The sequence below is a fragment of the Sylvia atricapilla genome, chromosome 12 (assembly GCF_009819655.1).
Source record: "Sylvia atricapilla isolate bSylAtr1 chromosome 12, bSylAtr1.pri, whole genome shotgun sequence".
In the NCBI taxonomy this organism is placed as follows: domain Eukaryota; kingdom Metazoa; phylum Chordata; class Aves; order Passeriformes; family Sylviidae; genus Sylvia; species Sylvia atricapilla.
This window is the reverse complement of record NC_089151.1, coordinates 925,007-1,424,126: the sequence shown is the minus strand read 5'-3', so window position 1 is coordinate 1,424,126 and position 499,120 is coordinate 925,007. Positions and strand designations below refer to the sequence as shown.

General features: G+C 55.5%; 37 protein-coding genes and 1 long non-coding RNA gene across 55 annotated transcripts in view; 24 read left to right on the top strand and 14 right to left on the bottom strand.

Annotated features, from left to right (window-relative positions):
- The first annotated feature begins 10,398 nt into the window (after window positions 1-10,398).
- Window positions 10,399-58,963, top strand: ACSF3 (acyl-CoA synthetase family member 3). Its single transcript, XM_066327434.1, has 9 exons — window positions 10,399-11,129; window positions 12,530-12,685; window positions 22,404-22,558; window positions 22,960-23,105; window positions 28,740-28,852; window positions 40,326-40,452; window positions 56,627-56,761; window positions 57,253-57,364; window positions 58,745-58,963. The coding sequence occupies exons 1-9, from the start codon at window positions 10,434-10,436 to the stop codon at window positions 58,860-58,862; spliced, it is 1,758 nt and encodes a 585-aa protein (XP_066183531.1). The 5' UTR covers window positions 10,399-10,433; the 3' UTR covers window positions 58,863-58,963.
- A 4,462-nt stretch (window positions 58,964-63,425) lies between these two features.
- Window positions 63,426-68,725, top strand: CDH15 (cadherin 15). The gene is made up of 14 exons (XM_066327436.1): window positions 63,426-63,506; window positions 65,084-65,227; window positions 65,350-65,505; window positions 65,585-65,729; window positions 65,811-65,971; window positions 66,156-66,284; window positions 66,394-66,579; window positions 66,647-66,900; window positions 66,981-67,123; window positions 67,191-67,427; window positions 67,493-67,732; window positions 68,061-68,197; window positions 68,278-68,433; window positions 68,509-68,725. The coding sequence occupies exons 1-14, from the start codon at window positions 63,456-63,458 to the stop codon at window positions 68,704-68,706; spliced, it is 2,337 nt and encodes a 778-aa protein (XP_066183533.1). The 5' UTR covers window positions 63,426-63,455; the 3' UTR covers window positions 68,707-68,725.
- Window positions 68,726-69,387: 662 nt separating this feature from the next.
- On the bottom strand, window positions 69,388-71,582 carry SLC22A31 (solute carrier family 22 member 31). Its single transcript, XM_066327280.1, has 8 exons — window positions 71,507-71,582; window positions 71,276-71,430; window positions 70,950-71,118; window positions 70,559-70,680; window positions 70,346-70,454; window positions 70,058-70,272; window positions 69,839-69,950; window positions 69,388-69,763 (listed from the first exon to the last, which is right to left on the bottom strand). The coding sequence occupies exons 2-8, from the start codon at window positions 71,343-71,345 to the stop codon at window positions 69,415-69,417; spliced, it is 1,146 nt and encodes a 381-aa protein (XP_066183377.1). The 5' UTR covers window positions 71,346-71,430; window positions 71,507-71,582; the 3' UTR covers window positions 69,388-69,414.
- A 3,241-nt stretch (window positions 71,583-74,823) lies between these two features.
- On the bottom strand, window positions 74,824-205,759 carry ANKRD11 (ankyrin repeat domain containing 11). 4 transcript variants are annotated; one of them, XM_066327430.1, is made up of 13 exons: window positions 205,573-205,759; window positions 182,621-182,700; window positions 107,719-107,863; window positions 100,606-100,744; window positions 90,402-90,572; window positions 89,103-89,306; window positions 86,971-87,113; window positions 86,135-86,282; window positions 78,678-85,411; window positions 77,806-77,904; window positions 77,571-77,714; window positions 76,477-76,569; window positions 74,824-76,134 (listed from the first exon to the last, which is right to left on the bottom strand). In XM_066327430.1, exons 3-13 carry the CDS (start codon window positions 107,803-107,805, stop codon window positions 75,949-75,951), a joined length of 8,148 nt encoding a protein of 2,715 aa, XP_066183527.1. In that variant the 5' UTR covers window positions 107,806-107,863; window positions 182,621-182,700; window positions 205,573-205,759; the 3' UTR covers window positions 74,824-75,948. The 4 variants fall into 4 exon arrangements, with proteins under 4 accessions (XP_066183527.1, XP_066183528.1, XP_066183529.1 ...); XM_066327431.1 differs by lacking the exon at window positions 205,573-205,759 and adding an exon at window positions 198,176-198,195; XM_066327432.1 differs by lacking the exons at window positions 182,621-182,700; window positions 205,573-205,759 and adding an exon at window positions 151,634-151,796.
- On the top strand, window positions 145,313-151,173 carry LOC136366410 (uncharacterized). Its single transcript, XR_010744522.1, has 2 exons — window positions 145,313-145,508; window positions 151,047-151,173. It is a non-coding gene; the product is annotated as an uncharacterized lncRNA (long non-coding RNA).
- A 6,449-nt stretch (window positions 205,760-212,208) lies between the features above and the next one.
- On the top strand, window positions 212,209-239,398 carry SPG7 (SPG7 matrix AAA peptidase subunit, paraplegin). The gene is made up of 17 exons (XM_066327428.1): window positions 212,209-212,462; window positions 213,873-213,975; window positions 214,503-214,592; window positions 218,141-218,391; window positions 218,992-219,131; window positions 220,937-221,039; window positions 222,524-222,649; window positions 222,931-223,093; window positions 223,813-223,986; window positions 227,900-228,024; window positions 229,234-229,336; window positions 230,277-230,387; window positions 234,048-234,163; window positions 235,456-235,612; window positions 236,178-236,341; window positions 237,039-237,116; window positions 238,722-239,398. The coding sequence occupies exons 1-17, from the start codon at window positions 212,346-212,348 to the stop codon at window positions 238,929-238,931; spliced, it is 2,331 nt and encodes a 776-aa protein (XP_066183525.1). The 5' UTR covers window positions 212,209-212,345; the 3' UTR covers window positions 238,932-239,398.
- Window positions 239,399-240,981: 1,583 nt separating this feature from the next.
- Window positions 240,982-246,002, top strand: RPL13 (ribosomal protein L13). The gene is made up of 5 exons (XM_066327429.1): window positions 240,982-241,131; window positions 242,025-242,166; window positions 243,645-243,818; window positions 245,010-245,066; window positions 245,805-246,002. The coding sequence occupies exons 1-5, from the start codon at window positions 241,028-241,030 to the stop codon at window positions 245,961-245,963; spliced, it is 636 nt and encodes a 211-aa protein (XP_066183526.1). The 5' UTR covers window positions 240,982-241,027; the 3' UTR covers window positions 245,964-246,002.
- Window positions 246,003-248,500: 2,498 nt separating this feature from the next.
- On the top strand, window positions 248,501-253,920 carry CPNE7 (copine 7). Its single transcript, XM_066327427.1, has 15 exons — window positions 248,501-248,760; window positions 250,364-250,546; window positions 250,615-250,689; window positions 251,067-251,141; window positions 251,219-251,302; window positions 251,388-251,477; window positions 251,604-251,702; window positions 252,052-252,138; window positions 252,225-252,284; window positions 252,369-252,502; window positions 252,626-252,680; window positions 252,833-252,884; window positions 252,952-253,085; window positions 253,211-253,447; window positions 253,780-253,920. Exons 1-15 carry the CDS (start codon window positions 248,554-248,556, stop codon window positions 253,915-253,917), a joined length of 1,710 nt encoding a protein of 569 aa, XP_066183524.1. The 5' UTR covers window positions 248,501-248,553; the 3' UTR covers window positions 253,918-253,920.
- A 2,896-nt stretch (window positions 253,921-256,816) lies between these two features.
- Window positions 256,817-259,097, bottom strand: LOC136366404 (sulfotransferase 2B1-like). The gene is made up of 6 exons (XM_066327426.1): window positions 258,897-259,097; window positions 258,114-258,322; window positions 257,833-257,959; window positions 257,664-257,758; window positions 257,410-257,590; window positions 256,817-257,242 (listed from the first exon to the last, which is right to left on the bottom strand). Exons 1-6 carry the CDS (start codon window positions 259,033-259,035, stop codon window positions 257,127-257,129), a joined length of 867 nt encoding a protein of 288 aa, XP_066183523.1. The 5' UTR covers window positions 259,036-259,097; the 3' UTR covers window positions 256,817-257,126.
- A 1,025-nt stretch (window positions 259,098-260,122) lies between these two features.
- On the top strand, window positions 260,123-264,622 carry DPEP1 (dipeptidase 1). The gene is made up of 10 exons (XM_066327279.1): window positions 260,123-260,326; window positions 261,151-261,283; window positions 262,413-262,545; window positions 262,621-262,771; window positions 262,868-262,937; window positions 263,215-263,391; window positions 263,477-263,561; window positions 263,633-263,708; window positions 263,863-263,998; window positions 264,326-264,622. Exons 1-10 carry the CDS (start codon window positions 260,214-260,216, stop codon window positions 264,512-264,514), a joined length of 1,263 nt encoding a protein of 420 aa, XP_066183376.1. The 5' UTR covers window positions 260,123-260,213; the 3' UTR covers window positions 264,515-264,622.
- A 1,034-nt stretch (window positions 264,623-265,656) lies between these two features.
- Window positions 265,657-269,672, bottom strand: CHMP1A (charged multivesicular body protein 1A). Its single transcript, XM_066327422.1, is given in 9 exon segments — window positions 265,657-267,130; window positions 267,271-267,305; window positions 267,307-267,371; window positions 267,374-267,458; window positions 267,553-267,681; window positions 268,364-268,510; window positions 268,780-268,857; window positions 269,381-269,400; window positions 269,590-269,672. Coding segments are annotated over 9 exon segments (588 nt in total). The 5' UTR covers window positions 269,597-269,672; the 3' UTR covers window positions 265,657-267,108.
- Window positions 269,673-269,823: 151 nt separating this feature from the next.
- On the top strand, window positions 269,824-273,176 carry CDK10 (cyclin dependent kinase 10). The gene is given in 15 exon segments (XM_066327319.1): window positions 269,824-269,862; window positions 269,984-270,100; window positions 270,208-270,233; window positions 270,235-270,276; window positions 270,698-270,767; window positions 270,833-270,963; window positions 271,062-271,138; window positions 271,497-271,569; window positions 271,766-271,796; window positions 271,798-271,819; window positions 271,914-271,983; window positions 272,062-272,121; window positions 272,207-272,575; window positions 272,655-272,710; window positions 272,785-273,176. Coding segments are annotated over 15 exon segments (1,281 nt in total). The 3' UTR covers window positions 272,883-273,176.
- Window positions 273,177-273,503: 327 nt separating this feature from the next.
- Window positions 273,504-275,272, bottom strand: SPATA2L (spermatogenesis associated 2 like). The gene is given in 6 exon segments (XM_066327425.1): window positions 273,504-273,950; window positions 273,953-274,282; window positions 274,285-274,362; window positions 274,427-274,478; window positions 274,480-274,789; window positions 275,194-275,272. Coding segments are annotated over 5 exon segments (1,173 nt in total). The 5' UTR covers window position 274,789; window positions 275,194-275,272; the 3' UTR covers window positions 273,504-273,546.
- On the bottom strand, window positions 275,225-277,645 carry LOC136366399 (VPS9 domain-containing protein 1-like). 2 transcript variants are annotated; one of them, XM_066327421.1, is made up of 8 exons: window positions 277,578-277,645; window positions 277,360-277,412; window positions 276,436-277,280; window positions 276,186-276,314; window positions 275,913-276,105; window positions 275,759-275,840; window positions 275,517-275,621; window positions 275,225-275,305 (listed from the first exon to the last, which is right to left on the bottom strand). In XM_066327421.1, the coding sequence occupies exons 1-7, from the start codon at window positions 277,617-277,619 to the stop codon at window positions 275,520-275,522; spliced, it is 1,446 nt and encodes a 481-aa protein (XP_066183518.1). In that variant the 5' UTR covers window positions 277,620-277,645; the 3' UTR covers window positions 275,225-275,305; window positions 275,517-275,519. The 2 variants fall into 2 exon arrangements, with proteins under 2 accessions (XP_066183518.1, XP_066183517.1); XM_066327420.1 differs by having other exon boundaries at window positions 275,230-275,305; window positions 275,517-275,840.
- A 759-nt stretch (window positions 277,646-278,404) lies between these two features.
- On the bottom strand, window positions 278,405-279,166 carry LOC136366401 (VPS9 domain-containing protein 1-like). Its single transcript, XM_066327424.1, is given in 4 exon segments — window positions 278,405-278,502; window positions 278,589-278,661; window positions 279,048-279,140; window positions 279,143-279,166. Coding segments are annotated over 4 exon segments (288 nt in total).
- Window positions 279,167-279,305: 139 nt separating this feature from the next.
- On the top strand, window positions 279,306-287,076 carry ZNF276 (zinc finger protein 276). Its single transcript, XM_066327419.1, is given in 12 exon segments — window positions 279,306-279,359; window positions 279,361-279,454; window positions 280,797-281,106; window positions 281,206-281,258; window positions 281,841-282,341; window positions 283,162-283,240; window positions 284,352-284,432; window positions 284,703-284,813; window positions 284,886-284,961; window positions 285,309-285,426; window positions 285,671-285,770; window positions 286,402-287,076. Coding segments are annotated over 12 exon segments (1,863 nt in total). The 3' UTR covers window positions 286,688-287,076.
- Window positions 287,077-287,123: 47 nt separating this feature from the next.
- FANCA (FA complementation group A) lies at window positions 287,124-319,263 on the bottom strand. The gene is made up of 43 exons (XM_066327318.1): window positions 319,117-319,263; window positions 318,716-318,832; window positions 317,788-317,860; window positions 317,491-317,633; window positions 317,098-317,193; window positions 315,381-315,454; window positions 314,293-314,408; window positions 313,812-313,894; window positions 313,355-313,388; window positions 311,009-311,075; window positions 310,221-310,333; window positions 309,548-309,624; window positions 308,946-309,087; window positions 308,326-308,459; window positions 306,826-306,936; window positions 306,326-306,421; window positions 306,184-306,243; window positions 305,357-305,445; window positions 304,867-304,927; window positions 304,725-304,774; window positions 303,643-303,719; window positions 301,847-301,951; window positions 301,184-301,326; window positions 300,620-300,690; window positions 299,406-299,505; window positions 298,386-298,585; window positions 298,153-298,249; window positions 297,660-297,830; window positions 296,563-296,636; window positions 295,925-296,053; window positions 295,410-295,476; window positions 295,026-295,192; window positions 294,635-294,740; window positions 293,718-293,777; window positions 293,270-293,374; window positions 292,542-292,654; window positions 291,710-291,851; window positions 290,597-290,659; window positions 289,309-289,414; window positions 288,861-288,936; window positions 288,361-288,502; window positions 287,734-287,823; window positions 287,124-287,381 (listed from the first exon to the last, which is right to left on the bottom strand). The coding sequence occupies exons 1-43, from the start codon at window positions 319,261-319,263 to the stop codon at window positions 287,274-287,276; spliced, it is 4,395 nt and encodes a 1,464-aa protein (XP_066183415.1). The 3' UTR covers window positions 287,124-287,273.
- A 4,413-nt stretch (window positions 319,264-323,676) lies between these two features.
- On the top strand, window positions 323,677-330,601 carry SPIRE2 (spire type actin nucleation factor 2). The gene is given in 15 exon segments (XM_066327418.1): window positions 323,677-323,919; window positions 326,652-326,689; window positions 326,861-327,220; window positions 327,486-327,566; window positions 327,643-327,807; window positions 327,888-327,902; window positions 327,904-327,975; window positions 328,050-328,158; window positions 328,235-328,636; window positions 328,750-328,883; window positions 329,133-329,267; window positions 329,353-329,420; window positions 329,530-329,557; window positions 329,782-329,897; window positions 329,977-330,601. Coding segments are annotated over 15 exon segments (2,154 nt in total). The 5' UTR covers window positions 323,677-323,705; the 3' UTR covers window positions 330,194-330,601.
- A 406-nt stretch (window positions 330,602-331,007) lies between these two features.
- TCF25 (transcription factor 25) lies at window positions 331,008-346,448 on the top strand. The gene is made up of 18 exons (XM_066327417.1): window positions 331,008-331,202; window positions 332,117-332,308; window positions 333,610-333,684; window positions 335,366-335,487; window positions 336,129-336,194; window positions 337,312-337,394; window positions 337,829-337,959; window positions 340,064-340,163; window positions 340,501-340,594; window positions 341,407-341,499; window positions 341,854-341,959; window positions 342,267-342,426; window positions 343,582-343,669; window positions 344,235-344,393; window positions 344,960-345,050; window positions 345,256-345,335; window positions 345,995-346,067; window positions 346,206-346,448. The coding sequence occupies exons 1-18, from the start codon at window positions 331,035-331,037 to the stop codon at window positions 346,365-346,367; spliced, it is 2,043 nt and encodes a 680-aa protein (XP_066183514.1). The 5' UTR covers window positions 331,008-331,034; the 3' UTR covers window positions 346,368-346,448.
- Window positions 346,449-348,317: 1,869 nt separating this feature from the next.
- Window positions 348,318-353,417, top strand: TUBB3 (tubulin beta 3 class III). Its single transcript, XM_066327317.1, has 5 exons — window positions 348,318-349,258; window positions 349,792-350,215; window positions 350,813-350,921; window positions 351,690-351,800; window positions 352,115-353,417. The coding sequence occupies exons 1-5, from the start codon at window positions 348,318-348,320 to the stop codon at window positions 353,188-353,190; spliced, it is 2,661 nt and encodes an 886-aa protein (XP_066183414.1). The 3' UTR covers window positions 353,191-353,417.
- A 924-nt stretch (window positions 353,418-354,341) lies between these two features.
- On the top strand, window positions 354,342-359,359 carry DEF8 (differentially expressed in FDCP 8 homolog). 4 transcript variants are annotated; one of them, XM_066327409.1, is made up of 12 exons: window positions 354,342-354,365; window positions 355,318-355,436; window positions 355,562-355,644; window positions 355,728-355,877; window positions 356,105-356,246; window positions 356,319-356,483; window positions 357,002-357,129; window positions 357,500-357,613; window positions 358,126-358,206; window positions 358,303-358,443; window positions 358,529-358,638; window positions 358,715-359,359. In XM_066327409.1, exons 2-12 carry the CDS (start codon window positions 355,331-355,333, stop codon window positions 358,815-358,817), a joined length of 1,323 nt encoding a protein of 440 aa, XP_066183506.1. In that variant the 5' UTR covers window positions 354,342-354,365; window positions 355,318-355,330; the 3' UTR covers window positions 358,818-359,359. The 4 variants fall into 4 exon arrangements, with proteins under 4 accessions (XP_066183506.1, XP_066183507.1, XP_066183504.1 ...); XM_066327407.1 differs by lacking the exon at window positions 354,342-354,365 and adding an exon at window positions 354,380-354,513; XM_066327408.1 differs by lacking the exon at window positions 354,342-354,365 and adding an exon at window positions 354,381-354,513 and having other exon boundaries at window positions 355,321-355,436.
- A 345-nt stretch (window positions 359,360-359,704) lies between these two features.
- DBNDD1 (dysbindin domain containing 1) lies at window positions 359,705-363,648 on the bottom strand. 3 transcript variants are annotated; one of them, XM_066327415.1, is made up of 5 exons: window positions 362,980-363,646; window positions 361,869-361,996; window positions 360,787-360,933; window positions 360,292-360,432; window positions 359,705-360,204 (listed from the first exon to the last, which is right to left on the bottom strand). In XM_066327415.1, exons 2-5 carry the CDS (start codon window positions 361,915-361,917, stop codon window positions 360,035-360,037), a joined length of 507 nt encoding a protein of 168 aa, XP_066183512.1. In that variant the 5' UTR covers window positions 361,918-361,996; window positions 362,980-363,646; the 3' UTR covers window positions 359,705-360,034. The 3 variants fall into 3 exon arrangements, with proteins under 3 accessions (XP_066183512.1, XP_066183510.1, XP_066183511.1); XM_066327413.1 differs by having other exon boundaries at window positions 359,705-360,432; window positions 362,980-363,648; XM_066327414.1 differs by lacking the exon at window positions 361,869-361,996 and having other exon boundaries at window positions 359,705-360,432; window positions 362,980-363,648.
- Window positions 363,492-370,269, top strand: GAS8 (growth arrest specific 8). 3 transcript variants are annotated; one of them, XM_066327404.1, is made up of 11 exons: window positions 363,492-363,633; window positions 364,054-364,146; window positions 365,094-365,291; window positions 365,411-365,617; window positions 365,930-365,984; window positions 366,395-366,600; window positions 366,806-366,973; window positions 367,257-367,343; window positions 368,330-368,539; window positions 369,573-369,638; window positions 369,883-370,269. In XM_066327404.1, exons 1-11 carry the CDS (start codon window positions 363,631-363,633, stop codon window positions 370,030-370,032), a joined length of 1,443 nt encoding a protein of 480 aa, XP_066183501.1. In that variant the 5' UTR covers window positions 363,492-363,630; the 3' UTR covers window positions 370,033-370,269. The 3 variants fall into 3 exon arrangements, with proteins under 3 accessions (XP_066183501.1, XP_066183502.1, XP_066183503.1); XM_066327405.1 differs by lacking the exon at window positions 363,492-363,633 and adding an exon at window positions 363,799-363,856; XM_066327406.1 differs by lacking the exons at window positions 363,492-363,633; window positions 364,054-364,146; window positions 365,094-365,291; window positions 365,930-365,984 and having other exon boundaries at window positions 365,488-365,617.
- On the bottom strand, window positions 370,251-373,293 carry LOC136366392 (cadherin-1-like). Its single transcript, XM_066327412.1, has 9 exons — window positions 373,192-373,293; window positions 372,965-373,084; window positions 372,717-372,872; window positions 372,498-372,642; window positions 372,250-372,422; window positions 372,092-372,181; window positions 370,875-371,017; window positions 370,542-370,677; window positions 370,251-370,408 (listed from the first exon to the last, which is right to left on the bottom strand). The coding sequence occupies exons 1-9, from the start codon at window positions 373,228-373,230 to the stop codon at window positions 370,319-370,321; spliced, it is 1,092 nt and encodes a 363-aa protein (XP_066183509.1). The 5' UTR covers window positions 373,231-373,293; the 3' UTR covers window positions 370,251-370,318.
- Window positions 373,294-374,326: 1,033 nt separating this feature from the next.
- Window positions 374,327-380,212, top strand: LOC136366394 (B-cadherin-like). The gene is made up of 15 exons (XM_066327416.1): window positions 374,327-374,493; window positions 376,197-376,393; window positions 376,468-376,578; window positions 376,700-376,855; window positions 376,932-377,076; window positions 377,177-377,352; window positions 377,438-377,566; window positions 377,646-377,831; window positions 377,920-378,164; window positions 378,248-378,390; window positions 378,721-378,945; window positions 379,051-379,269; window positions 379,359-379,489; window positions 379,569-379,712; window positions 379,786-380,212. Exons 1-15 carry the CDS (start codon window positions 374,355-374,357, stop codon window positions 379,996-379,998), a joined length of 2,559 nt encoding a protein of 852 aa, XP_066183513.1. The 5' UTR covers window positions 374,327-374,354; the 3' UTR covers window positions 379,999-380,212.
- A 1,031-nt stretch (window positions 380,213-381,243) lies between these two features.
- Window positions 381,244-389,772, top strand: CDH1 (cadherin 1). Of its 2 annotated transcripts, XM_066327403.1 has the most exons (16): window positions 381,244-381,351; window positions 381,466-381,568; window positions 384,657-384,889; window positions 384,990-385,121; window positions 385,214-385,369; window positions 385,444-385,588; window positions 385,704-385,876; window positions 386,268-386,396; window positions 386,501-386,686; window positions 386,766-387,010; window positions 387,118-387,260; window positions 387,358-387,585; window positions 388,089-388,310; window positions 388,397-388,527; window positions 388,616-388,759; window positions 388,833-389,772. In XM_066327403.1, the coding sequence occupies exons 1-16, from the start codon at window positions 381,301-381,303 to the stop codon at window positions 389,043-389,045; spliced, it is 2,634 nt and encodes an 877-aa protein (XP_066183500.1). In that variant the 5' UTR covers window positions 381,244-381,300; the 3' UTR covers window positions 389,046-389,772. The 2 variants fall into 2 exon arrangements, with proteins under 2 accessions (XP_066183500.1, XP_066183499.1); XM_066327402.1 differs by having other exon boundaries at window positions 381,244-381,568.
- A 510-nt stretch (window positions 389,773-390,282) lies between these two features.
- TANGO6 (transport and golgi organization 6 homolog) lies at window positions 390,283-410,417 on the top strand. The gene is made up of 17 exons (XM_066327401.1): window positions 390,283-390,982; window positions 391,211-391,327; window positions 392,075-392,201; window positions 392,861-392,985; window positions 393,439-393,601; window positions 394,114-394,196; window positions 395,729-395,841; window positions 397,130-397,306; window positions 398,759-398,885; window positions 399,432-399,611; window positions 402,125-402,259; window positions 403,832-404,536; window positions 404,714-404,771; window positions 406,238-406,390; window positions 408,254-408,405; window positions 409,330-409,443; window positions 410,079-410,417. Exons 1-17 carry the CDS (start codon window positions 390,290-390,292, stop codon window positions 410,253-410,255), a joined length of 3,399 nt encoding a protein of 1,132 aa, XP_066183498.1. The 5' UTR covers window positions 390,283-390,289; the 3' UTR covers window positions 410,256-410,417.
- A 2,965-nt stretch (window positions 410,418-413,382) lies between these two features.
- HAS3 (hyaluronan synthase 3) lies at window positions 413,383-416,715 on the top strand. Its single transcript, XM_066327397.1, has 3 exons — window positions 413,383-414,003; window positions 414,516-414,617; window positions 414,718-416,715. Exons 1-3 carry the CDS (start codon window positions 413,383-413,385, stop codon window positions 415,639-415,641), a joined length of 1,647 nt encoding a protein of 548 aa, XP_066183494.1. The 3' UTR covers window positions 415,642-416,715.
- On the bottom strand, window positions 416,597-418,295 carry CHTF8 (chromosome transmission fidelity factor 8). The gene is made up of 4 exons (XM_066327400.1): window positions 418,259-418,295; window positions 417,653-417,693; window positions 417,460-417,577; window positions 416,597-417,393 (listed from the first exon to the last, which is right to left on the bottom strand). Exons 2-4 carry the CDS (start codon window positions 417,673-417,675, stop codon window positions 417,178-417,180), a joined length of 357 nt encoding a protein of 118 aa, XP_066183497.1. The 5' UTR covers window positions 417,676-417,693; window positions 418,259-418,295; the 3' UTR covers window positions 416,597-417,177.
- Window positions 418,296-418,346: 51 nt separating this feature from the next.
- Window positions 418,347-423,102, top strand: UTP4 (UTP4 small subunit processome component). The gene is given in 17 exon segments (XM_066327396.1): window positions 418,347-418,587; window positions 418,850-419,041; window positions 419,126-419,210; window positions 419,311-419,400; window positions 419,496-419,704; window positions 419,812-419,952; window positions 419,954-419,984; window positions 420,065-420,156; window positions 420,514-420,610; window positions 420,799-420,863; window positions 420,963-421,085; window positions 421,199-421,358; window positions 421,583-421,689; window positions 421,910-422,005; window positions 422,164-422,349; window positions 422,426-422,536; window positions 422,872-423,102. Coding segments are annotated over 17 exon segments (2,061 nt in total). The 5' UTR covers window positions 418,347-418,428; the 3' UTR covers window positions 422,989-423,102.
- A 544-nt stretch (window positions 423,103-423,646) lies between these two features.
- Window positions 423,647-431,101, top strand: SNTB2 (syntrophin beta 2). Its single transcript, XM_066327399.1, has 7 exons — window positions 423,647-424,155; window positions 427,870-428,080; window positions 428,480-428,690; window positions 429,143-429,285; window positions 429,411-429,607; window positions 429,685-429,866; window positions 430,025-431,101. The coding sequence occupies exons 1-7, from the start codon at window positions 423,726-423,728 to the stop codon at window positions 430,115-430,117; spliced, it is 1,467 nt and encodes a 488-aa protein (XP_066183496.1). The 5' UTR covers window positions 423,647-423,725; the 3' UTR covers window positions 430,118-431,101.
- Window positions 431,102-431,745: 644 nt separating this feature from the next.
- Window positions 431,746-435,570, top strand: VPS4A (vacuolar protein sorting 4 homolog A). 2 transcript variants are annotated; one of them, XM_066327392.1, is made up of 11 exons: window positions 431,746-431,899; window positions 432,219-432,330; window positions 432,403-432,550; window positions 432,655-432,716; window positions 432,972-433,091; window positions 433,204-433,360; window positions 433,998-434,146; window positions 434,250-434,331; window positions 434,403-434,622; window positions 434,723-434,863; window positions 435,157-435,570. In XM_066327392.1, the coding sequence occupies exons 1-11, from the start codon at window positions 431,879-431,881 to the stop codon at window positions 435,256-435,258; spliced, it is 1,314 nt and encodes a 437-aa protein (XP_066183489.1). In that variant the 5' UTR covers window positions 431,746-431,878; the 3' UTR covers window positions 435,259-435,570. The 2 variants fall into 2 exon arrangements, with proteins under 2 accessions (XP_066183489.1, XP_066183490.1); XM_066327393.1 differs by lacking the exons at window positions 432,403-432,550; window positions 432,655-432,716.
- A 489-nt stretch (window positions 435,571-436,059) lies between these two features.
- On the bottom strand, window positions 436,060-440,152 carry COG8 (component of oligomeric golgi complex 8). Of its 2 annotated transcripts, none has more exons than XM_066327391.1 (5): window positions 439,794-440,151; window positions 439,362-439,569; window positions 438,404-439,222; window positions 437,577-437,745; window positions 436,060-436,323 (listed from the first exon to the last, which is right to left on the bottom strand). In XM_066327391.1, the coding sequence occupies exons 1-5, from the start codon at window positions 440,105-440,107 to the stop codon at window positions 436,166-436,168; spliced, it is 1,668 nt and encodes a 555-aa protein (XP_066183488.1). In that variant the 5' UTR covers window positions 440,108-440,151; the 3' UTR covers window positions 436,060-436,165. The 2 variants fall into 2 exon arrangements, with proteins under 2 accessions (XP_066183488.1, XP_066183487.1); XM_066327390.1 differs by lacking the exon at window positions 436,060-436,323 and adding an exon at window positions 437,092-437,431 and having other exon boundaries at window positions 439,794-440,152.
- Window positions 440,148-441,530, top strand: NIP7 (nucleolar pre-rRNA processing protein NIP7). Its single transcript, XM_066327395.1, has 5 exons — window positions 440,148-440,280; window positions 440,582-440,668; window positions 440,753-440,891; window positions 440,968-441,108; window positions 441,198-441,530. Exons 1-5 carry the CDS (start codon window positions 440,225-440,227, stop codon window positions 441,315-441,317), a joined length of 543 nt encoding a protein of 180 aa, XP_066183492.1. The 5' UTR covers window positions 440,148-440,224; the 3' UTR covers window positions 441,318-441,530.
- Window positions 441,531-441,714: 184 nt separating this feature from the next.
- On the bottom strand, window positions 441,715-443,851 carry TMED6 (transmembrane p24 trafficking protein 6). The gene is made up of 4 exons (XM_066327394.1): window positions 443,572-443,851; window positions 442,763-442,889; window positions 442,455-442,606; window positions 441,715-442,212 (listed from the first exon to the last, which is right to left on the bottom strand). Exons 1-4 carry the CDS (start codon window positions 443,764-443,766, stop codon window positions 441,988-441,990), a joined length of 699 nt encoding a protein of 232 aa, XP_066183491.1. The 5' UTR covers window positions 443,767-443,851; the 3' UTR covers window positions 441,715-441,987.
- Window positions 443,852-444,412: 561 nt separating this feature from the next.
- On the bottom strand, window positions 444,413-450,277 carry TERF2 (telomeric repeat binding factor 2). Of its 4 annotated transcripts, none has more exons than XM_066327387.1 (10): window positions 449,938-450,277; window positions 449,758-449,853; window positions 449,023-449,201; window positions 448,748-448,834; window positions 448,085-448,228; window positions 447,438-447,889; window positions 446,617-447,003; window positions 446,075-446,160; window positions 445,774-445,820; window positions 444,413-445,294 (listed from the first exon to the last, which is right to left on the bottom strand). In XM_066327387.1, exons 1-10 carry the CDS (start codon window positions 450,134-450,136, stop codon window positions 445,136-445,138), a joined length of 1,836 nt encoding a protein of 611 aa, XP_066183484.1. In that variant the 5' UTR covers window positions 450,137-450,277; the 3' UTR covers window positions 444,413-445,135. The 4 variants fall into 4 exon arrangements, with proteins under 4 accessions (XP_066183484.1, XP_066183482.1, XP_066183486.1 ...); XM_066327385.1 differs by having other exon boundaries at window positions 448,085-448,231; window positions 449,938-450,276; XM_066327389.1 differs by having other exon boundaries at window positions 446,617-446,847; window positions 448,085-448,231; window positions 449,938-450,275.
- A 3,709-nt stretch (window positions 450,278-453,986) lies between these two features.
- Window positions 453,987-463,479, top strand: CYB5B (cytochrome b5 type B). The gene is made up of 5 exons (XM_066327384.1): window positions 453,987-454,199; window positions 460,051-460,179; window positions 460,608-460,634; window positions 461,899-461,930; window positions 462,809-463,479. Exons 1-5 carry the CDS (start codon window positions 454,038-454,040, stop codon window positions 462,897-462,899), a joined length of 441 nt encoding a protein of 146 aa, XP_066183481.1. The 5' UTR covers window positions 453,987-454,037; the 3' UTR covers window positions 462,900-463,479.
- Window positions 463,480-470,484: 7,005 nt separating this feature from the next.
- Window positions 470,485-499,120, top strand: part of LOC136366334 (nuclear factor of activated T-cells 5-like) — a 49,531-nt gene continuing 20,895 nt past the window's right edge. Inside the window, 2 exon segments of the mRNA XM_066327315.1 lie at window positions 470,485-470,675; window positions 488,737-488,862. Of these exon segments, the coding sequence (XP_066183412.1) occupies window positions 470,603-470,675; window positions 488,737-488,862 (199 nt within the window). The 5' untranslated portion in view covers window positions 470,485-470,602.

Sequence of the window (499,120 nt, the reverse complement as noted above, 5' to 3'; positions counted from 1 at the left end):
CCGCCGCTGGGGTTTGGCCCCCGCTGCCTGCTGGCGTTTTGGCAGCCTCGCCGCTCCAGCGATGGCATGTGTCCATTATTTTTTTTTTTTTCCCCTCTCTCCCTTTCACAATCCGTCCTCCCCAGCCTTCTCTGCCGATGTCTCCGGAGCCGCCTGCGGTGCCAGCTCGCAGGGAAATTGGCAGTGAGCGCGGCACAGGGATCCTCCCGCAGCTGACGGAGCCCTGCCAGGCGCAGGCAGCCCTTCTGCCAGCCACCAGCCTTGGCACGGGGGCCGGGGGGCGGCGGGGGGCTGCCGAGCCTTGGCAGCCCTTTCCCCGGCACTGCGCGCCCCAGCCGCCGCCACGGCTCCGCTGCCGAGCGCCAAACGGGGGGAGGAAAAGGGGAGAAGGCAGAGAAAGGGGTTGGCTTCGCCGTGCCCGGTGGCGGGGACCCACCGGGGACCCCTTCCCTTGGCCAAGGCCAGCTGGGCGACGTCCTGGTCCCCCGGCGGAGGCTCGGGAGCCTGCCCACGGTGCCGGTGGCGCACGGAGAGGCTCAGCCCCGTCTGTCCCGAGTTGTGCCCCCAGCCCAGTGGGGAAAGCCCAATTCAGGGATGGCAAGCGCCGCCGCAGACCGGCGATGCTGCGAGGCGAGGACGGCTCCCACAGACACACCTCTTACCCAGCATCCGTCTGCTGCACAGGGGGGCCCGGGAAATTGGGAAGGGGAGAGCGGAGGAGGGACTTGCGGCGATGGGTGGGGGTTTTGGGGTGCCCTCTGGCCGCGTGTCGCCCGGCACGGCCATCTCAGCCTCGTGCGACAGAGCATCCCCAACTCGTGCCAAAATTCTGGTCCCGGCGCTTCAGTGGTGCCATGGCTGCATCCTGGCCAGCCATCAGCGTAGCAGCCAACCCTGTTTTTCTGGTTTTTCTTCCCAAAACTCCTGGGTTGGGTGTCGTTTTGAAGGCAGAAGTGTGTGTGTGGCTTGTGCCTCGACCATAGCGTGGATGCTCCTGATACCGACACCTTTCGAGGGCCCCTAAGGCCAAGGGATGCGGATGGGAATTGCCAGGCAGGGAACAGCCCAGCTCCTGCTCACTTTCTCCCAGAATAAGTCATTTCCTGGGAGCCACGCTCGCTGGGAGGCACAGGGGCGCTGGGGCAGGCCCCAGGAGCACACAGAGAGCAGCAGCCATCCCTGGTTAACAGCTTTACCTCCTGATCAGGGATGTCTTTAATGGAGTTGCCAGGAGGAGCCCGGAGCCCTCCGCGGGGCAGGATGGGCTGTGAGTGGGTCATACTGGTCATACTGGTCCTCCTGCCACGCTTCACACAGTGCCCCTGGCTGGTGGCACATCCCACCCAGCTCAGGGATGTGGCAGCTCCTGGGACGGCAGTGACTCTTTGTGCCATTCCCGGAGCCATCCCGACGTGCCCCGTGCCCCCGTGGCCCGGTGGCTGTCCCCGGCCTGCCCGTGTCACACGTGCGCTGTGCCATTTCCTCAACTAAGCAGCTAATCTCCATCAATCATAATTCCGGGCAATTATCATAATAGGGCCATTTTGCACTTATCCTCGCCACGTGACGCGGGAGCCACTTACGGCTCCACTTCACGCCGAGCAGCTCCGAGCTGCTGCTGTCCCCGGGGAGTCCCCATGGCAATCGTGTCCCCTGCAGGCCCCTGGGGACAGACCAGCCCCAGCCGGCTGCGGGCAGCGGCTGCGGATGCTCCTTCTGGGAGGGATGCAGGCGAGGGGGAAACACAAAAGAAAACACGGCGAGACCTTGTCCCTGCCTCGTGCCATTCCACCACGGGAGCAGCAGCACAGGGTTAAACCTGAAACGGGGGCATTCAGTCTGATTTCTGCCACCGTACAGCCCTGGCAGTGTCACAGTGGGGCGGATGACACGTGGGTGTGGCAGGGGACAGGGCCAGCTGCCCCTGCTGACCTTCCGCTGCCCGGCAGGGAGCAGCTTCGGGAGGCTGGGAACTGGTGAAACACAAAGGCCTCGGGTGGGGGATTAGGGGCCAGCAGATGGGTGGAGATGAAACATTTCACTGGCCCTCGTTTACAACACCCTTTTGGGCAGCCACCAGAGCCCCCGGCACTGCTCTGGCTGTGTCCCGCCTTGGGCTGAGGCAGCACGGGGATAGTGACACACTTGCCATGGTTTTGGGGTGTCCCAGTGGGGATGGACAGGCTCCCACCTCGCTGGGCTGCATCCTCGCTCCAAGCAGCGCCGCAGTGGAAGCTGCCAGTGCCCCCATCCCATTCCCACCTCATCCCACCTCATCCCACCCCATCCCACCCCACCCCACCGGGATGAACTCCCCGTCGCTCTGAGCATTCCCACAGCCCGAGGGTGTTTGTGGTGTTTACACCAACCCAGTAATTACTTTCCTTTTTTTTTTTTTTTTTTTTTTTTTTTTTTTTTTTTTTTCCCCTTTAATAAATACGGATGTGCCACAAGTAAACTCCAGCGCAATAAAAGCTTTCTGCTGGATCCATAATTAATCACCGAGCTGAGCGAGGCGGGGAGGGCAGCCTGAAAACCCGGGGCTCACAGCCAGCTGGGAGGGAGCTCAGAACCCCGTGGTGGCAGCTTGGGGACAGCCCAGAGCCCTGGGGACGGTGACAGCAGCCGAGGCCGGGGGTCTGCGGGCGGGCAGGGCTGTGCTGCACCCGGGGCTCGGTTCTCCCAGCTGTGGGGGCACATCTGGGCTGACCCCTCCCCGATGCAGGTGAGGAGCAGCTCCTTCCTCCCCTCCCCGCAGTCCCGGGGTGGATGGCAGTGCCCACGGCTGAGCATCGTCCCCGAGGATGTGGCCGGCTCCAGATGGCCGGTGGGCACCAGGTGCCGGGGGCCGGAGCGACAGAGGGTGGCTCGGGGTGACATCTGCTGTGCACGCGGCCAGCTGGCCCCGCCGCCTGCCTGCCACCATCGGGGGGAGCACGGCCCTGTCCCCGCCACGGGCTGGAGGGGCCGCTCCTGGCACGTCCTTGGATGTCCCAGCTCTGTCCCCACCACGGCCACGCCGCCCTGCCGGTCCCTGCACCACCACGGGGGTGTTGGCACCATGCTGGCACCAGAGTCCCCTCCACGGGCACACACCCTGGGGAGGGGGTTCATCCCTCCAGGGGACAGGAAGAGGCTGGTGACAGATGGGGAGTGTGAGGAGTGACACTGGTGGTGGCAGGGCCGGGCTGGGTGCTGGGGACACCTGCAGGGAGGTGGCACCCGCCGGCACTGGGGCTGCTGGGAATGTTGGGAGCCTCCTGCAGGAGCTCTGCAGGGACAGGTGGGCGGTGGGGAGTGGGAATGGGGTGTAAAATGGGAAAGGTGAGAGAGCTGCACAATGGGGACGCAGCTGTGGGATGGGGAGGAATGGGGAAAGGGGCTGTGGGATCGGGAGGAATGGGGGAAGGGGCTGTGGGATCGGGAGGAATGGGGGAAGGGGCTGTGGGATCGGGAGGAATGGGGGAAGGGGCTGTGGGATGGGGAGGAACCGGGGAAGGGGCTGTGGGATGGGGAGGAATGGGGAAAGGGGCTGTGGGATCGGGAGGAATGGGGAAGGGGCTGTGGGATGGGGAGGAATGGGGAAAGGGGCTGTGGGATGGGGAGGAATGGGGAAGGGGCTGTGGGATGGGGAGGAATGGGGAAGGGGCTGTGGGATGGGGAGGAATGGGGAAAGGGGCTGTGGGATGGGGAGGAACTGGGGAAGGGGCTGTGGGATGGGGAGGAATGGGGGAAGGGGCTGTGGGATCGGGAGGAATGGGGAAAGGGGCTGTGGGATGGGGAGGAATGGGGGAAGGGGCTGTGGGATGGGGAAGTGAGCAGTGGGGAGGAAATGGGGACAGGGCTGTGCCACAGCTGAGAGACACCGAGGGATGTGTGCCATGGGGACGTGAGAGATGGGGATGGGGTGGGAAGGGAGCTGTGCCGTGAGCAGGGAGGTGTGTGAGAAGGAGCTGTGCACCGGTGAGGAAGAGAGGAGGGAGGGGTGTGATGGCAGTGGTGCAGCGGGGAGCAGGGGAAAGGGCAGAGAGGAAATGGAGAGGGAGGTTGTGAATGGGGAACCACGAAAAGAGGAGGGAGCCAAGTGATGGAGAGAGAATCCTGACAAACAGGGAGGGAGCTGTGCAATGCATCCGCTGGGGAGCCGTGTGACGGGAACTGTGCAAGAGATGTGCCAAGGGGAACTGTGCAACGGAGCTGTGCCATGGAGAGCTGTGACATTGAGCTGTGCCATGGGAACCTGTGCCATGGAGAGCTGTGCTACTGAGACCTGTGCCATGAGAGCTGTGCCCTGAGAGCTGTGTCATGAGGAAGGAGCTGTGCCCTGAGGAGGGAGCCGTGCCATGAGAGCTGTGCCATGAGGAAGGAAGGAACTGTGCCATGGAGGGCTGTGCCATGCAAAGCCGTGCCATGCAGAGCTGTGCCATGGAGGGCTGTGCCACGGAGACCTGTGCCATGAGGAAGGCGCTGTGCCATGAGGAAGGAGCTGTGCCATGAGGAAGGAGCTGTGCCATGAGAGCTGTGCCATGCAGAGCCGTGCCATGAGAGCTGTGCCATGAGAGCTGTGCCATGCAGAGCTGTGCCATGCAGAGCTGTGCCATGAGAGCTGTGCCATGAGGAAGGAGCTGTGCCATGCAGAGCTGTGCCATGCAGAGCTGTGCCATGGAGGGCTGTGCCATGAGAGCTGTGCCATGCAGAGCTGTGCCATGCAGAGCTGTGCCATGCAGAGCCGTGCCATGAGGAAGGAGCTGTGCCATGCAGAGCCGTGCCATGCAGAGCCGTGCCATGCAGAGCTGTGCCATGCAGAGCCGTGCCATGCAGAGCCGTGCCATGCAGAGCTGTGCCATGCAGAGCCGTGCCATGAGGAAGGAGCTGTGCCATGCAGAGCCGTGCCATGAGAGCTATGCCATGAGAGCTGTGCCATGGAGGGCTGTGCCACGGTGACCTGTGCCATGAGGAAGGAAGGAGCTGTGCCATGAGAGCTGTGCCATGAGGAAGGAGCTGTGCCATGAGGAAGGAGCTGTGCCATGCAGAGCTGTGCCATGCAGAGCTGTGCCATGAGGAAGGAGCTGTGCCATGAGGAAGGAGCTGTGCCATGCAGAGCTGTGCCATGCAGAGCTGTGCCATGCAGAGCTGTGCCATGAGGAAGGAAGGCGCTGTGCCATGAGGAAGGAGCCGTGCCATGAGGAAGGAGCTGTGCCATGAGAGCTGTGCCATGAGAGCTGTGCCATGAGGAAGGAGCTGTGCCATGCAGAGCCGTGCCATGCAGAGCTGTGCCATGAGAGCCGTGCCATGAGAGCCGTGCCATGCAGAGCCGTGCCATGAGGAAGGAGCTGTGCCATGAGAGCTGTGCCATGCAGAGCCGTGCCATGCAGAGCCGTGCCATGCAGAGCCGTGCCATGAGGAAGGAGCTGTGCCATGAGAGCTGTGCCATGCAGAGCTGTGCCATGAGAAAGGAGCTGTGCCATGCAGAGCCGTGCCATGCAGAGCCGTGCCATGGCGCTCCGGCAGCGGGGCTGTGCAGGAGCGTTGGCTGCTCTCCCCAGCAGCACTGGGATCCCAGCCCGGTTTCCGCTCCCAGCCGCTGCACCTCACTGGCCCCGGTGGAAACACAGCTGGGGAGGTGGGTGGGGGTCACCCCGCTTCACGGCCCGCCACCCACGGCCACAAAAACACGGCTCCGCTGCGGGAGCACGGCCTGGGCATGGTGTGCCATGTGCCACCACGGGCACCTCTGTGCAGCACCCTGCCATGGCTGTGTGTCCCCAGGGTGTCTGTGTGTCCCCAGGGTGTCTGTGTGTCCCCAGCGTGTCTGTGTGTCCCCAGGGTGTCTGTGTGTCCCCAGGGTGTCTGTGTGTCCTCAGCGTGCCTGTGTGTCCCCAGGGTGTCTGTGTGTCCCCAGGGTCCCTGTGTGTCCCCAGGGTGCCTGTGTGTCCCCAGGGTCCCTGTGTGTCCCCAGGGTCCCTGTGTGTCCTCATGGTGTCTGTGTGTCCCCAGGGTCTCTGTGTGTCCCCAGGGTGTCTGTGTGTCCCCAGGGTGCCTGTGTGTCCCCAGGGTGTCTGTGTGTCCCCAGGGTGTCTGTGTGTGTGTGTGTCCTCATGGTGTCTGTGTGTCCTCAGGGTGTCTGTGTGTCCCCAAGGTGCCTGTGTGTCCCCAGGGTGTCTGTGTGTCCCCAGGGTGTCTGTGTGTGTGTGTGTCCTCATGGTGTCTGTGTGTCCTCAGAGGTGTCTGTGTGTCCCCAGGGTGTCTGTGTGTCCCCAAGGTCCCTTTGTGTCCCCAGCGTGTCTGTGTGCCCCCAGGGTCCCTGTGTGTCCCCAGGGTCCCTGTGTGTCCCCAGGGTCCCTGTGTGTCCTCATGGTGTCTGTGTGTCCCCAGGGTGTCTGTGTGTCCCCAGGGTGCCTGTGTGTCCCCAGGGTGTCTGTGTGTCCCCAGCGTGTCTGTGTGTCCCCAGGGTGCCTGTGTGTCCCCAGGGTGTCTGTGTGTCCTCAGCGTGTCTGTGTGTCCCCAGCGTGTCTGTGTGTCCCCAGGGTGCCTGTGTGTCCCCAGGGTGTCTGTGTGTCCCCAGGGTGTCTGTGTGTGTGTGTGTCCTCATGGTGTCTGTGTGTCCTCAGAGGTGTCTGTGTGTCCCCAGGGTGTCTGTGTGTCCCCAGGGGTGTCTGTGTGTCCCCAAGGTCCCTTTGTGTCCCCAGCGTGTCTGTGTGTCCCCAGGGTACCTGTGTGTCCCCAAGGTGTCTGTGTGTCCCCAGGGTGTCTGTGTGTCCTCATGGTGTCTGTGTGTCCTCAGGGGTGTCTGTGTGTCCCCAGGGTCTCTGTGTGTCCCCAGGGTCTCTGTGTGTCCCCAGGGTGTCTGTGTGTCTCTGACACCTCTGTGCATCCCCGAGATGCCCACGTGTGAAGGTTCCACGAGTCCGGGCCATCCCTGAACCCTGCCCAAATCCCCAAACCCTGCAGACGAGGCCCATGGCGCCAAGACCCGCGGGGGGCAGAGATGGAGCTCCACGATATCACACCCCCTGCCACGACACCGGAGGACGCTGGTGACACTCCAGGAGGCTGCAGGGACAGTCAGTCCCGCAGTGCCCATGACCCCGTCCCCCGCGGATGTTTTGGGGCCCAAATCCGCTTCAAATGAGGCGCGGGGTGGCGGAACTTTTGTGCGCGGAACGTTGGGCTCGCGGCGCCGCGTCCCCGCCGGAAGTGTCCGCGCACGGAGCGGTTCCCCGGCGGCAGGTGAGGCCCCGCGGGGGCGGGCGGACGGGCCCGGGGTGTCCCAAGGGCCCGGGGTGTCCCATGGCCGCGGGGTGTCCCAAGGGCCCGGGGTGTCCCACGGGCTCGGGGTGTCCCACGGCCCCGGGATGTCCCATGGCCCCGGGGTGTCCCACGGGATCGGGGTGTCCCACGGCCCCGGGGTGTCCCACGGGATCGGGGTGTCCCACGGCCCCGGGGTGTCCCATGAGCCCGGGGTGTCCCATGAGCCCGGGGTGTCCCACGGCCCCGGGGTGTCCCATGAGCCCGGGGTGTCCCACGGCCCCGGCGTGTCCCATGGGCCCGGGGTGTCCCACGGCCCCGGGGTGTCCCATGAGCCCGGGGTGTCCCACGGCCCCGGCGTGTCCCATGGGCCCGGGGTGTCCCACGGCCCCGGGGTGTCCCACGAGCCCGGGGTGTCCCACGGGCTCGGGGTGTCCCACGGCCCCGCGGGGTGTCCCATGGCCCCGGGGTGTCCCATGGCCCCGGGCTGTCCCACGGCCCCGGGGTGTCCCACGAGCCCGGGGTGTCCCACGGCCCCGGGGTGTCCCATGGCCGCGGGGTGTCCCACGGGCCCGGGGTGTCCCACGGGCTCAAGGTGTCCCATGGCCCCGGGGTGTCCCACGAGCCCGGGGTGTCCCATGGCCTCGGGGTGTCCCACGGCCCCGGGGTGTCCCACGAGCCCGGGGTGTCCCAAGGGCTCAGGGTGTCCCATGGGCCCGGGGTGTCCCATGGGCCCGCTGCCCTCGCCCTGCTTCGCTCGGACCCGCTTCTTCTCCTTCCCTGCGGGAGCCGCCGGCTGCGGGCCCTGCGGCGGCGAGGGCGAGGGTTTTTTTTCCTTTTCCTGCTCTGGGATGTGCCCTGAGTGGGCTGCAGGCAGAGAGCTGGAGGGTGGGATTCTGCCCCGGAATGAGAGAAGAATAAAGGGTGGGGAGACCCTGGTACAGGGTGCTCAGAGAAGCTGTGGCTGCTCCTGGATCCCTGGAAGTGTCCAAGGCCAGGCTGGACAGGGCTTGGAGCAGCCTGGGGTAGGCTTTAACTGGATGGGCTTTAAGATGCTGTCCAATCCAAACTTTTCCCTGATTTTTGTTTCGTGAGAAGGGCAGAACAGTCAGCATCTTGAGCGTTATTTGATGCCTTTTCCAAGTCTCTTTCTCTTAGTTACTCTTTTATTTTCTAAGAATAAAGTAATTTTTATGATCTTCTTATTATAAAGTTGTTTTTTTTTTTTTTAATCTCTGCTGTAGAAACAGCCGGGAATTCCTTTATATTCCCACACCTGTAAATGAGGACAGGGTGGAGTCCTGCAGGCCAGACTCCCACTGGCACTTACACGGGCACAGCTGGAGTGATGATGATTTCTGTCATAACTCACTTTGGAACAGCTCAGAGTAACTCCAAGGATCATTTTACTCCAGGGAATGCATTTTATGCCCTTTCTGCTCACAAGATGCACAGAGCTGTGCAGTGGGTCAGCTCCCAGTTTGCACTGGTTTTGTTGTGCTGGGAGCTGGGGGAGAAATCTTTGAAATCTTCAGCCTCAGGAGGAGGAGGAGGACTTGGATTTTCCTTTCCAGGGGGATTTGAACCTTCCCTTCCAAGGCAGCAGAGCCATATCTGCACTGCCTCCACCTTCCCATGTGCTCTAGGGATGAACTTTGTTTCCAGGTGTGCTGTGCCAGACTTTGTGGCACCACTGATCCCTGAGCAATGGGAGGGGATGGAAAACAGCCTTTGGATTTAGTTCCCTGTGCCCCGAGTGTCTGCACACACCCTCACCCCCAGCTCTCTGAACCCCAGCATTCCCTGGCCTGGCTGAAGGTCCTGCTCTTAATTGCTCCATTAATCACAGATTGGTGGGAATGGGGGGATTTGATTTTCAGAAGGAGCTGGAGGAACAGTGAGAGCACTGAGAGCATCAGCCACGCTGAGCCACAAAACCAGCTTCCAGTTCGTGCCCCTCTTAATGCATTAACACCTTGCCATGGCCACGGGTTCAGTTTAGGGGGTGAATTAGGTCGGGTTTTTACGTTTTAGTCTCTCCAGAGCAATGCAAAGACGAGCTCTGCCTTGAGCTGCTTTGTTTTTTTTCCGTGCTGGTGGCAAATGTCAGGGGTTCCCACGGTCAGCCCAGAGCCTCTCTGCTCCCCCAGATGTTTCCACCCTAAATCACAAGCTCGTTTTGCAGAAGCAGAAATTGAGGTTGATTTGCAAAAGAAAAATCTGAGCAGGGCCAGTGTCTGGGTGGGGAAGTGCTCTGAAGGTGGAGGGGGGAGACCACAGGGCTCACGGAAAATTAATCCTTGGTGCAGCCTGAGCTGGGGGCAGCCCTGGCCAGCTTTCTGGGGAGCTGCTGGGCTGGATCCCCTTTGTTCCAGCTCCTCCCCACAGTGGGAAGCTGGGCTGGGAGCCTCTTGGAGCTGAGCTGCTCCACTAATAGGCATTTATTAAAAAAAAAAAAAGGTAAAAATCAGGTTGTTATTGCCGGCGTCAGGGAAGTGTCACGGACGCTCTCGCAGAGCGAGAGCTTGTCATCCTTTGGCTGCTTTCTCTTGTCAGGGAATCTCTCTGGGGATGTTTTGGGGCTGATTGGATTCTGTGCAGCCAGCTCCTCTCTCTCCTGCCACAGCCCTGTCCTCTCCTCTCTGCTCCCTGTTGCTGTATGGAGAGGGTGCTCCAGGCTGTGCAGAGGGGTGCAGGATTCTTCACAGGATCGTGGAATGGTTTGGCTGGAAACCCAAACCCATCTCTTCGAGCCTTAAAGCCCATCTCATTTCAGCCTTAAAGCCCATCTCATTTCAGCCCCTGCCTGCCAGCAGCCTGGGACACTGGAAGGTGTCCCTGCCCATGGCAGGGGGTGTGGAACTGGATAAGTTTGGAGGTCTCTTCTAACCCAGACCATTCTGGGATTCTGTGAAAGCTGGTTAATCGTGTAAATTAGCTGGATTTTTGGGATTGGAGGCTGTGCAGGGAAAGGTCTCTGCCTCCTGTTCCATCGTGGCAGGACCCAGGGATGCTCAGGCTGCCCAGGATGTGGCACTCCGAGGCAGGGACATAAATAATACAGTAGATATTATTCAAATGAAGGCTGCCACTTTCCCTGGGTGGGAATAACCTCCTGAGGAATCCCTGCCTGTGCTGATCTGCTCCCATCGTTGCTTTCTGCAGAATCACTTCAGCCTGGCAGGATGCTGCTCCCTCTGCTCTTCCCCCAGGTGTGCCGACCCCTCCGCTGCCTCCTCCGGGACCTGTCCCGCTGCAGATGGGATGGCAAGAGAGCTGGCTGTCCCCACAGGGCTCTGCACACAGCCTGGGCCACCTGCAGCAGTGACATCACCCCTGTGTTCACCAGGGCTCTGGCTTTTGGGGACAAAGCGGCCATCGTTGACCAGAACGGGGAGCACACGTACAGGGAGCTGCTCAGCCGGAGCCTCCGCCTATCCCAGGAGATCTGCAGGCTCCTGGAGTGCCCCAGCAGGGACCTGAAGGAGGAGAGGATCTCGTTTCTGTGCCCCAATGATGCCTCCTACGTGGTGGCCCAGTGGGCTTCGTGGATGAGCGGGGCCATAGCAGTGCCCCTGTACAAGAAACACCCTGTGCCCGAGCTGGAATACGTGATCCAGGATTCCCAGAGCGCCCTGGTCATCGCAACCCAGGAGTTCGTGGGGAAAATCACCCCCAGTGCCGAGAAACTGGGAGTGCCAGTGCTGCCTCTTCCTCCCAGGGCTGGTGGTGATGGATCCACGAGCCCTGCAGCCACGGAGGAGGGGCCCTTGCCAAGCTGTTCCTCGTGGAAGGACAGAGGGGCCATGATCATCTACACCAGCGGGACAACGGGGAGGCCCAAGGGTGTCCTCAGCACCCACGAGAACGTGCAGGCTGTGGTGAGTGCTGCTGCCCCCCTGCCAGCCTCGTGCCAAGGGACAATCTTGGAATCTGGAGGGGATTTGGGGTTGCAAACACCTTTACCCCACCAAATTCCTGCAGAGAGCTGTGGGGCTGCAGCTCTGGAATGCCCCAGGCTTGGAAGGTGAGCACACAGCAGCGTGTGAGGCTCTAAACCTTGGCCTGTTCGTGCTGCAGCTGCATCCTGAGGCAGGTGGGTTCTCCTCCCTGCTCTCCTGGAAAGCAGAAGGCACCAAACCTGTTGTAAAAAACCCGATTTCTTTGCAGTTTGCTTTTCTACCCTCTGACTAGGGGAGAATCTTTGCTCCTAATTGGAAAATATCTTAGCCCAGCCCAGTGCTGTGTGAAGCCTGTGCATTATTCAGCTCTTTATCCCCAAGGCAAAAAAATCCATTAGCTCTCAGAGCCAAAAGGAATTAAAAGTTTGAATAAGCCTGCTGACTACCTCACCACTTGGTTATCAGTGCCTGCAACTGCCAGGCTGCTGCCATTAGGGAAGCAGGGCAGGGAATTCAGGGATGCCTCCGAGAGCTGCTGCTGCTCTGGGTGCTCAGATCCTGCAGTATCCCAGCAGGAATGAAAGCCTTGATGGATGGAGCCAGGGCTTGGCTATATTGGGCAAAGAATCTGTTTCCTTACAAATATGCTGATTATTTGGGGGGTGGCCTGAGCAGTCCTCATCCTTTGTGCTGTCCTGCAGGAAGCCTGAGAGCTGCTCCCTGTGGAAGAGGATTGTGAGAGACATGACCAAATTCCACTGTTGAGATGCTTCTCTTATTTTTAGGTGGCTGGAAATAAGCTTTGCAGTTGCCAGCACTGGGCTCTGAAGGGCATTGTTGACCCAGAAACCTGATAATTATCCCTTCAGATAATTATCCCTCCAGAGCAGAGTGTTTTGGAGGCTTGATACTCCCGCAATTTTTACTAACATGAAACCTACTTTCTGTTTATCAGCGATTTCCTGCTCCTACTGATTATCCCTTACAGGTGCTAAAAGCCTGATGTCATCAGTGTCCTAACTATGGCAACAGAATTCTGGGAAAATTAGCTTTTTGATGACTGTTGCTGCCAAATCTGCATGTGCAGCAGCAGGTTAATATTTTTGTATGTCCTGCTTTAAAATCACTGTTGATATTTCTCAGTAACGAGGAAAGGGCTTTGCTGATTTAAAGACACGTCCTGACAGGATGCTGAGTGTTCCTCTTTTGTGCTGCTGTTTTGGTGGGAATTTTTTCTCTTGCTCATCCTAAAGACAGGATTTTGTACTGAGGCAGGCTTGGCATTCCTGCCAGGGAATTTGGGGCCTGGATACCTCGGGAATACCTCGGGAGAATCTTTCCTCCTGCCCTAAGGACACGGTGTTTGTTTTCTCCTGCAGACCACGGGGCTGGTTGAGAAGTGGGAGTGGAAGAAGGAGGATGTGATCCTGCATGTGCTGCCTCTGCACCACGTCCACGGGGTGATCAATAAGCTGCTGTGCCCGCTGTGGGTGGGAGCCACGTGCGTCATGTTCCCGGAATTCAACGCCCAGATGGTGAGCCCTGGGGGGAATCCAGCAGCAGGACCCTGGCCATTGCACTCAGAGCAGCTCTGGGAATGAATTCCTAAAGGATTTCAGCTCCTTTAGCCACTGGTGTGTGTTCAGTTGGTTGGGTGCTCAGCCCGGGGTAAATGTGCTCTTGCAGAGGGTGCAGCTCTGTAAGTGTGATGTTGGAATGGGAATGCTGCACTGCCCCTCCCAGCCCTGGGCTGGGGTCTGCCTGGGGGTGGATGAACCCTTCTGTGTGCCCACTGAGAGCATTTCCATCCAGAATCAGGGTTGTGGATTTCTTTTTGTGCCAGGAAAGGTGGACATACTGCAATTTCTCATGTGTGTTAGTGCTGTGCTGCCTGCTGAATTTTTTTGTGACTTGCATTTCCCAGAATCCCCAAAACACTGAGGCTGGAAAAGACCTTTATAGTCACCAAGTCAATCCTGTGACCAGTCCCCATTTTGTCGCCCAGCCAGAGCACTGAGTGCCATGTCCAGTCATTCCTTGGATATCTCCAGGGATAAAGGCTCCACTACTTCCCTGGGCAGCCCCTTCCAGATTTTCCCCTCCCAGTCCTACATCCTTAGTGTTTTGTATTGCATTACGTGACAGAACACAGCCTTTTGAATTTTTTGCAGCCCAGGTAAGGGGAATCCTGGTTTTTCCTCACTTACATGGAAAGATGGCTCCTCCTCTGTGGAGAAACAAGAGTTAACAGCTGTTGGGCTGGACTCAGTGGTGAGAGAGAGAGACTCTGCAGATCCAGACCTTCTTGCAGCTTTTAGGAAAAGTGGCAGGAGAGAAACCCTACTGAAATGATGCTCTTATAATGTTGTTTTCCATCTGAGGCAGGAAACACCAGTGCTCCGCTTCTCCTTTGTTCCCTGTGGCAGTGGCACACCATGGAAAGAGAGGAAGGAAAGGGACAGGCAGCAGTGAAGGTGGAACAGGTTCCACATTTCCCGGCCTCTGGCATGCAGCACCATCCATGCACATCCCCCAGTGTCCTGGGTGGTGTCTGCAGTGTCACTGCTAAGGGACAGATGGGTTTTCAGGTGCAGACAGGAATCAGAAGTGTGTTGTCTGTGTAGAATTCCCTGGGAAAGCCGAAGGAGCTTGTGCTGAGTGACTGCCCGGGCTGCTCTCCCTGTCTGTGTTTCTCCACGTGCTGGGAGGTTTGTCCCACGGCAGGGACGAAGTGCACAGCTGTGGGACACACCTGGAGGCCTCTGGCTGTGCTGCTGCCAGGTGAGGGCGGGCCCAGCTCCCAGCAGAGCCACTGCAGGGCAGGCCGATTCTTCACGGCTCATTTCTGCTTCTCCGAGCAGCAGCCACAGAAAAGACACACTTCCTATTTCAGTCAGGACTCCTGTGACACCTGAGCACTGATCCTTTGGGGTGGGGGACAGCCCCGGAATCCCAGCGGGACAGCTCTGCGCTCCCAGAGTAAAATTGGTGGGATGCTGTGGTAGAAGGCAGGAAGGTCCCTGATTGCCACAACCCCAAATTGTCCTCCCCGGCTTTGGGGTGACCCCGAGGGCTCGGGGCTGGGCTGGAGCAGCGCTGGAGGTGGCGGTGAGAGGCGGGAGCAGCATCAAGAGGCTGGAGCGAAGCCTCTGGAGGGCGCGGTGCTCCACGTCCTGCGCCGCCGCTGATGGATGCTCCCTCCTGCCCCGGCGTTTTCCCTCTGCTCCCTCCCGACCTCTGCTAATCGATGAGCCGACATTGAGGGATGGGGTCGGGATCGGGGGAGTGGGATACCCCCCCAACACCTCCTGCCTGCTCCGATCCAGCCTGTCCCCAGATGTGACACCGGGGACGCGTGGGGACAGCCGCTTGCCCCTGGAGCTGGACTTGTGCCGGGAGAGCGGCCGGTGGGGCTCTCAGGTGCACGGGGGGCTCCCAAGGACGGCCTTGGCTGCTCTGGTTCCCTTTATTCCCGTTATTTTTCCGAGGGCCTCCCCTGGGAGCTGCAGGCGGTTTGATGGACACTCCAAAGGCAGCACGGGAGGGTAAATACGGCTTTCTCCTGGAGTTTATTGCAAGCTGCCTTTCAGTTCCACTCTATTTTCACCAGCTGTTTACAAAGTGCCCTTTGCTACTGCAATCAGCTTGCAGCAAAGCAGCAGTGGAGGATTTTGCCAAAGGAGCCCGAGTTTTGTCGTGTGCTTTTTTTTTCCTTGGCTGCACCTTGAGAAAGCAGCCAATTACAGTGTGATATAAAGAAACTCGACTGGCAGCTAAAACACTTGACAGGCTGATCAAAACAAGGCGAGGAACTTACTCTCAACCTGCTGCAGACATATTTAGCCTTGAGTGATACTGGCAAAGGTTCAAGAGAAACCGCAGCAGCACGCCCGATGTGTGTTTGGTTTCTAATCACTAACACTTCATTATACAAAATAAATACTTTATTATTACAGTGTTTATTAAATTACATAATTTGCGGCGTGCCTTATAGTCGTGGATACAGATGGCAGTCTGGTTTTGGTGGTGGGAATAATGCTCTTTTTTATTTTTTTTTTTTTTATTATTTTTTTGTTGTTTCCCTGAGAAGACATTCCCAGCCCCAGACCACGGCTCGCTTGTCGCTCCCCGCCGTGCAGGGGTAGGAGGTGGCAGCTCTCAGACCTTGACGTCTGTTTTTGGGAGCTGTCCAAGGAAAGGTTAGAAATCAGGACTGTGGGGTGGCCCCTGGTGTCCTGACCAACATCCTTCCTCTCACTAAAACAGCATCTGATGTCTGTGGCTACTGCTGAGGCCACGAGGACTCATTAAAGTGTGCTGAGGTGCCCCAAGCGTGAAAGTTGCTGCATAAAATCAGATTCTTTTTATTAAATGAGGACATCCATTACTCTGCACTAGCTACTGTACATGTTATAATTCACTTTATAGCACCATCTGTTAAGACTGTCTTGCTTAAGCTTTTCGTAGCATTTTTTTTATTGCAAGTTATTAAAAAATATGGCTGCATCTATTAATCATTTATTAATAAAGGGTTTATAAATGGACCCTTAGTTTCCAGAATTAGTTGACTCATACGTGAGGTACCAAGTCCTCTGGTGCTTGTGCTCCTCAGGGTGCAGTGTCTCCACAGGGAGCCCATGGGAGCAGCATCCAGTGCTCCTGTCTGTGCTCTGGGATTGGGAATGGCAGGGATGGCTGTGGAATTGCAGGAACTGGAATGACCTGGATGGCTGTGGAATTGCAGGAACTGGAATGACCTGGATGGCTGTGGAATTGCGGGAACTGGAATGGCAGGGATGGCTGTGGAATTGCAGGAACTGGAATAGCAGGGATGGCTGTGGAATTGCAGGAACTGGAATAGCAGGGATGGCTGTGGAATTGCAGGAACTGGAATGGCAGGGATGGCTGTGGAATTGCAGGAACTGGAATGGCAGGGATGGCTGTGGAATTGCAGGAACTGGAATGGCAGGGATGAGTGTGGAATTGCAGGAACTGGAATGGCAGGGATGGCTGTGGAATTGCAGGAACTGGAATGGCAGGGATGGCTGTGGAATTGCAGGACCTGGAATGGCAGGGATGGCTGTGGAATTGCAGGAACTGGAATGGCAGGGATGGCTGTGGAATTGCAGGAACTGGAATGGCAGGGATGAGTGTGGAATTGCAGGAACTGGAATGACCTGGATGGCTGTGGAATTGCAGGAACTGGAATGGCAGGGATGGCTGTGAGGGGTAGACTTCTCAGCCCAGGTGGGTATGGAGCAGGCAGGAGAAGAGCAGTGAGCCTGAGGAGTGTTCTGCCAGCTGCTGTGTGGGCCATGGCTGCCTGTGATGTTCCTGGTTTATTGTTTTATTGGTTTTCAAGGGTGAGAAGTGGGAGGGCAGCAACCTCCTCTGGAGCCAGAGCAAGCTGCAGCCTCAGCATCCCTGTACAATCCTCCCTCCATAACCTGCTCCCAGGCTGAGTTTAGTTTTCCAGCTGCTCTGTTCCTGTTTGCATTTCTCAGCTGCTGCTGACCTGTTTCAGGTGCTGGAGTAGGAATTTCTAGTTCAGGAGGAGGGGTTTTAAAGGTGCTGTGTTTGTAGAAATTTTGTGCACTGTGGTGACCAGAGGAGAAGAGGTGAATGTCCCTGTTAAGGAGTGCAGGGTGAGCCTTCTCCTCCTGGCCAGGGAAGGCTCTGAGCATCAGGGCTTGCACCAGGCACCCTCTGGAGCATCCATTCCCAGTGACTCCCTCCCTGCACAGCCTGTGGTGTGGCTGTTGCTCCGTGGAAATGGCAGTGAGCCTGGAGGGACAGACCCAGGGCAGCCGAGTGTCCCCTGTGCTTGCTGTGACAGTCACACTCTGATGTCCCCATTCCAGACCAGGCACTGCTTAGACCAGGACCATTTTGGAGCAAATTGTGAGGTCAGTGTCTGGTTTACAGGATCCTCTGCTGTGGTTTTTGGACAAAGATGATCCATTTTGGGCTCGAACAACAGGAAGAGCTTGTCTTTGCCTTGGACACCCCTGATCTTGCCTTGAGGAGGAGATGTTCTAATGCCAAAAGGCTCCCTGTCAGCTCTCTGCATTGATAAACACGAGAGCAGATCCTGGGAGGTCTTCCAGCCTCTTGTGCAGAGTGGGAAACAAGAGCACTGAAAAACCTGAAGGAAGAAACTTGCTGTGCTGAGTGATGGGGGAAGCTGATGGAAATCTCCACTCCGGGTGACCCAGTTGTGGCGTGCTGCCCGCTCGGCTCTGCTGGGCAGGTTTGAGCTGTGATGTGCTGCCTGTGCAGTGACAGCCCTGCCTGTGCCCTGCAACCCCTTTCCATGATAAATATGCCAAGATGCAGATTTCCTGCCCTGCAGTTCCAGGAGCTGCTGTTTCGGTGCCAGCCTTGCTGCATGTCTGACTTGAGGTGCTCCGAGGATCAAGCCCTCTAAAAAACCGTGCCCTGTTTTACAATGTCACACTCAAAGCCATCAAAATCATCTTGTCTGGACTCTTCTTTTTTAGGGAAATAGGAATGCTGTGTGCCCAAGGGTGGTGTGTGATTCGGGACAAGCTTTCCCTGATGTTCTGTCCCCCGTGGCACCTTTTCCCCGTGGTGGGAGGGAGCTGCAGACCTGGCACAGGATGAGTGGGAGGTGTTGCTCTGGGGTGCTGCTGCCTCGTGTGCTCACAGCCCTGAATTCCTGAAGGCCAGCAAAGCCAGTGCTGTATCTGGGAGCAAACTTTGTCCTTGTCACTGGTGTTCTCTGTGTGAGCCAGGCTGGGCTGGGTGCTGGGGCTGTCTACCTTGGCTGGGCTGCACAGGGAGATCCAGGGCTCAGCATTCGCTGTTGCCTCCGGGAAGGAACTGCACTGAGCCTCTCCCCTGGATCTGTCACTTCTGCAAACATCACTCTGGGCAGCTCTTTTGGTTTATTTTTGAAAGAAAAGCAAATCCAAGCAGAGGAGCCTGAGCTCCAATATCCAGGCACGCTGGGGATCACGGCCCCCATCCAGTTTCAGCTGGAGAGAGGCTGAAAGTCTTTTCATCTGTTAATGGGAGGCTTCAGAGGAGTAATTTTATTTCAGACTCAAAGAGGAGTCGGCGGAGGGAGGAGCAGGTCACTAGTGAATGGATTATGTTTGATCACTTCTCACAGACCTGGCTTTAAAAAGTTAGAGGTTTTCTTCCCCATCTCCCCTGATCTGCCGTCTGTCCTCAGCATCTGTTCCCAAGTAATGGCTTTTGATGTGTGTGGGGAAATATAAAAAAATGGAACCAGAGCCTGTCATATTTACTTATATTTCCAGGTCCCAGGGAAAGCACTTGCTCCTTTCAGTATGCCTCCAGCATAGGAAGGGTTTAAAAGCTTCAGCCTGGAATGCAGAGGGGCCATCAAACTGTGCTGATGAATAAATGATTAAAACCAGAGTCACACAGAGCGCAAACAGTTTGGGGTTATAACAAACATGAGACAAAGCCACCGAGGGCCTGATTTCTCTTTGAAGAGAAGAATGTTTCTCTCTCTTTGCATATTGGCTGTGAAGTGTTGGAGGCTCTGTACCTGGGGGAGAGCAGAGCTCCCCTTGGTGCTCTCCTATCTCGTGCGCCCATCTGCTTTTTTTGGGATTATTTGGTGTTGGATGTGTGTGCGTGGTGCTGCAGTCCCTTCACTGCTGCTGTTGAGTTACGGGAGCTTCCCACCCTTGTGCTTGGCCCAGGATCTCACCAAACAAGCAGCTGCTTTGGCCACAGCCCTGTTGCTCCCACAGACATTCCAAAAATCGGCGGCATCCCTTTTCCTCGACGGTGCTTCCCACGTGGCAGCAGTCAGTGCTAAACACAGACCCGTCTCCCCAAGCAAGAGGGAAGTAAAGGGCTGAGTTAACCTTGCATTAGAGGCATTGTTATTTTTGAAAAGGTTTGAAAAGATTCAATTACAGCTGAAAATGGCACAATAATTTTATAGAAGAGAGGAGCTGTTGTGTCTGTCAATAGAGGCTGCACCACGGGCTGGCTGTGATCCCTTTGTGGGCTGATGGAAAAATCCATGCTGATATTTGCTTCCTTTACAGCTTGTCGTTCTTCTGGCTGCTTTTGGGAATCTTCTATCAGCCAATATCTTACATGGTTTAGCACACAACTGGGTTTGCCACCATTTCTTCTTGTGCATGAGAAGATGTCCAGGTATTGGGTTTGGGTTCTGGCTGGTTCATGGCATTGCACCTCTCTAAAAGGGAGAGGTTAATCCCTTTTCTCCTCTGTGCTCTCATCTCTTCCTTCAGATGATCTTAGCAGGTCTGGAGGCTGGTTGGGAAGGTTGCTCTATGGACTGACCACCCCTTGGAGCAGCTTGTTGTGTTCCTCCATCCTCAGTCACCATCTGCGTGCTGGGAAAAAATACGTGGGAAAAATCTCCCAGCTGTGCCTGGCTGTGCTTGTTTTGTACCCACTGGTGTCATTTTCTCCTTTTTTTATTTTTTTTTTCCTTTAATGATGGCAAAATCCCTCTGGCCAGCTCATGATGTGCTTTGGAGCAGTGGGAGGGGAGGAAAATCAGGAATGTCATGCTGACAGGAAGGCTCTTGGGAACATTAGGTCTCCCACTTCTCTGCTGGCACAGGCAGCCCTGACCCGAAGCATTTGCTGCCATTATTGCTGTTCCCACTCTTGCTTTCTCGCAGTGAGAAACTTTTTTGTTTCTAGCCCTTGGTTATCTTAAAAGGAATCTTGATCCATCTCCTGAGAGTATTCCATGGGAAGGCTGCTGCTTCCCTTCATTGCAGAGCCTGGCAGCTCTGGCACGTGGTGCCATGTTTTCTGCCCAAATCCATGGCTTTTTAAAAGCACTTACAGGTATCAGGTGAGCAAAACAAAACGGAGCATTGGGCTGCCAGTCCCCTGTGCCCAGGGAATTACCGTGGTGACAGTGACAGTGACAGTGGGATAAGCCAGGGGGAGATGGATTGTGCTGCTCCAAGCCTGGCGCTGTTGGATGATGCCAGGTGCTGCAAGGACAAAGCTTTGCACGGGTTTGATTGATTAGTCCCAGGTAAGGAGGCTTTCCCACATCCTTCTCTCAAAACGTGGAGTTGGAGTTAGAAGCCAGGAATAGCTGCTCCAGCTGCCTGGGCAGTGCCAAGCCCTCTGGCCAGTCTGGGCTCTGTGAGAGCTGGGAGCTGCCAGCTTTGTACCACGGCTTAAACACATGGGAAGGATCCAGATTTGGCTGAGCAGGAGCAGAGCAGGTGGAGAGGTTTGGCTGTCAGCAGATCACCCCAGCAGCTGGTGGCACAAATCCAAAGGCAGCTGCTTATCCTCAGGAAGGGGCTGTTGCTGGGTGAGCTGGACCGACACGGAAAAAAACCTGCTCCCATGGCTGCAGTGCAGGAGGGAGGGTTTTATCTGAGGCAGGAGCTGAGCTGGCACGTGGGGACAGGGGACTCTGGGGTGCAAGACAGACTTGCTCTGTTTCGGTGGGATTGGGGTTTTTCAGCTCCAAAGTCATGTGACAAAACTCTGCTGCGTGGCCAGGCTGGAAGTCTGCCTGTGCTCCCACAGCTGCTGGGGACTTGGGAAGGCAAAACAAAATCACACAGCAAGGATTGAACAGCCCCTGAGCATCTGTTCCCCTTCAATCCCTCGGCACAGTCCTGATCCCGGCTTGCCATCACACATCCTTCCCTGCCCACAGCAATGGCTCTTAGGAGCACCAGGCTGAGGAGACGAGATCCATTCAGCCCCGGATTTGGAGAGAGTCTTCTCCACCCTGCTGCCTAGAGTGGGGAAGATATTGGGGGGAAAAAAGGGCTGGGAGGAGCACGGGGGAGGTCAGACCCCTCTAAATGCAATGTTCCCTAACCTGGCTGGTAGGGAACTTGCTGATGGCTGGGTTTCTGCAGGGAGTGAAATATTCCCCCTCTGGACCTATCACCCATCAGTGCAAGGAGTCACATTCCAGTTCTGCTTTCCTTCCTCAGGGGATCTTGCTCAATCCCTGTTTTCCAGCGTGTCCGGTGGATTTGCACCTTGTGCATTCATCTCTCCCCACCCAGGGCCATCCCCGGGCTGGGAGGCAGCATGAACCCCCTCCTGTTGGGTGGGACGGTGCCTCAATGGACGTGTCCTGCCCTGTTAACAACAACCCCCCGGTGCTGAGAAGGAGTTTTTTTTAGGAGTTTGATTGTTCTGGAGCAGCGGAGTGCGAGATGCTCGGAGCGGCGGCGCAGCCAAGGGGAAAGGGATGAAACGGAGGCCGAGCGAGCAGAACGCAGGGAAGGGGCAGAGTGACAGCATGAAGGAGAATCCCTGGCTCACCTTCAATCAATCCCTGCCTGGCCTGGCTCGTGTGCAGCTGAGCGTGTGCGGGGAGCGCCGAGGCAGCGCTCGGTGTCAGGAGCTCTTAGGGAATACATTTGTCACCGCCGGGGCAGGGGCTGGAGCAGGGACAGAGGAGCCGGCAGCCAGGCTCTGATTTATTCATGGCTCTGGATAGTTCCTGCCCTGGGAAGAGCTCACCTGGCAGGGAGAGTGGGGAGGTGTGGGAGGAATGGCCCGGGGTGTGACATTTCTGGCTCTGAGCCGTGCGACCCAGAAGTGTCGTTGTCCACATCTTCAGCAGAGCTGGCTGCTGGAATTTGTCCCCATTCGTAGTTCCCAAGTGTCTTCTTGCAGCTGAAGGACATTATTCCCACAGGGAACATTCCTCTCGGGAAGAGAGGGGTTGGGGTAGTGGCCCTCCTGAGAAGCCACCGTCTCCTGCTGCCACTGCTTTTACCTGTGGGTTGTGATGGCTCCTCTGGGCTCACCAGGGACTCGGCTCTCTGCACCTCACCATGGTCATGAAGTCTCACTCCCAGTGCCTGATCTCCCTCTTCCCAGCATTTCCTCAGAGATTGAAATCCAAGCTGTGTGTTTCCAAAGAAGAGCTCCCATGCTTTGGAAAACTGGTGGCTCTGTGCAGCCTTTGAAGAGCTGTGCGTGATAGGGGAATGAACTAATTCTGCCCCAAACTTCCATCTTCGTGAGCAAATTCTTGGCTGCAACATGACAGGACTGAAAAATGCCATTCCCATCATCTCCTGAGTGATGGTGGGTGGGGGATCCACTGGTGGGATGAGACATGAACATTGTGCCTTGAGAAATAAAGGCATGATGAGAGTTGGGAACTCGTTTTGGACAGGGGTGAGGGGCACACAACACCTTGCAGCTGTACGTCCAAGAAATCTTAGCTAGCAAAGGTGTGTTTTCATCCCTGTGTGTTCCCTTCCTTCCTAGGTGTGGAAGAAGCTCCTGAGCTCTGAAGCCCCCCGTGTCAATGTGTTCATGGCAGTGCCCACCATCTATGCCAAGCTGATGGAATATTACGACAAGCATTTCACCCAGCCCCAAGTGCAGGATTTCGTGCGTGCCTTTTGCCAGCAGAACATCAGGTGGGTGAGCTGTGGGCAGGGGCTGCTGCTGGCTCAATGGATGCTCCAGGTTTTCCTTTCAGGGCTGGCTGTTGTGCTTTGGTGTCTGTTTGACAGGAACAAGGGGGACATTATTTAATTATGAGCCACTCTTGCATGGGAGAGCCAGAAGGGGCTCGTTGTGTGTCACCCTGTGTAACACATGGCTGAGGGCTTTGTCCTGCAGCCCAGGCTTGTACTCCAGGATCTCCTTTAAGAGGTTAACTTAATATCATGCTGAGAATGTGATGGACATCTTTGGTACTGATTAAAAGGATTTTGGGCCTGCAGGTTTTACACAGAGCTTTTTGTGCCCCTGGACACAAATCCCGGGGAGGAAAGGTGCTCTTGGATTCTCTGTGACCTGTGCTGTCCCTGTGCAGGTTAATGGTGTCAGGCTCAGCAGCTCTGCCTGTGCCTGTCCTGGAGAAGTGGAAGAGCATCACGGGGCACACGTTGCTGGAGAGGTACGGGATGACTGAGATTGGCATGGCGCTTTCTAACCCTTTGCATGGAGTCCGTGTCCCAGGTAGGAGTCTCCAGAGGGTGCCCCAGTTTGGAGGCATTTGCTGGGAGCTGTTCTGGGGTGTTCTCTGCACAAGAGTGAGGAGAGGCCATGGTAGGAACGAGGATGCTGGGAATGAGCACTGGGAAGCCAGGACATGGATGTGTGGGATGTGGCTGCTGGGTTTCCCAGGGATCAAAGTGTGTGTGTGTGCAGAGCTGGCAGTGGTGCCCACTGGCCTGACCAGACTGATGCTTTCTTACTTCCAAAATCTTCGTGAATTGAAGGAGTGTTTCTTCAGCTCCTGCTGCCTGGAGTTGTATTTCTGGGTGGTGTCACACAGGATTCTCCACACAGCAGTGCTTGTCCAACCCATCAGTGCTGAACACTTAAAATAGGACGTCTGCTCACTCTTATTTTAGTGCCTGTTCCTTGCCTCTTCAGGAATTCAAAATTGTCACACCTCGCTGTTTGCTCTGGGCCTGTTCTCTCCTTGTCTTCCCCTCCTTCTCTGAGCTACACTTTTGTGATTCCTCTCCATGGCTGTACTTTCTGGAACCTAGAAATAAATCGATCTGAGACATTGCAAATATAAAATGCCCCCACTCTCCCCGTGGTTAGAGCGTGGCCATCTGCGTGCCCACCCTGTGCCACCTGCCTCCCCACAGGCTGTCTGTGCAGGCATGGCACCATATGCAGCCTCCTGGGGAACTGGTGTTACCCCAGGGGGGGTCCTGGGTGTCACAGCTTCCCACGGCACCCCGATCCCATGGGATGCAGGAGCTGGGGCCCGCAGGGGTTGCAACAGAGGAGTGGAGAAGCCAAAACTCCCCCTCGCTGACTCCTCAGCCTGAGAACAGCTTGAAATACAAACTCTGTTTTACTTTGGCAGGGTAACTGTCGTTCCCTCACCCCACTTCAGCCAGTTTTATCTTCCTCCAGCAGCCCCATCCCTGCAGGCAGGAGAGGGAAGCAGGCAGGAAAAACAAGGCTCCCGTCTGCAGGAGCTCGAGCTGTGTGTGAGCCCCAGAGCCCAGGGTGACAGGGCAGGGATCATTTCACTCTCCCTGTGGCCTGCTTATATTTGCTTTCTATTGATTTTCATGAGGGAAGATGAGTGCAGACTCCAGAAATTTCTCAGGGGACTAAAAGAGAAAAGGAATAAGGCTGAAAGTAGCATGGCAGCTCCTGCCCCAGAGCTGGTGGCTGTGCTCCTGAGGCATCATCCTTATGGATCCTGGGGTCTGCAGGGGACCTGGGGACAAATCCTCTTGTGCAGCCAAAGCAGAAGGGCTGGGGACTGTCACTGCAGCCCCATGCAGGGGCTCCTGCAGCCCTGAGAGGGGAGAGAAGTGTCTCATGAAGGTGGGGATCAGCAAGAAACCATACAGAAATGAGGCTATAATTGAATAGGCTTGATTAATTTATTTCAGGAAGTGTCAGCTGGGAAGCAGATGGGTGAAGCTGAGGCATAATTTACTGGAGCTGTGAAAAAGCTTTTGATCCAGTGCCCTGTTAGAGGCTCTGGGTGGGAGGTCACCAGGTACCACAGAGATCTCAGAGTCAGCTGATGGTGAGATGGGAACAGGGGACATCAGCAGAGGATTTCTCCTGGAGTGGGAGCAGCACAGGTCCTTCTCTGCTGCTTTGACCTGTTGGAGTGAGCCCAGAGGAGACACCAGGATGATCAGAGGGATGGAGCACCTCTGCTGAGAGAATTGGGGTTGTTCAGCCCGGAGAGGAGAAGCTTTGGGGTGACCTAATTGTGGCCTTCCAGTTCCTGAAAGGGTCCACAAGGAGGATGGGGTGGGACTTTGGACGAGGACTCTGGACAAGGGACTTTGGGGTGACAGGAGAAGGGGGAAAGGCTTCATAATTAACCTTAGGTCTAGATGAGATATTAGTAAGAAATACTTGGCTGTCAGGGTGGGCAGTCCCTGGCAGAGGTGCCCAGAGAAGCTGTGGCAGCCCCTGGATCCCTGGAAATGTCCCAGGCCAGGCTGGACAGGGCTTGGGTCAGCCTGGGACAGTGAAAGGTGTCCCTGCCATGGCAGGGGTGGAATGAAGTGAGCTTTAAGGTCCCTTCCAAACCATTCTGTGATTCTTGAGCCTCTCAGGGGAGATCCTGGCTCTTCCCTTGCCCTCATCCAGGCTCTTGGTGTGGCAGGAGAAAGGTCGAGTCCCTGGCCCCTGCCCGTGTCACCAGCAGTGTGTCCCCACTCTCCACCCACAGCACAGGTCTGGAGGGGCAGGGATGGAGGTGTGGGAACCTTCATTTCCAGAAGCAGCAAAGATGAAAGATTTGAAAGATAAATGTTTGCTTGTATATGGTTAAAACCCTGCTTAAAATGCCTCTGTTTTCACCAGCTCTCATTCTAATCCCCCCTGGTGCTGTTACTGTGAAGGGAGATGAATAATTCATGGCCGGAGAATGCCTCACTGGGCCTAATCACCACTTTAATTGGAGGTTTAGATCAGAGGCAGCTAATAGCTGCTACAGCGGGGACTCCGTGTATTGTTGACAGTGAGATCCTTGAGTGCCTTATCGTTGGCCTGTTCCAATCCTCCCGGGACACAGAACAGCACCGAGCTACCCAGATACCGAAGGACACAGAGCACGGGGCCAATTAAATTTATCTGGGAAGAAGCTGACAACTTTTTTAAAGGGAGGAGAAGCGGGTGAAGAAGCAGAATGGTGTCACCCCCCTCCCGGTGACACCGCGGGCGAGGTGCCAGCATTGCTTAACATCCAGGAGGCTGCAAATTGGAGGGATGCACAGGGGAAGGAGCAGAGATTTCTCCCCAGTTCCCCCTCAGGGTTAAGGCTGGGGACAAAAGGAAGCCGGTGCAGAGTGTTGACCCCTTCTGCTCACCCCGGTTTTGGTTTGATGAAAGCAGGAGCTCCGGGGCTGTTCCTTTGGGAGTGGGCTCCAATTTCTGCTGACCTGTTGGAGTTGGCACAGGGTGTATTTTGACACGGTGGATGAGCCTGGGAAGCTCTAGTCATTGTTTTTGCACAAATTCTATTAATCCCGTCAGGTTTATGGAGCTCGAACCAATGGTAGGAGCTTTTTCAGCCTTTACAGATGTTGACGTCGAAGTTTGTCACTTTTCCTAAATACCAGAAAAGCTTCTCCAGACAGAAACATAAGGAAGCAGCTCTCCACCAGGGACTTGTTTTACAGGCTGGTTTTATTTTAGCCAAGTAGGAGAGGAATTGGTGGGGCTGTGTTAGTGATCTGAAACACTGTGCGGGGAACACGTCACCTCCTGTGTGCCTTCAGATGTGCCAGCACTCTGCTGCTCTTTGCTGTCTCATTCCCAAGGGCTGGCACCAGCAGTGGGCACTGATCCTGGAGTCCTGCTGCCCGTGAATCACTGCCCAGCTCCATGTTGAGGTCAGCAGCTTGCATCCAGGGATGAAGCATCTTCCAGGAAGGCGTCTGGCTGATCTTGAGTTGAAAAATTCCAAGTGTGTGAGAGCCCCTGGCAGTTCCTTGCGCTGGTGTCTGCTCCCTCAGTGAGCTCTCCAGGACTGACTTTGTGGTGCCTGCCCACAGACAGTGTTTTGTGGGCAGATTGGAGTCTGTTCACACACAGTGTTTTTCACCCTGCAGAAACCGTTCCCACAGAAGTCTAGAAGGTGGCTCCAGCAACCTTCCATGCAACACTGAGGCTGTTTTCTGTGACTTGTTACTTGCTTGGAGGCCTCTTGGCGCCTCCCATGGCAGGTGCAAGATTGTTTGTAACACATATGGTGTGATTTTTAGGGTTGTCCTGTGCAGCAGAGCCAGGAGCTGGACTTGATGATCCTTGTGGGAACCAACTTCTGTGATTCTCTGATTCCATAAATACCTCGACACGATACCTCAGGGCACTTCTGGCTTGTGGCTCCCTCTTTCCCCTGCTGCAGCTCTGTGTCTCTGAGCCCTGGCAGTGTGTGGCCTGGAGGTTGGGGCAGCCCAGGGGTGCTGGTGGTGAGGGCAGGACGTGGCTGTGCTGGCTGACCAGAATGCCAGAGGCAATTGTGAGCGGAGCAGACACGGATCACGGAGCTGCCACGTCTCTTTGTGTTTATTTCCAGCCAGATTTGCTAATTGTTCGGGTAGTTTCACTGCAATAAAATCTCACTCCCTCGTAGCCCATCTGCTCCTGGCTGATCCTGCAGGGATGCCATAAATCTGGGCTACGACGACATATCCATTTCCATGGCAACTGACCAATGTAGCAGACAAAATCGTGATGTCACGGATAGCAGATCTCCAGGGCTTCAACGGGAGAGTGAGACCAGGACAGGGAAAATGCCACTTGAACCTGAATGCCTGAAATATGAACGAGAGGGAGACAGGGCTGAGCTCCAGGTCCTGCACTCCCTGCTCTAGGGAATTCCCAGTGTTGAGGTGATGCTGGCAGACCTGGAAAGCATCAACTGGAGGAGCTTCAGGGGGGAAAATTGATCATCCTTTAAAATGAGGAGCACGGTTACCAATTTATAGAATTACAGAATGGTTTGATTTGGAAGGGATCCTTGAGCTCATCTTGTTCCATCCCCCCTGCCATGGGCAGGGCCATCTTCCACTAGCCCAGGGTGCTCCAAAGCCCATCCAGCCTGGCCTTAGACACATCCAGGGATCCAGGGGCAGCCACAGTTTCTCTGGGCACCCTGTGCCAGGCCTGCCCACCCTCATGAGAAGGATTTCTCCCTGATATCCCATCTAACCCTGCCCTCTGGCAGTGGGAAGCCATTCCCCCTTGTCCTGGTACTCCAGGCCCTTATGGAAAATCCTTCTCCAGTTGAAACTCAGCCCTGTCCAGTCCTGCTGAGCCACGGGGTGCTGTGAGCTGCTGTCCCTCTCCCTGCTCATGAAGGTCACAGGCCCCATTCTGCCACAGGAGCCATCTCGTGCCATTGAGAGGCTGAGTGAGACCTGCCCATCCCACAGGTCACAGGAACAGAGCTGCCCTCTGTGATGGGCTTTCAGGTGCTCCTCAGGAAGAACAGGCACAGAATCAGGGGCTGGGAAAGCTGCAGGCTGGGGAGCTCTGGGTCACAGACACAGCATGGGGCTCAATAGTGGTCCTTGTGACACTGTGTCAGCTCCTTGGCTTTGAAATTGAAACCTGTGGAAGAACGGGGTGGTTTTGATCCCTGCTTTTCTCCTGTGATGTTTTCTACCCATTGTATTGATGTCTCCTAAAACTGAGATAATCCCTGGCAATTCTCAGCTGTTAAGCCTTTGCCTCCCCTGTCAGGTGCAGGCTGTAGAGGAGCAGAGTAATCGCTGCGCTCTCTCTTTTCACAGCTTCGTGTAGGTTTTGTGGTGCCTCGCTTTATTTTTTTTTTTTTTCTTTAAAAAAAGAGCTTCGTTCCTGAGCTTTGAAGCTGTGCAGATGTCCCCAAAGAGTGGCCAGGAGAGACAGTTCAGGGCTGGAATTTGTGTTCAGAGGCATTCCCAGCACTGGCTGCTCAGCAAACAGCAGCGCCATCCTGACACTTCACACACACACACACACGGTGGGATCAGCACCTTCCTGAAAGGACACCCTCCTCTAGGAAATTCTTCAGTGCCAGCACAGCCTGCAGCCACCATTAATAGACCAGCAGGTGCTGTTTTGCATCCCCAGTTGTGTGATTTCCCATGCTGTTCTCCCTGGCAGGGTCTGTGGGCACACCACTGCCCGGCGTGGAGGTGCGCATCGCCAGCGAGACCTTGAGGGATGGAGCTCGCTCCTACACCGTCCACGCCCAGGGGGATGAAAACTGCACACAGGTAATGTTCTCCATTCCTTCACTTAGGAAAGGGCTTCACTCAGGGAAAGTGCTTTCCTTCCCAGCCCTCTGAAATCCCAAGGGCTGAAGCTTGCAGTTCTCTTATTCCCGGGAATTTAGTGTTAGTTTCTTGTGCTTTTTTTTTTGGTGGGTTTCTGTAGCTGTGGTACTTTATGGACTGCACAAGTGCTGTCCATACAATCATGGAATGGCTTGGGTTGGAAGGGATCTTAAAGCCCATCGAGTTCCATGCCCCTGCCACGGGCAGGGACACCTTCCACTGTCCCAGGCTGCTCCAAGCCCTGTCCAACCTGGTCTTGGACACTTCCAAGGATCCAGGGACAGCCACAGCTCCTCTGGGCACCTGTGCCAGGGCTGCCCACCCTCACAGCCAAGAATTCCTTTCCAATATCCAATCTAAAACTACTCAATTTCACTCTGAAGACCAGGTCTAGTGGAAGGTCCCTGCCTATGGCACCAGATGAGCTTTAAGATCCCTCCCAACCCAAACCATTCTGTGATTGGAGAGGCAGGACTGATGGCCTTGGGGCTTGCACTCACTTTGAAACAGCACTGGGGGAAACTCGTCATGTTTCCATGGAAGTCAAGCTCCGTGCTCAGCTCCACATGATACCTGCACACAGTTGGAATGTGCCAGAAGTCAGGCATGTGGGATGGGGAAGTAAAATCTGTGCTGGGTGTTCCCTGCTGCAGCACAGCCCCAGCCCAAGGTCCAGGCTGGCTCTTCCCACAGAAATGGCATTCCTGCCCCCTCCACACCCTCTGTGGTTGCTGGCAGATCCATCCCTGGTGATGTCTGGCCTTGGCTGAGCAGATAAATGCAGCGTGTGACAGAAGTGACCCCGGCAGTGACGCCGCGTGGGTGGGACACAGGCAGGCGTGTGATTCAACCTGAAATAGGTCCCTTCACTCATTCCCCTGGGAAATGGCTTCTCACCCAGCCACCTACACGCTGAGGGTTTGAAAGGAGCTTCCTGGGCCGTGGCAGAGACACTGCTGGTGCAAGCACTGCTGAGAGGCTCAAGAGAATCTTTTTTTTTGTCTAAATGATGTGGTGGCAGGTGGAGGAGGCAGCAGGACCACAGGCAGCCCCGTGGGTGGGCTGTGCTCAGGTTGTGGTTTGTGTTCTGATGCTGTAAGAGCTGGATCCACCCCAGACCTGTAAAACAGCCCAGGGGACAGCTGAGAGAGACCACGGATTGGGGCTTTTATTAAAATAAAACCTCTTTGCTGCTCTTTGTGTCATTGCTGTGGCATTGCCGAGCGGTGGGCAAAGCAGGAGACTCCCCGTGTCCTGTTTTTGTCACTTCCTGGATGCATGTTCTGTTTCACAGGTTTGTCTTCTGATCCCAGAGTTTGCTCTTGGCCTTTTTTTTCCACTTGTGTGGAACTGAGACATGAAATATAACGTGTCCCTTTTAATAATGATCCTATAATGCTTTTTTCCCCTCAGGGATCCCTGGGCGCTTTACAAATTAGGTCTCAGACACGAGAATCCCCAAAGTGCAGCTCCTTCCAGGATGAAATGTGGATGTTGTTCTACTGAATTATGAGAGGAAAAAAAATATGGAATGTTATTTTTTCTGCTCAGTACTCCTTCCCTTTCCTTTTCGTTGCACTGAGTGACCAGAGAAAGGGAGCCCTGATGATCTGTGTCTGGTGCTGGAAGCCCACCACCTCCTCAGGGCTGCACAGAGCTGGGATTCACAAAACTCTTCTCTTTCCTCTGACTTCAGGCTGCTTGGGTTTATTTTAGGGGCAGAGGAATTGCCCTTGACCCTGGTGATTTCTCACCTGCACCCTCCAGCCCCCAGTGTGGGTGGCTGAGGTCCATACCCACGGTTCACAATTCTTCCAGGAGCTCCCACCAGTGCTGGCCTTGGCTCCCTGCCCCTTGCTGATGGTTCACTTTCCATCAGGCTCCCCCTTGGGGATCTTTTTGGATCTTCTGGTGAATTCTCAAGTCATCAGCCAGGGAGGGTGTGGGGAGGTGGTAATTTGCCTCTGGGCATTGGCTCTGGGTTGGTCCCTCTCTGAGAAGCTGTCCCCATCTCACCCACCATTCCTCTGGTCCCAGTTTAACTTCAGGCTGAAGGGAGAGCCATGGTCCCATCTGTTCAGGCCACCCTAGGAGAGAGTGGCTGCCTGGGTACCTCCAGGACATCCACAACATTTCCAGGAGCAGAGCAGAGCCAGCTGCCTCTGTCCCTGTCACTGTCACAAGGTGGGAAGAACAGTCCCTGCTCCCAGCATGTGTTGGCACAGATGGATGCGTGGAGATGCCAGGAGTTTGGGTTTTATATGCCCTGGGCACAGAGTGTGACTTTCCCTGGCGTGACCAGGTGGCAGCATGGTGACAACACCTCTGCTCCCAGGGATGCTGGAATTCCAGTGCCTCACACCTGCGGTCCCAGGCAGAGCCTCACCTGCTCAGTGCCTGCCCCAGACACCGCTGCTGGCGCTGTGTGCATCATGCTTGCTTAATAATTCATGTCAGGAGAGACAACGTCAGTGGGATTTCTTTAAAACGAGGCCGATCTGACAGTCCGAGTGCTCCTCACGCTCCAGCAGTCTGAGAAAGGCCCAGCTTTGTTTAAATCAGCTCCTCCACACACAGGGGCTGGCCCAGGGATGGGAAGAGCTGGTTGGTGTCACCCTCCCTGTGCCACCAGATAACCCTGTGGCCTTCTCCTTGCCTCCTGTGAGAAGGAGGAACAAATCCTTCCTCGCCTCCCTCGCAGGAGGACTCTGAGCCTTGTAGTGGTTGAGGGCTGGAGGGGACTGAGAGGAGACTGAGGGGATCTTCAACATCCTTGTGAGGGGCAGCAAAGGGACAGGTACCCATCTCTTCCCTCTGGAGACCGGGGACAGCACCCAGGGAATGGCTGGAGCTGTGTCAGGGAGGTTTAGGTGGGATATCAGGGAAAGATTCTTCCCCCAGAGGGTGCTGGGCGCTGCCCAGGCTCCCCAGGGAATGGGCACAGCCCCAGAGCTCCAGGAGAGTTTGGAAAACGCTCCCAGGGATGGGATTGTTGGGGGCTCTGTGCAGGGCCAGGGGATGGATCGATGACCCCTGTGGGTCCCTTCCAGCTCAGGATATTCCATGATTCAAGCACCATGGGGCTGATCCAGGGGGATGCTGAGCACCGGGCAGGAGCTGGGCTCTGAGCCATCTCTCCTCCCCGGGCTCCTGCGGGCAGGTGACCTCTGTGCCGGGGCTGAGGCATTGTCAGGGCAATCTGTGAGGCTTTCACACCTCGGCTGTGCCTGCAGAGCCCTCCCGACAGGAGTCCCGACAGGAGGAGGAGGAGGAGGAGGAGGAGGAGGCAGCCTGTGGGTGGCAGGAGCAGGGAGCTGGGGAGTGTTCCTGCTCTGCCATCCCGTAACTGCCTGATCTTGCAGCAGGGGACCGCTGTAATTCACAAAGCTGGTTCCTGGCACGCCCTGAAGATCAATAATCTACTTAGCTGAAAGTTTGCTGGATCTCTCTTCTTCGCTGCGTTTTCTCCCGTGCCTTGATTGGAGTGCTGGATTCCTTTCCTTCAGTCCTTCAGTGTCATCTCAGGAGCCCTGCTCTCCCTGGCTCAGGTTTTCAGCCTGTCCTGTGCTGTTTCCTCTGTGTGTTCTGCACCTTGTGCTGCTTTCCAGGGCTGACACGGATCCACAGGCTGCAGTGGCACTGCCAACACCTAAACGGGCTGCTCCAGCCTGACAGAGCCACTCACTGCTCCGTCTGCTCCAGCCGAGGATGCTCAGCAGCCTGGGGACAGCTGTGACAGGCCAGCGAGGGCAGGAGGTGACAGTCCCATCAGAGTCACAATACCTGCCCTGAGTGTGTCCCCAGCTCAGTTTGGGGACACAGAGCTGTCCCCTGCAGAGATGCTGCTCTGGGAGTCCTGGCAGGAGAGCTTCTCCTGCAGCATCACTGCTGAGCAGAGGTGTGGCAGTGAGTGTCAGGGACAGCAGAGCTTTGCCTGCTTTGGGTCATCCCACATCCTGCTCCTGGAGGCATCCAAAGCAATTCCTCAGCTTTCCACCTTCCCAAGGCAGCCACGCTGAGTCCATCCAGGCTCGGTGCTCCTCACCCACAGCCCGGAGTGCTCCTTCCCCTGGGGTCTTCTCCCCTCAGTTTTTGGCACCTCTCCCCGTGGCTCCGGTGCCCAGGAAAGGGTTACAGCTCTCCAGCTCTGTTTCGGTTTGCTTTGTTCAGTGCAATGCATATTTCATACGCTCAGCTTCCCAGCTGGCAGAGGCCTGGAAACCCTGCAAGCTGTCGGGTATTGTCTCTCTCCTTCTTTACTTGTTTGTTTGTTAGGGTGGTTTTTTTTTTTTTTTTTTTTTTTGTTTTTCTGGGTTGTCATTTTGTTGGGTTTCTATTTTTTTTTTCTTCTTCTTCTTTTTCATCTTTCCCAAATTGCTCTCTCTCCCCAAAGCCCAGCCCTGGTGCTGACAATGGGGGGCTATCAATAGCTAAATGGCTTCACAGCTGTAGCCAAGGCAGGGCTGGAGCCAGGGCTTTTTACGGCGAGCAATTTCCTCCTGCTGATGCTGCCGAGGGAGCGAGGGGACGGGTGGGCTGCAGGAGCTGGCAGCAGGAGGACGCTGTGCCACCACCACGGGCTTTTCCCCCCCCTTTGCAAAGGTTGTAATTATCTCGTTGTTTATCCATATGCAAGCTGTCGTCCTGGATGGGAACCGCCTCGGCTGTGGCCGTCCCTCCCCAAAGCCACCAGCATCTCTGTCCCCTCCTCTCCGTGCCCCCCGGCTCTGGGCCATCTGCTGACGCCTTGCTGCTGGTTGCCAGCACCTCGGTGGGGCTGGGGGCAGCTGGCACTGTCACCCGGGGTTGTCACTGCAGCTCCTGGCCGTCCGTGTCCCTGTGGAGGGGACCAGGAGCGGCTCCACCTCTCGTGCTCATCCCGGATCTCTGGAGAAGCCAGGGTGGTGCCAGGGTTGTCTTGGAGGACTGGGCAGCCTGGTGTGGGTCTCTGGGGTTCTCCTCACCCATCCAGGTGTCCCATAATAGTTGGTGAGACTGTAGCTGGCTCTTCTCCAGAGATGGGCATGAGCCCCTCAGGCCTGACATTGCTGAGAATGGGCAGGTACAGGCAGGATGTGGTCACCTGGGCCAGGGAGTCCCAGAGGAACACTTGGATTGTTCCTTTCCTGTCCCGTTCAGACCTCAGCTCGTTCTTTGTCCTCAGTGTTTCTGCACTTTCAGTTCTCCTCCAGTTTCTGACTGGTTTTCTGTCCCTGCTCCCATCCTCACGTGTTGGTACCCTGATGGTGAACTTTTCCTTCAGCATCCCCATTCCATCTCCCATGAGGAGCTTTTCCTCAGCTCCATGATCTCTTCCATTCCAGTGTGGGGAGTGAGTTCTTGAAGGCAGTCTGGATTAGATCTGCAGCTTTTCTTCTATCTGCAACCCCAACCCTCAGGATTTCTGGCACAATCCACTTTTGATAAAAACACTCTGCATTTATTCCCATTTTCCATTTGCTTCAGCTTCTTCCAAAACCTCCTTCCAAAGCCCTTGCAGTGCTGGACACTGCACTTGGGTATGTTCCAGTTATCACTTTTTTTTTTTCACCATATTTCTCTTGTCTCCTCAGGATCCTGTTTTGTGTCCTGCCCAAGTAATTCAAGAGTCTCCACTTTGTTGCCCAGGCTGCTTTTGTTCCTGTATAAACATTTTAGCTGCTTCTCATTGATCACATGCAGTTCCTTACTCATCTTGGGCATTGATTCCGTTCTCAGATGTATTTATATCTCCTTCCTTCATTCTGTCTGCCCTCTGATTATTTTTTTTTTTAACTTGTGGCCATAGCTCTGTTTTATTTCTTCCTGGGAGTGAAAGTGGAGGCAGAGGTTGCAGTAGCATCGTGTCCCCTTGTTTCTCAGCTGAAAACTCTTCTCCTCACAGGGACAGCCTCGATTCCAGGAGATTATTTCCTCGCACATGGAAGCTGAATCCATCTGTCAAGAAGAACCCTCTTTCCACAGATGTTCCCTTTGAGCTCACCCTTGTCACAGCACCCTCAGGATCTCTGTGAATCTCTTCATTGTTGGTTTATTCTTCTGCAGCATCCCAGACTGGTTTGGGTTGGAAGGATGAAGCTTATCTCTCCTTCATGGACACCTTCCACTAGAATATTCCTCTTGGTGGCTGAGGGAAGATTTGGGGTGTTGGTGGAAGAGCCCTGGAGGTGGTGGGGAGGTGCTGAGGCAGGAGGAAGAGGAGCTGTGTCTGTCCCAGGGTTCCTGCAGCCAGGGGAGCAGAGGGTGGCTCAGCACAGGGAGCAATTCGGGTTGTGGGGCAGCGTGTGTGCAGTCACAGCTCATCACAGCCTCCCAAAGTGCCCTTCTCGGGGAGGCTGATGGAAACCAAACCAAAGGTTGGTCACAAATTGAGTTCTTTGCCTGGTGCTCTGCCTGCCCCAAGCCCAGCATCAGTGTGAGGGCACATCAGCAGCCTTCCCCTAAGGAGGGGAGCTGAGGGGTGGGAAGATGTGCTGACATCTCACCTCGTTTATTATCCCAGGAAGCCTGCAAATGAGAGAGGGATGAGAGCAGCAGCGTGGAGAGCTGTTGGCATCTCTGCAATAGTGTTACACATTTAATTTATGGTGTTAATATAGATCAAGAAGTTTTGTGTCCCTGGAACGACTGTGGGGAGGACTGACCTTTCCCAAACTTGGCTTGTTTTCTGTGATGCTTTTGGGATCATCTGGAGCTGATCAGGCTGCTAACTTTAAAAAAAAAAAAAAAAATCAGTATTGCCTAAAAATACAGACAATCACTTTTGTTTTCAGTGGAGCAACATTTGCTGTAAGTAGAGGGTTGGGTTGTTTGAAAAGAAGTTTCAGTGTTCCAGCTCCGCTGTGCACCAGCCTTGCTTTTAAATTTATAACTCTCCAAAATGAAAAGTAAATGGATTGTGTTATTCCCAGCCCTTTTATAAAAGTTAACACTGCAAAAACAGATGTGAAATGTGGCCTTGCAGATTACAGCCTGAGCTTGGAGTTTTTTAGGTCGGGGTTTTATTTTTTTTTTTCCTTACTCTCTCTGTGCTGTGTCCCTGAGGAGCAGAAATCTGCCTTTTTCCAGCAGGAGGAAAATTGTTCTGTGTCTGAATTGCCTCCTGCCAGGCTTGTGTGGATGCTGCAGGACACAGGAGCTCCGAGGGACGATAATGCCTTTACAAAAACAGGCAACTTAGCAGGGAATTTTTAATTAGGAATGTGCAGGGAAAGTTCAGATTGCCTGGGAATAATGCTCTAACAAACCTCCCAGTCCTAGGACATCCATTCCAGTGTGGTCCTGGGAGTTGGTGGTTAAAGGCACTGGAAAGCAGGTTGTTATCTCCAGCTTCCTTCAGGAGGCAGGTGAGCATGTCCTCACCTCCCACACCACGCCTGGGTGTGGTGGGATCTGGAAAAGCAGAGTCTGGGCCAAGCCTGGAGCTGCCCCTGCTCTCTCCAGGTCATCCAGCTGTTGGATGCTGTGTTCAGCCTGGAGAAAAGGAGTTCAGGGGGGACCTGGTGGCTCTGCACAATCCCTGACAGGAGGGGACAGCCAGAGGGCTCTGCTCCCAGGGAACAGGGACAGGAGCAGAGGGAACGGCCTCAGGCTGGGCCAGGGGAGGCTCAGGCTGGACAGCAGCAGGAATTTTGTCATGGAAGTGGTTTTTCATTGGAAGGGGCTGCCCAGGGAGGTTTGGACTCCTCAACCCTGGAGGTGTCCAAGGAACACTTGGAGGTGGCACTCAGTGCTCCAGGCTGGGTGACAAGGTGGGGATTGAGCACAGCTTGGATTCAATGATCCTGAAGCTCTTTTCCAGCCTCAGTGATCCTGGGATTCTGGGCCACCAAAGCCTTGAAGGGGTGATGGAGGGGACAGGAAGGTGTCTAGAGGTGCTGGTGGCAGGTCCAGCAGAGGAGTGGGGAGCCTGGCAGGGTGTCTGTGCTCCACAGCCTGACCTGGGGTGCAGGACACAGCTGAATCACTCCTTCAGGCTTCGTTGTATCATTTCCTGCGCTCTGGTGTGTTAAAGAAAGCCCAGCAAACACCAGGAAAAAGTTATTTCTCTGGCAGAAGAAGTAAAAGGGCTCCATCACTTCCATAAACCTCACATACATAAATTATTGTCTTCTATTAGTCACTTAAGGGCTCAGTTGCTTAATTATTTTGATCACAGTAATCATTTATTTACAAGGTGGGGAAAAACGCCAAGCACTTCCAAGCCGAGCAGCACAGCAGGGAGGAGGCAGGGCTGCAGAAGCATTTCTTTCCTCCCCAGAAGTCAAAATGCTTTTGCTTCGTGGAGTTACAAGGTCCCTTTTGAGGTCCCTGCTGAGACATGATGCTCTCTGATCCACAGCCTTTGGTGCTCATCCAGGAAGTTCAGCAAAACCAGCTGCAGGTCCCTGTGCAGGAGAAGGCTCCAGGGAGAACTCAGAGCCTCTCTCAGTGCCTAAAGGGGCTCCGAGAGAGCAGGACAGGGTCTGGGGACAAGGCATGGAGTGACAGGACACAGGGAAGGGCTTTAAAGTGAAAGGAGGTAGGCTTAGATGGGATATCAGGGAGAAATCCTTCCCTGTGAGGGTGGGCAGGCCTGGCACAGGTGCCCAGAGAAGCTGTGGCTGCCCCTGGATCCCTGGAGGTGCCCAAGGCCAGGCTGGATGGGGCTTGGAGCAGCCTGGGACAGTGGAAGGTGTCCCTGCCCATGACAGGGATAAACTTTGAAGTCCTTTCAACCCAGACACTTCCATGACTCTGTGAGCATTTGGGGGGTGAAGGAGGCATCTAATAGAGTTTAAGTGGATCTCTCTAAAACCTATTTGCAACCTTAAGGTGGTTGGGTTTTCTCCTACAAGTCAATCCCCAACCCAAGAACCTGCTCTCCCCTCCTCACACCTCACCTTCCAGCCTCCCCTCTGTGTCTCCCACATGTTTCTGCTTAGGAATCCACCGTGCCTTCCCTATTCCCAGGGAAGGACACGCTGCTCTGAGCCTTCCCTAATTCCATCTGAGTCCATTAGCAGCTCGTTGCTCCCGGAGGAACCGGGGCAGAGACCGCAGGAAAACAAACTGGCCACTCTGAACAAATCCTGGGGCTGAATGCCAGGAAGGGATTCCCAGCTCTTTACAAACCACCCTCCTACTAAAGAGGTGCAATGGGAACGGGGAAAGGGGAAATATGCATTTTCTAATCACCCAGATTTAGGCCTTCAAAGGATTTATTACGACCTTTTATTTCCATGCGTGGCGAATGGAATGTTATCTCGGGAGCCGGCTGCTCCAGCTCGACTGGCTTTAGAGCAGGGAGCTCTCCAACAACCTTCAGGGCCACGCTGTGCCGGGTGTTCAACTTGCTGGAATGCATTAAAACGTGGCTCTGGGAGAGGGGGAGATCGGTGCACGGAGCAATGTGATGCCTCCAGCAGCTGCTGGTGCTGCCGGGCCATGGGGGACCAACAGGAGCCACCAGGATTGGAGGGAGAAAGGAAACAACCAGTGTGCTGCCATCCCTGCTCCCAGAGCCAGCCTGCATGGTGTGCCTGGGGCTGCAGAGGGCTCACCCACGAGGCTTTGGAGGAGATAAACGCCGTGAACCTTGAATTTTAATTGCTGCTGTTGGTTTGTGCCCCCTGTGCCGCGCTGGGGAGCAGCGCCGGTGACATTCCGAGTGCAGCAAGCAAAATCCTATTAAGATAACGTCACGGCCTCTCTGTTTTAGTGTTTGCAAGCCAGCCCTAACATCATTAAATTACACAACAGGGAGGTGCCTGCTGCCAAGGGGCTCTGCTCGAGATAAGATGTGGGTTGAGCCGCTGCCAAAATTTGAGTTGATATGACAAGAAATTTGGAGCGGGTTCAAGGCTTGATTCACACCAGACGTGGCACTGTGCAGGTGGATGCTGGGCAGGATTGATCCCTGGGGCTGTGCAGGTACCTGGCACCGTGGGATCCTGGGCAGGATGGGGCTGGAGGGGTTTGTAGCAGACGGATTTACAGCTCTTCTTGTGTTCAGTGCTGATGAGAAGACGCCAGAGCCTGGCAGGGTGTGTAGGGGAAGCTCAGGGAACTGTTTGCAGGTTCTTACCTCTGCCACCCCCTTCCCAGCCTTTTTGGGGAGTGGGAAGGAGCCTGAACACCAGGACACTGCTCAGGGAAGCTGTTTTGTGATGCCACAGCTGGACCTGCAGGAAAAGGAGTGAGAAGAAAGAGCTCCATCATAAAACTCCACACAGCCTCTAAGAGCCCTGAAATCAACCTTGCTGGTCCCTCTGTGTCACCCACCATGTCCCTGTCATGGTTGTCCATAGAGGCTTTTGCTTCTTGTGTCCTTTGTGCCCTTTTTTTGTGCCTCTTTGTGCCTTTTTTTGGATTCTTTATGCCCTTTGCTGCTGCAGGTGTGGAGTTCTGCTCCAGGCCCTCCAGACCTCAGGTTTCTCTCATGGATAGCCTGAACTTCAGCTCCATCTTTCAGATCCGTGGGAAGAACTCACACAGCACCATCCCCACCTTACCATCACTCAGCAAAATTCCTCATTGGCATTAATGACTTCTCTTTCCTGCAGCATCTTCCCAGGCAGGGAATTCATCCCCAGCCAGGGCTCTGGGAGAAACCTGCGCTGTGTGTGCAGAAATCTTGTCACCCCATCCTCTAGGACAGGACATCAGGAAGAAAATACTTTAAAATGATGCCTTAGAAGCAGTTTTCTAAGTGTTTTCCATTAAGGAAGGTTTGTTTCCATCAGAGGCTGCAGAGAGCCTGCCCTGCCCTGGCACTGCCTGGTGCTCCAGCACTGCTATTACAGCTTTCCCTCGTGGCCCTGTTTCTGGCACTGCTCATTTTTTGGGGTCCCAGATGGATCCTGGCCATTGCAGCAGCTCGAGTACAAAGTGGCTGGGAAGTGGCTTGGAATTCCTGTTACTGAGCTGCTCTCCATGGAGGGATGGAGCAGTGTGTCCCAGCAGTGGCTTTGCACACCTGGGTTGTGGATTTAAACCGACAGAGAATGGGTTTAGGTGGGATATTGGGAAGGAATTCCTGGCTGTGAGAGCGGGCAGGCCCTGGCACAGGTTGCTCAGAGAAGCTGTGGCTGCCCCTGGATCCCTGGAAGAGGTCAGAAAGGACCATCCCTTTCCCAAGAGTATTTCCTGCACCGTTTGCACGTGTGACCTCTCTCCCAGCAGCTGGAAGGGATCCTCACCCTGCCCTGCGGTTCCAGGATGACAATCCTTGTTTTCACATAACACAGGTGCTTATTTCCAACACTTTGGAATACCAAAAGCACCTGCATGAGCCTTTCCCCCTGAGGACAGAGGTCCTGTGGGTGGGCAGGAACCCGCGGCGTGGGTCCTGCCTGTCACCCTCCACGCTGCCTCCCATGGTGCTGAGGTGACAGGGTGACAAGGAGCCTCACTCACTGTGTCCCTGCCCTAGGTGACCCCGGGCCTGGAGGGACAGGAAGGGGAGCTGCTGGTCAAGGGCCCCTCCGTGTTCCGTGAGTACTGGAACAGACCCAAGGAAACGGCGGAAGCCTTCACTCCCGATGGATGGTTCAGAACAGGTATGGGAAAGGCTCCTCCAGCAGCTGGCCCAGAGCAGCTCCAGGCTGCTCCACAGGCCTGGAGAGGGGCTGGAAGTGGGGCTGGGATGCAGGTTGGATGTGCTTCCAAAGGCTGGTTCAGGAAGGGGCTTTGCCTGTGTTGGCCGTAGACAGTCACCAACTAATGGGGGGTGTTTGGAGTCCTTTGCTCCTAAGGATGAAATATCACTGCTTAATGTTTTCCTGGGAATTCAGCGTTGCTGACAGGTGGGATTTGTCTCAATTTACGCAGGGACTGTGTCACAGAATCATTAACTTCCAACTACAAGCCCCTGAGAGGAGGGTGAGGCAAAGGGGGTTGGGCTCTTCTTCCAAGGTACCAGTGATTTGAGGACATGGCCTCAAGCTGTGCCGGGGGAGGCTGGGCTGGACACCAGGAGGAATTTCTTCATGGAAAGGGCTGTTCATTGGCAGGGTGCTAGAGTCCCCATCCCTGGGGGTGTCCAAGGAAGCACTCAGTGCTCTGGGATGGGTGACAAGGTGGGGATCAGTCACAGTTGGACCCTGGAGGTCTTCTCCAACCTCAGCGATTCTGGGATTCTCTTCCATGATATCCACAGCTCTGATTTCCCCATTCCCCTCTTTACTGCATGTTAGCAGCGCTGTGGTGGCAGGAGTCAGGCTGGATTTCTGGTGCCTTCTGTGTAACCTGATTTATTGAGGGCTCCTGAAGAAGCTGTGATTTATTCTAATTGTTCTCCCGAAGCAGAGCTCACTCTGCCAGCAGTGTCACCACGAGTCCCCAGGCCAGGCGGGGACCGGAGCATCACCAGCCCTCACGTGGGGTGCAGGGCAATCAGCTTTAAAAATTTTTTTAGTCAACACTCCTGATGAATATTTCAGCTGCAAAGGAATAGCGTGCATTAATTATTGCAAAGAGATGTCTTTAGGAGAAAATGATTTTGAAATTCAGTTTAATTTCATTGTAATGCGCCGCAAACAGGAAGGGAGTATGTGTGTTTAATTGGCTCTCGGGGGTAAGGCCGGGAAGATGGCATGCCTTTGTCACAGGCCATTAGTGATACAGACTGCATAATGAGGGACTACAATCAGCTCACAGCTGCCGGCTCCTACGGGGAGAGAATGATATTAAATAGAAATCAGTATAAATTAAACTTAACCCCTTCGCCAACCGAGCAGAGCTCAGAGCTGGAAACAAGGGAGGGGAGCAGTGACAGGAGAGGGGGGTTCAGGGTGGGTCAAGGGGTGTTTGGACAGCCCCCTGAGCAGCCAGGTGACATCTCTGATGTCCCCCTTCCCTCGGGCAGGAGGCTTGAGCTCCCTTCCCCATCCCTGCCCCCATCCCTGCCTTCCTTACCTTCCTTTCCCCTCCTGCTCCATCTCCCGTGGATATCAGGTCCATGGGACTGGGTTTTTCCCAAGCCTCATTTATCCAGCAGTGCCAGGAGCCATCCCATGGCCCTATCCTCAGCCTGCCTGCCCCAGGCTCATCAGCATCATCTCCTCTCTCACCTCTGGAGATCGCTCAGGGGTGGCAAATGTCCTGTAAAAAGCAGTAAAAAGCCCTTGAGGGAATGAAAAGGGTTGTGTTCTGTCACAGGGGTTGGATCTGGAGGGTGAATTATCCCCATTAAGCACAAACTGGAGCCAAAACCACACCGGCAGGATCCAACAGAGGTGTATCCTGGCCACTGCCAGACTGTAATTCCCTGTATCTGCCACTTCCAGGCCATCCAGGTGAGTGTTGTGCAGGGGAGGCTGAATGCCAGCACATGGTATTCCCAAAACCCCAGTGATGGCATTCCCGACTCCGTGCCAGTGTTCTCCTCACTGCCAACCCTTGGGGGTGTCCCCACCAGTCCCCTACAGGCTGCAGGTGGTGGCCAAATCCCTCAGGGCTGGGGTTTCACAGAATTACAGGATGGTTTGGATTGGAAGAGACCTTAAAGCTCATCCATTCCCACCCCCTACCAGGGGCAGGGACACCTTCCACTGTTGCTCCAAGCTCCATCCAAAAAAGGGGGAGAAAACCAGTGACTTTGATAAATTCAGGATTGTGGCTCTTCTGAGAAGCCTCTGAGCTCGTGGTGGTGCAGAGGGGACGTGCTGTTGCTCCCATTCTCTTTATTCCCTGGGATTTGTGCTGCTGTCTGCCGATCCCTCCATCTCTCATTTCCATCCCAGCGAATTTGATTATTTTTATTGTATTAACGCTGTTGACAGAGCTGCTTAGATCAAAGTCCCCTCTAGCCATTTCCAGGGAGACTGCTGGGTTTCCACCTGCTGTCATACATCCAAGTGGCACGGAGCCCTCGGAGCCCAAAGGAAAAACGCCTGTGGGCATCTGGCTCCTGTCCCTGCTGAGCCTTCCCAGCTGGGCCAGGCCCTGCCAGGTGAGAGGCAGCCTCCAATGCTGCTGAGAGGGCAGGAGAGGGGAAAAGAGGGGAGGGAGACATTTTTTAGGATGAGGCTTTAGCAGAAGGTGCCCAGAGAAGCTGTGGCTGCCCCATCCCTGGAAGTGTCCAAGGCAAGGTTGGATGGGTTTTGGAGCAACCTGGGATAGTGGAATGTGTCCCTGCCCGTGGCAGGGGTGGCACTGGATGGGCTTTAAAGTCCCTTCCAACCCAAACCATTCCATGATCCTATGAGCAAAATCAAACCTTGGGAAGTAGAGGGCAGCAGCAGAGAAATAGCAGCTTCTGTGGTCATCCTGATGTTTATCCATCCCTCCATCCCTCCATTCCTCCATCCATCCCTTCATCCCTCCATCCATCCCTCCATCCATCCATCCCTCCCTCCATCCATCCATCCCTCCATCCCTCCCTCCATCCCTCCATCCATCCCTTCATCCATCCATCCCTCCATCCATCCATCCCTCCATCCATCCATCCCTCCCTCCATCCATCCCTCCATCCATCCATCCCTCCATCCATCCATCCCTCCATCCATCCATCCCTCCATCCATCCATCCATCCCTCCATCCATCCATCCCTCCATCCATCCCTCCATCCATCCCTCCATCCATCCATCCCTCCATCCATCCCTCCATCCATCCCTCCATCCCTCCCTCCATCCCTCCATCCCTCCATCCATCCATCCCTCCATCCCTCCATCCATCCCTCCCTCCATCCCTCCATCCATCCCTCCATCCCTCCATCCCTCCCTCCATCCCTCCATCCATCCCTCCCTCCCTCCATCCCTCCATCCCTCCCAGCCTTGCCATGTCCCCGTGGCCAGGCTCTGGCCCTGTCAGATGGTGTTATCCCTGCCCAGGAGGGTTTGGGAGCGTGGTGGATGCCCACCATGGTGCCCAGGCACTTTCCCCACATTTCCCTGCCTGCACAGGGGGTTTCTCCAGAGGGATCTGCCAATCCATCTGTGCTCCCTGGGCAGGGACACGACCCAAGAGCAGCCTGCTCCCTGAGGGAAGGGCAGCTTCCATTCACATTTGCCCACACATCCAGAAAATTAGAATCTGGTGTATTCAGGGAGATTTATTTTCAATTACAGGTTAAGGCTGAGACATGAAATAGCACCGGGTTTGAAAGTAGTGCATAAATCCTGCAACAAATCCATGTATCTCTGCTCCATATAATAAGATTTTATTGATTGCTGTATTGTATCTGTCAGAATAAAACTCTCTTAATGCATGCATCAGGATGGAGGAGATAGAGAGCTTGTTGGGAGGGGAATCTGATTCAAGAATCAATGCACTTTGATTAATATGTCATTAAGAAAGTAAGAGTTATTTAACTTGTTTGATGCACATTTCGGAATGATGACTCATATCTTTTAAATTTCTTTCTTTGAGCTGCCTTTTAAAAACCCCCACAACCTTGGAGCTGTTTTTCACATTGTTAAATCTTGGTTTATCAGTAAAATTTCCTGGACCCTTTTGCACAGGTCACAAATGCCCCTGAACCCCATTAATAATGAATCTTTTGGCCCAAAACACTTGTTGTTAAGGCTTTAGAGGGAGAACAGAGCAGAGCTGGTGTCTCTTTATTCCTTCTGGATGTTCTGCAGTGAAAGAGGAAACTCCAGGGAAAACAAAACAAAATAAAACCCAAAAACAACAAGAAGAAGAAGTTGTTTTTCCACTGTGATTACAAATCTGAGCACCAAGGACCAGCCCTGGCTTAGCACTGAATTCCCAGCTTTTTCCAAAAGGGGAACATACTCTTGCTGCAGCCATGAATCCCAGTGCAGGAAATGATCCCAGTGACTGGTTTCAGCGACCTCCTGATGTGTCTCTGTCTCCAGACTGAGCTCTCCAGTCCACAGCTGACACCAGATCCTTGCTCTTGGAGATTCCGCAGGATCATGGAATGGTTTGGGTGGGGAAGGACCTTTCAAGGCCATCAAGTCCAGCCCTCATCACGACTGGAGCCCCAAAAGGGACTGAGGGAGCTGGAAAGGGGCTCAGCCTGGAGAAAAGGAGGCTCAGGGGGGACCTTGTGGCTCTGCACAACTCTTTGACAGCAGGGGACAGCCAGAGAGAGAAACAAGGGATAGGACAAAGTGAAGTGGCCTTAGAGAAGGTTCAGGTTGGATATGGGGGGAAATTTCTTCATGGAAAGGGCAGTGGTGGAGTCCCCATCCCTGAAAGTGTCCAAGAACCATGGATGTGACACTTGGGGGCCACGGTCAGTGGTGACCATGGTGGTGGTGCAGGGCTGAGGGTTGGACTTGATGATCTTAAAGATCTTTTCCAGCTACTAATTCTATGATTCTGTCATTTCCAGCCCTTCTGATGGCAAAGGCAAAGCTTCCTGCAGTTTCCCAGCACAGAGAAATGTGGTGTTTGTAGGAAAGGTCCTGGGCAGGTCATCCTTGGCCAGGCACAACTCTTCCTTCTCTGGGGCTGTCCCCTAAGGAGAGGGAGCAGGATGCACTCCCATCCCTGTGGCACAGGTTTTTCCCTGTGCTTGGCTGTCCCCAGGGAGCAGCAGGTGTTTCCCTGCCGGGGGAATTGCTCACATCCGTGGGTGGAGCACAGACACCTGAAAGAGAAAATACTTGAGGCTGATCAAGGCAGATTATAAATAGAAATGCATCTAATTAGCATCTTAATCTGCAGGTTTTCTGTTTGTTTGCTGTGGCTTTCCTACTCACAAATCCAGCTAATGCAAATTCTATTTTTAAAGAAATGATTCCTTAATTGTAATGTGCTGAAATTATGTGAGCTACCGGTGTGATGCCACCGGATGGAGCGGGGGCTCCTGCCTGGAGGAGCTGCTTTTGGAGCCTGGAGGAGCTGCTTTTGGAGCCTGGCAGGGATCAGGGTGGGGCAGGATGGCAGCAGCTTAGAGCTGGGACCCACCTTCTCACAAATATCCTGGAAGGACACCTCCAAAAATGCCAGGTGGACCCCAAATGTGCTGCTGTGGGAAGGGGCAGGAGCAGAAGCCAGAACCAAGCATGTGCTCCCCTTTCCACCCAGCCCTAATTTGAGAAGTGCTTCTAAAATTTAAAACATAAAGATGGAATGTTTTCTGATGTATCAGCCTTTATCACCCCCAGAGGTTCCTTACACACTTCAAACACTTTGGAGAGAGAATTCCCTTTTTTTTTTGCTTTCTGCTGGAGTATTTATCCTTTCTCCTTCAGGATTCAATATTTCCAGGTTTGCCTGACAAACTGGAAGCCTTGGGGTCACCAGGACATGGGAGGAGCGGAATGAGATGAGCTTTAAGTTCCCTGCCAACCCAAAATATTCCATGATTCCCTGATTCTATGATTCTGTTTCCCTGAGTGCTGGTGAAACTGATGTTTTCAGCACTTCGGAGTGACTTGGGATTTTTGTAGCTGTAAATGAGAGCAGCTTTTGGCACAGAACTTGTTTACTCTCTAAAGCTCTGCTCTCGTCGTATCAAACATCTTGGATGCCAACCTTCCCTTCTTTGAGAACCTCTGCTGCACTGAGGCTCCTTTCCAGAGGCGTGGAGCAATTGCTCCCCAGCTGAGAGTCGCTGGGAACAGCAGGCACCTGCAGCTCCAAAATCCAGGCTCTTCTCTCTTATTGTGTGGCTGCTTTCACCCCTCGAGCTCTGCCACGGCAGTGCTGCTCTCACAGCCTGCAGGGAGAGTCTGGGATGAAGCCCCTGACTGCTGGGAATCATTCTTCCCATCCCATCTTACTCAATTCCAGCCCATTTCTGGGATTTAGGAAGAAATCATTCCCTGGGAGGGTGGGGAGGATGCCCAGAGAAGCTGTGGCTGCCCCTGGATCCCTGGAAGTGTCCAAGACCAGGTCCAGGTCACTGCATGGAAAAGTAGAGATGATTCTGCCTTTTGCTAAGGCTTGATCATCCCTCAGTGGCTGCAGGGAGCAGAGGGATCTGCTCTAATATTTTTATTATTATCCTTATTATTTTTTATTACCAGACTCTTCAAAGCTCCACCAGCCATATTTCAACTGTGCAGCCACACCTTGGAGCATTGACTTATTTATTACTCTTGGAGTTTTCTTGCTCATCTCACTGTCTGCAGGGATTTCCATAAATATTTAAATGCTAATGTGAAAAAAAAAAAAAAAAAAAAAAAAGAGAGAAGCGTTTTTCATTTTTACTTACCCGTTTTCTTTTCTGGCTGGTCCTCTGGGCAAACCCATCTGCAGTAATTCAGGCTGGAGGAGCAGGAGGGGTCCCTGCTCAGCCTGCTTGTGTCCTATCAGTCACCCATGAGTTCCTGCCAGTGAGGACTGAACCTCCAAACTCTTGGCTGCCTGGTTGGCAGAAACCTTCCAGGTTTGCCTGCTTTGTCCATTGGAGCAGTGTGGCCCCCTTGGAGCAGGATGTGCAGCCTGGGGAGTGTTCATCTGCTCTTGTCCTTCCCTTCTGAGGGCTTGGAGAGGCTCCTGGTCATGCTGAGCTGAAGAAATGAGATAAAAATGAGGAGCAGCACCTCTGCCAAGGGCAGGCAGGATCTGAGGCACTGCCAGGCTTTGCCAAGGCTGAGTTTCCATTTGGTGCTGTCCTCTCCTGGCTGGATGCCCAGGACTTGGCTGGCACAGGCTGTGTGAGGGTGCCCAGTGCCAGCCCAGGCCAAGGGTGGAGCAGGGACCATCTGCAGCAGCCCCTGAGGCCCCAGGAGAGCAGGACAGACATCCTCTTTGGTAGCCAAAGCTGCTGCCCAGTGGGATGTGTTGGGAAGTCTGGCTCGCAGGGCTTGGGGTTGGAGAAGGGATGCGGTGGATGGTGTTTTGGAATATCAAAATGAGTTCAGACACGGTGCCGTGGGACAGTGACACCAGGGGCTAGTGCCTAAACACTGCCCTGCCTTCTTCCCTGTGCTCAGAGGAGAAAACTCCACCTGGGAGCAGGGGAAGGTGTGTGTGGTGGAATGAGCCCACTCACAGGAGGCAGGACGGGGATGTGGAGGGAGAATTTGGATGGTGAAGGAAATAAGATGTGCAGACCAGCCAAGAGGGTCAGTGGGCATCACCCTGACTTCTCACCCTGCCTGAGAGGGGCAGTCAATTTGAGGAGCCTTTGGAAAAGACGTGTGTGGGAGGAAGGAATCTTCGGTAGGTTAGCTGAGACAAGGGGTAGCTGCACTCCTGGGCTGCCCAGAGGCAGGTCCCCAAGTCCCTCTGTCCCCTGGCTGGAAGCAGCATGGGCAGAGCTCAGCTCAGCCTTTCAGGGTTCAATCAGGCTTGTCTTACCTGCTCCTGTCCCCTCCCAGGTAGCTGAGTGCTGCCAGCACTGCTGGCACCTCTCCATGTCCTGCACAGCCACACAGCGTGGGGAGGAGAGCCTTATTAGCACGGCTCTTTGTGAGATGCCCTTGAGTGATTTATTTTTTTTTCCAGGTGTAAATGCCAGGGGAGGCTGTTCCAGTGCTTCCCATTCTTTCATCTCGGCAGGGTTTTGCCCTTTCTCGCAGCGTGGCTCTGACAGCAGGCTCAGCACTGCTGCCTCTGGAATACAAAGTTCCCTGTTAGAGAGCATGACAGGAATTCATTCCAGCCTGGGCTTTTCTTTCTTTTTTTTTTTTTTTTAATTTCTGATTTTCTTTTATCCTCGTGCTGGCTGCTCCAGGAGTCTCTGGTGAAGTTTTGAGAGTGGGGAGTCCATTGTTTAACCCCTTCTGGGAGCAGGCAGCTTGCAGATGACCCAGTGCCTTTCCCAGATCAGTCATGGAATATGCTCAGCTGGAAGGGACGTATTAAGACCATCAAAGTACAAATCCTGGCCCTGCCCAGACATCCCAACAACCCCAGCCTGTGCCTGAGAGCGTTGTCCAAACTCTGCTGGGGCTCTGGCAGCCTCAGGGCTGTGCCCATTCCCTGGGGAGCCCCACCACCCTTTGGGGGAAGAGCCTTTCCTGATATCCAGCCTGAACCTCCCCTGGCACAGCGTCACGTGGATAGATGGGAAGGGCTGTAAAGCAGCTTTGAGCTGTGATACAATTCCCATGCCCTGCCCAAATCCAGAGAAAGGAACCAGCACCTTGAGGCATCTCTGCACCCCTTGGCAGCAGCCACCAGGGCCCTTGGCAGGTCTGTGCCCCCCTCACTGCCTTTCAGCTGGTGGGAGCCAAGCACAGGGAAGAGGGGAGGATGGCCCTGAGCTACAAACCTACTCGGCGATTTTATTATGCAAATAAATGGTGCCGCACATCCACCTGCTGCTGCCGGCAGTGTTCGTGGCAAAGTGCAGGAACAAACAGCGATTCCCTTCCAGTGGATTGATTCCCTTTCTCAGGAGCCATTAAATTACCTCCAGATTTCACGTGGGTGGCCAAATCCTGCTCTGCCTCAGTGGCCAGGGGCCCACAAAGCTTGACAGGCACTGGTTGCTCCTGGATATTGGTGTGGGAGAGGCGTGGGAGCAGGCAGTGGCATCCTCGGGGTATCAGTGTCTTTGGAATGTGCCTCCTGTGCCCAGCAGGATCCTCCAGAGCAGGAAGGGCTCTTCATTTCTAGGGGGTGAAGCAGAACCTGCTCTGGGCTAGAGTTTCACAGAATCCCAGAATGGGTTGGGTTGGGAGAACCTTAAAGCTCATCCAGTCTCAATCCCCTGCCATGGCAGGGACACCTTCCACTGTCCAGGTTGCTCTAAACCCTGTCCAGCTCGGCCTGGGACACTGCCAGGGATCCAGGGGCAGCCACAGCTTCTCTGGGCACATGTGCCAGGGCCTCCCACCCTCCCAGGGAAGGATTTCCCCCTGATATCCCATCTAAACCTACCTCCTTTCAGTTTAAAGCCATTCCCCCTTGTTCTGTCCTCCAGCCCTTGTCCCAAGTCCCTCTCCAGCCCTTCCAGGGCTCTGAACTCTCCCTGGAGCCTTCTCTTCTCCAGGTGAACCTTCCCAGCTCTCTCAGGCTGCAGAGAGAGGGGCTCCAGCCCTGGGAGCAGCTCCGTGGCCTCCTCTGGACTCTCTCCAGCATCTCCACGTCCTTACACTGTGGAGTCCAGGTGGAACCTGCCTGCAGAGCTCACTGCTCACCTGCCTGTCCCCACCACAGGGACACAGCTCAGGCTGCAGCTGCTGAGCCGCTCTCCTCCCAAGCCCCGGGCCCTGCTGGAGGATTTTGGCAGCAGATTTGGGTTGTGCTGCCAGCCAGGGCTGCCCGTGCCAGGACAGCAGCTGGATCTGGGAGAGCAGTGCTGGCCCTTCTCCTGGTGCCAGTGGCTCTGCTGGGCAGGGCAGGGACACTGGGAAAGGCTTTGTCCTGCACCCAGGGAGCAAGTGGGAGCCCTGGGAGCTGCTGGGGAGAGGGTTTCCTCATGAATGATTGCTGTGGCGTTAATATACATGTGGGGTTTTTTTGAGGAAGTTTCAGACTCTCCCCCTCAGGAGCCTTTGATGCTTTATTCATGGTCGTGGTGCTCTCCAAACTCTCCGTGCTCTGCAGAGGGAGCCTCAGGGCAGCCCCAGAGGTTTTGGACGGTGCCTCCTGTGAGCCCAAGGAAGGCATTTGCTGGTCCCAGGTGACCTGGTGAGAGTAGATGGACTCCAGCATCCCCTAAAGAATCACTCCAGGGTTGTGACACTCCCCAAAGGGAGCAGCAGGTTGGACTCTGACAGGTCTCACCCTCGTGGTCTGAGCAGGGTGGAAAAGGTGGGGAAAAGCTGCAGCTGATGATTCCAACTGGATTGGGGTTAACAGGAACTGCTGAACCCTGGGCTGCTGGGAATGCAGCCTGCTTCCAGGGAATGTGAGTGCTGAAGGGCTGGGGTGGGTGGGGATGACTGGGGAGAGGAGACCCAATCTTTCCCAAGTCTAATTAATGTTAATTAGCTACAATTAGTGCTCGTGACCTCTGTTGGCAGCCAAGATGGCTGACAGCAGGAACACGCATTCCTCACTTCCACGCAATAAATCAAGCTAAAGTTGCTCAGTTATTTAGCCTATCATTTAGCATTTCATTAAAGAGATCTGTGCACATACATCACCCTGCCGAGGCGGCATCAATCCCTTCAGGAGCAGGGATGCCTCCAATCAATCCCAGAGAGGCTCTGGATCACTGAGAGCTGCACCTCCCCAAACATCTCTCGGGTGCTGGTACCTCACCCAAGGCCCAGGATTCAGCCAGAGGGTGACTCACTGTTGGTCCTGCAGGGAGATGTGGCTTGGAGAGAGGTCTCACTTGGGAGGAGGAGGTGGAATTCCTGAGCTGGGAACAGTCAGGAAAGTCCCTGTTGGAAGCAGGATTTTCCTCCAGCTGGAACCTGCTTTGCCACTGTGTCTTTTACCATCTCTTCTCCTAGGGAGCAAGCAGCAGGACAAGAGTGAGCAGCCTTCCCTGGTCTCTAACAGCCTTGGATATTAGGGGAGTTTTCCTCATGGGAAGGGCTGTCCAGCCCTGACACAGCTGCCCAGGGCACCAGTGGAGTGTCCATCTCTGCAGGGATTTAAAAACCATGAGGATGTGGCACCTGGGGGCATGGCTTAGTGCTGGGGAACGGGCGGAATAACCACCATAAGGCCCTTTTCCAACCTAAATAATTCCATGATTCTTCTAATGCCGGCAGCGTTCCCGCGACACTCTTGGAGGAGGACTCTGCCTCTTGCTGCTCCAGGAGCAGCCCCACTTGGCCGTGCCCTCCCTCTCCCAGTGCTCCATAAATAAATCCCCCCCAGTCCAGCCTGGCACAGTGTATCAATCTTGTTTAATAGACTGGAAAGCTTATTGCACGGCGGCAGGTCGCGGGGAACGTCGGGGTGATGGATTGCGCCTTCCCGGAGTCGAGCGCCGTTGATATATAATGAAATATTTATGATTTATTCCAGCTAATAAACTGGAGTGAAGTGTGTGATGTATGTGAGCAGATGGGGGATCTGTGGATGCAGTTTTCACGGCACAGGGAGGGGGGAAGGAAAGGTGGATGTCCGTGACGGAGAGGCAGCGCTCGGCCGCCCGTCCCACAGCCCCGCCACCGAGGGGATGGATTATCTAATTCCTGTGAAAAGCCTCTAGCACTTGCCTTATCATCATTTATCCACCCCACGTGGCTTTTCTCCAGCACAGGAGCCTGTGGGAATGGGAACAAGCCATTTCTTTTAGCGTTGGGCTTGGGAGCTGCACGAGGAGCTGGTGCCCAGAGGGACGGGAGGAGAGGCAGAGTGACCACAGGAATGTCACTGCTGTGCCACACTCAGCAGCTCCCCAGCCCCGCTGTGTCTGTGCTACCTGCAAAAAAGTCATTCCCATGGGTTTAGGAGAGTGGTGAGACACTGAGCTGCCCTGGAAAGAGCAGGGAAACTTGAAAGCACATGAGAAATGTGACAGGCACATGGAGCTTGTGGCTGCAGGAGGATTCCAAAGCCTGTGAGGGAGCATTTCCGTGGTCTGCTGCTGGAGCTGATCTGCAGCAGAGGATGGAGGAGGACCTTCCTGCCAGCTGGGACCCCACAGCTGCCTCTGAGAGGTCAGGGGGACCATCACAAGCCCTGGCTGTCCCCATCCAGATGTGGGTGCTGGGGTTGGAGACTTGCTCCCACAAAATCTTCACCTGGCAAGAAGGGTTTGAGCTCCCAGATTTTGGCTCTGCTCTCCCAAGTGGTGAGGATCAGGATCTTCATCACCTGCCCAGGCTGTCAGACCAATCCTACCTGGAAAATAAATCATAATCCTAATCAGCAAGGTGTGTCTGCCGGAGGGTGAGCTCTGCCTCAGCCTGATGGACCAGCAGCAGCAACAATGATTTCAGGGAAGTGGGAGGCAGGTAGGAGTTAATGCCAGGGTAGAGGAGAGATCCAGAACCTCCTGCCCACTGCTCTGTGGTGTGTGAGGCCACTCCTCGTCCCACCGAGGCCGTTTGTCCTGCCAGCTGTTCCCTTTCTGCCTGGTTAGCCTCTGGATCCGTGTGCTTGGAGATCCTCTGCTGAAAGAGGAGGGCAAAGACTGATTATTCCAATTGCCTTCCTGCAAGCTTCCCGGGGGTTTTCCAGCTGGGAGCTTGCTGGTCCTCCCCACACGGCTCATTTGGTGAGAGCAGCACTTCCAGAGGAATGCAGGAGGGTGAGTGCACTGCTCCGGCTCTTCCCTCTGGAAAGGAGGGATCATCATGGCAGGAGAACAGCTGACAGCAGGGAATTCCTCCTGGAGTTTGGAAAAAAAACCCAAAGGCTCCCAAAAGAGCAAGGTGCAGTGTGGTCTGAAGGAGCTCTGCCAGTGGGTGACACGTGGTGACTGTCCCCAGAGGAGCTCTTCTGTGTCCCTGCAGGTCAGTGTCACCTGGAAGAGTGGCTGTGAGGCATTCCTGCTCTCTATCCCCACTCTGAGGAGCACTGGGCTGAGCTCTGCGTGGAGCGTTTGAAAGCCAAGAGTTTGCAAAAATCAGGAGTGATTCATTAACAGCAAAAAGGTCTAATTAATATTTGAAAGTGCTCCAACCACATCCTGCTGCTGGCAGGGGAAGAGCCCCCAGCATCCCCAGCACTGCTCCGGCCCCTGGAGCTCCTGACTAGAGCATTAACTGCCTCCAGAGCAGGAGGCTGAAATAATCAGCAAAATCATTTGCCTTTCAAAGGGGAGATTTGCTGTTTCTTGGTGTTTTCTGCTGTGCAGCGTTTGGTCTGCTGGAGCTGTGACAGGGACTTCACAGCTGCAAGGACCCAAATCCCCTGGCAGTGATGCTCCTGGAGCAGGCTCTGCTGGTGGCTGGGGGGCTTTGGTTTCAAACCTGGGAATGCCCATCCTCGGGTGTCCTTCCTGCCATCCCTGGGGTGGCACTGAGAGCCGCTCAGGAACCCCCAGCCAGGTCCCCTCTGGAGCTCTGAACACAGAGAGGTGCATAAATACCTCGGGCAGGGGAGGGAGGCAGTGTGACAGTTTGCAGATCCTCACAGCACCGGGCTGGCTCCGGGTGCCAGATCTCGGCTCGCATGTCGTCACTGCCACCAAGCTGGTGACACCTGTTACCAAACAGTCTCCCAGGCTTGCCAGGGACATCTGTCCCCCCAGAGCAGGGATGGTGTGCCATCCTGAGCCAGGGAGGGTGGGCTCCTCCCGGGTGCTGGCCTCTCCTCATCCCCTGTGAGCAGGGTGGAAATCTCGGACTTGCAGAGTCCCAGTGTGAGGCCAACACTATCCCTGTCTTTCCAGCAGATCCTAGAACATTCCTGACCCTCTATCTAGACCAGGCTGAAGTCACCTGATTTACCTAAAAAAATCTTCTTTTATGCATACTTCAGCTATCTCAGAGCTCCCTGAAGCCACTCAGCGTTTCGTTTCTCAAGCCACAGTTTCCCTAGGTCAATAGTTGGTTGTACCTTTGATGTGGGAATTGTGCTGTGTTTGCCAGGAACAAACTGCCCCATGGGTGAGGGTGTTGACACAGGTGAGGGTTTGATCCTGCAGCTCAGCTCAAGGAGCAAAGGGGCTCTTGTTCTCCACATCCTGGGAAGCAGCTCCTGTTGGTCCCCACGAGGCCTCAGCACTCGGTGAAGGAGGTGCTCAAACTACAGCAGAGTCCCAAGGGCCCTTTTGTGTTTGCAATGAGGATTTTGCAACTTGAAGAACCTCACAGCAGAAATCTCTGCAGTTTGACTTGGGAAATGTTGGTCTCCATTGCACATCTCCTTCTGCATCTCGCTGAGAGGGTGGTGAGGGCTGGGAACAGGATGTCCAGAGAAACTGTGTCTGGATCCCTGGAAGTGTCCAAGGCCAGGCTGGACAGGGCTTGGAGCAGCCTGGGACAGCGGAAGGTGTCCCTGCCCATGGCAGGGAGTGGAACAAGATGAATTTTAAGGTCCTTCCAAGCCAGACCTTTCCCTAATTCTGTGCTTTTAACCGGATAAATCTATCTCTAACCGCCTGTAACTGCAGCAAAGGGCAGCCGGCGCGGAGCCTGCTCAATATGCAGCTCAGCAGAGCCTTTAACATTTCACAGAACAGATGCCCACTGAGCATCTTGAAACCAATCCAAAGGTAGCGGTGACGGCGGCTGTCAGGGAAGCAATAATCCCACGGCCTCGGCAGCAGCCACGTGCCACCAGGTTCTGCTGCCACGGCTCTGTGTGGTGACAGGAGCTGCATGGAGTGGCCCAGGCAGGCAGAGGAGGAGAGGGGTGTAGCAGAGACATCAGCCAAAATTCCCTTTCTGGGTGCAGCTGGCCGAGGGCAGGGAGGGCTGGTTGTGGTTCTGAGCTGTTGGATGGAGCAGCTGGGATGGATGGGACACAACAGCCGCTGCCCCCAGGGCTGGTGGGGCAAGGGACTCACCTGTGAGCCCAGGAGAACAGGCACAGTCCTCGCTGTGGCTCTTGGGGCAGCACCACTTTTGGAAGTGACACTCAGCACTGCTGGGGACAGTCGTTGAGCAAATTCAGCAGCCTTTTAACTGGGAATTCCCCACTGGCTTGGGAAGCAGGGAATGCTGGATGTGCCGCTGCACAGGCTGCCTGATGTGCTGGGCTGGAAGCAGATGGTGCAGGGCAGAGGGTAACGGGGCTGTCCTCGGTGGATGGCATCCCCCAGAGCACTCCAGGCTGTCAGCGTGGGAAGTGACAGCCAGGGCCCGATGCTGGAGAGGAGATGAAAAGGAAGAGACGGGGGGAATTACAGAGCTGGTCCCAGGAGCTCACAGTAGTCACAATAATAATGTGACATGTCCCCTCACTGTGCAGTGCTGCCACTGGAATGGAGGGATCCGTGTGGGAAGCAGCAAAGGCATTTGTGGGGAGCACAGGGAGGGAAGGGGAGCAGAGAGCAGAACTGTCCTGGGATCATTCACCCCATCAGGGCAGAGGAAAAACAAACGTGGCTGTTCTCCTGTACTGACATCCCAAAAATCAGCATGGGAACTGTGTGCCACTGAACCAGGGCTGAATCCTCTCTCCTCTCCCCATCTTCTCTGTGTGAATAAGCAGCTCCTGGCTCTCCCAGTGCCACCGTTTAATTAATGTCCCCTGTCCCATTGTGTGTCAGTCACACACCACAGGATCTGGGTGCAGAAGGCAGTTCATTCCATCAGCCACAACTTCCTTCCCACTCCAAACAGCCAAACACCCAGAGAGCCCCAGTTTCAAACTTTCCCCCAACTTCAGAACATTCCAGACAGCCTTCAACATCCACTGAGTGCCAAGGGGCAGGCAAATACAGGAACAATTAATCATTCCCTGGCTGAGCTGAGCTGCTCAGGATTTTGGCAGGTGCCAGCTGAGCAGGGACACAGCTCTTCTGGGGAGCAGCCTGGATTTTCAGGACTGATTCTGATGTTTCCTTGCCCTGACAGCGTAAATCTCTGGGCCTTTGCTGCACCACAGGCAAACTCCACAGTGCCAGAGGTGAGCTGGAAATGGGGTGTGAAAACTGCATCACTGCTGGCACATCCTGTGGTGTACCTGGGCTGATGGTGGGATCACACCTGTGGGAAGGGCAGCTTGGACCAAACAGCTTGCTCGGGACAGGTTCATTTTCCCCAATGTCATTCCCCGCCTTTTTTTTTTTTTTTTTTTTGTGGAATCACAGAATGGTTTCATTTGGAAGGACCTTAAAGCTCATCTCATGGCTCCAAGCCAACCTGGCCTTGGACACTTCCAGGGATGGGGCAGCCACAGCTTCTCTGGGCAGCCTGTGCCTCCCCACCCTGAAGGGCAGGATTCCTTCCCAAAATCCCATCCTAACGTGCCTTGCCCCTTGCAGTGCCACATCCACACGCCAGGAGAGGCAGAGGGGGGCCAGGGGAGCAGCCTCTGATGGAGCTGTTTGTTTTCCAGGAGACACGGCAGCATACAAGGACGGAGTGTACTGGATCAAGGGCCGCACCTCCGTGGACATCATCAAAAACGGAGGCTTTAAAATCAGCGCGCTGGAGGTGGAGCGTCACCTCCTCACACACCCCCACATCACAGGTCTGTGCTCTCCTGCTGCCTGCCCAGAGGGGACACAGCCTGGGGACACAGCCTGGGGACAGCCCTGGCTCAGCAGGTGCACGAGGCTCCCAAGGGCTGGTGCCTGGAGCTCCCTGCCACAAGGGGATGTTGAAATCGCACAGTTCCTGCTCTCCCGGGGCGGAGCTGAGCCTGCAGCAGCTCCTGTCTGATTTTAGAAATGAGGCTGTAATCAAATCTGCCCTGCCCCGAGGGGTCAGAAGTGGTGCCCCCCAGCTCCACACCCCTCCACACATCATCTTCCTCCCCCTTGACTCCAAATTCTCAAACCACGGAGCTTCCTGCCTTTTCCATGCCGAGAAGCTCTGCTCTTGTGTCAGCACAGGAGCGCACGCTGTTTTCCCAAGCTGACATCCCGTGGCATTTTCCCCCTCACACCCAAAGCCCTGCTGTGCCCCTCTGGGCCCCAGGAGCTGCTGAGGTCGCTGACCCAGTCCCTGCTGTCCCTGCAGACGTGGCTGTCATCGGGCCCCCGGACCCGGTGTGGGGGCAGCGGGTCAGCGCCGTGGTGAAGCTGCGCAAGGGCCACATGCTCTCCGTGAAGGACCTGAAGGAATGGGCCAGGTAAAGCCCCACGGGAGGGACACAGGGAGGCTCAAAGGCAGCAGTGTCCTCCTCATCAGGGACACGTCGTAGGATCACAGAGTCGTGGAATTGGTTTGGTGGGAAGGCATCTTAAGGCTTATCCAGTGTCAGCCCTTGCCATGGGCAGGGACACCTTCCACTGTCCCAGGCTGCTCCAAGCCCCAGTGTCCAGCCTGGCCTGGGACACTGCCAGGGATGCAGGGCCTGCCCACCCTCACAGGGAAGAATTTCTTCCTGATATCCCATCCCCCTGTGCCCTCTGGCAGTTTGAAGCCATCCCTCCTCGTCCAAGCACTCCAGGCCCTATCAAAAAGTCTCCTCTTTTCCCACCTGAACAAGCCCAAGTCTCCCAGCTTTTCCTCGTTGGAGAGATGCTCACTCTGCTTTAAGTGGCTGCTCATCCCTAAATGTCGTGCCGGGGACATTGGTGACCCGGCCAGGAGATCCCTTCACCCCTAAGTGGCGTTGGGGATCCCCCAGGCTGTTCTGGGGGTCCCTGGTACCAGGCAGGGGGCTTTGCTCAGCCCCCCCGTACTGCCCGGCCTGTCCCCCTCCCGGAGTGTTCCCTGCACATCGCTGTCCCCAGCTCGGTGACAGGGACATTGCTCTTTGTGCCCTTGAACGCAAATCCCCCGGCGGCTCCGGCTGTGCTCCCTGCCCGGCGCCCGCCTCTCCCTCTCGCCCTGTCTCTCCCCTTTATTTTTTATGTCACTTAGGTTCACTCAGCCCCTGTTCTCGCACTCCCTGGCAGGAGACACATGTCCCTCTTCAGAGTGATTCATTTTGCGGCTTTCGCCCTCGCTGGTGCATCCCGGCGACAGGCGCCGTCCCGAGTTCGCGGCTCCATATGGCCGGGCGCTGGTGGCGGCTCCAGGGGCTGGGCACACTTGGCATGTCGCATTAGAGTCAGTGCCAGGGCGCTGCCGGAGCCGGGCACGGCCCCGGGTCGGTGACACACGGGCAGCAGAAGGCAGGAGAAGGCAGGAGAATCTCCCCTGCGCGCTCCGCAAAGGGCACGGGATGATGCTCGGGGCTGCTGCGGTCGCTGCCGAGTCACCGACACACTCCGGGGAGGCGACTCACCTGCGGTCCCACGTGGGGACATGTGTCCTCACCCCGCTGGGGCTGTCCCTGCCCTCGGGGAGGGTCACTGGTCCCAGCTGAGGCGTCCCCAGGGATGAGCTGCTCCCTGCAGAGCTGAGAACCAACACCCCAGCACATATCTTCAGAGGGGCTGAGCTGAAATGTGCTCCTGGGGTGTGGGTGGGGTCCCAGGTGGGGCTGGTCGGGGCTGGGAGTGCTCCCGAGGAGGCTCAGCCGGTCCTGCCCTGCTGTAACAGCCCCGATTCGGTGTTCCAGGGACACCATGGCTCCCTACACCATCCCGACGGAGCTGATCGTGGTGGAGGAGATCCCGCGCAACCAGATGGGCAAAGTGAACAAGAAGGATCTGCTGAAACGCTTTTACCCAGCCTAGTGCCCTCCTGGGGGGGCTTGGCCCTGATCCACGGCTCGCTGCAGCCTGGGCCTTGAATAATGTCCAATAAAAGGGAGATTTTTCCTGCCTGGCTGAGCTGAGCCAGAGCTGCAGTTAGGGTTTCCTTGTGTGGGAGCCCTTTGCAGGAATCACAGAATCCCAGAACGGTTTGGGTTGGAAGGGACCTTAAAGCCCGTCCAGTCCCACCCCTGGCACGGGCAGGGACACCTCCCATTGTCCCGGGCTGCTCCAAGCCCCGATGTCCAGCCTGGCCTGGGACACTTCCAGGGATCCAGGAGCAGCCACAGCTTCTCTGGGCACCCTGTGCCAGGACCTCAGCACCCTCATAGGGAATGATTTTCCAACAGAAATAAAGAATAAATTCAAATTCACACATAAATACTGACTGTATTATCCATTGCATCTGCCACCAGCAAGTGATCCCGGTGCTCCACTGATAAATCCCACCTTCACACGTGGGAGTTTATCCCTGTTTGACTCCACACAGGTCTTGTGAGCCCCCAGCCAGTGGGTGCATCTGGTCTGGTCCTGTCCAGTGCTGAGGGGGTGACAGGGAGCTCCAGCTTTTCCCAGCAGCTGCTGGGGCTCTGGAAGCACCAGGAAAGGCAGGAGGAACAAGGAGCACAGGTAATTAATGACAAGCGTTCCTTTGTTAGGGTCACTAGAGCCCCAGAAATCTGCGAGGACACGTGGAGAACATGGAAAGGACGTGGAGGGGATCACGGAGGGGACCACGACAAGCACATGGTGCTGGGCAGAGCAGGCAGAGAGGGGATGGGAAAATGGGGAAAGGGGCTTGGATGGGGGCCAGGCTTTCTCCACCCCACTGCAGCACAGGGGTCTGTCCATCCCAACGCCCTGCCCACAGCGGCAGCTCCCGGATTGCGGTTCTTCAGGCTCAAAAGGAATTGTGATGGGGACACGAGGGGACGCCCAGAGCTCAGCAGCCACCTCTCACTGTCCCACATCCCAGGGACACACGTGTGCAGCCCAGCGCCAGCGGGAGGGCCTGAGCGGATCCTTTGTTAAAACATCAACGATGCAGTAAATTTTTAACTTACCAAATAGATCAATATCAAATTATCATGTCTCGCATTCATAACTCTTAAGCAAGCAACAATGGAGAGAGACAAGGTCACTGGAGAATAAATAGCAGCGAAAGCTCTTAATGATCTATCATTCTCGACAACCCCGGGCACCCCGCACCAGCCCGGTGACAAGATCATTAATAAAACTCTGCAGGAACACTATCGATTGCTTTGATGGATGATCACAGGTAGCAAATACTGTAAAACACCTGGTTGTCACGCACAAAATGAGTAGTTTGACTCACACCTCGGCGCAGGGACCCGCCTGTGCCTGTGCCAGGTTTGCTCCTCGGGGATTCCCGCAGGGAGGGTGGTCGGGGGTGACCCCCAGGGTGGGGCTGCCATCCCTGCTGGACCCTCCTGCTCCCACATCCACTCCCACACCGCTCTTCATCCCTCTAGGTGCGACCTGGTAATTAAAAGCCTCGTTAAAGCCGCCTGGTTGGGAGCTGAGCTGGATGGAGATGGGGTGACCAAGTGCCACTGGATGAACCTGGAGACTCCAGGAGCACCAACACGGCCGGGAGCCTGGGGATGGATTGGGTCCTGAGGCCGTGGGCTCTGCTCCCCCGCACTGCATCCCTCGGGGTGCAGGGGGTGCTCTGTGTGTCCCCCCAGCTCCAGGCGCTTCGTTTGCCAGCCACATCAGCACTGACGGCCGGATCATATGTACACAACCATTCGATTACCCCGTAATGGCTGCAGGCGATTAAGCCATCAATCTCCTTCATTAGGGCCTGCCGGGCCCGGCCCAGCATCACCCAATAAAACCATTAAAACAACAACAACAACAACCCGAAGCAGCAGCTTTAATGCATTGACCGTAACCTCAGCCCGTGACAGCGCTGGCGGTGTCCCCAACCCTGGGGCACCTGGGGTCCCCGAGGAGGTTGTGCCCTGCTGGGGTGTCCCCGGGGAGCTGGGGGCTGCCCGCCCCTCTGTGCCCCCCCGGCTCGGCACGCCAGGACCTGCTCTAGCACTTTATAGCTGACATTAGCTTTTATTGCCATATAAAATCGCAGCTCCGGTGGTTTATGGGGCTGCGGCGGCGTGCGGCACCTCTGCACTCCCCGCTGCTCCCTCTGCCCTCCCGGGCACTGCCCTGACAACCCACCGGCCTCAAGCTGCTCCCACTGCGCCACACGGGAGGGACACGGCTGGTGCCACACCGGGGCCGTGACAGGTCCTGCTGCGCCCCACATCGGAGATGTGACTGCTCCTAACACACACCGTGGGGTACAACTGCTCCCAGCCTCTGGGCGGGTCAGAGGGTGTCAGCTGGGAGGGGAACCCTCCGAAACAGGGTGACCCAGCACTCAGAGCAGCAGGGAAGTTGTAATCCTGGCCCGGTCCTGCTCGGACCCAGCATTTTTGGGACCCCCCAAATCCCCGCACCGCAGTAGGAACCCCGGGTTGCAGGGGCAGGGGGTGGCAGCGCAGGGACAGCAGAGGGGCCGCGGGTCCCTGTCGTGCCACAACCGTGGCCGTGCCACCGGCGGCCCCGTCCCCACGAGCGGGGCTGGCGCCTTGTCAGAGCCTGTCACGTCTGCCACCCCCGCGCCGCGGTGCCGGTGGCAGGGAACATCTGCTCGGCCACCCCGCTGCCGCGGCGCGTCAGGGGCAGGGGCGGCCGCCAGGAGCCCCGGGCTCATCCGCCGGGGCGGCTCCTCGCCGCGACACTGATGCGGGGTGACGGGGCAGCGCGGAGGACGGATGGGATCGGACAGACAGACGGGCAAGTGAGCGCCGCTGCCCACGCCACACGGCCCGGCCACGCCGCGGGTCACCGGTGCCCGACGTTCACCCGCTCATGACGCGTCCTTGGGGACACCGGCGGCCCTGCCACCACCGCTCAGCTCCTGAGTATGGACGGGACGCATCCTGCAGCCCTCCTCCTGTATCCCTTTTCCCACGCCTTGTTCCCCATCCCCGTGCTGGTGACGCGCACCGGGAGCGCACCGAGGGCCTTTATTCCCAAGAAGGGACAATGCTGAGCGGGAGTCCCCGCAGCTCAGGAGCAGGGACCAGGTGATGCCACCAGTGCCACCGACACATTGTACACTTCCTTGTCAGGCCCAGGACTCGGTTTCCCGGGAGGGCAAGACCCCCTCGACCCCTTAGCCCGGGGGTTCTCGGCTCTCCATCCCTGCTGCACCGCCACCCCCGGACCCCGCGCTGGGGACCCTCCCCGCTGCGACACCCCGGGCTGCGAGGAGCGCCGGGGCCGGTGGCCGGGACGATGCTGCCACCTGGTGCCACGGCACGGCGGCGGCGCCGGGACAGGGAGCAGGGGGCGGGGGAAACACCGGGACCGGCCGCGGGGGTCGGAGGCAACACTGACACCGGCAGCGGGGGTCGAGGGCAGCGCTGGGACCGGCCGCGGGGGCCGGAGGAAACCCCGGGACCTGGGGGTCGGGGGACAGCTCCGGGACAGACAGCGGGGACCGAGAGCCCTGTCGGGACTCTCCGAGTAGCCCCCGCCCCTCCGCCCGGTGGGAACTGGCCGGGACCAGGAGACCGAGGGCTGCTGCCGGTCCCTGTCCCGACTCCGCGCTGGGACCGGCCCCGACGCCAACACAGATGGCACCGGCACCAGGAACGGCCGGGAATGGACGGACCGGCTCTCCCCGAAGGGAGGCTCCGCCGAGCGGGACGGGAAGAACCGGTCCCGGTCCAGGTCCAGGTCCAGGTCCAGGTCCAGGTCCAGGTCCAGGCCCCTGTCCCACTATCGGCGTTGGAGCCTGTCCCTATCTCGGTGCCGGTGCCTATCCTTGTGCCTGCCCCTCTCCATGTCCCTGACCCATCGCCGGTCCCGTGGCCATGTCCCTGTCCCGGTGTGCCGGTGCCGATACCAGTCCTTGTCCCGCTGTCGGTGTGGGTCCCTGTCCCAGTCCCGGTCCCTGTCCCATTCCCATTCCCAGTCCCAGTCCCAGTCCCAGTCCCAGACCCAGTTCCAGCCCCAGTCCCAGCCCCAGTCCCTGTCCCAGTCCCAGTTCCAGCCCCAGTCCCAGTCCCAGTCCCAGTCCCAGTCCCAGTCCCAGTCCCAGTCCCAGTCCCAGTCCCAGTCCCAGTCCCAGCCCCAGTCCCTGTGCAGATGCCGGTCCTTGTCCCGGCTCTGGAGCCGTCGGGGGACAGTGGGCCCGGCTGTCCCGGTCCCGCCCGCCCCGTCGCGGCATTCCCGGAGCGCGCCCGGCGGCAGCTGCCGCGTTCCTCCGGCCCCGCCCGGGGCTGCGCATCCCCGGCCCCGCTCCCGGTGCCCTGCCCGGCCGGCGGGGACCCCCCCGCGCCCCCCGCATCCCTGCGCTCCCCCGGCGGGCCCCCGAGGGCCGGGCAGGGCCGGGCAGGGGCGGCGGGCCGCGGGCCGGGGGCGGGGGGCCAGCTGCCCGCGGGGGGGTCGGGTGGCCGCAGCACATGTGCTGTCACTCAGCCGGTCCCGCCGCTATTTTAGCTCGGGGCCGGCGGCCGGGCTGCGCCCCGCTCCGCCATGGGCCCCCCGCTCCTCCTCGCCTGCCTGCTCGCCCCGCTCTGCGCTCGGGTAAGGGCTGCGGGACCCCGGGACACTGGGGGCGGAGGGGCACAGGGTGGGATGGGGACCCCCAGCTCCGTGCCCCCCAAAGGGCTGGCTGCCATGGGGAACCTGCACGTTTGGGGGCTCCGCAGGACCCCAAACCTGGTGGAGGCTGTTCCCTGGGGGCGGCGGGGATGGGGCTGGGGGTGATGGGGGCTCGGAGCCCGTCTTGAGGCATTTCCCACCCCACAGATGGCCGTGGCAGGGGGGGGCCTGCGGCTCCGGCACATTGCCTGCGCCTGTGAGCGGGCTGGCTGAGATGGGATCTGGGGGAGGGTTAGGCGCTTAAAGACACCCTGCTCCTCTTTTTTTCCACCCTAGCTGTGGTCCCAGACCCCCTTGCAGCCCCCTGCCCACTCAGCCCCCGCAGAGCCCCTCAGCCTGGTCTCAGGCCTGAGCCACAGGGTCGTTGGGATTCTGGCCTGGACCCTGCGCTCGGCTGCTTCAGGCAGGGGAAGGAAAGCGGATCTGCAGGGCAGCCCCCAGAGGAGCAGGGTCCCCAGTGTCCCTCGCTCACACTCCAATCCCCCACCGAGCTCCAGCAGCCCCCAGGGACGGCCAGGGGGTTCCTCCTGCTGGAGGAGGGCGCAGAGAAGGACCTGGAGACCGCAGTGCAGCCCCCGACCCCACGGAACCAGCCCCTTGTCCTGCCCATCCCGTGGGGCTGATCCACAGCCCCCCGTCCCCACAGCGCCATCCCCAGGGACCCCGGCACAGGCAGCCCCACTGCCCCCTTCCCCTGTCCCCATCAGGGCTCACACGCAGCCCCTGGGGCTCCAGGGCTCCCCAGCAGCCAGCGGTGCGGGCACAGCTGGACACAGATGTGGAGGCAAGGCTGGCACTGCTCAGATGTGCCCCCCCCTTGGAGGGGACAGCACCTGTCCCCGGGGCCAGGACCAGGGTGGAGCATGCACAGCTCCCCGCCCCCTCCCCACCCCCTCTGGTTCCAGACCCCCCACAATCACCCCAAATCCCTGACCTCGGTCCTGCACAGCCCCTAAGCCCATTCTTGCCCCCACAGCTGCCGGACCCCGCTGCAGCCCACCAAAACTCCTGTTCCTCTTGTTCCCATCCTGAATCTCCCCCTCACAGCCCCCAGCTCCATCCCAGGCCCTCAACTCCCTCTGCCTCGCCCCAGCACCCCAGCCCTGTCCCCCATGGTCACGCTGAGCCCGAACTGATCCCTGAGCCCCCACCCTCGCTGCCACATCTGTGTGGTGACAGGGGCATGGGGGCGAGGCCACGATACCCTGCCCGAGGTATCCCCCCGGGGGTTAGCGGGGCATAGCCCAGGGCACCACCAGGACCATTGGTGGGGCTCCCCTTTCTGGCGAGCCCAGCAGGACACCCGTCACCATCACAGCAGGCTGGCAGGGGACATGACACAAAGCTCCTGGACAAGCTGGGTGGCCTCTGCATTCCCCCGACCCAACCCCATCAGAACACCCCAGCAGCGGGTACCCCACTGTGCACACCCAGCCCGGGGGCAGCTGTCCTGCCATTCCGCCCCACTCTGGAGTTTTGGGGTCACCGTGTCCCCCCAGGGTGCCAGCCCAGCCCAGCCGGGCGCTGCAGCCCCCCAGGCCTGGCGGCAGCACGAGGCTCCTCGGCGGGTGAAGAGGGCCTGGGTGATCCCCCCCATCAGCGTCTCAGAGAACCACAAGCGCATCCCTCACCTCCTGGTGCAGGTAGGTGAGAGCCCCCCACCCTCTCTTGCGGCTCGCAGAGTGGGCACATCTTGGGCAGCGGGACCCCCAGAGGGGGACAGAGCCGCAGCCTGGGACCCTCAGCCCTGGTTTTCTTGGGCCAGATCAAGTCAGACAAGCAGCAGCCCGGAGGGGTCATCTACAGCATCAAAGGGCCGGGGGTGGATGAGGAGCCCCTGGGCATCTTCTCCATCGACAAGTTCAGCGGGAAGGTTTTCCTCAACGCCATGCTGGACCGGGAGGAGAACGACCGCTACCGGGTAAGGGTGTTCCTGGGTGCCCACAGCCCCTCCCTGGGGTCCCCAGCCAGACCCCGACCCGCCCACTCTGCACCCACAGCTGAGAGCCTTCGCGCTGGACCTGGGCGGTGCCACCCTGGAGGAACCCACGGACCTGGAGATCATCGTGGTGGACCAGAACGACAACCGGCCGCTCTTCAGGCAGGACGTCTTCACCGGGCGGGTGGTGGAGGGCGCTGAGCCAGGTGGGTCCAGCAGCAGGGGCTGGGCTGGGGGGGCCGGGGCGGCCCCGTGCCGCCACCCACCGGGCGCTCCTGCGGTCACAGGGACCTGTGTGATGACCGTGGATGCCACCGACGCCGACGACCCCGACACGGATAACGCGGCGCTGCGCTACTCCATCCTGGAGCAGGGTGCTGCAGGAATGTTCAGCATCAACGCCACCACCGGGGAGATCTGCACGGCACGGCCCGGCCTCGACCGTGAGGTAACGGGATGGGGTCACCTCGGTGGGACTGGGGGACACCAGGATCGGGGCAGTCACACAGCCCACAGGGTGGAACCACAGTTCCGTCCATGAGCGGAGCCAGGGGTGAGGACAGGGTGGGTGGGCGGCACCTGGGGGGTCTCGGTGCTCCCTGGGCTCAGCTCTGCCCCCTCACTCCCCACAGACCATGGGGGTGTACAACCTGACGGTGCAGGCGGCCGACATGTCCGGGGACGGGCTGACCACCACGGCCACGGCCGTCATCTACCTGGAGGACATCAACGACAACCCTCCCGAGTTCACCAAGGAGGAGGTAGCGGCCGGGTGGCATTTGGGGACGGGGTCAGCGGGGCGGGGGCTGCCCCCGGGGGACTGCAGCATCCCAAAGGGGCAGAGTCCAGCCCCACACCGCTCTCCCCCAGTTCTCCATGGAGGTGGAGGAGCAGGCGGCCGGCGTGGACGTGGGCAAGGTTTTTGTGCACGACAAGGACCTGGCGGGCTCGCCCAGCTGGTTGGCCAAATTCACCATCCTGGAGGGCGACCCCGAGGGCGCCTTCGCCATCCGGACCGACCCTCACACCAACGACGGCGTGCTCTCCGTGGTCAAGGTGGGCACGGGGCAGCCGGGGGACACCGGGGTCTCCTCGCCCTGCTGAGCCCAGGTCCTTCCCGCAGCCGCTGGACCACGAGGTGCGGGACCGCTTCGAGCTGACGGTGTCGGTGCAGAACGAGCGGCCGCTGGAGCCCTCGGTCCCCGCCAGCCCCCGGGCGCTGGCCACGGTGCGGGTGCGGGTGCGGGACGTCAACGAGGCGCCCGTGTTCCGCGAGAACCCGCGGCGCATCAGCGTCCTGGAGGGGACACCCCCGGGCACCGCCATCGCCACCTACACCGCCAGCGACCCCGACACGCACCAGATCCAGACCCTCACGTGAGTCCCGCTCCCCTCCCGTGGCCCCCGGCTCCCGAGGGGGTGTTGGGGCCACGTCTCGCTCACCGCCTCGCCCACAGCTACGGGCTGCTCTACGACCCCGCGGACTGGCTGCAGCTGGACCCTCGCTCCGGCACCGTCCGCACCAAGCGGGAGCTGCTGCACCCGGCCGCCTTCCTGCAGGGCGGCTGGTACATCGCCCTGCTCCTCGCCCGCGACGATGGTGAGCAGCAGCCCCCCGGCGGCCCCTCGCTGCCGCTGTCCCCGCTGACCCCCGTGTCTGTCCCCAGCCGAGCCCCCGCTCTCGGCCACCGGCACCCTCTCCATCGAGATCCTGGAGGTGAACGACCACGCTCCGCAGCTGCAGCCGCCGGCCGGGACGCTCTGCGGGCGGCCGGGACGCGGCGGGACCCTCCTCCTGGGGGCCACCGACGATGATCGGCCTCCCCACGGAGCCCCCTTCCACTTCCAGCTCAGCCCCCAGCACCCCCAGCTCGCCCGCAACTGGAGCATAGCCCGCTTTAATGGTGAGGGTCAGGCGGGAGGGGGGACGCCGCGCAGAGGGTCCCGCTCACCCGCCGCCACCCCGCAGTGACCCACGCCGTGCTGGCCGTGCTGGCGGAGCTCCCGAAGGGGCCCTACTCGCTCCCGCTGCTGCTCCGGGACTCGGGGACGCCCCCGCGGGAGCAGCAGCAGCTGCTGAACGTGTCGGTGTGTCACTGCGGCCGGGACGGCACCTGCCTGGACGGGGCCCTGGCCGCGGCCACCGCCGGGGCCGGCGTCACCCTCGGGGCGCTGATGATCATCCTGGGCAGCGCCATCCTCCTCCTCGGTGAGTGAGAGCCCCACCATCCTTCCGCCGCTCCTCCATCCACAGCCCAGCCCGGTGCTGGTCCTGCCCACCCCTCCCGAACCTCTCCAGCGCATTTTGTCACCTTGACCCGCGCCCATCACCCCATCGTGGTCCTGGCCTCCCACCCAACCCCACCCATGACCCTCACCACCTCCTCCCTACCCAGCGACCCCTTCTGACCTCAATCAAAACCCCGTGACCATTTCCCTCATTGCCCATCCCGCCCCTATCCCTCCTCCCAGCCCAGCTGCACCCCACCCCAGCCATCCCCCCCGTGTCCCACCCGCGTGTCCCCGTGTCCCCGCAGTGCTGGCGGGGCTGGGCGCTGCTCGGGTGCGGGGGCGCCGCCGGGCGCTGCGCAAGGGGCTCCTGCAGCGCTCTCGGGACGACATGCGCGACAACATCCTCAACTACGACGAGCAGGGCGGGGGCGAGGAGGACCAGGTGAGCAGGAGCCATGGCACGGGGGGTCCCGGGGGTCCGCAGCTCAGCGCTGCACCACTAAACCCCTGCCGGCCCCGCAGGACGCCTACGACATCAACCAGCTCCGGCACCCCGAGCTCTTCACCCCCCGGGCCAAGCCCCCCCTGCGCAGGGACGCCCCGCTCAGCTCCGGGACCCCCGTGGCCCCCCGCAAGCTGCCCAGCAGCCCCTCCGACATCGAGGACTTCATCAATGAGGTGGGTCAGGGCCCGGCAGCCCTGCCCTCGGTGCCCCGCGGCCGCCGGGCTGCCGGTGACACCCTGTCCCCTCAGGGGCTGGAGGCGGCTGACAGCGACCCCAGCGTGCCCCCCTACGACACCGCCCTCATCTACGACTACGAGGGCTCGGGCTCGGTGGCCAGCCCGCTCAGCTCCATCGTGTCCAGCCTGACGGACGAGGACCAGGACTACGACTACCTGAGCGAGTGGGGGCCCCGCTTCCGCCGCCTGGCCGACCTCTACGGGCACTAGGGGGGACGGGGACAGGAGGGGACAGGAGGGGACAGGGGACAGCCACCGCCCGGGGAGGGGCTGGGGCGGGGACGGGGAGCGGGCAGCTCACACACACACAGACACATACACACACAGACAGACACATACATACATACACACACACACACACACAGAGACATACACACACACAGACACATACACACACAGACAGACACATACATACATACACACACACACACACGCAGAGGAGATGCCCAGAGGCAGCAGTTTCACGTAAGGACTCGCACGGGATGCTCGGCTGGAGCGGCTTTGCACACGCGTGTGCAACAAGAGGCCTCCGTGCAGGCGGTGCACACTCGAACACCCCGCAGAACCCAGCTCAGCAAACCTGGGGGGGACGCCCGGCTGAGCCCCACACGGCTGGCGAGGGGGCGAGCAGACCCCTGGTCACCCCCACAATAAAGAGCGGGGCTTGGTGGCGGGGGGGTGTGACCCCCACCACACCAGCGACCCGTAGAAACAAGGCACTTTTATTGGGAGCCGGCAGCACCCCCGGGGGGCTTCACCCCCGCCCCAGGGCTCCCAACACCGCTGCTCCTGGGGCAGGATCCGGCTCCCCCAGCGCAGCCGCCGCACGCGTCCTGCTGCTCCCAGAACATCCCTGCCCGGGGGTCCCGGCACCCTGCTCAACCGCGGAGACCCCCAGAGAGCATCGGGGGGGCACGGCTACATCTCACGGGGGGAGTCCTGGGAGCGCAGCATCCTCTTGGTGGAGGCGGCCAGGCGGGAATAGTCGCGGGGGATGGCGTGGGGGGCCAGCAGGGGCAGGTGGTCCTCACGGGGCGGGCGGCGGAACAGCGGCGGGCGGCGCTGGCTCTCGCCGTCCTGCAGCGACTGCGGCAGGCCGCGGCCCTGGCTCTCGGGCAGTAACATGATGCTGAGCACGGCCAGGATGGCGAAGGAGGCGAACACGACGTGGTGCAGGAAGAAGCCGCGGCTGTTGGGGATGGCGGTGATGGGCGCCGCGGCTTTGCCCACGAAATTGGCTCCCACGACCAGCCCCAGGCCGGCGCCCCTGCGGGAGGAACGGGCTCAGAGGGGGTGCCCCCCATCCGGGGTAGCACAAGACGGGGGGCAGCTCCCCCTTTACCTGATCACGGTGGGGAGAACCTCGCTGGCAAAGAAGATGCTGAGCATGGTGACGGCGTGCGAGGCGGCCGTGCCCACCACGGACAGGGTCAGGACGATGAGCTCCAGCAGGTCTGGGAGGGGGTGAAGCACATCAGGGGGGAAATCCTGCACCCACTTTTACAGACACTCTCTGGCCCCTGGCTGGGGGCCGCCTCCCGGGGGTCCCGGGGGGTCTTACACTGGGTGAGGGCCAGCAGCAGGAGGGAGGAGATGCCGGTGAGGACGGTGCAGAGCAGGAGGATGGCGCGGCGCCCGAAGCGCTCGGCCGTCAGGCACACGAAGAGGCAGGCGGCCGCCTCGGTGCCCACCAGCGCCAGGTGGGAGGAGAAGAAGCGGGGCAGGTGCGGGGTCAGGTTGCGGGTGAAGCAGTGGCGGATGCCGGAGCCGATGAACCTAAGGGACAGCGGGGTCAGGGGGCCGTGACCGGGAGCCCCGTGACCGCCCTGCCCACACCCCCCGCGCTCACGCCGCGAAGCCGAGGATGACGCCGTTCTTCCAGATGACCCTGGTGCTGCAGATCTCGCAGACGGAGTGGTACCGGGGCTGCGGGGGCCCCTCGGACAGGGCCTCCAGCTCTGCCGGGAGAAGGGAATCCAGGATAGAGCCGGCTCTGTCACAGCACCCCCACAGCCACGGCTTTGGGGATGGGGCTGATCGCCCTCGGGGTCCCCGCACGCACCCGCCAGGAGGCTGTCCTGAGGGCAGTTGTCCTCGGCCAGCGCCTGCAGGGTCTTCCTGGCCCTCTCCAGTTGTAGTGTGGCCAGCAGCCAGCGCGGTGACTCCAGCAGCAGGGCCGGGCACCTGGGGCACGAGTGTCAGGTCAGGGCCTGGCCACCCTCCAGCACTGACCTTCCCACCTGGCTTCAAAGCACACTGCCCAGAACCGCTCAGCTTCAACCCTGAGCAAACATTTACCCAGGGTGGGGGGGTTCCCACTCCTCTGGAGAGCCCCGGGTGGCTTTTGATCCCCACCGCGGCCCTGGGCAGGGTGTGCCGGGCTGGGAAAAGCTTGGCACCAGCCCCAGGGTACAGCCCAGCCCCACGCAGCCCCCTGCCCGCGGAGTCCTTACCACCAGCAGGCAGCCAGCAGGGCCAGGATCATGGTGACAGCGCCCTGCAGCACTCGCCAGTCCCGGCACAGCAGGGCCAGCCCCGGCAGCAGCAGCTCCCCGGCGATCCAGAAGAATCCGGCCACCATCGTCACCCCCAGCCGGTGTGGGGGGTCACACAGCTCCAGCCCTGGCAGGGGGTGAGGGGACCACAGTGGGTGCCAAGGACACGGGGCATCCTGCCCCACGGAGCGTGCCGTGCTCCAGACCGTCCCGCGCCCCGGTACATCCACAGCCTGGAGCATCCCGAGTCCTCACGCCCCTCTGGGTGTCCCCACCGCACTCACGTGCCACGTAGAGGGCGAGGAAGGCTCCTGCCAGCGCGGCCCCGAAGAGCAGCCGTGCCACCAGGACCATGAGGAAGTTCACGGCCAGTGCCACGCCGAGCCCCACGGGCACGGCCAGAGCCAGGCACAGCAGGAAGGTGGGACGGCGGCCGAACCTGCCAGGGACGGGCTGTGAGAGGGGCTGGCCACGGTGCCCCCTGCCCGTGGGGGCTACCCGAGGACCCCCATTACCTGTCACAGGCCAGGCCGGCGGTGACACTGCCCAGGGTCCAGCCCAGCAGGTGCGTGGTCTGCTCCAGGGGCACCTTCCAGCGTGAGGCACACACCAGGTCCCACTGCGGGGGACACAGCGGGGAGGTGGCAGCGTGAGGGGCTTGGCAGACGCCCTGACACTGCCCACGGGGTTGGAATGGATGGGGCTGGAGGGCTTCTGGACAGCCCCCGCCCCACAAACAGGACTGTGGGGACAGATGTGAGGGGACGGTACCGGGGGTTACAAGAGCCCTGGACACCCCCAGCCCCTCAGCAGCCTCCCCCAGGGCTCCCCCAGCCAGCCCCAAACCCCTGCCATGGGGTCGTTCCGCTTCCTCCCCTGCACCTCCAGGCCTTTCCCAGGCGATCCTCACTGGAGTCCCCAGCTTCCCCCGGTGACTGGGACCCGCAGTTTGTTCCCCCCGAGCCCTCGCAGGTATCCACCCCACAGCTTTCCAAAGCCCCCCCTTAACCCCTCCTTTCCCCGCGGGACCCCTCAGCCCCCTGCAGCACCGCCGAGTGCCCGGCCCGGGGGTCCCGCACTGTCCCCGGCTCCCACCTGTGTGACGATGTTGGCGCGGAGGCCGGCGGCGGGCAGCGCGTAGTGCCAGCCGCGGGTGCAGGGCCCGGTGCCGTTGGGCCGGGGGTCTCCGTGGGGGTACCGGGGGTCTCCGTGGGGGTACCGGGGGTCTCCGTGGGGGTACCGGGGGTCTCCGTGGGGGTACCGGGGGTCTCCCTGGGGGTACCGGTACAGCTGGCAGGGGCTCCAGCCGCCGCGGAGCCGCGGGACGGCGGCGCGGAGCAGCGCGGGGCCCCCGAGGCGGCGGAGCGGCGGCGGCAGCAGCGCGGTGTCGGGCCGACAGCGGTGCGGGGGCTCCGCTCCCAGCGCCCAGCCCAGAGCCCAGCCCAGCGCCAGCGCCGCGCACGGCACCCACCCTCCCGCAGCCCGCCGGCCCCGCGGCCGCGACCCCCCCGAGAGCCATCGCCGCGGCCACCGCCGCCGACACCGACACCGACACCGCCACCGACACCGCCACCGCCACAGCGCTGGGACACGGCGAGGACAGGTGGGACGGCACCGGCCGGACCCGCCCCGCGGCACCGCCCCGACGGCTCCCTCCGGGTCTGAGCCCCAGCCCCGGTTCGGGCTCCTCAGCTCCGCTTCAGCCCCGCCAAGGGCCGGGTCACTCTCCGCAACACGAGGTTCGGTCCCGGTCTGATCGCCCCTGAAGCCTGGTTTGTCTCCCCAGCCCCGGTTCACAAACCCCAGCCCCGGTTCACAAACCCCAGCTCGGTTCCCATCCCCAGCCCCCGTTCCCATCCCCAATCCGGTTCAAAACCCCCAGCCCGGTTCCCATCCCCAGCCCCGGTTCACAAACCCCAGCCCCGGTTCCCATCCCCAGCCCCGGTTCCCATCCCCAGCCCGGTTTGTCTCCCCAACCCGGTTCACAAACCTCAGCTCCGGTTCACTCCACCCCAGCACAGCTCCCACAGCCCGCTGCTGCACCCCCAGCCTGCTTTGCCCCCCCTAAGCCCCCCCAGTTTGGTTCTCGCAGCCCCATTCACCCCAGTGTGCCCTGCCTGTCCCCCAGCCCCGGTTCACTGCCCCACCCCGGCTCAGTCCCCCTCTCCAGGGTGGTCCAGACCCCTCTCAGCACTGGGGACCCCCAGCCCAGCCGGTGTTGGGGATCCTGGGGTGCACCCGGGGGTCCCAGGAGCCATCTGTGAAGACCCACAAATGCACCCAGGTTCCCCCAAACCTCAAAGGGGGTCAGTGGAATCTGTGACACTCCCTGTAGGAAGGGAACGTGTCGGCACCCAGCACCACGTGAGCCTGTGGGAAGAGCCAACAGAGCAGCCAAAACTGCAAATAGGCTTTATTTCCCTCTTCCTTTTAAAGTTTACTCACAAACCTGATTTTCTGGGGCCAGCAGCAGCATCACCCAGGTGCTCAGCTTCAGACCTGCAATGGTGGAAAAACTCCATCTGCAAAATCACATCGAAAATCACACTGAAAAGTCACACCTGAGTACTCACATGGAGAAATCACAATTAAAAAAAAAAAAAATCCATCTGTATTTTTTTTTGCCTCCCTCTGAGGGATCCATCCACACCCCCGCACATGTCTGGGAGTTGCAGCACCGGGAGGAAAACTGACCCTGGAGGCTCCCAAGGTCACAAGCACCGTGGTCAGATGAGCCTATGGGACTTTCCAGCTTTACACACTCACAAAGGGCCTCTCTGTGACTACAAATTTATGGCTGTTGAACCAAATAAAGAGCAGGGATGGAAATGAATCAAAGAACAAGTGTTACCTGTGGCTGCTTTCTTGAAGCCCCTGACGCAGGAGCAGCTCCCAGTCCCAGCATTTGCTCCGGTGCCCCACCACACTCATCCCACAGCCCAGGACAAGGATGGAGGGAAAAATCCCTCTGGCTGCAGCTGGGACACGGCACTGCCCGTCCTGCTGTGGCCGTGTGAGCCCCAGTCCTGGTGCCAAGGCAGGGGCTGAGGGTTGCCCAGGGGACAGTGGGACTCCCTGGCTCTTCCTAAGCTGCTGGGAGGTGTTGGGAGTGAAAAGCTCCAGGATCCCCCTGCCCCGACTCCGGAAAATTCCTCAAGTGGCTGCAAAGCTGCAGCACTGAGGGGGGAGCTGGGGGCTGAATCCAGGGGTTCCCTCTGGTCCTCCCCAGCCAGGATATGCCAGCAGAGGAACAAATGGCATTTGGAACATCTTTGCTTTCCAAAGCAGCAGCAGAGATACGCGGCCAGCAGGAGCACAGGAAAACCCAACAGAGGAAGGTGAAGAACCCAGAGGTGGCACAGGGGGGCTGTGGAGGCCAACTCTCACTCCTGCCCGGGCTTGGAGCCAGCAGAGGCTGGGCAGCAGGAGCAGGGAAGGAAGGAAGGCACAGAGGGTCTTGGAAAGGCACTGGGATCTGCCTCCAGCTGCATCCCTGAGCTGGTGAATGACGACTGAGTTTGACTGGATCCATCCATCCCTGTCCAGACTCTGCAACCCCTGAACAGCATCTCCTGCCCAGTCACTCTGGGGGCAGTGAATTCACCAGCACAGGGGGTCCCCTCTCCTCATGACCCGCCCCTGGAGGGTCCCAATCCCACTGCACACACAGAGGCATGGAAAATAGAGAATGATGTTTAAAATCCTAGAACAGTTTGGGTTGGAAGGGACCTTAAAGCTCATCTTGTTCCATCCCCTGCCATGGGCAGCTGATCTGGGCAACTTTTTCCTTGACAGGGAAACTGCTGCCCAGGGTGAACTATAAATACAAAGATAATTTTAATTAATTTATTTATTTCTTTACACATAACTGAAAGTGATGTTACAGTACATAAGTTATTTACAACTGTGCAGTAATGTGTTGCAAAATAAATTATCTAGAAGGCAGCAAAAGTACATTGTTAATGTATATAAAAACTGTACAGCATTTATGGGATACAATTTTTCTTTATATGAGTATTGGCTCTGTAGTGTTTTCAAGTTATGTTCTCAGAAAGAGAAACGAAATGCCCAAGATTAAAGGAAAAAAATATATAAACCACGTGGATTTTACTCCATTAAAAACACAGTTGGCAAAGTCCTTTCTCTGCGTCGCCGTCTCCCCGGCCGTGCCGCCCCGGCGGCTCCTCTGCCTGTCCCTAGCGGTGGCAGCGGCTGCTGCAGGGCCACCAGCACATCCCGGAGCTGTCCCCGCTCCGGAGCCGCCGCTGCGCAACTCGGACACTGTCCTTTTTTTGTTTCTAATTGTTTTCTTTTTTCTTCTTATCTTTTTTTTTTTTTTTAATGTGATTTTTTTTGTAGTATTTTTTTTGTTTGTTTGTTTGTCTGTTCGTTTGTTTTAGACATACCCATGATGGAACGAGAAACTCAAACACCCCCCTTTCCCCTCCCCCCCACAATGGTTTCCTAACTGCAGCTTCTCCCAGAGGAGATCCGCGCCCCGGTGGAAAACAAGAGAGCTGGAAATCACGGTGTTCACAAGTACATGGTTCACGTGGTTGCTGGCCCCGCTCAGCAGCTTCTGCAACACACACACACGGTGTCCTTGGCCTCGTCCTCCTCCTCCCTCCGTGCCTCGGCCAGTCCCGGGGCGCTCAGGCTGCCTGGAGCATCCCCGCCGCGGGCGCCGGCGGGAAGGAGCTGTGCCCATTCCGCAGTCCGGAAGCGAGGGACACACGTTCGTGAAGAAAGTGCAATTATTATTTTTTTGTTTTGTTTTGTTTTTTCATTTTGTTTTTGTTTTTCTTATCGTTTTGTTTTTCTGCCGATAGCTGCTTCCTCCTCCTCTGACCAGGGATTCATCAGCAAGCGGTTAAGGGTGAATGTGAGCTCGACCGCCCGAACCTCGGAGCGCTCCCGTCCTTGCCAGTGTTCAGTGATGTCTCCTGGGGTGGAACTGTCATGCCGGCAAGAGCACAAAGTCATCGTTCACGTCGACCATTGGCACATAGAACGAGGGCACCTCGTTCACGCAGAGGGATTTGTGCCCCGCGGGGTCCAGCTCCTGCACCTTCAGCTGCCACTCCATCCTCTGCACCGCGTTCAGGGCAGCTGCTTCGTGTTGCTGTCGCATGAGCAGGCATGTCTGCGTTGGGAAACAACACAGGGACATGAGGGCCGAGTGGCAGGCAAAGGCAGGGGACATGCAGCCACTGTGGGCACGGTGTTAGGGGTGTCACACACAGGACACTTGGATTTGGAATGTCTGCTGAGCCCAGCTCCAGCAGGAGCCGAGGCAAACCCAAAAGTTTGGGGTTGAAAGGCTTGTCAGCACGCCAGAGCATCTGCTCCCATGCAACACTGCCCTGACAATCTCTGGACACCCACTCTGTGCTGGAAACCACTAAGGCAGCTCCCGGGCTGCAGCCACAGGCAGAACCCTCCTGGAATGCCCCTGCCTGGAGCACGGGGCTCCCACAGCTCTCACCTTCATCCGGTCGTACTTGTCATCCACGTCCTGCAGCCAGGAAATGAACTGTCGCGCGTTGAAACGGTCTCTGACCGATTTGTTTTCGTCTCCCTAAGGACAGGACGGCAAAGGGAGAGACACAGGATTAGTTTTGTACTTTAAGCACATCTCACAGGCCATATTCAAGCCTCTCCTATATGCACACTCCTCAGAACTGCAGTGCCTGCAGGGAGGGAGGATGGACATCACTGCTGCCAGCTGCTCCTGCAGCCCTTTCCAGGGATTCAGCCTCAGATGGGGATGCACCCATGTGAACATATTCCCTGGTTCTCCTTGCTTTGCAGGGAATTCATGTCAGCCCATCACAGCACCTGCACCTCTCTGACTCCTTCAACTCACACCAGGACAGCAGCAGCAGACACTGGGCTGGGAAATGCTGACAGATAAATCAGAGTTTCTGCATCAATACGCAGCTCACTAATAAATCCCCGGATCCCGTCCCTGCCCAGGATCTCTCCTGCAATGCAGCAGTGTAACGTTTCTCTTCCCTTCCTTCCACAGGAAGAGACAGCCCAGAGTGTAGTGAAGGAAACCTTCCCAGCGTGCAGATGATGCTGACCAAGAACCATGGAGTCTCACTGTCGCCCACATTCCTGGGTCTATTTCCTTCCTCAGCACACATGTGGGAACTGAGGCAGGTTAGGCCAATGATGTTCCAAGTCAGAGAATAGTTTGGATTGGGAGAGACCTTAAAGACCATCTCATTTCACCCCTTGCCATGGGACATCTTCCACTATCCCAGGTTGCTCCAGAATGCTTCCAACCCGGCCTTGGACACTTCAGGGATGGAACAGTCACAGGTTCTCTATGCACCCTGTGCCAGGGCCTCCCCACCCTCACAGGGAACAATTCCTTCCCAGTATCCCATCTAACCCTGCCCTCTGGGGGAGGTGACATCCTGCACCTGTGTGCCACGGTGGGTGACCTGAGCAAGGAAACCATTAGTAACTCCTGCCTCCATTCTTCCCTCCATCCCTCCACAAAAAGCCCATCTCCCTCAGGGTCTTGCAGAGCCCCTGAGACACTTCCTCAGCACTGAGCCAAGCACCGACCTGATTTTCCAGAGGCATGTTGTACACCTCAGAGTCCAGCAGCATGGTGCAGGCACTGAAGGGCACGGCCTGGTTGGCAATGGTCCTCGCCGCCCGGCAGTGCACCCTCAGGATCTCCTGCTCGCAGGAGACGATCAGCTTCTCCTGAGGAAGAGCAGAGCAGTGAGTGTGGCAGCCTGAGCCTCGCCAGCAGGGGAAATTCGGGCCCTGCAGCCCAGCTGGAGTGTCCCCTTACCCTCTCGATGCTGTGCTGCAGCCGCAGCTTTCCCCGCACAGCCTCCTGCTGCTTGAAGAGCTCCTTGAGCGGCTCCGCGAGCGACGGCGGCGGCGCGATCTGCGGGCACAGGTGGGGTGAGAGCAGGCCCTCTGTGGGGCACAGCCCGGGGGCTGCCTGCCCCCCGAAATGTGTGCTGGCCACAGAGGGAGCAGGGACATCCCACGGGGTGCCTATGGAGACCCTGGAGAAGCTCTGCCAAGGACAAGGTCGTGCCCAGTGCTCAGACTCAGTGAGGGTGAGGACTTGGCAAGAAGAACCAGAGCCTGACCCTTGTGCTGCAGGGCAGGGTGTGCAGCAAGGAATGGAGCCTGGTCACACTTCTCCTCCAGCCTGAATCCTGGATTTACCACCTGCAGCATCAAGTTTATCGATGCATTTATATTAGCAAGGCTGCTCCTGCAGCACAGCCGTGAAATGATGATCCCAGTAGCAAATCAAGGAGCAGTGCTTGGGAAAATGATGGCAGGAGTTAAGAGCCATCTTTTTCCCGTGTTCCAGGTTTATCATTCTCTTACTACACTGCTGGCAAGAGCAGTTTTACCTTCCAGCCGCAAATCCAGTGGATTCTTACAAACTCTGCTCTAAAGCCTGACTAAACCTCACGTCCCTCATCACAGCCCAAGGTCTTCTCTGCAAAAATGCTGCAACTCTGGGGCTGCATTTACCACACAACCAGGCACTCACTCATCCAGGCTCAGGGTTGGTGTCATATTCTAAAGGCAGGCTGGGGCACACTGGCATTGCAAGGTGGTCACAGGGCATAGGGGATGTCTGTAACAGTGAAGGGGGGACAGTTCCTAAGGACGGGCTACAGAGAGAAGGTGACTCACCACTGGAATATGGAGCTTGCTTAGGGGTTTGCCATCCAACAGGTAGGAGCCTGTGTAGGTGACATACTCAGCGTAGCACTGCGGAGCTTGGGGAGTAATGTAGCACAGGATTTTCCGCTTCTCCTCAATCTTCTTCCTGATCTGGAGGTACTCGAAGTAGGGGTTGGACCTGTCGCTGTGGTAAGGTTCGATGTCGTCCAGTTTGATGGCATCGACGATAGCTGCCAGAGTCTGCTGGATCATCTCCCTCGTCTGCTGGGTGGACGTGTTGATCTGCTGCTGCAGCTGCTGGTTGGAGCGCTGGAAGCGGCGCTTCCGCGGGTGCTGAGCCTGGGAATCGTCCTCCTCCGTGACGCGGCCTTTGGCACGTGTGACGGGCGCAGAGACGGGAGGAAATTCCTTCTCGGATGCGGCGGCGTTCTGCTTGTTTTGGTTGGCGAGCATCTGAGCCCGGTTCCTGGTAATCCGCTGAGGAATCTCTTCTATTTTGGGTGGTTTGGGAGCTTCTGCTACTGGTTTTTGTACTGGTTCAACGATTTCTGCCTGAGCATTGCCAGGAGGCGCGTCCGCCTGGGATGGCGGGGCCTGGCTCCCACCACGGGCTGCAGCAGTGTCCTGTGGAACGCCGGCCTCGGAGCTGGCCACGGGCACAGGGCAGGGCTGGGAGCTGCCCTCTGCCACCCCACCAGCCGACGGCAGCTCCTCGTGCACGGCCTCCACCTCTTTGCTCTCTGCCTGTGCAGGCTCGGACGGGGTCTGCTGGAAAACCTGCGCTTCCGAGTCCTCGGCCGCCTTCTCCTCAGCTGCATTCAGTGCTTCCGAGGAGGCTTCTTGTGCGGCCACTTCTGGTTTCTGCTCCTCTGCTGGTGGCTCTGTGTCCGTGGGCAGGGTGGCTGCTGCCTGGCTGGCCGGCGGCTCCTCCGGCTCACCGGGCGCTATCACGGACGCACCAGCTTTGATGATCCCAGTGCTCGGTTCTGAAGCTGCTGCTGGGCTTTCCTCCACCGCTTCCGCCTCGGTCATCTCCGTCTCTGCGACGTCCTTAGGCTGGAGTGGCAGCTCTGGGAGCGAGAAGGGGCCGAGGTCCAATTCATCCTCGGTGTTGGTGAAGGGGTTGGGCCACGTCACCGCCTCCTCCGCATTCGCAGGTGCTGCGTTGTTGTTGTTTTCCAAATAGCTGTTTTCTGGTGCGGTGACAACTTCGGCCTGAGGTTCTGCTGGCACGCACGGGGGCTCTGGAGGGATCTCTGGTGCTTCTTCTGGAAGAGGCTTGCAGTTGTTGAAGAAGGTGTCTAACCTAGTAGGAGACATGTATGGAGCTTGCTCTTCAGCATTTGCAATTTCTCCTGGAACTGCTTCCTCAGCATCCTCTTTGACTTCCTCCAGCCTCGGTTCAGACACTGACAGAGGGTACGAGATGGGAGAAACAGGGTAGGAAGTCTCTGTGGGAATGAAGGCTACTGGTGCGGGATGTATTGGCTCTAGGGAACAGAGCGGAGGTTTGGGGGACTCGGAAAACCTCTGAGGAGATTTCATCAGAAGCTCCGAGCCCATGGACCAGGTGACAGAGTGCTCTGCAGGGTTGCCCATCAGGCTGGGAGGAATGGCGGTGTCTGGGTTTCGGGAGGGAGGGTTATCCCAGTCTATATTGTTTTGTTCGGGCATTCCCGAACTAAAATGGTTTTCTTCGATGGGTGGTAGGTAGGTGGATTCTGGTGGCATGATGGAGGCAGTGGCTTGCTGCTCCTCTGTGGTATCCAAGGGCATGCCGATGTCAGGGGGAAGAGCGCTTTCCACTGAAGGAGCCAGCAGCTCATCCCTGTGCGAAGGAGAGGATTTTGCTTGTAAACCAGAGAAGACACTTTCAGGTGACTGGGCGACCCCGCTGACGGCTCCCGGCGTGCAGTGCAAAGCTTCCACTTTGGGCGAGGAAACTCCATAATCCGGGGAGTAATACCCAGGAGACAAACACTGGAACTTCTCAGCGGGAACAGAGGGAAGGGGAACTTTCTCCTCCATTAAATGCTGCACTGGAGAGTCATAATTTGATGTTGCTGGGACACTTTGCTGTCTGAAAAACTTATCTCCAACGCTGAATTCCTCTTCGGGCGCCCTCCTGATATCCACTGACATGGAACGGTAGAGGTTCGAGGAGGGTATGGTGCGAGTTGGGGTCTGGCTGGGGTTCTCGGGGAGCCCGCTGGAAACGTTGGTGTATCTGTCAAAGAAGGAAGGAGAGCAGGCGTTCATGGACATGGTGGAGATGGGCAGCGAGTGCTGGGAGTCCGCACACTCGAACATCAGGTCAGTGTAGTCCTCATTGCTGCACGACGGAGTCCTGGGCGTCTGCATCACCTCCTCGTAGCTCGGGCAGGACACGACGGATGCCGGGGTCGGGACGCCCGTGGGCCGGTTCTGATCTGGCCTGGGAGATGCTGGGAGGATCTCCTTCAGCTGAGGACCTGTGATCCAGTCCTTGGAATCTGTCCCCACGGCAGGCTGTGCCTTGTTTTCCGGTGACAGGATAGGAGTCAGGGGACCCAACTCTTTGAGTTTCTTGTCCTTGAGCTGCGTGTCCAGCGTCAGCGGCTTCTTGGTTGGCAGATCCAGGCTCCTCTTGCGCACATCCTCCGAGCTTTTCAGTTTGTCCTTTAACTTGGGGTCTCCGGACCTGTGCCGCATTTTCTCCATTTGCTTCATTCTCTCCTTGTGCCTTTTGTGGCGCTCCTCGATCTCCAGGTCCTTCTGGCTCAGCATCCTCTCAAAGCTGGTCATCATCAAATCACCATCTCCCAGAAGTTTCTCCCTCGGCCTGGCGTCCTTCTTGCCACTGTCTTTGGAAAGGGTTATTTTTTCATTCCCATTGCTTATTTTTATGGACTCTGACTTGTCTTTGTCTTGATTCTCCTTAAGCTTCTCCTTCAGCTTGGTTTCACCGAATTTGAGGCTGTCCTCCTTGGATTTATCTTTAAAGGTGGTAACTTGAGGCCCATCCTTATCCTTGAGTGTTGACTTCGGCTCATCTTTGTGATGTTTAAAGAAACCATCTGTGTGTTTGTCCCTATGCTTTTCCTTTTCCTCCTTCCATTTTTCCTTGTGTTTATCCCGCTTCTTTTTCTCTTTAGCTGTGCTGATGGAGCTGGAACCATAAGCCTTTTCTTTCTCCGCCTTCTTTGACAGCTCTCTTTCAGAATCATTTTTATCCTTCTTTTCAGAAAATAAGTAATCAATGCTCTTCTCCGGTTCCTCATCAGCGTCTGCCTTCATGTTGTAGGAAGAGCCAAAAGCCTCACCATCCACAGAGAAATCCTTTTCATAATGAGTGGAATCCTTTCTGCTGCTGGAGTCCTTGAATTCTTCTGATTTTTCCTTTTTCTCTGTCTTCTCTTTCTTTGCTTTTTCCTTCTCATGACTTTTCTTTGAGGAAGATGAGGAATGTCGGTGCCTCTCTTTCTCCTTGAGTTTGTCCTGAAGGCATGGTAAAGGGAGAGAGTCCTTGAACTTCTCTTCAGCGGCGTCGGTCAGAGAGAGGTTAGAAGACTCAAAGAGGCTGGTGAGTCCTGGCTCTTGCCCTCTGTCCGTGAAGCTGTCAGAGGAGATCTCACTGATTTTGTCATTGGAGTCATCCCTGTAGTCATTCAGAGCCTCCTCCTCCAGTTTCTCCAGCAGGCTCTTCTCTGACTCCCCTCCTTTTGAAGACTTCTTCTCTTTGGAATGCTCCTTGTCCGGCTTCTCCTTATGTTTGCTTTTCACCTTGTCATCACTGGTGTGTTTCTTCTCAACCTTATCTGGGAGCTTTTGCTTGTTCTTTTTCTCCTGAGTGGAATCTATGGACATTCTTTCCTTCCTGTCCTTGTACTTCTCACTGGAGTCTTTATCTTTCTTCTCTTTGTGCTTCTCAAAGGAACTCTTCTCCTTCTTCTCCTTTCCCCCTTCCGATGTTCCTTTGTCCTTTTTCTTCTCCTTGGACTCCTTATCCTTCTGCTTCTCCGAGTGCTGCCGGTCGGACGAGTATTTGCGGTGTTTGTCGGGGTACAGCTCCTTCTCAGCAGCTGTGCCATCGTCCTTGTCCTGCAGGCTGTCCAGGCGATGCACCTCGCTGCCGGCCGAGTCGCCCACCTTGAACCCACTCAGGCTGTAATCGTCCCTCTCGTCCTCGCTCTCGTCCGTGAAGATGTCAGCGATGCTGTACCAGCTCTTCTCCTTGCCTTTCTTCTCGTCCTTCTTCTCGGAGAAATCGTCTCTGTCCGCGGAAAAGTTTTTCTCTTTCTTCTCCTTCGCCTGGTCGAAAGAACTCTTCCGCTCCTTGTCTTTGCTGTGAAGATCCTTGTACTTCTCCTTCGTTTCTTTCTTCTCTTTGAAACTCTTCTCTATTTCTTTGTCCTTCAGGATTTTCTCTGGAGCAGCTTTTTCATTTTTCTCCTTGTCGACTTCTTTGGATTTTTCCTTGTATTTTTCTGGCTTCACCTTTTCTTTTTTTTCTTTATCAGGAGCATCTTTCTTATCCTTTTCCTTCCCAGAATGGTGCCTCTCCCAGCTCTCCAGGGTTTTCCCACTGAACTCAGGGTCAGACTTATCCTTGAAGAATGTTTCACAGCCGTACTCCTTGAAGTCATCTCGATAGGGCTCCTCCTGCTTCGTCTTGGGATCTTTTCGCTCTTTAGAGCCGTCAGAGGAATCTTTTCTGTCTTTGTTGGTTTCACCTGTGTCTTTTTCTTTCCTCTCCTTGCCAGTCTCCACAGAATCCTTCCTTTTCTTATCCTTTTCAGGCAAATAACTGGGAGTAACTTTGTGTCTGTCTGTTTGGTCCTTTTTCCTCTCGGAGCTTTTCTCCACATAATCCCTCTCCTTCTTCTTTAAGAAAGTGTCCTTTTCATTCCGCTTCTCGTTGTATTCCTTCTTCTCTTTCGTTTTATTTTCCTTTTTCTTGTCTTTAATTTCCTCTTTCACGGGTTCTATGATTAGTTTTGCCACGGTGTCATTTTTAATCTCCCTGAAATCCGTTATTGGAGAATCCCAGCTGTCCTCACCCTTGAAATCGAAGGATGAATCAGAGGACAAGTCTGAAAACCACCTCTCCTGCTGATCGTCCGAAAGGCTGAACTTGGTGTCCTCGCTTTCAGCAAATTGAGTTTTGTTATTAAACTCATCAAACCCAGACTCGTCCCTGTAAAGTTTTTCTTTTTTGCATTTTTCCTTCTCTTCCTTGAAGGATTTTTCTTTCTCTAGTTTAGAAACCTTCTCCTCCTTCAGCTCATTCTTCTTCTCAGATTTAGACTGTTTGTCCTTTGACTTTTTCTTTCTCTCCTCTTTGTGTATTCTCGGCTTCTCCTCCTTGGGAGATTTCTCCTTGACAGGTTTTTCTTTTTCTGATTTACTCAATCCTTCTCTGAAGGATTTGCTCAGGTCTTTACTACCATCTTTTATTTTTCTTAACGATTTCTCCTCTTTTGAGGATTTTCCACTCTCATCTTTAAACAACCACTCCTTCTCCTCTGCTTTACCTTTGGGGAGCTTTTCCTCTTTCTTACCATGCTCCCGATCATGCTTTAACACTTTCAACTTGTTTTCGACTGGATTTTCTGTCTCTACTATCAAGCCTTTCTCAGGCTTTTGTTTAGAGTCCTCAAACTCAAAAGAAAATGTTTTGATTATTTTAATGTCTTGGCTGATGGGACACTGTCCCTTCTCCTTGTTTTTATGTTTGTGTTTTGTTTTATGCTTTTTAACAACCTTCCCCTCCTTGTCCAGCTTTGGAATTGCTCCATCCACATTGCTATGGAATGAATTCTTTTTCTCAGAAACAGTGTTGTGGGGGGTGTTTTTCTTTTTGTGCTCTGGTTTCTTCCTGACTGGCTTTAGTGACTCTAAGCTCGAGTCCTCGGACGAGTAGTCTGACTCACTCGTCAGCCTCGTCCTGGTGGAGTCCGATAGGGAACTGACGTCTGACCAAGCTGGAGAAGATATGGTTTTCCAATTGTCCGTCCTCCAGTGCTTGGAGTGCTGTTCTGTAAGATTGGGATTATGTTTCTGGGAGGCTAAACTCCCATGTGAAGAGGTCGATGAGGCAGACAGAGAGTTAAACAAGGAGGATTCCTTTAGCACTAGCCTTGAGTCCTTTACACAGCTAGAGCTCTGTAGAGAGTCTCTATCATCCTCCTCACTCTCCACGTTTTCACTCTCTGATTCAGAGGAACAAAACTTGTCATTTTTTTTGCCAAACCGAACCTCTTTGCTTTTCGTCTCCTTCTTCCGCTTCTTTTTTACTTTGCTTTTCTCCTTGGGCGCCTTGGTGCTGGCGGGCTCCCGGATTTTGCTGCTGGGCAATATGGAGTGGGTGGAGAGGCGCAGCTTCTCCCCCGTGCCCACGGCCACGCTGGTCTCCTCCTCGTCCGAGCTGTCCGACAGGATGCGGTGGGCAGCTTTCTTTGGTGTAATTGTGTTATTTTTAGTATAAGTTTTCACTTCCATTTTGGGTATGGAAATGAAACTGTTTGCTTTAGTCTCTTTCCTGTAATCCTTTTTCAGCAAATGTTTGTCATCGACCGGCGGGACCCGGTCCTGCTCATCGTCCTCATCGAATTCATACTCATCCTTCACTGGGGTGATGGTTTTGGGGGGCTCCTGGGCCTTGGGCTTGTGCTTCAAACCCTTCTCAAACTCTGAGTCTGTGTTATTGCCATCAACGGAGCTGGAGGGAGCGAAGGAAGGAGCGTCCTCCTCTTCTGAGGTCTCTGCAGAGAGAGAAGAACAGCGTGTTAAGGACTGCCAAGGGTTCTGGGTAGGGAACATCACTGCTCCCCTGCACACACCAACCCCTGCAAACAGCCCTGAATGCCCTTTGGCCTCAAACAGCCTTTGCAAGTTGGCAGCCAACAGCTCAAAATGCCAGGTTGGGGGATCTTTTTGGAACAAAGCTCTTCCAGCTCCAATGTGCATGGGGTGTTCCTCAAAATAACATGCTGGGTGTATCATGAGCACTTGTGAGCAGTCTTGGCTCTCCCAAAGACTGAAAACTCTATTTTGCACTAATTAAAACCTGCAGAGTGTCCCACAATGGTGGCACTGGTGGAAGAGGCTCTAGCAGGGACAGCCTGGCAGCAGAACCTGAAACTCCAGTGCTGGGACAGCTGAAGGACAGGAACACAGAGCAGGCACAGAAACCTCCTCCTCTCCACTGGAATTACCCATCTTCCACAGGTAAGACATCCATTTACCTGCAACTGGCTTGCAATCCTACATCCCAACTGCACCAGAGAAGCAATCTCAATGCTGGCTTCCAGGGCAAACAGCCCTGCAAGTTAAAGCTGGTGGTTTTGTCTGAATTTCAGTTAGAGCTATGGGTGGGCTCCTGACCACAGCAGCATCTGACAAGAGTCTAACTGTCCTCTTAAGTCCTCTGTGTTAGCTGCAGGCCACAACTGTCACTGCCACGGCCACAGAAAGGCCAATCTCACCTGTGGAGCTCTCTTCACTGGAGGGGTACGTGGTCTTCCCCAGGAGCAGGTTCACCATGGTGGGAGAATTCGCTACTTTCAAAGGCGTCTCGCCCTTCCTGTTGCTTTGATGAGGATTCCCTCCATAATGCAACAACAATTTCACCACCTGAAAAGAGAAACTGAGGCTTGAAGATGCTCGTGGTGTTTTGATTCCAGGTGGTTTTTTGTGTGATTTTCATACATAACTAAGAGTGTTGTCTTCAGGACATGCCCTGCAGTACTAACATAAGAGAGAAGCCCCAGCAATGTTCCCAGGGAAGTGGTGGAATCACTATCCCTGAAAGTGCTCAAAAAACATTTAGGGACAAAGTTTACTGGTGCACTGGCAACATCAGGTTAATGGCTGGGCTTGATGATTGTGGAGGCCTTTTCCAACCTTAATGATCCTGTGATTCTAGGAACCAACCTGGGCAGGAAAGAAGGGGGAAGAATAAGGCACAAAATCACGCTCCTATCCCAATTCCAGAAGAATGAACTATCCCCTGTGCAGGGGAGTACCAAATAAAACACTCAACAGCTGTAAGACAGGGAAATTCACACAATCAGGGAATAATTTAGGCTGGAAGGGACCTTCAATCCCATCCCATGCCACCCCCTGCCATGAGCAAAGATGCCTTCCACTAACCCAGGCTGCTCCAAGCCCCGTCCAACCTGGCCTTGAACACGAATTCCTGCCCACTCCATGGGAAACGAGACAAAACCACCCAGAACCTCTGTTTCCACAGCTGGCTGCTCGAAGCACAAGCTCCCAAAAGAATCATTTAAAGCACAGCAGTGAATCCCAGCAGCCTGACCTTGAAGTGGCCGTTGTTGGCCGCGTCGTGCAGGGGGGTGTCATCGTCCAGCCCCTTGGTGTTGACCTCGGCGCCCGCCGCCAGCAGCTGCTTGGCCACGTCGTAGTAGCCCCTGTTGCAGGCCTCGTGCAGCGCCGTCCAGCCTGCAAAAGGACAGGGACACTCAGGACACCACCTTCACAGTGAGACACAGGGGAAACCTGCAGGGTCAGTGTTGTCGGGGTTGTGTTGCTCTGATGGCCGAGTTGGCTGTGTTTGCTCGGATCCCCATGGCACAGCAGGAAGGAACGTGCAGCTCTGCCCCGCTGCTCCTGCCAGGCAGTCATAGAATTGATCCCACTTCTCCCTCTACAGTCAGAGCATCTGCCAGACCTGACACAGCTCCTGGAAATGGGAAGTTTTAGATGGGAAATAAGGAGAATGGCTGATGTCATGTGAAAGGCAGGTCTTAAATCTGTTCCCCTTTATACCATCATGAAATAGTTTGGGTTGGAAGGGATCTTAAAGTTCATCCAGTCTCACCCCCAGCCATGAGCAGGGACTCCTTCCACTATCCCAGGTTGTTGCAAGTCCCCTCCAGTCTGGCCTTCAATGCTTCCAGCAACAGGACAGCCATAGCTTCTCTGAGCAACCTGTGCCAGGGCCTTACAGGGAAGAATTTCTTCCTAATATCCCATCTAACCCTGCCCTGTGTCAGCTTACGGCCATTCCCTCTTGTTCTGTCACTCCATGGTCCTGTGAAACGTCCCTCTCCAGCCTCCTCTTAAGCTCCTTCAGGTTTGGCTTTAGGTTCCAACCCCTGTGTAAGGGAAACCCTGGTGCACAGACCAGGCCTGAGCTCAGAACTGCAGATAGGGCACAAACAGCCCCCACACAGATTTTCTGTGTGCTCTCCAAACACAGGAACACCGGCCTGGGCTCGGGGGGGAAACCAAACAGCAGCGTCTCCACAGTAACGGCAGCTCTAGCTCTCAAACAAATCTCTGAAGAGCGCGGAACAAAATATTTTATCGTGTTCAAACAGACTATTTTTAAGCAGAGCCTGTTTTGAAGTTCCCCAACGCGGCTGCTCCGGTGTTTTGCTGATAGCGCCGTGGGAGCGCGTTCCGTTACCTTCACTTGGAGCCTTTGGAGGGGGCACCTGTGCCCGGAATTAATCACAACTGATACTTCAGTCTGGCACTGGGATTAATCATACGGGTGGAAGAACAGCCATAGCTATTTATAGCCCCAAAATCACGCGAAGAGAACAGCAAAAGAGCAAAGTCAGGCTCTAGGACGTGCTGAAGAAAGGCTGATCCAGCCCAATCGAACCTTCATCACCCCTTCTCCAGCAACCCATGGCTGCCTTCTCCCTGCAGGACTCGGGGCTGTTCCCATCTCATCCCACCAATCTAAGCAGGAGCTTGGCAGCACTGCTGAGGAGGAGGAGGAGGAGGACAAGGACGAGGAGGAGGAGGAGGTACTACTCCTGAGCTGAGGGTCAGGATGGTCAACAACTCCTCCAGTTTGGGTGCCTGGTGAGAGCCTAATCTTGCCCTTCACATTCCCTCCCCATCAGCAGCACCCCCACATTCAGTCCTTAAAAACAACTCCCAAAAATTCACAGGCATCAGGCCCCCAACCCCAGAGCGATGACTTCACAAACCCACTCTCAGCAGTATCTCTGCGCACATAATTCCTTCTATTTTAAGTAAAACTGAAGCTAAACCAGCCCACCTCCCTTTGCAAATCCCCCTCCAGACTTCCAACGTGGCCCTCCTGTGCAAGGGCAGAAGGAAATGATCCAGAATGGCCTGGTCAGTTTTTTGCTGTGTGGAGCCACAACAGCTCCAGGGATTCTCTGGATCCTGTCCAGCCCAGTTTCACCACCTCAAGCAGACTGCACAACCTGGGAACTGATGCTTTGGGGGATATTTTGATGTGGCTTTTTGTTGTTGTTATTTTTTTTTTCTAAAGGGCAAAAAGACTTTTTCCTTTCCAAAGAGCAAACCCACAATTTTTGGGAAATCCCTTCTTTACCCAGGAGCAATCCCATGTCAGAAACAAACTACTTTTTCTAGTGGGATTCAATCTTGGAGGTGGAACGTACAACCAGGTGGGAACAAAGTTGGGATTCCTGTGCTGTGTACCTGCAAAGTCCTTCACATTGACATCTGCACCCTCGATGATGAGCTCCTTGATGCGCCGGGCGTCGCCGCGGATGGCAGCGCGATGCAGCCGAGTCTCTCCTCGCTCGTTTCTCTTATTTACTTTATCTTTGGTTTTGGAGGCAGAGTTGGGAGTTCCCTTCTGACAAACTGTAGACTGAGAGGGATGCTTTGGTGTTGTGTCAACTGCAGGGAGGAGAGAAACAGCGTCAGGGACTGCCGTTCCATAGAGTTCCTAAAGCCCTTAGAGGGAGCTCGTGCATCACGTTTCGTCTCGGCTCTTCCCGAAATATTCACCACAAGGCAGCAAGAGGCAACCCAGGCTCTGGAGTGGATGTGAACAGAGCAGCCTGTGTGTGTCCCACGGAGATGGGAATCTCGGGCTGCCAGACCCACTGGAGAGCTGCAGTCCTGGCAAACACTGTGGGCAATCCCGTGATCTGCGAGCAGACAATGCAGCTCCTTACCCTCAAACCTCAATTCCCGAGGGAAGTGGCCTTTTACCAAGCACATGTGAGGTCTGACGGCCTGGGGAGGAGACTGCATTTCCTGGGAGAACACTGGAATGCTCGGCAGCTTTTTCCCTTTTCGTTTTCCCAAAAAACTGCAGCATAAGCAGCGAGATTGGTGTTTTTTTGGCTAAAAGCTGCAGTGTTGTGTGTGGGATGTGGATGTGAGCACAGAGATAGCACAGAGCCCCCAAAAACCAGGGGGAGGCACGTTTGCAACAGATAAAAATGACTAGAACACAAAATCCACGGTAAACACATTCCAGCTGCTCCACACCTCAAATCAGAGCTGTGGTGGTTACACATCTTATCCCCTTCCAAGAGAAGAAACATTAAAAACCTGCAGAGGATGATATTTTGTCTTTATTCACAATCCTCCTTTACTGATACAGCCTGAAAGGCCAGTGGGAAACACAGAGCAGAGGTGGAGGAGGCTCCCATGGAAGCAAAGCTCCAGCTGAGCAGCCAGGGCAGGCTGGGTGGTGGCCTGGATTGGACCCAAGGGACACTGGAAAAAGGAAGGGCAGCCAGAGCCATGTGTGGACCCCAGTGGTGTCACACCTGCAGGGCTCTGTGGGAGCAGTGGGACCCCACAGGGCAGCAAACCAGCCCCTCCTGCACCATGCCAGGGCTGCCAGCTCAGCCCTGCTGCTGCACCTGAACCCCTGGTGACCCCGGGAGATGGGAATTCCGGATGTTTGGGAGGCTCTCACTGCAGCTCCCTCCCACCTTCCTGCCCACCCCTCAGAACAAACTCCCTCCCCAGTCTCACCTGGGCTGTTTGCAGACTCTTCTGCTGTCATCTGCATGAGGAGAGCGACTTGCTGGCGCTCGGAGAGCGGGTACCCTGCCCGGATCCCCGAGAGGCCCATGCCGAAGAGCAGGCCAGGCTTCCTGGTGGCGGGCTCCTTTTTAATCCTCTTCCGCTCGGGACCCTGCTTCTCTGTGGGACAAGGACACAGGGACACAAGGCATGAATGGCACTGGAGCTGAAAGCCATGTTCCTGCCTGAGCATGGGACTGACAGTTCCGAAACGCTTGTGCTGAGTGATGGAGCCCAGAGCTGAGTGATGGATCCCTGAGCTGAGTGATGGAGCCCAGAGCTGAGTGATGGAGCCCAGAGCTGAGTGACGGATCCCTGAGCTGAGTGATGGAGCCCTGAGCTGAGTGATGGAGCCCTGAGCTGAGTGATGGAGCCCTGAGCTGAGTGACGGAGCCCAGAGCTGAGTGATGGAGCCCTGAGCTGAGTGATGGAGCCCTGAGCTGAGTGATGGAGCCCTGAGCTGAGTGACGGAGCCCAGAGCTGAGTGATGGAGCCCAGAGCTGAGTGATGGAGCCCAGAGCTGAGTGATGGAGCCCTGTGGTGACAAATGGACCCCTCCAGTGGCACCTGGAGCAGCCACCCAGGCTCACAGCACTGAGGGTGCAGCCAGGACACACCCCACTCCTGCTCCTCCAGCAGCCTCCCATTCTCCTCCACCACCAAAGAGCAGCACAGGAAAGATGGAACAGATCCTTTGAGGGACCACAGCCAGTGCTGCACCTCCCATCCTGCTTTAGGAACATCCATGCCATGCCAGGGTGTCTGAAGGAGCCTACTCAGACTGACCCCATCACAGCATGGACCCAGCTGGAGGCACTGAACAGCATCAACAATGAGAGCTGAAAGATACAGGCTGACAGCTCAGAAATGTGGCCATCACACCCATCATCATCATCATCACTACTGAAGTGAGGAGGCTGCAGCCAAACAGGTGTGGGGAGCACCAGGCTGGTCCTCTCCTCACAAAGTGGCTGGCCCCCCAGCTGGCCATGAGCACCCACCTGCCCTCAGGTCTTCTGCAGTCCTCTCAAATAGTCCTGAGCAAACACCAGGGAGGAAGAAACCCCAGATGTGCCTGGCTTGTCATCCCAAATCCCAGCCTAAAACTTGGCCCCCCAAATCATCCAGCTGCAAAGGCAGCTCCTGCTGAGAGACCAGGAGCAACCACTCCCAAACCACAGCCACGCAATCATGGAATGGTTTGGGGGGGAAGGAACCCTGAAGCTCATCCAGTCCACCCCCACAGGCAGGGACACCTTCCACCAGCTCAGGTGGCTCCAAGCCCCGTCCAACCCAGCCCTGGACACTTACAGGGATGAGGCAGCCACAGTTTCTCTGGGCAACCTGAAGGTGCCTGAGAACCTTCACCATAATAAAAAGAAGCAATCCTGCAGCCTCTCCCCAGCTCTGCTCAGCCCCGTGTCACACCCCAGCGGGACGGAGCCTGCGGTGTCCCCGCACAAAGTCCAGCAGGTCAGGTGGAACCACCAACAGACAGGGTCACACTCGGCCACCAGACTGTGCACAGGTTCCTTCTTCACCCACCAAACTGCAGCTGAGGAAAGGTCTCTGGCAGACGAGGGCAGCAGCATGTGGGGATGTTCTGTTCCTGTCACTCGCAGCTCCGCGGCTGAGGCACAGCCAGCTCCAGAAACCTTTTCTGGGCACAGTGCACAGAGCTGCCAACCTCTGCTGCTCAGGGCCCACCTGGAGCAGGGGATTTCCATCCAACCCTGCTCCTGGGATCCTGTATATCTAAGAAATAATTCCAGGGAACCTCTCAACCAGAGAGCATGGGCACCCCTCTTCAAAGCCCTCTGCTCACTGCCCAGAGAAGCTGGGGCTGCCCTTGGATCCCTGGAAGTGTCCAAAGCCAGGCTTGGAGTAACCTGGTCTAGTGAAGGTGTCCCTGCCCATGGCAGAGGTGGGATGAGAGGAGCCTTAAGATCCTTCCCAACCCAAAGCATTTAATTCTATGAAATGCACGTCCTGGAAACATGTCTGCTTTGAAGGCAAATCCCAGTCAACTCTGAAACCACACTTTGGTCATCCTGGCAGCTGTAACAGAGCTGGAAGATGAAATCAGATCCTAGGATAGTTTTTTAATGGCTTAAAATAAAATTAAATCCAGCGTGCTTACGGGAAGACAACTTTGCCGGGGTGGCTCCAGGAGCCACACTGCTGAGTTGTGTGTCCTGCCAGGGGACACAGGGACACCTGATCTACGTGTGCACCACCTCCCTGCTCCTCCTGAGACTTTCCAAGCTGCTTAAACCCTGCTCAGCTAGACCTGGCTTCCCTCACATCCAGCCATGCCTCAAAGCCTGGCATGGAGACACTTGAGGGGTCACATCTTGGCTGGTGCCACCAAGCAGAGTCCCTGAAGTACACGATGCCCAGGGCTGCTCCGCACGTACGGAGCCACAATTAGAATGGGAACATTTTCATTAATATCCCTTGGCTGCTGCAGGTTGTCAGCACGAGCCTGGGATTTGCAAAAAAATTGATTATCAAGTTCAACCGAAACCCCCTAAACTCCTATTCATTCTGCAGGAGCAGAAATTTCCTCCTCCACAGAACATTTAACATTACAAAGCATGTGATCAACAAGATAAAAATAAATTGGAAAGCGGCTGCCGCGTTCTCGCTCGCTGTGGGGAGGCAGCCGAGGACTCGGGCTCCTGCTTCCCACTGGGATGGGTGCAAGGCCACCTGGATGGGATTGGAGACACCTGGTGTGACAACCTACCCTAAAGGTCCAGTGGAAGGTGCACATGGTGATGGCAGGGGTGGAGATGAGCTTTAAGCTCCCTCCCAACCCAAATCATTCCATGATTCTGTAGTTCTATGGCTGGCACCCCTGTGTGGGCAGCGTGGCAGCCCCCAGCTCCCTGCATGGCACAGTGCTCAGGCCATGTGGAGGGAGCACATAAACAAAAATCCTTAATTTGCTCTGAAACATAAGCAGAGGATGGAGACAGAGCTGCTCCCATCATTCACTTCCCACCCTGAGCCTCAGCAGGGTGAGAGCCCTGCCTGGAACTGGGCTGGCTCTCCCAGCCCTGCCTGGTCCCAGGCTCACAGAGCTGCACGTGTGTTATTCCAACCCAGAGGATTTTACTCAGCATCAGATTTGCAGCAGATTTAAAGGTGTCCCTGCACAGAGATCTCAGCTGGCTGGCTCCTGCAGGCTGCTCCTGTGCCTCCGATTAACCACGCCTCTGGAACACCTTGCAGCAACATGGAGCGACTGGAGAGAAACTCTCCCAAGTGCTACCCACCTCTGCTGACAGAAAAAAGCTTATTTGGCACTAAAATCCCTTCAGCAAGCACAAACCCCAGAGATATGGGGGGGTGTGGAGGCAGGGAGCCCTCAGTACCGGCAGCTGGACCACGCACACAGATCCCAGTGGGAAGAAGACCATGGCAGCCCACGGATGCTCCACGAGCCCGGCATGAGCCACACCTCCATGCAGCTATTTTTAAAGCAGCTTGTTTGCTGATTGCTTCAGCCCTTCTGCAAACCAGCCGAGCATCAGCCCTGGTTTAATTCGGGGATCCTGCTCGGCTCTTCCCTCACGCTGACGCCAGCAGGAACCGCGTGCGCAGGCTTAAAGGGGAAAGCAGGAGCTGAGCTGGGAACCGCTCCTGCCTTTCATCACACGGAGCCCGAGAGGCTGCAAAGGCTGAGCAGGAGCAGATTCCCAGGACAAAGGGGTTTGAGTCCCCTTTGAGGGTGGTTCTTGTGCCCGCACGAGATTCCGGGCAGTGCCGCGATGGGGAGCACAAATCCGGGGCTGCTGGAAGCACCTCGGCAGCTCCACAGGGATCCCGGGGTTCAGTGCAGCTGAGCTGGCTCTGGGTGCAGACACAGGCTGAACCCAGCCCCAGCTGACACGGAGAGGGGCAGGAGGAGAGCAGGGCAGCGATGGAAAACCTCTCAGAGGTTTCTCCAGCGCACGGTGAGACGCTGGCAGGTCGTGGGGACGCCGGAGCTGCACCGCGGCTCCTCACTCCCCACGCACGCAGCACACCCTGTAATGCAGAAATCATCCGCTCCCACTGCTCGGCATGACAACACACGCACCAAAGGTGGAACCCTGAGGGAAAAAAAATACCATTTCCAAAGCAGCAGCTCGTGCCCAACGCCTCGGCACCGCACGGCCACACCGAGCGCCGGCTCACCGGCGAGAGGGGCTTTGCTGAGCTGCTGTGCCCAGCCAGCACGGCCAGGAGATCAATAGGAATAAATTAGAGCGGCACAGACAGCAACAGAGACTGCACTGCACCCCCGGGAGAGCAGGCAGGCTCTGTGCTCCCCCCAGCCCGGCCCAGCCTGCATAAGGGTGACTCATTCCTGCTGCAGAACTTGGAGGGCATAAAACGTTGTGGAGCATGTCGGCTCAGGGCAGGGGAGAGCAGGTCCAGCCAGGCACCGTGGCCTGAGGATGCACTCACAGGGCACCTGCAATGTGGGTCTGTGACTCAGGAGGTGAAAGGCTGGATCAGCAGCATGGTCCCACCACATGCCAAGGCTCTGGGGCACTCCAGAACTGAAGGACAAGCAGGCTGAGGGGAAGGCTGGAGGTGGCAGGACCAGCATGGGATGGGAAGCAGCAGCATGGCAAAGGTGGATAAATAAGAGAGAGCAGCACGACAGGCCAAAACACTGGGTGGCAAAGAGCTCAGAGGAGGGTGAGCAGGAGAACCCTGGACTGCAGAGGAACATGGCTTGGGCTGGGGGGACACTCTGGCACCAGGAGGTCAATGGGCACACTGCAGAGAAAATGGACCAGGGGCACAGCCAGGACGTGATCTGGTTTATCAACCAAATGCCAAAAAGGAAAACGAGGAAAATAAGGTCTGCCTTGACAGAAGGTGCCCTGAGCTGCTCCCATAGAGTGGGGAGCTCATTCCCACCTGAAGGATGGAGGACCAGAGCCAGAGCCTCATCCCACACTGCTGGAAAGGATGGTGGAGACCTTGGATATGAGTCAGGAGTGGAGAAAAGGTGCCACAGGGAGGAACAAGCCCCTTTATAACTATGTCAGGTCACTGTATGCAGCTGAGCCCCCCATCTCCAGTGCCCAACTGAGCTCCTGGGGATGAGGATCTGCAGGGCCTGACCCCACTGGCTGCAGTATTTTTAAATATAATTTGACTGGAGAGGTTTAACGCCGTGTGACAGCCAAATCCAAACCCAGGTGTTCTCCCTACACTGTAGGCCAGACCCCACAGCTGTGCCCTGATGTGTAATAGCAGCTCCTTCCCAGAGTGGCCACTGGCTCCCAACATGCTGTGAAAGGAACCCAGAGGCTTCATCACAAACAACAATCTCCATGTTAAAAGTGAATTATTCAGAGCAAGACCAATTTTCAAGTCCAGACCGTTCATTTCCCACGAAATAGAAAGAGCTGGAGGAGGGAGGACGGGGGAGGAAGGCTCTGGCCAGCCCTCCCCTCCCGGAGCCGGGGCCAGGACACTCTGCAGACAGCGCTGATAAAAGCTCTTGTATTAAGCAAAAAGCCATCATTGATAGATTTTTGGTTCACAGAGACACAGCACACTGCAACCTCTCCCTCTGCATGTTAAGGAGGTGATGAGGGGGGAGGAGGGAGATTTATGGCAGCTCCCGTCATAAAACGACCTGGTTTTCTGCACAGCCCTTCCCAGATGGCTGCTGCACACGGGGAGTTTCTCAGGGTGATCTGAAGGCTGGTGTGTGCCAGGCTCTCCACACTGTACCGGCATTATGGAGCCCAGCAAGGGAAAGGAGAAGCTCTGACATTCACTCTCTCCCTGGTTGCTAGGTGAGAACAGTTTCTTACTATTTCAGTAAAAGGATTGAAATGACACGAGCAAAGAAAGCCCCGCTGCAGCGCAGCCCCTCCGAGCCCCAGCTGCACACACCGGAGCACAGCCAGGACAGGGAACGGCACAAACACCACCGTGGGATGCAGATGCCTTTTTTAATAAGCCAGCAATTTGCTTCTCACAGATTCCAACTCGGGACTAACGAGCCCGTTCCCATGCCGTGTGGCTCCCAACGCTCCAGCATTAGGCAAGCAGCAGCCGGCTCCGGGAGAGGATGGTTTGGGTCAGCTGATTCATCAAGCCTTTTCTAACCTACTAATTAGCGTCACGTAACGACCTCGGGGGATTACAGAGAAGGAGTTTGAAGCTCCAAGGCCAGCTCCTGCCAAGCATATTCACACTGGCCCTGGTCCACCACAGCACCTCCCTGGCCGGCCACAAGCCCCCGGAATCAGCCCTGGGCACCAGGACAGCCCTCGGAGCCCAGGAAGGTTGATATGCACAGATCAGCTTGGAGAGCTGCTGGGGATTTCTCTCCCCCTTATTCCTTCCTCCAAGAGCACTCAGGGAAGGAGATGGACACGCAGGAGGGAGCTGGGCACCCAGAGAGGCAGTGGGACCCCAAGGACAGAAGTGACCTCAGAATTGCTGGGGACCACCAGCTTTGACCCAGCCTCGTTCAGGCCCTCCCAGCTCCCAGTGAGAGCTGCCAGAGGCCAAAATTATCTCAGCGTGCTCTGAGATTTGTATCGAGCCCCAACTCTCCCTGCTGATGACTAAAGTCCTGGAAACCACAGCTGCACCTCCAGCCAAGGGACTCGAGTGACAGCGTGACATCCAGCTAAGGAAACCATCCGCAGGAGGAGCGTGCACACGGAATTCTGCGCTCCCTGTGCCTCCCAGCTGCTCTCCAGCAGCGTTACCTGTCCCACGCTGCAGAGAGGGAGCTGCTGGTGCGGATCCATCCCGTCAGAGCCCCAGGCAGGTGGGGAGTGCCCGGCCCCATGCCGGCAGTCTGGTGCCGTTGAGTCAGCCGTGACTCAGCCGTGGCTCAGCGCCGCAGCCACGGCACCGCTGCGCCAGCCGCCCGTGTGCCCACCTCTCCTGCCAGGTGCCTTCCCAGCAGGACTGGTCCCTTCTCTCCCTGCTGCTCCCTCTCTGCGGGGCGGTTAATACCACCATTATCCAATATTCCTGGGTTTGAAGCCCCCTCCCGATGCGGCACGTGGCCGAGGAGCTGCACGGAGCCTCGCACGCCGCTGGAATCGCTGGGAGAAAAGCTGGCTGTGCTGGTTTGGAGGCTGCCAGGCAGCACGTAGGCTCTGGGCAGCGCCTGTGGATGTGGGGAGATGCCACATGAGGGAAGGAGAAGGAAGGAGGAGAAGTCTGAGGCACAGAGATGCTGCTCCCACAGTGCTGGAGCTGTAACATGCACATTCTGGAGGCTCACGGCTCAATGCCATTTTTTTTTTTTTTTCCTAAAGACAGTTTATTTAGTTAACTCTGAGGAACCCGAGAGCCAGAACTGTTGCTCTAGAAACCATTTTGAGAAAGATTATTTTAGAAGATTTAGCTCTGAACCAACCTTACCTAAACCATGTGCTCAGCACAGTGCTGGCCAGTCACGCCTCTGGGAGCCCACACCACAGAATCCTGGAATGGCTTAGGAGTGAAGGGACCTTAAAGTTCATCTTGTCCCATCCCTTGCTATGTGAGGGACACCTTCCACTATCCCAGGGTGCTCCAAACCTCATCCAACCTAGCCTTGGACACTTCCAAGGATGGGGCAGCCACAGCTTCTCCAGGTAACCCGTGCCAGGGCCTCAGCACCTTCACAGGAAGGAATTGTGGGTGCTCAGCATAGGAAGGAATTCCTTCCCATTATCCCATCTGCCCCACAACCATCCTGCAGCACCAGCTGCTGCCCCACACCTGGCCAGGGTGGCTTTGTGCTGTCCTTCCACAGGAGACAAACCCACGTCTGATGTTTCTCACCCCACATATGGAGCACCTACGTCAAGGCTGAGCCAGAGCCATCTGGGGAAAAAAGCAACACACACCGTGCTAAGGAAAATGAGTCACTGCAACACATCAGGATGAGGATCCACGCTATTGTTTAAACACTTGAAGAGGAGAAAAATACCCCACTAAGGCAAAGAGAGAGCTCTGCTAGCTCCCAGCTCCCACATCCTTACAGCTGAATTCCACATGGCTGTGGAACATCCTGGCACACCCCCTCATGCACACACAGCAGCCCATGGACACAGCCTGGGAAGCAGGACCACGTTACATAAACCACCCGGGGTCAGCCAGCAGCGATGGTGCAATCCCACTTCTCTGAGGAGCAGAACAAGCAGCAGCCTTCCCCCTCCTGCAGGGTGGGTGCACGGCAGCCTTTGCTCCAGACAAAAGCCTGTCCTGCATGTCACACCTGTGTCCTCAGCCAGATGCCACCGATGGATGGCACCAGCACAGACTTGGGGGGACCCCTCCACCCCCAGAACGTGCAGCTTCTGAGCACCCACAAACACGTCTGTGCCTGCCTCTACCTCGAGCCAGCCCAAAGACCTCACAGGACTGAAACAGTCACAGTGGGGTGGTGCAAGAGCAGAGCAAGGTGCCAGGAAGTCTTTTCCTATCTCCACTAAGTCTTTTCCCCATCTCCAGCATCTGATTCCTGGAGTAAACGATGTCAGGGAAGAGAAACAAGCTCCTGCTAAGCAGCAGTCTGACTGTGCACATTGATCTGCAGCTCCCTGCTGGGATCTCCAGCCCAGAGTCACCTCCTGCCCAGTCCCCACCAAACAGGTCGTTGAGACTCTCCCACAACTCCCATACACCTTTTCCCAGAGTTTGTGAGAGCCCAGTTTTGTCTTTAAATGGGTCTGGGAGTGCCATGACCTCCTCTGGGTCTCCTCTGGGAGCTGAGGCTGCTGCTACCCTTCAGCTCAGCCACTTCCCCAGGAAGGATGAGCTCTGGAGAGGAAGGGGAAGAGCTCTGCAGAGGAAGGAGAAGACGTCCGGAGATAAGAGTCACGCGGCTGCGGTAAGCACGAGTTAAGAGGGGAGCCCCTGAGCAGAGGGTGTCTCGTGGGCTGTTGCTCCCACCCAGCAGCCACAGCCTCTCCCAGCAGCTCTCTCTCTGCTCTCCTCTCACTGCTGCCAGTGCAAACACTTCCAACATCTCTGCAGCCAGAGAGAGAAGCGAGCCCTGGGAAAAGCAGATCCCTGTCCTGAAGATCCCTGCAGTGAGCTTGGGCTTCAACTCTCAACCCACTACTGAACGTGGCATAAACAGCCTTGGCAAAGAGCAGCTCCAGCTCTGGTTCATCAGCTTGGCCTGGCCCCAGCCACCCCCACAAAGGTGACACCACAGCAACCCAAAACCTTAAAAATGGCCAACACGTTTAAGAGAGTAACAAATGTTTGGGAATTTTCTCCCCTCACAGGGAGCTCAGGAACACAAACCCATGGAAACACTGGGCCAGCCTCAGGACATGTCACTGTCCTGTGTCCTCATGTCCTGTCCATGGAACAGCCCTCACTGCTGCAGAAGCACTCCTGGCCCTTCCAAATCTGCCCTCCGGACTCCTGAACCAGAGGAGACACATCCCACATCAGGCCACCTCCCAGGTTCACCACAGAGCATCACCAAATAGAGCCCTTGTACCAATTTTAAGCACATTCCCAATTTTTAGCCTGCTTTATCTCTTTACACTGAGCTTTACCTGATAAGAACTATTTTCAAATGCAGATTTCCTAGGAACATACAGCAAGGACCCACAAAAACCCTTGTCCAAAAATCCACAGCTCAGCCCCTTACAATCAAACAAGAGCATTTTCTCCATGCCAAAACTTTGTGACAGCTCTTCCCAACTGCTAACAAATCCAACAGCCCATCCAGGAGCCTCATGCATCAGCCACTCTTCTGCTACAAGACTGACCTGCTTGACCAGATTCTACTTGCTGATTTTCTTTGAAACACTACTCAGCTTTATTCCCCTGTTTTTCACAAGCAGCCCCTGTTCCATGGCTTGTCCCAGCCACAGTTCCTGAAACGTGATAGTTAGAAACAAGGAGAATGGGAAAAATCTGAAGGAAAGAGGTCTCCTCACACAGTCCTAGCTTTGTCCACCTAAAAAACATCACTAAGAAGAGATTTGCACACGTGGAGCAGAGCAGTTATCCAGCCCCTTGTCCGTGTGCCTCTTCCTTCAATTAAAGAATACAGGGACTTTGATAGAACACTTTCATATGGATTGGCTGCACACTGCATCCTGAGTGCCCCCCACCAGCCCCAACACCCAGGCTCTGAGGGTGGAATGTGGCATTTCTGTACCTGTATCCGAGTCTTTTTGATCTCCATTTGTTCCGACAGTGAAAGGCAACTTGCGTTTGGTCGCTCGCTCTTTCACCTCTTTGCCGCCATCGCTCCGGTCCAACTTTGGAGTCTTGGTTAGAGAAACTTTATCTTTATCCTGGAAAGAGAAGAGACCAAAGTCAACAAGAGCCTTCTCCAGACTGTGCTCACCCGATTCCCCAAATCCTGCACTGGCCTCATGTAACATCCCTCCCATTTGTGCTGTGGATTTTCAGCATCAGGGTTTGCCAACGCAGCCTCCAAGATATAAAGCTCTACCACCACCAGGGAAGAGCCAGGACAATCAAGGCTGTTGTGTGGTGCCAAATTCCAACCAATTCCTGTGAAAAATGAAGCCAACACTTTGCATGAGGCTGAGGATGCACCCAGCTGCAGGCACAGAGGGAAGGTAGGCTGGGATGGGGGAACCTGAGGATTTCCAAACACAACCACACTACAAAAAAGATCCATTCCTGCTTTGTATCAGTCCTGCTTGTTTGGGTTGGTTTGGATTTTTTAATGTGAAGCAGAAATGCTGCAAACTGCTCAAAAGCAGGTAGAGATCACCAAGCAAAAGTTACTGAGACAGGTGAGATTTTTCACATGGCCAGGGAGAGCTGGTATCCAGCTCAGACTCCAGGAGTCCAGTGTGCCAGGAATACACAGCCTGAGGTCATGCCCTGTGTTTTTTGTATGTGAGGAACAGGATTATTTTAAGTGAGCAGTTCTGGACTGACCACTGTGCCCCTGCCTGAACAACAAGGGCAGCACAAGCGGCTTTGTCACAGATCTGATTTCAGCAACCCAGCAAAACCCAGACTCTGCGCTTTAGAGGCACAGTGAGATTAAATACAAGAACCTCAGTACACTAAATCGTGCCAGAGCACGGCTGGAAGCTCAGACAGGCCAACCTAAGAGCACTCCCTTGTTTAGAGAGAGGCACAGCCCCGCTGTCTTGCCCTGGCAGGTGACCCCAGCGCCAGCAGTCACAGGACTGAGGTGTCACTGTCACCGTGTGTGTCACTCCTTCCTCTTCCCGTGTGTGTCTGGAGCCCACACCTCACCCAGAGCAGAAGGAGAAGCCCCTGGCTCACCCCAGGGGGATTTGTTTTCAGCGTGACAGCCCCGGGGCCGCCCTCGGCACGCACCAGCGAGGATGAAGGAAATGGGTTGGGGAATCCCTTTTTTGGTAAAGCAAGAGAAACAAACCTGCCTGACAGGGCTCGGTGGTGGGAGGCAGCCAAGGCACACTCAGAGCCCCAGCAAGGGCAGCCCTGCTCGAGAGCAGCTGCTGAGCACCGGCCCTGGAGCAATGGGACAGAGCCCCCAGAGCCAAAATAAACACTCCAGCATTTCCTTTGAACCCTCCAGATTGAAAAGCTTTTGACTTCTGCTGAGGTGAACAAAAATAGTTTGGAATAATAAATGATGCCAGTTCTACTGCTCTGAGGTGGCAGCGAGGCCAGGGAGCTTCCATCACCTGCCTGCAATGTCATGTTGTGAGCAGGCACTCTGGTCTGTCCTAGTTCTATGATTCTGTGAAATATTTTATCAAAGGAATAAAATAAAATGTGTATATTTCTGGGGAAAAAAGCCACCAAATAAATAATGCACCTTCTTCCACAGCGGTCATTCACATCCTGAACTTTTCCTTGTATCTACCTGAATAAAAGGCATCTCTGAACACTTCAGTCAGGAGTCTGTGAGGTTCCTGCAGGGTGAAGGAGTCAGGGCACCAAGCTGTCAGAGTTCAAGAAGCATCTGGATGATGCTCCTAGACACACCAGGTATGTTTTCTGCTGGATTAATGCTGCCTGGGATCTCTGTGCACTCAGGACAGGTTAAAAGGCAGCTCATTCTAGAAGTCTGAATCACGGAATTGTTTGGGTTGGAAGGGACTTCAAAACTCCTCTTGTTCCAAACCCTGACATGGGCAGGGACGCCTTTCACTAGCCCAGGTTGCTCCAAGCCTCATCCAACTTGGCCTTGGACACTTGCAGGGACCCAGGGGCAGCCACAGCTTCTCTGGGCCACACCATCCTCACAGGGAATGATTTCTCCCCAATATCCCACCTAAACCTCTCCCCTGTCAGTCTGCAGCCACAGTTATTTATCGCCACGTTGCTAAAATCTCCCTGTTGGAGGAAGAGACAGTGCAGAGGGATGATGAAGAAACCCTTCAGAGAGCAGAGGATGAGCCCAGCGTGGCAGTGTCCGTGTGAATCCCGGTCTGGGCACGCTGGGGCAGAGCTCCCTTTGCATCCACCCCAGCGCCGGGAGCTGCTGATGCAGTCAGCTCAGCACAATTAAATAAAAGCCCAGGCAGCCAAGGAAGGGCGGCAGCTTTGAAGATTAATTCGTACAGTAGCACAACGATAACCTTTCCTACTAATTGGAGCAAGGAAGATCCAGACTTTGCTTTCCCCTGGAAAGCAGCGACCTGCTGGGGATGCCTGCAGCAGCGGGTGGAGCATCAAGGCAGCTGGAGAGTCCAATTCCTGAAAGTTTTCTTATTTTAAGCTTGACTTCCCTAATTATTTCCAATTCTGTACTGAAGAATGTTCGTCCTTTACTCCAGTAAAACCTGGTTTCATTTTTACATCTTCTCATGTTTAAAGGAAGCTCAGGCTCATCGGAATCGGGTTTCACAAATGGAACAAATCCAAATCAGAATCACAAAATCCCGGAATGGTTTGGGTTGGAAGAGAACCTCAAAGCTCATCTCATCCCAACTCTTTTCTTGCCATGGGCAGGGACACCTTCCACTAGATCAGGCTGCTCAGAGCCCCATCCAGCCTGGCCTTGACATTGCAGAGAAACTTGTATGAACAGCCCTGTGAAAGAGCTGGGGCTCTCCAAGGCCAGGACAGGAGTTTAGGGATGGGGAAGAGTCAAGAGCTCAGCAGCAGCAGCAGCAAGTTCCCCTTTGCAGGTGTTAACAAAAGCTGCTGTGGCAAAGGGGAGTCAGCAGCTGTGAGTGCAGAAAAATCCCCTCCTGCCACATCACACTTGCAGTGGAGTTGCTGTATGAGTAACAACCCACCTTGAGCTACTCTTGCAAAAGTGAAAAGATGCATCACAAGCTGCTCTCAGCTGCTGTGGTTGGAGCACAAACCCACCAGGAACTGGCCCCAGCAGCCACCCAGAGTGAGATGCTGCAAGGTGGAGATGGAAGGGCTTCTCCCATCAGCACCACAGACCCTGATAACAATCTCCTCAGGGCGCTTGTGACACACAAACTGGCCAAAGGCCAGTCCTCAGAGCATAAACAATCCTGTGGGGGTTTTTTGATGCAGACTTCTGCAAGACAGAGCATTTAGATGGGGTTCTGAGCAACCTGACCTAGGGGAAGAGATGAGACGAGCTTTAAGGTCCTTTCCAACCCAAACCAGTTCACAACTCTACAATTTACAAAGCCATGCAAAGAAATCCCTATTTCCAGCCCCTTCACCTCACTCCAACAGAGCCTGACTCGCAGCCCAGTGCTTATGCAGAGACTTGCACTGCCAGCCATGGAAATCCCCAAAGCCCTTTGTTCTCCAAAATGAGCTCCAAGCGTTTCAGGTTGTGATGTCAGTAAAAATTAGGCAGCAATGAACAAAACCAGCACGGGCAGCCTGGGAGGAGAAGCCCAGGAGGGCTCCAGGGCTGGTGCCCCAGGCAATGCCCCACGTCAGATTCCTGCTGTGGGCAAACAACCCACGCTGCAAAAAGCAAATGCAGCCACACAGGGACTTCCCCTGCACCCAGTGGGAAGGGAGAGGGGGAAGAAGGATCCCACCCTGTATTACAAAAAGGAATGGATGCAGTTGTACCCAGAAAGCAACTGGGTAAACGTGGTGAAAATGAAACAATTCCCCTAAATCTCGTAGCCTTCCCAAAGCCAGAGCAAAACAAAAACACAAACACAAAACTCTGCAAAGTTTGAATTTGTGTTGTTATCAATGCTGCAATAAAACATGTGGAGCACGGAGCTGAAGCCTCATTCCTGTGAGCCTCAGGCACCAAAGTTTGTAAGAAATATGACCCAGTGACGAGCAGGGGCTGATTAACTTCACTGAAATGTCATCTCTTCAGTCACCCAGAGACCCTGGTGGGTGACTCTGCGCTGGACACAGAGCCCAGCACTCACTCATCCAGTCTGAAAAGCCCTGGCAGCACAACAGATTTCATGAAGAACCGAAAAAGAAGGCCCATGTTCCCTTTTCTGAAGAGGGGAGAAGAGGAAGAAGAAAAAACCTAAGTTTTTTTTAACCTCTGCCAGCTCCTACAAGCAGAAACCGGGCTAAGTGCTGCTCTGTTTGGTGTTCACTGCAGCAAAAATGCACTTTTGACTATGCAAGAGGGAGCATTTCCCCATAAAGAGGCAAAGGCTGTGCTGAGCACACGGTGTAACCACGCAGCCAGGCCAGGCCCATCAGGAAATGCTTCTGACAAGTGATATAACCCTTGCTGTGGTGCTCTGCTCAGCCTAAGCCATGAGTAATCTCCTCCTGCTACGGGGATCTGTGGATCTAGACCAGAAAGGAGAATTACTCATATATGGCATGCAGATTTTTACAAAAGCCTTCGGGCTGAAGGGAGCAGGAGGAGCCTGGGGGCTGCCAGCGCCCGCCCTGGGCAGCCTTGTGCAGCCTTATAAGGGCTCCACTAACCCCGGGAGAAACAGCTCCTCATCCAACACCACGGAGCATCCAACGCCCTCAGACACGCTCTTTAATCCATTTCACTCTCAGGGCTGCATCCCACAAGTTCCTACGTGGAGGGGCAGGGAGCGGAGAGCCAGGAGTTTCCCCTGTAATGAGCTCTGCTACTTCCAGGCAGCAGTTCACAGCCTCCTCCTCCTCCAAGCACCAGGAACAGGGCAGCTCCCCTGAGAGCCTGCTATGGGATTGAGCACAGAATTCAGTGCAAAAGTTGGTGATCATGGAATCCTGGAATGGTCTGGGTGGGAAGAGACCTCAAAATTCATCTGGTTCTACCCCCTACTACACCTTCCACCAGCCCAGGGTGCTCCAAGCCCCATCCAGCCTGGCCTTGGACACTTCCAGGGATCCAGGGGCAGCCACAGCTTCTCTGGGCACCTGTGTCAGGGTCTCCCCACCCTCAAAGGGAAGAATTTCCTCCCAATACCCCATCTAAACCTCTCCTCCTTCAGCTCAAGGCCAGCTCCCTTGTCCCCCGTGGTACTCAGCCCACTGCAGCACCAGGACCCCCCTTTATCTGCCAGAGCTGCAGAGCCCAGGCATGTAAAACCTGCTGAATGCCAAATCAACTGTTGGTATTAAGGTCACACGAAGAGGAGAAACACTTCGTTGGCATCACTTTGCCACACTCTCCCTGTGCCCACGGTGAGTCCCAGGCTCTGCCTTCCCTCTCCAGCCTCTCGGGGAAGCTGTGCCAAGTCCCAGCTCAGGCCTTTGAACGTGTTGACAAAGGCAAGATAAATGCGAGGCAGCGGTTGCTGACAGGCAGGTACAACAGCGTCTGCAGCGAGGAGGTCGAAGTGCTTTTCCCCTGAGTCACTGCTCCAGCTCAGCTTCAGAATTAACCAGAAACAGGGCAAAAGCCACTCAAGGCTGGAGCTCAGCTCAGCCCCTGGAAGACAAGAGCCTGTGAGCCTGTCCTCCGTTGAAAAAGCCAGAATTAAAGGAGCAGAAACTCTGCCCTGACCCCTCTCAGCGGCACTCTGGGCAGGCCTCTGAATGGGAGGCAGGAATTGTGTCCTAGTTATTTCGGCAGCAGGAGATAACTCCGCTTCCCGGCGTGCCCCGCGCCGCTCGACAAACCTGCTCTGTAAATAACACGCAGCCTTTAAGCTGCCGGGAGTGGATGGAATAAAATGGGAGCTGATTCATATTCCAACTGATCCTCTCCCTCCCCAAGCACCTGCGCCAGCATTAAGCTTCTTACCCAGCCTGTATTTACATATCCTGCACCGCCGGGCACAGCCTCCTCTGCCAGGGTAAAGGCTGGCATCTTCCCCGTGCCACCAGGCAGCTGTTCCCCTTCCAACATCCCAAATCCCAGATTTTTGTCCCCTCCTAGAAGCCCCCACGCTGTGCTCACAGCATTTCTGCACTGACCCGTGCTTGTAGCGACACAGAAAGGGGAATGTGGCACCAACCAAGGTGCTCCATAAGCAAATCCTGCCTGGGATTTTCCTGTTGGTTTTCCTGTGTTTTCCTCGTTTTGTCAATAGCACGAGCTCAGTCATGCAAGGAGTTACTGCCATCAGTGGGGTGGGATTGCAGGGGAAGTGACGGAGCTGGGGCTCACCGTGCTCAGCTTCAGCTCCTCGGGCTTGGCACAAACTCCCAGGGGAATGCTGAGAAACTGGAGCATGGAGATGAAAGGGAAGTGGATGAGATTTGCTCCTTAGCAGAATTCAGTAGATGTAGGTTTTCATGTTTATTTAAAGGTAACATTTGCACAGTTTTCTGCACAGCTATTGACTGGAAATGACTGATACTGAGAAGGGAGGAAAAAGCTGAATGAGAGCAGACTGGGCTCATGCCTGGGGCAAAACGGGATGAAGAGGAGAAGTGTGAAGGTATTTATCCTTAAACTCAGATTTCATCTCAGTAGTTTCACCTAAGCCACGCCAAAAAACAGACAACACCTCAAATCAACTCTCAGAAGCAGCAATTTCAGCAGAGCAACTCCCAGGCTGAGCCTGGTCCAGCTGTGCTGCTGGGGAAAGCCAGAGCAGCCCTGCTGACAAGGGCCTGGATTTCCATCCAGAGGAGGAGAAACTCCTCCCTCACCCAGCACACACTTGCACCATCACCACACCACTGAGGTCCTCCACAGCTTAGTGCAGAAACTCCTAAAAACACACAGAACTTGCAAAAGACAATCTTCCAAAGGATCCCCTGCTGCTCAGCTGACTCGGGCCCAGGTGAGCCCAGCACTTTCTGGGAAGGATTGCAGCCACAGGGAAACAAACCCAACCCCATCAGCTGGCAGAGCACCAACACACCAATGTAAATCCCTGGGTTAAGTGCCAGGGCATCCTCCTCCATGGCTTCAAAGACTCCAGGCTCAAAGAGTAGCATCCCCAAAGGAAGGCAGGTGGCCCCAACACGTTACCTTTTTCCCCGTTTGTTTCTCCACCATGTCGTTGCTGAGAGAGAAATCTTCTGACTGTGGTGTTTTAGAACACCCACCCTTGGGCATCGTTCTGCCTTCCTTACTTGATCTTCATTTATGCTGCCATCGCCTCATCATCAACCGTCTGTGGGGAGAGAGGAAAAGGGAGGTCACACATCTCAAAAGGATCTGTCCATTGTGGGGGGGAAAGACAAGGCCCTTCCCGTGGGGATAAACCCCCTCCCAGCCCCTGGATGGGGACACCAGGAAGGCAGAGCGAATGTGGGAAAAGCTGCAGGAGGCTCCTGCCACCTTCCTTGGAAAAGACCTCCCAGAACATTGAGTCCAACCTGTGCCCAGCCCCAACCTTGTCACCACCCAGAGCACTGAGTGCCATGTCCAGGCCTTCCTTGGACACCTCCAGAGATGAGAACTCTGCCATCTCTCTGGGCAGACCCTTTCAATGCCTGACAATACTTCCCATAAAGAAATTCCTCCCGATTTCCAGCCTGAACCTCCCCTGGCACAGCCTGAGGCTGTTTCCTCTCATCTATTACTTGTTTCTTGGGAGAAGAGGCCGACTCCAAACTGGATCCTGCAGCTGCAGACACAGCTTGTTTCATATGCAACAGCCTAAAAAGGATCAAGTCCCACAAAAGAGCGACACACCTCCTGCTCTTCATCCACAGCATCACCCCAAGCTCACATAAAGCTTCCTGCAGCTGTGGCTCTGTCCTGAGCACAGGGACACGGGGACAGACCCCAGGCTGGGACAGCCCTGCACCCCAGTTGGCCACACTGAATTCCCAGACACACTTGCAGAACCAAACAAATTATGAAACCTCCTTCAAGACTGCACTTTTGGAACACGCTGCCACCGTGACAGAGGAGCAGGAAGGGCAGAGGGCTCAGTGTTCCTGGAGTGGTTTGTCACAGCTCCTCACCCTGCTCTGCACCTTGGCCTGGGAAAGCCAGCCTGGAGAGGACAAAGCACTCCTGCTCCTCGTGTGCTGCCTGGCTGCAGGGCTGGGAAGACAACTGCCACGTGAAATACAGCGAGGCACAAACTGCAGCAGGGCTCAGGAACATCAGCCCTTTCAGGTGAAAAAGAGTGTATCTCCTCTCCCCACACCAGAGGGGTATCTGTGAGAAGTGACTCCCAGCAACCCCAACAGCAAAGGCCTCCTCCACCCGAGGCTGGAATGGCACAAACAGGAACTTTTCCCCATGTAATTGTCACCTGCCAGCTCTAAATTGCACCCATTTACATCTTACAGCAGCAGTTCTGCAGAGCTACAACTGCAGGAAATTGTCCAGGGGAGATGGGAATTCTCAGAGAGGAGAGAGAGGAGTCATGTATTTAGAAGTTCCCTGGAAATCCCTTCAAAATTTCTGTTCTATTTACGCCTCAGAGGCCTTGGGACACTTTGGGTTGTTTTTATTGTTTTGTTTTTAAAGGTGGTTCAGAGGCCCCAGCCCAGCCCTGAAGAAACACAAATTCCCAGACCAAAGCACCAGGCACAGACAGTGCTGGTGTTTCCAGCTTCCCAAGGCAGCTCATTCTCCAGCCCAGCTCCTCTGCCTGGGCTGTGGGAAGGTCATTATCCACATTTAGGAACAAAAACCTCGTGTCCCCCTGCTCCACATGGGGACAGCCCACCAGTGTCCCCTCCATGCTGCACATCCATTGAGTTCCTGCAGGAGCAGCTCCAGCCATTCCCAGCCCCAGGAATCTCTCTCTGCCAGGCATCATTAGCCAGCTGGGGAAATGTAAGAATTATTTCCCCTCGGTTTCTCTTACAGGGGCTCATTAAGGTGCAGGTACAGGAGAAAGGAGCGCGTGCCTGGGAGGAGGCAGGAGCACAGGACAATATTCCCTTCAACATTCACTGCAAATCTAAGAGGTGGAAATTCAGATGAACTGCTGGGCAAGGGAAATTTATTTACACCTCTCAAGGGATATTAAACCCAAGCAGCCTCACCTCTGCTGACAGTGGGACCGGGCCACGCTCTGCTCCCAGCAGCAGCCAAAACCCAACCCCACCTCAGTGCCTTGCTCAAAGCACCCCATGACCCACACCGCTGCCAAGTCCCCAAAAAATTCATGCCAACTCCCAAGTCTTTGTGGCTGCTTGTACCAGGGTAGGCACCTATTCACGTGGAGCCTCCAAAACCTGTTTAACTGAGAAAAGGCCAGACGGATGCCAGATTAATTCTGCGCCCCTTCTGTTCGCGGAGCTGACTCATTACACTTGGAAAGCCGGCTGCCTCTCCGGGTAAACACAGCCCTGGCCTGTTCCACAGCTTGCAGGGAGTATCACATTTGCACAACAATTACCGACAACGACGCAGCCTTCGTTTCATTTTGAAGCACGTTTAATAAGTTCGTTTCATTTTTAAGCACGTTTAATCGGAGTCAGAGGGGAGGCACAGATTCCCGGCTGGAAGAGCCTTCCCCAGCTCACAACAGAGCATTTGCAGAGAGGCAAACCTAGGGCTGCAGAACGACAAATTGGCTTCAATCCCTCCTAATTTAGGAGCTGGACCAGCCATCCCTTTTCCACGATGCCCCTCTGAAGCTCACCTCCCTACAGGAGACAGCAGCACCCTTCCCGTTTGACAAACAATTAACTCAGCTCCTCGGAGGAGCTGATTACATGTGGCTGCACAACACCAAGTGGAAGACCAAGTGAGCTCAACAGAATATAATCCCTCGGACTTCTCCAGGAAAACAAAGGAGCTGTTTACCCCTGGCCAGGGGCCAGCCCTGGCTGTGCACAGCCAGCCCGGGGCACAGCAGACCCCGAGGCTGGAGAGGCTGGATCCCACACAATCCCCTGGGAAAGGGGTGAACAGAGAAGGGGAGCCTGCCCTGGGATGGACTAGGCCGGGTACGGCAGCTCCTGCTGTTTCAGGATGGTTGGATCCAGCAGGGAAGGAATGCTGTGGTGGTCCCAGCCCATGGAGTACTGCCAGCTGGGGAAAAAGCTGGAAGGGCAGGGATGACATCCAGCCCAGTCACCCTGCTCTGGACTGGGGGCTCTCCTGGCCCACCCTGCCCTGGGTGAGGGTCAGAGCCCCCACAGCATCCCCAAGCACGCAGAGGATGGAGGAACAGGACTCTGGAACACAACCAGGAGCAGGGCTGGAGCCGTGCGGAATGAGTCTGGCTGGGAATAGCAGAGCCAGCCCTGAGCACAACCACCCACAATCGTCCCCTGTCCCCTCAATGGGCCAAGGAAACAGTTGAAAATGGTTTTTATTTTGCCCAGGGCATACCAAGTCCAAGCCACACACTGAGACCAAACATGTCTGTGAAGGACCTCAGAAAGCCACAGTCCCGAAAGGGATGGAAGGGAAGGAGGTGTCATCTGGCTCTTGCAGGGAGGAGGAAGATGAGGAGGATGAAAGGACTGCTGGCTTCAACCCCAAGACGTGTGGGCAGCTGGAGGCAGCGTGGGAGCAGTGGCACCCATTAGCCAGGAGAGGCTCCCAGGGAAGGCGACAGACAAACTGGGACAGGCACAGAGAACAAGGACAAAGCCCACAGACAGACTACAGCCCCTGCCAGACAACACCAACGCTGGGCCAGACAGGAGAGCAGCTCCTCATTAACCAACCCCATGTGCATTTAAACTTCCCAGCCCTACCATTCCTGCTTCATGGAACCATGAGCAACACCCCAACATCCATATCTGTGCCATGGGCAGGGACACCTTGCACTGCACCAGGTTGCTCCAAGCCCCATCCAACATGGCCTTGGACACCTCCAGGGATGGGGCAGCTTCTCTGGGCAACCCTCACAGGAAAGAATGAAGAACATTTCCAGATGTATCTCCAAGGGGAATGGCAGCTGCTCCTGGTCCCAGCCCTCCTTCCCTGCCCTCCCGCAGAGCAGCCAAACTCCTGCCATTCAATCTGAAGCCACAACAAATGAGCTCATGCCCACGATCTGTGCACTGGAGCCTGCCTGTACCCCGCCAGCTTGGAGTAAAAAAGATTGTGGAGCCTTCTTGAAATGCCAGAATAGGAGGGAGTTGGCTGGAGGCTCCTGCCCGTGCAAACCCCCCGATGTAATTAGAGCCCCAGACATTATTTGCACAGATCCAACACGTTTGTTTGGTCTGAAAAGGTTGGAATAGGAACAAGCCTGTGAAAAACGAAAATTTTAATACTTCAGTCTCCTTTTAAGGTCGTTGTCTTAAATCTTTGAAAATTGCCTTAGATTAATAACTCACACCCACAATTTGACACTTGTCCCCCAGCTCTGGAAAGCAAAGGGAAAATACCAAGAGCTGATGTCTTTCTACACACAGAACCACTGAATCCCAGAATGGTTTGGGTTGGAAATGACCTCAAAGCTCATCCCGTTCCACCCCCTGCCTGGCAGGGACACGTTCCACTAGATCAGGTTGCTCCAAGGTTGCCCTACCCAACACTCCCAGGGATGAGGCAGACACGGCTTCTCCAAAACTGCCCCAGCCTCAACCCAGCCCTGCTGTGTGTTCAGGCTGCTCCACCAATGTGCCCCCTGCACCAGGTTATCCTCCACCTGTCTGGACAACATGAGCCACAATTAGTCCCTAAAAGTGTCTGTGAGCACCAGAAGGACGTGCAGTTTGGGGAACAAGGGACAATTGTTCTTTGTGCTCCAGCTCGGCTCCGGAAGAGCAAAGTCCACGGTTTTCCACAGTGAGTACACACGGCCGGGAGCAGCAGGAGCCCTGCAAACCAAACACAGGTGGTTTCCTCAGCCCCTGACAATGGGTAATCACAAAGATTAGCTATTACTGAGATAGAGCAGTGCAAGGTGCTAATTCTTACAGCCAGAACTCAAACCAAGGAGAACGGAGAGCCTGAGTTTCCTGGAGTGCAGTCGGTGGGGAAGCACCATCACCAATGTGGGTTCACCCTGGTCTCACAGCTCCATCGTGTCCTCACCTTCAACTCCACGTCCTTCCTTACCCTGGGGACCTGATACCTGTTTGTTCCTGGCTTTTGAAAGGGGATGTTGCTCCTTATCAGGAGTTTTTAGAGATGACACATCTTTCTTCACCTCTTTGCTTGGCTTCTCCTTTGCTGTTCTCAGTCATTGCCTGGACCCAAGTTACTTTCCTTTCTTCCACCTTCACAAAATATTTATTCTGCCTTACCCCATATATCCTGACCTCCTGATATCCTGGCTTGGGCAAGGCTTCCTGCTCTCTCAAACACACACCAGCCAAGTAAACTTACTAAACTGGAATCACAGAATGCCAGACTAGGACAGCAGGACCTTAAAGCCCATCTCATTCTACCCCTGCCACAGGTAGAGACACCTTCATGTTGTTCAAACCCTTCCCAACCTGGTTTTGAACACTTTCAGAGATGGGACAGCCACAGCCTGGGCTCTGGGCTACCTGTGCCTCCCCACCCTCATCATAACAAAATATAATGATCCTGCAGCCTAAGTTACTTAAATTAAACTGAATTAAGTAATATTACTGAATTACAGCAGCTGTTAGTATTTCAATCTTTTGTGTGACAGAAGCCTCTTCCTGGAGTTCCTCAGAACACAGAAAAGAACACAGTGGAGCAGCTGAGGCTGCACATGGATGTGGCACCCAGGTCTCCAAGGATCACCATGAAGATGATGCTCATGGCCTTGCTGGGCACCAGGAACATCCAGCTCCTCCATGGCTCTCCAGCACGGCTCCACCACATGGAACCCATCCCGGCTAAGGGGTTCAACTCAAACCACAACCCCACACCTGTGACCCGCCAGTGCCTCCTCCTGCCCCAGCAAGAGGTCAGCGGTCTCCAATTCTGACAACTCAACATATTTCTATAGCACCAAGTGTTGCTATTTAACAGGATTATATTTGGAAATTTCTGCTCAACCACACTGTGATTCAGAATCTTCCAGCTGGAACCATTCTCAGGAGACAGAAAATCCAAAGTAGAAGAGCCCTGACAGTGCCCTGCACCCACAAGCAGCCACTCCGCCTGTGTGGTTTCTCCGGGAGCAATTTTTCCCACAAACCCTTCCCTCAATTATCCGTACACAGCTGCCTCTGGTATTGCTCCATTTCGGGATGCTGCCGATGATCTGGTTCCTGGCCAAGTTACAAAACTGTACTTTGAGTCAGTGCTCCGGGCTGCGGTCTGGGAGCGGGATTAGCTGTGATGTGGAAACCTCTGGAGCAGCCCGAGCGTTAGAGGAAGTCTGCAGCAGCACACAACCCTGCTGCACCACTGCTAGCCAGGGTGGGAAAGCTCAGTGTGACACTGTTGTCCCCTCCAGGATGGCTCTGGATCACCAGCCCAGATCAAAACCTGCCGGAGAGGGAGGACTCCGCGCTTCTCCCAGCTTCTGCTCGACATCCATCAGGCTTCAGCAAGGGAAGAGCTGTGACCACATCTGCCAACACAGTCACTACCAGAATTTCTCCACATCAACCTCTTCAAAACAGTGATCAACTCCACATGACTATTCCCAGTGCTGCTGCACACGGGTGGAAAAATGCAGCCCAAACAACTCAGCATAAAGAGAACACGGGAGAAACATGATGCTGGTGAGCTGAGAAGTCCAAGGAGGACAAAGCCTTCACCTGCAGCTCACCAGGATGTGAGTGGGAGCCACCAGCTGGGAAAGACAGCGATCCCCCAGGGCTGCTTTATCCTGGCAAAAATTGAGCACCACAGATCTGCATTCCCAGGATAGTTTGGGGAGCTGGGCTCTGCCCCCAGGTCATGGCACGGAGCCGTGGCTGCGGCTTCCACGCGCAGCTCGAGGGGTTCAGGAGCATCAGCCAAGCCCCAGAAACGAGCCAGACCCGATTTTTAAGACGGAGAAACAAGTGAGCACAGACAATTCCTGACCATCACGGACCAGAGGGTGACAGATGAAGCAGCAGTGGCTGTGGGGCCCTGGCAGTGACCTGCGTCACTGACCCCGTGGTGGCACCGGGGACACGGGGCTGGCAGGGGCTGCTGGCTCGCTCTGCTCCCTCCTCAGCCAGACTGAGGACCCTCTGAGCTCCCACCTGTGCATGGTCCATCTTCCCACTGCTGGCACCAGGGCCCTGTCCCAGGGGGAGGCTGCAGGACCAGCACTGTTCCTATGGAAAGCTCGTGGTGGCTCTGTCGAGTCCCATCTGCTGCTCAGCTGCAGAACAGGAAGGCTCGGGAAAGGAGCAGGATCGAGGATGCATTTGGGTTCCTTTTTGGCTGTTTAAAGGAGCACAGGCATCACTGTTCTGTGGCCTCATCACCAACACAACTCTGTGCCTTGTTCACCCCAGGGCACTCAGAATTGGCTCTGACATAACACAGCTGAACACAGGCCTGGCCCTGGGAGTCTGGGCTGCCTGAATTCCATAAATACTCCCTGTTCCCAGTGTCTATTCTGTACATACACCTGCACACGGACACACATGCAGGTACACACACATTTAATGGACACACAGCCCCCAGTAAAGCCCAACTGAGACTCACTCCAGTCCTGCCCAATTTTGGTATCACTGTGTCCACATCCAGGACAAGAAACAGCCTTAAACTACAAATAAACCACCTGACTTAAGCGCTCAAACCTGAGAGGAGACACCAACCAAGCACATTCATTACATAAGAAAGAAACCAAAAATATTTTGCCATGACCATTGCAACAGGGTCCTTTAAGTTGAGGAGACCCTCGACTGAGGGCTCTGCAACACCAGTTACCCCCTCAGTAAAATCCCTGCTCGAGTCCCAGGGGATTTGCACAAAAGCTTTGGGATGTCTGTGTTTATATCTGGTTTCAGTCCACGATGTCGCAACAGCAAAGTAACATCTTCTCCCAGCTGTGAGCAGGAAAATCCATGGTAATGGCAGCAAAACATTCCTCGTTCTCCCATTCTTGCACAATTCCTCCCAGGACCCCTCTTTCCATCTCAGCATCCTCGTGCTTTCTCCCAGTGTGGGAACCTCAGAAATATTTTGGTGGATTCAGGAGTAAGGTCCAGACAGAACAAATATCACACAGAGCCCCTGAAGGCATCAGGCTTTTTGGGGAACACCCAGCACAGAACTTTGATGATTTCCTCTTATTTAGGGTGTGCAAATCCAGGAGTTTTGTTTTTCCTCTTTCTTCTTTCTCACTGAAGCCAGTGGCTTCCAGATTCCAGACTCCTATTTGATTCATGTACAAAACACTGGGATTTGTTTGCCATGTTACTGTCAGCTTTTAAATGACAGGGTGACAACAGAATAGACATGGACAGAAGGCCAGATTGAAATGGGCTTGGAGCAGCCTGGTCTAGTGGAAGGTATTCCTGACCATGACAGGGATGCAGCAAGAGGAGCTTTAAGGTCCCTTCCTACCCAAACCATTCCGTGATTCTGTTGAAAGAGTCACATTAAACCGGAATTCTGTAAGCATGGAAAGCACCTGGGGAGATGAGGAAAAGTCTGGGCCATGAGAAATTCCAGCCTTGTGCCAGGGCAGCACTCAGCAGGGAAGCCCTTCTCCCAAGCACACCACGCACCACGGAGCAGCTCGGCACAGCGCCAGGGCCGGGAATGCACCAGGCTCCAGCCAGATTCCCAGCTCCAGGCAGGCAGGAGGGAAGGGCAGGGAAGCAGAGTGGGGGCATGGAAGGGCTTCTGTGCACATTTCTGGGCTCACTCAGAGCTGGCTCCCCTTGTCCTCAGCTGCTGGTGCTCCGTCCCAGCAGCAGAACTGTCACCACAATTTCCGTACCGCTCCAAAAGCCACAGTGGCTCCCCGAGCCCTGACACACTGATACCAACAGTGGATTTCCTGATTGTTTCAGCTCGAGCTGGAAGCTGGAGCCAAGCTGCTGACGACAGCCCATCACTGCTGCACGAGCTGCGTGACAGGAAAAGCTCTTGCTGTGCTTCCGTGGGGCTCTGCGTGCCACAGCCAACACAAATCCTGAGCTCCTCCAAGCAAACCACACACCCTCTGCTGCCAGGTGTATGGGGAGAAGCACCTTGCCCGTTACCTTCCTCGCTTCTGCTCATCTTGTTCCAGAAGCCAAAGCTCCCGCCTGGTTTTCCCATTCCTGGCCCAGCACGTGGTGACTCTGCTGTGGCAGTGCCAGGAGTGCCAGGAGGCCAGGCCTGGCTCAGCCCTGTGCCAGGACCCTGGCTGGACACACGTCACAGCTGAGGGGAAGGGGCCATCCTGGGCCAGGGGCTGGCAGGGAGGCTTTGGGCATGGAAAAACCTGCTGCTGGTTTGCAAGGAGTCAAAGCAGGGTGAATTCTCCACAAACCTGCAGCTTTCCATCTCTCAAATCACACAGCTCTTGAAGGAGTTCTGTTGTATATAAAGACACAGGAATGCATTTACTAAAAAGGGTATGTTCTTGTATAGGGGAAACTCCATTTTCTCTACAGAGGAAATTTCACCTACAGCTCTTGCTGAAGGTGCCATGGGGAGCTATAAAAACAGACCTGCTTTAACAGATTTTTCTCTAAGGACATGAGTCCCCAAAAACACTAACCTGAGAGCCCCTCCTGATCCTGAGCCCAATCAAACGACATGAGGCCTTTGGTAAAACCATTTGTTATAAAGCTGCTGCTTCAACACTGGCCAAAAATTGAGGATACCCAGAGAGGTTCTGGATCTTCCACCCCTGGAAGTGTTCAAGGCCAGGTTGGACAGGGCTTGGATCAACCTCATCTAGAGCAAGGTGTCCCTGCCTGTGGCACAGGGTGGGACAAGATGAGCTTTAAAGTCCCTTCCAAACCAAACTATTCCATGACTCCTGTAATTCTAGGAATACCTGGAGCAGCTGACCAGACACTTGCCGTGGTGGGACATGTGTGGCCCTGCAGATGTCCCCAGCACAGCTCACCCAGGAGCCCCAGCATCTTCCAAAAGGCAAAGCTCAGACAACACATACGTGTGGCAAATTGGGGGGGAAAAACCCAACAGATTCTCTGCCGCCTCCTTGTCTTCCTTAAAAAGCAAGGTCTGTCTCCCAGCTGCCTGCTGGATCTGCCTGCCTCCCCCGGGCTGAGGAGCCCGGGGTGAACACGTGGCACTTGGTAGCAGAATTTGGAGAAGGGAGGGCTCAAAGCCAGCCTTTGTGACCTTGGCTGGGGGGAAAATAAGCTAGGAGTGACAGGCAACCTCTACCCCAAGAGCAGCCCAAAGCCAGGCTGCAGCCACACCAAAATAACACATCAAGGGACACACGGAGCCGAGCCTTGGAGCAGGGTCATGAGGATCCAGGTAGGAATGCAACAACAGGAGCGGTACAAGTCATTCCTGGTCCCCAGGTCTGTGCCAGGCTGACGTGGCACACCTGGCACACGTGCTCCCAGCACGATCACAGCAAGCAAAGAGGAGCCACAGCCTCGAGAGCTGAGCACAGCCAGCCTCTCCCTGTGATCTGAGGACTGAACCTGCTCACAAACCAGAGTGGAACTCTGACAGAACCCAGGTCAAGAATGTACACTGAGTTCCTCCTGTGCCAGGGGGTGGATGCTGCTGGGTGCCCATGGAGGGATCACCCTGGGCCTTGGGAGCAGGACAGCCTTTGGCAGAGTTTTGTGCTCTTGGCTCGGTCCTTTACCTGTGTGGTGAATTAGGACACAGAAAACAACCCAGCCACGTCTTGTCCCAAACTGATTTTGCCCCCTGGCCAAGCACGTGGTGAGGGAGATGGGAATGTCAGAGCTGCGGTTCTCAATCACTGCACAGTGAAGCACATCCACCTCTCCAGACAATCCCACAGACTGGGCAGCTTCACCAGACATGTCCTGACTGAAACCTGCCCAGCAGAGCCTGACCAGCTCCAAAGAGCACTGCTCTGTGCTCCTGGAAAACATCGAGGTTCACACACCACACACGTGGGCTGGGGGATACGGGACTCAGGACTTAAAGACAAGCGATAACAAAACACTTGAAAATTCACCAGTGGGCTCCAGGTGATGCCACCACGAGCTCCACAACCTGCAGGAGCAACACTGGAATTTCCTCCTTGGGCTGCTGACCTACTAAACCGGTTGGAATCAGCAGCACCAAACAAACACTCCGTGTCGGAAAGGGGTTTAACAGGCTGGAAAGGGGTTTTACAGCCTGGAAGGGCTTTTACTGCCCGCACGCTCCGTGCTGGCTCTGCAGGGAGCTTTTCTCCTGGCTGGGCATGCCCCAGCTCCCTTGGAGCTCTGTTTGCCCACGCCAGCAGCCGCCTGCCCCGGCTGTGCAAACAGCAGCCCCGGGAGCCGCCGGCACCGCCGCAGTATCGTGGCAACGTGGCTGAAGCCGGCTTTGCAAACTCACCAAGTGTGCAAATTAATTTCATTATCCGCTCTTGCACATCATGAGGAGGGAAAACAAATAACCTGCCCGAAAGTACATTCTAGTAATTATTAACACGGCGTCAGCGGAGCCCGGGGGAGAGGGAGGAGGACGGGCCAGGAGGAGAGCCTGGCACTGCCTGGACACCGGAGCACTCGGAACCTTGGGACTTCAGAAACAGAAAATCCAGCCTCGTGTGCTGCCTCTGTTCCCTGTTTAGCCCAAGGATTCTCCATGCGCTTGGCTGCACCTACATGTTCTCCCAGCAGTAAAACTGACCATCCCAACATCTCACCAGCAAAGCTCTTGGCTTCCATTTGCTTCTGCTTTCATGGAATCATGTAGATTAGAAAAGGCCTCCAAGTCCAACCCCTGACTGATCCCCACCCTGTCACCACAGCAGAGCACTGAGTGCCACATCCAGGCATTCCCTGAACACCTCCAGGGATCGGGACTCCCTGGGCAACCCCTGCCAATGACTGACAACCTTTTCCATGAAGAAATTCTTCCCAATGTCCAACCTGAGCCTCCCTTATACAATGTCCCTCTTCCCCCTACAAATACTCTGGAGCACTCTGAGCTGTCAGGGCTGTACACAAACCTTCCCTGGCGATGACTAAACCTCAGGTGTGCACTGAATGTTCTGATTCATATTTTATTTTACAATAAAAGCCTCCTTCAGCTTGGCAGCGATGCTGCTCTGGCCCAGAAATTCCCCTCCCCTCCAAAATTGAGAGCAAACCTTGAGATTTAAAACCCTGTAGCACATGATAATTTAATCCAGTGTTGCATGCCTGGATTACATGACCCCTTCCCCAACCTGACAGGCACAAACCTCATGCTATGGCAAATATGTTTACGGAGCTGGAATTTTTGCTTTAGGATTCACGCAACAACCTTAACTCAGAAATCCAAGGCACTCCCATGTCCCCCATGATGATGGGCTGTAGATGACAACGAACCCCATGGGCCTGACCCCACCACAAAACACTCCTGAATGTTACACCATTACCAGGAATTGAGGAGATCTCTCCCTGCCTGCTCTGGCTGCCTCCTGGAGGGCACTTGGAAAACACCTTCTGAGGCTCCCAATTTGGGGGGATTTAATTTAATCACAGAAAACTGAGAGGTTCTCAGTTTGGAGGAGAGCAGAGCATTCTGAACCTACCAAAGCCAGGCTGGGCAAGGTTTGGAGGAGGGTGTCCCTGCCCATGGCAGGGGGTGGAACAGGATGAGCTGCAAGATCCCTTCCCACCCAAACCATCTCATGATTCTGTGATTCTACAGCAGGGCTGTGGCAGAGCTCCAGCAAATCTTCAGGCATTATTAGTAAGCCATTAAGAGACACTGTCAAGACAGATAGGCTTTGAGATTGCTTTCCAAGGCAGTTGTCAGGGATTTCAGGATGCACCAGGTGCTGCAGCAGCAGCAGCTCCCTTTTCCCTGTAAGCAGCCTGTCACGTGAGCACTGCTTTAAAAGGGACCTCACAGCAAGAACCCAAGATTTTTCCAAGGTGCAGCCACATCCTAAACCCGGCCTGGGATTGCACCAGGCGATGGGACTTAGTCAGAGCCTGGTTTGGATGAGATTCCTGTACAAACCTGCTCCCACGGGAGCACTCAGCTCCCTGCAGGCACAGCCTGGGGATGGAGCACCCTGACCCAGGGGTGCTGATTCACCAGACTCCTCCGCCCACAGTGCCAGTGCCAGAGGGGCACCAGAGCCCCTGGACCTGTCTGTGCCCTCCTCCCTTCCCTGTGCCTTGGTTTTGGCAGGGAAGATCCAGCTGCAAATCCACGACGCTTAAAAGGAACTCCCCAGTGGTTCCTGGAGCTTTTTATCCCCCGTGTTCTCGAGAGTATCTCTATAAACAGATCTGCACAGAAATTCTTTCATCTTCTTCTACCCACCAAGGGCTCCTTGTGCTGCTCTGCAAGGCTGGAGAGCATGGTGACCTTTGAGAACTTCTCCAGCCCTCCTCCTCCTCCTTCTTCTCCTCCCACTCCGCCAACAGATCACAAACCAAGCCGTGGCTCCTCGTGAAACCTACGTGCACCATGCACATGGAATCCCAGAGTCTCTGTGTCTGGAAAAGACCTCCAAGAGCCCCACCTCACTACAACCTCCATGGGATCTTCGTGCCCCATTCCCACCCACTCCCCTCCCTCACTGCCTGTCTGTGAAGGTACAGATCCCCGCTGGCCAAATCCAAAAGTATTTTCACATTCTCCTCTATTTCCAAGCAGTTTCTGTATGACTCACGCACTGTCACAACCTGTTTTCCCTGAGTTAAGTGGAAGTGCAGGGATTTGAAGTCAAGTCATCCATTCATGTTGTGTTTTCTCCTCTTTCTCTCTCTCCTCGAGACCTCCCCAAGTAGATTTTCCAAAACTGCTCTGTATATCCCTATTCTGCTGGACCTGGCCACATGGTTTTACAGGAACAGCATTAACCAACATGTTTAATCCTTTTGGTTTTATGGGTTTTTCTCCTTTTTAAAATCAGCAGTACAGTTTTCCCTAGTCTAAGTGGAATCAAAGACCATCCACAACACCATCTCCATTTCAAGGCACACTCAACATTTCTCAGAGAGCAGAGGCAAGACCTTCACACCATGAGAGGGGCGATTTTCTGCCTTTCTAATGTTAAAAAGCACCTGTTTCTAGTTCTGGGCCATTAACACAGTGCCCATAAGGGTGTGTGTGAGCAGGGAACACTGCAGGTCCAGAGCTGGAAGCAGCTCTCCAATCCCTCATTACTCTGGTTGGATGGAAATTGCTGGATCAGGACACTTCTACCCACTGGTTTTCTCTCCCATCCTTATTTTTTTTTTTTACATCTTTACATCCTTTTGCATCTTTAACACGTGACCAGCCTTAAGAAGCTGAGTTCTGTCCTCATTTTAGTGCGAGCTCACCACGCTGCTGCTGCCATCAGCCCAAGGGTGTGAGTCACAACCCAGCCTGCACATGAAGAGATTTATTTAAAATTCCAGGGAAAATGTTAACGCCTCGGTGCCATACAGGGAAAGTCTATCCCACCCCATGGCACCCAGCCCAGCCCACCCCAGCCCACCCACTGTGCTGCACCAGCCCCATCACCTGGGGTGGGTGTGCTGAGCCATCAGAGCGAGGCCAGAGCTGGAAACATCTCCAGCAGATGCCCCAGCACACGGGGAATTCACTGTTCCCATTCAATCCCACCTCCTATGGAAAAGGGAACAACTGATGTCCAAGGAAAACTGCACATACAATTATCCCCAATGTGCTCTGAGCACAAATTCCTCCCCAGGCAGTCATGGCAGGCTCAGGTTTAAAGGACACCTGAATGTAGCCCCTGTGTAGGAAATACACCTGCCAATGATCTATAAATAATTGTGTTCTTTGTTCATTTTAGCAAATCCTAAAATGGCCTCTCAATACTTAAAGGCCCATCAGAAATATGGGGACAAACCTTCCAGGAACAACAAGACAAAGGGTCATGGTTCTAAACTAAAAGAGGAGAAATTCAAATCAGATATAAGGAAGAAACTCTTTCCTGTGAGGGAGGTGAGGCCCTGGCACAGGTGCCCAGGGAAGCTGTGGCTGTCCCTGGATCCCTGGAGGTGTCCAAGGCCAGACTGGACAGAGCTTGGAGCAACTTGAGATAGTGGAAGGTGTCCCTGCCCATGGCAGAGGGTGGAACAAGATGGACTTCAAGGTCTTTCCAACCCAAACCATTCCATGATTCTGGGATGATCCCATACTGATGCTCCCAAGAGTGGCAGCTCAGTGTGGTGGGATTTGAGGGCCAGGTCTCCAATTCCCACTTCCAGGCTAATCCATCACTTGTCAGAGGTCAAACAGCCCTTTCCACAAAACAGCAGAAGTGACAAACTCCTTAAGGCCACACATCAGCCATGACTGGTTCAAATGCCCCTGGCCAGCAGACCCATCCAGTGACACTGTCCCACCAGGAGCCATCAGAGATGGTTCCATGGAGCCTGCTGCTCCTGCCACGGGACCTGCTGCATTCCAGACCATTCCCAAGGCCAACCCAGGCAGCAGAGCAGCCTCCTGCAGTTCCTGGCACATCAGATCACACGGTTTGGCTATTCCAGGTCTGCATCCCTGGCAGCCGGCCCCCGGTGCCGATGGGGATGGTCACGATTCATGTTGGTCTCTCTAAGCCCTTTCACCTCAGAGCCTCGTGACTGGGATTGAGCCAGGAGATTAAAAACAGCTTGTGAAACACAAAGTGTGATTGTTTCCTTCAGCAGGCTACGGGCAGACTGGGATATGGACAAAGCATGTGGCTCCCAATCCAGGGGTTTCCTGTAAAATGCAGGATGTTACAGGTGCCACACTGTGCCAGGACACATTGGAGCTGTGCAGGACAGGCAGTGCTGCCCTGCCACACCGAGCCCGTGCACACAGCACAGCCCACAACACTGGGAAACACTGGAAATTTTGGCTTTGGAGTTACAGCAAAACATGCGTTGTTTAGTCCTCTGCTAAGGATGTACAAGAGTAAATTAAACCCCAGAATTCTGGAACGCTCTGGGTTGAAGGGACATTAATCTCATTCCACCCCCTGCCATGGGCAGAGACACCTTCCACTATCTCAGATTGCTCCAAGCCCTGTCCAGTCTGGCCTTGGACACTTCCAGGGACCCAGGAGCAGCCACAGCTTCTCTGGACAACTTGTGGCAGCCCCTCACCACCCTCACAACACCCTCATCCCATGGGAGCACCTTTTGCTGGTCCCACTGCAGCCAACCTCTTCACCCCACAGATGAAGGATGTGAGGACCAAGCACTATTTATTGCAGGTTTTACTTCCAAAAAGGCTGGTTCAAACCAGCTGTGGCCACTCTCTACCACCACGATTCTTGCAGATGCTCTGCTCTTGCTGAGATGTGACCTGGGGAATTTTTTTTTTCCTTCCTTTCTAAAAGGTGCCTGAGGAACATGTTTAGTTCAGTGCAGGAACGTGCAGCCCAGAAGGACCAGCTCAGCACTTTGGACACCCAGCAAAGGCATCGATTAGGAGAGGCTTTGCACACTAATTGCCATCAGAAGTGCCTCTCCCCTCCCCTGGAGTCGGGCCCTGAATGGGGGCATTGTCTCAGGGCAGAGCAGATCTCCAGCCCCAGCCCCGCACAGGAGACCCTGATGCTTCACAGAAACAACAAAATCCCAGCAGAAGTCCATTAGCATCCAAAGGGAGGAGCCTGAATGGATCACAGGGATTCTTTGGAAAGTAAGAGTGAAACGAATGCAGTAAAATGCCACTTCTAAGTGATGCTCATTGTCCAAATTAAACCATCAGCAGCAAAGACCTTGACTCTCCCAGCGCAGGACACGCTGCCGAGCCCGGGAAAGAGGCTATTAGGAATTTTAAGCCCTGGACTTGTCCCAAGTATGGATTACTCCATTTCTTTGCGAGCACTCGATCACACGGAGCTATATTTGGATTCCCAGAAGGAAAGCTCAGATCTCCAGGAGGCTGCCACATGCAGGTCCCCATGTCACCTACCCATGGGACAGGCTCTGTGGGAGCTGTCAAATGTCCCAACAACCCAGGAGCAGGTTCGAGGGGATGGCAGGAGACAGCCCAGCACTCTCCCTCTGGCAGTGGGAAGTCCTTGTCCTGTCCCTCCAGCCTTGCCCAAAGTCCCTCACCCTCCTCCTCTTTTACAATCCCCCTTAGAGGCTCCCATCCCACTGATCAGGTTCAGTGTCTGCCTGCTCCTGCAGAGATCCCTGATGCCAAAGCACCTTCCCAGCCCTGCTCCTTGCAAAAACCCTGTGCTGCTGCTCACCCCCAGCTGTTGGCTGTGTGTGGCTATTTTTGCACAGCCTACAGAACAAAAATATAGGGAGCTATGTTAGGTGAAGGCTTGCACTGTTCACGGTGTGATGACAGCCAAACTAGGTCAAGCCTTAGCCAGATTCCTTTAAAAAAGGAAAGGAAAAAATAATCAGTGGGAGAGCAGCAAACTCCCAGGGAAAAAAAAAATGCTTGTGAATATCTACAATACATACAGTGTACTAGATGACTGGGGCAAAAATACATCCATGTCTACATCTTTCTGTAGTCTAAATGGTAGATTTTTAAGTTTTGAATTTTTTTAAGGACATTAACATGCCTTGAACTGCAAAGAAGATACTCCACATGCACTTAATACACTGACTTAAACCAAAACAGAGTTTTCACCCACGAAATGCAACCTGGTAGCCCATTTCTGGTAGGCTGTGGGCAACTTGATTGTATTTCATGGCTTCTCCACCATGAATAAAGGTATTCTTCTGCTGCTGTGGGAGCAGGAGGTAAGAGGATCCCAGTCCTGGTGAGAAAGGCAACTTGATATCATTGCCTACAAGGGGAGAGGAAGGTAATGACTTTAATTTCTATTCCAGAGGACAGACTGCCACTAGAGATTGGGTCCTGCTGGGTCTGAGAGAGCTGAAGGTGTCCAGCCTGGAGAAAAGAAGAATCTGGAGTGACCTTAGAGCCCCTTCCAGTGCCTAAAGGAGTTCCAAGAGAGCTGGAGAGGGACTCTGGACAATGGCCTGGAGGAACAGGACACAGAGAAGCTTCCACTGCCAGAGGGCAGGAAGAGATGGAATATTGGGAAGAAATTCTGCCCTGTGAGAGTGGTGACAGTTGGATGGGGCTTGGAACAACCTGGGATAGTGGACGGTGTCCCTGCCCATGGCACAGATAGCAGACATCTGGCCTGGGCCTGGATTGTCACCTCCTGGCAGAGGAAACCCTGAACTCACAACCCTGCACAGGCTCATGGAAATGAGGAACTGAGTGATTTTAAAACACCTTCCCAATGAAAAATGTTCCTAGGCTTAGTTAAACGTGCCAGATAAAGCCTCTCTGTTCCTGTAGAACCTGATGCACGATTATCAGTCAAGGCCAACGTATTTACCCTAAAATTGGGTAATATTGTTTTATGGTTCTTAATAGTTGAAGCCGACAAAGCTCTGAACAGACGCTGCAGAGCAGTTTCTCAGCCTTTCATCAGCGCTGCGTAGGCGTTGAATTCTGGAGCTAATCACCTTAGCAACGGCTCTAAACATATGTGCAGTGACATCAGCTGATTTCTGAAAGCTGTAAATAGAGGATAATAGCACGAAAAAATTCTGGATCCAAGCCAAGACCTAAAAAACATACTATTAAAACACCGCCTGTAATTCAATGTATGCAAACTTGTTTGCATCCCCGCTCCCCAAAACCTGGGTAATTACACACCTACCAGCACAACTGGTGATTGTCCCACTGCAGGCTGCTCTCAGTTTCAGGAATTTCCCAGAAAACGAGGATTTGATAGAAATCCTTCTTTAAATTTAATTTTACAGAGCCTGGAGAAGAAGCTGCAACATGAGGCTGAAGGGACCGGCTCCAGCCTCCAGCCCTGCGTTTTTTAAAGTCAATGAGTAACAGCTTCAACTTAGAGACTTATTTGTAAATAAGAAAATCAACAATGTGCTCATGGGCTTCACCAGTGAGTCACGCAGGAACGGGAGCCATGGCAAACTCTGCTCCAAGGACGTGCTGCCAGACCTGTGCCCTTGGAAAAGAGGAGCTGGAGCAGAAGCTGGAGCGAGGAACCCGCTCCTGGCCGGCCGTGGGCACATTCTGAATTACCTCATGTTTGGTACCTCATTAAGACCCTAAACTGTCCGTTCAGGGAGTCCCTCAATCAGCCATCAGCGTAAGACACGAGGACAATATAGTTTTTGTTCCCCTCGTCTCGTTGTGACCCATATTCCCGAGGCCCGTTGTGCAGGACGTGACCCGGCCGCCTAAAGAAACCTTTGCAGAGCCTCCGTGGTGAGCTGGCAGCGGGGAGGGAGCGAGGGGAGACGGAGAAACAGCCTTAATAGGATTTTCAAATGTCAAAAAATATCTTTAGCAGGCCCATTTAGGCAGAGCCTCAGCGCTCGCTGGAGTTGAAAGCGGAATTTGCTGCGCAGAGAACGCCGCTCGCATGCTAAGCAAAGCCCAAAGCCCCCGGCTCCTTCCCCTCTCCTCTGGAAAACCAAGGCAAGGAGGAGGACACAGTGCCTTCTGCTCAGGGCAGGGAGGTGCTGGGGTTGGGTGTGAGCACCCACCACACACAGGCACGAGGAACCTGCACGCTGGCAGAGCTTTGGGACAGCTCCTGGATCCTGGTGCTGGTCACTGGCAAAGGCACCAGCAAATCCAGCTGCTCTGATTTTGCTGGACAATGTCCAGAGAAGGGAACGGAGCTGGGAAAGGGGCTGGAGCACCAGGAAAGGCTGAGCGAACCAGAGGGGTTCAGCCTGGAGAAAAAGGAGGCTCAGGGGGAATCTCCTGGTTCTCCGTAATCCCCTGACAGGAGGGGACAGCCAGAGGGGCTGGGCTCTGCTCACAGGGAACAGGAGAAATGGCCTCAAGCTGTGCCAGGGAGGGTTCAGTCCAGCTATCGGGAGGAATTTTGTCATGGAAAGGGTGGTCAGGCATTGGCAGGGGCTGCCCACGGAGGTGTTGGAGTCCCCATCCCTGGAGGAATGACCGGACATGGCACTCAGTGCTCTGGGCTGGTGACAAGGCGGGGATCAGTCATACTCAAACATCCAGGGGGCATTCTGCAACCTCAATGATTTTGTGATTCTGTGGAGTGCCTTGCATTAAAAATAAAAATAATGAGGCAGAGAAAGGAGAAACGCAAACTTAACAACTGCATCAGGAGGAGGATCCTGCACAGAGCGAGAAGCAAGAATCTCCCCTCCTTTTCTCAGGAAGGGTCGGGGCTTTTTCTCTGTCAATTAGAGCCGCAAGGAAATCCAGTGCATTGAGACCAGCAGTGTTAATCGTTATTGCATCTGAATTTAATTAGCATTATTTTTTAACTGCAGGTAATTTACAGTGCCTCACCTAAACATGGAAATCAAGTAGTGCCTTCTGCTCACTAGAAAACCACCACCAAGGATAATCCTGCTATTTGCTTTACGCCTTTTAATGTCTGTAATCCACAGTTCCCCATTCTGGGAGACTGCCATGGTTACTCCTGCTCTCTCCATCAAAGGCTCTTGCCTGCATCTTCTGCTGAGCTGCTAAGAATAGCACAGGCCCTTTCCCAAGCTCAGGAAGGTGAGCTGCAGGGAAGGATGGAGCTCCTGGCAGGCACAGGGGAGAAGGGATGGGGCTGGCAGGACTGGATAGTGTGGGAAGCAGCTGATGGAGGTGCAGCAGCATCTCCTGCTCTCTGCCCTGCTGCTGGCAGGAGCAGGGGCTGAGGGCTACCAGCGTGTCCTCAGCTCCCTGGATCAGAGGGCAGGGTTAGATGGGGCACTGGGAAGTAACTCCTCCCTGTCAGGGTGGGGAGAAGCTATGGCTGCCCCATCCCTGGAAGTGTCCAAGGCCTTGGACAGGGCTTGGAGCAACCTGGGATAGTGGAAGATGTCCCTGGCCATGTTAGGGGTGGAACTGGATGTCCTTTATAAGGTCCCTTCTCACCCAAACCAGTCTGGGATTCCATGACCAATCTTTGGCATCTTTATCACCTAACTCTGGAAGCCTCTCCCCATAACGCGTATCACAGTTTGTGCACCACCAAGCCTTCAGAGTCAAATCCGAGACCCTAAAATTCCAGATGGGTATCTCAGTCTGAGGAACACCATTCCCCAGGGACAGCCAGCACAAGTCACCTGCCACCATCACCTGGGAAAGCACCAATTACAACAGTCACACTGTTTACAGCACCGTGCACAGGCTGTGCTGGTCACCTGGAAAAGAAACACTTCTCCCATCAACCAGTTCTCCGAAGCTGGCCAGAACCTTGCAGTGCTTTGAATGTGTTTGCTAAGCTGTACACCTGGGAGAGATGGAGGAGACGCTGCTGATGCTGGGAGGACATGGCAGAGTTCCTGGGAAGGGAAAAGCAAGTTCTGCACTGCTGGTGCTGGGATTTGTGTCCTCCCAGCACCGGAGGCTGGCAGGGACTGGCTGGAGGCACAGGCAGGTGGATAACTCAGAGCTCAACCATCAGCAAGGAACAGTTTCAGTATTTCACAGATTATGCCCAATAAAAGCTTTCCTGTGTCCAGAGTATTTACAGACAGACGTCAGCAACACCCCAGAGCTGTGCAGGCTGTTCTGGCTGTGCAGCTGGAGTGAACAAGCACCACCACAGCAGCTGAAGACCACAGGATCCTCTCAGGAGCCTGGGCAGGGCCGAGATGCTGCTGCAGCTCAGCACCCCTGGGAAACACCTTCCCCTCCTACAGCCTGTCCTGCCTCCCGTGAGGTCCCACCACAGGGCAGCTCATGGATGGCACCAGCAGGAACAAGGGACAGGCTCTAGAAGAGCACACAGAAGGTGGTGCCACCACCCTCACGGGCCATGGCCTTGGATCAGGAGCTCAGGACCTCTTGGAAAACACAAACCAGCCCTGCAGTGTGACCCCAATTCAGCGACACGCATCTGGGCTCCTCTGGAAAGAGCTTCACTGCAGGGCAAACCTGATGGGCAAGGGTAGCAAAGAAACTCCAGAAAACTGTACGGAAAGCACATCCTCTTTCCCAGACCTACTCCTTTAAAGGCAGATGCTCCCCACCTATGGAAACTGGAGCACATGTGTCTGGAGATAAACAACATCACGGGACAGGTAAGCTGGTTACTCATGATTTATCACACCATCTCCCTCTCTAATTGCAGAGCTAAGCAGGCACTCATCTAATCCACCGTAAGCAGCTTACGCTTCCTTAGGCAGCTCTGTGCCATCGCTCACTTCCTGGTTTGGAAATCATCATTCCCTAAGTCCCTTTCTCTGGAAGGTAAGAAACCGCCCTTTTCAGTCACCCTGCACAGATTTTGAGACTTGCAAGATGCACTCATAGGACAGATAATTCCTGGAAGTCCTGAATATCTTTCCAGGGCAGTGGTGGAGTCATCATCCCTGGAGGGACTTAAGAGCTGTGTGGATGTGGCACTTTAGGGACATGGGTTCATGGTGGCCTTGGCAGTGCTGGGGCATAGGTGCTCTCAATGATCTAAAGGTCTTTCTCAACCTAATGGAGTCTGTGACTCGACGTCATACTCAGTGCTGAGCAAAGCATCTTTCACCTTTGTGTCCTGCTGCTCTGGTCACGCACTGCAGGTCCTTGCTCTCAGTTTTCCCAGAATTTCACTCATTTTTTCCACACTAACAGCTGACCCTGCTCTGGATTGATTCTCTATTTATGCTCCGCTAATTTATCAGGAAGAGGGTACCACAACCTGCCCAATTCCTACTGCTTGTGGATTCTAGTCTAGTACTCACAGGGTTTATTTCTTTTAATTATTTTTTCAAAATCCTTGGTGCTCCACAAAAACGAGCTCTGAAAGTTGCAAAGGTCCCCCAAAAAAGTGTCCTCCTGTGGTCAGAGTCACTGTTCCCAGAGTCTGGAAAGGCCAGGCTGGACAGGGCTTGGAGCAACCTGGGCTAGTGGAACATATCCCTGCCCGTGGCAGGGGGTGAGACAGGATGAAGGTTAAGGTCCTTTCCAACCCAAACCATTCTCTGATTCTACAAGTAGCCAAAGCACAGTTTAGCTTTTCTCCACATTATCTGTGGGTAAGCAGGAGGTTACAGACAGACTCCAGGGAAAGATCTCAGGGTTTGGGTTACATCAGGCTGTTTTCACTGCTGGGAAGCTCCAGCCGTTGGAAGCGGAAGCCGAGCCGGCGCACGCCACTCACACGCCTTCGCTCACGGACACGGCCAAGGGGGATTTTCTGACTTGCAACACCGGAGAACTTTACCCCCGAAACTACCCGTGAACTTTAGCCAGTAACCCCAAGTCAAGCTTCAAAGTCATTCCAGATAACGAGCCAGATCCAACACCACCACGAGCTGCCTTTGAACCCCATAACCCACCACCGATCAGGGACGAATCCTCGGGGCCGAACTCCTGCCGCGAGGAATTCTCTTCAGCTTGATACAAAATTTATTTTACCATCTGTAAAATTCATTTGTGTAGCTGCACACCCTGGTAGGCTTGAATGGGGTGAAGGAGTGTTTCAAGTCCCAGCGCAATTTATTATTTAAAAGCAGAGAAATGACATTGCCGGTCGGAGAGCCCGGGTGATGTAATGGGGAGCGCAGTTCCGCTCGCCGCCGGAGCCGCGCGGTACATTAGCGTGCTGGCCAGGGTGGCTGCTCCTATCAATTATTTATAGTCTCCTGGCGTGCAGCCTGGAGAGGGTCACAGCACTGAAAGCCAACTTTATCTGCATTGTTCCCAGCTCCTGCCCAGCTGTCACTCTGCTCCCTAATTTAATACACCCAGCGCAGCGTAAAAGGATGCAGAGCTGCTGCCTGGAATAGGAATAGGAATGGGGAGGTGGGGTCTACAGCGAGCTGGTGGGGCCTCAGTCATCTTTGTTAAGGTGCTGACTTGGCTGTTTTAAACCTGCCTTTGAGATTCTCCTCGCCACTGGACTGAGATACAGAGTGATCCAGGGCAGGCGTGTTTGGGAGAGGTGGGATGGCAGCGGAGTCGTGGGATCTCCATCTCCATTTCCGTGCCACACCAAGGGCAGGCTGCACTGCACGGCTTCCTACACATTCCAGCAAGAGCTACCCAGTAACAGATGCAAATAAGAGGAGGGGAGGAGAAAGGGCACTTCAGCTCTCCAGAAAAAAAAAAGAATATATAGATACATGTTGAAAAACGTATGTTGTTGTTACACATGTTGTTACAGCTGCAATTAAAAGTGCACTGACAAGGTATGGAACGAGGTGAGCTTTAAGGTCCTGTCCAACCCAAATCATTCTGTGTTCCACCTGTATTTCACCACAGAGGAAGGGGCAGTGTCCCATTGTACTGGGGCACCATGCAGGAAAACAAGTCTCCAAGGCTTTTTCCCGACAACTTAACAACGCACCTCCTCCACCGTTTGCCCAGAATTAAACCTACCACAACAACTCTTTAGACTCTGGAAATACATCCCTCATTTGGCCTGATATCAACCTCAAAGTAATTAAATTTCAACTGTAGCTGCTTAAGCCAGGTTTGACAGGGCCTAGAGTACCCCGGGATAATGGAAGGTGTCCCTGCCCATGGCGGGGGTTGGAACAGATGAGCTTTAACCAGTCTGGAATTTTGTCACTCATAGTCTCCATCAGCGCAGGAGATGCTTCTCCTGGATATTACTCCAATAGAAATCTGGTACAAGAAGATGAGCTGCTACTTTGGAGCTCCTCTGCTTGGTCCTGCCACACAGATAACAAGATCCACAGAACTCAAATAAGCTGTCCCGTGCCATAAACTAAAGTCAATTCCAGCTTAAATAATAAGGCATCTTCTCAAGCCTTGTGAAGCCAGGAAAATAATCTGAATTTTCCTGCAATTAGGATTGGCTGCCTTATTGCAAGCCAGAAGTGCCCAGGTTTGGTTTAAGCCACACAAAACACGTTCTGGTGATGGTGCCTGGAAACCACACACATAGATTTCACTAAAAACACAACATCTGCACAACAAGGAAGCTGTGGAGAAAGAAAACTCAGACCTAGAGGAAGCAGGTTGGTTCTTCTGTAGCACAAGCAGGGGCCCGGGGGAGGCTCCTGCTGAGGCTCCATACAGAACAGCTCCCAGTGCTCCAGGCATGGAGCAAGGGGAATCTCTCCAAATTTGCCACAGACCCCCAGCAGCCAGAGAGGCCCAGATGAGCCAAAAGCAACAGCCAAACCTTTTCACATTAGTGTGATTCAGGCAAAGACAAGACAGAAAAACAATTAGCCTTGAAAACCAGCAGCGAGTCATTTCTTCAGCTTTTCTGTGCCATGAAAATCAGGAAGATTCTGCCCAAAACGCCAAAAGGGGGAACTGGGACAGCCATGGGAGGAAGAAGCTGGTTCCCATCCCAGAGCCAGTCACAACACCGGGCTGTGTCACTGAGCCAAGCCCGGAACGTGCGGACCACACGCGGCTGCCACCGCGCCGTGTCTTCGGGGCCTTCACATCCTCCCTGAATCCAGGATTATTTCCATGGCAACTATCTGGAGAACTTATTAAGAGTAGGAAAAAAAAAAAAAAAAAAAAAAAAAAAAAAAGGCACCCAGAAAAACCCAAGAACAGTTTGAACACACAGACTCTACGTTCGTAACGTACCGACTGACTAAATTAGCAGCGCTAAGATTTTTAGTAATCAAAATAGATCATGTTCCAGCAACTCAGTCTTCTCTGTGCCACAGCTAAAGAGAAAAATCTGATAGCAATAACCGTGGTGGGGGGAGGAGGAATTACAGGTTTTCCAAGACCACAGCCCTATATCAAGCCAAGTGTTACCCCATTCAAGACATTCTTTCAGTACCTGGCAGTTCAAATGCTGTTAAATAAGGCTGAGTTTCCATCAGATGATAAACTTGGTTGCAAGGCTCCTACCAGAGAATGAGAAAGATGACTATCATGAGACAAGGTACTACAAAAATTCATTGAATAGCCTCAAATCTGTACCAAAAAAGCACTATTTGTAACTCTTTCTTACACTTAGCTTGGAAGGTTCACAAGTTTGGAGTATTTGCTCTGAGAAAAGACAAATCCCCTATTAAAGCTGACTGGAAATAAAATAAAAATCAGCAAGAACCATCAGTGCAACACTGAGAAGGAGATGTCTTTCTCCAGATCAGCACCACTCCCAAACTTGCAGGGATTTTGTGGCTCCCTTGGAGCCAGTGCAGGCTCAGCCCTCCAGTGACTCCAGTTCCCAGGCATGGGGCTGAGGGAATTACCAAGGTTTTGGCAGCACCCAGAACCAAACACTGCCTGAGACTTTCATCACAGCAATTCAGAGTGAGAAATCAGAATCAACAGGAATGATTTTGAAAGTGCTTTAAAAAAAATAAAATGTGGTTAAATGAACTGTTGGCTCGGTCACTCAGTCCAGCCAGGGAGATTACAGGCATTATTGATTTACCTTAGAACAACCTGGGAACTCATTTCCAATGGTTTTTAATGGAACCTGGATTTTCTGTCTTAAGCTGCCTCGTGAGGTTGAGCAGCCTGGAAGGAAATACAACTCCAGAGCATTAAAGTGGCAGCTGTCAGAGGTACAACAGCCCTGTTTGTCTACAGAGAGCGTGCGACAGGAGGAGGGTTTTTCAGGCAACTCCAAAATCACAGGATCATTCAGAGTGGAAAAGAAAACACCTCCAAGATCGAGTTCAACCTGTGACCAATCCCCACCCTGTCACCCAGCTCAGAGCACTGAGTGCCACATTCAAGTCAGTCCCTGAACACCACCAGGGATGGGGACTGCACCACCTCCCTGGGCAGCCCCTTCCAATGCCTGACAACCCTTTCCATGACAAAATGGATGGAAGGTGGGAATCCTCACCCCCAAGACCCAGGGGCGAGGATTTTGAGCAGGACAACACACCATCAACCATCAACCCTAAAGCTCTGCTTCAGCAGCAACAGCTTCTCCACTTGGGAGAATGTTTTCCCTCACCAGAACACACCACAGCAGGCTTGGCCCCTTGAAACCTTGGGCTGGTTTTAGCAGGTGAACAGGATATTACTTTTTTACGTACGTAAAGCAAAAAGGAAAATATTTTTCTCAACTCTTCCAGAAAAAGACTCCTGTAATACAAAACCAAGTAGGGAATACTGTAGCCTGAAAGGCTTCCAGAAAGGTGTGAGCAGAGAAAACAGCAGCTCATAGCAGGAAGGAAATTGTAACATTAACCATGGCCTTTGAAGGCAGAGGCAGCGTCGCCTCACCGAGCACGGACAGCGAGCAAAACCAAAGAACAAAACACATCTGATCGCCGGCTACTTCCAAAATCCATCTGCAAACGCATCCTGCCCCGAGACAAACACAGACCAAGGCGTGATGGAGAGATGGCAATTAACTGCCCCCGTTGTTGTTGTTGTTGTTATCTGCAAACAAGCTGCCCTTAGCCCCGAGCCAGCCCTTGGCCACTTGCAAAAATCACTGAGCATTAGATCCTGCCCCTTCTCCTGCTTAATGTCTCACCCTGGAGCTTCAGGAGCTCCCAGCTCTGTTCTCTCCCCCTCCTCCTCCAGCTCCCTCCCTTCCAGCCAGCATTCCCTCTCCCTCCCCTGCTGGCTGCGGTGCCAGATGTCAGCCTGACCCCGGAGCCGCAGTTTCGGGTCAGCGATGGGGGTCATGGTGCAAGGGGAGCAGCAGCTCCCCCCTCGCCAGGCACAGCCAGGTCACCCCACCGTGCCAGCGAGGGGCTCTGGGCACTGCTGGCAGATTCAGTTCCAGGGTTTCTTCCCCGCTAACAAACCGCTGGCAGGAAGTTTGGGAGCCTTGTTCACTGCAACAGCAGCCTCGGGCCCCGAGCGCTGGGTAAGGTGACCCCAGACTATGTTCAGCATCAGTCATGGGTAGAAGCGTCACTTACTGCACGAGGAGAACGGATGACCTGAATGACTCCTGCAAGAATAATTGCACGCTGAAGGCAAGGGCTGAAGTTTCTGGAGGAGGGATGCTGGGAATGCTGTGGCACTCCAAGGAGGACCATTCACAAGACACTGGGCTAACAAAGAGAGCCGTGGGGGAATTCAAGATGTATTTCAAATGAACCCGGGCCCGTATTCTTGACCACACTCCTTGAAGGATGTGCCCCTGATGAAGGAGCGGCTCCAAGGCAACGGAATGCAGTTTGCTGGAAGGGAAGGGGAGAGCTCCCAGCCTGACATAAGCCAGGGCTCGGATTCCTCTATCGCAGATAAAGCTGCGTCAACTTTTCCACTGGAGCTCTCTCCCCTCTAAAGTTCACAGGCAGAGCAAAATGTTTTGGCCAGGTGGAAAGTGAACAGAGGCTCCCAAAGCTGGGAGTTGCCGTGTGTATAAAACATCACCGTGTCACCTGCCCAGGCTTGGTCTCCCTCCACTGGGAACGGGAAAACTCATCTTCCTCCTCATGAATTCTCCACATTCCTGCACAGGCGATAAGCCCAGCCTCTCCAAGGGGCTGCTTACAGCCACACAAAGTGCCCTGGAACACCAAACAACCCCGGGGAATGAAACCCAGACAGGTTAAACGTTAACCTAGGAGCCGAGCGGAGGGGACACAGCCGTGGTGCTGTGATCCTGCTCCAGCTCCACAGCTCAGATCCAGCCTCACACCACCAAGCCATGCTGAGACTTCCCACAAGCAGCAGGCACCAACAGGAAGGGAGGTTTTGGACAATCAAAGAATTCCAGGGTTTGCACAGGACCTTAAAGCTCATCTTGTTCCACCCGCTGCCATGGGCAGGGACACCTTCCACCAGGCCAGGCTGCTCCAAGCCCCATCCAGCCTGGCCTGGGACACTTCCAGGGATGGGGCATCCATAAGGGCATTTCTCTGCTGGGGAGTCCCTTTGCCTGTGAGAAGAGCAGCAAGGAAAGGGGGTGAAATCTGGCACCTGGCTCCCATCACCACGGCAAAAGCAGGGTGAGTGCAGGCAGGACTCTGCTCTTCCCAGACTCATCCTCCTGTACAGCAGGGCAGGAGCAGCACACCAGGCTCACAGGCTGCCCACTCACGCTGTGTGGCATCTTGGTTTAGCGTGTAGCAGGCTGGGAAGATGCTCCATTTCCAAGGAAAGCACCAGAGGAGCCCGGCTCCCCCACGGGCCCCCCAGGCCAGCCCCGTCCCCACGTGCTGGGGGAGTTTTGGGGGCTGGTGCTGTGCAGGGGATGAGGAGGTTTCCTAGAGAGGTATTCCAGTCCCAGCGCAGCCCTCCCCCACAGGCCTCACTGCAGTTATCCCTGAAGACAGAAAAATTTGTGCTTGTTTTGCTGCTGCTGCTGAGCAGCTACGAAATGTCTCCCACCACGGAGAGCCTGAATAAATTCTGGCTCCTGAAGCAGCATCTGATTCAGCTTCTCTCCAACCCCCGTCACAATTTCAAACCTTTCATTTACTAAGGTAAAAGCAATGTCTGCGTCTGAGATTGCCAGAGGTCAGAGCATTCATGGTTTATCCCTTTGACCCAATATATACCCAATATTACAATTTATTTCATTTATGTCAATAGTCTGGGGAGATTCTTGGACTGGCCATGACTTGTCACAAATTACTAGTCAGAAACTTTTCCTCTCTGTCCTCATGGGAGCCCAGGAACTATCCCTGGATGGCCAGGAGAGACAACTGTACACGCCATGTGTGCTTCCAGCAGCCGTTCAGGACCACCTGGACTTCTCAGGTTCCAGGTCCAAAAGAAAAATAATACTAAAAAAGGTAGAAAGGAGGGAAACAGCCTGGTTTTGTCCTTCCTCTGTTAAATCCAGAGGGTTGGACCAAAACATGATAGTTTTCATCCAGGGAAGCACCCTTGAAAGCTCCATTGATGGGTTTTGAGGCCACGTGGAACCTGGGAAGCTCCCCCCAGTACCTCCAGTGAATTCAAGATTCGCTGCTGCGTGTCAGGGAAGCAACTCTACTCTTTCTGGAGGGAACGGACAGATTGCAGGAGAAAACTATATCCCAGTCGCTGCCAATTTCCACAGATTTAGTTATTAGTAGGCAATTAGGAATATTATTAACACTTCCTACTACGTTAAGCTCCATTTGCAGGGCATCTCTGCGCCAGCCCGGACGTTTCTGACGGAGCCCCAGCTCCGAGGCCGCACGTGGCATCACGTACCCAAAACTGTGTCTTCCTGCTCGCTGCCTCCCGGCCCCTTCCCCACAGCCAGATTTAATGTGGTTGTCTCACAAAATAAAATTGCAAGGAAAAAAAAAATTCAAAAAAACCTAAAAAAATCCAGAGATTAAAAATGAGGGAGGGGAGGGGGAAGGTAAATAAAAGCGCGGCGGCACAAAGGAAAAACAATTTTGCTCTTGTTTTTTAACTCACAATCAACATCTGAGCTATTCAGGAAGCTGGTGCACTGCCCTCCAACCAACTTCAATTAGGGAATTCAAAAGCAGTCAGACAAAAGAATGCCTGGGAGTTACTGCACCGCACCGAGATATTTTTAGCAAGAGCTGGGAGGCTGTTTGTGGGACACTGCTTTGCTTCTCTCGCGCTTCAGCTTTTGTATTTACATTCACAGGACAGCGAGATTTACTGGGTCAGAGAGAAAGAGAGGAGAAGCGGCACAACTGACGCGAATCCTTTCGCCTCTGATACTCCTGGAAGGTTTCTCAGCAAAGGCTGACGGAGGCCAGAGAGAAGCAGAACAAGATTTACCTCCATCTGCTTCCAAAATCGCCTTTCAGCTGCAGCGTGCAGTGAGTGGCTGCTCGGGAAGGGTGATGTAAAGCCGCCGGTGGAGCCCCTGGACAGGGACACACACACACAGAGGGCTGCTTCACCCACACAGAGCTGCGGTAAATCCACCCTCTGACCTCCCCTCAGCCCACATGGAGCACAAACAGGCTGGGGACGAGCCACCCGCAGTGCCATACACAAACCTCCCATCCCAAACCCCCTCCTCAGCGGCCTTCGGAGACGCTCGGCCGAGCCTTTAACTGGTTTTTCAGAAGCCATTTCCTATATCACGGCCACGCCGCAGCCGCTTTTCCCCTGGTGAGGGCTCGGGAGTGGCTGTGGAGGGGCAGGAGGAGCAGGAACCCTCGGCAGGAGCTGAGGACTGGGCTGTGGAGGAGCTGAAGGAGCAGGGGCTGAGGGCCGGGCTGTGGACGAGCTGAGGGCCAGGCTGTGAGGGGCAGGAGGAGCTGAAGGCCGGGCTGTGAGGGGCAGGAGGAGCAGGAGCCCTCGGCAGAGCTGAGGACCGGGCTGTAGAGGAGCTGAGGGCCGGGCTGTGAGGGGCAGGAGCCCTCGGCAGGAGCTGAAGGCCGGGCTGTGGAGGAGCTGAAGGAGCAGGGGCTGAGGGCCGGGCTGTGAGGGGCAGGAGCCCTCGGCAGGGCTGAGGGCCGGGCTGTGAGGGGCAGGAGGAGCTGAAGGCCGGGCTGTGAGGGGCAGGAGGAGCTGAAGGCCGGGCTGTGAGGGGCAGGAGAAGCAGGAGGAGCAGGGGCTGAGGGCCGGGCTGTGAGGGGCAGGAGGCGCTGAGGACCGGGCTGTGGAGGAGCTGAAGGCCGGGCTGTGAGGGGCAGGAGCCCTCGGCAGGGCTGAAGGCCGGGCTGTGGAGGAGCTGAAGGAGCAGGGGCTGAGGGCCGGGCTGTGAGGGGCAGGAGCCCTCGGCAGGGCTGAAGGCCGGGCTGTGAGGAGCAGGAGCCCTCGGCAGGGCTGAAGGCCGGGCTGTGAGGGGCAGGAGCCCTCGGCAGGGCTGAAGGCCGGGCTGTGAGGGGCAGGAGCCCTCGGCAGGGCTGAGGGCCGGGCTGTGAGGGGCAGGAGCCCTCGGCAGGGCTGAGGGCCGGGCTGTGAGGGGCAGGAGCCCTCGGCAGGGCTGAAGGCTGGGCTGTGAGGAGCAGGAGCCCTCGGCAGGGCTGAAGGCCGGGCTGTGAGGAGCAGGAGCCCTCGGCAGGGCTGAGGGCCGGGCTGTGAGGGGCAGGAGGAGCAGGAGCCCTCGGCAGGGCTGAGGGCCGGGCTGGGGGCGGTGGCCCCCCATCGCCTGCGCTATCGCAGCGCTGCTCCAGAGCATCCCCCTTCTTCCGCTCCCTCCCACCACTGCGGCAGCGCAGATGGCAGCAGTGTGACCTCGCTGTTCCTGCCTCCTTGTTTTGATCCTGCAGTCTTGATTGTTCAGGCTAATCCCACACTCCCAGCCTTGGCTGCCTGCCAGGACTGTTATTAATGGCACAAAAGCTTCTCATTCCAGCTACTTCTACATCCGCTAATGCTGTTGTTCCCTTCTCTCGCTCCCCCTCTCGCCACATTACAAACTGGAGCTGGAATATATTTTACAAGGGGGGGAAAAAAAACCCTTCTCTGATCATCCTCACGCGCTGAAGGCTCCACCAGAACCGTACGGAAAAGGCTCCTCAGCTCCAGCAATAAACACCGATGGAAAAGCAGCGAGACCACCCTGCTCAGCCTGTGATAAACAGCACATGGATGTGGGGACTTTCCAGCAATCCCTTAGGGAAAGCCAGGATCCCAGGCAGAGCAAAGGGAGAGGGCTCTGCTGCCCAGGACAGGACTGACACCACTGCTCAGTGACCAGGACAGGCAGCACCTCTGGTATGGCACCCTCACCTGCTCCCCAGGGCCCCCCTGCCCTCCTGGCCCTGCTCTACACACCAAACACCCAATTCCCATTACTGCAGCTCATTAAATCACACAGAGAGGCAGCTTCACCTAAAGCCCCTCACATATCATTCTCATGGCAGGGCCCAAAATGCCCATGGCAAGGCCCAAAGGCGTTTTTGGATACATCCCCTGTGCCCAGGGAAGGCTGTGCCCCACCCTCCTCTGCTCTAAACCCCCTGCCCAGGGAGGGGCTGTGGGGTGAAGCCCTGGGCACAGAGGTTGGATGTAGCAACACAACACTGGGGTGCAGGTCCCATGTCAGCTCCACCCGCTGGGACACGGGGCTGGTGTGGGAGGGAAGGGATGAGGATATTCACTGTGCCCTCCTCACCTACCAGAGAGCAGCCTTGGCATTACTGCAACACACCCAGAAAGTCTGGTGATGCCAGCTGAGCAGGCACCAGCACCACACTGAGAATTCAGTGAGGTGTGGAGATGTTTAAACTGCAAACACAGCCAGAGCACGTGTCCCTGGGACCCTCCCATGGGAACAAGCCCACCTTCCCATGGAGGTTGTGCCACACTGGGAGCATCACGTCAGCTCGGAGTGTGAAGAAACCTGCCCAGCTTGCAGCCCAAGCTGTCACTCCAGTGAGATGATTCACCATCCTGCCCTCGCTGCTTGTGGAAACGCAGCGAAGAGAAAAGCAGCTACGGGCACATTTCTCCTGATTAGGACGGTCAGTACATTTTTAATAAAGGGCTCTTTAAAGATAATCTCATTTCAGTATTTACACATGTTAAACAGGTTACAGAGATCAAGACATAATGAAGTCAAGGAGAGGACAATAAAAGCATGGCGGGATATTGCAGGGAAGGATATCTCCAGCCTGTTGGTTTGGAGCACAGGGGGGCTGAAACACAGAATCCTAGAAAGATTTCTGTTGGAAGACACATTAAAAGCTCATCCAGTTCCACCTCATGGGCAAGGACACCTTTCCACTAGAACGGACTGCTCCAAACCTGGCCTTGGACACTTCCAGGGAAAAGCAGCAAAAGAGAGGGGCACAAACCCACAGATCCCAGCAGAGGAAGGGGCTCAGACACTGGGAATAACTGGCTATTGCTCATTCACAGCACATCAATAGCAGATCTCTGATGCAACCTCCAGCTCCTCTTCCCTGAACACAGCACCTGCCTGCTCCTTCCCACTGTGAACAGCACACAGGCCTCAATTCCCTCCCAAATCCATCCCCAGTCCCTCCCTACAGCAGTCCCAGCCCATCTCCTGCTGCAGCAGCTCTGCCCCACAGTTCTGCACCTGCTGAGCTGACACCTGACAGCAGCAAAACCTGAAATATCCTCTACTGGCTCTGGTATCAGCAGTGGAGCTTCGTAAAACTCTGCTCCCAGGCTCTTCACGTGCTGTGGATTAACCCTGAGGATTTCAAAAACTCTCCTGAAATGCACAATATTCCATTTGCTCCAACACTGTGCAATGGCTTGGGGATGGGGGATGCACAAGGTCACCAGGGAGGGAATATTCAGTCGTTTGGGATTATTTCTCTGCTGTGCAAGAGAAAATGTTGGTGCCTGTTCAGAGCTCCCATCTTTCTCTGCTGAGGGTGCGGGAGACAAAAAAGAGCTTTATTTAAACTACATGATAGTCACGAGACCAAGCAGAACAAAAGGGAAAATGTATTTGGAGGGAAATGTTAGTTCTAGAGCTCAAACAGCCCTTCAAGTTCCCATTAAATAACTCTGAGCTGAGACAGGAAGCAGGGAAGGCAGCACCAAGTGCTGGATCGTGGGGGGTAAAGCAAAAGCACCTGGAGCTGCAGGTACACAGTCCAGCTACACAGGAACAGGTGAGCTGGAGTGTGAAACAACTGGGTTTTAAGGAGGAAATAGTGAATGAGGCAAGAAAGCCACAGATATAAGGGAGGAACAACAAAAAAGGAGATTAGTTTGAATTATTGAACTTTTTCAAAGGCAGAAGGATTTACTGCAGGATCTCAGCAAACAGGTGACAGAAGTTCCCCAAGCAAATTCTTGCTTTTCTACAGATTCAGACCAACCACAGCAGGTATTTTCAAACCAAGAGATAACTAAAGGAGAGCCTAATTACATATTTACAGATACAAGGGCTGCTACAGCCACGACCTGAGCGCCTCTCCCACTAGCAACCCTCCTAAGGAATCTGGTACTTCATTTTTGATTTTAATTTCTTTAGCTGTCACTTCCAGCAGGGAGAGATGTCACCATTTGTAACCCTCCCAGAAAAAGGGGAGCAGGGTGGGTATCAGCTGAGGTCATCCCAAACCTGAGAGCAGCAGATGTTTTGGAGGCAAACACCCACCCAGAGCTGCCCTGGCACTGGCAGTCAGCAGGGCAGGGCTTCCAACCCACCAGATGCTCCCAACTTTCTCCTTGCTAAGCTCAATAGCCTGTGTTTCCCACTCCCAACGCATGAAACGAGGTTTCTGAGCCCCATTGAAGCCCCCAGCCTCTTCTTTTCTTCTCCCAGTGAATACTCCTTTAATCCCATTAGCTCTGCGAGCTCAAAGCCACGCGGGGAGCCCATCCCACCCACTCCCCACAGCATCCATAACTCTGAGTGCTCCGATCCCAGGGGACTGGGAACAACAAATATTGCTGGGTTTAGGATAAACCCACCCTGATGGTGCCAAGAGGTAACACCAGCAGCGTTCCAGGACCCAGAGCATCCCTTCTGTCGTGTCCCAATGCCACCAAGTGCTGTTCCCAGTGGGACCTGGCACTGCCTGTTCCCAGCCCTTGGCACTGGTGGCTCGTTCTCCCTTGCTCCAGCACACCCAGAGCTCAGGAATTTTCCTGCACCACACCTACACCTGCCTGCCAACACAAGGCACTGGCTCGGGCACCTCCAGCCCCACACGAGCCTCCCCCGCACACCACTGGTACCACCAGAACCAGCTGATGGCTGCTCTTTGCCAAACTCTCCTCTCCTGTAGGTTCTGCAGGATTACAGGGCTTAAACAACAAAATCCTGAGGGTCTCAAGTGTGCTCTGACATCATTTGGAAACCACTGCCTCGATGCTTGTAACCTCACAAGGATTTAGGGCATCTCTTGGTGAGCTCCCAAACCAGAAATCCCAATGGAGACCTGTCCTACATTCGGCTACAGCTCCTGTCCTGTGACCCCAAACAAGTTCACATGGGAAAACACCGTGTGTAACATGCAAAGGGTCACATGACAGCAACACACCTACACAAAATGCTCCGGCCTGCACCTGGGGAAAGAATTTAATCATCAGTTTCTGCCTCCCCACCAGAGCCAAGGCACCACTTGTGTCCAAAGCACCAGGTCACCTCTTCCCTGGCTTGTCACACGTGGCACATGAAGCTCTGGAGATGGAGAGGCTGTGGCAGCTGCCCTGGTGGACAGTAGCAGTGCTGACCATCCTAGACCTGGTTTTAAAAATCCCCCTTGTCCAGATCACTGACATTAATTCTCATGAACTGATTTGGTGTTTAGAGCTGACAATAGGGACTGGGTGAGGACAGCTGAGATTCCTGCTCCTAACCAAAGGACACAGACACAGCAAAGGAGAAAGAAGCAGCCACTGCCCTCCCTGAGGCAGCAGCACAGACCAGATGGGTCTTTAAGTGGCATTAAGAGGGAGACAGCTCTACTACATCCAGCCCTTTCCTCCAGGGCTAGAAACTCATCGTCCTTACAGCCAAGTCTCCACCACAGAGAAGCAGCCTTTGGCTTTTTCCCTCTTTGTTCCTCCCTGCCACCTCCTCCCTCATGTTTACCTTCTGGACCTTCCATCTCCATCCAGCCCACAACTCCTTCTTCCTTGGAAAGTCTTTGAGATGCACAGTATACAAGATACAGAAAAATAAATTGGTTTTAATCCTCCAGATTCCAGCACTCCCAAACAAGGATCTTAAGGAGCTTTACAAACAATGGATTAAGCCTTAAGACTCCTGATGAGGTAAGGAAATGCCTCTGGCTGAGGCAGAGAGAGGTGAGTGAGGCTGAAGGCTGCACAGAGCCCATTCAGAGTGCAGAGCTCACCTGGTTCCACGAACACAAATATGAGAGAGTCTATCCTTGATTCATCATCAGCCTGGATGCACCTTTGCCATTTCACTCCAGACTGAAACAGCTCCAAAACCTTCATCTTTCCAATGCCAAATGCTCTTTTCTACCTTTGGGCATCAATGCTACACAAAACACTCATCCCAAGGACAATGACCCCATGGATGGCAGCCCTCCTGGTCCTGACATTCACCTGGAGCACTGTGAACATTTCCTGATAGCCAGCATTTGTTAGCAGAGGTGCAGGACGCTTCCAGTGGGCATTCCAAGCAGCCCACTGGATCCAACCCACAGAGACAGGCACCTCTTCTTGCTTTGCACAACGTGACCGTGACTTGACAGGCACCAACCTCAGCTCTGCTGAACAGTGACAGGACCCAAGGGAACAGCTGGAGCTGTGTCAGGGGAGCTTTAGGCTGGAGAGCAAGGCAAGGCTCTTCCCCCAGAGGTGGTGGGGCATTGCCCAGGCTCCCCAGCGAATGGACACAGCCCCAAGGCTGCCAGAGCTCCAGGAGCCTTTGGACAATGCTCTCAGGCACAGGCTGGGATTGTTGGGCTGTCCGTGCAGGGCCAGGAGCTGGATCCCTGTGGGTCCCTTCCAGCTCAGGACGCTCCACAGCTCTCTGACTTCGGGTCACAAGCTCTGCAGACTTAACCTACATTAACACGACATCACTCGTTGCTAGTGCACCCTAGTCTGCAAAGCCCTCAGACTTCTCCCCAACTCGATTTTGCATACATGTTGTAAACAAGCTTTACATCCTTTTGATCAGCACTAGCCGGGGAGGGGGAGGAGACTTCCTGTCCCACTCTGCCACCGCTCACTGCGCTCGGCTCCCGCCGCCCCGTGAGCGATGATGACATTTTCTATTTTGGTGGCTTTTTCTTCATATATTTGTAGCGAGCGGCTGCAGCTTGGGCCCAGCAGTGCTGTGGAGCTCAGTGTGGGTTTTTTAACCCAGCTTAAAGCGGCAGAGCCATTTGTTGCAGCGCCTCTTTCCCATGCCCAGCCGGACGCTCCCTGTTCCCCAGCCAAACGTTGGCACGCTCCCGGCTCCTCACTTTCCCTGCCAGTCATCCCAGGCAGACATTTTTGCGAAAGAACTTGTTTACAGACAAACCAGGCTGCCGTGTTTTCCTGCCGGTGCTTATCTGCTGGAGATAACTCGGGTTTCTGCTTGCCCACGGGCAACCAGCCAAGCGCTCACCACCGACACCTCCCTGCGCCTCGTGGCCGCTTCACGTGGCCAAACCCTCGCCCTGCTCCGGGAAGCGCAGCCCAGCCCCGCCAACACGGGCACGGGAATGTTCCATCCTGGCTCCGGAGACACGGTGAAGAGGCGCAAGGTCGGGATCTCCCTCCTTTTGGAAAGAGCAAATGCCCACGGGGCTGCAGCGGGCACTGTGGGAATGGCTGGAGCCAAGGGCTCGTGCTCTCCTGTGACTCCAGCTCAACGCTTCCACGTCCTCCCTGTGCCAGCTCAGAGGAGCTGATGAAATCCGCAGGCTGTGGGCAGCCTCGCTGCAGCGCAGGAATGTTCTGGAGTCGGTTACTAACACTGTGCTTTGCATATTGTGTTTCAAACACTACATGCTTCTACATGCTGCGTGTCAACAAGGGGAAAGGATTGTCAGCCCAAAATGAGGTCCTAATCGGAGCTGTTAGCAAGCCGGCGGCTCCCAGGTGCACTGCGAGGACCCCGCGGGGATATTCCTGCATTATTCCTGCGTTCAGCTCAGCCCTTCCCTCCTGAGAACCATCCTGGCTCCTTCTCTAATCATCTTTTCCTGGCTGAGCCCCGTGTGCTCCTCAGCTCTGCCCAGCGTGGCTTCCACAGGATCCACAGCCAGGACAGGTATCCTTGGGATGTTCATCCATGAGCCAGGTTATTAGGAGCTGGCAGATGGGGAGGACTGAACAGGGAGGAAAAACCAAACCCAGCATAGACTCCTCTGGGTGAAACCACTTTCAAATTTATAGAACTCTGGAACAGTTAAGGTTGGAAGGGACATTAAAGCTTATTCCATTCTACTCCCTGCCACAGGCAGGGACACCTTCCACTATCCCAGGTTGCTCCAAGCTCCATCCAACCCGGCCTTGGATACTTCCAGGGACCCAGGGGCAACCACAGCTTCTCTGGGCAACCTGTGCCAGAACCTCAACTCCCTCACAGAGAAGAATTTCTTCGCAATATCCCACCGAACCCTGCCCTCTGTCAGCTTGAAGCCATTAAATCCAAGGGAAATCATTTTTTTCCCCCCACAAAGAACACACTGCATGAAGCTGGGGGTGTGCTGCTCTTACAGATGCTCTATGTGAACCAAAATTTGCTGAAATTATTACAGAAACATTCCACCACCTCCCAAAATAAGCAGCTTTGTGTATCTTTGCCTGGCTAAAGGATGAAAAAAGCCCTGCAGAGTGGAGCACAGTTTCCATTTCCTCGCACACTCCTACCAGGGCTGTGCTCACAACAAACGCTCCGACCTTTCCTCAAAGAAATCTCTGTTTGCTGCTCCTTATAAATTTGCAGAATTTTGGCTCATTTCCATTTCACCCACTTTTGAATACGACACTCCCCACCCCCACACAACTGTTCCTTTCTCAGGGATGACAGGCTATCCAAAAAAAAAATCCCAGGAGCACTTGAGCTCCTCGTTCCCTCCCCGGCCGGCATCGCTCCGCCGGCAGACAAAGGAGCACTGGGAATTTCAGACCAACCTGTTGCAGGAAGCACTTCACCTCACAGTTCAGTGTTCCAGTTTCTCCTGATCCCTGATAATGACGTTTTTCCATCACTCCCCTCACCCACGATTTTCTATGCAATCATTTGTGACACATTTAAAATATTTAATTATTTTTCCTATCAAAACCCGCGCCTCAAAATCCCTTCGGAAAGACGCGGTGGCTACCAGCAGGATCACCCCACAACCTTGCTCTGTTTTTCCATGGCTGCTGATGTGGTGACAAAGAAGGAGATTTTTCAATTTGTTTTGTCCACGAGCCAAAAATTCCTTTTAATGACCTGAATATGGTGTCTGTGCTGGTCTCTCCTCACTCCAGCTCAACCCTCGCTTACAACAGCCCCTGCCTACAACACGGAGTTGGCCTCCTTTCGCAGGAAAATAAGGCCAAACCAGCTTGAAAGCATGTTTGGAATCTGGAGATTAATTCCATGTAAACTAATGCATTCAAACCTCTTTGTAGGGCTGCAGCAAGAGCTGGCTGAGCCTGGCGAGAAGTAGGGCAGCGTGTAGGGACTGGTGGGGAGGGAGGCAGCCCTTCCTCCAGTGTGTAACCCTTTAGGAAAGCTCACAAGCCGTAGTAAAGCCGTGTCCTGCTCTGGCAAACCGGCCGCACCACGGACCGTCACGCCCAGGCTCACCCGGGGTGACAAAGAGGTGCTGGAGGTGGCAGGAGGGCAGGTCAGGGGTCAGGAGGGCTCCCACGGGAGCCTCTACCCGGGATCCAGAGCTTTTGTTCAGCAGAAAATGCCGGGAGCAACAAAGCCCAGCAATGCACGGAGCTGCTCCGGGGTGAGCCCCCATCCCTGCTCAGCCCTCCCCTCCCCGCTTCCCTCCACTGTGTCTCTCGCTGGGAGATAAATTATTCAGGATGAAACCATTTTAAACTCCATTGGGATGCTGAGCAAAGCTAAGATGGGTGGTGCTGCAGAGGAAACAGCGAGGCCATGACCAGAATCCCAGGCTTCCTCATGCAGAGGTTCCAAGTGCAGCTGCAGCTCATCCTGGAACCCCATGGCAGGAAACACCCCAAAATCTCTGAGTATGCAGATCCCAGTGTACCCACCATATCCAGAGTCCTCATCCACAAGTCTGTGAGCCCCAGGGACCTCCCACACCTAATCCATCCATGGGAGACTCTCCAGAGCCACCCCATCAGCCATGCCTGAGCACTAAATGCTCTCCTTCCCAGATTTTCCTCCTGCTGCAGAGTATGAAGCAGCAGGAATGAGGACAGCTGGGCCAGGTGTGGCTTGCATGGTGACCCTCATGACCAGGGCAGCCTCACAGACATCACATGTCCTTCACAGACACTCCCAACCATCACAGGTCCCTCACTCAGACACAGAGATGGAAGACAAAAGCTGGCCCACTCCTGGGTGCCACATTCCTGCTGGGTGACCCAGCACACCCAGACTCCCCATGCTGCTGCCACAGCTCCCATGAGAACAATGTGGCACTGAGGCCATGGAGGTGTCCTCACCACCCTCCACACCACCAGGAGCAATGGGCCACCATGCCAAAGGAACCAGGCAGGAGGACATCAGCCATCCCGCTGCCCTCCTGCCGTGGGATGGGTTCCCAGAGAGGGCCCCCAGCCACCTGCTGGGCTCCATGAGACCACCACGAGATTGTTTCTACAAGGACTGGAGAGTGTTAGAGAGACTTTACAAGAGCATGGAGAGACAGGGTAAGGGGAAATGGTTTCCCACTGCCAGAGGGAAGGGTTAGACGGGATATTGAGAAGGACTCCTTCCCTCTGATGGTGGGGAGACCCTGGCACAGCGTGCCCAGAGAAGCTGTGGCTGCCCCTGGATCTCTGGAAGCGTCCAAGAATGGAGCTTAATGCAACCTGGGCTAGTGGAAAGTGTCCCTGCCCATGGCAGGGGGTGGCACTGGATGAGCTTTAATTCCCTTCCAAACCAAGCTGTGCCATGATTCCCTGACTCCATGACTACACAAGCAGCAGCACACACAGTCCTTGCACACAAACACCAGTGCAGTGCTTGACTCAGGGCCCCACAGTTCAGATGAATTCAGGTCAAAGAGGAAAACATCAACGAGAAGGTAGTTCAGAGAAGAGAGGTTTTGTGTTGTTTTGTTATTAAATGAGGAGACCAAATAATTAAATGGCCTGGAAAGGATTGTACATTAAAAGTCACTCCAGCACTAAAAAACCCAGCTCTGACAGCTCTGGGTGAAGCCCTTTAGGAGTTACCATGGCAGTTGATGCAGCGATTCGCCCACTCGCTCCTCAATAATGCTGGATTATTTTTTTTAATGCGCTTCCACCACAAACAAGCAAATGTTGCTGAAGGAAAAAAGTCCTTTCTCCCACCATAAACCTCCATCCTTTATCCCTGCCACGAGCGCTCTGCTCAGGAGGAGACAGCAGGTAAGAGGGAGCCAAGCCAAACACGCCGCGCTGAACTTCGCTCCCTCCCTCTCCAGGGAGCGAGGAAATTTAAGAAGCAGATTCAGGATTTCAGCATCCATTTCACTCCCCCTCCCCCTCCTGAACTCCTGGGCCCCAACCAGCCATTCAGATGCTCTGTCAGCTGAACGCTGAGCTCGCTTCCTCTCCCCTGCTCCAGCTCAGCAACACGCTCCACGCAGACGAGGAAGCCGAGGGTTTTTGGAATACATCTTCCCTCCTTTTAATTAAGCGCCCAGGTAGAGCGTTGGCCCCGCAAAGCCGCAGCCAGAGCAGCTGACGGAGACAAGTCAGAGCAAGAAGGGACCCAAACAAAGGAAAGCAAACACGGGCTGCAAGGGAGGAGCAGGATACAGCAGCATTGACCTGCCCAGCCATTCTTTTCGCAATCAAACGAGCTCTAGAAAACTCCTCTGGCCAAGGAGAAGGCTCCCAACGCCCACAGCCACCTCCCTGGCACGGCCCTCATCCCAGGATCAGGCCAGGAATGAAAAGCTCCCAAAGCCCAGCTCCAAGGATGAGGAATGCCCTCCCCATCTGCTGGATAAACCCCACTCCTTCCCTGGAGATCTCTGGGGGCACCCCAGGACCAGGGGCTGCCATAGGTCAGCCCCCACAGCTCCAAGAGGAGCGAGGCAGATGGGGAGAGGGAATAAGCAGCTTCCAGCACTAAGCTGGGGAAGGCAGGACTGAGCCTGTGTGCCCACATGCCGGGGACACGGAATTCCCAGGACACAGGGTGCCAGAGTGCAGCCGGAATGGGACCACACCAAGGGCCAGGCTTCTCGCCTCAGCGACACGTACTGCCGGCTCCACAGAAATAATATTCCTCATTCTTCAGCCAGCAGAAATTATTTGTTACAATAAATACTTGCCCCGAAAGCCTGGAGGCTTTACTAACAAAGCTGGGTTTGCTCACAGGCTGCCAGGTTTGGGAACTGGTTTAATCAGCTGGGGAAGCTCAGGGAGCACGTTCCAGCTGCGTGAGACGTTCCCAGTGCAAAGAGCCGCTGTCGGCTGGTTCCCACAGTGCCCCCGACTCCAAATCTCAGCAACCAAAATTCTTCACTAGTAAGGGTGGTGAGGCTCTGGCACAGGTTGACAGAGAGCAGCCTCTCAGTTGTGAACTCCCAATCCCTGGAAGTGTCCAAGACCACGGGGCTTGGAGCAGCGTGGGATAGGGGAAGGAATGAATCCCTGCCCAGGGCAGGTCCCGCCCAACCCAAACCGTTCTGGGATTCAATGATTCTATAACCCAAAAGAACTCAAACTGAGGCAGGCTTTGCCACAGTATGAACTGGGAACAAACACTCATCACTGTGGCCCTGCAAAGGGCCCATCCACGGAGAGATCCGTGCATCCAGCGGGGGACAGTCACCACGCCAGAGCGCATCCCCGGCGAGCAGCAAGCCAACTTTCAGGATGAATTAAGGGCACAGCATCCGTGGAGTTCCACTGGTGGGAGGCAGCTTTGTTAAACTGAAATGAAAGCTAAACCCGGGTTCTGCTCAGCCCATTGTTCCCGGCCTCCTCTAATAGCTGTTGTCTCTCCTCCATCCCTCCCAGGCTCCCACACGCTCAGCTGTGACTCTTTGTGCCTCCCTTTCCCTGCCTTCTGCTTCTGTTTGTCCTTTTGATCTCCAGTTCTCAGCTTGTGTTTTCTGCTGAGCCCCCATCCCCCCTCTCCTGATTTCCACTTTTATTAGGGTGTGAGGCAGCGCGGCTCCGAGGAGGAACAATGCACCCGGGCTGAAAAGGCTTTGAAGCTGAATTGGGTTGTTTACCCAGAGATTCCCCAATCTCCTCCTGAAATAAAATAGCATTTTACCTCCACCATAGCGCTCGCTGTTTGGTTTCACTTGGAAGCAATTACAAGCAGCTGATGGCGTGGTAAATGTGGTGCAGGAGCATATGAATGTGATCACTTAAAAAAGAAATAAAAATGAAAATCAGATAACTGCACCTCCCAAAGCCTACGGTTTGTAGGAGAAATTATTCTCAAGTCCAGTTTTAAGGATTCTGCTGTTGCAAGGGCAGGTTAAAGCCTCAACCAGCTCCCAAAAACCCTCATGAGCCAGTACAGCAGTCTGGGTTTGATACAACTGCGCCTTCCTTCAACACTGAGCAGGAACACCAACCAGCTCCTTTCTGATCCGAGTTCCCTAAAGTCCAAAGCATCACTTCAAAATAACACATGCTCCTTTGAGTTTAAATACTCAAATTCATCACAGAATCACTGAGGCTGGGAAAAAACCTCCAAGGTGATTGAGTCCAATGTGTCACCAATCCCCACCTTGTCACCCACACCAGAGCACTGAGTGCCACATCCAGTCTTTCCTTGAACACCTCCAGGGATGGGGATTCCATCACCTCCTTTAAAGCCACTTGGAGCAAACACCAAGGTCCCACCAGGCAGCTCCTGTCACATCCTGGGCTGGGCAGAGCAGGGGAGGACCCTGAGCCCCAAAGCCAACCCCAGGGCTGGGTAACACCATCCGTAAATGAAGAGGGGAGATAAAAACCAAAACACCATGAGCTGTGGAGATAAGATTCCTTCGTTGGTTGGTTACCACCCAGACTCACACCCTGCCACGGCAGGAGGAGTGTGGTGAGGGGCCCTGAGGTGCCCAGTGCCATGAGCAGGGCTGAGAGTCTGCCTCTGCCTGGGGTGAAGAGCCAACGAGAAGCAAAACATCCCAAAAAACGCTGTGGGTTTCTGAGCTGGGTTAGTCACCAGCAGCCAACTCCATCCCCAGAGTGGCCAAAGCTACCAGGGCAGGAAATGTGTCAAGGGGAAGGGGAGAGGCTGGGGCAGCCTGGAAGGTTTCAGATCAAAGCAGCCACAACCATCAGACGTGAGCAGAAATAAGCAGAGTATTCCTGGGAGAAGGAATATCCTGCAAGGATCCCAGGAAGCCAAATGAGGATGAACAGGCAACAGGAGCTATCCCCACTCCCAGCACAGACTGCCACGGGCCCAATTCTACACTAAAACAAACTAAACTTCATGAAAAGGGTACAGTTGTGTTTTTTATTACAGGTAAATTTTCAAGCTGACTGACCAGAGAAAGAAAGCAAAAAACAGCTGAGGCTGAGTTATGCTGGTCCAACAACAAGCTCTGAACTCTGTTGTTGAGAATTCAGGATTTGCAAGCTATGGAGCAGGTTTTGGAACTGCTAATCAATGACTGAAATGAAAGATGAAGCTTTCCATGATGCACACAGGGAACAGAGATTAACTCTCTGCACATCAAGTTTATTTCCTTACCATCACTACATTCTAAAAAATTTAAGGCAATACTAAACAGAATGTAATTTTACACAAAGAGCTTTTGTGTTATGGAGTAAGATCTCATTAAAAGAGTCTACCTGCAAACTCCACAGCTGGACACAGCCTCCACTAAAGAACATGGGAAATGAGGTGCCTAGAAATTCCCAGGCAGCCCAGCCCAGGCTTGGCTACTCTGGCCTCGTTTAGTTAAAGGACAGAGAAAAATTCAAGCAAAATTCACACTATTCAAGTGCTTAAAAAAAAAAATCTCACAGCCTACCATTAAATAGCTGTGGAGATTACATATTTGCCAAATTTCCTAAAAAAAAAAATGCAGTCCTAAAACCATAAAAACCCTGCCAACACAGGGGTGGTTCTCACCCCAACACACCCCCAGGAGTTCAGGGCTAAAGGCCCAGGGGTGACCCAATATCACACTAATGACCTGTTTGGACTTTGCTGATGCAACCGCAGTATCTGACCTAAATTCTTTTTTAAAAGGTGGAAAAGTGGCCCTGTGCCTTCTCCAACACACACTGGTCTGGTGACAGGGAGGTGTGGAACCCTCCCCGTAACAAACAGGTCTCAGACCCCTGGCTCCTCACACAGGACACAGAGCACTCAGGTTTGTGCCTTGAAAAGGACAAAAAGATGAAATTCAGAACCTGTGGGTGTCCAGGGCACATTCCTTACTCCTCCCTCTTCCTCCTTCGGCCTGGCTGTGCCTCTGACTACTCCCGAGTTACACATTCCCATTTCTCCTCTGCTTTAAACAGGTTTTTATGATAAAAAAAATGATGATGGCCCTAGAACAGGCCGAATGGAGAAAGAACAAGCGAGCATTCCCAAATTCAAGCACACACCGTGCATCTATGTGAAAAACAGGAAATTTGTCAATAGAGAAGTAAGTCCACGAGGTATGTCACCAATTGCTTTGAATTCTCCAAGAAGAAAACTAGGAGCTTCTCATGGGTTGTTTGAAAACAAAACTGTTGATGTTATTGTCGAGTTACTACAACAAAAATACTTCTGGTTTAAGCAGCAGCGAGGGAAGCTCCCAGTGAGGTTGACTGCCAGGATTCCAGGTCTGCTTGTGGCCTGGTGCTCTGGAGGTCCGGGGACAGCACAAGGAAGAGCTCAGCAGATCCTGAAGCTCCATTCGAGACGTTTCTCATGAGAAAGATTAGGAATTATGGGCTGCAAACAGAAGGAACATCTGCTGGGTAGCAGCAGCTCACCCGTGTCGCGGGAAGGGAAATCCTCTGCAGACCTTCCACAGTGAGCAGAGCAAGCTCCACTAACGAGGTACTGCTGGTCACAGACTGACATCAAAGCAGAAAACACCCACAGCAGGGTTTTTTTGGTACATTATTCTTCCTGGCACGTGTGTGATGGCAACTGAAACCCTGATCAGCAGGCAAGGGGGTGAGTCGGGGTTTGGGAACAGGGCTCAGCCCATGTAGCCACACTGAGCCTGAGCATGGAGGAGTTTTGCAACACCCTTTGGAGCTCAAATAATTTAATTCTTTAAACAACGATGTTAAACATTCACTGTTCACTGTCAGTCATGCAGGTGAGCAGCTGCAAGCACACCACTGAATTTTCAAGGCAATCTGCAAGGCTGCTTTGGTCTCTTTCCTTATCTACAAAGAGAGCATTCCTGCCTGCACTTGGTATCTCCCTGTTTTCCAGAGCTTAAACGCTGAAAAAAGCAAGCCTAAAAAAAGAAATCACGACACTGAACCAGCCGACTTCGTAAAACTGTTTCTAAACACCTACTCAGCCAAACCTGCGCAAGAGGGGAGCAAAACAGGATCCGCACACTCAGCCGGCTGTTCACCTTTTCCCCCGAACGCCCAGAAGGCTCCCAACCACCCCTCGGGCTGCAGGAGATGATTTTTGGTTTTCCTCACGGATCCATTAAGGTGGGGCAACCCGCTACTCCAGGCTCAGGGCCGGGTTTGCAGGGAGCCTCCAGCACAAAGGCGCTTCCCTTCCCCAAAGGGCGGCCAGGGCAGGGCGAGCGGCCGGCGCAGGCGTCACAGCCATGTGTCCTCCAGCAGACCCTGTCTGGAGGGCGGGAGGGGGCTGGAGCAGCTCAATCCCCGCTCGGGGAAGCCAGATGCCAGGCCTGGCACTGACGCCAGCAGCAGAGCTATTTTTACCAACCAATGGATGCAGCGTCGGAGCAGGAGCTGGAGTTGGAGCTGCTGCTCCTCTCCCAGCTCGCAGCGCTCAGCCGGGCTGGAGGGATCCAGGCAGCTCTCGGGGCCCAGCACAGAATCTGGGCGCCGTTCACACAGCACGAGGTTTTCTGCCCACGCCATCTCCAGGAGCGAGTTTCCCCGTCAGGATCCGCAGAAAAATCCGCTAAACCACTTAGCGCAGAAAAGCCTGAATCTTCCAGTTGGAATGGATCAATCCTTCCTGACATGGTGATGACACCCACCTACACCCCAAGCCCTTCCCAAGGTCAGCTCCCTCCTTCTTGGACAAGTCAACAGCACACACCGAATCCCACGTGGAAAAAACAGCAAGATAATAAAGGTTGAACTCTGGTATATTCAAAATATTCCATGCCTGTCACTGGTTTTGACAAGACTTTCAAAGGCTTCCCTCACTTCTGGAAGCTGAATGCCAGGAATACCTGCTGGAATTATCAGAGCAACACCAGCCTTCCTACTGCTCTCTCCATTTTCTCAGGCTTCCTTCCTGGCTTCCTTCCAGTATTCCCATCTCTTACAGAAGATCCTGTTTTCCTTCATCGTCTGGGTTGTCTCCTCCTCTTCCTTCTCATTGCCACCCACTCGTTTTTTCATCTTTCCCAATATTGTATTTGCTACATCCTCTCTCCCTGTGCCGCCCTGAAAACCACCCTCCAGAGCTGGGTAGGAGATGTGCTGCACATCCTCGTGTCCGGGATAACACCTGGGTCAGGAGCTGTTTTTCCTCACCCACACCCTGACAGAGCACGTGGCTTCTCCCTGGAGCGTCTCCACGTCTGAGAAACTCCCCAGCCCAGCCCCACGGATCCACCACTGCCCAGACTTGGGAAATGGAGTTTGCTGAGAGAAGCAACACAAGCTTTAACCTTTCCTCCTTCCCCTCCTCTGGCCTGGATTGAGAAAACTACACACAACAGAGGGGTCCTGACAGATTCCTCTACACCGTTCCCACTGCAAGGACTCCAAGATCATCAAGTCCAACCTTTGACCAAATCCCACTATGGCCACTAAACCATATCCAAGTGTACCACACCAACTCCTGTTTTTAGAATTCTTCCAGGGATGAGAGTGTGTTGAAGGTACAAGAGCAAACACAGAGAACAAAAAGCAACCATCTGATAACTCTCTGAGCCCTCAGTGGTCTGGGCTTCCAAGGCCAGATTCACCAGTGGGATGCAGCAGGACTGCAGTGTTGGTTCACCACAGAACCATGGAATGGTTGGGGTTGGATGGCCCCAAGCCCTGCCATAGGCAAGGACACCTTCCATCAGACCAGGCTGCTCCAAGATTCATCCAACCTGGCCTTGAACAATTCCATCTGGAAATTCCCTGTGAAAACTCCTTCCCTACACTCTTGCAGCCAACCCCTTGTCTCTCCACAAACCCTCCCTTTTGCTGCCCATTCCCCTGGCAGCTCTCCCTCCATCCTTCTGGGCTTAGAAGCCAGCTGGGAACATGGTGTGCCCTCACTCACCTCCTGCCACCAGCACAGCTGGGCTGCAGGACGGGAATGGAGCATCCCATAGGATGGGGATGGAGCATCCCATAGGATGGGGATGGAGCATCCTGGCATCAGGCTCCTTGTGCCATGTTCCAGGGGTTGCCAGCAGGGAACACGGGTGGCTGCTATGCTGATGCTGCATTTGTCACTAATGAAATACTGTAATCCAACCCTTAAAAGTGACACCGTGGTGAGCACAGTAGGATCCATTCCCATGGCTGGGAATGAATTCCTAGGGCCAGCAAAGAGCATGGAAATTCTCCTCTCTCCCCTCTTTCCTAACTCCTGCCTTTACATGGCACAAGTCAGAAAAGTCAAGATCTCCCAAGTCATGAAAAGTGTTAAGTGTTATGAGAATCCTCGTGCTTTCCAAAGGTGCAGATAATTCAGATTCAGAGCCCGGACTTGACCTTTTCTGTCACCTCCACTGAAATTTATTCACACATTTATTTAAAGTTCTGGGCATTTCTATTTATTTATCAGAATAAGAAAATTAGGGTCATACTGTTGTGTCTTCTTAAAGATACAGGTACTCGGTACAGAAAAACCACTGGATTCTCCTACAGTAAAGCCTAAAGATCAACATAAAGACCAGCCACACGCAAGGTTTTCTGACATCCTCAGGCAGAGGAGAAGAACTCTACAGAGAAAGTTTCACCATAAAAGAAACATGGAAAAAGAACAAAGTTATTCCTGCAAAAGTGACCAGGAATTTCCTCAGCTCCACCAGGATCTTGGTGCTCCATCTGTATGGGATCAGCTCCAGGCCATCCAAACCCATGGCCGATCCCAGGGCGGCAGCTCACCAACAGAGCCTTTGGAGCCCTCGAAAAGCTCTTTTCTCCCCCCGTGTTCCCTTCACCCCCATTTGCCCCCTTTCCTATTTAACCCAGATAAGGGAAATGTGAGTGACAAGCGGGCGCTGCCGCCGCTGGAGCGGGATCGCTCCCGCCTGTGTGAAACGCCGCTCTGGAAGCAATTTGTCTTCCCGTCTCATTTCACATGGGAAGCCCATCCGCCAGCGGGGCCATGCCCCCGCCCGGCCCCTCCCTCCGGGAGCCCAGCACACAAGGGGACATTGTCCCCCCTGAATGACAAACAGTTTTGTGACGCCGAGGCTGGAAAGCGCATCAGACAGGTGCAGGGAAGCTTGGAAAATCGGTGCGTACGCGGCGCCGCGATTTGGGGACAAGTTAATTCCTAGGGAGAATACACAGGGAATGCCAACAATAGGCTGGGAGGAAGCAAGTGGGCTGGGGGCTGTGCTCTGCCCCTCTTTCCCAGTTCTCCCACCACACACACGGGCTCCAGCTCCGTCAGGACAGGTTGCTTCTCCCAGCAAACCTGGGTTTATGGAGCTGTGACCATGGCTCAGCTGAGGAACAAGGACACACAGGCAGAGCTGCCAAACTCTAAGCTCATCTCAAAGAAGAAACTTCACCGCCCAACCAGGATAAAGTACAGAAAGCATTCATAAGGAAGGTGGGAGGAAAAAAAGCCCTTTACCCTGAAGGCAGAGCAGCCTTGCACTGCTGGTGCGTTCAGAACACAACACTGGCTCTCCTTGGTGAGCCCCAGTGACAGGACAAGAAGCAACGGCCACAAACCAAATCAGAAGAAGTTTTAACTCAACACAAGGAAGAGCTTTTTCCCATGGAGGGTGGCAGAGCCCTGGCACAGCTCCCCAGGGAGGATGTGGGGGTCTCTGGAGACATTCCAAACCCACCTGGACGTGTCCCTCTGTCACCTGCTCCAGGTGCCCCTGTCTTGGGCTGGATGATCTCCAGAAGCCCCTTCCAATCCTAAATATTTGGTGGTTCCTATCATGGCATCTCCCAGAGCTCCAACCCCATCTGATCAATTTTCCCTGTATAAGGGATTTTTAAGCACAGAAGACAAAGCCCAGGTAACTGCCAGGACGTGTCCCTGCAGGAACCATTCCCAGCCAGCTACAGACAAGTGACCTCACCAAGACACACCAAAAACCAGGAAGGCCAGGTGAGCTCCACTGCCACCACACCACCAACTTAGTCGATTACCTTAATGTTTTTCGTTGTACTTTTAAATAAGCACCAAGTAGTTCATACAACAGAAAACACAGAGCCAAGTCCTTGAAAACCACAGCTGATGTATAATAACTGCACCACCTCTAAAGACCACTTTTAAGTCCTCATCACACCCAAGGTTTCATCCAAAAGCACCACCTCATCCAGTGATTCTGTCCTCTTCAGCGTGACCTGCCACACTTGCACATCAGAGCAGGGAATTAATTCAGCTGGAAACAAATACAGCCAGACACAAAAAAAAAAAAAAAAAAAAAAAAAAAAAAAAAAAAAAAAAAAAAAAAAACCCTTGCCTTTTTTAAAAATAAAAACAAAATTTTCTGTCTCTAAAATCCAGTTCCGACAGGCCCGCAAGCGGCTGGGAAGCATTTAAACCTGGACTGCAGCAGAAGGAGCTGACATGAAATATCCTTTTTAACGGGTTTACAGAAAACCAAGACTAGTAACAGAAATTACAACACGCAGGAAAGGTCTTAATTCCCTCCACTCCAATAAATATATTTCTGTATTCAACATTTAAGCAGGAAGCAGATCAAAAACCAGACTCAAATGAGGTGTTTTTCATGAAAGCCATATGGGAACGCCGCTGTTGGATCCCTGCAGCCACCCCCACCAGCCTTGCTGCTGCCCAGGACCACAACTTGTTGGAGCAGCTGCACTGACTCAGGCAGCAGAGGCACGCTGGGCTCCGGCCACGCTGCCAGGAGGAGGGAGATCCACCTGACTGGGAAGGACCATGATCCACCCAGGCTGTTAGTCAGCCCTCGGCACCACATGCAATGCTCCAGTGGCTACAACTGACATTCAGCTCACTGTAAAGCTGCTCTGCCTTGACAAAAAAATAACTTAAAAATGCATCACTGCTGCCAGATGTGAAAAAATTCCTCCGGTCTGGTTTCCTGGAGGGAGCAGGAAGGGAGGCTGTGACCACCTCGCCCCACGTGTGTCTGGGTTGCTCCTCTGCAGGGAATGCACCTCTCTTGTCTCTCCCAGACAAGGTGTCCCAAACCCCTGCAGTGAAATCTGCAAGAGGAAGAGCCCCTGGCAGGACCCCGGGATGGGGATGGGTTTGTGCCGTCCCGGTAGAGCCGACGTGCGCCGGCACCGCGCTGAGCTGGCAGCCAGCCCCACTCATGTGCCTTTCCTGGAGCCTCTTCCAGCTCCTCCTCAGGGGAGCCTGCTGGGACAGAGCCTTCCAGCCAGGAGAGCTCCAACAGCCACCTCCTCACCAGGGCTTCCCACAGCGCAGCCCCGAGTTGGGGATTTCAGTGATCACGCCGTGATCACTGAAGGGTTCTGCTGGGACAGAGACCACCAGAGCTCCCACTTCACCTGGAACTGAGGACTTCACCTAAATCCCATCCACACAACGCTGTCTGAAGGATCCCAGCACGTCAGACACACCTGCCCCACTGTGCCTGGGCTCCCCGAAACTAGAGGTGCCCCGCTACGCTCCCCAAGGAATTTTTCCACAAGACAGGAAGATATTCCCCAAGCAGCTTTTCTAAAATCCATATTTGTATTCCCCAAGCAGTTTTTTTGATGACACCTCTGCAACGTCTGGTGACCAGTTTGGATTTCTACACGATTTTCACAGCTATAATGATCTGTCGTTTACAGATAACTCCACAGAAAGTTGTCTTGACATGTTGTTTACTTTGGAGTAGTTGGTTCCTTGTCCCTCCCAGCACTCACAGTCTGAGGAACCAACTGGTTTGGGGAAGTTTCTTTAATAGAAGCCTGGAATAGTTTGGGTGAGAAGGGACCTTAAAGCTCATCCTGTCCACTCCCTGCCATGGGCAGGGACACCTTCCACTGTCCCAGGCTGCTCCAAGCCCTGTCCAGCCTGGCCTGGGACACTTCCAGGGATCCAGGGGCAGCCACAGCTGCTCTGGGCACCCTGAGCCAGGGCCTCCCACCCTCACAGCGAGGAATTCCTGCCCAATATTCAGCTCCTGTTTGACCCTGTTACTAAGTGAAGATGATGCTCATCAAGCTGAGCTGCTGTGACCAGTGACCAGCAGTCAGGGTTGGAAGATGCTCCACAACAAGGTGAGGAAATGAGCACGTAAAAAAACAATAAAGACAGAAGTCAAAGCTCATTTTCACCAATTTTCCCCATCCCTCCTCTCAGCAGCTGGAATTACCCCCCACAGATGCCTGGGAGCTTCATCAACTCACCACCTGGAACCCACCACCCAGATTTTTGGTTTCATAGTCCTTCACCATCCCCCGAGAAGACACAGAAGCTGCCTCCCAGAATAAAAGCACTTTCTATTAAACCACAAGCACATAACACTCTTCATCCATAAGAAAACATACAGCAACTTTTTCCTAGCGTTACTCCCAAAAACCAGACGGGTCAGGAAGAGCCATCAGCAGAATTCACTCCTTAAAGAAACAGTGAGTTGTGAGCTCTGCCCAGCTCTGGGCTGAAACTCTGCCTTCATGTGTAAAATCTAACCACGTTTACACCTTAAATACCATCCTTAGGAGCATCCAGACCAACCAGGTCCTCAGCACTCCCTCCAGGGAGGTGGGACACCGGAACTGGTCGGGCTGGTTGCTATATAAAGTCTCAAGCAGGCTGGGTTCTAGTTTTCATTAAAGATTAAGTCAGGTTCTGCCGAGGCTTAGGAAAAATACTGGAAGTCACCAGTTCTAATGATTCCTCAAGGCTGTCAACAGGAACTAAGTATTTTTCCTAGCATGGGACTAATGGAGACAGAAATTCCCAGTCTGATAACTCCTATGGGACACAATAACAGCAGCATCTGGCATAGGGAACACACCTCCAGCTGACTGCCCAAAGATGCTGCAACAGCAAAGATTGCAGGAGCTTTGCAAAGTGCCAATGACACTTCCAAAGGCAGCTCCCCATCCTGCCTGCAATTTCTGGGGAATTCGACAAGGAGGACAGATGCAGGGTCAGCCTGGATCAAGCATCAATAAATGCCAGATTTGGAAGGAGCAGGGAAAGAATGGAGCTCTTGGAAATCATGGAATAACGGTTTGGGTGGCAAGGGATGTTAAAGCTCATCCAGTCCCTTCTTGGATGGACACCTTCCACTAGCCCAGGTTGCTCCAAGCCCTGATTGATGTGGTTTTTGAGTTCTGGGGTCTGGAGCTCAGCTCAAGGCTCTCCAGCCTCGGCACAGAGGGGACAACTCCCAAAATCCACCTTCCAAAGCTCCTTTCCACCCCTCAGCTACATCCTCTGCTCTGAGATGGAATAACTTCCTTGTTTTTTTCAGCTCCCAGGAGGTTTCCCGGTGACATGCAGCTCCTGGTGAGACTGAGACTGAAGATTATTTTGTGCCAAACCAGCTGACATTTGGAAAAGTTTAAATATCAAAATTTCCTCCTCTGTAAAAACTGAAAATAATACATACAGAACACATGACATATCACTGGCATTTCACAGCTTGACTCAATCTCCAGTTTGCAGGCACACTCTTCAAAACCTCTTTAATTTAAAAAGATGCATCTAGACTCAAAAAAATATGGGAAGTGCCCACTGCTTCCTCATTGGAGTTGTATTAATACCTTCTGTGCCGAGATCTAAAGTCTGTCCTCTCTGGCAAATAATGCTGAGCTTAAGTATGCTTTTTAAATCATTCTACATCAATTAAAATATATTAAATATATAATTTTTAGACATCACTAATACTACTTTTCCCTCCTGTACAAAAATACAACAGTATTTAATTAATAAACTCATCTCAGCATCAAATATTGAGGTTCTCTGACCAGATTACGAGTTGAAGACCCTAAAACACCATGGCCTCTGCACTGTCCAGTTATTCACAGTTTTTGAATCTCACAATAATTTATTTTTTCAATTCCAATTTAGTATATGCTGTATAGTAACTACTGAAAAAAAAAAAAAACACCAAAAAATGAAATTGTAACATTTGCCTTTGAAAGGAACATCCCTAATTACAATCACCGGTTTATACAGTCCAAATTTCACTACATTTCATTTATTATTTGTTGCTGTATCACTTTCTTAATATGCATCTGCTAAGGAAGAAACATTCTGCTTCTAATTACCAATTTTTTTTTAAGATTATTTTTAAGTTAATTATTTAATTTATTTGAAAAGAAATGTTTCTAGAGGTGCCTCAAGTAAAAAATTGTTTAACATGTGTTTTACAGCCTTTCCAAACTCTTTTTATGGTCCTGGAGCCTGGCCACATTTGTGGAAAAATGCAGTATTTCGGCTTCAATTTGTCTGTAATTTCAGTGGGATGTTGCAAAACGCTTTAGGAGTGAACACAGCCAGAGTTTCAGCCAGTTTTTCAATTAATATTTGAAAAAAAAAAATCACTTTTTTAACAGCCACGGAACTCAGCTTCCTTCATGCAAATCTCCTGCCTGAGATCACTTTCCACTGACAAGGTTTCTTTCTGCCCCTTCCCCTGGTCCCAGTCTGGGGTTCAGGTGATGGAACTGCAGATCCACAGCACAGGAGAACCTCTTTCCTCAGCAGGAACATCCCAAAGGGATGAGGAACAGGGAGCAGCAGATGGTGGTTCCCAAGGTCGTGCCCCAATTATAGACCCTGACTTTTTGCCTGCATAAACCACTCCTGGTTTGTTGTTTTTTTTTAACACAGCCCACCTGCAGCCACATCAACTCCAAGCAGATCCCACCAGCATCCATGAGGAAAACTGCATCATTTCCATTAAAACAACAGCTCTTTCTGGCCTCTGTGTCCAACTGCAGCTTCCTGTTCTCCACGGGAGCTCCTGCTGGGCTGGATGCCCTCCCACCACCAAAAAGGACACCAATATTCGGAGTGAGGATTTGGAGAGGGCTGTTTTAAGAACCAGGGATGGAAAGGGCACGTGGAGAGCAGCAGGAAGGTCAGGACTGGAAGGGTTCCACGGGAGCCTGGCGGATGTGAGGAGCTTGAGGACAGGCTGAGCAGAGGCTGCTCAGGACCCACGACGTGCAGCACTTCCCCGAGCACTGCTCTGGTATTTTTAGCCTGGTTTCCTGAGGAAATGGGGCCCTGGGCTGCACAGAGCCCCCTGCTCCCCAGCACAGCCTGCAGGAAGAGGGGCTCAGCAGCCCAGGGGACACTCCTGTCCCTGTCCCCACGGGAAGGTGAGTGCCTGGTCACTGCCCAGCCTGGGGCTGAGCGTGTCCTGCCACAGCCAGGAGGGGTTTGGGAACAGGGAAGGAGAAGCACTGCAAGGGAGACTCCATTTTACACCACGAGCTCTCTGTGCCTGTGCTGGAACCAAGGTACCCAAATTCCTGTGGGATGAAGTGATGGAAGGCTGGATAGGGCTTGGAGCAACCTGGGCTAGTGGAAAGTGTCCCTGCCCACAGCAGGGCTTGGGACTGGAGTATCCTTAAAGCCTCTTCCCACCAAAACCACTTCATGCTTCTGTAAAGTGCTCAACCAGACACATTCCTGGTGTTGAGACCATTTCTTCAGCTTCTCACTCTCCTCCACTCAGAATGGGGGAGAATTAATATTCAAATATTAATTGGAATATTAATTCCACACCCTGGGGACACCAATACAGGCTGTGGGTGACAGGACACCTGCCCAGAGGCCGCGTTTGCTCAGGTGTGGTGTCACCAGACCTGCAGCAGTGGGTGGCCGTGGGCTCTTCTGCCCCCCACCACCATCATCCCCGGGGCCACCGCAGCTGCAGATGGTCACAAGTGATTTACTGTCACTTTAAAGCTCACTGCAATCCCAAGTCAGCAGGCCAGGCCTAAAATGTGCTATGTCAGTGGTTTGTGTAGAATAACGGCACATCACTTCCTTGGGGAACCGTAAAAACTGACTCGCTCTCTACACGGAACCCTAAAAGCAAGAAATCACCACACACAGCAAGATCTCAGATAACTTGTCACTGTGGAAGAGTAAATGGGAGAAAGTCAGAAAAAATCCAAGGGAAAAAACAGACAAAGAAATGGATCAGGAGATTCTCTGAGCCAGAGAGCCAAAGGGTCACCTTTGCCAGAGCTCAGATGTGGTATTTGAGACAAAACCTTTTGTAATGTGGTTATGCTCTGAAGCACTGAAATGCTATTTAAAAACAATAAAACACTGACTAGGAAGAAAATGTAAGGTGAGACTGAAGGTTTTGGAAATGGAGAGCATTTTCTGCAGTCCCTGGCGAGTGAGCAGGCAGGGAGGGACAGGAGAACTCACCACCCACAGCCCAGCCAGCTCCTCTCCAACCACTGCTATAATCAGCTGAACAGAACAGCAGTGAAAATTCTCATGCCATATCTAAAAACATAAATCCTTCTGAAAAGGTTTTCCTACCTCCAGACCCACCCTGCAATATCTGCATGAACTAAATACACAGATGTGCACTCCGCTCCTGCCAGGAAGGAACTGGGATACCCCAGGTGCATGTCAGCCCCTTTTGGGGTAACCTCATCTACTGGCTGAAAGGAAAACCCTCACAGTCTTGGAAGACACCCAAGAAAGTCTTGGAAGATCACCCTGAAAACTGGTTACAAACAGCTATTTTAATTACTAGAGAAATGGTCTCACATTTGCAGGGCTGGCTGGTTGGTCCTGTCAGATAAACTCCACCTCAAACTGACTGTCAGTGATACTTTCCATCTTCCCCCTTGGCCTCCCTCTCCCACCATCCCCCTGAATGCCCAACCAACCCTTTCCCAGCTCTTCAAGCCCTACCATGGCTTGTTTATAAACCCAGCTTCTTGCCCAAATTGAGATACAGATGAGGCTTCCACTGCACCCTGCAGTTCTGCAGCTTACACACAACCTCAATTTAAACAGCCCGTTTTTAAACACCAAATCAGATGCAAAATTAAGTGGACAAAGCCATGAAGAGCAAACCAACCACCTAACACAGAAAACCCTAGAAAACAGTAACAACACTGTGCTACTTGAAAAAAACTTCCAGAGCTTTCTGTGGGAAGGAGGAATCACCATTATCAGCCCAAGGAAGAAATGAGAAACTCGTTGTCCCCAGTTTGGGAGGGGAAGAGGGACAGTATCTGGACGTGACCTCAGCGTGCTCCTGGCTGGGAGCTGATAGAGAACTGTCCTTGGCAAAGGGAAATTCCATTACCCAGCACAAGGGAAGGGCTGAGGAGCCTGGCTGGGTATCTGCACTCAAATAAAACCGCTCGTTACCCCAACAGAAAATCACTCAGTGAAAGGACACCACCATCACTATCACCACACCAGCACCAAACTGTCGGCCCCAACACCCCGAAACAGGGCTGGGCTCTCAGCACCCCCCAAAAATACTTGGAAAGCAAATCCAGAATATAAGGCAGGGCACACATCCTGTTTTTCTGGAGCTATACAGTTTCTCAAGTGTTATAAAAATGATTTGCCACTAAACGAGCCAAATGTATTGGAAAGATAGAAGCAGCGCCTGGGGTGGAAAGAAGGAGTTTTTAGCACGCTCGGGCCAATTAAGATCTCGAAGGTTTCCAAGCACTCCCCTCCTCTTAACCCAACAGAAGGAAACTGAGTTTAGCAACTTATTTAGGGTTTCATTTGCTAATTTGCAAAAACAAGGAGAAATCTTCCCCTGCTCCTCCAGCATCTTGTTGGGGAAGCTCCTGCCAACACGAGAGCGTCGCTGCCAACAGCTCAACCCGGCGTGACCCAAAGTTCTCCCGGCGGCTGCGGGAACGTGGGGAGGGAACGGGGCTGCAGAGACAGCCCAGGGGGGTTATCAGAACCCCTGACATCACAGCTGCTGCAGAACCAAGCCAGGCAAGGAAAAAACACCACGCTACAAGCCGAGTTTAAAGCGGTAAGCCGAGTTTAAACCAGCCCAGGCGCAGGTAACGGAACAGTGACCTCGTGGTTGGTGCTCGAAAGAAGAGAGCTGCTCATGTGCTGCAGAGCTACAGCCAATGAAGCCTTTGGGAAAGCAAAGTCTTCCTCTTTCCCCCTCCACACAACTCAAAATGCTACTTTGAGATGACTGTTCTGGGTTTTTACACTGATGAGAGAGCTAGGTCAGAGCCAGCCTTGGAAAGTTTTACTCAGCGGCAGCTTTAGAAACCATAAATTATCTTTAGACTAAGTTTACACGCTCCCACCACAGTGTGACTGCCAGCTCCAGTTCTCAAGGCTCCTCTTCAGACACCACAAAAACTCTCCAAAGACCAGCACAACCTTCACCCAGGCACGGCAGGGCTGAGGGATAATTCCAAAATCACCCTTGCGAAGACAAGCACCAGATTAAGCTTGAATTCAAGACTAAACTTTACCACTTTCAACCACAGGCAGGGCCAAAGCTAAAAACATGGAGGGGAGCACAAACACCTTGAGTTGCATCACCAAGACATTCACGTCCAGTGGGATGCAGAAAGAAATCAAGCACAAATCAAGTGAAGCTGGATTAAAACTGAGATAACTTATTCAAAAAATTTCATTTTTAACTGTTTTTGAAGGAACCTAAAGCCAAAAAAGGTAATCAAAAGTGTTTTATCAGCTAACAGGTTTCTTCCTTCTCCTCAGGTCTATCACAGGGACTCGGCAGAAACTTCAGCTCCCGAGAATTTTCGGTACAAAACTGAGGAAGGAAAGCACCAGACCCGCTCCCCTGGAATGACTGTGTCCACATTGGAATGTCTGGGAAACACAGAGCCCTAATCCAGGCCTGCAGCTTCACATCCTCACAGAACAGACCAGGATGCTGGTCAAAAAGGAAAGCAACAGAGGAAACACAACTATTTAAACAGTTAAAGTCTGAGGATAAAGGAGGAACTCCGATATTTTCACAGAGTGGGACACTGCTTTGGACAATCTCCAGCAGTCATTGACAGGAATTCTGTGTGCCATTTGGGGGCGAATCTCCCAAACCCCAAAGGTTCCAGGACAGGCAGCCCTGGCACACTGATGGATTTGGTTCTAACACAGAGGTGTCCACACGGGTGGTGTCAAGGATGAGGCTGTCTTCACAGGGAGCAAGGATGGCCCTTCCCAATGCCATTCCTGTGCTCCAGGGTGGAGCAGGAGCCACTGCTGCCTCTGCTTCCAAGAGCATGGAACACCAGAGGGAACACAGGCACGGCTGGCTCCAGCGAGTTCTAGGCAGCCTCTCAAGGATGGCAGCGTTCAGGGACAATTCCAGCAGCAAGGCAGATGTTGACTCAGGAGCTGTCACTCAGGGGCTAAAGTGAGAACATCTGCCACTCTCCTCCCCAAGCGAGAAAACTCTGCACAGAACCCAAAATCCTCAAATAATCTCTCCAGGGCCATGGGGGAATAACCCTGGTGCAGCCAAGGGGGTGGAGGTTTTGGGGATGGGTGGAGAGGTGGGTGGCACTCGTGAACAACACAGGTATTTCCTTCCACTGCCCCCATGTTCAACCCTGAGTCGACAGGATGGCCTGGGGTGTATTTATTTAAGCTGAACACAAACCCTCCAACGACGTCGGGATCAGAAATTAATGTAAGGTAAGGGAAAATCTTCCAGACAGGGATTAGCTGAGAAACCCCTGCTAGGAACCGGAGTGAGTGCCAAATTGTGACAGGAAAGATTAATACTGCCAGAGGCATTACCACTACAGAACATCTGAGGGAAGAATGTTTTCTAGAATGTTTCCTCCTTCAGAGCGAGGGTCGTTACCTGCCACTGCCTGGAAAAACTCCTGCCCAGGTATTTGTAATGCACATTCCAGCACAGGGCAATGGATTTCTCCTCTGCCATACATCACTGCCGGGCAAAAATTAAGATATCCCAGAGATAAAGTCCAGAATGTTCCAGAAGTTTCTCCAGCTGGTCTCTGCACACTGATGACACCTTCATTGCTCAACTTCCAAACTCCAACAAACCCCCTTCAGGCAGGAGTTTCAGCAAACACCAAGCAGGATTTGTAAACTTTATTATCTAAGGAAAATGTCTGAAAAAAAAAGCCCTCAGAACATTCTTTCTGCCCATTGTCAGAAAATTCAAGCCCTCGGCCACATCCCGTGTTCTCATTTTCTTGCGCACTCTTTCATATCTGGTTTTGGCACTGCCCCTACAAGGGCTTTGACTGTGGATCTGTCCACACATTCCAGCAATAAATGACACTGACTGGAGTCATTCTTTAAAATATCTGTCAAATATAATTCTTTCAGTGTTTCGATTCTCGCTGACTTGCCCCCACAGAGCTGGGATGAAGTCATAAATTATATGTTCTGCCACTCAATTTTCCCTGATTGTTTGGTAGAACCTCTCCACTAATATCCAGCGATCACCAGCCACCTCGTGGCTTAAGTGGTTTCCAATCATGAAAGATTTATCCAGTGTGACTTCCAGTCAATCACGGAGACACCGAAATGGCTATCAGGCTCTCTCCTCGAGACCACAGTGGAGCAGACAGACTCCAGAGAGGAGGGAAGGCGGATCAAAGTGCTGACTCCAGACACCCAAAATTCACAGAGAAGCTCCAACAGCTGCATATGAAAAACATCTCTGTGAGGAAGGCAAAAGTCCTGGCCCAGAGCCCGGCTCTGAAGAGCCCTGGGTCACAGCACGTGCAGGGAGCCCTCCCAAAGCCCCAGTACATTCAGGGAAGAGCTGTTTCCTGGGAGGATACAGAATTCACAGAATCACTGAGGCTGGAAAACACCTCCAAGCCCATCGAGTCCCATCTGTGACCGATCCCCACCTTGACACCAGCTCAGAGCACTGAGTGCCACGTCCAGTCATTCCCTGGACACTTCCAGGGATCCAGGGGCAGCCACAGCTTCCCAGGGCACCCTCACAGGGAAGGATTTCTCCCCAATATCCCACCTAAATCAATCCTCCTCCTGCATAAAACCATTCCCCCCTCCTCCTGTCAGTGTTTGCACGCTCTGGCCCTTGCTCAGATGTCTTACCCAGATCAGAATTCCCTAAAACTCAGCAGCCACCACTGCAGGAGACGACTGGGACAGAAGTGACAGCAGACAGCACCTGCAATGGGAGGTGACACAGCAGGTGACACCAGTGCCAACTGGGCAGGCCAGGACAGTGCCCACACACCCATCCCTGCTGCCCAGAGCTGTTTAACTGCAGTGTAACACAGCAGCTTCCCAGAGCGAGTGCAGATCACAGGAGAGCCACGGGGAATTAATTGCTCCAGAACGAAAACTAGAAGAGTAAGCACAATTTATTTTGCCACATTCTTAAAATGAAATAAGAAAACATTGAAACGCTACAGCTTATTTAGATAATACACACTGGAAGACATCTTTTTACCGCTGGCAGCTTGAAAGAAAAGAACATAATTACAATTCCAAGCATGAAATGAGCTCTCTTCCACACATGCCTGAACCAAGCCTGACTGTTTCAGCAGCTGTAGTGAATCAAAGCCGACAGAATTCAAGAGAAAGGCCTGAGAAGCAGCAGCTCTATGCCTTGAACCTGTAATTGAATGGCACCTGGATCCGGCAGGGCTGCTGAGGCTTTAGCAGTTGCAGATGTGCAGCTGATGTGGCGCAGGAGCATTTGATCTCCCTGGAATGTGGGACCCCGAACAATGCATCTGTGTGCTGGCCCACCACACGGCCGGGTGTGGGCCCGGGGGACACATAAAAGCCAACATTATACTGCAAGGGAAAAGAAAAAAAAGCCCCAGCGTGAGCTTGACTGTTGTTTAACTAAGAGAAAAACAATAGCAGCTTTAGTGGAAGTGTGTGCCAGAATGACCAGTGGCCACTTCCAGAGACATTCTTTGTTCAAGTGCTTGCACACCCCCTCGTTCATTGGCACCCAAAATCACAAAGGTACCCAAGGGGAGGCCAAGCCAAACCCTTGGTGACATCTGCACCTCCTGCTCCTCACATAAACTCATCAAACAGCTCCAAACTGCACTTCTGCCCATGATGTGAATCAAGCCTGGAGCCTGCCCAGTTGGGAAGCACCAGTGTGACACAGTGGCCTCAAATCATCACAAACCCCACTGATGCCTTAAGTTTTAGCTTTCTTATTTTTCAGATTCTGTGCTGCCCAGGGGTGTAGCTTTGAGCTTCACATGAAGTGTCAGTAAGGTCTCTTCACAGAGCAAGGAGACAAAACAATCCTTTTCCTGCTGGAGACCAAGGACAACTTTCAGGCCCAAAAGGTATAAACAACAGAGAACTGAAGACAGCAACAAGGAGGATGGAACTTTATCATCTGAAGCTATAATTGGACAATTAATCCCAAGATACAAATGGAGCAAAACCTATAAAAGTGTGAGACCAGACATCCATTTTGTGCCCATTTTGTGCCCACCTTGGGTCCAGCCCTGGCCAGGCTCTTGTCCTGCCCAAGGTGTGTCCTTAGAGGCGTTTTAATAAAAGCCTCCTTTATTCTCCTAACTCTGTCCAGGCTCTGTTCAGCCTCAAGGCATCACATCTGCTTCCCTCACAGGCTGCAAACCCTCACCCTGCACCAGGACAAACAATCCCAGCCAGGAGCAAACCCCAGCTGAACTTCACTGAGAGCCCTGGCAAAGCCCCCAAGGCTGGGGTGCTGTGTCTGTCCCCCCAGAGGGGCTCCAGGAGCAGTCACAATCTCTGGCTTGGCCACAGTGACACAGGCATCCCTCCAGCCAGGGCAGTGACATCAAACAGAGCAGAACAAGGGCAGAAAAACAAACCACATGGGAGTTAATGTTGTTAGACTGAGAGGACTCCAAGCTTGAGCCTGACTTTGAACAGAGCTTGCCACAAGAACTGGATTCTTCTGAGAGGAGGAGCTGGGAGAGCTGCTGCCAGGGGTTCTGCTGGGGAATGAGGAGAAGCCCATCCTGGGAGGTTTATGGAGTTATCCATGAGGTTATCCTGACCTCCAGAATCACTCCTTGCAGGTACAAAACTGTGAGAGCACTGCTCTCCGAGGAGTATTGCTAAAATGTCCAAGGAAAAGACAGACCATCACCCTCCAGCTGAAAGAAGTGTCACAGGGATAGTTATAGCCTTCTGCTGGCTGTTTCTAAGGTAAAAGAGAAGCAATTCAAATAAAAATAGATAGGTTTAGGTCACTTTTTATCACTTCAGCTGAATTAAAATGCAATACTGAAATTGCAGTCATTTCCATGTGCAACTTTAGCTACTTTATTAAGCTTCTTATACAAAGTTTAAAAATAGGAATGGTTACAATAAACTAAAAATCAGCAAATCTGACATAAACTACCAAAATTACAAATATCTATATAAAAATCACACAAACGTTAGCACATGTTATATATATTTATATATATATATATGTATGTGCAAAATTACTTATTCTGCCTGAAATCATCCCTGCTGCAGCGATCTTCCCTTCCCCGTTTTTCAACCCCAAAAGGATTACCATTTCTTTCCAGACAAGAACTTCTGCCAACATTCTGGAGGGCTGAAGTCCAAACCACACATAGTTCAACAACAGCAGAGTTGAACAAAAAGGAAAACTGGAGCTTTTTTTATTTTAATTATACCTTGTGAAAGTATGGCTGAGCAGGGGGAAAAAAGTAGTCCAAGTCATTGATTAATTCCAGAGTAATGAAGAAGGTTCATGGCACGCTGCAATATATATTTTACTAAGTTCATTGGATTTATCACCAGCTTTTAATGGTTAAACTGGAGGTGGCTCTCCAGGAAAACTCCCACTGCTTGAATTCTCACACTGGAATGGCTGAGAGTCCTCAAATTAATAATTTTACAGGCGAGGGTTTCATAACTGGGTCAAAGCAGGGGTATGATGGTATAAATTCTTCCTCACCCAGCAGAAAAAAAGCCAGGACCAAGCTCCTTTCCCGGGGATCCCCAAGGTTTTAACAGGGACAAAAAATTCCAACTTTGCAAAATTGCAAAATCCAGCCTCTTTCAACACCTTTTAATTGAAGCCGTGCCAGGAGCGTGTCTGGAATTCTGAACCCACTTTCTCCTGGGCTGGAGCACAGCTCTGTGCTGGCAGCATCAGGAACAGGAGGTTTTCAGGAATAAAAACATCTAAATCTGCAGCAAGGGGTAAAGCCATGAAGAATCCCAGGAGAAGAAAAAAAAAAGACTGAAAAAGTGCAGTTGGGAACTAGGGTTACTCCAAGGTACCTGATGGATCCTTAATGCTGAACATTCCGATGTTAAAGCCATGAACACTTATGGTTTTAACACAAACTGTCTCACTCCTCTGCCCAGGACACTCTGTCCTCCTTGTTTGTATCCCACAGTTGTTCCAAAGAAATGTATTAAGGACTAGAAAAAAAAAAAAATAGAGTCCTGGACTTTCTTCATTCCTCAGAGCTACTGTAAATTAAATATTAATACAGAAACTATTTCTGTGAGCAAAAGAGGCTCAGCACAGGGACTTTTTTTTTTTTAACCTCACAAAAATATTCACTTTAAAGTGACACCTGACCTTAAAGCCACTACGTCCTCCAGGGTAGAGGCATCAGTGGCAGCACAAGACTCCTAAATAACCTGCGTCTCTGTTCAAAACCATACAATTTGTATGGTGACAGCACAGAAAAACTCTATTAGAGGGTAATTTTAATACCTTATAATAACTATTTCATTCCACATTACAGAGGGGTCAGTCTCAGCCCAGGGCAGCGTCCTGGGGGTATCCAAATAACAAACAGAAGCACCAGAAAACACCACCAAGAGGTGATCAAACCCACAGTTCATCACTTCACTGGCAGCTTTTAGTGTGCAAACCACCAAAGCTGAGCTTTTTTTGTCCACATCCTTTTGCTCCAGAGCCCAGGGGCACTTGGGAGTGAGACACTGAGGAATAACTCTGGTTGGGCCAAGAACACATCCCTGGAATTCCATGCTGATGTTATGCCCAGCTCACTGCTGTAGTTATCCATCCTGAAGATCCAATTAATCCTCTGTTTCACAGTGGCCTGGGCTCACACAGAACCAGCTCCAAGCCCAGTGCCATCTCACAAGGGTGGAAAAAAAGAGATGAAGTAGCTCTGGGGCAGAGGAATCGTGCAGATTCCTCTCATGGAGTCATGGGACAGTTGGGTTTGGAGGGACCTTAAAGCTCATCCCATCCCACCCCTGCCATGGCAGGGACACCTGCCACTGTCCCAGGGTCACCTCCCACTGTCCCAGGGACACCTCCCACTGTCCCAGGGACACCTCCCACTGTCCCAGGTGCTCCAGCCCCAATGTCCAACCTGGCCTTGGGCACTGCCAGGGATCCAGGGGCAGCCCCAGCTGCTCTGGGCTCCTGTGCCAGCCCTGCCCACCCTGCCAGGGGAGGATTCCTGCCCAATGTCCCACCCAGCCCTGCCCTGGGCACTGGGAAGCCATTCCCTGTGTCCTGTCCCTCCATCCCTTGTCCCCAGTCCCTCTCCAGCTCTCCTGGAGCCCCTTTAGACCCTGGAAAGGGCTCTGAGCTCTCCCTGGAGCCTTCTCTTCTCCAGGTGAACATTCCCAGCTCTCCCAGCCTGGCTCCAGCCCCCTCTGGACAGGTCCAAAGCAGGTCTAAAGCATGAGAACCTCCCCTGGGGTCCCACACTCCCTGCAGACCACGGGAATCAGCCCCAAGGACAGCTTCTGGCTACAGGAAATCCAGACTGCACTTCAACTGGAATTGTGGATGACCTTCAAGCAGGGGACATTTAAAAATACATCTGCATGTGCACATAGAGCTGTGGGTGTTTTAAATGCTTTCCTACCTCAGCAAGCTTGAGGTCAAGGAAATGAGGGAAGTTTCTCTACTTTATATACTCGAGGGTTTGGCTAAAATCATATATTCAAGATCCCCTTATAGCACTAAATAACCCAACACTGCAAGGAGAAAGAGAGGAGAGAATTTAGCAAAGGAAGGAGAATTCAGCTGTGTGACACCTTGCCAAAGGCAAAGCCCAGAGGAGCTGCTACCAGTTGGTTTAGACAGAGATTTCCTTCAGACTGTTGTAAAAGCAGCATTAAAAATGAGAGGAAGAAAGGATTCAGGACTGGGCAGCTGCTACATCCAGCTGCAGCCTCGACTGGTGACAGGAAAAGAATACATGATTATTTTTCTTCATTATTTGTTTTCCTGTTTTTATTTTGCCCAATTATTTACTACCTGTTGCTATTTGATTTTGACTCCGTGTAACTTCCATGTAGCATTATAACTGTGTAATTATGTTAATGAACATAATTTACCAGACAATAACAAGTAGACTCTCTACCAGTCTCTAAGGTTACTCAAAATAATCAGAGAATCAGAGAATCGTGGAATAACTGAGTGGGAACAGAGCCACAAGGATCATCCAGTCCAGTTCCTGGCTCTACCCAGGACACCAGACCAGGACATCCCTGGTCACCAGAGATCTGAATTCCACAGGAATTCAGACAGGACTCAGGAGCAGAGCTGCTTTATCCCTCTATTATTCCTACCCTAAACCTCTCCTTAAATCTCTCCAGAGTTACAGTTTCCAAAGCAAAGCTCTCCAATGAATGTCTTTCCACTAACTTAAAGTAAATTTCCCTGAATATTTATTTCCTACATTATCTTCGACCCAAATGTGCATTTCTCTTACAAAAGTTAATTCCAATTAAGAGAACACTGAAAGGCTTCCTGCAAAAAAACAACTACAGGATATTGGCAAGACTACAAGAATGAGGTAAAAACTACCGAAGACAACAAAATAATTTTCTTCTGACTGTGCAACATAAAAAAGAAAGTGTATTTCTCACATGACACCAGCAATAAGTTTAGGACCAGCAGAGAATAACCAGAGCTATTCAACGCTGTGACCTTTGAATCCTTGTACTGTTCCACAGCTGAAAAATTATATAAAAAGATAAAAAAGATCAAAATCAGAGAACTCCTCCCATCATAGCCACTCACATCCATCAGTTGACCAGCTCCTCTCATTTTTTCCCAATTCCTTCAAGTAATTGTAGGCTGGAGGTGCCCCACACACGTGAACACATCCAGTTCTCCAGCTGCCCTCTGGTCTTCCATCAAACTAAGAAACAACCTGGGTGTCAAGACCTCCAGGAAATTCCAAATGAAGGTTAAATGTGAGGCAAGGAAACCAGGGGCACTCACAGGGAATGTGCTCTGAAAAGCAGCTGGCTCTGCCCCGGGGAGTCCAGGTCTCCCTGCAAGGCACATGCCGACTTCTGAACTGCTCCTCAAATCCTCTGAAGCCTGAAAGCATTAACATTTTCTAAGGGTACACACGGAACTGAGGGCTGTGTTTTCACATTACTGTCTGCTAGGATGAGTCCAGACACACAAGCTCCATCAAAATCCAGCTGCTGTCCTTTCAGAGCAGACAAAACCCCAACTTGTGCCATTGGTGCAGTGGCTGGGAGAAGCGGACATCAGCCCTCAGCCATTCCCTCTGGACTTTAGATACCCACCAAAAGAAACCCCTGCAAACCTCAGCTCTGGTGGCACAGTAAGGAGGAGTGTAAAATCTCCAGCAAACACCAGGATCCAGGCAGGAAAGCCATGGAATTATGGAGTGCTTTGGATTGGGAGGGACCTTAAAGCTCATCTCCAGCCACAGGCAGGGACACCAAGACCAGGTTTCTTTTTCATTTCACCTTCAATGAAACCATCACCAGACCCTGGGGCCTCCTGCCCCAAACACTAACACGTGATATCAATTCATCTTGATTTTGCAGCTTAATCCTCGGAGTGAAATCTCAGCCTGGGATAACTCAGGCTGTCTGCAGTGGTCTGTGCCCGTCCTACAATCAATTTTTGGTTTTTTGGTGTTGCCATGACATGAGAACCACAAGCACACCCTCACCACAACCACCACCAGCCCACTGAGACTGTTCATCCACTGGGGCAAAAATAAATGAAAACCAGGACTCCACGACCGATTTTACTTGCAAAAAGCCAACACAGCATCCATTGAGAGTGGTGATTTCCCAAAATAACCCGACACACGGCAGCCGTGCCCTCTCCTCTGAGGTTCATGCACAAAGGTGACGTTCCACAAGCACGTTCCTGCCTGATAAAGGGAGCCCCATGCACCCAGCTCCCCAGAAATAGCTGTTTGTGCTCCAAAGTAACCTCTAATATCGATAACGGCAGGGGATTGAAATTTCCAATAAATTCAGATGAACGATTAAACCCAGAACACGTCAGTTCCAGCACCGTGGAGATGCTCGTCTTCCATAATGAAGGAGCCCATAAAAATAACAAGGGAGAAGATTTACACAAAAAAAAAAAAAAAAAAAAAAAAAAAAAAAAAAAAAAAAAAAAAAAGGAATGAATTACTGATTTTTACAGCTACTTAGTGGTAGGAACAGATGGTTCCAGGCAATAGTATTGACAACCTCCCAAGCTCCCACCCCCAAAGGTGAGCTGCTAAAGTCTGTTCCAAATTCAAGAGTTAAAAACGTCGCAGCCGAGACGCTGCTCTCGGGGGAAGCGCAGAGAATCAGCCAGTCCCAGAACTGGGACCCAATTCTGCAGCTCCAGAACTCCACTTTGCTCACTGCTGCTCTGCCTCGGCCCTCACCCAAGGGTCGTGCCTTCCCAAAAATCCCGAGGCAGCTCCTGCAGCCATCTGGGATGAGGCAGGGTGGTGTGAAGGGGAAGGAAGGCAGCCAAGGGATGGAGCAGCTCGGAGGGAAAGCACAGCTCTCAGTGTTTGTCCACCAACCCAAAGCCACTTCTGAGGCCAAAGCCAGGCGTTGTCGGCTTCCCAAAACACCCAGGCACAGTTCTGGGAATTCCATCCCGCAGGATTTGTGCCGTGGTGGGCACAGCCCACGGTCCCCCACTCCCTTCGTGTCCACAAGTTCCTGCAAAACACCCCAAAAAACCTCCCCTCCTCTCCCAGCACGTCTCCAGCAACTGGAAACAATCAGCCTTGTCCAGTCACAACCCAAGATCAAAACACTCCTTAAAGCAGTAACTTGCTCAACACGATTCAGCTTTGGATTTCTGGAGGCGGCCAGCAAACGACCATAAAACAGGGATAACACCCAGCAGCAAAAAAAGCTGCTGGAACACCTGAGTGAGTCCTCAAGCATCTTGTTAAGCCAGGAAGGAATCAGGCTGAGGCAGCAAAGCTCAGCCCTTGTTCTCCCGTTGTTCCAAAGCTCTGCCAAGAATTTAGCCAAGGAAAGAGAAACATTGCTAATGCCTGCTTCCCATCTCCACACTCGGCGTGGAACTGAGTGGTTTGGGTTGGGAGGGACCTGAGAGCTCATCCCATCCCACCCCTGCCACGGGCAGGGACACCTTCCATGAGACCAGGCTGCTCCAGGCTCCCTTCAGTCTCACTCTGAACTCCTCCTGGGATAGAGCAGGCCAACATTTCAGACTTACTTTTCAGAATTGTTTCCTGGTTTTGTCAGAAGTCCCCTTCCAAGGACTATCAGTGAAGCACATCCATCACTTTCGCCTTTGCTTGCAATAACCATTTCCCACTTTTCCACGCACTTTTCCACGCATGTATGGCTGAACCAGGACCAGACTGCACCTCCCTGATTGTGTCAGACACTTGGTGGCTCAGCCAAATCATTTTCCATACAAGGTTTCCATGAATTCACACACTGGGTGTGCAGCTACTGAACACCTCTGAGCCACAATTCCCACCTCATTCCCACCTCAGGGGTGTCCAGCAGCTGACCTGCTCCTTGGACAATGACCATCCCACTAAAGATACCCAAGCCACTGATTCATCTCCCTCAGCATTCCCACAGCAGGCACCAATTCCCTAAACACAAAACCACTCCCCTCCCTTGAAGAATTCAGGATTCGACTGTCCAAACCTCCGGATCACCATCACCTACACAAAAGGGGAGGAGGAACAAGAACATCCCAAGCTTCATTCCAGAAGTACAAGAGAGCCTGGTCCTCGCCTTTGGTGGGAACATCTTGCACACCTCCTGCTGCCAAGAGCATCATCTGCACTTAATCACACCACCATGGACACCTTTGGAAAACAAGGGATTGCAGCCACATCATGTGTCACTTCACTCCCCAGCCAGTGTCACTTCCTCAGGGTGGAGGCCACAACTTTGGAGAGCACGTTTCATGCTCCGTGGAACACCCATAAATAAATAAAACCCTCGCTCACCACCCCACAACCTGCCCCCCAGCACTTTTACTTTCCCAAGAGGTCACACCCAGGAACATCGTTGCACAATAGAAGCAGGAACCGGTCAAGAAACCTAAAGATCCCTTCCCCACCAAAAAAAAACCCAACCTCCCTGTGTCACCAGGGCTGGGTGGTTCAGGAGCCTTCCTCTATGAAATAACAGGCTGGCAATTACTGGAAATGATAATCCTGTGCACTGTCTGCTTGTTTTAATGAACTCGTTCCAAAATGCAACCGTGATTTTAAGCGTACATTACACTGATATCAATCTACAAAATCATAACCCAAAAGAGTGCATTTTTTCAGTGTGCATTGCATTAGCTGATATAAATCTACAAAATCCTAACTCAGAAGGATATTCCTTCTAAAAATGAGGATTTTTCAGGTCACAATATAGCCCCTCGGAGAATAAAATTATTCAAAACCAAGTAGATTCAAAGCAAAAGCCCAACCAACCATTTTGCTTCTTTTCAAGCAGTTATTGACATGGTTTTCTCTAGTTCTGAACACCAGAGGAAGGAGAAAAAGGACTATATTTGGTTGCGGGCTGCTCTCACCAAGAACACCCGTCTGCACCATGGTGAATAAATGGACCAAAATTACACCCAACGAACAAGTCAAGCGAGACATTTTTTCAAAGCAAGCCCTGCTCAGCTCAGGTCTGTTCATTAAGGTGCTGCATTGTGCTCCAGCTTGGCTTATTAGCAGTGGAAAGGTCAGGGAAAGTGAATTAATGGAAGTGCTGCGCCCTCCAACATCTGACATGCAAGAGAGGAGCCTCCCTACCTCCACTGCACTCCTGAAAGGTACCTTCAAATTGAGGGCATGTAGGTGGCACCTGCCAAAAGTGCCATGTGAATAATGTTGGCAATTTAACAAATTCTAGGAAAATACAGAGAACTGTAAAAGCAGCAATTCAACCACTCAAAGCAAATGCTTGTGCTGAGATTACGGTTGAAAAAGCAGCTTTTTTCACAGGGGACGGGGGGGGAAGGATTTAAAGCTCTTTTCCCGTAGGTCTCAGCAGGGTTTTGTGTCCAAAAACTCAAGGCTTGTTTGACCCACAAAGAACTCCAGGCTCACAGTTAAGCCACTTCTGCTTAACCCCCGCTGGCGGCGAAGATACGGGTTTAAAAGTTAAATTTAGACTGCGTCACTTCAGCGCTGTCCAAGAGAACCAGAACATGGCCACACAAACATTTACTGCTCCTAAGGGCCCTGCAGACCCCCTGTGCACACGGGGAGGAGAGACAAGGAGCTCCACCAGCCCCATCTCCCCTTCCCAGGCAGAACAAACCCCAAACTGGCTCTGGTGAAACATTCCGGTCAAACCCGCACCCGGAGAGTCACCCAGCTGCTTTAGGGAGCTTCCCAAACCTCTGTTCTTCCAAGAGAAATGGCTCAAGCAGCACTCAGCAAACCCACAACGCCACTCAACTCTGCTTCTTGAACGCTGCATTGAATCATGGAATGGTTTGGGTTGGAAGGGACCTCGCAGCTCATCTCATTCCACCAGCCCAGGTTGCTCCAAGTCCCATCCAACCTGGCCTTGGACACTTCCAGGGATTCAGAGACAGCCACAGCTTCTCTGGGCATCCTCACAGGGAACAATTCCTACCCACTATCCCATCTAACCCTGTCCCCTCTGCCAGTGGGAAGCCACTGCCCCTTGCCCCTTGCCCAAAGCTCCTCTCCAGCTCCTTGGGAGCCCCTCGAGGCATTGGAAGAAGCTCCAAAGGTCTCTCTGGTGCCTTCCCTCCCTCAGGCTGAACAATCCCAGCTCTCTCAGACCATTAATCCCCCTCCCCAGGCCCTGCTCCATAACGCACCAACCCAAAAGCCAACAGTGCCATACCCCAGGAGCCCATGGAAAGGTCTCCTCTGCTCCATAATGACCAACACCCTAAAGAATCAATGCACACTGCACTGCCACAGGGTTATCTTGCAGCCCCTCTAATCTGCAAGGGGTAAGAATTGACACACATGGGGAAAAAAGGCAGCAAGCTCAGAAAAAACACTTCCCACAGAGAAATATCTTCCTGGTGGAATACTGAGCTCGATTTCCCCCAGAGCAGCAAGACCTGAGAACTGTATGTGAACACGTTTAGGAGCATTAATAGAAAAACACCGAGCAGTTAAGTGAAGTCACGTTCCACCTAAACAACGCTCCCATTATTGCAGCATCTGACTTTCCGAGGACAATTCAATCCTGGCAGCGTGTATTGTAATTGCTTTTCCACTCCAGGCCTCAGCTTTACAACCGTGCCCTTCTCGGGAGGTCAGAACTCGCCCGGCTGCAGCTCGGGAAGCAATTCTGCTCCTCATTCATCCCTTTAATCCCACACCTGCATATTCATCAGGAACTCCCCGGAACAGCACTGCCAAAGCCACCAGCAAAGCTGCTGCCTGGAGAAAGCCCTGACCCCTCAGTTTCCCTGGGAAGGTGTTGGGGACAGGCAGATGGCACCAGCCAGCCGTGGGCTGCAGTGGAGTCACCCAAGGCCAGGACAAGCCCAGCGTGGTGCAGCCACCAAAGGCAAAAAGAGCAGCAAATATCACAGCTCAGAGAAGCTGTGGCTGCCCCACCCCTGAAAGTGTCCAAATCCAGGCTTGGAGCAACCTGGGGTAGTAGAAGGTATCCCCATGGAACATGATGGGTTAAGGTCCTTCCCAACCCAAACCATCCCATGACTCTGTGATGACCTGGCTTGCTTCAAGCAAACCCTTTCCAAACAGGGCTGTGCAAACACACCTGAATTTTGGGTGAGCTTCCCTTATCCTGGTTTGATAAAGGACAGTTTGCATTCAAAAAGCCAAACACCACTTACTCCAAAACCGGGATGGGAAAACCTTCGTCCGCAGCTATGAACTAAAACAAGCAGCAAACAGCAACCAGCCTAATTTATAATTGATGTCAGAGCTGAGCTGGGTTTTTCAGAGCCATGCAGAGCTCCCAGGAAGGAGGCCAGAGCTCCTGCACACGCCAGGAAAAGGGCTCACACCTGATACACTTTAATTACCTAAGGGCACCAGGAGAGTCACCGATGCCTGCTCTGCTTTGTCTCACTGTGAAAGGCTTCTCCTGCTATTAATATTCACCAGGGGAAGCTGAAATAACATCTTGTCTCCACCTGAATACTTTGAAATTATCGTGGCCACAATAAACACAATGATTTTTATTTTATTTTTTTTTCCCTCCTCTCAAAATCCAGGATGAAAGACACCCATCAGCCTGCACAGGAGCAGAGCACCCAGAGCAACTCTCCAGCAACAGCCTTCATCATGCTGACAGCCTCATCACAAATAATCCCACTGCAGCCTGAACCCAGAGGTCAGCCAAGGACCCAGGGCCCCAAGGCAGGAGCCACACACTCTATTATCCAGTGGGAGCCTTCTCCATAGGATTTTTGGCCATGCTGGGGATGACCCAGAGCCCTGCACGGCTCCCCAACAGGCACTGAGCCCACCCAGCTCCTGCTCAGCTCCCATCACACCAAACCACCAGCACAGCAATAAAAAAATCCAGTCAGAATAACCCCCTTTCTCCAGCTCCAGCCACACCATCGGGATTTCCAGGACAGCACCAGCCTCTCCCACCCTCTTGCACAAAACAGAGGCAAAAAAAAAAAAAATAAAATCTCATTTTTTCCCCCTAAATTCCACTCTACGACAGCCTGTTATTTTTGCATCTGTTCATGCTCCCAAAAAGTTGAATCTTAACATTGCATCCAACTGTAGTCTCAGCAGATTGGGAGGTTTCTCTGCCCAAAATGAAACGTAGGTGCCATCTGTTTCAATTAGGCTAATCACAAGGAGACATAACACTGGGAAACTTAAGAGACTTTGGGTTTTTTCAAGACATTTTGAAAGCAAAGAGAAAGAAAGAGGCATTATTTAATACTCAGCAGTCAGGAGCACCAACAAGTTGCACAGTCTGCTGGGCAAACCTGTGCTGGAACTGCCCACGCAGGAAAGTTCACTTTTATTTCACTGAGGTCAGAGAAAAACTTGCTATATTCAAAATTATCTAAAATTAAAAAGACTTCTCTGAGCTACAGACAACTCCCAAGATATTCTTGGTTAGTACCTACTGAACTCGCGATTTTTTGCTTTCAATTTTCAGAAAATAAAGACAAACATTTTAAAAAGGCAAAACCAAACAGTCCAACAGAGACACAAGCACTTGTGAGGGAATAAACCAGAAATTTTGGACAGAAGCAAAGTCAATATTTACCGATTCCATAGTTGAAAGCTGTTCTTCACAGGACATATATTAAAATCCAACAGAGGTGTGTCCCAAAAACGCTGTGTAATCTGAAAAACACAAGAAATTGGTTCATTAGAAAATTAAACCAAGCGAATTTTATTCACAACACGCACACTGGATCTGAGTACATGAAGGTTACCAAGTACAAACCCTTGCCTAATCCACAAATAAACTTCCTGATAACAACCCTGCACAAACACAGGACTAAAGGAAGCTGGGCCAAGCATCTACTTTCTTCCATAACTCTCTGATAACAGCTTTCTTCAAAACCACCTGCTTCAAAGTTCCTGTAACCATCTGGGTGGGCTCAGAGGTATTTTATTTACAGATGAGGGCATGTCACTCCCCCAAACCCCGAGCAGCTCACGTATCCAGAGACAGCCAGGGCCAGAACAAGCTCCTGTGCCAGGAATTCACTTTCCCAAACAAGCCCTGTGGAATTATCCATGGCACAGGCATTCTCATTTCAAGCACACCTTTGCTCTGAAGAGCAGTGGGTCTATTACAAACCTCTACCTTGATTTTTTTTTTTTTTTGACCAGCGCTTGCTGTACTTTTAAGGATGTTTCTCCAGCTTTGAATTCCCAAAGTGAAATTCGTGACGCAGGGCAGGAGCCAGCAGGAGCTCTCAGCACCCAAGGCAAAGGGGAATTACATTCATTAACTGGCAGACATGAAAGGGCTGGCAGATTCCAAGCCCAAAAACCTGCACTGCTCACAGTTCCCAAGCTGGAGGAGCTCAGTGGGATGGGGAGGGACCCAGAGGTATGGAAATTAGCACTGGGAGCACTGGGTCATCCCCTGCCCCAGTGATGTTATCCTGCTCTGCCTCAACAGGGTGAACTGCCAGCTCCACATCCTGCTGGTGCCAAACTCCCCCAAACCCCACGTTCCATCCAGTCTCTAACCACTGCAAACCACACCAAGGGACAAAGTGACAAACCCTGCTCCAGTCACGGTGAAAAATAATCTGATTTTTTTTTTGCCTCGCAAGAGCTCGTGACGATTTTACGCTCGTCACCTTACAAACAACTTCTCTGATGTAGCTGGATTTGGACAGCTGCTTTCCAATGGGATGGTTCCTTCCAAGAACCATCCAGGAGAGACTCTGAGGCCAGCTGGGATTGATGCACAGTGGAGGAGATCAGGAACCCTGGGAGAGCCTTGTTTGTTTTGGGAAACTTTCACTCCCCAATGAAAAGCCAAAGGGAGGATGTCCAGATGAGCAAAGCAGCTGCATCCAGGGTAGAGCTGCTTCCAGCTGGGCTGAGGCAAGTCTTGGGAACCTCAGTGGAAAGGAACAGGCCAAAATAAACCCCAAAGCCCAGAGGAAGATGTGAAGGTCCAGGGTCCTGACTCAAAGAAAGGAATCCTGCAGCAGGTAGATTTCTCTAGAGGAGCAAAATGGAAGGTTTTGGGTATTTTTCTTGGAGAAGAGTAAAGGAGATACAGATACATGGCTACATATTTCTGCAAGGTCAAGGGGCACTGAAGGATCCCTGATGGGAACTGCAGCCCCATGGAGGACGATGGTGATACCTGCACAGCACCTTTTCCAGCAGGATTCCCCTACTCCTTTTATCCTCTTCTCCATGGCAACAGTCACATCACTAATTAGCATTTCAACAGGAGATAAACTGGGAGGGGGAACAGCTGAACTTGCAGCTAGATTGTCTGGAAATGCAGCAGTGCTGCTTGCTGACAGAAGTGACTGTCACAGAATGATGGGATGGTTTGAGTTGGAAGGACCCCAAAGTTCATCCCATTCCATCCCCTCTCATGGGCAGGGACATCTTCCACCAGCCCAAGGCTGCTCCAACTTGGACACTTCCATGGATGGGGCAGCCACAGCTTCCCTGGGCAACAACTGTGCTCAACTGTGAGCAAAATTACCAAAAAGTCCACAGGAATCAGTCCCAGGACACGGATACACCATTTTCAAGGTCTATTTCCAGCTGCTTGCTGGCCCACATACAGCAAATTTATTCATTCCTTGGCTCACACATAAACATACAGAAAGGATGGTAACGCTGAAACAGCGACCACACGTGAGCCAAGTCATTTTCACAACGAACACGGCACCAGTTTTTTAATGAAATTGTTATCAAATCACTTAAGAATGCAGCAAATCCTCCAGGGGGAGATGCCCAGCACAGCCCCACGGGCTGGACGTGCTCGGGTCACTCACGCAACGTTCCTCCTGCGCGGAATCCAACATTTCAATTTAAACCCGACTTCACTTCCAAAAGCCACATTATCATTAACAAACACGTCTATCCAGCCCTTTTTCTTAGCTTTAGCTGATGAAAGTGTAGCACTTCACAAAGTATCATCACTGCCCTTGTTCCCCCTAGGACTGACCATGGACAAGGCTCCAGAGCACACGGTCACTGCACAGGAGCCATCTGCAGTGCCCCACAGCACACACTGATCCTCCTGTGCCTCGAAATGGTCATGAAGACACCAAATAAGTCCTCAAGGTAGCCAGATTCTGGTTTAAAACAAGTTCAGTCTTTCAAGAGTTGGGATAACTTTATTTTCTGTTAGCACGAAGCAACTTGGAAACTCGGGGCAAGCCGACAGCTCCACCAAAATAAATGTATAAATGTTTAAACTTCTCCGTTTTCCCACCAACTCCTGATCTTAACACTGACCACGGGGTCTCTCAGCACCTCCCCGAATTAGTGATTCTTGCTGCACCCACACACAGATCAGGACTTCACATTCAGAGCACAGCATGCAACTTCTGCCAGCATTCCATCGAAAAAACGGGGAATTACATAATTCAAACCTCCTTAATAAAAGGGTATCTTGTAACTTCACAGAAATTAGCACTTGAAGATGGAAAAAGCTTTAAAATCCCAAGCTGTGACCTGAAAAATACTGACATTAGCTACAGACTCTTCACATCAGAGCAACTGGGATGTGGCAGCAACACCAACTGGTCCCAGCAGCGAGGTGGGAATTGGATTCCTTGGAGGAATAAACCAGTTCTGAGAGGATGCAGAGCCCCTTACAAAGGTCCCCTTGAAAAATGTGAGCTTCAATGACTTCATACCCCTCGATGTTTCTAAATTTGATCAATAAATGCAGAAAGGTTCTGCTTAAATCTCCATTTCACAGGGAGCAGGAAAGAAACCACTGCTGCTGTCCCATCCCAGGAAATCCAGAGGCAAATGTCTCTGTGCCTCACCATTAGTGTTCCTTGAGGGAAGAAACTGTATTTGGACCCCAAACCCCAAATCTGCATCAATTCAGATTTTATGGTGATTCAGAACTAAGCAGCATAACAGGATGTCAGAGATTTAGATTCTGGTTTAGACCAACTTTTGAACGGAAAAAATCTCTAGGGAATAAGAGAACCTTTTTCCACAGCACTCATCTGCCTCCCTCAAAATAATTCCAGGAAGAGACAGAATTTCAATAAGGCATCTCTCTGAGGGCTCCAGTGAAAATATACCCAGGGGAGCACCCAAGACCCATGGAGCTCCTGCTCTTGGATAAGCTCCATTACCTCCGATACAAAATCAAGGGGAACAAGTACAGCAAATTTGGTGAGAGGGGAAATTCAGAAGTGTTTTCCAAAGCATTCCATTGGCAGAGTTCTGTGCCTGCCTGCACAGCCTGATAGAGCACACAGTCAGAGCTTTCACCTGCTGAAATGAGGTGCTTAAAATCCCACTGTAATTCCAGAACTTGAGAAAATGGAGACTGGGGGAAGAACCCTTAAGCAGCAGCATTACAAACCCCACAGATGTCTTCCATAAATATCCACGGGTTCCTGCTGCTGGAGTTTGGGGAAGAAAATGTGCCACCTATAAAAAAACCAGTGCAGAAATCCCTGTCTCTGGAGCTTTGCCTATCCCATCGCAGTGAAAGCCAGAAAAGCCATGCCCAGCTCAGTACAAAAACTTTCCTGGCCCCTCAAGGGATGGACAGTGACTACAGATCATCAGATTTGTGCCAATTTCCCTCAGAAGTCTGGAAAAGCATCCTCAAACCACTCCATGCAGCTCAGGACTCTCTAGAAAGAGGAGGAAAGGAAGAGGTGTTGCTGTGTAGATCTGAAGGGAGATTAAGAGTTGTTTCCAAGAAATCCCCATAAATTGGAGATAAATTCCCCCTGCAGCCTATCAGGGGCTCCCAGCACAGCCATCTCCAGGCACACACACAGAGCAGACCATCACATTCCCACCCTTTCCAGAGAGATTCCCAGCACTGGGGTGAGCTCCAGGACCTGCCTTTCACTGCAGCTTACGAATATTCCTGCAGGAATCACAAACCAACTGTGCTCAAACAGCAGCAGCTACCCAAGTGAAAAGCCAAACCACACAGAGAATTCCACTAGCCTTAAAAAAAAAAACCAACAAACCCACCTTTCAGCGTGTTTGATGGTGACAAAATTGTAGCATCAAGTAAAATTTAATTAGATGGCTTTAGGAATGAAAGTAGGTGATATATTCTTGGTCTTAAAGTTCCTTTATTTTGCCCTGCAGATAAGATGTATGCTGAGATCTACAGTTTTTAAAGCTTGTGTTGTCTGTGCTACTTGATAAAAAATGTAAAATAAGCTTATGCTGTCCTCAAAAACACAGACACTTGTGTGGGCTGAAGAGCCCAAGGTTTAATTTGTCCCACTGCAATAAGCACAAAGGGCAGGAAAGATGTGACTCCTGGGAAAAGAAATTGTCTCTCCAGCGTTTTAATTGAAAGTCTGACATGGACAACACAGTCCCTGGGAGCTGGGGGTTGACAGAAGCCTAAATTCAGGAACAACCAAGCTCTTTGGAGCTCTCCAGTGAACTAAGGGAGGTCAGAATCTGGGATGACACATCACAGAGTCACAGAATGGTTTGGGTGGGAAAGGACCTGAAATTTCATCTTGTTTCTGCCCCTCAGGCACAGACACCTCCCACTATCCCAGGTTGCTCCAAGCCCCATCCAACCTGGCCTTGGACACTTCCAGGAATGGGGATTAAGCTCCAAGATGTTGAACTTCACTGACCCAGTGAAGGCAAGTGGGGTGGATGTTGCCTGGAATTAAAGCCCTAATTTAAAGTGAGCTCACAGCTGCTGTCGTAGTTCAGCCTTCTCCTTTCCATTGCTCCTAAAAACCAGTGAGGTGGGACAAACACATCCCTGCCCTCCCCAGACTGAATCCCTCCCTGTGACTCCGCCACAAAGTCCCACTCAATTCCCTCAGTACCTCCTCCCAGGGGAAGGTGAATGATGCCACTGGGCCACAATGAGCTCCACTTGATTAAAAAAATGAATCTGCATTCCTTACTCCATGCTCAGTTTTAACACATGGAGAAAATGCCATTTTTCTAAAGGAAAGAGTGACAGGCAGACACATTTGTCACCTTTCCAGTCCCAGACATTTGTATCTGCAATTCTACGGCAAATTGGATACAGGTTACTATTAATACCTGAACTATTTCCTTTCCTTTCTGAACGCTGATTGGTGAAAAGGATGCAAGCATCCCATTTTAAAGCACACTAATTAGCCAAGGAGGAGTCAAGGAAGTCAGTGTTCAGCCTTCAAGAACAGTCTCACTCACAGAGGGGAAAAAAACCAACAAACATCCATGGAGTGGCTTCTGGTTGGATTCTGAGCAGGCTGAATGTCACCTCCCCAGCCAAGAAAACCCTCTGTGGTGACACGAATGTTACAACCAGACACTCCAAAAAATCAAATACAGGTTATTTTTAGGAATATGCAGGTGGCAGCCCCACACCCAGATATGTAGGATCATGCTGGCTGGACAATCCAGGAGGTCCCCAGCAAGCAACATGAAAAATGTCATTGTAGAATGTGCTGGAGTCAACAATTCCTGGGTTACAAGTGCCTTACAACCACCTCAAATTACACAGCAAAGAAAGAGCTGAAAGGAAGCACCTCCTTGATTTCCACACAGCATCCCTCCCCTATTGTCTGGGGCCTGGCAAGTTAAGGTCAGAATAAAAAGACTCCTTAAAAATCCCACATACATTGAAAGCACCTACAGCTTCCACTGATCTTTTTTTCCCTTTCTATTCTAAGCCCTGAACAGGTTTAAGTAGCAGTTGTCATCATTAAAGAAGCTGCTCCCCTCCCACTTTCCATTCTCCTGAGGAAGGAGCATCCTGGCAGCACCAGGCACAGGTAAAGGAAGGAGCAGCTGCTGCCTCACTCAGGGTACAGAAATCCAGCCTGGAAAAGGGGGTGAGGAGGGCACAGGCCACTGCCTGAATAACCAGATCAGGAAATACAGGAATAAGTAATAATGCTAAAATAAGGAAGTCAAATATCTTCTTGTGCCTGTTGAGGTGCCCCAACCACTCAGAGAGGCTTCAGGGATGCAGGTTCTGCCCCTGCCCAGCTGCTGGCACCCAGCTTCTCTCTCTCCAGAGCTTGTCCATAAAATACCTGAAGCTGCCAGTCCAGCAGAAAACTCCTGATGCTCTCTGTTGGGAAGGGGTTTGTGCACCCCAGGAATGGCCAGAGCCCCCCAGGAAAGGGCACAGCCCTCCCTTCCAACAAGGGCTGGCCAAACAAACAGCACAGAGGGTGGCAAGGAAAACGCTCAGAGGACAAAAGGACACAGGAGTCAGGATTAAACCCAGTCCCTTGATCCCTGGCCAAATGGCCGACCCATAAGCCCACGTAACTTTCCAGAGCCAATTTAAAATCCTGAGTGTGGTATACTTTAGGTTATAAAATCATATTTAGGCACACATTTTGAAGTGTTCTTTGCTCTGCTGGTGGCTAAAAACAATTCCTTTGTCATCAAATCTTGCTTCAGCAAGCTGACGTGACGTTTTTAACTCAGGAAATAAGATAATTATGGTTCAAGGTAAACAACTACAACTGTGCATCATAAACAGTTTCTAATTTTAAGCCTGAGTCCCTTTAATGCCATCCATATTTTAAAGACAGTTTCCTTACAAATGGTTGAGGCTGTCTGAGCAGCTTGTGACTGAGCCTGTGCTAATGAGCAGCAGCAGAAGCAGCACATCCAGGGAAAACAGAGGCTGGTGGAGCAGGTGAGCTCCTGTGTCAACATCACGGGATGGTTTGGGCTGGAAGGGACCTCAAAGCCCATCCAGTCTCACCTCCTGCCACAGGCAGGGACATTTTTCCCTGCCCAGCCTTGGATCCAGAGGCAGCCACAGCTTCCCTGGGCACCCTGTGCCAGGGTGTCACCACCCTCACAGCCAAAAATTTTCTCCTAATATCTAATTTAAATCTTTCCTCCTTTCATTTTGAAGCCAGTCCTCCCTGTTCTGCCACTCCAGGCCCTTGTCCAAACTCCCTCTGCAGCTCTCTGGGAGCCCCTTTATCTCTGGAAGAGGCTCTAAGGTCTGCCCAGAACCTTCTCTTCTCCAGGATGAACAAGCCCAGCTCTCCCAGCCTGTCAAGGTAAGCCAAACATCAAAGGAGGAAAATACACTCTGAATCTTAAACAGCTGGAGAGGCAAAAGCTCTGGGAAGAGGGGGAAAACAAAGCGCTGAGAGCGGAGCTACACACGCTTACGCAACCCTCGCTGCGAGTCATCCTGGAGCCCAGACCTCAAACGCCCCACTGGCACAAACAGCAGCAATTCAAGTTGTAACTCGTGCAGAGAATCAGCTACTGAGCTGCTCAACACCAGGCAGAAAATGCAGCTCCAAGCCCCTCGGCGCCGTGTCTAAAGCGGCGCTCGCGCTGCCCTAAAACATTCCCAAAGTTACCTGGGGACAGAGGCTGGCAGGGAAGAGCAGCATCCCAGCTGAGGCTGGAGCACACGGTGTGAGCATGGCTGGAGAACCAGGGAGCTATGGAGGGCACGAGCTGTGTCTGCCTTGGGGATGAATCACTGCGCTCAGAGGTAGCAATAACTCCAGGAGCGCTCTGAGGTGTGAGCCTGGCAGGCTCTCATTCCTCCTCATCCCGGGAAAACGGCCTAAATCACAACCAAATGAGCCCAGCTGAATGGGGGGAGGTGGCAGAGCAACCCCGCTCTGATGGAGACACAGCATTCTTACAGAGCTGTGCTGGAAGAGGCAGGAGTGGTCAGAAGAATCCCAAAAAACCAGTGGTGGGAATGTTCCTGCAGGAGCCCGTGAGCCCAGCTCAATGGGAGGAGGTGGCAGAGCAACCCAGCTCTGATAGAGACAGAACATTCTTACAGAGCTGTGCTGGAAAAGGCAGGAGTGGTCAGAAGAATCCCAAAAAACCATTGTTGGGAACGCTCCTGCAGGAGCCTGAACGGCGCAGAGAAATCACGCGGTGGAGCCAGCGCAGCCTGGGAGAGCTTGCTCCTCCAAAACTTTTCCTCACTAAACAATTCCAAAGCACCCCACCCCAGTGCTGCTATTGTTGTCAGAGAGGGAATTCCAACCAGAACAATGACTGCCACGGCATTTTTCCGTTGGAAGAAGAAAACTGGTTAACGCTGCACGGCAAAAAAAAAAAAAATAATATTTCCACAGTAGTTCGTCCAGTACCACAAGTCTCCTTCCTAAAGGGAACAGATTAACGTGCCTGGAGTCTGCTGTGCAGCACGGATGTATTTTTAGCTCCAAGGATCCGAAGGCAGCGATGTGGTGGAAGCCTCCCAGGCTGGAGTTAGCCACGGGAGGTTCATCTCTCTGCACCCTGGAGAGGGCAGCTCATTAAGAGGCTGCTCAGAGCAGAAGGAAACAATTCACCCATTCCCTGAAGAAATCCCTCTTCCCACGACTGCACACAAGGCAGCTCCTCTGAACTCCCCACTCCCCCACAGCCCATCCTGATTTGCAGCATTTTTGGGGAACAGCAATGCATTAAAAGTGCTCTTTCCTCCCAGATCTTTGGCACAACTAACAGAGAGAAATTCAAAGCCGTGCTCAACATGGGATGAGCAGCTCAAAGTCCACCCGAGTGTCCACGAGACTGAAAGGAGCAGAACAACAGTTTGGCTTTATAATGTTTTACCTGCAACTAACACTTTTCTGTGAGCGCTGGTGAAGCAGCATTAGCTGCTGTGCGAAACCAAGTGAGTGAACCTGAAAAATATCACAGGATGAGTTGGGTTGGAAGGACCTTAAAGCTCATTCCAGTCCCACCTCTGCCACGGGCAGGGACACCTTCCACTGTCCCACGTTGCTCCAAGTCCCATCCAACCTGGCCTTGGACACCTCCAGGGATCCAGGGCTGCCCACGCTGCCAGGGAAGGATTTCTCCCTGATATCCCATCTAACTCTTCCCTCCTGGAGCACGAAGCCATTCCCCTTGTCCTGGCACTCCAATTCCTGATGAAGTGTATCCTCAAATGAAGTGTATCCATCAAATGAAAAAGTCATTTTTCAGACTTTCAGCCAAACACCTCAATGGCCACCAAAGCCTCTCTGCTCTCCTGGCTACCAGGAGCTGATGTTTAACCCAATTATCAGGTGCAGGAGTCCATTCCCAGGCCACAAAAGGTGACTTAGTCACGTTACCTTCTACCTACAACAGTGCCATTCATCACCAGCCCTTGAGGGACACACCTTTGGGAAAAACACCTGGCAGGTGAGCAAGGATCACAGCCTCAGATCCGGGAGCGCAAAAAAATGGAATAAAATGCAAGCAAAACTATGAATTAGAGAGTAATGAATAATTAGAGAACATATTATTTCATAAATTGTCAGGCATTCTGAGTGGCCCATCCAAGAGCTCAGAAATGGCACTGCCTGGTCACAGATGGCCTCACCTCCCCACCTGCAGAGGTGTATTCAGGAATCCCAAATGTGCCACTGGGGAACACAAATGCTCAGTTCTGAGTATTCATGGCACAACAGGCAGAAAAGGGGAGGAAAAATAAAGGAAAAACGCAAAAAGTCTATCTAAGACCCGAAAGTCCTGAGTAGAGCCAAGTCATTTTTCAGACTTTAATTGAAATTAGATTGGTCTTAGACTGTGAATCAGGCAGAAAGATACAGAAATACAGAGGGGACCAGAGGTAACCTCTACAACCAAGGCTCCTCCACACCCACAGCACCCACTGAATTGTGCTTACACACCTCAAAATCCAACTCGTTTGTAACACTCACAGCATCTACCAAAGGCAGAGCTACTAAAATCTGGTGTGTAGGTCTAGGAAAATAAAGCTTTGCTTCAGCCCTGCCTCCCCTCCTGAGCCCTTCCTCCTCCAAACGCCCGAAATAGGATGTTACACTACTTGTTTATACCCCATTACAGAAAAACACGCTGGGTTTCTTCATCCTGCGTTACAGAACAAAATGTTACCCAATTCCTCCTGTAAAGGACCAAGAAATAACTGTGAGACCATATGCATGGGGAAGCATCCACGTGCTGGAGTAATCCAGCCTTACGTAACCGGCCACGGGCGTCTGACCACAACCAGCAGCTAAGGGAGGGCCAAACCAACTTCCCTTTCAAACCCACCCAAAAATTCACTTCGAGGGGTCTCACTCAGGAGACAAATTCAATTCATGTCTCTGAGTTACAATTTTGAGGTTTCTGCCATCAAAGTAGCCAGGGGAAAGAATCCTGGGTGGTTGGTTTTCTCTCCTTGAGCTCATCTCCATTAACCAAAAACTGAATCATTTGTTAATTGGGGAGTTCAGTTTGAAGCCATGCCACCACGATTCTTATCTCAGTGGTTAGAAGGCAGCTCCTTCCAAGGATCCAACAAGCCATGGACAAAGGCAGAGATCTGCATCCTAAAACATCTGAGCACTGATAACCCTGGAGATCACAGAGTAGTTTAGTTTGGAAAAACCTCTGAGATCATCAAGCCCAGCACTACCAACGCCACCACTAAACAAGAATGTCACACCTACACATTTTTTAACACCTCCAGAGCAAGAATGTCTCCCCTGAGCCTCCTTTTCTCCAGGCTCCAGACCCTGCCCCTTCTCTGGACAATCTGTGTGGACTCAGCTCAGAGCAGCAGCCGTGGCATGAGACAGACATGGACAAGGCAGCCAAAAACAAGAGGTGCAAAATCGACCCCAAATCCACAGGTAATCATTTTAATAAAATCCATCTCGGTCCCCTTTCTACCTGCTGGCAGCCAAAAGGAAACACAAAAGCACAGACGCATTATTATGAAAAGCAAGTCAACTTCTTGTGCAGGGATAAGAATAACAAATGTTTCACTGCTCTGTTTCAAACGTTTCAGATCTTAAACTGAACCCAGGAAAGAACATTACCAGTTAAGCTATTACAGCAAATGAAATGAAAATTGAAAATCAAGTCTAACCGACATTAAATTTAAATAAATACATCTCAATTCCAGGATCATAATACATAGTTCTTATGACAAAAAAAAACCAAAAACTTCTGGAGAAGGGAAAAAACCACCCTTGGTAACTCTGAATATTAAGCTATGGTACCACAGGCATCTCACAGTTTATCTAAATAAAGTGTCTCCTGCAAAGAGCCCTGGTTTCTCCAGTGCAGGCTGCAGTGTGATCAACAGAGGTCCATTAGAGAGGCAATCCATAACCTGGCTCCTGTGAGGAGTCCCTGCCACATCCGTCTGCGTTTCCATGGCAACCAGGCAGGAAAATATAAAGCAAATTACAGTTAAATGAAAATTATTCTCCATGACAATATATGTTAATGCGGGAACATTTGCAAGGCCATTCCAGATAAAATGTTTACATTCACACATGTGTCTACAAAAATAAATAAAAGGCAGCTGGAGCAGCTAATGGATCACCCAAAGAGAAGGATCAGAGTCTTTTTTTTGCCCCCCCAAGTTTTAGTCTGTTAATCAGAATAAAATTCTTCAAGCTAAAGAATACACAAAGTATTTGCCCATTTCCAAGCAGAAACGTTCCTTGAGGAACAGGTTCTCAGAAGATCTAAAAAACACATTTCTGAATGTTGTGACCCTTTAATTTTCCTGGCTGCAAACAAAGACCACATTTATGCCTCCCCATTCTGGCAGAAAACGGTTTAAACGAGAGGTTAAGTTTATATTTAGAGAGATCTGACTGAAACTGGAAATAGTGACTTATTTTAATCGGCCGTAACTTACTAAGAACTGGAAGGTGTTTCATACCTCAGAATTTGGGGTGGTGACTCCACAGCTGGGAGAATCTTACACCCCCACCAGGGTTCAAAGGCAGCACAGGCCACTGAGAGACTTTTAGAAAAGCCCACAATTAAAGCTGTAAAAGCTGATCATACTCTCCCCCACCGTCACCACTTAGCCTGAATAGTCCTTTTTTAGGGAATGGATCTCAGTTTAGGGAATGTATCTTCTGGAGCATGAGGGAAGTTAATTGGAATGAGGCTCGTCAAGATGCAGCCACTTGGTTATTTTTTTTTTTTTTTAACTCCCTTGGCTCGTACCCCAAAGAAAAGCCCAGAGAAAGGAAGGAGGTTATAAACTGACTCACAGTCTCTGCCACTGAAAACGCCACGTTTTCAGCAGGGTCTAAAATACTGCCCTGGAAAACAGCCCCCGCTCGGCCGCCCTGCCAAGTTCCTTTCCCATGGAAATGCTCTGCCTGTTCCGCAAGTACCACAGGTGCAGGTTTCTTAGGAAGGCCCAGAAAAAGAGCACAAGGCACTTTTTGAAGGCGTTTGGGAGAGCTGGGAACACAGAGCAGGGCATTCACTGCGCTGGCACATCCGCGCTCGCTCCGTGCGCGCCGCCGCTGACCTCCGCATCTGCCTCCTGCCTCCGCCTACGGAACAATGCCTGGATCAGGAGGATCGTAACTTTTTATGACAGTGGGAAAACTGCAATCTTCTCCACGAGTTCACTCCACCCTGCACATAAAACTGCTCATAGGTTCGACCATAAAGCAAACTCCCTTCCTTTGAAGTTGCACCCGGAGCCCGGCGCACGTTGTAAAGCCGAGCGGGAAGGACGCGGCGCGTTCGGGTTTTTACATAACCACCCTCGTGGAAAAGCATCGCTCCTCCAACCAGCCAGAGCCACTGGTGACAAAAAGCAAGCCCAGGTCAGAGAGTATCTGGGTAACAAAAGTCCTCCGAGGTGAGCTCAGGTTACCCACAAACACCAAAGTCACACGGCGCCCAATGGATTCCAGCCGTGCTCCGCTTTCTCCCCAAGGATCAGCTTCCTGCAGAGCCCAGGGCGGTGCTCCCATCATCATTTCAGCTCAGTGCTGCTCCACAGCCCCCTCCACGGGATATGGAGGCAGAGGAGGGTTGGAAGGGAGCTCTGGAGATCATCCAGTCCCATCCCCTGCCAAGGCACTGTCACCTGGAGCAGGTGGCACAGGAAGGGATCCAGGTGGGTTTGGAACGTGTCCAGAGGGAGGAGAGACCCCACACTCTCCCTGGCCACCTGTCCCAGTGCTCTGCCACTCTCCAAGGAAAGTTCCTCCTCATCTTCAGGTGGAACTTCTTGTGCTTTAGTTCATGTATCTCCACACAAGGCACAGAATGCAACTATAAACAGTCTAAAAAAACAAACCCCTGCCAATGGAACCCCAGCAGCAGTTGCTAGGATCCTCTGCAAACCTCACTAATTGCTGGGATTGGGTTTCCAGGGAAGCTCCTCACTGCAGCAGTGGAGGGGCTGAATGCTGTTTTCACAAAAGAACTTGTAAAACCCCAGGCTGCATGTCTGCAACAGCCAGGATTTATATTCCAGGCACAAATCAGATTATGCTGCACACACCGTGCTCCCAGGGCTCCAAGCAGGTGGATCCCACCAGGATGAGGAGCCTTCCTGGATGCCCAGGCTCCAGGGCCAGGTTCCCTGCTCTCCCTGATGGGCTCCACATCACTTTGAGGAGACCTGATTGACTGTGTCAGATGTCTCCCTGCTGGAAAAGTCATTTTCTCTGTAAACGTAAGCAAAGGCATGCTACCATGGAGTGAGATTCCAGGGAAAAGCAGGCAGCCTGCAGCTTTCCTGCAGGGAAAAGGGCAGGAGATTCAGGGACTCCAGGCTGCTGGGTGCACTACCACTACTGGAAACCTCATGGTGGAGAGCCCCACTGCACAAACACAGGATAAATCCACAGAAGAGACATTCCAAGAGCAGATCCAAGCAAGGACAGTAAGGCAGGGAAGCAGCTGCTCCCTGTGAGCACACAGCACAGTGCCCCAAACATCCCTGCCAGCATGTCCCACACCCCAGGAGCCTGCACCTCAACACACCCACGGCTTCATTCCCCTCCCACCAGGCAAATACAAGGTCCAGCTCTCCAGAGGGAGAGGAAGACACAGGAACAACTCAGAGAGAAGAAGAAAGGCAGGAACAGACGGGAGGAGACCTCAAAAGGCAGACAGGCTAAAATTAGAGACAAGAATCTTGGATGAGGAGGACCAAGGCAAGAGCAGAACCTCCATCAGATGAGGGAAAGGGGAGGGACGGACGGGAGGGAGAAGAAACATCCTGGTGGGTGAAGCAGGGGAAGCCTGCAGACAGAACACACTGCAGGAGGAAATTAAATTCAGCATTTGAGACTACAGCCTCCAGCTCTCTAACCAAGGAGCTCTACTCAGCACATCAGCAAAGAGCCACGAAGTTGACTTCTCGTCTGATCCCTTCCCCCCTGGACTAACTCAGAGGAATTCGTCTCCCACCACAGAACCAGTTTAACACCCCAGTGCCAGTGCTCATCACAGGGGAAGGGAACTGAATTCACCGTGGAGTAGCTGAGTAACACGGGGCACCTCTGATCTCCTGAGAAACCTTCCAGGCTGCTGGGAAAACGAGGAACAGAGAGCCCAGAGCCAGGAGAGGCACCAAGCAGGACCCTAGCACGTGCCAGGACAGGCCACGGTGAGGAGGGAAACCAGAGCAGCCACCAGCCAGCCTAATTCCCAAACCCAGCACATTCCCCTATACGTGGGGCCAAGAAACCACACCAATAAAAAAAGCTCAGCATTCAAGGAGAACAGGTTCTCATCTTCAAACCCATGCACTCGACCCTGGGGGCTGCTGAGAAAGGTGAAGTTTCACAGACTAAACCCCTGAACTCGCTCGTCACAGTCCAGTTTGGATAAATGGATCTGCCTGTGCCGAGCTGCAAGATGAAACCACGGAGGACAGCTCGGGGTGGGCAGCAGCCAAGCGCCGTAACCGGAGCGCCCGGTGGCATTTAAACCCCCAGAGCACAGCCAGGAGCAGGATGTTTGTGTCCCCCCACACACACACACCCCTTCTTCCCTGCATTACCTACATCTCTTCCCAGCATCGCCACGGCTAATCTCAGCCATCCAAAGATCCATGGATGTATTTATAGACAGGCTTACATCTCCCATCCAGCACATCCGAGGCCTGACGCAACCGCAGAGCGCCGGTCGGTGTTGTTACCACAACGCTGACATTTCACAATCTGCCACAGCCGTCCCTTCCTTGCAGAACGTGGAAAACACCAGCCCCGGAGTGTAAAGTCTATCCCAAAGTGTTTTCCATGGGATACAGTCACTGCCACAGTCAGCAGGATCTCAGCCCTGCCACCTCCTCCTCCTCCCTGTAGCAGCTATCAGGAGACCATTCCCAAGGGGGAATTTCTTGGAACTTTATCTTGGCTCCTCCTGGACCTAACCAACCTGCAGAAACCCAGCCACTTACCAGTCATTTGGAGCTCCTGGTACAACTTGTTTACACAGCACAGGTCACAGGATCGGCTGGAAGGTGTAAGCAGGATATAGTTTTTATGGCTCTGAACTCCTGCCCAGATAAGCCGATAAGGCTGGGGGCGGGGAGCACTTTCATGTGTGCCTGATTTGAAAGGAAGAGGCACCACGAACTGCACCTAAGCAGTTGGTGCTTAATAATGAAGCTTCCATTCACCTCTAAAGCTATTTAATTCCTTTTTTTTTTTTTTTTTTTTTTTGGAGTTCCTAATTACACATCCTTTCGTTTCAGAGCCCGATATTGAGGGCAGCACCGTGTTTCCAAGCCCAGCCTCTGGCTGCTGAGCCTTCAGGGACACGCTGCCTTCGGATCGTGGTGAATTTTTTAGAGGGTAACATCTCCCTTCTTGACTCTCTGATTCTTCCCCATGCCTGTGACACAGTTTTAGCAGCTTTACGCTGCTCTAAAGGTAAATTATTCGAGACTGCTTCTATCCTGCATAGCTGTCAGTCTGGCAAAAATAATTACAGAGCCAGCTCCCTCCAGCCTGGAACCACCCCACCGTGACACCCTGCAAACACCCACATCCTCAGTCAGGACCTGGAGACCATCATCCAAACAAGGACCACCTTAACATTCCTCTCACAGCAAATCCAACACAGCACAAGACGAAAGCAAATGCCTTCTCCCTGGAAAAACATCCATCCTGTCACACACAACTGAGACAAAGCTGCTGTTACACACATTCTACAAAGTTTTCTACCCTTTCCATTCTCCAAGTCCGGAAATTTCATTACATGGCATTTCAGCCACATACAAACCCAGCACCACACACACACACCTAACAGCAAAATAAATATTTCAGTGTTTCCACAAGATATCCAGTGTTGTAACCTTTGGTTTCCGAATCCAAATGCAACATACAATCAATACCCTGCTCCTGCCACTGCAGTAATTCACAGCACAAGGTTTATTTTAAAAACACTCGTCGGATAAGTTTGGTTTTCTCCGAGACAGGGGAAGAAAGGCTGCCTCCAGATTTGGAGAGGATAAATAATTCAATGCCTGAATGCCAAGGGCAGCGTGCACACATCCATATGGCAGGGACAATGCAGACAGTAATATATGCTGCACATCACCACCCTGACAGTGCCTTCAACCCTGACCTAGAAAAAAAACATCACTTTCTTCTGACTCCAGCAGCCAATTCCCTCCCCAGAGCTGCCACCAGCTCTCCGTGGGGTTACCGTGGGGAAGTGCCTCCCAATCCCTCAGCATTCCCAGGCTGCAATTCCAGCCTCTGCTCACCACAGCTCCACAGCACCAGCCTTACCCACACCGTGAACTCCAGAGAATGGGAACAAACCCGAGAGAACCGAGGCTTCAGACGTCCTCTTGGGGAGCTCAGGCTTTCCCAGCCAACACTGAGAGGGGCAGGAAAAGCCAGGAGGGTTTCTCAGACGTGAGGTTGGGCCCCAAGGGAGGAGGAGCAGAGAGGCTGCACCCACCCGAGCCCTGCACGGGGCTGCTGAGCCATGGAGCTCCTGTGCCATCCCCGAGGGACAGGGGACCACATGGACCATGCTGGACAGACACACGAGACCACATGGACCATGCAGGACAGACACACGAGACCACATGGATCATGCTGGACAGACACACGAGACCACATGGACCATGCTGGACAGACACACGAGACCACATGGACCATGCTGGACAGACACACGAGACCACATGGACCATGCTGGACAGACACACGAGACCACATGGATCATGCTGGACAGACACACGAGACCACATGGATCATGTTGGACAGACACACGAGACCACATGGATCATGTTGGACAGACACACGAGACCACATGGACCATGTTGGACAGACACACGAGACCACATGGACCATGCTGGACAGACACACGAGACCACATGGATCATGTTGGACAGACACACGAGACCACATGGATCATGTTGGACAGACACACGAGACCATATGGATCATGCAGGACAGACACACGAGACCACATGGACCATGTTGGACAGACACACGAGACCACATGGATCATGTTGGACAGACACACGAGACTACATGGATCATGTTGGACAGACACACGAGACCACATGGACCATGCAGGACAGACACACGAGACCACATGGATCATGTTGGATGTACACACAACCACCACGACCATGTTGGATGGACACAGGACCAAACAGACCACGTTGGATAGAAAGGGGACCACCAAGACCCCACTGGACAGACAGAGAACCAAATGGATCATGCTGGATGGACATAGGACAACAAAGGTCTCACTGGATGGACACAGGACCACTGAGGATGGACACAAAATCATTTAAATCATGTTGGAAGGACACAGGACCACAGAGACCCCGTTGGATGGACACAGAATATCACCTCATCCCCCATAGAAGAGGGAAGAGGTTGCTCACCAGAGAAACCATCCCTCCTATCATCCACAGCCCTCATGGACATCAAGCCTGCAGCCACACTCATTTCACACTCCCAAAATTCACCATCACACATCACCCTGCCCCACTGTCCTAGTTTGATGATTTCATAATTTCACGACATCCTACAACTTGAAGAAAACATCAGAACCTAGACAAAGAATTCTTGAGCCCAAAATACCTGATATAATTAACTGCACCTTCTAACATGATTATTTCCTTTCCTGACCCCAATTATGCCTTCAGTTTATTAAAGAGAACTCAAATACAGAGCAACGTTAACACCCCAAAGAGTCACATAAACAGAAAAAAAAAAAAAGTCGAGGGCACCATTACAAACAGACTTAATGGAACTCCAAGATTGGAAATGGATCTTGAAAGCTGTCAGATCAAAGCAAGATCTTTCTCGTGTAAGGACTGCATTACCCTTGGAGCCACAGAGCTAATACCATCTATAAAAATATTTTGCTCAAATAAGTGAAGAACAGCAGCGTTTCATCTGTCAAAAGGTGCGAGGCTTTTATGGGATTAGCCATTCCACAAGCAGCATAAAAATTAGAGCAGATTTTTAAAAGCCCCCAGCTCAGCTGACAGAGACTCCACAGCCCGACGTGCACCCGCTTTCTCCACATGTGCTCCACGCCGAGCAGATTTTTCACTGTTATTAGCATTTAAGCTTCTTTTTACCTTTTTTCCCCCCCTCCCATAGTCTCCTAAAAGATTACAAACTGGCATCACCCCTAAGCACCCTCAGCTGAAACATCACCGCCCAGACTCAGAGAAATTAAGATTTTTTTTTTTTTAAATACCCAACAGTTGCCTGAGAAAATACACCAGAAAACGCCAGTTCTCGCACAGGAAAGCTTAAAAAGTGGAGTAGAATGTGCTCAAAAGCAGCCTCCAGACCACGGGCGCTGACAGCTTCCCACCCCCCTTCCCAGCAGGATTCCAAAGGCAGCGTTTTGCCCAGATTTTTAAGGCTGCACAAACCTGCTCAGGACGCTTGTGATTTCAAATAATTGCCTACACAAGCTTTCCCTTAACACTGATGGGAGTATTTTTTTATGGCCGTGCATCGGTGGCACACAAATTACGTAACACTTGGCTGAGAACCCTCCGAAAAAGCAGCTCTGTGCCGCTAATCCCTCACGCAGGAAGGAGGAAAATATTTAAAAGCTGCATACAAATCATTCCTGTGAGTGTCGTGCAGACTGGTTTAAATTAGACGGGGTAAAAATATATGTGAGCTGATCACGAAACACTGGAAATCTTTGCTATGGAGACACCGGTTCCTCTCCAGAGCCTTTTACAACCGAAATACAGGGAATTCTCCCCGGCGATGGAGGGAGCACACAAGCACCTTTACTAGAGCTCATCAAGGAAATACGAGGAGAATAACAACCCCCATGTAAATATTTTCCAGCGTTATTTGCTTGGCTGTACTGAAAAGCAGCAGTACCTGCCACTACTTGCTCTGGGTCTACCACCATTAAATCTTAATACCCAGGAGGAATTTCAATCTGTAAGGCAAGTGCTGAGCCTGAAATTCAGGTACAGGGCAGGAAGAGGGGCAGAGCTCCTCAGAAAGCCGTCACTCCATAATTTTACAAAATGTAATTAACCAGCTCCGGCCCTGTGCCTTTCCTTCCCTCGGAGAAGGATTTCTTCATCGAGTAATTAGCCTGTCCCAGTTAAGACTCAAGTCACCACACAACATATTTTCCCCAAAACAAAGCCACATGCACTATTTAAAAAAAAAAAAAATAAAAATATTGCCATTTCCTCACAGCCACTTAAATCTCTTCCCAGCTTTTTGGCTTAGTCACTGCCTGGACCTAAAAGTCACTGAAACCAACCCACCACTGTGGGAGCCGCTAAAACCCTGGGTTTATTCCCACACTGGAGACACTCCATCATTCCAGAGCACTGCCTCTTTTTAATGTATAGAAAAGCTGGAGGTAAGGAAAAAAAAAAAAAAAAAAAAAAAAAAAAAAAACCTCTTAGTACTTCAAACACATGTCCAAAAGCCACAACATAAAGACAAAGAGGACAGATTAAACGCTGTAAAGACACACTCGTCGGGAACCTTCCTTTGAAGTATCTGCAGGAAACACTGTCATCACACAGCCATGTTACAATTACACAGTTAAAATAATCAGCACCAGTTGTAAGCAGCCCATCTGGTTCCCTGGAAAGGGAACACTGCTGGTACAGTATTGATTAACACGACCGAGTCTCAGTGACCCCAGAGAAATGCATTTGTCTGCTCTGCTGAGCAGCGGAAGAACGCGGCACGACGGCGCTTTGTTCACCAGCATTTGGGGGGACACAGTCCATGAAAACACGAGTGGAAAATAAAATAACCTTATCAGGTCGCCCATCACACGCAAAGGAAGAAATTAAGCCAAAGGGGTTTTTGCTCTGAGGCTTTTTCTCTTAAGATTTCCTCGCCCCCGTCCAAACCCAACCCTCAAACTGGACAATCTGCAGGTTTAAGTCTGAGAAAACGCTGTTGCAACATCTTAAAAATCAAAAAAAAAGCTACCCACGGAGGGGGAAAAAAAAAATCAGCTCTCTCTGAACCGTGCTTTTTTATGAAATGGAGACACAGACAAGAGCTCACTTCTAAAAGCAGAACTGAAGAGCAAAAGCGAGCGCGGAACACGAAAGGCCACATGTGCAGCTTGCAGGCAGCGGTGACATGGCCGGGGCTCCTCGCTCACCGGTGACACCGGGAAGGAGGCAAACAAGCCTTCGGGAACCGAGGGCTCGCCGAGCGCAGCGCGTTGTTCTTTTCGCCGCGAGTTTGGCAAAGCCGAGCCCTCGCACTGACTCAGACACCCCGGGGTGACACAAGCCTCAGCCCGCCCGGACGGGCTCACACCAAAGCCTTTCTCCGGGCTGGATGTGCCCCGGCAGGTCGGCCACCTTCCCGCAGGACCGGCGAGTTCTCCCCGGGAGAAGCGGAGCGCTGCTGGCGTGCAAAGCGCTGAGCTCCGCAAAGCCCGAGGCAGCGCAGAGCGGCTCTCACACACACACACACGGAGCCCCAAAACTCGCCCTCGGAGCCAGATCCTGCCCTGCCAGAGCTTCCCACGGAGAGAAAACAGGGCACGGAGCTCCGTAAGCAAACGCCGCGCTCAGAGTTTTCCCCGCCGAGGCGCAGGGCTCGCTCCGCATCACGTTCTAAACCCCCTTCAAACACCCATCTCTCACTATTCCAACCTGGAATCCGCCAGAAAATCCAGCCGCTGAAAACGCCAAGTTTTCCCGTTCCTAAGCTAAGCAAGTTAAATATTGAGCTGCTGGTAAGGGCACGCACACAAAGAATGTATCGGTGCCGCTGGGAAACATGTGAGAGTTAATCTGCTTTTCCCTCTCCATGACTCTGTGGAGTGGTTTTCCCCCACAGAAAAAAGGGAATAATTGGAGTCATTATATAAAAATGTTCCATTTTATGAACAAAACAAAGAAAGGAGAAATACACCGAACTCCAAGTTCCTAAAATCTATATAAATTTCAGGGAAGCACAGAGCCACTACAAGGCAGCACAGATGTTCCCACCTAAAGCTCTCCGCCTACAGAAAGGGTAAAAATGGTGTGTATACCCCATTTCAGAAGCCATCTCAGGAGGGAATTGTGCTTCAAGAGCTGCCTGGAATTCGCTCTCTGCCTATAGAGCCGTGTCCCCAGCGGTGAGAGAGCACTTTGTGTACAAAACCAGGAGGGGGGAGGAACCCTTTCCTGCAACTGGATATCAAAACAGATCCCCAAGCCCGGAGGAGAAGCCAAGCCGTAAACACACGGCCCCTGTGCCTCAATGAAGGGCCCGTTCTGAGCCGCACACCCCGGACAGCTGCTCCCCCTGGGAAAGGGCAGAGGGCACCGAGGCTTCGGCTCAGCCCGGCTCCCTCCGAGGTCATTTGCCTTTCTAAACATGAATCCATCGCCGGCCTGGGGGAGGCTCGTCCTGGGCTGCAGCTGTTTGGGCTTGGGAGGTTTTTTATTTTTTTTTTTTTTCCCCTCCTCTCTTCCTTTCTGCTAAGGGGCAAAGGTGTCGAGCAGCCCCTCCCCGGCACACAAAGGCTCCTCGGAGGACAGAACCACGGAGAGATCTAAAGATTCAGCTGGGAAATAAATAAAAGCGGCGGGGCTGGGGCCGGCTGGGCTCGGTGCGGCCCCGGCCCTGCGCACACACACGCAGGGCTAACGCCTACCCGGGGATGATGAAATGGGAAACGGAAATTACCATTTCAGACAACTTTTGGTATTGTTCCTCCTAGCGAAAAGCTCACCCCAAAACGCACTTTCCCCCCCCCCAGACACACACACACCCTGCCCCGCACCCCTGCGAAAAAATACATCCCCACCCCAAAAAACGGGCTCTGGAGGGCGGAGGGGGCGCCGGGCTGCGGGAACACGGAGCTCCGAGGTCCTCCCACGGCTCCCCAGGAGCCTGCGCACCCCAAAACACCGGGCAGCCCCCGGGCTCTCTGTGTGCGGCCCCTCCGGACCGCCAGCCCCGAGCCATCCTCCCGGTGTCGGCAGCCCCTTCCCACCCCCTGCGGCCCCCGGGCGGCCCCCGGCAGCCCCCAAACAGCCCCCCAGCTCCTTCGCCGCCCCCCAAAAAACCCCAACACCCTCTTTCCCACCCCCGCTGCGGCGCTTTCTCCCCCCGAGCCGCCCCCAGCCCGCACCGGGTCCCACCTCCTGCCGCTGCCGGTGCCCCCCCTCGATCCTCCGCCCCGTTACCGTACCCCCCCCTTCGACCTCCGACCCCCGCTCCGGGCGCCTCTCCCGGTGCCCCCCGAGGCCTCGCAGCCCCTCTCCGGGACCCTCCGGGCCCCTCCGCCCTCCGCCCCATATCTCCAGCGCCCCGGTATCCACCCCCCCGCGCCACCCGCCCGCCGCCCGCCGACGCTTACCGGTGCTGGGCGCTCAGCAGGCCAAGGGCAGCCCCGCGGCGGAGCGAGGCCTGCGGCTCGGCCGGCCCCGCCGCATAGAGCGGGGGCTGCGGGGGCCTTTGGGGGCGGTTTTGGGGGCTCCGGGGGTCCCGGGGTCCGGCCCTAGCGCGGGGGGCGCGCGCCGTGGCGGCTCCGGGCCGCGCGCTCCATCCCCCGCGCGCCGCTGAGACAGCGCCGCTCATTGGCCCGATGAGACGGCGCCGCTCATTGGCGGCCCGCGGTGGGAGGTGGAGCCACAGCAGCCCCCCCCCACGCACACACACACCCGCAGCCCCGGCGGCGCGCGGGGGGTGACGGGAGCGCGGCGGCGCGCGACGTGTCCCGGCCGTGCCGCTCCCCATTGGCCGCGCGGCGCTTCCGGGGCGGGGCCAGAGGGGGAGGGAGGGGCCGGGGACCCCCGCGAGCGGATCGGAACCGGGAACCACACCGGGACCGGAACCGGCCCCGCAGGGATGTGTGTGCCAAACCGTGCCGAGCTCAGGGACCAGGACTAGGATCGGGACCGGGATAGACTCCCCCTGAGGAACTGTGGGCTGAGCTAAGCCCCGGGACCGGGCCCGTCGTGCTGCCCCGCCATTGTGGGATCACCGGAACGGACATTCCCCGGTTGGCAGTAGTCATGGGGCGGTGGTCGGTGTTGGGACAAGACGCCGGTTTGGGAAACGCGTCAGGGGACCGCTGCTCCTGGGGGTGCCCCTGGTGTCCCTGCGCCACACGGGCACAGCGCTCGGGGCCCAGTTCCTCAGTCACATCCTCTAAAGCTCCCGATGCCATGTGTGCCCCGGCGCTCCGAAGGGCCGGCGTTGGAAGTCGCTGCCCAGCAGGACAGTGAGGCGTGACACAAGTGTCCTGGTCGGGGCAGTGGCTGCTCCACCAGTCCGGGCGATTCCCCTGGAGAACACGGGGACAAGCTGGGACAGCTCCTTAATCCTGAGCAGGCCAGGTTTTGAGCCTGTTTCCTCTGATCCTTTCAAGTGCCGATCACACAACACCAAAATGCTTTTGTGCAGTTTTTATGTGCAAAGTGCCTCCTAAAAAAACATGTTAAACATCTCCTAAGCAGGTCATTCTTGCTGGATAATGTCAGTCATTTCTTCATTCTCCTGGAATGCTCATGGAACGACTGGACTGGATATGGCACTGCTCTGGTCTGGTTGACAAGGTGGTGATTGATCACAGGCTGGGATCCATTGGTCACAGATGGAGACTGGGCAGGAATTGTTTTTCTGAGGGAGGTGAGGCCCTGGCACAGGCTACCCAAAGAAGCTGTGGCTGCCCCTGGATCCCTGGAAGTGTCCAAGGCCAGGCTGGACTTGGAGCAACCTGGGCAAGTGGAAGGTGTCCCTGCCCATGGGAGGGAGTGAGAACAGATGAACTTTGAGGTTCATCCACCCCATTCCGCTGTTCTGTTCTGAGTCTGTACTTTGTACCACACATCTAGTGCCCCAGCCCCTCTGTGTCACCAAGGCAGCCGAATTCCAGGGAGGAATCCCTCCCAGGGAGCAGGTCCCAGCCCCGGGGCCCTGGTGTGGATGGCAGAGCTGCATCACCACGTGTTGTTTTGGTTGCCGGGGATGGGGAAGCCTGGAGGCAGCAACTCTGCCCATGATCTCATCTGGAATATTCCTGGGTTTTAACTCCCCTCTGCCAGGATCGGGGCTGTAACTGGGATTTCTCTTTTGGTATGTGCAGGGCCACTCAGGGTCACACACTTGGCAGCCTGAGGGATGGTTCTCATGTGCTGGGGGTGCCACAGGCCCCCGGGAAGAGAAATCCCTGTGCTGGGCTCAGCAGGAAGGAGGGGCTCAGGAGCACGTGTCCAGTGTTAAATAACAGCAGGAGAGAGGTTTATTCTGAGCCTGTTAAGCTGGTCCTGTGTTCCACTTAGGCTTAGTCTTTTTTATCTTTACCCATCCTCTTCCTCTGTAAGACCTACTAAACCAGTGAAAAGAAAGGGGTTGGGTTGTGGGGTTTGTTGTTTTTTTTTTTTGCTTCCTTTCCATTAAGCTTCTTGTCACAGCTCCCTGCAAACACTGCAGGTGAGTGTTGGCCTCTGAGCAGAAGAGAGGGGAAATACATGTTTTCATTTCCTAAATATAGTTTTCTGTAACTGCTTCCCCTTGACAACTTTGAATGTCATCCAGGTCAGAGATCCAGTGCTGGGGAGGAAGTTAAACCCTTTCTGTGTCACCCTGACCTTTTTCTATTTGAACACAACAGCCTGGTTCAGGGAGGAACTTTCAAGTACTTAGAGAAGGGAAGCTGACAGCAGGAATGGGAGGATTATTTCCTTGGGGGCTGTTCTGCTGGTTTTCTGGGTGAGACTTGTGTGATGGGGACGTTTAACCTGCCTGGCTTTGTTACCCTGGGCTGGCTTTTGCTCCTTAATTGCAATACTTAATACAAAAAAAAAAAATTACAGTCAAATATTGAGCACCTTTATCCTTCAGTAAAGGTTGTAAGCTCTTAAATCCTAAAATAAAACAAATACCCTGGTGCTGAGGAGGAAAGAGAACATTGTGTGAGGGCAGGGAAATTAGGCCGCTTGGGGAATGTGCTTTCAGGCCTATTTCTGTCTGTCCCAGCGAGCTCAAAGGACACTGACTTTGGGGACAGAGCTCCTGACCCTCCACTCCTTGCTCTGGCACTGCCTCCTGGCTCACTCTGGAGATGGCAACCTGTGGGTGACCAAACTCACCTCAGTCCTTCAGCAGCTGTGTTGTGAGGGAAAGAAGCATCATGCCAATACCCTAAAGTCAAAAATTCCTGGGCTGTGCTACTGTGGGTGCAGTTTCCTGCTGATTCAGCTTCTCTCAGGAAGGAGGGATGGGAATCTATTTTTAATAGATGAAACAAGGTGTGATTTATGGCTGGTACAGGGTAAGCCCTGAGTGACCAGTCAGGTGCCAACATCACGGAGGCCAAGAAAATAAAACTTTAGAACAGTGATTAAGAAAACCTTTACTTTAAGCTTGGCTCATGTTTTAATTAATGTCATCTATTAACATTTTGAAGAGAAATGGGTTTGGCAAACCAAGCAGCCATTTGGGAGGCAGCGAGGAGTACAGCTGCTGTACTGCAGCAGGAACCTCCCTGGCTTTGTACAGATTCAGTTTTACTAAATAAAGCTACTTTCAAGCCATCCTTGTATTTCTTTGCTGTTGTTGTCCTTAAGGACACTCCAACTTAAGCTGTTCCACCTGTGATACCATAAAGAAATAAAAGTCTGGATTGTCACCTGCTTTACAGTGTGGTGGCTGCTTAGAGCTCTACGAGATGTAATGAAGGCTAAATTCATGGAACAGCTCTCTCATATTCAAATGTGCATTCTTTTGAAGGTCTAACTCCTTGGCACAGCTTGTTTACCCCCTAATCTGTGTGTTTTGAAGGTTTAACTCCTTGGTGCACCCAGCTGGGTCCAGTGAAGCACCAGGATTGGGATCAGGACAGGCAGAGCCCACAGCCCAGGAGCTGATGTAGCTTCTGTGCTTCCAACAGCAGCAGCATTTTTTGGTCTCTCAAAGGTGGGAGCTGCTGTTGTGGTGGATAAAGTCTGTTTGCAAGGCTCCCTGCAGGAGTTGCTTACACCTATAGGAAGAGTTGTCCGTGGAGCTTTGTGCCTGGTGCATCCACAGAGGATGGATTCTGGGGGAAGTGCTCTCCTGCTGCTGGGTAAACGCCTTGTATTGATGTTCCAGGTGTGAACTCGTGACAGCCCGGCTCTAATTACTGTTTTTATCATTCCTAATGACAGGCTTCAGGTTTCCAGGCTGCTTATGGATTTCAGGGGTGTGGAGTGACAGTTGCTCACTCGGAGCTTAGTGACCTCCTGCGATCTGCGGGGTTTGGAGATGACTTCAGCCACCTCCCGCACACAGATGGATCCCCGGGCCTCTCGGAGCCCTGCTCACTCCAGCAGCTCTCTGGGGAGTGCACTCCCGCAGACTCATCTGCTCTGAGGCACAAACAGCCATTTCCCTCCCTCTGCTCTGCCCCTTACCCCTGTCACTCTCCGAGTGTTGCTCCCTCTTCCCCGTGTGAGCTTTTCCGGAGGTTCCTAAGCCCCTGCTGGCAGACGGAGCAGTGGCTGCCGTGGGGTGGCTGAGTCCCCGTGATCCCCTGCCTCCAGCCATCTGTCACCTGCCTGTTTTACACTCCCAGGGCTTTAGAGGTGACCCTAAGATAGATTTGTACCCCAGTGCTGTGTCCCAGGCTCGCCCTGGGGCTGGGGAGGCTCTGTGCCCCAGGGAGGAGCAGTGTTGGTGCCACAGTGTCTCTGCCATGGAACTGGAACATGCTGTGACCCCAAGCTGCTCCTGCAGAGTGAATAGGTGTGATGGGTTTGGACTGGCTCATGGAAAAAGGCTGAGCAGCTCTTCCCTGGTGAGGAGTTTTACTGTGCTCGAGGGAAAACCATGTGGTCTTTTAAGCACATCCTTTGTTGCTGACCCTAAGGTTTTCCTGGCTTCTTGGCCTTGCTGTGCTGAAGGGGAGCATCTATCTCTTGACCTTGATATGTCATCTGCAAAGAAGTAATCGAAAAAAATCCCATCTGGTGCATGACAGAGATGCACAGTGCTGGGGGATGTGGGAAACTCCGGGCCCTCAGAGCTGGGTGGTTTTTCCTGCCAGAGCAAAGTCCTGGCTTAGCTGCTGGGAGGGGGTTTCATCCTGTAAAAAGTCTGAATTTACCTTCCAGCAGCTTCAGCTCTGCTTGTAATCCTTTGATTCACCGATGAGAAGTCTGTGGATGGTGCAGTGGCCACCCGATTCCAGGTATCCATTTACCCCCCTGGCAAAGTGCTGTGTGGAAATGAGTCAGGGATAAGCTGGGGGGGCTGAGGAACCTCCGGAGCCTCAGAGGGCAGGAGTGGCTTACAGGGAGCATGGAAACAGTAGAGGTGAATTCTCAGACAGAGCAGAGCTGTGTTTCCCATGGAAACTGACTTCTCTTGGCCTGAAAAGAACAAGATGTGGCTGCTAATGCTGCTTCCTGCTCCTAACCTGCTCAGGAGATAAACCAGGGATTTCAGCCTCCAATCCAGCACCTTTCCCCGGTAGTAAACAGACGTGGCATTACTGAGTGATGTCATGGCTGGAGCACATCCCAGCAAGGCCAAGCCTGGATCAGGTTATATCTGTCCTCTCAGAGTATTGGCTTACTCCCAAAGGAGCATATTGCCAGTCCAAGGGCAGTGACTGAAGCCACCTTTCCCAAGGTCACCTCTGGCACATACAGAGGGGACAGCCTGAGCTGCCCATGCAGGACAGAACCTCCTGACTTTCCTTTCTGGCATCACTTGGTATTGGCACCAGTGAGTGCAGCCCTCCTTCACAAAGTCATGGAATGGTTTGGGTGGAAAGGGACCTTAAAGCCCATCCAGTCCCACCCCTGCTATGGGCAGGGACACCTTCCAGTACCCAAGGTGTTCCAAGCCCCATCCAGCCTGGCCTTGGACACTTCCAGGGATCCAGGGGCAGCCACAGCTGCTCTGTCCAGCCTTCCTGGTGCTCTGTCATCTGGTTACCTTTGAAACCCAGTGTGAAGAGAGGGATAGAAATGGTGTGATGTGTCTGTAAATCACCAGTACTCCCAGTTCAGCACGGCTTGGTCACATCCAGGCCTGGGTCTCCCAGCTGGGAGTCAGTGCTGCCTCCTGGGACGTTCCACGTGGCATCTGTGTGTGGAGGTGCCCTCAGCTGCCACATCCCCTCCGAGCTCTGAACAGCCCTCATGTATTAACCAGTACCACTCTGTGTGTCTGTAAACTGAACTGTTTGATCCAGTCGGTGACACAGATTTCCAGGAGTGAGGGGACATTAAGGTGCCAGGGATGGGGCAGCCACAGCTTCTCTGGGCAGCCTGTGCCAGGGCCTCACCATCCTCCAAGTAAACATGAATTTCTATGTATTTGTTCACTCCCTTTCCCTCAGAACACAGTTCAGTCCCTCACTCCCATCACAGACACAAACGCTGCTTTCTAGCAGAGTTCACTCCTACCTCAGGCTGTCAGAAGGGGAACCTTCCTCAGCAACAGCTGCACAGGGAGGGAGCTGGTCTCTTTCCTCTCTGCTGAATCTGACTCTGCAGAGGTTGTTCCTCCTTTTCCCAGGCATAACAATTCCACGGGATTAGGAGGGATAAAATCCAGAGCCGGGCTGGTTGTGTGCTCACACCACCGGGCTCCAGTATCAGGCCCCCCCGGCGGTGGCTGCAGCCACTCTGCTATCCTTGCAGGGATCCTCTCGCCCCTCCCAGGCGTTTGTTCTCCTGCCTAAACAATTTAGGACGCGGCCAAGGCCGGGCCGGGCGCTGGCCACACTGGAGAGCCCAGAGAAGGCCGGGCTGGTGGGGAACCGTCAGCTCCAGGAGACGTGACCGGGCCGGCCTAGCCTGCGGCTCGCCTGCAGCGCAGAGCCCGCCCGAGAAGCGGCGGGAGGGGCCGGCCCGGGGCTCCGTGGCCGGGCCTCGCCCGGGGCCTGAGGCGGCGCCGGGCCCGTTACCGCAGTAACGGCCAGACCCTTCCCGGCAGCCCCCGCGCGGCGCCGCCGCCATCTTGGGGCCTGGCAGCGCCGTGCGCGCCCCCGCTTCCAAGATGGCCGCCCTGCCCTCAGCGGGCACTTCCGGCCGCGCCGAGGCCGCGCTGCTGGTAACGGCGGAGCCGCCGCGGCCCGAGCCGGGCCCGTCCCGCCGCCGCGGCCTCTGAGGCCTCTGGGCAGCGGGACCGGCGGACATGGCGCTGCTGCTACGGGTGGGGCTTCTCCGCGGCCGCTGCGCCTTCTGGCGGCCGCCCGCCGCCGCCTGGGCCCGGCCCCGCGGCTCTGCCCCCGGCGGCGTTCGCGGCCTGCAGGTAACGGGGTGGTGGCGGGGCCTCACCGAGCGCTGGGGACACCGGGAGAGGAGAAGCACGGGACAGAGGGGCGTTCGGGCTGCTCGGGAGGGACCCGTGGTTATGCCATCGCGAAGGTCCGTCGTCTCAAGGCTGTTGAGAAACATCGTGGCAAAAATAGAATTATTTGGGTGGGAAGAGACCTTAAAACTCATTTTATTCCAATTTACTGCCGTGGACAGGGACACCTTTCACTAGACCATGGTGCTCCAAGCCCCAATGTCCAGCCTGGCCTCGGACACCTCCAGGGATCCAGGGACAGCCACAGCTGCTCTGGGCACCTGTGCCAGGGCCTCAGCACCCTCACAGGGAAGGATTCCTTCCCAAATTCTCATCTCTCCCTGCCCTCCGGCAGTGGGAAAGCCATTCCCTGTGTCCTGTCACTCCATCCTTTGTCCCGAGTCCCTCTCCGGCTCTCTTGGAGCCCTTTTAGGCACTGAAAGGTCACAGTTGGGTCACCCCAAAGCTTCTCTTCTCCAGGCTGTGCAATCCCAAATCTCCCAGCCTTTTCTTGTACAAGAGGTGCTTTATCCCTCTCATCAACTTTGTAGCCTCCTCTGGACTTTGGACTTTTTCTGTGGCCTAAGTAGGAAGTGGAGGGAGAACAATGTGGGACATTGTTTCATGCCAGGTTTTTCTGGGGTCAGTTGAAATTTAAATTGTTCTGATCTAGAGAGCATTAGTCCTAAGGTTCCCATCTTAGGCCATCACAAGCTGGAAAAAAGAGGAGAACCAAGACAAATGAGTGAGGGGTTTCAGCCTGGTCAAAGTCCCTGGCTGGTTTAGAAATTGGAGCCTGTGCAGTGGAGGGGAGACAGGGAATGACATTGGAGAAGGGGCCACACCTGTGTTCAATAAGACAATTAATAAGTGATAATTTAGGTGTTGTGAAATTGCACTGAAGTGTGAATATCCACTGCAGGATTCCTGCTGAGTTACCTCAGGGACAGAGCTGCATTGTTCCTGTGTAGGAGGGTTAAAAGTCCTTAAAATTATCTTCTAAAAAATCCTTTTTTTTGTTAGAATACTTCCTTTTCCTACGGTAGGGAATGTCTACATTCTAAGAACTGATTTCCAACATGCCTTTAGAACAGAAAAACTGACACAGGGAGGAGAAAGATGAAATATTAAGTGTTTTGAACATCAGTTGTCTATTTCTACTTGTGCTTTCTTTGCTCTGGATTATAAACATTTCCAAAGTCACAGTGGGAAGTGCCCAACCAGGAATCCCATCCAGGGCTCCCAGCAGCTGTCCTGACACTCACCCCAGTGTTCCCCTGTTCAGGAATCTGAGTCTCAGGGAGGTACACAAAGCTTGAGCAGCCACGTTGGTTTTTTCAATCATTGTCTTGTTTTTCTTTCCTTGTTCAGAGCCTCCTGGCACCAACACTTCCCCTACCACGTCAAGGTCTTGGTGGGGTCCTGACAAAACAGCACATAATCCGGGACCCAGTCAGACTTTGGAATCTCCTGGGTGAGTCCTGAGGAGCAGGAAGGGAAAAGGTCCAGTTTTATAAAAGAATTGACCTTTCCTCTGCATTCCTGAAAGTGCAGCAGAGGTGTTCTGTTCCTGGATGTGGGAGGTGGGCGTGTTTGCAGGGATCCAAGTTTGTGTTTGGTGACAGGAATGAACAGTGGCACCTTTCCATGAGGAGCTCAGGGGATTAAAGAAGTACTGGAGTCGTTAGACTTTGAGTTTGTAGCCTTTTTTGGCTTTTATTGGAGTCCTCCTCCCAGACACCTTGCATTCCTGAGAATTTTTTTTATTATTCCTTCTCCCAGACACCTTGCATTCCTGAGAAACCTGATTTAGTTCCATTGCCTGTATTTCCTTTAAGGAGCCTTTCCAGTCCCAAGTGTGAGGCTGTCCCTAACTGGCCACACCAGTGTTAGCAATGGCTGTGCCTTGAGAACTGTGCCCATGTTTCAATACTAAAGAAATTTCTCCCAATTATTTCCTTTGTGCTATCAAAACAATCTCTGACCTCTGTTTGCCTGCAGGTAACACCTCCTGGTTTGCTACATCCAGCTCTTGGGGGAGTAGCCAGAAGAATGGAGGATTCAAGAAGAAATCTCCCCAGGAGGAGGATGGTATGTGTGTGCCAAAAATTCTGGGATTTAATGAAGTGCAGGGAGGAAGATCCACCTTCATGCTTCCCTGTACTTGTAACTTCCCCCTGAACAAGCTTGGGGCTAAGAGCCAGATTGAAGGATTATTTTGGTTTTGATGATGGACTGGAAAATTAAAGACAGATCATAGAAATCCTGGAGTGACTTTGGGTTGGAAGGACCTTAAAGCTCATCCAGTCTCACCCCTGCCATGGCAGGGACACCTTCCACTGTCCCAGGTGCTCCAAGCCCCATCCAGCCTGGCCTGGGACACTTCCAGGGATCCAGGGGCAGCCACAGCTTCTCTGGGCACCTGTGCCAAGGCTGCCCACCCTGACAGGGAAGGATTTGCCCCTAATGTCTAATCAGAGGATGAAAGACCATGAAAGGAACTTTCTTTCTGGGCCACGTTGCTTCTTGTGCAGATCTCTGCATTGCTGTTTGCCTCGGCATTGCCCCTTTATGAAGGGGCACAGTGATATTACCTGGGTTTTGGTTGGGAGGTTTTGTGGTAGAGCATTTTGATTTAATAAACTTGTGTGAACTAAACCCAGTCAATTTAAGCTGGATTTGGGGTTGTTTTTTTACATTTCATTTACTTTCACTGTGGATCCCTACTTCTAGTGAATCGCAGAACTCAGATATAAATTCCTTAAAGATCTCCCAGCTGTGTTATTATTTTTCTTGGTTTTTCTTTTTTAAATCAGTCTTTCTAGATACTGGATTTTTTTCCCATGTCCTACTCTCCTAAGCCCCAGGCATGTAAAGAATTTTTTGAAAATGAGCTTTATCTCCCTAAAAACTGTCAATCACAGAATGGCTTGGGTTGGAAGGGACCATAAAATCATCCAACCCCCTGCCATGCCTCCAGAACTTTGTACTGCGAGTTGGGAGGCACTTAATGTCATTACAGACTGTAATATAATTTTATGATTTATTTTCTAAACCTCTACCTGGGTTTCACCAAATGGTGTGAGCTCTTGGCTTTTGCTTTGTTGTGCTTAATAATTGAATCTTCTTGGACTTTCTGCTTTTGAAGTCAGAGGTCAGCTGCTGCTGACAGCCTGGCTGGTGTCACTGCAGTGTCCTCAGGGCCAGAGCAGTGGCTTTTCCTTGCTGATTTAACTGGGGTGAAGTGTTCAGTGGGGTGTGAGTGCAGGTGTCAGAGTCCTCGGGAAGGAAGCTGGAGCATGGAATTGGAGCGTGTGGTGTGTGGGGCCAGGGGATGACTGAGCACAGCACCTGGAAGTGCTGTAACCATTTAAATCAGTAACCAGCAGCACGCTGTGTTCCGTGGCCTCTCCTCCTGTGATTAATGGACAGCCTGGCTTTGGGAGGGGGAATGCTGCTCCGTGTCTCCAGGGGAACACTTGTCTCTGCTGTAATTATTACAAAGAACTCTTCGAACTGTCACCGCAGCCCTTGCAAAGATTTTAATCAGAGAGTTCACATTTGGGGTTAATGGCAAATCATTGCTTGGTGCAGGCTGGTGGAGACTCAGAAGCTGGAAGTATTCCCACAGCTGCTGCTTGCAAGTGTCACATCCAGTCCCTCGTTTCCTGAGTGCTGTGGGGTGGCTCGTGGTGCAGTGTGGATGTCGTGCTGCACAGACAGTCACGCTTTACAGCAGCTGAGAAATAAAACGGGTTTGTCCTTAATTAAACGCAGACTAGAGGAAAGCTTGGTGTTGCCTCGCAGCTTTCTAGAAATGTGCTTCTCTCCTGAAATGATTTAGCTGCAGGTTTAAGGTCCTAGAAAGATCCAATTCCTGGAAATGAGAGCTGTGTTAGGGTGTCTCATGGGCAGCTTCCCCCTGGGTGATGTTTTTGTGATCACACCCCTGATTGTGTGTGTTTAGAGCAGGTTATGGGCCTTCACTTAGCCTGAAATGGAATAGAGAAAAGTGCTGTAGCAGGAGTTGACTCTGACACCTCCAAGGAACTTGCACAGCCACAGATGGACTTTTGCTGTCAGGATTTACTTTCCTTAAGTAGTTTTTCTCTGTGAAGTATTTTTATTTAGAACCTGCTCAGCTTTTCAGGATGTTGTGCCGACTAAGTCTTCTATCACATATTTTAATTTTCCCTAATAAGACTGTAGTGGATGTCATCCTGCAGCCTTGGGATGAATTCCTGAGTCCTAACAAAGCTGGATGCAGCAGATAACACTTGGTGAGGGGATGGCAGCAGAGAACAAAGCGGATGGGCTGGACGCGGAGCCTGAGCTTGTCACGGCCCTCTGAAATGATGACTTCTCTGCCAAGCTGCATTGTTTCTATTTAGGAACAAACCTTTCCTGTTCAGCGTGGAGCAGAGCTTGGAAGCAGTGAAAAATGAGGCTGTGCCTCTGAAGGACAGAGGACTTTTTTTAGCAGCTGCCTGGGTCATATGTTTGTCCCTGGGTTTTGTTGCAGCGTGCGTAGGGCCTAATTGGTGACCGGTGATAAATGCTGGTGTCAGGACATTTGTTATGAATTTGCAAATAAATCAAATCCCGGCTGCAGCACTGGTGCATTAGAGCCCAGTGGCACAGAATGAATTTATTTCTGGGTGTAGAAGGGTATTTATCTGTGCCATGGTGCTGTTGCTGTTAAATTGTATATCAAGAGCGAGTGTTAAATTATATATTGGGAACACTCACATGTGGCTGGAAAGAGGAGGAGATATTTGTTGTCATTTGAACAACTCAAACACTGGCCAGTAGCTGACATTGAACTTGCTGTGACAGTCCTTTACAGCCCACAGAATTGTAAATTTGCCTGTGCAGTGCAAAAAGAAAAAGTGTTGTGAGCCTGGAAAAATATTTGATGGCAAATAGTTGCAGTAAAACCATCCCTTTTCCATGTGTCATTGCTTCAATGTGACTGTAGTACAATAAAAGTGTGGGAAAGCACATCCAGCATAGGAATCCCTCTTGGATACAGATCCTTAATGTGGGCAAGTTATCAAACCCTCTGAAACATGAGGTGAGTTGTGTGGGAGAAAATCCAGGGAATTTGGTTAAGGCAGATGGATTTGCAGTGTATCCGTGTTCTGTGCTATATCCCAGTCTCTGCAAATGCAGGTATTTACCGAGGTAGTGGAAGCATTGCTGGAGTTGTGGTACAGGTGCCAGGAGATCAGAGCTCACCTGGAAACAATAATGTGCTATAGGATTTACCAGGGACACTGGGATTACTCCTAATACTTTCTGCTGTGGAACCCTGTTGTATAAAGTGAATTGTAGTCATTCTGCAGTTTGAACATTTTTAGCAGCAAGGGTCCTGTGACTTTATGTGACCTCTGTCCATATGGGGCCAGGCAAGAGAGTGTCTCAGTTTAGCCTAGAAAGATATTTGGGGAGTTTTTAGTGGGTTTGGTGCCCTAGGACCACGAGAAGCCCAGTCCTTCAGGGGAAACCAAACATGCAGCACAAAAACCCGCCAAAAGTACCATTGTGTTAATTTTGTCATTTAATTATCCATTCTTAGGGTCAGAAAACACAATTACACACTAATCCTTTTTCCTCTGCTCTGTTTTTTTTCCCTGAAGAGGAGGAGAAACGCAGGAGAAGGGAAAATCAGATGCACCTGGAACGTTTGCGGGCGCTGCTGATCCTCACCTTCGTGGTGCTGATGCTTCGCTTCATGATCAGCGAGAACAGGGAAGGGACCAACATCTCCTGGAACTACTTTGTGAATGAGATGCTGGCCAAGGGGGAGGTGCAGAGGATCGAGGTGGTGCCTGAGAGTGACATTGTGGAGATTTATCTGCACCCGGGTGGAACTCCACATGGACAAGTTGTGAGTGACTCCCTACAGCTGTGAATGAGCTTAGATAATAGTGCTGAAAGTGACTGATCGTTTTTCTGAAATACTGCTGAAAGTGACTTGAGTTTTTGCTGGTCAGTAAATTTGCTTTAATTCTTTTCTTTCTTCCATTTGAAGTCAGGGGGCTTCAAGCATTGGAAACTAAGACTTCAAGTTTGAATTGTAAAAATAATTAATAGTGGCCTGGGGGAAAAAAATCTTTTGTATGTCTAAAGAGCTGGAGAAACTCAGTTTTCTTGTATCAGCACAGTCTGATATGGGAGAAAGTGTCCAGGAGATTGTAAACTCTTATGACTGGCTTTTGTTTCAAGAGTTTTCTCCTCTTTGGATTTCAGTCATGAGTGTTCTGTCAAACTCCATCAGCCTTTTTTCCTAAGACCAGATGGTTCCTAAATTCACTCAGAGCCCTGGTGTCAGTCATCTGCTCCTGAATTCATTGAGGCAGGATTAAAGGGTGTAGCACGAGGCTAATTTTTACCTGGCCTGTCCATGCTGTGCCCCTGTTGTGCTCCTTGCAGATATTGGTGTATAATAAGTAACATTTCCATGCTGCTGTGGTTTGCCTGTCCCCAGAACGTGACCCTGCTGTACACCATGCGTGTGGCAAACATCGACAAATTCGAAGAGAAGCTCAGAGCTGTGGAGGATGAGCTGAATATTGATGAGAAAGACAGAATCCCCATCTCCTACAAACACCCTGGCTTTTATGGAAAGTATGATATCAATTTGTCCTTACTGTTGCTCTAGTAGTGGTGAAAGCATCCTTTGCTTGGAAAAAAAAAAAAGGTGATTTTTCTGCTAAATGTTACAGAAAAGTGGGCTTGGATTTGGAGCACTGAATGAATGTTTCTGAAAGATAAGGTGCTTTAGATGTACATTAGTGTCTGAAAAGTGAGGGTCCTAAGAATTCTGTAATTGCAACATGCAGCAGGCCAAAATGTTTCAGGTCAGGGTCACTGAGTTCTTGCTCAGCTGAGCACTTTTTGTCCTCATAATCAACTATCCAAGTGCAGAGTGTGATAGAAATCTTGGCAACAAGTGATGTTACAGCCTGGACTGTGGAGAAGGCTGGGGATGCACTAAGCCTTCCTTCCTCATTATGATGCTACAATTTTCCCACTGGAGATGGCCAGTGTGTGTAATTCCTCCTCTCAGACACCTTGCAAGGATGTGAAGTTTGTGTATGAATGAATACCTGGGCTGGATTTCATCCTCTCATGAACATTTGGATGTTTTTAATATGTAGTTGAATATACAAAGATAAGCTTTTTTAACTAATCATGTGGTATGAGACCTTCAGTTCAAATTCAGAACTTGCCAATTTTTTCAGACTTATGTGTAACAGGAAGAGAGGACTGAACAGACAATCAGCCCCCAATGCAAGCTGTTTCCCCTGCTCCTCAAAAGAGATTTTAAACCATTTTTTAAGAGCTGTGATGGGGTGTTAAGTCTCAGAAGACCTGATGAATGATGGAGGATTTGGTCTCAGTCTGGGGTTTGAGCCTGTGAGGTGCAGAGCCTTTGCAGTTTGGGCTCAGCTTGCTCCACGCTGTGGGCGCTCAGGGTGTTTCAGAATTAATCCTGTTTGCAGAGCAGACAAACTGAAGGTGACTTTCAGGTTTCAGTGTTGCCTTTGCATCTCTCACTGAGCAGAAGCAAATGCAGCTGGGTATAGAGCTCCTGCTGGTCCCTTGCTTCAGTAAATCATCCCTCTGTGAGAGGTGGAACACACATTTCTGGTGTAAAGATAAGCACAAAACTGCGGCGAGGCCGTATGGTTCCTCAGGCATGTGGAGCAGAACAGGGGCCCACCAATCTCAGCCTGCCATCTGACATAGGATCATTTTTCCTGCTCTTGGGAGCATCCTTTGTTTAGAGCTCACAAGGTATTTGTCCTCAGCATGTTTGTCCTGTAAGTGTGTTAGACCTGTGAGTGTCATCTCAGCTCCCCATCTCCCTTCCAAAGCAATGGGTGTTCCAAAGGATCCAGAAAACTGACTGTGTTGGTGCTGGAACATTTTTTTTCTGGCATAAAGGACCACTGAGATATTTGACTAAGGAGGATTGAGCAGTTTCTTAATGGGAGACCCACACCAGGATTTCTGCGAGGATTAGGAGAGTTGGAATCCCTATTGTTACCAGACACTGTCCTCTGCAGTGAGCTCCCTTTGGATGCACTGCCAGCCCCAGCAGATTCTGCTCCGGGTGTGATCTGAGTGCCTGGAGGTCCTGCTTGTTTTAGAAGCAGAAATGCCTCTGAAGTGGATGGTGAGGTCGAATTTCCTCCACGGCTGTAGGCAATGTTTGCCAATGTCCTCTGCTTAACTTCTTAGGTTATGTAATGCTTGGGGTTTGGGGTTTTATATATCTGTATAAAAACCTGTGAAAGTTCCATTTTCTTAATCACATCTACTTGCTTGCACTGTAGCCTAAATGTCCTTTGAAAATAGCCACGTTGGTTAATACTGACCAGGTTGTGGGTGAATGCTGCAGTTTTTACTTGTCTTTGTCCTTCCAGTGATGTCCTTTCCCTGATAGTGACGCTGGTGGCCGTGTCCATGCTGTGGAGCATCTTCCGCCTCTTCAGGGTGGCGAGCAGGGCTGGAGGCTTCAATGCCTTTGTGAGTAGCCTGGCTTTGAGCATGTTTTGCAGCCTGTGGGGAATCTTGGCTTCTGCTGGGTTATCTCCTCCCCTTTTCCCAGCAAAGTCAGTGCAGGATGAGGATGAACTAGTGCCAAGGACTCTCCAGTCTTGCCACACCTTGCATCCTGCACTGATCATCTCCCTGGCTGGTACCTTAACTGGCCTTAGCAGAGGTCCCTTCCCTTCCCAATGGCAGGAAGGGCTGAGCTCAGGGAATTTCAGTCCAGTTTTGCTGTTTTCAAAGCTTGCTAATGAGCTGCAGCTGCAGATGGTGTTTTTCACTGGGCCCTGCCAACATGCCTCCCATACAGCCAGAAGTAGGAATTGCTGCTTTCTGCAAAATGAGTTCTCAATTTATAAAATATGTTCAGATTCTGGAGTTCATTATGTGTTGGCCTGTTCTGCTCCTGCCGCATGCCTCGCTTGCAACACCAGGCAAACCTCCTCCTCCTCCCCTCTCCCACCCTGGCCTGGGTCAGCTGATGAAACTGTAGGAATCAGCCCGTGGTGCTCTGTCCCTGACCGCAGGGACTGGGGATGAAAACACAGTGAATTCAGTCCCTTGTTGGATTTCCCACTCAGTCTCCTCCGCAGTTCTCTTTTGGCTTTGAGATTCTCTTTGAACAAAAGGATGCAGCTGCTCAGAGAAAAAGAATATTTTAAAGGAGTGTTGAGTAATGAGGCCTTGAGGACTAGATTGTGTCCTTGCTTAAGTGGGGACAGCCAGGCCCTGAGTTTAACTCTTCCTTTGGATGTTTCTGAGGCCTCAGAAGCCGTAAACTTTCTTCTGAAAGAAAAAACCTCCTGAGTAGCTGCTTTGAGTAGAACATACTGAGCAGTTATGAGTGGGATGTTTAACTGAATTCTTGTTTTGACTCTTCTTGTGGCTTCACATGCATTGGGAGATGGAAACGTGGTAGCTGTTCAGTTTGAGAACCTGTAGTTTTGGCCTGGGGTGTTTCCAGCAGAAACCAGCAGCAGCATCAGAGACTGTGCAAAGTGTCTGTGCTTTCACAAGTATTGGCAATTATTTACCACTGGCAGTTACTTGCCATCAACATGTATTCCTCAGAACTATGACTGTCTCATGTGTAGCAAGGATCAGAGCATTTAGAAATCAGGGAGGAGAACTCGAATGAGGTTTTGGACATCTGCTTGTTTTTAATACTCATCCTTTCCTGGTCTACATGGAGTTTGGATTGTGTTGGGACTATTACTGCAAGTTTATTCTGTCTCTTCCCAACATGTGGATAAATAAAGTTTGAGTCAACCATCCATCTGGGAACTTTCTCCAGAACAAAACCCCTGAAACACCAGTGCTTTGGTGGGGACTTTAGTGGTGTTTGGTAGGGACAGCTGAGCTGTCTCTCTGGGCTGGCCTGGCTCCCAAAATGTAGCAAACAGCCTTTCCAGACTGTTGCCTTGTCCAAAGTTGTTTGGTCTTTGTGCTGCCTTCCACAGAACCAGCTGAAGATGGCTCGTTTCACCATTGTGGATGGGAAATCTGGAAAAGGGATTGGCTTCAAGGATGTGGCGGGAATGCACGAGGCAAAAATGGAAGTCAAGGAATTTGTGGACTATTTAAAGGTACGTAAAAGTAGAACAAAACAAATGTTTGCTGCCCACCTTCTGGGATAAAGGGGTGACCTGGGGAGGGGGTGCTGTGCTCTTCATCCTTCGTGCTTCTGGGCAGCCTCTGTTGAAGGAAGCTCTGTATGTCCAGTTCCACAATGCAGATGGAGCTGCTCCCACTGGAAGCTCAGAGTTACCCAGGCTGCAAACATCCTTGGGAAGCTCTGGGAAGCCTCACTGTGGTCCAGGTGCTTGGTGTGAGCTGTGGCTCTGACCAAGCTGCCTTGTCCTTGCAGAATCCTGATCGCTACCTCCAGCTTGGGGCCAAAGTGCCCAAGGGTGCCTTGTTGCTGGGCCCACCAGGCTGTGGGAAGACTTTGCTGGCCAAGGCTGTGGCTACAGAGGCCCAGGTGCCATTTTTGGCCATGGCAGGCTCCGAGTTCGTGGAGGTGATTGGAGGTGAGGTGCTCCAAGGAATGGGGGGAGCTCTTTGTCTGTCGTGGGGTTGGAGGGGGCTGGCTGAGCTTCCTGCAAAGGACAGGGCTTGGCATGGGGAGGATGAGTTGGATACTTAGACTGAAGATATAAAAGGTTTTCAGTGATGCAGTTCCTTAATTATGTAGTATCTGAAGTGCATTTCTGTTTGCTGCATTCTGACAGAGTGCAGCTGTAGTCCTTCACCTGCAAGCATCCTCTCTGCCTTCTCTGTACCTATTATTAAAGCCCTTGATTGAGGCTTCCTTCCTTGTATGGAAATACAGATGGGGAAAGTAGGGCCTCTCTGTGCCTTGGGATTTCCATCCTTCTCCTTTTCTTCCTTCCTCACACATCTCTTGAGACCCAACAAGGGTCAGTATGCAGGAAAATGTTGAATATTTCTGCTCTGAGCTGTGGGAGGAACAGGAGGCCATGTTGGGAGCTGGGAGCAAAGCTCCTCTTGCAGCAGCTGTAGGAGTCTCTGCAGGTTTAGGAGCTCAGTTAAACCCAGCTCTAGGACACACTGAACCTAAGGACTAAACACAAGTTACGGGGCTGTTTCTTTGTGCCCAGAGTGTTGAGAGAGGGCCTGTCCTATTCAGAGAGTTTGTCAGCTGTCTCACTGAGGGCCAGTAATGCTGCTGTCCAGCTTTGCTGACAGTTTCAGCCGCCAGGCTCACTGTTTCCCCCTCTCCCTGCAGGTCTGGGAGCCGCCCGTGTCCGGAGCCTGTTCCGGGAGGCGCAGGCTCGCGCTCCCTGCATCGTCTACATCGACGAGATCGATGCCGTGGGCAAGAAACGCTCCACCAACGTGTCTGGCTTTGCCAACGCTGAGGAGGAGCAGACTTTAAACCAGCTGCTGGTGGAAATGGATGGTCAGTGTTTCTTCCCTGCCCTCATCTCCTCGGAGGTCCAGCTCTTGGCCTCTTCATCTTTGTCCTGCTTGGACTTGCATGACCTGTCCAATGTTCTCTTGCTGAACAGTCTGAGCCCATCTACCCCATCACTATTCTCCAAATCTAGTGAACTTTAGCCCCCTGGAGTTTCAGTCCAGCTGGCCATTAGGTGTTGTTGGATACTTGCTGTATCCCGTCTGAGACAGGGCAGTGGTTTAAAGCCTGTCAGAGTTTAGAGTTCAGCTGTCCTAAAGGGACAGAAGTGATGTAATGTATCAGTTCTTCTGTCCATTGCCTTATGTTTGTGTTGTCTGCTTGACCACAGGCTCTCTGAGATGAGGGAGATAAACTTCGCAAACAAGTCCTGGTTGGAGGCCACACTTGTGTTTGGTTTCTGGCTGTTGTGCACCTGGAATTGGCCCTTTGCTTAGACACTTTCACACAAAGAATGATCCTTTGGCAGTCCTTAGTCCTGTCTCTGTTCAAACCTGCAGCATTGACCCAACTTGCAATACTTTTGTTGCTAAATCTTACTATTGCAGGGTCAGGAATAACCAACTACCTGCCCATCAGTGAGTGGTTGTTTCACTTTTCCCTTCACTGTAACTGTGACTCATAGTTTGACTGCCATGTTGTCTCCTCACACTCTTCATCTGAAAAATGCCATCATGCACCAAAAGCATCTCCAGACCCAGATTCCAACTGCTGGCTCTGTACTGAGTGTTTCCAGTGAAGTAGATGATCCTGACAGGAAAGGCCAGTGGTAACACAGCCCAGCAGTCCTGGCTTGGGTGGGTCCTTTTCTCCCCTGGCAGTTGTGGGTGAGCTGGTCTCTGAATTAAATGGAAGCCTGCATGTCTGTTCAGGAATATGTAGTCAGTACATTCCACATCTCTGTCCTAAAAATGAAAATGTCTGATTTCCATCAGTCTGTAAAAATTAGGTGGAGTTTCCAGAGTGTTTTCCTGGTGAGTCTCAGTGCAGAAATGAGGGTTCAGCTCAACTGGAAAGTGAGTTTAGAAGGTAAATATTATTCTCAGTATGTACTTTATAGTCTCTTGTTTGCAGTGTGCTGCCTGGTTTATTTTTAAATCTATATTATCTCATTCTTTATTCGTGTCTCGCACAGATCATTTACAGAGTCCTTCATTTTGCTCAGTGCTTTATCAAACACACGCTAAAAAAACCAGTCCAAGGAGTTGTCAGTGTCAAACAGGAGACAGCTGGCAAGGATGTCAGCCTGGTGCTGGGAACATGGGATCAGCAGGGATCCTGGCACATGTCACTGGAGTGTTACCTAACAGAGTGTGTCGCCCAAAACAACACTGATGTGCCACGTGCAGCACAGCAAAACAGTTCCCAGGTTGATGGTGAATAACCTGTTTAGGAGGGGAGCAGTTCTGCCCTAGGAGTGGTGGGTGTTTGTAAGGAAGCCTTGAGATGGAAGGTTGAAAGCTCTGGTTGAGCTTAAATTGAGGAGTGAAGGCAGGACAACACCAGAGACCCGAGTTGGGTGTTAATTGGAGAAAAAACATCATGCACAAAAGCAGATCAGTGAGTCATCACTGACTGTTGGATTTCTGTAGCTGAATGAGATTCCTTGGAGGAGAAAGGGAGGAAAAGGAGGATCAGGAGCTGTGCAGGCTGCAGAGGGGTGAGGGCACCAGGAGCTGCATGGGGTGAGTACAGGCTGGGGCTCGGTCACGTTGATGTGAGTATTTTGGAGAAATCAGAAGGCTCTCCCCTCTGAGAGTTTGCTCTGAGCTGGGGAAGCACCAGGACGTGGTGGGAGCAGGGGAGGCGCTGGAGGGAGCCTCTCTACAAAAGCTGTTTGTGAGAGAGGAGTGAGTGACGCACAAACCCCGGCTCTGTCGGAGCAGGTGCCTGCTTTGAATAGTGAATCTTCCCTCTCAAACCACAGACAAGCGGAAGAGGAATGTGACCCAAATCTCTCCTCTGTTCTGGATGTTTTGAGAGGAGCTTTGGCAGTCCTGGGCTGAGCTGGGGTTTGTGAATGGAAATGCAGGATGGCTTTTGGTAGCAGCTCTTCGCCTGGAGCCTTCAGACAAGTCCCGAGCTATGCCATGGGCAGCCCTGAGGCTTCCTTCAGGAAGGGCCCCCATTTCAGTGCTGCTGCTCCCAGGAGATGTCCAAAGGCTTTTGGAGGGTGGCACAGTGTAACCCTGCAGGTGAGGTGCCCACCAAGCAGTGTGTTGCTCAGTGGGGAGCAGGACACTTGCAGCTTTTTCCCTTTCCTTTCTGGAGTGGTTCGTGACCCCTGCAGGAACTCTTTTCTTCAGGCTGCATTTTCAGAGCTGTCTCTCATTTCTTGACATGATGAGGTGTTTTTGTAGCCTGTTCCTTTGGCTGATCTTTGCCTGTGACATGCCAGGTGGTGTTGCATTAAGCAAGTGAGGCAGAAGCTGATGGGAAGAGGATGCTCTCAGTGCTTCTGGTTTTTTATTTGTTCTAATAGTCAGACCTATTTTAAGAGAGTCTTCCCAGCTGCAAGGCAGATAATGCACTGTGCCATCTAATCCTGCCATTCCTGGAGTGCCTGCCAGTCTCTGCTTGTTTATCCCACTCCAGAGTGCAGTGTGATACAAGCCTCAAGGATGCTCGGCTTCATCCTCTCCAGCAGCTTATTAGGCAGGAGCCTGCAGAGAGGGAGCACCAGGTCTGCTGCAGCACAGGCTGGCACAGCCAGTCCCCTGCCTCACCTGGAACCTTGATCTGTGCTGAGCTCTTGCACGCTGACACATTTGGCAGCTCTTCTGCTGGAGCTGAGAGCTGAAACTGGCCCAGCTTACGTGCACGGAGCCGCCTCTCCACAGCGTGGGACTTGGCACAGGGAAGCACATGGGACTGTAGTGTCCTTTGCCTGGGAAGGCTGCTGTGTGCCAGGGCTGGGGAGTGTGCTGGAAGCAGGTGACTCATGCCCAGGGGCCTGCAGGCACCTGGAGGAATGCAATAAATAACCGTGTGGGGCAGTGATTCAACGGGAGCTCTGGCTCCCCACCCAGGCAGCAACAGTGTCTGCCTCTCTTTGCCCTCCTGCAGCTGCCAGTGCCCTGCCTTCCCCAGGAAATCCTGTCTGTCTTTGATGCCTCCATTGGGGCTGCTCTCAGACAGCTTGTAAATCCCAGTGCTCCCTTCACCTTAACGCAAGCTGAGACACAACCTGCTCTGACTGGCTTGGCCAAATTCTGTGCTGATAATCATGCAGAGCTCTTGGGTTGTGTTTTGTGTCTGTGCAGAGCCCTGCACGGTGCCTCTAAGAGGTGAGTGAGGAGGCAAAGAACAACTCATGCTGTAACATGGCCCTTGTTGGGTGGCAAAGCTGTTCTCTCTCTTCACTGACCTCAGCAGCTCAGAGGAAAGCCTGTCTCTCCCCTGCTGGCCTGCCTGTGACTGAAGGCTGAAAGTAAATAAAAACTGAAAGAGCTTTCCATGGAAATTTGTGGAAAAGGCTGTTTCAGCTAGGAAATGCTGCTTGTATAATCTGGAGCTAAAGGCTCTGGAATTGACTTATTCTGAGGGTGAGAAGGCATCTGTGAACTCATCAAAACAGAGATTCTGTTCTGGGATCTAGTTGGAGCAGTTTCCAAGTGTGACAATAGGAAGGAGAAAAAGAAGTCTTAAGCTAAGACTTATCAAGTAAATAAAAAGGGGATTTCAGAGTATCCATGATAACCAGGGACTGGTCTGGGTGACCTGGGAGGTTCCTTCCTGACTTCCCTCCAAGCTGCAGGGGGCACTCAGCCTCAGCAGCCCCAAAGGGTGCTGTGAACACCCTCTGGCTTTGTGTAAAGCTGGGTATTCCAGCCCACTGTGTGGCTGCAGTGCAGTCTGAGGTGGGGAAAACCTCTTCCTCTGGTCTTGTTCTTGGCAGGAATGGGGACCACGGATCACGTCATAGTGCTGGCTTCCACCAACCGCGCCGACGTCCTGGACAACGCTCTGATGAGACCTGGGAGGCTGGACAGGCACATCTTTATTGATCTCCCAACACTCCAGGTATGTTCCACCAGCTGCCTTGTCCCCCCTCAAGGTGACTGAGGTGTCCCAGTCCCTGCTGGTCTCACTGGCCTGGCAAGGCTGAGCTTGGAGGTGATGGAGATGTTGAGCCTTTTGCGTGCCTTTGTTCCTGTTTCTGTGCTCTGAATCAAGGATTTGTGGTGCTGGTGCAGTGGCTGGTTCCTCTGAAGTGACAGCTCACTGGTCAGCAGGTCTCTGCTCTGGTAGAGCCTTGGCAGTGAATTCTTGTGAGGTTCCCTTTGCTGTGTGGATGCAGAACTGTGTTTGTATCTTCTGGTCAGGAAATTGGGAAGCACCTAATTGGCAATTGGCTGGTGTGAGAGCTTAAATTGTCATGTGCCTTAAAATCCTGTAGGTTTATTGCCCTCCCTATCCTTGTAAGGCTTCTCATTTTCCTTTAGGCAGCCTCTTAAGTGACTTTCTCCTTCTGAATGCTTTTTAAATCCATTTACAAGTCTTCCATGTCCGCTGTGTTGACATTTGTAGCAGAGTTCTGGGAATAGGCTCAGCTGCAGTGAGGAGCTGTGTGCTGTGCCAGCACAGGCTCTTCCTCTCCCATCTGTGCTTCACTGTCCTCCGCAGAGTTTTCAGTGAAAATACCTTAAATGCCTGATAGAATCTGGCCCCGGAAGCATGAACTGTGCAGCTGCCCTGAAGGAGGAAGGGGAAAAACCCTGGCAACTGAGCCCATTGTTTGAGTCAGGATCTCCTGGACCAGCTGAATGAGTCACTGGTGGCTGCTTGCCAGCGGCTTCTCACCCCCACCTCCATCTGGGAAATGGGCACAGGCTGACGAGCTGCTGGATGGGCTTTACAGTTTGTGGTTTGTGCAGGAGCAGGTCGAGGCAGTCAGAGCTCCTTCCTGCGAGAGCTTGTGTGGTGAGGGAGAAGTTAAGACAGATCAGAGTGAGAGTGAGGAGGGGAGCGTGGCCCTGAGAGAGAAAGCTGTGACTCAGGGAGAGCCTGGTGCATCTGCTGGGAATCTGAGAGCTGTGTGTTTATCAGGGCTGCTAGAGCTCTGGAACGCTGCAAGGAGAGCCCTGCCCTCTGCTGGTACTGTCACTGTCCCCTCTGCTGGCGTTGTCACTGTCCCCTCTGCCGGCAGTGCCACCACCCTGCTCCCTGCCATGGACAGGAGGGCCCCGTTGTGACCCCTGGCTGGACTCAGGTGCTGGGTCTTCTTTACAGGAGAGAAAGGAGATCTTTGAGCATCACCTGAAGGGCCTCAAGCTGATCCAGGATGGCAGTTTCTACTCGCAGCACCTGGCAGAGCTGACCCCAGGATTCAGTGGTATGATGTGTCCTTGGGCTGCTCCTGGGTGCTGGGGTCTAACGGGGAGTTTTGGGCAAAAAGAGCTTTTTTTCTCCATTTCGGTGGGAAATAGAAAAAAAAATGTGGGAACCTGACCAGCTCCCTGGTAAGCTCTGATAAGCAGTTATTCATTACTATTTTCAGTCTTCTGAAATTTGTTGAACTAGCAGGGTGGGGAAGTAAGGAAAACATACTTTTACAATGCCCACGTGCCTAATTCCTAAGGGAAGGAAACAGTCATGCTCCTCACAAAGCTGTTGGGGGTGAGGTGCTGCACTTCAGAGAAGAGATTGTTAAATTGATTTATGTTACCAGGAAAGCAATGGAGGGAACGTGTAGGAATTATTTTGCTGAGCAGAGTAGAAATTGGACAGCTCTGCCTGGCTCCTGCATCAAGCCTGCTTCCAGGGTGGGTCCCTGGGAGCTTGAAACAGTGCTGAGCAAGGGGCTCCAGAGTTCCTGTTTGTGTGGAGTTCCTGGAATATCCTTTCTGGGTTTCCCCTCTCCCAGGCCCCAGCATGCTGCCTCTCCATGACTGCTCTCAGCAGCCCCCCACCATCACCCACCCACACAAACTGGGAACAGATGTTCCTTCTCTTCTCTCCGAGGTTGAGCAGAGCAGCAGCCTGTGCCAACCCACTGCCCACACCATCCCTGTCCCTGGGAGCCAGCCTTGGCCTCAGCCTGCTCCTGGATTGCTGAGCTCTGTGTGGTATCAGCATTCCTTGCCAAAGCAGTTGTATTATTCAAATCCAACATCAACACCATGGACTGGGGTTGCTCTCTGTTCCCAAGGAACAAAAAGCACAGACTGTTTGACTTCTTTAGGTCCTTCTCCAGATTTGTTTGTGCCCGTTCCTCCTCTGAGTTCTCTGTCCTATTCAGACCCAGTGTGACTTTTGTGAACTCGTGTCTGCAGGAGCTGACATAGCAAATATCTGCAATGAAGCTGCTCTTCACGCTGCCAGGGAAGGGCACAAATCCATCGATACCTCCAACTTTGAGTATGCTGTGGAAAGAGTCATTGCAGGTGAGAGATGCTGCCATTCCATGGAATTAGGGGCTGGTTTGGGGTGGGAGGGATCTTAAAGCACACCCTGCCCTGGGCAGGGACACCTTCCACTATCCCAGGTTGCTCCAAGCCTTGTCCACCCTGGCCTTGGACACTCCCAGGGATCCAGGGGCAGCTTGTGCCAGTGCAGCAGCATTCCTTGCTGTTGCCTCAGGGCTCTGTCCTGCTCAGGTGAGGGGGTTACATCCCAGATGGGTCCAGACTGTGCTCTGCCCTGAAGGTCTGCAGTGACAGTCACAGAAAGTTCTCTGAAACAGATCCCAAATGGCTTCATCTTCCTGAATCTTCAGGAGTCTGAGCCCATAGCTCAGGGAAAATGGCCACTGTCAAAATAATGAGGAGAATTAGAATATGTGGGGCTTTTTTAGTTTAGAAGGTTGGGGAGTTTGTGGTTTGGTTGGTTTTTTTTAAACAAGAAAAGTCACATCATCTCTGAATTTTTCTTGCTGCTCTGGACACCTGCTACATAAACATCAATAGTCTCTGCATCCTCACCAGCAAGAAATTGGAGATCTTTCTTTCTGCCCTCCAAGCCCAGGCTTTGATGAATTGGCAGAATAAACTGCAAGACAGTAGAGCACTGTTCTCCCTCTGAGAACATCCTGTGGCCTTTCCCTGCCGCTTGTGCCATTGCCAGGAGAGGAACCTCTGGAGATTTCCCTGTAGCAGTGTATTGTAGGGAGGGGAAAAGAGTTCTCAGAACTCTTGACTTCACCTGAGGGATTTGAATCTGGTGGGTTTTGGGCTGAGCTGCCCTGGAGCCAAGCTGTGGATTTCGTAATCAGACACTGAAGTGCCTGCAGGCTGGGTTCCCAGGCTGGCACTCTGGGCCTTTTTAGTGAACAGGATGTTTGTACTGGGTCAGTTACTTCCTGATCCTGGAATTAAGTCCTGAGCGTTTGCTTTATTAGAAAATGCTTAGAGAATTCTTCATTTAAAAGATGTTTGAAAAAATTCCTCACAGCTTCACCTGTTGCAGAGAAACAAAACCCTTGGAGTGCTTGAATGAAAACATGGATGCCAAACTGTGCTCAGGCACTCCCGAGAGTGGACAGTGAGACAACTGGAGTTGTAAAACAGAAATTCTCATCAGCTGCAGCAAAGATCACAGAATTCTGGGCTGGTTTGGGTGGGAAAGTACTTTAAAGTCTATATTCTAACCTCTGCCCTGGGCAGGGTCACCTTCCCTTGTCCCAGGGTGCTCCAAGCCCCATTCAACCTGGCCTTGGACATTTCCAGGACTGAGGCAGCCACAACTTCTGTAGGCAACCCCTGCCAGGGCCTCCCCACCCTCACAGGGAAGATGTTTTTTTTTTCCCTTGATATTCGAACTAAACCTCCTCTTTTTCAGTTTGAAGCCATCTCCCCTTGTCCTGCTACCACATGCTCTTGTTAAAGATGTGCTCTGCCTTCCCATCTGCAGGAGCACAAGCTCCAGACTTGTAGGAACTCACTTGCCTTTTTTTTTTTCTTTCTTTCTGAGCCTTGCCTTAGTTCCCCAGACTGGGAAGATAAAGCAAAAAGCAAGGAAGGCTGGGGGGGCTGGCAGCAGCAGGGATCTCTGGGATCCATGTGGTGGGGCATTGTAGGACATGAGCTTTGGCAGTCAAAGCTGCCTGGCCTCACTCAGGCTCTGGTGTGTGTAGGAGGCCACGGAGTCTTTTTGTTGCTTAATCAGATTTCTCTCATATTAGCAGGACTGGCTATTTTTTGTAGACAGATTCTAAAAGACCCCAAACAACCCCCTGGGCCCCTGTATTAAATGTGCTCTTTCCATGTCATAGGAATGCTTCTGGGTTTCACAATTCAGAGGGCATTTCAGTTCCTATAAAAGCTTTTCTTGAAAGAAAGAAGATATTACTGTGCTTTCCATTAGGAGCTTCTGGTTTTAATAAGAGTGGAGTGGAATCAAAAGGGAGCTCTGCAAGTCCAGAGGCCCTGTCAGCCTTAAAGCTTTGTCTTGCTGTAAGGGAGGAGCAAGAACTTCTCTCTGTGGTAGTTCCCATTGTGTTTTTAGTTTGGGAACAGAAAGCAGTCAGTCAGGTCTCCTGGGAGCGAGGGAAGAAACCTGCTGAGCACACAGAGGCTTTTAGGGCTTGGCTTTAGAAGATGGAGCCTATTTTCTTGGTGGGGTTTGTGTAAGGCCAGCAGAGATGCACCAGAGCTCTTTCCTGGGTGGCTTGTGTCGTGAATGTGGTAACTACAAGGCTTTCAGGGGACTTCCATGCCTGGAGATTATATAGGAAAAGAAATAATCTTGGTAGGCACAGTCTGTGCTGTTGTGAAGAGCAGAGTCCCTCCATCAGTGACAGGGATTTTTTAAGTATCTGTGTGTGTGTATATATACATATATATATATATGCACACACACATATATATACATACATATATTTATAGAGAATAGATATATCTTCCTGTGGAAATAGCCATTGAGGGCCATGCTCACACACTGCTGAGGGCAGGGTAAGGGACTGACTGATGAAAATCAAGGCAATTGCAATTAATCTGCTGTTCTCTCGTGCCTGGCAGGGCACAGCAGTTTCCAGGGTCCCTGAGCAGTAATTTTACAAGATCTGCCATACTAATTTTGTTGTTTCCTTGTTTAATAAAACCCTTGACTTTGTTTAAAAATTCATGTTTAATAGAATGTTGTTTTCCAAGGCATGAAGCAAGCTTGGTGCAATATTGGTTCTGACTGGCTGCTCTCCCCTCTGCTGCTCTGGGCTCTCTGTGGAGACTCTGGCCTGCAAATCCTGGGACGTTTCTGTATCCAACATTCTCAGCTGCAAGGAGTGCCTGACACACTGTGTGTTATGTACTTATTTTTCCTATGTGCTAGAAGTTTTACTTCCATTCACTTTTTTTTTTTTTTTTTTAAGTCCTTTTTGGACTTGCTCTGCCAAGTTGGAAAATAGATACTTTCGAAAATCACCTTTCTGGAAGGAGGGTTAAATGTGACTTATGGCTTCATTTGCTGGTTCTCAGGAGCCTGGGGAATAAGCTCATATGGAGCATGTCATGTGTAATCAGAGACATTTCCAGGCTCTGGAGAAGAATTTCTGTATCTGCTCCTGGACTTTAGCTGATTTGAGTGCTCTTAATGCACAGTTTTCTCAACTGGGACCTTGTATATATGATTCAACATCTCTCTTGTTCTGCCTAAGGGACTGAAAAAAGCAAAATGAGTGTGAGACTCTAGCTAGTCTCATTTTGGATTCTGTTGTTGGAGTTTTTTTGTGTTGTTTTCATTTTTTTTTCAGAAAAAAACCAAAAACACAAGAGTAAGCTGCCTTTTTACAGATCCAACCCTGGGAACAAGGTTCCTCAGCTGTGATCAAATATCAAATTATTTGTCAAATGATGAAGTCTATCATAAGGAGAAGAGGGAAGTTTTTTTTCCAGAGTTTTCAAGCAGTATCAGGCATGGATTGCTTTCCACCTCAGGGCCAGGGAGCACCTTTTCCAAACATTTTAGTTAAAGGGGTTTTGCTGCCTCCCCCTCTATAGAGTGCAGCACAAGCAGTTCAGCCACAGGCTGTGCACTGGGCTGCACCAGGTTATGCCCCACTGGTTGCACCTGTTGATAAACTTACCAAGCCCTGCTCTGTGTTCCCACAGGCACAGCCAAAAGAAGTAAGATCTTGTCACCAGAAGAGAGGAAGGTGGTGGCATTCCACGAATCCGGGCACGCTCTGGTCGGGTGGCTGCTGGAGCACACCGAGGCCGTCATGAAGGTACCTCCACTGCCAGGGAGGGGAGGCCTGAGGGTTTCCCTGGCCAGGATTGCTTTGTGGTGCTTGTTCTGCTCATTTCTGCTCAGCTCTGTGAGCCTATGACTGCTGCTGCAGCAAAATACATGGAAAATACAGAATCGTTTTCCTTGGAAAGGACCTTTGAGGTCATCGAGTCCAACTACTCAGCACTGCCAAGCCCACCACTAAACTAGGAGAGGTTCAGGCTCAATATTAGCAATAAATTCTTCACTGAAAGACTGGTTAAGCATTGGAACAAATTCTCCAGAGAGGTGGTGGAGTCACAGTCCCTGGAAATGCTCAAAAACAAGTGGACATGGCACTTCACAGTATGGTTCAGTTGCATTTGGTCGAAGGCTGGACTTGATGGTCTTGGGGGACATTTCCAACCTTAATGATTCCGTGATTATATAAGCCATGTCCCTAATTTATGCTGTAGAGAAATCCATTATTAGGCTCCATTGATGATAGTGCTGGTGCAAAGCTGATTAACCAGCTATAGGAGAAGCCTTGCAATTAAAAACGAGAAGCAACTGAGTCTCCTGGTGCTGCTGCTCAGTCATGCATTTCCAGGCTGCTCCGTGTGTGCACACATCCAAATGTGATCCCTTTCCCAGCACGTTGTAGCCGGCAAAGCCACTGCAGGAGTTGCTCTGATGCTGATGAAAGGATGTGTTTTCCAGACTGGGAGGTTGTCTGCCCCAAGCCCTTCTCTGCAGGGAAAGGCCTCTCTGGCACCCGGGGATGTGATCCGTGCACATCTCCTCCAAAGGCCGGGGCACTGGGGGGAGGTGGGGAGTGAAATGACAAGGGTGACAGCTCCTTGGCCCCTTACCAGCGGCACATTCACTCTGAATGACCCATTGTGTAAGCAGAACTGGTGTTAATTACTCTCCTTTAGTGCATGGGGAAAATGGCTGTTATTTTTCTGAAAGCTCCTGTCTTTCTGCAGGTAGTCTCGTGGAGTCTGGAGTAGAATCAGTGATCTCTGTGTGGCCTAAACACTCCAAAGTAACCCCTAAATTTCAGGGTTTCTGTGACTTGCTATTAAGGATCATTTCCTGAGCAGGAAGTCTGTTTGTGAAGGAAGGCAGAGCCCACAGCGCAGAAATGAGGACACGCTGCTGTTCCTTGGCCATGTCTCTGTAGGCCAACCTGTCCATGGCTGTGGACAGACTTCACTGGGAATGCAGAGGCCTCTTCCTGCCCTCCCTGGGCTGCTGTAGGGAGAGCTCTGCAGTTCTCTGAGCTGAGGGAGCTGCCCTGTGTTGCAGGTGTCCATAGCCCCTCGGACAAACGCGGCGCTGGGATTTGCCCAGATCCTGCCCCGGGAGCAGTACCTGTTCACCAAGGAGCAGCTGCTGGAGAGGATGTGCATGGCCCTGGGGGGGAGAGTGGCCGAGGCCATCACCTTTAACAAGGTCACCACAGGTGAGGAGCCAGAGCCTGGCACGGGCAGGTGGAGGTCCAAGGGGATCTGAGCAAGGGACAGAGGTTTTCCTGTGCTGGCAGGAAGAAATGTCACATGGTGTGTTCTGGCACTTGTAGGTGTGGAGGTCTTGGGGATGGTTGTCTCAAACTTGTCCCAAAGCCTAAGGCCGCAGTTGCAGTTACTGGTGAAGCTCTTGAGAAGACATAGAACTTTCTTTGCTGTTTCCAGCTGGTTAAATCCATGTAGGATCACAGAATGGTTTGAGTTGGAAGGGACCTTAAAGCCCATCTCCTTTCACCCCTTGCCATGCAGAGAGACACCTTCCACAAGACCACATTGCTCTGTGGCTGGTGGCAGATCAGGACTCAGGTGAGCTGGCCACAGTAGGGCCACTCTCTGTCACTCCTGGGCCCTGCAGGAAGGTCCCTCAGTGGGTTGAATTTTCACCCCCATGGGCTGCAGTGGATCCTCTGCTCTTTCCACTGGTAGGACGTGTGTTTGTGCAGGATGTTCCTGCACTGAGCTGAGAGCTGACCAGCAGTGTGTGTGTCTCTTTCCTGCCAGGAGCACAGGATGACCTGAGGAAGGTGACCAAGATTGCCTACTCCATGGTGAAGCAGTATGGGATGGTGCCCAGCATTGGGCAGATCTCCTTCCCAGACGCAGAGAGCGCCTCTGGCATCGGCCGGCGCCCCTTCAGCCAGGGCCTGCAGCAAATGATGGACCACGTAAGACCACCCTGGGCCAAGAGTTTCTCTTTGTTCTTTGCTTTCTGCAGTTCACTGAGAAATATCAAGTGGTTTACACTCAAACAATTTGCATTTTGCTGTTGGCCAGCGAGTGAGCACTTACCTGTTCCAGGACTGTCAGGCCTGTGCAGTGAGGCAGCAGGAACAGGCAGAATCCCACCTGGCTGTGAGTTCAGCTCAGTAGCCTGTGCTGTGTAGGGCTGAGATGGCAAGAAGTCTGTGTCTTAAAGTCACAGCTGCACAGTGTAGATGTGTGCATTTCCTAACCAACATGATGGTCAGGCTTCGTTGCTGAAAAATTTGCTGAAATTTGCCTTCGTTGCTGACAAAGCATATTGCTTTAGTTCAAAAGTCAAAAAGCTGGAAACAAAAAAGCTCTGTTTCAGAAGCACCATGGCTATGCTTCCTTGGAATTTGTTCTGAGCTGCACCTTTAGCTCCTGGGCAGCCTTAAGCTGCATTACCCATCGAGTTGTGCTAGGGCAAGACTTCGCTGCCCCTTATCACCAGCACTCCTTGGGCCTTTTTCCAACCAGTTTATCCATAGTTTCTGTTGATGGGAACCACGTTCTGCCTGGCTCAGTTTGCAGATTCCATCCCTCAGTGCTCTCTTTGTTTAGCCACACACTCTGTTTGTTGCCACCTACACCCAAACTCCCTCTTCTTGTTTCTTCAAGGAAGCCAAAATCCTGGTGGCTCAAGCTTACAGGCGCACAGAAAAGCTCTTGCTGGAGAACAGGGACAAGCTGCAAACAGTGAGTTGGATTGTGTGGGGGTTTGTTGGTTGGTTTGGGTGTTTATAACTGGTGCTTTTGCTGCTTTCTGTGCTCTGCAGCTCAGCTGTTGCAGTGTTGTCTCTCTCCTAGAAAGTCTTGTAGTGGGAGTGTTGAGAACGAGTGACTGTTTACTGTGTATCCCCCGGATTCAGGGCAGGCACGGGAGGAATGTGTGTGCCTTTCCCAGCAGTGAGTAGTCTGCCTCCTCATACCAGCTGGTGTTTGCAGGGTAGAGGAGGAGGAGTGCTCTGTGGAAATGATCAAAGCTGGAATTTGTGTCCTTCACCTGCACTTCTCTGTTTGCCTCTTGGCAGTGCAATTTTCTGGAGAGCTGACAGTGACTGTTTTTGGGAAGCCAAGCCAGTAATCAAGTGGACAGTGTCTGGTTTTGGTGCAGAAATATGGTGCCTGTCACCTTGGCTGATCGGGGCTGGTTTCTGCTTTCTGGTGACTTCAGGCAATTTTCACCTCCTTAATGACTTACACCAAGGAATCCTTGTTGCAGAGATAGAGCTTTGCCTGCCCCCCTTTGTGTCCTGACAGTCCCAATCCAGCCACTCACCCTGACACGTCCCCACCTGTGCCAGGAGCTCTGTGCCCAGTGCTGTGCCAAGCTTGGGTTACAGCACCCTCTGTATTTCCTTGACTTCCCTTCAGAATTCCAGTCCAGGACTTCCAAAATGACCAGGAGTCAACTTAATGTTGCCTATTTTGCAAATTAAGCAATTCTTTTCCTTAAATCCTCTTTTTAAACAAACAACAACAACAACCCCTTCAGCTACGCAGTGTCAGGCCTCCAGTGCGTGGTAAGGACAGAGCTGGGACACACTGCTGTCCCCGGGACAGTGCCCTGGCAGCTCTGGAGCAGGGATCCTCAGGGGTGTCTCTGCAGGCTCCTCTGTCCTGCTGCTGCCATGTAACAGCAGCCAGATGTTTGCTAAAGGCTCAGCACAGAAAAGCTTTTAAAGTGCAGCCAAAGTATCTCCAGAGTCAGTGTTTCAGTTGCCAGGCCAGCGTGTCACATCTTGTCAGCAGGATCCAGCAGTTCCATGCTGGACAGCCACCTGCTGCTCCAGAGGGGTGGTGCTGCTGCCAGAGGGGCCAGAGAATTCCACTCTTCTGGAGAGAACTTTTGCTGACCTCCAGCCCCTGCCTGCAGGAACAGGCAGCTCTTTGTTAGTGCTGTGTGTGCAGAGAAGGCTCTGGGTCTGCCAGAGGTCCCCATGCTGCTGCTTTGGCTCTTGGGCAGGGTCACAGGTGCAGTGACAGTGGCAGGAGAGACACTTCTCTCATTGTTCCTGGAGCTCTCATTCCAAATCATTCCCAAAAGCTTGCTTTGTTGCCTGCAGTTACGTTGTGTATCCCTGGCCAAACCTGCACTTGGGAATGGTGCTGGAGCCTGGAGAATTTGGTCTTGGCTCCAGTAGCTTCAGGGTCACCCTGTCTGTGGTGGCACAGCCGGGATCTGCTCCTGGGGGGCTGCAGGTGCTGAGTTGAGCTGACAGTTCAGACCAGCTCAGAGAAGCAGTTCTCTGCTCTCTCTGGGGGCTCCATCCCTCATTTTGCCTCCTTCCTCTTTTCCAGCTGTCCAATGCCCTCCTGGAGAAGGAAGTGATCAATTACGATGACATTGAAGCACTGATCGGGCCCCCGCCCCACGGGCCCAAGAAGATGATTGCTCCTCAGAGCTGGCTGCAGGCAGAGAGGGACAAGCAGGACACCAGGGAGGAGGAAACACCTCCTCAGCCACCAAACCAAGAGGAGGAGGAGGAGCCACGCCTCAGACCAGTGTGAACCCACTCCCCTGTGGAAAGGGAGGGCTCCAGAGGCTTCTTTTGGACACAGACCTTTTGCCTTCTCAGCTTCAGAAACAAAGATGCTGAGCAGGGAATTGCTGTGCTGCTGCTGCTACCCCAAAATTAAGGGATGGCTACGTTGGCTCTTTGAGCTTTATCCTGCAGGAAGGAGAGCTCCTCAGGATTTCAGGATTGATTCCTAGCAGGGTGGTGGTGGTTAGGAGTTGGGTAAGTCTGATCTGCCGTGGAAGTTTCTTGTACACAGGAGCAGGGAACGTATTCCAGTGAGTGGAAGATCCCATGTAAGCCACTTCTGGCTGTGCTCTGTGCCATGGCAGGAGGACAGGGCTGTGCCCTCAGCATGGGGACACCCCTGTGGGGCTGAGCTGGGCTGCTGCAGCTCTTGTGTAACCTTTGAACACAACACACAAAGGGCCCTGGCTGGAATAAACTGCCCACAATGTGCTGCTGTGTGTGTACAATGTGTCAGGCTCCGGGGGTGTTTTGGCACACATGAAGCTCATTAGAGCTGTCGAGTGGTACAGGACAAGAGCCTCCTTCTCCCTGGTCAATAATTTATGTCCCCTTTTTACAGCAAGTGTTTCCCAAGCAGAGGTTGAGGCAAAACTGTGCAGAGCTCAGCAGTGGGGCATGGAAACCAACTGTGCAGAGGGTGACTTCTGAGCACACATGGGAAGACTGTGCTGAACTGCTGGTTCTGAGCTGGAGAAGTGCTCTGGGAAATCCAGCAAAAGCAGGTGTGTTTGTTTGGAACCCTCAGGAGAAGCTGCTTCATCCTTGTGGCTGTTGCAAAACAGGCCCTGTTGACAGGGTTGTCTGGTGTTTGTCAGGGAAAGCATTAAAGTGGTTGTTGCTGCCCGGAGTGCCCTGGCTGGCTGCATCTTTTAGGAAGGATTATTGTCTGCAGTTACTCCATCAGGACTGTCTGTGACCTGAAAGACCCCAGCCCAAGCTTGGGCTCTGACAGCTCCCAGTCCTTGGGCCTTTGTCACAGTCCCAGGCTCCTGTCCCGGGTCAGGCTGCAGCTGGGAGCCTCCTGCTTCCCTGTGACGATGTTCTGCACTGTGTGTTCTCCCCTGTCCCAGTTCATTCCCTGGGGTCTCAGTGCCTGGGGAGTGATTTCCCTTGAGTTCAGGGACTCAAGTATTTTTCTACATTTTTGGATCCTGCTGACTGGATGTTTTAATTCCAAACTGGCTTGTTTCTTCCCAGTCTCACTCTTTGAACTTCCTTTTCCAACAGCAGATGAACTTTGAAGTATTCCTTGATTTTATTTTCTTTTAACTCACAAAACCTTGCTGGGGTGGAGAGGGGAGTTCAGTTCTGTGGAGCTGAGGGTGATGGTTGGAGCAGTGCAGTGGGGGGACAGCCTTGGTGGCTTCTGAGTTGCTGCCACCACTGCTGTGCCATTGCTGCCAGGCAAAAGCTGTGGATCCCACAGCCTGGGATCTGCCCAAGGGGATGGAAGTCCGTTCCCTCTCCTGCCTCATGCGAGATAATGCTGCTACCCCAAAAGAGCAGGACTCAGGGATCCTGCTCTTGGGTTGCATGGGGATTCTTTAGGGATTTGGGACTAGCATAACCCCTGCCCAGGAGCTGCTGGGCACGGGAGAGGGCATCGAGCTGCTGCTGCCGCTGGAGCCTACCTGCGGCCCCGTGTCCCCATGTCCCCGTTCCCAGCGCCGCCGTGCGCGGGCCCTTTAAGCCGCTGCCATCTTTGCTGCGGGCGCGGTGAAGCCGCCGCCGATGGCCCCGCCCCTTTCCCTCTGGCCCCGCCCCCTCCGGGCCGCTCCCGCGCTGCCCATTGGGCGCCGCCGCGGCACTTCCGGCGCCGTCGCGCCAGCGCTTCCTTTCCGGTCGCCATTGTCGGTGGCGGGAGGTGAGTGAGGGCCGGGGATTCCATCCGCCGCCATCCGCCCGCCGGGGCCGCGCCCGCCGCCGCCACAGCCCCGCGCGGGGCCGTGGGGGAGGCTTCGGGGGTGCCGATGGGGCCGCACTGGGCCGGGGCCGGCGGGCTCGCGGGCTCCTCGGGTGTCCCCGCGTTAACCGTGCCCGTGTCCGCAGGCCGCAGCCATGGCGCCCAGCCGCAATGGGATGATCCTGAAGCCCCACTTCCACAAGGACTGGCAGCGCCGAGTCGCCACCTGGTTCAACCAGCCCGCCCGCAAGCTCCGCAGGTGAGTCCCGGAGCTCCGGGGGCCGCGGGAGGGCCTTTCCCGGCTTCCGCGGGGCCGCTGATAAAGCAGGAGCCCGAGGACTTGTTTAGCCATTCCCTGCTCGTGCTCAGGGCGAGCCCCTGCCGGCCGCAGCCAGGTGATGAGACATCTCCGGAATCGCTGCATCCACAGTGATGAACGCACTTCCCTGGGTCTCTGATGGCAGCAGCAGCCAGCCCGGCTCGGCTGTTTGTTCCGGAGGCATTGCAGGGCTGGAGATGCCTCCCTGCGAGCGCAGGAGTGGCACGTGTGGTAGAGATATCAGGTACCCCGTAGCTGTCACAGGTGGGCAGGAGCTAGTGACACTTGTCTTGGGCCAGCCATAGTGTGACCAGCAGGAGCGGGGCGGTGCCTGTCCCCTGTACTGGTACTGCTGCTGTCACGCCTAAAACTGCGCTGTTGTATTTAGCTCCTCACTGCAAGGCAGACATTAAGGAGCTGAAACACGTCCAGAGAAGGGAAGGGAGCTGGGAAAGGTCTGGATCACCAGGAACAGCGGAGGGAGCTCAGCCTGGAGAAAAGGAGACTCAGGAGGAGCCTTCTGTGTCTTCACAACTTCCTGACAGAAGGGGATCAGGCTCTGGTCGCAGGGAACGGGGGCAGGAGGAGAGGGAACAGCCTCAGTTTGTGCCGAGGGGGTTCAGGCTGGACATCACAAAGGAATTTTTTCCTGGAAAAGGTGGTCAGGCCTTGGCAGGGGCTGCCCAGGAAGGTGGCAGAGTCCCAAGGAAGGGCTGGTTGCAGCACTCAGTGCTCTGGGCTGGATCAGTCAGCAGGGGATCGGGCACAGGCTGGACTCGGTGCCCTCGGGGGTGTTTCCCGAGCTGAAGGAAGGTGTGATGCTGCCGTTGCAGGAGGAAGGCTCGCCAGGCCAAGGCTCGCCGCATCGCCCCCCGGCCCGTGGCCGGGCCCATCCGGCCCATCGTCAGGTGCCCTACAATCAGATACCACAAAAAAGTCCGTGCTGGCAGAGGCTTCAGCCTGGAGGAGCTTAAAGTAAGTACACAGCATCGATTCAAAAAATTCAAATAGAGTCTGAGCTCGGCTGCTTCTCCGGTCCTGCACAGGGTGACTTCCTCAGGTGTTGGTACCTGCTGATGCTGCCACAGCCAGGGAAGTCTGGCCGTGGATTTCCTGGCTCTGGGGGCAAGGAAAGACTGGTCTTACCTGTGATGGTGGAGTGGGTGTGTGAAGCGTGCTTTGAAAAGTAAACGTATGTTTGTCTGGTCAGACTGTCATTTAAAATTTAGTTAAAATCAAGCCTAAAGAGGGTAAATTTGGGTTGGAGATACAAAAGAAATTCTTCCCTGTGAGGGTAGGGAGACCCTGGCACAGGATGCCCAGAGAAACTGGCTGCTCCTGGATCCCTGGAAATATCCAAGGCCAGGTTGGATGGGGCTTGGAGCAACTTGACGTACTGGAAGGTGTCCCTTCCCTTTGCAAGGGGTGGAACTTCAAGATCTTTAAGATCTTTAAGGTCCCTTCCAACCCAAGTTATTCAGAAATTTTATGAAATTTGAATTCTGAAAGAGCCTTGATTGTCCTAAACATTTTGGGAAGAGGGGGAAGATTAAGATCACCTTCATTAAATTGTTTCTTTATGAGAAAAAAAATTTCTGTTAATTCTAAATATTTTGGCCAGTGTTTTCATGTTGAGAACCAATTAAACCCAGCTCAGTTTAGTTCTAAGAGTAGCAGGGGATACTGGTGTAGGAAGAACCATTCAGCACAGCTTCTCAGAGTAACTGGAGTAATAAGAGTTGGATTAAAGTCAAAATAGTTGGATTAAAGTGGCAAATGTTTCCTTGTCCCTGTGGCGTGCCCAGGTGTGCTGAGCTGGTAAAGGTGGTCTGCAGGGCTGCTCACTGTGTATCTGATCAGATCCCACATCAGCCTGAGCCTCTAGCTGCCTCTGCACCTGGTTCAGTGTCTTAATTAAAACATTTATAACTGAAATTGGTGCACTGAGGCAGGAAAATTGTTCTTCTGGGTGCCAAAGACTTAATTACTTATTTTTCTTTAATTCTCGGGTAACGGCGGAACACAAAGCAGGATGCAGCTGTTTGTCTTCAAACAGAAAATGAGTTTTTTGTTTAATATGGTCTAAAAAATTGTTATTTAATGGTTATTTCAGATGGTTAGAAAAAAAAATCCTGATTTAACGGAGCTCCCAGTATTCAGTGAACCAGAGTTGTTCAGAAACTGACTCACAGACGTCTGTCTGAATCTGAGTTTAAATGTGTCCTGCAGGGGTGGCACTTTGCTTCTCTGGGGAAATCCACCTGCAAAAATCAGCCTGAGCAGTTAAACATTAAAACAGACCAGGACACACTTTGTTGGTGGTGTGGTTGGTCCCTCAGCTGATGCCCAGCCTTTCTCCAGACCTTGCATCCCGTGCTGGCTGTGCTGGGCTCCCTGCCTGGCTGTTGGGAGCTGTGGGATGCTGACACCACTCTCTCCTGCTCTCTCCTCAGCTCGCTGGCATCAACAAGAAGTTTGCCCGGACTATCGGAATCTCCGTGGATCCCCGGAGAAGGAACAAGTCCACTGAGTCCCTGCAGGCCAACGTGCAGAGGCTGAAGGAGTACCACTCCAAGCTCATCCTCTTCCCCAGGAAGCCAGCCATGCCCAAGAAGGGAGACAGCTCTGTGAGTACCTCTCTGCTGGAAATGTGTTCCTGTTCTGGGAGGTTTGGTGTCAGGCAGAGCTCCTGAGCCTTCTCAGTCTTGTGAGCCCCACGGTTCTGAGCCCAGCACAAGGCCAGGCCTGGCAGGGTCGAGTCTGATGGTGCACTCAGGGTTGCAGTGACTTCAGCCAGGCATTTGGCTGAGCAGCTGCTGGCTTGTTTTGGTGCTAATTCCTGGAGCTTTGATCCTTGCTCAGCCAGTTGAGTTTTAGTTTAGAGAACTAAACTGTCACAATGGCTGGAAATTCTCCTTGGAGTCAGTCCTGCTGGTGGAAGGCTGAGGGACAGGCTGTGAGTGGCTCCAGAGCTGTGTGCCAGGCAGGCTCCAGAAGGCGATTGTTATTGACATTCAAAAATGGTTTTCATTAAAACCTCTCCAGGATCAGAGCAGAGCTGTGTTCCTGGCTCTGTTGCCAGTAGATCCAGGGAACACAAGGGTGAGTTCAGATTGTCCTCCCATCTTGTGGGAAACCTGGCAGCTCCAAACTGCTTGACTCCATCTTCAGAGCGGAGAGGAAGAGCCTCGAGCTGAAACACTGATTCAGATGTGTTTGCTGGAAGTCAGCTGTATTCAGTAAACGTTCGGTCATTTTTGTCTGATGATATGCTCTTAACAAGAAGCTGTAATCAACCTGAGGAGGAGTTGCTGAGGAATGTGTTGGGTGTATATGAGCTGTGAGGGCTCAATCTTGAATAAAGGAGGCTCAGGAACCAGCCCTGGTTTGTGCCAGGGAAGATGGTTCAGGTTGGACATCAGGAATTTCTTCCTGGAAAAGAGTGGTCAGACATTGGAAGGGACTGGCCAAGGAAGGAATGGATGGGCTGGGTTGACAAGGTGGGGATCAGGCACAGGTTGCACTTGATGATAATGGAGGTCTTTTCCAACCTAGATGATCCTGTGTGAATTGAGAACAGCACAGTTGGTGGCAGAGCTGTCCCAGCTGGCAGAGCTCTGGGCACAGCGTGGGTCGTGACACAGCTCATCAGTGCCAAATGCTCTCAAGTGCAGGGTTTGTCACCCTTTGGTGTCAAAGCTCCTGTCAGGATCAGTAGCACCACGTTTGAGCTGGGTACCTGTGTAAAGGCTGTGCTTTAGCTGAGGTTTTAGAAGTTCAAATCTGTTCTCCTAACATTCCTATCTTTCGTTGTGCAGCCCGAGGAGCTCAAGATGGCCACTCAGCTCACAGGACCTGTTATGCCCATCAAGAACGTAAGTGTCATTTAATCAGGTTCTGTGTGATGTGATTGAAGTTGAACTTGCAGAGAGGATTCTCTCTTTGCTGTCTCACAGCTTGAGGGTGACTGTCTCCAGGCATTGCCCATCCTGGATCAAAAAAACCCCAGGAATAAGTCTTTGAGAAAACTGTGAATTGGTGCTTTGGGTTTAGCTGGGGTAGGAGTGCTGTGGCTGGTTCTGTGGTCACCATCTGTCCCTAATACAGCTCCCTGACAAGAGAGTGGAGCTGGAGTGGAGTTGGGCTCTCCTCCCAGGTGACAAGTGACAGGAAACAAGAGGAAACAGCCTCAAGCTGTGCCAGGGGAGGTTTAGATAAGAAAATTGCTTCAGACTGTCTATCCCTGGCACAGCTGCCCAGGGCAGTGGTGGAGTCTCCATCCCTGGAAGTGTTCAAAAAACACGTGGATGTGACACTTGAGGACACGATCGGTGGTAACCATAGTGGTGGCTGGGCTGGCGGTTGGGCTCGCTATTAAAGGTCTTTACCAACCTTAACAATGCTGTGATTGTGTGAAACCTGACTCAGGTTTCCCGTGGTGCTTGTTTTTATTGCTGCTCCGTTGTGCTGAGCGCAGGAGGAGGCAGCAGCAGCGCCGATCCCGGCGGAGCAGGCGGAGGGCAGGGCCTGTAGATGGCACGAGCGCTCCGTTCCCGACTGTGGGAAGCCTCTGCTCCCGGGGCCAGGCTGACTGTCTGGCGCTCTCTCCGCAGGTTTTCAAGCGGGAGAAGGCGCGTGTCATCTCGGAAGACGAGAAGAACTTCAAGGCCTTCGCCAGCCTTCGCATGGCCCGGGCCAACGCCCGCCTCTTCGGCATCCGCGCCAAGCGCGCCAAGGAAGCGGCGGAGCAGGACGTGGAGAAGAAGAAATGAACTGTTCTCCCCAGAACTGTCAATAAAAAGCCGTAGAGAGCCCAGTGTGCTGTGGTTTTGGGGCACATGTGCCGAGCGGAGCTGCCTCTGGTGCCGGTGGCAGTACAGGGATGTGTTCAAGCGTGGGAAGCCTCGTTTGCCGTGATTGGAGGCTCCACGTGTCCCTGACAGCGAGTTTAACACCTGCCTGTGCCCACTCCTCTCTGCCTTGTCAGGGCTGCAGCCTGGGCTGCCTTCTGCTCTGATTCTGAGGGGCTTTGGGGGTTCCCCCTCTGTGTCAGGCTTTGTCTGCTGCCCCTTCCCCGGTTTCCATGCCAGTATTCCTGGTTTGATGATTTCCACACCTCTCTGTACAAGCTGTCAAAGCTGTACAAGTTGTGTGTAAAGCTGGGGGTCACTCAGGTGCTGCCCACTTGGGGGGGGCTTTCCCCACTTTTGGGAGGGTACAGGGGGAACAAGGTGTGACCCAGCCCCTCAGGTGGGCTTGGATGGGGCCGAGTCCCTGAGCTGGACTGTACTGCTCTGCCATCCTGCACTCCCTGTAGTTCTGGGGCCCTTCCAGCCATTTCTGCATGGCTTAAAAGCCAGCCCATGGTAGATGTGGCACTTGGGAACATTGTGGTGGCCTCAGCAGTGCTGTGGAGAGAGTGAACTCATCTCGAGAGTGTTTTTCCAACCCAAATGATTCTTCTATACTTCAAGTGGCACCACAGGAGCCCAGGAGAAAATGGGGAGTTCTGGCTGCTCCTTGTGGCTGTTGGGGGGATCCCAGCTCTCCCTGTCCCTGGGCAGGGGACTGATGGGTCACTGGGATGTGTCAGAGCTACTCCAGGAGCACTCACCCAGCCCACTGTGTCATCAGTTCTGGGATGGGATGGAGCCCCGGCACAGCCGCAGGGATCTGGGCGGTTCAGAGATGCCCGATGTGCCTGTTGAGGTGTCACCTGTGTCCAGTTGCCGCGGTGTCCCGCCAGCCCGTTTCCTGCTGTGGCTTGGTGTCTCCTGCCCCGCCAAGCCGTGCTGGAGGCTGTGGGGGGAGCGGGAAGGAGAGTGGCCTATTTCTGCCAGGCAGGCTGGGGATTAGCTCCCAAAGCCCGGGCCTTGAGGTGCCCTCGTGCTCGTTAGCCCTATCTGCATTTTAATCCCTCCAAATTTGAGCTAATTACATCATCTTCCATAAAGCTGGCTTGACAGCACAGCAGTGCTGGTGGGACAGGGGTGGGTGGGGGGTCCCGGGCTGGGGACTCACCAGGTGGGGCTCCATGTGCCTGGAATGTGGGTCTGGATGCTCCAGCATGTGGGGAGGGCACTCGGTGGGTTTGGGGGACCCCACCCTCGTGCTTGGGCTGTTGGCTCGGAGTGTGGGGGCCAGGACCACGGTAGCCTTGGGTGCCCCATGGGGAGCAGCTGAGGAGGGTGGGGGACTGTGACTGTGCCACGGGGGTCTCCCCTGGAGCAGGAGCTCCTGCCCTGGCACAGCCGGCGGTGCAGGGACCCTGCTCAGCCCCGGCGCAGGGTGGGCTCCGCTCCGGAGCCGGCAGCGAGGCAGTTAACGGAGCTTGTCATCCATCTCCCTCTTTAGGGCTCCGCTCCCGAGCTGCAGCTTGAGTCAGTTGTGTGGAGGTGGCAGCGGCAGCAGCTCCGGCGGGCACACCGGCACCCCGACACAGCCCCTGCCCCGCCGGCTCCCAGCCCAGGCCACCAGCAGCCAGGTGAGGGGGCGATGGGCAGGGTGGGACCCGCTGTCCCCTCCTCTGAGCCATGGATGATGCCAAGGGATGCCCGCGATCCCGGGGAGGGGGACGGTGCCCACCGGAGCTGGGGCACCATGTGCTGAGGAGGGTCTGGGCGCTGCATGACTTCCCCAGGAAACTTCGGCCGGGCACCAGAGGGCACAGCTGGGCAGGACCTGACCCTGTCCCTGTCCCTGCCCCAGGCAGGAGCCGCCAGGACCTGCAGGTGCGGGGACAAGCCCCGGATTTTGGCCGGGACTGGCAGAGCCCCTCGCTGACCCGTCAGGCAGCATCACCCGGGGGGATGATGAACACTGTCCCCAGCCCCCGGGGGGAGGATGAACAGTGTCCCCAGCACGGGAGGAACCCGTCACCTGGTGCCACACACACGGAGTTGGTGTCCCCGCTCCCCTCTGGAGAGCCCTGCCCAGGCTGGGGCTGCTGCCCGCAGCGACTGGAGGGGGTTTCTACTCCACAGCCCCACCCGGGGCACCCCAGGGTGGGTACCCCACCCCACTGAGGTCCCCTTCCCCTCGGGACACATCCTGTCGCTGGGATGGGGTGGGACAGAGCTGGGCACGGCCCTGCAGGTCCGTGTGAGCCCCCCACAGCAATGCCCATGCTGCCGGCAGGGACTTGGGGGTACACGGGCAGCGCCCCAGCTCCCGCTCACCCCACTGTGCCTCGATGCCTTACAGGGCCCCGCGGAGCCAGCGGCACTGGAACCCGCCACCGCGCCTCGAACAGTGTCCCTGGGCTCCCTCTGCCCGGCACCGCGGGGCACGATGTCCCGGGCATGACGGGCACCTGCCCGGCTCCCTGACGGCGCCCGAGGCACGGCCGCCCCGCTCGGCCCCATGCCCTTCGCCCACGGCGCCGCCTGTCCCCCGCCGCGCCCGGCCGGCATGGGGGACGTGCCCGAGCCGTGCCCGCAGGCCCCGCTGGCCGTGCTCTCCAAGGTGGAGCTGCGGGTCAGCTGTAAACACCTCCTGGACCGCGACACCCTCAACAAGTCGGACCCCTGTGTCCTGCTGCTGATGCAGACGCAGGGCCAGTGGATGGAGGTAGGAGAGTGGGGGGCACTGCTGGCATCCACCGGGCAGGGCAGGGCAGGGAGGGACCCGGGATGTGGCTGGGCACAGGGTGGTGGGTGCAGGGGGCTGCAGGTTGGGGTGCAGGGTGCAGAACAGGGGTTGGGGTTCAGAACAGGGGTCAGGAGATGGTGGGGAGCAGAGTACAGGGTGCAGAAAGGGGTGCAAGGTTCAGAGCAGAGTACAGGGTACAGAGCAGGGTACAGGAGATAAGGGAGAACGGGGTACAGGGTGCAAAGTGTGGTGCAGGGTTCAGACCAGGGTACAGGGGTCAGACCAGGGTCCAGGGTGCAGAGCAGGGGCACAGGAGATGATGCAGAGTAGGGTGTACAGTGTAGAACAGGTTGCAGGGTGCAGAACAGCGTCCAGGGGATGATACAGGATGGGCAGGGCACTGTGGGGCACCCAGCAGCCTGTGGGGATGGTGCTAACTCTGGTCACATCCATCCCACTGGGGCTGCAGTGGGGCCGGGGAACAGGGTGGGGCGTGGTGCCCATTGCATGTGGCTCCAGAGTGGCTTCACTGCCCCGGGACAGGGACAAGGGACACCTCAGCCCCCCTAGAGGTGACTCAGGGCTGGAGGGCTGGTGCTGACAGTGGCACTGAGGCTGGCAGACACCAGGATGGCACTGGGGCTGGCATGGCTCCTTCCCATCCCTCCCCATGCTGAGCTCTGGGCTGGCACCGGCAGCTCCACTCTAATCGCGGCCGCTCAGCCGGCGGATTTAGCGCTAAATCCCTCGACGTGTCATCGACTCTGCTCGAGCCAGCACGGAGCCGGGGGGGGGACAAGGGCACCGTGCCAGCTGCAGCGTGCTGTGCCATGCCAGACACTTGTACCCGCTGTGCCACACTCCGTGCTGCGCCATGCCACGCTCCGTGCTGTGCTGTGCCAGACTCCAACCAGCTCCAAGAGGCAAGAGGGTCCCTCCTGAGCCACCTTTTGGAGTGACTCCTGTCCCAGCCAGCCTGTGTCCCCGAGACAAGGGGCTGCCTGAGCCTGGCTTGCTGCTGGCTCTAAGAGCTGAGATGGCCCCAGACCTGTTGAGTTCAGAGGGTCCCAGGCACCCAACTTCCACATCTCCTGAAGAAGGGGCTGGCAGTGCCCATGCAGGAAGGACACGGGTGGCCACAGCAGGGTGGCAGCAGTGCAGGCTTGGCAGATGATGCCGGACTGGGCAGGCAGCGGGCAGGGGCCAGGGGCTGGCAGGGTGCCCTGGCCAGGATGTGTCCTCTTGAGTCAACACTGGCAGGGATGCGTGCGGGGGAGGCTCCGGAACCGCTCGGTACCTGCTGCCAGGAGACGCTGAGCACCCACTGCCCACTGGGGCCACCAGGGCTGGGGGCTGGTGACCCCCAGGCACGGCCACCCCAGGGTGGCACAAAGAGCTCCTCCAAACACCATTCACTTGGGCACAGCTGCTCCTTCCCTGCATTCCCTTCATCCTTCATTCCCCCATCCCTCAGCCTGGCGTGCCCCATCCCTTCATCCCCCATTCCACATCCCACAGCTCTGGCTTCCCTCACCCCTGGGTGAGCCCTGGCACCCCAAGGCCCTGTGCTGGTCCCACGCAGGTGGATCGCAGCGAGGTGATCAAGAGCAACCTGAACCCCGTGTTTGCCAAGATCTTCACGGTCGATTACTACTTCGAGGAGGTGCAGAAGCTGCGGTTCGAGGTGTACGACAGCCACGGCCAGGCCGGAGTGGGCACGCACGATGACGACTTCCTGGGGGGCATGGAGTGCACCGTGGGGCAGGTGAGCCTGGGGACCCCCGCCTGGGGACCCCCCGATGGTGTCCCCACCCCAACCCTGCGCTCTCGCAGATCGTGGCGCAGAAACGGGTGACGAAGCCGCTGTTCCTCAAGTACGGGAAGTTTGCGGGCAAGTCCACGATCACGGTGAGCACCGAGCCTGTGCTGGGGGTGACAGTGGGGTGGGTGACACTGAGCAGGGGCACTGGGGTGGCACCAGGATGGGGTGCACGCGGGCCTGAGATCCTGGGGTGGCACCACACAGGACACACAGATGGCACTGGACTGGGACAGCATCAAACTGGGACATCTGGGTGGCACTGGACTGGATCAGTAGAGTGGCACAGACTCTTGGGAGTGGGGATGGCTCAGGGTTCCCAGTGGCATCTCCTGGCCATCCTCAAGGTCCCTGCTGTGCTGGGGAGGCACGTGGGACCCTGTCCCCTCCCAGGGCTCCACAGGGAGGTGGTGGGCAGGGGGACAAAGCTATGCCAGGCACTGAGCACCCCATGGCTGCCTCTCAGATCATCTCGGAGGAGATCTCGGGGAACAACGGCTACGTGGAGCTTGCCTTCCGCGCCAAGAAACTGGATGACAAGGTGAGCCGAGTGCCAGGGGGCAAAACAAGGCAGGGTGGGCAGGGTGGGCAGTGCTCTCTCTCACCCTCCTCCCCCAGGACCTCTTCAGCAAGTCAGATCCTTTCCTGGAGATTTACCGCATCGACGACGACCGCAGTGAGCAGCTGGTGTACCGCACCGAGGTGAGGCCACGGTGGCACCGGGCCTGTGGCTGTCCCACGGCCACCCCAGGGGCTCCCCGGCCCCACTGAGCCCCCGCTCCTGCAGGTGGTGAAGAACAACCTGAGCCCCATCTGGGAGCCCTTCAAAGTCTCCCTCAACTCGCTCTGCAGCTGTGAGGAGAAGAGGAAGCTGAGGGTGAGGAAGAATGATGGGGACCCCTATTCCTGATCTGAGGGCATCTGTACCCCACCTTCCCCGGGGCTGCGCTGGGCACAGGGCTGAGGGGCCCCTGGTGCCGGGGCTGAGCCGTGCCCATCACAGTGTGTGGTGTGGGACTACGACTCTCGGGGCAAGCACGACTTCATCGGGGAATTCTTCACCACCTTCGAGGAGATGCAGAAGGCAATGGGGGAGAACAAGGTGGGACATGGGGACATGGGGATGGCCTGGGGGTCACCTGTGTGCTGCCAGCAGAGCCTGTCCTAGCAGCCTCCTTTCAGCTCCTCCTCTGGGTTTGGCGTCATTTTCTTCTCGTTGCCCTCCTGTTTGGGGAAGGGTTTGGGGTCTTCTGGGGGATCAGTCATGGATGGGGTGGCTGGAGCCTGGGGGGACTGGGAGTGGGGGAAGGCAGCTGCACCCTGGGGCTGTGGGGTGGAGGGTTTTGGGGTTGTGGGGTCCCCACGGTGCAGAGTGGCGCCGGGACTGGGGGTGCCAGGGCTGGGCCATGTCCTGGCCGGGGGCCACAGGCAGCGGGGTGCCGGTGCCACAGGTGCAGTGGGACTGCATGAACCCCAAGTACAAGATCAAAAAGCGCAACTACAAGAATTCGGGGGTCGTGGTGCTGCTGGACCTGAAGGTGAGCGCCTGGGAGCTGTGCCAGGCTGTGCTGGGCTGTGCCCAGCTCCGTGGGGCAGGGCCGCCTGACCCAGCTCCCTCTGGAAGATCCACAGGGTTTACTCCTTCCTGGATTACATCATGGGCGGCTGCCAGATCCATTTCACGGTGAGCAGTGTCCCCTCCCCACCCAGCAGGGACACACCGGTGGCCCTGCTCACACTGGGTGACCCTCACTGCCCTCCCCACCAGGTGGCCATCGACTTCACGGCCTCCAACGGGGACCCCCGAAACAGCTGCTCCCTGCACTACATCAACCCCTACCAGCCCAATGAGTACCTCAAGGCGCTGGTGGCTGTGGGAGAGATCTGTCAGGACTACGACAGGTTGGTGGCTCTGGCGGGTCCCCCAGGGCCACACACATTAGTGACATCCACCTGGGGGTCAGGACTGCTGGTGACAGGCACTCAGTGATGGCACCAGAGCTCCTCTCGCCCTTTCCCTTGCAGCGATAAGAAATTCTCAGCTCTGGGCTTTGGTGCCAGGATCCCCCCCAAGTACGAGGTGAGGGGGGTCTCAGGTTGCCAGGTGGGACCCCAGGGATGTGCTCATCCCTCTGGGTGCCCTCGGCTGTGGCACTGGTGGCGCTTGGCAGCTGCTGGGGGCTGTGGGATGGAGTGCACCAGCTGCCCCCTCCTCTCCCTCTCTCCCTCCAGGTCTCCCACGACTTCGCCATCAACTTCAACCCCGACAACGATGAGTGTGAGGGTGAGTCCAGCTCCAGAGGGGCCGGCTCCGTGGCTGGGTTACCCCTCACCCTTTGCACACCCCACAGGCATCCAGGGCGTCGTGGAGTCCTACCAGAGCTGCCTGCCCAAAATCCAGCTCTACGGCCCCACCAACGTGGCTCCCATCATCTCCAAGGTGGCTCGTGTGGCAGCCGACGAGGAGAGGACCAAGGAGGCGTCGGTGGGTCGCTCTGCTCCTCCCCGGGGCTGGGCTGAGACCTTGCAAACTCGTGACGCTTGTGGCTGCTCGGGTGTGGGGCCGGCAGTGGGGCCGGGCAGCCCCTCGAGCATCCCTCTCCCCCGCAGCAATACTTCATCCTGCTGATCCTGACGGACGGGGTGGTGACGGACATGGCAGACACGCGGGAGGCCATCGTCCGGGCCTCCTACCTGCCCATGTCCATCATCATCGTCGGCGTGGGCAACGCCGACTTCACGGACATGCAGATCCTGGACGGGGACGACGGTGTCCTGCGTTCCCCCAAGGGCGAGCCCGTCCTGCGCGACATCGTCCAGTTCGTCCCCTTCCGCGAGTTCAAGAACGTGAGTGGAGCAGCCACGAGTTCCTGCCATCCCCTCCCTGCCCCTCCCTGCCCCTCCCTGTCCTTCCCTGTCCTTCCCTGTCCTTCCCTGTCCTTCCCTGCCCTTCCCTGCCCTTCCCTGTCCTTCCCCGTCCTTCCCTGTCCTTCCCCACCCTCCCGCCCCTTTCCATCCCCTCCCGCCCCGCTCCCATTTGTCCCGTCCCGTCTTTCCTCCTCCCATCCATCTCGTCCCTTCTGGTCCCCTCCTGTCCTGTGCCGTCCCCTCCCCTGTCCCCAGCCTCGGTGCAGGAGCCGGTGCCCGCGGCTCACGCCGGTGTCGCCGGTGTCCCGCAGGCGTCACCCACCGCCCTGGCGAAGTGCGTGCTGGCGGAGGTGCCCAAGCAGGTGGTGGAGTACTACAGCTACAAGGCTTTTCCCCCGCGCTGCCCCCGGCCCCCCACCCCCGAGCCCAGCCTCGGCTCCCCGCAGTGAGGGACCCCCAGCTCAGTTTTCCCAGTGAGAGACCCCCGGCTCCAGCCTCAGTTTCCCCAGTGAGAGACCCCCAGTGCCCCAGTGAAGGGTCCCCAGTGAGACTCCCCACCACTGTCCCGGTGCGGCGTGGGGACAGCCGGGGTCCCCACAAAGCCCCGCCACAGCCCCCGCCTGGCTGGGACACGGGGCAAGTCCCGGTGCAGGACACCCCCAGCACTGCTCGCTCCTAGTGCTCTGTGGCCCGAACCCGCTGTCCCCTCGCTCCCCGCTTCTCTGTCACTGTGATCTTTGGAGGCTGCATGATCCCCCCCAATAAAGCACCACCCCCGTGCCCATCCTCCTGCTCTCTGGGTGCTGACCCTCACCCTCCGGGGGTCACTCGGGGCTGGGGAGAGAGACTGGCACCTCCTGGCTGCTGCCGTGTCCCCTCCCGGGGACACCACGCTGCCGCACCTGGTGACAAGAGCCGAGGGCAGCCCTAGCCCCCACACTTCGGGTGTCCGTGGCCGGCAGCGAGCCGGGAGCGCCGGAGCAGCGGCGGCTTTGATGTGCCAGAGCCGGCGCTCGCCCCGCTGCGCTGCGGCCCCGAATCCAGGGCACGGAACGGAGAGAGGCGGCAACGGAGCGGGTCCTGCTGCCCGGCACACGGCCACTGCCACGTGCTGTGTGCCCTGTGCTGTGTGCCATGTGCCATGTGCCGTGTATCACATGCCCTGTGCTGTGTGCCATGTACCTTGTGCCACGTACCATGTGTTACATGCTATGTGCTGTATGCCCTGTGCCATGTACCGTGTGCCATGTACCGTGTGCCATGTACCGTGTGCCACATGCCATCTACCGTGTGCTGTGTGCCATGTACCTTGTGCCATGTACCATGTGCTACATGCCATATGCTGTATGCCCTGTGCCCTGTGCTGTGTGCCCTGTGCTGTGTGCCCTGTGCTGTGTGCCGTGTATCACATGCCCTGTGCTGTGTGCCATGTACCTTGTACCACGTACCATGTGTTACATGCCATGTGCTGTATGCCCTGTGCCATGTACCGTGTGCCCTGTGCTGTGTGCCCTGTACCATGTGCTGTGTGCCATGTACCATGTGCTACATGCCATGTGCTGTATGCCCTGTGCCATGTACCGTGTGTCCTGTGCTGTGTTCTCTGTGCTGTGTGCCCTGTGCTCTGTGCCACGTGCCATGTACCACGTGCTGTGTGCCACATGCCATGTGCTGTATGACCTCTGCCACACCCCGTGCACCACGTGTCCCCAGCTGTGTTCCATATGCCATGTATGTGCCGTGTGTGTGTATCCTGTGCCACATGCCATGGGCTATGCACCCCACGTTCACGTGCCCTGTGACATGTCCTGTGTCCTGTGCCTCACTGTGTGCTGGGTGCCACATGCCATGCCCTACGTGTCTGTTCCATGTGCCACGTGCTGTGTGCTACACACTCTGCCATGTGCTGTGTGGCATGCACTGTGGCATACTCCGTGTATCCCTTCCATGTTCCCTGTGCCATTTGTCATGTGCCATATTCCGTGTACCCTGTGCCATGTTCTGTGTGCCCTGTGCCACATGCCCTGTGCCGTGTTCCAAGTGCCACATGCCCTGTGCCACGTTCCAAGTGCCATGTGCCACGTGCCATGCATCATGCTGTGCCACGTGCCGTGTGCCGGGCACTGTGCCACACTGCTGCCACATGCTGAGTGCCGATGGTGCCAGCAGATGCTCCTGGCAAGGTGACATCCCCAGCGGCAGGGTGTGCCCAAAGCCACCACAGGGACTGATACTGGGGCCTGGCACAGCCTCATGGGGTGGGGACAGCCACCATGCAGGTGACGCTGAGCTGGGCTCCAGCTTGCTGCCATCCCCCCGGGTGCCAGGCTGTCCCTTTGTGGGTGTCACTCTCCGGGATGGCTCTGCTGGCCCTTGGGCACTGCTGGCAACACAAGGCACGGCAGGAGGGCCGTACCTGCACCCCCATTCAGCACCTATTTATAGTTCTTGATTCATCTCCTGTGTAAGGCGGGATCCTGGATGTTGCCGTGGAAACCCAAACCTGCCGCCTGGGAGGCTGCAGCAGGGGCCACTCCTGATGCGGGCAGGTCCCCAATCCATGGGGACAGATGGGTACCCCAGGGTGGGTGCAGAGGGACCCCGCGGGGCTGGGAGTGTCCAGGGACACCGCGCCGGGTTGTCCCCACCGGCAGGAGGGGCTGGCAGAGTCGCAGGGTTGACAAAGCTGGCAGAGGGGGCAGGAGTGGCAGGACATTGGTGCCACTGTCCCACAGTGCCACAGCCCCCTGTGCTGGCAGGTCTCACCACCTCCCCCTTCCCCTCTCAGCCAGCCCTAGCCAGGCATCCTGGTGGCGCCAGGGCCAAGCCCCCACCCTGCAGGGGCAGGGTAAGGAAGCCAGTTAATCATTGACTGAGCCTCTGCTTGCCGGGGGGCTCCATAGAGCAATTCCTTGGAGCCTGGCAGGAGAGGGGCTGGGGGTGCCTCCCTGGGACACCCCAGGGTGCTGGGCGAGTGGAACGAGCACCTTGGTTGAAGCACCCCAGGAGGAGAGATGGGCAGGAGGAACATCCAACCAGCGTAGGCAGGACAGGAGCAGTGGAAGAGGATCCTCTGGGAGGGAGGCTCAAGGGTGGAGAGCCCTGGATCCTGCTGAATGCGCCAGCTCCGTGTCACGAACTCTGCTGGCAAACCCTGTGACCACGTAGTGACCCCACCGCGGAGCCTGGCACCCCGCCCCGGCCCAGGCTGCCCATATGGTCATTGTCCCCCGGGCGTTGATAAGGCCCCCGGCCGTTCGTCCCCACCCCGGTGTGTCGCTGATAACAGCGGCTCTTCCCGCTGCCGGCGCTGCTTTCTTGACACCCGTGGGAATAGCACTGCCTGCCTGGGAACAGCAATAAATATTTATTTCCGCAGGGCGGGATGGGAGGAAAGGGAGGTCACGGCCACGCGCCCCTGGCGGGGGGGAGCGAGGCCACGGGGATGGCCACAATCCATGGCCGGAAAAATTCCCCGTCCCCAGGGAGGTGGGCTGGTGCCACGGCCCCCCAGCAGACGGCCAGCCCCAAGGGGAACCCCTGGCGCCAGGGTGACACAGGGCGTGTTTTATGGGGTGCCTGAGGGAGCCCGGGCAGGATCTGCATGCGGTGGCTCTCAGCAGGTGAGCGCTCAGTGTCCCCCCAGAGCCCGGGGCCTTCAGGCCATGGGCCACTGTGAGGGCAGCTCCACGTCCCCCATCTCCTCCTGGTAGCGACGGTTGAAGAGGGCGTTTTGCTCAGGGGAGAAGTGGCTGCGCCAGTCCCCCACCACCCCTGTGGGACAGAGGGGACAGCCAGTCAGGGATGCTGCACCCCCAGCCCACAGTGCCGGGGCCATCACTGGAGAGCGCTGCTGGCAGGGGCTGGAGACACTCGGGATGGGACAGGACGGGATGGGAGGGGAGTCCTCCCTTCCCAGACCCACTCCGATCCCCCCTCACCTTTGCGCATGAAGCGGCCCTGGCTGTGGTCCATGATCTCCACGGGGATGAGGGAGTAGTTGGCCATGGCGTTGTCCCGCATGGCAGAGAAGCTGCAGTGCTGCTCCAGGGCTGCCAGTGTCCCCGGGGCCAGCGGGCACCCCAGGAAGTCACTGAGACGCTGAGCTGTGCCACGCAGGTCCTGGGGCAGGAGCATGGTCAGCACTGGGCACCGGCAGGGACAGGGACAGGGCTGGGGACACAGCAGAGCTCACCTGGTGCAGCTCCTCGTAGGTGACGTAGAGGATGTCCAGGAGGTGCCGCTGGCCCAGCCAGCCCTTGACATGGTCAAACCAGGAGCCATAGTGCACTGTGGGGAGGTGGGGGGTGATGGGGGGCCCTGAGGCTGAGTCCTCTCCCCCCACAGATTCCCCCAGTCCCTACCTGTGCCCTCGAGGAACTGCGTCAGGAAGGAATCAAAGGAGCTGGGGTCAGGCAGGAACTTGGCCAGGTGGTGGAAGTGGTAGAAAGAGACAGCGACATCTTTGGGGTTCCTGGCCACGTAGATCACCTGGGAGGGGACGGGACACAGTGTCACCCCAGAGCTGGGGGGACTCCTCTCCAAACCCCTCAGAAAGCCCCCAGCGTTTCCCCAGCTTTGGGAAGCCCCACGGGTGTGGGATGTCCCTGCAGGGACCCCGCAGACCACTGGGGACCCCTGTCACCTTGGCTTTGCTGCGCTGCAGGGCGGGGGCCAGGACGTGGGCGGGCAGGTGGGTGGTGAGGAGCCGGGGGGTCTCGGTGTCCCGCAGAGCCCCCCGGCAGTAGATCTGCTCCAGCCAGGGCGCCCGCTCCCAGTTGGGAATGGTCTTGGCTGGGCGGGCATCTCCGAGGCTGTAGAGCAGCGTCAGGATCTCCTGCATCCAGGTGGTGCCTGCGGAGGTGCCACGATGAGCAGCGTCCTCTCCCCACCCAGGAGGGACACACCGGTGGTCCCGGTCACCCTGGGGTGACCCTCACTGCCCACCCCCCATCGACTTCACGGCCTCCAGCGGGACCCCCAAAACAGCTGCTGTCGTGGGGCGTGGCACCATGGCATGGCACCTCATGGCACTGTATGGCACAGCACGGAATGACCCTGCACTGGCACAGGTAGCACGGATTGGCACAGCAAGGCACGGCTCAGCCTGACCCTCGCATCCCATCCCAACCCCTCCTGTACCAGCGGCTGGGCTGGCGGTGCCGTGTCCCCCCTCCCCGAGCCCCCAGGGACACCAGTGTAGGGCTGGGGACAGTACGGCAGCAGGACAGGGGCTCAGGGGGCAGGACCTCCCGGCCAGGGGTCCCCGTGCCGTGCCAAAGGGTGGCCGCGGGGACCAGCTCCGAGGTCTCCAAGGCCGGCCACCTCCAGCCCCGCGGCAGCTCGGGAAGAGCCCCCGCTCCAGCCCGGGCTCCCAGCCCCGTCCCTCTCGTCCCCTCGCTGTCCCCGTGTCCCCCTATCCCCTCACCCGATTTGGGATAGGTGGCGATGAGCACGTCGCTGGGGCGGAAGGTGAAGGCGGCGGCGAAGCCGAGGGACTCCTGCGTGTGGAGGTGGCCGGGCAGAGCGATGCCCGCAAAGGTCTCGGTCACATCCATGCGCTCCATGGCCCGGCCGGGCGGGACGCGCCAGGAGCCGCTTAAATAGCGCCGAAAGAGGAAGCAGCCCCGGCGGGCGGGGGGCCGGAACCCCCCGGCACATTCCTGCCGGGGAGCCGGGAATCCGGCCGCGCTGGGGCCATCGCCGGGAGAGCGCTGCTGGCAGGGCAGGGGCTGGAGACACCCGGGAAGGGATGGGTGGGATGGGAGGCGATGGGAGGGGATGCAAGTCCTCCCTTCCCAGACCCACTGCCGCAGCCGGGAAAAGCGTGGGGGTCGCGTCGCCTCGGGATGGGGGCCGGGAAGCCTGATGCCAGCCCCACAGCACCCCCGAGTTCCCCAGGGCCCGCAAGGGAGGAGGGGATTCCCATCATAGCACACCCCAGGATGAGGTGTCCGGTTGGACTGGCCTTCTCCGCGTGGCTCCGTGCCATTCCCAGAAGCTCCACCAAGGCCTCTTGCTGGGAAGGACACCGCAGCTGGAGCCAGCAGGGATGCGCAGCGCCCGCAGGATAGCGGTGCCTCAGTTTCCCCTCGGGACGCTGCAGCGGGACCGAAGTGTGTGGGGTCCAAGCAAACACGGAGAACCAGCAGCAGCTTCACACCACGACGGTGCCACCCCGGCTGCTTCCCCCGGGGCATGTGTCTGCTCCGGCGCCATGGCTGGGGGTGGCCCTGGGGTGGCTGGAGCCCATCCCAGCCCGTCACCGCACGCAAGCCGGAAAACTTAATTCACAGCCGTCGCAGGCAGGGACTGCCCAAGTGTCCCGGGGCCGGGGTGAGCGGGGCCAGGGGTGCCGGGGATGCCGGGGATGCCGGGGTGCCAGTGCTGAACTGGGGGTGCCCATGGATGCCAGTGCCGGGGAGGCCGAAGCGCGGATGGGATTGGCGCTTTCCCAACCGAAAAAAATCTGGGCTTCATTAGACTGCTTGGGAGCGTCGCCGCGGCTCAGAGGAGAGGGCCTGGCACGGCGCAGCCACCGGGGCTGGGCTGGGGGAGGCTGTGGCCGTGGAGCCCTGGCACTGCCAAGCGGGCACAGGGCACGCGGGCAGGGGTAAGGCTGCATTCCTGGTTATTCATTGACGGTGGGAGGGGACGGAGCAGCTCGGGGCAGCCATCCCAGTGCCTGCGCTCACACGGTGGTGGCAGGTCCCCCTTTGTCCCCAGAAGCGCCCAGCAGGAGAAGATGCCAGGCGGGAGCGTGTGGATGTTGGTGCTGGCGCTGGCGCTGCCCAGCACTGGACAGCAGCACCTGGAGGACGCCGAGCGCATCATGGCCACCACGCCGGTCATCGACGGGTGAGCAAAGGTCACCTGGCCCCGCAGCGTGCCCTGCAGCTCCGCCTCTGTGGGAAAACCCCAGCTGGGAAACCCTACCGGGACAGCCCGGTGGGGGATCCCCAAGCCGGGGACCCCAGGGTTGTGCGGGAACAGGGAACAATTTTCTCCGGGGATCCCCATGCCAGGCACCCCAGGGCTGTGTGGGGAGAGGGCACAGCTTTCCCAGGGACCCCATGGGACCGTCCATGCAGGCGAGGGGATCCCCGGCACCGCAGCCCCGGGGGATTGAGTACCGGGAAGCCGGGCTTGGGCTGCCCTGGGGGAAGTTCCCTTCTCGGGACCCTCAGGAGGCTCCGGCGCCCTCGCGGCATTCCCTTGTGGATCAGTGCTGTGTCACTGGAACAGGGGGCAGGCTTGGGGGAGCAGGGCCAGGAAGTGGCACCTAACCTGGACCCTGTCACTTCCCCAATGTGGAATGTGTGATGCGGTGACATCCCTGTCAAAAAGGGAAGTTGGGCTGGCTCCCCTGGATGTGGGCGCTGATGATGCATTGAGAGGGTGCACGGGAAGGTCCTCTGGAGGGTCCCACATGGCACTGTCCCCCGGGAGTAGCCTGTCTCCAATTCCTGGCTGGAACTTCATGAGTGGCTTTTGGCTGAGGGGACAGGTGGGTGGACAAATGGACAGCAGGGGGTGGAGGATGGATGACGGCTCATGGATGGATGGATGGATGGAATGACAGCCAGATGAGGGAATTGTGTGTGCAGTCAGCGGTGGGCAGTCTGGGGGGGAGTGGGCAGAGGGTCAGGCCACTCCTCAGTGACCATCCTGTACCTGCCCAGGCACAACGACCTCCCCTGGCAGCTCCTCCGAAAGTTCAACAACCAGCTGAGGCTGCCAGAAGCCAACCTGACCCTGCTGAACGACACCCACACCAACATCCCCAAACTGCGTCAGGGGCACGTGGGTGGGCAGGTGGGAGCACTGGGGTGGGCGTTGGGGTGGGCTCTGGGGAGAGAAGGGAGCATCAGGGTGGGCAGAGGCACCAGTGAGGACACCCGGGAGGGTGGGGGGCACGGGGCTCAGCAGGGACACCAGGGAGGGCACCAGGGTGAGCAGTGGGGCTATTGGGACAGCACCAGGACTGATCTCACTGGGGTGAGCAGTGGGATGGGCAGTGGGATGGGCAGTGGGGTGGGCAGTGGGGTTGGCAGTGAGGTGAGCAGTGGGATGGGCAGTGGGATGGGAAGTGGAGCAGGCAGTGGGATGGGCAGTGGGATGGGCAGTGGGGTTGGCAGTGGGATGGGCAGTGGGGTGGGCAGTGAAATGGAAGTGGAGCAGGCAGTGGGATGGGCAGTGGAGTGGGCAGTGGAGCAGGCAGTGAGGTGAGCAGTGGGATGGGCAGTGGGGTTGGCAGTGGAGCAGGCAGTGGGATGAGCAGTGGGATGGGCAGTGGGATGGGCAGTGGGATGGGCAGTGGAGCAGGCAGTGGGATGAGCAGTGGGATGGGCAGTGGGATGGGCAGTGGGATGGGCAGTGGAGCAGGCAGTGGGATGAGCAGTGGGATGGGCAGTGGGATGGGCAGTGGGATGGGCAGTGGAGCAGGCAGTGGAGCAGGCAGTGGGATGGGCAGTGGGGTTGGCAGTGGGGTTGGCAGTGGGATGGGCAGTGAGGTGAGCAGCGGGATGGGCAGTGGGGTTGGCAGTGGGATGGGCAGTGGGATGGGCAGTGGAGCAGGCAGTGGGGTGGGCAGTGGAGTGGGCAGTGGGGTGGGCAGTGGGGTTGGCAGTGGGGTGGGCAGTGGAGCAGGCAGTGGGGTGGGCAGTGGGGTGAGCAGCGGGATGGGCAGTGGGATGGGCAGTGGGATGGGCAGTGGGATGGGCAGTGGAGCAGGCAGTGGGATGGGCAGTGGGATGGGCAGTGGAGCAGGCAGTGGGGTGGGCAGTGGAGCAGGCAGTGGGATGGGCAGTGGGATGGGCAGTGGAGCAGGCAGTGGGATGGGCAGTGGGGTTGGCAGTGGGATGGGCAGCCGGATGGGCAGCAGGACGGGCAGCAGGGTGGGCAGCTGGGCGGGCAGTGCCCATGCTGACAGTGCCCGTGGCAGTTCTGGTCGGTGTACGTGCCCTGCGAGACACAGAACAAGGATGCGGTGAAACGCACCCTGGAGCAGATGGACGTGGTGCAGCGCATGTGTGACCTGTACCCCGAGACCTTTGTCTGCGTCACTGACAGCGATGGTGAGCGCGGACAAGACACCACAGGGGTGCTGACGGGCCGTGCCCACCCTGGCTGATGCCCCCGCCCTCTTGCAGGCATCCAGCAGGCATTCCAGAGCGGGAAGGTGGCCAGCCTCATCGGGGTGGAGGGTGGCCACTCCATCGACAGCAGCCTGGCCGTCCTGCGCACCCTCTACCGCCTGGGTGCCCGCTACATGACCCTCACCCACAACTGCAACACCCCCTGGTAGGACCCCCAGGGGGGGTCAGGGAGGGTGGGAGCGCTGGCGTGGGGGGATGTGGTCAGAGGTGTGGTCATTCTGATGCTCTCCCTGCTCTGCAGGGCTGACAACTGGCTGGTGGACACCGCAGATGAAAAACCTGTGCACCATGGCCTCTCACCCTTTGGGAAGGTGAGGAATAGCATCAGCAGTGGTGTCCAGGAGCAGTGGCATTGGAGGAATGTGGTACTGGCACCCGCTGGCCCAGTGCTGGGTGCAATGTTCCATCCATCCATCCATCCATCCATCCATCCATCCATCCATCCATCCATCCATCCATCCATCCATCCATCCATCCATCCATCCTTCTGTCCTATCAGCCAAAAGCCACCCAAGCAGCTCCAGACATCCCCGTAGGTGACCCCTCCCATGCACCTCTCGGCCCCATCCTTGGCCCCTGTCCCTGTAGATGGTGGTGGAGGAGATGAACCGCCTGGGCATGATTGTGGACCTGGCCCACGTCTCAGTGGACACGATGAAGGTCGTGCTGAACATCTCCAAAGCTCCCGTCATCTTCAGCCACTCATCTGCCTACAGCATCTGCCGGCACCGCCGCAATGTGCCCGACGATGTGCTGCGGCTGGTGGTGAGTGTGGGGCACAGCCAGGGCAGGGCAGGGACAGAGGGGGGTCCTGGGGGCACTGGGGGCTCAGGGCTGTTCCCCCCCCCAGGCCTCCACGGGCAGCTTGGTGATGGTCAACTTCTACAACGCCTACGTGACCTGCAGTGACAAGGCCAAGCTGTCTGACGTTGCAGGTGAGGAGGTGCCCAGGTGGGTGGGGGGTGGCAGTGACCCCCCCTGCCCTGCTGACCCCAGCCCCCCACAGACCACATGGACTATGTGAAGAAGGTGGCTGGTCCCCAGAATGTCGGCTTCGGCGGGGACTACGACGGGGTCACAGGGTAAAGAGGGAGATGGCACAGGGTGGGATGGGACACCGTGTCCCCACCATGGGGACTGCCTGAGGGGTCCTGAGGGGTGGGGGCACCCTGTGTTGGGCACCCCTGCAACCTGTGTTGGGCAGCTGGGGGTGCTGTGAGCTGTGGGGTGGCACAGGGTCCCCACTGGCCTGGAGGATGTCTCCAAGTATCCTGCCCTGGTGGCCGAGCTGCTGGCAAGGAACTGGACGGAGCAGGAGGTGAGGGCAGCCTTGGCTGACAACCTGCTCCGAGTCTTCAGAGAAGTGGAAAGGGTGAGTGAGGCACGGGAAGCACGGGGCACAGAGATGTGCAGGGCAAAGGGACACTTGGCCCATGGGGACACAAGTGGCACTGGGAGCATCAGGAATGGGGATGTATGGGACATGGAGACACGGGGCACAGGTACACTTGGAGCAGCAGACACAGGTGGGACATCATGGCATGTGGCGCTCAGGGGACACGGGGAGGCACAGGGACACACGGGGCAGCGGGCTGTGCGTGGGACGGTGTGGGGTGGCACAGGGAGGTGCGGGGTGGGTGTCAGGGGCTCCGTGCAGACAGGCCCCTCACAGCGGGAGCCCACCCTGTCCCCACGGCAGGTAAAGAGCAGCCTGCAGGCCACAGCTGCCCGCGAGACCCCCATCGCCTTCGAGGAGCTGGAGGGGTCGTGCAGAACCAGCTACGGGTACAGCATCAGCGCCGGCGCTGCCCGGCGCCCCCCGGCGGCCCTGGCACTGGCGCTGGCAGTGGCGCTGGCACTGGCCCTGCTCCTCTCCGTGGTCTCCTAGCACCCGGCTGCCACCGTGGAGCCGGCACCGTGCCCGGGGCTGCCGGCCGGGGCACGATCCCGCGCCGCTTTTTGCCGGAGCTGCTGGCAAAATAAAACCGTGGCTCGAGCAGTGCGGGCAGCGAGTGTCCGTGTGGGGCTCTGCGGGACCCCAGGCTCCTGGCTGGAAATGTCGAGCATGTCCCCGGCCACCCCAGCACGTCCCCGGCCACCCCAGCACGTCCCCGGCCACCCCAGCACGCCAGCGGCGGGGCAGAGCGGTAGAGTCCCGGCGGCGCTCAGCCCGGCACACCGGGAAGCTGTCACCGCTTGTCACCGGGAGTGACACATCCCGACAACACCTGGCCAGGGCGGCAGCGGCGCTGCCTCCGCAGGATGCTTCCATTAATCATTAGTTAATTAATTGGCTACTTAATTATCTCCTTAGCAATTTCCTCTCGCATTCGGGAACAGGCTGTCTTCGGAGCGGGGGCGGGAGGACAGGCAGGAGAAGGAGAGCCATCTTCCTGTGGCATTCGGGATTTGGCTGAGGCGCAGCGGCCGTCTGCCAGCCGGGCACGGGGAAGGGAAGGATGAGCACAGGCAAGGGATAGGGATGGCAAGGGATGGCGGAAGGGATGGGAACGGGGACGGGAAGGCTGCACTCTCAGCCCTGCAGCCCTGGCAGCTTAGGCTGCTGTGGGCGGGCGCTGATGGCAGGACGGGTGCGGTGCCACCTCGGTGCGGTGACAAGGCCGGGGTCTCCCCTCGGGGGGCCCAGCTTGTCCCGAGGGCTGAGGAACGGTGCAGGGAGCTGGGATGGCCCAGCCCTAAGGAGGAAGGGAGCTGGGCTCCAACAGCTCCGAGCTCCTGCTCCCTTTGCTCCCCCCCGTTCGGCCACATGAAAGGGACAGAACCCTGCAGGAGCGGCGACAGCGGGGAAAGGGGTTTGTCCTTACCCTCTAGAATCCCCAGAGTGGGTACCCCGAGTCACTTCCCTGCTCCTGGATGGGCAGAGCCTCTGGGAACAGGATCAGTCCTTTCCTCCTCCTCAGCTCCGGGGCAGCCCCCTGGCACCAGGCCCTGCCACAGGGCAGGGGACACAATGAGACAATGGGGACCACAGCCCCCCGTCTGCAGCCACACCCCCAACACACACTGGGCTGTTCAGAGATTGTTTATTTAAACCCACAGAAGGGCATGGGTACGGTTTGGGGAAAAATAAGGCAAATAAGACAAGCTTAAAAAAACCAAAACACCAATGAAACCACACAGAGAGCCCAGGGAGAGGGACAGAGGGCAGGTCCCGAGCCCCCAGTGCCACGGGGACACTGTGCAGGAAGCCAGGAGCCAGGCACAAATCTCCAGGGTCCCCCAGCTTCCTGCCTGGTCCATCGGGAGGTGGCACAAGATGCAACGCTCTGCTGTAGACCGAAGCCACCTCCTCCTCCTCGGTAGTGAGGAAGGCTCTGTGTCACCCAGCCACACGCTCCAAGGCCACTGAACTCCGAAAAAATAAACAACGCAGCGGGAAATGTTCGTGCCGGGGACGTGACCCCCATGACACCGCCCAGAGGTGAAAGTTCCTCCTGGGAGACCCAAAGGAAACGGCGCTTCCTTCCTGGAGAGCTTCCAGCAATCCAGCAGCTCCGCGGAGCTGGCGATCGCACAGGAGGGGCGCAAACAGCTCCAGCCCCAGGGGAAGGTGACAAAGGACAGGGATGAGCAGTGGGAGGGGACACGGGAGAGCAGCCCCTTTCCCCAGCCTGGTGCCAGCAGCGAGGGGACAGAGGATATCCAGGGACGAGGCACAGGGATGGAGACAGAGCTGCTCCCGGGATGGTTTTGCATTCCCTGTCACACCCACCCAGCAGGGGGACATTTGGGGATGTGTCTGCAGCCACCACAGCCGCTGCAATCTGCTCCCAGTGCTGGACACGGGTCCTCACTGGTCCAAACCGGCAGCCAGGGCCGGGATAACCATTTCCAGCTGGCAGTGCCTGGGGAATGTGTGGATTGACACGCACAGGGCTGGGCAGGGGGGCTGTTCCAAAGGACACTTCGTGGTACAGGGCTGGGGGCGTCGGCCTGGCAGGACACGGAGCAGCAAAGGACACAACAGAGACAGTGACAGCGAGGGAGGGGACACCCCGATGTCACCACCCCTTCCTGCAAGGCACCGACCTCCCCAGATCCACAGCTGGGCACAGAGCCCTTCCCACAGCTCTGCCGGAGACTGGGAACCTCACGGCTTCTCCTGCTCCTCCCAAACAGCTCCTGAGGAACTCAGCCCACAGCTCAGCTCTGGGCAGGGACAGGGAACAACAGAGGAGTTGGGGAGCAGCATCCCGAGACCAGGAAAATCCCCTTAGTGTTCCATCAGCAGCGGGATGGGGGGCTCTGCCAGGCACCACCAGCAGCACCCCCAAACGGAGCCCCCCCACAATCCAGCACAGCATTCCTCGGCCACGGGAGCAGCCACACTCCTGCTGGGATTGCTGCCTGCTCAGGGAAGGGCTGTCACCCCCCAGAGAAGAGTCCCGAGGCAGGAGGGGCTGGGGACGTGCCGTGGGGGCTGCGGGAGGGGTCCTGGATCCCCCGCCATCCACAGAGAGCTCAGTTCCGCAGGGCAGCCAGCCTGGAGGGGGAGCAGCACAGGGGAGCCAGGTCAGGGCAGCACGAACAGCCTCAGCCAGCGTGTCCAGGGAACTCCCCTGAGCCCCCCAGAAGGGCCACTGAGGGATCCTTGGAAGTATGCAGGGTCGGGAGAGAACCAACCTCCGGGACAGCTGGTCCTCCTGGGAGCGGACTGAGGCTCTCCCCCACGGCAGAGGCCCCCTCGGGCAGCTGGCTGAGCTGGTCCATGATCTCCAGCCCGTCTCCTCGGCGATCTGGACGATGAGGCTGTCCACCTGCTCCTGCGGCGTGCTCAGCGTGGTGGCCGAGCTCATGGAGTCCTCCATGACCTGGGACACACGCAGCCCTGTCACCATGCCCGGCCCAGAGACCTGGCAGGGATCCCCTCATCATCCCACCCTCTCCTGGATGCCTGGCACTCACCGACGTGTGAACATCCAAATTCTGCACTTGCTGCTCAAATTTATCCATCACTGCCGACACCTTCTGCAGGTCCATGGAGCTCAGGGCCTTGTCCAGAGCTTTGGTCACCTGTGCCATATTCTTCGTCACCTGCAAGAGGAGATCCCTTCAGGAATGCTCTGAGGGTTACAGACAAATCCAAGCACTGTCCTTGATGCCTTAAGTTTTAGCTCTCATGTATTTCAGATTCTGTGCTGCCTAGGGGTGCAGTTCTGAGCCTCATATTAAGTGTGAGTCAGCTCTCTTCCTAGAGCAGGGAAACAAAACAAATCCTTTTCCTGCTGGTGACCCAGGACAACTGTTACAAGTTTCCAGGCCCAAAAGCACAAACAACAGTGGCTGAAGGGAGGAACAAGAAGGATGGGATTTCATGACCTGAAGTTGTAATTGGACACCCCAATATGCAAACAGACCAAACTTTTAAAAGTGTGAGACCTTATGACCCACCACCCATTTGTGACCATCTTGGGTCCACCTTGGGTGTAGCCCTGGCCAGGCTCTTGTCCTACCCAAGGCATATCCCTTAGAGACCTTTTAATAAATACCTACTTATTCTCTTAGCTCTGTCCAGGCTCTGTTCCAGGTCAGCCTTCCCAAAGCATCACCCTGATGCTATCCCAGGCAGGATGAACCCATCTGAGGGGGTCCGAGACCACCAGGAGCCCCGGTGGGGTCATTTTGGGGGACGGGGAAGCCTGTGGTGCTTGGAGGCAGTGAGAGGGGAAGCTCCATGTGGGGCTGGAGCTCACAAATGCCTGCTGGAGGCTCTTACCCCTTTCATGGTGACGGCTGTCTGCACCTTGGAGGCCACGGCGTCCACCCGGGACGCCATCCGCAGCCAGTTGAGCCCCTCGTTCTTCTTGCGGATGGCGTTCTCGGCATAGACCCTGGCACACTCCACATTCTTCTGCTGCAGCGCCTGCCACACCGAGAGCCCACGCTCAGAGAAACCCCCACGGGCTCAGGCTGGCCCTGCTGGGTGGGTCCCCAGCAGGAAACAGCTCTGCCGTGACCCCAGAGCAGGAATAAACCCTCCCCTGTGGCACTGGATGTGCCACATTCCCCCCACAGACCCAGGAGTGGAGGGTGGGGAGGGGATCTGCCCCTTTCCCGCTCCCCACACGGTGGGGAGGAGGGAATTCCAGCTGTCCCACAGTGCTGAGCACCGGCAGGATGAGAGCCACCCACCTTTTTGACTTTGGCTTGCTCGGCCTTGGAGTCCTTCTCGGCTTTCTTGGAGAGTTTCTCCAGCTGCTTCGCTGTGAACTGGGGGGAAGGAGCGGGACAGCAGCGGGATACAGCGGGGCAGGACCAGGGACAGAGTCATGGAATGGTCTGGACAGGAAGGGAACCTGCCAGCCCATCTCATCCCATCCCTGCCACGGGCAGGGACACTTTTCCATTATGCTCCAAGCCTGGCTTTGGACACTTCCAGGGATCCAGGGGCAGCCACAGCTGCTCTGGGCACCCTGCACCAGGGCCTCCCCACCCTCACAGCCAGGAATTCCTGCCCAATATCTCATCTCACCCCGCCCTTTGGCACTAGGAAGCTGTTCCCCTTTGTGCCAATGCCCACCTGTCCCACCCCAGCCACCTCTCACTGGCCACGGATGCCCGACCCTCTGCCCGCGGCACCTCCGGTCACCCCGCGGGCCGGGGCCTCCTCCCGTCACGGTCCCGCCGCAGAAGCCCCGATGAGGCCGAACAGTGGGCGGAACCGGCCCCGAGACTCCCCCGGGGCCGGTGATACGGGGCGGAAAGGAGGCGGAAGAGCCTCCGCTGCTCTCACCTTCAGCTGGAAGAGCGTGTCTGGAAAGGAAAGAGAGCGCAGTGTCAGCGACACGACCGGGATCGGGATAGGGGGATCGGGAGGACCGGGAACCTCACCCACACGTCCGGGCCACCAGTCTCGGCCACGACCCCTCTACCCCCAGCCCCACCCCTCAAGACCCCCCGCAGCCCCACCGGGAGGCTCCGGTACCGCCCAACCCCCGGTACCGTCCATCCTGCCCGCCGCCGCTTCCGGGTTCCGCCGCCGCTTCCGGGCGCCGCCGACGCTTTTTCCGGGGTGCGCGCCCTGAATCTCGCGAGGAGCTACGCGGCTCGAGGGGAACTCACGTGGGGCAGCGGGAAAACCGCGGGGTCGAACGCAAAGGGGCGGGGCCACAGAGCGGAGACGGGGGCGGGGCTGGAGCGGGGCAGCGGAGGGAAGAGGAGAAAGGAGGCGGGGCTATGCCGGGACTGGGTCGCTATTGGCTCCTCTTAGCAACGGTGCCAGAGACTTAAAGTGTGGTGGGCGGGGCCTGAGGCCGGGCTGGGTAATATTACGCGTGCGCAGGGCGGGATTCGGCACCGCGGACATGGCAGCGGCTGAGGCGGGAGGAACGCAAAGCGGGGACCGGGACCGGGACCGGGACCGGGACCTGCAGCGGCCGAGCCAGAGCTGGAGCCCCTGCGGCTGCGACGACTGCGAGGCGACGGCTTCTTTGAGGTCCCGGCAGCCGATCGGGTGAGTGCAGCGGGTCCCCGGGGTGGGAGAGGGCTTGGGGCCGGCGGGGAGTCCCCGGTGAGGAGCCCTCGGAGCGGCACCGCCTGAACTCGATTCTTTGGTTTCAGCTGGGACGATGCCGCAGCGGAAGGAGTTGAGAAGCTGAATCGGATCGGAGAGGGCACGTACGGCATCGTGTGTGAGTGCGGGCACTGCGTCCCGTGCGGGGGGCTACCACTGAGCTGCGCTGAGCCCATGCGGGACTGGGAAGGGACCTCCGAGTTAATCCCGTTCCACTCCCTGCCGTGGGTAAATCACGCCTTCCACTAGATCATGCTCCGTCCAGCCTGGCCTCGGACACTTCCAGGGATGGGGCAGCTTTTCTGGGCACCCTGTGCAGGGCCGCCCCACACGTCACCGGGAAGGATTTCTCCCTGATATCCCATCTAACGCTGCATCTCTGCCCGTGGAAAGCCATTCCACCTGTAGAATCCCGGCACGGTTTGGGTCGGAGGGATCACCCAGTTCCTCCCCCTGTAGCTGAGCTGGGTGGGCTGAGGCGAGGTCAGCACAAACCAGATGTGTGTCCTGGTGCCAGCGTGCTTTTTGCTGTCCCAGACGTGCCCGGGACACGCTGACTGATGAGACGGTGGCCTTGAAGAAGGTGCGGATGGACAACGAGAAGATGGTAATGGAGGGGCGGGGGGAACAGGGGCTGCTCTGTCCTGGCTCTGGCTCTAACCACTGCTGCAGCACGGCTGTTCCTCTCTCTCTCCCCCAGGAATGCCTATCAGCAGCCTGCGGGAGATCACCCTGCTCCTGCAGCTCCAGCACCCCAACATTGTGGAACTGAAAGAGGTGGTTGTGGGAAACCACTTGGAAAGGTGAGAGTCCTCTGTCTGTCCTCCCTCTGCCTTCCAAACCTTCCTTGGAGACAAAACCTGTCCTGAGGGAGGCTCTGACCTTATCTTGTCTCCAACAGTATTTTCCTGGTGATGGGATACTGTGAGCAGGACCTGGCCAGTCTCCTGGAGAACATGCAAACCCCCTTCTCAAGAGGCTCAGGTACAGGATGGGGCAGGATTTGGGTCCAGCACCCCTGAGAGGGTGCTGCCATTCCTGCCAAAACTTGTGGGCACCGTGAAGGGCTCCCTAGACTTTAAGCTGGGTGATTCCAGGGATTCTGATGGAGCCTGGGCTTAGCTGACTCTCAGTGAACCCTTCAGGGACTTTCCAGGCTGGGTTTGGGGCTGGAGCAAACTGTCTGGGAAGCAGAGCTGGGAGAAAATGTCCACCTAGAACCCTCTGTGAGGACCACAGGGATGGAGGGACAACAGGACACCCTGGTGGGCTAGGCCTGTGGGGGTTTGTCCAGTTGGTGCTGTTCCCACAGAGGTCACAGTTCCTGTCCTCTGTCCCCAGGTGAAGTGCATCATCCTCCAGGTGCTGAAAGGCTTGCAGTATCTCCACGAGAACTACATCATCCACAGGTAGGAGTGGCAGGATGGAGTTGGGGGGACAAAGGGGTGTCTGGGGACACCTCCGTTGTCTTGGGATCAGGAGCAGCTCCGAGTGGGGGTTTGGTGCCCATTGTTGTGGGAGCACTGGCGGGGGTGGGAGGCCATGGAATGATGCAATTGGATTTTCCTTGTGGTCTCTCACCTCCAGCTGCTCTGTTTCCCACAGGGACCTGAAGGTCTCCAACCTGCTGATGACCGGACAAAGGCTGTGTGAAGATAGGTGAGTCCCAGCACCTGCATCCAGCTGTGGCTGCTCCATGCCACAAACAGAGCTCAGATCTGGGCTCCCTCCTGACTGTCACTCTCTGTTGCAGCTGATTTTGGCCTGGCACGAACCTATGGGATGCCCCCTAAGCCCATGACCCCCAAAGTGGTGACTCTCTGGTGAGTGGCTGGTGCTGGGGTGTGTCCTCCCAGTGGACTGGCTTGTGCCAGCTCTGCCACTGAGAGTCCCCTGTGCAGGTACCGTGCACCAGAGCTGCTGCTGGGGATGACAACGCAGACCACCAGCATTGACATGTGGTAAGGGTGGGGCTGAGGCTGTGGGGACGGGGCTGAGGGGCTGCAAACTGCAGGGGGATTACTGAGAGGCTGCTGTGCTCCGCAGGGCTGCTGGCTGCATCCTGGCCGAGCTGCTGGCACATAAACCACTGCTGCCAGGCACCTCTGAGATCCACCAGATCGACCTCATCGTGCAGCTCCTGGGGACACCCAACGAGAACATCTGGCTGTGAGAGCTCCTTCCCCAATTTCCTTGTCCTTTTTCTCTGGCTGCTTCCGTGGCCCTTCCTCACACGTACCGTTTCCCCCAGGGGTTCTCCAAGCTGCCACTGGCCACCCAGTACACCCTGCGCAAACAGCCCTACAACAACCTGAAGCACAGGTTTCCCTGGCTCTCGGAGGCTGGCCTGCGCCTGCTCAACTTCCTCTTCATGTATGACCCCAAGAAAAGGGTAAGAGCCAGGCAGGATACAGGGTGGGGTAGGGGCAGGGAACCTGCCCATCCTGTCCCTCAGGCTGGAGTAGTCCCTGTCACTTGCCCTTTTGTCCCACAGGGCCACAGCCAAGGACTGCCTGGAGAGTTCCTACTTCAAGGAGAAGCCTTTGGTAAGTACTCCGCATCCTGGGGGTAGGGCAGGACTGCGGAGGCTTTGGGCCCTGCTGACCTCTCTCTCTGCCCCACAGCCTGTGAGCCAGAGCTGATGCCCACCTTCCCACACCACCGGAACAAGCGGGCGGCCAGCACAGCAACAGAGAGCCAGGCCAAGCGCAGCAAGCCCTGAGCTGTCCCTGAGAACAGGCGTGATGTGTCCTGGCTGAGGTGGATTCCTCAGCCCAACAGTCCCAGCACCATGGGGATCCAGCTGTTCCCAGGATGGCTCCTGAATCTATCTCCCTGTGTGGGACAGGGCAGGCTCCAGTCTGGGGCTGGGCAAGTGTGGCCCCAGGGCAGGAGAGATGGGGCTCAGGGCTGCCCAGGTGTGGCATGGTCAGTCCTGTCCCCAGGGAGTCCTGGCTTGTGCTGTTTGTGGGGAGAACCCCGACTTTGCCATCAATAAAGCATCTGGCAGTGGTAACATTGGTTGAGAAAATGACCTCATTCTCTGGTGCCGCAGGACTGGGAGAAGCAGTGGCTCTGCTTCCCTCCTTTGTGGCACCCTGGGGACATGACACCCTAAGATTCTGCCCCCCTTTAAGTGGATCCCAGCTGCCACTCTCAGTGAGGCAGGAGCTGCTCCTGCAGGGTGATGTGCTGTCAGGTATCACTGCAGACCCTGGCCCAGGCATCTTGGTCCCCCTCACCAGGACACAACACCGATGCCAAGGCAGCCTCTTTACTGATGCACTGAATAATTTACAGCAGCAGCGCCCGGGCTGGAGCAGGACCCAGGCACCGGTGTCTCAGGGGCTAGCAAGTCCAAGTCCTTGTGCCAAGCAGTGGCAGTGTCAGGAGCGGGGTGCAGAGCCCTTTGCCAGCAGCATGTCCAGCTCCGTGCGCTGCAGCCAGAGCCGCTGCTGCCTCTCCCCGTGCAGCTCCTGGCCGCGGTGCCGGCTGCGGCAGGCGTGTCCCACGGCACAGGCACCGGCGTGCAGCTGCCTGCAGGTGCTGCAGCAGTACGAGGGCAGCATGCCCCGGTGCAGGCACGAGTGCAGCTGGTAGCATGGCAGCTCTGGTGTGTCCTGGGAGGAATCCCGGGGCTCTCCCAGCACCTGGGGTTTCTGCCGGTGCCCATCAGCTCCTGCTCCGGGAAGAGGTGAGCGGATGGTGTCTGGATCAGCGCTGCCCACGGGCTCTGGCCCAAGCGTGCTATCGCAGCGTCCCCAGCCCCTTGTGGGCACGCCCTGAGGGTCCTCCACAGCGCTGGGCGGGCTGTGTCCTTGTCCCCCGTGTCCTCAGGGCTGTCTGGCATCTCTCGGTAGAGATCCACGCCATCGCCGCAGTCGGCAGCCGCCCTGCACTGCGTCCCCCGGTCCTGCAGCGTCTCCAGACACCCTTTGGCAGCCCCGGCGTCATGCCGCGCCTCCAGCAGCTCCTCGGCGCGGGGCCGCCGCAGCCGCAGCGCCATCTCGGCCAGGATCTCGCACTCCAGGCGGCAGGCGAGGAAGCCGACAGCGGCGGCGATCAGCGAGGGCCCCGGGGGCAGCCGTGCCACAGCCAGGCGGTGCCGGTCATGCCGCTCGAGCCCAGTCGGCCCAAACTCCGCACCAGGTCGGCTTCGGGGAGCGCTGGGCGCAGCAGGTGCACGTAGGCGCGGAGAAAGTCTGCAAGGAGGACGGAGAGCGTGGCCGGAGGTGTCTGGGTACCCCCCACAACACCCCTCACCACCTCAGGGCCTCACCGGGATGGTGCCGAACTCCCGGCGCCACGGGAAGAGGTTAGAGGTTGACGGCCGCCAGCTCCAGCAGCCGGAAGGCAGCGGCCAGGCCTCGCAGCGCCAGCCCGGGGTCGGGGTGGTCCCGCAGCCCCCGGGCCAGCAGTGCCAAGGCATCGTCCTGCAGGGCTCCCAGCAGCGCCGGCTCCTGCTGCAGCCGCCGCCGCAGCCGCTCCGCCACGGCGGGGCCGGGGCAGGGGCCGGCGGGGCCGAACTCCCGCTCCAGCGAGCCGGCGGTACTCCTGGTGGAGTTCCTGCGGAATTTATGCCCGTAGTCCTGCCGGTGCTCCTGCCGCAGCGCCGAGCCTGCACACATCCTGCGGGTACAGCAGCGTGAGACGCCACCCCGGGACCCGTCAGACCCCCAACCCCGGCACCCTCCTCCCAAACCGGTGATGATCTCCCCGCCACAACCTCAGCTCCGGAACTCCGGTCCTCCGAGGCCTCCCCAGCACCTCCCTGATGCCATCCTCCCCGGTGTCACTCCCCGGGCCTGCTTCCCCCGTTTTCCCGACCTCAGGGACCTGCCGGTGTTCCCACCCGAGCCTGATTCCGCCGCGGTCGCGGCTCCCCCCTCACACCGGCCGGTGCCGGCCGCTCGCGCTCCCTTCCCGCTGCCCCCGGGCCCGAACGCACGTGCCGCCCGTAGCTCCGCCCCCGGGGCGGGGCCGAGACAGCGCCCCCCGCAGGGCGGGAGGACCCGCGGAGGGGCCGTCAGCACCTGCCCGGGGTGTGGGGGTCCCGCGCCGCCCCCTCCTCACTGCAGCGACTCCACGTAGGACAGGGCGCTCTGCAGGGACGTCAGGCAGTACCCCTCCTCCCCGATCAGGTACCTGTGCCACAGCCATCACACTGTCACCAACGGGACACCACCACGGGCACCGCACCATCTGCGGCTGGGACGCTGCCATGACCAGGACACCATCACACCCACCATCCCTCAGCCCTGTTGTGACCCACCTCCCGCCCCGAAAGCCCTGTCCCAGGAGGGTGACGGTGCCCTGAGCCCAGCGGTGCCTGCACAGCCAGTACCCCGGCACGTACCCTTCATGGATGAACTCCTCCAGGGCAGCACACTCGGAGAGCAGCTGGGGCAGCCCCGTCTGCAGCACCACGTAGGACAGGATTGGCAGCAGGTCGTCTGCCCCGCTGTGACAACAGGGGCCATCAGCCACGGTGGCCACAGGGACTGGTGCCCCAACACCGTGCCGGCCACAGGAGCCCCGGCCCCACACTCCCCTCACTCCCCATCCCTGTGTGTCCCAGGGACGTGGCACTGTACTCACATGGCAGCCGTGGCGAGGCTCCGGGCGTCCCGGCTGCCGCAGTACTCCTCGGCACACTCGCAGATGCCACGCAGGGCTCGCACTGCGGCACAGGGCGGGCGTCAGGGTCACGGCCATCCCTGGGTCCCCACCCCATGTCCCCAGCGCCGCTCACCGATGCACTCCAGCTTCCTGCGGGGACACGTCTCCAGCGGGATGAGGCGCAGGTCTTGCACGGCGGAGGCGTACGCGGGGCGGCCGGGGGCGGTGGGAAGAGGCGTGAGGCCAGCCCCATGTCGGCGGGGCTGGCGTGCCGGTGTCGCTCCATGCTCCGTGCCAGGGCCGCCTCACGGGGCTGCTGCACGGTCCTGCAGGCACGGAGGGGTGACGGGGGGAACGCCAGGAAGGGGTCAGCAGGTCTCAGACCCTCCAAAGCGGGTCATGGTACCTGTAGAGGGCCAGGAGCGGGGCCCAGAGTGGGGGAAGAAAGCCTCCTCCAGGCAGGCCAAGCACTGATCCTTGCCAGCGGCTGTGCCGAGCCCCCTGAAGGCCAGCAGAGTCAGAGCCAGCAGCCTGTCTGGTAAGGGCGAGGCACACAGCACGCTGGGACCCCCCTGTCCCTACCCACTCCGTGCCCCGAGTCAAACGGGGTGCAGGAGAGCCCCCCATCCACCCCGCACTCCCTCAGCTGTCCTCACCGATGGCGTTGTGGATGTCCCTCACGACACCCTTCAGCAGCTCCGGCAGTGCCGCGTCCTTCCAGGAGCTGGCCGGGGGTTCTGTGGGGGTCCAGCCCTCAGGAGACGCCAGGAACCGCTCCAGGTCCTCGAAGGAGCTTTCCCGGGGGGTCTCGGGGGGCTCGGCGGGCCCCGGGGTGCCGCTGTCGGCCAGCGGGGTGCTGGACTGGCTGTGGCGCAGCGCGGGCCGGGCCGTGCTCGGGCACCGAAAACATGCAGGTGCAGGCTGCGGGACGCTCGGAGCCGGCGGCCCCCGGGCTCGGCGGGCAGCGAGGAGCCCCCCGCGTCCAGCGACAGGAAGGAGAGGACCCGAGGGGGAGGCGGGGGAGGCGTCGGTGGGGCCGTGGCTGACGGCGGGGGTAGAGCCGGGCGTACACCGCACACTGCAGCCGCCCGCAGCAGCTGCGTGATGGGGTGCTCGGGGCAGCTGTGGGCAGAGGGATGGGGTGGGCAGGGGGCAGCAGCAGTGGCTGCAGCCCCCTCGCTCTGGCAGGGCCGTGCCCACCCCAGGAAGTACCTCAGGAGGCAGGAGAAGAGCCCTGACACAACTGAGAGATCTGCCGGGCTCCGCTTCAGCTGCGCCTTCCACTGCCTTGGCCAGTCCTGGGGAGTGTCCAGGGCTGGTCACTGGGATGGTGCAGCACCCTGCCCCATGGCACAGCCTCCTGTCCCATGGCACAGCCTCCAGCCCTGTCGGCAGCCCCTGGCGCACACTCACATGGTCCTGCTCATACTCGAGGATGGCAGCGTAGAGTGCTCGCTGCTCCTGCTCCTCGGGGGTGAGGGCCACGCTGCTGGAGAACCTCCTGGAGACAACTCAGGGCAGTGAGGGCACTGCTGGCTGTCCCCAGAGCTCGGGGTCCCTGCGGTGACATCCCCACTCACCGGTTGGCAGCCTCCTGCAGCCGCAGCCGCCGCTCTTCCATCTTGCGCTGCAGCTGGGCCAGGCACAGTTAAGGATCCAGAGCCACCACTGTGCTCACTGACTGCCCTTTGCCATCCCCAGCTGGGACCCCAAAGGCCTGTGTGGGGCTGGTGACACCAGGACAGCTCAGAGGCTCTGCTGGAGCCAGTTCTTGGAGCAATCCCACTGGCAAGGATACAGTCTCCTCTCGGGCCTTGGCAATCACCAGGTTCTCCATCATCTGCCGCTGCAGGGACAGCGTCTGCGGAGCAGGAGGGGAGTTGGGGACACCCACCCACACCCCATGGCCACCACTGGGGAGCAGGGGTCCCCCAGGGACCCTCTCCCAGCCTGGCTGCCAGTTCCACCTGGCTCCTCCCCAGCTCCCCACTTGCCAGAGATGTCTTCTGCACAGCCTGGCTTGGGTTCAGCCGTGCCACCCGTGCCTCGTAGGCCGCCTTCAGCTTCTGGTTCTGCAGGGAGGCCTCCTCCAGTGGGGTCAGCTCCCTGTAGGAACAGCCTCAGCACTCGCCACAGGGCACAGGACACGTGCCAGGACCACATCCTGCTCCTTGATCTCCCAGGCAGGCACGGAGCCACTGCCAGTCCTTGTGTCGCAGTTCTTGCCAAACCCCTTGTGTTTGAACACCCAATGTCCTATCTGCTGTGTCTGAGCCTCCCATGTGCCAGTCCACATCTCCAGCACTCTCTGTCTCAGCCCCTTGTCCAGTCTCCGTGACCCAGTCCCCATGTCCAAGCCCTCCGTACTTCCGTGTGCTCTGTGCCTCAGCGATCTGCAGCTTCTGGAAGATCTCCGGGGGCAGGAATGGCGAGAGCTTCCCCCCCTCGTCTGAGCAGACCCGGCGGTGCCTGGGGAGGGGTGTAGAGCCCCCGCCCCGCTCCTGTGCAGCTGGTTTCACCTGGGCTTTCCCTGGGGAGCGAGGCAGGACAGGTCAGCAGTGCCTCAGCACCGGCCTGGCCCTGCGGGGACACCCAGCCCCCCAAAACGGGACCCCCACCCCTCACTCACCCAGGCGCCGCCGCAATGGATTTGACCCTCTCCAGGCACTGCTCCGCCAGCTTCAGCAGTTTGGGGGTGTCAGGGGTGACCCCCTCGCTGTTCTCTGCGGGGAGGGTGTGTTGAGGTCACTGCAGCATTTCCACCGACCGACTCGGTTCCGCGGGGGGAGGACAAGGGGTCCCGCCTTACCTGTGCCTGCCGCCTCCTCCTGCAAGGCCTGGGCGATGAGGGTGATGCTCTTCAGGTACTCCACGTAGGCCTCCTGCCAAAGCGGGGGGTGAGCAGAGACCCCCGGGATGCGGGGGGAGCCCAGGGCTGCTGGGTGACACCGGAGATGCAGCCCCGGCAGTGGGGCGTGAGTCCGGGGATGCGGGGGGAGCCCCGGGATGCAGGATGAGACCGGGGATGCAGGATAAGCCCAGGAATGCTGCCCCGCGGCTGGGGGTGAGGCCGGGGGAGGAAGCCGGGGGATGCGGAGCGCGCCCAGGGATGCAGGTGAAGCCGGGGGATGCGGGAGGAGCCCAGGGATACGGGAGGAGGCCGGGGATGCAGCCCCGGGAAGGGGGTTGAGGCCGGGGATAGCGGGGGTGCAATCCCGGGGATGCGGCTGAGCCCGGGGGGTCCCTCCCCGGCCGTCCCCGCGCTCACCCTGGTCCGCCCGGCGCTGTCCATGCCCAGGGCACCGCTGGCCGCCCTCATGGCTCCCTGCAGCCCGCGGCCCCCCCCGGCCCGGCGCGGGCCCCCTCGGCGCCCCCCGGCGCGGCCATGGCCCCTGGGCCGCCCGGAACGGCGCTGTGGGGCCGCGGGCCCGCCCGGAGCGCGGCGGGACGGACCGGGCGCGGCGGGTCCCCCCGGCCGGCGGGGGGCGCTGCGGGCGGGCGGAGCCGCCGGGCCCGGCTGGGGACGATGAAGCGCGATCGGCGCGGGCGGTTCCTGGCGGCCCCGGGCGGCCCCCGGGCCCCCCCCCGCGCCCCGCCGGACCCCCGGCACGGCCCGCCCGCGGCACCGAGCCCGCCGAGGCCCCCCGCGGCCCGCCGCCTGCGCACCGGAGGCAGGTGAGGCCCGAGCGCGGGGAGCGGGGCGGGGGGAGCGGGGGCACGGCCGGAGTCGCTTCCCCTGCGCCGGAGCCGCCGCGGGGGCCACCGGGACGGGCGGCGAGGAGCGGGGACGGGCGAGCCCTCGGTGTGGCGGGGCTCCCTCCGCATTGCCGGGGTCACACCCGCCGTCACGGGACTCGGTGCCGAGCGGGCGACGGGTCAGAATTTGCCCGTTTGTGTGGAGTTTCTTCCCCCCCTGAAACACCGAACATCCCGGTGCCGGTAACGGCAAGGTAAGGAAGAATTCGGCCCACGGTGAGGGAGAGTAGGGGAACCTCCCGCTGTCTCGGGGTGCTCGGCCGCTGCCTGCTCCGGTTTGGGGGGTGACCGGGACCTCCCTCCATCACGGTTTGAGTGTGGTCGGGACACTCCCGCCGTCCTGTTTGGGGTTTGGGGGTGACCGGGACCTCCCTCCATCACGGTTTGAGTGTGGTCGGGACACTCCCGCCCTCCTATTTGGGGTTTGGGGGTGACCGGGACACTCCCGCCCTCCTATTTGGGGTTTGGGGGTGACCGGGACCTCCCGCCATCCCGGTTTGGGGCCGCTGATATCCGGGTGTGTTGCAGCTGGGGCAGGAGATAAGCGGTATCTCCAACGGTTCCGCGGGATGCTGTGACACCGGGACAGCGGGTGGCACACGGGGCACGCACAAACGGGGGGTTCAGCCCCTCAAGACACCTCCCCGCAGGAGGTGCTGCCTTGTCCCGCCGCTGTCACCACCCCCGCAGGCTGCGGTGAGACCCCTCATCGTTCCCTGGGTCACCCAGGTGGTCTCGGCACTGTGCCCACTGCACCTCGGGGTTGGATCAGGGCCGGGGGGAGGCTGTGCTAAGGGTTCCTTTCAAACTGTTGGGGCTCAGTGGAGGGATGGAATTTATTCCAGAGAGTGGGAGTGGCGCAGGTCAGTGAACTGGGTGACACTTCCCAACCTGCCCGCTATTCCGGCTCACTCCAGGGCACTACTGGGGAGCTGAGGGATGGGCCAGCCAGCACTGAGGCAGCCGAGGGACACAATGCCAGCTGTAAATACCTGGGAGATAAACACCCGGGAAGCGCTGCTGAAACCAAGGGATGGCATTGGCAGAGTCCTGGGAACACCACAGCACAGAGGAGGCTCTGCCATGGGACAGCGGGGTCAGAAGGGCTGATTTTGGGTCAGCTGCTGCCAGAAGGGTCTTTTCCTGCCCGGATGCTTTGCTCAAGGCAGGGCTAAGGAAGCAGCCGGGACGAAGTGGAGGGAAACACCTTTGGGTGCATCAGTGGCATCCCTCAGCAGCCACCTTGGCTTCTCCTCGGCAGGAATCGGCAGAGCCCTGAGCACGGGCTACTGCCGCCTGTGCCACGGCAAGTTCTCCTCGCGGAGCCTGCGCAATGCCTTCGGGAAGGTGCCCGTGCTGGGGGAGAACTCGGAGAAGCAGCGGCGGGTGGACCAGGTGTTCTTCACCGACTTCCAGCGGCTGGTGGGCGTGGCGGTGCGGCAGGACCCCGCGCTGCCACAGTTCGTCTGCAAGAAATGCCATGCCCAGTTCTACAAGTGCCGCAGCGTCCTCCGCACCTTCATCCAGAGGGTGAACGCCTCGCCCACGAGCCGCGCCAAGTCCAAAGGAAAGTACGTGGCCTTTCTTTTCCTCCCTGGAGCAGCGCCGTGCCGCGTGCTGCCTCCTAAACGTGACCCCTAAATCCCACTGTGCCGCTCTGGTTTTTGCAGGAACAGCGAGGTCCATGCGCAGCCAGGAATGGAAGGAGGTGCCTCCTGCCTGGGTGAGTGCCCCGCCCCGTTTTCCTTCTGCCACCTGAGGGCTGGGGTTGATGGGTGGTGAGAAAGGACTCCAGAACCCCCCTGCATGTGGTCCTTCGACACAGCTGGTTATGGTTCTGCTTCCTCCCTCTGGCTTCTCAGGAGAATCTTCACCTTCCTGGGCTGGGCCAAACAGGCAGAGGCTCACCTGGGGGTGGGCAGAGCAGATTTGGGTGGCAGTGCCAGGCCTGTCCCAGCTGCTGCTGGACACTGGGGACAGTTGGGAATACCCTTTCAGCCGTGAATAATGGAGGGAGGTGGTGGAACCACTGTCACTGGGGGTGTTTAGGGAAGGACTGGACATGACAGTCAGTCATGGTCTGGCTGACAGGGTGGTGTTTGATCACGGGTTGGATTCAGTGATCTCAGAGGTCATTTCCAACCTCAGTGGTTCTGGCACTACCCTGCTCCATCCCTTTGGGGCAGTTCCCACCTGCCTTCTGGGGCAACCTGGCGGGGAGCAAATCCACATCCTCATCCCCTCCATATCCCCTTCATGTCCCCTCCATGCCCGGGGCTGACCGTGCTGCCTCTCCCCTGGCCAGTTGACCTGATCACGTCCAGCCCGCAGTGCCTGCACAGCCTGGTGACGTGGACGCACGCGCACGCCGGGAGCTGCCCGTCGGTGCCCGGGCTGCGGAGCGTGCTCTCCTCCGAGTACTGCGGCATCATCCGCGCCGTCTGGGCCTGCGGCGACGGCCACGACTACGTCATGGACACGGACTCGGACTGCAGCTCCGTGCTGCTCGACAACGCCCTGGCTGTCAAACGGGAGTGGAGCAAAGGCGCGGCGCAGCAGCGCTTGACTGACAACGGGGCCGGGGCAGACGGTGCCGAGGCTGTTCCTGCTCCCAAAGCCCAGCGTGCTCCCGTAAGGACAGCTCCTTGCCAGCAGCCTGCCAGCAAAGGGACCACGGCCGTGCCACTGAATGTGGAGAATGAGCTGCCTCAGGACAGGGATCCGTCTCCCTCGCAGCTGGACAGAGCGGCCTCTGTCCAGGAACAGGCCCTGCCGCAGCCTGTCTCCCCACTGAGCACTGCCACAGGTAAGGGATTTGCTTCCTGTTCTCCCTCTCAGCCTCAGGGGATAGGCAGGGAGCTGGAGAGGTGGCCCAGGAAGCCACAAGGGGCTGGGCCATCTCCTTGGAGACTGCTGTTCCTCGAGGAGGGCACAGATTCTTCTGGGAAGTGCTCAGAGGTTGGCCTCTGATGGAGGAGGAGGATGCTGAGCCATGCAGAATGGGCAGGGGAACATGGGGTCGTACTCCTGGCCCTGTGTGCTGTTTCCTCTCTGACAGAGGGGAGACCCTGCTGCCAGACTCTTCCTGGGGATATGGAATGGTCGCTGGTTCCTCAGCACCATGTTTGCCAGATGTTTCTTTTGGTTCGACCCTGAATTTGGGTGTCCCTGCTGCGCAGCAGCTGATGCTGAATCCCAGGAGGCCCTTCTGTCCCTAAAGGAAAACTGCTGAGTGGGTTTGGGCTGGGTGCACTGCCCCAAACACCACTTCCAGAAGCAAGGAATTAACACCCGTTTTGAGTTCCAGAAGTGGGGCTGTGTTTAGCTCCAGCACCCACTGGAGACAGCTGCTGCTGGACACAAGAGTGGCGGCCGGGACTTGCCTGGGGACAAGTCTTTGAGTTACAGGTGTCACAGGAGGAACCAAAAGCTGCTCCTGGGAGCTGCAGGGTCAGGGTGGAGCACAGGCAGAGCCGTTTCTGGGCAGAGGGGACAGTTTGGTTTAAACGATCACTGACTGCCATGGAGCGTGTGTTGCCCACAGTGTGACCAGGCGAGTGCATCCAGAGCTGCCGTGGGTCTGCTGCTTTTCCTTGTAACACCCCGTGTTCTCCTTCATTCCCTAGGACAGTTGAGTGGGAAGCAGGTTCTGTCTGCAACGTCGGATGAGCGGGTAAAAGACGAGTTCAGTGACCTTTCTGAGGGGTGAGAGAAGAGTGGGTTTAAAATAGCCTAAATGTCTTCTTTGCCAGTGGGAACTCCCCAGCCCCCAGAGCTCTTTCTCCACCAGCACCAGGGCCTCGGAGCAGTGACTCTGCCACAGCCATCACATAGCTCATGGCACTGAGGCTCTGAGCTCCCTCCTCTGCTCTGGGAGGCTTTGCACACACGTGTGCTCCGTGTTTGTGGGCTGCTTGCAGCAATCCTGGGCCCTGTTTTGTCCCCTCTCTCTGCTGGGGAAGGAGCTGTGCTGGGAGCTGCTGCTCCAGCCCCTCAACCTCTGGGCAGTTCCCTCCAGAGCTGGGGCTGTGGGAGAGCAGTGGGAGTGGGAATGCAGGCCTGGGATGGCACGTGGAGAAACCACCCCCACTGCTCCCAGTGAGAGCCATTAACTGGGAAACGGGAGCGGGAGGGACCTGGCAGCTCCACAGTCGTTGTGAGCAGGGATTTGGCTCAGTCCAACCCAGGTATTTGCAATGGGGCTATAAATCCACGAATCCAGGCGTTCTGAGTCTAAAGGGCCAAGTGCAGAGGGACTCCAGTGTCAGCTGGGCCTGTCAGCTGTCACATTAAAAGGGCCACAACGATTTATTGCCTATTTCCTGTCTTCAGGAATTAATTGCTTCTTGTATGGCTTAAAGCCTAAAAGGAGGAAAAAGAAGAATCCAAATATGGTTGTTACTTTTGAGGGAATACAGAATGACCTGCAGCTTCATTAACCTGCACCAGACAACTATGTGACATTCTTGCTCCACAAAATTCCTTTTCCCAGTAGAGGAAGTGGCAGCCACATCCCTCACCCATGAATAGATCCTTTCAGTAACAGCCTTTTTTTTTCTTTTTTTTTTTTTTGTTTTTTTTTTTTTGTTCTCCTGACAGTGGTTTGATTATTCTTGCAGAGATTTAGCCCTAAAAGGACCTGACTTGGGTCTTTGCTGTGTTCACCGGCGCTGTGTTTGCTTGGGGAGAGGCTGGGGGGAGAACACGTGGAGTGGCCGCTGTGCTGTGCTGTGGGGGAGATGGATGTGCTGGGAATTGGGAGCTGCTGAGGGTCAGCCCCAGGTCACGTTGGTAAAGGGCAGCTTCTCTCTCTCAGGGACTTCTTGAGCGATGATGAAAGCGAGAAGAGAAATGTGCAATCTTCAGATGACTCCTTCGAGCCTTACCCCGAGAAAAAGTAAGGGGCTCTCAGGGTGGGTGGGGGGCTTTCCTTATGGCTCTGTTCCCTACACATTCCTGCCTGGGGGTCACAGAGATGCCCCCAAGCTCCCCACTGCGTTAAACTGGCTGGGCCCTCATCCCTAGCCTGGCACAGCCAGCTCATATTCCTGGGGCTGTGTGTGCTCCTGCTCTGCCAGGTCACGGTCAGGTGTAGCAGCTGGGGACACTTCGGTGGATCTAAAAGCAAAGTTGAGTGTTAAACCACTGTCCTCGTTCTTTCTTGGAGGATTTCTGGCAAGAGAAGCGACAGTAAAGAAGCAAAGAAGGCGGAAGAGCCCAAAATAAGGAAGAAGCCGGGGCCTAAGCCAGGCTGGAAAAAAAAAATCAAATGTGAACGGTAGGGAGGGTCTCAGGGCTGGGCTGGGCTGCAGCCCCATGCCCACAACACCTCACACACCTCTGCTTGCAGGGAGGAGCTGCCCACCATCTACAAGTGTCCTTACCAAGGCTGCACTGCTGTCTACAGAGGGCCTGATGGCATGAAGGTGAGCTCGGGCTCTGCTCCTCTCCCACACCGGTGAGAGTGATGATTAATCATCATCACCATGATGAGTTTAATTCCCCACCCCGTGCTGCAGGGGGCAGTGAGCCACTAAAAGCAGCCTGCTGGGAGTCCTGTCCTTTCCCATTGTGCTCTGGCTCTCCCTGTTTCTCCTGTCCTGGAAGCCTGTCACTGGCTCACAGCAGCCCTTGGAACAGGCTCCACTGTGTCCAGCTCAAGCCCCTGCTGCCAGGGGTACATGGGGATGCAAATCCTGGTTTTGCACGTGGTGATCTCAGTGTTTGGGGATCCAGGTTGTTCCCTGACAGAAGCTCTGTCCTTGCCTTGCAGAAGCACATCAAGGAGCACCACGAGGAGATGCGGGAGCGGCCCTGCCCTCACCCTGGCTGCAACAAGGTGTTCATGATCGACCGGTACCTACAGCGGCACGTCAAGCTCATCCACACAGGTGTGTCCCAGCAGCTGACAGGTCACAGATGACACCCAGAGCCTCCTGGCACCCTCTTTGGGGGTGTTGAGGCTCTGGGGGTGCAGGGACGGGACTCTCTGTGAGCGTGGAACAAGCTGCTGTGCAGGGGACATGGGGCAGGGGAGGGGTTCAGACTCCTGCAGGGGGTGTGGACAGCTGTGTGTGCAGGGCACATTCCAGGAACTCTGCAGAATCCATGACTGTCTGCTGTTTCCCGTGGCAGAGGTACGGAATTATATCTGTGATGAGTGTGGGCAGACCTTCAAGCAACGCAAACACCTCTCGGTCCATCAGATGCGGCACTCAGGAGCGAAGCCCCTGCAGTAAGTGATTCCAGTGGGGATCAGAGGGATCAGTCACTGACCCTGGCACAGTAATTCTGGGATACAAACCCTGCCTGGAGCTGGCAGCATCCTGGCTGGATCACTTTAAATAGAATGAATGAGGAGAGGGTCACAGAGCACCTCTGCTAGGAGGAAAGGCTCAGAGTGCTGGCTGTGTCCAGCCTGGAGAAGATTCTAGGGAGACCTTAGAGCCCCTTGCAGTGCCTAAAGGGGCTCCAGGAGAGCTGAGGAGGGACTTGGGACCTGGAGTAACGGGGCAAGGGGGAATGGCTTTCTACTGCCAAAGGGCAGGGTTAAATGGGATATTGGAAAGATACTCTTTCTTGTGAGGATCGTGAGGCTCTGGCACAGGTTGTGGATTCCCCATCCCTGGAAGTGTTCAAGGCCAAGCTGGATGGGGCTTGGAGGAACCTGGGATAGCGGAAGGTGTCGCTGCCCTTGGCAGGGGATGGGATGGGAAATGTTTAAGGTCACTTTCCAGCCCTAAACCACCCCAGCATTCTATGATTCAACGAAATGTCCATTCCCAACGCCTGCTCCAGCCCCAGCGCTCTCCCTGGCTGAGCCAAGCCGCCCCAGGCTGGTGCTGAGCCCCTTTTGGCCTCGGCAGGTGTGAGATCTGCGGGTTCCAGTGCCGCCAGCGCGCGTCCCTCAAGTACCACATGACCAAACACAAAGCCGAGGCCGAGCTGGAGTTCGCCTGCGACCAGTGCGGGAAGCGCTTCGAGAAGGCCCATAACCTCAACGTCCACATGTCCATGGTGCACCCTCTGACCCAGACTCAGGACAAAGCCAAGCCGCTGGAGCCAGAGCCCATCCTCCTCCTCACGGCTTCAGGGACTGCGGAAGAGCAGGAGGTGAAGCCAGAAGTGACTGCACAGCCCGAGCCCACCTGAGGGGACGGGGACACCTTGCCCAGCCCAGCCCCTGTAGAAGCCGAACGGCAGCGGAGAGTTTTAATCGACGTTTTAGTCTCCCAAAGAACTCTGTGGAATTAGCTTCAGCTTGCTCAGAAAAGGCTTGTTCTCATGCAGTGATTTCCATGCTCATGTCTGATTTCAGCAGTGTTGTTACTAAGAGTGTCTAATCCCAGGGGAAGGGACGTTGGCAGCGGCCCTTCGTGTCCCCAGCCCCACGCACACGTTGTAGAAACCAAGTTGGCCACAACTGTTCCCTGCCTGCACAGAGGTGCCCCCGGGGGCTTGAGGGGGACAGAGGACAGTGGGACAACTTTAAGGAGACATTTTGGTTTGGAAAAGAAGAAAAACAAACAAAAAAAAAACCACCCAGGACAACCTAATTATGATTCCCAAAGCAAGTCTAAACTGAAAATTTGTAACCTACTTTTTATTGTAACAAGAGCTTCATGGTTATGCTTGTAATAAATTATTTACAAAGTAATTTGAAAAAAAAAAATGGCCCAGGTGAGAAAGATGGCTCCTTGTATTAGGTGTAACTGAGGTGTTGGGCTGAGTCCATTCCTCAGAACAATTCCAGCTCTTCCTCCAGCTCCATGGCCACAGCAGGCTGTGAGAATTGCAGAAGGGTGGCTCTCAGCTCCGGGTCGAGTTCTTCACAGGTGCTCAGGAGCTGGGGAGAGGGCAGGGAACCAGTTTAGCTCTGCTCGTGTTTCCTCAAAGCCAGTTCCAGCAACACCGGGGCATTTTGCTGCTTTCTCAGCCAAGCAAAGGCAGAGGAGGGGGAAACCTCCCCTCAGGCCTGACAATTCCCTCAGGCCGAGCGGGAATGGCCACACGAGGGCAGGGCCTGATGTGCTGGGAGGATGTGGCCGTGGCAGCGGCTGAGCAGCAGGTGTCCCCCTGCTCCCACGTGGGTCAGGGAAGCACCGAGCTTTGGCACAGGTCTGGGATCAGTGCCCGAGGAGCCGCGGCAGCACTCCCAGCTCACACACCGGGAGGAAAGGGAGAACATCTGCACGTACCGGCTGCATGTTCCCAAAGCTCTGGGCAGGGCACTGTGGGATGGCTTCCAGCAGGAACTGCCGGGCTGCAGAGATCAGCTGCAGGGGATCCTGCACGACACGGGAGAGCCACGGCCATGGAGGAAAATGTCACCCTCAGCCCAGTCAGAAGAGCAGGAGCCACCACCCCACGCCCAAGGTTGTCACAGCTCAGAGGACAGGGGGCTGTTCAGGGTTTGGGAGCAGCCCCAGGGGATGAGGAACCTGCACAAGCTCCCTCTGTTCTGCACAGGAAAGTGGGAACAAGAGGGATGCTGCAAGTGCTGCTGCAGAGGAAGAGCTAAAGAATAGGATTGGTTACAGGAGGTTTTAAGCTGGAGAGGGGTAGATTTAGACTGGATATTAGGAAGAAATTTTTCTGTGAGGGTGAGAGAGGGTCTGGCACAGGTTGCCCAGAGAAGCTGTGGCTGCCCCATCCCTGAAACTGTCCAAGGCCAGGCTGGACAGGGCTTGGAGCAACCTGGGATAATGGGAGGTGTCCCTAACCATTGCAGGGAGTAGAACAGAACAAGGTTTATGGTCATTTCCAACCCAAACCATTCTCAAAGTCTAAAACGGGAGAAAAAAAAGAGTCCAGGCTTTGCTTACGTGCTCTGTGGGGTGTTGATCAGACTGTGGCAGCACTTCCCCTTCCACAAAGAGCTGGAGCAGCTGGATGTACATCTGCAGTGCCACGCTGAGGAAGGTTGGCTCCCGCTGGAGCAGCTCCCGCTGGAAGCAGGGGATGAGGCTGGAGGGGGTCACAGAGGGGCTCTGTCAGCTCTGGGTGATGGGACACACACAGGGCACAAGGCAAACACAGCTGCTGCTCTGCCCTGTCTGATTTGAGTCCCACTGCATGCAGGGCCACCCCAGGAAGCAAATTCAGCTCCAAAACCTTTGGAGCACAAGGCTGAAGGGACACTTCTACCAAAGCCCTTTAGCAAAAAGCACAGGGCTCCTCAAACATCATCGTGCCCTGATGAGGTGGTGTGTCCTGCACAGAAAGTAAGAGGTAACTGTGCTCACCTCCAGGCCAGCTGCTGTGGATGCCAACCATCACCCACATGCCCCCAGACTCCTCAGCCCAGCCCAGCAGGATGTTTTACCTGTAGAATGCCAGGGGCAGGAGCCGGGTGTGCCGGTGCGAGGCCGCGCTGCGCAGGACACGGCCCTCCCCGGGGTCTGCAAGGACAGGGACAAGCTCTGAGCACCTCCAGAGGGCCTCACATCACCTTTCACACTTCTGGAGCAGCACAGGGGCTGCACCAGTTTCCTTCCAGGCCACAATAAATATGGGTGCTTGAGCGTGGTGACCAGCAAGAGAAGCAACTTGTCCCCTCAGGCTTTCTCTAACAGCAGGAACAAGACTAAGTTCAGTCATTCCTGATCATCAGTTGGGTCTGCTGTACTCTGGGATAGAAGCAGGATGTTCTCAGCTTTCACACAAACGTTTTTTTGTGCTGCTTCCAAAGGCCCAGCAGCCCCTTCTCACAGGGACACTACAACCCAAGGGATGGGTCACCTGTGGTTCCACCCCTTGGGGACAGGACTCACCTCTCTCTGCTGAATGGAAGAGAAGTGGCCAGGATGTGCTCCTCTTTTCCAGGCACTGCAGGATCTCCAGGGACCATTCCAGTGATGTCTGAAAATCCACTCCTTCCTGGGTGTCAGAAAGGAGAGCTCTCGTTTCCCTTGGGCTGTGGTTGCATCAAAGCAGAAAGAAACCCCCACAAGAGACTGCACGTGAAGTGCTCTGCTAAAGGACCTGAGGAATTTACCCCAAGTCTTTCCCCTCACCTGGGAGCCTGGATTCCCCCAGGGGAATTGGGCACCTGAGCAAGGCAGTGTCCTCCTCACCAAACCAGCCCTCACAGGGCTCTGCTGAGAGAGGGGAAAGCTGCACCGTGGAATGGTTTGGGTTGGAAGGGACCTTAAAGATCATCCGATTCCACCCCTCTGTCATGGGCAGGGACAACTCCCACTAGACCAGGTTGCTCCAAGTCCCATCCAACCTGGCTTAACCAACAGACCACTGCACATCCTGCACCCACCCCACTGGAGCAGCTTCTGTCCCCTCTAACCTTTCTAGTGACAACACGTCTTGGGATTATTGTGGGGTTTCTTTTTCATTACTCATTTCACATGAATTAACCTCCCAGCTCTGTCTGTTCAAGATGCTTCTCTCCTCCCTGGCTCTTCCCCCAGACTCTCCCACAGGCAGACTGAGACCAAATGGTTATTTTTGCCCTGAATGTGCTCCCTGATCCCATCTGTGAGGTGACTCCCCAAATGGCTGCACTTCAAAGCTGAGGTGACAGAAAGGGACAGAAACAAGCCTTCACAGGCAGCAGGATGCTCAGGGCAGGCAGCTGCTGGAAGCAGCCTGTCATCTTTGCTCCTTCACTAAATAGCATTAAACCATTTGGAAACTCATCTCCCTCCTTCCTGGGCAGCCTTTCTCCCATGAAGTACCACATTCCAGCCTGAGGAACAACATCATCTGACAGATGTGAGATGCTACACAAAAGCTGAGTCAGATACCAGGTTCCTGCACTACCTGGGAGGGGTAAAGTCTGAACAGGAAACTGAAAATAGTAAATCATCCAGGAGGAGAAATAAAAGTAGTGAAAGGAGAGATAACGTCAGTGAGAGGAAAACACAGGTTTAATCTGATGGGAACAGAAGGGCTTTCAGCAGGCTTGTCTGGGGTGTTGCTGATCCCTTCCTCCTGGCAGAACAAGCTCCCAGCCTTCCCAGTGCTGCTACAAAGCATTTTTGGGCAGCAAACCAAACTGATGAGACACATCCAGTGTCATGAGAATTCCCTCAGGGCTGGACTCACCTTTGGTGCTATTCTAGCTGAGATGAGATCCAGGAGAGAGAAGAACAGCAGAGCAACAAGGAGCTGCAAGGAAAAGAGGCTGCCTGTTAGTTGTGCCTGTAGTGGTGACTTGGAACTTGGCCTTTCCAGTCAGGGAATATGAACATTTCACCAGGTACATTCCCAGACTGGTCCTGGATGAACCACAGAGTGTTTCACCTGCTGGGACCCCAGTTACCCCCAGCCCTCCCACAGTGCTCACTCCCCCTGGTACCCTCCAGGAATTTTGAGGTGAAAGGTGCAGCTATTCCCCGTGTGCCAAGTGTACTCAGTGACACCAGACTGGCAGCTTTGGCTCCAGACAAACAGTGGAGGAGTCAATCCCACAGGAAGAGGAGCTGCTGCCTGGAGCAATAAAACCTCCAGAGTAAACACGAGGCCCAGGTTCCTCTTCAGCACTGTCACCTGTGAGCCTCTGGCACAGGGACACTCCCCATGCTGAGCCCTGACCCTGGCTCTTCCCTGGAAAATCAACAGCCAGAACTGGCAGGCAGCAGCCCAGTTTCCTCCTCAGCAGAGCCCTCCAGAGAATTCCCTTTGCACTGAGGTGACAGGCAGAGCCATTTCCTGGACCAGACTTGGGAAAACCCTCAGGAAATCTGTCTCTGGGAATCCCAGCACAACTTCCCAGAGCCCTTAAAACGCCTGCCCTGCTGTCTCACAAACTTCCTGCGTCTCCTTAACTTCCCAGCCGAGTTGCCCAAGCTAAAATCCACAAGGACTGCTGTTGGAGGGACAGGGAATCCTGGCATGCCACAGATCCAGCTCTCTGTCTCTGCAGGGCTCTCTCCAGCTTCAGTTCATAAAGCAGCTGTGGAACAGCCCTCCCAGACTTCACAGGAGCCAGAGTCTGAGGTAAAATTTAAGCTTGAAACCACTTTGCCTTCAGGATAAGAATTTAGCAACTGGCAATTTACAGCCACTTTTTTATCAACTATCCACCAGAAAGATTTCCCAACAGGGATTACCAGGGATGCAGCACTATCTCAGGACAGCTTCTGTCAGTTAAAGACCTCCCATTCCTGGTTTTCAGGTGTAGGGAAGAGCAGACACATCAAATGCACCCAGCCTTGCCTGCTCTGTGTCAGTCCCCAGCCTCTGCAGTGCCTCTCTCCCTCGTCCTCGTGGTGATTGCTGCAGGATGGCACCGTGGAGAAAGGCAGCTGAGAGCCAGGGGGGCTCAGAGACAGGGAAAACTGCCCCTGAACATAGGAACCTGGAAACAGGACAAACATGTCATGGGTCTGCAGGTAAAAAAAGGGAAAGTGCTGCTGCAAATGAGGAGGAAATGGGGATTTGGACAAAGGTACAAGTTTGTGACTGGGACAAAAAAAAAAAAAAATCATTCTCTTAATTTTGTTTTCCCTGTAGTTGGATGCTACATGGAGACAGTCGTAAAAAAACCAAATCTAGAAGCAGACAGAAGCATTCTCAAATGTCTTTTATCAGCAGTTGGACAGGCAGTAACTCTATACTCCAGGAGCATGTGATTATCACCTGCCATAACCTGCAAGGAGATTCTTACATAAATTCCCAGCTTCTGGAGAAAAGCTGCAGGGCACTGACAGTGTAAGGAGAGGTAAAGAAGGAAGCAAGCAGCTGGTGAGCAGCTTCAGGAGCCCAGATTCCCCAAATCCAGGGAGCAAAGGGTGTGGCATGACTGGAATGACTCAACACCGTGCTAAGGCTTTGCCTAACCAGGACTCTGCATTCCAGCCTCCTTTGCAGAAATTCCCTTTTCCTTATGGGGAAGCACTCTGACCCACATTACACACGGGGCCAGGTTCAATCATTATCACGACCCACTTGGAGTTCAAGCCCTACAGAGGAGTCTGTCTAGAGCAATCCTTCAAAGCCTCAGCCCAGGTGAGCATTCCACCCTCCCTGCTGCATCCCTCACACACACCTGGTACTTGAGCCATGCCAGCCCCTCAGTCTGTCCAGTTCTTCTGCAAGTGGAGCCCCAAAGAGTCTCTCCCACTGAGAGCAAAGGACTGGCTCCAGCCTTGGCCACCAAAGCTGGGGACAAAGATGGAAACCAGCAGCATTAGTAGTGGGGCGGTTGGTTGCAGGCAGATACAGCCAGGTTCTCAGAGAAAGGGTTTTTTCCTCTCTCCTTAGTGAAAAAAGCCCAAGTTTACATGCACACATCAGAAATGGGAGAAATTTCCCATCCTGGGAATGCAGAGGGTCAGTTGTGACCGTGCTCACACCATGGTGCCCTGGGACTCCTCAGTCAGAATGAAAAAACTGTTCCACAAGGAAAGGCCATACTCAACACATGCACCAAAACGTGTATCCCTGTGTAAAACTGCACACAAGGAGTTACACCCAGGAGAGACACAAAACCTGGGATTTTGGAGCATTTTGGTTGCTTGTGATGTAACAACCAGCCCACCCAGTGCATCAGAGACCAGGACAACCCCCCCAGCTCCCCACTCTGACACAGCCCCTGTGGCAACACCCCAAGGAGCTGGGATCAGTGACACCGAGGGCTCAGAAACCCCCTGCAGTTTTCCCAAAGCTTTAAGAGTTTCTGTGGGATGTTACACACTTGGACAGTGTTTAACACAAGCTCTCTGAGCTGCTGCTGGATTTCTCCCAGAACCAGAACACCAAAATGAGATCAGTCACCGCTGCAGAGAGGAGCACCACGGGACACTTGGTTTGACACGTGGCCAGAGCCTCGTTGACCCCTTCTGCTGCATCCTCACACTCCAGGCTGGCATTCAGCAGGCCCTGGAAGAGCACAAATGACAGGATGGCTCCACACATCCCTCTCTGCTGCTCCAAGTCCCTCGCTGAGCGTGTGTAAAATAATCAGAGAGAACTGTAGGGGTCAGCACGGCTCAGCAAAAGAAACGTGTACCAACAGCTCCTTCCCCCACCAGCTTTGCTGCATTGTGTTAAAATTCACCTCCACCACTAGTTCCTCCTGCTGCTCCCCCTCGTTTTCCTGATTCCTGCTCTTCTCGGAATTACATCAGGAGTTGTCAAAAGGAGGGTACAAAGGGGACACCTCGTGTGTCAGGAGCAAAGCTCTGAGCAGGGACAGTGAGGAGGAGGGATAAAGCAGCCTTACCCTGAAGAAGTGAGCTGTGATGTCGTAGGAGAGCGCATAGCCTCTGGAAGAGACATTCTTCTGCAGGAAAACACGGAGAGGGAAACAAAATCATCATTGCTGCCCTTTGGAAGAGGATTTCCTGAGAGCACTTTGGGTGTCTGGCACACCGGGGCTCAGACAGCACAGAACCACCCTGTGAATGCTGAGCACCAGCTCAGATGGCAGCAACGTGGTTTCTGTGCAAAGCACTCCCACGGAGCTGAGCTGCACAGCCCCTGCACCCACGAGCCCAGGGTGGCAGCAGCAGATGGATTAACAGCCTTGGGGTGAACAGAGGTTTCTGGCTGTGCCCAATATGACAGCACAGAAGGGCCTGGAAAGGCCAGTCGGGAGGAATAAATAGAAATCAGCTCTCCTCGGAGCACAAAGCAGTGTCCTGAGGGACCTGCAAGGCAAATGACCTCCCAGAAAGCTGCAGGGATGTCCCTGGATGTTTCTCAGGAGGATGAGGAGGATCTCCCTCTGCAGCAAAACAGTTCAAGGCCCTGGCATGACAGAGGGATTGGAGAAGGGCTCGTGCTCAGCCCCTTCCAGGCCCCCACAGAAATGCTGGAGATTTGTTTGTAACCCACTCCACCAAACAAAGTGACTCCCAAGGATTTGCTCTTAATAGTGCAAAATGCCACCACAAATTCAAATGAATGAAACCCAAAGGTCACAGAAACTTGGAATGATTTGGGTTGGAAAGGACCATGGGCAGGAACACCTTCCACACACCAGGTTGCTCCAAACCTGGCCTTGAACATGTCCAGGGATTGGGCAGCCACACCTTTCCTGGGTAGTTTGGATGCGACCTCCTTCCCTAAATTCAAATTTAAGGTCTTTATCTCGAGCATTTACCAATGAGCAATCACCCTTTGGCTCACAACACCTACCAGCTCAGAGTTCACAAAACAAAAGAAGCTGTCACAGTCCAGCACTGTTCTGTTCCCTTTCCAACACGTGCTGATCAGGGTGGATGCAGGGAGCCCGACCAGAATCCTTAGGGAGGGAAGAATGAAAATTGAGATTATTGCCAGGGAGAGAACCAGCCTCCCCATGAAGAGGTGTCACATCCATGGCAGAGGTGACTGGAAGAGGGCACATGGAAGCACAGCTAATTCCAGGGGGTGCCAGGGAATAAGCACCCCTTGCACAGCTGTCCCCATGATGTGCAGTGTCACTGTCACTTGCTGTGGAATCCGAGGGGAGGCTGCTGCACACACCAGCCTGCCCTGAGCACCAGTGTTGCTGGAGGCATTCCCAGCTGCTCAGGCCTGCACTTACCTTCTGTGCCCCAGCAGCTCCTGCTGCCTCCACAGCTGCTCCCCCAGAGCAGATCCCTGCTGGCTGCCTCTCAGTCTTCCCTGGAGGATCTCAAGCAGGAAGTGTCTCTGGGCAGCTGAGCAGCCAGGGAGCAGCTTTGGCCTGTACCTCAGCTCCAGCACCAGCTCCTGGACAGAGTGAAACCAGTGAGGGCCACACACCAGCCTGCCCTCCAACCCTCTTTGTTTTTCTGAAGCAAGCAGAGATCAACAGGAAAAACCCCTCTCAATCCCCACAGCTCAGCTCACAGCTGAGAGCCGAGTGGAGCCTTGCCAACAGTGAGGAATGAGGGAATACTTTGGTCAAGTTCAAGGACTGAACATCCACCTCAGAGTCTGAAATCACCTGCAGCCTGCAGAGAATCTCGGGACTGACTGACATCTTCGACTGGCCACAGCCACCCTGGTCCAGCCTGAAATTAGGGGACACATGAGGTAACTCACCCAGGGGAAAGCACAGTTCAAACGGAGCCAGATGCTTTAGATGAACACAGAGCTCAAACACTGCGCTTTAAATAAGCTGTAGCTGAGGCAGCAGCTCTCCTCAAACCACCCTCCTCATTTTCCAGCTCCAGCCACTCCCCCGGGCCATTGGTGCTTGTCTGGCCACACAAACCCGAGTTCAAAGTCAACTTTCAAAGGCCAGCCAGACGAGGGCCTCTCTGTGGCTGCAGCCCCAGACCTCTGCCACCCAAAGCAGGATGCTTATGCACAGCCTGGTGAATCACACAGGGCCACCTCCCAGCTCCCCCTTCCAGCCACTCCAGGAGGAAATGGCTTCCCCAGCCTCACGGATGGGACAAGCTCCCAGTGCACAGCCTCAGGGCCAGCACCAGGAAGGGATGCCATGGCCCAGAATACCTCTGTGAGGAGTCCAGGAGGGCATTGATGATGACCCCACACGCCTTCTCCAGGTCTCCATCACAGCCACCAGCAGCAGAAGGTGCGGGAAGGTACCTCTGATAGATGGCCCAGTAATGGAAATCCTGTCTGCAGTGTGGAAAAGGAGGGGATGGGAAATCTGTTGGAACGGTGCCCTCCCCTTGATGTAAAGGGAAGCTGACACATCAAGAGTGATGAGTGATGTGTGCTCAGATAAAAGCACCGTGTAAGAACAGACATAAGGAGTCCTCCAGCAGACCCCACCCAGCTCTGGTTTCCAGAAACAGGGAGGGTTTGTGACAAGGGACTTGGAAGGGCTGCACTTACAGAACCACGGGATGGTTTGGGCTGGAAATGACCTTAAAGGCCAGCCAATCCCACCCCCTGCCACGAGAAGGGACACTTTCCACCAGACCAGGCTGCTCCAAGCCCTGTCCAACCTGGCGTGCCCACACCTCATTCCAGCAGTGCTTGAACTCAGGACAAACCACAGCTGGCAACAGGCATTTGTATCCTGCAGCAACTGTTTATTTACTTCCTGACTTTCCGTGCTTTCCCCTAGTTTTGGTGGGAGACTCTTGGATTATTCCCTTTCCAAAAAGCCCCTTGGGCCTCACCTCTCTGAAGCAGAGAGAATGTCCTTGTCAGGGCACACTTCCAGCTCCATCAGCAGCCACTCTCTGAAAGATAACTGGGAAATGCCAGGATTTAGGAGCAGGGAAGAACAGCAAGGAAAAGAGCTTGTGCAGAACAGCCACCTGCTGCCCAGCATAAAACCCACTTTCACTTCATCTCCAGACAAAATCCCACGTGGATTAAGAGACATGAAAGAAGAGACATCGACCCAAGCAAGTTCCTGTGCTGTTTCCTCTTATAAAAAGAAATATTCAAGCTAAAACCCTTCTGGCTTTCAAAAATTCATGGCAATCCCATAAGGCCTGTCTCACACACACCCACCCCTTTGACATTTCCAACCACACTCATCACCTCCAAGCCCAGATACCAGGATGAAGGTGTGTTATTAGAAATAAAGGTAAAATGAGCCAAGCCCCTCAGTCAGACAGGCTGTGTGAGCATCAAAGAGAGGTTTATAACACAGGAGTGTTCCAGCCCTGGACACTGAGCCAGCCAAGCACCAGGAGTCATTCTAGGAACACCACAAACTCCTCTGCACAAAGACAAACTGGTTTGAGAGGAAGTAGGTTAAAAAAAAAAAAAAAGAGTCTGTCAAATCAGAGACTTTGCAAGGGTGGTACAAAGGGAAGAGCTGAGATGGTTTGAGCCAGGCAACCCAAGGTGCACAGGTGGCTCAGGGGAACACTGGCATTTAGACAAAGCACCAGAAAAGCCAGGATTTCCAGCTATTTGCCTCTCCATCACTTCACAGAGAGCACAGCAGGGAGCCAGGGTGATGGACAGGCCTTTGCTCTGCAGTTCCTGAGCTTCTACAGCTTGCCAAGCCCCCTGCTTTTCCAAGAAGTAGGACACAAAAGTTTTAGCTTTAGTTTTCTTCCTACCTTATCATCCCCATCAAATTACATCGAGCACACATCCCAGCCCACAGCTGTCAGACAACTTTGCAGGTGTTTAGTTCTTACTTTCAGGCATTAAGTTCCTACAAGATGCTTTTGATCACCCAAAAGGAAATCACAAAGGGCAGATCTAAAAAAGTGAGAATTAGAGGGTGAATTTGGGTGATGGAAAAGATTTCTACCTGGAATGTTTCTTCCTTCAAGAGCTCCTGGAAGCCTGCTTGCCTCCATAAGCACAGGCTGGCTCTCCTGTAGTTCAGAGAGGACAGGGAACTCCAGCTCAGGGCAGTTGTGGCCTCCTCACACAGGACTCCCCGAGCTTCCAAGCTCAGCCGTGGCACGAGGAACTGCAGCTGGAATAAAACCACCACATCCTGCATGAGAATGTCACAGAAGCGGGCCCAGAGCCACCTCTGCTTGTGTGGAACTGCCCAACAGGCACAGGCACCAAGAGGGGAGGGCACAGAGATGTATTTCTACGCTGTTTTCTTGGTGTTAAGTGATATAGAGATGTATTTTTCTACGCTGTTTTCTTGGTGTTAAGTGACACAGAGATGTATTTTTCTATGCTGTTTTCTTGGTGTTAAGTGCTATTTGCACATGGACTTGCAGCAGGAAACTGAGCTGAGACTGAACCTTTCCATAGATAAGGCCAAAACCTTTTCCCTTTTTTACCTTTTTAATCAGGCCAGGAGGAGTCAAGGCACAAAAATCTTCCCGAGAGCAGGATGAAAACTTGCACATCAGATAAGCTGCTGCTGCAGTGCAAAACCTGAGAGAGGAAAGGAAGGAACTCCATTGTCTGGATGGTTCAGCCACCTCCACGAGCTCTGGGAATCCTCCACAGGAGCATTCCCAGCATCCCAAAAAACTGGGGGAGTAGGGAGGGGGTGGGTGCCCCGTCTCACCTCAAGCAGAAGGCAAAGGACTCTTCTGTCCTGCACACAAGCAAGGAGCTCCAGAACTCTGAAACAGAAAGGGCCTTTCCAGGAACAGGCTGAGAAACCCCAAAATTGGCTTCCACTCCAGGAATTAAAGCTCTGCATTCACTTAAGTGGATCACAAAAGCTGCCAGTCCCAAAATATGAGCAGCACCGAGGGAAGGACCCTGGAAGGTAAAATAAGGGAAGAGCAGGAAAGAGATTTTTGGTAATTGTGTAACATTTTATTTGTAATATCCTTACTGTATGTATCATTGTAACACTTTGCTATTTAATATTTGATACTGTGAGAGTTCACTTGTATTATTGCAACATTTTGTACCAAAACACCTTTGTGAGGGGGAAAAAACCCTCAGGCTTAGCTTAGGAGCAGAACAGTTTCTGCTCACCAGCACTGCAGCAACAATTGAGCAGGTGAGACACAGCCCACAGCAGAACTGGAGGTTTCTGTAAGGCAGCAACTTGAAATAACTCACTGTAAATTCTGGTTTTTTTGGATTTTCAATGCATCTTAGCTTCTCTGATGGCTAATTTAGTCCATCAGCCTCTTATTTTCAATATCACAGAGTAGAGGAAGCAAACCAAGGAATTATTTAATAACAGAACCATGCACTGCTGCAGCCCAGATAGGAGTGTCTTAATTTTATTTTTAAATTTTTACAACTGAATTATTCAACGTGGAAGCTTAGGAATGAAGCATTCCACCATTTTTCTTTTGTCTCTTTCCTAAACTTGCCTTTTTTTAGCTTCTGTTAAAATGTCTCAGAATGCATTAACCTTCCACAAGTAATATTTCTGTCGGGAGAAATTCTCCTCACATTCCCGAGGGCAACTTCCTACTCTTTGACCAAAACAGGGTATTTTTGGGAAGCCTGGAGGGCAGTGAAGTCCCTCCACAGAGCAGCCCAGACATGCCCATGCCCCCCAGCTCAGGAAATGGAGTAGGATGGCCTTCAGCAGCACAGGATTCCAGCTGGAAAAACTGACCTGATGATAAAGAAGCTGGCAGAGCCTGCCCAGGAGTGCAGGCAGGAGATTCCTGTGTCCACACATCATCTTCACCACCAAGGAGAGGCACGGGCCCTGCCTGCAGAAGGTGAAACCACAGGCTCATTAATCCCCAGCACAGGAGTAGGTAATTAAAGATGTTTAAACACCCCGGAGCTGACCCATGCCTTGTCTGTAAACACAGCACAATTATCATTCCATTCACAGGCTCAAAGGAAGGGGCACTTTTGGGGTACCCGAGCAGAGAACAGACACTGCCCCACACAATGGATGGCATCTCAAATACTTGTTGTCATCTCAGAAGGCCAAAGTGGCCTCTGAGGTGACAATAAGGACAAGGGGAGCTACCTGGGGCACGGGGTAAACAGGGGCAGAGCAATAAAAGGGATCAAAAAAACAAAGCAAGAAGGAAATGCTATGACAAGGTGCTGCTGTAAAAGCAGGGGCAGGGAGGGATTTCCCACCCAGATCACAGAAAATAAAACCATCCTCAGAGGAGATCAGCTGGGAGCTGTGTTTAGACACCATTTCCTGAGACTCCTGTTTGTCCCAGCGACTTTTCAATCAGGTTTTTCACAGTGATTCATGTGCTCCAGGGCAGAGCAGTGCAAGAGAGGGAAGGATGCCCTGGCTGCCAAGGAGAGCACCAGGGCAGCTGGGATCCCAGCCAGCTCCTCAGCACGGCGTCCTTGTTGCCCAACAAAGTGATTTTTCCACTGACACGTTGCCCATGATGTTTTTACAGGCTCTGCTACATCGAGGAGGAGCTGAGCACCAGCAGTGCTCCCAGGGGCAGGGCAGTGCTGCCTCTCCTCCTCAGCCAGGCCAGAAGCCATCCCAGCCCTTGCCAAGGGGAAGGAATTCCAGGACAAAAGGGGTTGGTTTTTTTTTTTTTTCCTGCCATCCCCCACCATGCTGGGCTGAGACACTGTTTGTGAGGGGTGTTTAATCCCTGCCACAGAGCACAAAGCAGAGCCAAAGGCCACTTTGCTGAAGGGATCTGTAACAACAGAGGAGAAACACATTTTATTTACTCGTGTACATTCTCTCTTGGAGTGCAGCCACTTCACCTGCAGCTGCCAGCCTGGCACACGGGGTATGAACACCCAAAGTGCCTCCTCAGCCCTGCACAAGCGCTGGAATTCTAGTTATCACCCACTTTTGGTGCTCCTACTCTTCGACTCCCATCTTACCTGTCAGGAGGGTTAAAAGAGGAAGCAGCTAGCAGGGTTTGGCAGAATGATGTCAGCAGAAGATCAACAACCTGAAATAAAAAGCACCAGGAACAAACCTGGAATCAAACCCACACTGCTAACTCCTGCTTGTCAGGCTGGATACCTAAACCTAGTTTTCTGCTTTGTGTATATTACATTTCCTGACATTAAAACAAGGAAACAAATTGGTTAATGAGATTCACTACAAGTTCTACAGATCCAGCGTCACCAAGGATGGAAATTTAAACCCACAACAGCCCAGGAATGACCCCAGCACACAACAAACACCTAGACAAGGCTGTTGAGAAAAGCCTTGCTCAGCACAGGACTCCTCTGCTAGAAAATATCTCCAGATCCCTTCATCCAGCAACTTCCAGGTGGTTAAAACACAGGGCTAGTCAGTGCAGGGCAGGAGAAGGGAGACAAAAAGAGAAGTGTATTTCCTGCTCTGGGCAGACAAAGCAGCCTTTCACACCTTCCATGCAGATGCATTTTTCTCTGCCCAGCCCCGCTGCTCCTGAGCCCACGGCAGATGGAACTCACCCTCTGGTGGCACGGTGCCAGCCTGGGGGCAGGGACAGCCACTGGGACTGGGGAATCCAAAGGAGCAGCTTCATTCTCCTGGCTGCTGTCACCCAGGGCACGGCGGAGTCTGTCCGAAACCACGGCAGCCTGAGCTGCCACATCTGTGGGAGGGGACAGGACAGGGACACCAGGACAGCAGGGGTGAAACATGTACAACCCCCCATAGCAGCAAGAACAAGCGAGATATAAACTAATCAGAGTCAAAAGTATGTTAGTAAAAGCTTTAATAAGCAGAAAATGTTGGCTGGGACACAGTGGATCGGCATCAGCAGCATTATTTTTTTTTTTTTTCAGTATTATTACCAACACACCTCAGTCAGGAGCAGTTTTCACACCAGAGAGGAAAATGCTTTCCAAAGGGGGCCCGAGTCAGCAGGTGAGCCCCAGGAGTGAGGCAGCAGAGATTGGTGTGATTATCACCAAGATAAGCCCCAAATTAAGCATGGGAATACATCAAGACATTAAAATGTACATATTCATAGCTGAAAGGATTATCAGCTCTGAGGGATTACCAGCTTCAGGTAGCAGTGGCAGTAACTCCTGCTGTGCCTTTGGCCAGCACCAGCCACACTTTGTTCAGGCAGCTTTTGGGACAGACAAAGAGAAGCAGCTCTCTCATACCTTCCCACTGAGCCTGGTCCACAACCAGAGTCCTGAGCTCAGCCAGTTCAGCCTTCAGCTGCTCAAAAGGCTCTTTGGAATGGCTGGGCTCTTCTTTGGAGTCACCTAGACAAGGAGCAGAGGAAATGCATTCAGCAATCTCTGCCTGCACTTTCTGTAGAAGCAGAATTTACTTTTCCTGAAGTTCTAACAAAACCCCAAACTGTCAGTCTGCCAAACACAGAGCTTTGTTTTTACACTCAGAATGTGCTATTGAATTAATAATTTATGGGTTTATGCCTAGTTGCAAAAAGGAATTCAGTTTTTAAAGATGAGAGGCAAAAAAAAAAAAAAAAGTTCTGTTTTCAGAGTTTTCTTCCCACTTCATTTAGCTCTGCCCCTCCCAGAAACATTTGCTGTCCTCAAGACTGGAGCCAGGCTCAGAATGCAGAGACAGACATTTCAGCCTGGATACATCCTCAGCTTCTCCAGACGTCCCATGTTACTCTGGCTTTTTGTTTAAGAGAAGTAATAAAAGGAAATTCCTTTTACCACTAGAAAGAGGTGCCACCAGAGACTGCCACAGCCCCAAATCCCCCTCCAAGAGTTTTCCTTAGACAGGAACAGCTTCTTGTACAGGAATAAACCACCCAGGAGCAAGAAGAGCAAACAACAAAGGCTGACAGTGATACTGGTTGCAAACACGCTGTAAAATAAGGTGTTGGGAGCCCAGTGAGTGTGCAAGAGTGAGCACTGACAGCCAGGATTTGGGGCTGCCCAGTGCTCAATCCTGCCCCCAATCCCGGCTGTGTGCCGAGCCCAGGGAACAGGATCAGAGCCAGGGGACAGCATCAGAGTGCAGGGGACAGGAGGGGACACGGCTGAGGCTGCTCAGGAGGGTGACACAGTGCCACTAGAGGTCAGTGGCAGCGCAGGGACCCCGCAGGATGCTGCGGCTCCATCCTGGCCCGCAGGGATCCCATCCCACGGTTGCCAGGCCAACCCTGCAGCCAGCCCAGGCTGCTGCACATCTGCGGTGCCCGGGGACTCCTCTGCCACGCCTCTCCAGCCACAGCATCTCCACAAAGCTCCAAAGACCCGCAGCAGGGCTTGGCCACAGATTTATCTCCATAAGCCTGAATCTGTAACTTAGCTCCATCACACTCTGGGAACCATCTCTGCACCCCAGCCCGACCTTTTTATTTGGTGTAAACCACTGGAAGATGTGTTTGAAACACCCACGTGCTTGACAGAGAGACAGCAGACTCATTAAACACTCTCATTAGATATCCCTAATCCTACCCCAGCAAAGCTGCAGCCATGGGACCCGAAATCACCTCCCACCCAAACACTATAAAGCAGGAGCTGCAATCCCTTTCCCAGCCCCTCCTGCTCCCCCCCAGATTTCCCTAAATCCCCTCTTAAAAGGGGATGCCAGGAGTTCAGACAGCACAAGTGTCATTGCACAGGGGATCAGCCCAGCAGGCTCCCAGCCCTGAGCAGCTCAGGCTGCTGATTCATGGAAAGGTCTCGGAGGTGGAATTCAGCCAGCTCAGGCTCAGGAATCATCTGCATCCTCAGCACAGCACAAAGCTCCCAGGGACTGCAAAAATCCCACCCAAGCAGGGCTGGCAGAAAAAGCCATTGCAGGAGTAAGAATTTAACACCTCGGAACAACATAAAGGATGTAACACTTATTTATATGGATTAAATACCTACTCAGGCATAAATCTTCGGAAATTTTCAATTCAGGAGGGCAGCAATTGAAAAATTAACATTTCATATTGATCCATAAGTAAATGTGGTATTTTTTTTACCTTGTAGCACCTTCTCTTTCATAGCATGACAGGCTTGCAGGTATGTGGAGTACAAGTTTGAAGGTATTTTATCAGCTCTGTGAAAAAGAAGAGATTTATTATCCTGCATAACCACAAACTGCAGCTTTATTAAATGAGCACCAACAACAGCCCTTCTGTGAAATGTAATTAGAGGGACTCTGAAGCATAAAGAGCATCTGAAGCATCTTTTAAAGCATCTGACACGAGGGGCAGAGATTTCTACCCAAGGCTTTCACAGCAAGCACTGCACACATGTAGCACACACAAACTCAACATTGTATGTGTTACTAATTTATATTTTAATGCCTATTTCACATCTAGTTGATGGCTAAGATCCCATAAGAGTGTGAGCTGTGAGATGCAGCACTCACAGATGTAAAACATGAACGTGCTGAGACCAAGGTGTGACCTCTGCTAAGAGCACGTCCCATGAGGCTCCCCAGGACTCAGCTGCTCCTCTTACAACTTTAATTTCACTAAATGATCCAGTCTCTAATTTTAGAGCCAGACTGGAATGACAAGGCAGGACCAAGCACCTCATTTGCAGGCAGTGTTGCAAACATTCTTCCTTCATGAGAGGTTACAGAGGAACTACTGGATGTAAAGTGAAGCTGTTGCTGCAGTGCAGAAAAGCACTTTTAAACATGCATGGGGGGCAAGCTCGAGTCCTGAGAGGAGCTGTGTCCTCCTGGGACATCATCCTGGTGCCCCTTGAGCATCATCAGACATCTAAGTCTCATCTTTCACTCCCCCCTTATCCCCTCCCAAAGAGCCTTTTAAAGAGGGAACGCATATTCCTGAATAAATTTTTACATTCAGCTGTATCCTTCAAGATTTGCATAAAAATGTACCTGGCCTGGAGCCAGAGGGACTCCTAAATAACGATTTCCCAGTGGCCAGAGGACCAACAACTACACAGATAAGCTCCTCCATGCCACAGAGCTGGGCCACCAAGCCCTGCCAAAAGATTGGTTGTAACCAGGGTCTCAAAGCCTCTGATAATCTGATATCAAATGTCCCAAATAGAAAGCCCAGCAGCACAGAAAAACAGCTCTGGATACCTCTTCAAGGATTCTATAAAAGCCATGCATCCATCTGGGGTTTTAGGGAGCTGCAAGAGAGGGAAAGGCAGGTCAGGGGCAAATAATCTGTGTACAAACACACAGCTAAAGGGAGGGGCAGAGAAAAAAGCCAAATACTGACCACACGGGGCCTGAGCAAAGCTGGAAGGAACCAGGAAGTGTAATATGGTCGTCTGAAAATGCTGTGAAAATAAAGAGAGCAAAGTATTAACGATGCCAAAGGTCCAAAGTGCCATCTCCACACCTCAGGAGTTCATTTGGCTCCTGCAAATACAAAATGTTCAGGGTAACACGAGTAACCACGGACAAACCAGGTTCAGATTGGCCAATGGTTTTTCATTTCTTTCATTTTGCTTTTCATTGTAATGATTTTTGGACTTCTTTTGCACAAGGGAATGTGCCTTTTCACTCTCCCCACAAATATTCTTTATTAAGATGACTCCTCAGGAAGTGGGAAGAACTTCCCCAAAGCTCCCTTGCTCACATCCTCAATTTTTCTTGTTTCCTTCTTTTGATTCAGACTTGGCTTCTACTATTATTGTTATTATTAATATATTAATATTAATATATTAATATTTTCAGCCCAGGAGGAGCTGAAAAGCACACAGTACCTGGCTTCTATCACAGAGGTTGGGATCTTCCTCGTGTTTTCAAATATCTGCAGGGCCTTTTCAACGTCACGGAGTGCCTGGGCCTGGGGCTGCCACACATGAGAAGTGAGAGAGAGTTTTAATGATAAACTTACCTTTTCTCTTCTGATTTTGCTTTATTGTGATTCTGTTTTAGTTGTACGTGTGGAATTAAGACACATCATCTCCACTTCCAGCCTGTGCCTGCAGGCAGAGGCACTGACACCCCGAGTTTCTCTTCTTTGAGTTGTGAGACACCTCAAGCTGCAACAAGTTTCTCAACTGACAACCAGATCAGGCTTGGAAAAATTAAATTAAATCTTTGCTTGTGCCTGTGAGTTCATCACAGGACTGGGTTTCTCATATTATGTTCAGCTTCCCTGCCTCCAGCCTGTATTTCATGTAATAATCTGAAGGCTCTTCCTCTGATCAAAATGTAGGAAGGAATAATAAAGACAAACACTTCCTTATAAATTACTGTGGTCACCCAAAATTTATCATGAACCACAGAGTGAAACTGCAGAGTGTAGATTCCATCCCCAAACCTCCTTTGAACATCCACACTTTGGTCCCACACCACGGAGGTGGAGTGCTCCACCAAAAAAGTCAAAATAGCTATAAAATGTGAATCTAATTTTCATGAAAACTGAGCAGATCCTGTATTTATGGCCCCTAAAACCTCTGGCTTAAAGCTGGAGACTTGGCAGCACACTCAGCTTTGGGAGGGCAGGGAAGTTGATAACCTCAGTGCTTTTCCAGAGGAAGAGGGATGTGGCTGATGAGAAAACTGGGAGACAGGAGAGCAATACCTGCACAGCCTCATCAGTGGCAGAGAGGTCTTCATAGAGCCCCATGTCTTCTATGGCCACCTGTGTGAGGGAAGAGGTGCAGGTGAAAGAAAGAATTCCCATCCAGAAAGAACTCTCCTCAAAAGAGACAATCCTTTCAGACCTTGAGGTCGGCCAGTCTGGTTTTAGCCAGAGTGATGTACTCCAGGAGCAGGGACCGGTGTTTTGTGGGCACAAAAGGTGGGTACATGATGTGCACCTGAAAGGTGAAAATCACAGCAAGATTTGCCACTGTTACAGCACATCCAGGTAAAATTCTAGCTAATTAATCCTGACTAATGTTTACCTCAATTATTCCCCAAAGAAGGCATTATTGCCTGGTTAAGGATCAATCATTTTCATGGCAGCTGACATAATTTTTCCCAACGACAAACAAACAAAATCGGTGAAGCGCTTAAACTTAATTCCATGGAAGGAATTCTCCCCATCAATAAAATAACCCTGTCCTTCCTTTATTTCAGGAAGAAAAGGGTGTGAATAATGAACCAGAAGTAATCCAATTACTATAACAACATTTGTAATGAGCTGAACCTACTGAAAGGCACATGGACAGTCACTCTGGGGCAGTTCTGGACCTGAAACCATCTGTCAGCCCCTCCTCACCTTCAGGTAAGGTGCAGCTTCAAAGGGCACCAGCTCTGACAGGAACTCAAAGAGGAAGACCAGAGATTTCTTACAGCTCCCGTGGTGGCCACCAGCATTCCCAAAGGAAGACTAAAACAGGGGAAAAAAGGCAGTTACAGCCCTTCAGTGTGGAGAGGATCCTCCTCCAAGCAGTGCCATAACTGAGGACACCAACCCCAAACATCTCATTTCTGTCAGCAGAATCTTTCTGGATAAAAGTCTCTGGAGAAAGATTATAGAATCATGGAACTGTTCGGGTGGGAGAGACCTTAAAGACCACATAGATCCAATCTCCTGCTATGGCCAGGGACACCTTCCACCAGTCCAGAGTGCTCCAAGCCCCAGTGTCCAACCTGGCCTGGGACAATTCCAGGGATCCAGGGGCAGCCACAGCTTCTCTATGCACTTTGTGCAGGGTTTGCCCACCCTCACAGGGAAGGATTCCTTCCCAATATCTCATCCATCCCTGCCCTCTGGCAGTGGGAAGCCATTCCCTGGGTCCTGTCCCTCCATCCCTTGTCCCTCTCTGGCTCTCCTGGAGCCCCTTCAGGCTCTGGAAGGGCTCTGAGCTCTCCCTGGAGCCTTCTCCAGTGAGCTCCCCCAGCTCTCCCAGCCTGGCTCCAGAGCAGAGCAGCTCCCTTGGATCATGGTGACTTACAGAAGTCTCTAAGGACGTTTACTGCCATGAGAACATTTAAACAAGGCAACTTTGAGATGCACCGAAAGATTGAGATTCATGAGGGAACCACGAATCTGCAGGTTTCTACACAGGTTTATCTGGGCATTCTAAGGAAAACAACCAGTCTGAGACTACAGAGAACACAACCAGTTTACCTCCTGATACCTCGTGGACGCTCTAGCAGCCAAAGCTGAGCTTAGATTTGCAAACTCATACAAAGGAATTTCCAGGTTGAATTTACCTGGAGATTTGCATCCCTAAAATACCCACCTGTTTACAGTTAAAAGCAACAACCAATTATCTGTAAGGTCAAACACAGCAATTACAGCTGCATGCAAACCTCCAGGAAACAGGAATGCTTCCTCTGCCATAACCCCCAACTTATGCAATAACAACAGAGCTGCTTATCAAGATACTGAAATCCATCCAAGATGATGATAATAACAGGAATTACATGTCTGCATTCCTAGCAAATAACTAGAACAGGCCAGGTGGACCTAAAAAGATGAAAGGAAGGAAAATGGGGAAAGCCAAACAAATTTATTCTTTGCAGACACAAAGGCAGTAATAAATATTCAGTCATTCCTAATATCAATACAATCACTTGTACTTTTCTTTTTTTATTCCCCTTTCTCATTCCTGGTTATCCTGTCTGGAACAAGGCTTTCTCCACGCAGCAGAACATTCCTTATGCACGGGTGGCCTCACACAATTAAAACAAAGCTCATCACCCAGGCTTTAAGACTTTGAGACCAAGCTCACCACACTTGAAGACTGAGTCAGGCCTCACTTAGTCTTACCTTAAACCACTCAGAGTAAGGCATGAAGACAGCAGGGCCCTCCAGAGCAGCCTGCCGAGCGATCAGGAGTGCAGTGATCATATTTTCCATGTCATAATTCCCAAAGGCCTTTAGCAGGAGATGGCTCAGTAGATCTAGGAACATAAAACAATAACCTCACACTTTGCTCCTGACAACAGTGCCGTATTTTCTGCTGTAAATGAAGACAAATATCTGTGATAAAACATAAGGCAGGACACATATTGCAGCCTGGAGAACCTCTGGGGTCTGATTTTATTTTTTTTATGCACTTTCAATTGTCAAACACACTTGGATTCCCTGCAAGGAGTCCAGCACTGGGATAATTAGTAAGGAATTCTCACAAACGAGCTCTGCTAGCAAAGGTGAGCTACACCAATTAGTAATGAAGGTAATTATCAAACAACCACCCTGGGCTGTACACAAAGTTTGGGAAGTGGCAGGCACAGGGCCTGGCATTCACATCACCCTGGAAGTGGAAAGTCTGAGTGGAAAAGGAGATGTGCTGCTGCTCTTTTCCATGCAGGAACCCCAGGCAGCCCCGTGGATGGCTCCCCACCCCAGCAGCAGGGGCACACACCAGGCTGGCAGTGCCCACCTACCCTTGAAGAGCTGCTCAGCCTCAGCCTGGCACACCACCAGCGTGGACACACAGGACAGGATGTGCTGCCAGTTCACCTCGTGGGTCTCCAGGACCTGCTGCAGCTGGCAGATGGATTCCTTCACACTGAATGCCACCAAGAGCTGCAGGAGGGATGGAAATTCCTGTGAGCTTGGACATACAGCCACAAGAAAGAGGGGAATCCAGACAAGACTGACAGGCTTTTCTGTGACTTTTTCAAGCTATCCTGCAGCTTTTGATCAGCTTCCCAGGCCCAAACATCAGCCTGGACTGGAACCAGCTCCAGCTACAATAAACAGTAAAATTCTTGACTCCAATTCTTTCAGAACCTAGGTCATATTCTGTACCAGTGAAAATTCACATCTCCAATCAGCATCTTTGTTCTCATTAAGTGCTTTGCACTAGCAAAAACCATTGTAGTTCTTCTCCCTTCATGCTTCCTCCTCTCAGAGTTTCTGGAAATTGGTTTGGATTCTGCAACTGGATAATGTTGCACTAATTTCCAATAATTTGATTTCAGGTATCTCAGTGGATATAAATCCAACATAATAAAGTTTTCTGAGTGACAGCATGCAGATGTACCTTGCGATACAGAGCTGTGAGCAGGGGAGAAGTCCTGGTAAAGCTCCACTCCTTCTGCATCTGGATGGCATCAGACACTGCACCCACAAACAGAAAGGTTTTAAAACACATCCAAAACACATAAGTTTCCTTTGTGCAGCCATGAAAAACTGGAATTCTGTATCCCCTTTGTCTTTGGAACATGGGCTGTGGCACAAGGACTGGACCATTCCAGTATGGCACTGTCACCCCAGAGCTGTTTTCATGATCACACACGTGTAGGCTGACATGGCACATGCACAGAGAACCAGCAAGGAATCAGCTTTTCCCTCATTAACCTCTTTCATCTGGGAGCCAGCAATGACACAGCTCTCCCACACAACAGACAAGCAGCTCCAGACCACAGCTAGGGGGATTTTACAATAGATTTTGTATTTCAAACATATTTCTTTCTAAAAACATCAAGCTTCACAATTACTGATTTGGGATTAGAACCAAAATTTTCTCCTGAGCTATGATCCTCAGATGACTTTGCCTGATTTGCCATCCTGCTTCTACTGATTCCAGGAAGGAACTAAGAAGCCTGGAGGCTGCTCTGGCTCTTGGTCCTCCAGGCTGGGCCCCACTCAGTGTGGGACAGAGCTCTGGACACACCTGGAGACACCAGGAGACACCTATCCCTGCCCATTCCCACCTTTCAGCACGGGGTTGTAGGTGAGGACCTCGGTCAGGGTGTGTCTGAAAAACTGCCTCAAGGAATCCGGGTGAGCCACACTTCCATAAAGTGACACATTGAACACATTCAGCCTGCAGAGGACAAGGAAATACCAGGAACAATAGCTGCCAGGTGATCAGCCAGGTGCTGATTAAATATGATCAGCCAGGTACTAATCAATTATGATCCACCGGCTGCTGATGTAATAGGAACAAGCAGGTGCAGCTTAGGGTGAATGACTGATTTTTATTTTACATCTACATTCTTCTCAAATTGCCACAAATATATGCTTTTTGTATGTATTAAAAAAACCCACAACAACTCATGGTTACTCAAAACTACGTAGCCATCAGATTTACAAGTGTGACTCTAAGGGGTATCCCTGCACGAGGCTGAGGGTGACATGTACAAAGCAGTTAAATAAAACAAATTTGGAAGCAGAAATCGGAGATAATTTCATTTTCCAGGTGCTTCTGCTCAGAAGCAGTGAGAAAACTCGATGGGGAATTTCTGGCATGACAAGAGGGAGGTCCAGGGTTGGCTCCAGCACTGCCAGAACCCACTTTTCCACCTGGCCCTTATCTTTTTTACAAGCACTTTTGTCTACACATATTTTATTAGAGGAGAATACCAGGCACAAGTAGCACTGGGAGGGATGTGGGGTATGTAAATAAGGAAAAAGCACCCCACAACATTCCTCCTATTTCAGTAAGAAGTGCAACAGTGGGTAAAAGCCTCCTCCTGACACTGTTTGGAAGGTTTCTTACCAGAACCTCACAGCTTGCACCATGGAAACGTCCTCCTGCTTCTCTTTACCAACAGCATCCAGCACCCCTGGACCCCAAAACACACAAAAACCCAGTGAGAAAAGAACTGTGACACTAAACCCCACATGGGAACTAACAGGAATGAGCAATTGGTGCCCCTTCATAAAGGTGACCTCGCTAGGGAAACGTGCAGAAGCCACTCAGCAGCTAAATTCTTCCCAGATTTTTTCCAAAGTGACACAGAGACTCAGAAACTATTACCACTGACCTTGAACCAATTTAAAAACATTCCAAAGAACGTGCTGATAACGAAGCCATCTAAAAATGCATACAAATGGGTATTTCATTTCCAAACCCAGCCCTAATGCACTGTGATCATGGTGAAGCCTGTCTGGAGGCAGGGCTTTGTACAAACTGAATTATCCACCCCGCAAAACACGGTCCTAACAACGAGCAGCCTGGGGGAGGGCCAGGCGTTTGTAACGTGGCATTTGCAGATCAGGAATTCCTTCAAAAGCTCGATCTGCCCCCAAAACGACGGGGAGAGATCAAACAGGTTGGCAGCTTGCGCAGCGCCGTTGTCTTGACGATCAGCCCACAGACTGGGAAACCCTTTGCTTTGCAGTCTGCTGCTGCAGCACTTCTGCTTTGTGCCACCCCGCCTTGAAAACCTTCCTCTCTCAACTGTTAAAGGAGCTTGCTTTGTGTATTCATTTCGCTAAGGGGAAAAAAAAAAAATAAAACCCTGAAAAGAAAATTTACTGAGCAGGGGCAGCGAAGCAAGGACCAGACATCCCTCACATGCCACCACAGCTTTAGGATGTAACACTCTCCTCTCCTGCTGAGGAATACTCTAAGGTTAAGTAGGGGAGAATAAAGCAAAGGAGATAAACTCAGCTTATCTTCAGGCACAGCAGTTCAACACTGCCAAATCATCACAGTGAGCACACTGCTCCCGTGCTACTCCCAGCCTGTCCTTCTCCTCCTCTCAAGGTCTGCAGTAATAGGGAATTCTTTCACATTAAATATCCTAATGTTCTCCGAAGATTAATGAAGTGAAACCCCCCCCCTCCCCAAAGGTGACCCAAAAGTATGGACTAATAAAATGCCTTATATAAAGCTCCTGAAATGAGTTTTGCAGCATTCAGGCTGTGAGTGTGGCAGCGCAGGCTGCGCAAACGGGGAAGGGCAAATGAAGAGCAGGATGCAGGCTCCTGTCTGCCTGCCAACAGCTTGCTCCTCCTCCTCCAAAATCCCCACTCCTCTCTCGAGAAGGGTTGGTTTGCAACCGTTAAAGGGCCACCTGAGATGAGATTCATACGTATTAAATAATAAAGCAGCTTCTCTTGCAGCTTTCCCTTTTTTAGAAGAACTCACAAGGTCCGTGAGGCATTTCTGTGTATACAGACAGTGCTCCCTGGGAGACCTGGGGCAAGGGATGGGGCTGGCAGTGCCCACAGGGATGGAGGGGAGGTGGTGTGGCCTGGGCTGGGGTCACCTTACAGCAGGCAGAGAGCAGCAGCAGCCTCTGCAGCAGCAGGGAAACATGCCAGCGAAGAAAGCAGGGAAGCGCCGTCACTAAGGAGACAGGAGTGACAGCAGCTGCACAGTCAGGTGACACCAACCAGGGGTGTGGGACACAGGAGGGGTGTAAGGAACGTGACAACAGCAGGTACAGCATCTCCCCGTGAGGCTCAGCTGTGACACAGGACAGAAATAACCCCCGTGTGAGTGTGTTTAGTCTCTCTGCGTCAGGATTTGCTGGTAAATCAGGCGCTGCCGCCTTGAGCCCTGAGCAGTGGCACCAGGGCAGCTCAGGCCAGGGCAGGCACGTTGCAGTTCATGAACATTGGTGTTTAAAGACTACACACCTACACCAGATGTCTTTGCTCAGCACAAAAATAGAGGTTTCAGAAAACATTAGCCTGCAAATCCAAACGGTGAGTCAGCAAAATGGCTCATACCGCTGTCAATTTAAAGTTTAATTTACTAGGCAGAAAAGAAAACCTCAGCAGCAAAACTGAGCCTGGCCTAACCTCTGTGCTCCACCTGCTTCCAAGAAAACCTGTTAAAAATCAGGAAATTGGGTTAGGTATCTGTATGATGTTACAGCTGGGAGCAGAAAAAAAAAAGTAGCAAGAAATTATTTGCAGTGTCTGGAGACACTTTAGGAGAACCACAGAGAAAGCAGAGGCAAATAAAATCAGTGACATAAACATTATGCACAACAGCACAGACAAAGCAGCCAGGCAAAGGATTTCTCCTTGGGGATTCAGCAGTGAGCAAGGAATAGAAGTCTTGGAAACAGCAGAGGCTGCACAAAGCTGGGATCACAGCAGTACTTACATGCCAGCATTCTCTGTAAGACAGCACTGCAGATCTGTTCAAAATCAACAAATTAAGGGATTTAGAGTTTTAAAGAGCTGCAGTTCAATGCAGCTCAAAGAGTTTTGTCCCTCTTAAAGCTTCACTTTGACTTAAGGCTCTGCAATAGAACAGATAAAATAGACAGAAGGGCAGCATTTTCCAACCTTACAGCATTCCATGTCTCACACTCAAATGGAAGACCCAAGAATCCAGGTGAAAGGAAGTTTTTTGAAAACCCTTTGATGTGCCACATTGGAGCAATTCTCCACACAAAAAGTCTCAGCTCTGGTTTCACCATTTCCCCAAATCCAGCACCTGTACCACCACCCTCTCCTTGCAGCTCCAACTCTGAATTATTTATAGTCAGCAAGAGCCAGAGATAATTGGAATTGCTTTATTAAAGCACCATTTGCAACCAGGTTAATTTTGTCCTTACACAGGCAACCTTCTTGGATTCGACCTTCCTCCCCAGCTCTGAAGCCTGCTCAAAGCCATGCTGAAGAAACACGATGGCAAAGTCTGCAAATCAAGAAGGAATTGGTGTTCCAGACTCCCCTTTGCACACAGGTCACCTGCTCCTTCCCCTCCCACCTGTCCCACCAGTCTCTGAAAAGCCTCTACTCAGCAGCAATCATTTACTGCCTTGGAGTAAAATTATTCCCAGGGGAAAGAATCCAGAACTTCAAGGATTATAAAGTCTAAAGAATTTGCAGTTATGCTCCGTGACCTCTGCAGAACTCAGAGGGGCTGTACATCCAAGGGATGGAAAAAATTCAAATTCATTTTCGAAGGGAGAAAATTCGCTAAATTTGCCGAACATATATAAAAAATGTATTCCCCAGAGAAATGAGGTAAGGAAACACAAAGTGAGGCCTGTGCTGTTACATCTCTGCCCTGCACCCAGCCCAGGGCCTTGCCTGAGAGAATTCTCCGTGCCAGCTCCGTGTCCCCACAGGGGATGTCCCCAACCTGCTCACAGAGGTCACAGAGGCTGCTGCAGAGCCACTCCACTGCTGCTGGGCCTGCTGGGCTCCTGCAACACACAAAAACACCTTCAGCTCAATCCCTCCTGCTTTCTGTAAGGCTTGGCTCTCTCCCCCTGTGCACTCTACCCTAAATGTGCCACTTCGTTTATTTAATTTGGACCAGCACATTTTCTTTACAAGCAGTTGCTTTTTATATTATTTGCTTTACAAAAAGATCCTGCGACACACACACCTGCAAAGGAAAAAATGTGTGTGAAATTGTGCATCTAAGTATTTCCTCATCCCTGATATGAAAGTTTCCATTGAGAAGACACTGCTAACAAGAATTTCAGTTCCAGCTTCTAAGACACTTGGATGAAAATGCTCAAAAAAAAGAAATTAAATTCTTAATCTACGTCTTTGGTTCCCTTAAATTGCCTGTGAACAAACAAGAAAGCCAATACCAGAAGCCTAGAAGATCACTAGGACATTCCTTTGACATAACAAGGAGACAACCTGAACTTCACAAATGGGTGAGTTGTTAGTTCTGTGTCACGGAATAATGGAATGGTTTGGGTTCAAAGGGACCTTAATATTTATCTTGTTTCATCCCCTGCTTGGGCAGGGACACTTTTCACTAGACCAGGTTGCTCCAAACCCTGCCCAACTTGGTCTTGGACACTTGTTGGGAGGCAAAAAACCAAAACCCCAAATTCTCAGAGTAACAATTCTCTGGACATGAACTCTGCCAGACTGAAAAAGTCTAAGATTTTGTGAAGATGGAAGCACCCACCTCCTGCAGAGCCAGACTTTTTCTGGAGCCCAGCTGGTGGACACCAAGCAGCCACCACAGCTAAACTGGGCTAATTACCCCAGAGTAACCCCCCAAACCCACAGCAGCTCCTAAATCCTGCTAATCTGATCCCTTGCCAGCACCTGACTATATCCTCAGTCCAGAATACTCATGACTAATCCCTGATTAGGTTTCAATAGGCTTTAGGAGATTAGCTCCATCTGCAAACCCCCAGAGCCCTGCTCACCTCTCCAGCAGCTCTGCCAGGCCAACGATGTCACCACTGTGCAGGTGCCACACGGCCTCCAGCACCGGGGGCTCCTGAGGAGATGTGTCACCATCAGGTCACAGCCTGCACTGTGCAGTTAACATTTGCCTATTGCTAATGATACGTGAAAAATAAAAGCCCAGTTCTGTTTATTCCGACTATCCAGAGGTTGTTAAGATTTAAAATGGACAACACAGGAAATACCTGGTGATGAAAGATTATGTTTCCTAGGGATTTGGGGTGGTTTAAGGTTGTAGAGCCATCATAATTTTAAATTTTTGTGGACAAGAAATCAATATATTCATCTTTTTCCTCTGGAATAATGCTGATTCTGAAGATTTAAAGGAGCAGGGATATCCCAGGAAACCTGAACCTGAGTTTCAGGTCTTCTTAATACAGATCCAGATTTAAGAATTGTCTTTTAGTCTATTAATTGTTGATTAGTGGAACAAGGTTGCCACTGTCAAACCCATATCCCAATAGAGCTGGGATTGCAGGAGACTACAGGAAGAGAGACTTCAATCAGCCAGGCAGAAAGGCTGATGGACACAAAGGAAAAATTAACAAAACTCTGCACCAGGCACCAGGTACCACTCCTGTGTGGGTCAACTTGCTGCCTTGTAACAAGCCTTCCAGCTCCTGCCCAGAACAGCACACCCAGGAGAGCAAACAGCCAGCCAAACAGCCCTGCAGGGTGCACATGGCAGGGGAAAGGTGCAGCAGCAGCTCCTGAGCATTCCAGGCAGAGCCAATGCCTTCACAAACCTTCCCACCTCGAGAAGGAAGAGGCATTTGGGAGCCTTGGGCACAGGGAAAAGCCAAAGCCTCAGGGAGCTTTCTCCAAAGATCAGCAGCTGCCTCATACCCTGACCCCAAACTCGCCCATATACTTTGTCTTCACAACCTAATTCTTACTGTAACACCCTCAGTTACAGAGTTATCTCTCGCTTATCCCCATGTCTGCCCCAGGACCAGCAGATCTTAATCAGCCTGTGAAACACACAGGTTCTATTTTCAGCTCAGGAGCGGATATTTGAGACCAGAGCACAGCCCTTTATCTGCCCAGATCAGCCTTTCCCTCCTTTCCCATGAGAGCAGAGAGGAATCACAACTGTCCCACTCACAAAAAGCCCTTAACTCCACTCACAGCACCACTTGTCTCCACAAAATACACCCAAATGAAATCAAGACATCCCATTTGTGAGGCAGCACAAGCTGTTATCTGCTATCTGGTTTCTTTGTCTGTGACCTCACTTTGTCTTATCACGACTCCCAGGTAAACAAAGCAGAGGAACAGGATGGCAAAGACACTTGGAATATTGCTGACAGAGCACGTGAAGGGCTCTGGGACTGTGTCACCCCACAGTCAGCTGGGAGTTTCTGCATTGGAGGTGGAGAGCACCCCAAAACCAGCACCTGATCACCACGGTGCTGTCAATGATCTTTTTGTGGTAGTTTCCAATAATTCGAATAATTCCAAACCTCGACAGAGTTGAAAAAGCAAATCCCACAGCAGAGACAAAGAAGTTCCCAAATAAAATAAACAAAACAACCAAAAAACACCACCATCTGTAATTCAGCTCATGCCTTTGGAAGGTCAGGAAAACCAGGCATCCTCAGGAACTCAGAGATGCCACATCCCATGGATGAAACCTCAAGGTCTGTAACACCACAGTGTTTCTCCATGAGTTCTCACCTTCATTTTCCACATTTCTTGACAGAAGAGGGAGCGACAGAACATGTTGTTTGCCAGCAAATCCTTCACAGTCTGAAGCAAGCAGGACAACCTCTTCTGGCATCACCCCAGAAATGAAGCAGAAATAACTCTCTTTGTGAATAACACACTCTCAAAAAAAAAAAAAAAAGTTGCTTTGTCCTGCTTTTTAGAGGGTCAAATGATGGAGAGAATTCAAGGGAAAGGCCTAAACCTCTCTTTGATATATCTTGTACTTCTGCAAGCAAATCGAACACCTCAGTGAATAATTGTCCACTCTTGTTTGGGGCTTAATCAGAGCAGATGAACTGGGCTTAAAGTCAAACCTAGCAGTGCTATTTTGTTGATAAATTAAAGATAAAGCTTTCCCCTTACTCTCTGCTCAGAGCTCAGCAGTGGGGCTCTGGAGGGGCTGGCAGAATCCTGGCAGATCCACTCCACCTTGGCCACAGCATTTTTGGCTGCCAAGGTCGCTGTGGGCACACCCAGCTTTGAGGCCTGTTCCTGCAGAACAGAGACTAAAACAAAACAGCAAAGCAAAAGACTGTCATCACCAGGCAAGAAACAAGACCAAAATAATGAAAAAAAAAACTAAAACTGGGGTGGTGCATAAGGCAAAAATTCAATATGGAGTAAAAATCCTTCCCCGCGTGTGGCCTGGTAGATGCTCACCTATAAATGACTCTGGTGACACTCCCTGGTGCTGTGCCCCATCCTTCACACCTGGCTTGGCTGAATCTCCCACCTGGAAACCAAATAAAACCATAAAACTCTCAGATGGCTGTCACACACATTTACCTATCCCTGCCCTGATGGAGTGACTGAAGAGAAACTGGCACAGAGCTCCCACGTGGGAGTGGAAAAGCACAGATTTCACTTTACAAGAGATGTGTGTTTAGTTACTGTCAGTTCAGGCGAAAAAAAAAAAAAAGAGATACAGGTCAAAGTTCCTCATCTCCAGGGACCAAACAGCTCAGCAGCAGCACCAGGAACAGAATTTCTATGATCCTTATATTTCAAGTCCTTTCTGTGAAGCCACGAGGACATAAATATTTGAAACATGATGAAGCATGTCCAAATGCTGGACCATTTTCCAGTTAAATCCTCTTTTTTCTTTATATAAAGGGAAATATTCTCTAGAGAAAGAGAGATCCTGAACCACGGGAGATATTTGCATTATCTTTTGTAGCTGTAAATTCAGTGTGAGGAGAGGGAGAACACAGGAGAATCACAACAGTGGCTCAAGATAAGGCTGTCAGGAAGACTCATGTCAGTGAGACGTGGTTGGTAATTCAGAGAAAAACCTGAATTGTCCTCCTTAAACTCAGAAGAAGCCAGTTCTGACACGGAAAATGTACTGGATTTACTTTTGTCCCAAATCCAAACCATGCTTAACCATTTTCAGTCTGCAAAGCATTGATGGAAAAGGCGTAAAAATCTTTCAGCTTCACCTTACTCCTACACTGTTGGTTTTTCTTTCCGTGTATCCTGGAAAATTGTGTTTCTGGGGCATTGGCTCCATTGACCAGCGGCACCCCTCCAGCTGGGATGTCCCACTATCCCAGCCGGACCACGACACCCTGAACTGTCCCGTTCCTACCTCCAGGAGGAGGTCACCCAGGTTCTGGTGGTGATCCAGCAGCTTCAGAGCCGCTTCCTGGAGCTCCGCTTGGCTCCCAAAGGGGCTTTTCCTCTTCCTGCTTCTCCCTGCTGAGAACTTTGGGTTTATTGACCAAACCAGGGCACCCCGACATCACCGCCCGCTCCCTGCCGCTGGCGGGCGAGGGTAAAGCGGGGCTGTGAGGAAAACATACGGGGGACATGAGGGCAGCGAGAGGGGGATGTACGGGGACAGATGTCGGGTACCGGGACACGGGGGCTTTGAGGAAGGCAGAGGAGAGTGTACGGAGCGGGACACGGGGGCAGGCAGAGGGCTGTGTGCAGGTAGAGAGAAGGCAGAGAGGGGACATTCAGGCCCGCCGTCCCCTCCTCAGCCCTCACGTACCGAGCAGATCCCGCCAGCTCCTCCCGCCCGCGCCCGCCATCGCGGGCCGCCGCTTCCCGCCACACCAGCCCGCGCCGCCATTGGCTGCCGCAGGCCGAGCCCCCCTCGCCGATTGGCTGGAAGGCTCGAGTGGGCGTGGTCATTCCCACCCCGCCGCCTCTGCCCATTGGTTGGAGGCGCGGCGCGGTCCCGCCCCTGACGCCATCTTGGTAGTGGCGGAGGGGAGGAGAGCCGCCATGTTGGGAAGGGCGGGGAGAGGCGGCGGGGGGACACGGGGGGGACACGAGGGGACACGGGGGAACATAGGGGGACACGGGGGATCGGGCACCGTGAGTGTGCGGGACACGGTAGGGAACTCCGATCCTGGCACTTCTGAGCCGTGAGGATGCTGCTGCCCCTGATCCCACCCAGGGAAGGGGACGAGAGCGGCCGGAATTTCCAAAGGGAAGAATCACCAGCATTTCTGGGAGAATAAGTCATGGAATGACGGAATGGCTGGGATTGGAAGGGTATGGTTTGTGCTGGAAGATCACAAAGCTCATTCTGTTCTGCCCCCTGCCATGGGCAGGGACACCTTCCACTGTCCCAGGCTGCTCCAAGCCCCATCCAGCCTGGCCTTGGACACTGCCAGGGCTCCAGGGGCAGCCACAGTTTCCCTGGGCACCTGTGCCAGGGCCTGCCCTCCTCCCAATATCTCATCTATCCCTGCCCTGTGGCAGTGGGAACCCATTCCCCCTTGTCCTGGCACTCCACGCCCATATTCAAAACCCCTCTCTCTCTTTTTTTCCTCAGATCTCTTTAGGTCCAGAATGGCTGCAAAGTTTCTCAAGGAGCAGAGCAGAATTGCCAGACGGATTTTTCCCTCTTATCAGATCCGTCCTGACGATGAACTGCTGCTGTTGGCCACCACAGCCTGGAGCAGCAGCAGTGACTGTTTATGGAAAGATGAAGTCCCCAGGGTGTGTCCACCATCAGGAAGCAGCTCCTGCTGGGATTGGCCGTGGAGGGTTTATTGAGGTTTATTGGGCAGGCAGGGTGTGAGTCAGCAGCACATGATGCCACGAGCCAGGGAGAACTTCCCGGCAGCATGGACAGTGCCATGGGATCCCACCAAGTCTGGAAACCTTGGAGAATAATACATTCCTGGGTCGCTTTAACCCCCAATGCCATCTGCAAGCTTGTGTCAGCTCCAGATTTTGGGATGTCCCATCACAACCGGCCCCAGCAGGCATCTGTCTGGGAGCTCAGCATTCCAGAGTGCTCCTGGAGTTTATTCCCAGGGTCCCCAAGGGTGTTCCCAAGGTCCTTGCAATGCCTTCAAGGTCTTCAGGGAGTTTCCAAGGGTGACCTGAAGGTCCTCACGGTGTCCCCAAGGTATCCCTGACATCCCCAAGGGTGTTTCAAACTCCTCTAGAGTGGTCACAAATGTCCCCAAGGTGTCTCTCAGAGTGTCCCCCCTCAAACACCGGCCACATCCGAGGCCAGCATACAGCAGGACAAACTGCTCCGTTTGAAGAGGTTCTCTCCTTCCATGTTCCCAGTTTGTTGCAACATGAAGGGAAAGCAGCAGGAGAGGCACATCCAGCCCACAGGTGCTCCCTGCACTCATCCCAGGTTTCCGTGGCTTTGTGAGGAATCTTTTTGCATGTGAGAGCTGAGACCATGGGAATGGATTATCCACGAGGAAACAGGGGCACAGCCCTGCCGCAGGTGGCTGGGGAAGGGCTCTGTCTGCCCTCCAGCCCAGCTCCCCACCTTATCCTGCTTCCACACTGCAGGAGCCAGGAATTCCAACCCTCCCACTGTGCCCCGTCACCATTTTCCAAACACTTCATCTTTCTTTCCCCCCTAATTTCTTTCGGCTTCAATTCTATTTCCCTCATCTATACACACACACACACACACGCTTGGCTTCTGTTTGAGTTTTCCATGCCGGTAGCTTTTAATTACACCCCGATTCCGTATTAATTACAGATTTACCCAAAGCAAAGGGCTCCGTGCTTTATCATGCAAATGCCTTCCCATGAATCCTGCAGGGTGGGTTTTCCTTCAAACGCCGCACGTCCTCCCTCTCCCATCCCCGACGGTGCCGCCCCGGCTGTGTCCCGAGGCGCTGGAAAGCTGGCAGCCGGCACGGCCCGGCACGGCACGGCACGGCCCGGCACGGCACGGCCCGGCACGGCCCGGCACGGCCCGGCACAGCACGGCCCGGCACGGCCCGGCACGGCACGGCACGGCACGGCACGGCACGGCACGGCACGGCCTGGCACGGCACGGCACGGCACGGCACGGCACGGCCCGGCACGGCACGGCACGGCACGGCACGGCCCGGCACGGCCCGGCACAGCACGGCCCGGCACGGCACGGCACGGCCCCGCTCCGCTGGGCAGCACCGGCGGCTTTCCCCTCGCCTCCAAACACGCTGACTACAGGGCAAACGGGGCATTCAAACCTCTCAATTCACACCCAGATATCGGCTCCGCGGCCACGGCTGCAGCTGTACTGGATCCCGCGTGGATCCAGCTGGAAATGAAGCTCCTAACTCCCTGCAACATGGTCCCAACCTGCCCACGGTGCATTTGAGCATTCCCGGGGATGCACGGACACCTTGGATCACCCATATCCCTTCTCCCCTTTCTCAAAGCCCAGGGCACCATGCAGGGCTGTGTTTCCCAGTGGCCCAGCTCCATCATCCCAGTTTCTTCCCCAAAGATGGAGCTGGCACTGTTCAGGTTCTCCAGGATGGGCGCTGAAGGGTTTTTCTGCTCCATCCCTGGCTCTTTGACAGACATCTCCAGCCCTGGAGCAGCTGTGGCCATGTGGGACAGATGATCAGCTGTGTGTCAGCTCTGTCCCTGTCCCAGGCCTGCCAGCACAGCTCTGGGATTGATCCCAGTTTATGCTCATTGGTTAATGGAGCCGAGACAGGGTTTTATTCTCCTTCCATCATGGAAATGGGAAACTCATCATGGCAAGAGCGTTAATTTGCTCCCTCTGACCTTTCTCATGCAATGGTTGTCCTTTCTGCTCGGTCAGGACAATCCTGCCCTCCCCGTGTGTCTGAGCAGCTGGTGCCCAAAGGTCCATCCTGCTCTCCTGTCAGACTTCCCCAGTGGCTGCAGGGTGCCAACCCCACACACTGTATTCCCATGGGATATCGTCTCCCTGGAGACTCTCGCTCATCCTGGCACCTTCACGCAGCTCTGCTGCTCCTGGCCATGCCCAAAACACACTCTGGCATCTGGAGCTTTTGTCCTTCCCTCCAGGAAGTTTTCCTGTCCCAGCCTGGCCCCTTCCCTGTGTCAGCTCCTCATCCCAGCTGAGTGCCCCGGGGCTCCCCTGGCATCCCACAAAGCAGGTGCCTTGTGGCAGGAGTCTCCGTGGGCACTGGCATCCTATGTTCCTGCCCTGACTCCTGCTCGTGTGTCCCCAGGTGACCCGGGTGCCAAGGCCACCGTGTCCCTGCATGTGCTGCCCCACACGTGGTGTGTGGGCTCAATGGGGCAAGAGCCAGGGCTGGGGCTGAGCCATGCACCGTGGGCACCCTGCTCCTCTTGGGGCACAGGGGGGTCTCGTGTCCCTCGGGGATGTCACCCAGCACTGCTCCACACCCATGCTGGGCACTGTCCCCCATCACATGCCCTGCAATCCACGTGCTGTGCCCAGCCGTGTGCCCTTGAACCCTGCACTCTGCACCCAGTTAACCCAGTGCAACCACTCCCTGCTCCCAGCCCTGCAGCCTGGCAGCGTGGGCAGGCCGAGCTGTGCTGGACTGTGCCACACTGTGCTGAGCTGTGCTGCACCGTGCCATGCCATGCCAAGCCATGCCATTGGTGCTGAGCTGTTCTGTGCTGTGCTGAGCCACGCTGTGCCGAGCCGTGCCACTGTATTGAGCTCTGGTGTGCCCTGCTGAGCCATGCAGAGCCCAGCTGTGTCGTGCCGTGCCAAGCTGTGCCATTCTGAGCCATACCATACTGTACCGAGCCGTGCTGTGCCATGCCACACACACTCCACTGCCCCATCCCATCTGTCCCAAGCTGTGCCAAGCAATTCCGAGCCATGTCACCATAACGTGCCGTGCCACACTGCGCCATACCGTGCCATGCCACATTGCACAGAGCTCACCTCGCCGTGCCGTGCCATGCCGTGCCATGCCGTGCCCCACCGTCCCGTCCCGTTACTGTACCGTACCGTCCCGAACCGCCCGGCCCGCCCCGTGCCGTGCAGCCTCCCGATGACCCCCGGCGCCGCCGCGGCCCCTCCCGGCGGGCCCCTGCGGCGGTGCCGGTACCGGTGCCGATGCCAGTGGCAGTGCCAGTGCCAGTGCCAGTGCCAGTGCCAGTGCCAGTGCCGGTGCCGGTGCCGGGACCGGTGCCGGTGCCGATGCCGGTGTCGGTGCGGGGGGCGGGGTCTCTCCCATCGCCCCGCCCCTCCCCTCCATGACCCCGCCCCCTCGGCGCTCCCCAGCGGTGCGGAATGGGGAGACGGCGTGGGCGTGGCTTGTTTGGGGCGTGGCCCCGCGCGGCCTCGCCCCGTCTCCCCCGGCGGCGCGCCCCGCCCGCGCTCGGCGGTGCGGGATGGGGCGATGGCGCGGGCGGGCGCGGGGCCGCCGCGGGAGCTGTCCCTGGAGGAGGTGCTGAAGTGCTACGAGCAGCCGCTGAACGAGGAGCAGGCCTGGGCGCTCTGCTTCCAAGGCTGCCGAGCCGCCGCCGCCGCCCCCGTCGCCCCCGCGCCGCTCCGCACCGCCGACATCCGCCTCCGCGCCGACGGCTCCCTCCGCCTGCCCGCCCCGCCGCACGGTGAGGGCCGCCGCCGCCGGGGTGGGCGGGAGCGGGCGGCGCCCGCGCGGGGGGGGGGACGGGACGGCACCGCCGAGCGAGGCTTACCGGGGTTTACCGGGGCTTACGGGCATCGGGACTAGCCGGGGCGCACCGGGGCGCACCGAGGGGCACCGGGGGTTACAGGCACCGGGAGAGGGGCGCCTGGGTTTGCCGGCACCGGGAATTATCGGCACCGCCGGGAGCGGAGCGCCGGGGTTTACCAAGGTTTAGCGGGGCTTACCGGCACGGACACCCGGGACACCGGGACGTGCTAGCACTGGGGCTTATCGGAGCTTACCGACACTGGTAGCGGGACACCGGGGCTTACTGGCGCCGAAAGCGAGGCACCGGGAGCAGGGCACTAGAGCTTACCGGCACTGGGATCGGCACCGGAGCTTCCCTGTTCCGGAGCTTAGCAGCACAAAGAACGGGGAACTGGGACTTACCGGCACCGGGGCACCAGAGCTTACCGGCACCAGGGCCAGCTAGCACCGAGATCTGGGAGATCGGGACTTACCGGCACCGGGGCTGGCTGGCGCCAGGAGCGAGGCGCTGGGATTTATCCGCACCGGTGCTTGCTGGCACCGGGAGCAGCCTACGGTGTTTACTGGCACCGGGACTTCTCGGCACCCGGATCCGGGCCGCCGGGACTTACCAGCACAAAGAGCGGGGACCTGGGACCTACCGGCACCGGGACTTACCGGCACCGGCAGGGGGTGCTGCACCAGCGTCGGGGACGCGGAGGGACCGGGGGTATCGGCAGCGGGGGGCACCCGCAGAGGCCAAGCGGGAAGGACCGGCAGCGGCAGGGAAGAACCGGTACCGGAGCGGCAGATGGGCAGGAGAAGTGACACCGGAGAGGGAGGACAGGCATCGAGACACCGGCTTGGGCTTGTGGGACTGGGACTGGTGTGGTACCGGCACTGGCACCAACAAGGTCACTAGCACTGGGCGTCCCAGGTGACCCAGTGAGGCTGGAACCAGGTGTGGGTGTTTGCTGTGGGTGTTTGCGTGATCCTGGCACCCACGATGGGGCTGCAGGACACACAGCAAGGACAGACAGACCGACACACAAACACTCACACGGCACATCCACAGGCACCCGTCTCCCGTACCTGTGCCGCAGGGGACTTTGTCCCCCACTCTGTTCCCCAGGAGTGGCACACGGGACAGCCCCATCCCTGAGCTTTGGCCTCTCAGCCATCCTTCCACAGGTGGCTTGCACTGCCAGGTATGGCTGTGACGGTTCCGGGGTGTCACCAGGCTGGCTGCCAGCAGTGACACCGGGTGGCTCGATGCCACAAGGAGCACTGGCAGCATGGCCAGCACCTCCACCTGTCTCGCCCCACAGCGAGGCCACTGGGGATGGCACCTGGTGTCGTGGGGTCACTGTGTGGCCTCACTCACATTGGGCAGGGACACTGTGGGGTCACGGTGTGTCCTCAGTGCCGGTGGCTGAGCAGACACTGGGGCACATCAGGTGGCTCCATGCCCAGGGCAGGGACATGCAGAGGCACGGCACGTGCCTGTGGCAGCTGGGCATGGTGTGATCACACCGGCTCCACTGGTCCTGCATGGGAATGGCCCCACACCCTGCCTTGAGCCACCACAGGGCTGGAGCCGGTGTCACCTGCCAGTGCCACCTATCAGCGCCACTGTGCCACCTCCTGCTCCCAGGTTGCTTCTGTACCCATGTGAGCCATCTCCCCAGGAATGAACGAGTGAAGCCTTCACAGTGAAGCCTGAGGCTGGGAGGGCTCTGGGTGCCTTTGGGTGCCACTGCAGGTGGTGGCACCAGCCTGGCTTTGCAGCTCTGCCAGGATACAGGGCTGGATCCGGGATGGGTGAGCCAGCAGCACCCTCTGGATCTGCTCCAGTCCCCCATCCTATGGGAATTCCCTCCCCAGCTCTGCCCCACTGACTGGCGGGAGCTGCTGGGACCCACCAGGTGGCATCCCAGGGTCTGGCACTGCAGTGGGAGCCAGGCACAGTCCGGGACACGGTGTTTTAATGGGCTTGTGTGTGGTACCATGGCAGGGCCAGCGCTCGTGCTGCCTTTCCTGTCCATTCCTGGTTTGCACACGGCTGGCACATCCTGGTGGCTGCCGCATTGATCAGCTCAGTGCAGAGCTAATGATGAGGGAAGCGGAGCCGGGAGCACTGCAGAGGCCACTCACGTTCCTTGTCCTGCAGCTGCCAGGAGGGTTCAAGCTGCCCACAAGCCTGTCCTGGGCTCCCTGTGTGTGCCATGCTCCAGCTGTGGCTGCCAGTCCCCACACTGCCGGTTCCTGTGCTCCTTGTGCTCACACTCCTGCTGTCCACACTGCCAGTGCCCACATCCCAGAGGGATGCAGGGGAAAACCCCCCACGGCTGCAGAGCTCTCAGCTCCCTCCAGCCCCGGAGGTGAGGGGTACACAGGCGCTTGTGTCCCCACAGTGTGCCCTGAGGGAAGCTGTGCCAGCACTGCCTGATACCAGGGCTCAACGTGCAAGTGCCCTCTGTCTCTTGGAGCCGTGCCCTGGGACCAGGACAGGACAGGATGCGCCAGGGAAGGGATCCCAGCGCGGGGAGGAGCAGCTGGGAGTGTGAGCAGCTCAGGGTGGGGGCTCCACAGCCGGAGTGGGTGGGTACCACATCACTGGGCGATGCAGGGTGGGGTACTCAGCACGGGGCCGTGGGTACCAGTGGTGACTCTGCCCTCCTTCCCCAGACCTGCCCGCGCTGCTGACACCCTCCGCCGAAGCCCAGGTACGTGGGAACCGGTGACTTGCCCCATCACAGCCCGGTGTGGGCTGGGCACGGCCCGCCTGCCCCCCTCGCCCGGGGGTCACAGGTCTTGCGACGGGACCCAGCACCCGGGGCGCGGGGACAGCTGGTGCCAAGGGGCATGCGGTCCCCAGCCCGTGCTGTCCCCCGCAGATGGTGCAGTCGCTGGGCTTTGCTGTGTACCGGGCGCTGGACTGGGGACTGGACGAGAACGAGGAGCGGGAGCTGAGCCCGCGCCTGGAGCAGCTCATCGACCTGATGACCAACAGCGACTCCGAGGACAGCGGCTGCGCCACGGCCGACGAGGGCTATGGGGGGCACGATGAGGAGGAGGAGGGAGGAGAGGGGCCGCCTCGCTCCGTGCGCACCTTCGGCCAGGCCATGCGCTGCTGCGCCGCCCGCCTGGCCGACCCCGCCGGCGCCCCGGCGCACTACCAGGCTGTCTGCCGTGCGCTCTTCGCGGAGACCGTGGAGCTCATGGCCTTCCTCGCCAAGATCCGCGATGCCAAAGAGGTGAGCGTGGGTCTCTGCTGGCACCACAGCCCTGTCGGGGAAACCGCCCGCAGTGACAAGGGGCTGGGGAGGCTGCAGTGCCGCCTCTGTCCATCCCAGCCAGGGCTGCTGGTGCCGATGTTCGGCCGTACAGCCCCTCCCAGACTGCTATGCCGGCTGGGAATCCGGATTTGGGGTACACCTCGGTGCTGCAGCCCCATGGCACAGTCTTGGCTGGACCTTCAGTGCCACCAGGACATGGTGACAGCATCTTGTGCCTCAACAGCTACTGCAGAAGCTGAAGGAGGATGAGGAAGAGGAGGAGCGGCCGGCGGCGGAGCTGGGCAACCTGCGCAACACAGACTGGGTACGGCGGTGAGGGCGGGCACGGGGGCTGTGCTGGGCGTGGGTGGGCGCTGACACCGTGTCCCTGCGTCCCCCAGGCCCGGCTGTGGGTGCAGCTGATGCGGGAGCTGCGGCACGGGGTGAAGCTGAAGAAAGTGCAGGAGAAGCAGTTCAACCCTCTGCCCACCGAGTACCAGCTCACTCCCTTCGAGATGCTCATGCAGGACATCCGTGCCCGCAACTACAAACTGCGCAAGGTCATGGTGAGCGTGGCCACCTTGCCAGCCCCTCACCCTCCATCCTGCCGCTCTCCAGCCCAGCACTGAGCCCCTTCCCTCCCCAGGTGGACGGAGACATCCCCCCCCCGGGTGAAGAAAGATGCCCATGAGCTCATACTTGACTTCATCCGCTCCCGGCCCCCCCTGAAGCAGGTGAGTGCCAGGGTCCCAAGGGTGCCATCCCTGAGCCATGGCCACACCTGAGGTCTCATCTGTGCATCCCACAGGCATCAGAGCGGCGGCTGCGGCCGCTGCCCCAGAAGCAGAGGACACTCCATGAGAAGATCCTGGAGGAGATCAGGCAGGAGCGGAAGCTGCGGCCCGTGGAGCAGAAAGGTACCGGTGTCCCCTCCCCACTGTGCTGTGTCACCTGTGTGCCCATCCCCACAGCACTGAGTCCATCCCTCCACAGGATACAGCTCCTTGCCCTGCATCCCACACGCCTGTGCTGGCCACTTGACCTCCAGCTCCTGCCTCGAGCTGTCCCGGTGCCCGGCCAGCGCCGCGCCTGTGCGCCCGCGGCCACGTGTCCTGCTCAAGGCACCCACCCTGGCCGAGATGGAGGAGATGAACCTCTCCGAGGCAAGGGAGAACCTGCAGGGGTGGGGACACACCGGGGGGTGCCAGGGTGCCCTTGGTGACAGGGTGCCCGTGGCCTTGCAGGACGAGGACTCTCCGGCCACAGAGGTGCCGCTGAAGCGGGATCGCTCCTTCTCCGAGCAGGACCTGGCACAGCTGCAGAGCCAGCTGGGGGGTGACCAGGCTGCGCCCCAGGACCCAGAACCGCTGCAGCCCGAGCCCCGGCCCCGCTCAGGTACTGCCAGAGGGCCCCATGTCCCTGTCCCCAGGGGGTCTGTGCCACGCCTTTCAGCAGTGGTGGCACAGGGGAACACGTCCTTGCCACGGCCTCCCTGTCCCTCCCTGCAGGCTCTGTCCCCGCCAGCTGCCACCCGCTGCCAGATGGCCCAGCACTGCCCCGGGCTGCCCTTGGCGCTGTGGAGGAGAGGCCAGAGGATGGATCCGGTGCTGCTCCCACCAACAGCTCCAAGCACCTCTGGCTGGTGGGTTCTGGGGGCACACGCTGGGAACACTGGGGCTGGGGACACCAGGCAAGCATCACCGTGGGCACATGGCAGCCTGGCACAAGGACACATGGTGGCTGGGGTGTCCTTGTGCCAGAGATACTCGGCCCCTCCTGGGATGCTCTCAGGGATGCTCTGCCCATATTCAGAGGCTCTGACCTGGCACAGGAGGGCTCTGGATCCTGCCCTGTGCCACAGTCCAGTGTGATATCTCCCCCTGTCCCACAGGAGTTCAGCCACCCTGTGGAGAGCCTGGCCCTCACTGTGGAGGAGATGATCAATGTGCGCAAGGTGCTGGTCAAGGCCGAGATGGAGAAGTTCCTGCAGAGCAAGGAGCTGTACAGCAGCCTGCGGAGGGGGAAGGTGGGAATGAGGACAAGGGGCTGGAGGGACTGAGGGCCCTGTGTCCCCACCCACCCACCCTCAACTCACCCAGCTCTGCCCACAGGTCTGCTGCTGCTGCAGGGCCAAGTTTCCTCTCTTCTCCTGGCCCGCATCGTGTTTCTTCTGCAAGCGGTGAGCACTGTGCCAAACTGTGCCATGATGTACCGTGTCACAGGGCTGGGAGGCCAGCGGCAGGGTCCCCACAATGGCCCCTCTCACCCACCTCTCTCTGTGTCCCCAGGTCTGTCTGTAGCTCCTGCAGTCTAAAGGTAAGGGAGTGGCTCTGGGCAGTGCCGCTGTGCCCTTCTCCCTGCCCCTCTCCTACCCCATCTTGTCCCCACCTCTGCCCCATCCCACTCCACTCCTGTCCCACCTTGTCACTATCCCTATCCCTGACCCATCCCCATCCCTGTGTGCCCTATCCCTATCCCATCCCTGTCCTATCCCATCCCCGTCCCTGTCCCATCCCGCCCTGACTCCCGCATTCCGGCAGATGAAGATGCCTTCCAAGAAGCTGGCTCACATCCCCGTCTACGCGCTGGGCTTCGAGAGCCTGCCGGGCTCGCTGCTGTCCAAGGCCCCGCCGCTGCGCCGGAGAGAGCCCTTCCAGTGAGTCCCTGAGCCTTCCTCCCCCTGTCCCTTCCTCCTCCTCCGCCGCCGGGGGCTGACGGGGTGCCCTGTGCCGCAGCTCGCTCTCGGGGCCGTGCTGGCGCCGGGTGGAGGAGGAATTCCCGCACATCTACGCCCAGGGCTCGGTTCTACGCGACGTTTGCTCCGACTGCGCCGGCTTCGTCACCGACGTGGTCAGCTCCAGCCGCCGCAGCGTGGCCGTCCTCAACGCCAGCGCCGCGTCCCGGCGCCACGCCAAGGCCCGCTCCCTCTACAGCGACGCGTGGCTCAAGTGAAGGGTCGGGTGATGGTGGCCACGGGGGTGCCGGTCACCCCGGCACAGCCCCCCGATGTACATATATACATAGGATGGAGACACACAGCTTCTATATTTATATACATTATGGACCAGGGGGCAAAAGGACCCGTTCTTGCCGTCCCTGCCGTCCCCTTGTGTCCCTGCCACCAGCCCCCGAGGGGATGGATCCTGCTGTGGGGCATCTGCAGCGCCCGGGAGGACGGATCCCGCTGCGGGGCAGCTCTTGGGGGATGGATCCTGCTGTGGGACACGCACAGCCCCTGCGTTCGCCCCCCGGCCCCGCTTCTGTGCCAAGCCCTGGCTGTGCCGGGGTGCCCGGTGCCCTGGGCTGGCACGGCTGTTCTGTACGTCCCCTCCATAATAAACCCGCTGGGCTGCCCTGGGACCGCGTGGCTGCTCCTCAGTGGACGGGGGAGCGGGGTGAAGGGTGCTGCGGGGTGTGAAGGGATCGGGGATGCGGGCGTCCACTCCATCGCGCACATCTCCCACCGCCATCCCTCTTCCCTCCCGGGCTGTGCCCACCCGTGAGCCCGCACGGCACCGTGAGAACACCCCGCTCCCCGTTCCCACGCCGCCCTCCGCGGGCCCACGGCAGCCGGTCGGTCGGTGCCCAGCCGCGTCCCGGGGCGGTGCCCGCGCACGGATCGCCCCGTTCCCACGCTCCCGTTCCGGGACGGATCTGACGCGAGGCGCTGGCGGGGGCAGGGGGCGTGGCCTCCTTAGCATCAGCCAATGGCTGCTGGCGGTGGCGGTGGGCGGGGCGGGCGCGGGGCGGGCGCAGGCGCAGTTCGGGCGCAGGCGCGGAGCGGGCGGGGGCGATGTCGCGCCGGGCCCTGAGGCGGCTGCGGGGGGAACAGCGGGGCCAGGAGGGGCCGGGGCTGGGCGAGCTGGGCCTCGACCCCGGCCCGGAGCGCGCCCGTCAGGGGGGACCGCCGCCAGTCTCCGGGAAGGGGCCCCGCGCTGGCATCAGCAACCGCTTCGAGCTGGTGAGGGGGGGCAAAGCCGGGGGGCCCCGGACGCAGCGGTTGGGGGACGGTTACTGGGGACACCTGGGGTGGCAGGGACTCGGGGAGAGGTTCTGGGGGTGCCCCTGGGGGACGGTTACTGGAGGGATAACTGCGGGGCGGTGACTGGGGGTGACAGCTGGGTGGGCAGTCGGGGACACTGCCGGGAGACGTTTACTTGGTGACAGTCACTGGGGGTGGCTGGAGTGACAGTGACCTGGGGGCAGAGACTGGCGGGGCTTGGGGCTGGCTGGAGGGAACAGGGGGGCAGCGACTGAGAGGGGCTCAGAGTGGGGGTGGCAGAGGTGACTGTGTGTATGGCAGTGCTTTGGGGTCAGTGATTGGGGTGGGAGCGATCGGTTTGGGTGGTGGGTGAGTGGGAAGGGTGGGGGGCAGCAACTGGGGCTGAAGTGGGAGGAAATGGGAGAGAGGCCTAGGAGGCCTGGGTCTGGCTGTTGTCAGAGCTGGACTGAACAGGTGAAACTGTTCAGTGAAACAGGGATGTTTTTAGGAACATCCCTGCCACCTTCCCAGCACTGCAGGGTCCCGGTGCTGGATGTCAGATGGGCCCTGGTGGCACTGCTGGGTTTTTGGGGTGACAGAGCCTGATCCTGCTCTCCAGACACCTCACCCACCCCCAGCCATTCCCTTCCCTGAGGCCTGGCTGGGTTTGGAAGCTCTTCCAAGGGAAGAGCAGAGTCCATGGTGTGAAGGGACACATCATGGTGGTCCTGTGCTCCCCTCCATGTGCATGGGACTGTTTGGGTAGCCACTGGGTGACATGCTTGACACGAGGGGTGTCCAGAACTCCATCTGTTTGCAGGTGGAGTGTTGGATCAGATCTGTGGGGAGTTCCATCCCTGGACTGTCCCTGCAGCTCGTCCCTCTGTTTGCAGATCCCAGCTGAGGAGTCAGAGGATGAGCCGGCGGCCGGAGAGGAGCGAGCGGACACTCGGCTCAGCGAGCAGGACACAGCAGGAGGGAGCCAGGAGGGGAGCAAGGACAGCAGCAAGGAAGGGACTGTGGCTGAGGAGACAGATGGTGATGGACAGAGAGAGGGGCAGGAGGCCGAGCGGCAGGACAGATCGGTAACTGCTCCCAGGGATCCAGGGGAGGGAACTCACACCTGGGGGAGGAGGAACAGTTTGGTGCTGTGGGCTTGTGTGCAGGGTCCTGAGGGATTTTCCAGCTGCAGAGAGGAGGTGCCCAAGGAAGGCGTTGTGCTGTGTCCACATGAGCACTGAGGTTGGGCCAGGATGGAGTGGTCTCAAGGAGGGGTTTTTTTTGGAGCAGGGGATGTGAAGAATTCAAGCAGTGACAGCTGAACACTGAACCTCTTCTTCCCCATAGTAATGTGTTGTCATTAGATATCAAGATTCTTCCTGTGGTTTGTATCAGCCCAGAAGTGTTTCCTTGCAGGATTTTGTAAGGAAAGGGGCATTTAATTAACAATTTTCCATGGCAGGTCCAGCCCAGATCTCACCAGACAAGAAGGTTGGAGGAGCAAAGGGGGTTGGTCCCTGGTCTTAGTTGTTTCCTGTGCATTTGGAGCTTGTGTCCCTGGTTTGGGTGGCAGAGGAGCAAAGTCCACTGTCTGTGTGCATTCCAGCTGTGCTGGTGGCCTCTGCCAGCCCAGGGGCTGTGAGTGCTCTGGGTGTTGGGTCCCTGTGTGAGCAGTGGCTCCAGGGATCCTGACTTGGTGAGTTTGCTGTGCCAGCACAGGACACACCTGTGGCTGCTCCCAGAGCTCCAGGTAGGACATGGGAGCTCTGAGCAGTGGAAGGTGTCCCTGCCTAGATAGGAGATAGGAACTGGATAAACTTTGAGGTCACTTCACCCCAAACCATTCCATGATGCTGTGATCCCTTGCCGAGTTACCTGCTAGATCCTGGAAATGTGCTTCCCAGCTGTGCCAGTCAGGTTAGGAAATCTCCCCAGCATCCTGAGCTGAAGCAGTTGCATCAGCAGGAAGAGTCACTCTGGCTCTGGGACCTTTGTCAGGTGTTGGTTTCTGTGGAAATAGGAGTGAAATTGGGAACTGTCCTGCTCCCTGGAAAAGCAGAAATGCGACTTATCCTGGGGACTAAAAGATGCTGAAGCATTTCCTCCACACCTGGCACAGCTAAACTTGTTTCTCTCCTGACTTTGTAGCCTCAGACATTGATGTGAAAGTCAGCTGAGGTTTAACCCTTTGTGAATCTTTGGTGCTTTCCTCCATTTTCTCCTTGTGTCTTGATTTCCACCCACTAACAAACACTAAAGGGTGGATTTTGGTTTCATTTAAGGACCCTCAGTGTTCTGACCCCTGTGGGAAATGCTCTTCTTCCCACAGAGCTGGCAGCCCTGCAGTTCATGGCAGTGCTGACAACTCTTCCCTTTGTCTTTGCAGCTGGCAACGAGTAACAAGCCACGGAAGAAAAAAAAGAAAAGGAAAACCAAGAAAAACTCAGCAGGAGAGACTGTGGTATGTCTGTGTGTGTTCTGAGCCAGGGACCAGGCTGGTTCCTCCAGTGGGGTAGGCAATGTGGGAATTCTGAGGTGACTGTAGGAGAGATTCAAGGCAAAAAAGCCATTTCAAAATTTAAAGTTAAAGAAGCCTCTTTAGAATCGTGGAATCCTGGAATGGTTTAGATTGGAAGGGACCTTAAAGCTCAGCTCATCTCATTCCATCCCCTGCCATGGGCAGGGAGACCTTCCATCAGACCAGGTTCTCCAGACCCTGTCCAACATGTCCTGTCACTCTATCCACTGTCCAAAGTCTCTTTCTAGCTCTCTTGGAGCTCCTTTAGGCACTGAAAGGGGCTCCAGCCCTTGGAGCATCTCCGTGGCCTTCTCTGGACTCATTCCAGCAGCTCCACATCATTCCAGTGCTGAGGACCCCAGAGCTGGAAGTAGCAGATGGATTAAAGTCATTGATCTTCTTAATTCAGTAGGAGTGAGGGTCAGGTGGGAGCTGGCTTTCTGCTGAGGTTTGAATCTGAGCTGTCCACAGGATTACAGAATCCTTAAGCTTGGAGAAAACCTCCCAGATCATGGAGTCCAACCTCTCTGTTCACTCCAGGGAGATTCTTTGCTCAGCTTGCTGAGCCACTGGATTCTGGAGTGAATGGCTGAGCTGTGACAGCAGTGCCAGTGCCCAGCTGGCCACCTCCTCCCTGGGAATTCCACTCAGGAGGGAGTTTCTGAGGTGGAGAACCCTCCTGGAGAGCCCGTTTCCTTTCCCAATCCAAGAATATCTGAGCAGCAGGAGGACGTGTGCCAGCTGGAGGCTGGGGGGACACCCAGACCCAGTTTGGTTTGCCAGTGAGGGATAATACAAGCTCTGTTCCAGCACTTTCATGCAGAGCACATTATCCCTTTCCTGTGCACACTGCACACACAGGGGCTAAATTTAGCTTGAAAAGGCAGGCTGGCAGTGCTGCCTGGGTGTCCTGAATGGAATTCTGTGTTCTACCCATGGACATCATGAGGAGGATGTGAAACAGGCACGTAAGAAATGTGTCACTTGTTGTTTCTTGGGGGAAAATAGAGGGAAATCAGGGTTAAAGTGTTGTATAACTGTTGGATGTGAGCAGCTGGATGGATTCCTGGGATACTTGGAAGATAGGGAATGGGAGAGTTGGATAAAAGTCATGTGAGTGTTTGAGACCTTGTCATGAGGCTCAACAGCAGTAACTTGGCGTTTCTGTGGAAAGTAGAGGGTGAAGGGTGGTTATTTAAATATCTGAAATGTTTTTGGACAAGGGATGTCAGGCACAGGGAAAATGTCTTCCCACTGTCAGAGGGCAGGGTTAGATGGGATATTGGGAGGAAATTCTTCCCTTGAGGAGGGTGGGCAGGCCCTGGCACAGGCTGCCCAGAGAAGCTGTGGCTGCCCCATCCCTGGAAGTGCCCAGGGCCGGGTTGGATGGGGCTTGGAGCACCCTGGGATAGTGAAAGGTGTCCCTGCCTGTGGCAGAGGGTAGAACATGACGAGCTTTAAGGTCCATTCCAGCCTAAACCATTCTGGGATTCTCTGAAGAGCCACAGCCCCTCACCCAGGGATCGGGATGAGCTGGAGTTGGCTGCGTGTGATCTGTGCTGGGTGACCTGCAGGCTGCTGTGACTCAGCCTGTAATAAACGCCTCGGCTTTGCCTTTCTTAAGGAAGACAACGACCTGGAAGACATCGACAGCCTTTTGGAGAGGATCGAGGACTCCAGGCTGGCCCCGCAGAGCCAGGGCGGGGTCACCACCGACAGCCGGCCTCTGCTCTATGTGGAGCACAGGTACTGCTGGCTCCCACCTGCCTCTGGCCTTGCTGTGACAGGATATCTGCTCCCTGAGGGAGACAGGGGGGGCTTTCCACTGGGATCTGATCTTCCCAGTGTGATCAGCCTTGATTGAAAAGGTTGGGATGGTTGTGCACATCTCTGCTCCTGTCTGTTCCTCTGGAAGCTGTATTTGGTTCTAAGGGGGATTCTCTGCTGCCAGACCTGCTTGCAGTGGTGGCAGCCCCAGATTAGTCTCCAGAAGGACCTTCCAGCCTCAGATCCTCTGTGAGAGAACCTCTGCAGAGGTGCCAATAGCCCTGGTGTGTAAAGCTTGACTTGGGATTCAGTTGTGCTCCCGAGCCCAGGCTCCTCACAGGAACATCCCAGCTAAGGCTCCAGCTGCCCTGGAGAGGGCAGCAGCAGTATTTCCCAGCTCTGGAACAGAGCAGGAAAAAAGCCTGGCTGATGGAGCAGGGCTTTCCCTTCCAGTTCTGGCAGTTTGTCTCCTTTCTCCATGCTGTGTCTGCTCAGTGGGGAGTGTGTTACAGTTTGGGGGTTTTCCAGAGGCATTTTGGAGTGCTGGGTGTTGATGGAGACACTTGAGTGTGACAGTCTTTAGCTGATGGAGCTTTTCTTTCTTCTTTCCATCTTCTCAGAAACTTGAATCCAGAGAATGAGTTGAAGAGATACTTTGGGGCTCGTGCTGTGCTCGGGGACCAGAGGTTAGTCCAGAATTTGATATTAAACCCTTTCCAGGTCTGAGGAGGAATCCCAGATACCTCCTTGGCAGGGCTCATGGAGTTCCCAATGCCACACCTGGGCAGGTAATCCCGGGCTCAGGGTGTGTTACTCATTTAGTAGTTGTTTATTGGGTCAGAGGAGTATTTTCTGTGATATGTACAAGGTGGGGAAAGACTTCTCCAGGCTTTCACTGGCCTTTTCTTTTGCTCCTTTCCCCTCTCATTTATTTCCAAACCACCCTTCGAAGTCCTTTCACTCAAGTTCACAGAGTGCAGACACACAGATTTTGTTTGTTTGTCCACCATTCATCCCTTGTTGCCATTCCAGAGCCTCTGGACAGAAAGTGAACCCTGAATACTTTCAGTGTGTCTCATGCACTTGCTTCAGGGGCCCAGGGAACCTGTTGCATCCTGGCTGTGATGTCTCTGCATTTATCCATTGCACTGTTCTCGCTGTCATCCACAAAATCCCCTTTTCCCTGAGCTGGTTGGAAAACCAAGAATGGTCTGAACTTGGAGCAGTGCAGGTGGAAGGAGGGAGAGAGTCTGTGGAAGAGCATTTGGTGCTTGAGGGAGAAACTTCAGTCCCTTGGGATTGTCCTGTGTAGGGCCAGGAGTTGGACTTCTTAGTCTGTGTGGGTCTTTTCCAGCTCAGAATAGTCCCTGATCCCTTTCTGAGGAGACGTGACTCCCTCAGAGGAGCCTTGATCCTGAAATGCTCCTGAACCAATAAACTGCATTTTTGAGTACAGCTTAAACTAATCCAGTTGACATTTGAAGGCCCTGCTGGGAAGAGGGATGAGTCAGAGGGATGTTGGGCTCTCCTAATTGGACCTGGGAAGCTGTTTGAAGCACAGAGGCAGCTGAGAGTTTGGCAGGGGTAAAAATAGGGAGAGAAGCTCTGGAAGTGGAGATGCTGGAAGCAGTGGCTGGCCTAGATGATGCACATAAGGCACAGGTATATTGTGTCTTGAAGGCAAACATAGAGTTCTGGGCTCAGCTCTCTGTGGGGGAGAAATTGGGTCTCATTTTTCCTTTTAACATGGTTTCATCCTTGTGTGAGTGCAGAGAAGTTGTGACCTGTGTGTTCCTTCCCCAGGCCGAGGCAGAGGCAGAGGCAGTACGTCCGCAGCATGTGGCTGACAGCTCCCAAGAACACCTGGCCACGCTACAGCAAGACAGGTGAGGCTTTTGGGGCTGCCTCCTGCCCTCTGAGCCCTTGGCCCATGTGACATGGATGTGCTCAGGGCATGGAAACTCAGAGGGAACTGCACCTCAGCTGGTGGAAATACAGCTCCTGCCTCAACAGAGAGAGCCCTGTGGAGTTATACCTTATGATCTGGGTTTGTTTTCCCCTCTTTTAGAGGTAGCAGGGCATGGGTGTTTCCCATTTCAGCAGCAGAATTGCTGGATAATGAGAAGTACCCCTGGGGAGAATGAGGGGCCTGGGCTTTTTGGGTGGGTGTGGGACTTGGACTCATGAGACGGGGGGAAAAGAGTGAAATTCTCTCGAAGTTTCCAAAAACACGTGTCTCTGTGATGGGAGTGAGCTTTTGATGCTTGAGAGAGCAGAGGAGGTTCTCTTGGGCTACCCAGGTCTCCCCTGCACCCTGCAGGTATCACCATGCAGCTGCTGGACACCCGGAGAGGGGTGCAGCACTTCACCTTTGAGCACCACCGTGAGTACCAGCAGGTCCAGTTCAAGTTCCTGGACGCTGTGGAGTCCATGGACCCCAACAACATCGTGGTACGTTGGGTTGGTTTTGCTGTTCCCTCCTGTGTTCCTGCAGCCCCTTTCCCTGGGAAGTTGGGCTGGTGTATTCCAGTGGAAATGTTTGGGTTGGAAAAGCCTCTGTTCCCCCAGCATTGCCAATCCATGTCCCCAGGTGCCACATCCCCTCCAAGGATGGGGACCTCACTCCTGCTCTGGGCAGACTGGGGCCAGGGCTGGACAGCATTTCTGAGGAAGGAATTGTTCCAAATATTCAACCTGAATTTCCTCTGCCACAGCTTGAAGCTGTTTTCCTCTTGTCCTGTCCCAGTTCCCTGGGAGCAGAGCCCGACCCCCCCGGCTGTCCCCTCCTGTCATGTGTCCCTCTGTGTGAGGTGAGGCAGCGCTGAGTGCTGAGCTGTGCTGTCACCTTGTTAATTAGTGACCTCCTTGGTGCAGAGGAGGTCTGGTGGCCGAGCCTTGGTGGCTCTGCCAAGCACGTGCCAAGTCACCTTCTGAGAGAGGAACCCACAGGAACTGTCCGTTTGGCTGGAAGGGTGGGAACAAAGCTCCCTTGTCTCAGCTCTTAGCTGGGAAAGGAGGAATATTGTATAAACCCATCGTGAACTGGGAATCCAAACTAACAGCTGTTCTATTTATAAACTCCTGCAAGGATGAAAAATGTGTCTTTTCTTGGTATTTCAGCAAAACAGGCTTTTGTGTTGGGAGTCCTTCATGCGTGTCCGAGCTCATTAAGCTGTATGGTAACATTTATAGTTTGGAGTGATAAGCAACAGCAAAAATTGCTCTGCACCCTACTAAACCATAACTGAGGGATGGTTCTCTGAAAGGTCTGGCCACATGAGCTGGGATACATGCCCTGGAGATGTTCTTTAAAGAGCCCATTGTCTGCTAAATAAAGTTTACTTCCTTCTGCTTTCCCACCCTCTGCTCAGGGCCGCGGGGCTCTCTCCAGCTCAGCAGTTCTGCCTGGATTGAGGGATTTGGATTAAGTGAGCCAAAGTAATTCCTGTGCAGCAGTGAGTGTCCCAAGGACAGCTCAAGCTCGGTCTCCCACACAGGACAGGCTTTCCATGGTGTTTTAATCTGGATGCTCTGACCCTCTTAGGAGGTCTGGCTAAATTTGAGGACAGTCATACAGAGCCCAGCTCTGCCTTTTTGCTGTAGTTTCAGCACATAAAACATTACTTTTGGGGAGCCTCTTGTTCAGTGAGTGTTTTTTCTGCACTTGCTGGTAGACTAAAAAGGGTCTTTGTGACCTTTTCTTGGCTTTCTCCCATCACAGCAACCCTGAGTGCTCCATGTCACCCCCAAAAGTGAACTAGAAAGGAACTTAAGAATTCTACCCCTTAAGGAAGAGGCTAAGCATCAGGCAAATGGCTTCAGGCTGGGCTGAGCAGCCTAGAACATCCAATCTTTGTGCTGTAGGTGGTCCCACAGGTCCACACCCTGCAGATGGAAGCTTCTTTGGAAGCTTTATTTTTTCAGTTTAGGAGAAAAAATAATAATACCCAAACTAAATTGTGACAAGGTTTGTAGTAGCTTCAGTATATTTTACTGAACTGAAGTTTTGAGAAAAATAGCCTATTTATAATATAGTTAGTGAATTGAGAAAGTTTTTAGATTAAACTTCTGACGCCTGGAAGTAAATATTTATTTATTATTATCCATTACTAGTGCTGATTTCTGGATTTGTAATAGATGTGTCCAAACATCCTCTCAGTATCCAGAGTATGCAAAATCCTGATGAAATGCTCAGAACTGTTGAGGGATAGATAAAAAGAACCCAAACTGTAACAGTGCCTGCATCTCATTCTCTCCTTTCCAAGGAAATGGAGGAGCTGGGAGAGATTTGGAGGAGGACAAAGGCCTGGCATGTTCTCTGCTGGAAAAGCTGGGAGGGAGCTGCCCAAGGGAGGCTGCCATTGAGGGCTCCCATCCTGCTCGTGGTGGGGACAGAGCTCCCTGTGCCCTTCCAGCTTGGGGATGGATCTGGCAGAGTGGCATTAAGGAAGCTCTTGGCATTGTGTGTCACAGAGCTGGGTGCTGCAAGGCACCCAGGGGTCAAATTGCTGAGACCCCAGTAATGACACAGAATCTTTGCAATGCTCCTGTGCAGCTGCTGCTCCAGATGAACCCCTACCACGTGGACTCCCTCCTGCAGCTCAGCGATGTGTGCCGGATGCAGGAGGACCAGGAGATGGCCCGGGATCTCATAGGTAAGAGTGAGGTGAGGAGCAGATGTGTTGGTGTCAAATCCTTCCCTGGCGAGCTGTGGGGAAGCCCTGGTAAGGACAGCGGAGGGCAGGAACTTGGCTTTTCCTGGACCAACCTCAATCCCAGAATGGTTCCTTTTCCCATCCAGAGTGTGATCTAATGTGGAAGCCCTCACTGTCCTGGTGCCTGTTGCCACTACATTGTGTGAAGTAACTTTGTGCCTTGCTGGGCTGTGAACGAGCTCGTTTCTTGTCTTTTGGGCTCAACTGAGTGCTGGGGTAGTGCTGTGCTGGGGTGGTGTCCCTGTCCTGTCCCTGACACTGACCTTGCTGTCCCCAGAGCGGGCACTGTACAGCCTGGAAAGCGCCTTTCACCCCGTGTTCAGCCTCACCAGTGGGACCTGCAGGCTGGACTACCGGCGGCCAGAGAACAGGTGAGTAAGGCTGGGCAACAGGGAGGCCTCAGCTCGAGCTCCTGGCCCCCTCTGGCAGCCAGATTCACCACTGCTGCTCATCCAGGGAGACCCCTGAGTGTCCCTTTTCTGTTGTGGGCTCCTGGGATTCACAGGCAGCTCGTGCATGGAAGCTTGTGCATAAAGCACCCCTTTTCCCAAGGGATACCTTCCTGCAGTTGGAACTTTCCCTCCCTGTCACATCCTTCTCATGCCATTAGTACCCCTTAGTCCAAAATGGTCACAAAAATCCTTGCTGTGTGTTTCCAGCCATCACCCCCAGCACTCACACTCCTCCCAGCCTGGGTCTTTATGTAACTCCAGCTCTGCAGCTGCTGGGAAAGGTGACTTTATTCTGGGAATTTTCCAGTCAGCTGACCCAAGCCATCTCTCCCAAACTGCTGTACCTGGAGGGTGCTCACATTTCAGTCCCTCTGGCTGACACGCTTTGTGCCATCAGTGACCTGTTATCACCAGTTCAGGTGTTGGCCCTCCCCGCTCTGTGTCACTGTCCCCACAACCACTGGGACAAGGTGGGATGTGGACTTGGGGGATTTACTTGTCTTGATCCCAGTCTTCAGAGCAGGTTGTGAGTTTTCTGTCCCTGTTCTTGCACAAAAAGATAACAGAAACAAGAGATGGGAGCATGGGGGGGCTCTGTGACACCCCAGCCACACCGGGATGTGATGCTTGGGGGTGAGGAGCTCTTGATGACTCTGTCCCCTTTTTCGAGTGCCACAAAATGCTTCTTTTCCACATCTGGCCTCTAAGTCCTGCTGCTGTTCCCCATGCAGGGCTTTCTTCCTGGCTCTCTTCAAGCACCTGATGTTCCTGGAGAAGAGGGGCTGTCCCCGCACAGCCCTGGAGTTCTGCAAGCTCATCCTGAGGTAGGTGCCTCCACCGAGAGGGGAGTGTCTGGGTTTGGGGGGACAGTCACTCCAGAGGGGTCCTACTGCTCTTGGGCTCATTTCCACTCCTTAGAGCTGCACAGGTCTGTGCTGGGGATGTCCTTGGAGAGCTGATGGGTGAGGAGAGACCCTGGGTGGCAGGAGACTGTCCCCTCTGTAGGGACACAGAGCACTGCTCCATCATCCTGCTGGCCCTGCGGGAGCGACCGTGTTCCTGTTCTCTCCACTTGCTGAGTCACTGGATGTCACTGGGAGAGGCTGTTAGACTCAGAAATCAGGGCAGCTCTCTCAGCTGTTGTGACACTGAGTTTGTTCTCTCCCCCTGCTCCCAAGTCTTGATCCTGAGAATGACCCACTCTGTGTGCTGCTGCTGATCGACTTCCTGTCCCTTCGGGCCAGGGAATACTCCTTCCTGACTCGCCTCTTCCAGGAGTGGGAGGTGAGTGGTCAGCAGGTGAGGGGAGGGCTGCCTGGGGTGCTCCCCACCAGCTGAGCCCTTCAGAGACCTCACAGCCCAGCTAGCATCCCAGCATTGGAACGATCCATAAAGGCCGGGCTGTTGGTTCCTGTAATCCTCGGGTCCTGCAGATAGTTATGAGAAATCAAAATTGCTCACTCAGCCGTGGGGGCACCAAGCCAGTGTCTGAGAACTCACTTAACCCCAGCGGGCAGAGCCCCAACCCCACACAGCCCAGCTCTGCTGCACAGCATCATTTCTCGGTAACTCACTCTCTCTGATCCTGCAGAGTCACCGGAATCTGTCCCAGCTGCCCAATTTTGCCTTCTCGGTGCCACTGGCCTATTTCTTCCTGAGCCAGCAGGAAGAGCGCCCGGAGCTGGAGCGGAGCCAGGCCCGGGAGCGAGCGGCCCGGCTCATCCAGCTCGCGCTCATCATGTTCCCAAGTGGTGAGTGTGTCCCTGCCGGTGAGGCCATGCTCGAGGGCTTTGTCACTGTCCCCTGGGAGGGCCGGGACTGCATTCCCGGCAGATGCAGAGGCAGGAATTTGCCAAAGGCCTTTGAGGAGGGAGCCCTGAGTCACAGCGGAAGCGGTCAGGGCAGAATGGCAGTGCCTGTGCCCAGTGTGATGGGGGAGTGCAGTTCTGGGTTCCTCGCCCCAACACAGACACTGAGGAGCTGGGGAAGGGGCTGAGGGAGCTAGGGGGCTCAGCCTGGAGAAAAGGAGGCTCAGGGAGAACCTTCTGGCTCTCCACGACTCCTTGACAGGAGGGTGCAGCTGTGGAGGGTTGGGCTCTGCTCCCAGGGAACAGGGACAGGAAAAGAGGAAATGGCCTCAAAGTTTGATATTGGGAATAATTCCTTTTGCAGAAGTGTTATCCAGCCCTGGCCCAGTCTGCCCAGGGCAGTGGTGGAGTCCCCAGCTGTGGAGAGACTTAAAAGCCATGTGAACATGGCACCTGAGGACATGGCTTAGGCATGGCCTTGGCAGTGCTGAGGGAATGGTTGGGCTCAGTGATCTTAGAGGCTTTTCCAGCCTTGCAATTCTGTGATTCCATGATTCTGTCCTCCCTCCCCAGAGCAGCCAATGCTCCTCCACCAGCAATGGTCAGGGGTGAGCAGGCTGGGGGAGAGTGAGAGCTGGAGTCTCAGAGCAGGGAGATGTCTCACCTCCTCAGAGCTGCCTGGAGCAAGGACAAGCCAGTCTCCTTGGCTCTCCCTCCGAGGCACAGCTCTGTTTTCGATGTGCTCTGCCCATGGGTGCCCATCACTCTCCCTTTCATCCCGTGGGTGCTGCTGTCCATGAAAGGAGCACACAGCCCTCAGGCCCAGGGGAGGGTGTGTGCAGCAGGAAGAACCAGCTCTCCAACAGAGATTCAGTTTGTGGGGGCTGGAAACATCTTTTAGGCTGTTGGTTGGGGTGGCTGAAATAACGTCTGTGTGAGCACAGGGACCTGGCAGTGTCCTCATCTCCTCCCTGTGTCCTTGTTGGTGCCCCGGGGGGTTCTGGCCCTGAGAAGGGGAGTGACTCTCTGCAGGGGTAACCCCACACACACTGCCCCTCACCAACAGGACCAGACGGGTTCTCTGCCTTTGTCTTGCAGTTCTGATGCCGCTGTTGGATCACTGCAGTGTGCAGCCCGACGCCAGGGTCGCCTCCCACCCCTTCTTTGGGCTGAATGCCCAGATCAGGTAAAGCCTGGAGATGTTCTCAGCAAAGGGAAGGGATCGATTTTGCCAGCGGCAGGGATCTTGCATGCTCAGACAGCTAATGGAGGAGCTTGTTTGGGTTCCCTGAGTAGGCTCATTTGATAATGCCTCATTTGATAATCCTTTTGATATTGGATTTCCATAATGGCCTCTGGATCAGGCTGAGAGACCCACCTCACCTCAAGGTGGACGGGTCAGAAGTTCAGACACACCCAGAGCCTGCTGCTGTGTGCAGGGAGGGAGAGCAACGCGTGTGTCCTCCCAGGGCAGGCTGTCTCCAACCAGTCTGCATTCCCTGGACACGTGGTCTTCCTCAGCGTGCGAAGGCTCTCCCTCAGGCCAGGGCAGTGTTCCCTCATTTCATGGTTCTGCTTAGCCTAAAAATAGATGGAGGCAGAAGTTCTGGTGAAGGTGGATGGCAATATCCAGGCAGGAGCCTGCGAGTCCTCTTGTGTTCCACGCCAAAGGCCAGCGCAGAGCTGAGCCCTCACCATCCTGTGAAGAGGAGGAGGAGGAGGGTGCTGTGAGTAACAACCATCTCCCACAGCCAGTCGCCCGCCCTGAACCAGCTGACATCCCTGTACGTGGGCAGGACACACGCCCTGTGGAAGGACCCTGCTGTCATGGCCTGGCTGGAGCCCCACGTCCACGAGGTTCTGCGCATGGTGGAGGCCCAGGACACGCTGGTGCAGGAGGCTGAGCACAAGTGAGCACAGAGGGTGGAGGGCAGGGTTCCTGTGCCAGGGACAGGGTGTCTGTCCTGGGCAGCAGCAGTTCCAGGGACAGGGCTCAGAGCCCCACAGCTGCTGGTCTGAGGCCAAAGGTCACAGCACAGGGCCAGGAAGGCAGCGGCTCTTCCATGCTTTTCACAAACAGGAATGTGGAGCTGGACCTGCACTGCATATGCTGCACTGCCTTCCCCAGGCTTGGCTGTCACCTGTGCCCTGGAAACATCCTGGAGGGTAGAGGGGTGGCCTGGAAGGGCAGGGATGGCCACACAGGGTGGGTGAGAGCTTAGAAGCACTTTGCAGTGCTGAGAAACAGGAGGGAGCCATCAGGTGTCCTAAACCAAGGTCATTCTGCTCATTCCTGAGCTCTCTGCCCTTTCTCCAGAGCTCAGCAGCTGCCACCCCTTTGGCTCACTCTAAGCCAGCTTCATCCAATGTGGCCTTGTCCCCCAGAGCCAGGGAAGGTGCTGACACTGCGCCTGGAGCAGCAGAAATGGGAATGTGCCTGCTCAGGGCTCACTGCTGTGTCCCCTCCCCACCTCAGGAGGAAGATCCGGTACCAGAGTGCTCCCAGGAACATCTACAGGCACATCATCCTCTCGGAGATGAAGGAGGCCACAGCAGCCCTGCCTCTGGTGAGGGGCCTGATGGGACACAGGGGCTGTGGCTGCATTGTGTTGTGATGGCACTTGTGTCCCTTCTGGACCCATCCCAACCCCTGTCCCTCAGGGCTTCTGTGGGTGCTCATGTTTGCTGCCTGTGGATGCACAGTCTTCATCCTTTCTTTTCTCTTTCATCCCTTCCTTTCTCCTTCATCCCTGTTTTTTCTTCCCCCTGCAGGAGGTGACCTCACAGCCGGTGATGGGATTTGACCCCCTCCCTCCTCTGGATTCCATTGTTTCCTACACCCGACCGGAAAGGTACCACCTCCACCGCTGGTGCTGTGCTGGCACAACCGGCCGTGTTCCGGGCGTGCCCTCGGCCCCAGGCCAGGCTGCACACGGGCACTCGGTGCTGACATCCTCCCCCATGGCAGAGGAAGAGCTGTGGTGCTCCAGGCAGGCAGAGCTACAGGCTGGACTGGTTCTGCTGCTTCTCATGGTGGTCACCACTGGCCATTCCCAGCCATAGGGCAAAAGCTGGAGAGAGTCAGGCCACGGCTGACTGGGAGGGTTTGGGGTAAATGGAAATTTAAATTACAGCCAGTCCTGGGTTTGGGGTGATGCCATGTATGTATTCCACACCAATCCCCTCAGAGCAGAGCTGGTAGAATCACGGAATCCTGGAATGGTTTGGGTTGAAAGGACCTCAGAACTCATCTCATTGCACCCCTTGCTATGGGCAGGGACACCTTCCACTAGACCAGATTGCTCCAAGCCCCTTCCAACCTGGCCTTGGTGGTGCTCTTGGTGATTAGTTTGCTCAGAGTTGCCTGAATTGACAATCCCATTGGAACTGCCCAGTTCCCTGGCTCAGGGCCGGTTCCAGCAGCACCATGGTTCTCCCAGCCCCACCACATCCCATTACTGAGTCTCAAGCTGAGCTGTACCTTCACTGTGGTGCCACTTGTGTCTTCCAGGACGAGCCATCCCTCCAACGAAAGCACTTTATCCCTCTTCTTCCGCTCGCTGTTGCCAAATTTTAACTTGCAGGTGAGTGCACGCTGGGATTTGGGTGCACCATTCCCCCATGATGCTCCTGCTCCAGGAGGCGCTGCTGGCAACAGCCTGGTGCTGGTTTGGCACCAGTGTTGTCCCCGTCCCTGCCACCACAGCGCTGCTCTCTCGCAGGGGGACATCCGGCACGACGGGGACGACGAGGCCGGGGCAGCACAGGACCTGAACCAGGGGGTGAACAGGCTGATGGCGGCCATGCGGGACATGCTGGCCAACATCCAGTTCCAGGAGCCCCCCCGAGATGACAATCCTGAGGGTGATGGTGACTGGGATTGAGCCCGGGCTGTCTCTCCCCAAACCCTCTGGCATCACCCTCCCCCAGTTTGTGTTGCACTCCAATAAAGTCACACAAATGGACTCGCTGTGGGCATGGGCTGTTGTGGGGTGGGGGGCTGCATTCATGGTATGGTCTCCATCCCGAGAGGAGGGGCTGAATCCACAGCAATGGGCCTTGTCCAGGGCCCCTCTCTTAACAGGGGACAAGGGCTGTCTGAGCATGTCTGAGCTAATCAACAGCAGCTGGCCCTTGTCCCCATGGCAGCTTAGTCCCCTTCTGGCCTCCTCTACACACAATTTCCATCCTATTCCCCTCCCTGTTCTTCTCCTGGCTCTTGTCCTTAATTCCCAGAGGGGTTTTGCTGCCCTCCTCTTCAGCTCCTTTGTGCTTTCCATAGCCTAGAGCTTCCTTCCCTCCACAAAATACTCTGCACCTTCACTACATGAAACCTTCCAAAGGTCTCAGAGTCCCTTGTGCCACTAGAATTTTGCATGGAGCAGCTTTTTCAGCCTTTTAATTATGTTTGGAGACGAAATCTGTCCCCTCCTCTTTGTTTGTCTATCATTTATTCCCTCACCTTCACCTTCTAGAGCCAAGAGTGAGGTAAGCCACAGTCAAACCTTAACTCATCCTTGTTCCCATAAAGCTTTTTCCCCTTTTTTTGCTGAATAATGGTGAATACATGGAATAACTCCCTATTTCTGCTGTAGTGCCTCCCTGGGGAATGTGGCTGGCATGAGTTTGTCGGGTGTGCAGACCCAAGTCTCAAGTCAGCTTGCCCTGGCTCCACTCCCCACATGTGTATCCAAATCCCATGGGATCCCATCCCTGTAATTTGGCACTGGGGCAGCCTGGGACCCCATGCCCAGTGTGTGCAGCTGAGCCGTTTCCATCCATGCCAGAGGGCAGGGCTTCCCAAAGGAAGTGGATAACCGTGGGATCAGCCTTTTGGTGGGGCTGTGAATGGCTCTTTGGCAGCCGCGGCTCCAGGCATCAACACGGACCTGAGGCACATGATGGTCAGATGGGCCCTGTCCTCACCCAGCCTGCCTGGGCTCCCTCCGGCGCTCTGCAGCATCCCACTTAATCGTGCCTTTGACGATTCCTATCACATCCCATGCCTGCCCCATTGTACAACATCTTCCCTGGGGGCATGGGAATGGGACCCCTGCCAGTCCCAGTGTGTGGGACAGCTCGGATCACGCAGTGCAGAGGGTCCTACAGGGCTCCCCAAGGTGCATGGATAGCTCAGGGTGTGTGGATGAGCTCCACAGCAGCCAGGATCCCCTAATCATGAATTCCACAGGGCACATTGACCCGCATAGGACACACAGGACTGCACAAACACAGGGCGCAGGCGACCACTTAAGATATGCAGGGTTCAGGGGAGACCCCCAGCAGATGCAGGATCTCAGGACACATGGGCACCCTAAGGTGCACATTCCCCCAGGGAACAGAGGACCGCTATGGCAGCACCCCCAAGGTGCATGACCCCAGTGGTCCATGGACCACCCCAGGGCGTTTGAGACCCCTGGGCACATGGTGATCCCAAGAAATCAGGTTCCCCAGGGCCATCCTGGGAGTCTCTCGGCCTCGGCAGCGGCCCCTCTCACTGCCGGAGTGCCTCCCTCATGCAGGTGCCCACCCTCCTCGGAGGAGGAGCTGCGGGAGCCGGCTTTAAAGTGGGGCAGAGAAAGGGCCCTTTCTTCCTCAGCACCCCGGGCTGGCGGGCGTGGGAGGCCGGGCAGTGCTGGTACAGAGAGCAGCCGCCACACCAGAGGGTCCCAGCGGGCACACGACACCCCCAGCACATCCCACGCCACCCATCCCCAATTCCTCGGCATCCCCTCGGCCTCACCGCCGGGCGCCGCAGGAGAACTGGCGGGGCACGACAAGGGCTCGGGGGCTGTGCGGGTGCCACGGGGGGCCCCGGGGCTGTGGAGGGGGCCATGTCGACGCTGGCCCCCCTGCGTCTGCTGCGCGAGCCCTCGAATGCCAGCGAGGGCAACCAGAGCAATGCCACGGTCGGGGCCGGCGGTGGCTGGTGCCAGGGGCTGGACATTCCCAACGAGCTGTTCCTGGCGCTGGGGCTGGTGAGCCTGGTGGAGAACCTGCTGGTGGTGGCCGCCATCCTGAAGAACAGGAACCTGCACTCGCCCACCTACTACTTCATCTGCTGCCTGGCGGTGTCCGACATGCTGGTGAGCATCAGCAACCTGGCGGAGATGCTCTTCATGCTGCTGCTGGAACACGGGGTGCTGGTGATGCGCCCCAGCATCGTCCGCCACATGGACAGCGTCATTGACATGCTCATCTGCAGCTCGGTCGTGTCTTCCCTCTCCTTCCTGGGGGTCATCGCCGTGGACCGCTACATCACCATCTTCTATGCCCTGCGCTACCACAGCATCATGACCCTGCAGCGGGCCGTGGTCACCATGGCCAGCGTCTGGCTGGCCAGCACCGTCTCCAGCACCGTCCTGATCATCTACTACCGCAGCAACACCATCCTCCTCTGCCTCATCGGCTTCTTCCTCTTCATGCTGGTCCTCATGCTGGTCCTCTACATCCACATGTTCGCCCTGGCCCGCCACCATCTCCACAGCATCTCCAGCCAGCAGAAGCCACCCACCGCCCACCGTGGCGGCAGCCTGAAGGGTGCCGTCACCCTCACCATCCTCCTAGGCGTCTTCTTTATCTGCTGGGGGCCCTTCTTCTTTCACCTCATCCTCATCGTCACCTGTCCCACCAACCCCTTCTGCACCTGCTTCTTCAGCTACTTCAACCTCTTCCTCATCCTCATCATCTGTAACTCGGTGATTGACCCCCTCATCTACGCCTTCCGGAGCCAGGAGCTCCGGCGGACGCTGCGGGAGGTGGTGACATGCTCCTGGTAGGCAGGGGGACATGGTAGCAGCACGGCCACCCCCGCCCCGAAATGGACAGATGGATGGACAGGACGAGCCGCGGGGTGCCCGGTCCAGGCGAGGGACACACAGTTCCCAATAAAGGCTCTTTGCAGCGACGCTGTGGCTGGCATCGGGTGCCCCGAAGGGAGAGGTCCCTCCCGGTCCCGCCGGTCGGTCAAGGGTCACTTGCTCCTGGCAGGAACCGAGAAGGACTGGCTGGGCTGCGGGAGGCTGGACCCCACACGGGAGGCGGCCCCGGCCGCCCCCGGACAAAGGGCCCATCACCATCGCCTTTGTTCTCGGGCCGCGCCCGCCGCCGCCCACCTCGTCACTGGCACCGGCACTGTCCCCGGTGCCGCGGGGGCTACCGGCGACCGGGACCCCCAGGGTGGCCCTCCCGTAGCCTGTCCCTACCCCTCCCCGTTCCGAGACGCGGTTGGGACGGGTGTCCCGTGTGTGTCCCCCCGCCCCGCCGCCGCCTCCCCGGGATGCTCTCGCACACGCCGGGTGGTCCCAGGGTCCCCGCGCGGGTCCCGGGGTGTCCCCGCTCCCCGTGGGTGCCGGGGGTGCCCCCCGGGCCGTGCCCCCCGCGGGTACCGGGGTCCCCGCTCCGCCGCGGCGGGGCGTGGCCGTGGGCGTGGCCGGGCGGGGCGTGGCGGGCGGCGCCGGTGCCGCAGGGCTGTTGCGGCGCTGCGGCGGCGGCCGCTGATTGGCTGAGGGCGGCGGTGACGTCAGCGGCCGGCCCGGTGCGGCGGCGGGAGCCTATAAAGGATGCGGCGGCGGCCGCGCCGCCCTCCGCGCTCCCGGTGCCGCTCCGCTCCGGTGCCGCTCCGCTCCCGGCCCCAGCCCGCTCCCGTCCCGCTCCGCTCCGGCCCGGCCGCACCATGAGGGAGATCGTCCACATCCAGGCGGGGCAATGCGGCAACCAGATCGGCGCCAAGGTAACGGCGGCGCCGCCCCGCCCCGCCCGCCGCGGCGGAGCCGGGCGGCGGACAAAGACAGACCCGCTCCCCTCCTCCCCTGCGCTCCCCTCCCCCGCTGCCGCCGCACCGGGAGGACAAAGCGCCCCGCCCCCCCCCGCGCCCCCCGCCCCCCGCCTTTGTCCGTCAGCACCGCGGACAGCGCCCGGCCGCGCCCCGCCCGCGGGCTCCCGCTGCCCCCCGCCCTGCGGAGCCCCGCCCGGGCTCTGCGGGCGCCTCCCGTCCTCTTCGCGATTTCGGGTGTTTGGGGGATCCCCCCGCCCCCGCTCCCTTGAGCCTTTTCTCGGGGTTTGACGAGTCCTGATACGCCCCTCCCTGCTCGGGATTTTGGGTGTTCGGGGGATCGCGGTGCCCCGCTGAGACCTGCCCAGGGGCTTCGGGAGTCCCGGTGCCCCCGCCCCTCCCTGCCGGGGGATTTCAGCGTTTGGGGTATCCCAGTGCGTCTTGCCCCACCCAGCCCTGCCTAGGGATGGGAGGATCCTGGTGCCCCGTGCCTCGCCCGGGGGCCTGGGGGTGTTCCAGTGCCTCCCGCCCTGCTGAGCTCCCCGTCCTCCCCAGTTCTGGGAGGTCATCAGCGACGAACACGGCATCGACCCCAGCGGCAACTACGTGGGGGACTCAGACCTGCAGCTTGAACGCATCAGTGTCTACTACAATGAGGCCTCTTGTAAGCGACCCCCCCTCGGAACCTCCCTCGGCGTGGTAGCCCAGCACACCCCCCGGGATGAGGGGTGGGACCCCAGTTTGACCTCCCAGTGCAGGACGAGCTGGGTCTGCTGGGGTGGGGAGGGGGAGTAGATAGACACACCCACCCCGTGGAGGTGTGGGGCGGGCATGCACATGCACTCACCCCGTGGGGCCATTTAGTCTGGGGCAGAGGGAAATCGTGTACACCCTGTTCCATGGGACCCTGCGATTTGGAGAGGTCAAACACAACACCTGCACCCCATCCCCAGGAGGGCAGACAAGTGCACCCACCCCGTCAGACCCTGCAGTTTGAGGGGACGGGGGGCACATGTCCCTCCAGGTTCATGGGACCCTGTAGTTTTGGTGGGGGCATGACACGTGCACCCACCCCGTGGGACCCTGTGATGTGATGGGGACACCACAAATGCACCCAGTCCCTTTGGTTTGGGGTGAGATGGACACCTGCACTCACCCTGTGGGATCCTGTAGTGTGAGAGGGACAAAACACGAACATCCACCCGGCCCATGGGGCCCGGAGGGGCAATGGGGGGCAGACGTGCACCCACCCTGTGTGACTCCCATTGTTTGGGGGGCATGAGACATTCACCCATGCCATGAGCCCCTGGGATTTGGGGGGGACACCTGTGCATCCAGCCCCGTAGAACCCTGCAGGGTGCTGGGAGACACCTCTGGGAGCAGGATGGGGGGCACGGCAGCAGGTCCCCTCCCATCATGGGGTCTCTCTCAGCTCACAAGTACGTGCCTCGCGCCATCCTGGTGGACCTGGAGCCGGGGACGATGGACAGCGTGCGCTCGGGTGCCTTTGGCCACCTCTTCCGCCCTGACAACTTCATCTTTGGTAGGTGCCCGGGTGGGGAGGGGTGCACCGTTCCCCGATGTTCCCCCAGCCCCTGCATCCTCGGACCCGCCCGGCCAGTCGCCGTCCCCGGGGCACTTGGCGGGTACACCCCTCCCGCGCCGCGGGGCCCGGCACTGCCGGCACGCCGCCAAACCTCTGCGGTTCCTGCTTCCCACCCCGCCCCGGCGTCAGATCTCTCTGGTGCTGCCGGCGGCAGCGGCTGGTCCCAGCCCTGATCCTCTCCTCGGTCCCCTCGGGCCGTGGGCGTGGGGGGCCAGTGGCCATCGGAGCCTTTTTTTTTTTTCCTTTCCCAGGGCAGAGCGGTGCCGGGAACAACTGGGCAAAGGGGCACTACACAGAGGGGGCCGAGCTGGTGGACTCGGTGCTAGATGTGGTGCGGAAGGAGTGTGAGAACTGCGACTGCCTGCAGGGCTTCCAGCTGACCCACTCTCTGGGCGGGGGCACCGGCTCAGGCATGGGCACCCTGCTCATCAGCAAGGTGCGGGAGGAGTACCCCGACCGCATCATGAACACCTTCAGCGTGGTGCCGTCCCCCAAGGTGTCTGACACGGTGGTGGAGCCCTACAACGCCACGCTGTCCATCCACCAGCTGGTGGAGAACACGGACGAGACGTACTGCATCGACAACGAGGCGCTCTACGACATCTGCTTCCGCACACTCAAACTGGCCACCCCCACCTACGGCGACCTCAACCACCTTGTCTCGGCCACCATGAGCGGTGTGACCACCTCCCTGCGCTTCCCTGGCCAGCTCAATGCTGACCTCCGCAAGCTGGCCGTCAACATGGTGCCCTTCCCTCGGCTGCACTTCTTCATGCCGGGCTTCGCCCCGCTGACGGCGCGTGGCAGCCAGCAGTACCGCGCCCTCACCGTGCCTGAGCTCACCCAGCAGATGTTTGATGCCAAGAACATGATGGCCGCCTGTGACCCCCGCCATGGCCGCTACCTCACCGTGGCCACTGTCTTCCGTGGCCGTATGTCCATGAAGGAGGTGGATGAACAGATGTTGGCCATCCAGAGCAAGAACAGCTCCTACTTTGTGGAGTGGATCCCCAACAATGTCAAGGTGGCCGTGTGTGACATCCCGCCGCGGGGGCTGAAGATGTCCTCCACCTTCATCGGGAACAGCACGGCCATCCAGGAGCTCTTCAAGCGCATCTCGGAGCAGTTCACAGCCATGTTCCGCCGCAAGGCCTTCCTGCACTGGTACACAGGCGAGGGGATGGACGAGATGGAGTTCACCGAGGCCGAGAGCAACATGAATGACCTGGTGTCCGAGTACCAGCAGTACCAGGACGCCACAGCCGAGGAGGAGGGCGAGATGTACGAGGACGACGAGGAGGAGTCGGAGGCGCAGGGCGCCAAGTGACGCCCGGCGCCGCCCCCCAACACTGGCCGCAGCCCCCCCGGCTTCGCGCTGCTGCACCCCCCAGGTGCTGCTCCCCCCGCCATCCCCTCAGTGTCTCCTGACCCCAGCTCCCCCTGAGCCGGCTCGGCCCCTTGCCCCTCCTTCCTACCTCCCCCCTTTTCGTTTTTTACTGGTTTGTGTCTTATTATTTTTTTTGAATACTTAATAAATTTATTGCTGTCCAGGTACTACGTGTCTGTGGCTGCTGGGTAGGGGGGACAAGGGACATCCACACGGTTCAGCCCCTCACCAGCCATTCCCAGGCAAGGGAGGCATCTGGGAAGACCCCACGCACTGCCCCCACCCTTCTGCTCCTCAGATCCAGCTGTCCCCAGCAGGCTGTGCCTTTGTCCCCACTGTCACCCTTCTCCATGCTCAGGGGGTGTGGCAGACAGGACACAGCTGGCCCTTTGTTCCCCAAACTGAGGTGGTAGCACAGGCCCCAGGGACCCCAGGGTGTTTCCCCAGGGCTGGGTGTGGGCCTAATTGTGGAGGACCCAGGACACTCCTGGATCTGAGCCCCCTGACCTTGGAAGCCATTGGCTGGTAGGGCTGTGGGCTATAGGAACAAGGGGCTATAATAGGAATGGGGACAGTGGGGACGAAAGCTGTACGGGTGGGGTCTGTAGGGGTGGAGACAGCGGGGATGGAGTCTGTGGGTTGTGGGGATAGGGGCTATAGGGACAAGGTGTGGTAGGGCTGGGAATTCTGGGGCTGAGGGTTCTGCAGCCGTGGGGACAGTGCGGATGGCAGCTGTGGGGTCGGAGGCTGTAGGGGTGGGGACAGTGCGGATGGCAGCTGTGGGGCTGAGGGCTGTAGGGTGGGGACAGTGCGGATGGCAGCTGTGGGGCCGGGGGCTGTAGGGGTGGGGACAGTGCGGATGGCGGCTGTGGGGCCGGGGGCTGTAGGGGTGGGGACAGTGCGGATGGCAGCTGTGGGGCCGGGGGCTGTAGGGTGGGGACAGTGCGGATGTCGTGGGGCGCGGCGCGGTGCAGTGCGGTCTGCCGGCCGGCAGGGGGCAGCAGCCCGCAGGGAGCGAGGGGCGTGGCATGCGGGGGCGTGGCCTGCAGGGGCGTGGCCTGAAGGGGGCGGGGCCTGAAGGGGCGGGGCGCGGGCGGGCACAGAGGCGCGCGGCGGTGAGCGGGGCCGGGGCGCTGCCCCCTGGCGGGCGCGCGGGAGGGGCTGCGCTGGGCGCGGGGGTGCGGGGGGACAGCGCGGGGACATCGTGGGGACATCACGGGGACAGCGCGGCCCTCGGGGGGCCGGGATGGGTGGACGGTGCCGGTACGTGGTGACCGTGGGCCGAAGCGGGCGGTGGCGGCCGGGCAGGGCGGGGGCACGGGCGTGGGAGGCGGAGAGACGCGTCTGTCCGTGGGGACGGAGTCGGGAACAGGGACGGGAGCGGAGACGGGGTATGGTGTCATGACCGGGGCGTCGGGGACGGTTCTGGGGTGTTGGTGTTTGTGACAGAATGCCGGTGACGGTGTGTCGGTGTCTGTAGCAGTGCCGGTGTGTCGGTGTCAGTGCCGGTGACGGTGTGTCAGTGTTTGTGCCCGTGTATCGGTGTTTTTGCCTGTGCTGGGTTCCTGTGGGTGTACCAGGGTGTCAGTGACAGTGAGGAGGTGCCGGTGTAGGTGTGTCAGTGCCGATGATAGGGTTGGTGTGCGGGTGCCGGTGCTGGTACCCCGGTGGGTGTACCAGGGTGTTGATGCTGGTGAGGAAGTGTCAGTGCTGAGGTGGCAGTGCCAGGATATTGGTGCCGGGGTGTCAGTGCTGGTAACAAGGTGTTGGTGACAGTGTTTTTGGTGCTGGCATGTCAGTGCTGGTGCTGGGACATCAGTGCCAATGCTGGAGTGCCAGTGCCATGACAGGGTGTTGATGACAGTGGCGGTGCTGCTGAGGTGCTATTGGTGCCTGTGATGGGGTGATTGTGCTGGTGCCAGGGTGTGGGTGCTGGTCAGTCACATAGCGCAAGTGCCTGTTGATGGGGTGCTTATGATTGTGCCAGTGCCAGTGCTGGAGTGTCAATGCCAGGGTGCCAGTGCTGATGCCAGTGCTGGGGTGACGGAGGCAGCGTCCATTCCCCAGCAGGACGGTGGCAATGGCGTCAGATGAGCGGCTGGCCCGCTTCCGCCAGGCCCACCTGAACCCCTTCAACAAGAGCCCTGAGCAGCTGGAGCGCCCTGACGGAGAATCCCCTGCCCCAGGTGAGTGCTGACTTCCCCAGCCCACTCCCTGTCCCACCCTGGGGCGGGCAGCCAGGCCCAGCCCCTCCATGGTACCCCCTATTCTGGGGGCGGGTTCAGCCCTCCCATGCGACCCCACTTTTCAGCCCAGCAGCCGGATCCCACCCCAGGGGACCCCGAGGGCGCCCTGGACCTGGGGCTGGCTGAGGACCACTTCTCCCGCCCTGTGGTGAGTGGGATGGGTATTGTGGGGATGATGGGGGTATGTGAGGGGCTCAACTCACCCTCCTCCTGCTCTGGTGGCGGTGGCAGGGGCTGATCCTGGCGTCGGACGTGCCGCAGCTGCGCCGGGCCATCGAGGAGTGCAAGCGGGTGATCCTGGCGCTGCCCGAGCACTCGGAGCGGCAGAAGGACGCAGTGGTTCGGCTCATCCACCTCCGCCTCAAGCTGCAGGAGCTGAAGGTGGGGCTGAGGCTGCAGCTGGGGCCAGCAGGTCTCTATGGCTGGGGCTCCACGCTGACACCATCCCTGAAAGCGTCCAAGGCCAGGTTGGACAGACCTTGGAGCAACCTGGGATAGTAGAAGGTGTCCCTGCCCATGGCAGGGGATGGAATGGGATGAGCTTTAAGGTTCAACCCAAACCATTCCATGATTCTTTAGTTCTCTGACCGCCCCCTTTCCCCCTGCAGGACCCTGGTGAGGATGAGCCTAACATCCGGGTGGTCCTGGAGCATCGTTTCTACAAGGAGAAGAGTAAGAGCGTCAAGCAGATGTGTGACAAGTGCAGCACCATCATCTGGGGGCTCATCCAGACCTGGTACACCTGCACAGGTGGGTCTGGGACATCCCCTCCACGTCCCTGCTTCCCCCATCCCCACACTGACACCCACCTGTGCCCCTCAGGCTGCTACTACAGGTGCCACAGCAAGTGCCTGCCGCTGGTGAGCCGGCCGTGTGTGCGGGCCCAGGTGAGCCACCAGGCCGAGTACCAGCTCAGCATCTGCCCCGAGAGTGGACTGGACAGCCAGGACTATCGCTGTGCCGAGTGCCGGGCCCCCATCTCCCTCCGTGAGCCCCCGCTGCTGCCAGGGGGCTGGGGCAAGCTGTGGGGCTGGGGGGAGCTGGGGACTCTGGGGCTGGGAGGTCTGTGGGTCCTGGGGCTCTGTGGTGCTGGAGGGGCTGGGGGTAGCTGGTAGCTGGGGGCTCTGTGGGGCTGGGATGAGCTGGGAGCTCCGTGGGGCTGGGGGGTGTAGGGCTGGGGGCTTCATGGAACTCTGGGGGACTGAGGGGTTGTGAGGCTGAAGGGGGGCTGAGAGGAGGTGGGAGCTCCTTTGGGGGGCTCTGTGAGGCTGGGGGGAGCTGCCTGGGGTTGAGGGGCTGTGGGCTGCCAGATGTGTGGGGCTGGTAGGAGCAGAGGGTTTGGGTTCTAGAGGCTGGGAGTTATGGGGATCTGGGGAAGGTGACAGTGGGGCCCTGCCGTGTCCCCAGGTGTTGCTGGGTGTCCTGGGGGCACACACAGGGTGTGGGGTGAGCAGAGAGCAGGGCAGTGCCAGTGCCAGCCCCATGCCAGCCCTGTGCCACCACAGGGGGAGTGCCCAGCGAGGCCCGGCAGTGTGACTACACTGGCCTCTACTACTGCTCCAGCTGCCACTGGAACGACCTGGCCGTGGTGCCCGCCCGTGCCATCCACAACTGGGACTTCGAGCCCCGCAAGGTGCCCCTGGCATGGGGTGGGGGCACCCTGGGGTGTCACAGAAGTCCCTTTGGGACAGTGGCCCTGGGTAGAGGCCACCTGGGGAATCATGTGCTTGGTCATGGGGGTTCCTGGGGGGCGTGTCCCTTGGTAGAGGTCACGTGGGGGATCCCATCCTGTCCCTGGAGACCGTGATGTCACTTGGGGGGCCATATCCCTGGTCATGGGGGCCGTGTCCCTGGTTATGGGGGTTGCTGGGTGGAGATCACTTGAGGGGAAGCCATGTCCCCAAGGCCATGTCCCTGTGGTGGGTCCCTGGCAGGGGTCTGTGGGTGGTGGCAGAGGGCTGGCAGGTGCAGGGGGTGACAGTGACCCTGGTGGTGTTGGGCAGGTGTCACGGTGCAGCATGAGGTACCTGGCACTGATGGTGTCACGGCCGGTGCTGAAGCTGCGGGAGATCAACCCACTGCTCTTCAACTACGTGGAGGAGCTGGTGGAGATCCGGGTGAGTGCTGGGTCTGGGGAGGACACCCCACAAGGGCAGGGGACACCATAGAGGGCCTGTGGGGTGAGCAGGAGGTGGGGGGGACCCCAGTGGCACCCACTGGGTCCCACAGAGAGGTTGAGGGGTTTGGGGCAGAGGGTGCCCAGATTGTCACAGGGATGAGCTTGACCCAATCTGGTCTTTTTTTTGTCGTGCTTCTGTCTCCATCCCATTAACAACCCTGTCCCCATCCTCATCCTCTCCCTGCCGTTGCCCTTTTCCCTATTCCTGTCCCTATCTCTGTCCCCATTCCTGTTCTCATTCCCATTCCATCCCTGTCCTCATTACTACTCCCTTACCTGCCCCCATTCCTGTCTGCATTTCCATCCCATCCCTGTCCCCATTCCCATCCCATTCCTGTCCCTGTCCCCATCCTGTCCCTACCACTGCCCTTTTCCCTGTCCTTGTCTCATCCCTGCCCCTACACCCATTCCTATTCCCATTCCCCCTCCATCCCATCCTGTCCCCTGCAGAAGCTGCGCCAGGACATCCTGTTGATGAAGCCCTACTTCATCACCTGCAAGGAGGCGATGGAGGCCCGGCTGCTGCTGCAGGTCAGTCTGGGGGCCAGAGCCAGGCGTGGCGGTGGCGGTCACACAGCAGTGGCGGTCACACAGCAGTGGCGGTCACAGTGCCCCGTTTGCCCACAGCTGCAGGACCGGCAGCACTTTGTGGAGAACGATGAGATGTACTCGCTGCAGGACCTGATCGACATCGAGGCCGGGCGCCTCGGCTGCTCCCTCACTGAGATCCACACGCTCTTTGCCAAGCACATCAAGCTGGACTGCGAGGTGAGCCCATGTTGTGGGGCAGAGCCGTGGGGGCCAGTGGAGGGCTGACAGGGTCACCATTGTCACCTCCTGCCTGCCCCTCCAGCGATGCCAGGCCAAGGGCTTTGTCTGTGAGCTGTGCCGGGAGGGCGACGTGCTCTTCCCCTTCGACAGCCACACCTCGGTTTGTGCCGACTGCTCTGCCGTCTTCCACAGGTACCGACACGCTGGGGTGGGATATGGGGACGTGGGGGTGGCAGGGGGTGACCCAACACTGTCGTCCCACCTCCAGGGACTGCTACTACGACAACTCCACCACCTGCCCCCGGTGCGCCCGGCTGAGCCTGCGGAAGCAATCCTTGTTCCAGGACTCTGGCACGGAGGCAGAGCCCTAAGGCCCTGCTGTGGGGTCTCACGCCCAAGACTGGCCCACCACAGGGCCCTGGGATGGACACAATCAACCCGATGGTGGTTTGGGGACTGGGGTGGCCCTGGCTCTGGGGTCCTCTGCTCATGGAAATGGCAGCACTGCCGGGAGGGAATGGTGGACCCCAGCCATTCCCGGGAGCATGGAGAGCCTCACCGGAGGGGCCAGGATCGGGTTAACTGGGATCGGGTTAAGGCCCCACAGCGGCTCCTGCCGTCCCTGCCTGGAACCGGGGTGCGGACAGGGATGGGGCGCCGTCCCCACTCCAGGGCTGCTGGAGTGACAGGTGCTGTCAGGAGGGCTCAGCCCTGTCACCGGGATGGGACCGAGTCCCTCCCACACACAACACTGGACTCTGGTCCCTCCCCAGCCCACGGCACCACCGTTACCGGGGCCGAGCCTCGGGGGGGACGTTGCGGGATCTTCCCCGGGCTGGACCGGGTGCGGTGTGGAGCCTCCCCTTCTCTCCGGTGTTTCCTGTAGCATTAACGAGCCTCTTTGCGCAACCCAGCACTCGTGTCCCTGCTTCGGGCGGCGGCGGCGGGGGGCACCGGGGGCACGGGCAGGATGTGCGAATGCCCGGGAGTGGCAGCCCGGGAGCTCCCGCCGAGGCTGGCGCTGCCGGGGGCGAGCACCGGGACCGACCTGGCCCCGGACCGGTCCGCGGGCCAGCGCTGCCCGCGGGCCAGAATTGCGCTGCGCGACGTTCTCGGGGACGTGCCACAGTCACCGCCGGTCTCCCGGCGCCCATCGAGAGTGGCCGCGGCCACGCTGGCCCGGTACCGGCCGGGCACCCCGGTTCCCCCAGCTCCTCCCGCTCCCCCACGCGGCGGCGCAGACGGGCAGAGGCCGGCGGTGGGTCGGTCGGTCGGTTTTACCGGATCACAGCACTGCTACATCAGAACCGGGCGGGCACCGGCACCGGCCGCGCTCCGTCGGGCCGCGCTGAGCCGTGCGACCCGTCCCGTCCTGCCCCACCCGCCGCTCCCGGGGGCCGGCGGGGCCGGCCCGGTTTTCCCCCGGGACCACCGGCTGAGGGCAGCCCCGGTACGTCCCCGCCGCGGGGCTGGGGCCGCCTCTGCCCTCCGGGCGGGCTAACGGGAGTCCTGCGCCCGGGGACGGGCTCCATCAGTACCGACGGGACCAGCACCGGCGTATCCCGGTGTCCCCCGGCGGCTTTTGTCCCTACGGCTCCCGCGGGCGCTCGGCGGGCAGAAAGGCGTCCGGGGGTGCTGGGGGTCCCGGCGGCAGCTCAGGGTCACTCAGGTGCTTCTTGTCCCGGCCCTGCTCCCTCGCGCGGGTCCAGGAGGGCGAGCGCAGGTACCCGGCCCGCGGCACCGCCGGCGGCTGCAGCCCTGCGGGACGCACGGGCGGGTGGGCGGTCAGCGACGCACCGGGACGGGCGGACAGACCGGAACCGGCGGCCCCGGAGCCCCGCTCACCGCCGGGAGTCTCTCCGGCCACGTTCTCCTCGTCGGAGTCGGCGAAGACCTCGGCCAGCTCCTGGTCTGACATATCCGTCAGCTCCGTCAGGTCCAGCAGGTCGAAGTGCACCTCCAGCGAGGACACGCTGCTCAGGGGCTCTGCGGGCACCGGGGAGAGGCTGGGGACCCACCGCTGTCCCCAGCGGGGGAGGTGGAGGTCTGGTGCTTGGGGCCCAGGGAGCTGAAGGTATGAGGGGCTTGGGGGGGGCGTGACTGGCTGGGGGCTAGCAGGGGACCCTAGGGGTGTCAGGAGACCCCAGAGGATGACAGAAGGCTGGGGACAGACAGGAGACGCCAAGGGTTGGCAGAGGAGTCTCGGGGATAGGCAGGAAACCCTAGAGCTGACCCGAGGTGCTGGGAACAGCAGGTGATGCTATGGGCAAGCAGACATCCCAGGGACAAAGCAGGGGACCTCAGGCAAAGGCAGGGACCCCAGCTCAGGGCTTCACTCACGTCGGCGCTCGGTGACTTGCAGCAGGCCGGCGCTGGGGATGGGGATGCCACCCTGCTCCTCCGCGGGGACTCGGGGGGTCTCCTGGGCCGGCCCATGGGTGGGGGTCCCGGCAGGGCGCTCCGGGACCAGCGGCTCCTTGCCAAGCTCTGCCACATCAGCACCTTCCGTGTCAGTGAGGGCAGCTCCTCTCGGGGCCCCCCCAGCTCTCACGGGGTACCCAGCTCAGGGACAGGGGACAGCAGGATCCCAGGGGAGGAGCGAGGGGACGGGCAGAGCTTCCCGAGACCCTCGTGTCGGAAGCTGGCAGCCCCCGCCCCGCGCCCCCCTCCCCGCGCAGCCCCTTTGTGTCGGCGAGACAAAGCGCAGCCTGTGCCGGGGCCGGACAAGGGCGGATTGTGCTGGGACTGTCCCTGGGAAGAGCCGGGGGGACAAGGCAGCTGTGGCACATGGCCACGGTCACGGCACACGGTGGTGGTAGAGCCCGTGGTTGTGGCACACAGGGAGGGCACAGCCGTGTCTCGGGCACTGAGGGTGGGAGGAGGCCCGGTGTGCCCAGGGCAGCACGGGGGGGACACAGCACCCTCTCCCCCCGAGGTCGGTGTCGGTGCCCTGACACCACGTGCCACCACCAAACCATGCCACCACTGAGTTACCGGGTGACACGGCACAGGCATGGGCATTGCCTCCCTCCCACCAGCATGGTGACACCAGGGCAGGGACAGAGACCTCCAACCCAAAGGGAAAACGCAGGTTATGGGGTGTTCCTGCCGCTGGCATGTGGAGCTGCAGGACGTCGCCAGGACACCAGTGAGACACCAGCCCTCTGTCACCGGCTCTGCCACATCCTGACCCCACAGGGGGTTCAGGCACACCGAGGGTCCTACGTTCCCTCGGGCTGGGAAATGGGGTCCCCATCCCACTCCAGAGCAGAGAAGATCCCCCTGCGGTGGACACGGGGGCCGCCTGCTCTTGCCCGCTCCCGCCACCTCGCCCCGCGCAGTGCCCAGCCCCGGTGGGTGACACCGTGCCGTGTCACCGTAAGGAGCATGGCCCCCCCTGCCCGCACCACGCCCCCACCCACCAGGGCGCTGGTCCCGGCTGCAGAATTCCCCTCTGGCCTCCGCCTGCATGGTCCCTCCGTGCCAGCGGCCGTGTCCCCAGCAGTGTCACCAGCCACACCGCCCGCTCCGGCCTGGGCTCACCGGCTGCCTGGCGGGAGCGGGGCCGGATCAGGGATCTCTCCCGCACGACGTGTGCTGACTCACGGCAACCGCAGAGCCGGGCAGCCGCCGGTACCGGCACCCCACGGCGCCGGTCACCCCGTGCCACCCGCAACCCGCCCCAGTGGCATTGTCCCCTCAAGGGCCCGGTGTCCCGCCGTTCTCCCGGTGCCACGGCCGGGGCTGCCCCATGCTGGCGGCTACGGCACCGCCGTGTGGGGGCCACACGCGGGAGCGATGGGCGTGCAGGGGAGCCCTGGCACCGCCTCTGTCCCCAGGTGCAGCCCCCAAGAATACCGGTGTCCCCCCCAGAATACCGGACCCTCATCAGCTGCCACCTCCCTGTCCCCAAGTCCCTCCGCACACCGGCACAGCTGTGCGGGATCTCTACAAGGTATCCCACTGCTCCCCACGTCCCCTGGGCACCCCAGTGTTCCTCCATGTCCTGTGAGCACCCTGCTGCTCCTCTACACCCCCGGGCACCCCACTGTCCCCCCACATTCTCTGGGCACCCCATTGCAACCCCAAATCCGCAGTGCACTCCTCTGCTCTGTCTGACCACCTGGCCACACCACTGCCTCCCCTTGTCACCCCACTGCACCCCCACCTCCTGCGAGCATCCCACTGCCCCCCCAAATCCCCAGGGCACTCTCCTGCTCCTTCAGACCCCCGAACATCCCCGTGCCCGACACATTCTCTGCGTACCCCACTGCTCTCTCCCCCCAACCCCGACTTTCCCTGCACAGATTCCCCCAAGTCCTGTCCCCGCCCCCCAACATCCCCCTGGCCCTGCAGCCGGGCACCCCCGGCACGGCCCCACATCCCCCTTTACACCCCGGTGCGCCCCCCCCATGCACCTCTTCCCGTTGCACCCCCGCCCTACATCTCCTTGTCCGCCCCGCGGGGCCCGGCCCGGTTCCACGGCGATGGGCGTGCCGCTCCGTGCCGCGCCCCTCCGCCGCCCGCCCTCACCTGCGCTGGCCACCGCTGCCGGAGCCGCCATGGGCCGGGGTCGGGGCTGATGCCGGTGCCGGTGTCGGTGCCGGTCCGGTGCTGGGCGGGCCCGGTGCCAGCCCGCAGCCCGCACGGTCCTGCCCGCCGCGGCGGGGGCGGGGACACCGGGGGCGGGGACACCGGGATGGGCGGAGCCGAGGGGCGGGAGACACCGGGGGGGACAAGAGAGGGCGCGGAAGGGACCGGGAAGAGCCGGGGGACACACGGGGACCGGGGGGGTGAGGGAACTGAGCCGGGGGGGACAGCCCGGGTCACAGCGGTGGGCGCGGGGGTGGGAGGAGCCTGTGCCGGGCACAGCGGGACACCCCGGGTTTGTCCCCCCAGTCCTCCCCGAATTCCCTCGCCTCGCCAGTTACCCCGGTCCCCCCGTTCTCTCACACTGTCTCCCGCCGCTTCCTCCCCGCCCGGTCCCCGCGATGTCCCCCCGCTTTTCCCGGTGTCCCCTCCCGGGCCCCGCCCCGTCCCCCGCCGCTCTCGCTGGCCCTGCCTCCGTTGCCAGGGCGGAGCGTGGCGTTGCTAGGAGGCGTGTCTCCTCTCGCGAGATTTCGCCATCCTCTCGCGGGATCTGCCGTCCGTTGCCCGGAGACACTGGTGCCGCCGGCCGCCGCCATGGTGAGAGCGGAACCGGGCCGGGTCGGGACCGGGGGGAGAACCGGGGCCAAGGGGAGAACCGGGGCGGCTGCTGAAGGGTGTCTTGCAGCCGGGGGAGGGCGGTGGAGCCCCTTGCCCCGATGTCTGCGAGCTCCGTCCTATCCCGATCCGCTCCCGGCGAGGGTACGGAGCCCCTCGGCGCCGTTCCCAGCACTGCGGTGATGCTTCTCAGGCGTTGTTTTGGGTACAGGTGTTTTGTGTTAGGGGTTCACCACGGAGCAAGAGCATGAGCCTCTTCCAGGCTGCTCCCGGCTCCGTGTCGCCGTTGTCGCCCCGTCCCTGCCGTGAGAGCAGGGATGCTCCGGGGCTGGCACGGGGACCCTGAGCAGCACAGTTTCCTCCTCACCCGTTCACCTCCTGTGCTTGGCTTTCTGTCCTCAGGCACCCAAAAAGAAAGCAGGGGCTAAAGGGAAACGGGGCAAAGGCGCGGCGGTGGTGGATGTCTTGGACCCGGAGGAAATGACCAAGGAGCAGGTGAGAGGTGCCCGGGCCACCCCTGGGGAGGAGGGGTAAGAACATGTACGAACAGCTCTGGGGAGCCCTGCGTGGCGCCTGCTCCGGGGACAACAGGTGCAGAGGGTGACAGGGACGAGCAGCTGGGGTTTGTGTCACTGACGCCTGTCTGGGGCTGGAGGGTTCTTGCTGTTCCTGGAAGGAGCAAACTCCTCATCCCTCTGCTTTCCAGCCCTGTGTTCTGGGAACCGCTGAGGCCACACCTGGAATCTTGGGGCCCCTCATGACAAGATCCTGAGGGGCTGGAGCATGCCCTGAGAAGGAAATGAAGCTGGGGAAGGGTCCAGAGCACAAGGAATGGCTGAGGGAGCTCCTCAGGAGCTGGAGACAAGGAGGCTCAGGCAACCTTCTGGTTCTGCACAACTCCCTGACAGGAGGGGACAGTCAAGGGTGGGGTCAGGCTCTACTCCCAGGGCACGCAGATAGCACAAGAGGAAATGGCCTCAAGCTGTGCTGGGAAAGGTTCCAGTTGAATACTGGGAAAATTTCTTCCTGGAAAGGGCTGTCTAGCCCTGGCCCTAGGACAGTGGTGTAGTCCCCATCCCTGGAAGGATTTAAGAGTCATGTGGATGTGGCACCTGGGGACATGGGTTAGGGTGGCCTTGGCAGTGCTGGAGGACACAGTTAAACTTGATCTTAGAGGCTTTTCCAACCCGAACAATTCCATGAACCAGAAGTATCTAAGCACCTGAGAATGGTGCTACTGGACACTGTAAATCAGAACCCCACCCTGGGCCGTGGGCAGCCAGGTGAGGGTTTGTGACTCCTTTTCCAGAACCTGCTGGGTTCACTCAGGAACCTCCACGGCTCCACACCAATGAGAACCACCACATCCTGCCAGGTTTGGGACATGGAGTCTCCAAAGGCCTCCCTTCCCTCTTACCTGTGTCTTCCTGTTGGCTTGGCAGGTGCTGGAGCACATGGTGCGTCTCCGGGAGGAGCTGGAGCGGGAGCGGCAGGAGAGGAACTCTTTCCAGCTGGAGTGTAACAGGATCCAGAGCTACTGGGAAATCACCCGCCAGGAGCTGGAGGAGAAGAAAGCCGAGCTGCGGAACCGGGACCGGGAGATGGAGGAGGCGGAGGAGAGGCACCAACTGGAGATCAAGGTGGGGCTGAAGGGCTCCAGCTGAGCCTTGGGCAGCTCTGGGCAGGATGCAATCCAGGAATGTCTCACCAGCATCCAATTCCTGCTGAGCCCCTCACCCAGTCTCTGGCCTGTCCTTAGGTGTACAAGCAGAAAGTGAAGCACCTGTTGCACGAGCAGCAGGAGAACCTGACAGAGCTGAAGGCAGAGGGAGTCCTGTCCCTGAGGCGGGCCCAGAAGGATCACTGGGACCAGGAGCAGGAGTTGTGGAAAGAGAAGTGCTCCTTGAACATAAGGCTGAAGGAGCAGGAGGTGGCCAATGAAGCAGCCATTACAAACCTCTCCTTGGTATGTCCCTGACTGAGCTGGAGCCACCTGTGAGGTGCCTCATCCGCAGGGTGGGAGGAGGAGTGGGATCTTGCCTCCCTGACTCTCTCTGTGGGGTGGGATGGGATTTCTGGTGCACGAATGGGGAGAAGGGATTCCTGGGTTACCTCTCTCCCACAGTGGGGAGCTGTGAGAGCAGCTGGAGAACCTGCAAGTCACTGTTTATATCAACATGGGGTCAGAATCCTTTCCCAAAGAGCAGGAGGGAATCCCTGGGGATGGGCTGGCTTGGGATTTGGTTGTTTTTTCCAACACGGAGTTTCTTCCTCACAGAAACATGAGGAGGAGATGGGCCGGCTACGCAGCGACTTCGAGTTGCAGACCAAAGGTCAGGGCATGAGGCAGATCCCATAGGAGCATGACAGGGAGAGCTGCTTCTAGTTCCCAAGCAGCACCTTGAGCATATGGGGGCACTTCTGGCCATTTTTCCCTTCGCAGTTCTGGCTATTTTTTTCTCCCAGTTCTGGTTAGCTCCCACCCCAGTTCTGGCTGATCTCCCCCACTCGAGGTTCTGGCCAGTTTTCCCCACAAGTTCCAGCTGGTTTTCCTCCCCGAATGTATCTAGTTTGCTGTCCAGTTTTGGCTGTTTTTCCCTCCCAGTTCCAGCTGGTCCCAACCCACACAGTTTTGGCAAGTATTCCCTCTGTTATGGCTGTCTTTTCTCCCTTCCCTGTTCTGGTCATTTTTCCTCCCCAGTTTCAGCCAGTTTTTCCCCAGCTCTGACAATTTCCCCCCCAGAGATGGAGGCCAAGTACACCAAGAAGATGCAGGCACTGCGGGATGAGATGGACCTGAGGAGGAAGACAGAGATCCATGAGCTGGAGGAGAGGAAGAACACCCAGATCAGCGAGCTGATGGGGAACCACGAGGGGGCTTTTGGAGCCATCAAGAACTACTACAACGATATCACTGCCAAAAACCTGACACTCATCAACCTCCTGAAGGTATTGCCCATCCCTGTGTCACCTCTCCACTCAGGGACTGCTCCTGCCAGGGTGTCAGCTGGATCTGGCAGTTCCCAGGTGTCAGTGTGGGTGCTGCTGGTGGCCTGTCCACTGGCACATGAGTGAGGAGGGTGTCCTGAGGGTGTGGGGGACTCTGAGGGGCTGGGCAGCTCCCAGGAGCCAGCACTTGTGTTCCCAAGAACAGGAGCAGGTTGAAGACCTAAAGAAGAGGGAGACTGTCCTGGAAAAGGAGAAGGCAGATGTGTTGCTCCAGAACAAGAAGCTGACAGAGCCGCTGCAGGAGGCCCAGGAGCAGGTGGCTGAACTGCAAAAGAAGTTGGTTCACTATAACAGGGACAAGGAGGCCCTGATGGTGAGTGGCCAGCCCTGTCCTTTCATGGGCTTGTTCCTGGAAGAAAAACACTGACCTTGTGATTGCTGGACAAAGCAAATCCTGTTCTGATTACTGTGTATTTGTGGGATCTCAGATGGGAGTCCAAAGAGAGACTGGAAAGGTGACCAACCCTACCACAGGGTGGTTGGTGTGGGTGCTGCCTGGTTTTCTCTCTGCTGCTCGCTCTCCTCCCTTCCCAGAACACATCTCCAACACTTCCCAGACAATCCTGTGCTCTTTAACCCTCCCTCCTCATTCCCAGAACTCCAAAGCCCATCTGAAAATCACCCAGAAGGAACTGAAGGACCTTCAGTGGGAACACGAAGTACTGGAGCAGCGGTTCAGTAAGGTGAGACCTGCAGGCAGGGCTGGGCATCCCATTCCCTCTCCAAACCTTCTCCAAACCCTCTGCAGAGGACAGGGCGTGGGGCTTAGCAGGGCCCATGCTTAGCCCAGGGCTTTCCAAGCTAATCCAGAGGCGGGTGATAACCGCTGCTCCCAGCAAAGCTGCTCCCAGCTCCAGCCTCTCCCACGGTCAGCAGACAGGCCTGGCCTTGTCCTTTGCTAAGCAATCATGCACGCTCCAGTGGGGCCCTCGGGCTGCTGGGGCTGCATGGGGCTGCATGGGGCAGAGCCCAGAGAAGGGGGATTTCCACTGGCCTCTCCTTCTGCCAGTGTTCCAGGGTCGCTCCCTCTCGTTGTTCTGGGGTGCTCGGGAAGAGCCCTGCAGAGCGAGTGCTCCCCCCCACTAACCCAGATAAATCTTTGGAGGCAGGAGAGAGCTCATTTGCAATTCGTAGAAATCCCCAGGATTATGAACATTGATCCGAGGCCTCATTAACAATCCATCATTAAGACAGCGCCAGATTCGGAGCGTTCAGAAATAGGCTTTGGAGGAGAGACTGTGTCCTAATTAGGACACTTATTAACTAGCTGTGAGCCAGGGACTGCTGCCAGCTGTGGGGATGAGAGGAGAGACCCCCATGTGCTGGGGGCCCTCACTGGGGTCTGAATTAGTGCTGCAGGGCGCCCGCTGGGGCATTCCATGCCTGGAGGAGAGGAGGAGGAGGAGGAGGAGGAGGGAGAAGCGCAGGTGCTGCGCCATGGAAGGAGGGAGAGAGGGAGGGAAGAAGGGAGGGGGGAAGCTGTGCCGCAGCACCTGCCTTCCCTGTGGGCTGCAGGTGCCGTGGGGAGCGGCCAGGCTGAGCTGCTGGACCAGTTTTCTGCCCTGTTTGTGCTCTACACCATTATGCAGACCCCAGTCAGCCTTGTGCAGGTCCCCGTGTCCCCCAGGGTTCTGAGGGTGCTGTGACACTCTGCTGTCTCCTGGGGCAGGTCCAGGAAGAGCGAGATGAGCTCTATCAGAAGTTCACCAAAGCCATTAACGAGGTGCAGCAAAAAACAGGGTTCAAGAACCTGCTCCTGGAGAGGAAGTTGAAGGGACTTCTCAACCTCCTGGAGCAGAAGGAAGTGGAGCTCAGTGAGGTCATCACAGCCTCCAACCTCGACCCCAGCGCTCTCTCCTTGGTCTCACACAAGCTGGAGGTACTGGGGCTCAGCAAGGGCTGGATTTGGGGGGGCAGAGCCCACTGTGGGGTGCCTGCTGCCCCTGGAATGCACATGGCTGTAGGTGGCATGTCACTCATTCCCAGCACTCCCAGGGCCACGTGTGGTGCTGCAGGGCACTTGGCTGTGCCTCGAGAGTGGAGCGTGTAGGTGTCAGGTTTGGCACTGATCTGTCCCTCAGGTGGGGCCTGCTTTGAGGAGCATGGCCGCAGGCTCCGTGGCAGTGCCAGCACCCTGTGCTGCCACACAGCTGGTCCAGTGGCACCCAGGGGCTCTGTGGAGGGGGGTTTGTACCTGGTGAGCCTCGCCTGGCCATGGGGACAGTGCAGACAGGATCCTGGGGCTCTGCGGTGTCTGCCGTGCTAAAAATACCTCTGCAGAGAGTCTGGAGACCCACATTCCTGCAGCCTGCTGCAGCTGGAGCCAGGGAGCAGCGCTTGCTGCGCGTTGGGTACAGACACAGGGAACGAGGGCTCCACCACCTGGTGCCCTCCTGCTTGTCCCCACCCAGGTCCCTGCTGCAGGGGGAGTCAGGGAAGCTCTGGGATGCTCTGGGATTCATACCAGGCCTATGGGACAGGCAGCGGATGTGTCACCTCCCAGCAGGTGGGAGGAAAACACATTCCTGGGATGGCATCACTGGCGTCGGGCTCTCCTGCAGCTGCTGGGGTCGCTGAATTCCTCCTCTCAGCTGTCTCGGGGAGCCTGGCTCCCTGTAATTCCTGTGGTGCCGCGGCAGCAGGGTGGTGCTGCTGGAGCAGGTGCTGCCAGCACTCCCTGCACAGCGGGGCAGACTGGGATGTCTGTGGTGTTCTGGCTGTTGTGTTCATGTGGGAGCTCCCTGTCCCTGCCCGGGGCTGGCTGTCCCTGGCAGTGCCACTCGGAGGGGGCAGGGTGGTGGCCACCTGCCAGGCCATGCTCAGTGTGCTCTGCCACACCACACCCGCCCGCAGCACTGCCATCGTGCCCCCAGGGCTGGGCAGGGCAGCCTCATCCCAATCTCCCCTTGCAGGATGTGCTCAATTCCAAGAATGCCACCATCCATGAACTGCAGATCCAGCTGGCCCGAGTCTGCAAGGTAAGGGTTGGGAGGAATCCTGGAGAGGCTTAAGAGTCGTGTGGATGTGGCACTTGGGGACGTGGGTTAGTGCTGGCCTTGGCACTGCTGGGGGAACAACTGGACTCAGTGATCTTACAGGTATTTCCAGCCCAAACGATTCTGTGATTCCATGGCTTTGGCTTGGGGGTTGGAAATGAGACTGAGGGGTGCAGGGAGCTCCTCTCTGCTGACAGAGGGGCTGAAAGGGACCCTTTCCTCGCAGGCACACAACGACATGCTGCAGACCTTCGAGGCAAAGCTGACAGCCTTTGGCATCCCTGTGGACAACCTGGGTTTCCAGCCACTGTCCTTCCCCTTCCCCGGGCAGGAACTGGGAAAGGGCCCTGCTGGACTCGTTGCAGTGCCCACCTGATGCTGGCAGCATTGAGGGTCCCACTGGCACACTGGTAGTGGGGCTGTGCCCTTTTCCTGCTCCGTGTCTATAAACAGACACCAGTGAGCATCTTTAGGAACCTCTCTCCCCAAGGGGGACCACAGCTGGAGGACTCCAGGCATCCCACCCACCTCACCAGGCTGCCCCTGGGGGCTCTCTCCCCCCAAAAGTGGAAGGCGATTTTTTGAGACAAACGGTGCTGTTTGGAGATTTTAATGGTGTCAGTGGCGTCATTCCTGCGTCCCCAGGGGAAGGCTGTGCCCCTCTAACTGCCCCGGTACGTTGTGTAAGAGTAGGGACTGATCAGCAGCGGGACATGGAGCTTCTGTGCCGGGTCAGTGATGATGAAGACAACCTGAGGGAGATTGAGGAGACAGCAGTGGGAATCCCCCTCCCGTAGTGAGGCCCTGGGGAGTGCAGCCCCTTGAGCCTGGCCTCAGCCCCCAGACTTTGTGTGTCACCTGTCCCAGTCTCCCCACACTCCATACCTCCACGAAGGGGTAGAAACTGGTCTGCCCCTGTCCCTGCCAATACTCAGCTGTCTCAAAGTGCAGCTTGTAGGTGCCAGACTTGGCCTGTCCTGGTTCCAGGAGGGGCTGGCAGCGCCCGTCCACATCCGTGCGCCTGAAACCAGACCAAGCCAGTCCTGCTGTACCCCAAAACACAGCCCTGCCCAACCCCCAGAACCTGCCCCGGCTGGACCCCCAAGCACCAGCCCTGCCGCCAGCAAACAAACCCCAGGTGAAGGCTGTGCCAGGAGCCTTTGGCCAAGCTCACAGAGCAGTGTCCCTGCCCCATTCTGCTGCCACCAGCTCTCCTACCTCTGCACCAGCTCTGTCCACTGCTGCCCCGGCTCCTGCAGCTGGGCCAGGCGGACGGCAAGGCCGGCTGCCGGCAGCCCCGAGGCCGTGTTCAGCACGTGGGTGGTCAGGGTGCCGTTTCCCACCTCAGACATGCCGTCAGCCTGTGGCAGAGGGGTAAGCAGGGCTAGGACCTGTCCTGGCAGCACCATCTGCCTTCTCCTTGACTGTGCTGCAGCCAAACCCCTGCATCTCGCTCTTTTCCCACAGCTGGGATATGGAAACTCACGTCCTTCCCATGCCGCGGTGCTCAGCCCCAGGCACTGCAGCCACTGTGCGTGGGTCCCAGCTGGTTCCCACCAGAATGCAGGGCTCTGCTTACAGCAGCACTGCTCTTCCTGCTCACCTGCCTGTCCTGGTGGGCCTCAGCACAGCACAGCAGCCAGCCTGAACCCGATGAGGAAGCAGCCCCGTCCCAGCAGCCCCATCCCTGCCCACAATGTCACGTGCAGGAGGACACTGACCCTGCCCAGCTCTCTGGAGCTGTCTGCCATCAAGGTCAGCACTGCTGGGCCCAGTCAGGTGCCTTCTTCTCCTGGAGCTCCCAGGCTGGGGTGGGAGCAGGGTTCGGGGCTGCGTCCCAGCAGCCGGCAGGAGCAGGCAGCCTCCCTGGAGCCGGACCAGTTCCCACTGCCGGCCTGACACCAGCACCGGCTGACGTGGGGGTGCCACAGAGGCTCCCTGGTGAGCTTACCTGGCTGTCCTCTGCCCCACTCGGCCAGGGACTCGTGGCTGGTGACTCCACACAAAACGCCATCCCCAGCCCCGGCCTCCCTTCCTGGCGCCACGGCCTCTCCCCGTGGAGCTGGCGTGGCTGGATGCCGCTATCCTGGCACGGGGCTCCCGCAGAACCGGGTGCTCCTCCCCGGCTGGGCCGAGCCGGCACGGGCGGCTTCCCATTGGGAGCTGTGCCCAGGAGCCCCGCTAACCCACACTCCGGCAGCACCGCGGCCCTGAGGCTGGTGGCCCAGAGCCCGGTGGGAAGTTGGGGCACTGGGCCAGGAGGAGCCACAGCACAGCTGCCATCCCAGTCTCACTTCCCACCGTGGAAAGCACCTGGAGCGCCTCGGTGCTGCGGCAGCTGGGCTCGTGGGGCTGTCAGGAGCCAGCACCGTGTTCACCACAGCCTCACCCTGCCCTTCTGCTCTGCCGGGGCACCGGGGGGCTCAGCGTCTCACCTGCACCGTGATGTGGACAGTGGCGGTGTCTCGCAGCCCGTATCCCTCCTGGTCGGCAGCCTGGATCTCCAGTGTGTATTCAGGGACCGCCTGTGGCGAGAGGCTGTGTCACCCAAAAGTGGGAGATGAGTTTGATGGGGGCTGAGTCCGGGGCTCACCTCTGCCACCAGTCCCAGCTTGGCCACGGAGATCAACCCAGAGCTGCTGTCAATGGTGAACATCCCAGGCTGGGGCTTCTCTGGCACCTGGCTCAGGATGGAATATGTCACAACGCCATTGGAGTTCACGGAGTCGTCTGCATCAGTGGCCAGCACCCGCAGGACTGATGTGCCTGGAGCAGGTGGTTAATGGCGACCTGTCCCACATCCCTCCACTGCTGCCTGCCAGGTGGTGGCAGTGGTCCCACCTGGCTCAGCTCCCACCAGCACAGAGGCCCGGAAAACTTTCTGGGTGAACTGGGGCGCGTTGTCATTCCGATCAGTGACAGTGATGATGATCTCCATGGGGTCCTCCACGGGCTGCCCGTTGGCTGACACGGCGTGGGAGTAGAGCTGCAGGGGCACAGTCAGTGTCTGTGGAGTCCCTGGGACTGTCCCCATCACGCCACAGGCCCCTCCTCACTCACCACATATTTATCCTTCTTCTCACGATCCAGGGGTTTTGTCACCTTCAGCCACCCCGTCTCCCGCTCAATGATGAAGACACCCACAGGGATGGTGTCTGCTCCCTGCCCCGTGATGCTGTAGAAAACCTTGGTCTCCTTGTCCTTGTTGGATTTGATCTGGCAGCAAGGCAGGAAGAAGCAGGTGGAGACATGTCCCAGCACTCTGGGGACCACCCTGGACCCTTCCTGTCCCCTGTGGGGACACGTACCTGCACCAGGTTCTTGGGGAATGGACCCTGGTCATTCTCAGGGCAGTTGATAGGGGGGATGATCCAGTCCCTCTTCTGCCCCCGGAGGCCGTGTCCATACTCCGGGAAGATCAGCGTGTCCTGTGGGATGGAGAGCGGCGCTGCAGGGCCATGGAGGGACACGGCTCTGCCCCGGACCTCCGGGGAGTGGCCGTGCAACACCCCCGGCCCCACTGCGATGGTCCCACCAGCAGGAGGAGGAGGAGGGTGAAGGTGCAGGGTGTCATGGCTGCAGCCGCACTGCCTGTTTCCCCCAGGTGCCAGCTGGGAACCTTCCCTGTTGCGTCAGTGACCTTGGCCGGGAAGCAGAACCGGCTTTCCAGAGCTGCCAGTCCCGCGGGGGACTGCTCCGGGCTGGGGAGAAGCAATGGAGCCCAGGAACCGCCGGGGCTGTCCCTCGGTGGCCATGGGAACCCCCACTCCAGTGGGGCTGGGGGCACACACAGCCTCCCCCCGAGAATTCCAGTGCACCCACAGGCGACAAAGGGGGAGGAGGCACCCAGGGGTGGCACGGAGGGATGAAGAGGGGGGCTGTTCCTGCGGGGCCGATGGTGGGAGGGGTGCCAGGGTTCACGGGAACACCGGGAGGGGCGGATGGCGGGACCACGAAGGTGCCTGGAGATGCCCGGCCGTGTCCACGGGGCTGCGCTGAGAGACCGGGGGGGCAGCGGCGGGGCCGGGGGCACCGGGGGACGGCACCGAGAGACCGGGGGTGCCCCGCGGGGAGTGGGCAGCGCCCCAAGATTGCCGGGCCCCAGCGGGGAGTGCCGGGGGATTCCAAGGCTCTACCGATGGGTACACACCGGGGAGGTGCCCGGGGCTGAGCAGAGGTTAACGGGGGTATCGCGGATTGCCGAGGGTTGCCAAGGCCTTCCGAGAAGTTACCAGGCGGTGCCCCAGGGTTCCCGGGAGGTATTGCGGATTAACGGGAGGATTTCAGAGGGGTGCCCGGAGGGTGTTGAAAGTTCCAGTACTGGGTGGTGCCCGGGGGGTACTGGACTCTGCCTGGATCTTGTCAGGTAACATGGGGTACTGGGGATTGCCATGGGGCTCCAGGGGAATACCGGGGGTGGTATCGGGGTGTTGCATCGGGGATTGCCGGAGGTTTCCAGAGGTGTAACGAGGATTGCCGGGGCTGTTGTAGGGGGTAAAGCCCCGGTTGGAGGGTTGGGGGTAATGGAGGGGTCCAGGGCATTGGCGAGGGGTGCCTGGGGCGTGCTGGAGCCGCTCTCCGGGGCGGGGCGGTACCTGCGCGGCCGCCGCCTCACCTGGGGCGTTGCGGGGCGGGACGGGGCGGGACGCGGCGGGCGGCGACCGGAGCGGCGGCGGCGGCGGCAGCAACGGACGGGCCATGCGGGGGCCGCGCTCCGGGCTCTGCCCGCTCTCCATCTCCATCCTCCTCCTCTCCCCGCTCCTGCCGGCGGCCGCCCTCTCCCCGGCCCCGCCGTGCGTCCTCCCGGGGCTGCGCCGCGGGCCGCTCCCCGCACCAGGTAACTCGCACCGTCGGGGCGCGGCGGCTCCGGGAGCCCCGGGACACTTCGGGAACGGGCTGGAGCCGCGCTCGGGACCGGGATCGGGGCTCCGAGCACCGGAGGGGGGGCGGCAGGGCCTCCCTCACCGCCGGGATCAGGATCGCTTTGCCCCCAGTGGTGGGGCCGCTGCTTTTCGGGAGGACCTCGCAGTGCCCCGGCTGTGGGGCTGGCGGGGGTTCCCGAGTGTGGGGCTGCGCCATGGGGTTGGCTGGGCCCCTGTGGTCTAGGGCTGTGCTCCCCCCGGGCTGTGGGGCTTGGCCTTGGGGCCGGCTGTGCCCCGGGGGGCTGGCGGTACCCGTCTGGTCTCGCTGATGCCAGTGCCTTTGGGCCAGCCGTGGGGCGCCCGCTGCGGGCAGGGCTGGCTCCCCGCAGGGTGGGTGGCCGGCGCCGGGCTGCCAATGGGGCTTGGTGCCCCAGGGCCACCCTTCTCCGGCTCTGGGGTGCGGGCTCTGGCTGGCCCGAGGCTGGGCAGGGTCTTGCTGCTGCCAGCTCCTGGCCCGCTGCCGACCTTGGCCCGGGCCCGCTGCCCTCTTCGCTCGGCGGCTCCCGGGAGACTGGGGCTGCCCGGGAACGCGGCCGGAGCCAGCGCTCATCTAATGGCCGCGGGAGCACTTAAAAGCTCTCCTTGGCGGTAAGTGCCAGGGAGGGGCCTCGACCTCCGCCTGCTGTGGACACCACATCCCGTTTTCACATCCCGTCCCATCAGCCAAGCCTGCCAGGACTAGAGGTGGGCGCTGCCGGGCTCCTGCCGTGGGCACAGGCTGGGGTCTGGCCATGCCATTGCGACCTCCCCTCCGTGGGCAGCCCGTGGCTTGGGCACCGACCTGCAGCTCCACCTTGGCACCCAGCGAGCCCTCCATGGAGGGACCCCCGAAGACACGGTGGGGTACCCCTGTGCCTCCTGGCCCTTCGGGGGGAACAGCAACCCGTGCCACAGCTCGGGAGCGGGGAAGGGGCTTCCCCGTGCTCCTCCGTCGCTTACCAGAGTGACTGATGCCCGAAGAGCCCCATTAAAGTCTCATTATCGCGGCCACGGCGACTGGGAGGGGCCCCGGTACTGCCCTCGGGGCACGGTTGCTGCTCCCCACATGTCCCCACCGTCGCCCCTGGGCTCGCTCCCTCTGGTGTGGAGCAGCCGTAGGGTACAGCTCCCATTCCACAGCTCTCCCTGCCCCATTCCACACCTTCCGTAGCCCCCCCAGCCCCGCTCCGTGTCCCGCCCTGGGCCGCCCGGAGCTGGCTCAACTCCGCTAATCCCCTAATCCTTCCCCCGGGCGGCTGCGGAGCCGGGGCTGTGTCCAGCACGAGGGATGCAGCGTGGGAGGCGGGGGAGGGAGATTCAGTGCCCAATGATCTGGCCACGGGGGGTTGGGAGCCCCGAGGGGGGCTGACACACCGGGAGGGGGCTGGGGCAGGGCTCTGCCCGCCCAGGAATTTCCCATCATCTATGGAACAAAGCCGAAACTCCCACCGAAACTTCTACTGCGCTCCCGTAGGGCGCCCGGTGTTCCCTCCCCGCTCCTGGCGTCCTCTCCCCTTCTTCTACCGCCTCACTCCGCCTCGGGGCTTTGGGGGATTGCGGCGTCCTGGAGCCGGTGGTTGCTGCTCGGGGGCGTCGGGGGAGAGGTTCCCCTCATCCCCCTGACCCCTCACCCTCGCAGGGAGCTCCGGAGGCTGCACGGGGCCATTCAACACGGAGGAGGCCCATGTCGGGGTGCGGGAGGATGGGGGCCCTGGGCGGCTACCGGCGGTGGGCAGGGTGCTCCCTGTACCCCCTCGAGATGCTGGTTCCCCCCAGTCTGCCGCTGGCCAGCCAGACCCTGCCCCAATTCCCGCCGAGAGCAGGCGCTCCCCCCAGGTAACGCTGCACCTCATATCCCCCAGCCCCTGCTCCCCCAGCCGGCCGTGCCCTCACTCACCCCCATCCCACAGGAGCTCCCCAGGGTTCGTGCTGCTCTCAGGAGGCAGAAGAGGGACTGGGTGATCCCCCCCATCAAGGTTCCTGAAAATGAGAGGGGCCCCTTCCCCAAAAAGCTGGTTCAGGTATGAGGCTGGTCAGTGTGGGCAGGGGGTCTGGGCATGGAGGTGGGTCCCCACTGCATCGGGGCAGGGTGAAGTGGGGTGGGGGACTGACCCCATCCCCTTGGACTGTGTCTCCTCCCAGATCAAATCCAACCGGGACAGAGACACCAAGATCTTCTACAGCATCACAGGGCAGGGTGCAGATGCCCCGCCTGAGGGCATCTTCACCATTGAGAAGGAGTCAGGCTGGATGAAAGTGACACAGCCACTGGACCGTGAGCACATCGACAAGTACCACGTAGGTCCTTGCCTGGGGACACCAGGGGGATACTGGGGTGCTTTGCCAGGCCCCCCACTCACACCCCACCCCGCAGCTCTTCTCCCACGCCGTGTCTGAGAATGGGAAGCCGGTGGAGGAGCCGATGGAGATCATTGTGACAGTGACAGACCAGAATGACAACAAGCCTCAGTTCACACAGGAGGTGTTCAGGGGCTCTGTGCCAGAGGGAGCTCTGCCAGGTAGGACCCTGTGCCTTGGGGAAGCTCTGCGTGTGTCTGGGGCACAGCCCTGGCACTGTCCCCCCCAGCATCCCACTTACCTGGACATCCACATCCCCAGGCACCTCCATCATGCAGGTGACAGCCACAGACGCAGATGATTCGGTGGAGACCTACAATGGTGTCATCGCCTACTCCATCCTCAGCCAGGAGCCACGGGAGCCCCATCCCCAGATGTTCACTGTCAACCGTGCCACTGGCACCCTCAGTGTCATTGCCAGTGGCCTCGACAGGGAGGTGGGCTCTGCAGCACCGTGGGGCAGGGGTCCCAGCCCCAAGCAGGGGCTGACAGGGTGTCTGTGTGTCTGTCTGTCCACCACAGCGTGTGCGGGAGTACACCCTGACCGTGCAGGCAGCTGACCTGGATGGTGAGGGGCTGACCACCACAGCGCTGGCCGTCATCGAGATCGCTGATGTCAATGACAATGCCCCCGAGTTTGATCCCAAAATGGTAATGTGGGCCCCCCTGCTGGTGTGGCCCTCCCTGGTGCCCGCTGAGGCGTGGTGCTGACAGTGCCCCTGACCCACAGTACGAGGTGGCCGTGCCAGAGAACGTGGCTGGGCGGGAGGTGGCCAGGCTGGCTGTCACTGACCTGGACGAGCCTGGCACACCGGCATGGCGAGCTGTCTACTCCATCCTGCGTGGCAACGACGGGGGTGTCTTTGCCATCGCCACTGACCCTGCCACCAACGAGGGCGTCCTCCGCACCGCCAAGGTCTGTGTCACCCCGTGTCACCCCATCGCTGCCCACAGTGGGGTCCTGCCTGTCCTGCTCTCACTGCCCACATCTCCCCCTCTCCCAGGGTCTGGACTATGAGGCCAAGCAGCAGTTTGTGCTCCATGTGGCAGTGGCCAACGAGGTCCCCTTTGTCGTGAAGCTGCCAATGGCCACTGCTACGGTGACAGTCACTGTGGAGGATGTCAATGAGGCCCCGGTGTTTGTGCCGCCGGTGCAGCTGGCCACGGTGTCGGAGGATGTGCCACCGGGGCAGACCCTCGCCACCTGCACGGCCCAGGACCCTGACAAGGCACAGGGCCAGAGGATCAAGTGAGCAGGGACAGGGTTGGAGCGGAGGTTTGGGGAGTCTCTGCTGCCCCTTGCCGCAGCACCAGCTCCCCTGTGTCCCCCAGGTACGTGGTGGGGCATGACCCAGCAGGCTGGCTGGCTGTGCACCCCGAGAACGGCCTGGTGACCGCGCAGGACCACCTGGACCGCGAGTCCCCCTTCGTCAAGAACAGCACCTACATGGCCGTGCTGCTGGCTGTGGATGATGGTGAGGGACATGAAAGGGCCCTTGTTCCCCCTCCCGCGTGAGGGGCACGTGCTGCCATCACCAGGAAATACATCCCTGCTCCAGCATGGAGCAGTTCGGGGGCTGCTTGGCCCCACCCGTGCCTGGGGCACCCAAGCCCTGTGAGGATCCTGGGTTTGGGACTCCCCCCTCCGGCATCACTCCTCACTGTTCCCACCCTTGCCCAGAGAGTCTCTGTCCCTGGGAAAGTCCTGGTCTTGAGGCTCCCCTTGTCCCCATGTCTGCTCAGTCACCCATGTCCCCATGAGAGTCCTGGGTTTGGGGTCCCCCCTCTAGAATTTTCCCCACCAGGCTCACCGCCGGCCACGGGCACGGGAACTCTACTCCTCACCCTGCTCGATGTGAACGACAACGGCCCTGAGGCTGAGCCACGGGACATCACCGTCTGCCAGCGCAGTCCCCAGCCCCAGCTCCTCACCATCACCGACCGGGACCTGCCCCCCAACACCGGCCCCTTCCGCGCCGAGCTCACCCACGGCTCAGGGGACAGCTGGGCTGTGGAGGTGGGGGACACAGGTATTGCAGTGGGGCTGAACATACTGTGCAGGGTCCTCGGCAGGGGTGGCTGTGCTATGGTTGCACTCTTGATGTATCATCCATGAGCCCCCCAATCTCACACAGGTGACACAGTGACACTGCAGCTGGTGGCACCGCTGGAGCCGGACACCTACAGCATTTACCTGCGGCTGCTGGACCAGCCGGGCAGAGCCCAAGTGACCATTGTCACCGCACGGGTCTGCGCCTGTGAGGGGCTGGCACAGGGCTGTCCCCAGAGACCCCAGCCTGTCACCGCCCTACCTTTTGTCCTCGCCACCCTGGGCGCCTTACTGGCCCTGCTGCGTGAGTGGGGCTCCTGGGGCTGTGGGGACACCCCTGCCTTGGACACAGTGGGGGGCACATGTCCCTGCTGATGGCACTCTTCCCCCCAGTCATCCTGCTGCTGCTGCTCCTCTTCGTGAGGAGGAGGAAGGTGACGAAGGAGCCGCTGCTGCTGCCCGAAGATGACACAAGGGACAACATCTTCTACTATGGGGAGGAGGGTGGCGGCGAGGAGGACCAGGTGCGTGTGGGGGTCAGGGGTCTGGTGACAATGTGGGCAACTTGACTCTGCCCCTCTCCGTGTGTGTGTGTCCCCGCAGAACTATGACCTGCGGCAGCTGCACCGGGGGCTGGACGCGCGGCCCGAGGTGATCCGCAATGACGTGGCCCCCACCCTCCTGCCAGCCCCCCAGTACCGACCCCGCCCCGCCAACCCCGATGACATCGGCACCTTCATCGACGAGGTGAGTCCTGGCCTGGACAGCCCAGGGGGTGACAGCACAGGGGACACAGGCGCTGACCCCTCTGTTCCCCCAGAACCTGAAGGCGGCCGACACGGACCCCACGGCCCCTCCCTATGACTCGCTGCTGGTGTTTGACTACGAGGGCAGCGGCTCGGAGGCCACCTCGCTCAGCTCCCTCAATTCCTCCGCCTCCGACGGCGACCAGGACTACGACTACCTCAACGACTGGGGCGGCCGCTTCCGCAAGCTGGCCGAGCTCTACGGCGGCGGCGAGGAGGACGATTAGGGACCCCCAGCCCGCTGCTGCCCCCGCCTTATTGCTGCTTTTGTGCCTTGGGGCTTCCCCCTGCCGTGCCCCCCACCCCAGCGCAGCCCCCTCACCTCCTCGCCTGCGTTTTTGTGGTTATTATCTATTTTTTAAGGTATGGAATGATGGCGTGTGATGCTGCGGACAAGGGGATGGGAGCTGGGTCAGTTTTAATAAAGGATTTGGTTTTTTTTAGATGTTCCAGGCTCTGTGTCACTTTGTGTCCTGGAGATTGGTGCTGCCCCCAGCCCTGTCCCCCCTTGCCCACCGCAGTGTGGGACCTATGGCACAGTTGCAGTCTCACCCATGCAGGCACAGTGCCCATGCCACCCACCCCAGGGTGTCCTTGTCCCCAAGAGCTACATGGGCATGGGCAGGGCACTGGCTGCCAATCTGTGCTTCATGGGAGTGACGCTGGTGGCATTGGGCATTCCTGGCATTCCCTAAATCCCTCCTGGGCAGCCAGAGCCCTGACACCCCCCCGCCCAGGCTGCCACCCCAGCCCCCTGAGATGACCATAGGTGCTAGCATGGGTGGGCACAGCAGCCTCTGGCAGGACCCTGAACTCTGGGGTCTCCCACTGGCTCCAGGATCAGCTCCTGATAGGCATGGGATTGGGGCAGCTGATGGCACTGGGGATCCCTGCGAGTCCCCTTCCATAGGGTCACTCCCAGCTGTGCTGTGCTTTGGGACAGAGGAGTATGGGGGAAGCTGGGGACTGCAGCGTCCTGAGGGGCCCTTCCTGCCTGGGGGGTTCCTGGGAACCGTGTTTGTTCCCTGCTGCAGAGCCAAGATCTGTGGGGCCACGGCGTGGGGACACCCTGGGGTACTGCTGCCTTCTGTCGCCCACCAACACCTCCTGTTCCCACTGCCCCGGACGGGAGGGGCATGGAAAGCATGAGGGCTGTGTGGCTGGGACTGGGAATATCAGGGGCACGGGGAGCCGGGGGTACCCGGGATGGGCAGAGCACCAGGGGTGTTGAGGGGGCTGCTGGGGTACTAGGGGCTGAAGGGGTAACGGGGGTACCACGGTACCGGGGACGGTGGAAGAACCACACCAGCACCGTGGGAATTCCGGTAATCCATCCGTCAGTGCCCCGGGAATACCGGGGTTCCGGGTGCGGGCGGGACGGGGCGGGACCGCCTCCCGTCAGGGCGGGACGGGACGGGGCGGACCTCGGCGGGGCCGACACCTGCGGGGAGGGATAGGGAGGGGACCGGACGCACCTGCGACTCCGCGGCGGCAGCGCCCGATCCCTCCGGCACCAACCGGCACCGGCTATGGGGCGGCGGGCGGGTTGCTTGGTCCCGCTCTGTCTCCTCCTGCTCCAGGTGAGCCACGGAATGGGGCGGCAGGACCCTGCCTGGGACCCCGCCGAGACCCTACCCGGGGCAGCGGGACCTTGCTCGGGACCGTGCCCGGTGCTAAGGTCTCTCTCCGGGCAGTGCGGGCATGGGGCAGCGTCCTGCCGGCGCGGCTTCACCTCCGGGACCTTTGCTCTGACGGTGCCGCGGGACAGCGTGGAGGCGGGACAGGCTCTGGGACGAGGTAAGGACATGGGGACAACTGCGTATGGGGGACAGGGTGTGAGGCCGAGGATGGGACTGTGGGTACAGGAGGGTGTGTGGGACCGGGGTGGGCAATGGGGGACATAAAGCCGTGGCTCCGTGCTGAGTGATGCTGTCGTGGCCACGGGGATGGGGCTGTGGGGACAGTTCTGTGGGAATGGCGCCATGGGGATGGCGCTACGGGCGGTGGGGACAGTGCCATGATAGTGGGGTCAGGCTTGCTGTGGTGGCATAGGGGACGGAGCCTGGTGTGTCGGCACCCAGCGGTGGGGCACACTGAGGGCACTGGCGGTCCCAGCACAGCAGTCTGGTCGTGGCACAGGGGACAGCGCGGGGGCAGCGGAGCCGCTCCCCGGGGTGCGCCGGCGCGGGCGGCGCTGACTCAGGCACCGCAGACCTGTTGGGACCGGCAGGTTGGGGTGTGGGGCGCGCAGGCGCCTGCCCTGCCCCGTGCCTCGCCTGGCACACTGGGTTCACCAGGGTGAGCCCCCCTTTGGACCCACAGTGTAGGCCCACAGGGCAGCTCTTGGCATGGGGATGGGCACCAGGATGTGCTTTTGGGATGTTGGTGTTCCACTGTGTTGGCACTAAAGCCCTTTTCTGGAGTGGTAAGGGGGCACTGGGGACCCGTGTGATGGGGACCTGCTGCCACTCTGGGGCCCCCAGAAGGGACCCTGTGGGCTCTGGGGCTGTGTGCAGTGGCTGTCACCATCTGCACCAGTTTGTGGCTGAAAGTGGTGCTGGCACCGCAGTGTGTGTGCCAGGGTGGCTGGGTGGGCACAGAACCAAGGGGTACTGAGCACCCAGTGCTGCACCAACAGCTCCCAAACTTCCTCAGCTCTGTAACGGCTTCGCCTGAGAGAGCCGGGAATCGGACCCTGCCCCAACCCCAGGAATTGTTTGTTTGCCTTGTCGTTGATCATTAACTGCAGAAGGCGATGTCCATCAGGGCCGGGCCTGATACCAGGGTGACGGCAGCCCTGTGACTTCCCTGAAGCATCGAGACCTGCTGGAATTCGTCTGTCCTGGCACCAGCACTTTCAGTTTTGGGTTGCGGGCACAGTCAGGGCGTGGGAGGGAGGAAGGAAGGGCCATCTGCCCTTGAGGCCTGTGTGGCACCTTGCGATGATTCACAGCTGTGCCACAGCAATGCCAGCCATGGGGTGGCTGAGCCTGGTGGGTGCCAGGCCATGCTGGGCCACAGAGCACCCCAAAGCTTGTGGCCAGGCTCACAAGCCAGCCTCTAATTAGCTTGATGAGTTGAGCGTGGTGTTTTCCCTCCAACAGGCCCAGACAGGCTCTGCATGGCGCCGGGGCGGCGAACAGCAAACACCTGTGCGGGGGCTGCGGCATCGCCGGGGCTCTGCTCCCGGGGTCGGGGGGCTCTGGGGTGGTGGGGATGTGGTGGGGGGCTGGGACGGGCCCCGTCAGCCCTGGGTGTGGAGAAACCTCGAGAGTCTGAAATCACAGCGAAACTGGGGTGACGTCAGTGGGATGTGTCACCCGCAGCACCTTCACCCCTGGGTGAGCCCCCTGCCCTGGCGCAGTCACGTGTGCGCCACACACGTGATGGTGACACCCTGCTCTGCCTGTGCCCGGCCCCGCTGAGACCTCACAGGACATGAGGTGGCTTTGGGGGGCTGCCCTGGCTCTCAGCCCTACACCCTGTTTGGCAGCCTGGTTGTCCCAGTCTGGTTGTCCCAATGCCCTGTGGTGGGGGGGGATTGAAGTGGAGGCATCCCCCTGTAGGACTCCCTGAGCTCTCCTTTTCTCCCACCCCCATCATTCCCAGGAGAGGGCCTCCCCTTCACCCCCCCAGCTCCCAGCCCCGGGGAGAAGAGGGCTGGGGCCAGCCCTCCTTCAGCCAAGCTGGAAAAACAGGTTGTGCATGGCCAGGTGGGAAGGGGGGGAGTTGGAAGCAGAGAGAGCGGGAAGGAGAGAGCAGGTTCTGGGTGCCCTCCTTGAACCCAGTGCGGGCTGAGCACTGAGCGCTCATTGCACCCACAGCGGGGCTGGGGACCTCGTGTCGCCCCTCGCTGCTCCCACCGGGCCCCATACCAGGGCCAGGGCCCAGCGCTGCGGCTTCGCCCGCGGCTGCCTCTCCTTCCCCGCCTGCCCTGGCACGTTCCTGCCCAGCCGGCCCCACCGGCTCCCCCAGCCCTGGCCCGGGGGTCTCGCCGTGGGGCTGAGCCGGGCTGGCATCGCGCCGGCGGCTCCTCCTGGGCATGGTGGTGGGCAGGGGGGCAGCGATTGCTCCCCTCTCCATCCCACGGGCACCCCGGATTCCTGGGCTGCTCGTGGGCTGACGTAACCCCACGGGCTCCGTTCCCTTCGGTTGTGCCTCCCGCCCACCGCGGCACGTCCCTTTGCCGGGGCGAGGGTCACGCCGGGGCGGTGGTGGCAGCGCTGGCTCCGGAGCCTGCGTGCCGCTGGCTCCAACAGCTCTCTCTCAGACAAAGGGTGTTTGTTCGGGAGCGCGGCCCGGCTCATGTGATGCCAGCTGACCGCTGCCTCGTGGTGGCCCGGCTCTACTGCACCCAGCCGCGTGCCAGGCCAGTGACATCGGGACCCCGCCTGCACACTGTCCCTGGGGTTGGGGGTCTCAGAGGTACCTGGGCAGGTTGAGGGGCCTGGCTGCCAGGGTACTGGTTGCCAGTGCAGGTGAGTGACTGCTGCACTTGTTTTTATTGGAAAAGCAGCTAGAGCAGCATGGGCGCAGTGGTGGTGACGTGCCACGTCTGGGGACATGCTGTGCCACAGGGATACACTCATATGGGGATGTGCCATGCCATACATGGTGCTGGGAGCAGGGACATACTGTGCCAGGTGCCACTTGCCCCATTGTCACTGCCTGGCAAGGGGCCTGTGGCACAGTAGGTCTTGTCATGTCCCATCCTGGACTAAAGGCAGAGCAGGGATGCACCGTGTGTTGTGCCCAGGATGGAATCCTGGCAGGGCATGTGCCACTGTGTGTGGAGCATCCCCACCGCTGCTGTGACCCCACACCCCAGGCTGCTGTGTGTGCCCATGTCCCCAGAGCCCTCTGCCACTCAGTCTCCTGTCCCCAGTGAGCTTTGAGGACTGTGGTGAGCTGCGCCGTTCCGCCCTCCTCCCGGATGACAGGCGCTTCAAGGTGAGCAGGGATGGCACCATCTCTGCCACTCGGCCCCTGCAACTCCAGCAGCGGGAGATCACCTTTAGTGTGCACGCCTGGGACAACGTGGGCAAAAAGCATTCAGCCAGGGTGACCCTGCACCGCCGCCGGCGGCACCAGCGCCAGCACGACAAGCAGATGCAGCAGGTAAAGCACAGACCCACTCCCTGGAGTCACAGCAGCCACTGTCCCTGGTGCAGAGGGCTCAGCAGGGTGCTGGCACTGAGCAGAGCCACTGTCGCAACAGGACACAGTGCCCGATGTGCTGATCTTCCCGGAGCATGAGCGCGGCCTCCGGAGGCAGAAGAGGGACTGGGTCATCCCCCCCATCAACTGCCCTGAGAATGAGCGAGGGCCATTCCCCAAGAACCTGGTGCAGGTACGTGTCCCCACAGGGGACAGGCTGGGTCCAGGGTGATCCCCAGAGTGCTGGGACATGTCTCCACCTGCTTCTTCCTGCCTTGCTGCCAGATCAAATCCAACAAGGACAAGGAGACCAAGGTTTTCTACAGCATCACGGGGCAGGGAGCAGACACCATCCCTGTGGGTGTCTTCATCATCGAGCGGGAGACGGGGTGGCTGAAGGTGACAAAACCCCTGGATCGTGAGAAGAAGGATAAATATGTGGTGAGTGAGGAGGGGCCTGTGGCGTGATGGGGACGGTCCCAGGGACTCCACAGACACTGACTGTGCCCCTGCAGCTCTACTCCCACGCTGTGTCAGCCAACGGGCAGCCCGTGGAGGACCCCATGGAGATCATCATCACTGTCACTGATCAGAATGACAACGCGCCCCAGTTCACCCAGCAAGTTTTTGTCGGCTACATTGAGGAGAACGCAAAGCCAGGTACGTGGGGGGCTCTGAGCTGGGACCATGCAGAGCCCTGAGTGGGAGCAGTGCTGGGCTGTCTGGTGGATTCTGTCCCATCATTAAAATCTCCCTGGCTTGTCCCCATGTCCAGGCACATCTGTGATGACCGTGAATGCTACGGATGCAGATGATGCGGTCAATGTGAACAATGGCATCGTTGCCTACTCCATCCTCAGCGAGGAGCCCAAGGGTGCCCAGCCCATGTTCACCATCGATGCCGAGAAGGGCATCATCAGTGTCATTGGCACAGGACTGGACCGGGAGGTGGGGCACCTTGCCATGGCCCAGGGGAACCACAGTGGCCCACTACTCCACAGTGGGATGTGCCACGGGGAGAAAGGGATACTGGAGCCCTGGGGTCCATCTGGTTTTGGGACATGCCATCCCTGGGTCACTGTCCCTGGCTGTAGGGGTGTTTGCAGCCTTGAGCCCACGAGGAGCTGTGCTGGGGACACTCCAGGGACCTCCAGCTTTGCTGAGCCCTGGAGTGGGTGCAGTGTCAGCCCTGCAGTGGGCAGCTGGGACATCACCTGCCTCTGTGCAAGTAGGGAACAGCGTGGCTGGAGAAGGGTGGAGGGGCGGGCAGGTGATGCCTGGAGAAGGGGAACACCCCAGTTCCCACCCCAGCCCTAACTGGGGTGATTTTGCCCTGCAGACCACTCCCAACTACACGCTGATCATCCAGGCTGCAGACATGGAGGGCATGGGCCTGACCAACACTGCCACCGCCATCATCAAAGTCACTGATGCCAATGACAATCCTCCTGTCTTCAACCCCACCATGGTACCACCCAGCCCTGGCTGCTGCCCTTCCTGGGCCTTGTGGCACAAGCTCCCACCTGGGGTGCCTGGGGCCACACAGGTGACTGTCCCTGTCCCATCTTGCAGTATGAGGACTCAGTGGATGAGAATGAGGCGGGAGTGCTGGTTGCCCGGCTATATGTGACAGACCAGGACCTGCCAGGCTCACCAGCCTGGAACGCCGTCTACCGCATCCAGAGCGGAGACCCGCAGGGTGAATTTGAGATCACCACTGACCCCAAAACTAACGATGGGCTCCTGAAAACTGCCAAGGTGGGTCCCACTGCTGCGTGGCTGCCTCAGCACCAGCTGACTCCCCACTGGCACTACCTGGTTTCTCTCCCACCTGCAGGGCCTGGATTATGAGACCCAGAGGCGGTACACGCTCGTGGTGTCAGTGGAGAACGAGGTCCCCTTCACCGTGAACATCAATCCTGCCACAGCCACTGTCCTGGTGCTGGTCAGGGACGTGAACGAAGCCCCCATCTTCATACCCCCAGTCAAGCAGGTGCAGGTGATGGAGGATGTGCCAAAGGGATACCAGGTCACCTCCTACACAGCCCAGGACCCCGACAAGGACCAGAGCCAGAAAATAACGTGAGTGGAGGGTGATGGTGGTGGGGGCTTTGCTGGGTGTCTGAGGGGCTGCTGTGCTGCACTGTGTGCCCCATCCTCTCCCCCTACTGACCCCTGGCTGCCCCCAGGTATCGCATGGGCAGCGACCCTGCGGGGTGGTTGGCCATTGACCCTGAGAACGGCATCGTCACGGCAGCCCAGCCACTGGACCGGGAGTCGGCACATGCCTTCAACAGCACCTACAAGGCCATCATCTTGGCCGTGGACAATGGTGAGGGTGGCCAACTGCTGCCCCCGTGCCCACCTCCATGTTCCCCCATGGGGTCCAGGCCCCTCCCTGGGTGCCTTGCTGACTCTCAGTCCCGCAGGGTCACCACATGATGCCACCGGCACGGGGACGCTCGTCCTCCTGCTTCAGGATGTGAATGACAATGGGCCCGTGCCAGAGCCCCGGAGCTTTGACATCTGCAGCCGGCAGCCTGAGGAGCAGAGGCTGAAGATCATCGACAAGGACCTGCCCCCCAACACCCACCCCTTCAAGGCAGAGCTGATGCATGGCTCCAGCAGCAACTGGACTGTCCAACTGGAGAATCCAGGTGGGTGCCACCTGCTCTGGTGCTGAGCCCTGCAGGGACTACCAGGCTGGGGACCTGCTATGGGGTAAACTCCTGTGCCAGTGCCAAGGGTGCTCCCAAACCAGAGCTGGGAAAGGGGCTGGAGCACCAGGAGTGGCTGAGAGAGCTAGGGAGGTTCAGGAGGGACCTTCTTGCTCTCCACAACTCCCTGGCAGGAGAGTGCAGCCAGGTGAGGGTCAGGATCTGCTCCTAAGGGACAGGACAAGGGGAAAGAACCTTGAATTGTGCCAGGAGAGATTTAGGTTGGATATTGGGGGAAATTCATTCATGGAAAGGGTGGTCAGGCATTAGAATAGGTTTCCCAGGACAGTGGTGAAATGCACATCTCTGGAGGGATTTAAGAACTGTGTGAATGTGGCACTTGGGGAAATGGGTCAGTTGTGGCCTTGGCAGTGCTGGGGGATGGCTGGACTCAAGAATCTTGGAGAACATCTTCAACTCAAATGATTCTGTGGTTCACCAAGACCATGTGGTGCTGAGGATGAAGAAGGAGCTGGAGCCAGGCGAGTACAGTATCTTCCTGAAGCTGCTGGATAATCAGAACAAGGAGCAGATCACGCCGGTGCGAGCCCAGGTCTGCAGCTGTGAGGGGCCAGCCAAGAACTGTGAGCGGCGAGCGTACATCTCTGGTGGCATGGGTGTGCCTGCCATCCTGGGCATCCTGGGGGGCATCCTGGCACTGCTCAGTGAGTACCCAGGGATGGGGCTGGGAGGGACAGACTGTGGGTCACCCTCTCCCTGCTGCCCTGACACCCCATCCCTGTGCCTGCAGTCCTCCTGCTGCTGCTGCTGCTCTTCGTAAAGAGGAGGAAGGTGGTGAAGGAACCACTGCTCCCACCCGAGGATGACATGAGGGACAACGTGTACCACTATGACGAGGAGGGTGGTGGCGAGGAGGACCAGGTGGGATGTCTCTGCCTGCCGGCACCACAAGTGGTGGTGGCAGTGCCCACGGTTGTCCCTCGAGCCTTGACTCCTCCTGTCCCCCCAGGACTATGACCTGAGCCAGCTGCACCGGGGGCTGGACGCGCGGCCCGAGGTGATCCGCAATGACGTGGCCCCTCCACTCATGGCGGCCCCCCAGTACCGACCCCGCCCCGCCAACCCCGACGAGATCGGCAACTTCATCGACGAGGTGAGTCCTGGCCTGGACAGCCCAGGGGGTGACAGCACAAGGGACATAGGCACTGACCCCTCTGTTCCCCCAGAACCTGAAGGCGGCCGACACTGACCCCACGGCCCCTCCCTATGACTCGCTGCTGGTGTTTGACTACGAGGGCAGCGGCTCGGAGGCCACCTCGCTCAGCTCCCTCAACTCCTCCGCCTCCGACGGCGACCAGGACTACGACTACCTCAACGACTGGGGCGGCCGCTTCCGCAAGCTGGCCGAGCTCTACGGCGGCGGCGAGGAGGACGATTAGGGACCCCCAGCCCGCTGCTGCCACCTCATTTCATCCCTCTGGACTCACGGTGGTCCCTGGCCCGGGGTGGCCAAACCCCCTCCGACACCTCCTGAACTCTGTACACATGTCTCCTTGACAGAGAAAATCTCAGGCTTGCTGGGGATGAGGGGTTTTGGGGTAGTCTGGGTGCTTCCTGGCCCCCTTGGCTCCAGGGCATGGGACAGTTTAGTCCATTCCCCATCCTGGAACTGAGGTGCTCCCCCACATCCTCCCAACTGTGGGGGGCAGGATTATGTCCTTCTTCCCTTTTCAATGAGGGAAAAGGCTCTCTGGTACTCTCCAAAATACCTCGTGCTTCCAGCCCCACACAGGCTCAGATTGTGAACCTAGTGATGGAGTAGTGCGATGGGACACTTGATCAATACAGACCAAAGATGCACCATCACAGGGAATTGTATTTACTACAGTATGTACAGGCAGATTTTCTATTTTTCCCTATCCCAGATTATGGTTTGATTTCCTCCCATGTCATACCAGATGTAATTAGTGTGCAGTCATTGAAAGGTGCTTTCCAAAATCAAAGGGCTTTCCCAAAATCCTGACTTCTGTGTTTAGCTGACATCATAGTTTGTATTTTTTATCATGGGAATAGGGTCTGACGTGACCCACCAGCGGTGGCCAAGTGTTGATTGCATGGTTTTTATACAAAATTGAAATAATAAATTGTTTTAAGAAAACCAAACCACTTTTCTGTGCGTGAGGCTCTGCCGGTGCTCGAAGGCTTTACCTGCTGGACAGGTATGGCCATGGCCCCCTCCACAGGGCAAGCGGAGAATCCCAACCACAGAAGGGTTCGAGTTGGAAGAGACGTTTAGGATCATCCAGCTCCATCCCTCTGCAAGGGCAGGGACACCTTGCACTAACCCCGGTTACTCCAAGCCCCATCCAACCTGGCCTTGGACGCTTCCAGGGATAGCCACAGCCGCTCTGGGCAAGTGCCAGGGCCTCATCACTCTCAGACGAGAAGGATTCCTTGCCAATACCGCACCTAACCCTGCCCAGTGGCAGCGGGATGCCTTTTACCCCGTCCTGTCCCCTCACTCCTTGTCCCCAGCCCTGTCCCCGCTCTCCGGCCGCGGCCCCCTCCCGTTGCCGACCCGACCTCCCCAAGATGGCGGCGAGCAGCGCGGCCCCGCCCCTCACGCGCCCTCCCCACTATGGCGGCCGGCGGCGGCCCCGCCCCTTCCCCTGCCCGCCCCAGCATGGCGGCGCTCCCTGACGGCAGGCCCGACATGGCGGCCGACGCGCGGCCGGACCCTGTGGAGCCGGCTCGTGTGGTGGAGGCGCTGGAGCTGCTGCTGGGGCCGCCCAGTGATGGCGATAGCGCTGCCGAGCCCGGCCCGGAGCCCGCTCTGTGCCCGGAGACGCTGCGCAGGAACGCGGCGGCGCTGGAGGAGCGGCTGTCACGGGCAGCGGGCTGGGCCGCGCTGCGCCAGCTCCGGGCGGCGGTGCTGTCCCGGGCGCCCGCGCTGGCAGCCGGGGCAGCGAGCGCGGAGCCGGGCTGGGCGACAGCCTGCGGGCTGCTGGCGCTGCTGCTGTGCCTTAAGGAGCGCCTGGCCGCGCTCGCCGCCGTCCCCGCCACCCCCGCCGCTCCCGGGGCGCCGCCGCCGCCCGGCGCCGACACGCTGAGCGTGGGGCAGGAGCGGGCGGTGCGGCGGGCGCTGAGGGCCGCCGTGGGGCTGGGGCTGCTGCCGCACCTGCCGCCGGGGCTGGGGCCGGGGCCGGGGCTGGGGCCGCCGCCCGGTACCCGCGGGCCCCGGCTGTTCGCCGCCGTGACCGCGCTGGCCGAGCTGGGCCGGCTGCCGGCGCTGGGCGCCCCGCTGCTGGCCCGGCACCTCCGTCTGCTCCTCTCCGGCCTCTGCGGGCTGGGACACGGCCCCGCCGCTCTCTGCCAGGTCCGTGCGACACTCGCAGTCCGTGTCCCCGCTCCTCGCTGGCGGTGGGGGTGTCCAGCCGTGCCCCAGCCCGCTCCTCAGGCCGTACCTCCCGTGTCCTGCCCGCCGTGCCCCATGCGAGAGAAAGAACCGGAGGCACGGAGCCCCGGGGCCGCAGGGCACCGGCGGGAGCGGGGCGTTAGTGGCCAGCCAAGCCGTTCTCAACAGCCCCGGTATGTTTTGTTCCAGGGTGTTTCGGAAGCGGAGCGAGCGCGGTGCCGGGAAGCCCTGAGGGACATCCTGGACCGTGTTTACCAGCCGCTGGCGGTGCAGGAGCTGCTCATCCTGCAGGGACAGCCCAAGCAGGTACCCGGGGCCATCCCTGGCACGGGACTATCAGGATCCCTACCTCCGTGGTTCCCACACTCCGAGGGTGCTGCTCTTCTGGAAATGTTACACCTTAAAAACCAGTCCTGGAGCGCTGGCGAGGCTGCTTGGGTGTGTGCCATTCCAGCCCTGCTGTGCAGGAGCGGGGTGTGGATGTGTCAGGGACTGTCATCGCCGCACGTGCCACCTTGGCTTGGCACCCGCAGCCTCTGTGCCCAGCCAAGCACAGCCTCTGTTCCTCCAAACCTCACTCTCTCCACTCCAGGGATGACACAGGGCACCTGCTGCTCTTTGGGGTTGTTCCAAAGCCTCCTGGAGCGGAGGAGATGGGGAATCTCTTAAGTGGTGTTTTAGGAAAGTCCCCGTGGAATAATGCCGTTAATAGAATCATAGAATCCCTGAATGGCTTGGGCTGGAAAGGAACTCAGAGTTCATCTCATTCCACCACCTACGATGGGCAGGGACACTTTCCACTATCCCAGGTTGCTCCAAACCCCATCCAGCCTCTCCTTGGACACTTCCAGAGATGGAATAGCGTGCTAAGCACCTGAGGGCTGACCTCTCTCATTAATTCTTGATTTACTTTATGCCACTGGATGAATCAGCAACTTGAAGCCTGTCTGTGTCCCGTGCTCTCTGTCAAAGCATTGGCTGTTTGCCCAGAGGTGGGGTTTGCACAGGTATGTGCAGGTAAGCTCCTTACCCTGCTCTTTTGCTCCCTTCCAGAGGTCTCCAAGTGCCGGGGCAGCTCCAGCCTGGCTGCGGCGGCTCTGTGGGCACCTGCTCTCCGAGAGGCTGCTGAGGCCTGGCGGGGTGCAGGCTGTGGTTCGGGGTGTTTTGGAGGGCACAGACGGTGAGTGAGGGGCTCTGGGTCCCAGCATCAAAGATTCAGAGGTGTCTTGAGATGGTTCATCCCAAAAGAGCAGAGACACAAGAGCTGGATGTAGCAGCTGGCGTGTGCCAGGCTGAGGTGACGTGGGTGACACACAGACTTTGCCTCTGTGCTGAGCTCCCAAACTGCTCTAATTTGGGATACACGTATGTTTGAGAGCCACACTGAAAGGCTCTAAGCCCACTTATCCTGTTTGTGCCTTGGTGAGGATCACACCTTGTGTGTGTCCACAGTGGCATCAGTCCTAGGGAATGCCGTGTCCCAGTGACATCCCATCCCCTGCTCTCTGTGTCCTGCCAGGGAAGGAAGCTGTTGCTCTCCACAAGCTAAATCCCAAGTTTTTAGTGCCAAAATCCTGTCCAGCCAACTCCAGCCATCCAAGCACAACCTCTCCCCACCTTTTGGCTCACCCACCTGGCTGTAGGAGTTGTTTTCCATTATCAGAGCTCTTGCACAGCAATTTCCCCCTTTCTGTCCTTAAGTTCAGGTGTCTCCTGAAAGATACTTAGTTTAACAAGAGCAATAAAAGCTAAAAATCTCATTTTTGGCTAGGAATACCTGTCTTCAGCCAGAGCTGGCCATGGGTCAGAGCTGACCCAGGATTTCTGCTGCTGTTGTAGGTGGTGCTGGTGCTGAAGCAGCAGCTCTGGACTGGAAGAAATGTGATGCAGTTGGGAAGATCCTGGCTGCCTGTCCACAGCAGTGCCTGTCCCTCGAGGACTACTACAGACAGGTGTGCCCCCAGGTAAGTCCCTTGTCCCCTCTGCTGGGGAATGCAGAGCCAGCTCCTGGCTTGGAGAGTGCTGGGGCTGTTCCTTTTGCTTGAGCTTGGCCTGCCTCCAGCCAGCACAACACAGACATGTTTATCTGGCAGTAGAACACTTCCACTCCTGAATTTTCCATGTTTTAGTGACATGCTGGATGATGTTGTCTGATCACACGAGGTACTTGGCACTGTGCTACACAGAGCTCTGCGTGTAGCTCTTGCTTCCAGCCTTTGGCTCTGGGAGTGGTGCAGGCTCCTGGTTTGAGCCCAGAAGGGTATCCTTCATGCATAGGAAGGACTCTGGCTCTTCCACACGTGGAATGCCGTGCCAGCTGCCCAGCAGAGCAGCGCATGAGCAGCTCCTTGGTTGCTGTGAGGCACCAGGCTGTCCTCTCTGAGGGGGTGCTGATCCTTGTTTCTTTTTCCTTCCAGATCCTGGACTTGTTGCACATCCAGGACAAAGTGGCAGCGCGGCAGTTCCAGCGTGTGGCCACCACCACGCTGCTCACCATGGCCAGGGAGCAGCCACAGCTGGCAGAGAGGCACCTGCTCCAGCCCCTGCTGGCTCCTCTCCGCCGCTGCTCCGAGGCCACAGGTGGGTTGGGGAAGGGTCTGGTTTTGCCCCTCGCTGGTTTTTGTCATTCCATCTGAATTTTCTCAGGCTGGCAGCCAGGCTGTGGAGTGTGGGAGCCCAGCTCTCTGTGCTGACTCTGTCAGCTTGTCTGGGTACAGCGTATTTCCTCCTGCTTGAGTCCAGTTACTGCAGCATGGAAGCTGAGCAGTTTGGCTCTGCTCCTTGGGAACCTCTCCCAGTCTGACATCCTTGTTCTGGGCTTCCAGACGGAAGCTATTGCTTCCCCACACTGACCAGCAGCTCTGTGGGGAAATCATCCATCATGGAGTTGTGGTCTGCGTTGATTTCTATGTGTCCTTGAGGGTTTACAACACTGCAGCACAATTAGTATGGCTAATGAGGGCTGGTCTGTTCTCATGGGGAGGGAAGGGAGCTGTGGAAGTGCTTGTGGGTGCAGGGAGTGGTGGGGTAGTTCTGCTACTGGGGGCTCTGGGCTGTTTTGGGGGGCTCATGTCTCTCCCCTTTGCTTTCAGAGCTGGCACTGGAGGATTTGACAGCAGGGGCTGTGCTGGTGCCAGAGGCAGAGCTGGGCAGCTGTGTGGAAGATATACTCAAGGTACCGTGTCTGCTTTGGGTGAGAAAAAGAGCTGTTTTGAGACCTGCTGAGCAGTTCAGTGTGTGTTGAGCCACACAAACCCCGTGTCTCCTCCAGTCATGCTCAGTTGTCTGGTCTTCATTACAGGAATAGCCCAGCCTCCACATGGGCTGTGCCAGGCCCTCACCACCCTCACAGGGAAGGATTCCTTCCCAGTATGCCATTTAACCCACCCTCCTGCAGCTGGAAGTTATTGGTCCTTGTCCTGTCACTCCAGGCCCTTGTCCAAAGTCCCTCTCAGAGCCCCCTTAGCACTGTAAGGAGCTCTAAGCTTTCCTTGGAGCACAGATCATTGTTCTGGCATTTGGGGGGTTGGCAAGGCCCATCCTTGTGCTTCCTGTGAAGGATGAGGGCATTTTGTGGGGGGCCTCTCCTGTCATAACTCCGTTTCCTACCATTCCCACCAGTAATCCCAGTGCCACACTGGAGGCTCCAGCAGCTTCCTGCTGCACGTTCCAACCCAGAAGGACATCTCCAGTCCAGGAATTCAAATTTCAGAAGCTGGTGACTTGCTTCCTGGCATGCCCCGAGGCAGGCTAAGCTCTTAAATGCTGGGATTGTTGTCTATTTTCCCAGTAATGATCTGTTGTAACTGGCTGGCAGGCAGAGACCGGTCTGGAGGGCTGCTCCCTCCCAGAGCAGTGCTGGGGGCGTTGGGGTGGGTCCCTCCTTAATGGCAGAGCGCTGGGGGCCTGACAGCAGGCAGATTAGTGAGGGGACCCCAGGTTTGGGGTGGTTTTCTTGCTGAGCAAGTGTCATTTGATGCTTAGTGACAAACCATCCTCGGGGCTTCATCGGGAGGCTTTGTGTACACAAGGGTCTGGGGAGGAGGAATGGCTCCGCGGGGATTAGCACAGGAAAACAGGTCTGTGTGCATCAGTGGAGCAGGGCAGGGCCTCTGGGGACCATTTCTCAGCTTCTCGGAGGGTGCTGGGTGAGGTGGAGGAGAGGAGCAGGGCTCTGCAATCACCCCTGAGCCCCTACAACCCTCCCAAAATCCTCTACAACATTCCCATAGCCCCGTAATTCCCCCTGAGTACCAACAACATTCCCAGAGCCTCTGCAGTCCCCCCAGAGGCTGAGCAGCCTCTGCTCAGCACCCACTAGCCCAGCTGCCCTGCCAGTGACTGATCTCTGTGTTTGAGATTTACAGTAATTCAGTGAAGATTTGCTCATTCTGGGGGTCTGTTGCATCCTTGGGTAAGGCAGGACCTTACTCCTAAGCAGCAGACTCCCCAAATAGCTGGCTGCAACTTTCCTGTAGCTTAGAGCCCTGCTGTGGTTAAGCAAATTCTTGGAGAAAGATGGTGCTGAAGGCAGGTTTTAATAGGGAGTGTGGCATAATCAGGGAAGACAGCCTCCAGACTGAAGGAAGAGGCTGAGAACCCTCCACCATCCTCCCTGATAGCTGCCCTGTGCACTGACGTGTTCCTGAACTCCCCTCTGCCCCATGCAGGTGTTTGACTCCCCTCCCTGTGCCCTTCTCTCCGTAGGTGTATGTGGTTGGGAATGACAGCTCGAGCCTGCTGCTGGGATCCTTACAGTCAGTGCTGGGAGTGGTTTTTTCCCTCTATTCCTTCGCCAAGCAGAATGTGTCATACTTACGGTAAGGGAGGATTTGTACTCAGCTTCTGCTGGGGTTTCATCTGCTGGGCCCTGCCCACCTCCAGCAGCCACGCTCAGGGCACAGGCAGGGGCAGAGATCCATCTTCTCACCCCAAAGCACTCTCATTCCAAGCAGACAGTAACCACAGGCAGGGCACACGACCTCGCTGGCAGCCTGTGCCTGAGGAAGCCGTTCTAATGTTAGATTTTGTCTTCCCTGAAGCCAGAACGTTCTGTGTAGAGTTGAGCGTGCCCTTGGGAGCACAGAGTGGCTCTGCCTAGGGCAGGGATTGTGGTTGTCCATGGATGGAGGTAGTGATGCTGGAAACTGGATGAAGGGATCTACAAACAGGATAAAAACTGGAAAAACGGTTTAAGCATTGCTGCTTGGAAGTACAGGATCATTCTCCAATCTGGGATCACTCTCCTCTGGTACAATCAGGACCTGCCTGCTGGCAGCTGATGCCCCATTCCATGCCCAGCTCCCCATAACTGGTGTACAGTGGGAAGCACCACATGTGCCAGTCGTGGCAGAGACAGCCAGGTGCTGGCTGTCCCCTCTCCTTGCTGCCCCCAGGCTTTCCCTGGACTTAGGACCAGCCTGGTAGAAACATTCCTGGTGGGGGTACACAGTGCTCTGGTGATCCTGGCGTGTGGAGGCTTTCCCTAAAAGGTGTGTGTAGACACGGTCTCTGCTGTTATTAAAGGCCTCGTTAATCACTTCAAAGAGCAGTGAGTGCCGTGACAAGTTGGTGGAACGTGCCAAGTTCACGCTGCTGCTGCTGGGCCAGCAGTCACTGCTTCCTTTGCTAAGGAATTTGGCAGGGATGACTGAACCCACAGCTGCCTGGAAGTGTTCGGGTTTCCAGACCCCTGGCGCAGCCCAGCGTGGCTGCTTCACCTCATTACCCTGCTTCTTTCCTTGGCAGGGCTCCCCATGCCACCTCAGTGCTCCCGTCTCCTTCCTCCCCTCCCTTGGCACTGCCACCAGCCCTTGTCACCTCGTAGCGAGGCACAGGCAGGGGTGTTCACAGTGCTTCCTTGCCAGCCTGAAGTGTGGAGGAACCCAAATCCTTCCATCTGGGAACGCCAGAAGGGCAGGATATGCTGCTGATCCCCTTAGAAACAGGCACAAATGCTTTCAGCTGCCAGAGGCAGGAGCTGGAGCATCCCAAGGAAAGCCCGTGGGTGCTCCAGAGAATTCCAGTCATGTCCCTCATTCCAAAACTCGTGCAGGGAAGCTGCAGTGGGCAGAGCAATGTCACCACTGGCTCCTTTCTCCTTGACAGCTCCCCGTGCCAGGACATCCTGCTGTGGTTCCTGGAGAAGGCAGAGCGGGAGCAGTCCCTGGCTGTGCTGGAAGGCTTGGCCAGGCTGAGCAGCAATGTGCCCACCCTTCACCCTCAGTGCCAGCTCTGTGTGGGCAGCGAGGGCGGTGCTGCCATCGTTGTGGGGGAAACCATCAGGTGAGTGCTGTGGAACAGTCCCCTGCGTCACTTGGCTCCCAGGGCTTTCCAGAGAAGCCTGGCAGAGAGCCTGGGCCAGCAGAGGGCTGCCAGTTCCATCTCATAGGGTCTCACCCCCTCGAGCTCAGGCAGGTGACACTTCCACACAGCCCCCGGAGCCAGCACAGCCCCCGGGTTCCCTAGACATGATGTACAGCTCTGACTTTGAGCCCCAAAAAGCATCACACTCCACCTGAGTGTTGGTGTGCACTCCCTGCCTGCTCTTCCTGACTCCTGAGCCCTGCCTGTGCAGTGTCTGGGAACGAAATGTGCGTTTCCAATCTCAGCATCCCCCAAATTCAGCTTCCAGCCTCCAGCCCTAGCCTGTCTGGTGACACAGTGGGCAGTGTCCCTCGGGCACAGGTGGCACAGTCACAGCACAGACTGTGGCAGTGCCAGGGTCGTGGAGCAGCCACAGAGCTCCTCTGGTGCAGGCAGATGGTCTCTAAGCAGAGGCAGAGCTGGCCATGCTGGGAGTTAACTGCAGCCTTTAGTCTCCAGCCAGGCAGGCTGGGATGTCCCCAGCACGAGGCTGTGTTTAAAAAGAGGGGCTCTGAGCTGGCAGGAGGGCCCAGGGCAGCACTGTGGGGCAGGTAGAGGCACAGCTGTGCCCAGGGGTGTGCTGGGAGCTGGGAGCACCTACAGCAAAATCCCCACAAATATGTTGGTTTGGCTTCTTTTCAGGCTATTCCTGAGTTAGAATTACAGGCCGCTTTGGCTTGGAAAAGACCTTAAAGTTCATCTTGTTCCACCCCCTGCCGTGGGCAGGGACACCTTCCACTATCCCTGGTTGCTCCAAGTTCCATCCAAGCTGGTGTGGGGCACTTCCAGGGATCCAGGGGCAGCTGCAGCTTCTCTGGGCACCCTGTGCCAGGGCTTGCCCACCCTGCCAAGGAAGAATTTTTTCCCATTATCCCATCTAACCCACCTTCGGTCAATGGGAAGCCATTCCCTCTTGTCCTGTCATTCCACACCTTTGTTCAAAGCCCCTCTCCAGCCTTTTTATAAACTCTCTTTAGGTACTGGAAGGCCAGAACTAGAAGCAGCTCTGCCTTGCTTAAACTGGGACTACTTTAAACTTGTTCCATGCTGTCCCTGGCTCTGCCCATGCCCCTGCTGCCACAGCTCTGACCACTGCCTAACTTAGCTGGTATTAATCCTGTTATTTATGGGCTGGATGAAACGTATGTTTTGGGCTCATGGTTTCTGTTAATGAGTGCAGGTTAGTTAATAAGCAGAGCTCAAATGACCTGGGCAGTGGTTGGCTCAGCTGCCTCCAGGCTGTGCTGGGAAGTGCTGGGAAGGAAGGCAGGCTTCCAGGGAAATGCAGACTGGGATTTCACCATGCCCTGGAGTCTGGGGGTCAGGGGGTTCTGGGTGTGTTTGTGTTGGTGATACAGTGACCTGTTCCAGCGATGAAGATGAGGCCCTGTACCAGAAGATCTCCTTGGAGCAGTGCCATGTGGAGAGCTTGGTGGAGCTCCTGTCCCACTGCCAGAAGAGTGGTCTGGCTGGAGACTTCTTCATCCACTGCCTGAAGGTGAGGGCAGCCAATGCCTGGTTGAGGCATACCTGTGGGAAGGGGTTTCCTGGACAGGCAGAAGGCAGAAGAGAGATAATCCCCCTGTGTGTCTTGGGGTGCAGGACGTGCTGGAGCAGCCCTGTGTGCTAGGTGGGAAGCCAAGGAGTGGGAGCAGCCCTGTCCCTGAAGGAGTTAACCCTCCTTCTCCCTCTAGGCTGTTTTAACAACAGGAGCGTGTCTGAAGTGTGTTGGAGGCTGGGAATAATCCCTGTTGCTTCCTTAGCTGTAGAAGAGGGGCCCTGTACCTGCTTCCTTTGATCCCACTTGGAGCCCCCCACAGTTCCCTCCAGGCCTGGGTTGCACTGGGATTTTGTGCCCCAGCCCACAGGCACAGGAGAGGATAGGGATGGGACACCCAGGAGCTGTGGACAGCTCTTGGAAACCTTCATCTAACCAGCTGGAAGATGGTGGTAGTGGTGGTGTGAGGAGTCATCTGGCATTCCTGGCGCTGGCTCCCGATGTTTAACCGCTGCCTCTCCGTGCCCTGCGCTCCCTTCCCGGCAGGAGCTGACTCAGGTGGCTGCAGAGGATGAGGCAGCTCCAAACCCTGCTGTGGAGCCTGGGGGGAGCTTGCTGGAGCTGGAGCAGTACCAGGCCAGGCAGGAGAGGAAGCTGCTGGTCCTGCAGCTCGTGGCCGCGCTGTGCGAGGGCGTCTCCGACACCGTGTTCACTGACATTGTGCAGGTTGGTCTTGGCAAAGCCTGGGGGAATCAGCTGAACACTTCAGGAGCAAAGGCTGAAGGGGCTGGGATTACTCAGCCTGGGGAAGAGAAGGGTTCAGAGTGACCTTTAGAGAAACTTCCAGTGCCTAAAGGAGCTCCAAGAGAGCTGGAAAGGCATTTTGTACAAGGTCCTGGAGTGACAGGACAAAGGGGAATGGCTTCTCCCTGACAGAGGGCAGGGAAAGAAGGGATATAGTGAAGAAATTCCTCTCTGTGAGGGTGGTGAGGCCCTGGCACAGGTGGCCCAGAGAAGCTGTGGCTGTGCCATCCCTGGAAATGCCCAAAGTGAGGTTGGATGGGAGCAGCCTGGCTGGCATTACTGTGCTCCTCCATTCATGAATGCATAGTGCCAAATTTATTAAATATTTGTAATTTCAAAGGCCACTGGGGCCCCTTGACCCTGGTCCCAGAATGGATTTTTAAAACCTTTTCCCCTGAACCCACCCTGGATGGGTCAGCTGTGCAGTTGGGAAGGCAGCTGGATGCTGAGGCCAGCGTGGCATTCCCTTGGGGATCCCCTGCAGATCCCCTGCAAGTTCCCTGCTGATCTCCTGCAGATCTGGTGTCTTTTAACTTCCTAATCCTGTTTTTTATTGCTGTTTTTCCCCCAGTGCCCCAGCCATGCCAGCTCCCCGTGCTGGTGCCGTGGGCAGGGGCGGTCACGGCTCAGGCAGGTTTCCTCACGTTTCCTTTGGGACAAAGGAGCCTTTGTGTGCTCAGCAGCAGAGGGGACACAGCCAGCAGCGCTTTGTCCCCACCTGCCTCCCCATCACACCCACCCACCGGGCCGGAGAGTCGGGCTGGGAAATGGGGAAGGGTTTTGCCAGGTTTCAGGGTCCAGCTGGGAGTCTGGGATGAAAACCCACTACCAAAGAAATCCAGACAAAAAATCCATTATCCTGCTGCCTGGGGTTGTGTTTCAGGGAGGCCCCGGGCTGGGACAGGGACAGGCTTTGAGCAGGTTCTGCACTGTGGGGTTCCCTGGGGCATTGGAGGGGCCCTGATGGGGTGGGAACAAGTGGGAGCCATCCTTCCAAAGCTGGAACCCAGGAGCAGCACTGCTCTGAACCCCTACAACTGCACGTTTATTTTATTTACATATTCTCCTCCATAACCAAGGTCAGCTTGATTTCCTCACTGCACCGAGGATTCTCTCCTCCTGCCTGAGACACAGCTGTGCCCCAGTGTTTTATTTTTCCCCTCCCACTTTAAAATATTTTTTTTCTAGATTTTTTTTAGGTCCTATTTTTTCTCAGTTGCAATCTACTGTTATTTATGCACAAATTTCCTTTTTTTTTTTTTTAAAGTGTAATTTCAACCCTTCCAGCTTGTGTGTCACTGTGTTGTGAGGGTGAATATTCCAATTTTTTCACTTACTTGCTGTTCGATGGAATTTCTTCTCTGGAATAATTATCCCAGCAGGTACCTGAGCCTTTTATGCAGCCTTTTCCAAAGCCTTTTTCCACAGCCTCCCTCCTTGCTTAAGGGATGTGCTTAAGGAATCTGGGAGCTGAGGAGGAAATGCTGTCTGCACCCAGTGCCCTGGGGGTGGAAGTCTGGAATTTGGTGCAACAGGACCTTGTTGCCCCCGTACTTTGTTTTCTGAAGTAGGAAAACAATAGTTCCTCTTCTTTTGCAACACACCTGTTAGGTGGAAATGACCCTGATGCAAACCCTTCCCAGGCTTGTCTGGGAGAAGATAAGGCGTGGAGAACATCAACTCCCTCATTTCAAGATCTGTTAGGAAGGCAGGAAGCCTGTGGGATCAAAGGTGTTGGTGCCAAGTGTGGAGAAGGCAAATGCCAACCAGGCAGGATCATTACACGTGGAGTAAAAATATTGTGGGAAAAATCACAAAGTAAGTGAGATCACAGGAAATGGCTCAGCTGGAGTGTCAGCTGTGCAGGATATGGGGGAGGCTGCTATGGAGAATTGTGGACAGGGGCTGGAGCTCCTGGGCTCTGGAATTTCCACGCCTTTACTTAGGGCAATTCCATACAGACCCAACTTGAGCTTTCCTTTGGGACTATCCCAGGGGCCTTCCATCCCATGGTGAAGCCAGGCAGGAGGCAGAAATGGAGCTGGAATCCCTTTTTTCCTCTGGCCCCACGGGGGCTTCTGCTGCTGAGAGGACCCCCACCAGTTTAACCATCACCTCATCCCAGTTGTGGATGTGACTGGGCTGAGCCCACACTGGGATTGGGATAGCAGCAACAGGAGGAAAACGGGAAGGATTTCACAGAATTACAGAATATTCTGAAGTAGAAGGGACCCACAGGGATCACTGAGTCCAACTCCTGGCCTTGCACAGCACACCCCAAACAATCCCATCGTGTGCATCCCTGGGAGCGTTGTCCAGCCACTCCTTGAACTTGCATGGAATTGTGCTGGAGACTCAGTGGGCGCGGAGGCAGCGGGAGCTGCAGGGGAGGTGTCTGGGGGTGTCCCTGCTGCTGACAGCTGTTCCCTTGGCAGGTGCAGGAGTTCCTGGCAGCCGTGCTGCACCGGGCCTGTGCCCACCCAGCGCAGGGCCCCGGCGCGGCGGCCGAGGCGCAGACCCTGGCCATGGCCATGGGGCTCGTGGCCGCCGTGCTCGGCGGGGCCGCCCAGGTGAGGGGCAGAGCTGGGGCCCAGGGGGTGTGGGGTGTGGGGTGGGCACTGCCATGCCCAGCCAAGGGTGCTGTGGCACCGCTGGCTGCCCTGGCTTGGGGTCCCTGCTTGGTCACAGCCTGTAAATATATATATTATACATGTTTTTTAAATAATATATATTATATATTATATATTTTATATCCTATATTATACATCATACAATATATGATATATAATATATAATATATAATATATAATATATATAATGTATTATATATTATATTATACATAATACATACTATTATATATAACGTAATATTATATAATATATACAGTATGTAATATACTATATACAATATTTAATATACCATATACAAAATATATGATATATGTTATATAATATATAATATACTATATATAACCTCTATCTATCTATAATTATATAGATATTAAAATTATATATATGTATAAAAAATATAATTTTTTCCCTTGTGGCAGTGTCAGGGTGCTGACCAAGGATTCGTTCTGAGCAGGGCACCCCCAAGAGCCCAATTAACTAATTTATAATCTCTCCTAAAAAGGCACTGGCAGAGCAGTGCGGTCACATACAGCATCTTTAAATACCAGTACTGCACCCTCTGCATCCCCACACGGTCACAGACTCTGGCTGAGGAGCATTGTGAACTTCCCATGTGAGCTATACCCTTGAAAATCCCCTTACATTTTTGTATTTACATTTTATGCATATTTATATTGTTATTTATATCTCTCAGTTACCTTGTAATACCTATATATATATGAGCTCTGTGTCACTCAGTGGAGCTGCCATGGGGAGCAATGGCACATCCATTAACATGCTGCCATCACTGTGCTCCTGGGGTTGCTTCAGCCCTGGATTTGCCCTAAGGAAAATCCAGCTGTTAACAGAAAAAGATCATTAATTGTCTCTTATTGTTAAATTTCTAACGCTGGGAAAAGAACTGTAGTTGAAGAGAAGTTAAAGCCAGAGTCTTGTGGCTGCAATGGGTCCCTCCCAGGCAAGCTCCTTCTCCCACTTTTGTGTTAATGTGAGTGACATAATTTGGAAAATGGAATGTGAAAGGTTTTGGAAGCAGCTGCAGAGCTGTTTGGGTTTCAGCAGGCGAGGAGTTTTATGCAATCATCCAAAATCTCTGCTAAGGCACCCTTTTACAGGCTTCACATCACAGATTTTAGCATTTAAATCCAGATTAGGGCAGGAGCTTTTCCAGCTCAGGACAGGTTGTGGCTGCTGTGCTGGGGGCATCCTTCCAGGCAGGACTGATGGCAAGTGTGGCACAGTGCTGGTGGGAGAGATGTCCCTGGCTTGGCCCCCATACCCAGACACGATGGTTCTTCAGGTTCATGCATTTTCCACCTTCTCCCGTGGCTGCTGCCAGGGCTGGGATTGGTGCTGGGCTGAGAAGAGCTTGGGGTGCTCAGAGCTGGGCATGGGGCTCTAGGGCTCCTCACCTCTGTTCCCCATGCCCACCCTCCTGGGAGCATCTCAGGGAGTGAACCCTTGTTCCATTGGTGCCAGCGCTTCTCTTCTCTTCTCTTCTCCCTCCCCAGCTCAAATCCAGCGATTTTGTGGTGCTGAAGCGGCTGGTGCCGTTGCTGGAGGAGCTGTCCCGCACCTACCCCGAGCCCCTCACCCAGGAGCTGGCCTCAGACCTGTGCATCGCCATCTGCACCCACGGTGCCTGTTCCCCTGGCACGGTGGGCGCTGCTGCCGACGGCGTGCTGGGCAGGAGGGCTGGGGTGGGAGCACAGAGCCCTGCTGGGATGGGAGCACAGAGCCCTGCTGGGATGGCAGCACAGAGCCCTGCTGGGATGGGAGCACAGAGCCCTGCTGGCCTGGGAGCACAGAGCCCTGCTGGGATGGGTGCACAGAGCCCTGCTGGGATGGCAGCACAGAGCCCTGCTGGGATGGGAGCACAGAGCCCTGCTGGGATGGGTGCACAGAGCCCTGCTGGGATGGCAGCCCCCAGCCCTCCTGGTGTTCCCAGCACAGCCCCCAGCCCCTCATCGTCGCGGCACGGACACGGCAGCCCCTCAGCTCACAGGGACAGGAGCAAAGAGCAGAGCACGTGCCGTGAGCCCAGGGCCTCTGCAGCCCCTTGTGCCGACAGCCTGGCCCCAGCTGGGCTCCAGGAGCTGCTGGTGTCAGCCTACGACCCCCAGCCCCCCAGCAGGGCAGCTGCCCTGCGCCGTCTCGCCAGCATGGTCACCCGGCGGGATCCAGAGGCACTTCGGATTCAGGAGAAGCTGCTGCAGGTACCAGGTTCCTGCTGTGGTTCCTGTCCCTTGCCTTGGTCCCTGTCCCCTGCCAGCAGAGCTGGTGCTGAATGTGCCATCAGGCTGGAGATGGTCACAATTATTAGAGCCCTCTGGCCTCACTGGCCCAGCCCAGGGTTACTGCTGATGGCACTTTCCTTCCTTCTTTCCTTCCAGGTGTTTCTGGAGAATCTGCAACATGAGGATGCCTTTGTCTACCTCTCAGCCATCCAAGGTGAGCAATGCCTGTTGGGATGAGTGTCAGCACTTTGTCAGGGAAGGTTTTGTGCTGTGGGGGCTCTGGGCCCCAGGAGTGAAGAGCGGGAAAGCCATGGCCAGGCTGAGGGCTTGGCATCTCCTGCCCTCCCAGACTGTGGCTTTGTGCTATTCCATCAAGCCTGGGGCCGCATGGGGCTCCATGCCGAGTTCCTGAAGCTGGAGACTTCATTTCCCAGTTATTCTTACTGGGAATGATATTCTTACCCTGGAGCTGGTCACCATCCCTGTGCCAGGTCTCTGCCACAGGCTGGGGCTGCAGTTCCAGTGCAGCATGGGTACGGCCCCAGCACCCCAGCCTGGCACCCACAGAGGAATCTGTTCAGCTGAGGTTGACAGAGGAGCAGGACCAGGGGGACCCAGTGGTTCTCCCTCAGGGCTCTGCCAAGGTGGCAACTCCTGGGTACTCACACCCCTTCCCAGGAAACCCTCAGGTCAGTGCTTGCTCCAGCACACTCAGCACAGCCCCACAGCAGTGGGCTGCCCGTGGGATCTGCAGACGGGTGCTTCCACATTGGGTGACGTGTATGTCCTGTGTGACAGTGGCTGGTCACAGTCACCTGGGTTCCGTGGAAGCGAGGTGCAATTCCCTTGTCACACATCAGAGCTGGCACCGCTGCCGTTGGGTTGGTAACCTTTGGCAGCAGCTGGGAAAGGAGTTTATGCTGTGCTTCCCAATGCCTGTGCAGTCTTGAGAGGGACAGGTCTGTCCTTGCCCGCAGCTGGAGCACAAAGGCTGTAACCGTCCCGGTGATTAATGCGCCGCTGCAGCTGCTGCACGTTTGGCAGCGCGGCTGCGGCCGTGATTAACCCTGATGGGGTTCCTTCCACTGACTCACCGGGCCCATGGCAGTGCCACCTGTGCCATGCCGAGCCGTGCCGTGCCAAGCACGGGGCTGGGGGCTGTGCCAGACAGGTCCCCATAGTCCCACTTGCTCCGTGTCACAGCGGCGGGGCTGGGAATGAGCCAGCGGTTGTGGCATCTCTGGGTTTCATAGAGCCAGACTCCTGTGTGTGTTCCTGATGTACTGGACATCACACCTGGAATCCTGGGGTCAGCTTTGACAAGACAGTCATTGAGGGGCTGGAGTGTATTCAGGAGCTGGAGAAAGGTTTGATCCCTGTGTCTGGGGTCTGATCTCTCAGCAACCCCAGGGAGATGCAGCAGCATGTGCACACACTGGCTCCTGCTCCCAGTCTGGGCCAGGCAAACCCAGCAGGGACAGAGACATGCTGGCATCATGTGCTGATGGCCAAGAGCTAGGAGCAGTGACCAGACCCTGTGCCCAAGCATTGACTGCAGTGCCCAGCTGTCCCCCAGTGCAGCAAGTCCCCACTGGGTCAAAGGGCATCACCCCGCAGCAGCGAGTGGACACCTGCTGCCAACTGCTAAATTACTGATTGTCCAGTTTTTCACCCGTCCAGGCATTGCCCTGCTCTCCAGTGAGTATCCAGAGCAGATTCTGCCCGTCCTGCTGGCACAATACGGGTGCCCAGCACAGGGCACAGAGGACACCATGGCTGCTGTCACCAGGATGAAGCTGGGCGAGGTGCTGATGCGTGTCACCCGGGCGCTGGGTGAGTCCATGGCCGTGAGCCTGGCACTGTCTGCTGCCAGCAGCCACAGCACTGCTTGGCCTCACCATTACCAGGGGAGAACCCAAAGGGGACTTTAGTAGTCAGAAGGTGGGACAAAGAGAAGCTGGCTGGGGTTTGCCAGCAGCAGGATCAGGAGGACAGGTCCTGCCAGCAGCCCACCATCCCTTTGGTTGGCAGCAGTGGGCTTGGAGACTGCCAGGAAGCGCCCGGACACGCCGGGCTGAGAGGTGGAAGCTGGATGAGGCCTTTCCGGCATCCGCTGTTGGGACACGTCCTAAAATGCCTTCTCTGGCTCTGTGCAGGAGGCCTGGCCAGCAGGAGCACACAGCTGGAGCTGTACACGGCCAGGGAGGTGGCAGCCAGTGTCAACAGTGCTGGGGCAGACAGGCAGAGGTCCCTGGTCACCGGGTGGGTGCTGTGTGCCTTGGCTGGGGATGCCCTTGAGGAGCCTGGACCCCCAGGACTGTGACTCTCCTGTGGCCTGTGTCTCATTCCCTTGCACCACTGGCATCCCTGGGCTCTGCCAGCTGTGGCATCCCATCAGTGCCAGGCTGTGCCACCATCCATCCTCACTGCTGGGATGGGGACAGGGCATCCCACTGTGTCCTGTGGGGCTCCAGCAATCAGCTCTGATCCCCTCAGTCCCATGGCAGTGTCCATGTGTCTGGTTTCCCGTGGCAGCTGCCCTGGGGATGGTGGCACGTTCTGCTCTCCTGGCTCGCTGTGGTGGTGGTGCCGTGGGCAGCTGCCCCGGCGCGTCCCGGCTCGCCGGCGTATTTATAGAACAAATCACACCGAGTCGTTTCTGTTGCAAAGCTTCAGTATCTGAGAGCGAGGATTTACCCAGCACTTCCAGGATCGCTCCACAGCTCTCTGTGATTCTGAGCTCTGCTGCTCTGCCAAGGGGCTATCATGCCTCCTGCCTGCCCTGTGCTCCATCCCCATCCCTCTTTTCTGTCCCACTGGAGTGGTTTTCCTTATCAAGGAGGGGAAAGGAAGTGTTGCATGCCCCTCCTGTAGCCATCTGGCACAGAGGCTGGTGCATGGCTGCCTTTGGAGGGGATCCCACTCGGAGCACCCTGCACTGCACATACTGCTGTAATTCAAGTCCCGGGATGCAGGCACAGAGCATGTCACATTCCCAGCAGCTCCTTGGCATCACAGCATTGCCCTGTGCTCCCCCACCCTGTGCTTCCCCACCCTATGCCAGTCCCCAGCCCTGAGCCCCCACGTGCAGAGTGATGGGAAGCTTCCATTGCTCACAAGAATCATTCCTGTCTCCACATCCTGGGGCATCCCAAGGCGTCCATCCCACTGCCTCCATCTGCTGCAGGACACCAGAGCTTGAGAGAGCTGGAAACACATAAAACTCACAGGCCAGCTGGCCTTCTGGAGCTTTCTTTCCACCCCTCAAGGCCCTGCCTGGTAGGAGGTGTATCCACACCAAGGTTCACACAGCTGCTCAGCTCCTGTTGGATGGTTGTGGATGCTGAGCACGGGCCTGAGCTCTCATTAGCAGCTCACACATCCACAGCACCCCTGTGTGCTAATTGGGGCAGGGGATTGGGTCCGGATGACGTGGGAATTTGAGATTCACACTTGGTGTGTTTGCTGGACTGTGAGTGACCCCATGGGAGGACTGAAATGTGCCAAAGAGCCTCAAGGTCTGTGCTGTGGGGTGTGTGCTGAGGGGCACAGGCCACATTCCAGATCTTTCATCCAGCTCTTCAGTGGTGTTGCAAGGCAGGTGCTCAACCCATTTGATCCCAAAGGAGCCAGGGCTTGAACAGGAGGCGTGGACCTTTCCATGCTTGTGACACAGAGCTCTGCTCTCCCTTGCAGGGGACATGGTGTTCCAGCACCGGGAGCCGCTGATTCGCGCCTTCCTGCGGGGTGCCCGGGATCCTGACAGTGCCCTGAGGGCCAGCAGCCTCTCCAACCTGGGTGAGCTCTGCCAGCACCTCGGCTTCCAGCTGGGCTCCATCGTCCAGGAGGTACTGGCTCCATCCTTCCCCTGCCCCTGCCTGGGGAGCGTGAGGCCTCTCCTTAACGAGCGCATTTGTTAGCACATGGTTGGGCTGCTGAAGACATGGAAATGAGACATTTCCATATGGAAAAGGGATATTTCCATAGAGGACATGAGTGATAATTGCTGATACTGTGGAGTGTGAAAGTCATGGGGCCTGAAGCAAACACTAGGGAGGTTCTAGCCCTGATTTTTAGCTGCCTGCTCCACCCATGGCAGCCACTGCCAGAGGAGACCTGGGGGCACAAGTGATGCCTGCCAGAGACACCTCCCGTTTAATGACACCTTGTTACCTTCCCGTTATCTTAATTACTATTATCAGTATCATCAGTATCACGGAGCTGGCCCTCACCTTCCCCAGCTGTAGGCTGTGGGTGAGATCTGGCTTCAGGAGCTGCTGGGAGATCCCAGTGGGGTGAGCCCAACTCCCAGGGGCCCAACAGCCCTGGAGCCAGTGGGTCTGTGCCCCACGGGAGTCAGGACTTCACCCTCCCTCCCGGTGCTCCTGGAGTGAGCCATCATGGGTTTGGCACTTGGGCTGCTCCCTTTGATTCCCTCTCGGCACCGGTGGATCCCGGCAGTTGATGTGATGCCAGTGAGCCACACGCTGCTATTTTGGGAAGGTGCGAGCTCTGCTAATTCTCCCGGCTGTCACTGCTGGGAGTTAATTAGATTCCTTTGGCTCTGCCTGATTTTTATACAGACTGTTATACAGCTTCCTGAGGCACCCATGTGCTGCCTGGCCCTGGCAGGAGCTGCTCGGGGCCCGCACCCCACGGGGCATGGGGATCCCATCCTCATTCTTGGGACATCCAGCACCTCAGTGACTGCTCTGATGGGGTCTCCTGCATCTCTCAGTCAGTGATGATGCCCCCCTGCCCTGTCCCCACAGCTCACCTGCTGTGTGACGGCCATAGCCAGGACAGACCCCGAGGCTGAAGTGCGAAGAGCCGCTGTGCACGTGGTGGTGCTGCTGCTACGGGGGCTGAGTGAGAAGGTCACTGAGGTGGGTCACTCCTGCTTGTCCCTGGGGCAGGGACAGCCGCCAGGGGGCTCCTGGGCATCCCTTGGGAAGGGCCCCTGCTCTATAGGGGCTGCAGGGCTCATTCCCGAGCTGCTTCCAGGGAAAGTCCCAAGGGACTGAGATGCCCAGTTTGGGTATTCCTCACTAAAGTATTCCCTGAACAGATCTGGGGAATGAGGGCTTTGTTGGGGTGTCCCTCTGGGCTGCAGAACTGTGCCATGGGCATTGCCAGCTCTTGGGAGCTGTGGGAGTTGTTCATCACTGATTTGACTTGGAAATGCCCAGTTTTTCCACCACTGCGGCCTCCCTCCGCAATTCCCAGTAACGAGCGTGTTGGGACTCAGCTCCCGTGGAGGAAACAGCCAGTTCCCTACGGGAATCCCCGCAGCCAGGATCCCGGCATGCCCTGCCTCTCCTGTGCCGAAGGATCACCACAATGTGCTGCCGGCCCGTGGGGAAACTGAGTCACGGTGGGGGCCGAGGCGGCGGTGGTTGGTGCCGCGGTGTCCCGGCACCGTCGGGGGAAGGGGCAGCCCCGCTCCTGCCGGGACTCGCCGAGGGGCGGTGCGGGCGGGGCGGCGGCGGGAGCTGACACTGGCGCTGCCCGCCGTGCCCAGGTGCTGCAGGACGTGCTGCGGGACCTGTACCGCCTGCTGAAGCATGTGGCGACGGCCGAGCGCGACGCCGCGACAGTGCTGCACGCACAGCTGGCGCTGGAGGAGCTGGACACGGCCGTGAGGAGGGTCCTGTTCCCCCCGCAGACGCTGGAGAAGAAGATCGTGGTGCTGCCCTAGTGGGGCTGAGCCCGTGGACATGAACTGTTCCTGCTCTGGGGTCAGGGCCAGTGGGTCCCCGAGGGAAGGGCTTGCTGTGCCCGAGGGAATGCCGCTGGCGGTGTCCCATGGGGAGGGTGCCTCGCTGGGACGAGGTGTGGGATTAAACAGAGATCTGCTCAACCCTGCGTCTGTCATGTTTGTGGGGCCATGCAAAGCTTGTGGGTGTCATCGTGGTCATGTCCCCAGCCCCTGTGTCTTGTGGAAGGGTGGGCATCAGCCCCAGGGAGAGCCCTGAGTTGGGCAAGCAGCTGGCAGGGCCAGTGCTTCAGGCTCCCTTTGGCAGCACCAAATGTGTGGCTGTCCCCGAGGGGCCTCAGGAGGGAGGGGGTTCTGCTCTCTGCACCCCCAGAGTGGAATTCCATGGCACCTCCTTGGCACTGTACTCACACCACAAGGATGCTGAAGAGTCTGGGGGTTCCCTCATCACAGAGTCTGAGGATGAGCCCTCTGGTGTGGTACCAAGAGCCTCTCCGTGCTGAAGAGGGGCTAAGAGACCCTACAGGGTGCCTGGCTGGGACTACCACCCACCACCACGTGCTCAGGGATACCCCAACATCAGTGTCACCTCCTCTCTCCAGGCAGGACAGCACCATGATCCCCATTCCTGCACTGGGAGCTGCTGCACACCTGCAGTGTGGGGGAACAGAGTCCTCAGGGACCCAGGTTGGTGGCCCCCTTGTTCCCCTGGCACTGTGCAGCCCAGCCCCACGCTGCACAGCCCCAGGGGCCCATTTCCCATCTGTGCTGCTAAATGAGGGGAGTCTGGCACCCCCCTTCCCTGCAAGGTCGGGACCCCTGGCCGTGTCTCCACCCAGTGCCATGTCCTGCTGTAAGTGCACAAGCAGCCAGAGCCCATTCTCCTCACCCAAGAGTGGATGGCCAAGCACTCCTCATCACTCCTGGTGCTGGTGTCAGACCCAGGCACGCACTGGGATGCTGCTGTACCAGCTGTGCCTGCCCAGGGCCTGCTGTGAGTGGCAGAGGGGGAATTTGGAATGAAAAGTCTCCTGATTTGATGCACTGGCTGGGCACTGTGCAGCCATCCTGCCTCCAGGAGCAAGGATGTGTCCGGCTGTCCTGCTGCTGTGAGCAAGGCAGCAGCTGTGCCAGAGGTGGAGAGAGTTTGGTTTCCACCTGGAGCAGCCACAGGCACGGGAAAGTGAGGGATCCCCGATGAGGGCACAGGGAGGGCTGCAGACATGCTGCCCCTGTCTGTTGTCCCACCACCGTGGTGGTGGCACAGGCACGACCATGCCAGTCTGGCCCCACTGTGCCCCCCTGTGCCCCACCATGGTTATGTGAGAACCCTGCTGGTGATGCCGAGGGTCCCGGCATGTCCCTGTCCCAACCGTGGGCTCACCAGTTCCTCACACCTCACTCCAGGCACTGGGGAAGCTCCAGACAACACCACCACAGTGCCGGGGGTGTCAGTGAGGGGGTTCCACCTGCACGGGGTGCTCCGGCTGCAGGGATCCCCTTCCCCAGCTCTTGGTGCTTGGAGCCCCCAGACCCAATCCCGGCATTACCTGGCACCCAGCTCCCAGCACAGCAGGAGACGGTTTGGGGTGGGAAAGCCAAAAGTGCTGAATTTGAGCCCCGAGTCGCGGCTGTGCCTCCTACAGACTCAGAACGGTCCCTCCAGGAGCGGGCTGTCCCCTGCCATCAGGCCGGCACAGGGACAAAGTGCTGCTGTCCCCGGGATGACCCTGGTCCTGCCCGGGCACCCACCGGCCACGGGGACAGGCTGACACGGGTGGCTTACGCCAAGTGGGGACACGGTGACAGAGGAAGGTGACACGTGGGTGTCATGAGAGGGGCCCCAAGAGCGGGGCAGGAGGGGATGGAGTGGCCGGTACGTTCCCCGCGGCTCTGTGCCGGTGCCCGCGGCTCCTGACGCCGGTGCCGGGTGATGGTGATGCCGGTTCCGGTGCAGCACCAGAGCCGCCGCCGGTGCTGCCGGTATAGCAGCCGTGCCGTGATGCCTGTGATGGTGCCGGTGCGGCACTGGTGCCGCTGATGCCGGTGCCGCCGGTGCCGGTCATCACTCCCGCAGTGCGGGGCTGGGGCCGGTGCCAGGTACCGCCGGTGCGGGGCGGGTTCCCGGGGGTTGCGGGCGGAGCCGGGGCCGGTGCCGGTGCCGGTGCCGGGGGCGGTGCCGGTGGTGCCGGTGCCGGTGCCGGTGCCGGGCGGGGCCCCCGCGGGCTGCGGGCGGTGCCGGCCCCGCCGCGGTATAAAGGGGCCGCACGGGCCGGGCCGGGCGCACAGCGGCGGCGGCGGGCGGGGAGCGGCGGCACCACCACCGGTACCTCCACGGTGAGTCCCGGTCCCTCCTTCTCCCTCCGGGCCCCGCTGCTGCCGGCTCGGGGTGCCCCCGCGGTGCTGCGAGACCGGCAGCACAGGAGGCTGCGGGGCCGGGGGTAACGGGCAGCGGGGAGCGCCGGGGGCTGCGGGACCGGGAGGAGCCGGGAGCTGCGGGAGCGGGGGGAAGCCGGAGGGGGCTGCCCGGGAGGTGCCGCCGGGGGTCCCTGGGGCTGGCTCTGCGCCCTGCCCGCACCCCTGCACGTGGTCCTTCGTGCACCCCCGATCTGCCCGCACCCCCAGCCCGCGTCCCGGAGCAGCTCCGCAGTCCCGTCCTGCCCGCGCTGCTCGTCCCATCCCGCAGCGGGGTGGGGGTCTGCCTGCTGCCATCCCCGCAGCCGAGGGTCCCACCGTGCGCGCTCGGGCTGGAGGAGGGCTCCGGGCGGCCGTGATTTCCCCCGGTCCCTGACATCCCCGTGCCCTTCCCTGTCCTCCAGCCGGCGAGCAGCCGTGCTCCTGCTCGGGTGGATGGGAGGTGCTGGCACCGTGCACCGTGGGGTACTCGGGACACCCACACCTCACCTGGCACCACACACAGCGGGGTGTGTGGGACCCTTACACCTCCTCAGTCCCTGTGACACCGTGAAGGTGTCACCCCCAAATCAGTGGCGGGTGAGGGACAGGGTGGCCGCGGGGCAGCAGAGGAGCAGGGCCACCCCGCTTTTGTTCTGGGTGAGCTGATGGAGAGGATGTCCCCCTGCCCTGACGGTGCCCCATGTCCCCGCAGATGCCAGGGAGCCTCTCCACGGCCCTGCGTGTCGTGGGGACCAGCCTCTTCGCCGTGGCAGTGCTGGGGGGAATCCTGGCCGCCTACGTCACGGGGTACCAGTTCATCCACACGGAGAAGCACTACCTCTCCTTCGGGCTCTACGGGGCCATCCTGGGGCTGCACCTCTTCATCCAGAGCCTCTTCGCCTTCCTGGAGCACCGGCGCATGCGGGGCGAGGGGCAGCCGGTGCGGCCGGGGCGCTCGGTGGCCCTCTGCATCGCCGCCTTCCAGGAGGACCCCGACTACCTGACCAAGTGCCTACGCTCCGTCAAGCGCATCGCCTTCCCCGACCTCAAAGTGGTGATGGTGGTGGACGGCAACGGCCCCGACGACACCTACATGCTGGACATCTTCCAGGAAGTGATGGGCTCCGAGCACACCGGCAGCTACATCTGGAAGAGCAACTTCCACGAGCAGGGAGAGGGGGAGACGGAGGCTGAGCTGCGGGAAGGGCTGGCCCGTGTTCAGGCGCTGGTCCGCAGCAACACCTACTCCTGCATCCTGCAGAAGTGGGGCGGGAAGCGGGAGGTGATGTACACGGCCTTCCGGGCGCTTGGAGACTCCGTGGACTATATCCAGGTGCATGCATGGGCTGGGGGGATGTGGGCAGTGAGCATCCTGCCTGCCTGGCCAGGCACAGGGGCTGTGGGTGGAACGGGAGCAGCCTCGGGAACCCTCAGGAGCACCTGGCACTGGATCTGGCCCCATGCACTGGCCACGAGCCACCAGGGCTGGGGGTGACTGGCGCTGAGGTGGCTGAGGTGTTGAGCCCTGCCCACACTGCTGCCCAGGGGTGTCCCATCACCGCCTCAGCACGTGGCCTGCTATGGTGTCATCCCCTGGGACAGGGTGGCACAGAATGCCAGGTCCCCACTCCTGGTGACTGGGGCAGGTCCTCCCTCAGCGCAGGTGTCCCGGGCAGCGGTGCCCCGGTACCACCGGGTGCTCTGCTCCCTGCCATCGCCTGCCGGTCTCCGGGGCTCTGCCTGGTCTCGCCGTCCGTGGCTCAGGCTTGCCTGGCTGTGGGCTGGGCTGTCTGCCGGGCGCGCGTGGGCGGCAGGAGCGGGGCTCAACCTTCCCTCTGCCCCCAGGTGTGTGACTCAGACACGGTGCTGGACCCCGCCTGCACCGCCGAGATGCTCCGCATCCTGGAGGCAGACCCCCACGTCGGTGGCGTCGGCGGCGATGTCCAGGTACCCTGGCGTGAGGGAGGGCACTGCGGGGAGGAGAAGGCAGGGCTGGGGGTCCCGGGGGCTGCAGCACCGCCGGGACTCACATCCATCCCCTCTGCAGATCCTGAACAAGTACGACTCGTGGATCTCCTTCCTGAGCAGCGTGAGGTACTGGATGGCCTTCAACGTGGAGCGCGCGTGCCAGTCGTACTTCGGCTGTGTGCAGTGCATCAGCGGCCCCCTGGGCATGTACCGCAACGCTCTGCTGCAGCAGTTCCTCGAGGACTGGTACCACCAGACCTTCCTGGGCAGCAAGTGCAGCTTCGGGGACGACCGGCACCTCACTAACCGCGTGCTCAGCCTGGGCTACCGGACCAAGTACACGGCTCGCTCCAAGTGCCTGACGGAGACGCCCACGCGGTACCTGCGCTGGCTCAACCAGCAGACCCGCTGGAGCAAATCCTACTTCCGTGAGTGGCTCTACAACGCGCTCTGGTTCCACAAGCATCACCTCTGGATGACCTACGAGTCGGTGGTCACCGGCTTCTTCCCCTTCTTCCTCATCGCCACCGTCATCCAGCTCTTCTACCGTGGCCGGGTCTGGAACATCCTCCTGTTCCTGCTGACAGTGCAGCTGGTGGGTGTCATCAAGGCCACCTACGCCTGCTTCCTGCGTGGCAATGCCGAGATGATCTTCATGTCCCTCTATGCCCTCCTCTACATGTCCAGCCTGCTGCCCGCCAAAATCTTTGCCATTGCCACCATCAACAAGTCGGGCTGGGGCACCTCAGGGCGCCGCACCATTGTGGTGAACTTCGTGGGGCTGCTGCCGGTGTCGGTGTGGGTGGCGGTGCTGCTGGGCGGGCTGGCCTACACTGCCTACAGCCAGGACCTCTTCAGCGAGACCGAGGTGGCCTTCCTCGTCTCAGGTGCCGTCCTCTATGCCTGCTACTGGGTGGCCCTGCTCATGCTCTACCTGGCCATCGTTGCCCGTCGCTGCGGCAAGAGGCAGGAGCAATGCGGGCTGGTCTTCACTGAGGTCTGACCATGGGGTGGAACCATGCCAGGGTCATCCCACGTGCCATGGCAATCCAATGTGTCAGGGTAACCACCCCCAGTCCCCTCTTCCCCACGCTGGAACCACCAGGTGCTGGAGTGAACACCCCCAGTTCCCTTTTTCCCAATCCCGGAGCTGCTGGGCAGCGCTGTGCGCTCCCAACCCTTGGCATTTCTCACCAGATCTTGAAATCTTGCTTTTCTTTATTAAGATGTACATTCTTATATTTTTATTTTTCCATCCCAAGCTGGGCACAGAGGAGCCGAGCCAGGGCTGCCCATCACCCAGCCAGGTGCTGCCAGCTACATCCCAGCTGTGCCCTATGGAGCATCCTGGTGTGGAGCGCTGCTGGCTGCGCTCCCCGCACCCCACTCCAGAATTTTCCACCCTTCGGTGCTTTTTACAGGGATCTCAGTCCCATCTCCACGGTGCTACAGCACTTCCCACCCCCAGGACGCACAGTCTCCGTCCAGCACAGTGCCAGCACTGCTGGCTGGTGCTGCCTCTGCCCCACGGCTGCGTGCGGGCACGTACCCACGGGGAGCCCCCCAGGCCTTTCGGGGGGTCTGGCTGCTCCAGGAGGGCAGCAGGTTCCTTCAGCTTTGCCAAAGAGCCAAGGGGGAATCCTGGCATGGAGAAACTGGGAAAACTGGGGGGGTGGTGTGTTGGCCAGAGCATGATATAGCCCCAGAGGGTCTCCAGCAACACTCTGGCCAACACACAGCCCCACCACTCCCACCCCGCTACCTTCCCAACAGTGGGAAGATGGGGATTTAGGCAAGGTGCTTCCCAACTTTCCTCCCTCCAGGGAATTCACCTGTAGGTCCTTTTTTCAGGACTTGGATAAAACCCCCTTTCTATGACGGAGCTTTTAGCTGGTTTTTGTTTAATTTAATACAAGGATTTTTAGCAGACTTTTGTAGCTCTTTGGTATTGTCACAAATGGTTTGTAAATCTATTTATTTTTGAACCTGCCAGGGGGATTTTTTTTCCATATTTCGGGTGGAAAAAGCTGGTTTTTATATCCTGATGGAGTTGTGGAAATAAAGACTTGAAGTGAGGGCACATGGTGTGTTTTGGGGAGGGTGCCTGGTCCCCCTGCCCAGCTTGAGCGAGGTTGGTCCTGAGTCCCTCCATGGCACTGGTGTCCCTAGAGCTGCAGGGAGGGGGTAGAAGGAGACATCTCCACACTGGTACCTCCATGGATCCCTGGGACCTGCTGGACACTGTGGGCAGCCCCTGGGGTGGGACAGCCTTGCCCAGGCTCCCAGGAAGTCCCTAAGTACCAGGAACCGTGTCTCTTGGGGTGAGCCACAGGGTCTGTGGCCAAGAGCTTGGTTGCTCTCTGAAAACAGTCATTTGGATGGGGGAAAAGTGACCCAGGAAGGGTGCCAGGTACTCAGACACAGGACCAAGCAGCCACAGCATCCCCTGTGCAGGACAGGATGAGATCCTTGATCTCCCCAAGTCCCTGCTGCTCTATCCAGCAGCAGATCACAGTTCATAGCCCACATCCTTTTCCCCTCACACCTTCTTGGGCACGTGGGTGATGATGGGCTTGGGGCGGGTTTTGAAGAGCAGTTTGGTTTTGATGAGGGCAGTAACGGTGTAGTGGCTGTGGGGCTCCGTGGGGCTGGGCTGGGAGGCTCCTCTCTGCTTCACCAGCACAGCAAACGGCTTCTCCAGCTGCACCACCTTCCCATAGAGGATGTGGTGACCCACGATGAGCACAGGGACGCCCTGGAGAGAGCGGAGTGAGGCTGGGTTGGACTGTCCCCGGCAGGTCCCAGTGGTGTCCAGCCTCACCTCACAGGTGAAGTGCAGGTCTCCCAGCAGGCTCCCAGCCAGGTCCTTGCTCTGCCGGGGCTCCACCTCACCCTGCAGCTCCACCAGCATCCACTGTGCCAAGGCTCCTGTGCCAGCGCTGGGGGAGAGATGGGGAGGGTCACCCAGGCCCCAGCAGGCAAAGGTGACATGGGCACCAGACCCATGGGCTCACCTGGAGACGACGATCTGCACCATGCCGGGCCCTGCCAGGGGCTGCAGAGACACAGACAGCCAGGGGGAGTGGGCAGGGGAGCAGGAGCCCCCCTGGCCCTTCCCCTCTGGGCTCCCCAGGATTAACTTCTGCCCCTGGGCCCCACAGACCCCCCCATGCACAGACCCTGTTCTGGGCCCACAGATCCCAAGATCCTTCCCCAAAGACCCTATAGAATCCCTCCAGCCCCTGCTGGGCCCCACAGATCCCCAAGCCCAGATCTCCCCGTAACAGGTCCTACTGCCCCCCAGATCCAGCCCCAGCACCCGCCTTTCCCCATCCCCCCCCGGAGCCCCCCCCATGCCCAGAAACCACACCCCAGACCCCGATTCCCCTCGGGGCCCTGCAGCCTCCCCCGCACACCCAGACCCCAAGGCCCGGATCCCTCCCGCGGGCGCTCCAGACCGGCCCCGGGCCCTGCTCCCCTCGGGCCGCCGGTGCCCTGCAGCGGCTCCGGTGCCGCGGGGACGGCCCGGGGCAGCCCGGCCGGGTCTCTCGGGGCCGGATCCCTCCCGCCTGCACCGTGCGCTGGCCCCGGGACGCGGCCCGGCCCCGCCGCTCCCGCACCCGCCGCCGGCAGCGCCCGAATCTCCCGCCGCGCCGCCGCTTCCGCTTCCGGTGCCGCTTCCGGCGCCGCGCGGGCCCGGGGCAGCTCCGGTTCCGGCGCGCCGCGCGCACGTGGGGCGGAGCGGGGCCGGGAGCGGGAGCGGAGCGGCGCCGGGGCCGGCGGGGAAGCGATGGGCGAGTTCAAGGTGCACCGGGTGCGGTTCTTCGGGCTGGTGCCGGCGGGCGTGCGCTGCCTCGCCTGCCACCCCCGCGGCGCCCGCCTGGCCCTGGCCCGCACCGACGGCGCCGTCGAGGTGTACAACTTCGCCGCCAACTACTTCCAGGAGAAGGTGAGAACACCGGCACGGGACGTACCGGGCTTTATCGAGCTTGTTCCGAGCACGTACCGAGCCGTACTTGGTCTTTCCCATCGGTTCCGAGCCGAGCCGGGCCGTATCGGGCCGGGAGCAGGCTCTGCTTGGCCCTGCGGATCGGTACACAGCCCGTACTGGGCCTGTGTCGAGCCTCAGCGAGGCCGTAGCGGGCGTTTCCTGGCCTCGCCGATCCGTGCCGGGCCGTGCCGGGCCGTGCCGTGACGCCGTCCCCGCGCAGGTGATCCCCGGGCACGAGGCGCGGGCGGTGGAGTCGCTGTGCTGGGCGGCCGGGGACCGGCTGTTCGGGGCCGGCCTCAGCGGGGACATCATCGAGTACGACCTGTCGGGGCTGAGCGCGGCCCGCGGCGTGGATGGCGGCGGGGGACCCATCTGGAGCATGGTGGCCAACAGCAGCGGCACGCAGCTGGCGGTGAGTGCCGCCGGGAGCGGCCCCGGGGCCGGCGGTGGCGGGAGAGGGTCCCGCTGTGCCCCGCGCTGATCCCGACCCCCGCAGACCGGCTGCGAGGATGGCTCTGTCAAGATCTTCCAAGTCGTTCCTGGGGGGATCCAGTTTGAGCGGAACCTGGACAGGCGGAAAGGTGGGTCCTGGCTGCAGCACCATCCCTCTGTCCCTCCGCGTCTCCCGGTGACCAGGGCGCTGTCAGCCCACGGACTCTCACACGGATCTTCCCTCCCCAGGCCGTGTCCTGTGCCTGTCCTGGCACCCCTCGGGCACTCACATCGTGGCTGGCTCCATCGATTTCTTCCGTGTGATCGACGTCACTTCAGGTACCTACTGTCCAGGGAGCAGCCCCATCCCATCCCCGGGGACTGCTGGCACTCACTGGGGGATGCCCTGTCACCCCAACCTTCTCCCACTGCAGGCCAGACGGTGCAGAGGATCATGGTGAACCACCAGGTGGAGAAGGCCAAGCGCGAGTGCGTGGTGTGGGCCATCGCCCTCCTCTCCAATGGCACCGTGGTCAGTGCTGACTCCTTTGGGAGGGTGCAGTTCTGGCACTGGGAGCAGGGCACGCTGGCAGAGTCCCACACCGTCAGCACCTCAGCCGCGCTCTCGCTGGCCGTGTCGGAGGTGGGTGACACCTCCAGGTCCCTCCCTGGCACGCTCGGTGCCACCCAGCAGTGCCCTCCTGTAGTTCCCAATCTGCTCCCACAACCTCGTCCTGTTTTCCGCGGCAGAAGGAGGACAGCATTGTCGTGGGCACCTCGACCGGGGCCACCTACCAGCTGCAGCTGCTGCCAGTGAAGCTGGGCGGGCTGGAGAAACGCTGGGTGCGGACGAAGCCCTTCCAGTTCCACAGCCACGACGTGCGGGCCGTTGGCACACAGCCCCACCGCCCTCATCTCTGGGGGTAGGACTGCCGGCAGCACTGGGGCTGGGCTGGATCTCCCCTCCCAGTACTGGCTCAGCTGACCTGTGCTTGGCTTCCAGGCCTGGACGCCCAGCTGGTGATCCGCCCGCTGATGGAGAAGGTGCAGAAGAAGGGCTACGACGCAGTGCTCCGAAAATTCACCTTCCCCCATGTGAGTGACGCATGGACTGGGGTCTTGGAGCTGGTGGGGCTGGCAGCGCTGGATTTCCCTGCCCCTCCAGGTGCCCTCATTGCCCTGCCAGGGTTCTTTCCCTGTGCCTGGGTCCCTCCTCTGCCCTGTTGTGTCTCCTCTCCTGGTAGTTCCTGCCAGGAGCAGTAGGAGCAGTAGTTGTCAAGCTGGTCTTGCTGGTCCTGCTGGGTCTCCATCTCCAGGCTCCCATCCCACGGGACCTGATTTCCCTGCACTCCCCCGCTGTGGAGTCTCCAGCACCCCTGGGCATTCTGGCTGTTCCCCAGCCCGTTGTGCCAGGCTGTGGGTCCATGACATCCTGCCTGTTTTTCCACACAGCGACGCCTCGTCTCCTGCGCCAGGAAAGCCCGGCTGCTCCTCTTCCAGTTCTCCCAGTACCTGGAGCTCTGGAGACTTGGCTCCACTGAGGAGACTGGTGAGTCACAGGTGCAGCTCTCCACAGTCAGCTCCCTGGTAGAGCCCATGCTCCCAACAGGATTTTGGGATTGACCTGTCCTGAGCCTCAGGGAAGGGTCTGGGCACTCCCCCAGGATCCCCAGCTGCTCAAAGAGCCCCGTGTGGTTTTCCCACTATCACTGATGGTCTGTGTGGCTTCTTCCCCAGGAAAGGACGGCGAGGTCCTTCCCTTGTGCCGGATGCCTGAGCACCTCGTGCAGCTCAAGAGCAAGGTAGGGCTGAAGTGGCTGGGGTGCCCCTGGGGCAGCTGAGGGGTGTATGCTGGGCTTTGGGAGTTCCTCGGGCCCCCCTCAGTCCTGTGGCATTCGCAGGGCCCAGAGCACATCTACTGCAGCTGCGTCTCCCCCTGTGGCACCTGGGTTGGCTACTCCACGGCCTCCCGCTTCCAGCTGTACCGCGTGCACTGCGACGGGGACGGCGTCAGCCTCAGCAAGGTCAGAGGGGCGGGGGGCTGTGGGGTCCTGGGGGCTGGCGTGGCCAGTGTCACTCGTGGGGAGTGTGGGTGACAGTGGGGTGGCTGCCAGGGCTGCGTTCTCCCCACTCCCAGGTCCCCAAAGTGCCCAAGCTGCTGCCTCCAGCCTACCAGCTCCAGTTCTCCGCCGACTCCGAGAGCCTCTTTGTCGCCTCCGCTCGAGGATGTGTCCACGTCTTCCAGCTGCTGGAGCCGGGGGGCTGCAAACACCTGCACACACTGCAGCCACCCTCAGGTGGGAGCTGGGGTGGTGCTGGGGGGTTCCTGGGCTCCACATCCCCCTCCCCTGTGGGTGCAGAGGTGGGGTGCCCCCTTTCCTGCCCTGAGAGGTGTGTGAGTCTCTCCTGGAGGTGTTTGCACGCCCACGGCCTGGCACTGGGCAGTCAGGAGGGATGTGGGGCGGGGTGTCTCTGGGGGTTTGGGCTGCCAGCAGGCCTCTCAACCTGAAGGTCTCTGCAGGCTGCTCCGAGGCCGTTTACCTGCTGGCGCCGAGCGCGGACGGGCACTGGCTGGCAGCTGTCAGTGGCGACTGGGCCATCCACATCTACAACCTGAAATGCTTCAAGGTGGGCCTGGGAGTGACCCCCCAGCCTCAGGGGGTGTGGGATGGGGGGCTTAGCAGGCAGGGCCCCCCGGGAGCCATCACTGCATCTCTGGAGCAGGGGCTGGGGTGGTGCCTGGGAAAGGGGATCAGAGGCTGGGAGGTTCTGGTCAGGGGTGGGTGTGTGGGAGATGTGGCAGTGGTGGCCTCGGTGGGTCCCATCAGTGCACTGTCCCCTCATGCAGCATCACTGCACGGTGCCCACCTACGACTGTGCCGTATCGGCCCTCGCCATCCACCCCAGCACCAACAATCTTGTCATCGCCTACTCGGACCAGCAGGTAGGAGCTCTCCTGCTTGAGCTCTCGTGGCCCTGGCCCCTTCCCTGAGCCTGTCTCCCTGCCTTCAGTGCTTTTGGGCTTGGCTGGAGCTGGTGGCGTGGGGTAGCTGCCAGGAGCAGATGCCCCTGAGTCACCCCGTGTCCCTGCTGTCCTGTCAGCTGGTGGAGTTCAGCATCCCCGAGAAGCAGTACACCAGCTGGAGCCGCGTGGTGCAGAAACGGGGGCTGCACCGCACCTGGCTGGAGCGGGACTCGCCCATCACACACATCACCTTCAACCCCAAGAACCCCTCACACATCCTGCTCCACGACACCTACCTGCTCTGCATCCTCGACAAGTCCCTGGTGAGCCGGTGGGGCTGGGGGTGCCTGGGGTGTGCTCCTGTGGGAGCTCTGACCTGGGCTGTGTCTGCTCCTGCAGCCCCTGCCCGATGACAACACCCTTCTGATGAACCAGAGCGCCCTGAAACAGCTCCCAGAGACGGCCAGGAAGCGGCAGCTCCACGCCTTCAAGATCTGCAAGAAGTTCCAGGTGGGTGATGGTGTCAAGGAGTTGCTCAGGCTCTGGAGAGGGACTTGGAGCAAGGGTATGGACAGGACAAAGGGGGAATGGCTTCCCACTGCTAGAGGCCAGGGTCATAGGGAAGTGGGATGGAATTGTTTGCTGTGAGGGTGGGGAGGCCCTGGCACGGGGTGCCCAGAGAAGCTGTGGCTGCCCCTGCAAATGTCCGAGGCCAGATTGGATGGTGCTCGGAGCAACCTGGGCTAGTGGAAGGTGTTGCTGCCCATGGCATGGGGTAAAACAGGATCCCTTTAAGGTCCTTTCCACCCTAAACCATTTCATGATTCCCATCTCCTGCTTTGCAGCCACTGCTCTTCATGGATCTGCTGGACGAGAACTGCCTGGTTGTGGTGGAACGACCCATCATGGACTTCAAAACACAGCTGCCTCTGCCTGTCCAACAGAAGAAATTTGGCACCTGAGAGCAGAAGCCACTCCAGTCTCGGAAACTGTCTCTGTGCTGCCTTCCTGGGGCACTGTAAGAATTTTCTTAAGGTGCTGTAGGAATAAAACCTCACTGTTCTGTACATGCCCAGGCTCAGGGCTCATCCTTGTGAGTGACTCCTTGTTATCACACCACCATCATGTCATCACGATCTTCATATCCTTCCAGTTCTCCTCCCCGGCGCTGCGGGGACAAGGTGATACCCCAAATTCCATCCCTTTTCCCTCCCAGCGTCTAATCCCAGTGTTGGCTTCTCTCTCCCCAGCGGATGCGTGGGTCTGTGAGTGCTGCCTGGGGCCGGGAAGCTTCATTCCCTGAGGACGGGGGTCTGTGGGTGTTGAGTGGGGCAGGGAAGCGTCATTCCCCTGGATGGAGGGAGAGATATCGGGGATCCTCGGAAAATACGGGAGATTTAAAGCGCAGCTCGTAAAATAAATCGCAGCGCGCCAAATAATCTCGGCGCCAGACATGGCGTGCGGGGGCGGGGCTCCCTAGGCCCCGCCCTCCGGCGCGACCAATCACAGCAGCGGCCGCTTGGCCGCCACCTCTCTGATTGGTGGCCTCCAGGGCGGGGGCGGGGCGGCCCCACCCCGTCCCCCCCGTGCCCCGGAGCCTACCGCAGCGCGCCATGCGGGCGGGGGCGTGGCCGTAAGCCCCGCCCTCTCCCCAGGCCACGCCCCTTCCCCGGTGACCGGCGGCGGCGGCGGCGGCGGCATGGCCGTGTGGACCCGGGCTTGTAAAACGGGGCTGCTGGAGCTGCTCCTGCGGGAACGCTGGGTCCGCGTGTCGGTGGAACTGACCGGGGAAACGCTGAGCTTAACGGCGGAACCGGGAACCGGCGATCCGTCGGTGGTGAACGGCGTGGTGAACGGCAACGCGGAGGCGGCGGCACCCGGTGGCGTGAGGAGGGTGCGGGTGGTGAAAGCGGAGGCGGGAGGGCTCGGGATCAGCATTAAGGGAGGTCGGGAGAATCGGATGCCGGTGCTGATCTCACGGATCTTCCCGGGATTGGCGGCGGAAAGGAGCGGGGCGCTCCGGTTAGGCGACGCCATCCTCGCTGTTAACGGCGTCGATCTCCGCGATGCCACCCACGATCAAGCTGTGCAGGCGCTGAAGAGAGCCGGGAGGGAGGTCATCCTTGAAGGTAACGCCTAAACCCCTTCCTCTCCCTCCAGATCCCCGGTACGGGCCCCTGGTGCTCTCCTGTCCCCCGCCCCGGTGCTCCCCCGCCGTTACCGGCTCCCACCACACCTCCCTGCCGCTGTCACCGGACTCCTGGAGCCCCTTCGGGTCCCTTTAACGGGTGTGGGACGCCACTGTCCCCACCCCGGTCCAGTTTGTGTGTACTCCCAGAGCCCCCAAGCCACGGTGGCCCCCCAGGCACGGGGACAGGGACTGGGCTGTCCCCTCCGGTCGGGCTGTTCCCTCTGTGGCAGGATGGGGACCCCTGACAGCTGGGGACAAGGACAGGACATCTCCACTTATTGTGTCCCTTCAGGACGGACTTGGGTCCCTCAGAGACAGACTTGGGGTCCCCCAGGATAGACTCGGTGTCCCTTGGCTGTGGCGTTGCCCTGAACAGGTTGTCCCCTACCCTTGGTGACAGAATCCCCACGGAGGGCTGTGACCCCGGGTGCTGGTGCAGGGTCTGCCCGTGTCCCTGCGGGCTCAGCCTCCCCGCAGGCTCGGTGTCCCCGTGGGCTCTGTGCCCACAGCACAGCTGACTCGGGACTGGCCCGACCGAGCCACCGGCTCCTGCCCGACCTGTTCCCAGCAGCCTGACAAGCTCGGGCAGGACCTGCCCAGCCCGGCGGCACGGCACGGGGCTTGTGCCATGGGGCACCGTGAGGACACGAGCCCCCTGTGGCGGGGGTCAGGGTGAGCCAGACAGTGCTCTGGTGCCACACACACTGTCCTGGTGTCCTGGCACGTCCATCTGTCCTGTGGACATGGTGCCCATTGGGCACAGAGAACGGGAACCGGTGCTGCTGCTTTGCATGTGCACCTGGCACACTGCTCGGTGGACATGAGGGGACACGGCTGGGCTCCCCGGTGCTGGCACACCTGGCACGAGGTGCGTGGCCACGGCTGGGGCACTGCAGGGGCTGAGGTAGAGCAGAGGCACTGGGCTTGCTGCTTCGGTCAGGGCTGCTGTCGGACACAGCAAGAGTCCCCACGGGACCCTGTGCCTGATTCAGGACATCCTTCCTCGTGCTGCCCGGCCGTTTGATCCTGTCCCACAGGAGCTCCAGCCCGTGGTGTGTTTGTCCCTCGTTTCCGCCACGGGCACAGGGGCTGCAGCAGACACCTCTTCCTTTCCTTTCCTTTCCTTTCCTTTCCTTTCCTTTCCTTTCCTTTCCTTTCCTTTCCCTTTCCTTTCCTTTCCTTTCCTTTCCTTTCCTTTCCTTTCCTTTCCTTTCCTTTCCTTTCCTTTCCTTTTCCTTTCCTTTCCTTTCCTTTCCTTTCCTTTCCTTTCCTTTCCTTTCCTTTCCTTTCCTTTCCTTCCCTTCCCTTCCCTTCCCTTCCCTTCCCTTCCCTTCCCTTCCCTTCCCTTCCCTTCCCTTCCCTTCCCTTCCCTTCCCTTCCCTTCCCTTCCCTTCCCTTCCCTTCCCTTCCCTTCCCTTCCCTTCCCTTCCCTTCCCTTCCCTTCCCTTCCCTTCCCTTCCCTTCCCTTCCCTTCCCTTCCCTTCCCTTCCCTTCCCTTCCCTTCCCTTCCCTTCCCTTCCCTTCCCTTCCCTTCCCTTCCCTTCCCTTCCCTTCCCTTCCCTTCCCTTCCCTTCCCTTCCCTTCCCTTCCCCTCCTCTTCCCTCCCCTTCCCTCCTCTTCCCTCTTCCCTCTTCCCTTTTTTTCCCCATTTCCCTTTCCTCTCACTGTGGCTGGGCACTGCTGCTCTGATGGCTGTGGTGGGACCATCTGGTGATCACTGAGTATCAGCAGGGCCTGGAGAGGAGCTGGTGGGGGACATTTGCCTTGGCATCCAGCCCTATCCCTCCTCACCACCCTGGCAGGTGCCAGGCTCTGTGGCAGTGGTGGAGCCATCAGCCCCACACCAGCATCTCCGTGGGGCTGCTGTCACCCATGCAGGGGGCTGGGTTTGGCCTCAGGGCCCACGCCGAGCACAGCTGCTGCCCTGGGGAAAGGGGCACTGCCCGGGGCACAAGCCTGGGGAAACCTCGTGGGCGCTCCGTGCTGGGTGCTCCGTGCTGGCTGCAGGGCTCGGCCCCGGTGAGGCCGGGGTGCAGGCAGCATTGCCGTGCAGGCCGAGCAGCCGCCTTCCTGCAGCGGGACAGGCGAGGGGTGCAGGGACAGCTGGGTTTCCTCTGTGGTGAGCGCGTGGGTGGGGCGGCAGTGGCTCTGCCGGGGTGATGGTGCCTGTGCTGGGACAGCAGTGGCAGTGCTGGTGCAGCTGTGTGCTGGTCACCGGCTCGCCAGAAGCAGAAGGGGTGGTTCAAAGTGCCTCCATCCATGTGCCTGCTGGCACGAGGTGCTCCACGTCCTGCCTGCGCCATGGATGCATCCCAGTGGAAACTGGGAGCCAGTTCTGCTGTCCCCACCACGGGCAGACACAGTCCTGGGCATCCACCATTCCCAGTCACCACAGGGCACCCACGCTCCCCTGGCACAGCACTCAGTCCCCAATGCTGCTGGCTGCCCAGCTTGGCCCCTCACTCTCCTGACTCCACCGGGGTCAGCGCCTGCATTGCAGGGTCGCAGCACTGTGAGCTGAAGCCCCCATGGGCTGAGCTCCCTCCCAGTGGTGGAGGCAGCTGCCCACATCTGGCAAACATCTGCCGAGCGGCCCCGCAGCGGGAGCTGCTGGCTGTGCTGCTGCCTGTGGCGCTCCCTGCCCTGCCCTGCCCGGCCCGGCCGCGGGATTAGGGGTGCGGGGACAGCGGTAATCCCGGGATCAGCGCGGCGGCAGCTAATATTAACTCGTGTGCTGCCCACAGCAAGGGCAAGCACCTCGTGTCAGCACTATGGCTCAGCAGAACTGGTGGGAAGCTGGGGGGCTAGTGTGGGGCTGCCCACTCCCCGTCCCTGCTATCCCATCCTTACTCCCACTTGGCAGCCCCGCAGTGAAGGATTGGCAGCAGCACAGCCTGGGCCCCAACACCAGTGTTGCTCCCCCTCCAGAGGGCCTGGCTGTGGCATTGTGCCGGCTCCAGGATCCTTTCACCGCTCGTTTCTCAGTGCAGTGCAGCCTGTTTGCCGTTTTGGTTTGGTTTTCCCTCTCGCTGCCCCATCTCTGTCCCCAGCGTGTCCCTCCCTTGGCCGAAGCTGCCGGGGCTTGGCGCGGCCGGCCGAGAGCCGGGCGGGGGCCCAGGGCTGCTGTCAGCGGGGTGGTGCTGGGGTGGGACGGTCCAGAGGGAGCAGGAGCTGGAGCTGGTGCCTCCTTCCTTCCTTCCCGGCCTGGAGAGGCGCGTGGAGCCGGGATGTCTTGGCTGCACACCCTCCTCCTCGCCCTGTGGAGCGGAGGCTGGCTGCCATCGGGGTGTGAGCAGCAGAGCTGGCTCAGCATCGCCAGCAGTGCTGGAAACTTGGCGGGCACGGTCCCGGCTGCTCCGACAGCGGCACGGCAGGATGGGACCAGGATGGGCTGCAGCCTGACCTCCTGCCCAGCACCATTGTCCTGTGGCGCCTTCCCCTTCCTACACCCGCGCCGGCGGCGGGATGAGCTGCCAGCACCGTCCTTCACTTGGGACATCCCTGACCCGGACAGGGTGGGACCCCCCACAAGACCCTCCAAGCCTTGGTGTGTGAGGGTCACCTCACCCTATCAGATAACCCTGGGGCACGGGGCTGTGGAGTGGGGGTGCAGGATCCTCCCCAGGTCTGACTGTGCCCCCACTCCCCCCAGTGAAGTTCATGCGGGAGGTGACCCCCTACATCAAGAAGCCGTCGCTGGTGTCAGACCTGCCGTGGGAGGGGGCGGCCCCGCAGTCCCCCAGCCTGAGTGGCAGTGAGGACTCGGGGTCCCCCCAGCACCAGGGCCCCCGTGACCGCAAGGTGATCCCCCTCAAGATGTGCTTCGCTGCCCGGAACCTCAGCATGCCGGACCTGGAGAACAGGTGAGGGCAGGGGCTGCAGGTGGTGCCAGTCTGGGAGATCCTGCTCCCAAAAGACCCCCAGGACAGGACTGGGTCTGCTCACCAGTGCCAGTGTGAGGGATCCTGCACCCCACGGACACCCTGGGCACAGCTGGGGGCTGCCCCTCACTGAGGCCGTGACCCCCAGCTTTGCCCACTGAGCTGTGGAAGGACACTCCAGAGGGTTTGGCCAGGGGCAGAGCTATGCCGTGTTCCCTCCCAGACCCCTGGCAGCCCCTCTGCCTTAAAACGAGGGCTAAAAGCCCTGGCAGGTGGAAATGCACAGTGGAAGCCCCAAACCAGTGCAGCCAGTTTGCTGTGCTGGGCTCACTCAGCCGGTGCTGATGTCCCACCCCGGGCCCTGGCCCTGTCCCCTCGCAGGCTGATCGAGCTGCACTCGCCGGACAGCCGGAACACGCTGGTGCTGCGGTGCCGGGACACGGCCACAGCCCACGCCTGGTTCAGTGCCCTGCACGCCAACATCACCGCGCTGCTGCCCCAGGTCCTGGCTGAGCTCAATGCCACGCTGGGCTCTGGCAGCCCCACGGCTGGCGGCCAGGAGGTGAAGCACATTGCCTGGCTGGCCGAGCAGGTACGCACTGATGGGATGTGCCAGGGTGCTCCCAGGGACAGCAGTGCCAACGGGATGTGCTAAGGATGTCACTGGGGCTGTGGATGCAGCCAGAGAGCCCAGCTTGGGCACTGGCTCTGCTGCTCTCCCATCCAGCTGTGCCTCGATGATGGCAGCATTTCCCATGCCCTCGGCCCCTTCTCCCGCTGGGATTTTCCAGATGGAACCCATCATGACACCCTCCCTATTCCATGAATTCACTGCCTGAGAGCTGCAGCCAGCTCTGGCAGAGTGGTGAGCTGAGGGCTGCTCCCAGCTTCGTTTCCCAGGGTGGCAGCCCTGTGGATGCTGCCCGGCAATGAGGAACCGCTGGGTCGGGGTCCGTCTGCCCGTGGGCTCAGGGGTTGGGTTCCTGGGCTGTGGCGGGTGCCCGCAGCCCCTGGCACCCCTCACGGTGCCCTGGTGCCCGGCAGGCTCGCCTGGACGGCGGGCGGCAGCAGTGGCGGCCGGTGCTCATGGCAGTGACAGAGAAGGACCTGCTGCTGTACGATGGGATGCCCTGGACCAGGGACGCCTGGGCCTCGCCCTGCCACAGCTACCCGCTGGTGGCCACCAGGTGAGCCGGGGCCGGGCCCCCTCAGGCCGTGGCTCTGCCTCAGAGCAGGGAAGACACACCAAAACGCCGATGGGCTGACACGGTGCCGGGGCTGCCTGACCCCCATTCACCTGCTTTCCCTCCAGGCTGGTGCACTCAGGCTCCGGGCGCCGCTCGCCCGCGCTGGGCTCGGAGCTGACGTTCGCCACGCGGACGGGCTCCCGCCAGGGCGTGGAGATGCACGTTTTCCGCGTGGAGACCCACCGGGACCTGTCGGCGTGGACGCGCGTCCTGGTGCAGGGCTGCCACGCCGCCGCCGAGCTCATCAAGGAGGTGACTGTGGGTGAGTGCCGCGGTGCTGGGACCACTCCGGTTTCCCCCCGTGCTCCCCTCCAGGGCTGACAGCAGCTGTGCCCGCAGGCTGCACGCTGGGCGGGCAGGAGGTGCAGCTCTCCATCCACTACGAGGGCGGGTTCACCATCTCCCGGGACGAGCCAGGCTCCAGCGTCCTGTTCCGCTACCCCTACGAGCGGCTGAAGATGTCTGCGGATGACGGCATCAGGACCCTCTACCTGGATTTCGGGGGCCCTGAGGGGGAGCTGGTGAGCCTCCAAGGGACCCCCTGCTTCCTTCTGCTTTTCCCCATCCCTGCAGCATCCCGGCCGCCCAGACTCACTGGGTTTGGCTGGTTGGAACCCCCAGCCCTGCAATCCCCAGTGGGTCGTGGGGGTGGCTGACAGCATTCTCCATCTCCCCCCAGGCGCTGGACCTGCACTCCTGCCCCAAGCCCATCGTCTTCGTCCTGCACACCTTCCTCTCGGCCAAAGTCACCCGCATGGGGCTGCTGGCGTAGGTGCCCCAGCCCCCTCGCCCTGTCACGAACCAGCTGGGGGTCACAGAGGGCCCCCCAACCTCTCCTGTTCCATCGGTGCCTTGCTGGGGCTGGGATTGCTGCCCTGAGACCCACCGGGAATGTGGCAGCACAGCTGCAGGGGGTGAGCCCCTCCTGCCCCACACCAGCGCTCCCGGCCTCCCCAGTGCCCCGAGGGGTCAGGGTACACACACCAGCTTTAATCCCCCCGGGGCTGAAGCCATCACTGATCTCACCACTGTGCCTTGGAGTGGGGCCAGCTCAGCTCCCCAGCCTGGGGGACTCCTGGTGCCCCCAACTCATGTCTAGGGGAGCCAGTGTCCCCCTGCCTTGGGGCTTCCCCCAAAGAGGTCACACTGTCCCCCCATGGGACGGGGCTGGGGCTGTGGGACCCCCCATTGCTGCATGACAGGGTCTCCACTCTCTGCTCGGGGTGGGGGGACACATTTGTCTTACAGGGCGCACTCAGGGGTTCAAAGGGGGTGCTCTGGCCCAGGGTTCTGGTCCCTTGGCCTCCCCCCATGCCCTGCTGCCCCCCATTAGTGACCCCCAAATCTCCCAAAGGCTGAACAAACGCCGTGTCCCTGCCCTGGGCTGGGGTTCAGGCTGCAGGGGCCCCTCCCGGGGCTGCCCCTCCCCAGCCACTGCCGCCTGTACCCCTCCGCCGGGAGATCCCCCGGGGCAGGACATGTAGATCGATGCACTTTTCGCTTTTTGTACTTTCCCTCCCTTTGGGGGCAGCTCTCACACCCTGCAGGGCTGCGGGGCCCAGGAAGGGCCACAGGGTCCTCCAGGGCTCCCCGCTCCTGCCGGGACCCCAGTACCCCCCAGCCAAACTCCTGCATGGTTCTCTGCTTTTGGGGGGCTGTGGGGTCGTGTGGGGTGCTGGCTCGGGCTGCTGCCCCCCTCCTTCTATTTTTGTATTCTTTGTAAATCGCTATTTATATCAGATTGCCTTTTCCAGGGGCTCCGGGTCTCACTGAGTCTGGTGTGGAGATGGTGGGAGGAATGAGGGTTTCTGGAAGTGGGGGGATCTCTGGGGAAGCTGGGGAGGCTGGGGGAGTCTCTGGGAATGACGGAGGGACTAAGGGGGTCTCTGGAAGGAGTGGAGAGGTCTCTGGGGAAGCTGGGGTGGGGTCTCTGGGGATTTCTCAGGGGACTGGGGCGACTTTTACAGGGGGTTCAGTCCAGGTGTGGGACAGGTGGGTACAGCAGTGAGCACTGTACCCGCAGGTGTTTGGGGGGGGGTGTGTGTGTGTGCACAGGTAAATACCGTACACACAAGAGTGCGTACCCGGGCATACGGACACAAGAACAGACACACACGTAAACACTCATGAACACACACACGAATATGCACACGTAAACACGTAAAAAATACACAAACACACGCGTGGTCACGTGTTTTTGGGATGTTCGCGGGTACTTGGGCCCGCGGGGGCGGGGCTTCAATGGGCGGGGCTATGTAAGCCCACGCCCCCGTAACGTCACACAGGTGAATGGGCGTGTCCACGCGGGACCACGCCTCTATCATACATAAATAGCTAACAGGCGTGGTTATACAGACCACGCCCGTTTGTGGGCGGGGCTCCCACGCGCACCGGGCGGGGTTGCGGCCCCGCCCCTCGGCGCAGTTCCGGAGGCGCCGCCAGGGGGCGCGGTGCCCCGCGCAGCCGCAGTCGCCACCGCCGCCGCCGCCGCCGCCGTCCCGGGGCCGCCGGAGCGGCCGCACCGGGCGATGCGATGACAACGTCCACCCTGCAGGTACCGACCGCGGCCACCGGGACCGGACCGAGGCTCCGGCAGCGCCGACACCGCGCCCCGTTCCCGCGGGGCCTCCGCACAGCCCAGCGCACAGGCCTCACCGGGGCCCGGCGCCTTGCCGGCCGGGGAAAGGCCTCACCCGGCCCCGGGGCAAAGCCCCGCTGAGGTCGCCGAGCCCTGCCGAGCCCCGGTGCCGGCGCGGTGGGGAGGGAGGCGGCCGCGGCGGAAGATCCCCGGTGCGAGCGGGCCCGGCCTGGCCCCCGGCCGTGGGGAGAGGCTCCGCCGGTGCCCGGTGCTCACGGCGCTCCCCCCCTCGCAGAAAGCCATCGACCTGGTCACCAAAGCCACTGAGGAGGACAAGGCCAAGAACTACGAGGAGGCACTGCGGCTGTACCAGCACGCCGTGGAGTACTTCCTGCACGCCATCAAATGTGAGTCCCGCCGGGGGCCTGGGGCGCTCCGGGGCTCGGGGGGCTCCGGGTGACGCCTGGGGGTCTCTGCAGATGAGGCTCACAGCGACAAGGCCAAGGAGAGCATCCGAGCCAAGTGCGTGCAGTACCTGGACCGGGCGGAGAAGCTGAAGGAGTACCTGCGGAGCAAGGACAGGCACAGCAAGAGGCCTGTCAGAGAAGCACAGAATGACAACAAGGGGTGCGTGGGGGACGTGGGATCCCCTGTCTGGCTGTGGGGCTGGCAGTACCCCCCTTGCCACCCCAGTGCCAGTCCCTCTCCTGAACCCTATCCCCTGTCCCCAGGAGTGACAGTGACAGTGAGGGCGAGAACCCTGAGAAGAAGAAGTTGCAGGAGCAGCTGATGGGTGAGAGAGGAACCTGTGGTGGGTTCGACCCTCTGGGGTTGAGGAGGGATTCACTGCCAGCCCTGTTGAGGTATGGCTGTGGGGAGGGGGACAGGCTGTGGGACTGGGGCCCAGGGTCCATTCCTGTAGCCTGCTCACCCCAAATGGCTTCTGTGCTGAGGGCAGGTGGGACTGTGGGTGTGGGGAGGGACTCTGGCTCTCAGTGCTCTCCGTGCCCATCTCTGCAGAGATGTGAGCAGAGTCACTCCCTCCCAGGTGCCATCATGATAGAGAAGCCCAATGTGCGGTGGAGCGACGTGGCCGGGCTGGAGGGAGCCAAGGAAGCCCTGAAGGAGGCCGTGATCCTGCCCATCAAGTTCCCACACCTGTTCACAGGTGAGGCCATGGTAGTGGGAGGAGGCTGTGCAGGAGGTGGCCCCTCTGTGGGTGACCCCAGCACAGATCTGGGCGCAGGGATGGGGAGGCCTGACCCCGGTCTCTGCTGCAGGGAAGCGCACGCCCTGGCGTGGGATCCTGCTCTTTGGGCCGCCTGGCACCGGCAAGTCCTACCTGGCCAAGGCCGTGGCCACCGAGGCCAACAACTCCACCTTCTTCTCTGTGTCATCCTCTGACCTGATGTCGAAGTGGCTGGGGGAGAGTGAGAAGTAAGTTGGCAGCAGGGATGTGGCCACAGCCTGGCTCCTGGTGCTCCAGCCGTCCAGGCTGAGGCAGGGACCATCAGCATCAGGAACCCCAGTAACAGGGCTGTTAAAGAATTGGGAGCTGGTGCCTTCAGAGAGTCTGAACAAAGCAATCTCTGAGCCTCTTCCCTCACAGCCTGTACTGTCCCATTTTCAGAGATCTCTCAGTCCAACAGCAGCTTTAAGCTGGGGTCTTCTAACACTTAACTGGATTCTGTCTCCTTGTCTTAATTAACTGCTATCATGCTCCAGCTTGGGGCAGCTTTGGGACTCTCCAGAGTTGCAGCTCTTACCTGAAGATTTCCCATCTGTCTATGCTCAGAATTCATTTACAGCTCACAGTGAGCTTCAAGGAGGGCTTATCCCTACCAAGCTGTGAGCAAGTCCTAATTAAACTTAACTCTACGTTATTAATTTCTAGTAACCTATAATTAGACTTACTTTAATCCCTAACAGGGTCCTAGGGGAGAGCACAGCCCCTTGAGATTCTCACAGTCCCTGGTGTGGCATTTCCCTTGCTGCCAGTGTGGGGTTCCCAGAACACATGGGGGTGCTGAGGAGGGTCTCTGAGCGGGGACCCCATCCCCTGCTTTGTTCTCAGGCTGGTGAAGAACCTGTTTGAGCTGGCGAGGCAGCACAAGCCCTCCATCATCTTCATCGATGAGGTGGACTCACTGTGTGGCTCCCGCAATGAGAATGAGAGCGAGGCAGCCCGGCGCATCAAGACCGAGTTCCTGGTGCAGATGCAAGGTGGGAGGGGGCTGTCCCAGGGATGGGTGGGAGCAGGACGAGGCGGGCAGAACCTGGGGATTCAGAGACTCCCTGGAGATTGTTCTGAGCCATTTGCCTGCAGGCGTGGGGAACAGCAGCGACGGGATCCTGGTGCTGGGTGCCACCAACATCCCCTGGGTGCTGGACTCGGCCATCAGGAGAAGGTGAGCCCCACGCGCCCTGTGCCAGCCCCGCAGCAGGGCTGCCATTGGGGCTCACCCCTCACGCCCCATAGGTTCGAGAAGAGGATCTACATCCCGCTGCCCGAGGAGATGGCGCGGGCGCAGATGTTCCGGCTGCACCTGGGGAACACCCCGCACTCGCTGACGGACGCCGACATCCAGGAGCTCGCCCGCAAGACCGAGGGCTACTCGGGGGCCGACATCAGCATCATCGTGCGGGACGCCCTGATGCAGCCCGTGCGCAAGGTGCAGTCGGCCACACACTTCAAGAAGGTGAGTGGGAGCTGCCAGGGCCCAGCGTGGTCCTGGGTGGGCACTGCAGGTGCTGCCCCCCACCCCGAGCTCTGTGCCACGTGCCACTGGCTCTGTGCAGGTCCGTGGCCCCTCCCGCACCACCCCCGGTGCCATCGTGGATGATCTCCTGACGCCGTGCTCACCCGGTGACCTTGGGGCCAATGAGATGACCTGGATGGAAGTGCCCAGTGACAAGCTGATGGAGCCCATCGTCTGCAAGGTAAGTGTCCCCTCCACAGCTTTGGCCTGGTCACCTCCTTGTTCACCCTCTAGGCCAAGGGCCAGGCAGGGCTGTGACTCCTGGGGGTGGACACAAACCCCCAGACTACCCCCATGGAGTCCTGAGCCTCCTAAAGGATGGCTGGGTGACAGGAAAGGGCCTTGGGTCTGCCAGGCAGCTCCCACCTGTGGTCAGTGCTGCTGCCATGGGGCAAAGGTGCCCCACTGCCATGGGGGTCCCTATCCCATGCCCTTGCCTGCTCTGAGCCACGCGCCCACCCACGTGTATTGCAGGCAGACATGCTGCGCTCGCTGGCCACCACCCGCCCCACCGTCAATGTGGAGGATCTCCTCAAAGTGAAGAAATTCACGGAGGACTTTGGACAGGAAGGTTGAGGGCGGGGCACGGGGGGTGTGGGGCTGGGGCAGCTGCAGGCCCTGCCGTGCCCCCTGTCCCGGGCCGTGCCAAACCGACCGATGCTCGCTCCCTCCTGCCCCATAGCACTGCAGCGCCCTGCAGGCGCGGGGACACGGCCCGGGGGGCTCACACTACGGGGGGTGGGTCTGAGCATGGCCTGGGCGGCCGGGTCCCCTCCCCGGAGGCACCCCACTCTTCTTCCTGCTCTTTTTTTTTTTTTATTTTTTAACTTAATGCTGCTTTGGGTTCTGTCTTGTTTATATGAAAATAAAAACAATCTGAGAGCTTCAGCCAGTGCCCAGCCACTCCCCAAGGCTCTGCCCGCACCAGGGGGCTCAATCCAGGCCCCCCAAAATGTAGTGACCCAGGGCCAAGGCCTCTGCCTGTCCCAGGGGGGTGGTGGGGTTCCTCACACTCCAGCTATCTGAGACAGGGATGTGTGCCTACAGCAGGGGTACTTGGATGGAGCAGCCAGCAGCTGATGACACCCACCAGCCCACACCCCATATGCTCTTGTGTAGTCCCTGGGCTCCCTTCAGCCTCATTGCCCCCAGCCCCATCCCGGTGCCCCCCGTGCTGTGCCCAGACGCCCACCCTGTCACCATGAGCCCCAAACAAGCCCCAGAGAGCAGGATCCTCCTTTTGCTCCTCCCCTGCAGAGCCTTGGCAGCAGGCTGTTCCTAGACCCACAGGGGAATTCCTGGTGCCCAGGGGAGTGTGGGCCGGACCCCGGGTGCCTCCCTGAGCACACCCATGGGCAAGAAGAGCTGGAGCCACGCTGAGGCCACAGCTGTGTATTGGCTGCAATAAAGCTGAGTGGGAGCCCCCAGAGCTGCGCTGGTTTGTTCACCAGGGTCAGCGCAGCCACGTGTGGGCGCGGTGGGCTCAGTCCAGCAGCTCCATCCAGCCCACGTTGGTGAAGGTGCGGGAGTCCATGCGGTCGATGTAGAGGATCCCATCCAGGTGGTCCATCTCGTGCTGGATGATCCGGGCGGCCCAGCCCGACGCCTCCCAGCTCACCGGCACCCCGAGCTCGTCCACACCTGCAGCCAGGGTAGCAGTGACAAGGGGAAAAAAGGGGACCCGTGTGAGGGTGGGGGAACCTGTGCGTGATGAGGTTTGTGAGAGAATCAGCGGATCCATGAGCGAGTGATGGGATCCATGAGAGCATGGGGAACCCGTCAGAGAATTAAGGTACCCGTGTGAGAATGCGGATGGACAGGAGAGACTGCGAGACCCGGGTAAGAGAAGGGGCCCGTGTGAGGAAGGGGCAGGCGCGGGGTCCCACCCGGGACAGGGCGGGTCGGTCCGTACCGGAGACATGCACGGCCCAGTGCCGCGGGACGTAGGCGGAGAAGCCGTGGATGCTGGCGCAGCCCTCGGGGGCGGTGACGAGGCGGGTGTCCAGGACGCGGAGCGGGAAGGGCTCGATGCGGTGCGCTCGGCGCAGCGCCGGCGGGTACTGTGCGCAGCGGGCGGGCGGCAGCTCCACGGCGAAGACCCTCAGCGGCACCCCGAGCTGCGGAGCGCTCAGCCCCAGGCACGGCCGGCCCCGCAGCCCGGCCGCCAGCGCCGCCGCCAGCCGCCGCAGCTCGGGGCCGCCCAGCCGCTCCGGGGACACGGCGGCGGCGGCGCCGCGCAGCACCGGGGCTCCCACCTGCACCGGATCGGCGAAGGGCGGCACGGGCGGGCCCAGCACCCGGCGCCGCAGCGCCCGCCAGTAGGAGCGCTCCCGCCGGTCCCAGCCCGCGGTGTGCCCGCAGCCGCGGGCCGGGAGCAGCGCGGATCCCGGCAGGGCCCGTCCCGCCGCCCGCCCCAGCGCCGCCGCCGCCGCCGCCATGGCGCACCGCGTGCGCGCGCACCCGCGCCGCCACCGCGCCCCCTGGCGGCCCCGGGGCTCCTGCGGCGACACCGCCGGTCCCCGCTACCCGGTGGCCACCGCGTCACCCGGCAGCGCGGCGTCCCCGGAGGGGCTCTCCGGGGGCTCGGTGGGCACGGCAGCGCGCTCCCCGTCCGGGTCCGCGGCGGTCTCCGGGGACGGCTCCTCCTCGCCCGGTGCCGGCGGAAGGAGGAAAGCCAGCGGCTCCCTGAGCGCGGCCACGTCGATGCGACCCAGGCGGCCAAAACGCTGCAGCTGCATGGGGGGGACACCTTTGGGGATGGGGAGAGGGGTCAGGGGGTCTGCAGGCAACGAGACCCCACGGAGGGGGTAAGAGCAGGACAGGGCCCACTCAATGGCAGGGGGAAGCCACAGGTGTCCTCCCCCTGCCACAGAAACCAAACCCTGAGATCTCACCCAGTGCCTGTGCAATCTGTGCTGGAGGGAAAAGCACCTGCAGGCAGCGGTTCAGGTAGGGCAGCAGATCCTCCAGGAAGGCTGTGCAAAACTGGGTAAAGAGCTCCTGCTCCCGCCCGCTGAAAGCTGCCTCCTCAGCGCGGTGGAAGGCCAGGATGGTTTTGGTCACCTGGGGAGACAGAGACACAGACGAGTCACCTGATGACAGCCACATGCCCAGATGGGTAAGGAGGTCAATGGCACTTGGCTTGTACCAGCAACAGTGTGACCACAGACCCAGGGCAGTGCCCATCTTCCTGTGCTGGGCATTGGTGACACACCTGGGGTCAGTTCTGGGACACTCTGAGATAGACACTGTGGGGCTGGAGTGTGTCTAGGGAAGGGAATGGAGCTGAAGGAGGAGCTGAAGCACAAGGAGCAGCTGGGAGAACTTAGCCTGGAGAAAATGAGGCTCAGGGGGACCTTCTCGCTCTCCACTACTCCCTGACAGGAGGGACAGCCAGGATGGGGCCTGGCCCTGCTCCCAAAGAACAAGGGACAGGACAAAAAGAAACATCCTCCCGTTGTGCCAAGGGAAGTGTAAGTCAGATATTAGAAAAATTTCTTCATGGAAAGAGCTGTCCAGCCCTGGCACAGGGCAGTGGTGGAATCTCCATCCCTGGAGAGATTTAACAGCTGTGTGGATGTGGCACTTGAGGACATGGGTTAGGGGTGGCCTTGACAGTGCTGGGGGAGTGGCTGGATTGGATGATCTCAGAGGCATTACCAGCTCACTCAGAAGAAACCTGCCTCCCAGGACGAGTCCCAGGTGGCTCCCCCAGACTCACCTCACCAAGGGCACTGTCCAGGCAGGCAGTGACATCCTGCGCCAGGGCGATGGGGCAGCAGAGCCGCAGGTCATTGAAGGCAACGAGGAGCCCATTGAGGAAGCAGGCAAGGGGCGGGAAGTCCAGCAGCACCATGGGGGGCTGCAGCGTCCCAGGCTGGGCCGTGGGCACCGGCACTCCTGCACCACCCCCCAGCACGGCCGGCGCCGAGATCAGCGTGTAGGAATTCATCTCCTCCCGGAACTTCTCCACCGCCTCCTCTACCGCCTTCCCGAAGGCATCGGCAGCCACGCGCTGGAAGAGGGGCGCCAGCTGCCCACGGAAATCCACGCCCACCCTGCTGAAGGACAGCCCGAAGTACATGCACTGCCCCAGCAGCGAGTCCAGGCGGCCGCCCACCCCGCGCTCCAGGTCGCGCTGCAGCGTCCGCAGGAACTCGGAGACCTTCTGCAGCACCCAGCCGTGGAAGATGGCCCCTTCGCCCGGCGCCGCGCCCTCGGCCGGCACCAGCGGCTCCTCGTCCGAGAAGATGGCGCGGTACTGGGTGATGATGTCGAACAGGTGCACCCGGCAGGCCTCGATGGTCTTGGTGATGTGCACGTAGGGGTCGTGGTCGGGGATGGAGGCCTGGGTGGAGCGCAGCCAGGCGTCCCGCGCCTGCAGGAACTTGACGCGCAGCTCGGCCTCGGTGAGCACGTCCATGCGGCGCAGGAAGCCGATGACGCGCAGGCAGGCGGGCAGGGGGATGTTGGTGCGCAGCTGCTGGATCAGCTGGTTCAGCATCAGCTGGGCCGACTGGCGCACCTCCTCCACGATGCCCTGCGGAGGAGAGAGCCTCGAGTCGGTGCGGGGTTCACCTGGGTCAGGGGGTTGGCTCAGCACAGGGTTCTCCTGGATCGCAGGGTGGGAGAACAAGGGGTTCACCTCAGTAACGGGGCAAAGACAGCGCAGGGCTTACCTGGATAACGGGGATGTTGCTGTGCTTCCTCTCCAGCCTGCGCACGTAGGCCGTGAGCTCCAGCGCCTCCTCGTAGTAGCCATTGCGGACGCAGGTGTCCATGAGCTGCGGGATCTCCAGGATCTCCAGGATCTCCGTGTGCCGGTTCAGGGTCAGGCTGTTCATGCGCCGGCTGCAGGCGATGGCCTCGGCATCGCGCATGAAGGTCCTGCGGGGCCGGGATGGCATCAGCGGGAGAGTCCTCCCTGCAGCGGGGGGATCCGGGGACCCTCCCACCCACACCGGCCACTCCCAGTGCTGCCTCCTGCCCAGTCCCAGCCGGCCCGATTCTTAACGGGCTCGGCACTGGGACTTCTCCCTCCTCACTCCATCCCTGGCCTTTCCTGCCCCGTTTCCACCCGCCGCTCCCAGCGCCCGGTGTCCGTCCCGCACCGGCAGGCGTCCTGCAGCGCGGGCAGCCGCTCCAGCAGGCTGCCGAGGCGGCTCTCGATGCCGCCGAAGCCGCGGCCGGCGCGGCCGGTGCACTCGGCGGAGCGGATGAAGGCTCGGTAGTGCTCGAAGGCGAGGCGGCGCGTCTCGGCCCCGACCCGCGCCCGCTCCGCCGCCAAACGCGCCGGCTCCCGGCCCAGCTCCGCCAGCCCCAGCGCCGCCAGCTCCGACACATAAGCGGCGAGCTCGGGGCCGCCGGGCGCCGCCGGGCCGCGCAGCCAGGCCAGCAGCCGCGCCTCCTCCGCTGCCGCCGCCATCGCCGGGGCCGCCGCGTCACCTCCGGGCCCGCCGGTTCCGGGTACGTCACTTCCGCTACCGCCGGTTCCGGTCTGCTCACTTCCGGTCCCGGCGGCCCCGCGTGTGCGGCGCGGGAGATGCGGCCGCTCACGGAGGCGGAGACGCGGGCGGTGTTCGAGAAGCTCAGCAAATAGTGAGGGGCCGGTACCGGGGAGGTCGGGAGGGCTGGGCCGGCCAGATGCCGGGGATCGGGCACGGGGACAGGACGGGGACCGGGAGGGATGGGCACCGGGGATCGGGCATGGAGAAGGGATGGGCACCGGGAGGGCTGGGCCGGCTGGATTCCGGAGAATTGGGAGACCAAGGGGGACCGAGGGAGTGCTGGACACCGGGGATCGGGCGGGAGGCGGCACAGAGAGGTACCGGGACGGCCGGGCCCCGGAGGTACCGGGGCAGGAGGGGCCGCGGCGGGCTCACGGGGTCTGTCCCTGCAGCATCGGCGAGAACATCCAGCTGCTGGTGGACCGGCCCGATGGCACCTACTGCTTCCGCCTGCACCGGGACCGCGTGTACTACCTGAGGTGAGGGCCCGGGCGGGGCGGGGAGCGGGCCGGCCCCGCGGCGTGTGGGCCCGGCCGCCGCCCAGCACTGCCCTGCTCCCGCAGTGAGAAGCTGCTGAAGCTGGCGGCCAGCGTCCCCCGGGACAGCCTGGTGGCCCCGGGCACCTGCTTCGGGAAGTTCACCAAGACCCAGAAGTTCCGGCTCAGCGTCACGGCCCTGGATTTCCTGGCTCCCTATGCCAAGGTGGGTCACGGCCCCGGGCCGGCCCCGGCCCCGTGCTGGCCCCACGGCCCCTCACAGCTCTGCCCCTCTCTTGCAGTACAAGGTGTGGGTGAAGCCGGGCTCGGAGCAGTCCTTCCTCTACGGTAACCACGTGCTGAAGTCGGGGCTGGGCCGCATCACGGAGAACACGGCGCAGTACCAGGGGGTCGTGGTGTATTCCATGGCCGATGTCCCGCTGGTGAGCACCGGGCCCCTGCCGGGGCTGTGGGGGGATGTGAGATGGTGAGGATACAAGGGCCACCTCCCTCACCTCCCCTTCATCCCCAGGGCTTCGGGGTGGCTGCCAAGTCCACGCAGGACTGCCGGAAGGTGGACCCCTTGGCCATCGTGGTGTTCCACCAAGCTGACGTCGGGGAGTATGTGCGGAACGAGGACACGCTGACATGAGGGACCCTCGGGGACCCCAAGGGACCCTCATGCTCTGTGAGTGTTCTGGGCTAGAACGGACTTCGTCCTGCGCCGTGGGTGCAGGAAGCCCACCCAGAGTGGGATGGAGGTGTGGGAGCTGCCAGCACAGAGCCCTCAGGGGGCTGCTGCCAGCACGGGAGGACGGGCCCTGGCCCCAGCCCTGTCACATAAAGCCTGTTCCTTTTTTCAGTGCCTGTTGTCTGGTGTGGAGGCCCAGGGGGAATGGGACTCAGTGGGGTGTGTCTGGGGGGACTGATGGGGTTTAGGGGAGTCTGAGGATGAGCTTCAGGAAGGAAGAGGGAGGGAGGAGCCTGCAGCTTCTAGACTCACAGAGGCTGGATGGCAGCAGCAGGCAGCAGTCACTCCCCAGACTCTAGCAGGGATTTCTTTATTTGGAATCTGGTAGAAAAGGCTCATTAAGACACTAAAAATGGGTAGGGATGTGACAAACCCACACAGCACACGGAACTCAGGTGCCAGTGTGGCCTTTGACTCTTCTCAGGATGGTGTCAGGGCTAGAGATGAGGCAAGAGCAGGGGGAACTCTCCAACCTCCTCCTGGAAGCAGAATTCAGCCTTTCCTCCCACTCTGTGGTAGGACAGAGTGGCAACCAGGTCACCTGGCTTTGCAGGGAGGTCCCTGCCCTGTTCTAGCACTTCTGGCTGCCCGAGGTTTGGGCGTGAAAGAGGCGCTTGAGGAAGTGGAGCTGCAGCACCCCGGAGAGGACAATGACACAGCTCTGGGCCATTGACCACCAGCTGACATAGTTGTGGTTGGCCTCCAGGAGGAAGGAGTCGGCCCCTTTCCGCATCCGGGCGAAGTTGTAGAAGCGCCACATGTGGAAGGTGTGGATCTGCAGCCTCTGGATGCTCAACTGCAGGAGACACAGAGCTGCACTCAGAGCTGCCCGTGGGGCTCAGTGCTCAGCTCAGCCCAAACAAATGCCCTGTTCAGTGTCCTGGGCAGGACATGCCCACCCCTGCTGTGCTGGGGCACCCTATGGCCTCCCTGACCCTCACCCCAATTGGCTCCAAGCAAATGCCCTGTTCAGTGTCCTGGGCAGGACATGCCCACCCCTGCTGTGCTGGGGCACCCTATGGCCTCCCTGACCCTCACCCCAATTGCCTCCAGGGTGTCGTTCAGCTCCTTCCTCTCTGCTGTCTGCTTGTGGTCCATGTTGAAGTCGTCGTAGTACACACCAAAGTTAAGATACACCTGCATGAAGCCGAAGTGGTTTTGCTCGTTGTCCAGGCAGAACTGGTAGAAACCTGCAGAGGAAAGGTGGTTGTTGGTCCTTGGGTGGGAAGGGCAGCAGGCAGACACATCCCGAGTGGTCAACCCTCATCCTCCCCCCGCAGGAGCAATCTGTGCTCTGGGAAGCCCTGGCCAGGCAGGCTCAGAGCTGCTGCAGGGGCTGGGGGCACCTGTGTCCTTGGGGAGGAAGTTGATCTGTCCTCGCACGTCCTGGGACATTCCAAGCTGGAAGCCATTGGGATCACTCGCTGTGACCAGGATGGCTCTGCTGTTGCCAATCCCTGTTGCCCGCTGGACCTGGAGGCAGGGAACACCCAAGGGGAATTTGTGGGTCACTGTTGTGTCAGGGATGGAGCTGTGCCAAGCCTAGAGGACGTGTTCCTGTGGGACTGCTCTGCCAGAGCACAGAGCCAGGGGGAGGCTACTGCTGCCAGGCACAGCTATGCACTGGCTCTCCTTCAGCCAGCCCAGTGTAAACAGGAGATGAAAGGGCTGGAGTTTTCCTGTGGGAAGGGGGACAGAGCTCAGGGACATGCTGTGCCAGGACCTTCGGCTGTGCCACAGCATCTGGCCAGGCAGAGAAGGGCAGAGCTTCCAACAATTCCAGAGCTCCCAGCACCACTTTAAACCAGGTAGTTTAAAAATGCATGGGATTGATGATGGATAGGGATTGAGTTGGTTATATTAGGAAGATACTTTTCCCTGTGAGGGTGGGCAGGCCCTGGATCCCTGGAAGTGTCCAAGGCCAGGTTGGGCAGGGCTTGGAGCAACCTGGGCTAGTGGAAAGTGTCCCTGCCCATGGCAGGGGGTGGATGGAAACGAGCTTTAAGATCCCTCCAATCCAAACAATTCCATGATACTGCTTTAAGAAAGGCACAGTCCCTGAGACGCCGTGTGCCATAGGACCAGCACAGGGTGGATCCACAACAGCCATTCCTTGGCTGTCACCAACTTCCCAGGACACGTCCCCAGCACTCACCTCATAGCTGAAGAAGAAGTTTCCTCCCTGGTGTGAGAAGTGCCAGAAACACTCCACAGTGCCAGCGGGGATGACAACAGCAAAGTCATAGCGATCGGCACCGCGGAACAGCGGCTCCTGGCTGGAGCCACTCAGGGGCTCTGTCCTGGGGCAGCCAGCGGGGCCCAGCAGTGCCAGGAGCAGCAGCAGCAGCATCCTCCTGCTTCCCTGGGCTCCAGCACTTGTTCCCCAGGCAGGGCACACGGGACGAGGTGCAGGGTAATCATTAACTGTAGGGCTCTGCCAGCTCAAGGTGATCCTGCTGAGGAGCTGGAGCTCTGAGACCCTGTGCTGCAGGCAAGAATGGGACACAGCTCCTGCCCACGGGCACCACCAACTGGCAGTGCCTGTCACTGGGCAGTAGTGGCCTACATCTCTGACCTGGTGCTCCTGCTGCCCAGGGCTCTCCAGGGAAAGGATTTAGAGTAGGGGAGGAAAATGTGTGGCCTCAGCCAGGGGACAAGGAACACTCAGTGCAGCACCTGCAGCTGAAGGACAGAGAGGGAAGCAGCTGTTCCTAGACAAGACTTCTCCCAGGCCTGGCTTTGCTGGAAGGCAGCCAAGAGAAACTTGGGAGCTAAGTTTAGAAAGTGCTTCTGTAGCACCCCTGAACTTTTTCCACAGGGATCTAATCCAGAAACTCGTTTCACTTTTCCCCTGGCATGTCACACCTCCAGGGCAGTGCTGCTCCTGGCCCAACACTCCCAGAGGGGAAGGGAAAGCCCCACATTCCTGGGGCAGTCAGTGCCCCTCTGCTGCACCCACGAGGTAGAAATTCACACTTTCACAACTCTTGATACCAAGCAAGAAAAGAACTTTATTTTACAAATTATCGTTCCAGCTTTGGCACTTGAAGGCAGGAACACGTGGCAGTCTTGGAGCTCACACACAGCAAGGATAATATCATGGAAATTGCAAAGAAAACATGACCTAAGACAGAAACGGAATTTTTACCAGGGAAACAAACAGCTCCAAGTACTGAAACACAAAGTAATTTTAGCTTTTTAAAGTCTCGGAGCTGGAAGGGAGGAATTGCTCCTCACAGATTAGCCATTTACAAAGCAGAAGAACTGCGGGGGAAAAATCCACAGAGGTCCTCTTGCCTGGATCTCTTCCCCACAGAAGCTCTGGGACTCAGTGCTGCCTATCTTCCACAAGCAAGTGATGGCAAACATTAAACAAGTGATTCAGAGAATAGACAACTAAAGCACAAAAAAATAGTGACCTGTGAGACCATCCTGCTGATCACACCTGAGCAGAGCAAACAGCTGGGATTCATTTCAGCAGCTGCAGTGGTCAGGTGGACAAGGAAGTCTCAATCCAAGTGGTTCTAAATCAATGTTGAGAGGCTGTACAACCCCTGCCACCTGTAGCACACTGATCCACAGCTGGAAAACCAGGTTCCTTCATTCCTCTCAGTCATGGTTTTGGTGTCAGAGACGCCACACTGGCACAGACAACACTCTGGTCCAGCTTCCAAAAGACAAACTGAGGTCCAAAAAACAAAAGAGAAAGGCTCCCAACTTCAGAGCATTCCCAGTTTCTTCATGGTCCGCCAGCGATCCTTGATCATGACTGCTGTGCGGTTCTGGAAGGGGTACTTGAGGCAGATGGATTTCCACCTCCCTTCCCCATATTTCTTCACCCCTTCCTTGATCCACTCGCTCTCCTGCACCGTCCATTTCTGCAAAGAGCAAGGGAGCAGCTGCAGGGAGGAGCTGCATGGCAGAGAGCCTGCTGCCAGTTCCTCCCCTCATCACCCGCGCCAGGAACAGCAGGGAAGGCAGGCAGGTCCTGGCAGCTGCACACAACACTCCAACACTGCAGATGTGCAGCAGCTGCCTTCCTGCAGGTCCTGGCAGCTGCACTCAGCACTGCAGATGTGCTGCAGCTGCCTTCCTGCAGGTCCTGGCAGCACACTGGCACCTGTTCCTGGATAATATCTGTGAGATGTGTGTCCCTCAACTGGACAAGACTCTGAACCTCTCCAGCATGAGGGGAATTCAGCAAACTTTGCTCTGAGCCATCAAGACAAAGGGACCTGAGGCACCTTCCCAGTGCCCTGCAGGCAGCACAGGCACAGCTCCAGCCTGTTTTACCATGGAGACTGTAGGGACATCACCCCATGCAGGGCCTCCTGAAAGCACTTAAGGCTCCACATACCTGTTTCTTGGAGCTGGATATCCTGGAGACATTATTTTTCTCAAGTGCTGTTGGAAAACAAGGGAGAGAGTTACATTTCCCATAATTTGGGAGGTACAGACCTTGAGAGGCTGCCTTGGGCTTAACTGCTGAGCTGTGCAGTCAGAGCACCCTGAGACAGGCAATACACTCCAATTCCTTCATCCCAGCCTTTCCACAGGATTTCTGGTTTCAAAATTCAGTCACCCAGTAGCAGCAAGACCCCTGTGAGTGACCCCCCATGCCAGGATTAGCACAGGTAATGCCAGGGGAATTTTCATACTTGCATTTGCGAAGAGCTCATCCTCATCACTCCAGCTGTCCTTCTCCTCCGTGCCACAGGAGCTGTTCCACCTTCCTTGGAGGGACCTGAAATTAGGTGAGGGTTTACTTTGGCTACTGGCTCCTGAGAAGGTTTTTTTGGGGAGCAGGTGCAGGGCTACCAAGCAAGCAGAGCCAGCCTCTGGACACTGTATTTCTCAAGAGGTGGGAAGCAAGAGAAGGATGCTCCTACAAGCTCTGGCCAGTGATGCTAAAGCTGGGAGAAGTGTGGAAAAACGTGTTACTTGTACTGGAGTCACCGGCCAGGACCAGATGCAGCAGCTCACTACCAGCAGGACCTGATCATCCATCAAGCCCTAATTAATTTTAAAGCCAAATGTACGGACAAGAGAGGGTTTGCTGTGCCCAGTTCCACGTGGGCTGGCAGGAAAGGTGAACAATCATCTTAGGACACAAGGCAAAGGCTTGGTGCTCAGGCTACCAACATCAGCAAGACAAGACTGGGGGCAGAGCAGACAATACCACACGAGAGGGGCTTCATACTTCTCACTCTGGGCAGACAAGTGCTCTTCAGGCAATTTCAGAGGAGGTTTGGAAGCAGAAGAGACCACGTGCTCCTGGGAAGAGTCGGGGCACTCGCTCGACTTGCAGGATGAGCCATCCAACTCCACGATCAGATTGCTTATGCTGAACAAGTTTTTGACGTTACGGGGTATTTCAGGAGGCTGTGAGGTCTCAGAAGCTTGATTCTCCATTTCTCTGCATCTCTTGGTTCTGTGGGATACAGAAGGAGACAGTTGCTTGGGGGAAGGCAAGTCTGTTTCGTCCAGTTTGGTGAAAAGTGCATCTGGGTCCCCGGAGTCCGACAGGATCTTGAAAGCTTCTCTCAGAACAGAAATCCCACACGAGGTTACAGCTCCGGGGGGCTGCCTATAAAATAAACACAACCAAGCAGGTTGTAGGGAAACTGCTGAGGGAGCTCTGCTGCCCCAAAATTCAGCCCCTTCCCTCCACTGGCACCCCCAGAGGCCATTCCCAGCACTCCAGTACTCTCTCCCAAACAGCACAGTGCCCCAGGTGTGGAGAGCACATGTTCATGCTCCACTGCTTACTACTGTTCCCAACGCTGCTCCACTAGAGCAGCCACTGCCCCCTCCCTGGTCACAACAGCACTTCCTGTCAGCAACTGAACCAAATCACCTCAACACCTTTCCCAGGATCCAGAGTCCTGCACCAACACCTTTGGGCTGGTCTGGGCAAGCATTTGGGGAATTAGGAGCTGCCTGGACACAGAGGATTAGCCCTTGTAAGAGAACTTGCAGCCACACTGCATCCACAGTCTAGAGCCAGACTCCTCTGCCCACCTTTGTGATTCCCTGCTGGACGCTCTGGGGAGTTCTGAGGCTGCTGCTGGTTCTTTAGCTATTTCCATAGGCTCTGGAGCTCCCTTCAGGATGTCATACGTTGCTGTTAAATGCTCAGGTGTTGCTGCTGGGTCAGTAAGTACTTCCATAGGTTCCACAGTTGCTGCAGGGCCACCGGCTTCTTCCATAATCTGTGGAGCTGCTGTGGGACCAGCTGCCCTTTCTGCAGGGCTGGCAGCTCCCTCCAGGTCTTCTGTTGCTCCTGCAAGCTCTGGAGCTTTTTCTGGGTCCTCCACCCTTCCTGAGACCTCTGGAGCTCTGGCTGGGCCCTCTGCCCCTCTGGAGGCCTCTGGAGCTGCTCCCTGGTTGCTCAGCCCATCTGCAAACTCAGAAGTCCCCAGCGAGGATTTTCCTTTGTTGGCATGTTCCGAGTTCAAAGTCTTTTTCAATAGCTTGGAGAGAGAAGAGCCCAGCAGTGTTACAGAAATGATTCCCACTCCATTTTATCCCCTCCCAAAGGCATTTCATGGATACAAAAACGTGTTTGACCATATAAATCTCTGAAATATGGACTGAATTTGGGCTGTTCCAGGTTTAACCTGCTGTAATCAGGCACCTGACCCCCAGGGCAGTGGGTGGGCACGCACCGTCAGCAGCGCTGGCTCCGAGTCGTCCACGTAGCCCTTGAGGAACTCAAAGATGCTCTGCTGGAAGTCCTCGTAGGAGAAGTTTTTGACCTTTGGATGAGAGGGATTCTTCTCCCGGATGACAGCCAGCCACTCATTCTTCTTCTTCTAGAGGAGGGAGTATTAGGATCAGGTGAGAACACTCTGCGCCAGGGAATCGGTGACAACCACAGTGAGGATGTGGGCAAGGACTGGGCCTTTCCTGTTTGGCATTCTCCAGGCACAACCAATTTACACTGAGATAAGGCCAGAGGGACAGGAGAGTAACCACGGAGCAGCAGAACCACCTTATTTCAGGAAATCTCTTTTCCCGCAGTGCCCAAGTACCCCACTGCCTGCAGAAACAGGAATGGGAACTCCTGCTGCTCCCAGAACCTGCTCTGAAGGTGAGCTGGAGGCTCATCAAGGGATAAATGGTGATGCCTGGAAGGCCCATGAAGGTGTGTGAGGAAAGGTGAGTGACAGAAGGGGCTCCAGGATGACAATCCAAACATCCAACACTGAAGGACTAGCCCTCCAGAAGGATTGTTTCCATTTTGGCCTCCTCACCCCAAACCTCCCAGGATTCATCAGATCCCCATCAGACACACCAGCAGCTCCCACTTCATTCCAGCACGGACTCACTTGGTTTCTGGGCTCCTTCCCCATGTGCTTCTTGACAATATCAGAAGCTTTTTCAAACTCCTTGTTTCTGATACAAACAACAACAGCCTGCAGAGGAAAACAAGGGCAGATTGAAGCAGGGCACAGGGAACAGCTCAGTACCAACACTGAACTCCCACATCCCTGCAGATAACGAGGGAATCCTGCACACGAGGCAACTCCCACCCTCATCCACATGAGGCCCTTCCAAGGCAAAAGCTGCACAACATATTTACTGAGAAAGAAAAAGATCTTACAGCTTCCTTCACCATTTTCTGCACGGCCTCCATCGTCTTGTCCGCCACAGAGAATTCCTCATGGATGAAGTCCAGGACAAGCATGGCCGACTCAAGTGGGGTCAGCTCTGACTCCTTGTCGAAGGTGCAATCTATAAGAATTGGCATCCATACTTTGGGGGGGGGGTCACGGCGCTTCCCTACGGAGAGCTGGTTATTCACCTGCACAGGTGGCAGCCGTCCACCCACACAGGTGAGCCACAAATTCCGCAGCCGCCGAGGTTGAGGCACTGCCAAGTGTGAACTGCAATTCCCGTCCCCCCAACCGCCATGGGAAATTCTGCAAGCACCACTCGAGAACTTCCCAGGTGCCCAGCACTAGCTCATGGGAACATTTTGGAAGCTCTGAGGCTAAGCAGGAGTCACCAGGGTGATGTGTTCGTCCAGCACGCCAGCCCCGGAGCAGCGCAGATAGTGCTCTTAGCCCCGCAGTGAGATAGATAGGAACAGCTACCCCTCACCCGCAGGGAGAGCCCAGCGCAAACGCCCTGCTCTGTGCAGGGATAAAGCCCAAACGCCCTACTCTGTGCAGGGATAAAGCCCAAAAGCCCTGCTCTGTGCAGGGATAAAGCCCAAAAGCCCTGCTCTGTGCAGGGATAAAGCTCCGGGAGTGCAGGGACACGGACACAGGACAGGGAGGAGGAGGGATCGGGCTGCAAGCAGCAGCACGGCTCGCAGGAAAGGCTGGGCACCTACCGAGGTTCTCGCCCTCCTCGACCCGCGACAGCAGCTGCATTATCCGGAGCATCTGGGCCATCTCCGGCTCTCTGTCCAGGGGCCGCACAAGCAGCGCTGTGGGACAAATGTCTGGTCAGGCCGGTGCCCCCGGCCCGGGCCGCCCTCAGCCCCGCCGCTCCCCGGCCTGGCCCCGCGCACCCTGCATGATGTCGCGGAACTGGCGGAAATCACGGTTGCGCCCGGAGCGATAAGCCTCTATGGCCCGGTGGAAGTAGAACTGCAGGACCCAGCCGTTCACGGTCTTCTCCGGGAGCGCCGCCATCCCGGCCCAGTCGGGCTCGGGCTGGGGCTCGGGGTGCTGGTCCCGCTCCTGCCGCGCCGCCCGCCGCGCCACCATCCCGCCGAGACCCTGCGCGCCGGAAGTGACGCCACCACGCAAATTGGCGGGCCCCCGGGGCTTATGGGGGTAGGGGGTCGTCGCCTACAGTTCCCGGCGTGCACCGCGCCAACCCCGCCGCGCCTACAACTCCCGGCGTGCACCGCGCCAGACCCGCCGGTAACGGTCGGTCGCCGTCTGGCGGACGGGAGGAGGATTGCGGGGAAGGGGCACCGCTGAGTCCCTGAGGCCTCGGGATCGGCCCGCTGCCCATCCGACTGCAGGGAAACGACCACCTGTAAGTGCTGAGACCCCCGGGAGAGTGTCTGGCCTGAGCAAGCCTGAGTGTGTTAAATTCATGTCACCCAAGCCTGGCAGTGCCACCCTGCCAGCACGGGCACAGGGGTTTTGCCTTTATTCTGGTCTTCCGAACAACACCCACTCTCCTGTGCTCTGTGCTCCAGCCACCTGCCTGTCCCCCTCACCTGGAACAGCAAACCAGGGCCCCTGGGAAGGATTTTGGGGCATGGATTGTCCCACAGTCACTCAGACTTGGGGTAATGAATTAGAAGTCCTGTCTTCCCAGTAATCCCGCTGACTGATTCCCAAGCAGAGCTGGTGCCTGGGGGCGAAGGCACTGGCAAGCGGATCCTCGGGATCATGGGGTGGTTCTCTGGTGTCCTGCTTGGACAGTGTCTCCTCGGCCCAGGAAACATTCCCAACACCGTCCTGGAGCCTCTCTCACCTGAGATGGAAAAGCACGTGAAAATTCTTTTGGCATGAGGTGATCTGGGATCCTCCCTTCCCTCTGCCCTAGGCCACGGGAGGAGGAAACACACATGGGAAAAATCCGTGTGTCAGATGGAAAACAGAAAAACCGGGAGGGATTTTTTATAGGCAAACAAAGGAAGGTAAAAATAATCTGTGTGTGGCAGAAGAGTCACCTGGGGCGGGGGGACTGCCCTGGGGAGCAGGGTGGGAGCAGGACACGGCACAGCCACGCTCGGAATGCCGTACAGGGGGCTCGGAAGGATGCGAGCAGCGATACCAACAGCTGCTTCCTGGGCTGGGAGGAGGTGACCGGTGCCGTGCTCTGGGTCAAACGCTTTCCCTTGTGGAATATTCATGGGCAAAGTGGCTTTTTTGTTCTCTCTCTGTCACAAGATGCAGGAGGAGGTGCCAGGGTGGGAGCCTGGAATTTCAGCTGTGTCCCCTCAATTCGGGGAGAGGCTGGTCAGCCCCAGTGACAGCGTGAGGCCAGTCACACCCACAGCCCTGCAGACACTGCCTTTGCTCTTCTGGCCAGAAAATTCCGTGTTTTTCAGGGAGCTGGGTAACTTCTGTGATCCACACGGCTCCAGCTATATGTGCCAGCCACTTCAGCAGATCCCATTGGCCTTGCACAGCTTTTAGAATTTTGAGTAATTTCATTCACTTTTGCACAAAGGTCAGGAAAGAGAGTCCTGGAGGGACTTTGCTTCCAAGGGAAGCAAAGCGAGATTCCTCTCTGAGACACCAGGACAAAGCCACTCGAGAGCTACTGCCTTCTCCAAGCCAGGTTTCACTTGGGAAAACTCCCCCAGCCTCCTTTTTCTGCCCCCTGTCCATGTCCCTCTGGGCTGCCATGTCCTCCTCCAATGCCCTCCTGGTAGAGGTGTCACCCTTTGGATGTTCAGGAGATCACCTCCCATCCTATCAGACAGATTTGCTTCCCGTGAGATCCACGAGGCCTCTGCAGTTTTGGGAGGGTTTGGACAGGATGGTGACATGACAGATGTCACGAGAGCAGCGATTCCCCCAGCAGAGCTGGAGAAGGTGGCAATTCCCAACAGGCTTCTGGAGCTGGGGAGGGCACGGCATTGGCACCCCAATCCAGACTTCCCTCCTGCACCACTGCAGGGTCTGCCTCAGCCAACAGCACCCAGGATTGGAAAACAAGCCTGGGACTGGGGATTGCAGAGTAAATACAGAAAGAAACCCAATGGTTTGCTCCCTGAATCGTCTCCAATAAACGAAGAGGAAGCAGGGATGATGGCAGCAGGACCAGGAATGCCAGTGGCCTCACTATCTAGTTTCACTGAGTCCTCCTGTGGTGTCACCATCAAGTTTTCAGGAAAAACTTTGGAGTTCCATGTGCCAAACAAAACACTGGGCAGGAAGGCACAAATTGCAGCCATGCTTGTGCATTTGAGCCTCCCTTCACTGATTTATGGCTTTTGATGAAGTGATTACAGATGAAAGAAAATATTCCAGGGAACAGGATCGGCATGTTGCCGTGGTCTCGTGCCTGTCACATCCTTCTGGAGTAGTTAGTTACAGCAGGAAACAGAACAGGAAAACCACCAGGATCCTGGTGACAGGGTCTGCTCTTGCTGTGCTGGAGCATCGGACAGGACATCTCCCAGAGAAGTTGTGGTTGCCCCTGGATCCCTGGAAGTATCCAAGGCCAGGTTGGACACTGGGGCTTGGAGCCACCTGGGCAAGTGGAAGGTGTCCCTGCTCATGGCAAGGGGTGGGACTGGAAGAGTTCTAAGGTCCATTCCAAGACCATTCTGGCCTTAGAAAGGCAGTGGAGAGCCACAGAAAACCAGGGAGCAATAGAACAGGGACAAGGGAAATGTGGAGGAGGGTCATGAGATTCCTTTGAAAATGCACAGAGAAACCCTCCAGGCATGAGGGATGGAGAGAAGGAAGCACAAAGGCACTTATTAAGAAACTCATCAAGTAGATTACAGAAACTCTGAACCAATCTGAGCAAGGGTAACTCTTCCTGTTGGAACTGGGTTGGGCAGGGAAGGATCTAGGAGGAGAGACATTGGTTTGGAAAGCTGCCAAGAGCTGGGCTGCCAGGGCACAAGGAGCTGCAAACACTTCCATGTCTGAGGATCCTGGGTTACACACAGAACAAGGGAAACAGCCCTGATGACCAGGAAAAGGTAGACAGAAAGGATCAAAAGAAGTACCAGCTCAATATTTAATATTGGTTAGGTGACTGTGGAGAGGTTTCAGAACAGGCTGAACCTTTAATATCCGGGTAGGTGAATGTATTTGCCTAAACAGAGAACCTTTAGCTCCCTTTAGGATCCAGGGGGATTTTTGACCTGCCCAGCCGTGAGCCTGCTGGACTCTCCCTGCACACACTTTTAACCTTTAGCCAGTGCTGGTCACAGTTTAGCACTGACAACATGACGTTTCTGCCTCCTCAGCAGTTGTTAAGCAAACATCCACTGCCCAGCCTTGTACCTGTGCCGCAAATGCAAGGAAATAAATTCCACAAATGCCAGTTCATAAAGGGAAACCATCGGGTTCATGAGTTACTCGGATCCCTGAGCTTCTGAGCAGCCTCTGACCCTGAACCTGCTCAGTGCGGCTGGAGGGAGGAGAGAATTACCCAGCGCTTCTCCTCAGGCCTGAATGTGAACTTTGCTTTGGAACCTGGGAAGAGTCAGGACCTGGGGATGTGCTGCACCACCACCACTTCAAAGGGCTGTGGGATCACATCTATTTTATATACGCGCAGGAAGAACCAAAAGGAACAGTGGAAAGGCTGAAGGCAGGCTGCTGACAGGCACTGCGCTCTCCGGTACGGGGGTAGCAGGGCGGCTCGGAGCCAGGACTGGGGGAATGTGGGCTGAAGGGAACAGAGGGGTCCAGGGCTGAGGGAGGGCCCGGGCCTGAGGGATCCGCTGCCGGGGCCGCCTCAGAGGCGACGCTCGCGCGCCGTTTCCCGCCTTTCGCCCCGGCCGCTCCTCATTGGCCCGCGCCCGCAGCCGCGCACTCCCATTGGCTGCACTGGCAGCGCCCCCCTCTGTCTCGCCCCCCATTGGTCCCCGGGAACAACGGGAGCCACGCGGGGCGTTGCAATCGCTACGGCGGCCGGCGCGGGCCTGGCTGCGCGTTCCGCGGAGCCGTGCCGGGCAGCATGGAGGGCGGGCGGAGCGGAGAGGCGCCGGTGGCGGCGGCGGCGGGGGACGGGCCCGCGCCCGTGTTCACCCTGGAGGAGGTGGCGAAGCGGAACTCCAGCCGTGAGGCCTGGCTGGTGATCCACGGGCGCGTCTACGATGTCACCCGCTTCCTGGAGGAGGTGAGGCCTGCAGTGAGGGCTGCCCGGGCCGGCCTCTGGGGGCTGAGGGGAGCGGGGAGAGGCCCGGGGGTCGTGTGAGGGCGAGAGGGGCGGGCAGGGCCCTGGAGGGTCAGGGGCTGCCGTGGGGACAGAGATCCCGGGGTCGGGTGCCGGAGGAGAGGCCAGCAGGCCCCGCCGGGGGTTGGGGGGTCCCGGTGTCCCCGGGGCAGCTCCCGGCCCGGGCTGTGCGGTCTCTGAGGCGCCTCATGCCCGCGGTTCTACCTCCAAGGGACGGACGGGACGGCGGGTCACGGTGGCCGCGGGCCAGCCGGGGACAGGGCTTGTGCTGGGCTCCTCTGAGGCAATTCCAGGTTTCCCAGGAAATCTGTTCAGGCAGGTCCTGGGGAGGTGCAGGTCTCCTTCACTTACGGGACCTCACTGCGCATCTTGAAGGGTGAACGGGATCGGGGCACTTCGGTAGGTTGAATGTGAAGTCTGCAGGGGCACCCAGAACTCGGAGGTGACAGTGATAGCGAAGCCACCAGGCTGCCCAGAGGGGACCACGCATCAGGGGATTGCAAACAGTGCAGCTTCTGCTAAATCCCCAGTTCCCTTGGCTGTGGGGACAAAGATTCCTTCAAGACTCACTGCTTTTGTCTTCTGATTTTGAGAAGGTTGAGAGTTGTGTCCTAACTGTTGAAAGCTGGAAATGGAGTGGGAATAAACAGTAACAAAATAGTAACACCCGAAGGAGTGCCGTGAAGTTGTACCAGAGGAGGTTTAGGTTGGATGTCAGGAAAGGCTCTTCCCCCAGAGGGTGCTGGCACTGCCCAGGCTCCCCAGGGAATGGGCACAGCCCCAGAGCTCCAGGAGAGTTTGGACAGCACTGCCAGGGATGCCCAGGGTGGAATTGTTGGGGTGTCTGTGCAGGGACAGGGGTTTAACTCGATAATCCCTGTGGGTCCCTTCAAACTCAGGATATTCTGTGATTCTGTGGTTCTATGAAAATTTCAAAGGGGTTTATTCCAGCTTAAAATAACAGCAAAGACATTATGGCCTTTGCAGGGCAATGTACAAAGGTTGGGCTGAACCAGCTCCAAAGAAGACACTTAATTGAAATGCACGTGTTCCAGCTTGTTGGTTCTGCTGGTCTGAATTCACCTCTGGTTTCCCACGTGGTTGAAGCCTGTGTGCTGTGGAGAGACAGAGCTGCCCTGGCAAGGGTAGAGGTGCAGCAGGCAGGAGGGAGGGATCACCTGCTGCCTGGAGGTTGTGCCTGGCTCTGCAGGTCTTAGTATTTATTTATAAAGTTGGACAAAATCTGATTTCTTCTTTGAGTCCAGAAAATGACCAAATCACGGAATTGTCCAGGCTGGAAAATCCCTCCACGACCATGGAGTCCAAGCAATGCCAAATCCCTACCTTGTCCCCAGCCCAGAGCACTGAGTGTCACCTCCAGGCCTTTCCAGGGATGGGGACTTCAACGCCTCTCTGGGCAGCTCCTTCCAATGAACAACCCTTTCCATGACAAAATTCCTGCTATTTTCCAAGCTGATCCTCCCCTGGCCCAGCCTGAGGCTGTTCCCTGTCCTCCTGTCCCTGTTCCCTGGGAGCAGAGGCCGACCTCCCTCTTGTCAGGGAGCTGTGGAGATGCAGAGGGTTCCCCCTGAGCTCCTTTTCTCCAGGCTGGGCAGTTTGGTGGGATGAGATGTGCAAGGTGGAGCAGGGCAGCAGGTGGGAGGGAGTTTTGGGTGCACAAAGGCTAAGTAGATGCAGGTGAAGACCAGGCAAAAACTTGGAAAAGGTGTTCACAGCTGGTTTCTGAAGAAGAAAATGCTGGGACAGGGTTTAAGAAGAGCCAGAATGAGCTGGATGTTGGGACAGCAGTTGCAGGAGCTGTGAATCTTGTCTTAAACTTGTCTCTGTGCTGTGATTCAGAGTGTGGACTCTGCAGGGAGGTTGAGTCTTCACCTCAATGTTCTCTGTAAGATGGAGTCTGGGACCTACTCCCTGGAACACCTCTGGAATTACAAGCGAGCCCAGAAAAACACTTCAATCCCACCAGCAAGCCAGGTTCAGCAGTGCCCTGAGTGTCACCTTGAGATGGTGTTTCACCCTGAGATGATATTTCACTCTGTCCTTTCCAGGCCCTTTTTCCCATTTGTGTTTTTCTGACATGAAAAAGACCTACTTGGACAAGGGAGAAGGAGAAGAATAAGGGCACTGTTGAGCTGTGCCAGCGTTGCTGACACAGGACTGTGCTGTGCACACCCCTCGCTGGCACAGGGGAACTGTAGATCAAGGCCTCATTTATTGGCAGAAATCCTCTTTCTATCTGTTACCCTCTGGAGTGGTGGGGAAGGACGTGCAGCTGATGGGAACGAGGAGGGGTGTGTGGTTTGTTGTTGCTGCTGCTGCAGGGCTCTGCGGTGCACTCGGGGTGTCCTGTCCTGTGTCCCCCAGCCCCGTGTGCTCACTGCAGCAGGATCTGCTGGCTGCCTTTCCTGGCCTTTGCTCACGGATTGTTTGGCTGGGATGGCTGAGACTGCTGGCAGGTTCCGTGGGTGGGATTGTGCAATCCTGAAGAAGCCACCATTAAAAGGCTGGATTTGGCTTCACGATTCCTGCAAATTCTGCACTGCAGGTCAGCCAGCCCAAACTCCGTGTGCTGCTGGAAGTGTAGACCAGTTTAAGTTTCCAGTTCACATCATGTGTAATGGGAGTAACAAGACACACATCACATAACAAAATTCACTGAATTATAAGAACACAAACCAAATCCAGAAGATGTGCATAGACGGCAACTGAAGTGTTGCAGGTGTTTCTGGGAGGTGCAATCTCCTTGTGCTTCAGAGAGCCTGTGAGTGCCTGAAATGAAATGGGATTATTTTAAAATCTAAGAGAGCCTTCTGGTGACCTATTTTCTCCTAAATCTGGGTAACTGGACCACACCAGGATACTTGTTCTTACTCCTGGTTGCAGTGGTCCAGATAAGCAGTGGTCCAGATACGTGCAGGCTTTGGCTGGAGCTGGAGGGGCTGTGTGCTTGGGGTGAATGAGGTGCTCTGGGGTCTATCAAGCTCACGCTTCACCACAACCATATCAAAATCTGAGCTTTTAACTTGTGCACAATCTGTAAGAGATTTACAGTTCTGCTGGAGTGATACAGTTTCTCTCCATTTTCACATATGACCAGGAGAGTTTGGAGATGCACGTTTCTCCAGGAAGCTTTTGTGTTAGTTATGTGAGCTCACAAGCCACAGCAGCCCCCACAGCTCTGTGTCTCAGCACATGCTGCTGTCCCTGATCCTCGTGATAAGTGTGAGCAGGAATCCATTTCCAGTTTCCAAGTGGAAGGAGCCTGGGTTGTGACACCACTGACCCAAATCGCTCCTTGGTTTCAGGTATAGTGTTCTTCAAGAGAAGTAGGAGCAGCAGGCATCTGAATTTCCTCTTGCTGACTTGCTCCAGCTTTGCAGAGGTGTTTTTGGAAAACCTGTTCCATGCCTAACCAGTGCTGTGCAGGATCTGTGTGGATCATTCATCCAGGTGACTGCTGGTCCTTGCTTTGGCTTGGATGGTGCTGGCACATGATTATTGCACAGGAATACTCTTCCCTCTCTTGGTTTATTTCTTTATCTCTGGGCACTAGGAATGAAAGTTCCAGCCCTCCTCAACCTGATGATCCTCTCTCTTAGCTGACACAGTGATCTAATTAGTCCTGGAGCTTAGTGTTGCTGCTGAGCTCATTTGTGTCTCCAGCAGGTCTGTACCAGCAGTTCCCAGCCAGACATTTGCAGACAGGTCCTTGGAGTTTGTGGGGAGGGGACTCCAGGCTCTCTCCCTGTGGGAGTTTGGGATGTGCTCCTGGAGGCCTTTGCTGCGTGCCCTCAGTTCCAAGTCACTGTCACTCGCTGTGTGTGCTGAAGCTCCAGTGACAAGGAGGACCCAATTTTATTGTCACCTCTCTCCTTCTGGTTTGCTTTTGGCTGTTTCTTGTCACAAACTGACATTTTGCAGCCATTGTTTCCCCTTGGAAGTCGTTTTCCCCCCTCCATAGTTTGCAGCACTGTTTCCATGTTTTCCTGCAGCAGCTGAGCTGCAGATTTGGGCAGTTTTGTGGCAGAGTCAATGACTTCCTGTACAAATAGTCTGGGTTTATGTTTGCTGGGGTAGGACAAGGTAGGAATTGTCTGGCTGCAGCAGTGCTGTCTGGAGGACAGAGCCCTTCAGAAATAGGAGATGCCAAAATATTTTGAAGGTCTTTTTCTTTTAGGCTTGCAGATTGCAGTGAAAGACAGATGTGCACAAATAAATGATTGTGGATTTAGCAAGTGCATAGAAAGGCTTCAGAGCCAGAGATGTAAAGAAGAGTGAACTTTACTGTCCTCCTTCTCTCTTGAATTTTATCCTTTCTCTTGTCTCTTGCCTGTGGAGATACTGGATGTCACTGAAAGATCCACTGCACGTTCCCTGTTGCTGCAGAGTTTTGTCTATCCTCCTAGGGTAAATTATTAGGAAAGGAGGGTTGTCTACTTAAAATTCAGGCATTTCCCTGTCTGAAATATGAGATTTCTGGTGAGGCAACCCTAAGGAGTTCTTCTAGAAGGTTTAGATAAATGGGCAGCTTTTGAGTGGATCATGGCTGGAAATTGGACAGTTCTGAGCAATGTGAACAGACAACATCCAGCAGTCCCTGATCTATCTCTTCTGGGATCAAGCAAGCCTGAGGATTGGTGTGGGAGAAAGGGCAGCCAGAAGAAGTGCAGGCAGACACAGGGAATGAGCCCCAGAGCCTCACCTGGTGCCCCAGCTCAGCCACCTGATAACTGCCGGCTCACAAACTCTGTCCCTCCACTTTGCCCTTTGTGGCTCCTGAGAGAGCTCCATGTTGGTTTAGTGACATACCTGTCAGTAAAGGGATTTATTCCAAATGAAGAGCTGTGATACGAGGATTGCAGGATTGGCTGCAGCAATCCATGGCAGCAAACATCAGGGCTGGTTTGTGTCCATCCTGTGTTCGGTACGAGGTGGGATGGCCTGGTGGCAATATTCAGACTTTTGGCAGCAAAGGCAGACAAACTGAAGGAAGAGGGGAGGTGACAACTCTGTGTCTGTGGGAAGGAGAAGGATATGACAGAGAGAAGCAGGTGTGTTGGTCCTTTGATCTGAAATGTAAACCAACATCTCTTCTCCAATTCGGGGCTGGTTGCCTGAAGCCCTGGAAAACTGGGATAGTGCCTGTGCAAGCCCTGGGATGTGTGACCACTTCACTGGTGTAACTGGATTAGCTGGTGGTTCACACTCAGGCTGTAAGGGGATTGTCCTTTGCTGTGGTTAGTGCTTTCATTGCCAGGCTGTTCCTGGAGCTGTGGCATCCACGGTGGGCAGGGCCCAGCCCACCACACACAACAGCACCACACCTGGGGTTTGTGTCAGTTCATCCTAGCTGAGAGTCAGCTGTCACCAGCTGCCACCCTCAGCAGTGGCACTGTCACTGTGCAGCTCCCTGGGGATTTGGCTGTTGTAGTCTGGGTCTCTGAAGTCAGTGTATGATATTAAACAGTACATTTTCTGTGAGGCTTCATGATTTCCTACCCTCATGTCACTTGTGGTTGCACACAGGATCAAGTTCAGTATTGCACATCCCTGTGCACAGTCAGCCAAACATAATTTCTGTAGTGCTTGAAGAAGTAAAATATCCTTTCCTCCTCGTGTCTGTGAATTCCTGAGGAGAGGTTGGACAATTGACTCTGGCAGATTTTATTGATGGTGTTGGTTCAGGTGTCCAGCAGTGCAGGTGGGGAGGCAGCCTGATGACATCCTCAGGGCCTTTCTGCAACCTGGGCTCACCTGGACCCTTCTCTTGCAGCACCCAGGTGGAGAAGAGGTGTTGCTTGAGCAAGCTGGCAGAGATGCCACGGAGAGCTTTGAAGATGTGGGGCACTCCACAGATGCCAGGGAAATGCTGAAGCAGTACTACATTGGAGAGGTCCACCCGGTGAGTGCCTCAGGTAACCTCCAAGCAAAGACACCAAGGCTTGTTTTGTGAAATAAGTTAGTAGGTGAGGGGTTTAGGCAGTCCCTGTGTTGTCCAGAGTTTCTGCTGGGGAAAGCAGAACTGAATTAGTCTTTTCCTTCCACCATTCAGGACAGATTTCTCGCTATGTTTAAATCAGGGCACTGAAGCTGAATTCATGGGTTCCCTCTGTAGCTGGTGGAGGCATAATCCACCTTTGCCTTGTAATTCTGAGCTCAGGAGGGTAAGAGTTCCCAGGGGCACAGACACCACCTTTGGGTGCCAAAGGAAGGACTCCTTTGAAAGCTGAGCCCAGGCAATTACCTTTGTACAGAACAAATCCCTCGTAAAGGCTGCAGCCTTCCTTTGAAGTCAGCACTTACCTCTTTTCTTCTTTTTCTCCCTGACAGAATGATCGTGAAAAGCAAGGTTCTAAGGTAAGCTCTCAGCGTTTCAGTTTTCTGCTTTTATTTCATGTCACATGCCTTTTGGAGGCTTTTTTCCCCCCTCTTTTTTTCCCTGTGGAGCTTGTGGCTTTATGTTTACGCAGACTACACATGAATAAATTTCCCAAGCAAATTCTACCTTTGTTTTTGTTCTGAAGCTCAGTGGGCACCTCAGTGGGAAATTGGAAGTGAGCTTTTGTGCCCTTTCTCTGCTGGCAGCAGCGATGTTTTTTCCACACCTTGAGCCACAGACCATTTTTTGCATTTCTGGCCGTGTCCTGACCACGGAACTGGTTTCCTTGTTGTTCCCTTGGAGCCAGGAGACAGCACACGGCCGGGGGGCCGGCTGGCAAACAGGAATTCTCTGTTAACTGCCTCAGGGATCAGTGGTGTTGCTTAACACTCAGGTACTCCTGGACTAGAACAGGGCAGAGTGTTGCAAAAATGCCTTTGGAAGGGATGGGGAGAGGGAAAAGGCAATAAATAGAATCGCAGCTGGGAGGTAAACATGTGCCTCGCAGCTGGCTGGGCTGGGAGGCCTGGACAGGGCACAGCTCTGCCTTCAGCAAGGCTTTCAGGAGATGTTCCTCTGAGCAGGACCACTGGCAGAGCAGCAGGAGTCCAGAAGGGAACTGTCAGCAGGGAAATCAAGGATAACTCAGGCTGGGTAAAGCCTAAGCTTAGTTGTGACATGGAGCTGTGTGATTATGTATATATTCATCTTAAAAATTACTGTTTGATTCAACTTTAATCTGTAAGCAGAAATCACATGCTGAAAATGTGCACAGAAATCAGTGATGAGCAGAGTAGCTCCCTTAGATCTGAGTTAAATATTTTATTCAAGGATTTTTCTTTTCTGATCAATAAGTCCAGCATGTTATGGACAGCTGAGGGTATCATCTGTTTAAAAAGAAGATTCCAGTGCAATTTAAAGATGGCAGCAACAGAGAGAATCAGTAGTGCACAAATAAATAAGGGGGAAGAACAAAACCAGCCCAAAACTGTGATGTAATAAGCAAGGCCTTATTTTGAGAGGGGTGCAAGTTCCAGCATGAAGTTAGTGACTGGGTGGGACAGATTGGATTTATGGAAAGAAAATGAAAGTGACAGCAAACATCCCCAAAATCATCCACACTGGTGACAAGGGGGTGTTTGAGAGAGGAGAGTTATTTGTAGTCTCACGTTCAGGCTTGTCTTGTTAGCACACATTTAATGTTTCTTTGTTCCCCTGCTAACTCCCTCTTTCCTCCTCCAGAAGCCAAGTAGGACATCCTCAGGCCAAACAAGGTATAGTATCTCCTGAAAATAAGAGTGAAATGGAGGGGTTGGGACTCTGTAGAGCTGCATATTAACTCCAAAGGGCAGGAAAATCCCCGGGGATATACTGCAGTGTCCTTCTGGCAAGCAGATACTCCAAAGCAAGTGCCAGAGTGTGCACCTCCCTTGCTGGCTGTGAGCCCGGGTCTGCTCTGCACTGGGCAGAACCAGCATCCCAGGGTTTGGAATTCTGTGCCCCATGTGCTGGTGGCTGCATCCCTGTCACCACAGGGGTAATTTGGGTGGTGGCTGTGGGCCCAGGGGTGGCACAACACAGAGATGGGTGGGTTTTCAGAGGGTTTTACCATGATCAAGCCCTGTCTAGTTGAAGATCCTTGAAGCCAGCACCGGGCCCTGGTCTCCTGCAGCTCGTGCAGAAGGTTTTGCTCAGAAAGCTGCTGAGGGTGAGCCTGTGGCCTCTGGAGTCTGAGCAAGGCAGATTTACTGGGGCACAGCTGTAGCCGTTGCCATCCTTGAGTCAACTGTGTTGTTTGTACAACACAAATTACAGCCTGACTTATTTAAGGAAAATCAAACCAACAACAACCCCCCCACACACACACTGGTCTGTGGACGTGCCAAGCTGGAAATTTCAGCCATCCAGCTGCTATTTTATAAGGCATGAGGCCACACTTGGGCCTCTCATAGGGGTTGTGCTTGGGGACAGTGGGGCCTGCCCAGGCTGTGGCCATGGTTAGGGGCCAGCCTGTGGGTACAGCTCCCAGGTGTTCCCTGGATGTGTAACAAGGGATGAACATTGGCAGTGGATTATTAACTAGATGCTTTCTTCTCGATGGTTTCTGTGGTGTGTACGTTTTAGTTTGTTGTTTCTTTTTCTCTCCCTGTAGTTTCTGGTCGACATGGCTGATCCCCATCTTTGGAGCACTGGTTTTAGGTTTAATGTATCGCTATTACATGGTGGATGGGAAAAGCTCCTGAGCTGGCCTTGCTGGGGCCTCAGACAGCCTGAAAAGAGGGAGAGAGAGTGTGTGTGTGCAACACATGGAGTTCTGCTGCCCTTAGCCTTCCTGCCTTGCTTTTAGCTCCGAGTCTGTCAAGTGATGTTGATATCCATGGGACCAAGCTAATTCCAAACTCTATCCTAACTCTGGGACCCACAGATCTGTTGTACTTCCCTCTTGCAGTGGCAGGGAAAGAGGAACTTCCAGTATTCCCTAACGTTGGTGTGGTATCCCTCGTGCTCTCTCTCGCTCTCTCTCTCGCTCTCTGACGTAACCCCCAGACAACCTTTTCTCTCAATGCCTTTGCGTTAAGCCAGACACCATGAAAGAGCTGCCCTGGGCCTGTGGCTCTGCCTCAGCCCTTCACACAGTCAGGAGTCATCTGCCAGTTGTCTCCAGCCCTCGCCAGAGAAGATGTTCAAACCTTGATTCCACAAGAACGTTCCCAGAGCGTGCAGGCAACACTAATTGGAGTGGCAGGGAATTGTTAGTTTGGCCACCTCTTTCTGTACCTGTCTGTTTTTAACGGTTAAACAAATACATGGATTTTAAAAGTGTTTCTGTTCATTTTGTAATATTTGTACTTGTTCCTTTGGAATGTATATCCTGTGAAGAACCTATATCGAATCCTGGTTGGTTTGGCTGTTTTCGTGCCGTGCGTGGCAGAGCCAGTGGGAACTGGCATGTGGCTTCTGGAAATGCAGATTCCTCTTTCTCCCTGAGGTCATGATCTGACACATGTATGGGGAACTAAACTCATTCTTGTGTACTGTGAATGTGCACCAGATGGGGGAAACAATTAAATCTGGTCTCTTCTCCCAAAATGAAAAAGGGAAAAGAAATGCATTTGGGGTTTGTGGATAATGCTGGTTTTGTCTAGGTATAGAGGAGAGTATTTCCCTCTTGCCATGTTTTTGTGTGTTGATCAGTCAGCCTTGAAGTGCAGACAGTGCACGGTTTGCTTCCCGTGCTGAGGTAGGAACCTTTCCAGCTCTTCCAGCACACTGATCTGGGGCTTTGGGATCTGCTGAATAAAGAGAAGTGGTGTCCTGGTGCCCACTGCCCTTCGACATTGGCTCCCAATCCAAACCTCCAGCACAGCTGATCATCCCCTGGGACTGCAGCAGAAAGGGCAGTTGACACCCTGGGGTCCTGCTGTGAAAACCTCCCATGGGTTGTGGGGATTCTTCTCTCTTCCACAAAACCTCTCTTTTCCAGAAGGTTGCATAGAAGAAATTCTTGGATGTGGAATTACACTTTTCTTTTTAAAACCCTAGGCCAGGGAACTTGGAGTAAGAGCACTGCAGGGCTGCCTTCACATTTAACATAAAATTGTGACCCATGAGCTCAGTTTGGGGAAATTTAGAGTGGATTCAGTATTAGGGAAAGGTTTTGAAGCTGGAAGGCAGATGTTGGCAACAATATCATTCTGCTGAGTTGGGGTTGTTCAGGGCAGTGCAAGATTCCACAAAGGTCAGCTGGTTTGGATGCAGGAGCACCAGGCTGAGGAACAGGGCAGGTGTGATGCTGGAAGCACACACATTTTCTCCATAGGCAGCACTTTTACCTGAATTTTGACCTTTTTTTTTTTTTTTTTTTTTTTAATACCGTTTTCCTGGTGCTTTCTACATTCAGTTGCAGTTTGGTTGCTCTAAATAACTTGCCATCATTGACCCTTGCTATCAGCTCTTGACTCTCTGCTCCTGGGGATATTGTCTGTCAATTCCCATATGTTATGGAACCTTTTTTTCCTCTTAATGGATTAATTGCCCAGAGGAGACTCAGTCTTGTTCCAAGGCTTCTTGGAGCTGGTAAGATCCTTGTCCAGTGCCTTGTGGAGCCCCAAGTAGCCTCTGTCTGTACATGTGCCAGCTCCTCAAAGACCTCAGGGTGCTTGGAGATGGATTTGCAGAAGCCACATGGAAGTCTTCCCACTTCTCCATTAATGGCAGGGGGCAGAATGTCTGGGTGGAGGCGGTTGGAGTGAGCCCAGTGCTTCCCGGGTGTCCTCTGGTGTGGTGGTGAAGCCGCCTCTGCTCATTCTGTTCTGGCTGCCTCCAGGATGGGTCCCACAGGTGTGAAACGGCTCGGGCAGCAAGAGAGGCATTAACAAAGCTTGTTTACTCATTTTGTTTAGGGATTAAACCAGGCAATTGCCAAGCTCTGTCCCCATGCTGAACCCGCACAGCCCGTGTTTGCTGCCAGGTCCCGGCACAATGCTGGGACAAAGCTGGCTCAGCTTTCACCCCACAGAAACCTCTGTGGGTGGAATTCAATCTGGGCTATGCTCCGCTTCCTTCAGGTGCTGCGGAGGAGAGGTTGAGTGAGGAGCTGGAAATACAAGCACGGAGGCAGCTCCTGTGGTTAATGTGAGCGTGGTAGGGCTGCCCAGGGGTGCAGTGCCAGCCTTTTCTGCCTCTCCACCACCCCAAGTTCCTTGATGACGCAGAATGTAACTGTTAATTGGGCTGATGGTTTGTGGAGGAGGGGTGGAAGGTCTGAGGGTGTTCCTGGGGGGAGTTGGTGCATGTTCCGTGATGCAAGCACCCACAAAATGCCATTTCTTGTACCTGGAGATTGCCTGGCAGGAGGTGCCAGGCTGTGTGTTTGCTGTGTTCAATAAAGGTGTACAACAAACAGGTGCAGAGTCCTGTCTTCCCCCAGGTGGGGGATGTTTAGTTACTCCATCCCTGTTACCTTGGGGTGTGTCACCCCCATGTTACAGGGCTCCAATATCCAGTGTCAGTGAGCTACAGCAGACAAGGGATTGGCCTTCCTGTTGGTAGAGGACTAATCTTTTCCTTGGCAGAAGTTGGTGCTGAGGCTGTGCCAAGGATGATCGGCAGCATGTGTGGCCAAGTGACCCAATGGTCCCTGTGGGTGTTGTGGAAGCAGCAGTTTGGGGCTAAGCACTGCACAAGCAGCTCCTGATTCCATACAATATTCCATGCTGTAATTACAATGGGAGTCTCAAAAACTGCAGCAGGGCTTTACGGGGTTTTTACAGGGTTTTTACCTACATCACCCTGATAATCCAAATCACCTCTTAGGAAGTGCCGTGAAGAAGTGGAGGTGGAAGTGGCAGATGGGTCACTTGGGCATGGGTTTTCTCTGGAAGAAGCCACATGGTGTGTGATGGTGGCACCACTGCCCTGTGGTCCCAGGACTCCCACGCTCAAACCTCCATGAGAAGAGTGTGTAGGAGGGTTGTTTTCAATGGAAAGATGACATGAAGACCGTAGAATTTGTCTCTTATTTGCATGTCTGCTTATAAAAGGATGTAACATCCCACTCCTGTGGCTGTCAGCAGAATCTGGCTCTTAAAATTTGCCTAATTATGGATCTCGTGGTACCATCAGCAGCCTCAGGGAAGTAATCCTTGGTCAGAGCCTCACAGGAGAGAGCAGGAGGTCAGCAAGGTGCTGACTGGGGAAAAGGACATGGAAAATCAATGGGAACATCTGCCTTGGTCCTGGATTTCAGCTGAGATAATGTAGGAAAAAAGGGCATGAACTGAGTGGGAAGTGCAAGTTTTGGGGAGGAAGGTTGGGCTTTGTGTTCTTGGCAAGCACTGTCTCACTGTAAACTTTAATTATCTTTGATCTAGAGGAATTGGATCCAAAAATCAGAGAAATAAACAGAAGATTTCAGAACTATTTTTAAATCTGCTTCCAAGTGCTGCAGGGTCAGTACTGTGCATAGTCTGCTCCTCCGAGCACCAAGAAGGATTTTCAGGGTATCTGAGACAGAGATGGTAAAATTCAGGGGCCAATGGGTCCCAGAAGAGTCCTGACACAGCCAACTTGTGTTTGCACACAACAGCTTCCACTCTGGGACAGGGAGGCTATGGTGGCTTTACTCCAGAATTAAATGGAAAGACCCCTTTAATGGGATTTACGTGTCCCCTCTGTTTTTAAAACCCACACGAACCAGGAATCTTTCAGGACACCAGCAAATCCCATGCACCTAGAGCTGGACCTTGCCCAGCATCAGCCCCTCAGCCAAGTGTCCTGTTCCCTGTCACCAGGATGGGGACAGAGGGGGACCGTGTCTCCTGCCTGCAGTGACCGCCCTGCACAGCCCTAATGCCCCCGTGCCTCCATCACGAGGGTGAAGTCAACGCCAATGTCACACGCTGGTGTCACACGCTGGTGTCACCCGCACTGTGTTGTCTCTCCTCCAGGGACACCACTAACAGAAATTACTATAAAACAGGTTTCCTGCCAGCCTCGGCAGCTCTAATGAGTCAGGAAGTCGTAAGTAATCTGGGAATAGGGGAACTGTTGACAGAGCCTAATTATTTTCTGACAGTCTTTCTAACACCGTTAGAAAATAAAACACCTACATAGGCTCCGGAATCACAGACTGGGTTAGTGATATTCTGCAGGCACCTGCTAATTTGTCCCCACGATCCTGGTTTAGGCTCCTTCCCCCTCACACCTGCCGCTCTCCGGCTGCTTCTGCAGGAAGAGGAACTTTATAATAAAGAGAGAAAGTACCTCAATGACACAGAACTGCTGCAGCCTGCTCCCACAGCTTTTCTATGTTCTGGGGCCCACAAAAGGAGTTTTATGGCTCTGACTGGATCCCAGGAAACCTTGTACATGTGCTTTGTTGACTTGCCTCGGTGTAGTTACTCCCCCCAGCCCTGCTGCTCTGTGCTGCACCACGGACTGACTAATCATTGTTTATAATTCTAATTGTCCAGGACTGTTTGGTCTCCTAAAAACCTGAATTATTCTCTCTCTGAATTTGGCCTTTGCCCATAACCTCCCTGTCTTGAAACGCTGGGAGCACCAGGGCCTCTCTCCTTTCTAGCTGTTATCAGGGCAGTGCTTTGGAAGTTCCCCCAGGCTGGTGAGCACAGGAGGGATTGCACAGCCAAGCTGCTCCTGCCTCATTCCAGGGAGCACCAGGACTCCTTTTATCTTTGCTTTGACCCCACATTCTGTGTTGTTATTTGTGTTCTCCCAGCTCTGCCCTTCCCAGGACTCTGCAAAGCTCTTCACAGCCAAACACGCTCCAGCAGCTGTCGTGGAGCTGCTGCTGCTGGGCCAGCAGCGTCCGGCCTTTCAGCGTGGTCGTTTCACTGCCCAGCCTTGAATGGCCGTGCCTCTCAAAGGCACCTTCTCTATCCTGAATTGCTTCATCCCTGAGCACTCTCTCAGAGTGTTCTCTCAGCCACTTCCCTTTCAGAACTAAGATCTGTTTTCCTTCCCCACCACAGCCCATCTGGTGGTGGCACCTTCTCCAAGAGCCTCTGTCTCCCTCATCACTCAGACAGGAGGTGAGTATAGCACAGTCTTACAGTCTTATTGTTTTCCCTGGATGCTTCCCAAACAATTCAGTTTTGTAGTGCCAGCATAGCAGTAGCTCTCCCTCACGGACAGACATTCTTCCCTCCCGTGCAAGGCAGGGCAATCCCTGGCTGGCACAGATGAATCCCCCTTTCCTTCTGAAGTTGTCGGGTTTGAGATTGCCAAAGGAGAACCTTTCCCTTCAGCTCTCCCAAGTATGACTGCTCCAGGAGAGCTGGAGAGAGACTTTGGAGAGCCAGGAGAAGGGGGAATGGCTTCCCACTGCCAGAGGGCAGGGTTAGATGGGATAATGGGAAGGGATTCCTGGCTCTGAGGGTGGTGAGGCCCTGGCACAGGTTGCCCAGGGAAGCTGTGTTTGCCCCATCCCTGGACATTTTGCTGAGGGTCTCAGTGATCACAGCAAACCCTTTTGGAAGAGTAGGGAGGACACTCGTGCCTGACTTGAACAATGCATGGGTGAGCTGTGCTGAGCACCCTGAAACAGCAGCAGAGCTGTGGCGTGCCATAACCGAGTGTTCCTGGGGACTGGGACGGCTGCATCCCGGCTGTCCCTGCCCAGGGCAGGGTCTTGGAGGCTGCCGTGGCACACCTGGGCAGGCGCTGGTCACCAGGTGTGATGGCTGAGGGACAGGGATGAAATCCATAGATGTACTGGAGTCCTGTACCCTCCGGCCACACCATGAATGAAGCCAGGTGGAGGAGGCGAAAAGCCAGGACAGCTCCAGGAATTAAAGCAGCTTGTCTGGGATGAAAGAGAAACCGACTTCAAACGCTACCAACCCCGCACCGTGCAGCTGCCACTGCTCTGCCAGGGCTGTGAGACACAGATGCCATGTGTGTCCCACCCTGACACCACGGGCACTGCCGGGCACGCTGCGGGCAGGGGATGCAGCAGAACAGCGTAGCATGGCAGGACAGAGTGCCAGTGCTCCAAGGAACAACTCAGTGGTGCCACAAGCGTGGCACCGTGGCCGTGTGCTTGGTGACACCAGTGTGGCCATGCCACAGTGACTGACTGGCAGGGCAACGGGGCTCAAGGGTTGTTCACTGGCTGTTGGAAGATCCTGAGTGCTTTTAGAGGGAGGTTTCGCTGGGATCTGGGAGCAGGCTGGCAAGGAGCTGGCAGCAGGAGGGACGGGAGCCAACCTTTTGGTGTCCCGGGGAAACTGGACCCTGCGCGGCGCCGGAGGCACGCGGCAGCTGTTCACAGCTCCTTCCGCCTCCATTTTTCACAGCTTAAGCACTCGCCTGGCACCTCCATCCACTCACACACAACCCCTCTGGCTTTCCCATCCTTTCCCCACTTTCAAGGCGGATTTTGGACAGTTGGGAAAAATAACTGTAAGTCTGAGCAGGACACCTTTCCACACCTCCTCCCCCTTCTTACACCTTCCAGGGAAAGGGCCTCCCAAAGTCCCTCACAAGAACTCAGTGCTCGTGTTCTCCCGATTCCCCACATGTGGGGCACTTGTTTCTTAAGGCAGCCGTCATCCGCGTCAATGACAACGCACTGTTGACACTCTTCTGCGTACTTCACAGTATTTGGAAACGTCTGGGGTTTTTGGGACAATATCCGCCAGTGCGTTTGCCAGCTCTGCCTTATGGGTTTCCACGGCAGCGCCCTGAGGGTGGATGGAGCTGGTGGTACCACAGCCGGCCTGACCCGCGGAGTGCCGTCAGGACCCCCAGCACCGGGGACAAGGGTCGGCCGCAGGAGCTGGGGACAAGCGGCGCTGCCGCCCTCAGCCCGGGGCTCCCCCGAGACACCGGCGCCGGTGCCCTCACCCGGGGTGCTCCCCAGAAGAGCTACCCTGAGGCAGCGGCCCGGCCTCCTCATGCCGGGGGCTCAGAGCCCATCCTGGGGCTGCCCCTGAAGGGCTCTCCCGGTTTCCCTATTCCCGGGGGCTCCCCTCAGCGCAGGGGTCTCCATGACGGCGCCCGGCGCCCGCTCGCCCCCCGCCCTTCCAGACTCTTCCCCCGCGCCCCTCCCTCGTGCGCACGCGCGGCCGCTCCGCCCCCGCCGCTGCCCGTTCTCCCGTGGCGCAGGCGCAGAGCGGCCGCGCCGCCGCCGTTCCCCGCCGGCCCCTCCCGCGGGCCGCGCAGGCGCAGCGGGCTCGGAGCGGCGTCGGGCGCGCTCCGCTGCACACCGGCCCTGCGAGCGCCGCCCGCTCCCGCAGCCCCGGCCCCGAGCGCCCGCCCTCCGCCCCGCCGACCGCGGCCCCGCCGTGCGCCCCGCGCGCTCCCCCGGCCCGTGCGTCCGCTCCGCTCCGCTCCGCGCGCGGCGGAGGCAGCCGCGCCCCCCCCGGCCCGGCCCCCCCCTCCTCCCGCCGCCCCCTCGCCCCCGCCGGGCCGCGGAGCTGCGATGCCCTCGGACTTCATCTCTCTGCTCAGCGCCGACCTCGACCTCGAGTCCCCCAAGTCGCTCTACTCCAAGGGTGAGTGACCGCGGCGGGCTGTGGTGGTGGTGTGGGGGGGGGCAGCGCCGGTACCGCCGGGCCCGAGCTCCGGGCCGCCCCGGGCCCCGTGAGGCATCGGCCGCCCCCGCCGCGGGATGCGCGTCCGGAGGGGCCCCGGAGCCGCGCGGGGCCGCCCCGGCTCCCCCGGCCGCATTCCTGGCCCGGCCGCGGCCGCCGCAAGAATGTGTCCCGACAGGTTCCGGCGGCGGGGCCGGCGGCGAGGGGCTGCGGCCCGCCGGGGTCCCTGCCGGGATCGCTGCCGGCCCCGGGAACGGAGGCGCTCCGGCCTGGAGCGGGGACGAGCGGGCAGCGCGGGCGGGTGGGGGTCCCCAACGCTGCTCCGTCAAGTCTCCCGGGAAGGCGGCTCAGCGGAACGAGAAGGCTCGGATTGTTGGGGCGGCATGCCCTGCTTCGGGCTGGAAAGAGGCGCAGAGCCCGAGGAGCGGAGGGTCCTGGATCCCGGTGCCGGGAGCTCGGAGCATCTCCGGCGTTATCCCCGTGCACCGGCGGAAAGCTCGGCTGTGGGGAGTCGGACCAGGAAGGGATGAAGTGGGTTTAAAAGTAAATTAAATTAACTTCTGTTTTCATAATAACGAATTCGAGCGCTGACAAGTGCACGTGGACATGGGTAAGTTCATCAGGACAAGTGTTATGTGCTACAGAGTTTTTAACTCATTTTTATCATGTTTAAAAGACTCGAAATCCATTACTATTCGTTTGTGATACTAGAAGTACCTGTTACTAGTTTACTAGTAGTTTATTGTACTTCCCACAGTACAGCTGGTGAGGAGAGCACTTTTGGGGCCATAAGACGAAATAAATGGAAATTCCACTATTACCCTGAGGTGAAGGTTTAAACCAATTTAATGTCGTTACAGAAAATAATTATTTTTTTACGACTTTTAATACGGTCATTAACTTCGAGTTGTGTGTTGGTAAGAGATGAAGGTATAGGAAATAAAAAGACTTTAATGAATTAAAAGTACATATTGGAAGCTCTCAAACTGCTCGGAGTAATTGTCTCTCTCTTTAAAGTTATCACTGGTAGCTTGTAAGTTTTTTTTAGGATGTTACTGGAGGGGCTCAAGGCTCTCTGGTTACCCAGCACAATGTGTTCCAGTTGGTTTCAGTCCTAGCGCCGACAGTAGGAAGAATATTTTGGAACAGGGTAGTTCAGTGATAAAAACAGGTGATAAACCCCACTGAAGTTATGATTTATCCTGCTGGAAATTTGGGAAGCGTGTACTGTTAGTTTGTAACACATTGGAGATAAAAAGGTTCTGTGTAAGTCACAAAACTGCTTCAAGGACTTGTTCACTGAGCAGAACTTTAGAACTGCCCAATCTTACTGTGAATTCTCTTTTAGTTTTTTGTATTTGATGGAATGATCGAATGTTGCAGGTTGGAAAACAGTCTCAAACCTATTAATCAAGAGTGTATTTTTCTTCCGGTGCACAGATGTGGGTTCAGAGCTGGAGGAGGTCGAGGGAAGGATGTTGTGGTCACAGTGAGCTGCTCGATCCAAGCAGGATGCCATGACCCAGGTGTAGAGTGCAGAGAGGGATTATAAAGAGGTCAAAGCAAGTTTTGCTTTTCGTTTTTTTGTCACAACAAAAGATCGAGGAGATGATAACGTGAAATGCAATTTAAACTTCAGCACCAATGATTAGTGAAGTGATTGTGGGTGTGATTTTAGCTGGATTTAGGAAAAGGTGTTTCTGTTTCTCTGACTGATCAGAACACGCTCCAGTGTACCTTTTTTTTTTTTTTCTTTTTTTTTTTTTTTTTTTTTTTTTTTTTCCTAGATAGATACAGATAAGTTTATCCTGTGGACAAGTGCTCTGGCTCAGGGTACAAGTACAACTGATGAGATAAAGGGAAAGGTCTGAACACAGTGAGAGAACCACAAATATGCATTTACGATGAGGGTGTGTTAGCACGAGTAGTTTCTTATAACTGCTCTGCTTTTAGCAGCTCGGCCGCCCCGCGGGTGGAATCCAGCCCCAGGTTGAACCAGGGCCAGTCCCTCTCCTCTGAATCGCATTCCTGCAGAGCTTGTGGCTGGTGATCCCGGCCTTGGGAGCCCTCCCATCCCTGCTGGGAGCTGGGAGCTTCGGAGAGCAGCTCAGGTTGGGGTGTCTGTGGAGCTACTGGGGTTTCTGACACACACAGTTTGGTTTGTTGGAGTTAAAGCAGCGGAGTCTGCCTGCTAAAAAAAATAAAAAGCAGAGTTAAGTTTGGAAACCCAGAAACTGAAGATTTTAGTAGTATGATTTTTTTTTTTCCTGGTGTATTTTCTCCCCTTCCCTGGACTGGCTGAGTTACGTCATCAGCCTGTCCCTGCACCATGTGTTAAACGTTTTGGCTTGCACCAGCATCTCACTGAGTTTTGTTTTCATATTCTCATAAAAAAAAAAAAAATTCAACAAAGCTCTAGAAGCCCCCACACCTCAGGTGAGTGTGAGTGGGTAATGTAAACTCAGCCCTCAGTGTGAGTCGATAATGTAAACTCTGCTCCGATAACTCATTCGAGCCATTTCTTTTCATTTATGCGTGTCTTGGGAAAGGGGATAGTTTCTTTGCCTATCTAAATGCTTTATATCCCAGTTTTTGCCCCGTAGGTGTGTTTCCAGGAGCAGCTGCAGCCAGGGTGAATCCCCAAGTGCACAGCTCAGGCAGTTGTGAGCTCCTCTTTTCCTTGTGGCTCTGCTCACGCCAACTCTGACGTGGCCACAGTGAGCTGGACTGGGAGCTGATCATGTTAAAATTACCTCAGCTTCTCCCTTATTCATTCCCAGAGGAAAAGGGGAGGAGAAATGTGGATTTTGAATGGGGTGAGTGTCTTGTGTTTGCTGTGGGTCTTCATGAATGGCTCGTGCTGACTCAAGGAAGGGACGTGTAGAAACTGGCCTTGGGGAAAGGTGGGAGTAGTTCTTTCAACAGCTTATATTTGCTTAAAATGGTAGTGAAATTCAACTTGCAGGCCTCTGCAATAGCATCTCTAAATGTTTCATATAATGGTTGTAGCTGTTAAAAGTGAAAGAAATGGGAAGTGTGGATTCCAGGGCCTGTTGCTGGAGCTCGTCCCACAGACCCTGAGGAGCTGACTTGTGTCAAGGACTAAAACCAGTCTTTTAATGTATAGTCAATATTAAATAATGTATAATCAGTCAAGAAATGCTTTGGAACGATTGCAGAAGGATGACATCTCCTGCTAAGAAGGTTAATAGAGATACAAAAAAAAATATGCATCACTTCATGCTGAAAATATTTAGGCTGTAGTATGTTTCTTTCCTATCTTTACATAACACACTGTCCTGTTTGGAATAAACCAACCCAAATGTGCATACAGATTAGTAATGTAGTAGAAAAATCACTGGAGCATAAAACCTAAAACCTTGAGGCTGGTTGTCCTGTGGTTGAATATCATCTGCAGCATTCAAATAGAGCAAAGTTGGCTCTTCATTGGCAACAGGCAGAGTTGAAAACCTGTAATTAAAGCAGTTCATCAGATGTCAGGTACGAAATCTGATTAAACATGGGATTAATTTAGCTAATACATCTACTTTGAGTTACCCAATAATGTGTGTGTACTAATAAAATGGCATTTTTGCACTGCAGCAAGTGCAGTTAGAAGTTTTTTTTTTTTTCATGTCCCGGATTTTGCTTTTCACAATGGAGTTTCTGTAAAACTGAGAGACTTCCTGGAATTTGGTAGCAACAAGAAGAATGTTAGTAGTCTGATAAATAGCTCTTTTGCCCTAAAAATGTCATATAACCAAAACTCAAACGTTCTTCCTGCGTAAATGTGAACTGACTGTAATCCACTTGTGTTTGCTGGGAATTGTGATACAAAACGTGGGGTTTGGTGATTTTTCTTTTTCCCTACCAGAACTCTTTTCTTGTGATCCCAGGGATAACTCTAGTAAGGCAGTGACTAAATTATCGAAGAGGGATGGAAAAGATGCTTTATAAAAATAGCTTAGAACTTTAGAACTAGTACTGGTAGGTTTTAGGAATAGCAATCAGACTTTGCTTCTTTTTGTAGAAATTTTTACCTTCTTTTTGTAGCTGGTAGAAGGTGCCACAGTGGATGAGGAGTGCTGAGTGTTCCATGAGGGAAGGATCCCTACATCCACCTCCTGCAGCTCTTTCAGCTGCCCCCGGGACATTCTGACTTCACCAAAATGGATTCACCCAAAGTTCCTTAACTTGTGCATCAGCCTCGTAAATGTCCTTTCCTCCTTGGAATCGTCCTCCTTATTGGCTTTCCGAACAAAACTCTGGAATGTGCTGCTGCAAGATGATTGTGTGATGCTGGGGGTAGGGGGAGGACTTTGAATTCCCAACTTTCCAGGGTGGAATTTGAGTATTCCGGTGGCAGAGCTGTGTGAGCAGCCCCTTTTCCTCACCGTCTGTTCTCACCCGTGGACTGTGAATCGTGCCAGCACAATTGTTGTTTGTGGTTGGGAGATGAATGGGGTTGGGAATCTGATCTAGAATGGGGATATTGTACCTCTGATGGGATTTTCTCACGTTGCTCTGCTTCCTGCTCTGGTCGCTGCTCACCAGGAGTGGTGTCAGGCAGGAAAGGAGGGCTCTGGAGCACTGGGATTGAGCAGTGGAGGTGGGAGCAGATGAGCTAAAACTGCTGAACTGCCTCTGTAGAATGCTCCTTGTGTTGTGCCTTCTGTAGCATTTGCTGTGCCTGTGCTCTTGTGTGGAATCCTGGACAGACAGGATTCCTGCTGGGGCTGCTTTCTGGGAATTGGTGTGGGAATCTGCTTCTGGGGCTTGGAGGGCTGGGCAGGACACCACAGAGGCTCCCTGCCACGGGTGGTGGTGAAGGAGTGTCAGACTGCTCCTGCCCTGGCTTCCCCAGTGCTTCTGTTGGGACCCAGGTGTAAGTCATGGGATGGTTGAGGTTGGAAAAGACCTTTAAGATCTCCAAGCCTAAGCGTCAGCCCAGCACCTCGAATTTCACCACTCACAGTGTCCTCGTGTGCCACATCCACACAGGTTTTGAACACTTCCAGGGCTGGTGACACCCCAGTGCCCTGGGCAGCCCTTCCCATGGAGAAATGTGTGGTTCTTTGCTCCTAAGACTCGGATTCTTTATCAGTTTTACTTGTTTTGGATACTTTGTCCTTCTCTGAAAGTTGTAGTTTTTTTCTGTTAGAGAATGCCCACACATTGCCCAATTCTTTTGTTCCTTGAAGTGTCCAGGGCCAGGTTGGACAAGGCTTGGAGTGACCTGGTCTGTTGGAAGGTGTCCCTGCCCATGGTAGGGGATAGAATGAGATGAGCTTTTGGTCCTTTCCAACCCAAACCATTCCATGGTTCTGTGATTCTGTACTGCAGATCAGTGTTGTCAAGAAGTTGAATTTCCTCATCTTACGTTTCTGAGGTTAAAGATTTTTTCATTTTTTATGGAGCATCTGACCTTTATTTATAATTTTTCAGCAGCACAGTCACCTTTTGGTATCTGTAACAAAAAAGTGATTGGCATCCTGGAGCCTTGACCTGACTTTGGCACTGGTTCTGTAGTTTTATATGAAATGTTTTTCACAGAATGATTTCACTTGGGAAAGACCTCTGAGGTTGAGTCCAACTTTCCAGTGATCCCCACCTTGTTGACCAGAGCACTGGGTGCCGTGTCCAGTCAGTCCTTGAACATCTCCAGGGATGGTGAGAATGAAAGAGAAATACTCAGTTTTATACTAAAAGGCAATGTCTTAACTAATTTTGAAGTGTGGAAGTGCTGGTGAATGCCAGCAGGAGTTGGTGAGAGGCCTGAGTGCAGGTGAGGTGAGGTGTGTGCTCGTGTCTCTGCAGTTACCGTGAGTGTTGCCTCAGTGGGTAGCAGAGAGTCAACTGGTGAGGCTGAACAGTCAGCCCAGTTTGTCATTAGCAGTTGTTTTAGGAACTGACTGAAACCAACTCTGAGATCCAGCTTTGAACAAACTCTCAGATCCAGCTTTAAACACTGTAGTAATAGCAAGTGCTCCTGGACATGCAGTAAAATCTCCAGTAACTGCTGTTGGCAAAGCAAGCAGTGCTTCAGCAGTGTTTAAAATGTAGATGTCCAAGTTCAGGTACGATATTTTACTATTCTGTGTAGCTCTGAGGCATCTAGGAGGTGAATATCACTTAACCAGAGTGAGGAATGTTGTCACTGTTCACATTAATACACTCTGTAATCGTTCTCCGTTCCCTTCCATCACTTGTCCCTTCAGCATTCGCAAAGGTTTTATGGTTGCTTTGTAAATAATTAGAAAGAGCTCTGAGTCACCTTACAAAGTTTATGAAACTGATGTGATGTGCTGAAGAAACACCAGTTTTTGATCCTAGAAGCAGGTTGTGATGAAGGTCAGGAGGTTTGGCAGACAGAAGGAGGATGGACAGTGGTTCCTGTCAGTGCCCAGACAGGGTGAAGATACGGAAGAGAGAGATTTAAAGACAGTCCTAAAAAGTTTCCAAACGTTGGAGTTTCCATTCCCGTTCAGAAAAACTGACCCTGCATCCAGTTGTTTCAGTCCCTCATTGTGAGGAGGCCTGATGTTTTCTGAGTGTATGGATTCACTCAGCAGAAGAGTCAGTGAGTTTGGATAGGAGCACTGTGGGGTGATTGGGGATCATCAGCTGCAGAGGTCAGAGCTTCTGCTAACTGACAGTTTTCTGACTTTGCAGCAAGGATCCTGTAGTGTGGAGAGGTGTAAATCCTTACTGCTTGGCAAAATAGGAGTAGACTTCAGCTCAGTTCTTTTCTGCCTCTTGATCTGTTTTTGGACTCAGGAAGAAATCCCGCAGTCTGGTTGTATATATGGGGAAGAAATACTTGTTTGTCCTTTAAAGTTTACTCTGTTTTCAGTTCAGGAATGAGGAGGTTTCCTGCTAATATTTGAGTATGTTTTGTTTCTTAGGGAGGAAAAAAAAGCAGCTTTCCTTGGAATGTGTATCCCTATTAAAGCAGATTTACTGAGGAATTTATAATTACAGTTACTAATAGTTTTGGTTTTATCTCACAAGTAAATGCTGCAGAGCCCAAGAATGTGATTTAGGTTAAAGTTTTGAGAACAGTCAGATGTTTTGGTGGTGGGAGAGGATCTGGGTGAGTCTTGTGGAGGTAATGCCAGCTTTTACTCTCAGCCCTTGGGGCTGGCAGGGAGCTGTGGAGATGATGGAATCAGTGCTGGGACCGTGTCCAGCAGGGTGTGACTGTCCTCATGGAGACTCCACAACCATCCTGGACATCCTGGGCCAGTGCTTGGCTGTCTTCATGGATAAGATAATCCAGATGGAGTTTAATGTGTTTAATTGGTGCCCATTGCCTCTTGTCCTGTCATGGGGTACCACTGGGAGGAGCCTCTCCTTTCCTCCCATCAGGAATTTCCACACATGGATAAGATCCCCCTGAGCCTTGCCCATCTTTATTTCCCTGAGGAATCCTTTCCAGGTGCAGTAGTTGCCACAGGTTTACCTGAGCACCTCTCTGATCAGTCAGTCCTTTGGAAGCATCAGAGGTGTCAGACTCTCACCAGAGCTCTGTATGGAACGTTGTGGTTTGAAAAACAGTGTTTATCCTCAAACGGTTGAGTTAGCAGCAGAAAGCAAAGTGATGGTGTAGGAAGCACAAACGTTTCTCAGTTCTGGTGATGATGAAAGAACATACCTTTCAGTGGGAGTGAAGGCAGGGAGCCTTGGAGGTGCTCTGTGGGCTCGAGATGCTGAATGTCATGTTGAGGGTTGCTAGGACAGGTCTCAGGAGCACAGCCTGTACATCCAGGTTTGGGTTGGAATACTGAGCCCAAGAGGTGGCCACACTGTGTTGGAAGTCTGTCAGAACACCTTTTATTCTTCACCTTACATGTTGTGGTACAGCCTCAAAAGAAAGAATCCTGCATCTTTCATTGCTGCTGTCGCCTTTCTTGCTCACAGCAAATGTAAGAGATGACAAAAATAACGCCATCAGAAAAAAAATGATACAAACCTGTAAAGGCTGAGAAATGCTGAGGGACCACAGTCAGCTGCAGGTCAGGTGGATTCTGTGTGTCCCTGAATTTGAGTGGTGCATTGTACCTAAGGAATTGCCTGATTACCTCTGTTTCTGGTGAACTTTGATTTTTGAAACAACGCAGGTGTTTTAAAGGCCTTGATAAATAGCTATTACTGATGTTCTTTGATCGCTCGGTATTTGGGTTTCTTTAAACGTTTCAAGGCCAGGTTGGATGAGGCTTGGGGCTGGGACAGTGGAAGGTGTCCCTGCCCATGGCAAAGGGTGGAATGAGGTGAGCTTTAAGGTCCTTCCAAGGCCAGCCAGTCTGGGATTCTGTGATTGCTTGATTTTGTGTTCATGTACCTGCTGCTCTGCCATATCCACAGTGGTATTTTAGGAGTATTTTTATGTCCTTTGGTTTTTTTTTTTATAAAGTCTGGACTTTATGACCACACAGGATAGATGTCTCAGTAAGTCATTACTGGTCTGTTCCTTGAAGTGACAATTCCTAAATAATGTTGTTCTCTCATTCTGAGATGTGTAAAATTGGATGCAAACAAGATCCAGGATTTATACTGCCTGTCTACATTTGTAAAAGTCCTCTTTGAGCTGTGAATGGGGATGACTGAAACACAGCCAGGAAAGCTTTATTTGATATTTGGATGAATGCCATAAATAGAATTCAGCTAACACATGCCTTTGTCAGTTGTTGAAATTCAACTTTAAAAGGATTAATTTCTCAACTCTATCCTGCTGTGCAAAGTCCTGAATATTGAGATTAGAAACTTTTCTGAAGGTTGGTGGGACAGGGTACAGGAGCTGGTTGTGAATTGCTTGCAAAATTACCTATTAATTATTGCCATTTTTGGTATTAATACTTGTCCTTTAGAAAATACAGGAAACAACTTTCAGCTTAAATTTTTATTTTGAAGTACAAGAAATAATGATATTGTGGAAATGTTCAAGGCTGGGTTGATGGAACTTGGAGCAGCCTGGACTAGTGGGAGATGTCCATGTCCCTGGCAGGAGGTTGGAATGAGATGGGCTTTAAGGTCACTTCCCACCCAAACCAATCTGGGATTCTGTGATATTAGAGCTGTGATCAAATGTTAATGACTTTAATCATTAATAATACATTACTGGTCATCTTTCTCTACAACACCAGCCTTTCAGAAAACTCCTCTGCCTCCCTCACTAACACTCTACAATGTGCATTTCAGGGAGTAGCAGAATTTGCAGGCAAGATTTGCATTTTAGTGGCCAGTGCTACATCACTGACACGGAGCACTGGGATCCTCTGGGGATGGCTCAGAGTGGAGCTGCACCACCATCAGCGTTTTAATGCTGGAGTTTTCTAGCACAGGCAGCTGTGTGGAAATCTGCCGTCCCCTCCACGCGCCTGGAGCCTGTTGCTTTAGGGTTTGCTGCTTTTGTCTGAAGCCGGGGGAACTGGAAGGAAGATTTTCTGTTTGGCTGTGTAAAACATCCTTGTATACACTGCAGTTTCTTTGAAAACCTGCCACTGTTGCTGTAGCAGCAGTGTGGCCCTGCCAGGGCTGACAATAACAGGAGACCTGCTTCCAGTCCTTCCCTGCTCCACGGTCACTGATATGCTGAGGGTGGTGTGGCAGATAGAGGGGACAGTGCTCTGCAGGTGATTCCCTCTGGCAGGACAGAGCTGCATCTGACAGCTGTGTGGAAATCCGTGGGCAGCTTTGGGCAATTAGGGAGAACAGGCTAATTAGTCTTTACGTATTTTAGGTTGTATGCTCGGTTTTTATTGAGCCCTTTGTTTATTCGTATTGAGACATACTCAAAAACACGAAATAAAAGCAATGTTTTAGTAAGTGTAACCTGGTGGATTTGGCACTGGGGTAAGACAGATACCACTGGGAGCCTTATGAAGTTATGATCTTACTACAACTCAGCTTTAACTCATGCAAAAATAGGAGTGATTAGATCAGTAACCATAAAATGTTTTGGGGTGTCTGCATCAAGACTATTATGTAGTGTCTGTTGTCCTCCTGCTCAGCCTCACTGCCTATGGGCTGCTTCTTGCTTTTGCCATGCAGTGATGTCACAGAATGTCCCAAGTGTCACAGAATCCTAGGATGGTTTGGGTGGGAAGGGACCTTAAAGCTCGTCCTGTTCCACCCCTAACATGGGCAGGGACACCTTCTGCTGTCCCAGATCCAAGTCCTGTCCAACCTGGCCTTGGACACTTTGAAGGATGGGGCAGCCACAGCTTCTCTGGGCAGCCTGTGCCAGGGCCTCCCCAGCCTCACAGGGAAGAATTCCTTCCCAATATCCCATTAAAAATCTATATTCCTGTGGTTTAGTGGAGCTTGGTAGTGCTGTGCTAACAGTTGGTCTCGGTGTTAAAGAGACCAACCTTAGTGATTCTGTGATTCTTTGAACAGTTGCTGTATTTTGTCTGTTCTGTGTATGCTCAAGCAGGGTCCTTCCTTTTTGCTCTGTGTGAAACCTTAACCTGTTTTCAGGGCTGTTTGTCTTGTTTTCCCTTCTGCCAAACTTGTGATGTTAAATCAGTGAAGTTGCAAAGATGTTAGGAAATGCAGGAGTGTGATAGTCTGTAATATGTCCTAAATCCCCTTTTGACAGAGGTCAAAAGAGAAACAAAACTGATTGTTCTGAAATACAGAACAAAAGCTTATTTGCTCTCTGTTGTGTGTTCTTTCAGTCTACCAAATCTTTTTTCTTGCAACTTTGTAATATAAAAATCTCTGCTGTCCCTGAAGCAGATTTTCCGTGCCTGCAGTTGTCATGGGTGATTCTCACTTCTGCAAGTGAGAGTTTGGTTCTCCCAAGGAGTACTCAGAAAAACCAACCAGCCAAAAAAAAAAAAAAAAAAAAAAGGAGAAAGCCCAAACCTCAACAACAACAAACCCTCGGCACTGAAGTAGGAAGTGCTTCAGTGGTCACTGATCTGTCTGGGCTGTGCCTGTCTCAGTCTGTTTCTGTTCTGGTTTATGCACTGAGCTTTGTCTTTCTCCTAGTTTCCTTTCTCAGACTCTCAGAGCTTCCTCTGTTGAGCTTCTTACTGAATCCTTGTTATCCTCCTTTGGCTTCCATCCATGCTGTCCCTGTGCTGCTCCCTGTGCCAGCCCTGCTATCGACATTGCCATCTCAGTGCCTGAAACATTCCGTGGGCTGGGGACAGATTCCCTGTCATTCCCTGTCGGGGTGATGGGGGTGCTGGCTCACAGCAGCTGGAGGAACAGTTTTGTCTGCTCACTCAGAGACCAGAAAGTTCTGAACTGTTGTATTCTCACTGCAGGAGTTACTCCAGTGGGTCCTGAGGTTACTTCTCCCGGTTTAGCCTTGAGGAAGCAGTCATGCTGTGAGATGTGAACTGTCTCCATTGGGGTGGCCTGAGTTTTCTGGAATGTGGCCTTAATTCTGCTAGGAATTCTGTTGGATATTGGGAAGAAATTCTGCCCTGGCACAGGTGCCCAGAGCAGCTGTGGCTGCCCCTGGATCCCTGGCAGTGTCCCTGGACAAGGCTTGGAGCCACCTGGGTGAGTGGAACGTGTCCCTGCCCATGGCTGGGGATTTAATGAGATGTGCTTTGAGGTCTCTTCCCACCCAAACCATTCCAGGATTCTGTGATTGTGTGAATTCTGGTTGTAATAACCAAACTTACTCAGTCGATGCTGTTCTTGAGGTCTGCAGGAAAACCTGTTCAGCTTGGGGTGAAGAGCCAGAGGGTTCCTCAGCTGGCTCTTACAGGCTCTTCCTGATGGCCAAAATAGTCTGCTTCAAAGTCTTCCCACACCCAAGCTTTTGTGTACAGAAAAATCCCCGAGGGCCGTGTGATACGAATGTCTTTTAACAAAGTGAAGCTTTGATTACATTTTGAGGATTTAGAGCTCCTCCATTCCTTCATCATTCTCTTAAAAACTCTGTGAACTAAGATATTGTGGTGGAATCAGTGGCCTCCAAAAACTCTGTGAACTAAGATATTGTGGTGGAATCAGTGGCCTCCAAAAACTCTGTGAACTAAGATATTGTGGTGGTATCAGTGGCCTCCAAAAACTCTGTGAACTAAGATATTGTGGTGGAATCAGTGGCCTCCAATAAGCTCAATCACTAAGCTGTGGTGGTTATCAGGCACACTGAAATTCTGAGTAGAATTTCTGAACTTCAGGATGAACAGATAAACCAACCAACCACAAGGTCTTCTGGCAGAGGCCTGGATTTTTTTAGGCCTAGAGTAGATTCTGCTTTTAGCGTTCCTTACCCACAAAAATTCCTGAAATATGTTCAGTCATATGTATTAATTTATTAAAATGCAGCGGCCTTTGGAGTGAAGAGTGACAATCTGACATTTGGAGCCTTGGTAGTACAGATTTTGTCCAAAACTGTGTCTTAGATTAGCATCATAGGACCTTTATATGTGTGTGGCTGCTCTGAAGCTGAAGTTGCATCCCTAGTGGGGGTGAGGTGAAATATGGACACTTTATTTTTCCTTTATAGTTTCTTTAATTTGCTGAGCACGTGTGCTCACTTTACTTCACTGACTTCCCCTGTGCAGCAGAGGCTACTTGCTGCTTCATGATTTCTAATTGTTTTTTAATCTCAGTTCCATATAAACAACTCTCTTGGCCTGTTTGCTTGCTTGTTTTTTTGATCAGCTTAGTGACCATCATTAGAAGAGATTTCTGCTCCGATGCCGCCAGCTGATTAGAGGAGGACACCAAGGTTTTGTCTAATCTCTGGTGTGACTGTCATGTGCTGCAGCAAGGAAATGGCTTTGGGAGAAGCAGCCAAATCTGTGCGGGTATTAAACCATGTTGAGGAGACGAGTATCAGTGGGGATATGGGCAGCCATTCAGTGCAGGGAGCTTATTAAAAGACAAGGATTAACTTGGCTGCTGTTCATGAGGTCATGGAAGTGGTAAGGGATTTCCAGGATGTACCTTTCCTTAAGGGCAAAAAATGTCAGCAGCAAGTGGAAAATGCTCCACGTCTGCTGCTAGTGCTGATAATTCAGATGGTTCTCATCTTCTCCCATGTACTGCTCTTGCTCTCCATGTGATTCCCATGGGGCAGGAAAGCTGTCATTACCTGTTAGTCCTGGGCTGGGGATTGGAGGGATGCTGCTGGAGGAGCCCCTGGCATTACAGGGGTGAAGTCCCAGAACAGGTCACAGTGTTGGAACAGACACAGGTGAGCTGGGGCTCCAACAGCCTCCTCCAGGCTGGGAGCAACCTGGAGAAGTGGTGGTGGAGTTGGAGCTCCATCCAGGGCCCTCTGCACCTCATTTGCCCGCAGGACAGAGCAAACTTCTCTGTCAGGTTTGGGGTTTGGCTTCCAGCAGTGGCAGTTCCTGAAACGTGGCTTGGCTTTTGATGTGGAGTAGCAAAGCTTAGGGGTATCTTTTCTATGTGTAAGGAAAATTCCATAATGTTTGAAGGGTTTGGAAGTCCTGGGGAAGTGAAGCTTCCTCGTGGATGAGCTGCTGTTGTTTTAAACACTGGAATTGGGTATTCTTTGCTCTTTTCCTTGTCTCTGTGCTCCTGGCATCACCAGGTGTTGAGTTACAGGCAGCAGCAATTTGGTCAACCACCCAGAAGGATCTCAGTTCAATTTGTGTCACAGAAGTTTGAGAGCAGAGAGGTTCTGTAGCACTCTGAGCCAGTACTAGCACAGTGTGAGATAACAGGGCGCTAAATTTCTAGAAATCACTAGTTTTTAATTTGTGCAGCTGAAATGTCTGTGTAGGTGCAGCCAGAAAGTCATGGCCCAGAAGAAGAAGGTGCTGCATTTGATGGAATAGTGGATTCTTGTGTATTTGGTTTTCTGCTTTACAGCAAACTTTTCCAACGAGGAGGGAGAGCACTCTCCATGCTGGGAATATCCCTTTGGGAAAAGCCTTTCTATGGGACATATCCAAGCTGCTATGACTCCTCACAGAATCTTGGGGTTGTCTCAGCATTCCCACACAGGAAGCAGTTGTGTCATGTTCTCTGTGCCCTGTAAGCTTAACTGCTCTGTTCTAAGAATAAAGTTGAAATGGAACCACAGCAGGCTGGTGAGTGAGGAGGAAGGTGATGCTGTGTGTCACAAGGTGTGCTGTGTTTCTGACACGTCCCTTGGTGCTGTGAGGATGAGGATGGGCTGGGATTCCCAGAGGTGTTTGCTGCTGCTGGGGATGGGAGAAGGCTGAGCACTCAGACTGCTGTAGGACTGTAACTCAGCATGCCTAGGATGTGTGTAGAAATCCAAAATCATTCCCAGAGAGGGGCAGCTGTGAGTGTGCACTGAGGGGAGGTGAGTGAAACAGGGTGAAGGACCCTGTAGTATTTGGTTGCCATCACGAACCACCAGCCTTTGCCCTCCTGCTGCAGCATCACCACATCATTTTCACAGGCTGGTTTTTGTACCTTCTCAGTGTTATTTTTCCTAAATCTTCCCAAGGTCTCTCCTCTCCCCTTTGAAGACAGAGACCCTGTCACCAGCTGCTGGGGCTGAGCCATGTCCATGTTGACCCAAGGATGTATTTTGTGTGGACTGGTGGTCACTCGTCCAGCCCTGCCACAGACACCTTTTGTGCAGTTGTTTTAACTGAAAATGACCTAATTCCAGACCATCTTGGGGTGGTTTGGGTTGAAAGGGACCTTAAAACTCATCCAGTCCCACTGCCTGTCATGGGCAGGGACACCTCCCACTGTCCCAGGTGCTCCAAACCCAATGTCCAACCTGGCTTTGGACACTTCCAGGGATCCAGGGGCAGCCACAGCTGCTCTGGGCACCTGTGCCAGCCCTGCCCACCCTGCCAGGGAAAAAAAAAAAAACCCTTCCTAAATTTCTTCATTTATTTTTTTTTAACTAATACATAAATTCAGAATGTTTTGTGCAGGTTTTGTAGTATACAACAAAATCTTCTCTTTCCCAGTTCCAAGGGCTGTGTTGTTGGATCCTGATCCCAGGTTTGGTGTGGTTCTGGTCCATATAACCATGTGAAATAGAATTTTCTGGACTGTCAGTACAACTGGCAGGAAGATCAAAGTTTCAAGCAGCTGATCTCAGATGAGAGATTATAAGGGCAGGATAATCGGATAAAGGGCAGTTGAAGAAATTTGACACTTAAAATACTTTCTGTAAATCTGCCTATCCCTGTGAGTCCTTGATTTTGGGAGGAGAATTTGTGAAGCTGGGCTTGTCTAGGTGAGATATTTTGGGGAAAGATAAGAGATTTGGAAGTTTACTGTAGATAGTGTCTAATAACTGATTAACTTTATGCAAGTGAGCGTTAGTGTGAGGAAACGAGTGTTGGACTTCTGGCTGATCACTAGGGTTTATCTAGTTTGCATGTTATCTTGTTTATATTTCATAATAACCCTAATCCTGAAACACGTGTTCCTTGCTTCCCGTAGGGAGAGAGAAAATGTGTTTCAATGTTGGGTATAAATGGAGCTACTTCCAGGAAAAAAACCCGGAAACTTGGGATCAGCCAGTTTATTCGTCAAAGGAATTTAAATCAGCAACAAATTACAAGACACGTAGTGCTGTCAGACAGCTTAAACTTCCTCACTGATTCAGCACTGGCTGCTGGAAGCAGGAATTCTGTCTACACATTTTTTCTGGCTAATTATGTAGAAATACATAATGATGCTGAGATACTATTTTTGCCTCCAAATGTAATACTGCATTTCTGCAGCAGCCTTTTTCCCTTTAGTGGGTGCTTTCTGCAGGAATCAACGTAAAGTTCTAGCAGGAAATTTCGTGTTCTCAGTATTGGTGAGTGCACACACGTGTAAAATGTGATGGAGAGGGGCTGAGCAGTAGCTGCAGCTCTTGGTACAGTATGAGGCAGGGGGGGAGCTGTATCCTCTGGGGAAGAATTAGTTTCCTTGAAACAACTCTCATGTTACTGGAATTTGTCAGCTTTTGCTTTAATGCTATTTATAGTTCAGCATATATAAACACTGGCCTGTGTTTAGGTGAAAACACAAAGTTTCATTTGATGTCTGATGTGTGTGGAGTGGGTTTGTGGCAGCAAGAGTTCTTAAAGGTACCCAGGCACTTGGGATTCCTCTGGAAAGTGTTGAACTGCAGTTCTCCAACGACGTGTTTTAGACTCTGGAGCTGCATCTGATGTGAGAAAAGCCAGGAGAATTGTTTTTCTTCTGAGAGCTTGGGTTTGTCCATAAACTTCTGCCATGAGTTGATAGATTCACAGAATGCTTTGGAAGGGGCTGGAAGGCAGCACTTGTTCCCACTTTTGCTGCTCTTGGAGCAGCTGCATTTGCTTTTCCTCAGAGACGAGTGCAGCAGTTTGTAGAGGCCCTTGTAAATGAGCAGCAGCCTTTCCTCCAGCTGGCACTGCCATACTACCTGTAGCAGGACAGGAAAATCACAGGCAGAGGTTCAGGGCTGCTGCTGCTCAAAATGTTTAGTGTGGGGCTCCAAAATGAGGGGTTGTAACTGTGTGTGCCTGCAGGTTACTACAGAGCACTTTGTATTTCATGTGTAAGTTAAATATATACACACACACTTCCACTCCTTGCTCGAGAAACCCTCTGAGAGGAGTGAATTGTCATCATCCATCATCTGTCATGGCTCCTAAAATATTCAGAGTTGACTACAAAAGCTCCTTTCCAAACTCCAGGTTATTGGGAAATTGAGAGCTTGTCTCTTTGGGCTGGTTCTTGGGGATCTTTTTGTTTAAAAAATTTATTCTTGACTCCAGTGTGGTGAAGGTTCTATCAGGTCTTTTGCTTTAGAGGGCTGCTTACATCCAAGACTCCCACAGGATAATTTTTTTCTCAGGGAGCACATGATTTTTGCAGTAATCCACAAGCGGCACAATTCTAATCTTTGTGAATAGTTCCAACAATATGATAAAGAGGGAGGGAAGGAAAAGCCAGCATTAGAATTGAAGCACATTCCCAAAGATCACAAGACCATTAAGAGCAAATCTTTAATTTCATGCTTCATTGATAAAGACCAAGTTACTTGGAATGTGGTCTAAAATATGACAGGAAGACTCTCTCCTGAAACACCTGGTGAACACACCTAAGGCTGCAGGTGTACAGGGGGCTGGAATTAACTGCAGAGCTGTCAACAGGAGAGCATGGAGCAAGCTCCATCCATTAGGAGGGAACCTTGGGAATCTCCTGGGTAACACACAAGGAGGAGCAGAGCTCAAACCCGCAGGGTTAATACAGCACAGGGAGCACAGGGAGTGTTGGGGCAAGCCCTGAGGAGGTCACTAAGTTGATCCTTGGCTCTGGAGCCAGGCTGACACAGCTGGAGTTGTTCACCTGGAGGAGAGAATGCTCCAGGGGCATCTTAGAGCCCCTTGCAGCACCTAAGGGGGCTCCAGGTGAGCTGGAGAGGGACTGGGGACAGGACACAGGGAATGGCTTTCACTGCCAGAGGACAGGCATGGGTGGGATATTGGGCAGGAATTGTTCTCTTTGAGGGTGATAAGACCATGGCACAGGGGCCCAGAGCAGCTGTGGCTGCCCCTGGATCCCTGGAAGTGTCCAAGGCCAGGCTGGATAGGGCTTGGAGCAGCCTGGGCTAGCAGAAGGTGTCCCTGCCCATGGCATGGGGTGGAACAGGATGGGCTTTAAGGTCCCTTTCAAATCCAGTCTGTGATTCTAACTCCATAGGATGTTGTTAGGATGATGGTGCTAAATTAGGCTTTTTTTTTCCTTAGGAAGTCAGTTGCACAGTTGGAATTCTGAAAACAGGTTTGTCTCAGATTCTCACGTGATGTGCTGCCCTCAGCCCTTCATTCTGGATGAGAACAGTTTCTCTGGAAGTTCATGAATTATTTCTTTGTTTGAACAAGTTTGTGTCCTTTGTTTCGGTCTTCAGAATATGCATCTTAATGTTTGCTTTCTGCAATAAGTCTTTTTCCATGCTGTTATTTCCAAGCGCTTACTGTAACATTCTCCAAACCTTCTGAACGGGTTGAGTTATAGTTCATTTCTTTTAGGCAAAAACATTATTTTCTTTTCTTGTGTAGGACACGGGCGACTTTTTGACCGAGTTCTTTTCTTTCCACAGAATCTGTCTATGACCTTCTCCCAAAGGAGCTGCAGTTACCACCTTCCAGAGAAACATCCATAGCATCCATGAGCCAAACAAGCGGTGGTGAGGCCGGTTCGCCGCCTCCAGCTGTAGTTGCTGCTGGTAAGGGCTCTCCTTTATTCTGGTCTTTGCTTAAGGTTTGTAGCCTTCTGGCCAACATGAACAGTGCTGGCAAAGTTCTGAGTGTGAAAAAGAGCTCCGTGGAGAAGTACCAGAGTTCATTCTAGGAGAATGTAGGTGGTGTAATTCAGCTGGGCGATCAAAAAGCGTCAGGTGTCTGATGTTAATGGTTGCTGTGTTTCATGGATGCATCTCCATTAAGAAATAAATTATCTGCTGCTCTATTCTGTTATGCCACACAGGCAATTAACTCCTAGAATGCACTCTGTCTTCCAAGGGAGTAAATCCCTGTGTGGAACTAAGGCGGAATGCTGACTGACTGTAAACCAGTGGGTTCTAGTTAGGATAAAAATGGAACAGGAGATGACATTTTGGGCCATGAAGCTTTTACCAAAATGTGAGGAGGAAGAAAAGGTCATGTTTTCCATTGGGGCCTGAGGAAGTGTAGTATTTAAACTCCTTTCACACACATCTTTAGTGTGATGTGGTAGAAAATCCTCAAATACATGAGGATATGATGTATATCAGCTGGAACTCTGTAAATGACCAGTGTAGGTTTTTTTTTTCTAATTGACAACATATAAAAAAGAGGCATGACCATTTAATCTGCATCCTTTTCTTATTCCCAGCTATGTTCTAGACTTTAAAGATTCTCACTGATCTTCATTAAACATAAAAAAGTGAGGACCTAAGGGCAAAGCTTTGATTTAAGAGATCAGCCTCGGTGCTGGCTTGCATCTGGAATTCTTGTCAGTAACTTGTATATGTTACTACACATCTGTGCAGTGGGGAAAAAAGATCATTTGGCCTATTCTAGATGCATCTCCCTTCACTGGATAAGGGGTTTTTTTTGTAATTTGATCCCCATATTTCTTACAAGGTCATGTTCCACTTTCCTAATTGGCGTTAAATTGTTGCTTGAGAAAAAAAAATTCTATAGGGTGCATTATTCCTTTTTCTCTCTCTCTGAGTTCAAATGCATTAAATGTTTGTGTGAGAATGTTTCCCAGATTTGCATAGTCCAGGACTCCTGATCCCAACCTGAAGTGGTTGTAGGTTTGTCAGAGAAACTTTACAGCACTGCTCACCATTCATGTTTTGCCAGACCTCTCCTGAGAACCTGTGGATTTAACTGTGCACAGTGGAACTTGGCCATCGAAAGAATTTGATGCTTTTGTTATATTGAAAGGATTTGGTGTTTTTATATCACTTACTAAAAAAAAAATAATTTGGGCATCTGTTTCTAAAATCACGGTGCTTAATGATGGGTTTGGTTCACAGACAGCAGCAACCAAATCTTGTAGAAACATGTATCCTAAAAGCAACTGAACAAAACCACCCCACAAACCCTGTTACACTCTAAATCCACAGACAGGCCTGAACTGCTAATTAATTCTGTACCTAACAGAAAAGACTTAAACTTGAATGGAACTAAAAGTCTGTTGCCTCTAGGTATTTGGTGTTTGCCAACAGCCAGTCCAGATCCTTTAAAAAACCTGAGATGCATTCATTAGATGTGTTTGGGTTAAACTGCAGCACAAGTTTCTGGAATGAAAAACTGAAAAATAGTGTTGAGGCTTCTTGTTAACATTGAAAGGAGACCTGATCATTCACCTATGAACACTTTTCAGTGTCAGAGACCACAGAGGGTCACAAAGACTGAACTGATACCAAGTCGAGAGCTGGGATTGTTCAGTGTGGAAAAGAGAAGGAAGGGCCCAGGGTAACCTTAGGGCTCCTCCAGTGCCCAAAGGGCCTCCAGGAGACCTGGAGAAGGACTTGAGACAAGGGCCTGGAGTGATAGTTGTTAAAAATTCTGTTTAAACTGCCCCCCAAACCAGACAAAACCCCAGAGGAGCCAAGACCCGTTTTGTTTCCATTGCTGGTTTGAATGTGGCACGTTCTGTCTGTGTCCCTCCTGCAGCTGCACCCCCTTGGTAGAGAAAAGGGTGGTTTACTCTTTTCCTTAATCCTTGTGGGATTTCTGCAGCGTCTTTGAGAAGTTGCCACCACACTTTGAGTCTCTTACCCTGCCTCCAGTAGTAATGAGAGGTCTGGGGTTTCTTCACAGAAGAACTGTCCTGGGCTTTGTGCAAACCAGGTGCTTAGACATACATTTTACACTTACATTTCAAAAGATTAGCATTGGCCATCATTTGCATACATCAAATGTTTAATAGCAGGCTGTAGGTAGATTTTTGGGGAGCTGGCACTGTACAGGAGCAGGGGCAGGAGGAAGGACTGGCAACCTCTTGTTCTGTATCTGAAATTTTCTGTTTTGTGTAAGTCTTTCTAATTTTTGGTCTGGTCTTAACTTGCCTTAAAACCTCATTTTTCAGGAATGAGAGGGAAATGATAGTTCAGTCTGCACAGGGCTGTAGGTAATCTCATTTAGTCTTGTTTTTAAAAGGAAGGGCTTATTTGAACAGCTAGCCACACCATGTAGAATTCCCTTGCAGATCTGATTACTCTGGATAATGAGAGGATTCCGTGACAGGGATTGATCCAAAGTGCTCAGAGGTTTTTCCTACTCCTCTAGCAGTTCGCACAGCTTGTTCTCTGCTTCCTGAAACAGAGTAAGGCAATATTTTGGCTGAAATTCAGCTTTTTTGTCACCTTGCTGTGGGGTTTTGTCCCACGTAGATCATACTGTAGGTTGGAAATAACTGCTGCAGTTAACTCCTGGTTTTTTTGGAGGAGCAGGACAGGCTGGTTTTAGCAGTGATGACCTCACAGGGGCAGACTTCTAGTTCTTCTTCCATTTGGAAATTTGTTTTGTGATTTGCAGAACAGCTGTAAGAGTATGAAAATGGAATGTTGCTGATTGGATTTTCATTAATTTGATAATAAATGTGTATCTCTCATTCGTTAATCCAGACAAAGAGGTGTTACCCACTCTCTGAATAGTCAACAGACAAGTATATGATTTCACAGAACTCTGGGATTTTGAGCTGCTGTCTCAAGCTTCTAATTCTGTAGTGCTTCTGGAAAACAGAAGGGAGGGAATGGATCTGTTTTTATCCCTGGAAACAGTTCTCTGTGCTCCCTACTTGAATTCCAGTGTCTTTGTTCAGGGGACAGGAAAAGGAGGATTTTGCCTGGTGCAGCACCATAAACACATTAAATATGAATCATCTCCAGACTCTGGAAATGCATGAGGGTGTCATGCTGAGAAATGTCATTGTGTGCTCTGCCTGGAGCTTTTACATGAAATAAATGTGCCTGGAGCTTTCCCAGTGCTGCTGCACAGTGTTTGTGAGCTCAGTTGTGAGGAGCCATGCTCCAGTCTCTTCTCAGTTGGTTCTGAAAGGCTCAACAATTTTTTGGTGTTGATCAAGACACCTTGAACCTTAAAATGCTTAAAATTCACTCTGCCTGTTCAAGTCCTTTCTTAAAGGTGTCTTTCCAGCTTTTAGGTAGCACATGGTTCTTCTTGTCTTTTGGGGGATGATCAGGAGTATTTTTGACCATATTCTTGAAGTGAGTGTTGCTTTTTCATCTTTTATCTCCAGTGCCAGAAATGCTCAAACCTTCTGAACCCCAGTGAACTGTTCCAGCAACTCACTTCCCTTCTCACCATCCCTTGTTCTTCCTGCAGCAAAACTTGGAATGAGACGCTTTGTCTTGTTCACAATCTCTCAAGCTGCTTTCCATTTCCCACAGAGGCAAATAAATATATATATTTCCATATTTTTTGTATTGCTGTCCAATTTCCTATCCTTGGTCTCCAGTGGAATTCTCCAGTGGTGTTCTTGCTGCAGCAGAAGGGGAATATGTTTTGTGCTACTGAAATCTATTTACTGATCTCTTCTTTTGCTTTCTCTGTATTTAATGAAGTCTTCTGGCTTGCAGTTACATCCTAGGAAAACAGTAGGTAAATGAGGAAACTTTATCTTTTTGGGATCAATTTTATACTTCTTTTTATGCTTCATTTTAATTAAAGGGCCAACCTGCTGGTCCAAACAGATGTAATTGTCTTTTTTAATTGGAGTTGTAATTGAAATGGTGCCATAAGCATCTTTGGTCATTTTAATTATGAAAATAAGGTGTTACTTCTGAATTGCTCCTTTAAAGACATGGATAAAGATACCTGCATTGCCTCTGGGTTAGAGACTGGGTGCTAAGGGTTGTGTTTTCTGCTGCCAAAATAAGGCTTTTCATCCTTCTCCAGCAGAGGATTATGAAGCCTCAAAATGGAGATGGGTTTGTTTTGGTTTAGTTTTCCCTGAGTAGCTTCTCAGGCTTCTTCATTTTTATTTTTACTGAAAATATTTTGTTCAGTTATCATCCTTCCAGGTGTCATTAGTCAGTTTTTCCTGTTGATACAGAAATAATTACCAGAGATTTCAAAGGGGATCTCAGTGCTGTCCCCAGTTCTCTTATCCTGGGCTTATGATTGCACGTTGTAAACAAATGAACAGGAAAAAAAAAATGATTCTTCTTTGTAGTTGGTCTCCGATGCCTGTACAAACTTCCATTTCTTTGTAGGCTTTTCCCTTCCTCTTCCCACCGCCCTCCCAGTTGGAGATGCCTTCCTGCCATTTCCAGGAGGATGATTCCAGGGATTTCTGTCTGCAGCTGCTCGCTGCACTCACGAGTCAAACGCTTCTTTCTTACACGATGAACTTCAATAGACCCTGCAGCTTGTTCAGAACTCCCCCTGCTGCTGCTGTGCGTGGCTTTAAGTGTTTCTCCTGGAGGTTCATGTCCCAAAAGAGCCGTGGTGGGGCCCAATCTGGAGAGGCCAGGTTGTGAGGAGGGTCAGCTTAGCTTTTGGAGAGGTTCCTTCATCGTTCCAAAGGGTCTTCTGGTGAGACATCTCTGCTGGGAAGTGCCAGAGATAAAGATTTTTCTTATTGTTTCCATGATATGGAAACATTTTAGGTGTGTTCTCTCCGAATTGAGCTGGAATATCCCAGTTATCCAGAGTCATGTGTGTATTGAGAGCCTTCCTGCTCCATGAGCTTAGTTAGAATTCCATATTTATATTAGTGTTCATGTCTAGTTCATATCTTCTTTCTAAACGGTTTGTTTTCAGTCTTCATAATTTCACATCTATCTCCCATCTTGTTCTAAATTAAATTTATTTTCAGTCTTCATGGATTTCATAGTCAGTAAACCAAATTTTCTAGAACTGCTCAATCAAACAGAAACTGTCTCATCATTCCACGAGTTTGTTTTTTTTTTTTCTTACAGCAATTTCTTGCATTGAATGGCTGCTGTTATTAGATCAGAAAGACTCGAGAGCAGGCTTGGTTCTGAAATTGGGGTGTTCTTTGCCAGATCCAGCTGTCCTGAGGTCTCCTCCAGGTCGCTGGGGTGGTGCAGAGGGGTTTCAGGCAGGGCTTGCAGAGAGCAGCTGTGGGTCCCAGAGTTCTGCTTCCTTGGAATCAGCCTTTTACAGAGTGGGAAGGATCCAAGATCCATGGAATTGGTGTGTGTGAGCCACTAACAAAAGCCCTCCCTAGATACCTAAACTTGAGTGTTAATTGAATAATGGGAGTCATAACAAAACCATTGATTGATGTATTTACCCAAAGTATAACAATAATACACTGCTTGGGTCAGCATGGGAATGTAAAGGGGAATTTACACTGTTGGGCTTAATGTAAATTAAATTAACCTACCTATCTTGAATCTGAGTGTGTTTAATAACTGGTGAATTGGATTGCTTGATGATATTGCTGGGATGCTAGTTTTTTTCTCTATTAATACACTTAACTTGCATTCTAGCTTCGCCATTCAGAGACAGGCATCGAGTGGTGGGTTGTGTGACAGTGTCTGTCAATAGTGAAGACAAATAGTGCCAGAGACACTTAACCCATCCAATCTCACCCAGGGTATAGGTCGGTCTTGTTTTCAGACTTCTTCATAAGTCTCTTTTCTTTCTTTCTTTCTTTTTTTTTTTTTTTTTTTATTATTTTTTTTAAATTTTTTTTTCCTTTTTTTTTAATTTTTTTTTTTTTTTAATTTCTGAATAGTGGATTGATACTGATTTGAAACTAAACTTTTGGAAAAGTTTTTTGACATGACGTCAGTAATACAAGAAGAAGAAAAGTAGAACCCCAAGTTTGGCATGTGAGGTGTTGAAAGCAGGTTTGCAGCCACTTTGTAACTTCTGGGTTTTACTTTTAAAACCTTTGACAACACAAAGGTTGATGGTGGAAATTCTGCAGTTTCCTTCTGAAATTGTTCAGGGTCTGTCCTGAAATTGTTCTTCTGTGTCCAGGGGTTCAAATAAACTAAATAACATTAAAAAAAAATCTTACCAAGGACATGACGTGCTAGAAAAATTAACACATTTAATAAAAGTTATACTTCACATATTAAGCATATGCACCACTTAATCCTCACCCTGTGGGTGAGTTTTCATTTTTGACACGTTTTCTGCACAGAACATAGTGGATGCCATGGGATGCAGGGGAGGCTCTGAGAAAACAATTAGGTTTTTAATGGCTTTTTGCTTGTCCTGGCTGTCCGTGCACAGGTGGCTGGAACACTTGTGAAGCCAAAAATATCTTCAGTTTATTTATTTGTCTTTATAATCTTAAGCTTTCCAGCCTGGGAAACGACTTGCTTTTGCAATTAAAAAGCAAAGTCATCAGGACACTGTTTCTGTTTGAGGACTTGGTGATCCTTGTTGTATTTAAAGAGTGAACAAGGATTTCAGGATCCACAGAAGTGTTGCCTAAAAAGACTCCCTCAATGCTAAATAGTGACTTTTTCTCTCTCCTGCCTTTCCAAACCTTTATTTTTTTAAGAGGCTGAATGCCTTGTTTGACTTCACAGGAGAATAGGATATAGAAAATATGTAATTGCCTTGGTTGCTAATGCAAGAGGTAATACATTTTTTTTTTCTTTTTTGTTTTTTTTGGTACTGAGAAGAAAAAGCCTGCCCTGCTTTGCTCACAGGGACACTATTTGCTATGTGCTGCCTTACTTTAAGTCCCTGTGCTGGACTGATTGATACAGTTCTGCCTCTTTTAGGAGATAAAAAACTTGCAGCACAGGCAGCAAAATCTGAATTAGCTCTTCCAGCTCCCTTTGATGTTGCAGTGATGGCAGTGCAGAGATGCAGGAGGTTTAGTTTCAACAGTGATCACAGTTTCTCTAATGTGGAATATTCTTTTTTCTTGTTTTTTATTTAAAAAAGGAGAAAAAAAAAGAAAACCCCACCTTGTGATGCTGATGCACATTTCATTTCTGTTCCTGAGGCTGCACACTTGCCATGACAAGCACTTGGCTTCTGTTCAGTGTCATTTCTCTGAAAGCAAGTTTGATTTTGAGACTGTGTTAAATGAAATATATTCAGTCTTCTATTTCAAAATGTACCTACTCCCTTAAAAATACAAATATGTATTTGTTATTGCCTCACTGTTCAATTGCAAATCATGAGCCACATGTACCAATTCCCACTAATATGTGTCTGAAGAAAGTGAAATAAAAGGAATGCTCAAAGCTGGGGAAGGTGTGTGTATGCTCTCACCTTGTAAAGCAGCACAAGTTAAGTTAAAAATACTAAATTACTTGTTTTCCAAAATGCAGCACGTTCATCCAAGAAAATCTCTTTTGGGTGTCAGATACAAATGTCCCTGGCTCTGGAATGAAATGATGGACCTAAATGGGAGCCATGTAGAGCACTGTTTATTCATTGCAGTACCATGGTGAATTCTTATTTGATTGACCCAGTTTATTTATTAGTTCAAAGGAAGATGAGTTGGCTCAAGGCCTGCATACTCTGAGAAAACATAGATTTCACTGTTTCTTAGTGTTTTCATAACTTAAAATGGTACTGAAGCAGTTATTAATTTTATCTAATTTATGTCCCCAGATGTTTTTAAATCTGTGTATTCGACTGTTCTAATATAACCAGTTTATTCAGTTTGCTGTAATATTTATCACACTTTCCTATTTTTGGGTAGTAATGGCATTCATTTATTATATAAGGCTAAAGAGAGTTTCTCTTGCCATTACTGTTCTGTTTGGGCTTATTTCCAAAATCTAATCTTATCATTACACAGGTGCCCCTCTGGTAAATGGAGGAGAGTGTAAACAATTTGTAATGGACAACGTTTATTTACTTTTTAAAAAAACAGAAGCCCACATACACGTATTCATACGTAAAAGTACTTTTTAACTTCTAGAAAAAGGGAGGAGGAAAAATTGTTTTGGAGAGCAATAATGACGATATTGCAATAACGATAATATTTCACAATGCTGCACCCTGAAACAACACTACCACCACCAGCTCTTTTAGCTTCGTGCTGAAAAGCCTTTGGTTCAGTGATATATTTATTTTTTTCCCCTAGGAAAGTGAGGGGAAAGTGCAGGTTTTGCATTCCTGGCCAGGAGATGCACTGAATCACCAGCTGAGCCCAGTGCTTGGTGTACGTGGCCCACGCAGAGCTGAGCCTGGAGTGTCCAAGGTTTCCTTACACTCCCAGGATTGCTGAGAAAAGATAAATCTGATATTAATCTGTTGGAGGAGGAGTCCTGCAGTCGAAGCCCTGCTGCCTGTTCCATGTGTGTAATGATTTCATGGTCTGAGTCCTTGTCCCACACACCCCGACGTGCCCACTCTTCCCAAGTTCATTTACTGACCTTTCCTGGGGCAAATCCTGGCCTTCAGCCCCAGCCCTGCAGCTCCACGGGGCCCTGGGCACACTTCTGCTTCTCCTTGGAGGTATAAATGATGGATGGAAACAGAAATCCTCTTGACCAAAACGAACAGCCCGAATAGCGACGGGCCCGTCTCAACTCAAAGTGGCTGCAAATCAGCTCCAAAGTATTGTCACTGAAATGAACATCTAGATTTAATAGTTCTTGCCAATCCTATAAATGTTTTTGAGAGAAGCATTGCATTAATGCATGATATAGAAAGGAGAAATTTGTCTTTAAATTGGAATGCAAAGTGACTGAATTCTCCAGTTTCAGCCACTGTATTTGCCAAAGAACAAGCTGGAAAATGGAACTGGTATCATTCAGCTGCTCCTGGTTCACTGGGAGGCTTGGGGAAGGCAGAATAGTTTATTGATAAACTGTAATGACCTCTAAATTGGACAGGCTGAAGTGATGTACTTTTGCTTTTACACTCATGTAGCCCAGGAAAGCTGTAGGAAACAGTAATGGTTTAAAAATTCTTTATTATCAGTCACTGATGCCCCCAGTATATGAAAGTTGGCTCAGTTTTACTGTTAATTAAATGTATATATCATGGCTAAAGAGACTTTATTCTTTTACTTTTAAATAACTAAAACTGTGTAGAGTAGTCCAACAGTCTCCAACTTTTTAGACTTGAGAGACTATTACAATATTTTGGATTTTTAAAAAATCCCAAGCAGCAAAAAGAAAAACATCGTGTTCCTCTGAGTGATAGGGATCACCTGCATGACAGCAGTAACTAGCTGAACAAACATATTGTATTGTTATGTATATATTTAATGTACAATTTGGTTCCAGAATCAGGTTATCTCAGTGCTTCTGGTTTATCAGGTGTGGCTGGCAGTGCAGAAATACAGAAAACAGAGTCTCCCCACAGGAATCTAAAATCTGACTGTAAAATTTAGTTATTCCTCAGTGAGCTACAGCTGATTGGAATAAATACATATGTTTGCATGGTCTGCTTCCCCTGGGATATTTAACTTACATATTCCATTGATTTGTCTGTTAAAATTCTTCAATGGCAAGAATCATGGTGTTCTCCAGAAATCTTCAGGAGTTTGGTTTAATAATTGTCGTGTTTCTGAACCAAATTGAGCTCTGGGACCTCTGCAGAAGTCGCAGTCACGGGGTTGGAAATCTCCTGTTTAATGTGAATTTTTCAGAGGTCTGTCCCAAGCTGTCTCTGTGGAAGGGACCAATAAAGTCTGAGAAATTGGTCCCAGTGACTGAACAAGTAAAATTACAGAAGTTCCCAGTCCTTGGATCAGTGTGTCTCCAACACAGATATTTCATCCCTGTTTTGAACCTTCAAAGTCAACAGCTTGCTCGTAGTGACTGATACCAGTTCCATTTTGCCTACCAACTCACTTGATTTTATATTTTATTTCTCATTTATGATGGAATAATCAGCAGCTCTTTTTCTCATTTATTTTCTCATATTTTTATTCCAGGATTTGCCTCTGAAGCAGGGAGTGTCTGCATTAAAAATGACCTGTAGTTCTCTGCTTCATAGGTTAGAAACTTATTTTAATATTTTGTGGCTAAGCACAGTCCCATCTTTTTCAAAAAAAAAAAAAAA

Bases quoted from the DNA above. Each gene is read 5' to 3' on its own strand.
- ACSF3 (XM_066327434.1), top strand. From the start codon at position 10,434: ATGCTGCTCCCTCTGCTCTTCCCCCAGGTGTGCCGACCCCTCCGCTGC. The intron at 11,130-12,529 runs GTGAGTGCTGCT...TTTCTCCTGCAG, and splicing joins ACGAGAACGTGCAGGCTGTG to ACCACGGGGCTGGTTGAGAA. The intron at 40,453-56,626 runs GTATGGGAAAGG...TTTGTTTTCCAG, and splicing joins CGATGGATGGTTCAGAACAG to GAGACACGGCAGCATACAAG.
- CDH15 (XM_066327436.1), top strand. From the start codon at position 63,456: ATGGGCCCCCCGCTCCTCCTCGCCTGCCTGCTCGCCCCGCTCTGCGCT. The intron at 67,428-67,492 runs GTGAGGGTCAGG...GCCACCCCGCAG, and splicing joins GAGCATAGCCCGCTTTAATG to TGACCCACGCCGTGCTGGCC. The intron at 68,198-68,277 runs GTGAGCAGGAGC...CCGGCCCCGCAG, and splicing joins GCGGGGGCGAGGAGGACCAG to GACGCCTACGACATCAACCA.
- SLC22A31 (XM_066327280.1), bottom strand. From the start codon at position 71,345: ATGGTCCTGGTGGCACGGCTGCTCTTCGGGGCCGCGCTGGCAGGAGCC. The intron at 70,455-70,558 runs GTGCGTGCGGGG...TTCTCCCGGCAG, and splicing joins TCAGGACAGCCTCCTGGCGG to AGCTGGAGGCCCTGTCCGAG. The intron at 69,764-69,838 runs GTAAAGGGGGAG...TTCCTCCCGCAG, and splicing joins GTTCTCCCCACCGTGATCAG to GGGCGCCGGCCTGGGGCTGG.
- ANKRD11 (XM_066327430.1), bottom strand. From the start codon at position 107,805: ATGCCCAAGGGTGGGTGTTCTAAAACACCACAGTCAGAAGATTTCTCT. The intron at 89,307-90,401 runs GTGAGACTGGGG...TCCTCCCTGCAG, and splicing joins AGAGTCTGCAAACAGCCCAG to TTGACACAACACCAAAGCAT. The intron at 87,114-89,102 runs GTACACAGCACA...GTCCTTTTGCAG, and splicing joins CAATGTGAAGGACTTTGCAG to GCTGGACGGCGCTGCACGAG.
- SPG7 (XM_066327428.1), top strand. From the start codon at position 212,346: ATGGCGCTGCTGCTACGGGTGGGGCTTCTCCGCGGCCGCTGCGCCTTC. The intron at 230,388-234,047 runs GTGAGAGATGCT...GTGTTCCCACAG, and splicing joins TGTGGAAAGAGTCATTGCAG to GCACAGCCAAAAGAAGTAAG. The intron at 234,164-235,455 runs GTACCTCCACTG...CCTGTGTTGCAG, and splicing joins ACACCGAGGCCGTCATGAAG to GTGTCCATAGCCCCTCGGAC.
- RPL13 (XM_066327429.1), top strand. From the start codon at position 241,028: ATGGCGCCCAGCCGCAATGGGATGATCCTGAAGCCCCACTTCCACAAG. The intron at 241,132-242,024 runs GTGAGTCCCGGA...CTGCCGTTGCAG, and splicing joins CCCGCCCGCAAGCTCCGCAG to GAGGAAGGCTCGCCAGGCCA. The intron at 245,067-245,804 runs GTAAGTGTCATT...CTCTCTCCGCAG, and splicing joins CTGTTATGCCCATCAAGAAC to GTTTTCAAGCGGGAGAAGGC.
- CPNE7 (XM_066327427.1), top strand. From the start codon at position 248,554: ATGCCCTTCGCCCACGGCGCCGCCTGTCCCCCGCCGCGCCCGGCCGGC. The intron at 250,547-250,614 runs GTGAGCCTGGGG...GCGCTCTCGCAG, and splicing joins TGGAGTGCACCGTGGGGCAG to ATCGTGGCGCAGAAACGGGT. The intron at 251,478-251,603 runs GTGAGGAAGAAT...TGCCCATCACAG, and splicing joins AGGAGAAGAGGAAGCTGAGG to TGTGTGGTGTGGGACTACGA.
- LOC136366404 (XM_066327426.1), bottom strand. From the start codon at position 259,035: ATGGAGCGCATGGATGTGACCGAGACCTTTGCGGGCATCGCTCTGCCC. The intron at 258,323-258,896 runs GTGAGGGGATAG...GCACCTCCGCAG, and splicing joins CGCCACCTATCCCAAATCGG to GCACCACCTGGATGCAGGAG. The intron at 257,759-257,832 runs GTAGGGACTGGG...ACCTCCCCACAG, and splicing joins GCAGTTCCTCGAGGGCACAG to TGCACTATGGCTCCTGGTTT.
- DPEP1 (XM_066327279.1), top strand. From the start codon at position 260,214: ATGCCAGGCGGGAGCGTGTGGATGTTGGTGCTGGCGCTGGCGCTGCCC. The intron at 261,284-262,412 runs GTGGGAGCACTG...TGCCCGTGGCAG, and splicing joins AGGGGCACGTGGGTGGGCAG to TTCTGGTCGGTGTACGTGCC. The intron at 263,709-263,862 runs GTAAAGAGGGAG...GGGGTGGCACAG, and splicing joins GACTACGACGGGGTCACAGG to GGTCCCCACTGGCCTGGAGG.
- LOC136366399 (XM_066327420.1), bottom strand. From the start codon at position 277,619: ATGATGGAGAACCTGGTGATTGCCAAGGCCCGAGAGGAGACT. The intron at 277,413-277,577 runs GTATCCTTGCCA...TGCCTGGCCCAG, and splicing joins CCAAGGCCCGAGAGGAGACT to CTGCAGCGCAAGATGGAAGA. The intron at 276,315-276,435 runs GTGAGGACAGCT...CGCCCTTACCAG, and splicing joins GGACATCCACAACGCCATCG to ACAGGCTGCTGGCTCTGACT.
- FANCA (XM_066327318.1), bottom strand. From the start codon at position 319,263: ATGACCACGCCCACTCGAGCCTTCCAGCCAATCGGCGAGGGGGGCTCG. The intron at 313,389-313,811 runs GTAAGGACAAAA...GATTTTGAACAG, and splicing joins AATCCAAGAAGGTTGCCTGT to ATCTGCAGTGCTGTCTTACA. The intron at 291,852-292,541 runs GTGTGTGTGAGG...TCCTGTTTCCAG, and splicing joins TGGCATGGCTCAAGTACCAG to GTTCCTATGTTCAGGGGCAG.
- TCF25 (XM_066327417.1), top strand. From the start codon at position 331,035: ATGTCGCGCCGGGCCCTGAGGCGGCTGCGGGGGGAACAGCGGGGCCAG. The intron at 340,164-340,500 runs GTAAGAGTGAGG...TGCTGTCCCCAG, and splicing joins GATGGCCCGGGATCTCATAG to AGCGGGCACTGTACAGCCTG. The intron at 341,960-342,266 runs GTGAGTGGTCAG...CTGATCCTGCAG, and splicing joins GCCTCTTCCAGGAGTGGGAG to AGTCACCGGAATCTGTCCCA.
- TUBB3 (XM_066327317.1), top strand. From the start codon at position 348,318: ATGTCGACGCTGGCCCCCCTGCGTCTGCTGCGCGAGCCCTCGAATGCC. The intron at 350,922-351,689 runs GTAAGCGACCCC...GGTCTCTCTCAG, and splicing joins CTACTACAATGAGGCCTCTT to CTCACAAGTACGTGCCTCGC. The intron at 351,801-352,114 runs GTAGGTGCCCGG...TTCCTTTCCCAG, and splicing joins CCCTGACAACTTCATCTTTG to GGCAGAGCGGTGCCGGGAAC.
- DEF8 (XM_066327407.1), top strand. The intron at 357,130-357,499 runs GTGCCCCTGGCA...GGTGTTGGGCAG, and splicing joins GGGACTTCGAGCCCCGCAAG to GTGTCACGGTGCAGCATGAG. The intron at 358,639-358,714 runs GTACCGACACGC...TCCCACCTCCAG, and splicing joins TGCTCTGCCGTCTTCCACAG to GGACTGCTACTACGACAACT.
- DBNDD1 (XM_066327413.1), bottom strand. From the start codon at position 361,917: ATGCAGGCGGAGGCCAGAGGGGAATTCTGCAGCCGGGACCAGCGCCCT. The intron at 360,934-361,868 runs GTGGGTGGGGGC...CTGATGTGGCAG, and splicing joins CAGCCGGGACCAGCGCCCTG to AGCTTGGCAAGGAGCCGCTG. The intron at 360,433-360,786 runs GTGAGTGAAGCC...CGGTGCCCGCAG, and splicing joins GCAAGTCACCGAGCGCCGAC to AGCCCCTGAGCAGCGTGTCC.
- GAS8 (XM_066327404.1), top strand. The intron at 365,292-365,410 runs GTGGGGCTGAAG...GCCTGTCCTTAG, and splicing joins GGCACCAACTGGAGATCAAG to GTGTACAAGCAGAAAGTGAA. The intron at 369,639-369,882 runs GTAAGGGTTGGG...CTTTCCTCGCAG, and splicing joins AGCTGGCCCGAGTCTGCAAG to GCACACAACGACATGCTGCA.
- LOC136366392 (XM_066327412.1), bottom strand. From the start codon at position 373,230: ATGACACCCTGCACCTTCACCCTCCTCCTCCTCCTGCTG. The intron at 372,873-372,964 runs GTACGTGTCCCC...CCTTGCTGCCAG, and splicing joins TCCCCAAGAACCTGGTGCAG to ATCAAATCCAACAAGGACAA. The intron at 370,678-370,874 runs GTAGGAGAGCTG...GTCTGGTTTCAG, and splicing joins TGGACAGAGCTGGTGCAGAG to GCGCACGGATGTGGACGGGC.
- LOC136366394 (XM_066327416.1), top strand. From the start codon at position 374,355: ATGCGGGGGCCGCGCTCCGGGCTCTGCCCGCTCTCCATCTCCATCCTC. The intron at 377,567-377,645 runs GTAATGTGGGCC...CCTGACCCACAG, and splicing joins CCGAGTTTGATCCCAAAATG to TACGAGGTGGCCGTGCCAGA. The intron at 379,713-379,785 runs GTGAGTCCTGGC...CTGTTCCCCCAG, and splicing joins TCGGCACCTTCATCGACGAG to AACCTGAAGGCGGCCGACAC.
- CDH1 (XM_066327402.1), top strand. From the start codon at position 381,301: ATGGGGCGGCGGGCGGGTTGCTTGGTCCCGCTCTGTCTCCTCCTGCTC. The intron at 384,890-384,989 runs GTAAAGCACAGA...CTGTCGCAACAG, and splicing joins ACGACAAGCAGATGCAGCAG to GACACAGTGCCCGATGTGCT. The intron at 385,589-385,703 runs GTACGTGGGGGG...CCCCATGTCCAG, and splicing joins TGAGGAGAACGCAAAGCCAG to GCACATCTGTGATGACCGTG.
- TANGO6 (XM_066327401.1), top strand. From the start codon at position 390,290: ATGGCGGCGCTCCCTGACGGCAGGCCCGACATGGCGGCCGACGCGCGG. The intron at 393,602-394,113 runs GTGGGTTGGGGA...CTTTGCTTTCAG, and splicing joins CCGCTGCTCCGAGGCCACAG to AGCTGGCACTGGAGGATTTG. The intron at 402,260-403,831 runs GTGAGGGGCAGA...CTCCCTCCCCAG, and splicing joins TGCTCGGCGGGGCCGCCCAG to CTCAAATCCAGCGATTTTGT.
- HAS3 (XM_066327397.1), top strand. From the start codon at position 413,383: ATGCCAGGGAGCCTCTCCACGGCCCTGCGTGTCGTGGGGACCAGCCTC. The intron at 414,004-414,515 runs GTGCATGCATGG...CTCTGCCCCCAG, and splicing joins ACTCCGTGGACTATATCCAG to GTGTGTGACTCAGACACGGT. The intron at 414,618-414,717 runs GTACCCTGGCGT...TCCCCTCTGCAG, and splicing joins GCGTCGGCGGCGATGTCCAG to ATCCTGAACAAGTACGACTC.
- CHTF8 (XM_066327400.1), bottom strand. From the start codon at position 417,675: ATGGTGCAGATCGTCGTCTCCAG. The intron at 417,578-417,652 runs GTGAGCCCATGG...TCTCTCCCCCAG, and splicing joins GTGCAGATCGTCGTCTCCAG to CGCTGGCACAGGAGCCTTGG. The intron at 417,394-417,459 runs GTGAGGCTGGAC...CGCTCTCTCCAG, and splicing joins ACCTGCACTTCACCTGTGAG to GGCGTCCCTGTGCTCATCGT.
- SNTB2 (XM_066327399.1), top strand. From the start codon at position 423,726: ATGGCCGTGTGGACCCGGGCTTGTAAAACGGGGCTGCTGGAGCTGCTC. The intron at 424,156-427,869 runs GTAACGCCTAAA...CACTCCCCCCAG, and splicing joins GAGGGAGGTCATCCTTGAAG to TGAAGTTCATGCGGGAGGTG. The intron at 429,867-430,024 runs GTGAGCCTCCAA...ATCTCCCCCCAG, and splicing joins GGGGCCCTGAGGGGGAGCTG to GCGCTGGACCTGCACTCCTG.
- VPS4A (XM_066327392.1), top strand. From the start codon at position 431,879: ATGACAACGTCCACCCTGCAG. The intron at 431,900-432,218 runs GTACCGACCGCG...CCCCCCTCGCAG, and splicing joins TGACAACGTCCACCCTGCAG to AAAGCCATCGACCTGGTCAC. The intron at 434,147-434,249 runs GTGGGAGGGGGC...ATTTGCCTGCAG, and splicing joins GTTCCTGGTGCAGATGCAAG to GCGTGGGGAACAGCAGCGAC.
- COG8 (XM_066327390.1), bottom strand. From the start codon at position 440,107: ATGGCGGCGGCAGCGGAGGAGGCGCGGCTGCTGGCCTGGCTGCGCGGC. The intron at 439,570-439,793 runs GTGCGGGACGGA...CCGGCCCCGCAG, and splicing joins GCGCTGCAGGACGCCTGCCG to GACCTTCATGCGCGATGCCG. The intron at 437,746-438,403 runs GTGAGTCTGGGG...CTGTCTCCCCAG, and splicing joins TGGACAGTGCCCTTGGTGAG to GTGACCAAAACCATCCTGGC.
- NIP7 (XM_066327395.1), top strand. From the start codon at position 440,225: ATGCGGCCGCTCACGGAGGCGGAGACGCGGGCGGTGTTCGAGAAGCTC. The intron at 440,281-440,581 runs GTGAGGGGCCGG...CTGTCCCTGCAG, and splicing joins TTCGAGAAGCTCAGCAAATA to CATCGGCGAGAACATCCAGC. The intron at 440,669-440,752 runs GTGAGGGCCCGG...CTGCTCCCGCAG, and splicing joins GACCGCGTGTACTACCTGAG to TGAGAAGCTGCTGAAGCTGG.
- TMED6 (XM_066327394.1), bottom strand. From the start codon at position 443,766: ATGCTGCTGCTGCTGCTCCTGGCACTGCTGGGCCCCGCTGGCTGCCCC. The intron at 442,890-443,571 runs GTGAGTGCTGGG...CCCTGCCTCCAG, and splicing joins ACTTCTTCTTCAGCTATGAG to GTCCAGCGGGCAACAGGGAT. The intron at 442,607-442,762 runs GTGCCCCCAGCC...TTTCCTCTGCAG, and splicing joins CTTCCTCCCCAAGGACACAG to GTTTCTACCAGTTCTGCCTG.
- TERF2 (XM_066327385.1), bottom strand. From the start codon at position 450,136: ATGGTGGCGCGGCGGGCGGCGCGGCAGGAGCGGGACCAGCACCCCGAG. The intron at 449,854-449,937 runs GTGCGCGGGGCC...TTTGTCCCACAG, and splicing joins GTTCCGCGACATCATGCAGG to CGCTGCTTGTGCGGCCCCTG. The intron at 445,295-445,773 runs GTATGTGGAGCC...TGCTCTTTGCAG, and splicing joins TATCCAGCTCCAAGAAACAG to AAATGGACGGTGCAGGAGAG.
- CYB5B (XM_066327384.1), top strand. From the start codon at position 454,038: ATGGAGGGCGGGCGGAGCGGAGAGGCGCCGGTGGCGGCGGCGGCGGGG. The intron at 460,180-460,607 runs GTGAGTGCCTCA...TCTCCCTGACAG, and splicing joins ACATTGGAGAGGTCCACCCG to AATGATCGTGAAAAGCAAGG. The intron at 461,931-462,808 runs GTATAGTATCTC...CTCTCCCTGTAG, and splicing joins ACATCCTCAGGCCAAACAAG to TTTCTGGTCGACATGGCTGA.